At 42.1% G+C, this 470,458-nt stretch overlaps 1 protein-coding gene across 2 annotated transcripts; it reads left to right on the forward strand.

Moving 5' to 3' along the window:
• Positions 1–32,753: 32,753 nt before the first annotated feature.
• On the forward strand, positions 32,754–420,754 carry SLC35F1 (solute carrier family 35 member F1). Of its 2 annotated transcripts, XM_048844699.2 has the most exons (9): positions 33,049–33,167; positions 244,060–244,281; positions 265,629–265,804; positions 358,443–358,570; positions 369,766–369,925; positions 373,636–373,792; positions 382,105–382,157; positions 386,631–386,785; positions 416,432–420,754. In XM_048844699.2, the coding sequence occupies exons 2-9, from the start codon at positions 244,235–244,237 to the stop codon at positions 416,654–416,656; spliced, it is 1,101 nt and encodes a 366-aa protein (XP_048700656.1). In that variant the 5' UTR covers positions 33,049–33,167; positions 244,060–244,234; the 3' UTR covers positions 416,657–420,754. The 2 variants fall into 2 exon arrangements, with proteins under 2 accessions (XP_048700655.1, XP_048700656.1); XM_048844698.2 differs by lacking the exon at positions 244,060–244,281 and having other exon boundaries at positions 32,754–33,167.
• The last annotated feature ends 49,704 nt before the right edge of the window (positions 420,755–470,458 follow it).

Below are 470,458 nucleotides of genomic sequence, written 5' to 3' on the forward strand. Positions count from 1 at the left end.
TCAATAGAGATGTGACCTGTGGTGACTGCAGGTCCCAGCATGCAATGATTCATCTGATCTGCAATAACTCATTAAACTGATGAAGTGTGTTTTAGCCCACGAAAGCTTATGCCCAAATAAATTTGTTAGTCTCTAAGGTGCCACAAGGACTCCTCGTTGTTTTTGCTGATACAGATTAACATGGCTATTCCTCTGAAACCTGTTATTAAATTCAGTTACTGTACAGTAGGACTGGAGGGTAGTAAATGTCCCAATCTTGGAGGAGGGAGAGGGAAAATAACCCAAAGCCTCACTGGGGCTGATCCTTAGAATGGTGGATAGTGAGCCTCACTTCAGTCCAGGTCAATTGGTTGAAACAATCATTTTAAAATAGTATTATAAAAAACTCTTCAGTGAACATATTCTGATAAGGCTAAATCAGCACAGCTTCTGTAACAAAAAATCATGTTTCTCTAGTCCACTACAGTTCTTCAAGCATGTCCACAAAAGGAGTGGATAAACGGGGCTGGGGGTGACACTATCTACTGGGATTTCCAAAAATCCTAGGATAAAGTCCTCCCTAAGCGGTTATTAGGAATACTTCTCACCTGCAACACTTCAGTGAAATACTGCCACAAATCAGAAACTGTCTGAAAGTCAGAAAACAGACTAGGAATATGGTCAACTTTCAATATAGCAAATATTCAAAGATGTGTTCCCTCTGCTTCTGTACTAGAACGGGTGATATTTTCTGTCTTTATTAACAGAGGTAGGGAAGTGGATGAACAATTCTTTTTTTTTTTTTTTTTTGAGTACTTATGTCTGGTCACATTTAGAGGTACTGTTAACTATATTTTTAAATTGGGGGCCCAACCTGACTGGGGCCTATTGGTGCTACTATAATAGAAATGCTCAATATTAAGCTAAGGCTGCAAAAATTACACATGGCTCACTGATGGTAGTCAAAGCTAAAGAAGACGGTGAGGAATTCAAGGGGGACCTAACCAAGTTACGCAACTGAGTATCATGATGGTAGAAGATGAAACTTATTGTTGACCAAAGCTAGGTTGTGCCTGTCAGAAGGAATCATCTGAGTTACTTGTGTATGTTTGGTTCTAAGGGAACTAGAAGCACTCAAGAAAGGGGAATTGTACATCATTGTGGATAGCTAAGTGGAAGCATCTGCCCATTGTGCAGCAATCAAAACAAAATGTTAGGCTATATAAAGAACAGGCTAGAAAACACTGAATGCTCTCATATCAATTCCAGTATTCTGGAATATTGGGTTCAGTTCTGGACACCAATTCAAAAAATATAATGGACATAGAAAGGGTTCAGAGATGGTCAGCAGTGTGGAGAGACTTCTATGCTGGGAACGATGGAAAAATAATAGGATTGTTTAGTTTATAGAAGGAGTTGAATAAGAGGGCGCATTAGCGGTGTATGAAATAACAAATGGTATACGGAAGGTAAATCAGAGCACTGTTGTACCATACAAGAAGATAGTGACATCAGTGAAAGTGTAAGGGAACAATTTAAAATGATACTAGGAATAGATTGAGTTTTAAGGGCAGAAGTTACCACCAGATCATCTAGTTTGACCTCCTGTAAAGCACTGGACACCAACATCATTCTTTTTATAATGTAATTTTACCCTGTGGAACTTACCGTCCCAAGAAAACACTGATTCCAAAAGCATAGCAAATTTTTTAAAAGGCCTTTTCTATGGATAAGGAGAATGTTAGATAGGATAAATAAGAGAAATGCTTTCAGACTTCAGGGCATAAACCAGCCATTGAATGCCCGGGGCAAGGAAGAAACTTCCCCTTCAGCACAGGTGATTCTGTAATGGTTCATTACTTTACTTTCTTCTGAAACTAGCCTCTGACAATAGAGACCAGACTACATGGGCCACTGGCATTCAGTATGGCAATTAATTCCTATTCTCCTAATGGTGCCAATCCTGCTGCCTAAATCCGATATCTTTGTTCAGAGAATTTACATAATAAAAAGATTGTCTCTCTTTTAAGTGAAGTGAAAGATCTAAAATCTGCTAATGAGTAGTGATCTTCTAGAGTTTGCATTTAAATGGGAAAACTGAAGGCATTATGCTGTTTCCCAATGCTAGCCATGACATTGATACTGGTACCGCCAGAGGATTAATTCAACTCCAGTAAAGGCAGAAAAACTCGCTTAGAAGTGATGAGGTGAAGAAGAAGTTAATGAATTTGATTTATGCAAAGCAAATCCTGAAAGTATTGTGGATTATGCAAATAAGTACAAAAACATCAATTAGTCATTTGAAAATCTTATTTAAACTTCTTATATTTTTGAGGGGGAAAAAAGTGACAATGAAATCATATTATGCAAAAAATAGCTACCCTGGAGATGGAAGAATTTTAATGTCGAGCTCTATTAACCGAGCAACTTAGAAAAATGCTGGGGGGTAGGGGGAATACTGCATAGAACAATGGGGCCTGAAAGTGCTTTTGTAACAGAAATAATAAGCACACACTTGTAGGGCTATTTTTAAATACATTTTATGACTGACAGTTATGCTATGTTGATTAACAAGTTATGGTAGGAGGAATCTCATTAGTATCTGATATAAGCAGGGTTCATTAGCCAATTGTAATCAAAGCATTACCACACTGTAAGTGCAGTTATTTTGGATGTGCTCACCTCTCATGAGGTTGAAGGCTTTAGAGTCACGGTTTCATATTTCTCACAAGATATCCAAGCTACAAGACTAGATTGTGAAATCTGTCTCCTTATCCTAGGCTTCATTCTCAACAGGCTGAAGCAAGAAGGTGGGTCAAAGGGCATTATCACCTTGTGTCCCGAACAGCCATGATGCTTTGGGCAAAGCCACTATTTTAATGGGAAAAGGTTTTTTAATCCATTGAACCATATGTACATTAAAGCAATATTCATACACTTTTTTTAAATAAATGTCAGCCAAAAGTCTCCTGTCCCAGGATAAAATGTGCTCCATTCCCTGCTGTTGCCTCCCTCAGCGAAAAGCTTGAGTAGACAAACTACTCTTTCACTAAGCTGGATGTCAACAAATGGGAGCTCTGAACCAGCAGAGGGAAGTCAACTCCTGTGAGTCTTTCACTGTGAATGCACTGCCTCTAATCTCCAGTAATTCATATTTAGGGGTTTTTGGGAAATAGAACCCCAGGTAATCTTGACTGTCTTGACGAGAGAGGAGATCTCTTCTGTAGCTAAAACATAAACCATACAGAGTAGGGCCAAGATTTTCAGAAGTAACTAATGACTTTGGATGCCCAACCTGAGACATCTTTAAAAGGGTCAGATTTTTCCAAGAGTGGCAGCTCTACACTTTCTGAAAATTGTCCCCTTTATGGTTTGTTAAGTTGGGCACCTAAAATCACTAGTCACTTCTGCAAAATCTTGCCTGAGGGATCGATAGATGAATATCAACCTTGAATTCAACCCAGAAATGAATAAAAAGTAGTGGAGCCTTTTGAGGATAGCTCCACACAGCAGGCCCCATGCTTCAGTATTGTAGTTTCTGGGTACTGCTCAAGGGTAGCATAGCACAATACATTTGAAAGCAATTTAAGTCAGGATCTGTCACTTGCTATTTGTTTGTACAGGGCCTACTGCAATGGGACCCTACCTTTGTTTCAAGCTTCTTGTTGGTACCACAATATAAATGTTTGATTGTACTGTGTAATTTAACTCTGATTCTGGATAGGTACGAGATACTGCAAGTGAACCTTAACACCACATAACGATGTTTTTGGACTGTGACTCATACAAGCTTTTCCCCTCAATGACAGGTTCAAGTTGATTCAATTTCTTTGCCACGCCAACCCCACTAATGTAAAGTGTAACCTCAGCTGTACACAGATGTATGTTTGCAATGGAGCTACTTGAATCCTGGGTAAAATTATTCATTTAATATTTTAAATGATACATTATTGTCATTCTACAAATAGCGTTTGACTAAAAATAGAAGTACTTAAACTGGAACATATGACTAGAAGGGAGTACCTGTGTCACTGAGTCCAGTCCTCTGCTATCACAAGCAATCCTGTCATATAATCCCTGTTCATAAATTTATCAAGCTGCATCTTAACACTAGTTAAGTGTTTGCCCTCACTACTCTTGTTGAAGGCTATTCCAGAACCTGACTTCTCTGGTGGTTAGAAACCTTCTAATATTCAGCCCAAACTTCCTCATGGCCAGTTTATTCTTTTTAAACAATGTCAAATTTATTTGAACACTGGTTTCATTATTTGAATGTAGTATTTGCCCAGTATCAAAGAAAGATCTCTCTCTCTCTCTCTCTCTCTCTCTCTCTCTCAGCTGTACTGTAACATTCAGTACAGCACGCATTGGAGCTGAATTGAGTCTGAGATTCAGATTCAGCAGGACATTTGCTTTAAAGGCTACTTTTTCTCATTAATTTTTGGATGAAATCCTCACTTTTTTTTCCTTCAGCATTCTCTGTGGAAAATTTTAGGTTTTTCATAATTGTTCAGGTTTTAGGAACTGAAACTTGTGTGACAGTGTTCAAGCTTCTTAGCAAAACCTGAACATTCAAGTTAAATTTTTTTTATATCCTTTTTTTTCAATAAGATTTTAGCCAGCTATACTCAGCAGCCATGTTTTTCTATGACCCAGTTGGTCTGTACTCGAAACTTGTTGTTTAGAGCAGGGGTTCTCAAACTTCATTGCACCACGACCCCCTTCTGACAACAAAAATTACTTCATGACCCCAGAATGGGGGACTGAAACCTGAGCCCTGCTGCCCCCCGGGGTGGGGGGGAGGGATGCAAAGCTAAAGCCTAAGGACTTCAGCCCCAGGTCGGGGGCCCTGTAGCCTGAGCCCCAACACCTAGGGCTGAAGCCTGAGCCCAGCCCACCCAGGGCTGAAGCCCTTGGGCTTCGGCCGCAGGTGATGGGGCTCAGTCTTTAGCTTCGGCCGTGGGCCCGAGCAAGTCTAAAGCCAGCCCTGGCGACCCTGTTTTGGGGTCCCAAATCAGTTTGAGAACCCTAGGTTAGAGGCTCTAGTATGGGGAATAACATCACAAATGACCTTCTGTCAGCAATCACTGTCTGTGCACTTATCAGCTTTTCCATCATGCTGTCAATCCTGTCCTTTAAATGTTCTTACCTTTCAACTATCTCAACTCATTTTCAAATTGCTAGTTGTTTCTCTCTGTATATTTCTACTCCTGTAGAGTTTCCTTTAAATTGTTGTTGGAATTTCCCCCTACCCTCCAGAAGGTCCCTCACCAAAGGCTCTCAAGTAAACTGTCATGAGATAAGAGGGAGGGTCCTCTTATGGATCAGTAACTGGTTAAAAGATAGGAAACAAAGGGTAGGAATAAATGGTCACTTTTCAGAATGGAGAGAGGTAAATAGTGGTGTCCCCCAGGGCGCTGTACTGGGACCAGTCCTATTCACTGTTTTCCACTTTTTCCAGATCATTTATGAATATGTTGAAGTGGCAAAATTTGCAGATGATACAAAACTACTCAAGATAGTTAAGTTCAAAGCAGACTGTGCAGAGATACAAAGCGATCTCACAAAACAGGGTAACAGCTAATAGAATGTTGGGAATCATTAAGAAAGGGATCGATAATAAGGCAGAAAATATCATACTGCCTCTATATAAATCCATGCTACACCTACATCTTGAATACTGCATGCAGATGTGGTGTGTGTCATCGTCCCCATCTCAAAAAAGATATATTGGAATAGGGAGAGGTACAGAAAAGGGCAACAAAAATGATTAGGGGTATGGAACAGCTTCCATATGAGGAGAGATTAATAAGACTGGGACTTTTCAGCTTGGAAGAGAGATGATTAAGGGGAGATATGATAGAAGTCTATAAAATCATGACTGGTTTGGAGAAAGTAAATAAGAAAGTGTTATTTACTCCTTCTCATAACACAAGAACTAGGGGTCACCAAAAGAAATTAATAGGCAGCAGGTTTAAAACAAATGAAGGAAGTATTTTTTCACACAACGCACAGTCAACCTGTGGAACTCTTTGCCAGAGGATGTTGTGAAGGCCAAGACTATGACAGGGTTAAAAAAAGAACTAGATAAGTTAATGGAGGATAGGTCCATCAATGACTATTAGCCAGGATGGGCAGGGATGGTGTTCCTAGCCTCTATTGGCCAGAAGCTGGGAATGGGCAACAGGTGATGATCACTTGATGATTACCTGTTCTGTTCATTCCCTCTGAAGCACTTCGTGTTGGCCACTGTTGGAAGACAAGATACTGGGCTAGATGTACCATTGGTCTGACCCAGTATGCCTGTTCTTATGTATTGGTGGTTTTTGTAAGTGAAACCAGTGATTTTGGGGGAGAGAGGTAGGTGTGTGTGTGTGTAAACTTGAAAGGCCAGCTGTCAAGAGGCTTATGTCTCAACACTCTATACTGAGGCCCGCCCCCCACCCACACAGTCAATTTCTTGGCCTTAATCAACTTCAAGGAGGGACTGAGGGTTACACATCATGGCAGGGGTGCCTCCCAAAGTTAACCCTGGATGGAGTTAAATTGGGAAGGGTAACTGGATGGACAAGATCATTTCCACACCCCCAAGCATATCCTTTCTCAGTGTGCAGATTCCCAGCCCAAGAGAAGACATGCACAGGATCAGGAGAAGGAAAGAGCAATACAGTAGGGGCAGTACTTCCCATTCTAGCCCCACTGATGATGATCTATGGGGTTTGGTTCCTGGGTGGTTGTTCTGCTCTCTCTACCCATTGAGGGAGAAGGGATAATCTGAGTCCAAATAATTTAGGTACAGAATCATGTAACAAAAGGCTGTAACTCCAAAAAGATACTATTTGTTTCCATTCATGTTGTGGATTTGGTTACAAACATGGCAGAGATATTAAATTAGGAAATTGTCCACTATTCTTTCACAGCTACCTGATCAACTCTTTGACCTCAAATCCATGTCACTGTTAATGGAAACCTTTGGCTCTTTGTTGGGATAAACAAGAATAGCTTTTGTTTACCGATTTATTAGCTTGTGGGTGAGTCTTCCTACAAATAATCAATATTCTGAAGAGGGACATGATCTAGATCTGTTTGCTCCATGAAGGTTTATATAAAACACAGAAATGTAGGTGTCACTCCATGCTTCAACTAAGAAGTGTTTTTATCGAAGCCTTGGCATCATTGGACTTCAAATATATTTGATTGCCTAGAAAATGTGGTTTTCAAAATGTGAATTGCCTTGTACAACGTTAGTGTTGCTGAAAACTCTAGTTTTATTTTGCATGTGAAATTTACTTTTACTGTTAGATTACACCACACACACACACACATACACCCCCTCATATGTAGCCTAGACAGCAAAAGTAGTTATGGCTTTATATGGTTCCACACCACAATATTATGTATAATATGTGGGGGTACGACTAGGAAGCTTGTCTCAAAAGAAATAATTGTAATATATTCTAATTATGGGAACATGGAATCTTCCCCCTTGAGATACAACTTTGCCATGGATGTTCAAGCTCCTTCCACTTCTTGTCTCAAGAATTTTTTTAAAATATGAGATTTAATTTTTTTTAAAGTAATAAGTATGAATAAAGAAGGGAAAGGACCTTGCCAAGAATGAACAGGGCAAAAGAGGTCTGTACTTTTTATTTGCATCTTGTCTAGTGTTAAAAAGCTCCAACATATCTTCCTGAGATGGAGCATAGTTCTAATTCCATTGTTTTAGTCTTTGACAATTCTACTTAACTTGTCCTAATATTCTTCCCCTCTCCTGAATGAATATGATATACCTCCTCAGAGGTAAGCCTTGATGTCTCTTCATAAATATAGCTGTGAATGAAGTTGTGTGGGCATGTTTCTAAATAAGTAGGCTTGGCAGAATTTTTGATTGATAATATTATGTTAACACTTTTCTCTATTTTTATCAACTTAATGTCCTGCAACTGTGAACAATTTATGTGGGGGTTTTGACAATTATTTAATGACTGACATTGCAATTCAAAAAATTAAAGCTTTATAACTGTAAAAAAACAAACTGTCTATCATATGTTAAAATATGCTAAGTAAATATGCTTAAATCAAACCATAGTTCTCTAAGCAGCATTTTTCTTTCTTGGCATAGCTGTACATTTCTATTATTGATGGAAATATATTTTCATTGGTTTGTGTGTGTGTGTACAGTGAAACTGATGTTTACTGACACTTACCAATAAAAATCTAATCCTTCCAAGCCTATAAAGTTTTTTGACTTCTTGTAATAATAAGAGAGGTTGAAAATATGGGTTCTGATTTGGGAGATTCAATTTGTCCTTAAATTGTATAGCTGGTCACCATTTCTTTATTTAATATATGGAGGGTGGCTGGTTCCTGGTCAGATTTCTATTGTTCCAGTATTGGATGCTGTTGTCCTCTCTATACAAATAGGTGAGATTGGGGAAGCAAGAAGGGGTGGGGTTGGAGGGAAAGAGGGAGAACATATGACACTAGAATACTCCTCCTCTACAGTTCACTAATTCTCTAGTTGCCAGCTTCATGATTTATGTGTGGGCATAAACTAGATAAAAGTTCTTTCAGGGCAGGACTATCTAGGAAGTATGCAGAATGGGTTTTGCTAGTATCTATCAGTTAGAAGATTTATTAACAAGGTTAAAGATTGTTCTAAGGACAACAGGGGTTATACCAAAAGCTAACACCCAGACAGCTGGTTTGTTAAAGAAATCTGGGTCATCCCTACATGTGACAAAAATATTTACTTGTGGGACTTCAGTGTCATTAAGCTTAATTTTAAGAGAGTTGAGTGCTACTAATTAATTTTTGAAGGCATCCACAATTTGATATTAATTTTGTATGAAATATTAGAGCTAGGTCCCTTCCTTTTGTAAGAAAGGACAGTTGTAATTTGTCATTCATAGCATTCCTCTTTGAAGTCCTGGATTCTCAAAGTCAGACAGGTGAGTTTCCTGGTTCTTTTTATTTTTGTTTAACAAAAACAAACCAAAAAACCCCCTCTCTACATCTTCTCTAGGTTTCTTGAGACGTGCCAATATTTTCTTTCATGTAATAAGATCGATCATCCCCTTAATATTCCATGAAATGATGTTTAAGGAGATACCTGTGATTGCTGAATAGCATTATGATTCCATTTGTTCCAGGTGGGATCAGATTGTGATAACTATTATAAATGAGTGAACTGTCAAATCCTGAGCCTTCTGAAGCACACACAATATACACCAGGGCATGTGGCTAACTGATAAAGATGTGGTAGTACAATAAACTCTTCGCAGAAAAACAAGTGTTTGGTTATAACTGACAACAGCATCCTTGCTCATCCCCATTACAGATAACTAAGAGGGCAACTCACTGTTCTGTGCCTCTGCCTTTCTAGGATTTGGGGATTTTCTGGAAACCAAGCATATAGACTCTGTTCGTGCTACTGCATGGAAAAATGTGCAACTCATCTTTTTTAAGTAGGGATAGTGGATAAGGCACTTACCCTGGGACTCAGTAGATGTGGGTTTTATTTTTGGATCTGCCACTGACCTGTTTTGAAACCTTGGGCAAGTCACTTCATCTCTCTTTTTTGGACCTCCTAGCCTCTTGTCTATTTGCATTGTAAGCTCTTCAGGACAAGGGCTGTTTTCTTACAATGTGTGTGTTTGGTGCCTAGCACGATAGGGTCCTGATCTCCATTTGGGTCTCTCAGTGCTACTGTAATATTATTAATTTTCCCAAAAAGAAGGCAGGCCAAGATGTAAAATTGCAAACCTGTTGGCACTCATGTCCTTTGCCATTTGGAGTTTTGCACTGAAGTGTTATGGAAATTTATACAACATCAGAACAGACACTGGAATTCTTCCCTGCAAAAGCTCTTTTTGATATGAGACAAGTTGTAAGGTTGATTCAGCGCTGGATTCCATCGGCTCTTGTGGGAGTGATCTATGGCTACACCCACACTAGTGAATTTACACACATCCATGCATGTCTGTACCACACTCCCCTGTTCACTACTAAACCCCAGAAACACCTGTCTGAAGGTGAGTAGAGGGTGAATAAACTAGCATGCCTGAGGGTTAAGGATAAGTACACACCTTAGGCTGTGGCATGGCCCCATACCTGTGCGAGTCTGCAGGGTGAATGGGGGTAAGGGGCATGTACCAGTCTTGAGTTTCAGTAGTCCTCCACCCTCATTCCCACAATTCAATGAACCCTTTTCTACCTGATCCTCACTCTATAAAGGTCCTCTGTTCCCCCATTTTTACCAGCATTAGCAAGCTGCACTGACCACATCAGCATAGCTTTCCGCTGCACTCTTCACAGATCAGTACAGGTGAGAATGGATTCAGCTCTGAGAACAGCTGCTTTGCCCCCCTACCACACCCAGGTGCTGATCAATGTGAGGTCAGAATGCACCATTCTCCATGACTTCTCCTGGAGCAGCAGGAACATACATCTGTATTGGGAAATTTCATGGAGGCCGGAGCAAGCGGGTGTTGAGTGGACTCCAACCCAGCTCCACAAATGCATAAAGCACTAGAGACTCCTGTATAGAAAGGCCAAGAACTCAAACAGTCACTCCAGGATACCTTGTGGTTCATGCCCCTTCTACAATGAGCTGGACCAGATGTTTCAAGGCCTCTCAGTACAGAGCTTTGGAGTGACCTGCAACCCCCTCCTCAATCCTGCTGGTATCACTGTCCTTTGGGATGTTGATGATGAGGGCCAGTGTGAGGAGGCAACAGGCACCATGAAGGATGCCCCGGAAGACCTAGAGGACAAGGAACATGTGAATTTTGGATCTGTATGTGGAGGAGCCGGTTGAAGAAGCGCCCCCATGACAAACCTGAGGAGAACCCTTCAGGAGAGCAGGAGCAGCATCCCACAGGCAGCAGAGGCAGATGGAGGAGGACCCTGGAACACTTGTTCATTGGCATGGACAAGAGGAACCAAGAGCAGTTTGAGTTTTTTGCAGGGCACGGGAGGATCAGGTGCCTCAGCAGGAAGAGAGACTGATGAACCGGGTCATGGAGCAGGAGGTACACATTAGGGAACAGAAGCATTCCCTAATAGAGAGGGTGATAGAACTGGGGGTTGAATGAGTTTGAGGTCTGCCTGCTGCCATAGCTACTGCACCTTTCTGTGAATGACCACCTCCTCCTCTGGGTGCTGCAGAGGACCCAACCACCCCTGACTCCATGACATAGGGGAGCCTGCAGACTCCCAGGACCACACCCACCACTGTCATTGAAACCCCTCACAGGAGGTCCCCCCCCACCCCCCCGCAACGGAGCATGCAGGAGGGGAATGATGAGCCTGCAGGAATCCCTGAAGCCCACCAAATGTCTACCCATAAGCTCTGTGCAAGACAGGTTCCTGGTTGTCCCCAGGAATTTTTTTTCAGTTTCTTCCCTCCTCCCCCTTGTCCGAGGGAATGGCACAGCAAGGAGACTGGCCAAATGTTAGTGTCTCTGAACCTTTGTTTTTGGATTCAGTTCCATTTTGTTTTGTTGGTTTACATTTCTTTTTAAAAATATTTCAAGTATGCATTCCATATTCTCCTTTAATAATGTTACAGTTTCCTTGACTTGTATGTGGCCCCTCCTTCCTAAGTATGATAAATATAAGATGTTTTCAGGTTCAGGATTGGGCCCCATGATTCATAGCTCATGAATTGGGAGAATGTAACTGTCTGGTGCCATCATGCATTTTCTTCCACCCTCCCCCAGCTAAGAGAGAACCAAAATCCCAAGGACACACCAGAAGGATGGGAAACATGTATCTCAGGTTTTGTGCTTACAGAAAGCACTGCTCGTTCTAAAAGCAGCAGAATTCTCAACAGATAAAATGGGTAGATAAGCCTCTTTAGGGCTTGGTTTGTATGCAGAAAAACAAAACACACTTCAAGTAACAATAAGGCATCTGCTGCTACCCAGAGATTAAACAGCCCCTCTGTCCCCCCCGTTTCCCCTCCCCCCCGCAAAAATAAATGGACCAGTTTCAACGCTGTGGCTAGTGCTCCATAACAACCATTTATGGGCATTTAACAATGCAGACACAGAACAGTTGGGGCACCTGCACCTGCCAAACCAAATGTTGAAAGGGTAGTGAGAAATTCAGCACTCCCAGGAAGAGGAGGAAGAGGTTTGTAAGTAAGTCTGAACAGTTATGCCAAAAATATTGCACAATGACCACGCTACAACTTTGTCAGCACCGTTCATATCGCTAACCCAACCTGAAGGGCTAAACCCAGTGGAGCTGCCCTGTTAGAACTGTATAAGGGGTGAATTGTCATAGGAACAAACAGCAAATGACCATCGACAACCAGAGAACAAAACCCTCACAAGTCTATGTAGCCCAATTGTTATGTGCCAATGTTCTGTCACGGGCTTTTCTAGCAGCTGTACAGGATATGAAGGTGACTCATGGCACAGGAATTGTCATCCTTTGTCTCCTTGCTGTTCCAAGATATGTAAACATATGGAGTCCCTGATTGCTCTTGCCTGCTGGGAACCAGAACAAGTGTGTATTTGGGTGGGATCCAACTGCATGTAGCGTTTGTAAATCAGACTTGGCCTGTGCCCACTTGGCATGGAAGCTTTCCCCTCTAGCCTCATAAATGTTTTGCAGTGCACAGCAGGTGGTGATTATGTGAACAGCGTTGACCACATTGGCATCCAGATGGGTGCGTAGGCAATGCCAACAAGATTTCAGCCTATCAAACATGTACTCCATGACCATTCTGCAGCCACTGAGTTTGTAATTTAATTTCCTTTTCCCCCCACTGATGTTGGGGTCTGGTTTCATGAGCCAACTTAGGAGCAGGTATGCAAAGTCTCCCCAAAATAACATTAGTCACAGACACATTGTACAGAACCATGTTGTTTCTGGGGAATAAAGTTCATTCTCCCCCTTCCCCTTCAAGTACAATCCCGATCTCCTCATCACCCTGATGTCATGCATCGTTCCAGTGTTTCTTATGTTTGTATTCATGAATCTGCCTCTGTCGTCCACTGAGCCTTGCAGAACAAGTGAATAGTAACCCCTTTTGGTTCACATATTCATTTCTTTTGGTGGAAAAAGTATTTGGATGTGGGTGCCATCAATGTCCCTTGGACAGTTTGGAAACCTCATCCCTGAAATCCAACTGTTATTTCTGGAACTTTGCTTCTGACACTCACCCGTGGGTAGATCAGTGTTAATTGCCTCACAAATATGCACAGTCTTGACCCCAACAGTGGACTTACCAAACCCAAGGTGGTTTGCAGCTCACAGATAGCTATCTGGTGTTGCCAACCCTTACAGGGCAATATCCACCTTCTTCTGTACTGGTATGGCTTCCCTGAATCCAGTGTTCTGGTGCTAGAGGTTTGGTGCAAGTGTAACTCGTGCTTGTTTGGTGTGGCACTCTATCCCCCTCTAGTGGCGGCTAGATCAGCTAGAAATTGATGAGTCTGCTGCAGCCTTGGCTAATAGACATGTCTTTTAGCTCATGTAGTAGCAGCTTGTGCATTAAGCTCCAGGGGTCCTAGGTTTGATTCTGGCCGACAATGACCAGGATCTGTCAGCATTACGCAAGCTCCTTGCACAACTCCCATGAAGGTCTCTTTCCTCATTCCGATGTTCTAAAGCCACTGCTGGTCATCCCAGGTTTCCAAAACGATGTGATCCTGCCATCCCATGCTGGTTGTCCTGAATCAGAAGCAATAGTCCACCCGGGAAGCATACCATGGCAACACTGGTATTCACCATAGTTATTCCACGGGAGTTGGCTTACCATACATCCAGGTTTTTTGAGGTTCCATCCTTTGTCCGGGAGGATTTTTCAAATAACAGGAAATGTCCAGGATTTTTGAAGAACAGACATTGCAACTCAGAAAGAGCCCCAGTTGGTCCACTTCCCAGTTGGTCCCTCCCCTGCATCCACAGCTGACTGTTCTATTCCCCTGCAGACATAGCTGCTGGATCCTGCCCACCCAGGCGCCAGCTTTCAGCCCTGGGGAGGGAGTCCCGCAGGGAGGTGCTGACTGATGGCTATTGCTGCATCCTGGGCTTGCACCAGCCACCCTGACACTGTGACAGGGTGCAACACAGCTACTGACCTCCAGTGAGCACTCCTGCCACAGATATCCCCTGCCCAGCTCCCTCTCCCACTCTTCCTGCTCTGCCCTCCCTCTGGCAGTGTCCTCTTTTTGGGATCCTGAAATATAGTAACCCTACCTGGGAACAGACTGGATTGTCATTCCCCCTCAAGTGCAGTCCTCTTTGGCGTGTCGGAAAGTTCTGCCCAAACTCCATCCAACATCTCACTGGTCTCACTATTTATGTGATGGAGTAGAAGCAGAACCAGATCATCCTTCAGTTGCTCCCTGTCTTCTACCCAGTTTAGCAGGAGGGAGAGGTGAGCAGGAACTGCTAACTGCTATTGGCAGATGTGTGAAGGCATGGGACAGTACCAACAACACACAGCAAAGTGGTTTGAAGTGTCTCTCTCTGTGGTGCATAGAACCCTGGGATACCGCCCTGGAAATGGTAGTGCTAATGTCACGTAACAGCGGCAGTGTGGATGCAGATATATGCATGTACATCAAGTTATACCTGTGTCCAGCACAGCATATGTGGACACTCAGTGTGGATCTACGGAACATGCGAGCAGGTACACAGTCTAGTAACTGAATATGCACACCAGTGTAGACACAGTCTGTGGTGGCAGAATGTCTGTCTGGAGCAGGGTTGTTGCGGTGCCAGGTGCTTGCACACCTTCTCTTGCACGGAGGTCAGTGCAACCCCAAACATTTGCAGTGTTGGCTGAGGAGAGCACAAAGGTAGAGTAGCCAGTAGTCGCTGATTCAGCACATTCCCGCTTAGTCTCTGCTATCAGGCCACCTATGAAGCCATAGCTGAAGTATAAAGCAGTCCTTTCTAGGCAGCATCTCCAGGGAGGGCAGTGATGCAAATACCAGCCATCTTTCCATTGGAGTATGTCAATCTATTCCTGGGTGCAGTGGCCCCTTCTGGCACAAGAGATGCAGTATATATGAGCATGAACACTCTGGTGTGAGCAGTAATGAATCCAGGCTTTTTGTTTCATCAATACTATTTGTTCATTTTATTAAGTGTCTTTATTTGGTAAGAAGTAAAAACTGAACATTATCATATGAAATGTAACCAGTAAGTGGCAAACTAGAATTACTTCTGGTATAATTGGCCTTTTAAAGGACTCTCTTAAATGACCTTGTAGGAAGATGAAACTTAGCTTCATTCATCTTATTTTCCCCCCACCAGATGTAGTCACGTAAAAGCCACAGAATAGAGATTGTAAGAAATATTCTCAAATCATTCAAAATAACGACCATGCATGCAGACTCGCTGCTTGCACCGATAAAAACAATGAGTTGGTTTGTTACCATAAATCTTTTCAACTCCATGTAGTTGCTGTTGTTTTGAAATGCTGAAGTAAGTATGAAAGCTGTTTAGTAATTGTTCAGAGTGGCCACATGGCTTCAGGCGCAATTGGCAAAAAAACCCCCCCAAAAAACAAAAAAAAACCCCAAAAACTAGTTCTTCCCTGGAAAATAGCTGCTGATCTCAGCAAGTCATTTCTGAGGAGATTGTTCCATAGAGTTCTCTGTCAAAGTTTGTTGGTGGATGAAATACGTAAGAATCTACTGTCAGAGTGAGCCTTAGAATGAAAGTGGAGGATTTGTATATTCTGTTTTGTTCATTGCAGGAATTATGTCAAGATTTAGTTTTCTTTAGCCTTCATCCCAATGAGTAAATTTTCCACTTGCTAATCATTAATAATTTAAATGTTAAAAAACACCAGACAAACCCAAAACTAAAAGCTTCCAGTATTTTTTCACAATTTTACCTTATGAATGGGAACATTAAATGGATTCCTTGGGCCATTCCTAACAGCTGGAATTTATTTTTGTAGGGGTAGAATGATAAAGTGTTTCCAAAAGTCCAAGACACAGATCTTTAACTGGACCAGAACTTAGCTTGGTGCAGCTGAGGGGGACAAAGGTGACTGCCAGAGGCTAGACTGACATAACAAAGAACAGGTTCACTGCTCCAAATTATGCCTCTCTGCAGAAGATTACAAGGGGCCATTCTGCCGCTGGGGATCTACACTATGTAGGTATAGCCCCATAATGGGGGAATCCCCAGCTGTCAACTTAAGGTAGCTTTATTGCAAAGGAGACAGATCTAGCCCTAAAAGAGGAAAATAATGTTTCCTTTTATTATACCATTCCCATGTACCTTGAGGAAGGTCTGTTGGTTCTGACTCTACAGTTTGCTAGTCTGTGAGGGTGATAATAGAAGGCTTCAGCAGGCATTTGTTGATAGTTAGCAATGATTCTATATGAGGCTGTAGTGCCAGTTAGACCCAGTCCTACACAGGGCATGGCGGTCTCAGCATGTGCAGAGAAGCTGCGGGAGGCATTCTCCCTTATAAAATGTCTTCTGGAAGTCTTTGCTGAGTAGGGGAGCACACAAACAGCTACCCTCCTTTACTCCTATAAGGAGTTCAGCATCTTCCCCCACCCTCCTCCTGCATGACGAACTAATGGAGCAGGATTGGGGATAAACAGGACCATGGCTCCACCTGCTCACCATCCCCTTTTGTGTGTTCTCTGCCCCTGAGGGAATAATTTGGGGGGCAATCCCAGAGTTGTCCTGAACACTGGGACTGTAACTCTCCCTGATCCTAACACTGGACTCCTATAGGTGGTAGGGCATGAACATCTTCCCCTCCATCCCTCAGCTCTACAGCACACCCAATTAAGGGCTAAGTAAAATCTAGCCCACAGTGATTGATTGAATAATAAAAATGAACAGTGACAGTTTGTTATAGGTTTCAGAGGAACAGCCGTGTTAGTCTGTATTCACAAAAAGAAAAGGAGGACTTGTGGCACCTTAGAGACTAACCAATTTATTTGAGCATGAGCTTTCGTGAGCTACAGCTCACGAAAGCTCATGCTCAAATAAATTGGTTAGTCTCTAAGGTGCCACAAGTCCTCCTTTTCAGTTTGTTATAGTGAATTCTCTCAATAAGAATCCATGCCTTAAATACCACATAAGAAAATTCATGTTAAGGCTTTTGTATTTAGGCTTAACTAAGTGATGTATTTGTGTGTGTCTTGTCTAGCTTTTTGCTAGACTGTACAGCCCCTCTTTTATAATCCTAGTTTGTTGACCCAGTGGTCATTCTAAAAAAAATAAATAAATCTGTAATTCTCAGTAAACCTGTATCACTGAGTCATGGAAATCACTTTTTTTAAAAATTCAATTCTTAGCATCTCGAGGGCAGCTTCTGGTTAGACAAAGTTCTGTGGTAAGCTAGCTATGCTTCAATAGCTGTTTCACATACTGGTTAGTCAATAATTAAATTAATATATTTTAAGACACTGGGGAAAAGATCAGCTAGAGCTGTGAATTTATAGCATGCTATCAGTGCTGTGGTTTTAGCAGATATTTTGAGAACACAAAGGCCTTTATGGAATCTGTATTTGGTGCAGCGGGAAAAAAGCAGCCAAAGTCTCCTAGTCAGTGCTAGTTTAATAAAATAATATTAATTCATTACTTACTGTATGTAGTAGCTTTCATCTGAAGATTTAAAGTCACTTTTGAAAGGTGGATAAGTGTGACTGTCATCTTATACGTGGGGAAGCTGAGACAGTTTAAATGTCACATCATCACAAAGTAGCTTGCTGGCACAGTCGGCTAGAACCCCTGCGCCAACTGAAGCAGTCACTGAAATCTCAGCATGTTGCTAGCCTTCCTTCTTACTAGGGAAGGATAAAATACAATGAATTAATATTAGATTCTAAGCGACAGAAGTACATATTAATTCATTGTTGCCTCCACCTGTGAGCTTAACAAAAGAGAAGAAAATTAGAGTAGGAATGCTATAGGCAGGGAGCACCCTGGCCTCCTGAATTCTCCTCACTTAGATATTTTTATACAGATCCCGCTTCAGCTGCTCTAAGCTCCATAAGCCTAAGGCCAAGACTTTCAGAAATGGATGCCAAAAATTAGGTTCCTAGTTCCGGGAGTGAAGCCAGGCGGAGCTGTACTTTTGAGTGTCAGGTCACTTATTTAGGAGCCTATGTATTATCTTAAGGGGGAGACTTTCAAAGGCACAAGTAGCATAGTGGCGCTTAACTCTGACTGACTTTCAAAGTGAGCCAGCTGCCTCAGTGACATTTAAAAATCTCCCTAGGACCCTAGCTTGAGGGACTCCCCTTTGAAAATCTTGGCGCAAGCATGAAATTCAGCCCAGTGCAGGCAGCCCACACCATTTAAACCCTGTGAAGATCTTCTGCACTGGGCTAAATTTCACCCCCAATCTTAACTATTGTCAATAGGCCCTCCTATTTGGACCTATTTCTCACATAGTGAAATCGATGCATGATATTTTGTTCTCCTATATGTAAACTCTTCTGAACATTTATTACTTTCTACGCCTGTGCTTAGTGTGAAGGAATGGATTCAAAACTCAAGAATTGCATTGCTGCATGAGCTACCAAAAGTCATGCTCGTATCTGCACGGTGTAGCTAGATTTCTGTCAGCCCTAAACCACCTAACATTTTTGATAGAATACATGCAAATGGGAAGCAAATTTTATAAGAGAGCCTTGCACAAGTTCAAAGATTATTTCTCAATAACAGAAAACACTCAGTATGAGACCTCTGTGTTCTATCATTCCAGACTAAAGCTTGGCAACAACTTTAAATGCATCTCACATACGAGTCAGGCAGCCAGCAATTACATGTGACTTTGCCAGTGATAGACAAAGTCAGATTATCCTAAACTGTACATCACTATGAACAGTGAGGGAATTAACAGGACACACCAAAAATGTTGGCTATAAAATAATCCAGAGAAGTATCTCAGCTGTAAGACATAGGAATACAGTGGTCTCAACACCCTTATGCAGTTTACACATTCATGTAGTGCAAACTAAGAGAGTAGATACTGAGGGAAAAGCATATACTGTAGTAGGAAGAGAGGCAGTAGATACAATCCCCAATGGGACAATTACCCACATCAGGATGCATGAGCTCTTTCTCCAGTCAATGGCAAAATGTGCGGTGTATGGGGAAAAATAAACCCAGGGCATACAATAGCTCTTAGTAGCAGGGCTCACTAACAGGAGTACTTGTGGCACCTTAAAGACTAACCAATTTATTTGAGCATAAGCTTTCGTGAGCTACAGTTCACTTCATCGGATGCATCGAAAGCTTATGCTCAAATAAATTGGTTAGTCTCTAAGGTGCCACAAGTACTCCTTTTCTTTTTGCAAATACAGACTAACACGGCTGCTACTCTGAAACCTAACACTTTAAAGATGTTAACTAAGGTGCAAATGTATGATGATGCACAGACTTCAAAATTATTTTGCACTGGTGAATTTCCCTACACTTTCTGGATTCTAGTGAATTAAACATGGTAATCAATTACCATTATATACATTTAGTGTAGCTTCCCTGAACTCTGAAGCTACTACTACCAATAATGAAACCTCTACTTACAGATCAAATGCTTCCCTGCTACTTCTAGTGAAAGTTTATTATTAGTCACTTCCAGAACAAGAAACAACATGTCTGCAATCCATGGGAATGCCAATGATTAATGCTCCTATGCTCCTAGTCCCATTGTGTGGTGCAGAGGAAGAAAAACAGCAGAAATAGTCCCATGTGCATAATCTACTCCATCTTCTCCATATCAGTTACATGCGGCCAATGGATTGTGTAGTGAGGGAAAATGGGAAGTTGCCAAGGAGGTTGGGGAGAATCTGGAAAATATATTCCCCTTCTTATATGGCCTACACATAAAAACCAGGGTTATCCCATCCTTCCTACATGTAAAAATCAGGGATTTGCTCTGCTGCTCAGGGTAATATTAACTGTCTTAATTACTATGTGTTACACAGGAGTGAACACAGAGCACAGGTACCAGCCAGCCAATGTCATTGTGACAACTGCATTTTGTTGGTGGTGTAGAGGAGCTTGGAAGGTACATTTCCACCGGATTCTGCAGGAAACACTGGCATTAATTTTGTGGATTCCCTAGTCTTGTATTAATTTTTATGGTGCTGCACCTCAACCCTGCCCAGTACCATTGGGAAGGTGGGAGAACATGATCTGACAATTACATCTCAAAAAGAGTTTAGAAAAAAACTAAGTCTTAGCAGACAGCACAGTACATGAATTTGTAATGTAACAGAAAAGTTAAAATGACCAGTGTAACTCTGGGCACGCAGTTTGGAACTTCATTCTCTCCCACATGCAAGGGTCTTGAAGGCTTTGGTAATATACAGAGTTCAGCGATTTAGATTAATAACACCAGTTACTCTTACCACTAGAGAACAAAATCTTTTCACCACAGTTAATTTTCCTTCTTTACAGACAAACTTCACTCTCTTCCTGGGGTTCTTTCCCGAGTGTTAGTGGTGAATCATCTTGAACATACACTCTCAACTAAATAAAAGAAAATACCAGCTGAAAGTCAGCAACAAATCTTTTCTTTATTATTTTTCTTCTGTCAATGGAGTTACTCCAGGGATAAATTTGGCACAATATATAAGACCTTTTCTACACTAGAAAAGTGAACTGGTTTAATTAAATTGACTCGAAACCATGTAAATCATTATTGTAGACACATTGAAGCTAGTTTAACCCTTGCTTATATAAATTTCGTAGAATCACAAAAATACAGAGCTGAAAGGGACTGCAAGAGGTCATCAAGTCCAGCCCCCTGCACTCTTTGAAATGGGCCACCCTCATTACCACTACAAAAATGATTTTCCCTCCTTTGATATTCTACAGTTAACTGAATTGTCTCGTTAGCACTGACCCCCCCCCCATATATATCTGCTACTGTATTTTTCACTCCATGCATCTGATGAAGTGGGTTTTAGCCCACGAAAGCTTATGCCCAAATAAATTTGTTAGTCTCTAAGATGCCACAAGGACTCCTCATTGGTTTTTGTAATGTATTTATAGAACCTCTTCTTCAGTGCCTTGCTAGGTGTAACTCCTTTTGTGCCTTAGCCTTTCTGATTTTGTCCCTATGTGCTTCTGCTAGTCTTCTGTACACCTCCTTAGCAATTTGTCCATGTTTCTACTTCTTGTAGGATTCCTTTTTTATTTTCAGGTCATTAAAGAGCTCCTGATGGGCTCCTTACTATTCTTGCTCTATTTCCTTCTTGTTGGGATAGTTTGCTGTTGTATCTTAATATTTTACCTTTCAGAAACTGCCAGCTCTTGTGAATTCCCTTTTCCCCACAGATTTTCATCCCATGGAACTTAACCTGCCAGTTCTCTGAGTCTGTTAAAATCTGATTTTTTGAAGTCAATTGTCCTTATTCCGCTGCTCTCACTCCTTCCTTTCCTTAGAATCATGAAATCTGTCATTTCATGATCACTCTCACCCAAATTGCCTTTTACCTTCAGATTCACAACCAATTCCTCCCTGCCAGTCATAATCAAGTCTAAAATGGCTGCCCCCCAGTTTATTCCTCCAGATTCTGAAACAAGCTGTCCTCAACACCAACACATTCCAATAACTTATTGGAAATTTTGTGTTTTTCTGTATTACTTTTCCAATAGATGTCAGAGTAATTAAAGTCCCCCACTACTACCAGGTCTTGTGTTTTGAATATTTCTGTTATTTGTTCTAAACATGCCTCCTGCACTTCCTCCCTCTGATTTGGTGGTCTTTAGTAGCCCCCTAACATGACATCACCACTGTTCTTCCCCTTTTATTCTCACCCAGAGGCTTTCAACTAGCCTGCCTCTCACCTCCTTCTGGAGCTCAGAGCAAGTGTATATATTCTTGATGTAATACCTTCTCCTTTTGAATTTGCCAGAATTCCTGAACAAACTAAACTCCTCTGTACCAGTATTCCAACCATGAGATTTATCCCACTGTGATGCCAATTAAGTCATAATTGTGCTTATGTTTTAAGACTTTCAGTTCTTTCTGTTTTATTCCCCATATTCTTTGCTCAATACTCCTCTCAGTTAAGCTTGCATCAGGTTAGCTTCTGTCATTAAAATTGATTTATTTTTTTAAACCAGTTCATTTTTCTAATTTAGTCAAAGCCACATTGTTAGTAAGTTTCACTTTGCCTTGGAGCTGGCTAAGCTCTCAGCACAGGGGAAGAAAACTGAGCCTAGCTTTTTCCCTGTGCTGTGGCAAAATGAAGTTTGCTAAGATTAAGTTTCATTTTGAAATTCCACTGTGAAAAGAGCACAGTAGACTGTGGAACAAAGGACAGAACCAGCCAAAAAGGCAACAGCAGCTAACAAACCAGTACAGGCATATAATGAGGAGGGAGAAAAGTTTATAACAAGGTGTTTCTACTTGAAGCAGGAAGCTTGCCATCTATGATACAAGGTATAGGACTATTTTGTCCCATTTCATCAGCTCTGTCCATTTAACTGCCATATCTCATCATTAGTTCCACCACACACAATTCCAGCGCTAGGGGAGACTGAACTTTTTGTTTCAAAACACCATATAAGTGCTTCAAGGAGTCCTCAGCGTCAAAAATATCAGCAATGATGATACTCTTGTGCATGGTAAAAATTGTAACGAATACAACTGGGCTTCCAGACTGCATTTTCTGTCTCCAAACTTCATCCTGAAAACAGCAAAATGGGCACAGAATGGTCACACTTGCAATTTTCTGGGTATGCTTTGTCACAATAAGGTGTCTCTTGATGGTTTAAGACCTTTAAAAGAGTTGCAGCAGCTGCTTACATTGGAGTGTCAGATAACCTTACATCTGTGAAGAGTCAGCTAATAATGGGCCTCTAAACATTTCTTCCTTGTTCTGTCTGTGCACAGCTGACTTTTGTATTACCAGCTCCTTAGGGCTCATTTCCAACAACTCAGAGTTAACACCTTCTGTAAGTGCTGAACATTAGCATGTAGGAGAGAAGGCCTAGAGCAGAGGTAGTCAATTATTTTTTGTCAGGGTCCAAATTTCTTGGTCCAGGGGTAGTCAAAGTCCAGACTCCAGAGAAACATTTTTCATACCGCAATAACAATAATGATGATAATAATAAGTAAATCAAAAGATTTCGCAGTTAGTTCAAAAGCATCTGGTCATCTGGATTTGGTCCATGGTCCGCCTATTGACTACCTCGTCCTCGGAGTTTTAAAGAGGCCTACAAAGCAGGTAAGTGATATCTTACTAACTGTGAGTGAAATCTAACCCGATAAAGACAGCTAGCACAAAGCCTATGTGATGTTTACATTCCGCTTAAGCAATATTTTGAAGGCTTATGTAGAACTTTGGTACAGAGCCCTTTTGCTAGTTCTCTGTAGGGTAGTGTATTTCACCCAAAGATTAATGTGAGTAGAGATGTAGGCCACGGCATCCCAATAGCTACACTGGCAGATTGTAACAATTCAAGACTCTATTATGCTACAAAGATTGGTCCATATTATCAACATGTGGAGGTGGCATAACTGTTGTGATATTATTTCATGTACCTGCAATTATATTAAATCATTCAAAGCTTTGCACACGATTTGCCATGAGTACCCCTGCTGATGGCTGGCTATGAGGCACAAATCTTATAATTCCAGGGTTTTTTGTAAACCAGGAGATATGGCCAAATCCTCAGCTGGTATAAATCAACATAACTTCATTGAAGTAAATGCTGATTTACACCAGCTGAGGACTGAGCCCAATATTTTTGGAAGGAAGATTGTCTTTGGAAATAGAAAAATCAAAGTAATTCTTGTGAGTAACCTAATTTGCTGATATTAGCAGAATGGCAGAAGACCTTTTAGCCTACTGCAGTCTTTGTGCAGCTTCCCTGATATGAAAATCAGCATACGTCTTCGTAAACTTCAGAAAGGACTCTCATTGGACTGTAGGTGCACAAATACCTTTGAGGATCTGGGTGTAAAGCCATATGATAGCACTGATTTTACAGGCACCTTCTGCTCAAAGTACTTCAGCCTTATGGGTAGCCAATGAAGGAAATTACTGAATCTGAATCTGCAAATGTGGCCTGTGTTTGGTGAGCCAAAGGAAAGGATTGACTAGCTCAGGAGGTAGAAAGCACTGTAATATCTGAGCAGGTTTATCATTTGCCTGTAGTTGGCAGTAGTATACATAATGAATCATGAGTCAATACCTCACAGCTGGCAAGAATAAGTCCTAGAGTCTGTGAATACTCTGTACTGTGAAATGTGTAGCATGTCCAGCCTGCTTTTGTTATTCTGCCTCCAGCATTTTTGAGCTAAGCTACTGAGACGGTGTCTGCACACTAAAGTATTCACAGCACATGTAACATGTTATCCATTTGGGGATGTGATACGTTGGTATGCTCACCAACTCTCGTGTGTTAAGGAGGCATCTTGCACTGCTGTTTACGCATGGGAAAAAGGTTCCTATCTTCATCCCTCCGCCAATCCTTGCTCAGGGCAGTATTGAGCTCAGACTATGCAGTAAGGTGCAATTGGGCATGCAAAGAGTAGGAAATTCATTTTTAAAAGAGCAAGTTAAGGCGCTAGGTTCAAATTCACCCCTGATGTAAAAGCCAATGCAACATCCATATAAATCTCTGGGATACTTCCATCAATTACTTAAAAGGGGAAGTAGTTTAACTTGTACTGATTAGGGTGTACGATGAAGCAGCACTCCACCCTCCTCTGTTTCCACTGAAATCTATGGAGTTTACACTAGAAGTCAATTTGGTGCATTGAATAAATTGAAGAACCCTGTTTAGCACAGCTCATTTCCTATATATGTGTTCGTTCAGTGAACCCTTTACCATTAGAATATTCTTAGAGTGTAAAATGTAATGTAGAGGATATGCTGGGAAATAACTTCTCAGATCATCAAGTGTAACCCCTGGCATCAAGCAGGATAAAATATTAAACTAATTACGCTCTATTTATCTAGCATTTTCTTGAAGGCCACTAATGATGGTGACATAATGACTTAGCTAGATGATCTCTTCCAAAACCTGATTGTCCTTATTAATCTTGTCTGATGCTAATATTTTACTAATTAAGAACGATTAAGAAATAAAAGCCTTGAACCTGAACCTGACTTTTTCCTCCCCCCAAAAATGTCAAATTATTTCCAGAGCGGATGCCTAGAATCCCCAGATGTGTTTTCATTACCACACAAATTTAGTTCATCTTGTTTTCTTTGGAAACGTCAATCTTCCAGCATGACTCTGCCTGAATCAGGCATTCCTCCCTGTCGTCACTCAGGTATACCATTATATTGCTTTCCCTGCCTATGGTGTCTGCGGAACAGCATGACGATTAAAAATGACATGAAAAAGGTTTTCTCGCTCTGACAAAGAGAGCTTGCTAATTTTTGGTGACCAATCCTCATTGAAAAAATATGAAAACATTTCAAGTGTATTGAATGTGAAGAGATTGGCTGGACATTTACTTAAGGATCTCAATAATAAAGCTGGTGTACTGCAGCCAAGTTAAGCATCCTGAGTTTTTTGCCTTTTTTTTTTACTGTTACATATATTCGATTTGAACTGATCGTTTGTCTGATGGCAAAGAAGTCTGATGTACTTGAGTCTTGATTGAGCAAATGAGCCTAGCAGCTACTGAACATGCAGTTAGCAAGATTCTAAAAAGGGCAATATCTCTGCCATTTTCAGGAATAGAGTAATTCAGAATGTATCTTGGACAAGTATTTTGTTACTTTCTTTGCTTCTATTTTATTGGGCACTTCAATATAATGGTGTTTGTGTGCAGGTCACTACAGACTCTCCGCCTGGATACAGCCCCTTCGTGTTGCTCTGTAAAGCCATTTTACACAGCCTCCTGAGGATTTCCCTGGGTGGTAGAGCTGGCATATGAGCTCTATGCCACATTCTCTCCTAGCCTTCTAGCAGATGGGCTCTAGTTGGGGAAAAGGGGGTGTGGCTAGAGCCTGTATCCCAACTGTCAGAATAATTGTAAACTTGATCAGAACAGAGGGGCTCCCAGTTGACCCCAGGATTAGGGAGTCATAAAGGCAGTATAAAGCCACCTTTGCTGTCCTTCCCTCTGGTCTTACACAGAGTGCAGCTCAGCCAGAGCAGATTCCTGACCCAACAGTTTACAATCTAGGTCAGACATGACATAAAAAGATGAAGTGAAAGATTCCATCAAGCACGAAGGAGGGAGACTTACATAAAATAAGTTTAGGAGGGTTTTTGTTTCAGTGGGTACAAATCATATTAGTTTCCCCTCCCCCACTTTTAAAACTACTTTAAAGTTCCTACATTTTCATGGAAGTGTGGATCTGGACTGGAGAGACAGGCCAAAGCAATGTGTCCGAAGGAGGGAGGCTGTGGGATGTACAGGATGAGGGGCGATATTTCAGACATGGAAGGAATGTGCAGCAGGACTTCTGGAAGAAGGATGCAAAGGTGCTGGGAGTAGTATGAGAGGAAACAAGATGCAGGCAAGGGAAGGGGTGTGTAAAACCTGGAAAGCGAGGACATGAGGAGTTTGAATTCAATGTGGAATGATAGACAAAGCTAGTGAGGGGTTGATGTGGTCACAGTGGCAGGAGAGAAAGATGAGTTTGGTAGCAGGATTTTAGGTAGCTGGAGATGTGAAGGTAAGCCAAAGAGGAGGCAACTGATAGTCTAGTCAGGAGGTCACTGCCATAGTGACTCTGACCCCTCTTGGTCTCCCTGTGTGCACCCTGCTCTCAGGCCTCAAGCCTTCACCATGATTATCTCAGCAGGTCTGATTTAGGCTCAGACCCTGCAGTTCTGTTCCCTGTGAGAGAAATGACAATGGTAATCAGAGACAATACAGCCTTCTTCAAGCAAACTATTATTTATTGGAACAAAAGCATTTAAGAGGATACATCTTAAAAACAATAAACCAGCCTATACACCCCTTCATACAAGAAAGTCTTATAGTCTTATGTATAATAACTGCCCCTCACTTACCAGATCAGAGTGTTCATAACATTGTTACAACTCTTCCTTAGATTATTTAGCAGCTCCAACAGGATTCATAATATTATTACCTCTCTCCTCCACTTCCATCACACTCACCAAAGCATCGGAAAAAGGTTTTGGCAGTTGGGATGGGTTCTGAAGATGGTAACAAGTTGCTGTTTTTTCGTGCTATTTGTTACCCACCCACGTTCCAGTATTTAAAAGTATTTTACAGATAGGTATTTAAACTAAACTTTAAGCTCTATTCTTCACTTCCTCCCTAGCTTTGTACACGCTCCAGTGTTTGATTTATATACTTTGTTATCTAGAGAGGCTCTGGACAATAAGCGAAGAAATAGGCCTTTTAAAGGGCAAAATTGTGTGATGCAATTGGAATGGTAGAAAAAACTTCTCGTTAAAAGGCTGCTCCTCTTCATCCTGCTCTTCTAAGCTCATACCGCACACTGAACAGTGGCTTATACAAGTAGTTCTACTAATGTCAGTGAGACTAATTGTATAAATAAGGACAATGTGAATGAAAATGGTTTGCAAGACTGTGTACAGTACAGGTAAATTCTGAACAATATTAAAATGACTGAAATTAAAATTCTTCCTGAAAAATTTACAGGACTTCTCAATCCTTGTTCCTTAATTCCAAGATGACTGTATTTTATTTGTTATCTGTATACACACTGATTATTGAACAGTAGCAGGTTGGCAAGGGTTATAATTGCTCCATGGAAAACATTTTTTTTAAACTTATTAATTCTGGACAAGTAGAGACACCTTTAAATTAAGAAGTACTTCAGGCTGACATTTAATTGTGTAATGAAGAAGGAGAGGACATGTGCAATAAAACAAAGTAAGAGTAATTGTAATGTGGATTATTGAAAAGAGCATGAAGATTGAAATTGTTACTGGGCTGAGCAAAAACACTACCATACAACTATTCAGGGTTCAGTATTTTCTATTTCAGCAGGTTAGAGTAGTCCTTTCCGTTGGCCTTTTTGCACTGAATTCAATGTGTGAGACTATGTCTCCCTCTGCAACTGACCGCAAGCTTTCTTGTCTCTCACCCCGCCTTTTGAGATTCAGTTCTCTTTCCTGTCCCAGGTTTTTGTGTTTTGAGTGGGATGAGTGTGTGAGCAACTGTACTATGAAGTGTGGAAGGTAGCACATTCTTGTGGTGGCTTTTTTCTTGTTTTATTAATCTCTGCATCATTCTTTCATTTATTCTTCTCAGATCTAGGAAGAGGACAAATAGGTAAATGTATACAACCATGGAAAAGCTAATGGCAGTTGCAGAGCTACGAATGACTGTGATAGACAGATTAGTCAAACCCAGCAGAAGACAAAAGAGAGAAGCACAGGACATGAGATTTTAAAACAAGAGAGGGAGACTCTTCAGGAAACATTGAGCTAGGCTAGGAAGTTCAGATTCTGAGCTGGCTAATAAGCATCATATTATTGTGAGCTAAATTCCTTATGCTGTTATGTATAGTAATCTTTATTATGTGTTTGTTTTTCCCTAAGGTGAGAAAGAATCTAATCAATTATATTTTCTTTTACCCTGTCTAGACTGGATAACCCATTTCTTCATAAGATGACTCAGCCACTCGGTCTCTGTGACACAATGGTATGTGATTGTTGTATAAATATTTCCCTCATAGGGAAGAATGAGAAACTTGTTATAATTAGTTTAGTGTATTCCCCACATTTAAAGCAACAGCTAACAAACACAATTGTAAAATATTGCTATGGCACATGTCACCGGGTGGCACTGTTACACAGAGCTTTCCGTGTTCTTTCTCTTACTCTGCAAGCAAATGTTCAGTCTTGGGAAGACATGCTGTAGTGGTGGTACTGTTAGTAGTACTTAGAGGGAGCTATGTGAGAGCTGGAGGAGAGTTTGCTCTCTGCATTCGTCTCTGATTACAGTTAATTCTTGAGGCAGAGTTGCTATCTGGGATTTGAACATTGGTGTTGGGATGAGATTCCTGATAGAAGGGATTGGCCTGCATGCTTTTTGCCCCCCTCTATTCTAGGACTTGTGTATATTATGTAAAAAAATCAATTTACACTTAGAATATTGTCAGCCTCGGCATCACTGATTTCTCCTCCACTGGAAAAATCTATCTCTAAGGCCCCAGACATCAGTAACTGCTTGGCAGAAGGGCAGTGCTAATGTCAGAATGGGATACTGATATTGGAAGAAGGGGCAATAATATCAAGGATGTTTCATTCTGCTGAATATCTCCGTTCTCCTTTATGGGGACCATTTCCATATAGGGGAATGGAGTTTTTTGGCCTCAGTGTGCAGTTTCCTTTGAATTCTTCCATGGGGTTAGGAGATTCACTTCTTAAAGGTGCAGCTGTTAGAAAATGTCAAGAGGCAAATAGCTTTTGTGCAAACTGCCCCCTGGACTCTGTGCTATTGCCCATTTCTCTGGCTTCCTGCAAGCCCTTGACAGCTCCTCTTTGTTGCCAGGGCTCCAGCCTCCTGACAGTGACTGCCTCTGAACTACTTGGGAGAGTTCCACAGCTTGGTGCAGGAAGAATCGTACATAAGGTAACGTTTTGTGGCTAATGTCTGTTTCTTTTGACAGTTTTCTTGTATGTTTTTCTTCCTTTGTTATGTACATTCTTCTATTTATACAACTATATGGAACTTCTTATGTACACTACCCAATGAGTGTTTTACTTAATGTGTATCTTGAAATGTTCACAGCTTATTTTGGCCCACATCCACTACATGTCAAATTATAAGAAAGAGATACAGGGGAGCGTAAATGAAATGAGTTAACATAGATTAAATCCCCAGGTGTTAACATAATGTCATCTAGGGTAAAATCCTGGCCCCACTGCAATGACAAAGTTCCTATTAACTTCAGTGGGGCCAAGATTTTACCCCTCAAATTTAGGGAAGGGGTCTGGTAGTCAGGACTCCTGTATGCTGTTCCTGACTGTCACACTCTCTCTTTGGGAAAGCTATTTAGTGACACATTTTTAAAAGTTCTCTTTAGTTCTGAGTTTCTCAAACTTTGCTCAGCACCTTGGAAAATCAGGGTGTCTAATTGTGGGCACCTAAAATGAGACAGCCCTTTTGAAAATGAGGGTCTTGCCCTCTTTATGACTCAATCTGCCTACCCATAAAATAGGGATGACACTCTCTGGGATATTGTGCATATTAGTGTAGTGCTCTTTCTAAAGCACATTGAGCTCTTCCTCTGAAAAAGTTCTCTATTGAGGTAAAGTATCATTGTTATTAGCATTTATTATGCAGATGCAGATGGCAAGCAAAATTACCAAAAATTAATTATTTTGTGGGTGAAGCCTTTTTTTTGTTCACTCCATCTCACATTTGATCCAGTGTCTGAAATTTCCTACCCTTCCCAAGAGCCCCCTTTCATCAGTCCTTGTCTAGAGTTGCCCTTTGTGTCAGGTCTGGTGTTGGTATTTTTTGTTAGAGCGACTGGGAAATTTTTGACAAAACTGATTGGCGTTACTATCAGAACATTCTGATTTATTTTTTTAAACCAAAACTTTTAGCAGAAACATATCTGTTCTGACAAAATTTCCATCTGGAAGGTTTCTCAGGTCAAGGGTGGAATGAAGAGAGAGACCAACGCACTCTCCCATATCCCAAATGAATGCCCTAGTAATCGGGCATTTGGCTGTTTTGGGGGATGTGCTCTAGCCACCAGTGGTTGGCTGTTTTTCTGGTGGGTATCATGGACACTGGGCAATTGCCTGTTTTGGGGAGCATCCTGGCCACCAGGCAGTTGGCTGTTTTGGAGGGGGTGCCCTGGCCACCAGTAGTGCACGGTTTTTTGGGGCGGGCACCTTTGCCACGGGGCAGTGGGCAGATTTGGGGCCTGTATTCACACATTGCACACTATTGTAATAATTTTTGTACAGGGCATGCCTTGTGAGGCATCATTTGAAAACACATAACTTGCTGATCAGTAATATCTTGGTAAAAGGCATGTAGCAAAATTATATGTAAAGTTATGAACATAAGATGAAATCATGACTATAGTGTGTTTCCCAGATAAGTCTGGGGAGTGGCTAAACCAGTTCCTCAAAAGGCAAGCTGACACCCCAACCAGGTGTCAACAAAGCTGATGGGCCATCACCTATCTAGTGGCCATTCTTTGGCAAGAATCGGGGACGGGACATAGATAGATCTGCATCTTAGCAAAGAAATAGCATAAGGAGTCCTTCCTCCACTGTCTCTTGGCTCTCAGTTGGAAATGCTTTTCAAAGAGGGACTGAAATTATAAAAAGGGAGGCAAACACCACAAGACCTCCCCTCTCTTTCCCTACCCATCTCATTCTCTGCAGCTGGAGAAAACAACGAAAAAGAGTCATTGGACTCTGGGAGCGAGGGGGTGGGTCCTGACCTGAAGAGTTTGATTATAAGAATTATAAGAAAGAGATACAGGGGAGCCTAAGTGAAATGAAAGCATTGGTCAGAAACTTTATTTGAATCTAATATAATTTGTTAAGCTAGGCACTAGAAAGCATTTTTATCTTTATTTTCTTGTAACCATTTCTTACTTTTATGCCTCATTACCTATACTCACTTAAAACCTATCTCTTTGTAGTTAATCGGCTTGCTTTGTTTTTTCATCTAATCCAGTGTGTTCAATTTGAAGTCTCTGGGTAACTCCATTTAGGGTGGCAATTGTGTGTATATTATTCCCTTAAAAGCACACCGACTTAATATATTTGGACTGTCCAGCAATGGGCTGGGCAGTACAAGACATACATTTATGGGGGGAAATCTGGGACTGGGAGTGTGTTACCAGCACCCTACAATATAACAAGGCTGGTGAGAGCCAGGGTGTGATTCATGGGCTGCAGTTACACAAACGTATCTGGGAGTGACCTGCATGGGCTGTATGTGAGAGGTCCAGGTTGGGAGCTACAACAGTAAGACAATGCAAGGCACCCTGGGGTTGCAAGGCAAGGGTGACACAGACCCCCACTGGTCTGGATTGTATCCCAGTATGTCACAGGGTGCCCTGGTTACTGAGTGGTTGGCTGCTTTTTGGGGGGTGCCCTGTCCATCAGGCAGTTGGTTGTTTTGGGGGGCGCCCTGGCCTTTGGGTGCTTGGCTGCTTTGGGGGTGGCTGCTTTTTTGGTAAAAAAACTGTTCGTCTTGTTTTTGTTCTGAGGCGGAAGGACACCCTAACGTTTGTTGACAGCTGGGATTGCGGGTCTCCGGCCTGCCTTAGTTGTGCTGACTCCCCGCGTCCCACCTCAGCGGCTTTAAACTTCCTAGGACTTTTGGCAGCCGCCTGCCGCTGTCCGCGGGTGGCTGGTACTGAAGGCGGCGTGGGGGTGGGGGAGACCCCTGAGGGTGGAAACTACAACTCCCGGCAGGCAGACCCACTCCGGGAAGGGGGCAGGCGGCTGGGGGGCTCTCCGTGCTGCATGTGCTCCCCCTGGTGGGTGTGAATAGCTGGGGCGGGGAGGGGAGGGCTGTTGCCCACTGGCTCCGTCTCGGCTCCCACTGCTGCACTCTTGTGTTCATTCCCTGCCTCTGACTCGCTTCCAGCCAGCCCCCCGCGCGCAGGGAGGCAGACAGCGCACACACGGCCGAGGGACTGAGCCCGGCGCGGAGCCGCGCGCTGCACCTGGGCGCCGCACGCTGTCTGCGGGTCTGTGTGTGGGTGTGAGGGAGCCAGAGGAGCAGCGCGAGGGGGACACAAAGCGGCTCAGTCCAGCTCAGCAGCGGCTTCCTCTGATCCAGAGAGAACCAGACACTCACTGGGAAGGGAAAGGGCGGCGGGGGGGGGGGGGGGGCGCGGGGAGCGGGAGGCGGCTCCAAACTGCGGCCACTTCGGGGGCTGTGACCAGCCCTTGCTGCCGGGAAGGAGGCGAGGCGCGGTGGGGGCGGCAGCAGCAGCCCGCCCCCTCGCTCCATGGCCGCGCAGTGAGCAGGAGCGGGGCACAGTGGCCGCGGCTCTGGAGCTGGCGCTGCGCGGGGAAGAAGCGAGCGAGCCGCCGCCCGCGCGCAAGGGTCGCCCGGCCGGCCGCGCGGCGCAGCATGCGCCCGGCTGCTGCCTTCTGATGCCCAGCCCCGCCGCGATGATCTCCCCCGAGCAGCCGCCGCAGCCCAACCATGTTGTCGCGACCATCGAGAACCTGCCGGCGGAGGGCGGCGCCGGCGGCAGCGGCAGGAGCAGCATCTCCGCCTCCTCCTCCCCGGGCGTGCGCCAGCGGCTCCGCAAAGTGCTGAACAGGTGAGGAGAGGGGCCGGCCCCGGGCGGCGCGCAGGGAGCTCCCCGCTGCAGGCAGCGCCGCACGGGGCCGGGCAGCGGCGGGCTGGGATCCCCGGCGAGGAGGATAGCTTGTGGGGACGAGGAGAGGGGCAGGGGTGCCCAGCTCACTGGCCCCCACCAGCCCTCAGAGCAGCGGGTACCATTTGCTCCCCAGCAAGCTTTGCCCCTTGCAGAGGGAGGAAGCCGGGTGTGCGTGCGCCCTAGGGCTTTTTAAACAGCAGGACGGCCCGTCCTGTCCTGGAAGCCCCCTCCTGGTGCGGGCGGGGGATGGTGCCGCTGCTGCTGACCCGGGCTTAGGAGGGCAGATGCTACGTCTGGGGCTCACCGCCAGCCGAAGCCGCCCTGCAGCAACCCCAGGGAGGGAGGGATCGAGGCAAAGGGTGCCCCAAAGAGGCACGAAAGTGTTAAGAAGAGAGAGGAGCTGGTGGAAGTGACCTTATCTGCCAGGGCTTAGGGCTGAAAGGACAGGGTTCAGAACCCCACTGCTCCTCCCTGTTCGCTCTCAACACAGGACCCCTCTGCTGACTGGTGGCAGGGGACTTTGCACCGTGTACTGTCTAACTGTGGACTCCCTTTTTCCACCCCCTCCCTCTTTTCGGAGCTAGAAGAAGCTAATTTTTACATACCTACTGACTCCATCAGGGGGAGAACTCCATAGAATAAGCCTCCAAATCCTTACATTTTGCTAGTTAATCTTATATTCACAGTGTGCAATCAACAAGAAATAACAGTAGACTCCATGTTATACGGTCTGCAGTTTTGATTTTTAATGGAGAAATCCCTAAGGAGTTACGGCAGTTTAGCTGAGTGGAGCTATGAGCTTGAAGTGGGAGGATATAGAAACAGAGCTGTAAAATTGTCATAGCTGAGGTGATCTGGCTAGTCATTATTTGTGTGTGGGTTTACTGTGTGTGCATGTGTACATATAATATCCCAAACAAACAAAGTCTAATGCCTCAGGTGATTTTAAATGAGTCTGGTTCCAGTGTTGCCTGATTTCTGGTTACTTAAGCCAGTTTGCATTGTCAAGAATTGTGCCCTGGCATCAGAAGTGAACTGTTGGTGAGATTCTAATGGGCAGATCTGCCTATGCATGTGGTTCAGAATTGTGCATGCTAAGATATTATGACCATAAGAAGAATGCGTTAGATGATGCACCAAAAGAAGAATGAATCCAATGAAACATTAAATCAATTTGTTTAATTTTTTGTGTTCTTTCTTTGCAAATTATTTGTTTCTTCCACTTTGGATACTAACATATGTGATATTTAATTAATCAAAAACAATGGCTGTGGTTAAATTTCCCCATAAGAATGGGAGATAAATAATTCCGTAGCATGCCATCTCCTTTCTAGCAGGCCATGTGAAGCTATCACTTTTGCATATGCACAGTTTTACTTGCCCTACTGGGCAACTGCAGCACTGCTGACACCCGAGGGAAGGTGTGTATGGATGTTCACATCTCACATTACACCCACATTAGTTTCACACAAATGCAGCATGGGTAAACAGCTAAGAAAAAGCCCAGTCCCCACTTCTGAATATACCGCTTTTGGAGACAGAATGCCTTTACTCTTCCAAAGCTTTTAAAAATTTGGAAGCAATGATTGTTATCATCAATTCTGAAGGTATTTGTCTGATTCCTCAGGGAACCCTGCCGTTACTTTTCATTAATGAACTCTGATAATTCTAGGAGGATCTTAAAAGTATTTCTTAAGGAGAAAATAGTTGTACTTAGTTATTCAAGCATGTAGAAGATTGAAGAATAGTTGAAACAAATAGAATCGTATCTGCACAGACTGGGAGACTCAATGCAACATTCTCCAGATGCTTCAATCCAGCTCAATCATGATGATTCTGCTGTATGGGCAGTGGGCACACAGAACTCTGCACCCCTTCTTGATAGAGATGGGCTCTTTGGTAACTCTGCATAAGCCACTGCAGATGGGAATTTGTGAGGGGAGGAAACCAGTGGAGGGGTGTGTGTGAGACCAGGGGAAAACTTTTTTCGCCCCCCCCAAAAATAAAAAAGTTTCTCCAGGCTAGCATATGTGTGAAGGAGAGAGAAACACACCCACCCCAGAATAGCCAATAATCTAATAGCTAGGGTACTCACCTAATTTGGAACAGGGATTTGAACCTGGGTCTTCCATATTCCAGGCTAGGTGCTGTACCACCACGATATAGATTCAGTCTCTCTTTCTAACCCAATGAATATTTAATTATTTATATAAAATGGGGCAGCTCCAGCAGGAGAGATTGAGGGCAAGCCTTCAGGCCAGCCAATAGCTTGGTGGTCAGGGCACTCACCTGGAAGGTGGGGTTTACTGGAATTACTTTGAACATAAACTCTGAGCAAGTTTTGAACCTAAGTTTCCCACATCCCTGCTGAGTGACGTAACCACTATGCTATTTGCTATTTTGGCGTGAGGGGCATCTCTTTTTTTTTTTTCATGGAAAATTTCAGAAGGTCTCTTTTTCATTGTAATCTGTAACGTGAACAGATTTTGAAATCTTGATGTTTTTCAAAAAGTTGTATTGTTGTCTTCTGACCAGCCCAAGTGACCAGTGGGTCAGATACATAAGCCACATGCGCCCCTATTCCAGCCTAGGGACAGGAATAGTGACCACAAAAGGATCTTCCAAGTGGACTCTGCCCTGCCCATGACCATGAGGTACTAGATTGGTTCTTCCAGCCCATGTAGTTCTTCTGCTCACATGTGGGTTTTGTATGTGAATCTTGCCCATTAGTGCATTTATCGAGGACCAAATTGATATTTTATTTATTTTAATTTATACCTAAATAAAATGATAATATCCCAAGCTCTAGCACTTCTGAGAGATTATTTTAAAACACAGTCCATAAAAAAAAAAATTAAGGGTTGTTATCTCTGTGGAGGTCAAAAATAGCCTTTTCTTAGGTTAGAACAGCAGTTCTCAAACTTTTGTACTGGTGACCCCTTTCACATAGCAAGCCTCTGAGTGCAACCCCCCTTATTAATTAAAAACACTTTTTATATATTTAACCCCATTATAAATGCTGGATGCAAAGCGGGGTTTGGTGTGGAGGCTGACAGCTTGCGACCCCCATGTAATAACCTTGTGACCCCCAAGGGATCCCGACCCCCAGTTTGAGAACCCCTGGGTTAGAATAACTTGGAGCTCCTTCCTGCAGTAAGTATCAATGGAAATTTTACCTGAGTTTTAGTCACTGTTGAAACAGGAAAAATCTAAGGGCTCAGGCCTGTATAATGTCGTGGCACTCATGCAAATATCTCTGCATGAAACCTAACAAAGCATTTGTGCTTTCATGTGCTTTGAAAGGTTAAATGCAAATATAGAAGGGAAAACAAATATCAAAACCAGAAGCCAGTACTAATTGCTCTGCATCAATAAATTTTCCTTTGTTGGAAAAGTGATGCCCATTGTATTTTATCTGTGACTTTTATCTACCATTTGTTTGGGACATTTGTGAAATGTTATTTATTTGAACTTACTTGGGCTGGACTTCTCTTTCCTGCTTAGAGATGTCTCCTAAAACAAATGAAATAACAGGCTGGCACCAGCTGAGTTTGCCAAAAACTTATTTTCAGTCTGGAATTGGCCTGGTTGGGGAGGAAACTGCCAGCAGGGGAAGGGCACCCTTAGCAGCTGTGAAGTCTCTCTCTCCCAGAGAGAAAGAGAGAGAGAGAGAGAGTAATTCAGACCCCTGCTGAATCTGGAATTGTCTTCCCAGGTTTCTCTTAAAATTGCTTTACAAGTTGTGAAAGCATATGGAGGAAAGGTTGAAAGGCGAAGTTGAAACATTCCCCCAGTAAATTCCCAGATTAGAAGGCAATGTGGACACCGTGGAAGAAAATCTCCAAATGGTTATAGAGGAAAGAGATGTATTGAAAACAGGAGTGGATGGCTTTAAAAATCTATTTCAGTGATCACTAAGAATGCCTTTCTTAGTGTAAGGTGGGCAATAACAGAAAACCAAAGTATACAATTAAAAATTGGAGGATGCTCGCCATTAAAGAGGTTGACTGGAATTATTTTGAACATAAATTCTGAGCTGCCATTAATGGTGAAAATGATCTACCATATTTTGAACAAGCTCCCTGTTATGGTTAAAGCAGTGGCATCAGAGAGAGTGGCTCTTAAGACAATAGTGTTAAGGGTGAAAATTGTGTTTGATCCTGAACTGAAAATGTGTTCCTGACTCATGTCCTGCAAATTTTAAACTGAAGTGTTTGAACTGGGCCCATTGTTATGAGGAGGTTGTAAGGGGGGTATTCCATCCTCCACTATCTTCCATGCTTGCCCTGCAGCCTGAAGAGTGGTTTTCATGTGAGCTGAGAGAGCTCTGAGCAGCTGCTGTTCCTTTCCTGCTACAACTGCTTAGCAGCTCCCCTGCTGACCATGTGGTGCATTGCAGTGGAGGGAGGAGAGTAGCTCTAGCTGTTCCAGTGCTTCCTTTTCTCCTGGGCTGTGGGATCCAGGATTGGAACTCAGCTGGCTCTGCCTGATCCTAGAGGACCACCTAGTAAACAATGGCTCCCCTCTCCTACAGCCATCCAGGGAAGCACAGGAGAGGAGGAGGAACTTTCTGATGCCCACCATTCAAGAAGGATGTTGAAAAATAGGAGAGGGTTCGTAGGAGAGCCACGGGAATGATTAAAAGATTGGAAAACATGGCTTATAGCGACAGACTCAAGGAGCTTAATCTATTTAAGGTTAAGAGAAGGAAAAGAGACGGTTAAGAGGTGACTTTATTACAGTCTATAAATACCAGTGTAACCCTTCTGCCTATCAGAGTTGGCAGCAACAAGGGCCGGGTTCAGTATCTAGGGGTTCCGGTCCAATAACACAATGCAAAACTGGCTCGAGCCCTCACCTAGTTACCTGGGACAAGTATATACCAGCCTCCCCCCCGGGCCCCTCTAAGAGGCGATACTTCCCCTCTCACAAACACAGAGTCTGAGTGTAGCAAATGCCTTTTAATAACAGAGAGAAACAATGTGGCATTATGTTGGGGAAACACCACCAACAGGATTCATAACACAAACCATGAGCAAAAACCCACCCCAAGCAAATTGGGCCATGTCCTTTCCCTTTGGTTCTTGAGTCCAGCAACCCAAAAGTCCCCCAAAGTCCCAAAAGTCCAACAACCGCAAAGTCCAGCAACCCAAAAGTCTTGTCTCTGTCCTTGGTGAGTCCAGAGTTCAAAAGTTCATCTGCAGAGTTTTAACACCCCCCGTGGAAATGGGGTGGAGAATAAAGGGGCACCTTACATGTTCCAATGGCCGACTGCCCCGCCTCTCCGTGGGCTTCTGCTGCAGCCTTCACTGCCAGCCACTCCTCTCCACCAGATGCTCCTCTCCAGTAGCCATCCTAGGAGCTACTCCTCCCTGGTAGCCATCCTGTGAGCCGCTCATCAATATATCTTCAGGCTCCCTACTACTTAACACAGTACTCAGTGATTTCAGCTCATAGTAGGGGAGCTCCAGTGCTGGTGCACCATTGGCCCAAAGTAAAGTCAGCTCTGCAATCTGTAACCAGGCTCCTAATGGAATCAAAATTAGCTCTATTATTATACAGTGGAGAGAGAAAAAGGTGCAGTTGGTATTTAGGGCCCTCAGAAGGGACCCATACCACAAGCTACAAATGCCTATCCCCAGTGATGTTCACTGAGTTTTGGAACCCATGTCCCTTGCCTAGCAAGTGCTACTTAGTTGATGGTGAGTCCCTCCATCATAACAAAAAACCAAGTACAGTTCCACCGTCCTTCATTCACATAATCAGGATAATGACACTTTATTCTTCCTGCTCCAATAACAGAGAAACTGGGGATCCCACAGCAGCCAAAGTGACCATCTAGGTGGGATGGGTGTGCCTATGCAAATGAGATCAGCCCCTGAAGTTCTTTTCCACAACCCTCCACAACACACCACCAGATGTCAGGGTAGAGCTCATCCTGACTCTGCTTACACCTGCATGGGGAACAAATGTTTGATAATGGGCTCTACAATCTAGCAGAGAAAGGTATAACATGATTGAATGTCTGGAAGTTGAAGCTAGACAAATTCAGGCTAGAAATAAGACACACATTTTTTACAGTGTGGGTAATTAAACATGGGAACAATTTACCAAGGGTGGTGGTGGCTTCTCCATCACTGACAATTTTAAATGAAGATTGGATGTTTTTCTGATAGAAACACTCTAGGAATTATTTTGGGGAAATTCTATTGCCTATGTAGTACAGGAGGACACACTAGATGATCACAATGATACTTTCTGGCCTTGGAATCTATGTATCTACTATGAGAATCAACAACCAGTAGTGATGTCCTGATCCTCTGCCTGGCCCTGGTGCAGTTTAGAGCTGTCTGGGGTAGGGTTGCCAGTTCTGAGGATCCTGAGACCATAGAACTAAACAGCTGGGCAGTGTGTACTGACACCTGTATAGATTTCCCAGCACAGCTACCTCAACAAATGGATGCTCCTGGAAAAACCTGGACATGTGGTAATCCTAGCCTTGGGTGCTGTAACTTTCACCAGGTATATATAGTCCTCCAGCATGGGACCAGTGGTGAGCTGGAGCTGGTTTGCACTGGTTCGTGCAAACCAGTTGTTACATTTTGAAGCCGGTTTAGAACCGGTTGTTAAAGGGGTGGGCAAACTCCGGCCCGCAGGCCACATTCGGCCCATGGCACCATCCTGTCCTGCCCGCCTGAGCTCTCGGCTGGGGAGGCTCCCCTGAGAATTCCTTTTTAATTTTTACTCACCCGGCGGCGCTCCGGGTCTTCGGTGGCACTTCGGTGGCAGGTCCTTTGGTGCCGCCGAAGACCCGGAGCGACTGAAGAACCTGCTGCCGAAGTGCCGCTGAAGACCCAGAGCGACTGAAGGAACCGGTTCTTCAGCTTTTGGCAGCTCATCGCTGCATAGGACTTGTGGGTCACCACTCCCTTTGTACCATCTGAGTGGTGTAAAGGGAGCCTAGCAGGGCAAAGAATCACCTTGAAAGTATTGATTGGAAATCTTTGATCTTTTTCAAACATGTTTCAGCCTCAGGCTGAAAAGGGGGAACACCACAGCCTTAAAGGAGCTGAAAAAAAGATAAATGTTGCTGAAAGATGGAGGGCAATTATTGGGAGCAAGATGAACCGTGGCCTGACCCAGTATAGCAGCTCTTATGTTCTTACATTATGTTCTTATGTTTAACCAATGGTATTTTATTCAAGTAAACAAAGTCATTCAGGGCAACATAAAGTACAATAGTAAGACCAAAACACTCTGCACTCCAGATTGACACCCAAGAACCACTCTGATAGGTATTGGACGATGATGTTACAGTTTCATCTGAGAAGGAAATTACTAAAAACGTATTTACTTTTAAGGCTTAATATATTTCCTCCTCTTGCTTCTGGGTCTGTTCTGACCTGTGAAGCTTATTATTATTTATCTCCATTTTTAATTGAGGCATATAGTAATGTTTTTATAGAGCTTAACCAGGAGATAGTAAAAATAATAAATAACAAAATACTCCAGAGTGAGACAAGATGGGTGAGTTAATATCTTTTATTGGACTGACTTCTAGTCGTGGAAGGGATATGCTTTCAAGCTTCACAGAGCTCTGAGGTCCCTGAGGAAGAACTGTGTGAACTTCAAAAGCTTGTCCCTTCCACCAACAGACTTTGATCCAGTAAAAGATATTACCTCACCCACCTTGCTCTCTCTAGAGTATCTTGTTATTTATTATTTTTACAATCTCCTGGTTAAGTTCTGTAAACAAAAAAGTTGTCCTGAGATATAACAACATTGCAAGATACTCCAAGTAAATTTTCAATGTTATATAAAACTTTCTCATCAAACTAGATCAATATGGTACATAATGTTTCTTGTTTTACTCTCCTCCATCTCCTGGTACTTTCACAAATGAATACTTGTTGCAGAATCTAGCAATGGTTTATATTTCTGTTTCAAGGCTCTCTCTTTCTTTGTGAATGGTACTTCTGTGGTTTTGAAAGTTCCTAAAAATCATTTTTTAAGGTTAAAGAGAAACTATCAAATTGAAATAAAAAATTGGGTTGAGAGTAGTTTAGGCCTTCCACCAGCCCCTGAATCCTATGTCATTTGGTGTATCTTTACAGTGGTGTGGTAGGACTTGTGCTGTCTGTCTGCACATGGGTGCATTTCATGCTTACGGAAGAAACCATGATCTTTATTACAAAAAGAGAAAATGAAATTGTATTAAAAAGGATAATTCTGATAGGCTAGAAAAGAACTAATTTTATTGCCAAAATAAATACATAAGTCTGTACATAAGGTCTGTTTTGATACTTCTTGTTAAGGAATACAGCTGTCTGGGTACAGTCTGAGAAAAACCCTGCTTCCTTCAATATATAATGGACTGAATTCATTCCTAGTTTTAGAGTTGAGGAAGAATTTGGCTCAATACTGCTCAATAACTTTGAACCTGGACTGTATGCCAAGGCTATGGGCTCTCGAGATAAGAGCATGAAAATGTTATGTGCCCCTACAACTACATTGCAACCCACAAAAACTATAATCCCAGAAAAATAATCTTCTAAAATGCATACTCTTATGATAAATTAGATATGTATGTATATATTTATGTATTTAGAAATAATAAAACCAAGGCAATTTCACTGCCACAAAGCAATAACATCATTCAGTTGACTGATTAGAGACACAAACAACAATCCAAATAATTTATGGCATTTCTACTTTAATGAAAGCAACTTGGAGATCAAATATAATCCCCTTTGGAGTCCCCTAAAGAACTAAGCTTCTTTGTTCAAAACAATAGAATGAGCTTTCTTTGGCATTTTTATTTTTAAAACATTCAAACAGCTATTAAAGATCCCCTAGAATAAGGGCAGGTGAAAAAGAATGGATCTGGGGCCTTTTCACATAGCTTTTGCTTCACCTTTAGAAAAAATATTCAAAATTTCCATGCAGTCAAAGAAAATGCACATTTTGGATCATAGATAAAGCAAACACTTGCTCTTTCGCAGCCTTTTAAAAATTATTTTGTTCTTCAGGGAAGAAACTTGCATCTGACCATAACAGAGTGTATGTTGTATATCTGCGTGGGTGTGTTGTTTGGGGAATGCTTGCTATTGAAACTGCAGTTCCTGATTTAGTGTTTGAGACTGACCGTTTTTAAAAACAGTCTTTGGCTATGTTAGTTTTATATCTTGGGCTTGTGCTACTGTCTTCCACTACCCAGATGTTATGACTGAAAAAAAATAGTTAGATCTGGAAAAATGGACCAATGCAAAACATATCTGATCAGAAATTCTCTACTGTTCCCTATTCCCATTATTTCACATGTAGCCATCATTCTGAAAGCAAATCACACCCTTGGGTAAGATATAGTTCCCAGTGATTTGTGTTGCAATAAGAGAAATATGTGGCTGTTAGTATTATAATATTAGTATCTTTCCCCCCTCAAAAGGGTACTTCAGTATGTTTGTTTATTGGAATGCAGCCTGATATCTCTAAATATGCAGAACTAACTCTGTGTGTGTGTGTGTGTGTGTGTGTGTGTGAGAGAGAGAGAGAGAGAGATCACATTAGGAGGGACTCTGGGTTCCTCCACTCACCCACTAGTATCCCTCCCCCTTTTGGAGGTTCAAGTGGGAGGGGATCTCGACCTCCAGCCAGTACCGCCAGTAAGCACGTTGGCAGGGCGGTCCCACCGAATAGCATCCCAGCTCCTGGTTAGAACTTGCCCCCTGGGGGCTAGTCATGATGCCCCATCTCATAAGATGATGCACTAGGGATGCCCACTATGTTACCTTTTGGGATCTGGAGCCTAAATCAGGGAGTTCCTGCACTGGGTGCCTGACAAAAGTTGCAGCAACTAAGTGACTGTCAAGTAGATCCAAACTGTGCCCTCTGGGAGGGGGAGAATTTCCAGCCCTCTGATTGCCCCAAACCCAACCCCTAGGTTTCACTGAAGGAAGGTGAAAAAACCCAACCAGCCTCGACCAATCCGGTGGTATGGGGAAAAATTCTTTCCCAGCCTCAAAATGGCAACTAGCACAGCCTGCAGCAGCCTACATAAGGGACTGAGGGTGGGCCGACTGCTGGAAACCAGCAAACAGGAAGTGGCTCTAAGCACATATCTTATCATGGCTCCAAATCTCATGTCAAATCCTGCAAGACCTGATGGCTCCAAGTCATCAGTCAAATCCTGCAAGACCTCAAGCCTATTCCGGAAGTCCTGTGTGAGCTGGAAATCTCATGGGATGCAGTCCGTCCTGTCCTTTTTCCCTCTCCCCATCATGGGAGCCAACAAAACACATCCCTCACTAGGTTCTTGGCCCTTTTAGATTTAATGTCCTAGTGCTCTGTTGATCTCTTTTCCTGAGAATTTGCACCATACATTGAGTATGCCTTGAGAGTCATATTCTGAAATAGGAATTGTTCAAAGGGTGGTGATGTACTGGGGCAGAAGCCTGCCTAGTGCCCTGCATTCTAACATACAAAAAATCTCACATACTTGATTGGAAAAAGGCTATTCTTAGATGGAGTAATTTGAAAGACAACTTATGTGTGTTTCTGCAGTTGAACTGTGACATTCAGAAAGTCTGTGCTTACTGGGTACCTGTTGTAAGAAAGAAATTTTGACACGGGTTGTAACTTAGGCTTTGGGAAGAGGTTAGTGCCTCTTGAACTGGGGGAGGAGAGGCACGGTTTCAAAAGAGTAGCAGTGTAAATGGCTCCATAGAGAACTCCGGTGGATTGCACAGAGTGGCTCTGATCAAATGGACAGAGCCGCTTTAATGTGCTAATGAGGGGAAGACCAGATGCCAGCCGTAATGAGAGGAGTTCTTTGTGATGCTGTGTCTTCTGAGATGGCTGGAGTCTCTGTCCTTCTCATTGCTGCTGCTGCAGGCAGGGATAAACACTGGGGCTATTAGTGAGGTGTTCCCTTCCTTTAAATCTAGCCTTACAAATCAACACCTGAATGCTGATTAGGGCCAATCACCAAGAGAGTTTGGGGAAAAGTGCCTGGTGAAGAAGCTTAAAACTATTCTTCAGGTTTCTCAGGCTTGTGAGTTGAGTTCATGCTCAGCTAAAATCATTGTAGGCAAATAAATAAATAAAAAAAGATAAAGTTAGCTGTATGGGGGCTCATAAAACGTGACGACTAAAATATGAAAGATACAAGTATTTGTGACTGTAGAATTAGTTATGTGAACAATTTAATTTCGATGTACTCTAGGGTGACCAGATGTCCCAATTTTATAGGGACAGTCCCGCTATTCGGGGCTTTTTCATATATAGGTACCTATTACCCCCCACACCCTGTCCCGATTTTTCACACTTGCTATCTAGTCACCCTAATGTGCTCAGTTCTGTCACGCTGTTTCCTTTTTCTTAGAAAAAAGTGCTACTTTTGAGGCTCAGGCTTTCTGCTTTTCCTCTTGTTATCTCTCATGACTGAAGAAAGTACATGCAGCATTTTGAAGCTTGGGGAAGAGAACAACCACTCCTAGGGAGCCCCCTTCTAGCTAGGTATGGCAGCTCTTCTGTTATCTAGCCCTGTCTCTGCTGATAGCAGCTCTGGCCTCCAGTTGTCCTTCCTGGGATTTGGCCATCCTTTTATTGAAACCACCCAGATTCTCCCCAGCTAGGATTCATCTTTAATTGGGCCTGGCCCATCCTCCAGGTTCAACCAGGTTAATTAGCTTCTCCTGTCCACATTAACCCTTTCATCACCTTCACAATGCTCAATATATGTTTCCCCCTTATCATCATAGTCATCTTCCTCTATCTTGGATGCCAGCCAATTCTGCCATGAGTTTGACATGCATACATCAAATCCTCCAACTGTTTGAACGTGAGCGATGGGTAGTGAGGATTAGGGGTGTTCCCCACCTGGGGAGTTTATTTCCCACACTCAGTCTGGATGCTGCTGAACCATCCCTGCTGCAACGACTTGTATTATTGCTTCCCAGTTCTACTTCTAAAGAAAGTTTTTGACTTTTGGGACATACCACATTGCACCCTACGGTAAGTATTATCCAAATCATTTCCTGGGAAAGGATATTCCTGCATCCAAACACAAGGGTGTATCCACTCCTTTCAAAATGACATTGTAATGACATTACATGCAGTAATTACTTCTTAACTCAGCTTCTTGTTGTAGCAGATCCATTCACTCCTATGCTTGATAGTCCGTTGTTTTCTTAGGCTCCCTCTTCCATCAGCAGCCTTTAGTGGCCACATTCAGCCCCAAAATAAAATGTTGAGCTGATGAGTAAATGGCATTATGCTCACAAGATAATAAGCATTGCAGGCTTTATGGAGCTTATTTGCCAGAGCATACTATTCTGAGGCAAATAGATCGCTGCAGCTCTAATGCTGATAAATGTGCTAATTTGTGTCCAGTAACAAGACCATAATTATTGCCTCCCCAGCTCCAAAGTTAATTGTGACCTGTAAGCCAATATTAGCTGGTGATGGAAAAAAGCATCATTTAAAACATTTATAGCTATGGCCATTTGATTGCTGAGCTCTGGTGTTCATTTGTCAAAGAAAATGGCATGTGTATGTCCAGAAGCCTGCTTGACCATATATTATTAAGCTACATTGATTTTAAAAATGATGCTGCTTTATGAGTTGGATTCTTTTTCATTACTTTGTCCTAGCTGGAAAATATTTCACTGTGACTTGACATTTTTCTTCATTTACTGGAAAATAGATTAAGGAGCTATTTGATGGCAGCTCTTTTCCACCTTGCTTTTTGGAAAGAAAGTTATCAGAATCTCACACCCTCCCTTGGTAGCTTTTATGAAAGACAGATAAAGAATTTGGAAATGATAGAGGAATTTTATAGGGGATCTGAAAATTATTGTTTTGTTCACATTTTATAATGGCTTTTATGTAACAATGAGCCATGCAGAGAAAAGGCACACTGCATTTTAAAATTATATTGTTAGCTTTAATTGCAGATCAGTAGTTCAGCTTGGACTAGAATCCAGTATCCTCCTGGTCTCCAGTTCTTTGCTCTAACCACTAGATTGTAGAACCACTAGAGTTAGTGATTAGTTTATATAAAGGCAAAAGGGGAGACATACACAAAGTTTCCTCACAGGGTTTTATTAAAGGGTTAAGGAGGAAGAAGTTGCTAGATGCTCTGAGTGGAGACTGCAGAGTAAGAAAAGTATGGACATTTTAATAAAATATGATGGGAGATAGTCCTCTCCCCTCACCTGGCCCATATACACCATTCTGACAACATATAGGGACCATAGAGGTGCCACAACACCTCGGGGGGAAATTGCCCTCTTGCCAGCACACTACACTGCTCCTCTCATGAGCTTCAGAAGAGGAGACATGCTGTGGATGGGAGGGGGTATCTCCATAGCACATAGCAGAATCTAGATTTTGGGCTGCCATTCAGCACATAGGCAGCCTTCTGGAGGCTGTTAGCTGCTAAAGCAACACCCTAATATGCTGCTCTAATTGATGCCAGGGCCTGCACTGACTGCCTTAAGCCACCTTTGCCCTCCTCTTGCTGGGCACCACAGGCGCCAACTTTCCTTGGCACAGGTGGGTGCTTGCCCCCCCCCCCCGGCCCTGCCCTGACTCCGCCCTTCCCTGCCCCTATTGAACCCTTCCCCAAATCCCTGCCCCGGCCCTGCCTCTTCCCTGAGTGTGCCGTGTTCCTCCTCCTCCCCCCTCCCTTCCAGCGCTTATGCCGCGAAACAGCTGTTTCGTGCGGCAAGCGCTGGGAGGGAGGGAGGAGAAGCAGGATGTGGCGGCGCGCTCAGGGCAGAAGGCGGAGGCAAACTGGGGAGTTGACGCCTATGCTGGGCACTATCATAGCAGTTGGACCTGATGGGTATTACAGTATTCCTTTTGATTGAGTTAAAGGTGTAATGAAGGTTGCAGGGAAAGTGTAGAGTAGAAAATGAAACCACAGTGGTATCACCACCTTTTAGGGTCTTGAGGGGAAAGCCAGGCACAGACTTGTGTGGTGAGATGCAACAGAGAAACAGAACAGGTGAGATTAAGAGTAGTTTTAAAATATTGGGCCAGATTGTTGTCTGGTGTAAACTGGTATAGCTCAGAGTCAATGGAACTATGCTGATTATATCAACTGAGGATCTTCCTCATTGCATTAAAAGCTAGTGAGGTTACTGAATCCTCTCAACAGAAATCCAGATTCTGATTGGTCCTTATGTAACTGTCTAAGTTGTAGGGAGGTTGCAGAGAACTTCTATAACGCTGACAGGCCCTGTTTGTTGGGGACGGGATTGAACTGGAGACCTCTGGAGCTAAGTGTATGAGCCGCTACTGCATGAGCTAAAAGTCAGCTGGCTGTTAGCTAAGGCTGTAGAGCAGACTCATTTAACTCTCTCTCTAAGTGGTCTCAGTGCCAGCTTGATGGGACAGAACACCACACCCAGAAGGTGTGTGGGTTAAACTTCCCCACCTCTTTGTGTTCTGTACAAGGAGAGACCAGTGTTCTTAGGGTGTGCAGTCCATACTCCTTGGTATAACCCATGCAGATGAGGGAGCATACTGCACCTTCTCTGAGAGTGGTAGAGCTACTGCTCCAGTGTGGTTTCAGAGTCGCAGCCGTGTTAGTCTGTATCCGCAAAAAGAACAGGAGGACTTGTGGCACCTTAGAGACTAACCAATTTACTTGAGCATAAGCTTTTGTGAGCTACATCTCACTTCCTCTAGTGTGGACATCCCAGGAATCTCTAGCAGGAATTCTGACTGACTGTGAGTAATGTGCCTTCCCTTCCCCTCCCTCACTCCCTAACATGCAGGGAAGAATCTCTCCCAGGATAATTATTACTCTGACTCCATCACTGATTGAGCCTTGGCAAAACCAGCTGGCAGTGCACCACTTTCGTATGGTTCTGCATAATCTTGATAAGCCAGTCATCAACAGTTCATTAACAAAACTTCTGGATGGATTCTAGGACATAGATGCTAGAGTATCAGGCAATTCTGCCTTTTCTTTTTTTAAGGTTCCCTGTGGTGTTTCCTATACTTCTTCCTGGATCTTTTTAACTGGAAATGTAGCAAGGAGCCCATCACAACACACTCTCTGCTGCACAGATGCAGAGCTGGCAGACTAGTTCTCTGAAAAGGCTTGGATTTTCAAAGTTTAGTGTGTGCCATTGTGTATGTGTTTGTGTATAGCTTTGCTACAATACCTAGTTCAAATCAGGTATTAGGCACCTGGCTAGCTGACTACATGAACATGTAACTGATATTATCACCCACCTTGAGTATTTGAATTTAAAATTACGCATGTGTAAATGTCCATGCATCTCTAACTTATAAAATTTTGGTTGCTTTGGTCAGTCTCATCATGAGAATGGAAGCTGTCATTTAGTTATAAATAGTTAATGTTAGACTTGTTCTTACTTTGTAGCGCCTGGAAAAAAATAAAGAAATTTTAAAAGGGGAGCCCTAAAGGTCAATCCAATTAAAGAATAAAAGTTGGTGGAAGATTATCTTTATGAATGGTCTTAATGTATCCAACAAAGCATACTTATGTTTGATATTATTCCACAGTGATTTATTTTAGAGTATATAAACTGTCTAGTTCTTCTTACATTGTCTTTCTTTGGCATTAGATTATTCTTTTCAGACATGTGGATGTCAATCTAGTAAAACACTTAGGCATATTCTTAACTTCAGGCAGGTCAGTATCATTCCACTGATCACACTGGGATTACCAGTCTGCTAAGCGTTTTGCAGGGTCGGAGCTATGGAATCATATCTAGTCAGAGCTACATTCTAGCTGGCTTTGTGTGGCAGGGTCCAAGGGCAAGAGGGGGAACAAAGATACAGATTTAACTTAGAACTACGTTACTTGCCAAATGTCCTAAGTACGTGTGTGAAGAGAATATTTGAGAAGCAGGTATGTATGTGGAAAAAAAACTTGCCAAAATGGATAACTGCAAGATATGGGTAGGATTGCTTTTTCTACTTACAACCCTCAGATGTTGTGCATTGGGATCTAGTGAGGTGACAGGCAGAGACACATAACAGTTAGAGGTGAAAAAGACTTAGGTCATCTAGTCCATCCATTGCCAGTTCATCAAAATATCTGGTGCATAGGTCAGGTTGTAATTACAAGTTAATCCTTATACTGTTCTGACCTTATTTGTATAATCGCAATAACAGTGCAGTTAGATACATTATCCCCCCTTCATTTGGATGCACTAGAAATGTTCTGTAACCTCAGGGAAGGGAATTATGGAAACAAACTGACCTCTGCCTAGCTTTTAAATCCAATCCAAGGAAAGAGCACAATAAAGTTTTCTGAAGTGAGATCTCAAGGGGAAAAAAGTACTAGGAGATACTATTTCAACCTGTGGGTTTTAAGGGAAGATGAGGCTGCTTTGAACCTTTCCCATCCCCACGGGCTTCTTTGTTCTTTCATAGTGAAAGTTGTCATATCCATCCAGCACACTGTACTGTACTGCTAAGCTAATCAGGGTACTTTGTGCTTATTGTATATATTACTGCATACAGTTACTGTACCTGCTGCAAAGGCTACAAGTGCCAGAATACTAATGACTCTATTGGAATAAACGTCTGCAAGCTAGAAAAAACAACCAGATGACAAGCGAATTTAAGGGAAAAGAAATCCAACTGCATAGACATGTTTTAGAAACAAGCATCAAAGGGGACCGGGGAAAGTGGGGAGTACCTTAATGGTGAAGTTTTGGGGTTCTAGACTAGTATGAAAAATATAGTATGTGTGTCATTTTGATTGTGCTTGGCTAAAAGAGTTTATGGGGGGTGTTTTTATAAGTTTTTGGGATCACCCCTTTTATGGACAAATCACAGCTCAGCAAATGATTACAGCATGGTTGTTTCTGGGAAGGAGGTCTTATAGCTAAGGGGTTTGTGGTCTAGTGGACATAACAAGGGATTATAGCTCTATATTTAGAATCCTGGATCAGCCACGGTCATGCTTTGTGGCTTTAGGCCAGTCCTTTAACTTCTTTGGGTATATCTACACCTCCCAGCCTGGGGAGACAGATGCATGCTAGCTCTGCTCCAGCTAGCATGATAGAAATAGCAGTGTGGACACTGCAGCATGGTTTAGCCACTCAAGTATGGCCCCAGTGGGTCAGGCAGGCTTGTACTTGGGTGGCTAGTCTGTGCTGCCATACACATCTCAGTATTGGTCTAGCATTAAAATCAGTGGAAGCTGAGCTAGGCCAGTGTTGGGCACTTTTGAAAATCCCCACTTTTGGGGGTGAGAGCATGACAGGAGTTAGTGCACTAACTTTCTTACAAACAAATTATGCTTTTCTTACTAACAAATTATGCTTAGCTTACCAGGGAAGTGTGGTAGATTAAAACCACAACTTTGCAGACAGCCATTCCCATCAAAAAACTACAACACGCTTTGTGGTTGTATGCCAGTGTCCATTCATAAAGGGAATTATGGGGACCACTCACTACTAGGTGCACCTCCTCTTGGCTGCTCTGGGGATTAGCTCCCTCCAGGTGTTGTGCCCTCCTCTAGCAGTCTTTCCACCCACCTCTGCAATTCCAGGTGCTCTTTTTTCACAACTTGACCAGCCAGGTCACTATGCATACTTCCCAACTTCTAGGGTATCCAATTCTCTTTTTACCAACAGTCTTTGTCAGTCTTCCCATTCATTGCCTCTATGGTGACACTTCCCCAGAGTCTGGTAGGGGAACTTGCGCCAGCCCTCTACCCCCAGTTCATCTTAGGGACCCTCTATTCAGTAGCCAACATCTGTTCCCTCCCAGAGCTTACTGCCTTTCCCTGAGCCCTTTCCCTACCTTCTGGCTCTCCCCATCTCTCTAGGTTTGCAGGCCTCACAACTCCATCCTCCTAGGGAGTAACTATAAGTCACTTGTCTCTGTAACTCCAAACACATCTTCCCAGGGAGTGACTGTAGACTACTACCTGAAGCCCCTAGCTGCTCTCAGCTTCTGGGCTTTATAGAAGCCCTGCCTGTTCCTGCACAGGTGAGCTTCCCCTAATTTAGGGCTTTCCTCTTAACCTTAGTTCTCCCAGCTGAGCCTAACAGGTTAATTGGTCCATCTGGCCTCTATTAATCCCTCTGGGGTGAGTGTGGGGTGAACACCATGTCACAGGGGTAAAGGAACAACACAGTATGATAGATTTGGAGTTCCTCTGTAATTTATGAATACTGTATGGTGACCTGGTTATTGGGATGTTTCCTGTATGAATATATTGGTTTAGTTTAATAGGAGGTAGAAAGAAAAAGCAGGTAGGAAGGAAACAATGACTCAAGATAAGCCAATCCTGGGTAAATACCTACGGGTTTTTAAAAGACAATATCTGAACTATTAACTGTGAAGATTCTCCTTCCTGACCCTCGAAAGCTTATCTCTCTCACCAGCAGAAGTTGGTCCAATAAAACAGTGGTTCTCAACGAAGGGTACTGTTCTCCTGGGGGTACGCAAAGGTCTTCCAGGGGGTACATCAACTCATCTAGATATTTACCTATTTTTACAATAGGCTACATAAAAATCACTAGCAAAGTCAGTACAAACTAAAATTTCATACAGAGAATGACTTGTTTATACTGCTCTGTATACTATATACTGAAATGTAAGTGCAATATTTATATTCCAATTGACTTATTTTATAATTTATATGGTAAAATGAGATAGTAAGCAATTTTTCAGCAAAAGTGTGCTGTGACACTTTTATATTTTTGTGTCTGATTTTGTAAGCAAGTAATTTTTAAGTGAAGTAAAACTTGGGGTACACAAGACAAATCAGACTCCTGAAAGGGGTACAGTAGTGTGGAAATGTTGAGAACCACTGCAATAAAAGATATTGCCTCCCCCACCTTGTCTCGCTAATATCCTGGGACCAACACGGCTACAACTACGCTGCATACAAGAATTGGTTCATACATAGGGTGACCAGATGTCCCGATTTTATAAGGACAGTCCCGATTTTTGGGTCTTTTTCTTATATAGGCTTCTATTACCCCCCACCCTCTGTCCTGATTTTTCACATTTGCTGGCTGATCACCCTATTCATACAAGCCAGGATAAATCTTCAGAGCTGACAAAAACAAAGGAACTCTGACTGCATTCTCTCTCTCAAAGACTCTCAAAAGGGCAGGTAATTGAGGAGCTGGTGTAGGAAACCAAACCAAACTGAGCCTGAACCCAGTGGGGTGTCTGAAGATGTTTGGCCTGCCTAGTTTACCGTCAGGGGATGGTAACCCCATAAGACAGACATGCAGAGGCTCTGTTATTTTAAAATCTTTTTTCTCTTAATGCTTTGTTCCTACTGTTAAAATTAATCAGTACTTTGGTTTTAAGAAGGCTGTGTGATTACAGTATGACACTGCTCACAGACTCCCAAAGGAAAGAATGGCAGGTGTCAGACCTGCTGGGAAGGCCTGGTTGAAACACACAATACTGTAGTCCAGGGTCTGGTCTAAAGAGGAAAAATCATGTGATTATACTGCAGGAGAGAGAAAGGTATGAGGCCTGACATCTGAGGGGGTACATTCAGAGAGGGGACGGGTACAGCTAGCCCTGTAACCCTGACACGTAGCAAGGATGTTGTAGATGTTATCTAAAGTGCATTACTGAGCTACTTGGGGAAGCCCGGACAGAACTTCTCCCTATTATACCTATTTTTAGCTAGTACTATTTAATTCCCTCATTTCAGTAGGCACTGACATTATGCAAAACCTTGTATAAACAATCTGTGTATCTGGTCTTTGCTCAGAAACAGAGCAGGGGCCTTATCCTATACAGATTTTATTTTTACCATGACAGATATATGAGAGTTCTTTCAGGATGTCTGAATTATTGTATGTAGTTCGTGCAAGTGGCACTCTGTGCATTATGAATCATTCCTGTGTCTCTAAAAGGTTGTGTAGTAATTTCTGTGATACTGATTAGGAAATAAATTGATCAATGGCTGCTGAATTGATTCATCAAGTTATTTATGATGTCAGACACTATTTTCAGACTGTTCCTTTCCTGTGTGAATAGTTATTTTTAGTGGGCAGATGGTTTAGCTTTTTTTGAGTCCCATGGTCATTTCTTGGCCTTTTTTCCCCTTTTCCATTTTTTCCAAGAGCAAATGTCCATGTACTTTCATTCTGCAAAGCCAGCACTTTGAAGGAGTGCTCTGATCAGCAGGGCCATAACTTGAATTGCGGAAAGAGTATTGATCATCCGTTGAATTGGTCACATAGGAGCTCCTTCTAGGTGCCTAGATTCATAGATTGCATTCATATATATATATTATTATACAGAGTTTGTAAAAGTTTTACTTCTGGCTTTCTGAATCAATCCTATGTGCCCAAAGCATTCTGTTTTAATCTCGGTTGCCAATACTTGTTAGCAAGGGCTGCTCACTCGGTGCTATATATCTATTCACAAAACCACTCTTCACAAACCCAACAGTAAGTAAAATCAGTGGTGTTTCTGATGAAAGCATAGGCAGGTTGAATAGGGAGGCAAGTGGAGGTTATTGCACACAACAAACATATTGAACTGAAGATACATGCCACTTACAGCATGAAGTGCCGAAAGTGTGACCTACTGAGTCTGTCAAGGTGGCCTACAGCTACCTTGATCAGAAATATGGACTCTGAATATGGACTAACTGTGCATCAAGACTACTGGCCTCAATATGTAGTGCTTTATTTGTATCCATATTATTCCAAGTGGAACATTACATAATGGGACTTATACAGGGCCAGCTCAAGCTTTTTTGCCGCCCCAAGTGGTGAAGGAAAAAAAAACAAAACCAAGCCTGGTTGAGCTGCCGCCGAAGTGCTGCGAAGAGGAAGAGAGGGACTGTAGGGCTCGCTGCCGAATTGCCGCCAAAGACCCTGACGTGCTGCCCCGATGATGGATGGAATGCCTCCCCTTTCTATTGGCCGTCCCAGGCACCTGCTTCCTTCACTGGTGCTTGGAGCCGGCCCTGGACTTATAGATCCTTCGGGTTGTATCTTTGTATTAAATATTAGGCAGTTGCAGTTTGCTCCATTTGGTTCATTTTCCTTCCAAACACAGGATTATTGTATGGCACAAACTCAGTCTTCCCTCTTGGCTTGTATATGGAACATAGCCACCATAAATTGTATCATCCTGGATATTATCAATGAGATCTATGACAATCACATACTGTACAGAGTAGGGAGAAGTTCTGACAACATCCCTGCAGTACCTAAAAAATGAAACACAGTTGTTGCCAGACTCCAGCTCAATATGGCTGGAATTTTTGTGCTGATCTACTACTAATCATGTGTGACTGCTGTGTCTGGGAGATGAATAACTGGTTATCTCTGATTTTACCATCAGATATGCTTTCCACATACAGTCAGAAGGAACACGGACAAATTTCCTTTTTCCTTTGTCTTCACCCCGGTGAAATTATACATGTGTTGAAACTGACTGGTCAGGTTATTCCTGAGCCTGGTGCCTAGTTACTTCCTGCAAAACAGATGGTCATCTAATGTTCTGAGTACTGTCAGATACAGTGCTGTGCACCCAGCATCCCCCACTGACTTCAACTGGAGCTGTTGGATACTCCAGCACTTTTCAAAATTATGCCACTAAGTTAGGAACCTAAATAATGACAAAGTTTGGGCTCCTTTTTTCAAAAAAGGTTTGGCCTGTAGCCTCTGGGTGTGATGATACATGATCTTGATGTAATCTACACACTTCGGTCAGGAGGAAGCATTGCACATTAGCACTTGTCGATTTCATGGGCTCCTAGCAGTTCGATAATGTTGACGTGGTTGGGAAAAGTTTGGGCTCTCCTGATGTAGAACCAATGATTCCTGGGCACATCTGCCCCAGGCTAAAGCTTTAACAGTTTGTGAATGGGTACCACGCAGACTGGAATATGGTTGGCAAGAAGATTTTCTGTGTATCACATCACACAGGCATGTAGAGGTATCATTTTCAAACTGGGAAGGTCGAAGCAACTGTCTCTTCTAAGTGCAGATTCTATACAAAAGTGTACAGTTGCTGCTGTATCTATCCTGGATTAACTGTCAAAAGCAGGGAAGGGAAGAAGCTTCCACAGCAGATCTTTCTTACATGTTTGAATTACAAATATTGGGAACGGAGAGGTGCGATACAATGAAGTCTTCATCTATTTTTGTCTCTGTGTCCAAATATGCGCTCATAGGTGGAATGAAACCAAAATAAGCTTCTGTGGCATGTGAATAGATTGTCAGGAAGGGAAAACCTGTTCTCATGCCTTTTGTGTAATGTGTGTGTAATTATTATGGTTCAGTTCTGATTTGTAATAGGTTGGCAGCCATTTCTGTGTATCTTGTTAAATTAGCCACTGTGCATGTGTGGTTACATGGCAAGCATTTTAGCTGATTTTGTAATCAAAATGATGGTGATGCACACCTGCCTATTGTGTAGAGCACGACAGACCCATTAGTATGAAAGAGCCATAAAATGCCAGTAAAACTAAATACAGTCATTGCATAGACTAGGACCGAACCATACAATGCCTTTCAACCAGCAATCATCTGATCCCCAAGTATTTACACCCTGTTTTCTTTCCTGAATATCCAACATCTCTTTCCTTCCTCTGCACCCCCAAAATATAGAGGAAATTTAGTGGCAAGAATTTTTTTTAGGAAGTGGGCTATGGAATGAATCCCCTACCCCAATTGAAGAGGGTCTATTATAAAGGATTAATCTCTCCCCACTCTCCCCTCCTCCCCCCCGCAACCAGCAATGTGAACCCTTGAGGAGTTTGTGTTACCCTTTTGACATGCGTGTTTCGGTAAGAGGGTATACTATATTCACTGTATTTCAGAGCAAGTGTGTTTCCGTGTGATACAGTGGTTACCATAGTGATTAATCATCCCCTTTAAGGAATAGTATAGAATACAAATCCATGTAAATTACTCAGAACACTAGTTAGAACTGCCCTCTAGGCACCTTTGTTTTTGATTTTATCCAAAAAGATAGGAGGATCGATGCTTTTTTTCTTCTTATGGAAAGGGATGAAATATATTTGGTTTGTACTGTGTTTGACTAGCTTTATCCCCTTTTTGTCCTTTCTCCTGTTGTGGGTGTGGCAGAGACTAGCTAGGCATTGTATACAGACAAAGGGGACTTTTGTGAGTTACAAATTGCAAAATATACTGGGACTTGGTGGGTTCCATACATGTGTTTATTCTCCAGTTCTTGCAAATATGAAACGGTGCATACCTTAGAAATGAAACAAGCTTGGTTCACAAAATGATTTGCTGAAATTTTTTTTCTAGGTTTTACAACAGAATGGAAACTAATTACAACAATTACAGCAAAATTGCATTCAGTGTTTGTATGGTTACATGCAGATAGGGGCAATGGGAGAGAAATAGAGAGAAATGGGAGACTGACTCTGCAGTTGTGAACTCGTGAATTGAAAGAGTGAGGACCAATAGTCATTCTGTGATAAGAATAGAAGTCATCTTAACACATTCACTCGAGGTTAAGGCCTATTGTTATGTATCCATTTTAAAGGCAGTTCTGTTTTCATCTGTGCCTTGTTAAAATTGATTGCAAATCTAACCATAAGTTTGACAGCTTCTTTAGGGCATTAAGGTCCACTCTGCATTTCTTGGAGCATTCAGAAGTGTAAAACATACTGTCTTTTTAGTTTTAATAATAGTCTTTGGAAAAAGAAAAAATAAACCCTACATGTTAGACTTTGAGGGTCAAATTATCAGAGACCTCAGTCTGACTCTTTAAATGAGTAGGCACAATTCTACATGCCCACAGGGCATAGATTTATACCCAAGTATTTGTATAAGGAAAAACTTGTGCATACAAAACTGTGCTCATTATATTTAGAAGCTGCTTTTGAAAATTAGAACTCAAAATTGGTGGTACAGTTGTAGTTTTGTTATATCACTAGTTTCTTCCAAATCTCTCTCCAAATTATTATAGACATTAGATGAGATGTATCATAAAGTGGAATTCATTGACATGGTACGTCACTGAGTCAAATACATGACTGGATTTTAATAAAGGACTGGGTAACTCCATGACTACCAATAACATTGATATGGTAGCTATGCACATTAAGAATGTATGCTAAATGTCATATTTCACATCATAAGCTGATCACTAGTAGTGCCAATATTTTCTCCAGCCTATATATAATACTGCACAATTGGCTAGCTATATTACTAAGTTGGTTTTTACTTTCCTCAGAAATGTCAGGTATTATTTCTTACTGCAAAAGTTTGATAACCAAAGAAGATGAACCTAGAGTCCTTATTCCAACCTGTGTATTGCAAATTCTTCCTAGATGGAAGGTGGACCCAAGCCACTGTGATTGGACCTGAAGCCATGTGATTTTTGTTTTGTTTTGTTTTTTTGTTTTTACAAAGCTCAGCATTTTTCAGATCAGAGGTTCTGTTGTAAGAAGGTAATAAGATGACATTCTGCCACTATTCCTACAAGTGAGCGCTAATTTCAAAATCACTGCAGAGGAATAGAGCCTCAAACTGAATATGTGTCTAAGACATCTGTTTTAGAACAAGATGGACAGATCTTGTTCAGTTAGAATGTGCCTCCACGATCAAGTGCAGGAGGGAACCTTGCAGGAGTAGATTTCCTGTGCAGAAGGAGGGACAGTCAACTCTGGGAATCATCATTTCTACTTTCCCTACCCCTTTCACTTCTCTGTCTGCCAGACCCTGCAGCAAGCTCTCTACAAGATTAGGATCAGTCAGGTGGAGGTGAGGGCAAGTGGGTGGCCCCACGTTAGGTGGAGAAGGGTGTTGGGGAGCACACCTCTTCCTCCCAACTGCCCCATGGCTATTATCTGGGAAAGTCTGTAGCTGTACTACCTTTCTCAGGATGTCCCCTCCACAGTGGGGATCCCCCTTAGAGGACATTGGAGAGGGATCCAAGGTCAGGGAGTGTTCCTGTGGGGGGTAGAAGGGAAGTACATTCAAGGCCCTGCTTGATTCAGAGCAGAGTTTTTTATCCCAGATCACTCTGAATTAGGCAGAGCAGAGATTTGAATCTGGCTCTCCCACATCTCAGGTCAGTGTCCTAATCACTAGGCTATAGACTATGGAGAGAAATTCTCTCTCAAAGCCACTCCCCACCAAAACCCCGACCCACATTCCCAGTGAAAACATCACTAAAATGGATACATCTTTGCAAAAAGTTTTTGGCTTTGATGATGAAACAGCAGATTTCACCAAAATTTCATTTTATCAAAGATGATGTGACCACTCTAGGTACAATAGTTTTGCTTGTCTTGAGCTTGCCAGTAAGACTGTATGTGTTCTGTATTGTTTGGCATATCTTAGTCATCAGTCATCACGTATTCCTGCAGAAGTCCTGAGAATTTTTTGTTCTCCTCGTAGCCGTACATCTGTTGCAACGGCAGAACGTAGGTAAGGCTTGTTGTATTGCCAGCGGAGGCAAAAAGAAACTTGCTCTTGCAAAACCGTTTGAGAGCTACAGATAACAATACTTCCATTCCTGTCAATTGGCCTGGTAATTCCCAGCTGCTTTCCTTGTGCAACTACCAGAAATGTCAATGTCATCTCACAATGATGGGAAGTTCCAGGAGACAGTAGGTGGAATGGAAGAAAAGCAAAAACAACAAAACCTAAATGAGCAGTCCTAGCCTGTCCTGGAGGTCTTGGGCCTGAAGAGAGATGTGCTAGTTTTAAATGCATTGGTTACTTGAAATCATGGTTGAGATGGAGACATAATTTCTTTAAACCAGTCTGCTCTGCAAGGGGGTTATTGTATAATTTGGGAATAAAAATGCCACACCCCTTCCAACTTTTAGAGAAGATGTGGGGGAGAGGGTAAATCCATTGGGATTTTGTGTTAATGAACTGGGAACCCCACACTAATGTCTCCTTGCTGAACTGCGTTGATGGGGGTGATGATAGCGGGAGTGGGAGGAACTCAGTCTCACTTGCCGACTGGACCGTCCCTAAATGTGCCTATTAAAAGCAAGGGATCCCCCGCTAAGTATCTCTCTCAGGAATGCGGAACGATTGAAAGGAATAGTAAAAGTGCAGCTGCGACTGAATGTTGCCCATGTGGTTGCTGCCAGCTGGTGGCCCTACTTCATGCTGCTCCCTGTCTGCCGCACAGCCATCTGCTGCAGCTTTAATGAATGAATCTCTCGCTCTCTTTTTTGGACAGAACAATAGCTTGTGAGATGTGATCTGCATTCCAATGGACACACACTCCCTCTGTTGCTTGTGTAGGGTGGGGGTTGGGCCAGTGTTTGTGAACAACTTTTTGTGTGTGTGTGTTCCATTTTGTTAAGTAATGGTCAGTTATCCTTGTTCCTCTGTTCCCCATGAATGCAAGTAGTGCCATTCCTTTTGCTTTCTCTACCCTATGACTTTCTTTTCTCTCTTCCCAGACAGACTGCAGTCTCTCTCTCTCAAGAGGAAGGTATACTTAGGTCGGGGCAGAAAAGGCAAACCTGTTGGGCAGAGTAGTTCAGTTCTTTGCGTCTGAAACAACCCAACTGCTTCTTGGTGTCTGCTCTGAGGAATCACTGGCCCCTACCCTTTCCACAGACTTTGCGCTTTAGAAGACATTTGGCTGTATATAAAGTTGCACACTTGAGTTGGTGAAACTTTGAGAAACAGCCACAAGCTAGTTCTCTTTCCCTGTGGTGGTGATCCAATTTGTTAGCACCTCTCTCTTCAGGAAAGTGTCTAATTAAAAATATAAATAACTAGAACAGGCTTGGTTTTGTGATTAGGATAATGCTGTTTGAAACTAGGCCTTGTTCAGAAATGTTGCCTTTCTGACAGTAGTCTCTGCTGCCATGCAGGGAGGTTTGATGTGAGGTTCCATCTCGTGCTCGTGGGGCTGTGGAGGTGGATCTCTCAGCACTCATGAAGAAGGAGGTTCTCCTGTGTCCCAACAGTTATTAAGGAATAATTTTGATAGGGTATAAATATATTTCTGTTCTGTCATCTTTAGCTGTCAGGACTGTTGCAGCAGAGAGAGAGAAAGGCGCAGTAGGTGTTCCAGGCACACCTGGGATTAAATGTGTTGCTTGCATTAACCAACTACACACTTACTAACAAAAAACTGGGAAAAACAATCCTATTAATTACACCATTTTCTGTTCCTCTTCAATTTTCCTACAGTAAATCAATTGTAGCCTGTTATGACAGGAATGGCCTCCTACATAGATTTTCTGTCTATACTGAAAGGCAGAGTTTAGCGGCAGCAGAGTATATTATTAGTCTGATATTTCTTTGGATCTCTTTATTTTTTAAAGAACTTGGTCTGCATCCAATACCCATGATGTCTGGGGGAAGCTTGGTTCTAAATCTGGATGCAATCTTCATAGCTAGTATGTATCTCTGCCATGCTGAACCAGAACTCCAGATCCAAGTATATCTATGCAGGAAATGCTAAGGATATATTACGCATGCCTCTAACACTCTCCTTATTCCTGCACCTCAACATAACTTTTTGCAGAAGCCAGTGTTCTGTCTTTTCAGGACTTTTCAGAAAGCATTACAGAGTTAAACTTCAGAGCTATTGTATGTAAAATCCTGATAAGAATGTGTTAATAGTCAACTACAAAGAGAGATTACTAGACAGTTTCTTACTAAATAAACATTTAATGCACACATATGACATTGTAACGCAACATCCGGAATACTATGAATAACTTTTACACAAAAGCTATTAGACAGTAAATATACTGGTGTTCCTTGTATAGACTCTCCCCCATCAGCCTCCCTTGTTGTTGTTACATGTATTCCCATATAACATTTCAACATATTGTCTCTGCCAGTTTCACCTCTCTTGGGTGTAGACCCTTGTCTCTCTCCCTCCTGACCAGAGTTTTAAGGCTGCACAGCTCCCTGAATTACATTGTGATATCCCCAGTAAGCCAGACTGCCTCAACAGGCCAGTACCTGCACTTTGCTGTCTTTCTCAAGGCTATGAGCAGTGTACTGCCCACAGTTAAAAGTGACCACACATCTCTTTCTGAGCAAGCACATTTATCTTCCAGGTAAAAGCATTACAGAAAAAAAAGTATTAAAAACAATAAATGAACCTACACACATGCTAAAGAGCTCATCAGAGGTTTCCCCCCCTGCACCTTCAACCTTGGGCTCGGGTAGGTGTCAGTCATGCAAAACCCACAACTGTGTTTTCCTCATGGTTACAAGTTCATTACTGTCTCAGATTCAGAACCAGAACCCAGGCTGGGCAGTTCAGCTGTTTCTTTGTACCAATTAGGCCATTGATCTCCAGCCTCCTGGAACAGGAAACCAGCAGACAATGACTCTCACCTCAGAGCATAGCTTCAAAAGGAGGTGTTTTGCATAAATGGAGTTGGGGCATTTGCATTAACCTCTCCCTAGAGATTCCCCAGGAAATCCACTTCATGCTTATTGTCCTCCATTCTTGTCTGGCACATTTTCAGTATAGTCCTTTGAACTCTCAGGCTTCACATCATATCTCCCCCCATTCTCTTAGAGAGAGACAGAGACATTACATACACTCCCAGCTCACAGTAATACATAATACATATCATTTAATACAATGGACCCCCAAAGATATTTAAGCTTAATTCAATAAGGGATATGGCAGGATGCTGCCATGTCTGTCACAGTTTATACCTCTATACTTTAGCACACACATAAACACACTCCCCTCTAACCTTCTCTCAGAGCTGATTCTCAGTCTTTATAGTGTGACTATGGTATGTAGTGTGTATGTGTAACCTGGACTCCTCAGAGCTTGAGGAGAATGGCAGCATTTCAGTCCTTTCATACACTTCAGAACCCTGTCATCAATCAAAGAGTCTGGGGATCTCCACAGCTTCCAATCTTTGGGTTAATAGCTGATTTGTTCTCTGTGTTCCTGGTTAAACTGAAATCTGGAGCCTGTATCCAAAGTGGTACGGGGATTGGGACCCAGCTCTCACAGCAGACACATCTCTTGGTCCTGCATGGATCAGCCACTGAGCCCACAGGGCTTTTAATTCCTACTTATGGATTTCCTACCATGAAAACTTCCTATATAGCTTCAGAAACAACTACTGAGCATGTCCACTAACTGCCACTAGTGCACTGCCACTAACTGCCATGTCCACTAACTGCCATAGTGCACTAACTGCCACCCTATTTCCAGATGTTTCTGGACCCTTCTAGCTGAGTCACCCTGCCCTGCATTCTGCAGAGGCACAGCATACTAAACTAAAACCCAGGTCTCCTCCCCACTGCTTCTCTCACATTCTTTGAGCCAAACAAAATCAAATACTGCAGTGTAAACTATAGTGCATATGGGTTATACAATTATCTGCAAACTTTGGGAAAGTTCTGATCCATATCTGAGGATTGTGGCTTGGGGTCATCAATAATTTTTAAAGTTTGTTTAAAAGCAGAGCACAAGTTCCCCTAATTTCACTGGTATGTTAATGTTCTATAAATGCAATAGCATGGGTATGTCTTGATATATTTGTATATGATTCATGCATAATAAATCAGACAAATAGTAATGACCAAGGGACATGACCCTAAGTAATTCAGAATAGCAGACAATTCAGATATAGATGTACGGAATTCTGGGGGCTAACACTTGCTTCTAGGAAATGTAAACTGTTGACAGCCTATCATTAATTAAAGCATATTAATTTACCAATTTGGGACTAATTATTTGAAACAGATTATCTTCAGTAAAAAGAAAATAAGTCAATGCAGTGTGTATCATAAAAGGAAATTTGACCAAGTAAGGACTAGAGTTTGGACCTACAGAAATAGGAGAGATCAAAGGCCCATCCTATGAAATTGCTAAGGGGCGTGACAAAATCAAGTGAGAATTTTATCTTTAAATGCTTTAATATCCATGTCGGGAAACCTCGCTTAATTTTGCCTGAACTGGTAAACGGTTCAGTGAATAGAATTTTGCAAAGGTGATATAGGGTCGGATTCAGCACTACTGTGCTTTCAGTGGGAATTGCATCTGTTTACGGTACATCAAAGATTAATTTATTCCATAGTAACTCACTAAATTTGCACTAAGTTGTCTTCTAGCTACCCTGCCTGGGAGTTTCTGCAATATCATTCTTAAAATCCTTCTCTCTTAACTCCTAGCACCATCTTCTTTTCTTAAAAGAGGGATTATTTTCATTTAGGGTAGATTGTCCTTAAAGGGTTGTAATAAGACTGAATAACTGAAACAGCATGGCCTATGAAATCTGATACTCTAGAAGCCTACCTTTCTAAATATTTGAGAAAGAATCTATCTACTGTTAATTTTTAATCTAAAAGTATTGGCTTAGTTCCTGCACATATTGGCCTCCCTACTTATTTCCGGAAATGTTTGGGGTAGTTCAAAAGGATATAATTAGGAACAATGGGATAAATAAACAAAATGAAAGCTGGATATAGGAAAAGAGCCTGATGGTGAGATTTGATAGTTTGGACTAGTCTCCTTTAGAAAGAAGTGGAATCATCTAAAACTAGACTGCAAAAAGAACCTTCAGAACATATATGGAGGGAGCAACTCTGCAGTGGCAGTGGGAGAGAAAAGATGCTCGAAAAAGTTTTTACCATCTCTAATTTCTAAGGTTCTGAGCTCTTCACCAAAGCTATAATTTCAGGGTTATTAAAGATAGGGATGAAGGATTTAAAATCAGATTCCTGGCTTGTTACATCATTATGACATGCCACTTTCTAATTGTTTTATTCAAGATAGGGGTATAATTTATAATACACTTCATCCCTGTTCACAAGCAGGTATTAGATTCTGAACAGCAGGGTTCCAGTTTTAACAGTGTAGAGCACCCCAAGCCCTTCCTTTCGAACTAGTGACTGGAATGAGTGCTGCATCTTTCCAGAATGGCTGCTCGCGGTGGCGATGTGTGCCCATGTATTTCCCATGAGAAGAGCAGCACTGTTCTTTTTTCCTGCTTTAGACAGAAAAGAGGACATATATGAGTTCGGGCAGAACTATGGCTCTATTTTCTTTGATGTGCTGTTCAGCTGCATTGTGTGGTGAAGTATTCCGGTTTCTTCCTTTGTGGCACGTAAACTGTGATTAAATCCTCAATGAGTGCCCCTTTACTAGGCAACGGGGGAACAGTGCCTGGAATCTGGTCAGTTCATTGATAAAACTCGAGCCTGAAAGCATGATTATTCCTTTGTGTAAGTGCATCCAGGCCTTTTTAATGGGCTACTGCCAAACTCTGCCATCTGATTCAGCCATTGCCTAATCTGAGCCATTGGAAAGTCAGTTTTTAGAGCCTACACTGAGGTTTCTAAGGTTTTATTTAACATTTTCATGATCACAAAATATTATTTAAGCCACATGAGCTTGGCTCATGTTGTGTTACTAATACAGAGTGTGTGTACATTTTTTCATAGAACTTTACCATTTGAAACCATTGCTGAGATCAGTGCCATTGGAGGGTGCTACTTAGAGGAGGGGGAAGCAGTATTATATATGCTATTCTTAAAGCATAAATAACTTAAATTTCCATAGGACTCTGATCCAACAGCTCCCTACTCTTAGCAAAACAAAAAACTGAGTATAAAGTATATACCTCTGTTCTCTGTCTGCTAATTTAGGTCCAAATTCAGACCTAGAGTAAATGAGTGAACCTCCATAGATTTAGTGTAGTTGCACTGGCTTCCACCAGCTCTGTGTTTGCTCCATATTTATTATTTATAATAGAAGAGCCAGTCAAAGTTTTTTTCATTAAGGCTGAGTGGAGTATTTTTCTTAAGGCAGGGATTTAACCACTTTGTTATGTATGGAGAGTTACATCATATCTTCCCAAAATTTACAGCACTTTCAGTACAGACTGCATTATTTGAGAATTTACAAGTAAATCTGTTTATTTACAAGTAAATAAAAGTAAAATAGTTTATTATTTAAAATTAATTTAAAAATGAGTCATTTAGGAAATTTAAGTGTCTGACCCCCTTTTTTCTCATGAAAGATCTTAGTAGCAGAATAATGTAGACTCTTAAAACTTTCCTTATATATAAAACTCACTGAAATCTTGTGCATTGGCTACATCTGAAGAAATTTTGAAGACATGATAATATTTTGCTGTTATTATTTATAAATGAAAGTTTCTACTTCAGCAGGTGCTGATTGATAATTTGTCCTGGGAATTCCACAAAGAACTACCCTCTTTCAAAATGGCTGCCTGTGACGGAGTGTCTGCCCCACACTGGCTCTGATAGGGTAAAAACCACACCTGGAGGGCTACAAGGAAACAGTCAGTTAGGGCAGTGGCTGCAGCCAATTAGGGCAGTGGCTGGACAAGCCAGTCAGGGCCCAGCCGGCCCCTATAAAAGGTAGCTGCAGGCCAGCGCAAGGGAGCATGCTTCAGGAAGCCCAAGGAAGTAAATTAGCTTCCTAGGGGGCTACAGAGACTAACACCATGAACAGGGCTGCTAGTACTTGCAGGTTTGAGGCCCTGGGAAGAGAAGAAGGAGTCAGAGGCAGGAGCTGAAGGGACTGGGGCTTTGGGGAAGTAGCCCAGGGAACTCAGACAGACTGGTGGAAAAAGAAAGGAGGGGCAGTGGGAAGCTGTTGTTTGCAGGGTCCTTGGGCTGGGACCCAGAGCAGTGGGCGGGCCTGGGTTGTCTCCCCTGCACCCACGTTAGCTGCTGAAGAAGTGGCCAGGCTATGGACTGCCAAGCTGCTGCGAGGAGTAGCTAGACTGTTGCGGAAGGAGTCCCACAGAAGGGGGGAACCCAGATTGTGACATGGCCGGAGGGCTGTGGCACAAAACAGAGGGTGAGACTGAAACTGCGGTGGGTCTGCAGTTGGAGATGAGGATGGGAGAGCCACCACCGGAGGGCACACCTGCTGACCAGAGCTAATTCCTGAAATGGCCATCAGGAGGTGCCAGTGTGGTGAGTGACCCCATGACACTGCCATATATTGTTCTCAGTGGGAATGAGGCTATAGTACAGCCCTTTGCAAAGATGGCCTCTTTCTAAACTGCCATTGCATCCTGTTGTATTCAATTGGGATGAAACTAAGCTGATCTCCAGGAGCTTGGTGGCCTCTGTTAATGAAGGGGACCACTGTCTTTCCTAATGTAAATATTTGTTTTGGGGATAATTACAACATAATCTTTTTATCTTTAATTTATTGATAGGCAGTTTACTGTAATTTTACTCTGGGGATTTAATTTTTATGTTGTGGTAACGCTCAAAGGCCCCAGTCAGAATCAGGGCACTCTTAAGCTAGGTGCTGAACAAATAGATAAGAAGACATGGTCCGTGCCCTGGAGAGCTTACAGTCTAAATTGAAAAGAGATGAACCGTAATTAACAGATAACATGTAAACAAAATACTTTTCTTCTTCTTTCATATAGGTTAAAAATAGCAATGTTAGATATCCAAGTCTAGGTTGGCAGCCTAATTGGTTGTTTCAGGTGACGTGGAGTGGATGGCAGAGTTACCACCAGGATATGATTGTTTGGGACATTTGTTAATGAGGTGATCCATAGTCTGAAGTCTGTTTCTGTAGTCATAGATTGGATTGTGTCTCAGTTATGAAGGAGGTAGGCGCATATGCCATGTGATGTGCCGATGTGGTTCAAAGCAGACTGTATTTTCTGAGTGAAAAGCTATTGGGTTGTTTGTCTTGGATCCTCAATGAGGTGTTTGTACAGGGCGTTAGCGTCCTTCCACCTTGCTCGCCATTAATCTTCGGGGGAGAGCTCCAAGTCTCTGAGCTTTTGCATTGCAAGCCAAAAAGGCATGAGTCAACAAATCTTGTTTTTTACCCTAAAAAATAATAATCACAACCATTTCTGTCCCCGTCCAATGGTCTGTCCAGGTGTCTCAGCCACTGTACTGCATGATTGCTAACTCAGTATGCTCTTCTTCCACCCTGCCTACTCCTCAGAAATAGATTCAAGCTTGGGGCTGAGAGTGAGGGGCAAAGGGAAGGAGCAGCCATTAGATGGTTCATACATTACAGAGTTATTGAAAAAGTCTATATGCCTCCCTGCTTCTCTGATGCTTTGTTTTCAGTTCAGCTGCCCTCTTCCCTACAACCCCCTCCTTGGAAGGTCATAGGGAGTCTTCTACTTCCATTCTGGGGGATCTGTGGGTTGGGCCCAGGGACCAACAGGGACAGCAGTTATTCCTCATCTTGAGTTGTCTTAAAGTGTTGCCTGCATATGTCAGGCCTAATGGACATTTATTTGATTAAATTTGATAACAAAATGTATTTTTTATTAAAATGGTTAATTAAAATGCATCGCAGTTTTTTTCTGAGGATCTAAAAACGCTTTTCAAACTTTAATTGAACAATACTCAGAACCCCCCCTGTAAGATAGGTAAACATACCCATTTTACACCTGGGTTCAGTGAGATAAAAAGAAGGCACACAACACCTCTGTTACAGTGCCAAAAATAGAACCCAGGAGAGGAGTCCTGGAATTATGCTCTAAGAATGAGAATGTAGTCCCTTGCCTTTGTCCCACTGAAGTCAATGGCAAAATTCCCATTTTCTTCTGTGGTAGCATAAGTTGGTCCTAAATGTATTACCTTTTCGGTGGATGGTGTGTGGCTGGCAGAGGCAGAAGAAGGGAGAGAAGATTGGTGCTTTTATAAAAGACTTTTAATTGATTTTATTAATATGTTGCTTTTCTTAACAGCAGCATTTAAAAGCCTTTTAATAAATCTGCTCAACACTGACAATTTATAAGGAAAGGAGAACAGCTCTTTGAAAGGTTTTTAAATGACAATGCTGCTTATTATAGCTATATCAATTAAGCTGTTTTAAATAGCCATCAACTTCCCCTCCACTCTAATTTAGTTATACTTCATATCTCGACCCTGTATGCTAATGTGGTGTTATCGGACTGGTAGATTGTGGTGCAGCTGATATAAACTTGCTGAGAGTTGCAAAAAGAATCCAGTGGTTGGCTCTTATTTGGGGTCAGCACAAGAAAGTTCCACATTTGGGGCAAGTAGGGTTAGGGGTAATTCTGTAGCAAAATCAGTGAGTGAAGAATTATGGAAAATATGGGAATCTGATCATCATTGGTAATATCTCCACCATACAGTAGCTATAATTTTTCATTGTGTGTGTGTATTAAAGGTCGTTAGCTAACACTTTCCATTCTAAAAATATTTGCAACTTTTTTTTAGCACTTTACAGCTTTGTGGTTTGCAGTAGGACTTTGAAATTTGGCAGGAGTATAGTTTTGGGGTCAGGGAGGTGTTTTTTGTTTCCTTCATAAAAACCTGTTTGTATTTGGCTGCATTATAAGCTGTTGAAAATCACTCCTGCCTGTGGGTTTCATACAACACAGCTTGTGTTTGGCACCCACACCAAAATCCATCATCATTGCACATGCTCCACCCCATCCTCTTACTTCAGTACTTTATATACAACATAGAACGTCTAGTCAGAGCACAGACAGAATTGGTCTTCCTCTCCTGCTTCTGCATTTCCCCCATCAAATAATCTTTGGCCCAGGGGATGCACTGTGATGGGGCCTGGGAGATCATGAGTCCTAGACTCACTTTCTAACTGTGGTGGCTAATTCTGTGCCCTTCACAACCCACAAATCTCATATTTGTAATCCACCTTGTTGTCATTGATATTTAACAGACACTTAGCATCTAATCAAGTGAGACTCTGAGTGCTTCCTGAGAAGTGTTGTGCACATTCAGCTCCCACTGAAGTCACTGGGAGCTAAGGGGCATTCAACATTTTCCAGGATTGGGCCCTTATTTGTGTGTTAAAGTTAATTTTAAGAAAATATTTTCTGATTAAGATTAAAAAAAATCTGTTTGACCTCAACCGGAACTTTGGTTTGCCATTTGAAAGATCTTGGACTGGTGCAGCACTAAAAGTGCGAATGAAACCAGTTGGGCCATATTGTCTATTCCTTTGCCATAATTTGTGACATTTTAAAACTAGATGGGCCAAGGTACTGGATAAACATGCTATAGGAACAATCCCTGTAAAACTCAGAAGTTTATATTCTACCAAGAACTTCAGAAACTGCCTTAAATTTTAGTTAAATTGCAGGCTGGGCATTATATTATGTGGAAGTGAATTTCCAGGGAGTTGTACAGAATTGCCATCAATGTCCTCATCCATGTGCATCGTCAAGACCAAACAAGGAAACTGCATATCAGTACAATGGCTTTTATCAGGAAGGAAATTCAGATTTCCCAGAACATGATGCAGCTGTGAGAGCACTGCCATAGTTCCAGCTGATTTAAAGTACGTTCCCTTGCAACTAAACAACAAAGTCCTACAAAGAAGACAGATAGCTGATGTACAAAATGACCATTTAGAAAGGTTAAAATGAATAACCGCTTCTGGAGAAACCAGGGCACATATATTTACCTCAGTGACGTTGAAATAATTACCCTGGCATACTGCCTGCCAAATCTTGGCTAAATCTTAATTGACATACCCAATTATCAAACTATAAATTTTGGGAAAAGAACATCTGCCTTGTCTTTTGTCAGCTATAATTTAGCTAATTTTAATCGGGTTTTATGATCTCATCAAATAAATTCAGCAAAAGATTTTTCTAATAGTTTAATGTTCTTACAAGAAATAAAATGAAGTGCTTGTGATACTTTTGGGTGCCCAGAGGGCTGTGAGCCACCTTGTTGCCACCTGACTCCAGCATGAGGGAGCCTTGCCTGAGCCAGCTGGTTGTCAGCTCCCTGACACAGCCAGCCTGTCAGCCACTCAAGCACTCCCCTCTGGGCTATGCCAGGTTGATAGATACACCCCCAAGTCTCTTCCAAGTGTCCTCCTGTGGTTTCCAGACCCTGATCACTAGATACCCACAGAAATCACAGAAGAACAGGGTACCCCAGTTTTACCTGAGCCCACTGCTCTTGTGTCACGTGCAGCACTTGAGTTCAATTATAGTAAAGCAAAAGGAAACTCTTTTGAGAGAGAATAGAGATTCAAATACTCACAAGTGTGAGTGATGGAATCAAATGTAACATATAAAACTAGAGCCTACACATAACAAAGTAGATTCTCACCCCACAGTTCAGTCTTTTGCAATGCTTGCTAGCTCCAAGGAGCCAAGACCCAGTCTTTTATGAAGCACCCATGCTCATCAAGGTACCTCCTCAGTGAATGCATCCAGAGTGTCTTTCTTCACTGTGTGAAATACTGAATCCCCTTGCTGTCCTATTGTTCCTGTTAATTGCCAAATGATTTTGATTATCATTTCTCTGATGGTTTTCCATTGACTTTTCTGGGTTGTTGCAATGGTGGACAATTGATCAATATCCTCTTCTTTGCCTATCAGAAAGATAGTTTTCGAGGTGTTTCTCGACTTGGCTGTCTTAACATAAGGGACATGTGGGCATGTTCAGAGAGAAGAGTATTCCACTCTAGAAATAATCCATTCAGATATTTGATCGGCAGGGCTGATCAGAGGTAAGCATCAAAAATGGCATCTCAGTTGCTGTACAGAAACTCTCCATATGCTTTCATAAATCCTAACCGGAATTTTCACAGCCTGCATGCCACATTTGCATTGATTGGGCTCAATGGATTTCCAGATGAAGAGCTGTGATATGGGGGGAAAAAAGTGAGGTTTTTTTAGCTCAGTCTCCTCGGCCCCTCACCCACAAAATATGGATTATGCTGCCTCATAGTTTATTGAAATGAAAAGATACTCCCTCTGCATGAAATACTGATGCGTTGCAGTTGCCTGGCATGTAGAGACCCTAGGGAAATGTGTGGACACATCTCTATACACATAAACACATGTTGTTGTATTCTAAATGTCACAAGCAAACCTAAGTAATCCAGAATATCACTTCGGAGGTAGACATCCCCTAGAGGGTTTATTCTCTAAAACAACATGAAATCACATTGGCAATTTCTGAAAGTTATAAATCTATTTCCATGTTCCAGGACACCTTCTGTACTATAGACCAGACAAGCGGCAAGTAGATGTGCCTTTGAACTCTGATTTTTTTCTCTCTGTTGATGTATTCTTTTTTTGGCATTTGTGAAACAGGTGGGCCATGCATAAAGAGGCATGTGTTACCAGGCTTTAGTGCTGGCATATGGGATTGAATTCCTGCAAATTAAATGGTATCCACAGGGCTGTTCAGGATGCCTCACTGCCTGGCACCTATGGTGGAGGGCAGGAGTTTGGCCAACTTGTATGAGTTGGAATCATGCCATCCAGATAAATTGGCATGAGTGGTGGCATCAAAGAGACAATGTGTGAGTATCATGTAAAGATGTTAAGAGCAGCATACCCAGCTGAGCGCATACAAAGAACTGTCCATCCCGATCCTCTGCATTTAGTAAAAGAGAGCTGTGACATTGTTGTTCAAGCTCTGAAATGGATATAGTCTTAGAAATAAAAATAATGTTTCAGCTGTTTTGCCTCAAAGTGCTGGGCAGGAATGGAGAGAATCCTTCCATTGAAGCTTTCACCCCTTTTTATCACTTTCCAAGTGGTTACCCACAAGTAGCAGAGAAGTAGTTTCCAGCTGAATTTTATGTGAATTGGACAGAAAGAGCAAGTAATTCTGTCCCCTGGCATTGTAGCAGGTTTCTTGGCACGGAAGAGGGAGACAGCATACAGAGCTCAAAGACAGGAAGTGCTCCTCAAGAAGAGCTTGAACAGCAGTAGTATCAGATGAAGTGGGAAAATGAGCTTTTCTGTTGTAAAGAATTAATATTTTCCAGTGGGAGACAGGAAATACTGTTCTCTTCCCATGTGAGGGGGAGGAAAACAGAATGAAATATATGCATTGATGTTAGAGGTAAATACAGTACTTCCAAAAGAACTACTGTAGATATAATTGTATGTGCATATAGTATGTAGAGTGAGTATATATGTACTGTAAATTCTGTATTGTATATACAGTCTATGTACAGTACCTCTATATATATAGGTACTGTACATTCTGTATTTGTGGAGTCTTTGACATCAGCGAGTCACCATGTCTCTGGCTCTGTTAATACTTGCGTAGTACATAAGACACCCCCCCCCCCAGCACTGCCAGTGGAATGTAGTAATTTGCAATGCATTACTCATTTTTCTCCCCCAGCATAGTTCACATGTGCATTTTTGGACTTTTTATATACTTATTAGGAGAAGACATTTGAGCTTCTCAGTGGAGGGGACCATGGCTTCTGTCTTTAGAAAGAGCTTAGCACATTTTAGGTACTACTAGAAATAATAATAGTTCAGAAGAAAGCATTATGAATCAGGAGCCCCCAGCATAGGTGCTGACTTTTTTTAAAAAATTTTTTCCGCAGGGGTGTTCCACGCTGAGGACCTTCCCCTGCTCCTCCCCTTCCCCAAGGCCCTGCCCTCACTCTGCTTCTTCCTGCCCCTGCTCTGCCCCCTCCCTGAGGCCTCCGCCCACCTGCCACTCGCTGCTCTCCACCCTCCCTCAAGTCCCTCCCCAAGCCACCAAACAGCTGATCGGTGGCACTGTGAACAGCTGTGGTTGTCAACCATTTTTTTTCCTGTGGGTGCTTGAGCCCCGGAGCACCCAGAGTCAGTGCCTGTGACCCCCAGAATACTGAATGCTCCCTGAAACGACACTGTACCAAACTATATGCCTTATCTAGTTTTAATGTAGCCCTGAGGTGTGACTGGAGCAGGGGTGGGCAAACTTTTTGGCCCGAGGGCCACGTCGGGGTTGCAGAACTATATGGAGGGCTGGGTCGGGAAGGCTGTGCCTCCCCAAACAGCCTGGCCTCCACCCCCATCTGCCCTCCTCAGGATCCCTGACCCATCCAACCCCTCCCTCCCCCCTGCTCCTTGTCCCCTGACTGCCCCCTCCTGGGACTCCCTCCCCTAACTGCCCCCCCTGGACCCCACCCCCTATCCAAACCCTCCTCCCTGTCCCCTGACCCATCCAACCGCCCCATACTCCCTGTCCTCTGACTGCCCCCCGGGACTGCCCACTCCCCGCCCCCTTACCATGCTGGAGCCAGCCACGCCACTGCACTGCCTGGCAAGAGCGGTGGGCCAGAGCTCTGGCGGTGTGGCACGCTGAGGCTGCAGGGGAGAGGGACAGTCTTGCCGGCCGAGAGCTCAGGGGCCAGGCAGGATGGTCCCACGGGCCGGATGTGGCCTGCAGGCTGTAGTTTGTCCCTCAAAAAAATACTTAATGCACAATCTGTTACAGAGGATTGTCAACCAGAACACACACAATAAAATAGCTATCACAACTCCTAGAGTAATAAAGCCCCAGTTACAGTTTTATTAATGTATGGGGAGCTCAGGATAAGGGACAATGGAAAAGGAGATTAGGATAATAAAAGACAAAAACATGACACACTCTTCTCCTCTGAACATTTACTGCTGCACCACTACCAACCCCCACTGTGCTCCCTCCCAGAACCTTCCTAGGCAAATAGTGAGTTTAGCCTCACTCTTGGATGAGTGGTGCAGCAGTGAAGTTGGTGTCTGGCTTAAAACAAAATAGCAAAATAAATAGACACGGCTGTTCTGACAAAGTATCCATGTCAAGGATGGACAGATTGTCCTTGTGCTCTCTGGTCTGGATTCCAGTGTGCAGTTAGGCTGGCTCTGGGTAGCCTAACCATGGATCTCCTTAGCCTCCTGGGTTTCTGGTATCTGCTGAGATGATACTGTTTAATGTCCCAGAAATCCCCAAAGGACTCTTCCCTTGGCTAGGAATGTGGAGGGCAGAAGGGGCCGTTGTGGCTGTGATGCTTTTTTTTTTCCTGCCACACACATTCCAAAACAGAGTCCAAAGTGAAAGTAAAACCAACCCCTTTGTCTCTGTTTTGGTTTATGATTGATTCTGGTAGTGCTGCTAACCAGTTCTGTCTTCCCTGGACCAGATGCAATCTGGGAAACAGATTCCTGAGCCTCTGAGCCATTGCTGCTGTAGTCTAGGGGTGAATCCCTTGGCGGCTCAGTGTAGTATTTCAGGAACACTCTTTTTAAAGGGGTTACACACACCGTGCAGAGCTGAGTGCCCTCATCAACTGTCATTAGAGACACTGAGAATTGAGGTTGCTCAGCTCCTTGCTGGATCAGGCCCTAGCATTACTTCAGAACTTTGAGGCATCCTGAATACTGGCCTGAGCAAAGAGGAAGTGGTGGTTTATTATAGTTAATATCTTCCCGGAATTGTTGCCCTTTTCATAAAAATCTGTTTGCCTAGGTATACAGCAGCATTTGCTCCCTGGGTGAGCAGCTAATTATACAATGCCCTGTGGTTCTGTTTCAAAGCAGAGTGAATTTAAAAGGGATCTTGTATCTCCTTTTTGTTCGAGGTAAAAATACCTAAACATCTTTCAACTTAAACACCCAAAGAAATTTAAAAAAAGCAGTATGACTAGTTTCCATGCATGAAGTAACCAAAAAAAGGAACACAGTTCTCATTAACCAACTATGTATTCTGTGAGAAGCAGGATTTGTTTGGTTTTTTAAAGAGTAGCTGGAGAGTACATACTGTGGACCTGAGCCACAGCCCACTGAAGTCAGTGGTAGTTTTTCCATTAACTTCATTGGGCTTTGGGTCAAATGCTGGATGAATTAATACTCAAGTATTCTATACTCTAGAATAGGAAGAGTAGACTCCTAGGTATTAGAGATGGAAAAGACTAGCTTTTCTATCCCTCTGGCAGTGCAGGATTTAAGCTTTATGAAAAACAGAATTTTAGAAACCCCAGAATCAATATCACAATTCTGTTTATTATTTGTAATGGAAAAACTGGCAAATGTTTTGCTGCTGAGCTCTGAAAGAGCTTCTCCATGGAGTCTTGACATTGCTGGGGAGTCCATTTAGAGGAAACTTGGGAGGGGAGGGGTTACCCTGGCAGTGCAGCTCCTGTAAAGCTATAGTGAGAATAGCTTAGAGGGATTCTGAGGCACATAGAAGCCAGTACAGAGGCACAGCGTCTCTGTACTGATGGTTTTGTGCCTCTGGCAAATCTCTCAAAAGATTCTCACCGTTTGAGAAAAGAACTTCCTATGACTGATGTTTTAGCTCAACCAGTAGTTATGAGTTTGATGTAGCAATCACTTTGTGGATTTCTCTGGCCTATGTTATGCAGGAGGTAAGACTAGATAATCATGATGATCCCTTTTGGTCTTAAAATCTGCATACTGCAGAGTGAGGGGAACCCAACCTTCTGATGGGGCAATTTGTGGAAAATGCAGTGCGTGAGGTAGGTTCCCCTCTCTTCCCCTACCTCAATATGGACCATCATGTTCAGCCTGTGTTTTATTTTCAAGTCACAGTAGCCTTGTGTCCCTCACTTTGTGAAGTCCTGGACTTGATTGTTAGCCATCTTCATCCTGTTCTTCTACCAGTGTAACTTGATTTCCTACTGCTGCCCATTCTCTCTCCCTGCACACTATGCTTCTTGCCCTCTTCCCTTCCTCCCCTTCTGTTTCCCTCTCCCTTTAACTCAATTCTCCCTCATACTCTTACACGCCACTGTACTTTCCATCATCCCTTAGCCCCACTTGACCTCACTGAGTATGACCATCAACAAAGAAAATCTAAGTAATTCAATAGATATAAAAAATAGCCTGTCAATGCAGAGCCCTAACTAGGCATTTTAGTGCTTGGGGCAAGCAAGTATATATGCACACACTAGAAACAGGGTGTGTGTGGGGGGAACACACGTTCATGGGTCCCCCCCAGATTTCTGCCTTCCATTTAGCACAGTTGTTTGGGGGCACATCCCATAGTTTGAAAACCATCACCTCCTGCCAGGAACTGGTGTTTTGGAAGCTGGTGGGAGCCAGCCCACCTGCTCAGGCTCCTGGCTCTTCATGCTGTGGGAGTCAGGGCGCTGGCTGGCTGTCCAGCAGCCCTCCCTTCCCTGCTCACCAAGTCGAGCCGCCTCTGCACAGCCAGGTGCTCTCTAGGTAGGGCGGGCATCACAGCTCCATGCTGTGCCACTGATGCACTCTTGCCTCTCCCCTGAAGGAGCACAGCACCTGCCAGCAACACCCTCTGGAGCCGGACCCTTCCTGCAGGTGCCATGAGATGCTCCCCAAGGCACTCACTTGCAACTGCAGGGCAGCAACAGAGCTACATGGGGTGGGGATGCTCCCCACAGATTGAAAACCTCTGTGATAAATGGAAGGCAGAAATCTGGGGGGGGGCACTTGACCCTGCATGCCCCCCATGGTGCCCCATTTTCTGCCCCAGGGCTTCGCACCCTGGGTGGCTGCCTCCATCACCCAGCCTTGTTTACATCCCTGTGTCAATGTGTAACCATTGGCTTTCATCCCCCTCACTCACTGATATCTTTGTTCATCCTGCATCCATTTGTTATGTCATGTCTTTGTCTAGCTTGTTAACCTCTTTTGGAAAGGGACTGTGTCTTCTGTATGCTCTGTAAAGTGTCTATCTCATTTTGGGGATCTGTAAAACAAATAATAGACAATAGATGTAAAGTATCCTGGCTAATTGTGAATCCAGACATGCAATGCATTTCAGATATCACCAATATGTGTTTGTTCTGATGGAGCTTCTGTTGTTGCATGTGAGAGAACTACTTATTTTTCATTTGAGATTATTCCAGGGCTATCAAATGGATTTGGCTCCACCTCCATAGTCTATGGAGAGATTGGTCACGCCTACATGATTGTCTGTCATATTAAGAAAGACTGATTATCTTTTTAAAATGTAGTTATTTGGTGGGATTACTCCAGATGTTATTGTTTTATAGATTAGATTGTACACTTTATGCAGCAGGGACTGTCTTTCCATGTGATCATTCTAAGAGGATGGGCTTCAATTCTGATTTGGAGCCTTTGAGAGCTCTACCACAATAAAACAATTACACCACAGTATCTGAGATCGCAGGGAGCAAAGAGGAAGCAAGTTAGAATTGCCCAAAGCCACTTAAGGGCAACAGGATGTGCCTGAAAGTAATTACTGAAGTTGGAATTTGGCCAGAAGACCAGGCCATCCCCCTGTTCAAACAAAAAATTACATGGTGTCTTTAACAATCATAAGTAGGGTTGCCAATTTTTTTAACCGCAGAAAACCGAACACCCTTGCCCCCTGCCATACCCCTTCCCTAGGCCCCGCCCTGGCTCTGAGGCCCTGCTCCCAGAGGTGAAAGTAAGCTGGTACACCCTGGTATGGCGTACCGGTAAGAGCCGGTGCGCCTTACCAGGACCAGCTTTCCGAGAGGGCAATTTAAAGCCCTGGGGGGGCTGCAGCAGGGATTTAAAGGGCCCTGGAGCTTCAGCCACTGCTAAGGTCAGCTCCCAGACTGCTGCGCTGGGCATCACAAAATGGGGAAGAGATGGCCAGCCCTCTGTGGAGATAGAGGTGGTTAGGGACTATTTAGAAAAGCTGGACGTGCACAAGTCCATGGGGCCGGATGAGTTGTATGCGAGAGTGCTGAAGGAATTGGCGGCTGTGATTGCAGAGCCATTGGCCATTATCTTTGAAAACTTGTGGCGAACCGGAAGTCCCGGATGACTGGAAAAAGGCTAATGTAGTGCCAATTTTTAAAAAAGGGAAGAAGGAGGATCCTGGGAACTACAGGCCAGTCAGCCTCACCTCAGTCCCTGGAAAAATCATGGAGCAGGTCCTCAAAGAATCAATCCTGATGCACTTGCATGAGAGGAAAGTGATCAGGAACAGCCAGCATGGATTCACCAAGGGAAGGTCATGCCTGACTAATCTAATTGCCTTTTTTGATGAGATTACTGGTTCTGTGGATGAAGGGAAAGCAGTGGATGTATTGTTTCTTGACTTTAGCAAAGCTTTTGACACGGTCTCCCACAGTATTCTTGTCAGCAAGTTAAGGAAGTATGGGCTGGAAGAATGCACTATAAGGTGGGTAGAAAGCTGGCTAGATTGTCGGGCTCAATGGGTAGTGATCAATGGCTCCATGTCTAGTTGGCAGCCGGTATCAAGTGGAGTGCCCCAAGGGTCGGTCCTGGGGCCGGTTTTGTTCAATATCTTCATAAATGATCTGGAGGATGGTGTGGATTGCACTCTCAGCAAATTTGCGGATGATACTAAACTGGGAGGAGTGGTAGATACGCTGGAGGGGAGGGATAGGATACAGAAGGACCTAGACAAATTGGAGGATTGGGCCAAAAGAAATCTGATGAGGTTCAATAAGGATAAGTGCAGGGTCCTGCACTTAGGATGGAAGAATCCAATGCACAGCTACAGACTAGGGACCGAATGGCTAGGCAGCAGTTCTGCGGAAAAGGACCTAGGGTGACAGTGGACGAGAAGCTGGATATGAGTCAGCAGTGTGCCCTTGTTGCCAAGAAGGCCAATGGCATTTTGGGATGTATAAGTAGGGGCATAGCGAGCAGATCGAGGGACGTGATCGTTCCCCTCTATTCGACATTGGTGAGGTCTCATCTGGAGTACTGTGTCCAGTTTTGGGCCCCACACTACAAGAAGGATGTGGATAAATTGGAGAGTCCAGCGAAGGGCAACAAAAATGATTAGGGGTCTAGAACACATGAGTTATGAGGAGAGGCTGAGGGAGCTGGGATTGTTTAGCCTGCAGAAGAGAAGAATGAGGGGGGATTTGATAGCTGCTTTCAACTACCTGAAAAGGGGTTCCAAAGAGGATGGCTCTAGACTGTTCTCAGTGGTAGAAGAGGACAGGACAAGGAGTAATGGTCTTAAGTTGCAGTGGGGGAGGTTTAGATTGGATATTAGGAAAAACTTTTTCACTAAGAGGGTGGTGAAACACTGGAATGCGTTACCTAGGGAGGTGGTAGAATCTCCTTCCTTAGAGGTTTTTAAGGTCAGGCTTGACAAAGCCCTGGCTGGGATGACTTAACTGGGAATTGGTCCTGCTTCGAGCAGGGGGTTGGACTAGATGACCTTCTGGGGTCCCTTCCAACCCTGAGATTCTATGATTCTATGATACCCTCCCCCCCCCCCCGCCCCCGGGGCCCTTTAAATCCCAGCCTGAGCCCTGCTGCCTGAGCCCTGGGGTAGCGGCAGCGGGGATCTGGCAGGGATTTAAAGGGTCCCAGAGCTCCAGCTGCTGCTACTGCCCCGGGGCCCTTTAAATCCCCGCCAGAGCCCTGGCGCTGCTACCCCAGGGCTTGGGCAGCAGGGCTCAGGTGGGGATTTAAAGGCTCGGGGCTCCAGTAGCTGCTACCACAGAGGAGCCCCAGGCCCTTTAAAGCTCTGCCAGAGCCCCGGGGTAGCAGTGGCAGGCAGGAGCCCCCTGGGCTCCTCAGTGATTTAAAGGGCCCAGGGCTCCGCTGCAGTAGCGGCAGCTGGAGCCCTGGGCCCTTTAAATCGCCCCCGAGCCCTGGGGCTCCCCGCTACCTCTGCAGCTGGTAGCTTGGGTGTGATTTAAAGGGCCCTGGGCTCCCAGCTGCCACTATCGCAGCTGGAGCCCTGGCCCTTTAAATCAAGATTTAAAGGGCCCCGGGGATTTGAGGCCACGCCTCTTCCGGTTGAGGCCACGCCCCCTGCTCAGGACTCCAGCGTACTGGTAAATCCTCTTTCACCCCTACCTGCCCCCCACTTGTTCCATCCCCTCTCCCTCCATCACTCTCTCCCCCCACCCTCACTCATTTTCATCAGGCTGGGGCAGGGGGCTAGAGGGTATGTGGGGGGAGGTGAGGGCTGTGGGTGCTGGCTTTGGGGTGGTGCTGGGGATGAGGGGTTCAGGTTGCAGGAGGGTGTTGGGGGTTAGGGTGTGGGTGGCGGTGCAGAGTGCAGGAGGGGGCTCAGAGCTGGGGCAGGAGATTGGGATGCAGAGTCCAGGAGAGATTTTGGGTGCAGGATGGGGTTCTGAGCTGGGGTGGGGGGGGTGCAGGAGGGGGTGAGGGGTGCAGGCTCCATGTGGCGCTGACCTCAGTCAGCTCCAGGGAAACAGCAACATCTCCCTCTGGTGCCTAGGCATAGGAGCAGCCACAGGGGCTCTGCATGCTGCTTCCACTGTCAGGTGCTGGTCCCTCAGCTCCAATTGGTCACGGTTCCTGGCCAATAGGAGCTGAAGAGGCAGCACTTGGGATGGTGCAGTTTGCGGAGCCCCTGTGGCCACCCTAGGAGCCAGAGGGTCATGTGGCTGCTTCCTGGGAGCCATGCAGAGCCAGGTAGGGAGCCTGCCAGCCCCATGTCAACCAGATTTTTAACATCCTAGTCAGCCGTGCTGACCGGAGCAGCCAAGGTCCCTTTTCGACAGGATTTTCGGGTTTAAAAAAAACCCAAACACCTGGCAACCCTAATTGTAAGTAATCAGGATTTTGGTTTTTCATTTTATCTGCAACACAGATAATGGAAATTGGTGTAGCCAGCTGTCTCTCAATCCTGCCTAGAACAATGCTTGTACTTTTAGCCATTAAGACACCCATGCAGGCTGAAATTTTCTTTGTACTCAGTATGTTCTGTGCTGCTATTTCCCCCCATTTTATGATTATTTTTTTTAAAATAACAGAACATCAAAAAGATCCAACTTCTTTAATCTGAGAACTCTTCTAAGTTGTGCTATAGGGGTTTCCCAGTAAACATAATTACTGACCAGAGCTTTCTTTATTCATTTAAGTAATGGACTAAGGCATACACAGATCCATCAAGAGGAGCCGATTTGCATTGTTACAGTTAGTTCTGGACACACACACACCCCTTTTAGGTTAAAATAAAAAATATTAGATAAATGTTCTCAGTGCTTTTCCATTTAGTGTGCAATTTTTCAAACTGAGCAAGTTACTTATAAAATTCTTCAAAAAGGCACCAGAAGCATTTCAAACTTTCTGACAACAGCTGTTGTAGAAGAGAAGCAATACATTTTGCAAGAATATATTTCTATATTTTATGATTTATTGCATGCCTTGTATTTTATTTTTCTTCATGTATTTTATAGCCTTGTGTGGAAGAAAAAGGCTTGAAGTGTAGTGTATATATGGGAAAAGATATAAAAATCAATATTCAGTGAAGATCCGATTTGTGCAGATTTTGTCTCTTCCCTCTCTTTACATTACAGTGCCTTTATTTTTACTTTTTTAAAAAGTCCTAGATTAGATCAAGCCCAAAAATGTGCTGATCTATTTTTAATTTAAGTTTCATTTGGAATGCAAAATCCTTTCAAAATATGTATCTCCAAGTCAACCCCTCTAAAAGTAAATGTAGTTTGTCATGGTCCATTTCCTACAGATCCAGATCCTGACCATAACTTTGTGGCAAGCTGGACCTAAATGCTGAGGCAAGGTCCCTGAATTGTGTGGCAGAAAGGAAAATCTGCAGAACTTTAATTTAAACTGAAAAATGAAAGGATTTTAGTTGAACATGAAAATGAATAATACAATTAGTACAATGTTTGTTTTGAATTTTATCAATACATTTTTATTTTGTCCCCTCATTTTCAGTAGGTCATAGTTTTAATGCATAACTGTGCCATTTATTAATTCTTGAGCACAATTCTGTGGCAAGGCAAATACTACAGCCCAGGAATTGTGGAATTCATGGAGCCCTGACCATAATAAGGAAATAGGTAGAGGAGAGAGACAGATCAGAAGGGGGGAAACTAGGACTAGCTGGCAAGGAGACTGAGAGTGGGATGAGAAGCCTTGAGGGTTCTCATAGAGCCTGGGAGTAGCTATGTGAAGGGACTGGGACTGGAATGAGCAGCCAGGAAGAGACAAGACAGACTGGGACAGACAGGATGGAGGAATGGGGCAGAAGGGGTCCCACAGAGGGAATGGGCACAAGTGTCTCTGCCCATTACAGCATACTCCTCTCCAGAATTTGGAATGGAACCCAAGATTCCTGAGTCTCACCATTCTTCTGCTGTCAGCCAATATCTCTGGCAAAGTGTCCTGTCCTCCTCAAGTGCTGGTCCATAGGGTGGCAACTTAACTGCTGTTATCAGTATTCTATTAGCTCAAATGGCAGAGGTCTGTGCAGTGGATCTAAAGGTTCCAACTCTGCTGATCATGCATGTGGTGTCAATATGACACCATGTACTGAATTTTTCAGTTTGCTTTTTTAAAAACTTAGGAAATGATACACAAAAAAATCTCAATATTAGAGGTTGTACAGTGAAGCATCAAAAGTTAGGAAATACCAGAATTAAGTTTGTCTCTATGATAGTATGTTATCATGTAATTAAAGACTAGTTTTTCTACATGACCCTTACCTCATCCAGCACTCAGAATGCAACATTAATTCTGGCATTTCATAACAATTGAGGGGTTGACATTGCACCCTTAACAATGTTGTTCTAATGTAGTTTTTGTGCATGTAATATACAGTAGTACAGAAGCATAGCCTTTTAGTAGTACATATATAGGAAAAAACATTCCAAGTAGCTCTTCTTAAATTAAACATGCTAATTACTACTCAATTAACCCTAATATAAATGAAAAAAAAATTACCAAGGGGACTTCTTAAATAGTAAGGTGCTACTCAAGTCATTGAGAAGGAAGGGTGAGAGAACTGGGCCCAGAGTCACATCTTATCTAATAAAAAAAAAAGAAAAGGAGTACTTGTGGCACCTTAGAGACTAACCAATTTATTTGAGCATAAGCTTTCGTGAGCTACAGCTCACTTCATCAGATGCATGAGTGCCTATCGAACAATTTTAACCTTTCCTTACAGCTGATCTTTCCAGTCCTGTCACATTCCAGGGTGCAATGCAAACCAGTGAGAGATTGTTACACCTTCCCCCTAACCCTGGGTGCCTCACAGTGCTTTACTGTTGTAACTCTCAACATGGGCCTCTCATAAACAACCTAGTTTATGTTTATGACCCAGTATGCAGGTCACACTCAGAGTGTCTGTGTATAGCTACAGCCCTGGTCCAGCAGCTTTGAACCTGGCACTCTGTCAGCAACACTCCAACCCATGCTAGCTTCTACCAGCTTTGGTTATTACTCGCAGGATGACCCCAACACACTCCCAGTGCCGAATTTTCCCCAGAACATGTGTTCTGCACTGTCCAGCTCTCTCCTGGGCAGTTCAGATATTAAAGGTCTGTTGCCACTGTAAGGGTCAACAGTTTGCTACCTCCACTGGAGTTACACAAACGATTCCATTTAAACATAACACTGGATTAGTTTTGATTTAAAAATAAAACAAGTTTAACTACAAAGAGATTTAAAGTGAGTACCAGTATAATATATAAAAGTCAGAAATGGTTATAAGAGAAATAAAGATAACAAGCTAGTCTTGATTCTTACAACAGGTTCCCAGCAACATTGCTGACCACATTCTCAGGTCAGGATCCCTCCCAAAGTCAAAAGGTTGGTTCCTTTGTTTACTCTTGAGGGAATTCTGTGCCTAAAAATTCAACACATGATATTTTAAAATTCTGCAATATTCTGTTTGTCAAAATAACACAATATAATCAGTTTCAATTATTTTGGTAATTTATTTCAAAATACTTGTGAACAAGTATGTCCACAATACCCACAACAAAAAAGATTCCCCCAGGAGTAGAGTTAAAGAAACCCCTATAACAACCCAGTTCCAGTTGGGGGGCACTAGAGGGGGCTGAGTGGGGGCCCCAGAGCCCAGATACCCATACTCCCCTCCCATCAGAGCCCAGCTGTGGGGCACCCTCAGAGCCCAGACACCCATATCCTCTCCTCCCAGAGCCCAGCCACAGGGCACCCACTGGCCTATACACCAGCACCCCGCTTCTCTCAGAGGCCAGCCATGGGGCACCCTCTGCCAAGACACCTGCATACCCACAGCTCTTTTTACTGACCTGCTAGGGAATGCAGTGTGGTGCAGCCCTGCCCTTCCTCACCCTTTGCCAGAGCTGGGTCTCCTGGGTCCTCTCTGATCCCTGGGAGAATGAGGGTCAAGCCAATAGCATGCAGCCTCTATCCTCGCTGGAATGGCTACTCCACTCACTGTGAGCTGGCCTCTGCAGAGTCCAGCAGCCTCTAGTGGAGGCCAGCAACTCTGCAGCCCTAATTCTGTAGGGGAAACACAGAATTCTGCACATTCTGCTTTGAGCAGTGCTGCAGAATTCCCCCAGGAGTAAAACTTTGGGGTTTTTAGGTGAAAGAGACAGAAATAGGGAGAGATCCATTGTGGTGTTTTTGCCCCTCACTTTTATAGTCCGGTCTCCCTTTGAAGTGTATTCTTCCAAGGATTACCCCTTAAATCAAAGTTTATTCAAACACTAAAAGTGACATGGAGTCTAATGGTGAAGGTGGCTCCTTGCTCTTTCTTCTCCCCTGTGTATGCTGAAATGTCCATTTGCCTTATCTCCTGCAATTTCCCCCTCCTGTTGTCTCAAGGACCCTCTTTCCTACTTGCATCTAAATTGAGGTAAACATACATTCCTTTGTTTAAATTCAATCTGTTTAACAACTTTTGCCTAGTCAATGCTGAGTGGGGTGTGATCATGTGCTAACATCATATGGGGGAATTCATAACTTCACATATAATGTTGCTACATACATTTCACTATGATATTGACCAGCAAATTATTAGTTTTCAAATGATACCACTCAAGGCATATTTTGTACAAAGATTATTATAATAGTGTGTAGGGTATGAATACGGGGTGCTTTGGGTCACAAGCCCCTGATTCTTCCATACTCTGTTCTCTGAACACCCACCATTATCTACATCTTTCTTGTACATGGGTGTTCAAAACTGAATCTGTTTTGGCAGCAGTTCTGCAGAAAAGGACCTAGGGGTTACAGTGGACGAGAAGCTGGATATGAGTCAACAGTGTGCCCTTGTTGCCAAGAAGGCCAATGGCATTTTGGGATGTATATGTAGGGCCATTGCCAGCAGATCGAGGGACGTGATCGTTCCCCTCTATTCAACATTGGTGAGGCCTCATCTGGAGTACTGTGTCCAGTTTTGGTCTCCACACTACAAGAAGGATGTGGAAAAATTGGAGAGAGTCCAGCGGAGGGCAACAAAAATGATTAGGGGACTGGAACACACGACTTATGAGGAGAGGCTGAGGGAACTGGGATTGTTTAGTCTGTGGAAGAGAAGAATGAGGGGGGATTTGATAGCTGCTTTAGACTACCTGAAAGGGGGTTCCAAAGAGGATGGATCTAGACTGTTCTCAGTGGTAGCAGATGACAGAACATTGAGTAACGGTCTCTCAAGTTGCAGTGGGGGAGGTTTAGGTTGGATATTAGGAAAAACTTCTTCACTAGGAGGGTGGTGAAACACTGGAATGCATTACCTAGGGAGGTGGTGGAATCTCCTTCCTTAGATATTTTTAAGGTCAGGCTTGACAAAGCCCTGGCTGGGATGATTTAGTTGGGGATAGGTCCTGCTTTGAGCAGGGGGTTGGACTAGATGACCTCCTGAGGTCCCTTCCAACCCTGATAATCTATGATTCTTCATGTGGTCTCTCCAGACTACCTGGACAAATAGCACCAGAGTATATAGCCACTTTCTTCCCTTAAAAGATGTCTGCTCCCTCAGCCTGATTCATTCCCTGGTGATCATCATTCCAGTGTCCAGTCATCTCAGTGAATGAGACTGTGATATCACAAACATATAATCATTATTACTGAAAGTATCTGATAAGAGTCACAAAATGAAAAGGAGGTGTTTTTGTTAACAGAAACCATGAGGCAGCTGTGAACCATGCTAAGGAAGAAAATAATAAAAATGGGGATTTCATGATTAAAAACAAGATTCAAGTTTGCCACAGTGTAGCAGTATTAATTTTTTAAAATGTTTTTTATCTATACTTTTCATATTGTTACAAACACACCCGCCACCCTGTATTTAAAATAAGTTAATCACAGGCTTCAACCTCAGACAAAGGGGTATGTGAGCCTGCCTAGAAATTTGCACCATGTGTGTGGAGGGTTCTAATTGGTATTATTTGCTTCACCTTGTCTCTCTTATATACACACACCTTTAGTCAAAGACAAGAAAGACACTGAACAAGTAGCTGGGAACTACCCTGGAAAAAGTCAAGAGAGCTTTTGGGGGGGGTTGGCTGAAAAGTGTGTTTTGGGTACTGTGAGCAAAGGACACAGTCCCGTTTGGTTCCTTGCATGTTCAGAGAAACTGGATTTTTACATTCTTTGTAAATAAGACTGCATCAACAAAAATACCTGACTCCGTTGTCCATTTCTACTCCAAACTGGAACATCCCCAAAGCCCTGAACGTTGACTAGCCGCTCAGATCAAAAACTGCTCAGATATACTTCTTTGGTATGGTCACTCTATTATGACATCCTTTGGGGCAGAGGTTCACACACTTTTTTTGCCTACATGACCTCTTTTTGAGACTTATTGATTCCCATGACTCCAGGCAGCAATGAATTCAAGGAATTGTGCATTAAGTACATTGTTTAGTGAGCTCACCATCTCTAATGTGACACATGGGCTTGCATGTTGCAACACAGCTTCTTGAAGTCCAGCTTTGTGATAGAAATTGGACATCTAATCTCTGTGACATCAATGTTAGATCAATACTGAGACTTGATGGACATGCTCATGAATGGCACCGTCAGTTCAAGATTGGTGTTGAGAGGGCAGGAAATTTGTTCTTGACATTGAACCAGAATTCCAGGAAATTTCAATAAACTGTTCGATTTCAGCTGCTGGCAAATCCATGGCATCAGGCTTGCACTGCAAGGAGTATTGCACCCAATCTTACATTATCACATCCAAGTCAGGGGAAAAGGATGCTAAGTGTTCCTCCAGCCAACTGAGATGCTCAGCCCTCATCTGTGTGGAAGGCTGAATAATTTCATTGTCAACCATGAACCTGAAAAGCTGCAGGAAGGATTCATAGTTTGTCTGGAACAGATTATTCTGCCAGAAAACAATTTTCTTCATGAATCCTGTGATTCAGTCACTTAGCTGAAGAATGTGGGTGTTCTTTCCTGGCAGACTTGCATTCAATTTATTCAGTTTCCCAAAGATGTCTGTGACAAAGACAAGAAGGCACAGCTTCTTTTGGTCACATTGAAAATCAACGAATTCACTGTTTTTACTGTCCATTGCTAGGCACACAGCTTGTCTCTCAATTCAAAGAATCATCCCAGTACTTTTCCTCTTGAGAGGCAAAAAGCTTCAATGTAGAACAACATGTCATGAGCAGACCCCGTTTCTTCACACAGTTTTGCAAACAGTTGTGTGAACAGACTGAGGCTTAATGTAGTTTGCAGTAGATGATACCTGCTGCAAGACTTCATGTAGCTCTGGACTCAGATCTTTAGGTGCCAGTTGGTCTCTATGAATCATGCAGTGATTCTACACAGTAGACAGAGCACCTTTCTTGACAAAGAGTCATGCAGACCTGCTTTGTGGCCCGCCACAGACTGAGTTCCATCTGGAATCCCACAGGATACTTTTGTCATGCATGGAGCCATGTAGCAAGTCAAATATTCTTTGGGCTGTCTTCTGTCTGGGAAGAGAGACAGAACAGAATGTCTTTGGGAATTGCACCATCCCATATGTGTTGTGCAAAAGGGGAGAAATGTGCTCATGTCAACTTAAAAAGCAAAATCATCCACGTTTTTCAGACACTCCAGCAGCATGTTTTCCTGATATGCTGCTATTGCCTCAACCCATTTGCTTCACTGTATTGTTGAAGATTGGTATGGCTTTTAATTTGTTTGCATCAGTTTCCCCACACATTATCTTCACCATATTGATTGCAGTGGGCATAATCAAGGTCTTTTCAATTGTGTGAGGCTTCTTGGCCTGTGCAATGTAATAACTCACATCAAATGATGCCTTCTGAGCTTGGTCAGAGATGGATATGGCACTCTTGCATTGCACCTATTGACATGAAAGTTCTTCTTTCCAGAACTGGAAAAATGATCTTGGTTTCCCTCTGTGTTCCTTGTGAAGGGTTTTCAAATATTGATTGTTAGGCTTCATGCTTTTACTAGATATTTCTGTATGATACAGAAGGCATTTTGACCTTTTTGTCAGTAATGAAAAACACTGACCATGGCTTCACCAAGGAAAACCTCATTATATTTGCAAGCATGTTTCTTGCACTCTTTTTTTCATTTATACTATATCACTAGATTCAGTACTGGCAGTTGTACCAGATGCTCTGTGTAAAAATAAGTCAACTGTGCCTCTTATATTACAAATCAGAATGAGGAATTTATGATAACTCAGTAAAAATTAGCACACTCGCTCTTAAGCAAATGAGGCCAGAACTTAGGAAGGCCCTGTGTGGTGACACTAGGCTACACAGGATATGTTAATCAGTCTGGGAGCCAGAGAGAACAGGGTCTGTCTCTGTCTATCCTGCAGCCTCAGTAAAGAATCCCATTCATATTCACTGCATCCCAGTCTCAATCATGAGACACATGACATGAGGGCTTTTATTCTTTCCATATAGGTTCTTGCCCATTGCTAACTGGATACCAAGAAAATCACTCTTGGTCACTTGAGGACCAGAGGCCAGAAGAAAACTCACCATCAAATTATGCAGTCTAAAGACTGAGTTCATCAAAACCTTTCTGAACAGCCATATGCTTCCCAATGCAGAGTCAGTGACTTGCAATAATTCTTTTAGTGTCAGCCCAACAAGGTGCTCATGGTGCTATACACATGAAGCACAAAAACCTAGACCCTGACTTAAGGAGCTTACAAGCCTTTGCAGATTTCCATCTCAGAAAAGCCTAGCCCAGGCTTCTACCATCTCTAGCAGAGAGGATGTTCTCTTGATAAGATTGCTGCACACAGATGATAAGGATGTGGGTTCAGGTCTCAACTGGATGCTTGCACAGCCATTGGATGGTGCTCATAGTGCATGCAAGGTCCCACAGTTTGTAGGACACCATTTTGTAGAGAAGGTCTGGATGAGGTTGGGGACCAGATGGAATCATCTCATAGGCTGGATTAGACTGAAGGCCATGAGTTGGACCTTTCAGTTGGGATCACAACCCAACCTTCTGAAGTTAGGACCTGACCCCTAGTTTAGGAATCACTGCTTTATGACAAAGTGCTAGCCAAATGTTAAGAGGTTTGAAATCATTAGCACTCTATAGAAACTAAGTTTCTATAGCAATTGCTTTCTAAATATATAGACTTTAACAGACTTAAACAAAGTTTTATATCAACCAATATAATAGTGAATTACATCTCTGCGACAGAATTCTATAGGTTGGTTTAACACCACTGACAGAGGTTGTTAGTCCCTCTTAAAAAAAAAAAAAGATACAAATATAATCAGTAAAACTGATTTGCACTAATGTACCCCTTGGAAGCCTTCAGCCAGGATTGAGGCCCTGTTGCATTGGGCACTGTACTTTCCTATAAGGATTTGGGCTAGGGCATGTATAAGTTATATTGGCAGACGGTGGGAGTCAATGCAAATGGTAATTTAAGTTCAGTGATTGTTTTTAGTCCCCTTACCATAGGGGGTTGAAAAAATTCTGATGAAATATTTTTAGAGTAGGTGAAATATTAACATTTCACTGAAGTTCTGACAGAACCCAGGTTTCCTGACACCTCACCCACCTGGCTCCTCATCTGTCCAGGTTTCCAGCATCTGCAGCTCTGGGACAACCCACCAGGTAGACTGCCTAGGAGCAGGGGTCCCCAGGTCTTCCAGGATCTGTGGCTCTTGGGCAGCCCCACCAAGCAGACTGCCCTGGATCCTGCAATCTATTTCCTTTCATGGAGAATTTTTTGGTTTTTGTTCCTAAATCAGAACAAACCCAAATTTAGAAATCTTTGCGAAATGGAATTGCCTTTCTCTGCACAGCTCTACTCTTGATTTAATCCCTTCGTTGCTGTGAGAATGTGCTTGTGTCCTAGCACCAGTTTCAATAGATTTCCACTCACTGAATTGGATTGCAAGATTTTCAGCACCAGGTGCAGAACTTTTGGATTCTCTAGAAAAGCACATTTTGCTTGAAGGTCCTTACTTATGTCTTTTAATTGCTGGAAAATTTTTTTGTTTAGTTGAATTTTTAACAATTCTAACCTTTTTAAAATGAGGGACAGTTTATACAGTATGTTCCCTAGTGTCACTACAGCTTATTTCAATATCTTTCATGACCACATCTGTAACTTTTTGAGATAAAAATTTAAACAGATGTGGTCGTGAAAGATATTGAAATAAGCTGTAGTGACACTAGGGAACATTCTGTATAAACTGTCCCTTATTTGGAGGAAAGTCTCTTAGGCCCAAAGTTGCATCCACTATTGAAAATTATGTACATCAGAAATAAAAAAAGAATCATGAAACTGAGATTAGTGGGCTCAGTCTTGCCAGATGCTGAGAACTCTGGTCCTTATCCAGCAAAACACTTAAGTATGTGTTTAACTTTAAACACGTGATATCCTGTTGTGTTTTGCAGGATCATGACTAGAAAGCTCAGCACTTTGCAGGATTGAGCCCTCAGTTTTTTACCATAAAGGAGTGAATTGAACAGTATTTTAAGTCTACTAAATTTCCTTCATTTTTCTGTGTCCTTCATTTTGCGTCTTTGCCCTACATCATGGCCGTGACAAGTTGAGAGGTTTATTGAAGAGGCGAGGCATATCACTTTTTTTACCCAAGATGCTCTTTGTGATTTCAGAAAGTTCGAAGCTCTCTCCCACCTCTCCTCCACTATTCTTATTTAGGAAGAAAAAAATCTGAAAGTACAAGGGCAGAAATTTACATCATATTTAACAATTGCACCTAGGCTGTCAGCTGCTGCAAGTACTGGAGAACGCTAAATTGACATTTAACTTGAACAGAATTCATGGCATGGTGAAGACCACAACCTCTGAGGAAATAATTATTTTACTGCCAGGAGTTCATGCATCCCAAATTGATTGGTGCATGGACTTTAGAGTTGCCTGCCTGCCTATTGAATGTGGTTCAGAGCTGGCACTGTTGGCTGCATGTTAGTGCAAGAGCATAATCACTGAGATTGTCTCATAGGATGTCAAAAAAAGAAAGTGACAAAGGTCTAATGCTGGCTATTTTTGTTTGCATGCAATGAGAGAGAGTGGGTTGAAAACAGAGTTCAGTAATACATTCCTTTTTTCCTTTTAATATAGTTTTGGAACAATCACAGGATGAATCACTATAAGCCTCATTGTTAACTGCTAGGAACACCCATGTATAATACAATTTCTATAGAGTGGCAGGTGACTTATACTTTACAGTCAGTAAATAGTATCTTGCAGTTAGTGAGCTTGATTCTGGGAGAGCAGGAGAATTCTTCTGACCAGAGCAGGAGTGTTACTACTTTGAGTCACAATAACTAAATTTCCATGCAAGGAATTGACTATTATATGACAGAATGTTTTCCTTTTCATGGTATGACAATTTCTTGGTTTTGTTCTTTTTGCACTGATAGTTTAAAGGTCTGATCCTGCAAGGTGCTGCAGTCGCTAGCTCCCACTGAAGTCAGTTAGGAATATGAGGATGCTCCAGCATGACATGATCAGGCCCTCCGTTCTCATTAGAATTTAGCATAATAACAATTTAGATACTTTCACTGGGAGTGAGGCATCATGCCTTTGAAAATCGTTCATGTATCTAAAGAACAGATACTAGTAAAGAAACCATTCTTTTGAATTCTTTCTTCAATTTTTCAGAAAAGAGAATAATAAAAGATCAGTATCTATTAGTTATTAGTAAAACCAAAATTGGTGATTGCTTATATTTGGAAAAACTTTCACAGCTGAGTTTTACTTTGCAAGTCCAAAACCAGGGCTGTTCATATCCCAGGTCCATTTGATCTGAACCACCAAAGTTTTGGGCCCTGTCTAGATGGGCAAAAGTGGAGGCAGGTTTGATTTTTGTAAATCCTTCTGGGCTGCTTTTTCACTTTGCAGCAGGAGTGGTTTTGGATCCAGCTTGTATTTTATCTGAAGCTATTCCACTGCATCTTACATTTGCACTTTGCTATTGGACATCCGTAACAAAATTAGTAAAGCCAGGAACACCTTCAGGAGCTTAAATACAGTCTGGAAATCATCAAAATACAACACCAAAAACACTCAAGATTTATCAGAGCTGTGTACTTTCAACACTACTTTATAGTGCAGAATACTGGGGAATGAAAAAGTATGACATGTCCAAACTGTCTTCATTCCATACAACCTGCCTCAGAAAAATCCTCTATCTTTTGGCCCAGAACAATCTAACCAAAATCTATTGACACAGTACAGCCAAGAGGATCTGAGCACCATCATTGCCAGGATGCATTGGAGATGGATTGGCCATGTGCTTCAGATGGAAACTGATTCCATCACCAGAGTAGCAATAAGATGGACACCTGAAGGCAAGCGAAAACGAGGCCACCCAAAAACATGGCAAAGAGCTGTGAAAGCTGACCTGAAAAACCTGGGGCACAGCTGGGGAACCATTGAAAGACTTGCAAGAAACAGACAGGAGTGGAGGAGCTTCATCAGTGCCCTAAACACCAGAGGAGTAACAGGAACATGTCTTGTGACAAAGACCCAAAATGTAGGGCACACAAAATAATTCATGCAGAAAACTTAATGCTGTGGGGTTTGTTTCTCTGTGGGGTTTGTTTCTCTCAGTTCTCTTCCACAGGGCTGACTGTGGGGGGGTGGGGTGCAGGCCCAGGACAAATCAGCCTGTATGGGTCCCCCTGGGGGCACTGGTGGGGGGATGGGGCAGGGGGCACGCTGGTGGGGGCAATGGGGCTCCAGCTGCTCCATGGGGTGTGGCCGAGGCAACTTAATTGGAGCAAGGCGCACCCACTGGTGGTCAGGGGTGCCCGTCCACTGGGTTCTGGTGCTGCCTCCTGCTCAGCATGGAGCTGAGCCTCCATTTGAATAATGGTAGGGCCGGGGTGGGTGCACAGGGCCAGGGAGCTGCATGCACAGCACCCTCCTGCCAGCGCTGCCCTGGAGGAGGTAGGGGCTGCGTGATCTGGGCACAGGTGCCAAGGGGCAGCCCAGCTGTCTGCACAGCAGCCAGAAACCCCTGACCTGGGCCTGTCAAGTCGTCTGCCCCCCCCCCCAAACCATGCCAAATGGTATGAGCCACTGGAGGCAGGCAGGGCCAGACATACCACCCTGCCTTCTGCAAGCTGGCTGCCTCTGCCTGCTCTGCTCACTGCTCAAGGCAGACAGCTGCTGTCCTCACCCCATCTGACACTGATGTTGAAGCATGGAGCACCCCAAAGCGCAGGGCCTGGAGTGGTCGCCCTGATTCGCCCTACCCAAGGGACGGCTCTGCTTGTGTAAAGAGCACTATAACCTCAGTTTCATGATTCTTTATTTCTCATGTGTATATAACTTTCTGCAATAAAAGTGAGGGACACCAAATTTGTGTTGAACTTCAGAATAAAAGGAATGTCATGCTTGCAAGAAGGTTGAAAATTGTGTGACCCACCAAATTTCAAGGAACTTTTTGTCTCCTCTATAATAGCTATTGCCTCTCTGTGGCTATCTGCAAAGGATGGTAAGCCAAAGACATTGGAAGAGGTCATACCCAACATGTTTTTTTGTTTTGATAGTTGATCTTCAGCTACCTCAATCTGCTTTTTGGCCTAATCAGTCACAGCACAGTGAGGAAAGTTTTATATAAACAGTGTGTTCACACAATTTCTTGTAACTTGCTTAGGCATTTAAATGATATAAAATGACATGAAATAAATCCTTTATTTTAATGCTCTTTGGTTTCATGTGGCTTCATGCTGATTGTTCATACACTATAATCCATGACAGACTATCTTGTTGCAACATTACTGCATGCTTTCCCATAATACACCAATAGAAGAGCACTTAGGACAGAAGAATCCCATGCACCAATACAGACTAGGGACCGAATGGCTCGGCAGCAGTTCTGCAGAAAAGGACCTAGAGCTTACAGTGGGTGAGAAGCTGGATATGAGTCAACAGTGTGCCCTTGTTGCCAAGAAAGCCAATGGCATTTTGGGATGTATATGTAGGGGCATTGCCAGCAGATCGAGGGATGTGATCGTTCCCCTCTATTCGACATTGGTGAGGTCTCATCTGGAGTACTGTGTCCAGTTTTGGGCCCCACACTACAAGAAGGATGTGGAAAAATTGGAGAGTCCAGTGGAGGGCAACAAAAATGACTAGGGGACTGGAACACGTGACTTATGAGGAGAGGCTGAGGGAACTGGGATTGTTTAGTCTGCGGAAGAGAAGAATGAGGGAGGATTTGATAGCTGCTTTAGACTACCTGAAAGGGGGTTCCAAAGAGGATGGATCTAGACTGTTCTCAGTGGTAGCAGATGACAGAACAAGGAGTAATGGTCTCAAGTTGCAGTGGGGGAGGTTTAGGTTGGATATTAGGAAAAACTTTTTCACTAGGAGGGTGGTGAAACACTGGAATGCGTTACCTAGGGAATATCTTCCTTAGATATTTTTAAGGTCAAGCTTGACAAAGCCCTGGCTGGGATGATTTAGTTGGGGATTGGTCCTGCTTTTGAGCAGGGGGTTGGACTAGATGACCTCCTGAGGTCCCTTCCAACCCTGATATTCTATGATTCTAAGAGGCTTTTATTTACACTATACAAAGAACATGAATATCCCCCTACACCTTTCTGGAGCAAGGAGTGGCCTGTATTAAAGGTCATATGATATAGTCTTTTCCAATTACGGTATCTTTCATACTTTGCTGCATTGCATGTCTGCCTTTGAGTGCAGAAGAAGAGCTACAAGTGCAGAGTAGCAGCCATGTTAGTCTGTATCTGCGAAAAGAAAAGGAGGACTTGTGGCACTTTAGATAAATTTGTTAGTCTCTAAGGTGTCACAATTCCAGAGTAGCCACTTAATAGAACTGAAGCCAACACTTGGATTTATTTTTTCCCCCTTTGTCTTTGCCTCTATGCCCTTCTAAGCAAAATATCTATATGTAGGCTGCTTTTTCACTTGAAATGAAAGTCACTTTTCTGCCTGAGTAAACATCTAAACTATTATTGTATGGTTTAGGAAAATGCAGCTTTGAACAAGTAATGGAACACAAAATTTCACATCATGTGCCTCTGCATCTTGTGTAGATTTCTCCATGGGTTTCTCATTATTTTAATGTTTTATTTGAGCTAATTTCAGTAATATCCACACCATGTTTAAGAACATATTTCAAGGAAACCAATCTCATCCTAAAGTTTTCAGTGGTATTTTGCCATCTAGAAAAACTTCTCTTTTTTTTTTTTTTTTTGGGTTTGAGATACCTTCTCTAAGCAGCCTCCAATTTCCTCTGAGCCAAATACTTTTTTTTCCTCTTCATTCAAATCTCTTCAAAACTAATTTATTTCACAAAGCCACTTTATGCTGATTTCCTCACCAGTGATGACTGTATGGGTACATCTACACCCCAATAAACACATGGGGTTAAGGGGCTCAGGCTGCAGGGCTATAAAATAGCAGTGTGGGTTTTTGACCTTGGGCTGGAAGCTAGGCTCAAGCCTGAGCCCAAATGTCTACATTGCTATTTTATAGTCCTGCAGCCCAAACCCTATGAGCGCGAGCCAGCTGATCTTGGCCAACCATGGCTCTGCTGCTGGTCTTTTATTGCCATGTAGATATACCCTGTCTGTATATAGTAGGGCTTTTGTTAACGCCCATTTATCTATGGCCGGATTTCAAGCGCTTAGCATCCATGGTTGGGGCCAGATTTTCAAAAGAGCTCAGCTTTTATTTAGGCGTCAAAATAAGCAGCATTTCAAGAAGAAAAGGAGTACTTGTGGCACCTTAGAGACTAACCAATTTATTTGAGCATGAGCTTTCGTGAGCTACAGCTCACTTCATCAGATGCATCTGATGAAGTGAGCTGTAGCTCACGAAAGCTCATGCTCAAATAAATTGGTTAGTCTCTAAGGTGCCACAAGTACTCCTTTTCTTTTTACGAATACAGACTAACACGGCTGTTACTCTGAAACGCAGCATTTCAAGTTCTCAAATCCCACCCTTCCCACTGTGACCTTTACAGACAGATTTGCAAAACTGTTCAATACATTATAGACTGAGTTCTTTTGAATATTTAGCCACTTATTTTGGGGCCTAAATGCAATTGTCTACACATGGAAATTTACCTACATAGTTATTCCAGATAATTCTGGAATAATTTCCCATGTTAGTAATTAAGTTAAATTAGAATAAGGCACTTTTATTCCAGAATAAGCATGACCTCATGGGGAGGTAGTCCAGAAAAATATTCTAGTATAGCTGTTTTGGTACTTTTTCACGTGTAGATGAACCCTACGCCATCTACCACTGTGACAAATAAAGTGATCTCTAAATATCACTTAAAATGCAGTGCAGTATGTACTGAGTTGATCTTTCTATATTAAGCACTGTGCAAACATCCTGGTGTTAATTCAGACTAAGAGTTTTAGTCACAGCAGGATAATAAGCAGAGTGAAAATAAGTGCTTTGAATGTTATGTGTATGACTTGGGCCTTTTAAATAAGCAATAATTAAAACCATTTAACTTCCTCTTTCCTTTTAGCGGTAACCAATACACTGCCACAAACAAACATTAGAAAATTTGCATATGATGTGCACAGAGAAAGGTAAAATTATTCCTTATCCTTTCTAATTATTAGCCTCTATCTCCTATTTATCTCCATTGTATGAGTGCCTAGTCTCCAGTCCCCTGGATGTTTTTCCTTAATGAACTGCTGGCCTTCTTGATACTGAATATAAAGGGAGAGTGTTGCTGGGTTTTGCTCATGGTCCCTTTTTTGTTTAAATTGGGGGGACATTTTAAAAACCATCTCTTGTTAGTTCTCTGCCTTTTTTAATGTAATATCTTTATAGGTAAGGAAACTCTATGCATTGACCGTGATAAGAGACTGTTTGTTACCTTTTCTTTGCTGACTGTCTTTATCTTTCTATTCTCTAAACTGCCGGAGATAAAAATTTTCTGAGTCTCACTGCTGACAGCAATATTCAGAGTCATACAAACTTCCATTGTTGTGACCTAGAATTGCATGCAGTAACTATTGGGTGGTTCAGAGAATGACAGATGGTTGATAAAAGCAGAGTGCAGAATTTTCCACATCTTTGTTAGTGGCTGAGAGGGTATTTGCAAATACACAGTTCTTTTTCATCTTCTCTATTTGTATGCTGTTGGTAAAGAAAACATTGGTGACACAAATAGGCAAAAGCTAGATACCTGCCTGCCAGGGATATGTGGTTGACAGCAACCTGGTGATTAGTGTTATACTATTGCAGAACTTCAGTTGGTTAGAAACAGATTTTTTAAAAAAAGAATTAAAGTACTAATTTCATAACACTGAGTGGACTCTTACCTGCCAACCACCATCTCTCTCTTTCAAATGCCTCCTCTTCAAACAATCCCTCCTCATCAGTGATCCTCCCACTGTCTCTTTCCTGAACACAGTAGTCTTTGCGCTTTCTTTTGTGTTTATTTTTCTGGTCCTTTTATTGCCATCTTTTGAACCCATTTCTCACACCAGTGAGCAGTTACTCTCATGAGTAGTTCCACTGATGTCAGTAGGACTATCCTGTGAGTAGCTGTCCACCAATCTGAATAAGGGGTTCACAAACTGGCCTTTGAATTTTAACCTCTGCAGTCCAAGGAGCATACTTTACTATATTTGGTAAGACACAAAGCACATTTACAGTGCTACTGTAAAAGGGGGCCCAATTCAGGTACCCTTATTCATATTGCAAAATACCTGGCGTGACTATAACGTCTTCACAAAGTCAGGTACCACTCAATGTAAGGAGGTTAGAATTAGGTCCTCAATATTTATTAATAACAATCTTTTTGAAAAGTTCAGATTTTAACAATTGTAAGTTTCTAGTTTTCACTTGCTTTATAAGGGTTTGTTTCTTTGTGACACAGAGAAACACACCTTCGCTGGTCCTATGCGTGATTCTGTTGTGTGCTTTCCTTAACAGAGTGATAGCGTACTTGTTATAAGATGCCCTCTTATATTATCTATCTTTCAGATGAGACGTAAAACTGAGGTTAGGCCTGCTTGTGATTGTTAAGATTCTTTTGCACTGCTTATGAAAACCCCAAGGGTTCTGTGCTAGATCCCAATCTGACTTAGCAGTAATGATCATTAATAATTTATACTTTTAACACAGAGGTGGACTGACAGAGGAGGTGGCTCTTAACAGCTTTATTGCTACAACCAGACCAAACCCAGATTGAAATCAGTCCAGGATGTTGAATTGATGAATAATTGGTGGTAATAATAAAATTTAATGCATTATTTTATTTTGCTTTGTTATGAAATAATTCACCTGGCCAGCCGTGCAGAATGAACACATTATATCCTTTTAACTCATGGAGCCTTGGGTTTCTAAGCGATATTGTGACTGAAAAGGAACAATCATCCCATTTTGTATAGGCCCTGCTGTCCTAAGCTGATTCTTCCCTTCAGAATTCAGCTCTGATTCGTATTTCAAGGTGTGACAGTGGAAGCACTTAAATTTAGGCACAAAGAATGTCCTAACCTAAGTCAAAACGGCCGCTGACATTTTTAGTGTCCATGGGCTAGTTGCAGTGAGCTGGAAGCTTCTTGGGTGGTTGACTGTGGTATACAACATTGTTTGAAAAAACACAGTGGAGTCGACCACCCACTTTATGCCAAAACTGAATTTGGCCCCCCTTATTGGCTTACAAGGGAGAAGAGTTCAATGAGATCCCTACCTGACTAGCCTCTTCTAATTCTCTGTGCTGCATTGATATTTTGCTCTTATGACTGATGTTTTGGGGTTTAACCCAGACCAGTAAGGGGTTTTTCACTGGCTGCCCCACAACTCTGGGTGCTTTCAATGCTATGCTGCTGGAGCTCAACAGCCAGCAGATCACACCCTGACTTTCACCACGCACTTTCGTTTTTGCAAAGTGACCTTGCCAGTGTCCTTGCAGCACCAAATTTCCCCAGAATCTTCTCCCAATGTGACAGTCTGCTGGGGTTCCCAGGATTGTGAGTTATCCTCTCATCCTTCCCAAGTGAGTTTTGCTACTACTAAGCTGTGTGACAACACCCTAACACATTAGTTTATCTGCCTTGCCAGCAAACTCTTCAGGATTCTGCCAGACCAAACCTTGCCTTGTAGGTAACAAACAATAAACCTCAACTCCCCCATTCTCCTGAGACTTCTCCATGTGGTATCCCTCTCTCCTGGAACACTCATAGATGTTAATAAGTTTGCTGCTCCTTTAAAGAGACAGAGCTGCTCATTAATTTAACTGGGGTTTGACAATCTTATTTCAATCACAGCACTGAATTGGTTTTTTATAAAAGTAAAACAAATTTAACAAAAAGGACATAGGATTAAGTGATACCAGGTATAAGGAATGAAGATAAGACGGCATTACAAGCCAACAAAAGTAAAAACACAATTCCAAGACTAAAATTTAATTTCAGCAAGTTACAGTCTTTGCCTAAGCAGTTTTCTCACCTATACTCAGTTTCCAGAGACTTCAATATCCTATGGTCAAAGCGGATCCAGTGCTCTGTGATTTTTCAAGAGCTCGAGCCCCTTGAATCCCTCAAGTGATGGACAACTGTGGTTCTCTCTCCTTTCTTTTTACAGCCTAGTGAACCTTTGAAATGTATTCTTTGAAAAGTAAGCCCAGACCAAGTTTCTCTCTCCTGCCAGGATGTAAATGCCATGCTGTCTTCCCAAAGTTCACTAACTGTGCTTCAAAAGGCCAGAAAGCTTTCTGAGGTGCAGTCTCCATTCCCCTCCTGATTCATATGTAAATAGGGCTTCCAAGGTTTTGGTTCCACACTGTTTAATTTACACTGGAGGCAAGTAGATAGCTTTTTTTACTATAAAGACCAGAGGTCTGAACCTCAAATGATAAGCAATTGAATTGACTGATTAATACTGTAATATTGTATACAAAGTAATATATTGAGTAAGCTCTTTAATGAAAGCCTGTCACACTGGTGAGTAATATCATTGTGAGAACATGTGCATTAAACACTGATGAGGAATTATGGATACTCATGGATATTATCCTTTATGGTCTTTGATCAAACACAGGGAGAAACGGGTTCTCTCCCAGACAGGTGGGAAGGAAGCTATCTCCCCCACTCACTAGTTTGATGGCTTTGTTTATCCTTTATGTAGATATACCCTCATTGTCTCTACTGGACAGCCAGGCTTGTCAAGATAGCAAATACACTTTCCTTTGTCTAAGGCAGACTGTGCTTTTGCATTGCTTACCAAACACATATTAAGAACGTAATTCTAGCACACAGTCACAACTCTTTGTACTCAACACATACATACATCACACAAGAATATTAATGACCAGTGAATTATTAGTTTTCCAACAATATATTATATGCTACTTTATGGGTACATATAATGGCAACAGTGTTAGGTGTAATAAGTATGTCAGGTCTGACAAAAATTGCTGACTGAGTAGTAAACCATCAGTGGCCCTGTGTCACAATGACCCCATCTCCCGCTCCTATATCACTAACTGTTACAGGTGTGACGCTCTAACATATATTATTGTTACATACAACTAACTCATTTGCTTTTTTATATGTCAGGAAGTTTGTATTGTTTTCCTCCTCAGAGGGTCGATGATTTTGAGATCACCAAGTGTTAAACAGACAGCATACATAAATGTTACATCCTGAAGACTATTCAGTAGATAATGATAGTTTATCCTAAACTCATGTGATAGCCAGTGAGATTACGCACATCAACTTCTTCGTTGTCTTGAGTGCAGTCAACAGCAGGTATCCAGCCCTCACATATCATACAATCTCTAGGATGTGAGGGCTGGATACCTGCTGTTGACTGCACTCAAGACAACGAAGAAGTTGATGTGTATAATCTCACTGGCTATCACATGAGTTTATCCTAAACTCATCATTATCTACTGAACGAGAGCACTTTGCTGACCAGAAGTCAGGTCAGAAACCCTGGAGACATAAGAGCTCTCCTGTTTAGTTTGTTTGATATTTATATTAGGGTTTTTTTGTTTTCTTTTTTTAAAGAGGTTACAGACTTAAATGCTTTCAGTATTTGAACATTTAAGACATTCATACCCATGCTGGTCAGATGTCCACATATTTCCAATGAAGACATTCAGAATGTGTGTGTAACTATATATATAAAAACTTTGGCTGGGATTTGCAAAAGCACATAAGGGAGTTAGGTGCCCAACTCCCTTTTAAATTCAGTGGGCTCCTAACTTCCTTATGCTCCTTTGAAAATGTTTTGGTGAACAGCAAGGGTCTGATCTTTTAAGCTCTCTATGTCTGGAACTCCCACAGGGTGTTTCTATGCATGTGGGGCTTGGAGGAACAGGCCAAAGGTAGCTTAGTGTGTCTCAAGGTTAATATTGACCTCTACTTCACCTCAGTCAATGTTTCCTCTCAGGTCAATATGTGTGCCTCATTAGAAGTTAATCATCCAGCTTCATAGGATACTATTGTTAAACACAGTTTATCTGCAGTTACATCAGTAACTATCTATTAGTGAGTCTTTCTGTCCTGCAGAACTCATTTATCTAAAGAGATTAAATCATTTTCCTGTAAATCAGTCCATTCCTCCCCAGCTTCAGCCCCTTCCACCACCACATTCCTAACAAGACTTGGAACTGTATTTTTACAGAGCTTGCAGCACGGGGTAAACATGTTTAATTGAGGCCTGTTAATTGAGTTTGTGTCTCTCTCACACACACACACACACACACACTCTCTCTCTCTCTCTCTCTGTCTGCCATAAATATAAAGGGAAGGGTAAACACCTTTAAATCCCTCCTGGCCAGAGGGAAAAACCGTTTCACCTGTAAAGGGTTAAGAAGCTAAGATAACCTCGCTGGCACCTGACCAAAATGACCAATGAGGAGACAAGTTACTTTCAAACCGGGGGGGCGGGAGGGAACAAAGGGTTCTCTTTGTCTGTGTGATGCTTTTGCCAGGATCTGAGAAGGAATGCAGGTCAGAACTCCTGTAAAGGGTTAATAAGCAATCTAGTTAGATATGCGTTAGATTCTGTTTTGTTTAAATGGCTGATAAAATAAGTTGTGCTGAATGGAATGTATATTCCCGTTTTTGTGTCTTTTTGTAACTTAAGGTTTTGCCTAGGGGGATTCTGTTTTGAATCTGATTATCCTGTAAGATATTAGCCATCCTGATTTTACAGAGGTGATTCTTTTACCTTTCCTTTTACCTTTCCTTTAATTAAAATTCGTCTTTTAAGAACCTGATTGCTTTTTCATTGTTCTTAAGATCCAAGGGTTTGGGTCTGTGTTCACCAATGCAAATTGGTGAGGATTTTTATCAAGCCTTCCCCAGGAAAGGGGGTTTAGGGCCTGGGGGGATTTTGGGGGAAAAGACGTTTCCTAGTGTGCTCTTTCCCTGTTGTTTTTGTTAGACGCTTGGTGGTGGCAGCAATAAGGTCCAGGGACAAAAGGTAAAATAGTTTGTACCTTGGGGAAGTTTTAACCTAAGCTGGTAAAAATAAGCTTAGGGGATTTTTCATGCAGGTCCCCACATCCATACCCTAGAGTTCAGAGTGGGGAAGGAACCTACACACACAGTTTTCTGTTAACAAAATGTTCTTGTAGACAGTGACATTTATTTAATTAGTCATCGCTACCTGTAAAAATCTGGTTAGATTGTGTTATGCCTACACACTATTAAAATTAATTTCTCATATTTCCATCTTGCTGCTTCAGTGGCCATCGTATTCTAGTTAATTATACATGTAAGAATATGCACCTACATGCAACACCAGTTATAAAGGAAAAGACTGTCAGTATATTATAGCATTATTGATTTTATAGAAGTTCATGGACATTAAAGGTCAGAAGAGACCATTATAATCATCTAGTCTGAGCTACATAACACAGACCATTGAATTTCATGAGGTGGTTCCTACATCAAGTCCATAATGAAGACTGTAAGTTGCAATAGGAAAGTCCTAGCTTCTTAGTAACTTGGGGTTAGAGTCCTGGGGAAAACACACCATACTAGCAGCCCAACTCAAGATAAGCATGATCAGTACTTCTCTGCTGCTTTGCTACATATTCTTCCATCTTCTCTTCTCTCATCTTTTTTTTTTCCCATTTCCATCCCTTCTCCTTAATAAATAATTCAGTGTTGGATGATGGGATTTGGTATTCTTCCTGATCGGATTGTGATGTCATAAGAAGCTCAGCCTATTATCATCTCTCCTTTCTTCCTCATCATTCAACCCTCTTTTCGCTCCTCAGTGGGATGATGATACTGGAGGTAAATAAGCCATGTTCATCCTGCCCCTGTTCCTCCATTTTTTTCTCCCTCCCCTTTTCCTCCTTAGTACATTTCTCCTGTTACTCGCCTGCCCCCACCCATATAATTCATGTGCAGGTTGGTAAGCCTTTAATTCCCCAAAAATTATTGACCAAAAAAACCCAGATGGATCCTTGAGCCAAATGGCTTTGATGGCAGTAACATAAACTGAGAAATGAGTCTCCGATAACCCCCTATTTACCTGTATTGGATCACAGCTGATCATAGCTCACTGCACAGAAAACTAAATCCTGAGGTTCTGATTTTTGGAGGTTTTTTACTCAGTCCTTATTTCAGACAAACTCTTTGATTTCAGTGGAAATTTTTTGCATGAATGAGGACTGAATAAAAACTGAGTAATGAGTTTAAACCTGCTCTCAACGTCCTCACATCCAGATAGGATATAAACACAAAAATTTTCTAACATATCATCAACAGGAGCTTAATGTAATTTTTTCATCAACAGGAGCTTAATGTAATTTTTTCAGCAACTGTAGAATAATGTATTTAATAGCTGGTATTAGACTAACACAATCTTAAAAGTTCACGGAGTAGTAATACATGAAATATAAATAAAACATCTCCACTTGTGGAAGAGATGTGTGTCAAGTACTGAAATGTTGGTGTTTGAATAAACACTTTAGTTTCATTACGTGATGGAAATATTGCTTCATAGAGATGGTGTCATTGCTATTACTGTTGCCTTGTTTAGAGAGCACTGATGTGTTAGAAAAATATTCTGTGCTGGAATATAGGGGGTTTCTATTACGCATGCGTGCGCGTGCTCTCTCTCTCTTCTTTCTTATCACTTTAATATCTAAGATCCCAGTTCAGGAAAGCATTAAAACATGTTCTTAACTTTAAGCAAAAAAGTGGTCTGATCAGATCAGTTGCCTTCAATGGAGTCACTCAAGTGCATAAAATTATGTACATGCTTAAGCACTTTCCCAGATTGGGGCATAAGTGAATTATTCAGCTTAAACAAAGAGACCCTGTAACTTGTTATCACATAACTTGCAGTTGCCTTGTGCAAAACTTTCCCTTTGCAAAATCGGGTTGGCCAGTTGGCCAGTTTACAGAAGAAAAATTGACTCACAAATGTAAGTGAAAGGAATTTAATATTATGAAGGATGGAAATGACCTTGAGAATAATATCCATGGATTCTTTATCCAGAACATGGTTCAACAAAGTGTTCAAGGTTGGCTGTCTCATTAACAGTAAAATCTTAGCTGTCCTCCGGTAAGCAGTCCATCTTTGCTGAACAAAGTGTGTATTCAGAATAAAGGCAGAGACCTCAAAACTGGGAAGGTATAGGTCTGAGATTTTTGAAGCATGATATGGTTTATTATAGAGATTCTTTGTTAGAAGCCAATGCTGCTAGAGCATAAATAGTGTTAAAATATTCCACTGGCTCTAGCAAATATTTTGATTAATACCCATATATTATAGAAGATACTGGGAACAAAATTTGTCTCTGTTTTAACTCTAGATGAAGTCAGCTGAGTTACACCAAGGATGCATTTGGCCCAATCCATCTTACATGTATGTGAAATTTTCTGTTTTGGTGAACCATGATATTTGGGTCTATCAGTCAGTCTCAGTAAGGGCAAGGGAAGGAGGAAGTGCTGCTTTCTTTTCCTGATGATGATGTATCTCTTTGCTAACAAAAATATATTGACTAACCAGCTATTCAGGCCTGACTGTGTTTCCTCAACTACTTCACTCTAGAATTGCTTCTTCCGCACTGGAGATTTCTCTGGGCTTGGATAAGATTTTTTCAGTTGAGACTGTATCTTGTTGAAATTAGCCAGCCTGGGGCTTGTTCCCCAGTGTTGGTTTGCACTCCCTATAGTGCATGGGGATAATTCAGAGTCAATATTTTGTCTAACTTATCCAGGTTCTAGTAGCATTGAAAGAGGATTTTGTATTCCAACTACATAAGGTTTGAAAATTAAGGAACTTTGTCACATAATTGGGAAAAAATGGGTGTCAGTTAATTGCACTGTAGCCCTTTTATCTAGTTTCCCATGTAAGTATGTGTTGTGTCATTTTTGAATCCGAGGCATAAATAGAATTCACAAGATACCATGGTGGTTGTACTTGTTTTCATGGTACAGTGAAATATTTTGTGCTTGTCTTATTTTTGTTGTTCTTTGAAAGCATCCATTGGGGTACAGTTCAAGGGAAGCTGTTGATGAAAAACTGCCAAAACAGATTAAAGGATTCAAAAGATTCAATGTAATGAAGAATTCAGTTTATTTTCAGATTGTTACTCATCGCAGGAGTCATCTGGCATCTCCAGGTATATTCCAGTTCATTTTGTCTCTATGCTTTGCCTGAGGTTCTAAATCAAAAAGACATGAATTTTTGCAGATGGCATTAGGCCATGCTTCATTTCTGGTCAAATAACACAATGATGTGACTTGTTCATCTGTAAAAATTTGCAGAAGTGCACCAAACATCTGCACATAATGAATCCACTCATGCAAAGAAAGCTAAGTGCCCTGTTTGTCACACTGGATCTGCAAGAATTAGTCTTTCCCCAGACATCTTCAGAAGTTGTGCTGCTACAGGAGGCAACAGTCCACACCATTAATGCAGGGGTGCCAAGAGCCTTTGAACCAAACTGTAAACCCCGTATGTGATGGAAACCACTTCAAGCCAGAAGTGCTACCACACTCCCATCACTCCTACTTCAGCACCAATGCATTAATCTGATGAGCCAAAGTCAAAAAGTTCACCCTCACTGCCCTTGTGAATGCCTAGCCCAATTTGGGGGTAAGAAAAAGTGAGCCACAGTACCCTGAAAAAACAGTAAATTCTACACGACAACTATTATTAATTGTGGTTATTCTTTTCTATTTCAGTAGTGCCTACAATGTGCTAGATACTCTTTGGGGCAGAAGTTGTGTCTTTCTGTATGTATGGATAGTAATATACAAAGTGTGGTGGGAGATGGATAAACCATATTATATCTGTAATATTATATATAATCAGCCATCCCTATCTACTCTTCTACCTAGCCATTATTAGTCAGCTAGATTATTTGAAGCATAATGGAAGAAGTGGGTCTTGTGGAGGGATTTTAAAGTGGAGGTCAGCAGTGCCAGAGAATGGTGGGCTTGGTGGGAAAGAGAAGAGAATTTAAGTTTTGGCCATGCAAAAGATAAATTAATGAGACATCCAGGAAATACTGGCAGAGACAGGCTCCGACATGGGATTGGATCAAGGGCGGAATATCGGGTGCAGAAAGGCAGACTTGTGATTCGCAGGAGTAAAGATGATAGGTGAAGCTATGTGAGCCGATGAGATCACTCAGAGATTGGGTGTAAAGGAAGAAATGGAGTGGAGGGGACCACAGGGACTCTGAACCTCTCTATAGAGAGGGGAAGAGATGCTGAAAGTGAGGTAGGAGAAAAAGCAGAGGACAGAGTTTTGTAAGTCCATATAGTACAATATTTTGAAAATGAGGATATGATCAACTGTCAATAGCAATAGAGGTCCAAGGAGGGTGTATATTGAGTAGAGATCTGAGATTTGGCTATGAAGAAATTGTTAGAGCTTGGTGAGAGTGGTGCCAGATTGCAGGGAATAGCGGATGAAATTGGCAACTCAGGGCAATATTGGCTAATTGCAAATTCAGTTAAGAGGTGAACAGAAGAAGGAAGTTGGAGAGACAGGTGGGATCAAAGGTGGGTTTTATGAGGGTGAGGGAGACCACAACATGCTTATATTTTGAGTACAACTTCCCTGGTTGTACTGAATCAACATGATTCTTTCATTATGTTGGCAGCAAAATTAATAGACTTAAAATTGTGTTTCTACATTTCTTAACAAATGGGCAATGACATCCTGTTCCTGTGAGGTGCTGAGCATCCTTACGTCTCACCAATGTCAGCACCTGCTGGGATTGGGCCTGAAAAGAACAAGGAACAGATTTCTTTGTCATATGCCAGCTTTCAGAGGCTAAGGTAATTAATGGTCTCAGTTTTCAAAAGTGACTAATGATTTTGTGCATCTCAGTTTTAAGACACCTTTAAATGGATTTTCAGAGGTCAGGTCCTCACTCCTCTAAAAATCAGGCCCTTTTACAGTGTCTCAAGTTGGGCTCCCAAAATCACTAGTCATTCTTGAAAACTGAGGCCATTGTCTCCATTAGCTCTGAGCCCAAATGTCCCTTCCAGCATGGTAATTCACAGCAAACAGGAAAATGGGGTCAGATACAGATTAAAGAGATTACAGTTACATGAGATTATGATCCATTGTGAGGCATCACTATTGTCCAGCAATTTTATTATGTCAAAAGAGTGTGTGTGTTGCAAATCCAGGCTGCATTGGTAAGCCTCAGTAACAATGGGAAGCATTGTTTTAAACAAGGTTAGATGTGAAAACAACATAAACCCCTCTGCATTTCTTCTGGCTTTAAGAGCTTTTTGATCAGTCACCCTTTTGAATTGAAAAATACTATTCACGAGGTCAGAAAATTGTCATGAGGAGGTAGGGTACATGGCAAATTGTTTAATTATCAGACAAGATGGCCAATAACTAAGGCTATGTTTTAGTCACGGGTATTTTTAGTAAGTCATGGACAGGTCACAGGCAGTAAACAAATTTCATGGCCTGTGAGCTGTCCATGACTTTCACTATATGCCCCTAAGTAAAACTTGGGCTGGGGGACCATGGGTGCTGGGCAGCGGGAGTGGGCAGCAGTGTGCGGCCCTGGACCCCTGCTGTTGCTGGGAGGTGTGGGGGGCCAGGCGGCAGCACGCAGCCCCGGTCCCTGCTGGTCCTGGGCAGGGGCCAAGGGTTGGCAGGGCAGGCAGGCTTCCTACCCAGCTCCGACCAGCATGTCCCTAGAGCTCCTAGGGGGAGGGGCAGCCAGGGGGGCTCTGTGCGCTACTCCCATCACAAGCGTCAGCTCCGCAGCTCCCATTAGCTGGGAACCCCAGCCAATGGGAGCTGCAGGGGTGGCACCTGTGGGCACAGGCAGCACGCAGAGCCCCCCAGCTGCTCTGCCTAGGAGCTACAGGGATATGCCAATGGGAGCCAGGGAGCCCCCCCACAGGTAAGCACCAGGGAGCCCCCCCCACAGGTAAGCATCACCATGCACCCCAGCCCTGAGCCCCCTCCCACACACCCAAACTGCTGCTGCTGGCGAAGGGGCTGCCCAAGAACCGGCTGCTGCAGAAGTCATGGGAAGTCACGGAATCTGTGACTTCTGTGACAGACACACAGCCTTACCAATAGCCTATAGTAAAGCATTATAAAATGTGTGGGCTTGAGGAAACAATCAAGTGACTATGGATGGATCCAGCCTCTCCAAACAAGGGACTTCTTAGCCATATATACTGGCTTTCTCTACACACAGAGCCCCCCAAGGAAAAGGAATCAAATAGTAAGAAACTGATTTATTATTAATAAAAAGAATATTGAAATATCGAGCATTTTGTGGCCTTCAGGAGCCTTTACTGAAAGCCATGAGCTTCAGCATGACCAGTTTAGCATCTGCAGTTTGTAAAGCAATTATTATTTTGTATTGGATGACTGTGATGAGCTCCCCAGGGTGCAGCCTGGGACTGTGGGACCACTGTGCCCACTTAAACTCTCAAGCCTGGGCTGTATCTCACAATGCCTTGCTAGTGGCAAACAGCAACCCCTCCAGGCACTGTCATCACTCAGCACAATCACATGTGGAGGCCTCCACCCAGCTAGATTGCATGAATGCTCCCAGAGCCACCCATGAATCACCCAGAGAAAGGCACCAGCCAAATCCCCCCCAGCTCCCCGCACTACCTCAGGAATATACCACCTTGCACTGCTCAAGACAAGCAGTGCAAATTTATTAATTGGTTCATCACTTCATCAAGGGAAAGTGGATATACACCTGCCTTTGCAAACCTGAGTAGATTTACCACACATTTCAGGCAAACTCACTGATATACAGTTAAACAAATTTATTGACTAAAAGATATATTTTAAGTGATTATAAGTAATAGGCAAAAAGTCAGTAGTTATCAAAATAAAATATAAGTACGCAGTCTAAACTCTCAACCCTATTAGACTGGGCAACATCTTGATTAAGCAATTTTTCTCATCCCACTCTATACTGCAGTCCTAATGTACAGGTTTATCCCTTAAACCTGGGCCAGTCCGCTGTCGGAGTCTTCGGTCTTTGTTGCTTGCAGCATAGTTGTGGGCAGGAGAAAGGCCCAGCATGTGGCCACTGTGTTCTGTTTTATACCCTTAGTCCATGTGCTTGGAGAACACAAGTCCAGGTGAGTCATTGATTTGTAACTCCCTTGCTAGACAGTGGCTGTTGATGGGTTGTTTGGCACCCGCCCGGGCGTTGGTTACTATCTCTCCAGAGACAATGCTAAGGAAAGTATCTGGGCGCTCCTACAGCATATTTTATTGATAACCATGCAGCACATTCCCATAACTTCATATGCATTATGATGTACATATTTAGATGAAACAATGGGTTTCAGCAGATCATAACCTTTCCAATGATACCTCACATGGCATGCTTTATATACAAGATCACAATTTATATAAATGAGGAATATGGGGGTTACAGGGTGCTCCCCATAGTATAGAATGTTACAATGACATTAGCATCTACAGCCCGCACCAAAATCGGGGACCCATTGTGCTAGATGCTGTACAAGCACATAGAGAAAGACACTCCCTGCCATGAAGAACTTACAGTCTGAATGGCCAAGATAGGGTAGGCAGGGAAACCAGAGTACAGAGAAGTGAAGTGATTTGCCCAAGGTCTCACAGCCAGTCAGTGGTGGAACCAGGAACACCACAGTCCTGATTCTCAGTCCAGTGTCTTATTAAACCATGCTGCCTCTGATACAGATTTATGCAAAGAGTAAAAGAAATATAGATATATATTCTGTTCACAGCCAACATTCTAAAAATAAAAGCCTGCTAGCAAATACCACCAGCTTATTTTTAAAGCACTTGTTTCTTTTAACTAAGCAACATAAGTCTGAGGAGTCCTTAAGCTGCAGTTGGGGACAGATACTGCTTTCACATCAGTGTTGGCCTTCTCAATGGTTTTCTGTTTGAATATTTAGGAATTTATCTGTGTTTTTCTGATAAAATAGTGAATCTGGGAATTTTTAAAGACATGCTTTTTTTCAACCCAGAGGTCTACTATTATATAGTTTTATGCCAGACTAAGAAGACAATATATTTTTCCCCAGCAGTAACAGCAAATAATGTATGCAGATATACCACATGCTCATCTATTACATATAGAATGATTATGTGCACTTAGGATCCATTAGAGGGAATTTCCTCCTATATTGTGCATTTGGGGTACTTGGTGCCACTCTCCTTATTTGCAATTTCCTGACATTGATGTATCATTGAGATTATAACCAGCTTCAGATATAAAACCCTATTTTTAAATTATTTTTGAGTTACAAGTCATTAAAAAAATATTGATTTGAAATTTTTGACCAGTTTCTTCTGTGTATACTGTTTGTTTAGAGAGTAATTCTGAAATACTCCTCAGATGGCCATAACGTATGGTCCCCTAATTAATCAGTCATGTGTAATGAATACAAGGGCACTTATAATGCTTGCCCATATCTTCCACTTTTAGGAGTCAAATACAGGGAAGAGCAGGGCATGGCTAGGCCAAACAGAACTTGGAGTTATTCTCTAGTGCCCAGAGAGTGTAAAATGAGAACAGTATAGAACTATAGCTAGTATAACTCTGCCTGTGGCATTCCCAGTAAATCCACACCCTGGCTGAATTTCCTTTTGTAGAAAGTGATGTAAAGTCTCTAACAGGTTTGCCCCTTAAGGGCTCAAGGCCTGGGGGCCAGCCAACCCTGATTACTGAAGGAACTGCTCCAGCCCACCTGTGCCATGTTAACAGCCGTATGGGGACTGATGGAGGGCACCTGTTTCCCCTGGAAGATTCAGAAAGGTGGGAAGTTCAGAAAATGTCAGGGAGTGAGAAGCCCCTGCAGGGAAGACCTTGATTACGAGGGGAGTTGAGTAGTCAGAGCCAGGAGGCTGAACTCCAGCCAGGAGCATCTCTGAATTAGGACTCCATTGTGAGAACCCCCGTCTAAGGAGGAAGATACAGTGGGGTGGGGCCTGGAGAGCCAGTGCATACCCGAGTACTAAATAAATTGGACCCGCAGAAGGGGAGTGATTTTTGGACTGTGCGAGTTTTAACGGGTTCTGAAGAGGGGGGGAAAACAGGCAGCTTGCTGTAAAGTGACCTGTGGCGATGAGTAGGTGCTGAGAAGGCTGCCGGCCTTATTACAAGGCCATTATTGACATAGGTGTGTGTTAGCTCACTGTCCTTGTGTACAGGATGTTACACTCTGAAAACAATTAAGCTCAAGGTTAGCAATTTTATTGTGTATTCACTAAGAAGTTCTACAGGTGAAAAAGGAAAAATTAATGGGCACCCCTCCGCCAGTATAAAGGGATCTTAGTGTAAATTAGCATTAGGCCCAACAAGTAACTGCTTTGTTTAGGCTATGGCTACACTACAGCTTAAGTTGACATAAGTTATGTCATGCGGAGGTGTGAATTAGACACCCCCCGCCCCACCGTAGCAATATAACTTATATTGACTTAAGCACCAATGTGGTTAGGACTGTGTTGGTGGGAGAGCATCACGCAAACTGGAAGTATCTAAGTGGCTATTGAGCTGGAATTGTTCCTGTACTATCTTGGTGTCTCAGCCAAACTTGTTGCCAAATAACAGGTGAAAAATGGAGAACCGTAATGACAACCACATATTGTTTTGATATGTGCTTGCCTAGGAAATCAAACACAAACTCATGAAAATGAAATGTGTATTTTAGTGCTGCTGACTTGTTATATCATTCTCTGCTGCCACAGTACAGTTGGGCATGAGGACAGGATGTATTTTTAAATACCCCCCCCCAAATCTAAGAGTCTTTGAAACAGCTTCAAAGATAAATTCAGAATTAGAATACAGAAACAGTGTGTAAACCTGTATATGCTTGCAGATTTGTACACGTCTACTTTGTTGCTCAGCCCATGATTGCAACAGCTAGCTGTATATGAGCTAGATATTTTATCTATTCCAGCCTGCTCTTGCAGTAGCCTCATCTTTCTTGAAACTTTGGTAGCATGCCTTTTTCTGAAACAATTTGTTCATTAATGCAGCAGTAATCATGAAAATAGGTCACAGCCCTTTTGGAGTTAAGCTGTTATGTCCCCACAGAGAACAGCACTTAAATATCAATAGCGTAACTGGGAAAACTCGGCAGTTATTTCCCTGTTTTCTGCAGCTCAATGAGGAGTTGTTCGATGCAGACCCCATTGCACTCAGGATGAATGGTGGTGATTGTGAGAAAATGATCTCCTATTAATGCAAGATGTCACAGTGAGAACAAAGACTAGTTTTTACCATGATGTGATGAGCTCACCCAAGCCCCAATTTGGGAGAATTTGATGCTGGTCCAGGTGCCAGCTTTTGCATGCGTGACATACCAGGGAAAACTTTATAAAACGTTAAACAGGGCATTAAATATTGATTCATGGCATTTTAATCACAAGGTCATATGGGGTGAGATGGTAATTATGACATTTTGCATACTATTTCCTTCTACAATCCCCACCCCCTCCCAATAATGTAATCTTTAACAGAGCTAAGACAATCACATTCTAATTTAGAAAAAAGAAGCCTATCACAATATAGTAAAAACAAAAAAAGTTCAGTTTTTACTGGCATAAACATCTATCAAGAGTCAGTGTATTTCAGATTAAAGGTTGCTGCCAACTTTTCCACACCACACATCCTCCTTGTTCCTACTCCGGGATTTTGTTGTTTTCTCAGGAAGGTCCTGGCATGAAATGCTGTGAAGATGTGTCATTCCACTACACATATGACCATTCATGTAACAGAGCAGCAGTGTGAAGGAGCGGCACTCACTGGCTGTCCTGGGCTGCTTGTTGCTGTGGACTCAGCAATATTTTAAATAAATATATAATTTATCAAAAACAGGACAATGAATGCCTTTAACACAGCTACAAATTAAAAGATTAGATACAACACACTTCACTAGTGTCCTGCAAACAAAAGCGTGAGATATAGCTGTTGTGTTAAAAGAACATAACAAAAAAACAGCCATACTGGGTCAGACAAAGGTCCATCTAGCCCAGTATCCTGTCCTCTGATAGTGGCCACTGCCAGGTGCCCCAGAGGGAATGAACAGAACAGGTAATCATCAAGTCATCCATCCCCTGTTGTCCATTTCCAGCTTCTGGCTGGCAGAGGTGGGCAAACTACGGCCTGCGGGCCACATCTGGCCTGCGGGACCATCCTGCCTGGCCCTTGAGCTCCCAGCCAGGGAGGCTAGCCCCCGGCCCCTCCCCTGCTGTCCCCCCTTGCCCCACAGCCTCAGCTCGCTGTGCCGTTAGCGCTCTGGCCCTCCGCTCCTGCCAAGCGGTGGGGTGGCGTGGCTGGCTCTGGCCAGGCGGCAGGGCTGTGAGCTCCTGCTGCTCTGAGCAGCCTGGTAAGGGGGCAGGGAGCAGGGGTTGGATAAAGGGCAGGGGGTCCCAGGGGGCAGTCAGGGAGCGGTTGGATGGGGCCGTGGTTCTGGGGATGGTGGTCAGGAGACAGGGAACAGGGGGGGTTGGATAGATGTGGGAGTCCCAGGGGACCTGTCAGGGGGCAAGGGTGTGGATAGGGGTCTGGGTAGTCAGGGGACAGGGAGCAGTGGAGGTTGGATAGGGGGTGGGGTCCCAGGAGGGTGCAGTCAGGGGCCAAGGAACAGGGGGCATGGATGGGTTCGGGGTTCTTAGGGGAGCAGTCGGGGGCAGAGGCCAGGCTGTTTGGGGAGGCACAGACTTCCCTACCTGGCCCTCCATACAGTTATCACAACCCCAATGTTGCCCATGGGCCAAATGTTTGCCCACCCCTGGATTAGGGGCACCATCCCTGTCCATCCTGGCTAATAGCCATTGATGAACCTATCCTCCATGAACTTATCTAGACCTGTTATAGTCTTGGCCTTCACAACATCCTCTGGCAAGGAGTTCCACAGGTTGACTGTGCATTGTGTGAAAAAATACTTTGTTTTAAACCTGCTGCCTATTAATTTCGTTTGGTGGCCCCTAGTTCTTGTGTTTTGAGGAGGAATAAATAACACTTCCTTATTTACTTTCTCCACACCAGTGATGATTTTATAGACCTCTATGATATCCGCCCTTCGTCTGTTTTCCAAGCTGAAAAGGCCCAGTCTTATTAATCTCTCCTCATATGGCAGCCTGTGGAAAAAGTTAAGATATTACTAGTTCTTGCAATATCAACCATTATAAGTACAGGTAAAGCACTGGCTACAGCAGGTTAGCTTACCTAGTGGTTCATAGGTAAGAACACTTTCTACATACACCTTTTGAACTATAGTTGAGCCCTGCAATATTCCCCAAAAGTCAGTGGGTTTGCTCTCTACCAGCCAGTAGGGGGAGCAAATTCCAGTATTGAGGGCTCCGTAATGCTCAAATCTGGAAGCGGTTAGTTCATGCCTCCAGGTTATTTCACTGTCAGAGAAAAGCACTGAGAGGCAAGGTCTCACAGACACCCATAACCCAAACCACAAAATTTAACCAGAGAACCAAAATATCTTGAATTGCACCCAGTTAGAAATTGGAACCTAATACCATCTTTGAAGAGCTGGGATAATGCATTCTCTTTGCAAAACAACATAAGTAGGTAAATTCTGCAGTAGTTTAGCTGTGAGTGGTCTTCAGGTATCAAGTAAAATGTGCTGCAGCAATCTATTTGAAGACAAAAGTCCTAGCCAAATGAAGATGGAAAAAAGTAATTAATGGCTACCTCCGTCGTGAAGAGATCTAGAAGTATCCTGGGATTCAACAGGACTCCTAGGGTTCAAAACTTGATAATGCAAGACAGGCATGCCTGTTCAATTGTGCAGTTTGACATTACTGCAACTACTTCAAGTTGCTTTTTCCAGTCCACCAGCATTATCTGTCTTATCCGGAATGAACTTCAGACAGCTACTTTTACCTGAGTCTGTTCCTTAACCAGATACTAGGAAAGTCAGTCAGCAAGGTCTGATGAAATAAACATAATGCTAATGAGTGTTATCCTGAGAGCTGGTTGGAAATTTTTTGAAACTATTTTTTGTTAGAAGACATGGATTTGTCAAAATGGAAACTTTTCATGGGATTGTACCAATTTCGACTAAACTTTCTCAGGTCCAGGACAGTTGAGAGAGAGCTCTGAGAATAGCCAATAGGAAGGTAGTTAGGGCACCTACATGCAAGGTGGGAGACCCAACTCCTCGCTCTGCCGGATTCAGAGCAGGGACTTGGGTCTTCCACCTTCCATGTGAGTGCCCAGACCCCTGAGGTATTGGTTACTCTGCTTTTTTGTCAAAAATGTGGAAAGGGCTCTGTTCCCTCCCAGTTTTCATTATCGCCGGTGTACTAATCATACTTCACGCAAACCATCTCTCTAGGGGCCTTGTGTACACATCAAATAGAAGGGTTGACAAGATAGATCCTTCTTATATCCTTCATAAGAGAGTCGTCTCAGTTGAGCAATTGCCCGATATTCAGGGTCCCTGTGGAGAGAAAAATAACAGAATCACTCCTGTGCAGGCCTGTCTATCCCTACCAGCGTCCACACGCATGTGGAAATTTCATAGGCAACAGTATCAAAGGCTGCTGACAGATCTAAAAGAAACAGTATGGGACACCTGGTTTTTGTTTATCCCCTCAGGAGGTCATTCATAAGATCTTTTATGTTATGAAATAAAAGACATTGCAGAGAATAGAAAATGAACTCCTGAAGAACACAGAAAATGTTCAGAATACTTTCTGAGCCTTAGGAAAGGGAGAAAAACACAACAGAGCAGGAGTTGCTAGGGACAGGCTTTTAAAGCATTCGAACTTTTTTATTCTGTATAATGCTTGTTAAACAAATTAAAACATATTGGGCTTGATTCTGATCTCACTTGCAGGGGTTAACCTCAGTATAAATACATTTACTGTAATAACACTACTTCTGATTTCCCTAAGTGTAAGTGAAAGAATTAGCCTTTATTCAGATATGACAAATAAAATATGTTACCTTAACTTTATTCATAGTGCAAAACACTGTAAAATTCCAGCCTACATGGAGCAGCTTCAGATTTAAAATACAACTCTTTTTTTTAGGAGAAAGGATGCAGGCCCAATGCATGAGACAGTGACCCAGTACCCTAGAGCAATTTTTCAGAGAAGGTGAGCAGGAGGGAAACCATCAAAGAAAACTTCTGATAACAATGTAATTGATAAGGCATTCATACCTGAAGACCCCTGGACATTTTAACAAAAGTGTAGATAAAACCCAGAATTTCAAAATTGCAACATGTTCCAAGAATCAGACAGATCGTAGAACTGCCATAAGAACAAATTCCCAACCCAGTCCCTGCCATCACCCCAGGTAAACCAACCAGGACATAAAGATGTCTTTGTTCGCACCTGGAACGATGCCACAGATGTCATCTGGCGTACCATGGGATAGGAAGAAAATCATTCTCAAGATAGGGCTAATTTTCTAACCCAGTGGAAGAATGAGTGTTTTCTCATAGTACCTAGTCTCTTTTTCTAATTCCTAAGCTTATTGGCAACACTTTCTACAGTCAGACACAAAACATGGGACACCTAACTTGGGAATCACATATTTTGGTGCTCATATTGGCATATACGTTCCTAAAAGTATTAGGTATTTAAGCACCTAAATGTTTCTCTGTGAGGTTAAATGCATGATTTAGGCATCCAGCTTACCATACCAGTTTGAAAATGAAGGCCCTGGTCTGAAAAACAAATGTGTGGGTGTGTGGATGTCTCCCCAAGCTGGTGGAAACGAAATTTATTGTGGAAGAGATTTATAGAGTCTCCTGGGAATGCATGCGTTACAATATATCCTTAGGTTTGGATTAGATTTTTATTGGTAAATGTCAGTAAACATCAATTTCACTGTCCACACAAACTGACAAAAATATTTCCATTTATTAATAACTGAAATTTGCAGATAGGCAAAGAAAAAATGCTGCTTGGGAACTTAGTTTCATTTAAGGATGATGTTGACAATTTGTGTTAATGATTATAAAGCTTTAACTTTTTGAACCACACTATCTACTGTCATTAAATAATGTACGACACCCCCCTATAATGTCCCACAATGGTGAACATTTAAAGAGAAAAAAATGCTTCAAATAAACTGACATTATCCATCAAAATTATAAAAAAAAAATAAAAATTGAATTGTGCTAAACCAAAATATACTTCAGCTTGGGTCTGATCCAAAACCCACTGAAGTCAACTTGGAGTTTTTTGCATTGATTTCAATTGACTCTGGGTCCAGTCCCATTTGAAGAGGTCTCTGACTCCATCCCCCAGATTGTAAAGAAGTTCCTTGGTAAACTTGTTGAGTGGTGAGAAGTGATATTAGGTCTGGATCCTGCACTGATATACGTATCGATGAAGCCCAGAGCTCACATGGCACTCACTGCAGGATTTGGGCCGGAGTGCTGATATTGGAAAGGTCGGGAACATTCAGTATGGGCATGTAGGCTACTGAAGCAGAGAAATCATGACTAAGGAATGAAAGAAATGTATTGTTTGTTTCCCTTCATTTTTAAGTGGGGGAGCTAATCATTAGTAATGCTGTGTTTGAGTTATGATTTGTGTTTAATTAGCAAAGATATGTGGTTAGTGAAACAGCATCATGAGCTGCTTGCAATATTTGTAATGAACTTTTTTGCCAGTGTTGGAAATCAATTGGAGTAAACCTGCAAGCCAGTGTTTTCCAAGGTCCCATGCTATCGCAACCCATATGAAAAGTATCTCTGAAGTTCTAGTCTAACCCTGCTTCTGAACCCCACTACTTCTTGGGAAGATTTTCATCATTGTCACCCTCAGTGTACATTATTGAAGGGGTTATTTGCCACGGTGACCAGTAAACCATGAAATTGTGTAGTATTGGTAATCTCAATACTGATTCTGGAGATGTGCTCCTATGCTTATTCTCAGTTGGTGATGGTGGACATTTGATACGGAATCCCCTGGAGTAGTAATAGCCTGTGTTTACCAGGTACAGAACCATCTCTTTAGCGACATTGTTAAACGTGAGCAAAAATTAGAGTGCTCTTTCTGTGAGAATCTCTCTCCTTCATTACAGTGCTTCAGGTCATAAACATAGCTTGCTGGCTGCCAAATCTCTTAGCAGCAGTAGGGCCTTGCTGTGTTATCAACTAATGAAATCGTTATGATTTCATCCTATGCCTGTTTGCTTTTCTAATACACTCATTCCTCAGTTACTACTGATTCTGAAATTCAGAGTAGGTCAAAAGCCTAACTCCAGGTAGAGGGGGCTCTTCTAAATAATAGCAACTTGGGAACAATGGGAACTCTTGCTAATTATGTTTCTATCATTCAGCCACAATAAGCTTTTGTATTACTCTTAATGTGAAATAGCCTAGGGGTATTATTTCAGTGCACTTCTGTAAATGTACTCATTGACTAAAGTGCTTGAAATCAAGCTCTTTTTATGTTGTTTTGCTAAAGCCATTGTAGTCTGGGAAGAAATGAAAGGGATACGAACCATGGCAAGAAACAAGTGGCTAGTTGCACTGTGAGATTCAAGGCCAAGCTCAGTTAAATACAGAAATAGATAGGGCAGTGGGACAGATTCAGAGGTTTATAGTTAAAGTGATGTAAATTACAGGTCAATAAGTGAGTACAGTGGAGTCGCATCTTACATGGGAGTTAGGTTCTAAAGTCAGCGCATAAGGCGAAAATCACCTATAGTCAAAAAGAGAGAAGACGGAAGCTTGAAAGAATAAAAAGGGAGAAAGACTACTTCAACGTCGTTATGTGCAAACCGGAGTGCCTCAGGATGGCCAGGAGCTTTGTCTATGATCAGCAACGCTTTAAAGTCACGTCCTTTCTCTTCGAGGTACCGCTTGACCTCCGGAATGAAAGACTTGTGGAACCAATCCAGAAATAATGCTGCCATCACCTAAGCCTTTTTATTTGATTGCCAGAACACAGGCAGGAGATTTTTGTTCTTGCCTTTTAGGGCACGGGGATTTGCAGCCCGGCTTTATTAAATGCCCAGCCGCATTGCCACAAAACAACACAGTCACACGGTCTTTAGCTGCTTTGAAGCCAGGGGCTTGTCTTTCTGATTTCGAAGTGTAAGTGCGGTTGGGCATTTTTTTCCAAAAGAGCCCAGTCTCGTCAGCATTAAAAACTTGTTCCGGAAGATAGCCCTTTTCTTCTGTGATTTTCTTTAATTGTTTGGGGTAGGATTTTGCTGCCTCTTCATTGGCAGATGCAGCTTCACCAGGAGTCTGCACGTTTTTGAGGTTGAAGCGGTTCCTAAAACTGTTAAGCCAACCTAGGCTGGCTTTGAATTCCTTCTCATCAGAAGGCTGTCCCTCTTCGGCGGGAGGTTGGAACAGCACGTAGAGGCTAAGAGCCTTTTCTTGCAACATGTTGCCATCGATAGGCACACGTTTATGGTTTATGTCTTCCAGCCATAAGTTTAATGCCTTTTCAGTCTTCACTAAAGTCTTATCAGGCACCTGGCTCATCACCTTAGCAGTTATTGGAGCACTTGATGCCACGGCTTGACGAATTTCTCTCTCTTGAATCTTGATGGCACAGATGCTAGATTCATTGCGGCCATATTTACGCTACACGTTGGAGACTGACATACCATCTCTCAGTAAGTCCAACACAGCCAGTTTTTCCTCCAGCGTTGGAATAGATCGCAGTTTCTTCAGTTGAGCACCAGATGAAGTAGTTGGCTTGCGTTTAGGGGCCATGTTGTATGAAGATAACACTAGAATCACAGTCAGCGCGGCGAGATGGTCGCTGGATCGGCGGGAAGCAATCGATCCAGCGGGGGTCAATTTATTGCATCTAGAAGCAATAAATTGACCCCCAAGCGCTCTCCTGTCGACTCCTGAACAGTACACCACCACCGCGAGTTATTGTTATTTTTCTTTTTTTTTTACCGAGCGCGTATAGTTGAATTCGCGTAAATTAAATGTGCGTATGATGCGACTCCACTGTATAAGTAGTCTAACTGAGGCTGAGAGGCTACAGGGCCAAACCTGAGTGGGCACACCAGGCACTGGACTGGCCAGTACTGCTCCTCCTTGCCACAGCCATGGGGCAGGTTCCTGCACCACGGCTGCCCACCTCCCCCACCTTGCTCGGCTTTCAGCAGCCTGTGTTCCCTCTCAGGGCAGGTCTACACTTAAAATGCTGCATTGGTGCAGCTGCGCTGCTGTAGCACTTCAATGAAGATGCTGTAAGCTGGATAGGAGAGAGCTCTCCCATTAGCTAAATTAATCTACCTTCATGAGAGGCACTAGCTATGTCGGCGAAAGAAACGGTCCCACTGATATAGCGCTGTCTACAGCAGTGCTTAGGTCAGTATAACTACCTCACCTAGGGGTGTGGGTTATTCACACCTGAGTGACATAGTTATACTGAAGTAATTCTGTAGTGTAGACCAGGGCTCAGGGATGGGGAGTGACACTACACTGGGGCAGGTCTGAGCTGGAACACGGGCTGAGCATGATGCAGATTCAGCTGGCACCAGCAGCTGCAGAGGGGATAGCTCCGCAGGGAATGACAGTGTGCACCATGGAAAAAATTTCTGGGAGCATACCTATCTGAGGGAGGATGAAAGTTATGCTATAAAGGGTTTAGGGCTGCCCCTAAGTACACAACTGTAATTGATGCCAGAATTGAACCCTACACATCTGACCTGGTGCGATATACACACCACGAGGCTGCAAGAGTATGTAGAGGTGTCATTTAAAATTGCAGGGAGAGAGCTACTTTAACTTATACATTTGTGTTAGTTATTTCAGTTGCTGCAGCCCTCTCTCCCAGTGCCTCCACATTTATATTGTGCCAGTTTAGACTTCCTTAAAGTTGAAGAGTCATGTCCTGGTGCGCTTCAGGCCCTGGATTGCCTTAACCTAGCCCTACACACATTGCATCCCAGGAGGCATAAGGGCTGTCTATAAATTACATAACATTTGGGTAGGGGTGGGGGGATGTTCCTTAATTGTCAGTTAGTTTCAGTGTTATAAGAGGGTGGGAGGGCCTTGAACCCCCCCCCCGACAAAAAATGTGTTATGTAATTTAAGAGCAGCCCCACAGAGCTCTGTCTCTTGTCCATGGCGCCTCAGTTCAGCCCCTCTGATGAGCCAGAACAGTTGTCCTGTTTTCTAGCTCCTTTTATGGGCAGGGGAAAAGTGGTGCTTCTGTCCTGCATTCCTCCTTGTGGTGAAGGCAGCAAAGAGTGGAAGCTGCAGCCAGGTCCTGGCAGGGCAGAGGGAAATAAATGTTGGGCCCCTGGCTGCGGCAAAATGGTAGATTCTGGAACCCCCAAAATGGAATTCCCTGGCAGTGTGGCAGAATGCCAGATTCCTTGGACAATTCCATGAATTCACAATAGCATAGTACATGGGGCCCTAAACCATTAGAAACTTTAACAGCCACTGAACAACATGTGAGTTACATCATCTCTGAACTTGATCCATTCTACCTGCTATTACTCTATGTGGCCCCTTTTAGCAAAATTATAGTATCCCACAGTAATGATGGAGAATGCTACAGTAGCATTCTTCTGTACATTTTTGTAATTTGGGCCAGTACTATAGAATATGGTAGGTTTTTTTTAACATTATTTCCCACCAGCAGTAGTGAATTGCCAAGATTGAAAAGTTAAGTTAGATGGTTGTGTGTCACTGTTTTACTGTTTGTATGGTGCTATCATTGCATTTACAAGACAGTGCAGTCAATACTCATATTGATTTTTTGACCTTAATAGAAGTTTTCCAGGTCTTGCACAAATTGAGGGCATATGAAAATATCTTTTGTTCTTACCTCACAGCAAACTCATGCTATTTGCATCACTCCCTTTTGCTGTTTTAGTGCAATACTCAGCTATGGAATATTTTAATAGTTAAAACTGCTTCTAATTTTTTAATTGAATGTGTCAGGTTACACCACGCCATTACAGTTCGAGTGCCCTTTTATTCTTAGATGGTAAAGGATCACTTTAAACTTTTGGATACAGTACATGTTAACACAGCTAATTTTCTACACTTCGTTGCTTGACTAAGTTCTGGTGCCCCCTAGCACCAGTACTTAAGTAAAATTAGACTTGTTTGAATTGGAGCAAGTAGCACTGAAGAGGTAATTCCATCCAGCAGAAATATTCATACTTGGATCATTGATCCGCTCGCTCAGTTTGGTTGACAAGATTTGTTTGGTTGATTTTTCAGAGTGGAGGGGTTGTTTATAATGAACTTCATTTCTGACTGCAAAGTCAGCAATAACCATGGCAAATCAAAATGCTGACACAGGGCCAAACTATTTAGTCTTAAGTCAATGGGAAGTTTGCCTAAATTCAGAATGAGGCAGTGTAGCAATGCGAGACTCACCACCATGGTGCATCCTGCTGGCCATTCTGGAATTATCTCAATTCTTTTCACAGGGTGCTCTACTCCAGTGGTGTCTCACTCACCCTTACTCCTGCTTTGCTATCTCCACCACTCTGGGACCCGCGTCGCTCCCCAGACCTCTGGCTGTGCCCCGCTCTACTGTCTCCCCCTCTTTTGGGGGAACCGGCAGTCTATAGTCCAGCCACTCACCTCAATAACCAGCTGCAGTCACCAGTCTAGTCCCTTGCTCTGGGGGGGGCAAACTGCAGTCTTTGCTAGCTACTTCTCTCAGGGCAAGTGTGTGCGGGGGGGGGCGGCAGGTAGCGGAGAAAACACAACACAGAGCCCTAGCACCTTATCTGTCCTTCCTCCAGGATCTCAGTCTGGCAACAGCCAGCCAGAAGCTCTTTCTACTATGCCCAGCACTGCTCTAGCCATGATGCTCCTAAGTAGCTAGTCCTTTCTAGCAAGCCAGGGAAAGACTCCTTCTGCTCACTTGAGCAGCCCTTTATATATGGCCCCTGCTGGCCCTGATTGGCCACTGCAACAAGCCACCACCCAATTGACTCACCTAGTGAGTCCTCCTCTAATTGGAGGGTTCTGTGCAGGCTCCCTCTGGCCTGCTTTAACCCTTCTTTCCTGCGTGGGGCAGCTACCCCACCACAGTAAGGACCTCAATATTTGGCCCATGAGTAGTGAAAATAGAAACAAAATGGTGCGGCTGCTCAGATAAAGTACCTTCACAGTAGTAGGCTACATGGGCATGTATACAAGGTGTGGTATTTTATGACTCACAGAAAATACTTTGTAAATGCCTTTGGCATTTCTGATCTGCTTTTTTGTGTATAATCCTGAGAGGATTCAACATGATCCGAAAGATATAAATGTTTCTTTAACAGTCTGAGCAATTTCAGAGTACAGAATATAACAGTGTTTGGTATGACCATTTACTTCCACAGTATTGCATATATTTCATGGTATTTTATGACTCACAGAAAATACTTTGTAAATGCCTTTGGCATTTCTGATCTGCTTTTTTCTGTATAATTCTGAGAGGATTCAACATGATCCGAAAGATATAAATGTTTCTTTAACAGTCTGAGCGATTTCAGAGTGCAGAATATAACAGTGTTTGGTATGACCATTTACTTCCACAGTATTGCATATATTTCATGGTATTTTATGACTCACAGAAAATACTTTGTAAATGCCTTTGGCATTTCTGATCTGCTTTTTTCTGTATAATCCTGAGAGGATTCAACATGATCCGAAAGATATAAATGTTTCTTTAACAGTCTGAGCGATTTCAGAGTGCAGAATATAACAGTGTTTGGTATGACCATTTACTTCCACAGTATTGCATATATTTCATGGTTACTGAGGTAGAGAAGTAGATGATTTAATTGGGGATTGGTGCTGCTTTGAGCAGGGGGTTGGACTAGATGACCTCCTGCGGTCCCTTCCAACCCTGATATTCTATGATTCTATTCTATGCTGAGGTTTGGGATAGGCGGGGGCAGAGATTATTTTTATTGGAGGGTGGAGAGAATATTTTTTTAAAAGAGGGTTCCTGCCATATCTGCTGGAGTTAGTGATGCACTTGTATGGTTATTCAGAAATATAGATTTTGATGAGATGTGTACAATTCTGAAGTAATTGCCCAGCTGCCAGAAGAAAAGGGAAATTTATGCAGTGCTAGCCAGTGCTTCTTCAAGAATAGGGGAAACCTGAACTTTGTTTCTCCTGCTGTACTTTCTCCCTGCCCCACCACCCTTTTTTTTCTTTGTTATCTCTCCCTAGCTCCCTTACTCTTCACTTCCCTACATGTTGCCTGGCAGCATGGGAATGCTGCATACCTCCAAGCTGCTGATCTGCTCTTCTCCTGCACTTAGTCTGTTCATTTGCACCACACACACACACACACACACACACACACACACACACACACACACACACACACACGTCTGACATGTGAAACATGGTCAGAGCAGGGATCTGAACACTGCTCTAGAAAACATTGCTGTGTGATGGAAAGCAAGGATGCATGCTTGGCTCCCTTCTCTGATCATGTGTTTCAGAAGGGAGGGAGGGAAAGGAATCAAATTGCAGAGGAGCAGAGAAAGACCTGAGTGTGTAGAAGATCATGGTTGTTAACAGTTTAATATTTTTTCCAGGGACAGTTCTCAAGATAATCTGGGACCCAAGAGTCCCCTGCCACAGAAGGGCAAGGTGAGGCGAATTCTAGGTTGTTTTAATATCCATATCCCGGGATGCAGAAGCTTTGGGGTTTGGATAAACATCAGGAGTTTGTACACTCCTCTGAATCTATGGAGCTTCATGTGTCCCAAGATGCTCTATGATCTTCTGTTTCTAAAAAAGGGGTGGGTAAACTTTTTGGCCCAAGGGCCACACCTGCATGGGAAAACTGTCTGCAGGGCTATGAATGTAGGGCTGGGGTGGGGGGTTGGGGTGCGGGAGGGAGTGCGGAGTCTGGGAGGGGATGCAGTGTGCAGGAAGGGGCTCAGGGCAAAGGGTTGGGGTGCAGGAGGGGGCTCAGGGCAGGGGGTTGAGATGCAGGAGGGGTGCAGCAGGGGGCGCAGGGCAGGGAGTTAGGAGACTCGGTGCAGGAGGGGTTCGGGATGCAGGCTGCCTGCCTGCCCTGGCCCCGCACCTCTCCCGGAAGTGGCCAGCATGTCCAGCAATGGTTCCTGGGGGTGGGGCAGGGCAGGCGGCTCTGCAGCGCCCTGCCCTCGCCTACAGGTACCACCCCCAAAGCTCCCGTTGGCCACGGTTCCCTGTTCCCAGCCAATAGGGGCTGCGGGGGATGGTGCCTGCAAGCGAGGGCAGTGCATGAAGCCCTCTGACCCCATCCCCCAGGGGTCGCAGGGACATGGTGCCAGCCGCTTTCGGGAGCAGCGCAGGGCCAGGGCAGGCAGGGAGCCTACCTTAGCCCTGCCGCGCCATGGGGCTGGCAATCCTGCAGGCCAGATTGAAAGCCCTGATGGGCCAGATCCAGCCTGCAGGCCATAGTTTGCCCTCCCCTGTTCTAAAATGTCCTTCTCCGCAGCAGGCTGATCGTTAGCTGTGATTGTCCTCCCTGGGGCATTCAGGGAAGGACTCCTCAGGTGTGTTCAGGGGGAGATGGCAGGTTTATCCCCAAGCAGATATCTACAGGTGGCAGCTCTGCTTTTCCTTTCCCAGGCATCAGTGATGGTGTAGAGAAGTGGTTCTCAACCTTTTGTGGCTCAGCACCCATTTGTAAACATTTATGGTCTGTCTCGATCCTGTAAATAGTCTGGGGGTAGAGGCCCTGGGGCATTTTTGGTTGGATCATGTCCCACAGGGGGTTGGGTCTTGCCTGGCACTCAGTCCACAGTGGTGGGGCTCCTGCAGCTCCTGTGCTATGAGACTGGTTGGGCTTGGCTCTCTGCTCCAGGCATTGCAACCTCTGGGGTTGCAGCACCACTCAGTTTGGCCCCGCCCCCACGACTGGAACGAATTTGTTTGTGTGGAGTTGTGACCTGGCTCATGGGGTTGTAGTGCCACTCACTTAAATTTGGCTTACCCAGACTCCCATCATCATGACAGCTGGGCTAAACCTGAGTGGTGCTGGGACCCCAGAGGTGGCAGCGCCTGGAGCAGGGAGGCGAGCCCAGCCAGCCCTGGGGGGCAGAAGCCACAGGAACTGCCAAACAACCCTTTGAAACATTCTGGCGACGCAATTTTGGGTCCCGAACCACAGGTTGAGAAACCCTGGTGTAGGGTTTCTCCCTTGGGAGCCTGTTTGCATAAAGGTAGGGGCACCTTCAGACTTCTACCGTATGTGTGTGTCTTCATTGTCTCCCTCCTGCCTATCCATATCACTCCTAATTAATTGCCTCTTCTACCTAGTCAGTCTACAGTGCCCTTCTTCCCCTTCCCCCCAATATGTTTCCAATCTACCGTAGTCTCCCCATTGCCTTTAAGTGTGTGTTCATCATGCTGAACAATACTCTGGTATAAATTGCCCAAAGTGTGTGAAAAGTAGCAGGAAAATGATTTTAACCTGCAATCCTGGTTTGTACCATTGCTGAAAGGAACCACTGAGCTGTCAAAAAAATGGTGTAAACTGGGTTTGTTTGAACTAAAAGATCTGTTGGTTAGAAGTTTTTCATGCTTCTGGTGAGATTACAACGTTGTTTTTTTGTATGACAGGCCAAAATATCCTTAAAATCAGAGGCCCATTGGAAATTTGTCTTTTTGGTCACATTTGATGAGGCAAATTTGCCACTTTTCTTCGACATTTCTTTTCTGGGGAACACTTAGAAAATGACACCGCTCAGGGTAGAAAGGAGATTGGAGCACCATCACTTGCACAATTGCCTGTAGAAGTGTCAACAGTCCTTGGCCCTTCTTTCTCATCTTAAAAGATGTTCTGAATAGATCAGACGAGAGGCAACTGGATAAATTTCTATCTCTGTGGCTCTGTTCTGAGCTAATCCTGCCATGTGAACCTAATATCCCTGCTAATGACTCTGTGTGACAATTTACACTCTCACCTTATTCCTCCTACCTTTCTCATTTTGCCTTCTGTCTTAGAAGAGTGCAACTCGGCCAAGCAGGGCAAATTTAACCTTGCGATGAATGCTTTGCAGTACCAGTCTGGCAAGCTAAAATTGGATATGAACAGTCCAATCTTTGTTTATTTAAAAAAAATGGCCAAAGGAAAATAAGAACAATCTAGCCAAATGTTTTCCCAAGCTAGGGAAGCAAAGCTGGCATCCTAGACTGGGAACTTGGATCTTGTGCAGTGGCTGTGATTTTCTAGCAGCTGAACAGCAAGCATTAGAAGCAGAAACTGCATTTTCATGTTTTGCTCTTTTTTCCCCTTTACTCCCTCCTTTGCTGAGTTTGTCTTAACAGGATCAGACTTTAACAAAGCTTAAGAACTACCTACTAAATCTGACACTCTTTTCCCCCCATTTAATACCATCTGAGGGACTGTCAAGCAAAGTTTTACCACATACCGCAGATCTAGAAGCACGTTTCTCAAATGCTGCTTTTCTTATATAGAGAGGCTGTTTTTGTGGTTTTGCCTTTGCAAATTCTTCTCTCTTTAAAATCAGTTTATTCTTTTTGCAATAACAAAACTCCAGGTTTTTTTACAGCAAGAAACCTTTATGAAGGAACATGTCTATTCTGCTGCTGGAACCATTGTTGGAATTAAATTTGGTGACTTCCCACAACACATAAATCAAAATTACAGTTTCCTTAATGAATACTTAGACATTCAATTAATAGAACATTTAAAGTGAACGTAGATGCCCATGAATAATGGAGTAATACACACTAGAGTTAGGCAAAAGGAGCACTTGTAGAATTTTAATTAACTCTGAAGTAGCTTGAGCATGTATGATTTTTGTAGGATAATTTTCCTTAAATTAAATGTGACAGTGTCTCCAAATAGGTGCTGCATGACATAATAATCCAGTTCAACTTCTAATTGTCCTTCAGTAGCTAAAAATTGTATTATACCATCTGGAGAAGAATAACTTTGGCAAACCCAGACAGTCATGGTAATAAGGCTTATTTCATTGCAGCCATTATAAAGGCATGTGCGTCCTGAATACACAGCTGTTACCAAGGCCTAAGCTTATCCATGTGTTGAACAGCTGATATCTTCCTTTATTCCGTCCCACTACTGAACGAATAGTGTATCTGGTGGCACTTGTGGTACCTGACTTCTTTTCACCGTTGTCCCCCTAAGGTAACACTAAAGCTTCCTGAATTTCCCTATTAAATAGCTGTTAGTGATAATGTTTAATAAAAAAAAATCTCTTTGTTAACAAAGTTTATATCTACATATAGCATACATCCCAGCATCCATTTCTCAGAGCTGCTTTGTATATTAGGCCAGGCAACTACTATAATCTCAGCAGTAGCATAAACTAAGGAGCTCATTACAATATCAGCAAACCTAGGTGTAGGAAGCATACTATGTAGTGCATTGTGGGACGGAAGATGGGCTTAGGAGAGGATACAAAAAAGAGGCCTTTATTTTTTATGAATCCCTCCATATTACTTTTTTAGGGGGTCCTTAATTTTTTTGGTGTACGTTTTCCTTGTATGTCCCAATTGGAGCCATTTGAAATGTTCATGACGGTGAATGCGGATGAAATTGCAGTTGGGACTGTTGTTTTTTAGATATACAGTTCTAAGCACAATTAGCCTGACCTCATTGTGTTCTATAAGCACTATGGCAATATAAATGTTTATAATAATAATTACAGTATTTCTTTCATATGTTTAACAAAAACTGGAATTAAACGTAGACAGATAATGACTAATTCAAGGCCTAAAGTGAGGTATCTTGCTGTTCTTTGATGTGGACAGATTTCTGTTTCTTCTAGTTAATTCACGCAGGCAAAGTCAGTTTTTCTATTAGTTGTGTATTGGCCAGCTTGCTTAACCAATCAGAATAAGTGGGCAGGGTTCTGGATTTCCATTTTCTACAGGCAACCCAGTTTCCCCTCAATGTGTCTATTAAGGACCATTTCATTTTATTAGTTGCAAGATTCAGATTGTCCCATTGGCCAGGACAGAAGGACTTGGTAGAGTGGGAGGGAAGGGTGGGAATGGAAAGCTGGTTCTTTGTAAATGTCTTTTTTTTCCCTTCAAATACCAAATAAAGACAAAGGTGGAAAAGAAACATGTTAATATAGACAATTTTTTACTGCTTTGAGGCACATAGGTTTTTTTTATATATGCCCTTATAAATGTTTGTGAGGTCACACTAAAAGAAGGGGGGGGCGCTGATCTGTGAGGTAGTGAGTGTCTTCCATGCTCATTGGCTTCAACAAGAAGTGAGAGTTCTTCTGGGTGTTTCGGTCACCCAGCATCTCACAGGATCAGGCTATTGTAGTCTAAAACCTAGTAGAATGTAGATTCTTATACTAAATTCATTTGGTTCATGATGCTGCTGAATCAGAGGAGATAGAATGAAACATTCTTTCCCTTTTGTTATTTTTTCTGGGGGTTTTCTGTGTGTGTATGTGGTGTAGGGTTGCGAACTTTGGTTGGACAAATTCCTGGAGATTTCATCATATGACATAGTCTTTAATTAAAGATTAATCTTTAATTCCTGGAGACTCAAGGACAATCCTGGAGGATCACAGTTCAAAATGCCGGTGTGATCCTCTGAATGCTGCTCACTTGGGAACTCTGGTTCCCCCTGGCTGCTGTATTTCTTGCTCTGAATGAAGTACAACTATAGCAGTCAGCACAAATACTCTGACACATGTCGGGGCAGAGGGACAGTCTCACAGGTGCATGGAAATACTTGAACCTGCTGCCCAGCATCAGATTCTTTGAACATTTACTGTACCAAGAAATGTGAGAGTTCAGCAGATTTGCTTTTCTGCACATTGGTCCATTATATAAATATTAGAGCTGGTCATAAATTTTCCAACAAAAGAGTTAGGTTGGAAAATGCTGATTCGGTGAACCCAAAATGTCGTGTGAAATTGAGTTGGGTTCGAACGTGCATCGGATCAAAGGCAGGGGTTTGATGGAACCCTGGAAACTTGCCTAGTTCCCTGCCAGATCGCTTGGTGGGCCACTGCGGAGCCTGGGCTTCCAGGTTCCGTGACTCCAGGCCAGCCTCACCATGCAGACTGCCCTGGGGCCAGGAACTACAGGGATTTCAAGGTCCATGGCCCCAGAGCAGCTTGCCATGCAGTACAGTGGTGACACTGAGAAGAATGTCAATTTTAGTCAGTCACTGCCGGTCCTGGGGAGCGTATTTCATTTTGGAAATGTGATGTGTCTGGTTCCGAATCAAATGTTTTTGAGGGGATTTCTGGCTCAAGAGAAATTTTTTCAAAATTTGGCTTTGGTCCAATTCATAATGAAACAAAATTCTTGAGATCTTATCATTTTCTCAGAAAGGAAAAATCCTGACTTGTGGCCAACTCTAATAAACATATTTTAATTCAGATTGTGATCAGCCCTACACAGGTGCACAAACGGACAAACACACACTCATCACACAGACACTGTTCCCAGTTTCTTCCCCCCAGTGGGGGTCAACCACAATCGTGGTGATGAGGGAGAAAGAGACAGGGAGGGTTAGAGAAGAGCTTTTGTTCCATCTCCCACAACAGCTGGTGTTTAGGGCCATGTAAGTGACCCTGCACTGTGTACAAGGTCATAGAGCTCCCATTCTGTGTACTGCCCCAGAGAAACTCTGGCTAAATCAGCCAGAATGCCTTTGAAGACTCTAGCTGCTGTGCAGCCCTTTCTCAATCCTCTTCCCACTCCCATGGCCAGTGGCTTAAAGCCATAATTTGGCCCAGTATTTCTGCTGATGTGGTTGTTATCTGATGAGTTTAGTAACTATAGCCATTAAAACTTTTTGTTTTGTTACATATTTATACAGGGCACTTGTAAAGCAGTGGTAATGGAAAATTTGAAGACTGAGAGACTTTTAAAACAGGCACGGAGCAAGTAAATTAAGATGATGTCATGAGCTGAATATTGCTTTTAGGAGGCACGATGTTAAGGATCCAGCTTTTTAATTTTACTGCTTTAAAGATAGTTTATGCTCTTTTTCAAACCATTAAGGTTTCCCCCACCTATTCATTAGAAAGATGTGCACATTGAAAGATGTTTATTTAGATTCCCACATGCAGTATAATTTGTGTTGGCTAAAAGGGAAGAGCATACTTCTGCCAAGTAAAACATTTGGCTCCAGGATTCACTAAACTTCTTTTCCTCAGCTTACATTGAGAAACTGCTTTAATTTTCCAACTATATCGGAGAACTTCACTAATGTCCAAATGCTGATGTCTTTGAAGTCCATGGTAATGCTCCCATTGTCTCTAATGGTATGAGGAATTGGCCTTAAAGATGACTTGCAAGGGGAAAAGAATAGGATTGTATCTTTTTTATATTGTTTTATAGTGTATAAAGAAGTTGTGAACATTTCCCAAACCCTTCTCCCATTTTTTTTAAAATCTAAGGAATGTCAACTCTATTCTTCCATAGGTTTTCTAGAGAGCTCATTGAGCTCTCACATCTAAGTGTGAGGGAGTGGGGAGAAGAGGGCTTTTCAATTTTTTTTTAAAAATGTTTTTTCTCCAAATTGTAAAAGATGAGCAACTAACCCCTCTCGTGAAAATAGTGGGTGAGTGTAAACAATATACATTCTCCTAACATGTCTACCATGTAAAATCAGAGACGACCAGAGTGAATGATCCTAAGGAGAAATAAAAAACAAGAATAAATAAACCCCTTTAAAGCAAAAGTTTCTTTTCGGATAGTCTGTATATATGAAAGTTGCGATATTACAACAAAAAAACTTCAAATCCAGACTCCAGCGAGAGACTGTTGAATTGGAATTCATTTGCAAATTGGATACAATTAACTTAGGCTTGAACAGAGACTGGGAGTGGCTAAGTCATTATGCAAGGTAACCTATTTCCCCTTGTTTTTTCCTCCTCCTCCCTCCCCCCAACGTTCTTGTTAAACCCTGGATTTGTGCTGGAAATGGCCCACCTTGATTATCATACACATTGTAAGGAGAGTGATCACTTTAGATAAGCTATTACCAACAGGAGAGTGGGGTGGGGGGAGGTATTTTTTCATGCTTTGTGTGTATAAAAAGATCTTCTACACTTTCCATAGTATGCATCCGATGAAGTGAGCTGTAGCTCACGAAAGCTTATGCTCAAATAAATTGGTTAGTCTCTAAGGTGCCACAAGTACTCCTTTTCTTTTTGCGAATACAGACTAACATGGCTGTTACTCTGAAACATATCATAGCTTCTTTTCTTTTTTTTTTTTTCTTTTCTTTTTTTTCTTCTCTTCTCTAACAGGACTGTTTTTAAAAGATCTTTTCCAGGTGATCTTTAAGGACTCTACTGTACCACCTATTGGTCAAACTGTTCAAATTAGTGTCACTTATGTATAAACTATACTCAACAATATGCATTTCTATTGATGTGACCATGTACTCTCTGATACACTTGGATCTTACCATGACAGGCACCTCAGAAAAACCAGATAGAGGTCAGAGAGAGCAAGCTGTTACTCCTCAGTTACAGTGCAGATGTAACGCCAACAGATCCCAGTCGTTGGCAGGCAGGATCGAACCAGGGACCTCGGGAGCTTAGTGCATGAGCTTCTACCGCATGAGCTAAAAGCCAACTGGCTATTAGCTAAGGCTGTAGTGCAGGCTAATTTATCTCTTTCTCCAAGTGTTCTTGGTGCCACTAGATGGGACAGAACACCACACCCCCACAGGTGTGTGGGTTACGCAGACACTGCAAATTTAGCTATTCTTTCAAATAAGGTTGATACCAGTGACGAGACTTCCAATAAGCTATAGAGGCTTTATTAAAAGTTGTTTTTATTGGCTTTCCATTTTTAGACAAGTGTTCATCTGCCCTAATGTTGAGAGGATAATTAGGTCTCAAATGTAACATTTATAATTATTACTGTGCAGCTTTTCTAGTTTCATTAACATCAATAATATCTTAACATTTTCAATGGGTCCCAGTATATGGATCTGCAAATTGTAATTTTAAAAAGAGGCAGTGACTCTAATCACGAGAGTTCCATTACATGCCCCTTGCAGCTAGCACAGAATGCCCATGAAAGCAGTTCTACTATAGGACGAGTGGCAAGGTGGTGGATTAGCAAGAAGCCCTGTAGTGCTGCTGGTTGGAGCACTGGGGGACTGGCGTGCTTTTAATAAAATGGAAGGCAAGAGTTCTTTTTACAGTGTAACTTTAGTCCATCCTCAGTTCCTCGGGATGAGTTTGTTGGTCTGAGGCCAATGGGAATACGGGTGGACAAAAGGGATTTACAAATCCAGCCATCGATGATAGCTCTTTTGTATTTCTCAGCAGTCAACAAGTTAAATAGCTGTATTTCGATCAAAAAATTACAGTCTTCCTGTTCATCAAAGTCCTCGTGGTACTGGGCAGCTCTGTTGGCTTCTAATAACTGACCGTCTTAAGTGTAGTCTTAGAAAACATAGATTTTCCCCTGGCAAGTTGCCTGAAGCATGAGTGGGGATAAGAGTGATTAATTAAGTACATTCACCTAGGAAGATTTGTGTCTGAGCCCATTTCCAAAGTTTCCCCCAAAGGAAGCCCTTCTTGTAACAGAAATAATGTGCTATATATTTTAGCACAAACGCAAAGTGAAGTCCCTTCATAAAGTTGCTTAGTTCCTCCAAATGCATATTCAAACAGGATTCACAAAGCAAAATGGGCAAATAGAAGTCCATGTGTTTGTAGCAACCCCTAACAGAACGGAGAGTAACTTATTTTCTTAGCGGCAGCAGCAGCACCCTTTTCAGGAGCTTTTCCAACTGTGCTTTTTGAAAATAAGGTACAGCTGTCCTGCCTCCTGTCCTTGATCTATTGAGGGAATTGCTCTGGGTCCTAGCCTCTCACCTTCCAGGCAGATGTTGCCTGCCTTCAAAAGGAAAGCTGGAATGTGGAGATAACCGGATCGGGAGGGCCCCCTTTTCCCAAACAGACTCTGCCACCTGTCTTGGGTACAAACCAGCCAGAGTAATCCGAGTACTCGTGGGGAAAACAAGGTTATTTTTGCTTCCATTCGCACTTGATTTTTTTATTTAGCTCATGCTGCCTACAGGATTTAATCCATGCCCCTCAGATTTGAAACATTAACCACCACAGTTGCTTTCTTGCCTGTAGAGTTCTTATCTGTATTTCACACTGAAAACCTGTAGATTTAAAAAGTTTTCTTTAAAATTAATTTTCAGGGCTGGTGATATAAAGTTTTTAATGTAAGAAATCAATCAGTGATTTTAGGAATGCCGAGGACTCTAATATTTGTATAGCTATAAATGTGTTTCTTGCTTTTGCAATCCCTTTTCCCTGTTAGCCATTTTCAGTACAATGCTGTTTGGGCCACCGTTTGGGACTACAGAGGGTTTAGTTTCACAGTTAATTAGTGGACACCATTATTTGTTTTAAGTTTTTCTCCAAAGTTGTTGACTTTTTTGATGTCTTTTCCTTTTATTAGTTTTTTTTAAAATAAAGATAACGTAGTACTCTCAAGATGATCACTCTCTGTCAGGACCTGTGTAAGCAGTGTCAGGATGAGCTCCACTCTGACATCTGGTGGTGAGGTGTGGCAAGTTGTGGAAAAAAACTTCAGGGGCCGATCTCATTTGCATAGGCACACCCACCCCGCCTAGAATGAGGCCATAGCTGCCCAAATGGTCACTTTGGCTGCTGTGGGATCCCCAGTGTCTCTGTTATTGGGGCAGGAAGAATAAATTGTTATTACCCTGATTATGGGAACTGTGCTTGGAACTGTACTTGGCCTTTTGTTATGATGGAGGGACTCACCATCAACTAAGTAGCACTCGCTAGGCAAGGGTCATGGGTTCCAAAACTCTGTGAATTGAGAGAGGCTGAGGACAAGTATTAATACTTGGTGGCCTGGGCCCCTTGGTGAGGGCCTTACATGCTAATTGCACTTCCTCCTCTCTCCACTGTGGAATATCAGAGCTAATTTTGATTTCATTAGAAGTCTAGTTACAGGCTGCTGAGCTCACTTTGGGCTAATAGTGCACCAGCACTGAGGCTCCCCTACTACAAGCTGAATTCACCAAAGAGCTGAACTGACTAAGAGCTGAAATCACTGAGCGTTGTGTTAAGTAGTGCGGGAGCCTGAAGATATATTGTGGAGCAGTTTGCGGGACGGCTGGAGTGCCTTGTGGACAGGCTGGTGGAGCAGTTTGTAGGACGGCGGGAGCGGCTGGTGGGATGCGGAGCAGTTTGTGGACCAGCTGGTGGAGCAGTTTGTGGGACAGTGGGAGCTGCTTGTGGGCCGCGGAGCGGAGCTGAGCGAAGGCCTATGGAGCTGTGGAGCGGTCAGCTTCAGATCATGTAAGGTGCCTCTTACCTCCGCCCCATCTCCACCCAGGTTGGGAGGTAAAGCTCTGCAGATAAACTTTCGAACTCTGGAGCTGCCCTGATCAGGGACAGAGACTTTTGGGTCATTGGACTTTTGGGACTTTGGGTGATTTGGGGTTGCTAGACTCAAGAACCAAAGGGAAAGAGGCATGCCCCAATTTGCTTGGGGTGGGTTTTTTTGCTCATGGGTTGTGTTATGAATCCTGTTGGTGGTGTTTCCCCAACATAATGCCATATTGTTTCTCTCTGTTATTAAAAGGCTTTTTGCTACACTCAGACTATGTGCTTACGAGAGGGGAAGTATTGCCTCTTGGAGGCGCCCAGCGGGGGTGGTATATATTTGTCCCAGGTCACTGGGTAGGGGCTGGAGCCGGTTTGCATTGTGTTATTGGAATGGATCCCCTAGATATTGAACCCGGCCCTTGTTGCTGCCAACTCTGACGGGCAGAAGGGTTACACCTGAAATATCTTGTGCTCCCTTTATTGCTCAGAGAACTGCACTCCTGTACTGAGAGACTGCATATCTACCTGGCTGTAGAAAGGTTTTTTTGTTGTTCTATCTTTACTTTTTGACACTGCCACAATATCAACAACAGGCCTGAATCAAAGCCCATTGAAGTCAACAGTAAGACTCCCATTGACTTCAGTGGACTTTGGATCAGATCCAGGATCAGCCATCTTGCTGCTGCTAGTGGATTAAATATTGGAGAAGAGTTTAAGCTTCTAAAACTTTAAGAAGTGACTTTGCAGCACAGCCACGATAAAGTTTAGTGGGTTACGAATAGACTGTGTAGGTTTCCTCTTCCATGTCTTAGCAGAGGCTTTTAAAATAAAAGGCAGATATGTGTTTATCAGACTGGATAACACTATAGGAGAGTTAGAATTGAACCCAATCTCTGAAATACACTGTTAAGCAAAAAGAAAAGGAGTACCTGTGGCACCTTAGAGACTAACAACTTTATTTGAGCATAAGCTTTCATGAGCTACAGCTCACTTCATCGGATGCATGCAGCAGAAAATACAGGGGGGAGATTTTATACACACAGAGAACATGAAACAATGGGTGTTACCATACACATTGTAATGAGAGTGATCAGGTAAGGTGAGCTATTAGCAGCAGGAGAAAAAAAAAAACCTTTTGTAGTAATAATCAGGGTGGGCCATTTCCAGCAGTTGACAAGAATGTGTGAGAAACAGTAGGGAGAAAAAATAAACATGTGGAAATAGTTTTACTTTGTGTAATGACACATCCACTCCCAGTCTTTATTCAAGCCTAATTTAATGGTGTCCAGTTTGCAAATTAACTCCAATTCAGCAGTCTCTTGTTAGAGTCTGTTTTTGAAGTTTTTTTGTTGTAATAATGTGACTTTTAGGTCTGTAATCGAGTGACCAGAGAGACTGAAGTGTTCTCCAACTGGTTTTTGAATGTTATAATTCTTGACGTCTGATTTGTATCCATTTATTCTTTTACGTAGAGACTGTCCGGTTTGGCCAATGTACATGGCAGAGGGCCATTGCTGGCACATGATGGCATATATCACATTGGTAGATGTGGAGGTGAATGAGCTTCTGATAGTGTGACTGATGTGATTAGGCCCTATGATGTCCCCTGAATAGATATGTGGACAGAGTTGGCAATGGGCTTTGTTGCAAGGATAGGTTCCTGGGTTAGTGTTTTTGTTGTGTGGTGTGTGGTTGCCAACACTAACCCAGGAACCAGTCGGAGAACACTTCAATCTCTCTGGTCATTCGATTACAGACCTAAAAGTCGTAATATTACAACAAAAAAGCTTCAAAAACAGACTCCAATGAGAGACTGCTGAGTTGGAATTAATTTGCAAACTGGACACCATTAAATTAGGCTTGAATAAAGACTGGGAGTGGATGTGTCATTACACAAAGTAAAACTATTTCCACATGTTTATTTTTTCTCCCTACTGTTTCTCACACATTCTTGTCAACTGCTGGAAATGGCCCACCCTGATTATTACTACAAAAGGTTTTTTTTTTTCTCCTGCTGCTAATAGCTCACCTTACCTGATCACTCTCATTACAGTGTGTATGGTAACACCCATTGTTTCATGTTCTCTGTGTGTATAAAATCTCCCCCCTGTATTTTCTGCTGCATGCATCCGATGAAGTGAGCTGTAGCTCATGAAAGCTTATGCTCAAATAAAGTTGTTAGTCTCTAAGGTGCCACAGGTACTCCTTTTCATTTTGTGGATACAGACTAACACCGCTGCTACTCTGAAAACTGTTAAGCAAATTTGTTATAATAATTTTAATTAATCCAGAAGGCTGGATACACACATTGAATGATAAACTGGAATGTTTATTAATAGACTGTAATGTTTCATTTTCGTTTTTGAAGATGACAGATACAGGAAATACTACTTTTTACAGGCCATTTTTTCTTAATGGATTGTTTTTTTCCATTTTCCCCATATGATTATGTATCAGCAACCTATGCATTTGATTTATGTCTATGTTTCTTTTGTTTTCCTTGGAAAATAGTCTAGTACTCCATATTTCAGATATGTGGACATTTTACATTTCATGCTATTCCAATAATACCACGTTCACATTTACTTTGTCTATGCTAATGATCTTTTTAAATTTAACCCCGTCTCCAATGTTCAGATAGCCCTGATTTTATTTTTGTTGCTTTATTAGACTTCCAAAATCATCCCTGGTGTTGTTTTATAGTGGTTACTTTTGAACTTAAACACTTTTTAAAAAAACCTCACTTTTATGGGCACATTGGAAACAAAAAAATCTTTGAAGAATCTCTTGGAATTTCTTGAATGATGGTTTGATTTTGGTCAACATTTACTGGTTTTTTTGTTCAATGAAAACACAAACTGCACTTAAAAATTCACATGAAAAAGAATGGACACTTTTGACTATCTTTGACAATTCTCATATTTTTAAAAGTTGAGACTACCTTTTGGGTTTGGTCTTGCAAATATGTGCTTAACTTTTTGAGTAATCCCATTGTAGGCAGGGCTAAAAGTTAAATTTGCAGCATCAAAGTCTGACTTTTGAAAGGCTTTATCATACTAGATGCCAAGCACTCTTAACTCCTATGGAGGTCATCTCTTATGAAGCACTCAGCACTTCATGAGATTGGCTCCTAATGGTCAAAACGGGAGCTGTGCATGTGCATCTGAAGAAAGAACTTGTAATTTTGCAGCTGACAATGGGGGTTCTTTCTTGAATGTTCATTTTCCACTTTTTTTCAAGCTGCTAAATTTAACACAGATTTTTGCTTCTCTGAACCAGCAAAAACAGGGTTCTTTCTTAAGCCTACCAAAGACAGCTGGAGTGGAGAAGTCCCAAAACAGCAACAATATAAAAAACAGTGTTAATGCAACAAAGAAGCTGTATAGGCAAAGTCATCAAAACATAAAGTTTCCAGCAAGAATCTTAATGCACATCATGCATATTTTACAGTATATGTTTGATGACATAAAATATTAACACATTAAGCTACATAATCAACCAGAAAACCAGGATTAGAAAATATTAAATATATGTGTAATGAGGCTGAGTTAACAGTGCTTGTGGAAAATTAACTTGAATTCACTGACATTTGCTGACTTTAATTTTGCAAACTTGATGTTGCATTAATGTAACTTTTTCTATTTAATTTCCAAATTTTAAAAAGTCTTTGTTAATATAAACACTTAAAATGACTAAAATATTAAGTGTGTGTGGGGGGGGAGGGGGAATCTTTTTACCAATCTGAATATTTTGACCTGGAATAAGTGCTCAAACTATCATATGGAGGCACAAGAGCTAAAATTTCCTGAAATCCTTACTGTGACGTTGCATATAGAGGCACAGTAAATCCTTAAAATGCAAATCACCTTGTGGTCTTCAGATGATGTAGTCTTAAAATAATTTTAAAAATATAGGGTGGCATAAGCCAAGTGGCATAAACACTTGAACTGTTGTGTGAATTTAGAATTGAGGCACTTTATTCTGTTTGTGTAACCTTAGACTTGAAACCAGTTCCTGTTCCACATGCTTTGCACTTCCTCATCAGTGTTAAGTATGCATAAAGCCATCTTAACCAGGAGGTTGAGATTCCTTTGTCATAGAGAAATCACCAGGTGGTGTAGAGGCAGCATAATCCTGGTATAGGGAGTGTTAGTGTGGTTAGGAAGAAGGGGCTGCCAAAAGACACTTGAAGGATGTTGCAGCCACTCTGAATTCAGACTAGCACTAAGTGTGAGCTTTGCAGCTCTAAGTACAAGTACCCTGACTTAAAATTTTCCATGATACATGAATGTTAACCTTTTCCATGATGTGGCTTACCTCTCCCTCCATGATGGCTCAGCTGTAAGCATGCCACAAGGATCCTGATTTGGCCCTCAATGAGTAAGTTTCAAATGCCAAGTTTCAAAATTCAGACCATTTTGAGTTGCTTGTGAAAATGTGGCAATTTTTTAAAAATAAGTGAAACGTGGAGGTGGTGGCGATGGGGGCCTTATGTTTGTTTTTTCCTCATCCTCAGAACTCAAAAGTGATTGAAGAGATTTTGCCCAAAATAGATTTTTGAAAGTTTGGACAAAACCTTTTCAGAGAACAAGCACAGGAAATTTCAACCTGAAACTTGATTATTTTTTTAAAGTTAATATATGAAAACGGGGGGTTATAATGGTAATTATTTTGTAAACTTCATGCCTCATAAAATAATAACATTCACTATTGTGGTGATCTGGCCTGAAATTCAATAAGTCAAAGAATAAAAATAAAGCATAGCATGTTTAATGGAAGACTGTTCCACTCAGATGGCACCATACATGAAATAACAATTTTAAACTCACAAGGTTTTTCAGTGTTGGCAGAGATTGTTTCTCAGGTTTCCCTTCTTTCCCTTCTTTAAAAGAAATCAACAAATATTCAGGAAACTTGCCAGTCATTCCTTTATATAAAAAGGAATATAAATGCAATTTCCTCTGATCTATCAGATAAAACAATCCTAGCTACTGGAACACAGGATAGAGTAATGATGGAAATAGAACTTATCTGTCCAAACTGTTGGATCTTAATTCAAGAAGGGTCCATATATAGCTAGAAGAAGTGACAGTGTGCCTGACCACTTCCATATTTATTTTTTCAGCTAAGGAGAGTCAATAGAACAAGGATTTCAGAGTTGAGTAGAAATTAAGGACCTGATCCTGAAAAGACTTTATACACTCTGAATATTCATGGCCATCTTTAAAGAAAGAAAAGCCCTAAGAAATTCCAATAAAAAAAACCTACATTAAGAGAACGCTATGCTTCTCCAGTGAAGCAATCAAAAGCCAGGAAATGCCAAATGTTAAAATTGCACATATATAGAGGTTCTAAATTTGAAACAAACTTTTGACATTTTCTGATTTTTGATTGCTTCTCTTTGGAACCTTAATACTCTTTTAATATTGCTTTCTTTGTAGAATCAGATAAAAAGTGATCAGATACAGTGGCAGATTAGCCATTGGGCCAACAGGGCCTGTGCCCGGGATCCCGGCCAACTGCACGGCCCTCATGTTCCAACCCCGTTTCCCCGGCAGGAGTGCCAGGGGGGACTGCAGTGTAGGGGGTGGGGAGGGGCCCGCACTTGTTCTGGCCCAGAGCCCAACAAACCCCTAATCCCCCTCTGATAATATATAAGTGTTAGGTTACAAGCTTTACAGTGTTCTCTGTTTGTAATTGTAACCAGTGCAGTTATTTTACTGAATAATAAAGGTACAATGATATATGTGAATGTGTTGCTACTTATCTTGAACTGTCAGATTTTCACCCTTCTTTAGTTAAACAGGAAAACTGCAATTAATTCCAGTTCGTGGTATACTCCATGTGGTATATTCTACTGCAACACTCATGCTAGCTCTCTGTCTCCATCCTTTTCTCTTTCTGTCTCCTAGGGCCTACCCGTATGTTACTTATCTCTTCATATGTTGTATTTTAAAGAAATTTACCTTCTTCTTGGAGTAAAAGTGTGTACTTTGCTGATCACAGTTACTATATGCCCTTATTAACTCCTAACATATTATAAATCCACTGCCCATCTTACAGATATTTAAAAATATTTTTTCAAAATCAGCATCTTCCTGAAGGCCCTGAGTAAAACTTACCTGAAATTATTTTATCCTCCCTACTGTGTTGGGACTACCTCTCGATTTATCATTTTCTGACTGGTACATTTCAGGGAGGCATCTTTAAAATGCTATGTTTGATAGAATTCAGCAAAGAGAAGTGGGAGCTGTCTCGGGGCCCACACTGAGCTGTTCAGCATGAGAAGCCACAAAAATGGATTAATGCAGCTGGTTTGTTAGGGGTTTTTGCAAAACAGGTAGTTGATTGATGACTATGCAGAAATTAAATTATAGATACATTAAGAGCCTTTTTGCAGTTCTTGTCACCCATGTTGCTAACTAGAAGGGAAAAAAATCAAAGAGAAATGCTCAGAAACCTGGTGGAAAACCTGCACAGGGAGTTTGGTCTGAGTTGTTACCCAGGAGGTAGTTAAAAGCATGAACAAATTTTCTCATGAATAATGCATGACTATAAAACAAGAATTTTGATTTGATCTGAGAAAACTCAAAGAGACATCCTTTGAAAGGTCTCAGGTTCTTTGTTCCCCTCTCTCCCTTCCCTCCCCACCTTGCAATCCTTCTTGCATTTAAAATTGTGGATGGAAAAGTTCCTGAAACTATAAGTTCTCACTTCCGTGGAATTCTGAATGACACATTCACATCTTTATTTCTGCATGCAATCAGAATCTAAAATTGTTTGAAGACTCAAGAGGCTAATTTGGCCCCCAAAAATCACAATAGATGGAGCCCCTTCACTTGTAAGAGAAGATTCAGGCGACTTTTAGGTTAGTTTTTCATAACCTTAAGAGCCATTGATGGGTTGTATTATGTATATTAAAACAAAGAGTAAAAAGCAGGCATTTAACATCCAGATTCCTTGACATCTTCAGGAGTCCTAAGTTCCTGCTGTCAGCCCCAAGTGCTTACTGTGCTCCTGCAGGAAGACAGTCATGATATAAATGCTCCTGCTCTGAATTTCAGTGTATGTTGTTGTCTAATCCATTACTGATGAAAAGACCAAAGAGGAGAAAGACAAGCAGTACCTCAAGTGAAAATCCTTGCTGCTCATAGCCTTCGGAAGGCTTGTCTGCCAGCAGACCTTGAGTCACATGGCTCTGGCGCCAGGACTTATTGTTTAACCTTAAAATATTTCCTAAAATGGAATGCTTGTTTTCTGGCCAGCCCTACTAACAACATCATACATCTTTCCTAGAGTCAAAACTTGCTTTAACACTAAGAAAAAAAACTTGGAAGATTATGTGTAATGGCGCCACCTGATGACTCCTGCCATAGCAATATGGACTGGTCTTTTGTTACATTGCTAGCGATATGATGGTCATTGAAGGACTGTCAGCTGGTATTTGAATATTTGCTGATTCCGCCTGTGTAGATTTTTTACTGAAATTTTGGCTACAAGTAACTTGGGGCTTATTCAAACACTTACTTATGTGGTGTCTTTTCCTGGCACCTACGTACTGTACATTTATTTTTATTTAATGGGAGTTTTTCAGAAAGATTGTTTAGTTTCAAGTAGCTTTCACATTAAAATCTCAACCTGAGTTATTAGCAAATGACCAGGTGGCTCGTCTAACTGCAAAGCCTATCACTGGCTTCTAACTTCTTAGAATCAGGGAGTAAAGGTTTAAAATACTTTCAGATAATGAAAACAGTTGTAAACATTGTTGTAACAATTTGTATCTGAGTCAATATGCTGCCTGTTAATGAATCCACTTCAGAATACCTTGTGATTGGTCTAGACCTTGAGTGCCTTTGAGTTGCAAGGGTGAATCATAGACCTGTATATGTCAAATTCAGATTTCTGGATACCTGTTGTGTCTATGTGAGCAAAGTACAATGATACTAAACAGGATGAGTGTTTGTTATTCCCTCATTAGGACCTTGAAAGCCCTTGTACACACTGTTACAAATTTAATTTCTATTAATCACTGGGATTTACAAAGAGATGACACTAACCCACTTTCTTTCTCTAGGTTGAAATAGATTGTGTTAGCATTTTTGTGTTGAGGCACAAATAGAATAAGCTGCACTTTAACAAAACTGATGACAGTGTCAGAAGTTGACACCATCTTTTAAATGTGTGTTCTCAAAACACGTAATAGCCCTTGCCTATATTTAAAGGTGACATCCCCCCAGTTTGTGGTATTGCACATTTTGTTTCCCTGTACAGTAGGGGATTGAGGATATTGCTAGGGTTTTTAAATGATGCCACTCAGTGTTTTTAGTTTAGTTTCTGTCCTCAGTCACTGTCAGCATTCTTATTTTAAATCCTGCCAGTGTACAGTGAAAAATTCTGAAGAAAGTGTACTGTACCTCTCTAAAAAGTTCTGTGCTTAAAAAAGCAGCACTGGCAACCATTTAGTACATGAGGTATCACACCTGTAAAAATATAATAATGTGCTACTGCAGGGTCTCTCTCTCTCTCGTAGAAGGTGCTACGAAGCAACTACTTTTAGTAAAGCTTTGAATCACCAGACATGAAGATCTGCACCCAATTAGTTCAGTGTAATAACAAATGCAGCACTCTTTTGCTGATCTCCTACAATAAATTGTTTTCCCTTCAGCCACCATCTCGATGATTGCTTTTAAACCAGGTCTTCTTTACTGAGTCCTTCTCCATTTGCTCCATTGTGTGTGCAGAGCGAGATTTGTGCTTCTTGGTCTTGACAAGTATGCAGTAATTACAGACAGTGAAGGACAAAAAAAGGACTCTTTATTGGTTCACGTAAACGCTGCGAACTAGCAGGATTTTATTGGACGGATTAAATGTCAGGTTCTCTTCTCTAGAACTGATGCTTATTGTGTTTTTAATGAGCACTAATACTTCCTAGCATGCAAAAGGGAGAGCATGGAGCACACCCGTGCTTTAAAACAAAATACTTAAACACAGTCTGGTGTTTTAAGACTTTGATAATTTGTCCGATACGGTCCATGTCACCTGAAAATGTTACTGCCCTGCAGAGGATTCCTAGCATACAGAAAAAATTACCTTCAGCTCCAGAAAAAATCTAACAAAACAAAACAAAATAAAACAAAAAAAAAACCCTTCACCCACTCCTCGTGTTAGTGTTAAGCAGAAAACACTGATAAAACCCCCAAATTATGGAAATAAACAATTCCCATCTGCCTCTTGAATTTGCTGCACAGATAGTAATCTGGAGGATAAACAGGAACATGAAGAAACAGTGACTAAAATACTGCCAACAAAATGGCAAATGAAATTTAATGTGGATAAATGTAAAGTAATGCACATTGGAAAAAATAACCCCAACTTTACATACAATATAATGGGGGCTAATTTAGCTACAACTAATCAGGAGAAAGATCTTGCAGTCATCGTGGATAGTTCTCTGAAGACATCCACGCAGTGTGCAGCGGTAGTCAAAGAAGCAAACAGGATGTTAGGAATCATTAAAAAGAGGATAGAGAATAAGATGGAGAATATCTTATTGCCCTTATATAAATCCATGGTACGCCCACATCTTGAATACTGCATACAGATGTGATCCCCTCATCTCAAAAAAGATATACTGGCATTAGAAAAGGTTCAGAAAAGGGCAACTAAAATGATTAGGGGTTTGGAATGGGTCCCATATGAGGAGAGATTAAAGAGGCTAGGACCTTTTAGCTTGGAAAAGAGGAGACTAAGGGGGGATATGATAGAGATATATAAAATCATGAGTGGTGTGGAGAAAGTGAACAAGGAAAAGTTATTTACTTGTTCCCATAATATAAGAACTAGGGGCCACCAAATGAAATTAGTGGGCAGCAGATTTAAAACAAATAAAAGGAAGTTTTTCTTCACTAAGCACACAGTCAACCTGTGGAACTCCTTGCCTAAGGAGGTTGTGAAGGCTAGGACTATAACAGGGTTTAAAAGAGAACTGGATAAATTCATGGAGGTTAAGTCCTTAATGACTATTAGTCAGGATGGGTAAGGAATGGTTTCCCTAGCCTCTGTTTGTTAGAGGGTGGAGATGGATGGCAGGAGAGAGATCACTCAATCATTGCCTGTTAGGTTCACGCCCTCTGGGGCACCTGATATTGGTCACTGTCAGTAGACAGGATACTGGGCTCGATGGACCTTTGGTGTAACCCAGTATGGCCACTCTTATGTTCTTATGTTTTTATCCCTTTTTGAGGTGTGGGTAAGAGTCGTGGACAAAATCCAAGTAATTTGAGGCCTCAGACTTTGGGTTTTTTTACCTAATTTCTTGTTGTCTTAGATGTTGACTCTTTGAATTAAGTGAGTCCAATGGGAAAGTTGATTTCTGTCCTTCCAATACGTTTGTCCATTTTTAAATGCTATAAATATAAAATGAATTAGAAATTCAACACATTAATTGATTTAGTCTCTCTTTGACACTCGTGTGTAACTTCTGTTTATGTGCTTGCACTGAGGGAAGAATAACCTATAATAATTTAGACATTTTGTTATTATGGGGGAATGAGGGAAATGCAAATGGACAAGTTGCTTAACTTTGCAAAGTGGGAGCTCATGTGCAAGTATTGCTTTTTCATAGGGATTTTTATTATGCACTCCAATACACCTTGTGATAATTGCCTAATATGACAGTCTATAATGGCTACAAAAATGTGTGGAATATTGGATAAATAATACTTTACATTTTTGCTAAGTACAGTCAGATCATCGGCTTATGTAAATCAAAGTAACTCCATTGAAGTTACTGGCATTTATGCTAACTTACCCCAGCTGACAATCTGATGTCCTATGTATTATAGGCAGCACAGGTAGCAATACCTACAGTTAAGGTTGCTCAACACTTTTCATTATGAGACCCTGTTTTCAGTTGCTTATAACTTTCTCAACTGTTACCATTTGGGCTGAAATTTCCCATACTGGGTATCTGACTCAGACTGAGATTTTTGCCACATTTCAACAAAAACAGGGCAGCCGTTTGAGGTTAGGGGAAAATAAATTGTTTTGCCTTGTTTTGTTAAAAAAAATTCTTACAACTTTTTTGTTGAGAAACTCTAATGCCTGCATGCTTTGCACTAGAACCTTGAAATTTGGTAGGGGTTTACCTTTAGCCATCACTGGGAAAATCTGCAAAAAATCAGACAAGTTATGAACCTCTGAAAATCTTAGTTTGCTTGTTCTCTGTAGAGTGTGACAGCTAAATTCTCCAAAGGTTCTGTCTGCACTGAGCATGCTTGAGCCTGGGGCTGCAGGGGGTGAGCAAGGTTTTCTCTACAATTACTTCCCCTGGCTACCGGAGGCGTCTGTGGTGCTGGACACAGGAATTGAGAGCAGAGACTGCCTTTCCAGTACTGTTAGTGTTCCCCCTCCTTATGCCCAGCCAGTAAGCAAGGATGCGCTTGAGTTGAATGCAGAGAAGAGCTGGGCCTCCAGAAGTGGGGTGTGTGTGGGGAGGCTGGGATTGGATTCAGGAGCCCAGGGGGACAGGTGGGACTGGGAGATGTTCCCAAGAGAGCACAGGGGGAACACTGGGACTGGAACAAGGAGATGAGGGAGTATGGGTGTTGGGGTACCAGGACTAAGACAAGGACAGGCTATAGGGGCCAGGGCAAAAGGGTTCAGACATGTGGGGAAAGGGGCAGAAGAGTCTGTGCTCACTAGCCCAGTGGTTCTCAACCGGGGGTACACGTACCCCTCACACAGAGGTCTTCCAGGGGGTACATCAACTCATCTAGATATTTGTCTAGTTTTACAACAGGCTACGTAAAAAGCACTAGCGAAGTCAGTAAAAACTAAAATTTCATACAGACAATGATTTGTTTATACTTCTCTATATACAATACACTGAAATGTAAGTACGATATTTATATTCCAATTGATTTATTTTATAACTATATGGTAAAAATGAGAAATGAAGCAATTTTTCAGTAATAGTGTGCTGTGACACTTGTATTTTTGTGTCTGATTTTGTAAGTTTTTAAGTGAGGTGAAATTGGGGGTACACAAGACAAATCAGACTCTTGAAAGGGGTACAGTAGTCTGGAAATGTTGAGAACCACTGCATTAGAGCACACTCCACTCCATTTGTTGCAGAAGTTGGAAGGTGCGTAGTGAATGAGGCAGGAGATTGTAGGAAGAGAAAGGAGGATCTCATGTTTAAAGTAGTAGAATACGAATCTGAAGAACTGCATTTTATTCCTGCCTTTGCCACAGAGTTCCTGTGTGATGCTGGGCAAGTTATTTAAACTAAACTTTTGACAAATGGTCACTAATTGTGTGTTCCTCATTCTCAAGAGGCCCAACTTGGGACATCTGTGGTTAGATTTGCAGAAGAGTTGAGCACTCACAATGGCAGCTGAAGTCAGTGGGAGCTGTTCTCTGAACAAATAAAATGTTCTTTGAAAAATAAGGCCATAGGCATCACAGATTGGACACTCAAAATTAGCGGACACTTTTGACATTGTCTCTGTGCAGTTTTCCATCTGTAAAATGGCGATAATACCATCCCATCACCTCCCTCATGGGTGCTTTGAAAATAAATTTGTTAACTTTTGTGAAGCACTCAAATGCTGCAATGATGAGCCCCGTAGGAAAACTCATGAAGGAATTAATAATTCTGTCTTCAGAGCAGGGTCTGAATAGTGTGAAGTAAACATGGCCTAAGGCCAAACACTGAACAATGAGAAGAAAACAAAACATGGAATAACTGCTCATTATTGGAGTGCTTCCATCTATGCACTGAATGAGATATGGTTCCCATGGAAAAAAGTGTGCACTCATGGAATTAAAGACCCTATCATAGTGCATACACACAAGGGGGACAAATTAAGGTTTAATGGGCAACATTGAATTCTGGTATTTCCTGATGTTTGAGTACTTGAATTTGCCATCCTAACGTTCTTTTAATATAGTTTTTCAGATGTAGTTTACCTAATAAACTAAAGAACTTTCTGCAGAGGCTCTTTGTTCTCACAGATCAATAACATATATCTTAAATCTGATCTAAGTAGTACTCACACTATAGAACAAAGCTGTTAAGGGTAAAAATCTATATATTCTTAACATCCATTAATTAATAGGTTCATAGGACACAGTTTAAAAATATGTGTTTTTCATATTGAACAGCATTGGATATAAATGAACCATTAAAATAATCTCTTATATTAAGGGACTTTTTTCCATGGCCACCATGGAATAATATTCCCGAAATAGTGGATCAAGTTAATAAGGCAGACTGTCCACCAAAATACAAGATGTGTTAAGACAAAGAAGGAGAAGGGACAGCCATTGTTTCTCCTTTGGATACATGCACTAGGCTCACTTTATAGTAAAGGATGGCTGAACATATGTATCTTGGTGGAGAATTTGGTCTGTGAATAAGAAACTCCTACATGGTGGAGTACATGCTTTACTCTCCTGTTGGAATGTCTTGGGAATATTTTACCAGGAAACATAAACAGGTTTCAGTAAATGTTCCAGATAGAAAGTTAAATTTAAGATCTAGGATCTAGATACAAACCGTCTAAAATGAAGAGTAATGTAAATGCAGGAAAATCAATATTGAGACTTTACTGAGAGAAAGGAAACCCAAAGGAAAACTTGGATGGCAACTGTAATGAGTACTTGTTTAGGTCGGTAGTCCCACTGATGCCAGTGGAACTACCCCTGTAAATGTACACCAGTATGAGTTGCACAATATAGCACACCGTTTACAAGCAAGTTTTCCCTTTGGTTTCCTCTCACAATCTTACAGGACTTCAGTGTAAGGAGGGTTTACAGGACTGGGACCTTAGGGCCAAATTCTGATCCCTCATTCACACTGAATAGTACCTTACTCCACAAATGGTCCTTTTGAAATCTGTAGGACCACTTGTGGACAATGTTCCCTCTAATTTTTGACAGGCCGTGTGTGCAAAAAATTTTTCTTCTGTGCAAATTGTGCTTCTGTGCAAATTTTTGTGCGCGCAGTGTTTCGCCGTGTGCGCGGGGTTTAGGATCTGTGCGCGCGCGCACACGTGCCCAGCTTAGAGGGAACAGTGCTTGTGGAATATAGTACTACTTAGTGTGAGGGGATCAGAATCTGGAGTTTCTCTCATGAGCATGGTTGAATGTGGTTTCTTTGCCTGTAGGTTTAAAGTCTCCCATTTCTTCCTCATACTAATAAAGCACACAAGCAAAATTAGAATTAAAAAAAAATTCTTATTTATGAAACAAAAGCAGTAGGGTGACTTCAGGATTTAAAATGAAATATATAGTTACAGTGAAAGGAAAATAATAATATAAAGTATTTACAAGCTCCTAGGTACTTTAAAAATATAAAATCTTCCATTGTCTGACTAGAGGAACAGGAACATGACTAGGAACTTATCTGGCCCCTATTGCCATATATCTGAGCACCTCAGAGTCCTAATGCATTTATCCTAATACCCCTGGGAGGTAAGGAAGTACTGTCATCCCCATTTTATTGATGGTGCAAAGGTCACTCAGGAAGTTGGGGAAAAACAACTAGGAGTCGGTGGCACCTTAAAGACTAACAGATTTATTTGGGCATAAGCTTTCATGGGTAAAAAACCCACTTCTTCACGAAGCTGGCAGGGAAGTGAACATGGGTCTCCTAAGTCCCAGGCCAGCCCTCTAAGAGATGGAGCATTCTTCCTCCCCTTCCAGGTATTCTCATTTATTTATCGGCATTCTGGAGACTTAGGTAATAGTCTAGATAAAATCTACTGTAATTCTGAATGTTTGCCAGGAAAAAAAAAAGCCTCATCATATGACTTGGAGATGACTGTTATATTTTGAGTTTTACATGCAGCTTTACAGATTTCTTATGCCTTGTTTTTCTTGTTCATTGAGACATTTCACTGCATTTCCCTTTGCATCTAATATCGAACAGCTTTTCAGATGTGATGTCTTGCAGATTTACTTTGTATGAATGATAGCAAGCAGGCAGGCAGGCTGTTTTTTCCATAGGTCCTCAACTCACCAAAACGTTTGGCACATAGGAATTTGGGCTGTATCACAGGGGCAAGTGCTAAAAGGACAAAGTATGAAGGAATCTTGGAAGGTGGTTGGTAACAATTCTTGATCATATTACCCTTTAAGAGGCTTTCTCTTTTTTAAGCCTTATTGTTTGATTAATATTCCAGTATTGTATAGTCTTTATTCTTTCAGCCTAACAATCTTTCAAAATTGCTTAATTTTGGATGAAACGTTTTAGAATAAATTCCCTATGTTGATTGTTCAGTTATTAACTAACATTGATTGCAGTGCTTATTTCCCCAAAATAATCAGTGGAGAACAACCAGTCAAAATTACATGTCTTTGCTATTACTACGGTGGTCAGGCGGCTTTAATGGTGATCCCTGAAAGGCAGTAGAAATGCTATTATTTTGTGTGATTATTCAGGTCACCTAAAGTTCTTGAAACTACACTTGATAGAAAAGTATCAGGGGGTAGCCGTATTAGTCTGTATCCACAAAAACAACAAGGAGTCCGGTGGCACCTTAAAGACTAACAGATTCATTTGGGCATAAGCTTTTGTGGGCTAGAACCCACTTCATCGGATGCATGGAGTGAAAATTACAGATGCAGGCATTATTATACTGAAACACGAAGAGAAGGGAGTTACGCTTGCCCCATAACCTCAGCCGTACAGAACACAATGTCATCCACAATCTCAGAAACAACTCTGACATTATAATCAAAGGGGTTGACAAAGGAGGTGCTGTAGTCATAATGAACAGGTCAGATTATGAGCAGGAGGCTGCCAGGCAACTCTCCAACACCACATTCTACAAGCCACTATCCTCTGATCCCACTGAGGAGTACCAAAAGAAACTACACCAGATGCTCAAGAAACTCCCTGCTACAGCACGGGAACAAATCGACGCGGACACACCCCTAGAGCCCCGACCAGGGGTATTCTATCTGCTACCCAAGATCCATAAACCTGGAAACCCTGGATGCACCATCATCTCAGGAATTGGCACTCATACAGCAGGATTATCTGGCTACTTGGACTCTCTCCTCAGACCCTACGCTACCAGCACTCCTAGCTATCTTCGAGACACCACCGACTTCCTGAGGAAACTACAATGCATTGGTGATCTTCCTGAAAACACCATCCTGGCCACCATGGATGTAGATGCTCTTTACACCAATATTCCACACGAGGGTGGACTACAAGCTGTCAAGAACAGTATCCCTGATGAGGCCACGGCACACCTGGTGGCTGAGCTTTGTGACTTTGTCCTCACCCACAACCATTCAGATTTGGGGGCAACTTATACCTTCAAGTCAGTGGCACTGCTATGGGTACCCGCATGGCCCCACAGTATGCCAACATTTTTATGGCTAACTTAGAAGAATGCTTTCTCAGCTCTTGTCCCCTAGCGCCCCTCCTCTACTTGTGCTACATTGATGACATCTTCATCATATGGACCCACAGGAAGGAGGCCCTTGAAAAATTCCACCTGGATTTCAACAACTTCCACCCCACCATCAACCTCAGCCTGGACCAGTCCACACAAGAGCTCCAATTCCTGGAAACTACAGTGCAAATAAGTGATGGTCAGATAAACACCACCCTATACCAGAAACCTACTGACCGCTATACTTGCCTACATGCCTCCAGCTTCCATCCAGGACACATCACTCGATCCATTGTCTGCAGCCAAGCCCTAAGATACAACCGAATTTGCTCCAATCCCTCGGACAGAGACAAACACCTACAAAATCTTTATCAAGCATTCTTAAAACTACAATACCCACCTGGGGAAGTGAGGAAACAGATTGACAGAGCAAGACAGGTTCCCAGAAGTCGCCTACTACAGGACAGGCCCAACAAGGAAAATAACAGAACACCACTGGCCATCACTTACAGCCCCCAGCTAAAACCTCTCCAGCACATTATCAGTGATCTACAACCTATCCTGGAAAATGATCCTTCACTCTCACAGACCTTGGAAGTCAGGCCAGTCCTCGCTTACAGACAGCCCCCCAGTCTGAAGCAAATACTCACCAGCAACTACACACCACACCACAGAAACTCTAACCCAGGAACCAACCCCTGTAGCAAACCTCATTGCCTACTCTGTCCCTATATCTACTCTAGCGACACCATCAGAGGACCCAATCACATCAGCCACACCATCAGAGGCTCATTCACCTGCTCATCTACTAATGTTATATATGCCAGCAATGCCCCTCTGCCATGTACATTGGCCAAACTGGACAGTCCCTACGTAAAAGAATAAATGGACACAGATTGGACATCAGGAAAGGTAACACACAAAAGCCAGTAAGAGAACACTTTAATCTTCCTGGACATACTATAACAGATTTAAAAGTAGCTATACTTGGACAAAAAACTTCAGAAACAGACTTCAAAGAGAAACAGCAGAACTAAAATTCATTTGCAAATTTAACACCATTAATTTGGGCCTGAATAGGGACTGGGAGTGGCTGGCTCATTACAAAAGCAGCTTTGCCTCTCCTGGAATTGACACCTCCTCATCTATTATTGGGAGTGGACTACATCCACCCTGATTGAATTGGCCCTGTCAACACTGGTTCTCCACTTGTGAGGTAACTCCCTTCTCTTCATATGTCAGTATAATAATGCCTGCATCTGTCATTTTCACTCCATGCATCCGATGAAGTGGGTTCTAGCCCACGAAAGCTTATGCCCAAATAAACCTGTTAGTCTTTAAGGTGCCACCGGACTCCTTGTGGTTTTTACTTGATAGAAAAGACACTTAATAGCGAGAAGAGAGCAATTAGGTATTTTAACTATCACTCATCAGGAGGAAAGGTCAGAGGAGACTATCCTACAGAGTAAAGAACATGGCTTAGTCTGGACTAAACAAATTGTTACGTTGAAGGAAGACTGTGTGAAAGGATGGAAAATCAATTTTTTTTCTATTGTTTCCTTCTCCCTTTCTCTTCATTCTTTCTAACTGATGATCATTAAGTCTGAGAGACATAAACTCTGATAAACATCTCAGAAGTTATGCAATAAAGACTTTTTGGTTTATAGTCAAAGCATAGCTGATCAATATAAATCCTCACCATAGCAGGAGACAACATCTTTCCTGCTCTGGTTCCACCACTACCGAGAGCCACACAGAGGAGCATCAGGACCGTAGAACGAGGTGCAGAGAGTGTGAGAGCATTCATATCTTTTTGTCTTGGGTTCTGTTTTATGTTTGGGTTTTGTCCCATTCCCTCTGATGTAATCTTGTGTCTAACAGGAAGAAAAATGTTTCATAGCCCAAATCCCAACAAACATTTGGGAGACTCATATATAAAATAGCTCATAGGGTATATATCACTCCAGGTCTCTGTAGTAGGTTGCTTGCTGGATCTAGCCCACTAAATTGAAAATACAAAGAGGGGGATTGCTCACGGATTGTACTGCTGGTGGAGCTGTCAACAGGTTTTGGGCCTAAGTTATTTTAGAATGTGACTAAAGCAATTAAACAACTCTAAAATAACTGTGCAATAATTTCCCATTCTTAGTGTTGTTGAGTGATTCAGTTAATGGAATTGTTCACCTGCAATAAGACAGGGCATGAATTTGGGTCTTTCTGTGGACAGAAATTTTATTTATTATGTGTCAATTACAGCTGGTTGAAATTTTCTAAAATTCCATTTACTGTCAAGCTTTTCATGAACACTTTGAATCTCAATAAAAAATGAGGCAAATGTTTTAAGAAAAACATCCATGAAAATTCCATCCTGTTTTTCAACCAGCTATAGAGCTAGCTGAAAAAATTTTGAATTAGAAATTTTTACTAAAATTCCACACTGAAATTTCAAATTTGATAATAAAAGGATGACATTTTCATAAAAATGACTTCCCAGTTTTGACCAGCTCCAGTATCTATTTTAGGTGTTTGTACTGGCACCCATCATTGTAGTATCTGAGTGCCCTGTCAAACTATTTATTCTAAGAAGGAAGAAGAGCAGGACAGCAATGAATGGCCAGCTTTGTGGGGGGGCTGCTGGACACAGGAAAATCTCTCTTTCATCTTCTCACTGGAAATCTAGGTTGCTAAATCTCTTGTATCTGGCTAACACTCTCATAATGATACTGTAACCTCTGCTCATTGGATGCTTTATAATTTGGGGGGTATACTCTTACTGTCTCTATCTTTGTTAACCAAAAAAGTATATCTCAAACCATTAATTAAAATGTTGCAATTAAATGGTTACAGCCTTTGATGAGATTGGGAAAGGATAGGATTATTGTGGTTTATAGTATGTGTGTGGTTGGAACAGCGGGTATAAAGTAATCTTGATATAGAGTGTGTCTATGTAAGGGCTTAGTAGATAACTAATCCTTTTTGTTGGATGAGCCTGTCTTTTCATATAGAAAAATATATACGCCGAAAACCTGTATACCCCCTCTGCGGCCACTTAGGCGCCACAAGATTTAAGTAGTGCATGGTGTTTTATACAGTCTCTCTGCACAAGTTGAATTTAATTAATACTGGATATGTTGTATCTTCTGTATAATTTAAGTGGCTTCACTTTCATTATTATCTATTTGTATTACAGTTGTGGCTAGAAGCCCCAACATGCTTGACATTGTGCAAATGCATAGTGAGACATAGTCCCCACTCTAGGGAGTTTACAATTTAAATAGTCAAAACAAAAGGTGGAAGAGAAAACAGAGGCATAGAGAAGTGACTTGCGTAACGTCCACAGCATGTCCATGGCAGAAGCTGGACTAGAACCCAAAACTCCTGACTCCCTGGGTAGTGCCCTCGTTGCAAGACCACACAGCCACCTGTTTGGCTTTAAATGAGAGTGGAGGACTACCATAAAGGGGACAGAAAGATGACTTATGTCCCTATTTCTTTTTTCACATCAGCCAGCAGAGCTACCGTTGAGACAGTTCCATGTTTTAGAGGTACAATCAAACCGAAAGTTTTGTTTTTAGGCAATTTCTTCTGTTTTCCTTTCCTAATTAAAGTTATTTCCAGTGCTTTTATGAATATATGAAAGCTTGTATTGTTTGCTGCCTTGCATTAAATTCAGTATGAAGTAGTTCAACATGTTGTTCGATACAATAAATGTTATTCAATAAAATAAAAAATATGTTTTAGAATGAAAGTTTAGAAGGATGCTCATAAAGGAGGGGGGAAGTAATAAACTATGGCTTTGACAGTGCAACCTACTGGATTTACTTTTCATGTAAAAAGATGAAACTCCCCTTGTTAATGAAAATTAACGAATGTGCACACAGAGAAGAGAATAGATAAATAGACCCCTGAGTGTTTTAGATTCCACCCCCACCCCCCCATTCAGACATTTGGTGATGTTTTGTGTTTGATAAATCACCTCATAATTTGTTGGTTTAATCTACATCCCAACACTGAGCCTTTCTCATCCTACTGCTTCAGCTGTAGCACCATGATGGAAGCAGTGTCACAGCATTGCTGCTGTGTACAAGCAGCCTAGTGACTAAGTGGAACCTTTTGAGGTAAAACAGATATCATCGTAGCTCAGCAGGATGGCAGGATATAATTGATTCACTTTCATCTACAGCCAAGATTCCCTTCCTCCTTTCACACCTGCTAAAGCTGGCACCAGCTGAAGATGAATTCTGTATTATTATTAGTTTTGTATTTTTTACTAAAGAATTGTGCAGTGCAGATAACCAAAACACCCATGTATTTCACCCGTCTTCCTGTTGAGTTGATTGGTATTGCTTGCAGACCGGGTGCTTACCCTGACATCTGGCACTTTAAAGATAACATTATAATGAAGGGAGACTTCATAATGGACGAAATTATCAATAGTCTCTCCTCCAGGTAAGAATGTACTGTAAACTGTGTCCTCAGGAAATGCCACTGACACTCTGTGATACCTCATCCACTAGGACTGTTGTTACTGTAGAAACACAGTCATCCATTACAGACACAGACATATATTCAGCTCATCCTAACTTTTCTATTACTTTGTTTCAGTAAAGTGGACATTTCTACAAAATTGAAAATGTGTTTTATCAAAAGGCTGTCAGTTAAAACCTTCTGATGTAGGACCTCTATTTCCCAGCTGTGATCCATATCAGATACTAATAACTTTTGCTTCATTATTCTCTACACTGCAGCTTGTAAACTGGTTGTCTTTCTGTGACAGTGATATATGGTTTGTGAAGCTAAAATGAAGTTACCATTTATATTGTGTTTAGTGATCTCACTACAGTTGGATCTCACTACAGTTGGGCAACTGGGCAAAGTTGGGCAACTTTCAGGGCAACTGTACCTGTAGTCCCCCTTTGTGGTCCACCAAATTCACCCATTTTTGGCTTCCAGCTCCCAGACATCACCTTTCTTGGGCAGAGGCCTGTGTATCACTCCCTTCTGACCATGGATTTTAAGGCTGCACAGCTTCCTGCTTGCATTCTGATGTCCCCAGCAAGCCAGACTGCCTAAACAGGCCAGCACCTGCAGTTTGCTTTCTCTCCAGGGGCTATGACCAGCATATTGCATATAGATAAGTTACAATGCAGCTCCTTCTAAGCAAGCCCATTTATTCTTAAGGGAAAAGCACTACAGAGATGTACCCAGGTCGGCACCCACCTCTCACGAGCGCCCCCTCTGGGTTGGGTGTGTCTGTGTTATTTCAGATCTCGTGACCCCTCTCAGTAGTTCTCAGGCAGTTTTTTCAGTGACTCAGCCCTCTGGCCAAGTCTCACACACTGTCTGCCTGTGAACCAGAGCCGACTGAGGGGCTATCTCAGTACCCCTCTGGTGGTGTCTCTCTAGCCTTGCCTGGGCTCAGTTTTCAAGTAATTTTGGTCCTGGTATGGGGACATATCCCGAGGACTTCCTTCCTGGAGACGCTATCTTCCTGCGGCTCTCCCTGGGCTTAGTCCTTACTCAGTCCCAGCAGCCAGCCAGGAGCTCTCTTGCTCCCCCGGTGCCTGCCGACACTGAGCTGTCGTGGTCCTGCTGCTCTTCCAGCCAGGCACACAGTCCTTTCCTCTGCAGCTCCAAGCAGCAACTAACTACTGCTCTATTCTGAAGTTCCTTTTATATTTGCTGTTCCTGCAGCCCCTCTGATTGGTTCCTTCCTCACAACCACTCTAGGCCGCTTGGAGGACCTCTCCACTGTTCCTTTCCTGGGATAGGTATGGCAGAATCCTGAGGCCTCCAGGAGGGGGCCTTTGGGCCTAGTCCACCCCATCACAAGAGAAAACATTAAAACAATATAAGAAATAACACACTTATTAAGAAGCTTACTAGAGATCACCCCCAACTCCAACTTAGAACTGTGATAGGTTTTAGCCCTTCAAAACACACAACAGGGTTTTTCCTGTGGTGACAAGTTCATCCATCTTAGATCCAGAACCCAGACTGGGTAGCTCAGCCATTTCTTTTTATAGCTCAGGCATTTGATCTTGGCCTTCTTTGTAACAGGTTATCAGCAGACAATGACCTTCCTTTCAGGGCATAGCCTCAAAAGTCTGGTGTTTTGCATAGCTGGAGTTGAGGAATATGCATTAACCTCTCCACAGAGATTCCCCAGGAAATTCACTTAACATTTATTGTCCCAAAAGTCCATACTTGTCTGGTGCAATTTCAGGTTTTTGGACTCCCAGGTCTCACGTGTGTCATATCTTCCTCCTCCAGAGGTTACATACAATCCCAGCCTAAAATAATATAGAAAATAATACAATAAGGTCTCTTAAGGATATTGCAGAAAATTGCCATATCTGTCACACTCATCAATGGTGCTTATTAGAAGTCTGCATGATTGTGTTTTCAGTTCTGGTTGATAGAGAACAGTTTATTAATTACTGTGAAAAGGAGGAGCAGATACCACTTTTCCCCCACTCACAGCTATTTACAATTATGACCAATGTTGAGAATTTCAGAATGTCTATGTTGGAGTTTTTGTTTGCTCTTGATTTCAGTTCATAAAATATTTGTGGGTAGAAGTGATCAGTATAAATGTATAGTGCATTTTGAACAATCAGATAATGTAGCAAACTTAGGGCATGGCTACACTTGCAGATGTAGAGCGCTTTGAATTAAACCCGCCTTCAGAGAGCGCAGTAGGGAAAGCGCTGCAGTCTGTCCACACTGACAGGAACAAGCCCACTGGCGTGGCCACATTTGCGGCACTTGCAGTAGCATTGGGATTGGTGCATTATGGGCAGCTATCCCACAGAGCACCTCTTCCCATTCTGGCACTGTGGCTTGTGGGAAGGGGGCAGAGGGCATGGGGCATTCTGGGTCCTGTCCCAATGCCCTGTGATGCATCGGTTCGCATCCCAGCAATCCCTGTGCTTCCGTCCACATTTGGCGCCATCTTTCAACATTTTTTGTACTGTGCGCTCTGTCTTCCCTTTCGGTCTGCGGGAATGGAGCCCGAACTGTTGAGGAGTCTGCTGACAAGTCTCGCCAGCATGTCACATTTGGCAGTCGAGTTATTCCTTATGATCCAAAGTGACAATGAGGGCTCTGACAATGATATCGACTCGAGTAACCCATATGACACGAGTTTGCTTGTGACATTCACGGACATGCTCGCCACCGTGGAACGCAGCTTTTGGGCTTGGGAAACAAGCACTGAGTGGTGGGATCACATCGTCATGTAAGTCTGGGATGACGAGCAGTGGCTGCAGAACTTTCAGATGAGAAAAGCCACTTTCATGGGACTGTGTGAGGAGCTCGCCCCCACCTTGCGGCACAAAGACACAAGATTGAGAGCTTCCCTGATGGTGGAGAATCGGGTAGCTATTGCAATCTGAAAGCTGACAACTCGGTCGCTAACCAGTTTGGAGTGGGGAAGTTGACCGTTGGACTCGTGTTGATGCAATTTTGCAGGGCCATTAATTGCATCCTTCTCAGAAGAACCGGGACTCCGGGTAATGTGCATGACATTGTGGCTGGCTTTGCACAAATGGGTTTCCCTAACTGCGGAGGGGCGATAGATGGCACACATATTCCAATTCTGGCACCAGCCCCTCCAGCCTCCGAGTACGTTAATTGGAAGGGGTATTTCTCTATGGTTCTCAAGGTGCTTGGTGATCACCATGGGCGTTTCATTGACATTAACGCAGGCTGGCCCGGAAAGGTGCATGACGCACGCATCTTTCGGAACACTGCCCTGTTCAGGAAGCTGCAATCCGGGACTTTTTTCCCAGACCAGAAGATCCTCGTAGGGGAAGTCGAAATGCCCATTGTGATCCTTGGAGACCTCTCTTACCCTTTAATGCCATGGCTCATGAAACTCTACACAGGGAGCCTTGACAGCAGCAAGGAGCAGTTCAACAAGAGGCTGAGCCGGTGCAGAATGACTGTGGAGTGTGCTTTTGGCCATTTAAAGGGCCGCTGGCGCTCTCTGTATGGGAAGCTGGACCTGGCCAATGACAGCATCCCAGCGGTTATATCTGTGTGCTGTACCCTCCATAATATTTGTGAAGGGAAACATGAATGATTCACTCAGGCATGGAACTCGGAGGCTCAACACCTGGAGGCTGACTTTGAACAGCCAGAGAGCAAGGCTATTAGAGGGGCCCAGTGTGGGGCTGCAAGGATTAGGGATGCCTTGAGGGAGCAATTTGAGGCTGAAAGCCACCAGTAATGTCTGGTGCCCTGCATGGGAGTGAAGTGCAGTGGTTCTAATGTTAGTAGGAATCTGTGTTGCTACTCTGACTTGCCGTGCCTGTTTCTTTCTGGGCTAAGGTATCTTTTACTTTACGCAATAATAAAGAATGTTTTCAAAGTCAAGAAATCCATTTATTGAAAAGAAACACAACTGCTTGGGAAACAGAAAGGGCCAGGGGATGGGGTGGGGAATGGTACAATCACAGATTTACATATGTCCTGTTATCATACTCAGCCTTCCTGTCTGGAGTGCTGTGCAATGAGTGCTGCACTTCAGGATGGCTATACTGCATAGTGGTGGGGGTTGAGTGCAGTGAGTAAGAGTCGTAGTTTTAGGGCTGGATGGCGAAGCTGCAGGTGTTGGAGGCAGCTGGTGGTGGTAAGAACCTGGATGTTGGGGAAAGTGGGTTGGAGGTGATATGGGGGCACAAGGGAAAGAGTTTTGGGACAATGGCTGCAAGGGGGGGTCGGGCATGGTAGTGCTCCACCTGCATGGCTACAAGCACCTGGATCGAGTCCGCTTGGGGCTCCATTATGCTTATCAGCCGATCCGTGCTTTGCTGCCAGAGCACCTCATTCTGCTAGCGGATCCTCCTTTCACTGTCCTGCCACTCCTGTACTTTTTGATTTTCATGACTTGAATGCTGCATTACTTTATGCAACATGTCTTCCTTGCTTCTACGTGGCCTCTTTCTGATTCTTTGGAGTCTTTTGGCTGGTGATAACACGGATGGCTGAGATCTCAAGATTGCATCTGTAAAGGCAAAATGCAACACTTAACAGAGGCAGCATTGTTCACACCTGGCAGAGCAATGATTCCCCCATACTTAAGGGCAAGCACAGTCTACACAATAGCATAATTTGCCCGTCCCAAAGGGTGCGCACATAACCCACGGGAGCCCCAAAATGATGAGTAAGCACAGAGTCAAGCATGACTGACTGTTTCACGGCTGTACTGTCCTCTGGGTTTCTGTGCCTTGGGGAGAGCCAACAGCGGCAGGGGGCCCCTATACTGAACACTGTCCACTCATTTTCCACAGGAGTTCGTCCTGGAAGATATCTTGCTGCTGAGGATGACCTGGGAAGCAAGGGAGGGTCTTCTACTGCAATGGAAATTCCGCCCTGGTCCATATGCAGCTTGCCTGTGTGCAGCAGTGGTCCCCCCACTTCTCATGGCACAGTGGCATGGACAAGTTAGCCTTACTGGGACAAGGGACACAGTGGCTCTTCCTAGAAACCTGCGCAAGCGCATTGCCCAAGTTCTGGATGAGACCTTTGAAGAGATCACTGAGGCCAATTACCACAATGTGAGAGAGCACATCAACGCCCTATTCCACATCTAGGCATGCATGCAGCCCTACCCCTTCTCACCCCAAGAGCTTGCACCGAATAACTTCCTCCCCAAAATAAAAGCTGCTTACTGGGAACCGCCTCTGGTGTTTGTCCTTCCCCAAGCACTGGCCGCCGCAACTGGCTACCTTCCTTCTGGTTTGAGAACAGCTCCTGGCTGCATGCGTGTAGGGATGCCAGGGTGTCTTCCTCCTCCTCAGCACCCTCACTCCCGCTTTGCTGCTCCTCCTCCTCCCGCCTTGTTGAGCTGGGCTCTGAAGTGTCCATGGGTGGTACTCGGAGTGGAGGTGGGGTCATCCCCAAGTATCGTGTCCAGCTCTTTGTAATAACGGCAGGTTGCAGGGGCAGCACCGGAATGGCAGTTTGCCATGTGGGCTTTGTAGTAGGCATTCCGCAGCTCCTTCACTTTAACCCTGCACTGCAGTGCGTCCCGGTCATAGCCCCTTTCTAGCATGTCCCTTGATATCTGCCTGAAGGTACTGTAATTCCTATCGCTGGAGCGCAGCTGGGACTGGACAGCTTCCTCCCCCCAAACACTGAAGAGGTCCAGCACCTCACCATTGCTCCATACTGGGGATTGCCTGGTGCGTGGAGGCATGGTCACCTGGAAAGATTTGCTGAGAGCACTCCACGCCTGGCTGAGCAAAGCGGATTTTCAAAATTCCCACAGAATTTAAAGGGTGGGTCTGATGGTTGGTCACCTGAGGGCAGGGCAGTAGAGTTCAAAGTGATGACCAGAGTGGCTAGAACAGGCATTGTGGGACACTTCTGGAGGCCAATCAGAGCGCACTAACAGACCAGGGCGTCCACACTGGCGCCACGGCACTCCAGCGGGGGCGCATAAAATGTTCCACTCGCCGAGGTGGAGTACCAGGAGCGGACCAGCCATGGAGTCAGAGCGCTCTGTGTGCCTTGCCAGTGTGGACGGTTAGTGAGCTTGTGCGCCTGGGGCTCCTTTAATGCGCTGTAACTCGCAAGTGTAGCCAAGCCCTTAATGACTGTCTTTTCTGTTTCCTTATTCTCCTGAACCCTCAGGTGCATAAGGCCAGGCACCAGTTTCTGCCATTTGTTTTGGTCTTTTGCTGGTCAATTTAGGCTTCTGAGTGTCATGTTGAAGGTTTTGGCTTTTCCCTACTCTGCATAATGTTTCTTTAGGTTGCCTTCTTTTTCTCTTTCCAGGTGATATTCATATTATCACTTGACATGGAAGTTGTGTTGGTGGCATTCTTAAAGTATATTCTGAATATGTCCATCATGTCTTCTAACCATATTTGATGCTTTAGGTTGGTGTACTCTATTTAGAATTTCTAACGTTGCAAGAAACTCATTCAAATGGACTGTGAAGATCTTCTGCAGGTATTTGCTTGGAATGAGTTGATCTTACCAAGTTCTGTTGTAGATTTCCGTGACTCTGCTCCATTAAGGAGAACTGTCTTTTAAGAATCGTATATTTCAATAATATAACTACTGAATAATCTTCCAAGTGTATGAGACACATTTGTGATGACTGTTGTTTCATCTTAATATTTTGACTCATAAAGTTTATCTCTTTTCTGACACCACACGACAATATCCCTGGAAAATAAGCCAGTTAATATGCCATATTGCTGGGTGTGAATTGAGCAGGGACAAATCCTGAAGTCTTTGCCCAGTCCTTACCTGAGCAAAGCCTACACCGAAGTCATATGGGAGTTTTGCCCATGTAAGATAAAAGTAGGGCTTTAGGATTTATCCTGTAGTTTGTACAGTAAGCTCTGCACATTATGACACTATTTGACCCAAGTATTTCCTCCCAAACCAATTGCAGCATCCACTATATGCAGTAATAAGTGCTATGGAGTTTTGGCAAAGCAGCCTACTCCGTTGGATTCTGTCAGTTTTTTCTCTTTGAAGAGACAAATTGGTACATCTGAAAACTGGAAGCAAAACCAGGAAGACAGTGGTTGTTAATTGATGTTAACTTTTCAGGGCCTGAAGATTTATTAAGCACGCAGAAGCATTTTGTTTTGTTTCTGAATATTAAAAAGATAATTGTGTTTCCTGAATTGTCTATGTTTGAACTGCAAATCACTGAGTGTTTTTATACGGCCAGGTTAACGTGTCATCTTGATTGATTGCATATTTAAGGAAGACGAGCTGTTTTTAATCCAGGCCAAATGTTGCAGTTGGTCTGCTCTTGATTAAAGTGGTTGGTGGTGACATATTGGCAGAAAACTTTTTCCCAGAATCTTCTTAGCTAGCCAGATATCACAAAGTAACATTCTTGCAGTATTTTATCTGCTTGTCTCTTTGCGCAGTGGATGTGTTCTCCAGACTATGTGCCCTTATGAAACTTATAAAAGAGAAAGCTATAGATTTATTTACGTCACATTTATGAGCACTAAATTTGAATATTGTCCTACATCTCCAGCAGTCTATTATGTTTAGATTACCTCTGACTCCCACTGAGCCTCTGAAGCAATACCACTGTTAGTAAAAGATGAAGACTGCTCGAGTTCCTGATACCTGCTAAGTTAGCCTTTTGGGTGCTAGACTTATGGTAATTGGCTGCATGATGGAGAACAGTAAATTTTGTTTTGAGCCACAATCTTTATTTAATGAAGCGGCTAGGTTGCTTCTCTTTTTGTCTCATGGACTAGTCTGAATGCATGTCCTGTTTTTTGGCTCTTGAAAAATAAGTGATTCCAACTAAGGACTGATATGAACTGGAAAAGTTATCAGTATAACAATGTCGGTGTAAGATATATATATTTAACAATATAGCTAGAGCAATGTAAGCCCTGCTGTGGATGCAGTGGATTCCACTTCCTGAATTAGAATTTACCAATATAGTCACTTTTGTATAGATATAACTGTCTACAGTAGGAGAAATTTGCCACTGTAGCTATCCTGGTATAATTAAAGCAGCACGCCCAGTGTAGATGAGCCCTAAGCAACAGAAGCATGCAATTAGCCATGGATTTAGGGCTTAGACCCTGGGGAGATTGATACTTTGAATGTGATGCTTTGACAAGTAAAAAGAGGGCAGCATCATGCAGAAGAATAAGTGCAGGGCTGGGGCTCAAGACTTGCTGAGCTATAATCCTGGTTCTGATATCAGTTCCCTCTATGGTATTGGGTAAGTCACTTCACTTCTCTGGCTCAATTTCTCCATCTGAAAAATGAAGGTATGAAGATTTACTTCACTTCCTCACAGGGTTGTTTTGGTAATTAGTTAATGTTTGTAGAGCATGGTGGACAAATATTGCACTATGGGGGTGAAATGTTATTGTTAACATCTCTTACATGAAAATGAATATGAAGATGAGTTCCAAAGAGTGCAGACATAGGAAGTTAGGCATGCTAGGAAGTTATGTTTTCCATACACATGAGAATAAATCATATACTTTCATTCTGAATTAACATAATCTTAGATTGAGGAACATAATAAAACAAGCAAGAATAAATGTTAAGCTTCCATGAGAGAGGACACTGTTCATGATGATCTCTATAACAGCAGACTTCATTAATTGAAACTGACAGCAAAATGGAGGAACTCAGAACTGAGAGGCAAGGAGGTTCCTTGGAACAGTAAAGTTTCAGTACAATGAAATCAGAATTGTAATAATAACATACACCTTTACATACCAAAACATGCAAAAACTTCTTTATTTTCAGAAGTAAATGAAGAGCCACATGCAACCAGTAGTACTTTTCAAGTCTGTATGGGCTTGATTTTCAAAGGTGCTGAGCACCTGCAGCTAAGATTCATTTTATTTGAATTTTTGAATGCTTCGCACCTCTACAAATCCAATCCAATGGGCCTGAACCACAGCCCATTGGGGTGAATGAGAAGAATCTCATGGAATTCAAAGGGATTTGGATCAGGGTCTGTGTTCTAACTCCTTAATTATGTGCATTAGCCTTGGAATCATGTTTCCACTCAAACTAAATATATTATTGTGACAGAGTGTGCCCCTGTATTGAACCCTTGCACACCATTGTAGTAATCGTTGTACAAAGTATGCCTTGTGAGGTATCATTTCAAATCTCATAATTTGCTGGTCATTATTGTCCTGGTAAAATGTGTGTGGCAACAATGTATGTAAAGTTATAATATTCCACTGTATGGTGTTTCTAAATTCTGTTCCAAGTCTAGGGAGTGGCCAAACCAGTTCCTCAAAGACAATGGGAAAGCTGATGCCTCAGTCAGGTGTTATAAACAAGGTCAGTAGGCCATTACCTGCTAAGTGGCTATTCATTGGCAGGGAAAAGGGGCATGGGCAATAAATGTACATCTGAGCAAAGAAACAGCATGGAATTCCCCTCCACACAATTTGCCTGTCCATGCTCCCAGCTGGAGATGCTTGTCAAAGGAGGGAGAGGACTATAAAAAGAAAGGGGAAATCTCCAAGGGCACCACCTCCTCCTTCCTCTCTCTCTGGCCTTCAATTCACTGCACCAGAAAGAACAAAGGGAGCAGCCATTAAACAGAAGAATGTATCCTGGCCTAAGAAGTCTGGCCAGTAAGATTGTTGAGAGCATGAGGTGAGAAAAACTTTATTTTGAATTTAACGTAGTTTGTTAAGTTAGGCATTAGTTGCATTTTATCTTTTATTTTCTTGTAACCATTTCTGACTTTTATGCCTCATTACTTGTACTCACTTAAAATCTATCTTTGTAGTTAATAAACTTGTTGCATTATTTTATCTAATCCAGTGTATTTGAAAAAGTGTCCAGGAAACTCCATTTGGGGTAACAGGATGTGTGCATATCATTTCTGTTAAATAAATGACAGACTTTATATAAGCTTGTATTGTCCAAGAGAGGGCTGGGCAGTAAAAGATGCACATTTCTGGGGGGAAATCTGGGATTGGGGGTGTGTTGGGGTCACATTCAGTCCTTATAGCACACTCTGTTGACCAGTCACAGGAAGAGTTTTCACATATAGCAGATTTACACATTCCTTTAAAAACCAAGGAGGGAAGTATTGACTTAATTGACATTAATGACAGAACTGTCATTGACCTCAGTAGAGGCAGGGTGTCAGAAGCAAAATTAATGGTAAATGATTTTCAGCACAACATTAAAAATTGTTGTGCACCAGAAAAATAATCCTCTTGTAAAGCTCACAGGACATACTTAAAAAAAAAAAAAGAATTAGGAATGATTTTGAGGATATTAAATATAAGTTCCTAACATTATTCAGGGAGTCAAATATTTCATATCTTTCCAGTGCTGGAGTTCAATTCCTTTCATATGTGTGGATTTAGCAAAGTGTTGTAATTGCATTTTCTAGTGATTAACATTGCCCTCTTGTAATGTATAAGATCCACAATATACAACAGCACTGTCTTCCAAAGTGATCCTATCACATGGCCCATTGGCAGAGACAAATGAAGTGAAGTAATTAAATTAGTTAAGCATTCAAAGCTACCTAAACAGAAACCTATAGAGAGGTTCACAATTCTGCTCTCTATTATTCCTCATAAGTTTTTAACAATATTACCTGGAAGCAGTCTGTCTCAGCGGACTAGTAATTTAATATGGATCTTTTAATCTTTAGATTACTAGTTCAAATCCAGCCTACTCTAGTACTAAGCACAAGTTGTTATTATTGGGCTGCTGTTTGGTGGTCTGTGTTAAGTGAGTGGGTTTCAGTCCAATTCCCGGTGAACAGTTGTCCAAATGACAAAATCCACCATCACAATTGGTACTCATTAGCACTCTTGTTGGGGGATTGTTTAGAGAGGTCAAGAGCTTCCTGGCCTTCTTTCATTCCTCCTTGAGTCCCTTCAGGACAAGGGTGAGGGACACTGGTGATGTGATGTGGGAAAGCTTGCATTGCTGCTGGTCTTGGTGCCTGTTTTCTGGATAAACAGACGACTTTGTTTTCCAGGACTGTAAATCTGGCATCTTTCAAAAGCACTTAATTCACTTAAGAAAACAAACAAACAAGCAAGCAAACAGCCCCAGTGACATTAGGTGAAGAGTGCCAGTTGGGCATGCAATAGAGGAAATTTACAATTGGGATAAATAAGCAGTTGATTTAAACATTTTCCTACACCTGGGCCTGATCTTGTAAAAAACCACTGGGGAGGTTGCATGGCATAGAGTGTATGTGGGTGGTTTTTCATATATACATAGACATGAGTTGTGTGAGTGTAGGCAAAGGCAGAGTATGGCGTAATACATAAAAATATATATACACTTGTTCTGAGGTCCAGAAAGGAGGTGGCAGGCAAACCAGCTGAGAGTCTCTGGGTAAAGAAAAAAGGGGTACAAAATAGAGATGATGTCATGGTAGGGGATCTACTATAGGCCACCAAATCAGGATGAGGTGGTGGATGAGGCATTTCTAGAACGAATAACAAAAATATCTAATGAGGAGTCCTTGTGGCACCTTAGAGACTATCACATTTATTTGGGCATAAGCTTTCGTGGGCTATAACCCACTTCATCAGATGCATGGAGTGAAAAATACAGTAAGCAGGAATAAATATACAGCACATGAAAAGATGGGAGTTGCCTTACCAAGTTGGGGGTCAGTGCTACTGAGGCCAGTTCAATTAGGGTGGATGTGACCCATTCCCAACCGTTGACAAAAAGGGGTGAATATCAACAGAGGGAAAATTACTTTTTGTAGTGCTAACAAAGCCAATTCAATGATGGTGGATGTGACCCATTCCCAACAGTTGGCAAGAAGGTGTGAGTATCAACAGAGGGAAAATGATTTTTTGGAGTGATCCAGCCACTCCAAGTCTTTATTCAGGCCTAATTTGATGGTGTCAAGTTTGCAAATTAATTCCAGTTCTGCAGTTTCTCATTGAAGTCTGGTTTTGAAGTTTTTTTGATTAAGAATGACCACTTTTAAGTCTGTTACTGAGTGTCCAGGGAGATTGAAGTACTCTCCTACTGGTTTTTGAAAGTTACAATTCTTGACGTCTGATTTGTGTCAGTTTATTCTTTTGCATAGAGACTGTCTGGTTTGGCCAATGTACATGGCAGAGGGGCATTGCTGGTACATGATGGCATATATCACATTGGTAGATGTGCAGGTGAATGAGCCCCTGATGGTGTGGCTGATGTGGTTAGGTCCTATGATGGTGTCCCTTGAATAGATATGCGGAGAGAGTTGGCAATGGGGTTTGTTGCAGGGATTGGTTCCTGGGTTAGTGTTTCTGTTGTGTGGTGTGTAGTTGCTGGTGAGTATTTGCTTCAGGTTGGGGGGAGGGGGGCTGTCTATAAGCGAGGACTGGCCTGTCTCCCAAAGTCTGTGAGAGAGAGGGATCGTTTTCCAGGATAGGTTGTAGATCCTTGATGATGCACAGGAGAAGTCTTATTTGGGGGCTGTAGGAGATGGCTAGTGGCATTCTGTTACTTTCTTTGTTGGGCCTGTCCACGAACATGATACAGTTCTGCGATGACCTGGAATCCTACTTTTGCCATCTCTGACTCAAGGAATATTTCCACCACACCACTGAACAGCACACTGACCCAGAAACCTTCCTACCAATGCTACAAGAAGAAGGATTCTGCATGGACTCCTCCTGCTGGTCGAAACCACAGACTGGACTTCTACATACAGTGCTTCTGCCGATGTGCACAAGCTGAAATTGTGGAAAAGCAGCATCACTTGCCCCTTAACCTCAGCCATGCAGAGTACAATGCCATCCACAGCCTCAGAAACAACTCTAACATTATAATCAAAAAGGCTGAGAAAGGATGTGGGAATACAAGGCCTACAATCTTAGCCCTGTAAGATGAGCTTAGTTATATTAGGACCTAGGTTTAAGAATGCTTGACATGAGTGCGTGACCTAGGAATAACCCTATGCCAGTAAGTTTATATGATTACTGTAAAAGAAGTGCCAATAGGTGATATTATGGAAGAATTGACTGCAGTAGACTGCAATGTATTGTCCAAGACCATGAGATACCTGATTGTAACATCATGGAATGTTCTGATTTAACTGCAGGTTAGCATGGACACATGTGCATATATGTTAATGAGAATAAGGAGAACTAAGAAACAACCTATAAAAAACTGGACACCCCAAAATTCCTGGGGTATGGAAGTACAGATAAAGAAAAGAGGGTTGAAACCCTCATGCATATGTTAGGCATGGTCAGAACAACAATATGAAAGCAGTTCCCTGTTTGGGTAAAAGTGGGAAAACCCCATGAGAAATCCCAGCAGGAAGCATCTCTCTATCAATTATCATCTGCTGAGAGATCCATCAAACCCTAGAAAATCATTGAGGATGTGAATATGACTACAGTCTTAGTCACTGCATGGGTTGTTGTAGGATTTATATACGCATGGATAATTGTAATTTCACTTATTGCTTTACTAAAACTACAGATAAGACTTTGTACTCGTGATTGTGTCTGTGGTCATTATCTTTGGTCTTCATGTGTTCCTAGAGTCTCTAATTTTGGAAAAAGCACCAGAGGTGATTTTCACTCTGTTGAGCTTGAAACTGTAGCAACAGGAGCTGAACCCTTAGTAAGCTGATACAAAATAACTAAATTCAATTTAAATTATAAAAAAGTCCACATTAGATATTAGGAAAACTTTCTAACTATAAGAAGGGCAGTTAAGCTCTGAAATAGGCTTCCAAGGGAGGTTGTGCAATCCCCATCATTGGAGGTTTTTAGAAACAGGTTGGAGAAACACCTGTCAGGGATGGTCTAGGTTTACTTGGTCCTGCCATAGCTCAGGAGGCTGGACTTGATGACTTCTCAAAGTTTCTTTCAGCCCTACATTTCTATGATTCTATGTAATGGCACACAAAGCTAAAGTCAGATAAATAGCTTTTCTTTATTGTAATAACTGATATAATTGTGGCTAAATTGCAGCAGTGAGGGCCAGATGAACTGGGTTCTATTCCTGGTTCTGCGCCTGACTCTCAGTGTGAACTTGGCAATACTGTGTGCCTCAGTTTCCTCATTTTTTGAAAGAGGAGATAAAAATATTTACGGTGCCACCTCTAAGTGTTGTTTTGAGGTTTGTCTTATTACTGTATGTAAAACCTATTAAGATCATCCAGGGAAGGCACTGTAAAATTATCTCTTATTATTTTATTGTATGAAATACATTCCTGTTGGTCAAACAGCCCTTGAGCAAACAAATAATAGAACTGTATCTATATTTTGATTATTTTAAAAAATGGAAAGGAAGTTTAAGAAACAGATGCCAGGAGGGCATGGAAGAAGGACTATATGCTTTATCATCAAAGATATGTTCATAGGATTTAGGAAAGATACTAGGAAGTAAAGTCCACTGAACTAAAAAATAAATGTGATGCGTGGGGTTGTGTGAAAATCTATTTTCATGGTGGTTTCAGCAAATATAGGTTCACACCTTCACAGAAGTGGTAGTATTATAGTAATACCTACAAGCTCCAAATGTGATCAGGCCCTGTTTAGGTATGTATTGCCCCTAGCACATAGTAAGAGACAATCCCTACCGGGAAGAACTTACTAGCTGAGGCTCCGGTTCAGCTAGGTACTTAAGCATGTCCCTAATGGTGAGCATGTGTGTAGTTCCATTGTAGTGGTCTCACTTGGAGAAATCCTAGCCTCATTGAAGTCAATGGCAAAATTCCTACTGCCTTCACTAGGGCCAGGATTTCACCCATTCATTTCAAATGGATTACTCATGCTTAAGTTTAAGGATATGTTCAAGTATCTTTGGAATTGGGGCCCACACAGACAAAGAAAAGGGTGCGAGAAAGGAACTTGACAGCCATTTTGAGCTTCAGGTTTAAATGGAACCATAGTTCAAAGTAAAACTGAGTCAAAACCACAATTTTGACTGGACTTTGCTTTCTAGCGACATAAATTGCTGAGTTCTTATGTTTTGCCACAAAACTATAAATCAGCCCAGGTTTGTTCAAAAAGTCAATGAGCCTTAGCTAATCTTCTGATGAACCTGGGCTGAGTTTTGCATTGGACATGAAATCTAGAACTAGCTGAGCTTCCAAGGGTTTTGTGTGTTACAAAAAATGTTTTGCACAGTGTGACGGGGCAAGGCCGGATGGCTATAGAAAAGTAGTGGGAGATAGATATATTAGCTCCAGGCTAAACAAATCCCTGGTACCAGGTTAAGTGAAATGGAAGCTGCTCCAGGTCAATTAAGACACCTGGGGCCAATTAAGAACTTTCCAGAAGGCAGGGAGAAGGCTAGGTTGATTGGGACACCTGAAGCCAATCAGGGGCTGGCTGAAACTAGTTAAAAGCCTCCCAGCCAGTCAGGTGGGTGTGTATGTCAGGAGGTGTGGGAGGAAGTTGCGCTGTTGGAGAGACTGAGTAGTACACACCATATCAGGCACAAGAAAGGAGGCCCTGAGGTAAGGGTGAAGTGGAGCTTGAGGAAGTGAGGGCTGCTGTCGGGGAAATAGCCCAGGGAATTGTACATGTCATGTTTCTAAAAGGTCAGCTACCATAGCTGATACTATAGGGGTCCCTGGGCTGGAGCCCAGAGTAGAGGGTGGGCCCGGGCTCCCCCCCCCTTTGCCCCCTGGTTAATCACTGAGACTGGGAGACAACAGAGACTGTGCAAGGAAGGATAACTTCTCCTCACCTCCCTTGCTGGCTTATGATGAAAATGGCTCAGTAGACTGTGACCCTTGTCTCTAGAAAAAGAAGGCTTACGTGGAGGGTCACAGTGAACCTCTGAGGCTAACGAAATCCGCCAGGAAACGCGGGACCCATGGAGGCAAGGACAGAGCTTTGTCACAACAGTTATAGAAATAAAACAAATTTGGTGGGGACCTTAAAAACTTGCCAGTTCTACTTAAAATACTGAGATAAAATCACCTAATTATCTGCAATATTCTTTTGTATTTCCCTGTATTTACTATAAGAAATATTGATACAGAAATCATTTACAAAAAGAAAAGGAGTACTTGTGGCACCTTAGAGACTAACCAATTTATTTGAGCATAAGCTTTCGTGAGCTACAGCTCACTTCATCGGATGAAGTACTCCTTTTCTTTTTGCGAATACAGACTAACACGGCTGTTACTCTGAAACCAGAAATCATTTAGTTACCTAAAACGTTTATGGCCCTTAAAATATGGAAATACTTATCAGAGTGGTGACAGTACATGCACAGTAGATCACATCACAGAAGTGCAGACTCAAGATTTAGGCCAATCCAAGTGGAATTAAGATGAGGAGTTAAGTGGGAAGATAAGTGGCATCTGACATCTCAACTAGGGCTACCATTTTATGATTGTATATCTGTCTTGATTGATTGACAGCCATGTACAGTACAAAGCCCCTCTATAACATTCCATACCTACAGAAGAGACGTTCTGCCACTTTAACAAGATTAGTATATTTTGTCAACCCACCAGGCTGGCTGGAAAACATATTTTCAATACATCAGTGTTTTACTTTGTAAAGACTATACGTACCTTTAATGACCGACTTACAAAATGTGCCATTTGTCTTTGTAATCATGCTTTCCTTTTAATCGTGTTCTTGCTTAGCTATTTTTCTGCCAGCCTCTGGCAATGTGTCATTGTAGCTCTAAGTGAAAGAGGAGCCTCTTAAAATAGAATGTAATCCTTAGCTATCATTTGATCAGTTTTAATATAATTTCAGTGCAATGAAAAGGTAATGAAAGTCTGAACTGCAGACTGTGCAATTCATGGAAAGTCACTGCCAACATATAGAAGTCATATTCAGCCTTTTGAAATAACAGTATAGACCAAACGGCTTTTACTGAGTGGTCTGCAAGTGTAAAAGTTAAGTGATGTATTTATTTATGCCAGATAACATAGTACAGTTCTTGGGAATGATATGTAGTGGCCCAATTTTTTAAATGTGACCACTCTGATTTTTGAGTGCTTCCATTTTTGCATGTCCAACTTTAGACATAATATCTGATTTTCAGATGTACCATGCACTTACAGCTCCCATTGACTTCAAGTGATATCAATACCCTTCATTTCTTATAACCAGTCTACCAGTGTGCTTTGAGATCTTAATTAAAATCTCTTAAAGACTCCCATTGATTTCAGAGGGCTTTGCAACAGACCGTAAGTGCTGCTTAGAGATATCTAATCATCAAGTCCAGTTCCCTTTTTCTGAGCTCAGTTCAGGAGACAAAAATCCACTTTCCTATTTCAGGGTATTTGCCAAAAACTGGAATCTTACCTAGAGCCTCTGTTGATTTCCATTGCCATGATATTGCGGTTTTGGGGGTTGTCATTATTAGTGTCACTGATTGATTTATTTTGTTCTCTATACAGTTTTAGCTTGTCTATTATTGAGCTTTGGACTCAAACAGACCGTTTTAGTTCCCACAGAATTTATTTTTTGAGCTTTTTAAATATTCATTTTGTAATATGTTGCATTACTGTGTTAACTGCAGTGAGGTGGTTGTTTGGGGAGAATAATTTAGAAGGGGGCAAAAGAGAGACTACAGTATCCTGAAAAAAACCCAATAAAAGCATTCTTTATGTTCAGTTCTCATTCACACATGACTGCAGAATAAGAAAGAACAGCCCCAGATTAGAACTGTTCTTGGCACAGTTCCATAGTCTGATTGGGAGGGAGGAGCGAAGCTGTCCACACAGAATTCCAAGCTCTTCCCACACTCTAAGACTAGCTCATAGACTTTATGGTCCGAAGGGACCATCATGATCATCTAGTCTGACCTCCTGCACATTGCAGGCCACAGAACCTCACCCACCCACTCCTGTAATAAATCCCCTAACCTCTGGCTGAGTTACTGAAGTCCTCAAATCATGATTTAAAGATTTCAAATTACAGAGAATCCAGCATTAATCAATGCTTAAGTCTTCTAAAAGGTTCAGTAGTGTAGTTAATTTTGACATTTACATTACCATCATTAGGCTTAATAGTTAACACTTGACTGAGATGAATGGAGTGTAGCTGTAGCCACCCTCTGTTCCAGGATATTAGAGAGGTAAAGTGGGTGAGGTAATGTCTTTTATTGGCCCAACTTCTGTTGGTGAGAGAGACAAGCTTTAGAGCTACACAGAGCTCTTCTTAAGATCTGGGAAAGGAATTGTGAGCAACATTGCTAAATGCAAAGTGGAACAGATTGTTAAGCATAAGTAGTTAGCACATGTTCTAAGGGATAATTAACAGGCCACTCTACCTTGAATAGTCTCTTACAATATGTGAAAAGAAAAGGAGTACTTGTGGCACCTTAAAGATGAAGTGAGCTGTAGCTCACCAAAGCTTATGCTCAAATAAACTGGTTAGTCTCTAAGGAGCCACAAGTACTCCTTTTCTTTTTGCGAATACAGACTAACACAGCTGCTACTTTGAAACCTTACAATATGTGCTAACTACTGATGCTAAACAATCTGTTCCACCTTGCATTTAGCTATGATGCTTGGAGTATCTTTTCCAGTCCTGAAGAAGAGCTCTATGTGGCTCCAAAGCTTGTCTCTCTCACCAACAGAAGTTGGTCCAATAAAAGATGTTAAGTTGCCCACCTTGTCTCTTTGATGAATGGAGGCAGTTCACACCTCTCAAAGCTACTGTTCACTTTGCAGAGACAGTCAGATAACATTTTGGTTTCACATTTGGAGAATCATCTTCACAACCATAAAAGAGGGGCTACAAATTTAGCATTATTTAACATTACTTAAAACAAAAGCTTACATTGTGCGGAAACTGCTGGGGACCTAGAAAAAGTCTGTCACATACCAGCTCAGTCCTACTCCTGCCATTTGTATTGGTATAAGCAAATGCTTGGTAAGATTTGTTTATGGCACGATTCTCCTTTGCAGTAAACGGTCACATACTAACAAACAGAAGTGGAATGTCACTGGACAGTTTTCACAGTGCTATGGTATCCTGGCATTTTTGGTGGCATATGGTCTTTCATTTGATTTATTTTTTTAAACAATAAAAGCTTCTGTCCCTCATGTTCTTACCCCTACTTTGGAGGGACTAATTTGGTTTGTGTGCTAACACCATTCTAGGATTTTCCAAAAGGGCAGCCATGCCCCTAAAATGAGACAGACTAGTGGAAGCTACAGTTCATAATGCAGAAGACAGACAATACAAAACTAAAACTGGGAATGATAGCCTGGGTACAGCTGACTGAAAATACTCATGTGGCTTTTAATTTAGTTTAAAGGCACATCAGTAAAGGAAAACCCAAAACATTACTTGACCGAAACATGATCCTGCTGTCCTACCACATTAAACTGTGACTCTAACATTCTAAGCAAGGTCACGCTAAGTACCTAGATGGAGATCTCCATGGAATGGCTAGGTTGCTGCAGGAAGTAGGGATGATGATTAAGTAGCACTCTTCCCATCAGTGTCAAACCGCCTCTCCAACATGAAGTTTTGATACATTGTGCTGCCGGAGGTGCTGTCCTTCAGAAGAGATGTACAGCTGAGTTACTGGCTTCCTGTGGTAGGAATAAAAGAAAGAAAACAATTGATGATCACCTGTTTATAGCATGTGTCCTGGAGGCACTGTGTTCACCAAGACAAAGGGGGCACGAGGGAGATGTGCATTCTCCCTCCACAAGAGGATGGGAAAGTACCTCCCCTCACCTCCAAGCCCCTGGGTGTGAGAAATCCAATCTCCATAGAATCATAGAATATTAGGGTTGGAAGAGACCTCAGGAGGTCATCTAGTCCAATCCCCTGCTCAAAGCAGGACCAACACCAACTAAATCATCCCTGCCAGGGCTTTGTCAAGCAAGGCCTTAAAAACCTCTAGGGATGGAGATTCCACCACTTCCCTATGTAATCCATTCCAGTGCTTCACCACCCTCCTAGTGAAATAACATCTTTCCATTCTGCTCAGAAGCAGCCTTGTATTGACATTTCCCCAGGAAAAACAGCAAAGAGTGAATGCAACTATGTTTCTCCTCATGGAATCAATGCACATATACATAGGAGGGCATGAGATGGGTAGAATCTTTAGCCCCCCCCATGGAAAATGCAGTTGGAATCTTCACCATTCTTCTGTGCACAGAGCAGCCAATGACAAATTATCCATATGCTGCTCTACTCCTTCTGATGAGGAACAGGTGGTGACATCTCTTCCCAAGTCAGTGGCACTTTGATACACGATAAAATTTTAGGTGGGTCCTCTGCCCACTCTGTCTGCAGGGTTGTCTACACTGTCCCCCAGCTCAGACTACAGGAGTGTGACTACCAGTGTGCACTAAAGTGCTGCACTGTACCTCACCTATGTGGACACTGCAGGCATGAACTAAAAAGTTCCTAGTTTGCGTTAACTTAGTTCTCTTCAAACAGAGCTGCATTAATGTGAGCTAGGAACCTTTTAGTTCATGCCCACAGCATCCACGTGGGGGAGTTACAGCGCAGCACTTTGGCGTGCACTGCTATTCGCACTCCTGTAGTCTGAGCTGAGAGGCAGTGTAGATATAGCCTGAGTCCGATTTGTTGTAATGACAGTAACAGTGGTCCAGCACTAATCAGTTGTGCATTAACCTGCAGACAAATTTGAGGACTCTTTCCAGCGTGGAACCAGTTCACAACAATGAAAGATTTGCCAGGCACCTGCTCATACATGATAGAAACCCACCTGTTAGTAGGATAAGTGTAGGTCATCTCATTATACTATGAAAAACTATATTACTGTCATTTATATAATTGGGAACCAAAACTTAAGGGTCTCCATTTCAAAGATAAAGATCAGTAGAGCTAGTCCAATTTTTTATTATTTGAAAAGAGAATTTTTCACAGTTTTTTTAATTTTCAAAATGTTCCCCTTTTTTTCCAAAATTTTCATGAAATTTTAAATAAGTTTAAGCGAAATCTATATTTGCTTTTGTTTTATTATTTCATAGGTTTGTACTGCTAATTTTGATCGTTCAACTTAGTCACATGGACAATTGTTTCGGAAAATATATAATTTAAAACAAACATTTCCACAGAAAATTCCTTTGGAACCACTATGGAAGAATGATTGAACTAAAAATGCTTTCAAAGTTTTCCAAAATTTTGCAATCCCCCTCTCCCATCTCACCTTCAATATTTCTGTCAGTCTTACCTATAAAATGCATGTGATGTGGGGGAAGGTGGGGGTGTTCTCTTTTCTTAACCACCCTATCACTCAATCCTCACACCAAATAACCCCACAGGAAATTACATTGTAAAAACAACCGGCAGAGAACATTAAGGCTCTGATATTGCAGCTGATTCCAGGCTCATGCAAGGTTCTTTCCACCTGTAACAAATTGCTGGGTCAGGGCTTAAGGTTGCACAGTTAAGCACTCAGAAGTCAAGAAATATACAAAAAATGTGAACTCCCCCCTTTGTGCATAACGATACATTCTTTAGTGGTGTGACAAGATATTATTTCTCAGACAATCTAACAATATTTTTTACAACCTTATGGAAATGCTAATGCATACTGCCCTAATATTTATCTTTTATCCTTGCATGAATTGTCCTCATCATCTTGAATATTTAGACTTCTAGGGTGATAACTTCTTTTTTCCTTTTGCAAAAAGAAAAGGAGTACTTGTGGCACCTTAGAGACTAACCAATTTATTTGAGCATGAGCTTTCGTGAGCTACAGCTCACTTCATCGGATGCATCGGATGCATCCGATGAAGTGAGCTGTAGCTCACGAAAGCTCATGCTCAAATAAATTGGTTAGTCTCTAAGGTGCCACAAGTACTCCTTTTCTTTTTGCAAATACAGACTAACACGGCTGTTACTCTGAAACCTTTTTTCCTTTTATAACTTTAACAATAATTATTATGTAATCTATGTGCTGTCTAGTTTCTTTTCATCAAGGGTAGGAAGGATGACACTGCCCTTCCCTCCCCGGACCGAGACTCGAGAGCTAGGTTCAATTCTTGGCTAATACAGCATCTGTCTTTGTGCTTTTGTGCAAGGCATTTAAGCCTGATCTACAATGCAAAGTTTTACCAGCAAAACTTGCTTGCTGTTGGCCAATCTTCCATGTATCAACTCTTAATTTTGAGGCTTGCCGAGAAAACGTTGAACTTTTGCCAGTGAAGTTAAATCAGTTCCCCAAGCAACATAAGCCCTTAACTGGGGCTGTTCTACTGGCAGAAGACCTGTGTGGATGCTGAAGTACCCATACTGACATAAGCGGTCCTCCAACACCAAGCCCATAATGCCTGTCCCCGTGGCAGCAACCGCTCTGGTCAAATTTTTGAACTCTGCTGCCCAGGTCTCACAGTGGATGCTGGCAGATTGGGTGGTAAAACTTTCTAGTGTTGACAAACTCTTAATCTACCAGCACTCCTGATCCCCATCTGTAAAATTGGTATAATTCTCAACCTCACGGGGGTGTTCTTAGGATAGAATTCATTAAAGATTCTGAGTCGCTCAAATACAACAGTGATGGCCGTGTATAGATTTAGATAGAATCACCACAGCCTCCTTAAGTGAAATTCACGAGATGAAATTAACTTTAGCAGGCTGTATATAGCAGCCAAATTTCAATAATACTTTTTGTTTTCATTCATCTGCAGTATGTTGTGGAAGTTCAATTTACTGTGTACTTTTCATAGAGGTTCCTTTTGTGAAATATGTTTATCTTGCTTACACAGAACAATGCACACTACTAAAAGATGTGTATCAGCCTGTAATAACCATTTATGATGATAACTGAGGCGTAATATATAATCATACAGTTAAGATTATTCCCCCAATTCAGCATCTCTATGTAGGAAGGGGGCTTAGGCACGTGCTTAACCTTAAGCATGTGCTTACTTCCCATTATCTTCAATGGGATGTAAGCACATGCTGAGGTACTTTCCTGAAATGGGGGCTATGTCATAATTTTTATGCTCAAGTATGCTGAATTAAAATTACAACTTCATTATTTCCTGACTTTTTAGTGCTCACTTGTGCAACTTTAAGTCTCCCTTATATATGTGTAATATATAATATGTATATGTAATTATATTAGCATTGTTTTAAAGAACAGCATATTTCTATGCTAACAGTTAAGTTTTCTCTGGGAATATGCAGTACGTGTATTCTGTAAAGCACCCTGATGCTTGCAAAGATCTCTATTCAAATAAAAAATTTCTGTCTAATCTACCTGATCAGCGCGTGAACCGTCAACCAGCAGCTGGTAGATGATCTCAAAGTGCTGGACTTGGCCAAGTGCCATCAAAGAATGCTTACCTTTTATAATGCAAAGCACATAGGGAAGTTATATTCATTTGCCACTGATATGGAATTCAGTCTAAGTTGAACTAGGAAGCTGATGTTATCGACTAACAGTTTTTACATTCCAAAGCAGAGTGTAAATAGATGAAGGGGAATCGGCCTTCTACTCTAGACTGGCTGGAGGCTCACATCATCAACATAAAATTACTTTTCTTTGCATGCATCAATTGAAAGTGCCATTGCATAGCAATTAGATCTAATGAAGGGACGCTGCTAGCTCAGACATTTTGACAGACCTTCTGTTTATTATTTTTAAGGGAATAGATTTCACAACCTGGTTTTTTGTTTTTTTTTAATAAACTGCTTTTTCTTATTGGTTTTAGCTTTTCGGAAGAAAATGCTTGCTTGTTGGCTCAGTAAATGGAGACAAGCAGAGCAAACTGGAGTCAATAGCTTTTCCCTTGAGTATGGGCTTATTTCATTCCTGATTATTGTAGTTGGGAAGCTAAAATCATAATAAATCTAAAATTTTGCTGAAAGCTGGAATTTAAGGTAACGTACCAATTTTAGAAGTTTCCTGTCTTGACTGAGTTATTTTTCTTTTTTTCTTTTTTTTTAAAAATAACTATTTATTTAGGAAGTTTTAGTGGGTTTACAAAGCACTGCCATGTAAATATCAGAAATAAAATGATAATCGTTAGAGCAGTGAGCTTATATATTTTTTTGTTTAGAGAAACATTGTACATAATAAAACCATCAGATCTCTCTAACAGGCGTTACCATATTACAGAGTGTGTTCATAGTTCCAGGTATTTTGTTATCACAGAAAACTTTTGAGAGAAAAGAGTAGGACTTTCTGTTTAAAGTCCTGTCCCATATGGACATTGAATCCAGTTCCTTATATGGATATCTACTCTTTTTACCATCCCAAAACAGCTGTGTGGGTCAATGGGGTTAAATCTCCTCTGAATTACACAGGGAAATAAGCAGGGATGTCTGTTGTTTCATTTACTTTGGAATTGTTCTGTCCAGCTAATTGGTTTTCACTTGGCTCTGAAATATATAAGGTTAACCAATTTTGGAAGCCATGTTAGTACATCTCCTCCCACTCCCATCCTTCTAAAAACATGTACATAGGGAGACAAGTTATTACAGATAATACTTTTGTCGGAAAGTGGCTCCTTCAGGATAGTGCTCTGATTGTATTTGTCAGATCTTCTCTGCAGACACCCAGGTCTTGTCTACGCACTGAGTTGTTACTCCTGGGGAATTCTGTCCCACTGTGCATGCACGAAAATCATGTCCCCTGAAGATTTTTTTGCTAGAGAGATGCTGCAATTCCATCTTTTGCCCACCTGAGGCTGCTGTGGTGTCAGAAGAGAGGGCAGTGGCTCACAGGCTGGAGCAGCCATCCGTGGAGAGCGAGGGGGCAGAGGCCAGGAGAAGAAACAAAGGATACGGGAGGGGACAGACAGAGAGGGGCACATGGGGCTGCTGGGGGGGGGGGTCACATAGACTGGGATTCAAAAGCACTAGTGGGGGGACAGGCTGGGGAGGGGCACAGGAGCTAGTGGGGTGACAGCATTAAGTCAGGGGCTGAATTGGAGGACATGCAGGGCCACTTCAGGACAGGAGGGAGGGGGGTGCAGGGACACATGGGGATGGGGGAGGAGGAGTGGCTGAGTGGGGGTACTGGGGCACCTAGGGAGAGGGGTAGATGTGCCTGACTGAGAGAGGCTGGGGTCAGCCAGGGTTTCCAAATCCCTAAAAATCCTTCCCTCCCCACCCCCCACAATCTGTTCCATACATCTTCCACCTACACCCAACAACCCTCCAGGCTCCTTTCCAACAATTACTTCCCTGTCCCTCAGCTCCTCTCTTACTCCTGACTCCCCCAAGGCTTGCCCCTTTGCTCCTCCATTACCCCTGGCTCCACCAAGCCTTTGACTGCTTCAGAGGGGTGCGGGAAATATGTTTCTGTACTGTTATTTAAATGAATTATTACTCAACATTCTCTATTAATATGCCTAGTAAAGAAACTATTTGTCAAAAAACATTTTCCAAATCTTTTTTTTTTTTTTGGGTCTGTATTGTTACAGACATACTTGCTGACAGGTATTTTGAAATAAATTACCAGAATAATTGAAACTGGCATGATTATATATTGTTATTTTGACAAATAAAATATGCAGAATTTTAAAATATTGTGAGTAGAATTTTTAATTTTTTGGCACAGAATTCCCACAGGAGTAAACAGTTGTATTGCTTTAGCTGTACTGATATAGTTTCGTTCCTGATTATTGCAGCTATGACCCTAAAATCATAACAGTAAATCTATACTCTATTGGTACAGCTAAAATAGTACAATCCTCCTTGTATCCTTATTGATATAAAGCAGTGGTTCTCAAACTAGGGCCGCCGCTTGTTCAGGGAAAGCCCCTGGTGGGCCGGCCTGTTTGTTTACCTGCCGCATCCACAGGTTCAGCTGATCGCAGCTCCTACTGGCTGCTCCCGGCCAGTGGGGGCTGCAGAAAGGGTGGCCAGCACATCCCTTGGCCCGCACTGATTCCCGCAGCTCCCTTTGGGCTGGAGCAGCAAACCGCGGCCAGTGGGAGCCGCAATCGGCTGAACCTGCGGACGCGGCAAGTAAACAAATTGGCCCAGCCCACCAGGGGCTTTCCCTGAACAAGCGGCGGTCCCAGTTTGAGAACCACTGGTATAAAGACAGGTTTCAGAGTAGCAGCCATGTTAGTCTGTATCCGCAAAAAGAAAAGGAGTACTTGTGGCACCTTAGAGACTAACAAATTTATTTGAGCATAAACTTTTGTGAGCTACAGCTCACTTCATCACATGCATTCAGTGGAAAATACAGTGGGGAGATTTATATACACAGAGAACTTGAAACAATGGGGTTACCATAGACACTGTAATGAGAGTCTTGTCAACTATCTAAATGGGCCATCTTGATTATCACTACAAAAGTTTTTTTCTCCTGCTGCTAATAGCTCTTCTTAACTAATTAGCCTCTCACAGTTTGTATGGTAACTTCCAACTTATCTGTTTGTATATATATATATATCTTACTATATGTTCCATTCTATGCATCTGATGAAGCAGGCTGTAGCCCACGAAAGCTTATGCTCTAACAAATTTGTTAGTCTCTAAGGTGCCACTGGTATAAAGGTATTTTATACTGGTATAGCTATTACCAGATGAATGGGAATAAGCTACACTTGTGTAAGGCACCTTTATACCAATATACCTGTGTGTATACAAGCAGTTGTATCATTTGGGGGTAGAAAAGAAAAATCACCCCCCAACTGAAATAGTTATACCAGTTAAAAAACTATATGTAGACCAGTCCCTAGTTGCTCCCAAAACTGAGAAGTATATTGCCCTCCACTAGAAATGACATTAGTTACAAAGGCTTTGCTTTTTAAGCTTGAATGTCTGGTGACAAAAGACATCTTTGTTTCACAAATGAAGTCTTGTGTAAAAGTTGGCGCAGTGTTTCACAGTTAGGACATTATTTTCTCCTCATCCTCCTCTCCCACCCCAGCTACCCAGATCTATTTTTATTTTGACTAATAAATGAACCCTTTTTGATCAGATAATCATTGTAGACCTAGACAGGGTAAGATGTGTGGTAAGTAATGTTTGCTGCTGCCGCCTGTATTATTATTCTCAAATATTGGATCATGTAACACGGGCAAAAAACAGTCTTATGAGGTTGTTGATGGCTGATTTGGTATAATGTATTTCATGATTGTCGCCTGTTATGTTATGTAGGTATGATAGTGGTTTTTTGCACAATTGTCAAGGTGAATGAGAAATGTCTACCGTGGTAAAAGAAAACCTTTTGGATAGTCTCCAGTCTATCACACACTCATGAGAACTCTCAACAGGTTTGTCTGAATTCATTTTTTAGTTCAAAGCTGGTAAAGGGACTTCTGTTCAAGCCTTTAGTTTTTAAGTACAATTACTAGATTATAAAACCGAGAATCGTGTAGGGAATTTGCACATGCATGAACATTTACAACAGCACAAATAGCAGAAATAAAACATTTTAGCCAGTAGCCAGTTTTTCTTTTAGCTACAAGTGCCATCTTCCTTTGGAATTTCAAATAAGATAAAATTATACTGATAAAAGCTGTACTGAAGCGACATCCACTCCACTGTGTGCTGAGACAGACGTAATCTAGTGGGTTGAGCAGGGAATGGGACTTCATGAGGCCAGGGTTGCATTCTTAACTGTCAGTGACTCACTCTACCACTGTGGTCAAGTCTCATAAGACAAATTTTCAAAAGTGGTCACTGATACAGGGTGTCCAACTTGAAACACCTTAGGGCTTGTCCACATGGAGGCTTAGTGCACTAGCCTGCCACACATTAACTCGCTGTGTGGATCCTGCTATCGGACGCAAAGAGTTCTGTAGTGTGCTTCGACCTACTGCTGAAAGAGTAGTTTTAGAGTGTGGTACCACACCACCAGTTAGTGTACAGCAGGCTAGTGCACTGTAGATTTACACTCCCACTTGCTGCATTCCATGTGGACAAGCCCATCAGCTTAATTTTCAGAACTGCTGATGTCCACACAACTCTTATACTGCTGTGATCATCATAGTATCTGAGCACATTCCAGTTGTGCACTAAACAACATGACAATCATCTGTCATACATGGCTTGTTCATTTTCTCATCCTCTTCCCAGAGGGAGAATCACGTGTTCTGTGTTGTGTGTGTGTGTGTATATATTTATATATATATATATATATATAAAAAATTCTGAGTTTAAGCATACTTATACTTACATATATATACATATATATGGGGGGGTTTATACTGGAAATTCTCATTCTTATCTCTTGGGTGGGTATATGTATGCTAACAATGAATGACATCAAGAAGGCTGAGGTGTTTAATGCCCTTTACTTCTGTCTTCACCGTAAAAGTTAATTGTGCCCAGATACTTAACACAATATTAACAACGAGGGAAAAGGAACACAAGCCAGAATAGGGAAGGACCAGATTAAAGAACATTTAAATGTTAGATGTATTTAGATCTGCAAGGCCTGATGAAATTCACCAAAGATGCTTAAGAACTAGCAATCTTGGAATCATTCACGATTATCTTTGTGAACTCATGGAAGAGGGATGTGGTTCACTGATGAGCTGCCAAAATCTTAGCAACGGGTTCCTTGCCCACCCCCGCCCCCTGGGACTCCTGCCCCATCCAACTCCCCCCACGTTCCTTGACGCCCCACCCCCCCAGGACCCCTGCCCCATCCACCCTCCTCCCCTGTCCTCTGACTGCCCCCAGAACCGGGCAGGACGGTCTCGTGGGCCACCGTAGTGGGTGCCCACCCCACCCCTAAGAGCCAGAGGCACCTGTCAGGGGGTGAGGTGGGGAGTCCCAGAGGTGCTTACCTGGGGCAGCTCCCAGGAAGCATCCAGCAGGTCCCTCTGGCTCCTAGGGGCAGGGGAGCAGGGGGAATGGTCACTCCCCCCACTGATCACATCCGGGGCTGGAGCACCCCTGGGGAAAATTTGGTGGGTGCAGAGCACCCACCGGCAGCTCCCTGCCCCACGCCCGGCCCCAGCTCACCTCCACTCCACCTCTGCCTCCTCCCCTGAACAAACTGCTCCACTCTGCTTCTCCGCCCCCTCCCCCAGCTTCCCGCGAATCAGCTTTCAGCGGGAAGCCAGGGAGGGCTGAGAAGCAGGTGGCGGCTTCACATTCAGGCCGAGGGTGGCGGAGGTGAGCTGGGGCGGGAAGCGGTTCCCCTGCTTGCCTCCCCACCCCCGGGTTACCTGCTGTGGCACGGGTGGCCCTCCTCGTGCCCCCCTGCCCCAGCTCACCTCCGCCTCTCTGGGCCTGAGCGGGAAGCCACAGCCTGCTTCTCAGCTTGCCCCCACTTCCCACCCAAACAGCTGATTCGCGGGAAGCTGGGGGAGGGGCGTTCAGGGGAGGAGGCGGAGGCAGAGCAGAGGTGAGCTGGGGCGGGGAGCTGCTAGTGGGTGCTCTGCAACCACCAAATTTTCCCCTTGGGTGCTCCAGCCCTGGACCACCCGTGGAGTCGGCGCCTATGGTGCCACTTTTGGCCGGTTAAATTTAGAAGCCCTTTTAGAACCGGTTGTCAGTCGCGGAACAACCGGCTCTAAAAGGGCTTCTAAATTTAACAACCGGTTCTAGCGAACTGGTGCGAACTGGCTCCAGCTCACCACTGGTGTGGTTCCAGAGGACTGGAGTGTTTATATTTAACAAGAGGCACAAGAAGACCTGAGGGATTATAAACCACTCAGCCTAACATCAATACTTGGAAAGATACTGGAACAAATTATTAAACAATACATTTGTAAGAACCTAAAGGATAATATGGTAACAAGTAATACCCAACATGGATTTGTCAAGAACAAATAATGCCAAATCAATGTCATTTCCTTCACTGACTAGATTACCACTTAGTGGATAGGGATCTTGATTTTTAGTAAAGCTTTTGACACAGTCCCTGCGACATTCTCATTTGCAAACTAGGAAATTGTGGTCTAGATTAAATTACTGTAAAATGGGTGTACAACTGGTCAAAAGACCATACTCAAAGAGCAGTTATCAATGGTTCACTCTTAAACTGGGAGGAAGTATCTAGTGGGATCCTGTAGGGCTCAGTCCTTGGATTGGTGATATTTTATATTTTCATTAATTACTTGGATAATGGAGTAGGGAATTTGCTTATAAAATTTGCAGATGACACCAAATAGGAGGAGTTGCAAGTATGTTGGAGGACAGGATTCAAATTCAAAATGACCGTGACAAATTGGAGAAGTGGGCTGAAATCAGCATAATGAAATTCAATAAAGACAAGTACAAAGTACTATGCTTAGGAAGAAATAATCAAATGCACTACAAAATGGGGAATAACTGGCTAATCCGCCATACTGCTGAAAAGGATCTGGGGGTTATAGTGGGTCACAAATTGAATATGAATCAACAATGTGATGTAGTGTAAAGGAGGATAATATAATTCTGGAGTGTATTAATAGGAGTGTTAATTGTAAGACATGAGGTAATTGTCCTGCTCTGCTTGGCACAAGTGAGGTGTCAGCTGGAGTACTGGGCACCACACTTCAAGAAAGATGTGGACAAATTAGAGAGAGTCCAGAGGAGATCAATGAAAATGTAAAAAGGTTTAGAAAATCTGATCTATGAGGAAAGCTTAAAAAACTGGATATGTTTAGTCCTGAAAAAAGAAGACTGAGGAAAGATCTGAGAACAGTCTTCAAATAGGTTAAAGAAGATGGTGATGAATTATTCCTCATATACAGTGAAGGTGGGATAAGAAGTAATGGGCTTAATCTGCAGCAAGGGAGATTTAGGTTAGATAGCAGGAAACAGTTTCCAACTATAAGGATAGTAAAGCACTGGAATAAGCTTCCAAAAGAGGTTGTGGAATCTGTCACTGGGGGTTTTAAGAACAGGTTAGACAAACACCTGTAGGGTTTAGATTTACTTTTTCTGGCCTCAGCACAGGGGGGCTGGACTAGATGACATCTAAAGGTCCCTTCCAGTCCTAGATTTCTATGTTGCTATATTCTTACTCTCATTTTATACTGCCTTTTAGTCTCATTGTACCTATAAAGTTTGAAAACACTCTCCCATTGCTTGCAATTTTTACAGGATCTCTAAGGGACATTACAACTGTCTGATGTTATAGCAGAAACGTGTTTGTGGCAGGTGGGAGAGGGGTGTTTGGGGAGTAGATTTTGAGTCATCATAAAAAATATAACAGAACTGCTAGATAATTATCACTTTCTGCAGTGATTTTATACTTCCAATGGCTCTGTTGTGAGGGAGAGACAGCTTTATTGTTTAGACAAGAAGTATTAATAGGGATCTGAGGTCTATGTTGTCATGGATCACAGGGTCTGGTCTATGCCCCAGCCTGTAACCAGTCCCTTGGGAGGAACACTTTAGTGTGCCAGACTCTAAGGATCCACACAGTTCCACAGGGGCAGGCCCGTGGTCTTCATGACTCCAAAACTGGGTTTTCGAGTGCCAGCAGAATCTTAGGTTTCAGAGTAACAGCCGTGTTAGTCTGTCTTCACAAAAAGAAAAGGAGTACTTGTGGCACCTTAGAGACTAACCAATTTATTTGAGCATGAGCTTTCGTGAGCTACAGCTCACTTCATCGGATGCATACCGTGGAAACTGCAGAAGACATTATATACACACAGAGACCATGAAACAATACCTCCTCCCACGCCTCTGTAGGACAGCAGGACAGTGGGGTGGGAGGAGGTATTGTTTCATGGTCTCTGTGTGTATATAATGTCTTCTGCAGTTTCCATGGTATGCATCCGATGAAGTGAGCTGTAGCTCACGAAAGCTCATGCTCAAATAAATTGGTTAGTCTCTAAGGTGCCACAAGTACTCCTTTTCTTTTAGCAGAATCTTAGTCTCTCTGTGGCTACTAGGGTTTCCACCTCTTAGGTACAAAAAACAGGACATCTGGGATGATCCTGAGTCCACAAAACTGGATGACTGGCAGTGTGTACTGAGCACTCCTATAGATTTCCCAGGACAGCTACCTCAAAAAAGGGACAATTCTGGGAAAACCTGGACTGGTGACAACTATGCTGGCTCCTTGCACCAAGTCCATCCAAGCCAGACTTCCATGGGAGGCTTCAGGGCACAATGTTCTGAGTAAATATCTGCAGTAACAGGAGGCAGCCTTTTAAAAAAGGTGACAGTTTATTAGTCGCCAGGCATACAGCACCGGAAAGCTGTTAGGTTATCATAGAGAAGCAATGACTAAGAGGTAGTCTATTCTGGCTAAAGCCAGGGCTCCCTTGAGTCATGCTGCTGTAGGAACCATCTCTGCTTCTTTCCACTGGCTCTAGTCCTTTGTCTTAAGCTTGGTCTACACTACCGATATATTACAGTATAACTACATCACTCAGGATTTTCCACATCCTTGAGCAGTGTCGTTATACAGACCTAACTCCCCGTGTAGACAGTGTTATGTCGATAGGAGGGCTTCTCCCACTGACATAGCTACCATTTCTTGGGGAGGTGAAGTACCTATGCTGATGGGAGAAAATCGCCTGTCGGCCTAGGTAGTATCTTCAATAAATGCTACGGTGCAACTGCTCCACAGCAGCACTGTAAGTGTAGACAAACCCTTACACCTAGTTGAGAGCCCTGTGTCTCTGTGAGCTTGGCTCTTACCAGAGCCACCTGACATCTTTCCCTTTATTTCCCTGGCTCGGGGCCTGTACTCTGCTTCCCTACAGATGGGTTGGGGGGGGCGGGGGGGAATCTCCTCTTGGCTGTTGGTCAGTAGGTGTGAATGTGCTGGCCATTGGGAATTCCATTTTCTCTTCCAAACTCTCCAGTCACATGTATATGCTCTATTCAGTTTGTTAATGACTTTGGTTTCCAATCGAGCTGCTTTGTGCATCAAACACTTTTCCCTTCCCTTCATGCTCAGTGTATAGCAATACAAATCACAGAAGGAAACTAAAGTGAGCATAGGAATCATAACCAACATTTCCACATTTGTCACACATGTGCCACGCTGTGAAGAAAAATAGTACACCGAGCCAATGATCTCTTGCACAAAGAAATAGCTCAAGGGACCTTCTGCTTTACAGCATGTCTGTAGTATCTTGAATTAGCTGCAAAGAACCTTTAATTTTCTTTTTATAACTTAATAAAAATGAACAATAGTTAATTTTTCTAGTGCCTGAGGGATTCTCTTCCATTCAGATATAAAAACGTTAATTTCTCAAAGAAGAAAATCTGAAGCAAGACAACATATCTGTTGAATCGGGTTGGCTACACATTTAGTTTAACCTCACTGTCTCTTTTCTTGTGCAGATATTTGATTGTACTTGTCAGCCATGATAAAGGACTTCCCCCTCTCCCCACCCCCAATGATCTTGCGCACTGGTGAATTAAGGGAGTAATCCAAAACCCACTGGATAAAAATCAGAGGAAAAATTCCAATTAGAATTTGACAGTAACTTGGTCTCTTGTTTCTTAGGTTAGCTTTAAGGAAATATGTTAAATCAAGAAAAATACCCACAATGTCAAGGCGGAGAGTGGGGAGGGGGAGGGTGTGTAGAAATTATTCTTATCAATCTTTATTTTCAGGTTCTTTTCTTTTTTTTTTTTCTGTAAATTTCAGATCCTTCTTTTGTTCAGAGAAATCTTTATATTTTATCATAAATTACAGAGTATTAGTGTTGTTGTATTGTGACATCTCCTAAGGGCCCTATCATGTAAACACTCATATGAGTGGGTAATTTTATTTTATTTTATTTATAATTTAATTGCATTAATCATTTCAGTAAAGTCATTTTTATATTTTTACGCGATTGGGCCCCAATACGTGTTGGATTGGGCCATAACATTGTAATAAATTGATGTGATTAGTAACTCAAAGGTGCACAGATTGTAAATACAGTACCAACGAGAATTATATGTATAAAAGCAAAGTTTAAAAAATCACTCTAATCCATCAATACACCTGCAAGTCATCAAATACAGTGTGCAAGGTTGGAAGAAATCACATAATAACTGTATGAAAAGCTATTAGGTCAATATAAGTATGGAATGGGTGAGAAATCATGTGCTATTGCTTGGATGGATCCTTAGAAATGGTGCTGAAATAAGTAAAACCTCTGCAAAGTTGCTTGTAGGAATATTTTTTTCTATAGTCGTTTAAATCTTCTAACATCTCTTTGGAATTCTTCTCCAGCCGCATCAACTGACCTTAACACAGTAAATAAAATAAGAAAGTCAGATATACACCTGAGAGAGGGTGATACCAACATAAATGTTACTCATCCTAATAGCTGGAACAAGAGAAAGAACTGAATTTAGTGATGGGTGAACTTCAAAGGTACATAGTTTTGGTTCAGTTGCAAAGGTGCTTAGAGGAATTATTCTAGTTTCTGCAGTTTGTGGTGGAAGTAGGGAACAGAGCTGGAAACAACTTGAGAATAGACTTCCCTGTGAGGTTTCTTGTATTTCCTGCTTCCAGTAATGGCAGAGGAGTCTAAAAATGAAAAAAAAATTGTGCTTAGTGTGGAGAGAGAGGTTAACTAAACTTTTTTAATCCCTAAAACTGGTTCAATTTGAATTTGTGGTGAATGCTTGGTTCTACAATTATCTGAATCAAATGCTGCACAATAGCAGTTGTAGTTACAAAGCAATATTACCTGGCCATGAAGTGGGGCTTTTAGGCACAATATTTAGTGTCTGAGGATATCTTAATGAGCTAAACCCTGGAGTGGGGGGTGAGGGAATGGAGACAGAAGCACAGATAGCAGTGTCTGTGACAAAGCCAATTATTGTACTTAATGAAAGGAAACTTTTTATTTTTGGAGGGTGTGTGTGAGAGAAGCTAAAGCAGTATGATTGATTTGCCTATCTTGTAGATTTTGCAGTCATTGGAGGAGATGGAGGTTGTGCATTCCTAAGAGAAAACAGATATTGTCTTAAAGCTACTTGTGCAGAACACAAAAATTGGCTGAAGTGCAGGATGAGGAGAGAACAAAGACTGCTAAAGCAGTCATTGCTCTCTAACAGAAAGCTAAAGGATCTAGCAAAAAAGGACATTTAAAGTGGTATATTCTATTTATGTATTGCAAGGCCTTTTAAGTAGGCTTGGAAGGGTTAGATTTTTATCAGTACATGTCGGTAAACATCAATTTCACCAAACACATACACAACTAAAAATATTTCCGTCAATAATAATTGCAGTTTACAGATAGGCAAAGTTAGAAAAACATGCTGCTTGAGAACCTATTAGAGTTTGTGTTAAGGCTCTTTACTTTGTATATTTTGACATGTGATGTTGACAAATTATGTTTTAATGGTTATAAAGCTTTTAACTTTTTGAATTTCAACATCTGCTGCCATTAAGTAATTGTCTGACCTCACCCCATAATTTCCCTCAAATTGTGAATGTTTTAAATCTAAAATATTGAAAGAATGCTTAAAAATAAACATGAACATCATATGTTGAAATTATTTTAAAAAATTGAATTCTGCCAAGCCTACTTTTAACACAAGGACAGAAAGGTTGAGCGTGATGTGGTGGAGAAGGGAACTAGTGGAAGAATTCAAAGTGTGATCAGAGCAATGGGCAAGGAAGATGATCAGAGTAAATACATTTTTATGAATGTAAAGTGGTAGGTGTGGGTATTGAGGTGGCCAGGGAGGTGGCGGTTACAGTAATCAAGGTGGGAGAAGAAGGCAGCCGGGATGGGAGCTGTAGCTGTATGGACAGAGAGAAAAGGACAGATTTTAGAAAGAAGAAAGAAATGGCACAAATTGGGCACAGGCTGGAATGCGTAGAGTGATTGAGATGGAAGAGTCAGGGGTTGTAGAGGCCAAGCAGAATGGAGACTGAATTACATTTTCATGCCAAGGGGGAGGAGAGGAATTCCTCCAAGATAGGTCTGCTTCCCAGCATGGGAAGACAGACGTGCATTACCTCTTCTGGAGCAAAAATAGCAGTGTCGTTGGGGGTAGCATGGGTAGTATCTTGGGCTGGCCAGCTAGTATGTACCCAGGGGCTTTGAGTGGCTAGCCCCAGCTGCAGACCATGCTGCACCTAGCTGCACTGCTATGTTTAGCATGCTAGGTTGAGCAGAGCTAGTACATGTCAGTCTACTCACACTGAGAAACATGCTCCCAGCTGCACTCTGTAGACATCTCCTAAGGGAAAAAACAATAAAAAGGATCCTCAGTTTACAAAACTGTCATGGCCTTTCCTGGATTATGCAAGAAATGAAATTTTGGATAGCAGAGACAATGTTGCACGGTCATAAAATGTTTCTTAGATCCAGCAGATCATAATAGGAACTATGGAAGAAATGCAGAACATGTTTGCCTGATGTATTTCTGAAGAATTGAAAGTATTATTTTCCTACTAAGATTCTTCTGGCTTTTTTGTTATTGCTGTGAGAATAGATTACCGTGCCCTTTAGAAGGAACAATCACCATAGCAAAGCCAGCCTTGGAATTCACTGCAGCACTCTGTAGTTTTGACTTTTTGCGTGATTGAAAGCACCAGGGTAGATATGTATTACTCTTATGATGCTGGCAGAGGCAGATTAAGGTTTCCTAGGGCCCTGGGCCAGAGTAAATGGGGGGCCCCTCCCAACCCCTTCCACCTGAGGTCCTGCCCCGTTCTGCCTGTTCTGCCTATGGCCCCACCTCTTTCTTCCCCTTCCCCGGGGCTTGCCCCATTCTGCCCAGATTTCCCCACCCATTCCACTCCCCACTGCAGCCCCACAACCCATTTGCTCCTTTCTGTCTCGTCCCCACACTGCGGTCCCGAGACCAGAGAAGCGCTGTCCTCCTGCCATGGTCCCAGGCCACAGTGGGGAGTGAGAGCTCCCCCAGCACTTAGGCCGCAGCAGGTAGTAAGGGCTCCTCCAGTCTTAGGGCCACAGCAGGTGTCCGGGTGCTGGGGCTTCCCCCGCCACCCGCACACTTCTGTAGGGGACCAAGGTCAGGGTGCTGGGACGTCTCCTGCCCTGCCCAGCCGGCACTTCTGCCGGAGTGCAGGGTCAGATGCGGGGACTTCCCATGCGCCTCGTGGCTTCTGCCAGGGATGCGGTCGGGATGCTGGGGCTTCCCCTGCCCGACCTGCCTGGCGCTTCTTCTGGGGAGCGGGGTCAGGGCGTGGGGGCTTCCCCACCCAGTGCTGCTACTGGGGTCAGGGCTCCTGGCTTCCACTGCCCAGCAGCAGATTTCTTCTGGGGCCCCCCAGTTGGCCAGGGCCAATGGGCACAGGCCCTGTCAGCCCAGTGGATAATCCGCCACTGGATGCCAGGTATGTAGATGATGCAGCCTGGCTCTGTTTAAAAAGTTGATGGTTTGCAGTTAGTTGGAATCATAGAGTTCAGAAGGATTCTCTTTGAACAGAAATTATCTAAAGTCTTCCTGAATCCTTTCCTTTCAGAATGTGAGGAGAGGTTTCATTGCACTGACTGAAACACGAACTGTCAGGAAATAGAACTGGCACATTATCAAATAGATATTTACTTTCTACATATAACTATCTTTAGTAAGGGTAGTAATCTGGAGTCTCCTGCAAATCTGAGAAAGAGCAGCTGCATATTAGTTTTTACAATACTGTAATAATGGTGAAATAAGTGCTAAATCCCCACTACAAGTGAAAATATAATGTTCCCGGCACGAAAAATTCTTTCATTAATTTTATATTGGTATCTTTTCAACTTTATTAAACAGTTACACTGAGATTGTAGTCACATAAACCGCATTTGTCCTGCAGGAGCTATGCAAGTTACATGATTGCAATCCAATGTGCATTAGGAAGAGTAATGAAGATATTAAGATGACTAATACCATAATTAGGGTTGCAAACAAGACGAACCACAAAACACAAAATAATATAGTGTTCATATGTATGTATAAAGCATTTGTATGTTTGTTTATGGTTTGGCTGTAAGAAGAAGGTTTTTAAGGCCTGGCTTGATAAAGCCCTGGCTGGGATGATTTAGTGGGTGTTGGTCCTGCTTTGAGCAGGGGATTGGACTAGATGACCTTCTGAAGTCTCTTCCAACCCTAATATTCTATGATTCTAAGAAGCTCCCAACATCTTATTCAGGTTTTAATTTTTTAACCTAATGGTGTGATGCTGTTTCCCCAGGATATTGCTGAATATAACATTATTTTGCACCCAGGAACCTGTGTGAATACTCCTACATTACAGATGTGATCAGTAAAAACCCATTGGTTATGTACCTCACTATTAAGTCATAACAGTTTGATTTAAATTGCTACACAGTTACCTTGAACACCACAGAGCACTCTGGGTATTTAATATGCAATTGACCACACAAAGAATCCCACCTTGCTTTAAAATTCCTTTACCTCGTATGGTCATAAGTCATGTTTTGTTCTGGAATAGGCCCAGTCAAGTGATTCAGCAATGGAGAGTGTAATAGTCACTTATAAAATTATAGAGTTTTATTGTAATACCACAAATACTAACTCCAGCACACACAAGGAAGACCTAACTTTCTGCTAAACCCTCCAGATCAGACACAACAACATCATAACATACAAGACCCAAATTAACACTAACATAAAGATACAGCACCATCTATTGGTGGAGGTGTTGTCTGCACTGATCATTACAGCTTCTCCCTCTGATTGAATAAGAGCTTATAACAATAACTCCTAGGGATCCAGATAGTGTTTCATGCATGCTGGTTTCTCTGTGGTTCTGCCTGCCTGAGTCATAAGACATCACTTGTCGTTGAATCTAGATCATCATTGAGTGCAGGATTCATGTCCTCTAGGTTAGACATGTTCATTATGGACAGACTATCTCCTGAAGACTGAAGTGTGTTGAGGTCCCGAGGACAGACTGGTGATTCCTCCTCCACAGTCAGTCTCCCATTACAAGTCACCTGCCAGGGTACCTCTAAATCCTCCTCTGCATTTCTCTGGGATGGTTGTTGAGCATCCTCAGTGTTTGCCATCCGCTTTCTTTCAGTGAATCCATGCAGTTCTCAGTGCACTACAAAAAATCAAGCACTTGCTTTGTGTATCAGCAAGGATAAGTTGTTAATTATTTTTTTAATTACAGTGTAAGGTCCCATCAAAAAATGAGTAAGTTCGGGATTTTTTCTAGGCTGAATTTTCCAGTTGTATACCAAGCCTTCTCTCCTTTCTGTATGGGCCATCATTTTTCATTTTCCTGGTATCTTGTACTTAGCATGCTCATTTCCAGCTCATCTGTTCCTCCACCTTCTGGAATGCAGTTCTTAAGTCCTGTGGTTGCTCAAGGACGTCCAGTGATCACCAGTCAAAGCAACAGCTAGTGCATTTTTGAGAAGCTCCACTTTGTAGTCTTGTCGTTGTGATATAGGTCATGTATTTGTGATGCAATTGTTCCCCAGGAGAGGAAGGTGTATAACTGATTGGAAGATGAAATTTGAATAGCATCTCTTAGCCCTCTGTCATTTATAATGTTGAGTGGTCTGCAGTCCATAGCTATCCACTATGCAATAGCATTAGTTAAGCTGGTGTACTTTGATCCATGGACTTATAGTGATCCTGAAACTCTGTAATTGTACTATGTCAGGACTTGTGGGATTCATTTGCTGTTGGTGGGTTATCTGTAGCTCAAGAACTGGAGGCAAAAGCATGTTTAGTGTGTAGTTGTACTGCAGACTTGAAGTACTTTGATGGTATTGGAACTTAGCCTTGCAATAGATACATATAGCTGTCTTTTTATCCAGTGCAATCACTGATTAATCGCGACTAATGTTTTTTAATCACTTGACAGCCCTAGTTATCAAGCTCAGTCTTGAAATAAGTTAGTTTTTCTTTGCTCCCAACACTCCCCGTGGAAGGCTGTTCCAGAACTTCACTTCTCTGATGGTTAGAAACTGTCATTTAACTTTAAGACTCATAGCTTACCACTGGGCAAAGGCCCCCTCTCTATTATCAGTAGGGCCCTACCAAATTCATGGCCATTAAAATTGTGTCATGGACCATGAAATCTAGTCTCCCCCTGTGAAATATGGTCTTCTGTGTGCTTTTATTCTATACTATACAGATTTCATGGGGGAGACCAGTGTTTCTCAAATTGGGGGTCCTGACCCAAAAGGGAGTTGCAGGGGGTGTCGCAAGGTTATTGTGAGGGGGGGGGTCATGGTATTGCTACCCTTACTTCTGCACTGCCTTCAGAGCTGGGTGGCTGGAGGGCAGCAGTTGTTGGCCAGGCGCCCAACTCTGAAGGTAGCGCCCTGACAGCAGCCGTGCAGAAGTTAGAGTGGCAATACAATACCATACCACCCTTACTTCTGCGCTGCTGCTGGCGGAGGCTCTGCCTGAGGAGTTGGGCTCCTGGCCAGCAGCTGCCACTCTCTGGCCGCCCAGCTCTGAGGGCAGGGCCACTGCCAGCAGCAGCGCAGAAGTAAGGGTAGCAGCACGCAACCCCCCCCTACAATAACCTTGAGATCTCATCCCACAACTCCTTTTTGGATCAGGACCCCTACAATTACAACATAGTGAAATTTGAGATTTAAATATCTGAAATCATGAAATTTACAATTTTTAAAATCTTATGACCTGAAATTGACCAAAATGGACCATGAATATGGTAGCACCTAATTATCAGTTCCAGATTCAGCAGAGTAGGTTCTGCTTCATAAAGACATCTCCCAGCCAGGGTGGTGCAGGGAAATCCCCATCAGTCAGTCACTGTAATGCACACAAATAACTAAGGTCCCTTCTGCCTCATGGCTTCCATTTCTTTTGGTGTTACAAAAAGAGCAGCCCCCACCTCATAGCAGTTGTATAAGTGTTTATGTAACAGTCTGTAGGAACCATGATCTGCACTGGGATGTTACTGGTAAAATGCTTTGTCATCCAAGAACACTGCTAAGAACTGTGCTGCTTTCTCATCAGTCCACTCCTCACAGAGAGCAACAGCTTGAAGTCTGGCAAGTACTCACAGATTCTAGTGTCATCTACATAACCAGTAAATTTTGTCTCAGGCAAAAGTGCTTTTACCATCTGGCAGCCACTGCCACCAGTTGTAATATTTGCTGATAGAATCACAAGGATTTATTGGAACACTTCAAGTACCAATTCTAGCACACACAGGCGAACTGAACTTCCCGCTGACCCTCCAGGTCAACTCAGAAATATCATAACATACAAGATCGCAACTTCACACTAAGATAAAGATACAGCACCATCTGTTGGTGGAGGTGTTGTCTGCACTGATTGTTATAATAGCTCAGAAAAAAACTGAAAGGCCTCATGCATACATTGAAGCCCCAGTTAAGTATGGTGTGATACCTTTCATTTCAATGGGGCTACTCACATATTTTAAGGTAGGCACATGTTTAACTACTTTGCTGAATTGGGGCCTGAATACTTATATGCAAATCTTTGCAAGAGTTACTTATGGAAAACACATATTCACATTACAGTTGACAGAAGTGAAACTCATAATAACTTTGTTCTCAGTCAATAAATTTATTACTTCAAACCATTTATCATGAAGTTTGACTACATTTTAATTTTCTAGCTTATTAATTTCTCTTGGCAGCATACTTAAAGTTATGGTTGGTAGTCAGTTTCAACTCGGCCAATGCAAAGTGGTGGGCAGTGAAAAACAGGTTTCCTTGTTTAAATGAAGCTCTGCAGAAGACTAAGGCAAAAACAAATATTCAAAAATGCTTAGTTAGGTTTCACTGATATCTTAAAAGTTAAGTCTGTCTTTGTATAAATAAAATGGTTATGTATCAAAACCCCTCTAAGGCCAGCAACCGAACGTCTTATTCTTTAGGTATGTTCATTTAAACAACCACAAAAAGAGAGAACTACATTATATTCAATAGGAGAAGATCAGAAATCATGCTACAGTCTGCCCTCAGAAACCATGCTACAATCAGCCTTCAGAAAGATAAGGCAAGACTATGTAAATGGATTGATCAATGAATGAAATTACAACAAAGAGCAAGGAATTATCAGAGTTGTTGGTTGCATTTTGAAAACCATATTTGAACCTTTGTTATTGACTGCAAATTTGAAAATGAGCATCTATATAGAAGCAACAACAAAGTAGCTCAAAAGAAAGAAAGAAAGAATTGTACACTGATGGCTGCAGTGAATTATGGTAGTCCTGTCACATGGTCAGCACAGATGTGTCACGTAAGAGAACCACACTTACTTTTTTTGCATTTCTGTCACAGCCATTCTGGTGCTTATGCTCTGTAAGCAAATGCAGAGATGTGGACATGATTCTGAAGGCAATATGATTTTTCTATTTGCATTGCAAGCTTGTATTATGTATGTCTTTCTCCCTCTAGCCTCCATGCTCTCACTGTGTTACAAACTGTGAGCAATCCAAAGTATAGTAAATTGGCTGCCTGCTGGAGGGTGCTGTTGAGGTCCATGCTGGTATTTTATGTGATTATTGACTTTTAATGGCTTTTCTGGTCCTTAATTGAGCTATTAGAGGGTGAGCCAGGTTTGAAATGGGATGAAAATGCTTGCAACATACGCTGGTGCTTGCCAGAGTTGATTGAAATGGTGATTGAGAAGATGGTAGGAGTCCGCTCTGATTTGCTTGGACTCCTGGTGGCTGCATGTCTGAAATGCACTTTAGCCTGGAATAAATGAAAGACTTATATGCAGCAGCTGAGCCACTCCACCCTTGCATACCAAGGGCACTTAGGGGGAAGATACGTTGACAGAAAATGGCACAATGCAGGAAAACATGACGGTAGCCTAATGTAAAAGTTAGTCACTTTAAGAGGGCATATGGTATGATTCCTATCCATATGCTGCCACCACAAACTCTGAGCTCTTTTAATCCTTGCACATAGGAAGCATGAGGGCTGAGATTGTTCTCTGAAATGGGGTGCTACAAAATAGGACTTCTCATACCTTCTTCTCCTTTGTTCATCTGTCCAGATACAGCCATAGGTTGGCCCTAAAATGTTAGATTTGCATATACTGGCACTGTGCTACCCCTACGCTGTAAACCACGTAGCTCTGTCCTTTAGCCCCACAGAGGATGGTACTAGTTTGCTGTTGAAATGGGAATGATGCTTGGATGTCCAAAAGACTGGGCAGTGTGGCCAATAAGGAGTTCTTTTTTACACACACACACACACACACACACACACACAGAGTCTGTTAGGTCTGTAAGTGATGAGATGTCAGTAGAGTTCACCACTCTGCAGGAGCAGCTCAGGATCCACTCACCATTTGTTTATCGTATTGCTCAGCAGTAACTGTACAAATCATTTTTATGTGCAACTTTTGGGTTGTGATTTGCGAATATTAAAAGGCACTCATTCAGCAGAGCACTTAAGCATGTGCTTAACTTTAGGCATGTTCTTAAATTGAGTGGGACTTGAGTATATGCTTAAAGTTAAACATGCGGTAAAGTGCGTTCCTGAAAAAAGATTAATTCAGCGAGTGCTTAAATGCTTTGAATTGGTGCCTACAGCAGTTATAAATTCAAGAATTCTGTGTTGGTATTGCTATTTCTTGGTAGCACTCTGTCATTTTTTTTTTAATCAAAACCAATGTGCATGGAAGGGGCAAAGGGACACTTCTGACAGGAGCTAGCTGGATATCATCTGGAACAGATTGTACAGCAAATGTGGGGTTAGCCCTGATTCTATAAAGAAGGCATTTTATGAAAAAGTTATGTCTACTGAAAATAGACTGTCATGTTTTAGTGATAGATCTGCCAGAGACAAACAGCACCGTGTCTTTTACATTTCTCGCCAAAGTCTACCAGGATTTTTTGGAATCAACAACAGCTTTGTTAGTTACACATTTTTGGAGCCTCCTAAAGCACACTACTGCTTTCCTCCTCTGCTCTGTTCATGTCAGTTTAGTTCCTTATTTTAGCAGAATTATTCTAGCAGACAGCTTTTCAATTTGACTAGAAATATAAAAATAAACATTCAGAAACTACAAATGGAAAAGCCATCACTCAGCACCTGTGTATATAAGTGGGACATGTTGGGCAATATGCAGTTCTGCATGGTCTGGTAGGAGTACTTATTGTAGCCTCTTGTTTTGACTGGAGTATGATGGATTGAACCCCCTGTCTGGGATTCCACCTGTTGTGCTTGGGTCATACTGGTTCTGCCCTGGGTTTTCTCACGATGTCCTAGCTGTGCCAGGCCCTCAAGCCTTCTCCAGCACACACACAGGGACACACTCAGCTGCAAATGGGCACAGAGACACTGAGATCATCTCTGTCTGGGAGGAATCAGCTCAGGGATTCACACAGTACTCCCTTTGGGAAGTAAACGCAAAATAATAATGTCTTGCGCTGTATAGAAAGATCTGCACAATGCAAGCTCATAAAAATTTGCCCTCTCCCTCAATGTGGAGAGAGATACGCACAGCTTCTTGCCCTCCACCCCTCTCGATATGAATTGCACAAAGTGGGTTACGTTATAAACAAGAAATAAGTTTATTAACTACAAAAGGTAAATATTAAATGATTATAAGGGATAGCAAACAGAACAAAGCGGATTACTGAGCTAATAAAACAAAACACGCAAACTAAGCTTAATACACTAAAAAAAAGATTACACATAGTAATTTCTCACCCTAAATGTTGTTTAGGCAGGTCGTAGAGTTTCTGCAGCTCAGAGTTCCAGTTATGTCTCTTTATAGGTTAGATCCCTGTTCTCAGCCCGGACTCATCCCTTGCCTTCCCCTAGCTTAGTTCCTTGGTTTCTTCAGGAGCTTTCAGCAGTCTTCCTTCTCGGGTGGGGAAGCAAATGGAGACCCCTGAATACCTTCCTTCCCAGCCTTAAATAGAATTTACATAAGGTGGGAAGCCTTTGTTTCCAGTAGAAAAGTACCAGCAGTGTCCAAGGTGGTATTTTGTACCAGGTGACTTTATCACCTGACTTTGCAGTGTCAAAGCAACCATGAAACAAGGTTTATTTGCAATATCCACAGGAAGGTACTCCAGGGAAGAAGGGAGATCCACATCTTTGAAGATTCATTGTCTTTTCCTAATGGCCCATTAAGGCTGATTGCTTACTGTCTGGTGGGCATTTCCCAAGTACACGCAAGCACAGTTGTAATTGTTACATAGACAATATTCCTATCCTCAGATACAGAAATGATACATGTATACAAATTGGATAATCACATTCAGCAAATTATAACCTTTCCAGTGATATCTCACATGACCCATCTTGCATGAAACATATCTTCGTTTTGCCATATTCATATCACAACAATATTTCTATGAAAAACATGGGGTTAACATCACAGAGTGAATTTCACTCAGTTGCGTTGTAGTTGCTTTCACTATACTGTATAGTCAGTAACCCATTTTGTTTGTGTTGGTATTTCACACATCAGCAGGGAAGAGGTTTTTATTTTTTAAATGGAAATGTGATTGTAACCAAACATTAGCAGGTGGCAGAGGGGCCTGAAATCACATTGAACTCATTGTTTGTACTTGATTAGATTTCTAATTGATCATGTCCCTTTAAGTGAGGGTATCAAGGTAGCAAAACTTACTTTCAAAATATTTTGTTTCACTCCCTTCCACCCTTTTAGAAGGTAACTGGTGCATGACAGCTTTCTCATGTGATAATGGGAAAGAACTCAGAAAAGGTCACAATAAGGAAAACAGTATAGTTCCTAAAGTTTCTGGTTCTCTCCTTCTGCTTTACAGTAGAGTGTCTGCCTCGAAACTTCCCTAGCCCTCCTTTTACCCAGTGTTCTACTATTGATTTAAAGAAACGGCACACACACATTCTCCACTGCAAGTTCTCTTGCAAAGTTGTGTTTGGAGGCAAGAGCCACTGATGGCCTGAATATCAAACATAACATGCATGTGTAGACTATCTTGGGCTGGCTTTAATAGTGACATTTTTGTATGTAGATTTACTTGTATGGGAGACTTTGTTCAAATCACAAATATCGTTTAGAGAATTTTTCAGCAAGCAGCAGCAGTAGCTGATAACACCACAACAGTAATTCTTTACACCAATTAAACAAAACACACTAATCCATGAAACAAACAAGTAACATTCAGCTGAAAGCTTTAATAACAATCCAAAACAATTACCAATTATACAGTAATTATTCCAGAGTGCATATTGAAACCCAGCTAATCCAAGCTGGTTCCTGATGTCTAGGTATTCCTAATTCTTATCTCAGGCCAGACCCAAGTCAGCCAAAATTAAACTTCTCCTTTTCCGGTTGCAGTAACTTCTTCAAAATTAGTTCTAAAAACTTTGCTGTCATATAAAACCTCATTCTCTATGTCACATTCTACCTTTGTTCCATGCATGGAAACTCTCATTACAATTAATGGAAACTGTGTACAAGCTTCTAGGGGAAAAATCTGACACCAAGAAAAGTGCACTAGGGAAGGAGATCAGTGTTATCCAATGGCAGAGGAGGCATTTTGCTAGGTGTACAGCAATGACAGGCCAAAAATAAATAGAGACTCCCAGTAGCCAGGGTAAACTTCGTTTTAAAATTTGCTCAAGAAACATCTAGGCTTTTAAATTGTCAAGTGGCAATGAAAAAGAGGACTTGAAATTACCAATTTGTTAGAATTCTCTTGAACTCCGATCTCACCGTGTGAGAAGGAGCTCAGATGCAGACATCTATCACTGCTGAAGCCTTCATAACTGAGGCCATGTCTACACTAGGAGTACTTTACCAGTTTAGGAACTAGTACTCTGTACTGGCAAAGTACTCCCAGTGTGGACTCAGCTTACACTAACAAAACTGTGCTTTTACTGGCATAGCTTATTCCTCCTCCTCCTCCTCCTCCTCCTCTTCCTCCTTCTTCCCCATCCCTTGGAGGGAAACAAGCTATACTGGTAAAGTGCAGTTTTGCAGGTATATGTGTATCCACATGAGTGGCTTCTGCCAGCACAGAAATCACACTTCTGACTGACATTGGTATGCTGGCAGAAATCTATAGTGTAGGTATGGCCTTAGGTGCAGTTCTGGTAGACTTTCTGATTAATTGATTTAGACCTCAAAGACGACCTGACTCTGCAGTTGTTTTCCCTTCAGAAGAGGCATATGCTTCGACTCCATGGGTGCTCCAGGGCTGCACCCACAGAAAAAAATTAGTGGGTGCTTAGCACCCCCCAGCCCTCCTGCCCACTGGCAGCCCTGCTGATCAACTCCTCTCACTCCCTCCCAGTGCCTCCTGCCCTCCACGATCAGCTGTTCCATGGCATGCAGGAGGTGCTAAGGGGAGGAGCAGGGACAGAGCACTCTCGGGGGAGGGGGTGGAACTGGGTGGAAAGAGGTGGGGCAGGGGTAGGGCGGGAAGAGGTGGGGTTGGTATGGTAGTGTGGGGGAAGAGGTGGAGTGGGGGTGGAGCTTGGGGTTGAGCGGGGTTGAGCACCCCTGAGGAAAATTGGAAGCTGGTGCCTGTGAGAAGAGGTCTAGCTAGGGATAAAATCTGTTGCTGTTTAAGTATTTTATTTTATTTGTTCAACTGCTGGGAGTAAGTAAAATCTGCTGCAGTGACAGAATGTGGAAATGAGTTCACACAGTGGAGTGAATACAAAACCGTGCAAGTTTGAAATGGTCAAGTTCACAGTGGGTACAGGGAAGACGTTTTTCACTGGTTATGGCCATAGTCCCTGGTTCTGAGGCACATTCATCGCTGTTGGCAGAGAGGACATTTGGGAGAGGCATGAATTCTATTGGAAGAGCAGAAAAATTATGTTTCTGGGCAATGTTGTTGCATTGGGTTAAAACTGCAAGTCATACCTCAAACATTTGGTGTAACTCAACCATTTTGAACAATGTGTAGCTTGCAGCTCCATTTCAGATGGACAAAGAGTTTCAGCCTTGCTGACAGTCAGGATAAGAAGTCATATGGACTACTGTGTGACCCACTGTCTCCAACTGTGCACAGAACTGCCACCTGGGAATTCCCCTTGAGTAATGGGAATCCCCGTGTGGCACAGAGCCAGCACAGGAGCTCTCAGTCACCCCCTTCCTATCGTCTAGCACAGCTGGGGAAGAAGAAGGGTAGCTTGAGTGACTCTGTATTCTAAGTATTCCTGCCTGCCAGAACAGCCCCTTGGCATGTGAGTAGCAAAGTGTAAGACAGGACTGCTTTAATTTATGGTGGGCCAGTCCATGCTACCCCCAGAATCCTAAGGCCTCTGAGGTGTGAAAGAGCTTGCCCTTCCTCATGCTGAACTGCACTGAGTACTACTCTGATGCAGCTCAGAATCTGACCCCCACTTCCTGACTCCAATCCTCTGCATTGCTATTCTCCATCCTTCTTTCCTACATGTAAGCAGTGCAAATAGTATTTGAAGTGGTGAAGGAGAGAGAGCTGCCTAACTACAGGGCCTTAGATTGGCATTCTCAGACATGGGGTCAGCTAAAAATGGTGGGAATGATAACAGGAAATTTGAGGAATCCACCTAAGGTGCAAATGAAAGTCTCTTGCTCCATTTGTTATTTCAGTGCTTAGTCAAATTCAAATACATTGTGAATTGCCATGCATTGAAAGAGGTAAGGCTCACATGATGAAATAATCCTGATGGGTATCATGGTGTGCTTACCCATGTATGGAGTTCACATAATCATTTTTAATAGGGAAGCTGCTGAGCAAATAGGAATGCTATGAACCGATATTTGCATATTACACTAAGAGCATGTTGCATCATATTATTATCAAATTCTGATTGTTTCTGTTGTTTGAAGGTTTGCTCAAATATTAAAATATTTACTCAGCATGTCCAAGATGAGCACAGAAATTGTAGGGAAACAACTTACCTTGGCAACATGTGTTTAAATTCACAGAGGACCTGACATTGCTCTTACTGAAGTCAGTGGCAGTTCTGCCATTAACTTCAGTCTGAGCAGGATTTGACCCAGAATGTTTCAGTCTGAATGATTTCTCTTCATTATCTATGGGCCAAACCTGTCCTCTGGAAATACTGACAGAAAAGGCATAAATGGGCAAGTAAATTCCAGGCAGTTGACCCTGTGGAGTTGTTTTACAGATCTTGTTCTTAAGCTAAAGGAAGCAGAGCCGGCTCTAAGCACCAGCAAAACGAGCAGGTGCTTGGGGCGGCATTCTGGCGCCGGCCATGCCACCCCTAGAAATATGCCCCTGCCACCCCAGCTCGCCTCCGCTCCGCTTCCGCCTGCTCCCCTGAGCGCGCCGCCGCCGCTCGGCTTCTCCCCCCTCACTGCAGCAAGCCTGGGAGGGAGGGAGGGAGAAGCCGAGCAGCAGTGCGCTCGGAGAAGGCGGTAGTGGTGAAGCAGAGGCGAGCTGGGGTGGGGAGCGGTTCCTCTACCCCCCTCCTGTTACTTCCTGTGCTCCCACCCCCGCTCACCTCCACTCCACCTACTCCCCTGAACGCGCTGCCTCTCCCTCGCCTGAGAGGGAGGCGGGAGAAGTGGAATGTCGGCATGTTCAGGGGAGCAGGCGGAGTGAAGGTGAGCTAGGGCGGAGGGTTGCAGGGGGGGGGCAGCTGCAGGAAGGAACGTGGGGGGGGGAAATGCGGCATGCCCGGGGGAGGAGGCGGGGCCGGGGATTTGGGGAACGGGTTGGGAAGGGGTGGAGTTGGGGCAGAGCCGGGGGCGGAGGGGCATGAAAAAAAGTGGGGGCGGCCAAACATTTTTTTGCTTGGGGCGTCAAAAATCCTAGAGCTGGCCCTGAAAGGAAGCAATGTTCCTCCTAGATAGACAGTATACCTGATACTCTCATCCATGCTCCTCTCCATTTCCTCCTGGCTAGCAGACATATACACAGTGGGGAGGAAACACAGTTAGCTTCAAACGAAGTAGCGGGTGAAGCTCCAAATCCTGTGGATTTTGGCATTGGAGGTCTGCGAGCCCTAGTCTGCAAAAGGCTGGCTTCTGCGCACTCTTCCTCCAGCCTCTCTTCCCTCAGTCAGTGACCTCAAGCCTGCAGAAACCCTCTTCCTCTGAAATGAGTCCAGGAGAGGACCCTAGGTTGAATGTTCCTTCAAATAAATATTAGCTTAGGCACAGATACCGGAGTAGGTATCTGCCATCTCTGGGTGCAAGACGACCATGTCCCCTCTCTACAAATCAGATCCCTCTGGAGCCCTCATAGCGGGGCATCTGCTGCGTTGTAAAAGAGGACACAATGCTGTGCAGGAAGTATGGTACTTCCCCCTTCCACACAGCCTGTGTGAGATCTACTTGAATAGCATCTCTTGCTGCTGAAGCAAAAGGGATGGTTGACACTGGTATGTTGTTTCTTTTGTTTTTATATGGAATATGGTTGATGGGATTTTTATGGTAACTGATTGATCCCTTTGAGGTCTTTACAAGCCCTTCAGCTATTATCAGATTGCTGCTTACAGTAACAGCTCCTAAAAGTCTTTACATGTGAAACATAGGAAAATATTTTTGATGATATTTGATGCACAAATGAAGAAGCATCTGGATGCCAGTGTCCCTTTAAGGGCTGAAAATCTACAGAAGAGGTCAAAGAGGACAGCTCTGGCAGCAGCAGAATTGTATGTGTGATTTGAAAGGACTGAATAGCAATGAGGGTTTATGCAAGCTGTGTTTGTTTGTTTAATACTAGTCTTTATAAAACTCCAGTTTTAAAACTCTCTCTGGTCTGGGAGTGTAATGCCTGGCAAGCTGGGGCAGGAGAGACTGAATTGTCATGATCTTACCTCTCTGAGAGATGAACCTACCTGGAAGCTGCTGTAGATTGTTCCAGAAAAAGCTGCCTGGGAAGATGTAATTGTTTGCAAGCACTATGGCTGGGAGAGAATTAGAGGGACCTTCACAAGGAGATCTATAAAAATTCTTCTCAGCTAAAGGATGAGCATTTAAGAGCAGTTTGTGTCTCTCTGAGAATTTCTGGGACAAGTTGCAGTGAAAGAGCAACAAAAATCTGTTTTGTTTTATTCCAATAAATAGGAAGCCACCCACATAAATGAGAAGGAAGATTTGGAAGATCAGGGACTGTCTACATTGCTGGCATTAAAAGATAAGATTTTACACCTCACTGCTACATCAGAGAGGAGCAAACTGAAACAACTGAAGTAGAGCCCATTCAGAAACAGTATGCTGAAAAATTAAAATGACTTGGAATACAATTTCAGAAAAGCATGAAAGAAATTAAAAGCTAACCCACGGTAGAAAATCTGTCACCCCTGCCCCAGAAAGCAGAACCAAATTTAAAGAAAGGCTTTAAAATAACAGAACAAATTGGGAGTCCCACCAAAAGGACAAGTTAAGCCTCATCCTCCAAAGGAAACCTGTGCAACACCTTCAAAAGATGAACCCATGATCTTAATTCATAAATTTGCTATACACTAAAAATCATGGTCTTAATAAAGACGGCATTTATGGCATATTACAATAATTTGTAACCCAGTCACCCCACCTTCTTTTGTCCTATGACTGCAGGAGCGTTAATGGGCCGCTTCACCTTCAATGGCCCCTTAAAATATGTAACAAATTATGCTAAACAATTTGTTCCACCTTGTATTTAGTTGTGACATTGCTGAGTATCTTTCCTCAACCGGAAGAATAGTTTTGTGTAGCTCAAAAGCTTGTCTCTTTCACCCACAAAAGTTGGTCCAATAAAAAATATTACCTAACCCACCTAGTCTCTTTAAATTAAGCCTGAACAGTTTGGATTATCACATTGAAAGTGGGATTTGAAAGAGGTATATTGAGGAAGAGATAATGGAAGTTTTGATTAGGGAATTTTGCCTCAGGAGCTTCTTGGGGGGTGGTGGTACTAATCTCAGCCTGCTAAAACTGAGGTCATCTTAAGGAAAAAGTTGCAACTGAACTTTACCTGCAGCTCTCAAGAGCAGCACAAGAGCCAGAAGAGACATCTGAGGATTTTCTAGTCTAAGCACTTGATTTGACACAAAAGTATTATTTGCCTCACAAGAAGTTGATTCTGACCTGAGATGTGACCTTGTCCTTGTACAAAACACATTCTTCCATTCAGTCCTGACAGGATTGCAGAGTGAAAATATTCGGTCTGTGATACGACCTTATGAAAAAGATAACCGGGGTTGCAGATGAGACCTTGTTTGAGAAGCTGCACGCTGCTGTAAGCGATGAGGTAGTGACACATCAGAAGCTGGGGAGGAAGTACATGCTAAGGCAGTAGCATGTAATTCTGTGCAGTCACCTTACAAAGAGCACAGGTCAAAAGAGTAAAGCAGGACCTCCGCCGGAGGGAAAAGAAGTCTCCAAAGGTGACTCATTGATGAATGAGACAAGGGAACTACTGGGCACTACTGATGAATTCAAAGATGTGAATGCTGAAATTAACATATTAAAGAAGCTGTCTAGGAGTGTGTCAAAAGTGCCTATAATGGTAGGAGCAGACATGCAGACAGGCAACCCGAGGGAAGAGGACATGGTAGCTGCAAGCAATCTAGGAGAGCCAGTAAAGAACACTACCAGTCAGGATCCTGTGCCAGCAAATCACAAGAGAGCTGGGACAAAGCTTACACTGCATCTGGTTCACCAGGAGCAGTCTACTTTCGCCATCTAACATCCAAGCAGCAAACCAGAGTAGCTAACTGAGTTGGAAAGAGACGTGTGGTGTGGTGTTTTCTCAATAAAGTACAAACTCAAATGGTATGGGACACTGGGGCACAAATGTGCATGGTCTCAATTCAGTGGGTGCAAGATAATCTCTCAGGGACACACCATAGGGATCTTGAAGAATTACTGGAGCTAGAGGATAGGCTTGATTTTAAAGCTTCCAATGGAACAGACATCCCTTATAAAGGATAGATTGCAATCCAGTTCTAATTAAGCAAAGATAATGACAACTTGACTGTTGCTGTGCTGGTGAGTCCACATAAATTAGAGGCTTTGATAATTGCCTACAATATTATTGAGGAGATAGTCAAACACCACTGCTACAATACACCTGATGAGGCACCAGTATTTCCTCATGATGGCCTGGAAAAAGTGGAAGCTCTTGAGAACCCCATCAGAAGCAAAATTCAGAAAATCTGTGCATGCTTAAAAGTGGGGAGGAGGGATATAATTATCCCCAAAGGATAAACCTCTACTGTAATATGCTGGGCTCACACAGGCCTGGATATTGAAAATTTAACAGCAATGTTTGAGCCAGATCTTGCTGCTCAGTGGACTGAGGATTTGGACAGAAAAGAAACACTAGTCAAAACACCTAAAAGGATTATTTTGCCAGATAAATATCTCTGTGAGTAACTCATCAAAATGTGACATCATTGTGAAAGGATGAATTTTGCTTGGAAATTTACAGCAGATTAAATCTGAAATTCCAATCGATGCTCAAAAAATAAAAACTTTACAGGTGGCAAGTGTATCAAAAGAGAGAAGTGGTAATACCAAGGGTCAAGGACTAACCAGCAAAATGAGAACTGCCTCTAGGTAGAGGGGATGATTGAGATCTGTTTGAAGTGGCAGTGAACCTGAGCCATAAAGAGATGCAAAGGAAAATGGTCCAGCAAATACTGAAGGAGGATTTTAAAGCTTTCTCTTGATATGATGGTGATATGGGACAGATCCCTAGTCTGCAGATGCATATCAACAACCAGCAACATGTACAGAAGACTTGCATCTAAGTACTTTATCCACTGTATAAAAAAGTAAATGAATATCTGCAAGATTTTCTAATCAGGGTATGGATCACAAAATCAAAGTCATCCTATTCCTCACCTGTGTTACATGTTCAGAAAAGGCATTGTAGTGTAAGATTATCTGTGTAGATTATCAGGAATTGAATAGTAAAACAATACGAGAGAGACAGTCCATCCCTGGACTCGAAGATGTTCTGAATGAATTCAATGTTGGTTTTCTATCTTAGACCAAGGGAGGCCTATCCTCAGGGTTCCATGGCTAGACAAAGCTGTCACCTCACATTACTCCTTGAGCCTGTATAAAATGATTTACAATTCCATTTGGTTTAACAAATGCACCTGCTGCCTTCCAGCAGGGTTTGGAAGATTGCTTTGCGGAACTTAGGGATGAGGAGTATACTCCAATCCTGGATGATGTCCTTGTTTACAGTGGCATTTATGAAGAACTCATGGAGAATGTAAGGAGACTAATGAAACAGTTACAGAAGCATGGAATGAAGCTGAACGCTTTTAAACATGACCTCGTTAAGAGGTACATTACCTTGCCGAAGGTTACAAGGTGGATCCTGATGTCATCTTGGCAGTTTGTGCTTTTGCAGAGAAACCAGTAAGCACTCACAACCTGCTGGGTTCCTCACCTACTATCAAAGGTACATTCAAAACATTTTGCAGATAGCAAAGCTCTTCTATGATTTGTTGACAATAGAATCTGACCCACAACACCATCAAAAGTGGACTTGGAAAAAGAAGATGCCAAAGGGCAAGAAAAGGGATCTGGACAGATACTTTCCAAATGGCCTGTTACCTGGCTTGAGCAACATCAAAGTTTTAAACCAGCTGATTGATTGACTGCCTGGTACAGTCACCAATAATAGTCTATTCTGATTTTGCCTTACCCTTTATCCTTCAAGTAAATGCTTCCAATAAGGGGCTGGGTCTTGTAGCAATGTTAGGAAGGTAAACAAAGAGTCATTGCTTATGGGTCAAGGACACTAACTAGATCTCAGAAGAATTATCTTAACTTAAGAAAGCTGAAGTTTCTAGCTGTGATATGGGCTGTAATTGACAAAATTTGTGACTCCCTCTGCTATGCACAATCCTTTATGGTTTACAGTGATAACCCGCTGACCTGTATTCACCCCTGCCAGGTTGAACAGCATTGCCCACTGGTTTACATCAGAATTAGCTGTGTCTCTTACTGCAAAGTTAGAGATCATCCAGGGAAATATAATATGGAGGTAGATGTTCTATCTGGAATGCCCTTTCATATTAAAAAATATATGACAGAGTGCACAGAAGAGACCACCAAAACTGTTGTTAATGTTGTCTTACAGTCACTGGGTGTATGAAGAAATGTCAAGGTATCTTGGTTAGCAACTATAAATGCAAATTATTTGGCTATAGAAGACTTCTCTGTGGGCATTAAATACACCATAAAGCCTATTACATGGTGTTAAGGAAAAGTTAGCACATGTGACTCCATTTTGGTTTGGGGCCCACCTTTGTTTAAATGCCAGCACATCATACACCAGGAGGAGTGATCCTTAGATACTGAATCCCTGTGAAAATCCTCCTCCTTGTCTCCAGCCTGCCTTGACTCCCAGTATCTGGTTTTTGTTAGTCTCTAACTCCCTGTCTCTTGGCCTTGATGTGAGGCCTCCCATTCTGATAATAAAAGTTACTGATGCATGGCTTTAGGACCATGCTGTGTAATTAACATACTGGTATAGCATGAGGAATGCACCACACAGGGATAGGTGGTAGATAAGACAAGGGTTTGTTTATTGGCTAAGGTTTCCGATGCACGAGGGCAACATGCTTTGCTAAAAAGTATATAACCTTTGTATAATCTGTATTCAGGGTCCCCTCCTGGCTAGCAGGGGGGCACCACGCTCAAGCATAATAAACTTAGTGTCTTTTGGGAACTCTGCAGTTGTGGACTTTGTTTCTGTGCCTCAGCCTAGATTCGAACTGTGCGTGACCTATCAGGTATAATTCGCAGCATTGGTGTGCGTGTCCTATCAGGTGTAATTTGCAGCGTTGGTGTGCGTGTCCTATCAGGTGTAATTCATAGCATTGGTGTGCGTGTCCTATCAGGTGTAATTCGCAGCGTTGGTGTGCGTGTCCTATCAGGTATAATTCGCAGCATTGGTGTGCGTGTCCTATCAGGTGTAATTCGCAGCGTTGGTGTGCGTGTCCTATCAGGTATAATTCGCAGCGTTGGTGTGCGTGTCCTATCAGGTATAATTCGCAGCGTTTGTGTGCGTGTCCTACCAGGTATAATTCGCAGCATTTGTGTGCGTGTCCTACCAGGTATAATTCGTAGCATTTGTGTGCGTGTCCTACAAGGTATAATTCGCGGCAGTTGTATGCGTGTCCTACCAGGTGTAATTCGTAACACATGGGGAGACATTTTGGCAGCTAAGAAGGAAGATCCAGCGATTTTATATAATTTTTTGTTATAAGTTCTTGGGGCACAAACCAAATAACCAAGAGAACATAGAAGGATGTGTAAGATCACCACTCTTATGTATGAATGGTATCAGTTGCATTTGGGTACAGATGGAATACTTATTGAAAACCAACTTACGAAATTAACTGTTATTACCTGAAAATTACAAAAGGCAGGCATATCAAGAACTACATGAAGAGATGGGATATTTAGGAGCAGAGTGAACAGCTAACAGATAGCTGTAGAGTTTCTATGGGATTTTGGCCTGATAGGAGAGAAATTGTGGGGCAAACAACTTAATTAGTTTGACGAGAGCTGGACAAATTTATGAGTGTGCTTGTATGATGGGATTACTTGTGATGGTAGGGGGCAGGGCTCTACAGCCCTGGGACTCACTTCCAGTTTGTTCTTACATTCCTAAATGCTCATGCTTCAGCATTTCAGCCACCCACATCCAGAAGTCAGGAAGATATTCTCCCCAATGTATTCTGGGAGGGTTGTTTTTAATCTCCTTTCTCTGAAGCACCAGGAATGGCCATGGCTGGAGATGGGACATTGGGTAGGGTGGGCAAGGGCTGTGAGATGGTACCAATAATTCTATCTCAGGTACTTGTCTGGCTGCTTAGATCAGCATCTAACTGATCACTCTATGTGAGGTGGGAAGGAATTTTCCCTCAGGTCAGATTGGCAGTGACCTTGGGGTTTTTCACCATCCTCTGCGGTGTGTGGATGTGGACCACTAGCCAGGATTATCTAGCTATATCTTACTTAATCATTTGGCAGACAATCTTTTACTTCACTGTGACTTGTTACCATTAGATATAAAACCACCCTCTAAACCGACACAGCGGAAGACATAGAAAACAAGGCTAACTAGCACAATAAGAAATCAGAACGAAAACAAGAATTTGAACCCCAATGATCTGATGGTGAGAGTAAAGATGAATTACATGATCGGATGTTACTGTATGCTGTCTATGGCACAAGGACTCTGAATCCAAAGGCAGAAACATTCTATCAGTATCTGGGAAATGAGCATGATCCTGTAAAACTTGGAAACTGCTGATGAGATTGATGTGACATTCACACCAGCTGTTGAAAGACATGAAAGCCAAATGTGACAATGGAATTTGAAATCAGTAGCGTGCAAGAGGACAGATCACCAGAACAGTCCACTGACACACGAGGTTGCCCAACTAGAGAGAAAAGAGCCCCACAGATAGTGATCTGTGAATAGTTAGGCATGCTTATCCATGTCTAAATCCAACTGTTGGACAGGTGAATGAAACATGGGGTTGCCCCCATGTTTGTAATATGCAATACCAAGTACCTATTCCTATACTTTATCCTGCATTCTATCCAAGCTGAAGTAATATTTGTAAATGATGTGATATTGACTTATGATATGGATATTGTTCTGAACAAAGTGTTTTATAGTTCAGAATAGTTTATTATTATGTTAATTTAATAGATGCTTTCCTAAATAGCTTGCCATATGCTCAGTGATTTGGAGTTACAATGGTTATACCATTGATCATATAGGAATTGTTATTTCACAAGAAAGGAATATCTTTGGAAATTTAAGCTGCTCAGAAATGGCTATTCTGTTGGATAGGAGAACTAAAATTGCCACAGAAACTTCCTGCTTAATGTGAAATAAACTGAAGAGAGACACAGAATTTTCCACCACCAGTACCAGAACTTGAGAAACAAGAGAGACCTAAAGACTCAGTTGAGAATGATAGTTATGAGTTTGTGAAACTCATGGGTAATTGCTAATAAGTCAAATGAATGGACTGTATGTTATAATTTGTTCTTAGAAATGTCAGGATGACGTTACATTTACGAGGAGGGAGTGTTTTACTCATAAGGGGATGTCAGGGTTGCATTTACCTGTGCCCTGTCCCTTTAAGGATTGTAGGTCTTCTAAGGGAGTTAAAGGGGATGTTCTAGATGCAGCTGCAGAGTTCTGTGTGCTCTGATTGGACTGAGCAGCGAGGAGGCTTCTTGTGCAAGCTCTGTTTGTTTGATTTTTTGCTAAGTTTAATTCAACTCCAGTTATAAACTTGTTCCTGGTTGGGAGTGTAACACGCTCTGGTAGAAATACACAGATTTCAAAAGATATATATTTGTGCACTGAACCATGATTTTTTTTAAAGTCCTGAATCAAATCCAGCCTCACATATAGAATAATGGCCACAGCTGTACTGCAAGATCTCATCATCGTCACTTTCTTGCTGAATTCTTTTCACTCTCTGCACAACTTCACCTCATGGTTATCTCTCTTACCATTGCACCTACAAATTCCTGCACCTGAAATGCTAACACAGAGGCAGAGAGAAGTAGGCGGAAGGGTGATTCTACCTGGTTTGCTCGGTATTGTTGACTGCAGTTAATTAGGATGAGAAAAAAACCCGCTTAAGTTCTGAGTCCCTTTCTCAATATGTGCAAGCAGGTTTTTCTTCCTGTTTTTGCAAGCAACTGCACACACTACATATGCTGCACCATTCAAGCATTCTGCCACTTTTCTGGTTCTTGTGACTAATGTAGAAATATTTATTTCTTGCAAAGTGAGGTTTAGCCCTGTTTTCTTCATTAAAGATGGAATCTGTTACTTGCTAAAAACACACACAATCACGCATGAGGGAGCTGCTATCTTCTCATCATTTCAATAAGTCAGAGGTACAGCACTGGGTCTGATTGTGGTCATTCTGATTCCATCCATCTTAAGCCACAAGAGAATCCAAGAATGGCAGATGTTAGATTTCCTTGTAGTACAAGCATCATGAGAAGAAAAAAATGCCAGGCAGAACTAAACTCTAGAATGTGTCCACTGATCTGTGAAAATACCAACCACTCCTAACAAGTAAGGCAAGTTGTCAGCCATTATTGACAGGGAATTCTGAGGGGGAAGGCAGGGTATTGTTTTTATTTATGATTTTTGGTTTTCTTTCTCAGTAAGACTGCAGGAATTTTATCATGCTGTTGAATGTACACTGCTCAATGACTTCCACATTTGTTTTATAATACAAGTGTTTTATAACACTTACTCTGCTATTTTAACCACCTTCTTTGCCCCACACCCCAAATTTTTAAAGCACAAAAGCAAGGGGGATATTAAGGCAAATGAAGTGGCTGTCTGAATATAAGAAACAGTGTGAGACAGGATCATTCAGGAGGAACATTTCTCTGATTCCTGAGAAATTAATCTCCAGTGTCTGCTGGCTTTTCTGGCAGCTAGAAAATTAGAAGTTCACTGTATTTGAAGTGGTAAGAAGATTGCAGACTGGATCAGTGTTGTTCAGTGCTGAAAGAACCTGATCCAAAGCCTATTAAAGTCAGACTAAATGTTTGACTAAAATCTTACAGATATATAGGGCCAGATTCACTGCTAGTGTAATTGGATGTAGCTCCGTTAACATTGGTGGAGTTTACATCAGCAGATAATTTGGTCAGTAATTACTCCTGGGGGAATTCTGCACCACTGTGCGATGCAGAATTTGCACAGAATTAATGTTCTGTGCAGAATTTCCTTTTAACTCTGCAGAAATGGACTGGAGAGCTGCTGGCTGCCATTAGGGGCTGCTGGACCCAGCAGACCCCAGCTCATAAATAGAAAACACTGCTGGGGGGGAGGGGGGGGGGAAGGGGGATGGAGCTGGAGGGTTCCCAGCAGCTGCAGTTCCTGGTACACCCTGAAGGAAGAAGGCAGCATGCAGGAAACTCCATACCAGCCCTGGACCCAGCATCAGGCTGTTTCTCTCTCTGGACTCTGGGGGTAGGGGGTATGGGTTTCTGGGCTGGGGGGGGTGCCCCGCAGCTGGGCTCTGGGGGGATGGGGTGCAGGTGTCTGGGCTGTGAGGGTGCCCTGCGGCTGGGTTCTGCTGGGTAGTGAGTGCAAGTGTCTGGGATGGGGAGGCCCTGCAGCTGGTCTCGGGGGGGCTGAGGGGAGGAGGTGCACGTGTCTGGACCAGGGTGGGGGCCCGCAGCTGGCCTCTGGGGGGGAAGGGGCAGAGAAACAGGAACTGGGTTGTCGTAGGTGTTTCTTTAACTCTCTACTCCTGGGGAAATTTCTGTGTGTGTCTGTATTCTTACAGACATAGTTGCTGACATGTATTTTGAAATAAATTACCAAAATAAGTGAAATTTACATGATTATATTGTATTATTTTGACAAATAAAATATTCAGAATTTTGCTGAATTTTAAAATATTGTGTGCAGAATTTTTAATTTTTTGGTGCAGAATTCCCCCAGGAATAAGTAATGGGTTTTTATTAAAAGTGGGGAACTGATTCGCCTCTGACTTACCTTTTTGCAGATCTGAAGTAATTCTATTGAAGTCAATAGAATTATATCAGTGTGAAACAATGTAAGGAAGTGGAGAATCGGGACAAATGGCTCTTAAAGGGCTGTGTTTACAGTGAAGGGAAATAGAGGCAAAGGCACAGACCCAGAACTGGCACACACATACTGAATAGAGAGTTCCCTTATGCCGAGGGAATTTGTGAGGGGAATTTACAGCCAGATTAGATCCTTTACACCACCTGAGCAATGTAAAATTGCCGTAAAGTGAGTAGAGAATCTTGTAATACGTGTGGAACAGGCTTTATATGAACATGATTTAATTAAGCAGGAAGTATGGCCAGAAGAAATTCAGATGCCCCACAGGCTCCTCCAGGAAAAGAAAATTGTGAAAAGGTGCTAGGAGAGCAAAGAGTGCAGAAGCCCAGGGCAGCTTTACTTTATGCAGTTTTGATAGTATAGTAGGACAGAGCAAAGACACGGCTGTTGGAGTACCTCTCATATTTGTTATGTCAGCAGTACTATGTCATAAGTCCAACACTCCTGAAGGCTAGGTTCAGTAGAGAGATCATTGCTAAACTACAGTGTTCTCCTTCGTGATGACACAAACTGTTAATATTCAGTGTAAATTACTGTCATGACTACCCTGGAGCTGAATGGTTTTTATGGTTCCTTTGTTTCTGTTGCTCTTTACTGAATGGATACCACTGTCTGAGACAACACACCTACTGACCTCATGGCTTTTAGTTTGTCCACTGACACCCTGCTGTGATCCTACCCAAATGGCTTCCACTATGCAAGTGGCCCTCTGTCACATGTATTAATGCTGATAAAGGCTAGTATATATTGTGTGAAAAGCTTGGGGTGTTTACATTGTAGCTCATATCTAGTTGCCTATCATCTATCTGAACATCATTTTTTCTTTTCCTCTTATCCCTGCTGTTTCTGGTTAGTCACCTGCTGTTGGGCTTAATAATTTGAATAGAATTTTTTTCATTTTCACTATCCTCTGTCACGGTGGGTGTTGTGCAGTATTTGATTCACTGGAATGGTAACTCGGTTGCTTACTGGTACCAAGGCTGGTTGTTGGACTGTCAACATCTATATTCCCACACATAGGGATGCTGTACACTGAGGGCCTTTCCCAACCCTTGCCACATACATATCTCTTCGGATACCTATCAGGATGATGGCTGGAGGTAGGTAGTGCACCTTCTTTGCAGGGCTTTTTCTGTATCTAACATTTCCCCTGCATGCCTTTTTTTTAACCTCAGAGGAATGATGGGACCTTGCAACTAGTTAGGGCTGCCCTGATACTATTATAAAGTACACTTATAAAGTTTGCGGATGATACCAAGCTGGAGGGGGTTGCAAGTGCTTTGGAGGCTAGGATTATAATTCAAAATGATCTGGACAAACTGATGAAATGGTCTTAAGTAAATAGCATGAAATTCAATAAGGACATATGCAAAGTATTCCAGTTAGAAAGGAGCAATCAGTTGTACACATACAAAATGGGAAATGACTGCTTAGGAAGGAATACTGCAGAAAGGGATCTCGGGTCATAGTGAACCGTAAGCTAAATATGAGTCAAAAAAAGCTAACATTATTCTGGGATGTATTAGCAGGAGTATTGTAAGCAAGACACGAGAAGTAATTCTTCCACTCTACTCCGCACTGATTAGGCCTCAACTGGAGTGTTGTGTCCAGTTCTGGGTGCCACATTTCAGGAAAGGTGTGGACAAATTAGAGAAAGTCCAGAGAAGAGCAACAAAAATGATTAAAGGTCTAGAAAACATGACATATAAGGGAAGATTGAAGAAATTGGGTTTATTTAGTCTGGAAAAGAGAAGACTGAGGGGGGACATGATAATAGTTTTCAAGTACATAAAAGGTTATTACAAGGAGGAGGGAGAAAAATTGTTCTTAGTCTCTGAGGCTAGGACAAGAAGCAATGGGTTTAAATTGCAGCAAGGGCGGTTTAGGTTGAACATGAGGAAAAACTTCCTAACTGTCATGATGGTTAAGCACTGGAATAAATTGTCTAGGGAGGTTGTGGAATCTCCACCACTGGAGATTTTTAAGAGCAGGTTAGACAAATACCTGTCAGCAGTGGTGAGCTGGAGCCGGTAAGCACGAACCGGTTGTTAAATTTTAAAGCAGTTTTAGAACCGGTTGTTAACCCACTTCCCTGCTGAGGCTTTGATGGGCTCCAGCCGAGAAGTGATGTAATTCTTCCTCCCGCCACCGGGGGCGCTGGGCTGCGGGAGCCATGCGGGCTGCCGCCTGGCCCTGGACACAAGCCCTGTTGCTGCTGCTGCTCCCACGATCCTGGGGCTCCCGCTGCTGCCTGGTGGGTCCCCGGCTGCTCTGCTGGGCCTGGGCTGCATCCTGTTGCTCAGGCTGCTCCGAGCCACTCTCCCCGTGAGCACCCACCACCCTGCCTGCAGCCAGCCCCTGTCTCTAGCCACCCCCACACCCCCTGCCCACAGCCAACCCCTGCCGCCCCCCTGCCCACAGCCAACCCCTGCCGCCCCCCTGCCCACAGCCAACCCCTGCCGCCCCCCTGCCCACAGCCAACCCCTGCCGCACGCACCCCCTGCCCTGTCTCCAGCCAGCCCCTGTCGCACCCCCTGCCCTGCCCGCAGCCAGCCCCTGCCGCACCCTCCTGTCTCCAGCCAGCCCCCCATCCCCCTGCCCGAAGCTAGTCAGCCCCACACCCCCCATCTCCAGCCAACCCGTGCCGCACCCCCCTGCAGCCCTGCCCGAAGCCAGCCAACCCTGCACCCTCCTGTCTCCAGCCAGCCCCGCACCCCCCGCCCTGCCTCCAGCCAGCCCCTACCTCCAGCCAGCCCCTGCCCTGTCTCCAGCCAACCCCGCACCCTCCTGTCTCCAGCCAGCTCCGCACCCCCTGCCTTACCCGCAGTCAGCCCCGCACCCCTGCCTCCAGCTAGCCCTGCCCCATGCCCCTGTCTGCAACTGGCTCCACGTCCACTGGTGCGCTGCAGTTCCCAGGGCAGTAACCCTGCACACCTGCTTCAATGAGGGGGGCAGGGAGCAGCTGGGACCCACACGTGCACACTCTAGGGTGACCAGACAGCAGGTGTGAAAAATCAGGATGGGGGTGGGGGGTAATAGGAGCCTATATAAGAAAAAGACCCCAAAATCGGGACTGTCCCTATAAAATTGGGACATCTGGTCACTCTAGCATACCCCCAGGGAGTGGCAGGGACCCACACATGTGAAACAGAGCTCATTTCTAGTTCAGGCCCATCTTTTTAAAAAAGAACTTTAGGTAGGATTAACATACATCCGTATTTTCCCGCACATGTCATACTTTCTGGTCTTAAATCACCGTCCGGGAGGAATTTTTAAATTTTAAATTTAAATTTTAAAAATTCCTCCCCGGAAAATACGGACATATGGTAACCCTACTGGTACAAAAAATACATACTGTGGCACATCCCTTAAACCAGAACTTTTTATAGGGAACCAGTTGTTAAGATTTTGGCAGCTCATCACTGCCTGTCGGGGATGGTCTCGATCAGGGATTGGCAACCTTTGGCACGTGGCCCGTCAGGGAAAGCTGCTGGCAGACCAGGATGGTTTGTTTACCTGTAGCATCCACAGGTTCGGCCGATCGCAGCTCCCATTGGCTACAGTTCGCAACTCCGGGCCAATGGGGGCGCGTGAAGCGGCGCGGGCCGAGGGATGTGCTGGCCACCGCTTCTCGCAGCTCCCATTGGCCTGGCGAACTGCGGCCAGTGGGAGCTGCAATCAGCCGAATCTGCGGACGTTGCAGGTAAACAAACCAGCCCGCCCTGCCAGCAGCTTTCCCTGACTGGCCGCATGCCAAAGGTTGTCGATCCCTGGTCTAGATAATATTTAGCCCTGCCATGAGTGCAGGGGACTGGACTAGATGACCTCTTGAGGTCCCTTCCAGTCCTATGATTCTATGATTATATTTCCTGCTTTGCCTATCAGGGAGATCTGAGCTTTATCACCTTCACACTTGGCTCAGAGAAGAACCATGAGAATGATTAAAGGGTTTGAAAACCTGCTTTATAGTGATAGACACAAGGAGCTCAGTCTATTTAGCTTAACAACGAGACAGTTAAAGGGTGATTTGATTACAATCTATAAGTATCTTCATGGGGAACAAATATTTAATAATGGGCTCTACAATCTAGCAGAGAAAGGTATAACACGATCCAATGGCTAGAAGTTGAATCTAGACAAACTCAGACTGGAAATAGGTGTAAAATTTTAACAGTAAGAGTAACTAACCATTGGAACAAGGTACCAAGGATAGTGGTGGATTCTCCATCACTGACAATTTTTAAATTACGATTGGATAGTTTTTCTAAAAGATACAGTGTAGGAATTATTTTGGGGGATTTCTGTGACCTATGCTATGCTCTACAGGGGTCAGAGTAGATGATCACAAGCATCTGGCCTTGGAATCTATGAATCTTGCTGGATTTAAGACTCCATAAAGGAAAACTTTATTGGGACTGAGGAAAACTATCAAAGTTCCTTCCATCACAGCCATCTCTGTCCTTTGTGATGAGCCAGGGCAGGTGGGAGGCTACTGTTTAAGGCAGCAACCTTGGCATCTTTTCATACCTTACTTGTCACAGCATTACAAACGTGTCATGACAAAATATATGTAGGTGCTACCATTGGTAGGAGGGGTCCTGCCTGCTTTTAACCATTGAACTCTCAGATATTTTCTAACTCATATACTCTGTCCTGCTCTCAAGGTGGGTACTGCTGTTAAAGTTTCCACTTCCTAGGCTGGTGCCCAGAGACAGTGGAGAATGGTAATCTCATACCTGTCCATCTCTTGTCTCATACCTGTCCATCTCAGATTGGTTGTCTGAGTTCCTCTATACAAGCCTAGTCCTTCTACCTTGTTTTTCGTGGTAGTAATGGATTTGCAGCTATTTTCTCTGAAAATTGTTCTTTATATATAATTTAGAAATAATGAAAAGTTGTTGCTTTGTAAATCTGACCAAGCTAGCCATCCCTTTTATTAGGGCAGGGGTATCACAACTTTGCTTTTTTACCCGTATCCATTTGCTGGTGGGAGCACTTATACCCATTATGTATGCTGGCATAGAGCAACTAGGAGAAGGCAAAATTACAGGTGAGAAATTATTCATTCATTCCACATGTTTTGGCTTATGTGTTATGACACCTCAGGTATATTATGGAAGGCCAGAAAGTGGCTTTTGATATTTTGATAATTGACTGCAATTATCAGTGTTGCTTTTTATCTTTAGCTGCTTGCTTACACTATGCTTTTTTAATCCACAGGCTGAAAGTTGTCAGTTTAGTTTTATGTTCTAGTATTATTCTGTGTATTCTTAGCAAACCCCTACTGTAGTTGGAAGAAGGATTTTTGTGTTTTACGTTATAACAGAATCTTGTTATTGTCTCACACTGTGAAAATTAAGTTTCTGATAGCGTTAAATTGTATTCATTGTTTATTTACTTCATTTTGTTTAGAATCAGGGTTTCCATATGTCCCAGCTCTCCTAAGTAGGCATTTCTGCAATGTTGACTGCTGCAGCTCCTGCTGGGAGAAGCTGGAAAGGAATAGCTCTTGGTTTCTCTACAGCAAATTTCTAAATGCCCGAGCTCCATACCGGCTGATCATCAGGATACTTTATCTTAGTTTATTTATATTTAATAATGGGCTCTACAATCTAGCAGAGAAAGGTATAACACGATCCAATGGCTAGAAGTTGAATCTAGACAAACTCAGACTGGAAATAGGTGTAAAATTTTAACAGTATATAAATAAATAAGTAAATAAGTCTACTGTATAGAAGTGTCAAAGTGCTGGACTAATTAAATGAAATCCTCTTCTCCTATATTTATATTCCAGACTGGCTGTACATGTCATTCACAGAGCTAATTATTTTACCCTGGGTCTCCAAATCTGATTAACTCCTTCAGTGCTGCATAATGTACCAGCTATGCTGGCCAAAATTCAAGTTCCCCTGCTGCTCAGGGTATTTAAGCAAGTTCTTCCAAAATATCAGCACTTTGTCTCTGAGCTTCATTGGAGTGGGATGGAAAGCTGAGACGTGAAAAGGAGACACAGTTGTTGCCATTGGGAGGGGGAGGCAAACTGGAGAGTTAGAGGACAGAGTGTGCTCCAGTTGCTTGAAGGTGGGCCAGATTGAGACATATATTCAGGAAGAGGGAGGGAAAACAGAGTCTTATTGTAGTCCCAGAAGCAGAGTGAGCTGACGGGCTGCTACATATGTCTTGAGGTTGTGCTGCACATCTGTGGAGAGACAAGCCAGAAGAGTTCCCAGAAGTCACCTACTACAGGACAGGCCTAACAAAGAAAATAACAGAACGCCACTAGCCGTCACTTTCAGCCCCCAACTAAAACCCCTCCAACGCATTACTAAGGATCTACAACCTATCCTAAAGGATGACCCAACACTCTCACAAATCTTGGGAGACAGGCCAGTCCTTGCCTACAGACAGTCCCGCAACCTGAAGCAAATACTCACCAACAACCACATACCACACAACAGAACCACTAACGCAGGAACTTATCCTTGCAACAAAGCCTGTTGCCAACTGTGTCCACATATCTATTCAGGGGACACCATCACAGGGCCTAATAACATCAGACACACTATCAGAGGCTCGTTCACCTGCACATCCACCAATGTGATATGTGCCAGCAATGCCCCTCTGCCATTTACATTGGTCAAACTGGACAGTCTCTACGTAAAAGAATAAATGGACACAAATAGGATGTCAAGAATTATAACATTCATAAACCAGTCGGAGAACACTTCAATCTCTCTGGTCACGCAATCACAGACATGAAGGTCGCTATCTTAAAACAAAAAAAACTTCAAATCCAGACTCCAGCGAGAAACTGCTGAATTGGAATTCATTTGCAAATTGGATACTATTAATTTAGGCTTAAATAGAGACTGGGAGTGGCTAAGTCATTATGCAAGGTAGCCTATTTCCCCTTGTTTTTTCCTACCCCCCCCCCCCAGACGTTCTGGTTAAACTTGGATTTAAACTTGGAGAGTGGTCAGTTTGGATGAGCTATTGCCAGCAGGAGAGTGAGTTTGTGTGTGTGTGTGTGTCCCTGGGAAAAAAAAAGGGGGGGGGGTGAGAAAGCCTGGATTTGTGCTGGACATGGCCCACCTTGATTACCATGCACATTGTAGGGAGAGTGGTCACTTTGGATGGGCTATTACCAGCAGGAGAGTGAGTTTGTGTGTGTGTGTGGGGGGGTGGAGGGTGAGAAAACCTGGATTTGTGCTGGAAATGGCCCAACTTGATGATCACTTTAGATAAGCTATTACCAGCAGGACAGTGGGGTGGGAGGAGGTATTGTTTCATGATCTCTGTGTGTATATAATGTCTGCTGCAGTTTCCACGGTATGCATCCGATGAAGTGAGCTGTAGCTCACGAAAGCTTATGCTCAAATAAATTGGTTAGTCTCTAAGGTGCCACAAGTACTCCTTTTCTTTTATCAACAGAGTGATTAACAGGTGATTAAGATGAGAAAGGGCTGTTAGAATATTTCCTAAAGTTAAATGATCTGTTCCAAGCTTGGTGAACTGCAAAAAGTAAGTAGCCTAAATAATAGAAAGTTAGTGTAGATTTTTCTACAGTTCTTTCAGTTGTTGTATTCAAGAGGTGGTAACAAAGTTACTAATATGTTTCTTTGAGAAGATAACTGATTTTTTAGACAAAGGAAATGCAGTAGCTCTCATCTAACAGGATGGCATTTGACACAGTTCCGCATGAGAAATTATTAGTTAGGCTATGTCTACACTACACAGCTTTTAGCGACGTGGCTTTGTCACCACAGCCCTGCTGCTAAAAGTTTCGCAGTGTAGCCACTGTTTGTCGGCTCCCCTGCCAACAAAAACTTCTACCCCCAACAAGCGGCATTTGCATTGTCAGCAGGAGAGTACTTCTGCCGACAACGCGCAGTTCACACTGGTACTTGTCGTGGCAAAACTTTTGTCTTTTGGGGGGAGTGTGCTAATAAAATTTGCGGATGACACAAAGTTAGGAGACATTGCCAGTACAGAGGAGGACCGGAATACCATACAAGAAGATCTGCATGACCTTGTAAAATAGAGTAATAGAAATGGGATGATATTTAATAGTGCAAAGTGCAAGATCATGCATTTAGGAACTAAGAAGAATTTTTGCTATAAGCCTGGGATTTATCAGTTGGAAGTAACAGTGGAGCAGAAAGAGCTGGGGGTATTGGTTAATCACAGGATGACTATAAGCCATCAATGTGATGCAGCCGTGAAAAGGCTAATGCAGTCCTGGGGTGCATCAGGAAAGGTATTTCCAGTAGAGACAGGGAAGTGTTAGTAAAATTATAGAAGGCACTGGTGAGACTTCATCTGGAATGCTATGTGCAATTCTAGTCTCCCATGTTTAAGAAAGACGAATTCAAACTGGAACAGGTGCAGAGAAGGGCTACTAGGATGATCTGAGGAATGGAAAACCTATCTCATGAAAAGAGACTCAAAGAGCTTGGCTTGTTTAGTCTAACCAATAGAAGAATGAGAGGAGATATGATTACTCTGTATAAATACATCAGAGGGATAAATACCAGGGAGGGAGAACAGTTATTTAAGTTAAGCATCAATGTGGACCCCAGAACAAATGCATATAAATTGGCCATCAATAAGTTTAGGCTTGAAATTAAGTAAAGGTTTCTATCCATCAGAGGAGTGAAGTTCTGAGTAGCCTTCCTAGGGGAGCAGTGGGTGCAAAAAACCTAACTGGCTTCAAGACTGAGCTTGATAAGTTTATGGAGGACATGGTATGACAGGACTGCCTAAATGGTGTGTGGCCTATTGGCGACTGCCTGTAACAAAAATCCCCAAAGACTGGAGATGGGACACTAAATGGGGAGGGCTTTAAGTTACTACAGAGAATTCTTTCCCAGGTGTCCATCTGGTGGGTCTTGCCCACATGCTCAGGGTCTAACTGATCATCATATTTGGGGTCAGGAAGGAATTTTCCCACAGGTCAGATTGGCAGAGGCTGTGGGAATTTTTCACCTTCTTCTGAAGCATGTGGCATAGGGTCACTTGTAGGTTTAAACTAGAGAAAATGGTGAATTCTCTGTGACTTGAAGTCTTTAAACCTTGAATTGAGGACTTCAGTAACTCAGCCAGGGGTTAGCAGTCTATTACAGGAGTGGATAGGTGTGGTTCTGTGTCCTGCAATGTGCAGGAGGTCAGACTCGATGAACACGATGGTCCCTTCTGACTTCAGTAAGAGTATCTGAGTAAGAATATACATTACAATTTTAAACCTAACCAGTGTCCCATAAGTGACTTGCCACAGACGGTGACCAGATGTCCCGATTTTCTAGGGCCAGTCCCGATATTTGGGGCTTTTTCTTATATAGGTGCCTATTATCCCTCACCCCTTGTCCTGATTTTTCACACTTTCTGTCTGGTTACCCTATTGCCACTAGATGTCAGAAAATGTTAGTATTAGAGCTGAGTGGGTCTAATATTTATTTAGTTTTCTTTCTTGATATAGGAATTAGACACAATGCTCCTGTCAGATATTTCTAAGTTATTATCTACAAAAACACTAGAGTTTTCAGTTGCCTAAGTAGCCCCTGGAATCATGGTAAAATTGTGGGCCCCCCCCCATCTGAAATGGTGCCCCTGTAGGAGGGAGGCATGTTCCCCCCATACACACACACGTGGCCCCTTTGGCCTGACTGGAGCTGCCCCCGAATATAGAAGTCAAAGTATGCCTATGTTTCCATAGTAAGAAACCAAAGACAGGCCATTTAAAATCATCAGTAAAGATCCTGGCAGAAGACATATACTTAGTCCATAGACTAATGGTACTTAGCAAATTACCTTATTTATTAATAATTTTCCATAGTTGTGATGAAAATATGTTTAGGAAAACCCGCCTATCAAATAAAACCCACAAACCACTGAGAAGAAACCTTATTCCTTCAAATTAATTGATGGTCATATTTGGATAGCGTTATTCAAGTCAAGTAGTATCCTACTCCAAAAATAGTCAAGAAAGAATAAAGGTATCAAAACTGACATCAGTGGGACTAATGGTGCCATCACAATAAGTAAGCGATCAGAATCTGGCCCTGACTGATTTAAGCGTACATATTTTGAAATAATAGTTCCACAAATATGTGAAATATAAAAAGTCTCCATTCAGTATGGACATTGGGTCTAAATCTTTGCTCTGTTGTCAATGCTCATTCCACCTTTGCATTTTGTTATTTTCCATCCTGTTATTTAATGGGCTCATATTGTGATGGCATTTTTGGAGAGAGAGTGTGTGGTATTTACTGTTGGATGCCTGCCAGAATCAGTATTTTAAGAACTTTTTAAAAATATGCTATTGTACCCTGTAGCAGATCCTGAGCTGACTCCAAGGCCTTTGGGAATTCAACTTACACGTCTGTAAAACTGATTTACTGTTTCCATCAGAACTTGTGAGGAAGAGAAAGATCTCATTTCAAAGTAGGCTTTTCACAGTGGAAATACCCTAAGGAAATATGAAGCCAATAAAATGAATTCCTACTTTTCCTTATAGAATGCCACACAGTGATATTTTATTTGGTGTCACATTTGAGAAGAAATTATTCTGTAACTGTGTATTATAAAAATAATGTAGTATGTTAAATTTATTTGGTAAGTGCAATTTTCCACCAGTTTCTTCATTTATTTTTTCTTTCATGCACAGAAAATTGAAGTATGACACTATTAGAATGTAAACTGCTATTGTTAGCTGGTACTGGTATAACTCAGCTGTGGTGACTATTAAAACAACATGACAGCTTCATTCCCAGTAGCTGATTGTGCTATGCATAGTGCTATAAAAAGATTCAGTATAAGGTAAAGATGGTCATTAAAGAACATCTGCAACATATAGGCAGACATTTTATGTGTCCCAGTTTGAAGCATTGCACAAGCTCCACTATCCCTAAATAATGCACAGAGATTAAACTAAAAAAATAGAGTTATTAACTTCATTCTACCTTGCTAAAATCTCAAGTAGTTTTAGTGGACTGTGGTTTTATCATTTCCAGTCCTAAATTGTTTTGTAGTGCTCCTATGTTCTGTTAAATAGCTGCCATAGTTCGCCCTAGAGGGGGGCTGCATTTTAATTGATGAAGTGATCAATATCTATTTATTTGTCCATCAAATATTGTTTGTAAAGCATTTTGTGATCCTGTGGGATAAAAGTGCTATTCTTGGAAGCCAAAAATGCAGAGTTTTAAAGTTGCAGTGACATTACTATAAAAATTATAGGACTATGACAGTTTAGAAAGGAAATGGATAAGACTGGGCATGATAATATATAAAATAATGAATGCAATTGAGAAGGAAGATCAGGAGCTTCTGTTCTCCATTTCACAACATAACAAGAAATTGAAAAGTAGCAAATTCAAAACTGATAAAAGGAATATTTTTCAACTCAGTGCATAATTAGACTGGGGTACTCTTTGCCACATTTCCACAGATTGCTGCTGGAATAGTTTGTCTGATTCTAGTTCCAGAATTCAAGAAGGATGCTGATTAATTGCAGAGGGTTCAGAGAAGAGCCACAAGAACAATCAAAGAATTAGAAAACATGCCTTATAATGATGAACTCAAGGAGCTCAATCTGTTTTGAATTGACACAGTCTGTAAGTATTTACATAGGGATGGTAAACAGAAGTTTGACAATAGAGGGCTCTTCAAGCTAGCAGACAAAGTATAATAAGGTCCAATTGTTGGAAGTTGAAGTTAACGAATTCAGATTAGAAAAAAAGACACAAATTGTTAACAGTGAGGGTAATTAACCATTGGCACAATTTATCATGGGCTGTGGTGGATTTACCATCACTGGCAATTTTAAAGTTAAGATTCAATGTTTTTCTAACATACGTTTTAGTTCAAATAGTAATTAATTCAGGAAATCCTATGGCCTGTGTTAGAGGAGGTCAGACTAGATGACCGTAATAGTCCCTTCTGGTTTTATAACCTATATGATGTCACCAAGGCCAAGAATTTAGTGAAATTCACAAAAGGATTGGACATTTATGTAAATAATAAGAATATCCAGAGTTGTAACTGTTAAGGCATACAAAGAATTTGGAAGGGATATGATACTTATACTTCAGGATTTAAACCAGTCTATTTAAACTCAGTATCTGCTTTTACAGATATGTATAATCTCAGGATAGTAAGAGAAAACAGGGAGCAGTTTGGATGATTGTTTAGAAAAAGGGACTATGTTCACTTTCATAGTTGGATGGGTTAAGTGAAAGGGATGTATCCAAATGAAAAATGTTTTGGAACAGTTCAAGGGATAGGAGAAAACTGGAATTAGAGTTTATTGTATTCCTCCAACCCAGTTCAACCTAGTTATATAGCTCTAGTGAGTTATGTAGTAGAGGTTATATAATCTAACCCTCTTTTCACATTCTTTTTTGTGTTCTTTTATAACACTTGTTACATTGCCTTTCAACACCCATTTGTAAAGTATATTAAGATTTTCACACTTCATTTGGTTGCTTTGCTATCTCTGGCTTTGGTGCTAGATTTTGTGGAGTATCAGAAGAAACATGTTTATTTGAAAATGTAGCAGCAGGTGGTTAGTCTTGGCAACAAGATAGACATGACACAGACCTGGACTGAGAAGACTGGATTTGCTGTATACATGTCTGTCCTCTCAAAGTGCTGATAGCGTCAAGAAGGGAAATGCTTCTCCTGGGGCTGTGAAATCAGGAATTGAAAGAATTCTAATTACATCTTAAAGTATAACACAACAAGATGTGCACAGGGGCCCTCTGGGTCAATAACTAGATTGTTATTCTCCCTCCTGACTGCTGGTCTGTTACAGCCTTGCAGCAAATTTAGTTCATAAAGGAAGCAGAAGTGGGATTTGAGAAGACTTGTTCTCCTTCTTTTCATTGGGATAGTCAGATAGGCTTCCACAGAATTCTAGTGATGTCTTCTTTTTTTAGACTGTGCATTTTCTTTAGACTGTGCATACCATTTTGCTTAGCACTGGGCACCAAGTTAACCTTAAACAAAAAGGTCTAAATACTCCTCATTTTACTCACCTAAATCAAGAAGATTACTTGCATGAGTAAAGCAAGTAAGATGTGACTGACCCACATGCTTACACACTCTGAACTATTCATACCTACATTGCAAAAGGTGAAATAGCTATAACCTTCCACCCTGGTGTCTTATGAAATAGTATAATATACTGGTGCTTCAACAACTCTTTGAGACCATTTGAAACAAAGATTTGGATCCCAGTTTTGCATCTTATCCTCAAAATAATCTTGACTTGGGCCAAACTCTGACAGATCATCCTGGGGCAATGGGGCTAGTCGATATATTCTGTAGTAAGAGAGAAACATGGATTCTTCTTCAAGTGGTGTCCCTGTGGGTGCTCCACTCTGGGTGTTGGTGCATCCCTGTGCCAGAGATTTTTTGCAGCAGTACTCGGTCGGGGGAAGGGCGCACACAGGAGCTGTCTCGTGCAAACGTTGGCGTCTCCTGTAGCGTGTGCAGCCCTGACCGTCCCCTCAGTTCCTTCTCAACCATCCTCGTCTGCAGATGGAGCTCTCCTTGATACTTTCTGAAGAAAAAAAAGAGTTACATAGTACTTTAACATTAGTCTATACATAGTTGCATAGTTCAGTTAGTTCCTCTTAAAGGTTTTTTTCTTTTTCCAAATAAGAATAATAATAATTCTTACCTTAGTTTTCCATTTAAGGAATAGCTTTATGGTTTACCAGTTCAATTAACTCCCAGCCTCATCTATCAAGTGCAGGGAGAGACTTAACCTAAGTCATGCCAGGCTCAAAAGGGTTTAAAAAGTGTGAATCATGCCGTGATCCAGTGCTGGTCTCTGACGGCCATGCATCATGCATTTGCTGTCTGGGAGAAACTCATGTCTCCCAGAAATGTATACACTGCAGCAACTCAAAGTCGAGAGCACGACGTGATAGGGATCTCCATTTAAAAATGTTTCTGATGGAGAAATCCCTCCAACCTCCGCAAGAGCCATCCTCCATGGAGTCTCATAAAACAAGACCCTTAAGCTGCGATAAGGCTTTGACTTCCAAAACTGTCATGAAGCGAGCCTCAACCTCTCCAACAAGGGACTCTCACAAAAAGAGAGCTTCCCCAGTGGGGTCTCTACCCTCAGTGCTCCATTCATCCAGAGAGAGCACTTATGAGGCTCCTCCAGCACTGTCACTCTGCGGACCTCTGCCAAGCCCCAACGTGTGGCACCAGAGTCCCAGCCTCCTCCACGGCACCGACAACCCCAGTGCGGAGTGTGGCACAGGCATTGGCAACGTAATCAATGCTGCCGCCACCGGCACCAACTCAAGACTCGATGCCGGCTAACAAGCCGAACTCGGCACCAGTCAGCACTCCAAGGGTCGACCGCATCGCCAAGGCAGGACCAGCGCAACTCCTAGTTCATAGTGACATAGCGGTTTCTTCCACACTGCAGTCACCACTGCTCAGCACCCAACACTCCCTGAGCTACATAACATGGTCCTGTCCTTCATCTCCTGCACTGATCTCCGTGCACAGTGGCGAGGAAGGAGACATGCAGGACAACAGCTTCTCCTCCCAACATTCATCGCCATCACAGATGAGACCTACATGGAAGGCTACAAAGCCTAAGCCTCATCCCTCCAAGCACTCACAGCCCTGGTATGCACAACACTGGCCTTACCCATTACCACCTTACCCCATGCAATGGCCATAATGGGGTCCTTGGGCCACATACCAGAACCCATATTCTGAGCTCCCTTCCCCAGCCAGAATGGGATTTAGAGTACCTCCACCTTTACCACACAGAGAACCCTCTGACCTCCCTGAGGCAGAGATAGAAGAGGAAGAGATACTATCACAGGCAGACTTGAATGATGTACCACCTGCCCCACACTCATCTTCCGCACCAGAGGAAGTGGTGACACCATCTACCCTGACGGCACCAGATGACCTGAAACAGTTCCAAGAACTCTTCAAAAGAGTAGCAAACAACCAAGAGATTGCCTTACATGAGGTGCAGGAGAAACAACATAAGTTGTTACAAATCTTACAGCCTTCATCATCGGTCAAGATCGCCCTCCCCATAGATGAGGCTATAATGGAGCCCGCAGAGGCCATATGGCAAACACCAGCATCAGCACCACCCACCAACAAAAGAGCTGACAAGAAATCTTTGTTCCAGCCAAAGGCATGGACTTTTTGTTCTCACACCCTCAAGCCAGCTCTCTGGTAGTAGAAGCTGCCAATCAGCGCAGCAAGCAACCCCATTTCCGCTCCACACCATAAGATAAAGACCACAAGAGACTGGACCTCTTTGGGCATAAAGTTTATTCATCAGCCACCCTTCTGTTCAGAGTTGCTTACTATTCCACTCTACTTGCAAATTATGACTACTCTAATTATAGTAAAATACAAGAGCATGTGGAGGACCTACCCAAGCACAAACATCCTCAACTCAACACCCTTATTAATGAGGCTCAGATAATAGCCTGCACAGCACTGCAAGCCTCAATGGATGTAGTGGACACAACTTCCTGAACAACCGCCACAGCTGTGGTTATGAGAAGAGCATCACGGCTGCAAGCTTCAGGGATTCTGAAAGAACTGCAGCTAAAAGTAAAGGACCTTCTCTTCGATAGGGATAAACAATTTTCATCTCAAACAGATGATGTGCTCCATACCATGAAGGACTCCCGAGTAACGCTGTGTGTGCTAGGAATACACCCACCCCCTAATAAACGTCTACGGTTTACACCATACCAGAGGTCATGAGACACCTCATTTAACTGTCAACAACCATGGTACTTCATTCAGAACAGAACCAAACAATGGCCTCAGAGATGACGTGCTCCACAGAACCAGGCTTCTTCCAACCACCCATCTACATCTAAGCCACAATTTTGAAGTATTGGTATGCACGACCTTCCTACACCTCTAGTGCCAACGGATACCCCATCCCATACTTTTGGTCACTGCCTACGCCCATTTGACCATGCCTGGGATGCGATAACAACAGACCAATGGGTATTGGAGATCATACAATCTGGCTACACCATCCCTCTTCACAACCACCTCCCCAAGCTCCCCCATTTCCCGGACCTCCTCAGGGACCCCTCTCATGAGCACCTTCTACAACAGAAAGTAGAACACCTCCTACTGCTGGGTTCTGTAGAACCAGTACCACACCAATACCGAGGGAAGGGTTTTTACTCCAAATATTTCCTGATAGGGAAGAAAGGAGGGGGATGGAGACCAATCTTAGATCTCTGAAAACTCAACAGGGTCATACTCAACCACAGGTTCAAAATAGTCACTCTGGCCATAATAATCCCAGCGCTAGACAGGGGGGACTGGTTTGCAGCCCTTGACCTTCAAGATGCATACTTTTACAATACGTCCTCCCCACAGAAGGTTCCTGTGGTTCACAGTAGGACCCAACCATTACCAATACCAAGTTCTTCCTTTCGGCCTATCCACTGCTCCCTGAATATTCTCAAAACACTCGTGGTCGTACCAGCAGATTTACGATGCAAAGGAGTCATAATCTTCCCTTATTTAGACGACTGCCTACTCAAGGGTGCCACTCAACAAGAAACAGCATACATGCTGAAGACCACAATAGACGTGTTTCACCAACTAGGTCTACAGATAAACAGAAAGAAATCTACCCTAGAACCAACTCAGTGCTTGGAGTTTATTGGAGCTGACCTAGACTCCATACAAGCCAAGGCAATATCACCAAACCACAGATTCACTACATTGACCAATCTTATTTCCACAGTGACCGTGAGCCCACAAACTTCAGTGAGGACATGCCTTCAGATTCTGGGACTATGGCAGCTATGACTTTCATAGTAAAGTATGTCAGACTCCATATGCACTGTCTGCAGTACTGGTTGAGCACGGTCTATGCACCCAGCAAACATTCTCTCAACAGAAGAGTGACACTACCACCCCAAGGGTCATCCTCTCCCTACAGTGGTGGCACAATCAGAGAATGTATGCTCAGGGATTCCCTTTCAACAAGACCCCCCTGTCAGTGACTATCACAACAGACACATCACTGATAGGCTGGGGCGCTCATTTGGGTCAGCACAATGTACAAGGCAAGTGGTCGGCGACAGAAACCCAACTACATATCAACCTCCTGGAACTCCCCGCGGTATACAATGCATGCTGCCACTTCCTGGCTCTCATACGGAAGACCTCAATCTCTATTCTCACCGACAACGTGGCATGCATGTTTTACATCAATCTCCAAGGGGGACCCAGGTCTCACTCGCTATGTGTAGAAGCCATGAATTTATGGAACTTCTGCATCCACAACAATATAAACATCACAGTGTCATACCTACAAAGATGCCAAAACACTACAGCCAACAAACTCAGTGGGCACTTCTCAGAGGAACATGAGTGGGAAATCCACAACAGTGTTCTCAGCACAATATTTCGAAAATGGGGTCACCCAGTAATTGACCCGATTGCCTCAGAGACAAATCACAAATGTCCGCTCTTTTGCTCCAGGGCAGGCCTGGCACCGGGATCATTAGGGAATGCCCTCTTCATCCTGTGGAATGCGTTGCTCATGTACTCCTTCCCACTGATCCCACTGATCCCACAGGTTATCCGCAAGATACGACTTAACAGAGCATACATTATTCTCATTGTCCCCACATGGCCCAGACAGACTTGGTTCCCATTCCTGTCACACCTAGCAGTCTGTGCCCCACAACTGCTGCCCTTACAGATGGACCTCCTGTCCCAGAGCAAGGGCCTGACACTCCATCCAAACCCAGCGAAGCTCCATCTCCAAGCATGGCTCCTGTGTGGTTCCAACATGGAGAACTGAACTGTTTGGAGAAAGTAAAACAGGTACTGCCATATAGCCATCGCCTCACCACTAGGAATACTTATCGCCACAAGTGGAGAAGATTCTCCCTTTGGTGCCAGCAAAAACATCTGGATGCGACCAAGGCACCTCTACCTATGATCCTAGACTACCTACTAGAACTGAAAGAAACAGGGTTAGCCATAAGTTCTATAAAAGTACATCTGGCCCTCCACGAGCAAATAGAAGGGGCTTCAATATTCGCTCATCCGATTACACGGCGCTTTCTCACAGGTATACAGATCATGTACCCAGAAGTACGTCAACCTACGTCACCATGGGATCTCAATCATGTGCTCCAATGTCTCACAAGACCACCCTTTGAACTTCTAGCAACCTGCTTTCTCTAACATATGTCAAAGAAGGTCGCATTCCTGGTGGCAATCATGTCTGCACGACGTGTCAGCGAAATAGGGGCATTAATGGCTGAACCACTGTACACGGTATTTACCAAAGACGAAAATCATGTTACATCCTCACCCAAAATTCTTGCCCAAAGTGGCTACGCATTTTCATATTAACCAAACCATACACTTACCTGCCTTCTATCCCAATCCACATAAGGATTCTCAAGAAGCAATGTTACAAATGCTAGATATCAGACAGGCTGTAGCCTTCTACTTGGACAGAACTAAGCCATTTCGCAAGTCACCAAGACTATTTGTCTCTAGAACAGAGCACTTCAAAGGTTCTACAATATCGACCTAGAAACTCTCCAAATGGGTGTCTTCCTGTATTCAAATTTGCTACCACCTACATAACAAAGAACCCCTTGCGGGCATCAGATCCCACTCAACATGAGCCACGGCGACATCGATCGCATTCTTGAACAATGTCCCCTTAATAGACATTTGTACAGCTGCAGCCTGGACATCAAAGCACACTTTCGTGAAGCATTAAGCTATCACCCAAGGCTTTGTCTCAGATTCTATCATTGGCCTAACAGTGCTCTCATCAAACGCTTATACATATTCCAAACCCTGGCCATCCCTGGTGGGGCACTGCACTACAAGCACCTAGAGTGGAGCACGCACAGGGACACCACTCGAAGAAGAAGAAGTTACTCATCTTGTGCAGTAACGATGTTTCTTCGAGATGTGTGTCCCTGTGGGTGCTCCACTACCCACCTTTCTCCCCTCTACTTCGGCGTTCACACAGCCAAGCTCTGCAGTACAGAAGGAACAGAGGGGACGGTTGGGGGTGTGCGCGCTACAAGAGTCACCAACACCTGCACGAGACAGCTCCTGCATGCACCCTTCCCCTGACCGAGTACTGCTGCAAAAAATCTCCGGCACAGGGACGCACCAACACCTAGAGTGGAGCACCCACAGGGACACCACTCGAAGAAACATTGTTACTGCACAAGGTGAGTAACTTCTTCTTCAGTGACATTATTCATGCTTTACACATACTGCTGATTCAGGAGAAGGCATGTAGGAACCAATCCTGAAAGGTGCTGAGCATCTCCTGTCAGTTGTTGAGTCCTTTTAACTCCCATTGACTTCAATGGAAGTTGAGGGAACTTAGTGTATTAGAGGAGATGCCAAGCAGTGCCTCATGGGATCATTTTGTTAGCATACAAGTGAGAGTACTGCTATAGTTCTCTTTACATCTCTAGGTCTAACCGTGGGCTGAGCTGAAATGAGAGGCAGTCAGCATGAAAGGTCGTGGTAGGACTTTCCCTGTAAGGATGTATAATGGATGCTTTTCTTTGGCGTTTTCTTTCTCAAGGACCAAGGCTAATAGCCATGATATGTGAAAAAAACAAACATGTTTTGATTCTAATTGATTAATGATGTCCTTTTAAGTAATGGGGAAGGGGTTTATTCCATAAAGTCACTAAAGAACAATTTAATTGTAACTTCAGCTCAGTTCTTATAACAAGAAATAAAGGCTGAAGATTCTATGGTTGCCACAAGGGAACTTCGAATTGGTATGAGGGCCATAGTAAAGAGATGGAATGTTGTAGTCAAAGAATCATAGTAATGAGTGTAATCCTGGCCCCATTGAAGTTAGTGACAAAACTCCAGGTCATTTCAGTGGAGCCAGCCTTTATTTAACCTGTGATGCGAAGGGCCTGCACAAGGCCTATGCAGTAATTAATTTCCACTTAAAACCCTATTCTGGTGTCTTAAACAGGATTTTAAATGGTGTATTATGCTGGCCCTAGTGGCCTCTAGTGGTGAATTTCATCATATGTAACAGATTAATAAGAGAATGAGCATCTTGAGCATTCAGGTGTTTAATTTCCAAGGCAGGACTATCAGATTATCTGTATCTCTAATAAACTTTCACACACTGGTAACATTCTTAACCCGCAAACAAGAAGCATTAAAAAATGTGATGTGATATTCTTTCCTATCTTGGAAAACAATGAAAATATAAATTTCCAATCTCCGAAGCAAAATCCCTACCGATCAATATAAGCAAAGCATCACCACACATGAGAATTGGCTTTTGGAAAGCAATATTTGTTCCACAAGCTGAAAGATCACTACAGGTAGATAACAGTAAAACCAAAGGTCCATTAAATTATCATAAAGCCATATCTCCTTAGGAAAGGAAGTTTATTGACATTTGAAGAAATAAAGTAGGTCCCAACGTTTTTTCATCTTCAGTGGAGTTCACTGCATTAAGTTTAAATTTTATTTGGACATTTCTCCGGCACTCTGGTGAGTTTCTCTTTTTGGTGTTTAACAATATGGTTTCTTAAAAAGAGGTTTCTTAACATTTCCAAAAGAACACCTAAAATCTTCTACCTTCCAGTCAGCCATGTTTTCAAGACTTGTGTATTTGAATAGAGCCTCAAAGTTTGACCATATGCAACAAATGGAAAAAAAAGAGAAAGTTGATAGAGCTGAATATAAAGCAGAGACTAAGAATTGTAGAAAATTGATAAGGGAAACAAAAGGACACAAGAAGAAATCCATGACCAGCAGAGTTATGGGCAATAAGAAGGATTTTTTTCAAGTATATTAGGAACAAAAGTAACACTAACAATGGTATTGGCATATTACTAGATGGATATGGTAAAACTGTCAATAATAATGCAGAAAAGGCAGAAGAGTTCAGTATAAATTTCTGTTTTGTTGGAAAAAAGCCAGATATAGTTATATTATGATGATGGAATACTTTCCATGCTAATGGTAACTAAGGATGATGATAAATAGCAACTACTGTAGATAAACATTTTAAAATCTGCTGGTCCAGATAACTTGCATCCAAGAGTTTTAAAAGAGCTGGTTGAGGAGCTCTTTCAACCATTAATGATGATTTTCTATAAATCGTGGAACACTTTGGAAATTCCAGATGACTGGAAGAAAGCTAATGTTTCAATATTATAAAAAAGTGTAATATAGAAGTGTAAACCTGGATAATTATAGGCCTGTCAGCTTGACATCGATCCCAGCCAAAATAATGGAACCAACTGATTAGAGACTTAATTAATAAAGAATTAAAGAAGAAGAATATAAATGACGCCATTCAAAATGTGTGTTTTTTTTTAAATAGATCCTGTCAAATTAATTTGATATCTTTTTTTAATGAAATTGCAAGTTTGGTTGACAAAGTTTATAGAGTTGATGGAATATACTTAGATTTTTGTAAGACATTTTACTTGGTGCCACATGATATTTTGTATCATCCTAGTTTTTTAATCAAAATCGACATGGTTCACATTTAATGGATTAAAAACTGGCTAACTCTGATAGGTCTCAAAATGTAAATGTAAACGACATCATCACTGAGCTAGTGGGTTTCTAGTGTGGTCCCACAGGGATTAGTCCTGGGCCCTATACTATTTAACATTTTTATCAATGGCCTGGTAGAAAACATTACTGATAGAGGACACAAAGATTGGGGGAGTGGTTAATAATGAAGAGGACAGGTCACTGATACTGAGCAACCTCAATCATTTGGTGAGCTGGGTGCAAACAAATAATATGCCTTTTAATATGGCCAAATGTTAAGTTATACATCTAGGAACAAAGAATGCAGGCCTCTAAAAAGAACCTGGGGATCGTGGTGAACAATCAGCTGAACATGAGCTCCCAGTGCAACATTGTGGCCAGAAGGGCTGATGCAATCCTTGGATGTATAAACAGGGGACTATTGAGTCCGAGTAGAAAGGTTATGATAGACATTGTTTCTGGCCACTGGAATACTGTGTCCAGTTCTGGTGTCCACAATTGAATAAGGATGTTGATAAATTGGAGAGGGCACAGAGAAGAGCCACAAGAATGATTAAGGATTGGAAAATATGCCTTACAGTGAAACACTGAAGGAGCTTATATCTGTTTAGTTTAGCAAAGAAAGCGTTAAGTGCTGACTTGATCACAATCTATAAGTACCTACATGGGGAATAGAAATCTGATAATGGAGGGCTCTTCAATGAGCAGACAAAGGTATAACAAGATCCAATGACTTGAGGTTGAAGCTAAACAAATTCAAAATAGAAATAAGGTAAAAATGTATAATGAGGGTAATTAACCATTGCAACAATTTACCAAGGGTTGTGGTAAATTCTCCATACCTGGAAATTTGTAAAGCGAGATTAGATGCTTTCCTAAAAGATATGCTCTATTTCAAAGAGGAATTAATTCAGGAACATTCTATGATGTGTTGTACAGGACATCAGACAAAATGATTACAGTGGTCCGTTCTGGTTTTATATAATTTATGGATCTGTGTTTTTTAATGGAAATGCCAAGGAGCACAAACTAGTTAAAAGAAAAAAAAAGTTAGAATAAGTCCTTAGAGTGATTCTTTTCACTTCCATTTTCTTTTAATACATTTTAGCTATAGTGTTAACATACAGCTTCACAGGAAAAACCTCTTTGAGCAAAGAGCTTTTCTGAGTGCTTTCCTGATTGGCATTCTTGTTAAGCTGTCTCCAGATATCACTGAGCACAATTGGCTATGGTGTCATCAGGCTACATATCCTCCGTGAATTATGAGTTTTAGTGAAAAGCCGATTTTCTTGCATGGTAACTGAACTTCTTTTTTTTTTTTTTCATTTTTCCAGTTATTCTGCAAGTTAATAGAGGGATTTTTCTTTCTTTCTTCTGCATAATAGGGCTTTTTAATCTAGTTGACAAAGGAATAAAAAGGTCCAATGACTAGAAGCTGACATTACACACGTTCAGACTAGAAATAAGGTGCAAATTTTTTACAACAAAATTAATTAACCATTGGAATAATTTACCTAGGAATGTGTGGATTCTCCATCACATGAAGACCTTATAATAGAATTCATTTTTTAAAAATCCTGGTTCCTTTTTGTCCTGTTTTATTATTCAGTCAGAGCCCTGTCAGTTGGCTGGTGAGTGTTTGGAAATGGAGAGATAGAGTCAGTTTCACTGGTGCCATAATTAGCCACAACTCCATTGATTTCTTATCATGTAAATTTGTCCTGTGTGGTATATTTTGATCTCAGGACCTGGGGATTCATGTGTTTATTAATAATAACGGGAAAGCCCCATGCAGATAGATCACAAATATAGCCACATAGTTGTATCTGCAGGACAAATTCACTAAAGTGAGTGGTTTCAGAGTAACAGCCGTGTTAGTCTGTCTTCGCAAAAAGAACAGGAGGACTTGTGGCACCTTAGAGACTAACCAATTTATTTGAGCATAAGCTTTCGTGCATCCGATGAAGTGAGCTGTAGCTCATGAAAGCTTATGCTCAAAAATAAATTGGTTAGTCTCTAAGGTGCCACAGGTCCTCCTTTTCTTTGTACTAAAGTGAATGTTTTCTTTTAACACACATTTTCTGAAGTATATTCAGGAATTTGCCTGAAAGGCCAGAAGGAGGGTTGGACAGCTGAAAAGAATGGACAAAAAGGAAGAGATCTGTGATAAATGGACATCATTTTCAAATGCCTGATGAGGTTATATCCCATTACCGTTGTTTTCTCAGTCAGCAGCAGAGAGAATGGAGTGTGAGGCATAAGCTGTGCCAGTGAAGCCTTAAAAGAGAGAAAGCACAAAGATGCATAAAACAGAAAATCAGGGCAATGGAAGTGCTCCTTTCCCTGCCTTGGCAGAAACCTCCAGGGGGCTCGGACTTCGGGGGGAGAGAGAGGGTCGGGCTGGAGGCACAGCAGTGGGACATAGGGTTGCCAACCCTCTAGGATTGGCCTGGAGTCTCCCAGAATCAGTATCAATCTCCTGGTTACTGTTGAAAACTATCCAGGAGATTTTAATAGGATATTTTAAGAAAATGACACGATGTCATTTTGGGGGAAAAAAAATCTCCCGGAATAGCTTCAGTCAGAATTGGCAACCCTAGTGGGATATGAGGCGTCTCATTGGACTTGGCTACCCAGCAATTACTGTGAAATGCCTCCTGAGAGAGAATTCCATGGGCACTGACGGCAACCGTGAACCCCAGACTACACAGCTCCGGAGGCAGTCATACTGCCATAGGGAGCAGTCAGTAACTAGGAGGCATTGTGGAGGTAGAAGGCCTCTGCATGAATAGCTCTGGCATTCACTGCTTTTGGTGCCTGAGTCCCCGCTACCACTATGGGTGAAAGGGGAAAACCCCTCTTACCCTTAAGAAAGAATGGTTATAGTTTCTCTCCCTCTCCTCTCCGCCTCCTTCGGTATAAGGACATATAGTTTATTTTGTGATGATTTTCCTTAATTTGTTAAAGCCTTTTCTTTTAACTTTCCCTTCTACTCCTTCCACTTTCAATTAACCCTTTGGTTGTTTTGAGATTTTTGTCTTTTTGTAATAAAAGTGCTTTCCCTGTCTGTGCCCCCAGGCCCTGGATCAAATTGCTTTTCTTCTCACTACATCTGCAGAGGTAGAGGGAACAAGATGATCATTTATTAGGAACATAGGAGGGTTAAAATAGAGTATAGCCTGTATGTCCTTTTAGCATGAGAATCCCAAATCACATGCCTTAAGTAAGGGCTTTACCTACCTCTAGTTGTGTAATTTACATATAAATTAATGATATTTGTGGTGGCAGGACACCGAAATATTGCAAAACAACCATGAAAGATTAGGAATACAGGCAGGAAATAAGAAAGTTAGAATTCTCTTGGCGAAAACATCAGTAATTATATGTTGAGAAAAATATCCTAAACACAAAACAAAGCTAAGTGATAACTGAGAGGGTACATAAAGTTAAATTACAAAAAGAAAATGTAGACTAAATATCAGGAGAGGTTTCTGGACAGTGAGTTTTAGTATTATATGTATCAGATTCATCCTAGAAGCCCAAACATACAAAGTACTACACAGACACATAATAAGATGGTCCCTGCCTCAAGTAGTTTACAGCCTAAATAGACAAACAGCCAGAGACTGGAGAATAAACAGGGGCACAGAGAGCTTAGGTCACACAGTAGGTTAGTGGCAGAGGTGGAAACAGAATGCAGGGGCAGATCCTTGGTTATGACAATGTACACCAGCTGAGGATCTGTCCATAGATTTCCTGCTTCACAGTGTAGTGCCCTATTCTCTCTAGACGAGCATGCTACCTCTCAGGCTGGATCAGTCTCTTTAGGGAAATGGTGGAAGCTCCATCTCTTGATCTATTTTAAACTACTAGAGGATGGAATAGATGATAAAATGGGCCTTTCCCAGCTCTAATTTCAATAATTTGATGGATTTCTGCATAGCATCTTTCATTAAAATTGTATGAGAAAATGATTTGCAGGCAAATTAAGTGATTGACATAGGTACTAAATAATAAAACCATATAAATTAAATACAAGCACACAGTTAGTTATAAGATTAATGTCTCTCATCTCCTCTGTTGATAGCTCTCAAACATCCTTGAATGTACATAACAAGTATTAGCAAAAGAAGTAAACATTTTTAAGTACCATAACACAGCACTGAACATATTCTGCACATCAGATGATTCTATTGCACACTTGATGAAGTCTGATATTTCCCTTTAATATGTACTAGAAATCAACAAACCTGTGTTATAATATTTAGGGCCCAATTTTTATCCAGGCTTCAACCTGACTTCTGTTTTTGCATGCTCAGTTCTGTGCATGGTATGTATATATAGAAATATATACACACTTTATAAATAATCTTTTGTGTTCCAAAAAGTAGACACAGTGAAAATTCACTTCTCAGTTAGGGTCTGATCTGATGTTCAAAGATAGTAAAAGATGCCCACTGACTTCAGTCAGCTTTGGATCAGATCCTTACCCCTGTGCAATCCTACTGGCATTAAGGTGGTTGCACAGGTGAAAAGGAGAACAGAATTTGACCCAAAGGAGAGAGGTGTATAGGGGAAAACCCTGTCACTACTGACAAAACTGGAAAAAGACTATGTTGCATACTGTGTTTTGAAAAAACTAAATATTTGATTTATTTGTATCTAACTTTAGCCGTGTCAAATGGTTTTCATATCTGAATTGCATCTGCAAAACCTTTTGCTTAACCCTCCTTCACCCTCTGCTTTCCCCCTCCACCCAAAAAAATCTGCTGTACAAGAAGACTGAGCCAAACAAAACTGATTGAACAAAAGTTTGTCTCAAACTTCAACAAAACTATTTGTGGTAGAGTAATTTAATTACAGTTCAATTAAATATCAGCATAATTGACAAGTAAACCATGGCACAATATGCAAAGCTAATGTGCTTCACCGATTTTAAAAAAAAGCAATTAAGTTGTTCTACAGTCCTATATGCTCATTCCAAGATAATCTATTTCATGCATTAACTAACCAATCTTCTGGAATAAAGAACAAAATAGGTTGCATACCAACACATAGCAAATATAACCTATTGAACATAATCTCTTAAGTAATGTGTGTGCTGCACGTGATAAGTGGTATCATTTAATTCTCTCACCTCTCAGAGGAGTGTTTCTTCCCTTCTTTATTTTCTTGTCTCTCTTAAACTATGAAAGACTAAATCAATAGGAAACTAAACGTATAATATTATATTCAAATCACATTTAATGGTCTGACAAGCTCAGAAAGGCAAGGAACTTCAGAGTTGAGGCTGATGTTCCATCCTTTGGTTATAAGTAGAGCCTTTAAATTCCTCCTTTCCCAAAGGGGATCTCCTGTCCTGCAAGATAATAATGGCAGACTTTTGTCTTGAAAGATGACAGTGTAAGTGCCAAAGAAGTTCAGTTACTGTGTGTCATTCATGAGTGGCTAAAAAGCCCAGTTCATCTTGCAGACCTGAAGAAGAACTCTGTGTGGCTCGAAAGCTTGTCTCTTTCAGCAACAGAGGTTGGTTCAATAAAAGATATTACCTCACCCGTGTTCTCTCTCGAATTCCTGTGTCTTTGCCACAGATAATGCAGGCGTAAGGTGAAGGGGCAGAGGATGAAGCCAGCACACTACTAGCACTTGAGGCCTGCTCTTTCCTCTTCGCTCTCATCATTTCCTCTCTCTGAACCACCTCCCTTCAGCCTCTTTGACTCATGCAAAGCAGCCCTCCAGTGTATCCTTTTGCTTGCTACAGTCTCAATGTTAAAAGTTTTCAAGTCCCTCTTGCCAACATCCTTGAATGCAGGGTAAACTCTATTGAATAATATTGTGTTCCTGTTTCTTTTTAAAAAGATACTACCCATAGGTGTTACTGAGCATTGATGCTATAATAATAATAATAATAATTATTATTATTTTTATTATTAATTTGTTACGCTGGTGACTAAAGTGTGCTAGGCACTGTACAAACACAATTGATGACACAGTCCCTACCCGGAAGAGCTTACAGTCTAAATAGGCAAGGCATACAACCACTTTTCCCCTTGCTTGCACTCCCCAATTTCACCTCCGTTTCTTTCCTCCCATTTTCTCCTCTGTCCAGCTGACAACCTACTCTGCTGTTGCTGGACTAACATGCCTTCCTTCTGCTCTCTCTACCACAGAAAATAGATTCGGGCTCAGTATGAGAAGCTAGGAGGAAAAAAGCAAACTAGTCAGATGATGCCGATGCTAGTGAAAGCATTTGTATGTGTCTGTGTGTGTGACTAAAAGGCAAAAGAAGCTTTGGTTGAGAGAAATGTGTTTAGTGATCAGGATGCATCTCTGTTTTTCAGTGAGCTTTTATTAGGTTTTGGAGATGTACGACAAAAAATTTTGAGCAATTTAAAGCAGGTGTCTTGTAGTGGAATTTAAGATAATTCGTCATATTCTGATTTATACCACTGGCCCATGCTCAGACACCATAGAGGAAGGCTTTGTAAACTCTTTGGGCAGGACCATGTCTATTTCTGTGTTTCTGAAGTGCCTATATACTGCTGCAGTGGGGCCCAGACAATATATATACTAAATCATCAGGTGTTCTGGAGTGGAGGTTGGCATACCTGAAGTGTAAGGAAGCAAAGGTGGTATAATGACACCTCTCTGTCCACCATAATCCCAGGATCACCATGAGCCTGATTCAGCTCCCATGATAAATTAGTGCAGCCTAAGGGCTGTTCTAATTTACAGCAATAGAAACATCTTCTTTATGATCCATTCTACTGTTCCAGGATCCTAAAAGGACATTGGCCTCTGGCCCACCACCCATCCACATCATGCCATCTACACCGCAGAGGGAGTGAGAAATGTAAAGCATTTTTACACCACTCAAAGATTCATCCATCTGGGGGAATCCTCGGCTGCCACTTTAAAGCACATTTTTTGTCACTCCTATGTCCCAAGTGGGAGGACTTGTGGAGGAATTGCAGTAAAACCAGCTGGAAAGTAGTGAATGTAGATAAATAAATACTCTATCAAAAGCACAGACTTGGTTTATCTCCTACATGAAGACCGTATACATCTTATTTCTTCAGAGATTTCATTTTATTTTAAGTGAGTCATCATGATCATCTCTTGGGTCATCTGAGGCTTTGGTGTGTTTATCACCACAGCACTGTCCCACAGGCCAGGAGTTACTCTGAGTTACCCTCCAGAAATCTGCAGCTGACACCTTCCTCTGTCACCTTCGAACTTTATATGTATACTAAGAATAAACCCTTTAAGACACATTGCAATTTTAAACTCTATTAAAAGCAGCAAAATGAGATCAGTGCCCTATTTTTTTTAATGTGTGTTCCATCAACGTGTGTCAAGTCTGTAATACATTTTCAAAGCTGTCAGAAAGAGTCATGCTGTCTCACTTTATTGAAAGGCAGGGAGAAAGGGAGAGATTTATCTTGGAGCTGAAGGGGAAAGCAATAAACTAGACCTGTTTCATTCTTAACTTGTACCTAAAATTGAAGGGCTCTCCTTATTAAGAGAGCAGGACTTATTTTTAGTAATAGACAAATTATCTACAATTCTGGTTCCTGCTCACAATACTTTTTTCAATTTTTCCATAAAATAGGAATTTAAACACAAAATCCTGACTGTGGACTTCCTGTTACTATACTCTCGTTAATGGTTTCTGCAATATAATGACTGTCTTTAGTATATGTTGTGAGGAAAGGACATGCCGATCTTGTGGTGCAAACAGCAAAAACATGTAGTCTACCATCATCCACACTTCATTTTTATTTGGGAAGCAATATTTTGCATTAGTCCCTTTCTTTAGAAACGTAGGATCAGTTTATATGCTGCACTTCTGGAAGGCTCACTACACACAGTGTCACAGAAGCAGAAAGGAGGGCCATAATTTTCCACAGCAGCTTGTGATTTTGGGTGCCCATCTTGAGACCACTTTGAAGGGGCTGAGCACCCACTCTGTGAAAATAAGGCTCCTTTAAGGTGCCTCAAGTTGGACACCCAAAATCACTAGTCATTATTTTTAAATGTTGGCTGAGGTCTCTAACGTAACAGAAACCTGAACCATTTAGGGATTCCATGATCAAAATCATGAAAATCATTGAATTGCACATGAAAACAAACTCAAAGCCAGTACAGTACAAAAAGCCTAAGCGTAATGTGCTCCCTGAGAGCAACACCACTAGGCAAAGCAAGAAGCCATGTTCCGCACTAGCTGAGGTTTTTAGAATCATAGAATCATAGAATATCAGGGTTGGAAGGGACCTTAGGAGGTCATCTAGTCCAACCCCCTGCTCAAAAGCAGGACCAAACACCAATTAAATCATTTTAATTTGTCTTCAGGTGTTGCATTGTAGTAATCCAGCCTTGATGTGAAAAAGGTAGGAATAACTGGTGAGGTTCCCATCTGAAAAGGAAAGATATGACCTTTTTGCTCAGTGCAGATAGACTCTTGGCCACTTCTGTCATCTGAGTGTTCAGAACAGCAGGTGATCCAAGAAGACCCTGAGAATCAAAATTTTGCCCCAGAAAACAAACCTGAGCAGTGACAGGCCTTAAAGATTCAGATCATTTGGATACACTTTAGGCATCCAAACGTCTGAAAGTTGTAACCAATCTACACTTGATATCTTGTGTTCCCCACAAGCTTCATGAGGCAACAACTTTGAGCATTATTCCCTTCTGAGAGGCTGCAGAGAAATGAACCTTCTGAAATAGCAGCCAAAAGTAGGAAATAGTGAAGGGAGACATGGAAGCAGGGCCCTGAAGAGGCTAGGTCAGAATTAGCCACAGGTGTACAAATATCTCCTTTGAAGTGGTTAGTGACTGGGGAAAGATGTAGCAGCAAATGCTGCTTATTACCAAACTGGGACCCTTTGTAGACCAGACTTCAGTGAAATTGTAATGTGACTATCTCTTAGTTCTTTCAGTGTGCAGTGGTACAGTTAAGGGACAAACTTTCAGGGTGTAATTTAAGGATTCCCCCTCCCTCCTCCCACAACTTTTTACCTATTTTTAGCATATGTCTGGTGGCAGAAATTTGCTGGAAAGAAGTTTGAAGCCAGTGTAAGTTGCATATGCCTATCTTGGAGCAGATTTTGACTCCATTGGGTATAGACTTGAAATAAATATAAATAAAAACACTATCAGTAGCTTCCCAAAAGAGTGTAATAATTATCATAAACATTAAAAATACTTTCCACTAGTCAGGCAAAAGACTTAGATGTAACAACAATCAGATCATTACATTAGATGGATATTTGCAAGCGATCATACTGTTTGCTCCACTTACACATTATATCCTTCCCCCTATTCCTTATGTTTTTTTGTCTATTTAGATTGTGAACTCTTTGAGGCAAGAATAATCTCTTAGGGTATGTCTGTACTGGAGCTGGAAGGTATAAATTCCAGCTTGAATAGGCATCCTCATGCTAGCTCTGATTTAGCTACCGTGCTAAAAATAGTGTCGCTGCAGGGTGGAAGGATGAGCAGGAGAGGCTAGCCACCCCAAGTACATACCTATTGTCTTGGATGACAGCTCCTCCAAGTGCATACCTATTGTCTTGGATGGCAGCTGGCCCCTCTAAGTACATATCTTTTCGAGGCAGCTGGTCCCTCCCCTACAGCTATACTTCTATTTTTTGGTGCTACAGCTCATCAGAGCTACCACAGGCATGTTTCCTTGAGCTGGAAATTATACCTTCCAGATCAGTAGTCCTTTGGTGCTATTTTACTGCAAACTAATAATAATAATAATAATAATTAATAATTAATAACAAAAACACCAAACACAGTGTATTTGTTAATATAAAAATTCCTCTTTGTTAATTTACTTATTAGCTCTAATTTTCTAAAAGTCAGCCACTTCTTTATTAAGTGAAAACTTGCACCTATGCAATTTGTACCTGGGGAAAAGATCCGCAACTTAATTGGCTGATCCTCATAAAAGAAGGCAGCAGGAAACGGAGGGGGGAGTTGGAATACCTGATAGAAAGCTGAGGGATCAGGGGCTGTGGCTAGAGCAATCACAGTGAGGAAATGCTCCAAGAAACAAATGGGCAGAAGGGAGACTGTGGGAAGTCCTGTAATTACTAAGGCTCTGAGGCAAGAGCCAGGAAATTTTGGGTTGATGCACTTAGGGGGTGAAAGACAGATTTGGGGAAGGGATTACTTACTCTGTACAGACTCTGAGGGAAGAGTCTGTGAAGCTTTGATCTTGTTTTCTTAAGAAGACTTGAAATAAAAGGGGGGAGGAATTAATGGATCCCTGGATTCTGTGAGAGGGCTCCAGACAGAATTTCCCCAGTGAGGGAGCTGGCTTAGCAAGAGTAAACCTGGGTCCAGCAGGAAGAGGGTGTTATAAGATAGACCCCAGTCCTTTACATACCCCTTCAACTACTTGGTTGTGGGTAGGTATCAGGTCATTAGAAGTGCTTGTGCTTAGACTTCATTTTACATTTTAAGAAAATTCAGGCACAACATTTGCAACTGCAAGTTGCACCAGCAAAGATTGTGACCAGGACTCAGCACATCTGAAAATTTCCTTCACTATGTTGCTATGCAGCTTATGTAATAAAGTGAAATTTTCTCTCGGTTCTATGACTAACTACTTCATGTAATTTTTTTCTCCTTGGCATATACACACACCTCCTTGCAGTGCTTTTGATCTTTTCCCTTTCTGAAAGGGTGACATCTCCTGTTCTTTTTAATTTATGAGAGAATGGTAAGTGTAAGGTCAAAATATTCTGACTCACTCATATTTGGGGAAGTATAGGAGATGTGTGAGACAGTTCTTAGAGCTGGGAAGAGTCACTACAAAACTTTTTTATTGAGATCTGAAATTACACATAATCACTGTGATGTTTCTTTTACTCCTGGGGGGAATTCTGTGCCAAAATAATTAAAATGTTGTGCACAATATTTTAAAATTCTGTATATTTTATTTGTCAAAATAACACAATATAATCATACCAGTTTCAATTATTTTGGTAATCTATTTCAAAATACCTGTCAGCAAATATGTCTGTAACAATACAGACAATAAAGAAGATTCAGGAAATGTTTTTTGACACTAGATTCCTTTCTAGGCATATTAATACAGAATTTGATGTATCTCTGTTGACACTTATCTTCTGTTTCAGTGAAATTCAATATTTCATTTAAGCAAAGTCGTTATACAAAAGTATTGTAACAACCTAGCCTAAAAGGGTGGTAGCGTCCTTAAGGACACTTTTCTGTCTATCTGTCATGTCTTGTTCAAGCTTTTATGTGTATTGTAAGACTTTTAGGTCATACCACTGTAGTGGGAGGAGGGTTGGTGAAGGTTAGTGGTAGTTTAGTTGTAGGATAGAGGGTGGTTAGCATGAGGAAGAGAGACCCAGCGTAGTGTGGGTGTGTGGTTGGGTTGTGTACATGGTTCGCAAGTCAACGCCCCTCCATCTCCAGAGGTGGTAGGCATGCCCCTTGCCAGGTGCAGGTAGGTGTGCTCGGGGCGTGGGGGGGTGCAGTGTTAGGTGGAAGTGAAGGGAAGGGGGTGCGTTCAAGCTCATGTGTGGTCAAAGACATTGCGTGTATACATAACTAATACATTTGAAACACGCAAAACTGGAAAAGGGAGCATTTTGGTGGAAATCACAAATTCTGTGTGAAAAAATAAAATTTTGCGGGATACATTAATTCTGCACAAATTCTGCATTGCACAGTGTCACAGAATTCCAGCAGGAGTATTCTTTTTCTAGGGTTACTGTGTAATTTTCCAGGACCACAGCTGGTAGTTAGGACCACAATAAATTAGGTCATACGTACCTTCTCTGCCTGATGAATCAGTCATACTCCAGCTTTCTTCCCATCTGAGACCTAAATTGGAATTGTTTTTATAAGTGATGAGTGTCTCTCTGTGATGCTGCTTGCCTCCTTCACTACCTGCTGTTCCTTAATATTTGTAGGAATAAGTCTGTGGACCTGCTCCTCCACAATTTTAAACTGCACTAGCCCATTATGCAGTTGTGGCAAAGGGGAAATAGTAAGAGATATGCTTGTAAGAGCACTGGTGAGCTTTCCCCCCTCTCCTCCCCCTCACTTCTGGGAATTACCCACACCTGTTACTGATGCTGTGTACCTCCTAGAAAAATGGCAGCTGTCGATCTTAGCTGATTGGAAACTTTTAAAACTATTTCTCATTTTATCCAAAGACATTCATCACTTGGTGGAATCCAGTTTTACCACTTTGCTGTATTTATAATGTCCTGAGCTTCAGGCATAAAAGTTGCTGGTAGTGAGATGAACCAATGGAAAGTGACAGAGCTTTATTTCCTCCAAGAGGCAGATAGCCATCAGTCACTTTACATGCTATTTTCCTTTAAGAGCTAACAGCTCAAACTAGTTTAATTACAAAAGAGTAAAAGCTAATGTTAACAACCCAACATAAGTATGTGTGCTGTTTTCTTTTTTAGTTGTAATACAGGGGTGCTCAAACTCTGCCCATCTAAGGGGGCTGGTAGTATATTGTCTGAAGCCCAAGGGTGTACCTATTTTCGATAAAATTTCAGCCACTCTTATCTTTGGTATGGAGAAACTACAAATTAGGGAAGTCATGTAACCTTTCCATCCCTCTGCTGACCCATCTGTAAAATGAATGTTACCTATTTAAAAGAAGTATTCTTTACTGATTATAAAGCATTTCAAGATCCATGACTGGAAAAGCAAATGATAATGTTAGTTATTCCCATTAAGATGGAGATTTTGATGTGGAATCTGTGGTTGCAGTGGGCAGACTTCTACGTCAATACTAGGAGGACAATTGAAGGCTGCACCATAGATCTTTGAGTTACATTTAGATCTAGGAGACTAACTGACCTCCAGAAAAGAAAAACATCATTGTGCTGGACAAAAGGTCTACAACTTTGCATCATTCACCACCAGATAAACTACCAAGAACCATATGTAAATACACCTCCATTAAATTGGTTCTCACATGCTTTGGAAGTAGTCCTGCTCTGGTCTCTAGATAGCCTAATCTACAGTACGTCTCTAGTTGACAGACAACCGTCAGTTTTAAAACTGAAAGTATTATGGATTTTAGGAATAACCTACCTTTTTCCCGTGAAGAGCTCATTGGTAGGATGTCTGTTGACAAGTTACTTTAAAAAATGTCTGATTCTGCCTAGAATAAACTGAATTCAGGGGCAGTCTAAATAAGAGCCCTGAGGGCTTCTCCTTGTGTTTTCTTTTACTGTTTTTCAACATGCTTCTTGTTTAAAAAACATAATGATGAAAAGTGCTGTTTGTGTTTGCAATCACAGCAGCAGATTCCCCCAGTGCCATGGGAATGCACTGCAACTGTATGTAAGGGGAGGAGCAAAATCTATGTTTTCAGTGAACAGCCTTACACCATTTACTTGTGTGTGTGAAAGAGAGAAAAAACACAAACTTATTTAGATACAAGCTCACTAGTGGAAGTCCATTTATAAGAATTACAGCATAGTGAAACATACAAGAGAAAGGAAACATTTAGGAAATCTCCGGTCTTAAGAGATTGTCCTAAAGATTCCCCAAGCATATTGAAGTACACATTTCTGTTCCATCTCTATAACAAGGTCACCTCTGTTAAGCAGTTAATTTTTTTTTGTCAGTGGGTGGTCATGTAAGATAGGTTTCAATGCACTGATGAAGGAATGAAGTGTTTCTAAGATTCAGTTCTCCTTGTCCAAAGCTAAGGTGACAGGAAGAAGAAGAGGATGACCTGGAGAAAGTGGTGGCAGGAGGGGACAGAACAACCAGTGCTGTGAAAAGGAAATTGTTGACCCACCTCTGACCTTCACAGAAGAGCTCAAACCATTTGGAAAATCCTTCCTCATTTAGATAATATATAGTAGAAAACAGAAGACTAAAACCTCGTGGCCAACGCTTTATTCTAATAGCAATTTCCCACTGTAACTTTGTTGCTTTTCCTTAAACTTTAGTCTGTGATTCGAGGCCTAAAGTTTTTCAGGTCATCTTGTTGATCAAAGTGCCAGAAGTTCATTATGTTGCCCAGTTATGAGTATTAATAAGTTGATGTTTAATTTTTCAAAACCCTAAAGAATGCTGCTGACCACTTGCATCACTGAAGTCAGAGGGAGTTACAAGTGGTCAGTAATACTTAGTGAGTGAATTTCACCCCTGTGCAGGGGACCGGCATAAAGCCTAGGTACCACTTAAATTCCACTTAAGACCTCAAAATAAGGATTCAGTAAGATTTAAGTGATGGAGAGGCCTTGTATTGACCTTCTCCACAGGGGTGAACTTTACTCATTGAGTTTTATGTAAATATTTGAGTAAAATTCTTATGGTATTAGGTGGGATCCAAGCTTTGCTATTTCACTGTCCAGTGATGGCTATTACCTATGATTCTGCAGCTCTGAAAGGTTTATTTGTGCCACTGTCAAAAGTAAAAGAGGCCTTTAAATGTTAATCTTATAACAGTTACAATTACACAGGGCATTGCCTAATGTAATAATTGAGAATTAACATGATGAGAATAGTTGATTAATATCATACATGTAGTATAGGTGCCAACTCCATTAACTGTTAACAGCACTTGTGCACAGAAATCTGCTTGCTCTTCATTGCTTTCAACGTTTTATTTTTGGAAGTCATGATCACTTATGTAAACTATCATAAGCTGATACAAATGCTTTAATGTATTAACTGAAGATTTCTGCTATTAAAACTTGTCTTGCTGGGAGAGGTGTGCCGGCTGAGAGGCTTGTATGTGCCATCTTGCAGGATTTCTTCCCTGTGTAGTGCACACATAAGAATGGAGTAAAAGTGAGAATGCACAGGAAAAAGCACTTACTAAATACATACAAAATCTCTGTCTCTCTCCCTCTAGGTATAGCCAGTATCAAATCAAACAGAACAGCTGAGAGGCTTTCCTGTGTGCCAGACTGAAAATTATTAGAAATCTGTAGCCCCAGCTTTCAAAGATAACCGGCCAGATGCTTTAGTTGGCATGAAGAAGGTTTTAGAAGCAGCCTATCAATTAAACTTCTCAGTGCCGCGTATATACGTGTAAGGTGAATGTGGCAACATACTGTAGTGATGTCCATTTTCCTGGTGTGTCCCTAAGAGCTTTTCCATACTGCAGCAGCAGCGTCCTATTTTTGTGTTGACATTTGGGTTCAAACCATACTTGGAATTGGAAAAGGTACAGAAAAGGGCAACAAAAATGGTTAGGGGTATGGAACGGCTTCCATATGAGGAGAGATTAATAAGACTGGGACTTTTCAGCTGGGAAAAGAGACGGCTAAGGGGAGATATGATTGAGGTCTATAAAATTGTGACTGATGTAGAGAAAGTAGATAAGGAAGTGTTGTTTACTACTTCTCATAACACAAGAACTAGGGGTCAGCAAATGAAATTAATAGGCAGCAGGTTTAAAACAAATAAAAGGAAGTATTTCTTCACACAACACACAGTCAACCCGTGGAGCTCCTTGCCAGAGGATGTTGTGAAGGCCATAACAGGGTTCAAAAAAGAACTAGATAAAATCATGGAGGATAGTTCCATCAATGGCTATTAGCCAGGATGGGCAGGAATAGTATCCCTAGCCTCTGTTTGCCAGAATCTGGGAATGAGCAACAGGGGATGGATCACTTGATGATTACCTGTTCTGTTCATTCCCTCTGGGGCACCTGGCACTGGCCACTGTTGGAAGACCGCATACTGGGCTAGATGGACCTTTAGTCTGATCCAGTAGGGCCATTCTTATGTTCATACTTCTTTCCCTTTCTTCCTGAGATAGAAAGTGACAGAAAAGTCAAAATTAACGATGGGTACCTAAAGTTAGGGTGCCACATCCATATTCAAAAATTTCAAATAGAGCTGGTCTGATAGTCACAGAGGAACATGAAATTCCTAATGAACTCAGACTAAAATTTTTGAGATAGTGATCTCTTTTCTTTTGCTGTTTATATTAATACATTAAAATGCCCTCAAAGGTAGTTTGATAAAACCATGCACTCAAATGAAATACAAGCCCTCATCAATTTTAATCTGGGTTAACGGTAACCAGTCTCCAAATGAGATCCTTCTTTCCTTTCAAAATACATCCGTATAATATTTTGATAAATAACTCAGTCTCTGAAGTATATTTCTACCTCCATGCCTGTTCTTACACCATACTATGAAACTATTATATAGACTGCTGCTCACCTGGTAAAGACTCAGGTCAGGAGACAATCTGCCAGGCTCAGACCCTGTCTGACAGAGATTGAGTTACGTTGAGGGACTGGTACTTTTCCAATCTCTGGAGATTAAAAGTACCAGGAGATTTCACCCTTTAAGGTATGTTGTAAGTGATGCAATGAGGACCTAGCAATGAAATGGGGCCAAGTAAAAACGAGAAGAGGGGAATCTGTTAACAAGGAAATTGACCTGGATGGTGCTCAAAATAGAATTGTCAATAACCCAATGGAAGTAAGCATTTCCCAAACCAAATAATCAGGGTTGAGTATTCAAACCCTTCACACTGTTCGCTCTAAGCTGTGCGCATGTGCGCGAGCACACAGATCCCCAACCCCGCACACACAGCGAAACACCGCGCACACAAAATTTTGCACCGAAGCACAACAAATTGCACAGAAGAAATTTTTTGCGCACACGGCCTGTCAAAAATTAGAGAGAACATTGCCCTTCAGCCACCTTTGTAGGTCATTGGTTCAGCAAAAAAAGGTCTGATATCACTAGCATTGTATGCTGCCCCTATAAGCAGTTCAGAATGTAATCCCACTTTGATGTTGGGTCAGAAAAGGCATTTTACTATTATGGAGAAGAGTTGGTGTTCAAACTGAATGCTGTAACGGTATCACCTTTGTCTGGCTTGTCCTTGTCCGTCCCTTCACCAATGCAAGCCAACGCCATACCATTCTGTTTTGTTTGTTTTGAAAGCACGTTCTTTCCATTTCTGGCCAAAGTTTTGTCATGAGATCAGTCCAGCGCATTTTCGTTCTGCCCAGCAGTCGCTTGTGGTCTCTGGGGATCCAGTTACTGATGTGGGTTGTCCATCTATTGTCTTGCCTGCGGAGTACCGCAGCTACAGGACACAATGGCTGGCACCCTGAATGTACTGCTGCAAAATTCTTCTGCCAAACAAGCCACACAAAGCAGAATAAACTGGGAAACTGTAACGATATGAAACTTTGAATTGCATAAGAACCTGAGGAAATCTAACAGCTATATGTCATGTAGGGGTGTACGTGCCAGGTGCTGAGAAGCTAACCTTAGAGTGGTTTGTTATTGGAATTTCTGCCTTTAGGGTTTCCAGTGTCCACATGACTGATAACTGGGGGGAGAGGGGGAAACAATTATAGAAACACCAGTATGTCAAAGTAGCAAAGAAAAAAACCAGCACATATCAACTGCAATCACAGAAGTTTTAAGCAGAATAAAATGGCTTCCTGTTCCAGGCTTGGACTGCCTTCTCCTCTCACACTGGTTTTACACTGCCGTAACTCCATGGACTTTAGTAGCATTAACTCCTTTACACTGGTGTAAGAGAGATCAGAATCAGGCCCCTTGTGAATTATTCTACTTTATAAGCCATTCTGATATTATCTCACAGCTTTCATCTTCTTCTGGGAGTTCTAACACAATGTGTGGCTTTTTTAGCTTTCCAAACGGTAGTGCAGTGCTTAGAGTTTAGAGGATGAGATGATGCTGAGCTGCAATTGTACTAAAATTTCAGAATGGCATGATATTGAGATTATCCTGGGATGAGGATAGAGTTTATAAAGAATTATTTGCTTGTATCTCTTTCAAAACACCATAAATCAGACTCAATGTATTTATGGCTAGCTGCCTCCACTAAATGGCTTGGGTGTGATTCTGGCTTTCTGTCACACTACTCAAGCTACTGCTGACACACCTTGAGTAAAACTGGTACCAATAAATTGCCAGTGTTGGTTAGATTGAAATGGATTTATGCTGCATCTAGAGGGAGTTATGATTATAATACAGCACTGAATTCAACTGGCAACAAGATATCAAAGAAGTAGGTCCTAACTTTCCTCTTCCAAGCATCATTGGAGGAGAATCATCAGTGTGAGCTATTCAACAGGAGAGTAGAAAATGTTCAAATTGTTTTGAATTCTAAAGTCTTAATGTGGACCAGTGGAGAATGAGGTGCCCTCCTTTGCCTGAGTGGGAAAAGGGAAAGAGCTTATGGTGGCTTGCTCTATTATGACTTGTAAATGGGATAAGGGGTAGAGAAACAAAACACAAATAGTAAGAGTAGGCTCCGAAACTGGGGAAACACACCGAAAGCCCCTTTTCCATCTTTAACATTTTTGTAGTGAGTCTCTCTTTGACGCTGTATACTGAGGCCCCCCAATCAAAACTGACTACTTTTCTTCATCTTATGAATGAGTCGCACTTGCTTAATGGACGTGTACTACTGATGGCTAACAGAAGAAGTCATTCTCTTTGTGACATACTCTGTACGTATGGCTGGAAGCATCAAAAGGACTTAGAAAAATATTGCAGTTAAAACACAGGGTTTCTGAAATATTGCATGTTTCAGCCACACTGTGAGACTTTAAAAAAGGACTCACAGTACTCAGAGAATGGATTTAAGTAATCCTTGGATTTGTTTGGTGGTGCTTTTTCTGAAGAAAGCGATAGGTTTTCCACAGCCAAAGAACTAATTTCTTTTCAATGGTTGTGCCACAGTCTCTGGGTAGGCTGCCCCTTCAGAGACACTTTTCAGTCCTCTTTCAAGTGGCAGGCCCATGCCTCTACTTCTCTTTGGGGTGGGACCCTGTGATCCAACTGGACATTTGGTCACACCACCCTAGTTGCCAACCATGTTTCACAGCAGGTCCAATGGACTTGGCACATGCATGCGTTCCCTTCAGGACAGTAACAGTATGAAGGAGAACAGCTTCTTCAAAACAAAGTATGATTTATATGCGAAAAAGTACACAGCCCTCAAGAAATGGATTTAAAATAAATAAATAAAGCTTTCTTACACTTGGTGATTCCTTCAGGCCCCTGGGTAGAGATGACTTAGCCTTTGTATACTCCTTTCTCTTGGTGACCAAGTTACAGCTTCCCCACTGCAAACCTCTAATTCACAGTCAGTGTTTCTGTGTCACTCTGTAGCCAAAGACAACTTCGTCCTTTTCTGTAGGGTAGGTCTTTTCAGTGACCAGTGTCTTTTGATCTCTTCAGATTCTCAGCCTTGGCAAACAGCCCTGTTGCCAGGACTCCTCATGGCTGTAAAGCTGGCTATTGTGTTTGAGGGGACACTCCTTATCTAGGTCACTGTGCTTTTACCTTTTCTGCCTGGTTTCTTTAACCTTTTTAGAACATAAAAATGGCCATATTGGGTCCATCTAGCTCAGTATCCTGTCTTCCGACTGTGGCCAATGCCAGGTCCTTCAGAGCGAGTGAACAGAACAGGTAATCATCAAGTGATCCATCTCCTGTCACCCATTCCCAGCTTCTGACAAATCTAATTATTGATCTAATTATGCTTTAAGGCAGGGTAATATCACACACACACTGAGGGGCATATGATATTTATAAAAATATTTCCCAGTTTTCCACAGTTTAAGTATTACCCTAAAACTGAAAGAGATGTTACTGAGTCTGTCCAAAGCTGTTTGGCGCGCTGCAAGCCTGGGAGGGAGGGGGGAGAAGCCGAGCGGTAGTGGTGTGCTCAGGGGAGCAGGCGGAGGCGAGCTGGGGCGGCAGGGGCACATTTCAAGGGGTGGCATGGCCGGTGCTGGAATGCCGCCCCTAGAAATGTGCCGCCCCAAGCACCTGCTTGTTTTGTTGGTGCCTAGAGCCGGCCCTGTATAGAATGGCCCTCCCTACTCAGGAGATCTGCATTCCGTGTTCGTTTGAGCCGTTTCTGCATATTATTGAATATAAGTATTGATTAATGTTTATGCTGCAGAGACAGAGCAGCTATCAAAGAGCAGGCTGAGTTCTGTTCTGCCTCACATGCCATCCACAAAATCATAAACCAAGTTCTGAATGGAGGAAGCACACAATATAATTTTCTAATCCCATCTTGAGTTTGCAGCACTATCAATTAAGAAGACAAAGTGGATATAGAAGTCATGGACAGATTAGCTATCCATAACCCTTCAGTCGTGTTTGTACAGTCAAGTATTTTGAGTGCTGATGCAATTTAAGGACTACATGAATTTTTTCTATTTCCAATAAATGCATGACCATTTAATCATTCATAATCCTTTGTTAAATGTTAACACTGTGTTCATTGCTGTAGAAGAGAGTCCCTGAACAGAAAAGCTGACGCTCTAAATAGAAAATAATAGAAATGAAAGATGGAAAAGACCTTATAGGACACCTTCCCACACCTTCCCCTACCTTCCAACCCGTGCAGTACTGTATAGTCAGAAAGCTGTGTGATCAAGCTCAGAAGCAAGACTCAAACACAAGAAAGGTGGGAAGTAAAAAAGGAAGCTGGAGGATAAAGAGGGTCAATGGCAATTAGGAGGCTAAGAGACTTCAGCCTTTCTCCCTTGAGCCACCCTACTCAGTAGAACTCTTACTTTGGAGATGGAATATGCCAGGGGGAGGGAAGCAAAAACAGTAGAGCTTGACCATGTTGTTTCTGAGTGCATGATATATTGCAACAGGGTGTGGCTATATGCTTTTAGTCTTCACTTCCTAGGTTAGAGAAGAACTTTCTGTTGTTCTGTAGCACTAATTATAAGATACTTTTTTGTTAAAGTGCTTTAAGGGATTCAGTGACTAGGGACATGGGTTTTGTTTACATTGGTTATATTCAAAAGGTGAATTCTGTTTAGAGATAATATTCTGATCCACATCCAAACTATTCTGAAAGTTTGTGTACTTTCAGAGGAGGAGTCTTGATTCTTGCCCCTCTCTAATTCTATTGCACTTTTAACTGCTTTTCTGTCTCCATTGGGAATTCCAGCTATACTGTGGAGGCAATAGTAAGAGTTGATTTAAGGATGTTTAATAGCTAGAGTTGCCAATTTTGGCTGGATGTATTCCTGGAGATTTCATCACATGACAATCTTTAATTAAAAATTAATCTGTAATTCCTGAAGACTCCAGGAATCCTGTAGGGTTGGCAACCCCATTAATAGCAAATGCAAGAGTTGAATACTTAGAGATGAAAAGCTATTCTACTGCATCACCGAAGGGCTGAGGACAAAGAATTAACTGAAAACTGACCCATCTGTAGCTACAAAGACCAACACAGAATATGCAATTGCACTGAAAAAATCAGCAGAACTACTAAGTAGCCATTAATATTGTTACCAAATGTTACATTTAGAAGTAGAGGACATCCTATAAATAGGACTGTAGGCAGTTGTATAGGTGTCTTAAGAGAAGAATTCTCACTTGTGAATTTGGTATCATGCAGGATGAAATGTTAATGAACCAGTTGTTGGAAAATATTTCACTTCTACTTAGACAGAAATGACTGTTGGCAGACCTGAAGCTTATCCTGTGGATAGCAATGATTCTGACATAAAGCCCTGCCAAATTAACTAGTTACTTTCTATGTGAGATTTGGGATAGCCTATCAATCCAAGGTGACATATATTGGAGGGGAAGAGAACCAAGGTCTGACTTTATGCACACACTGCTCATGAGGGCCACATCATCATGCCTCTCAATAAAAGAAGGATCTGCCAAGATTAGTGGTGTCCAGCAATGGACCACCATGTGGAGCAAAAAACACTATTGCTAACCTCCTTCCATGAGTGATAAAATGAGTGTGTCCACTTTTCTGAGTAAGAGAATAAAAACTGAGGCACTTGCCTCCACAGTAGTTCTATTGTAGATGTGTTATGTATCTATGTAATGCTTGCCGATGGCCATATATGAAATATGTCATGCATTTAACTCCGCAATTCAAGCACCACCTATAAAGGTCCCTAGCATAGAGTAACAAGAGGATGCTGCTGCATGAACCTCCATTTTAGAGAAAAGACAGTAATTGAAGCAGCATCTAAATGGATAAAAAAGGACTACAAGTGTCTAGGAGATGGATCTGCCTAAATTTCAGTGAATCTTCACATTTACAGTATCTCATCAATGGGCAGCAGTGGCAAGGATTATGGATATGTGGTTTCTTTAGCACTAATACTAGTCTCTTCTGTTGGCATCTTTAACATGGTGGCCACTGCCCAAGCACCCTCTCGTGGCCAGGAGTGCTGCTACAGTGTCTGCCTTAGTTTTCCCTTCTTCAGGGCTCCTTAAATAGAACTGCCTGCAGTTTTGCTCATCCACTCACAGCCCTTCTTGGGTGTGGAGTTTTGTATTAATAATAATTAAAAAAAAATCTTCAACCCAGTCTTAAACTGGGCAAAGCCCCCAAAGCACTGTCTCTTTCTGTTGTCTAAGCAGCTGGAGAATGTCCAAAGCCCGGCCTGCCTTCTCCAAAGGATAAACATACCTTCCATCTGGGTCTTCTTAACCAGCCCCAGTCCCTTATTCAGAGACCCTCTCTTCCTGCATCTTTACTGCACAGTTCCTTGTAGATCTGTGTTCAGTGTGCTCCCTCTGACTGCTATAGCCCAGGTGCAGCCCTGTCCCCTTAACTGGCTCGACTGTGAGCACCTGCTCTATAACAGGGGAGCTGGATCTGTTTTTAATTACAAGGCCCAGCCATCCTGTGACACCATCCCAGTTGATGTCTTTATTTCACAGAGGCGTGTTTTGTATCTGAGTGAAAGGTGTAAGGGTGGAAGGAGTGGTTATATGTGTGATGGGTCCAGTCACAGAGACCCCCTTGGGACTGCCACCTGATGTGCTGAAATTACCTCTGAGCCCGTTTTCCCTGCCAGCTTGGGACTCCAGAACCCTGCCTTGTTGAGCGAGACATGTTAGCCTGCTGCAACACAGACTCAGGGTCTGGGCCACGCCCCCAAAGCTACAGACTTTAACCAAAAACAGCTCAGCAGGTTACCTCTCCAGCATCCAGACACCCAGTTCCCAATGGGATCCAAACCCCAAATACATCCGTTTTACTATGTATAAGGCTTATACAGGGTAAACTCATAAATTGCCCACCCTCTATAACAGTGATAGAGAGGTATGCACAGCTGTTTGCTCTCCCCAGGCATTAATCACTTATTCTGGGTTTATTAATAAACAGAAGTAATTTTATTAAGTATAAAAGTAGGATTTAAATGGTTTCAAATAATAACAGAACAAAGTAAGTCACAAAGCAAAATAAAACAAAACATGCAAGTCTAAGCCTAGAATCATAGAATTTTAAGGTTGGAAGAGATCTCAGGAGGTCATCTAGACCAATCCCCTGACCAACATCAGCTAAATTAGGGGTGGCCAACCTGTGGCTCTGGAGCCATATGCGGCTCTTCAGAAGTTAATATGCGGCTCCTTGTATAGGCACCAACTCCGGGGCTGGAGCTACAGGTGCCAACTTTCCAATGTGCCAGGGGCTGCTCACTGCTCAACCTCTGGCTCTACCACAAGCCCTGCTGCCCCCCTCCATTCCACCGCTCTCTGCCCCGTCCCCTCAGCCTGCCATGCCCTCATTCCTCTCCCCTTCCCCCCCAGAGCCTCCTGCACGCCACAAAACAGCTGATCAGGAGGTGCGGGGAAGGAGGCGGAGTCACAGATCGGTGGCTGCCGGTGGGCGGGAGGTGCTGGGAGTGGGGGGGCAGAGCAGATGGGGGGCTGCTGACGTATTACTGTGGCTCTTTGGCAATGTACATTGGTAAATTCTGGCTCCTTCTCAGGCTCAGGTTGGCCACCCCTAAACTAAATCATCCCAACCAGGGCTTTGTCAAGCCAGGCCTTAAAAACCTGTAAGGATGGAGATTCTACCACCTCTCTAGGTAAATCATTCCACTGCTTCACCACCCTCCTAGTGAAATAGTGTTTCCTAATATCCAACCTAGACCTCCCTCACTGCAGCTTGAGACCATTGCTTCTTGTTCTGTCAGCTGCCACCACTGAGAACAGCTTAGCCCCATCCTTTTTGGAACCCCCCTTCAGGTAGTTGAAGGCTGCTATCAAATCCCCCCTCACTCTTCTCTTCTGCAGACTAAATAACCACAGTTCCCTCCGCCTCTCCTTGTAAGTCTTGTGCCCCAGCCCCCTAATAATTTTCATTGCCCTCTGCTGGACTTTCTCCAATTTGTCCACATCCCTTCTGTAGTGGTGGGACCAAAACTGGACACAATACTCCAGGTGTGGCCTTACCAGTACCAAATAGAAGGGAATAATCACTTCTCTCGATCTGCTGGCATGCTCCTATTAATATAGCCCAATATGCTGGTGGCCTTCTTGGCAATGAGGGCACACGCTAGCTGACTCATATCCAGCTTCTCGTTCACTGTAATCCCCACATCCTTTTCTGCAGAACTGCTGCTTAGCCAGTCAGTCCCCAATCTGTAGCGGTGCATGGGATTCTTCCTTCCTAAGTGCAGGACTCTGCACTTGTCCTTGTTGAACCTCATCAGATTTCTTTTGGCCCAATCCTCCAATTTGTCTTGGTCACTCTGGACCCTATCCCTACCCTCCCGTTTATCTACCTCTCCCCCCATCTTAGTGTCATCTGCGAACTTGCTGAGAGTGCAATTCATCCCATCATCCAGATCATTGATAATGATGTTGAACAAAACCAGCCCCAGGACCGACCCCTGGGGTACTCCGCTTGATACCGTCTGCCAACTAGACATCGAGCCGTTGATCACTACCCGTTAGCCCAACAATCTAGCCAACTTTCTGTGCACCTTATAGTCCATTCATCCAGTTCATGCTTCTTTAACTTGCTGGCAAGAATACAGTGGGAGACCATATCAAAAGCTTTGCTAAAGTCATGATAGATCACATCCACTGCTTTCCCCATATACATTAAGAAACTGATTACAGGTAATAGCTCACTCTCAGAGATGTTCCAATAAGCTTCTTTTACAGACTAGACTTCTTCCTAATCTGGGTCCTATTCTTTCCCCTGGTATAGTCCTTGTTAGTTCCAGCATCATACTCACATCTTAGGTGGAAAAAAGGGGTTTTCTCATGACTGACAGCCTCCTTTGTCCTGCTCCACCCCCTTTTATAGCTTTGGCACAAGGTGGGAATCCTTTGTCTCTTTGGGTCCCCATCCCTCCTTCTAAATGGAAAAGTACCAGATTTAAGATGGATTTCATTATCAGGTGACATGGTCACATATCACTGTAAGACCCAAGTCTCTATTCCCGATGGGCTGGCCCACACATACACAGGAAGGCTTTCAAGTAACTAAGGCCATTTATAACTGATTGTTTCTGAAGCACCCTTCATGGCCTCCACTTAATATGTTTACATCAGTGATACAAATTTATATCTTATTTTCCTAACTCCAGACATAGAAATAATAAATGCAAACAAATAAGATGAACACACTCAGTAGATTATAAGCTTTGTAATGATACCTTACAAGACACCTTTTGCATAAAGCATATTCCAGTTACATCATACTCACATTCATAAGCATATTTTCATAAAGCATATGGAGTGCAATGTCACATGATCTTAGATTCCACCAATCCAAAAACTTCCTGAAGAGTGCAGGATCTAGCACAGTGAAGGTTGTTCTCTCTCTGTCAGATTGCTTGGTTTTTTTTGGTGTGGGAGAGGGAGATGGGCAGGGGAAAGGGGGAGAAGGTTCTACACAACAGCTTGTGCTTCCCTGGGCCTGTCTGGTTGTTTCATACCATGACTGGCACCAAGACACAGTAGAAGGAGGATTGCTTGAGAAAGGGGGAAACAAATCTGACACCTGAGGTTACTAAGAAAGGGGTCTTTGTAGCCTACCTCTTCACAGCTGCCAAATATTCAGTCACTCTGAGGGAGATATGGCAGGGACAGGGAAACAACATTGAAAGATTTTAAATATTTGGAAATGGTGGTGTACCAAAAAGATTTTCATCACAGATGAACAGTGTTCCACACTGACGTGCTGCCTTGCCTGTCCCCCCTGCTTCTACCCCACCCCCACCCCTAGCAGGACACAGACATGGAATAGACTTGGCATCAGCACAACTGTAGGGACAAAATAGTGTCTGGGTATGGTCTCAGTAAACTCGTCTCACGGGTACATTTTTCAAAAAATGATGCCCATGTTGCATGTGTAGAATATCCTGTAACAAAGCTGGAAGCACAAGCAAGTAACACTTGAATGTTCTTTATCTGGGTTGAAGTGAACTGTGGTGCAAAGAGATAACAAAGAAACGGGACTTGACGGGCAGGAAGGAGAAATTGATGAGGATGCTGAGGGAGAACATGGCGGGGCAGGGGGGAGGGAAGAGGGTGGAGTATAGGACAGGAGCGGGGGAGGCAGAAGAAAGAAGGAATATGGAGGAAGAAAAAGTCAAATGGTGGGGATGAGGAATGGAAGGATAAACTGAAACAAGAGGCCAGTTCAGATAAGGAAGTTTTTTGGAGAAAAAGAAGTGATGAAAAGAATTTTTTCAAAGAGGAAAAATCCACAGGAAAGTAAAGAGTGGAGGAGAGAAACAAGAAGGTGAAAAAGATTGAAGAAAAGATACACAGTAGAAGGAAAGAAATGAAAGCAAAATGGAAATGAGATGAAAGAACAAACGAAGGAAGCCAGTACATTCATACATTTTATTTTATAAAAATGTAGATCTAGAAACATGATAAAATGGGTTTTTTTCTCTATTTGGTTGTGTATACAGAGAGACACATACTAAATACTGGGACAGCTATACACTTCCATTGTATTGCAAATGTGAAATTATACTCCTGGGCCTTTCCTTTGAGACACACACAAGCAAACCTGGGGAAAGGGGCGAGGAAGTTTTAAGACTATATGGGCCCATATCCACCAAATCTTTCCCTTGTGTTGTGTGCATGAAATTTCACAGTTATTCTTCCATAATCAAGAGGTTTTTATAATACATGAACAAAAGCCAGTGTGTTTGGTAAGTATTTCAGTAAATGCTGAGGAAAGAGATGGTAATATTTATTAGACAACTCCTCCAGGTACATTACAGATCAAGGCCATCATGTTTCTTCCCATGTTTTAACACTTTCATTTGGATTTACGCTCCTCGGAGGAGGATAAGAATTTCTTGGATGGCTGAGAGGCTGAGTGTTTTATGTCTGTGTTTTTTCTTGTTTCTTTTAGGGAGCTCTTGCTGTCTGTGGCTCTTGGCCAGGTTTTGTCCCTTCTTATCTGTGGCATTGGCCTGACCAGCAAGTATTTGTCAGAGGATTTCCATGCCAACACTCCTGTTTTTCAGAGCTTCCTCAATTACATCCTCCTGTTTTTGGTCTACACCACTACACTAGCTGTCAGACAAGGTAAGTACCATTCTTTGGAAGGGAGGTAGCTTCTGTAAGCGATTTTGTAGAATCTAGTCCAGGGATCCCCAAACTTTTTACTTATCCCACCCCCCCGTCCCGCTCCCTGGAGCCGGGCCCAGGAGCAGGGCCACAGCTCTGGGAGGGAGGGACACAGACAGGGGTAAGGGGGCCAAGGCTAGGGCCAGAGGTGGGGGTGGGAGCGGAGCCTCCCCCCGGGGGGTTGGTGCCAGCCTCTGGTGCCCCGGCGGCCAGGGCCAGGAGCGGAGCTGCGTGGTGCTCCCACCCTGCCCCCCCATGGGGGCTGGCCCAGGCCCCAGCCATGCCCCACTGAACATTCCTTCACACACTTCTAGGGGGGCGCACCCCACAGGTTGGGGACCTCTGATCTAGTCACTGTGGACAACATTTTCCAAAGTACTCAAATCCTGTTTTTTAAAAGCATCTAACTCACTCAGGAGCCTAAGTTCCATTGCCTTTCATTCAATTCGACTAAGGCCTAGATCTTTTAAAAGGTATTTAGGCACTGCCGTGCTTAGTGTTGCAACACCTAAATGATTTAGGAGCCCAAAGCTATTTTCATAAATCCTTTTTTAAAATGAGCTTTGGGCTCCTAAAAATGGAACATAGGCTCTTGAATGGCTAAAGTGTAAAATTTCCAAAAGCATCTAATGACATTCTTATTCTATGTATATCAACTAATCCTTTTTTCCACAACACATTAAAAATTATATACTTTCTGGATGAAAGGGAAAAAAACTTTCATTAGAAAGGACTATTTTAATAAATAACAAATACAGTAGTGTTGTGTGAAAGAAAAATCTGTATCCTTTCTGCCTGATTATTTCCATGTGAACATTCTTCCTGCTCCTTTCTTCCTGTTTCCTACACTTCATTTAGGTCTAGATTGCAAGTTGGAAAGTTTTGGAGTGTTCTAAAACTTGGTATCTATTAAAAATGTTCAGAACGGGTGAATGCTCATCTCTGAGAATGTCAATCCTTAGGAATTCTCTCCAGGAAGTTGCTGCTCAGCCTTTCTTTGCCTTCCCAGTTCAGTTTGGTTTGGGGAAACATTGTCAAAGGCTCTCTGGAAAACCGTGGTTAAACTGTTGTTCTGGAAAGTGCAAGTGTAGATCTTGCACAACTGTTACCAAACAGTTTACAGAATTGTTATAGCCTAAAAGTCTCATTTTCAAAAGTAACTCGGGATTTAAGCTCCTAAGTGAGTAAGGACTTTCAATGAGATTTGGTCTCTCAAGGCACTTAAGTGTTTTTGAAAATGTTACCAAATACTGCAGAGACAAGGTGGGCGAGGTAATATCTTTTTTATTTTAAATGTTGCCCTATGTTGGGACATATCCTGTGATGCCATTCCACATTTAGATTTAGAACACTATTATCGTGTCTATCACACACTGAGTTTTGAAACTGTTTAAAACTTTCTATGAAGAGCAATACGTAAAACATAATTCCCCAGAAGATCCTAACACAATTTGAAAATAATGTGCCAAAAATGTATGATTTTGCCTGAGGTATGAAAGTTTGGTAACTGGCCCATCCACAGATGGACAGTTATCTAGTACAAAATGAAAGAAAGAAGGATTAACTTTGTGGATTAGACTGTTGGTACACAAACCAACACTTAATGCACCATGACCGGAACGATCATCCAGTAGGAGACTGTCCCTGCCCTGCAGGGCTAACAGGCTGAGTAAACAAGATAGACAAAGGCTGGGAGAATGTAAAATGGGGATGCTAATATTGCCTGATGAGCAACTGAGGCACAGAAAGATTAAGTTACTTGCCCAAGGTAATACTGGAAATCTGTAGCAGAGCTGGGGAGTTAAGCCAAACCTTGCAAGTCCTGATGTAGTGGGATTTGAATGCATCCTCATTTCCTTCACTTAGCAGTGTTTGGTGGCAGTGGGAAGAGCCTTCATGAAGTAAGTTGGGAGTGGGTAGGACTTGGTGCCATATGAACAATTATTCTAGACGAGAGGGCATAGGTGTTGAGGTAGCATGACCCAGAGGGACAGTGGTCATGGAAGGTGTTTAAATTAGGCTGCTATTTAAAGTTGGTCCAGAGAAGAATGACGGCAAGAGTTGGAGGGCACCCACTGAATAGCCTGGAGCAGAGGCTACCAGGAAGGAATGTCTGGAATTGGCAGGATGCCCAGAAAAATCCTGGACAAGGAATGGACAGAGAAGAAGGGAGAGCAGTAATCCAAGCACATTCCATAAAATTCCTACAGAGCACTACAGCAGCACATGGCCATTTCATTTATTGCCCATTTAATACTGCCATGTGACAAAACCCTGTTGGATTGGGATTCACTTACTCAGCAGAGGGGTCTAATAAATATCTATTAAGGCAAAACACTCAGCAAGTAGTGATCAATTACTTACAAGTGGGAAGCTCATTAGGACAAACTCATCACAGTCACCTTCCGCACTGGACAGTACAGCTTCAACCTCCCTTTGTTACACAAGCTGAAATAAGTTTTTGTTATCTTTTTTTAGACATATGAATTAGTTTCTCATTCCCATGTTAATTCTCCTTCCTGACCAGTATAGATATAGTGTTAGTTCAATCCAGTCTTTTCTAGCTTTTTTTCAGTTAGTTTCTTTTCTTCTCACATACTCTGGAATTTCTTACACATACATAGTTCTACTTATACTTATGCTGTTAAACATTATCAGAACAGACTCTTAAAATCCACAGCAGGCTTCTGTCAGGCCTAAATATGGCTTTGCTCCTAACAATCCCCACATTGGGTTTTTTGCTTGTGTATTTATTTCAATTCTTTATTTGTGTGTTAGACTAGAACAGTTTTTCTAGCAGCTCTAATTGTTTGGCATCATTAACAGATGAAAACCACATAGTAATTGTATTAATTTTGTAAAGACTGATTCAACTCCAAGTGCCGGGCACATCAGAAAACTTCTTTCTAGCTTAGCTTCTTCTATTTCATATGCAAAATTTAAGATTTCTTAAATGACCCCATCTTTCTCTTTTAGAAAACAAACCATGAAAACATTTGTAAAAGTCAAAAATAACGTCATCCCTATTTTTTTTTTTTTTTGCTTTCTGAATGGATTGGGAGGAATATATAGGCATATATAGAGGCATTCACTTGAGAAACTAAACAGAATTTCACTGAGGAACTGCAACACTTGCTTCCAGTAACTTCTTTGGGGGCATCCTTAACTTCCCTGCGTGGGACTCCCCTTTCTTTACTGAACTCTTCCAAATCTAGATTTGTCCTGAATCCCCTGTGGACTGGCCTTCTCTGACTGTCCACCATCTTTCCAGTAAAGGGGAAAATTCCCCCCTGCCATATTGAATAGCCCACTTCTATCTCCAGTCTTGCTAGCACCTGTGTTCACTTCCTTCCCTCCACCCACCCCCATCTTTCCAGATCAGCCTTCCTGTTCCCTCTTACCTCTTAGAGTGGCACGGCTATTTTAGCCACAATAAATAGCTCCACTGTATTGCTTATTTTAACTTTGTGTAAAATACTCAGGGCTAGATCCTCACCTTGTGTAAATCAGCATAGCTATATTGAAGACAATGGAGCTACACCAACTTATTCCAGCTGAAAATCTGTCCCTGCTACTACATAGTAAAACAACACCATAAATGTGGCCTCATGCTCCATGGCCCTACATTTTCACAACAGCAGTTAGCATGAACAGTTAGAATTGTGCTTTCTAGCATGCTAGATATCTGCATCGATCTAGAAAGAGGAAAAATACTGATTTCCTGTAGAAGGAAAAGGCATGAGCTCCTCCGCTCTCCTTCTGGACATGTTTAAGGATCTAGCTGTCTGTCAGTCTTAGGTTTTTATAGGATGTCCAACACCTTCATATCTGGGTACCAAATGCAGTATTTCAAATTTGCTTAAAGTATAATCTGTCTGAGACTGTTCTTTCCACAACTGGGTATGGCTGCTGAGGCTTGGAGATCCTCCCAACCAAGGAATTCCCTATCTATTCTTAAAACTTCTTATGGGCCTGTCATAAATATAAAGGAAAGGGTAACCGCCTTTCTGTATACAGTGCTATAAAATCCATCCTGGCCAGAGGCAAAATCCTTTCACCTGTAAAAGGTTAAGAAGCTAAGGTAACCCCGCTGGCACCTGACCCAAAATGGCCAATGAGGCGACAAGATTCTTTCAAATCTGGAGCGGGGGACAACAAAGGGTTTGGGCTGTCTGTGCAATGCTTTTGCTGGGAACAGATCAGGAATGCAAGCCTTCCAACTCCTGTAAAGTTAGTAAGTAATCTAGCTAAAAAATGCATTAGATTTTCTTTTGTTTAAAGGCTTGTAAAATAAGCTGTGCTGGAGGGAATGTGTATTCCTGTTTTTGTGTCTTTTTATAACTTAAGGTTTTGCCTAGAGGGATTCTCTATGTTTTGAGTCATAGAATATCAGGGTTGGAAGGGACCTCAGGAGGTCATCTAGTCCAACCCTCTGCTCAAAGCAGGACCAATCCCCAGCTAAATCATCCCAGCCAGGGCTTTGTCAAGCCTGACCTTAAAAATATCTAAGGAAGGAGATTCCACCACCTCCCTAAGTAACGCATTCCAGTGTTTCACCACCCTCCTAGTGAAAAAGATTTTCCTAATATCCAACCTAAACCTCCCCCACTGCAACTTGAGACCATTACTCCTTGTTCTGTCATCAGCTATCACTGAGAACAGTCTAGAGCCATCCTCTTTGGAACCCCCTTTCAGGAAGTTGAAAGCAGCTATCAAATCCTCCCTCATTCTTTTCTTCCGCAGACTAAACAATCCCAGTTCCCTCAGCCTCTCCTCATAAATCATGTGTTCCAGTCCCCTAATCATTTTTGTTGCCCTCCGCTGGACTCTTTCCAATTTTTCCACATCCTTCTTGTAGTGTGGGGCCCAAAACTGGACACAGTACTCCAGATTACCTGTAAGGTATTTACAGGGAATCTGATTACCCTGTAAGGTATTTACCATCCTGATTTTACAGTCTTTTACCTTTTCTTTAATTAAAATTCTTCTTTTAAGAACCTGATTGATTTTTCATTGTTCTTAAGATCCAAGGGTTTGGGTCTGTGTTCACCTGTACAAATTGGTGAGGATTCTTATCAAGCCTTCCCCAGGAAAGGGGGTGTAGGGCTTGGGGAGATATTTTGGGGGAAGACATCTCCAAGTGGGCTCTTTCCCTGTTCTTTGTTTAAAATGCTTGGTGGTGGCAGCATAGGGTTCAAGGACAGGGCAAAATTTGTACCTTGGGGAAGTTTTTAACCTAAACTGGTAGAAATAAGCTTAGGGGGTCTTTCATGCAGGTCCCCACATCTGTACCCTAGAGTTCAGATTGGGGAAGGAACCTTGATAGGGCCTAATCCTACAAAATGCTGAATACTCAGGCCCCAGTCCAGCAAAGCACTTTAAGCATCTGTTTAATTTTGACTATGTGAATAGACACGTGGCTACAACTCCTATAAGGCAACACCGTGATATGGAAAGGCAGTTTATTTTTTTGTTGCAATGCTTTGAAACAAAATAATTTGGATCAGTTTCACAAAATGAAATATTCTGATTTGGATCAGTGTCCCAAAATGAAATATTTCATTTTGATTTTTCTATCAGGAAAATCAAATATTTTCAGTAAAATCAAGAGTTTCCTATGCAAAATTTCAATTCTGAAGAGGCTGTATTTTCCATCAGAATGACATTCTGATGGGAAAATTCTTGACTATCTCAATTATTTTGTTTGGGGGATTTTTTGTTAGCTTAGGAATCTTTTTTTCACAAAATCATACAAGTCAGCCTTCCATTTTCCACAAGAGACCAACTTGAAGCTTATTAGTTATTTAGAATGCACAAACACTACAGCTAACATTAGCATACCCTTACTGAAGTACCAGTATTGAAGTATTAAGTTCTAAATTTTTCCTTTCAATTTCTTTGTGTGCATGTAGCTAAATCAATGTAATAACAATAAATGTTGTTAATGCAATATCATAAAATGACTGAATATCATTATGTATAATCTAACTGATTTTTCCAAAACTGTGATAAATATTAATGAAATCTACAGCATGTAGCACTTCCTTCCTGGATAACTTGCTGTCATGTCCATTTTTATTTTGTTCACTGTTGTGCCAAAACCTATTTTTTGTCCTCTGTGTCGAGGAAAAGGATTGTACCTCATCTTATCACAGCTCTGCCCCGTAATCTGCAAAGGAATCTGCTTAGAGGGATCCTGTCATGACACTTGTGGATACTCATTTGTGTTCGAGGTGACTACACAATGAGGACAAGAGAGAGACGTAATCATCCTTCTGTTAGTGAAGTGGAGCGATGAAAAAGAAACCTGGGGAGATCAGCTTTAGCACCTGAAAAAGCAATAAATGGGAAACTGTGCATAGTGGCCCAAGAGGTGTTAATTGTCAGCAGTCAACATTGTGGTGGAGGCATCAGCAGCTTGTAGGCAAAAATGAATCCTTTCTAAAAGCCACCAAGTATGTTAAAAGTGAATATAACACGTATACTAACACTGTAAAATAATTAAAGGATGAGAGAATAGTAGGTATCTATTTTGAACAGAAGGGAAAAAAATCAATCTCAGGGGCCCAGATTCTGCCTTTACTCATACTGAGTAGCCCCTTACTCTGTGATGATTTAAATAAGACAACTTGCTCAGTATGTCCTGCCTAGCATGCATAGGAGTGGAAAAATCAGGGCAATAACTTGCTGATTCAGAGGGGTTGTCTGAATGTATATAAAGCTGGATGAATCCTCCTTCTTAACAGCACTAAGTGATGAGGTCATGCCAAACATCAATGGAAATATAATTCTTCCTAGAGGCACTGTAATGTCTTAGCTTTGGCATATAACCAGATTTGACCTGTGCCATGGAAGATGAGTTTTAGCCTCCTGTGAGACTGTTAGCAGCTGAAGTCATGCCACATGTTATTGGAAGGTTTATTTTATATTGATTTCCTTCTTGGATTTGACCTATAACCTCAGTGTCTTAATATGTGTATTCCTAATTTACCTGCTACTCATATGGGTTCTTCTACAGTGTGTTTGAATGAAAAGACAACCTTTACAGGAGTTGCTCTATTTCACTGTACTGTACATCTGCCCTTTGGTGAGCAGTCAAAACAACTATGTCTTCTATTGGTCAATTTTATTCTAGTAGTAAAACTGCATTTATCTTTTAATTTCTTAAGGGCCAGATCCTATAGCTTGGATTGCATAGGCTACCCTACTAGACATCCAAGGAGCTTTCCCCACAGTTGGCACCTCTGTGTTTGGGTCACACATAATAATGTGGCTGGGACATGCAGGAACATTATCAATAAAATGTGGTTTTGCCTAAATAGGCTGTTTTTGTCAAAGCCAAAACATTTTGTGGAGGCATATCCAGGACTTTCTAGTCACTTCTGACGGGAAAGAGTGAGAGATCCAAGTTGAAGAAGTCTGGTTTTCAGTTTGGAAACAAATGTTTCAATGCACGTTGGTTTTGCACAAAATATTCAAAAGGTTTTGATTTGATTCCAGTGCAGAATGCAAACAAATTACAAAATAGGAGAGTGGGTTTGTTGGGGGGCGGAGGGAACCTGGATTTGTGCTGGAAATGGCCCACCTTGATTATCATACACATTGTAAGGAGAGTGATCACTTTAGATAAGCTGTTACCAGCAGGAGAGTAGGGTGGGGGGAGAGAAAACCTTTTGTAGTGATAAACACCCATTTTTTCATGGTTTGTGTGTATAAAAACATCTTCTGTATTTTCCACATCCGATGAAGTGAGCTATAGCTCATGAAAGCTTATGCTCAAATAAATTGGTTAGTCTCTACGGTGCCACAAGTACTCCTTTTCTTTTTGCAAAAACCTCAACAGTTATTACAAAATGGAGTTTTGGTCCTCCAAACAACTCTACTTGTGAGAGCAGCAGTATTGACCTCCCTGTGGGGGCAGGGTGAGCTTGGGGCCATGACCCAGACCTCACACAGGCCAACAGATGTCCTAAAGGTTAGCAGAGCTCCCACAGAAGCAAGCACTGCCCTCGAGGCCCGGGATTCTTTCTGGAGCTCCCACTGCAGAGAGTCCCTTCCACCTACCCCAACGCAAGACTAGGTGCTTAAAATCACAGCCTAACCCTGTATTTTGAAAAATAAACAGCCAATGCATGCATTACCACTTGGGATCAGCACCAAAATGGCATTTTAGCATTTGGAATTCTCATAACAATATTTCATGTTGCCCCTACTGTGTGTTACTTTGTAGCTATCAGTGGATAGTGCACTTCCTGTAACTTCACTAGTCTTTCAACCATGAATGCCAAATTGTATGGGATACATTTATTCAGTATGCCAGTTGGCAGTCTGCGGCCGGTTTTGTTCAACACCTTTATCAATGATGTGGATGATGGGATGAATTGCACCCTCAGCAAGTTCACAGATGACACTAAGATGGGGGGAGAGATAGATATGCTGGAGGGTAGGGATAGAGTCCAGAGTGACCCAGACAAATGGGAGGATTGGGCCAAAAGAAATCTGATGAGGTTCAACAAGGACAAGTGCAGAGTCCTGCACTTAGGAAGGAAGAATCCCATGCACCGCTACAGGTTGGGGACTGACTGGCTAAGCAGCAGTTCTGTGGAAAAGGACCTGGGGATTATAGTGGAGGAAAAGCTGGATATGAGTCAGCAGTGTGCTCTCGTTGCCAAGAAGGCCTCTGGCATATTGAGCTGTATTAGCAGGCGCATTGCCAGCAGATCGAGGGAAGTGATTATTCCCCTCTGTTAGGCACTGGTGAGGCCACACCTGGAGTATTGCGTCCAGTTTTAATCCCCCCACTAGAGAAAGGATGTGGACAAATTGGAGAGAGTCCAGTGGAAGGCAACGAAAATTATTAGGGGGCTGGGGCACATGACTTACAAGGAGAGGCGGAGGGAACTGGGGTTATTTAGTCTGCAGAAGAAAAGAGTGAGGAGATTTGATAGCAGCCTTCAACTACCTGAAGGGAGGTTCCAAAGAGGATGGAGCTAAGCTGTTCTCAATGGTGGCAGATGACAGAACAAGAAGCAATGGTCTCAAGTTGCAGTGGGGGAGGTCTAGGTTGGATATTAGGAAACACGATTTCACTAGGAGGGTGGTGAAGCACTGGAATGGTTTACCTCGGGATGTGGTGGAATCTCTGCCCTTAGAGGTATTTAAGGCCCGGCTTGACAAAGCCTTGGCTGGGATGATTTAGTTGGTGTTGGTCCTGCTTTGAGCAGGGGATTGGACTAGATGACCTCCTGAGGTCTCTTCCAACTCTAATATTCTGTGATTCTATGAGTCTCTTTGGCTATAAGTTGAAGATCCCTGATCTTATTCAGATAAAATTCAGTTAGTGGATGAGAAATAAAACTGCAATTCTGATTCCTGACAATTTATAGTTTAAAGTTCCATGGATCTTTTTGCCAGGAGTAAGAGTTGTCATTTAGTTTATACTCTTTTGGGGACAAGAACTGTCTTTGTCTGTTTGGAATGCTGTAAGCACTTTTGCAATCTAAACAAAAGTAATAATAGATCCAGTTTCCTATCCAATCCAATTTGGATAATTACATTGTGGCTGCTTAAATTTTCCCTGTATTTTCAATTGAATAAGGTACCTTTTTTTCATTTCCCGCCTTAAGTTGTTGAATAATGTTGCTGTGTGTTGTATAAAAAAATTTCTGTTCCACTCAAGCAGTGGCTGCAGTTCAGTGGTGGATGAAATGATTCCTGTATGTATAATTTGTAAAGGACTTGCAGATTCTATTCCTTTGAGATACTTTTCTAATTACCGTAGAAAATTTCCCTTCCCATAAATGGAAAGATATCTTTTATTAATTTTCTTCGCCCACAGAACAGAAAATGATGTGATTTCAATGGAACAAGATTTATTCCACACCATATGTGAGAGGAGCGGGTAAACACATTAACCCTGACCTTTCTCCTGTTTTATTTTGACTGATTGGTTTTTTGAGTGTCTTTTATTTTTGCCTCCTCTCATTTGGGAGTTTTCTTTTACCCTGAGGGCTTGTCATTTGTCGACTGCCTTTATTCCACCAAGATACACAAACTAGGACTACATAGGCCTCTGCATCCTTTTCATCCACATGAGGGACCAAACATCTCAGGGCTCTAGTCAGTTTTCATCAGGTGCCTTTTGCTCTGCTAGCAGATTTAGTAGATTATAAATATGCACTTACAGAGAGGAATACTGGCCCTAGACATTAGGCATAGGTGTTGATGATTTTGAGCTGCTTTACCTACCTTCTTTTTATCACTTTGATTTGAAGATGGTGTCCCCCTGAGTCTTAGCTTACACACACTTGCTGTCTAAATCCATGTCCTGCATCCCATCTTTAAAAAAAAAAGTGGTTTTTTCCCTTTGATCCTAGAGATGGTGGCACACCATAGCATTTCCATCCTGTTGCATCATATTATTTGACAGGTTTCAGAGTAACAGCCGTGTTAGTCTGTATTTGCAAAAAGAAAAGGAGTACTTGTGGCACCTTAGAGACTAACCAATTTATTTGAGCATAAGCTTTCGTGAAGCTTATGCTCAAATAAATTGGTTAGTCTCTAAGGTGCCACAAGTACTCCTTTTCTTTTTGCATATTATTTGAGTAAATCATGGGTGTAACAAACATCATGTGATACAGATAGTAGTAAATATTGAAAGGACTCCTCTTTGATTCTGGTTGTAGCAGTTATGTATGAACAGTAATGGTGTGTCTGAATGCTGTGTGCCATGCAATAATGGTACAAATGCTCAAATAGCCATGATGATCCCCAAGGAATAGAGCCAAGATCTGACCATGGTGGTGTTTTCCCAGTACCAGTTACGCTTCTTCTGTGGGGTCCTGCATATAGATCACATGGAGACCAGTGCTCTTGTTTCACTTGATCTCTGTCAGGGTGAGTGGAATGCTGCTGAAAGGAGCACAGTCTGATGCAAGGGAGGCTGCAAGGAAGAGTTGAACAAGTGGAGAAGCACTACCAAGGTCCCTCCTTCCATCTCAGCTGTCAGGAAAAGAAGAGGAGTGGGGGGAAAGGACTAACACACCCTCCCACTTGCCTCTGCCATCCAGAGATGTAAGTTAGGAGGAAGAGGGAGATTCTAATGTGTCTGATGGAGTTGCGGAGAACCAAAACATAATCCTGGCATAACACTGTCATGTTTTTGTCCTGATGCTAGTTCAACTTGTGATGACAGTGCTACATCATGGTGCAAACATGATCAGATAGGCCCAGTGTTAGGATATAGATATTCAGGCCTGTCTGTAAAGGCCTGTACTTTAAGAATTTAGGTGTATTCTTATCACTTGGCTAGTTAGAGGTATAAAAGAAAGAATCAAAATCACTGTCTGCCAGTGTAAGTTCCTTCTCTTACTGTGACAGTCTGAGGCCCTGTTCTTAGGCTAAGGCCTTTGGCTAAGCAACAGAGGCAGCCATAAGCTGGGAAGCAACCGGTCACATCCTCACATTCCAAACTAGTCACATTGAAAGAAGGTGCTATTGGGCTGTTAGGAATACAATCCTGTCCTGATCGTGCCTATCACCTCCAGAGAAAGGGAAGTGCCTAGAAGATGTAAAAGGAAATTGAGGTTGATAGTTTTCTGTCTGGTAAGAACTCACTTATCAATAGACACAGCTGGGAAACTCTTATGTCTTTATAGATGTAGTTGTGAAATCCTCACTTCTGTATTGTTTTGTCATTATAGTTCCCACTTTGCTATTGTTTATTGCATGGTCTCTGTCTGGCTGTATAATTAATTTTGCTGGGTGTAATCTAATTATTGTGGTGGGATATAATTTGTTAGCTAATCATGTTACAGTATGTTAGGATTGGTTAGTTAAATTTCAGTAGAATGATTGGTTAAGGTATAGCTAAGAATATTACTATATAAATTGGGGCAAACAGGAAGTAAGTTGGGATTCGAAAATAAGGAAAAAGGAAACTGGAATCATGCTTGCTGGAAGTTCACCCCAATAAACATTGAATTGTTTGCACCTTTGGACTTCGGGTATTGTTGCTCTCTGTTCATGCTAGAAGGACCAGGGAAGTAAGTGGGTGAAGGAATAAGCCCCCTAACATCTTGGTGCCGGGACTTGGATACATCGCATTGGATAGGTGAGTGGCAGCCTGTAAGTCCCCCTTCCCAACAGTCCGCGCAGCTGCTTGGAGGGGGTATGGCGAACTCTCGTGATGGTAGTTGCGGGTTCTGGCAAGCTGGGGTAACGGATTTTTTGAACAAATGGATAAGGAAGAATCAGGGCCCATACCAGGTGCAGGGGTTCACCTGGGATGAGATTGAGAAGGAGATGGGAGAGGTTTTGGGAGACCCCAAGGGATTCAAAAATAAGGAAAAAGGAAACTGGAATCATGCTTGCTGGAAGTTCACCCCAATAAACATCGAATTGTTTGCACCTTTGGACTTCGGGTATTGTTGCTCTCTGTTCATGCGAGAAGGACCAGGGAAGTAAGTGGGTGAAGGAATAAGCCAACCTGTAAAATGTGCCAGCCTTTGAACTGTGGGGCAAATCTCAATATTTGCACCTGTGACTGCCTGATCGAGGTCACAAATCCTCAGTGACAACCTGGTTGAGGACACACATCCTCAGTGGTTAGTCTGAGCCTGCACTTCACAATGTGGGTGCAGTCCGAATGCTTGTGCCACTAACTACAGGATTTGTGGTCTGTCAAGGTTCCTTCCCCACTCTAAACTCTAGGGTACAGATGTGGGGACCTGCATGAAAACCCTCCTAAGCTTATTTTTACCAGCTTAGGTTAAAACTTCCCCAAGGTACAAACTATTTTACCTTTTGCCCTTGGACTTTATTGCTGCCACCACCAAGCGTCTAACAAATATATAACAGGGAAAGAGCCCTCTTGGAAACGTCTTCCCCCCTAAAATCCTCCCAAACCCTACACCCCCTTTCCTGGGGAAGGCTTGATAAAAATCCTCACCAATTTGCATAGGTGAACACAGACCCAAACCCTTGGATCTTAAGAACAATGAAAAATCAATCAGGTTCTTAAAAGAAGAATTTTAATAGAAGAAAAAGTAAAAGAATCACCTCTGTAAAATCAGGATGGTAAATACCTTACAGGGTAATCAGATTCAAAACACAGAGAATCCCTCTAGGCAAAACCTGAAGTTACAAAAAGACACAAAAACAGGAATATACATTCCATTCAGCACAGCTTATTTTATCAGCCATTTAAACAAAACAGAATCTAACGCATATCTAGCTAGATTGCTTACTAAGTTCTAAGACTCCATTCCTTTCTGTTCCCGGCAAAAGCATCACACAGACAGAGAGAACCTTTGTTTCTCCCCCCCCTCCAGCTTTGAAAGTATCTGGTCTCTTCATTGGTCATTTTGGTCAGGTGCCAGCGAGGTTATCCTAGCTTCTTAACCCTTTACAGGTGAAAGGATTTTTCCTCTGGCCAGGAGGGGTTTTAAAGGTGTTTACCCTTCCCTTTATATTTATGACATGGTCTCAGGCAGGTAGTCACAGATTTTGCAGGTCAAAGAGGCTACACTTTTGAAAATGCTACAAGCCAGATGCTACTCGTGTTTCTTAAGGCATGTGTGGAAAACACTTGGGTACCCCACTGACAGGTATAGTATAAGGACATGAACAGAATAGAAAATTGTGCTGAGATGATTTTGTGACTCTCTGAGATTTCATTTGAGGATAAAGTGGTTCACTAGCTTTGCAAGACTGCCCTACTCTATCCTACAATAAACTGTTCGTTTTTTAGAGGTGGAGGCTCAATCACAAATATAGTACAACTCCAAACAGTATGTCTCCTTTGCAATTAAGGGATAACTGTCCTTTATAGCATTAGTGCATGGCTCCATCTCTTTTTCTTCGGCTACATAAACATTTCAAGTGCTGTTGTTTTTACAGCAAGGACCATCTTTTCCCACCCTATTGAGAATAGTTAATGGTTTTGCTAAAATAATGCACCTCTGATTCTATTGCTGTAATCTAAATGCCAGGCCACTGTTGCCTCCCATTTTATCCAGCATCAGTCTTTGCCTGCAATTTATGGAAATCTTTAAATATTCATCAATTCAAGCTGCTAGCAAGCATAGGGCAATGCACATTCCCTGCACGTAGCTTTAGTGTTCATACAGGAGATTTGAAGTGTGGTTACAAGATGATAACTATATTGCCTGAAGGAGATAAGTCCCGCTCTGCCAGAATGGTGCTTTGTATATAATTAGTGTAAAAATTCAGAGGAATAGAGTTTATCTTTGCAATCGTCTTTCTCATTAAAAAAGAATCATAATGAAAGAACAAAGTGGTCCCTGCAGTGAATTGAATTGCCTCCCTATGTTTTCATTAAATCAAAGACTCAGCAGCATCCAGTTTTGTAGAACCCAATTGCAGGCAGTACACAAGACCCGCAGTAGAGCCCCTATGCAGATCATATTTTTTTGTGCAGGCTTGGAAGTGAAATGTGTTTATCTTACATGGGAAACAGCCTCCTTGCCTCTTTTCTTCTTCTAATTTCATTGTCTTCTGCTGACAAGATGCTAGTGATATAAAGAGTACTTGTGATGCTACTGGTAGTAACTTTGCTTGACGCAAACCAAAGTACTTTACCCTCTTTCACCTAGAAAAAGCATCATAAAAGATCGTATGAACCAATGGAAGAGAAAGCTCTGGCAGCTGATAAGGGCTTAGGTTTATTTCACAATTTCCCATTCATTGTAATGACACATTTTCTGCCAAGCAATGACACAAATGGCAATTTCCTCCTCCTTTAACTGCATTATTATCAACGTAATCTTGTGACAACAGTTGTACAATAAATGCATCTTCAGGACAGAAACTTACCAATATTCTGTAAATCAGTGTGTTAAGAGTTTTTCAGTCTTTTTATAGAGACATTCATTTTTCTTCTGTTCTATTTTGGCTCTTCTGTGAGCCATTAAAGCGTGATCCCTTTATGGTCCTGTCACATTTCTGGGTGCCAGTGCTATGACAATAATTAAGCTTTTCATCTTTAAAATGTTTATAAACATTTAAGTGCTCATACTTACAAAATACCTGTGAGTGAAATACAATAACTATTATCCCAATTTTGCCAATTAGACGACTGAAACGGAGAAGCTGAGGCTTCCCCAAAAGCGCAGAGGGAGTCAATGTCTGAGCCACAATTAGAACTAGGGAATTCCTTGGGCCTAGTTCTTTGCTCACATCTAGCCTTTCTTGTAGGGCCTGATCGCTGCTGTCAAGTGGAGTCCTTCCATTGACTTCAATGGGAGTTGGATCAGACTCATAAACAAAAAGGCACTGTGGTTTTATCCAATAGGGTCATTCAAGACAACTGATTTTACCTCATAATTCTGAAGTGATAGTCTGTAGGAAGACCTGTGGTAGGGAGCTGAGGAGGAAAAAGGGTTTTCTCTCGGAGATTTCTCCCAAATTGTTCTGTTGGGTGCATGGCATTGCCCTGTCAAACAGCACATGGGCTGTTTTCACAAACTTCACAGATCCCTTGGGATCCATGCAGATCCTAGTATATATTGATGGGGGGAATGGGTGAGAAGGGGAGGCTAGGACCTTCAGTGTGGATGCTCTGTGCCAGCCCTGGGTCTCTGGTAGTTGTGGCTCCATAATTTTCAAGGCTTCTGCTTCTAGCAACTACCCCCAAGATCTCTACTGTGGGAGAGGTAGGTTCCCAGCAGCAGAGAAGAGACCAAAGAAAAGTAATCAACCTCTAGCTGTGTATTATCTTTCCAGCCTTAGCATGACAGGGCCAGCAGAAGTACAATGCAAATCCACCTCTCTCCCCAGCCTATCTCTCCCACTGCAGAGATCCACAGACCAGTGGAGAGTCCTCCCTGGGGAAGGGAAGAACCCAGGTGGGGGCCTCAGCACCCAATGGCAATTCAGGAGAGGGAGAATGTGTGGAAATCTAGGGGAAACAACTGGGTCCTTAGCTTTTCCACACCTAATGCAGGTGACTGTCACTTGTCAGAGATGCATTTTTGGCACTATTCCAGAAATACAGCAAATAGAGGTTGAAATCAAGCTACAGCAGTACCATTTTAAAGTTAAATAGGAAATATTATTCAACCTAATGATCTTGGTGAGGTAATAGAATTTTTACAAAATAAAACTGGTGCATGTGTTGGTGATTCTTCATCTGATTATCTGTTTTTAAAGAAGATTTTAAAATCAGAGCCAGACCCTCTTTAGATGTAAATTGGCATAGCTCTACTGACTTACTTAGCCTCTGCTGGTGTCTATTTAGTGTGTGTAGGATAATGTTGTAACGTGTGTGTTTCTTTTCTTTATTTGTTTTTCATTGGTGTTTGGTTCTTTTTTGCTTGAGTGTCACAGTATGGGTTAGACTGCTCATTCTCCATGGTTTGAGATGACAGAATGTGCGGTGCTGTCATTCTTTAAGGCTAGCTAGAGAGAAAATCTGAGCAAATATAATGAATGGGATGTTCTAAATATTTCCTCCTTTAATATAGAGGCCAGACCCTTAGCTGGTGTAAATTTGTGTAACTCTGTTTATTTCAATGGATCTACAGTGGTTTACCACAGCTGAGGATCTGGCTCTAGGATGCCTTCCCTTGATGCATAGGTAACTTCAGTAAATAAGTGTTGGTAGTATTTATTATTAATTTCTGTTACTGTAGCACCTAGAAACCCATTAAACATAATAGTCTATTGTGCTAAGCACTGTGTAAGCACATACTACGAAACAGGTTCTTGCACCAAAGACCTTTTGGGTGAGATCCTCCCCACCCCTTTACACCAGGTAAAAAGACAGGAGTGACATAAAGGGCCCACAGTTTTGGCTAGGGGAGGATTCACCAAGCAAGGAGGCTCAGTAGGAGACAGCCATAAAGCTGTACTCTGAGGAGCCCTTCACAAGTCCTGGTAAAGGGTATGTTGGGGGTGGAGTGCGGGGTGGGAGGAGCACATCAAGGATGGCTGTAGCATGCAGCCCTACTGAGATTCCAGACAGTGCTGCAGCTTTAAGTTAGAGCTGCCTCCCCAGGCTGCCCTAAGAGTCCTGGGAGCCAGTTTAAGTTATGCCAAGGGCCTCTCCGATCCCTGGAGCAGTCGGTGAGCTGAAGGGCACAAAGGTGGCTTGCAATCACAATAGCCTCCCTTTCCTACTGGGATGTGAGTTACACCTTTTCTCCTTGCATCAATTTGTTGTATTTTAATAAATATTTAGTGGGAAGGGGAAAAAAACTATACTATGAGGAGTAATGGTTTTTACCATTACTAATGTAACTACATTGCTTTTGACAGTTATAGAATACCAAGGACTTACTCGCAGTTTTTGAGAGTGGTACACTTTACCTATCCTAAAGTGATAATTGTTCAGTCTGGGTGAAATCCTCACCTCACTGAAACCTATGGGAGTTTTGCCATTATCTTCAGTGGGGCCAGCTATGTGTCTGACTGAAAGTAACGAAACAAAAGTGGCATTAGAAAACTTCCTGCCCTACATTACAGCTGCAGCATCAGACTTGCTAAAATGTCAGTGGTTACTGTGTGCTTCCTTTATGTGACTGGCAATACTTGTGCATGGATATTAACAGATAGCATGTGATGGGCTGAGATCATCAGCACTCTGAGAAATGCCTACTTTTTTCCCCTTGTATTTGAAATTTTTGAATACAAATAAAAAAAAATGGAATCTAGTCATGGTTGATTTAGTGTGGATTTTGTATAGCTATGGGTTTGGGTTTTTATTTTTATTTCTAGAAAACAGTGATCTGTACTTATCAGGAGGAGATTTCTCTACAATATGACAGTGAAGTAAGACAAAACTGACACAGAAAAAGAAAATAGCACATACATGATTCTTTAAAGGAAAATGACACACCAAAGAAAAATAATGTATGATTGTTTCAAGATAAGAATTCAAGTCAGGCTCTCAGAACAATATTGCCTTCAGCATTCTCAAAGATACGCAGATAACCATGAAATGTACTATAGTGTTTTTGCCAATGAAAGATTCTTTTTCTTTCAAAATAGGGATCTCACTTATGAAGTGCTTTCCATATTACAGCATCATGATGCTAACAGTTAGGCATAGTTGAACCTCCAAAAGTTAGAGTGCTTATCCATAACTTTTCCATTGGGTACACCACTGTTACCATTAACATCAATAGAAATAGTGCATAATTGTAGAGGAGAAAATGGCTCCTGTAGACCCTACAGAAGAATCATTTTGTTTTGACCACAGAAATACATGCCAGGTAGACTGACTTAGATAACATATGTTGTATTTTTAATATCTATGTATCTTTCAGTTCTTGTTTTATGGGGATTGTGTCTGTGTGCAAGTCTATAGAGAGAGGTGTTGTCTTTTTGGGTGATGGAATTATTTGAGAGTCAATATTCTCTAGATTAAAAAACAATGGATCACCACCAATTTATCAGGATAACTGTGTCATATTCTGCAAGGGAAGTCAGGGGTAATCCTCAAGGTGGAAATAGGCATAGAACTCTAAGAAGTAAACGGTGCTGTTTTTAAAATTATAGCGAACACAGAAAGGCTTACATTAATGCTCTGGCTCAGTAAGACTCTATCTGCTGTCTCTCACTTCTCTCAAAATGCTCAGTTTTTCTTCCATACTTTTTAATAGATTTCATTTTGTCAGGAGTCTGAGAAAGTGTCTTTTCCATATTTCTTAATATTTTGAACAGTGAAATAGAAATAATTATTCATTTTCAGTCTCTTCTGTCACATTCATTAGAGTCATTTCTCTCTGGATTTTCAATGTGCCTTGTGTTTCCCTGTGTCTCTCTGTTTCTGTTTCCACTTTGTGATCACAAGTTGTGTGTTCGAGGGACTGCTTGTGTCCTGTGAATTTCACCATTGAAAGGTAGTCAGTGAAGCTTCTCTGACAGGCTCTGCAGGATATATTACTGTTGGTTTTGTTCTGAGCATCTCTGAATGGTGCACACTAGTTTTTCAGGGATTAGCCTGTGGTGGACTGAGCATTGTTTAGTGGGATTGTTAGAATCATGGATACACAAGAAAACAGCAGTTTGAGAAGCCCCAAAACAGTTGTTTTCAATCAAAAATTGGGAACAAGGAGAGGAATGACTGGTACCACTAGAAAGGTGTGGAATTGCAAAACAACAGAAATAATTACCTGCATGTTGTCTCTTCCAGATCAATAAGATGAAAAATCAATGTTGTTATGTAGTGCACTAAGTTACAATACTACTTCTCTGCAGTCATCACTCCATAGGAAGAACAAACCAGCGTCAAACTGTATTGACTACTTGTGAAGAAAACATATCTAAATTAGCAGGTTCTAGATATCTGCACTGCTTTTTGCAATTTTGCTTAGTGGCCTTCACATTTGTTAGGGTAGAATTGTCTAGCTGTGGAAACTAAACTGAGCGTCTTTATTGCAGACTTTTAAGCTAGATATTGATGGTAAATTTTGAATTGAAAATTCATTCAGTATGAGAAGGAAAACAGAAAATTTGTATTTTTGAATACACTATTTCCATGTAAGGAACATGCTAAATTAATACCTTAAGTAAGAATTATTTCTATTATGTATTAATATTGTCCTTTTAAAAGTAGAGATTATACATTTCTTAATAGTGTACACTTCAGAGCCTCAAATGATTGAGAACTGAGAGGTTTTTTTTTCTCTTCCTGAATTGCTTATGATTGGGACAATTATACTATCATAGAAATTAAGAAGACCTCTTGAGCTCAACTTTCAAACATTGTGCCACCAAATTGAACCATTACAATAGCAGTAACCAGGAACAAGTGGTATTTGTGCCCATACCACTTTTTCAAAGAAAGGTGCCAGTTGGGTATATTTAGGGCTACCATATTTCAAGTTCCCAAATAGAGGACACTGCCAGAGGGAGGGGGAGGGGATTACAGTTTCCATGGCAATACCATGCCATTCCACCCTTACTTCTGTGCTGCTGCTGGCAGCGGTGGTGCTGCCTTCAGAGCTGGGCACCCAGCCAGCAGCTGCCTCTCTCCAGCCACCCAGCTCTGAAGGCAGCGCCACCAGCACCAGCAGCTCAGAAGTAAGGTGGCAAATCCAATAAACACGCACGCTGCTATTAGGGAACACTGGGAATTGAAGTTCTACAAGAATCAATGTTGGAGTCGGGGGGAAAGGATGAGTGAGGAAAATTAATGGACATTTGTTCATATTTTAAAAATCCACCCAGACAGAGATCAGAGGACCAAAAAGAGGTCATGTCCAAGAAAGCCCTAAGTATAATTAGAATGTGGGCCCAAAAAGTTAAGCCTGGGAAGGGAAGCTTCTGGGGGGCCTGGCCAGAAAATGCTCCTGCAAATAAATTTTCAAAGTAGCTCACATAAGTGGAAGGGCCCATGAAGTTCACATATTTTGCACCAGAAAATGCATCTGCACCAGGGGAGCAGACTATACCAGCTCCCCCATGTTGCCTTATTAGGCGCTCAATTTATCCAGAGTCCCAAAAGACTGACAGATATTCACTTGACAGTATTCTCTGGCACTCCTTTGCCCACATTGTTACCAACATGTGGCTCAGTGAGGAGAAAAAAAGAAGGCCTGTGTGCACTAGGGACCTCACAGAGCCCCACATTATCCCCACTATAGGCAATATAGGCCAGGAGTTAGCTCTCTCCTATTTGCCAGTAGAACAAGTGTTCCCAGGTACAGATGTAATATACAATCTGTCGTGAATCTCTGGGAAGAGGATCTGGAGAATGAGTCACTCCTGGTAACCATGTTCTCTAAACCTTGGGTGGTTGGTGACAAAAGTTCAACAGCATAAGCGCCAACCCCGTGGGTGCTTTGGGACTGGAGCACCCAGGGGAAAAAAGTATGGGGTGCTCAGCCCCACAGATCAGCTCCCCCTCCTCCCCCCACAACCCTCCCACCAGCGGGCCCCGCGGATCAGCTCCTCCCACTCCCTCCCTGTGCCTCCTGCCCGCCACAATCAGCTGTTCAGGAGGCGGAGGAGCAGGGGCAGGAAGAGGTGCAGAGGGGGTGGAACAGGGCAGGGGTGGGGTGGGAAGAGGTGGGGTGAGGCAGAGTGGGGGTGGGAAGAGGTGGGGCAGGGAGGACTGGAGGAAGGAGTGGAGTGGGGGCAGGGTCTGGGATGGAACGGGGGACGAGAACCCCCTGGCAGCTCGGGAAGTCGGCGCCTCTGTTCAACAGTCCATAGAAACAGGTTCCTTTTAGGGAATCGTTGTGGAAAATTCAAAAAGCCAGTCGGCTACTTCTGTCTGCCCGGAGTACTTCCTGAGTGCCATTCTCAGGAGGGTTTATTTTAATAAATTCCTCTGAGTCTGGACAGCATCAAGGTCATGAGAGAGTTTCATGACTCCAAATAGTTCTCATGTCCGGTCCTGAGTGCTAAGAAGTGCACTTGTTCCCTTCAGTCCAGGCTTCCCAGGCAATGAGGTGGCTGTGACATACTGGGGCACAGTCCAGACTAGTGGGGGGGCTGTTACCCAAGCCCTGCAACATTGGGTGCTTTACAATGCCTTGCTGTAGTAGCTCCTGGGCTACTTATAAACAGTCTTCCATCATGCAAATCACACCCTGAGTGTCTGTGTGTAACTGTAGCCTGCCAGCAACACCGTGGCTCTTGTCAGCTTTGGTTATGCTTCAGGGTGACCCCAACACACCCGCAGTCCCAGATCTTCCCCCCAAAAATGTATGTCCTGTACTACGCAGCTTATTCCTGGACAGTACAAATAAATGAAGTCTGCTATTCCTTTAAGGGAATAATATGCCAGTTTATATTAAATAGAGTACTCCAATTTAAACAAGCTGAATTAGATAAAACAGTAAAACAAGTTTATTAACTACAAAGAGAGGTTTTAAATGAGTACAACTAATGAGGCATAAAAGTCAGAAGTGGTTACAAAAAAAATAAAGATAAAATGCTTACCAATGCCTAATTTTAACAAACTATATAAGAATTGAGCCAAGTTTTTCTTACCACAAGTTTTTCTTTCAGCAGATTACTGACCAAACTCTCAGGTAAGGAAACTCCCCACCCCAAGAGTGAAACAGCAGTTTTCCTTGTCTTTTTAGGTGTCAGAGACAGACAGGAAGAGAGAGGAGGGTGTCTTGGGGTGTTTGTCCCTTCTTTTTGTAGTTTTAGCCCCCCTCTTGAAAAACATTTGCACCTGAGACCCAGGAGACAGTCTATGTGGAAGGATATTCCCTGCTGTTTTTTCCCTCACCTGTTTGACCTTCCTTTTTTTATCTTCCTGCTTGATGACGCTGCTTACTGCTTAAATACAAATTAAGGCAAGCACACATTCCTACCTTTGTTTAGGACAGACCTGACTTCTGCCTGGGCAGGGCTGTGGGGTTTGAAACATGTGTTAATAACCTCACACAGGGGAATCTTACAACTTCACATACAGTGTAACCACACGTATTTTATCAGGACAATACTGACCAGCAAATTATGAGTTTTCAAATGATACCTTACAAGTTTTCAAATGATACCTTACCTTACTTTGTACAAAAATTATTACAGTAGTGTACAGGGTGTGAATACAGGGATGTATACCATCACCGTGGCCTACAGGAACAAGAAGGGGTTCCATTCCATCAGTCTGCAGGTTGTCCATGATGCAAAATCACCTAATCACAGACACATTGGCAAACCAGCTAGGGAGATCCCTCGTTCTCAAGAGATCTGAGCTTGTGGAAGACATAGACTCTAGATACTTACATGGTTTCTGGGTATGTAGTGTGGTTTCACCATTATTATAAAGGCAGACTCTCCCAAGCAAAATCACAGATATGTGATGTACTACCTCTGTAACACATCTTAAAGACAAGGCTCATGACTCCTCCCTCATGACTTCTCCTTCAGAGAACTGCTGTAGTATTACCTCCCTCACCATTAGGACATCCTTCTACTCAGCAGAGAAACTGGGCTTCCTCCTGCACTGGCAGTATCTACTCTTATCATGGTGGAAATGTAGGCACAAGTGTCTTTCCATTCTAATTAAGGGGCACACAGAAGTGGCCTGGTATGTTGAAGTAATTTAGAATTGTGCTTTAATTTGAATATACCTTCCAAAAAGTGAAGTGGAGCAGAAAATGATTTAATTTTTTGTACCCGTGTCAAGCAGTGGTACATATTAGAATGATTTGCACTGTCCCCTCTGCATAACTTTGCAGGCACACTAATTAAGGTTTTTCCTCCATAAACCCATTGAGTTGATTTGCATGGACACACAGACAAACAGAACAAATAAAGTAAACAATAACAAATTGAGACTAGGAGCAATAGCAAGTGAGACTAAGACCTCAACGTCAGCTGGAGCAAAGCTAGGGTTCTCAGCATGATGTGGAAACTGGACCATAAAATAGGTAAAGTACTGAACAGGCTAGCAGCATGATCATATGCACAGCTCTCCTTTTCCTGCCTGCTTAATTTGAAGGTGTTAATTTAAATCGAGGATCAATGGCTTCCTCCACTGACTCCACTCGTTCCATCACATCAAGTTTATGCTTCTTGTCCTCACTGCCAAGACCTTTCATAACTCTGCCCCTTCCTACTTCTCTAGTTTTGTTTCTTACTCAGACCCCTTTCCCTCCAGTAATGTCAGCCTCAACCTCCTGTTTGCCTGCTTTATCCATAGCTATCTTTATGCTTTCTTCCATGCAGTCCCCTATGGAAGCCCTCCCTAACTGACCTGAGGGATGCTCCTTTTGAATCCTTCCTCAAGCACTGCTTCTGCTTTTGAGTTAGACCATAGCTCCTTCCCTACTCATTCCGCCTCTGCCATATCAGTAAAAATGTGCATTGTAATCTCTCCCCCCCGCCCCCCCCGCACACACACACACACAGTTTGCTTATTATTTCTAGGGGGAACAGTTGAAATCCTCTGGAAGGAATGACCTGGTGAAGGATGGCACCACACTAGAGCACTTTTGTAAACTAACAGCCATAGTACCATAGTGCCCAATCCTGATGGTGTCCCTTTGACTGAATGAATCAGTGGGAGTTTTGCCTGACTAAGAACATCAGGACTGGGTCAAATATTTGTCTTGGGCAGGAGGGTGTGTGGGGAGTGAGAGAGAGAAAGAAAGCTGTGCTTTATTTTAGACGAGTGCATTATTTCTGTTCTGAAATTGCCTTCTCACTACATCAGCAAGAGGTGATCTCTGTATCACAAATGAAATTACCCCAGCAGCACGAGCTTTGATTTATGCATAAGCTGTGAAAAGAATTTCATATAGGTAAAGTTGGAGGGGAAAAATACCCTTTTTCAGTCAGGAAATTCATTAATGTGGAATATTATGATTAGCTTTAGAGTCCTTGTGCTCTACCAAAGCAAATGGAAGTTATAGCTCAACCTTTGGAATGAAAATATAAGTAAGGAAATAATAATGTATATAGCTTTGATGTATTAAGTATTTCACCTTGAACACTGGTATAATTTCTCCAGGTGGGATAACATTTTCCTGACTGCTGCCATGGAAACAAAGCCAATACATTTTTCTTTGAAAGAATAATCCCTTGTGGATAGGAAGTTCTGGTAAAGAGTTTCGCACAGTTTTTGGTTTCAGTGTTGTAGAATGAGAGTTCCATACTGACAACAAGTCACATCAGAAGTATGCATCCCTCTCATGGTAGTTTCCAGGCCTTTTAATCTGAAGGCAAGGGAATCCTTAGGATCCTGTTTATTAGACTCTGTATGTTCTAATTTATAAAGTAGCACATTTCAGGTCCCAAGGCTACTGTTCTCAGTTGCCAACTCACTTGTAACATTGGTCAAGTCATGTAGCGCAAATTTTTCATCTTTGTCTTCTATCATGGGCAGCTGGGGAAACAGAGCATGTTGAAGACAAGGGCCAAGGAATTATCTACTGGTGTAGAGCACAGCATTGCCACCTCTACAGTTTTATCATTCATCTTATTAGATTTGGTGTTTTTCTTAAAGCCCCAGATCTTGAAGTCATGTGAAGATCTCAGCTTTCATTTATTTTAAAAAGAAGTATATTTCTAGCATGATTGTAGAGAAAAGCTTGTAAACATGAAACCTAAAGGCTCAAATACCAAAAGCAAATAGAAAGAATCTGAAATGTTAGTATTTTCAGCTCTCATGATTTTTAAATTAATCTCGTTAATTTTGAGGTCTGAGTCCTGATTTTTTAATTTTTATAAAAAGAAAAGGAGTACTTGTGGCACCTTAGAGACTAACCAATTTATTTGAGCATGAGCTTTCGTGAGCTACAGCTATAAAAAGAAAAGGAGTACTTGTGGCACCTTAGAGACTAACCAATTTATTTGAGCATGAGCTTTCGTGAGCTACAGCTCACTTGTGAGCTGTAGCTCACGAAAGCTCATGCTCAAATAAATTGGTTAGTCTCTAAGGTGCCACAAGTACTCCTTTTCTTTTTGCAAATACAGACTAACACGGCTGTTCCTCTGAAACCTTTAATTTTTATGGCTGGCAATACTGACGAGGAGGACATAGACGATCAGTCTGCTCAGCAGCTATACTGAGAATAGGATGGCATAGGGGATCAGTGTGCCCAGCAGTTTGCCTTGTTGCTGTTCCAAAGAAGGAGAAATGTGCTTTACCTGGCCATAATGGGACAGGAGAGAGAGGTGGCAGACCCGGGGAAATAGCAGGTTGACTAATGCTGCTGACTAAGCCCATCTCAGAGGTGACTAACACAGTCACCATAGTTTGCCTACTGGTGCACTGAGAAGTGAGATGGGCTGTCTTGCCCGCCCCGCTAGCCAAGATTATGCCATACTATTGAGACATCACTTTGGTACATGATCTACTGCTGCAGAGTTACAACTGCCAGCCACTCCATCCACTTAGTCTTCATCCAGTCTTGTGGATTAGTGCAAATGGAGATCAGCTTTGAAGCAGGTTTCCTATAGTTAAAGCCAGTACCATAGCATGATAGTAATAATATTGAAATTTATATCACCCATAAACTTTCTATAGCAGTGTAATTAGTAGGGCCATTAATACTACCCAAGCTTAGTTTTATTTTATTGCTGTGAACACAGCTTGTAATCATACAAATGACATCAGCAATAATGCTTAAGGGCACCTGTAAGCCAAGGTATTTCAGTCAGTTGAGCTAGAACTTAAGCAGCATCTCTGTGGAGAAAAGCAGGGGTACCTGGAGTCCCCCCACCCACCACCACACACGCACGCAGTCCGGTGGGTGACACTTACTTAGTTGTTTTCCTTACTGATTTTTTCCTAACAGAAAAAAAGATCAGGTCTGATCTTCTTTTGCTTACATCAGTCTTAAATCTGTGTAAATCCATCTATTCCAGTGCTGTTATTTCTGGTTTATACCAGAATTTGCAAGAGGAGAACTGAGCCCAGTGTTTTTTAGAAATGTTATTCTGTCATCCGTTTCTGAAATTCAAAGGTGTGTATGTGTGTCCCTACACGTTTTATGGTATTCTATATGGGAGACTATTCAGATTATAATCTTGCCTTGTATTTTCATGCTGTTGATGGAATTATTATTAGTTTCTAGGTACTGAGGGAGAGAAGTTGCAATTCAGTTGCGTTTTTTGTTTTGTTTTTCTTATGGGGCTCGGGGTGATTCTTTGTGTTTTGGGGTATGCCTTGTTTTGTTTTTCATTTATAGTATCATGTGACTGTAGAGAAGTGCCATGCCCTTGGGTTTGAGAAAGTACAGTCCAATTAACCTTGGAACACAGGTTTACCAATTGGTGGCTTGGGTTTGTTTTTAAAATATATGTTCTTGGAGTAACCCAAAGCTGCAGCATTGTACTAGTGCATGAAAACTTGAGAGCAGTGTAATAGACTAGAAGCTAACTATAAATGGTGATACTGACTAATCTATTTTCATTGACCAACCAGAATGTAAAATGTGATAATTAAACAAATAGCACAGAGTGGAACTGTAAATCAATTTTAAACATTCTTTCTGTGTTAATAATTTAAAGTACTACTTGTAGAACAAAGGAAATTTGTAAGGAAATTTTTTTAAATGTGTTTTTTAAGCTGACAGTTTCCATTTAAGAGGAAAATTAAAAGGCCCGTTTTATATAAAGGTCTACATTTGCTATATGGAGGCTGGATTCTGCCATGCCGTTCTGCCGATACACACTGATGGGGAGCAGTGAGGGTCAGGAAGTAAGGAGCTTTCCCTTGCATAGTCTAGTTAAGGACTGGGCAGAATAGCAGTCCCTGTGCTCAAGGGAGCTTAGAAGCTGCTCTCATTAATTCTCCAAGGAAACCAAGCACCCTAAAGGGGACATGAAAGGGCAAAGAGTAGGTGGAATGAAAGCGCCACTGCCAGCCTATGCACTGAACAGTGCAGCTTGTGGCCATCGTGGTATATGATGCATGCTTTAAAAGGTGGTATCAGTTTGCATTCTTCACTGTGCATAAGGAAGCTCACTGCCTTTGCATTGCCCGCAACTCAGAGCTATGTTTACAAAGCATAGTGTAGTCCATTCTGAGCTTTCCTCTGGCTGAAAATGTAAAAAATACCCCAGAGAGAGATCAGAACCAGGACCGGCTCTAGGCACCAGCAAAGCAAGGATGTGCTTGGGGCGGCACAATTCCAGGGGCGGTATTCTGGCCCCCCCCCCTTTTTTTTTTGCTTGGGCAGTTGCACTCTCGGAGCTTGGGGCAGCACATTTTTTGCTTTGGGTGGTAAAAAACCTAGAGCCGGCCCTGATAAAAACCTCACTCAGAACTCTCTAAACAACCAGGTTATTTTACTGTGTTTAACTTAAAACTTGGGGTAAGACAATATTTCATACAGAACTCAAATTTATTCAACAAATGAGGTTACCTTGAAGACCTAATTTTATCTCTGTTTGAGGATACTATGTCTTGAAAATATGAATGGTCTCTAATGATTTTCTCTATTTAATCTATTTAAAGCTAAAAGTGCATTTGAATATTGTCACTGAACTTCTCAGCTTTTCCTATTAGCTCTACTGGAAACTGAAAAGGCAAAAACTATTAAGAAAGTCTTATTTAAAGAAAGTTTAGACAAATGTAGATCTGTGAACAAACAAGCAAGCAGTCTTTTATATAGAGCCACTCATTTAACAGTCTCTGCCATAGGCCCTTTGGGTTACTTTTAAATCTCCTATAAGAATATTAGATCTAGTGCATAGATAGATCTAGCCTATGCTGAAGCTCAACTTCTATTACATTTTAACCACCATTTGTTATAGTGCTTTGCATATGATGGTGATAAATTTTAAGATCAGGGAACTCAATAGGTGTTCCTCTTTCTGTTAGATTCATGATTCACTGGGTAACAGTTACTATTTTAATTCTACTAATGCTTTTTACAAACAGATTCCAACTACTAATATTTGATTCTTGAAAAGGTTCCAGGACTCCCTGATTCTCCTGTAATGTAGTTTGTGTAACAAACTCTATTGGTAGTATTGCCTCTCTTTTTGACTCCAATAGATGTGGAGAACAGCCAACAACCATCCATCGCTTGGATATGCAGAACTAATACTAGTATTTGTTGGAAGTACATCTCTTCACATCATGAGTTGCTATTTGCATCACACAAGTAGAAAATAAAATTCCAAAATACATTGATCCATATGATATTGGCCACCCAAACATCACAATCAATTTCAATTATAGCAGTAGAGTAGTTTCTTCAGTATTTAATATTTTTAATAGATTGTATGAGTGAAACAGAAATCTTTTGGTTTAAACATATTTGTTTGATGTTTGTTCCTGTCTCCACTGTAGAAGTGCATTGTATAGCTTCTGTTTTACAATCTCTGGTTGAGCTTCCTTCAATGTTGTAGATTTTACAAGTTTTTGTTATGCAGTTAGGAACACTGTATGCTTTAGAGTACCAAACTATGCTCCTCAAACATAGTTAATTAGAGTCTTCTGCCTTAGTGAAATGCTGGTTGTTCTTGAATGGAGATGCAGTGCTTTGTTCTCTTCCTGATTTTTGGCTTTCTTGTTCACAATGGCAACATTTAATTCTATAACAATTTATAGAATTCTTGGTGAAACAAGTTTTTTTAATCATAGACTACTTTGTTCTTTAGGAAATATAGTAGATTTGTTTTGTCTTCAATTTATGGTTCATTACAAAGTTAAGAATTTATAAATTGGTCTTACACTAAGCTATCTTGTAGTTCCTCAGGGACCTCTTCATTTAGCTGACATCCTAATTGTTCAGGGTTTTCAGCCAGTTCTGGCAGAGACTCTTCATGTCCTCTAGTACAGAGGTCAACAAACTGCAGTCTGTGGAGAGTTGGCTGGTCGCCTGGTATAAGCACTCCTCTGTGCTGCTGAGAGGAATTGAGCAGATTAAGCAGAGGAGGTGAAATGAAGAGCAAAACTGGATAATATGATTAACTTTTTTTTGTCAAAAATTACAAAATGCCCATCTCATTCCAGGCAACTAACAATACACAATTACTTTCCTGTGGAACCAATTGCTGTAGTTGACACAGGGATGTGATGCAATCATGACTGGGAATGGAGGTGCTCCCAATTGCAAATTTGAAGGGCAGTGTTCCATAAGACAATGTCTATAAAGATGTGGCCCATGCCGTGGAAAAAATCTGAGAACCTCTGCTGTCAAACTCTTGAGTTTACACTCTGCCCATTCTTTTTGGAGTCCAACTCCAAAATAACTAGTTAATGCAACTACTCATGCTTGGTAGGTCTAGATAGGGGCAGGTCCTATTAGACTGGCACCATGAAACAGTGTTTTCTGTTCCTCAGTCCAGTGGCTCATTTGGCTTCTTTATCCCAGCTAGGTATAATAAGCTTCCTAGGATGAGTTGTTTTTTTTCTTCGAAGCTAACCAGTCTTTGGCCATGTCTACACTACGAAAGTACTTCAGTTTTACAGAAGTCGATTTTTGGGAACAGATTGTATAAAGTTGAGTGCATGCATCCACACTAAGCACATTAATTCGGCTGTGTGTGTCCACGTTATCGTGGCAAGCGACGACATTCCGAGCGGTGCACTGTGGGTAGCTATCCCACCGTTCCTGCAGTCCCCACTGCCCATTGGAATTCTGGGCTGAGCTCCCAATGCCTGATGGGGCCAAAAATTCGTTGCGGGTGGTTATGGGTAAACGTTGTCAGTCAACCCTCCCTCCGTGAAAGCAACAGCAGACAATCATTTCATGCCCTGTTCCCTGGATTGCCTGAGCAGATGCCATAGCACAGCAAGCATGGAGACTGTTCAGCTCACCGCAGCAGTTATGACCATTGTAAACACCTCGCGCATTATCGTGCAGTTTATGCAGAACCAGCACCTGAAAAACCAGGCGAGGAGGCGACGGCAGCGTGGTGATGAGGACATGAACACAGATTTCTCTAAAATTGCAGTCCCCAGCAATTTGGAGATCATGGTGTTACTGGGGCAGGCTCATGCCGTGGAACGCTGATTCTGGGCATGGGAAACAAGCACAGAGTGGTGGGACCGCATAGTGTTGCAGGTTTGGGATGATTCCCAGTGGCTCCAAAACTTTCGCATGCGTAAAGGCACTTTCATGGAACTTTGTGACTTGCTTTTCCCTGCCCTGAAGTGCAAGAATACCAAGATGAGAGCAGCCCTCACAGTTCACAAGTGAGTGGCAATAGCCCTCTGGAAGCTTGCAACTCCAGACAGCTACTGGTCTGTCGATAATCAATTTGGAGTGGGCAAATCTACTGTGGGGGTTGCTGTGATACAAGTAGCCAATGCAATCATTGAGCTGCTGCTATCAAAAGTAGTGACTCTGAGAAATGGCCAGGTCATACTAGATGGCTTTGCTGCAATGGGATTCCCTAACTGTGGTGGGGCTATAGATGGAACGCATATCCCTATCTTGGGACTGGACTACCCGGGCAGCCAGTACATAAACCACAAGGGGTACTTTTCAATGGTGCTGCAAGCACTGGTGGATCACAAGAAACGTTTCACCAACATCAACGTGGGATGGCCGGGAAAGGTTCATGACACTCATGTCTTCAGGAACTCTGGTCTGTTTAAATGGCTGCAGGAAGGGAATTACTTCCCAGACCAGAAAATAACTGTTGGGGATGTTGAAATGCCAATAGTTATCCTTGGGGACCCAGCCTACCCCTTGATGCCCTGGCTCATGAAGCCATACGCAGGCACCTGGACAGTAGTAAGGAGCTGTTCAACTATAGGCTGAGCAAGTGCAGAATGGTGGTAGAGTGTGCATTTGGACGTTTAAAGGGTCGCTGGTGCAGTTTACTGGCTCGCTCAGACCTTAGCGAAACCAATATTCCCATTGTTATTGCTTCTTGCTGTGTGCTCCACAATCTCTGTGAGAGTAAGGGGGAGATATTTATGGCGAGGTGGGAGGTTGAGGCAAATCGCCTGGCCACTGAATATGCGCAGCCAGACACCAGGGCAGTTAGAAGAGCACAGCAGGAAGTGCTGCGCATCAGAGAAGCTTTGAAAACCAGTTTCATGACTGGCCAGGGTACTGTGTGACAGTTCTGTTTGTTTCTCCTTGATGAAAACCTGCCCCCTTGGTTGCCTCTAAATTCCCTGTAAGCCACCTGCCCTCCCCCCTTCGATCACAGCTTGCTTGCAAAGGAAATAAAGTCACTATTGTTTAAAAAACATGTATTCTTTATTAATTGATTATAAAAAAGGGCAGATAACTCACAAGGTAGCCCGGGTGGGATGTGGGAGGAGGGTAGGAGGGAAGGAAAAGGCCACTTTAAAACTTCTTGAATGACAGCCTTCTGTTGCTTGGGCTGTCCACTGGGGTGGAGTGGTTGGGTGCCCGGAGCCTACCCCCCCCTCCCCCGCATTCTTGGGCATCTGGGTGAGGAGGCTATGGAATTTGGGGAAGAGGGAGGGCGGTTAAACAGGGGCTGCAGTGGCAGTCTGTGATCCTGCTGCCATTCATGAACCTCCACCAGACGCCAGAGCTTGTCCGTTTGATCCTGCAGTAGCCCCAGCGTGCCTCATGCCTCCTCTGATCTTCCTGCCGCCATCTCTCCTCACCTTCATCGGCCACTTTCCGGTACTCTGCTATTGTGTCCCTCCTCACATTCTGCTGAGCTCTGTCAGTGCCGGACGACTGCATGATCTCAGAGAACATTTCATCGCATGCTTTTTTTTCGCCTCCTTATCTGAGATAGCCTTTGGGACGGAGGAGGGAGGCTTGCAACATTTGCAGCTGCTGGAGGGGGAGTGACATATTTAAAAAGATACATTTTACAGAACAATGGCTATACTCTTTCACGGTGAACAACACTATTCACATTACATAGCACATGTGATTTTGGTACAAGGTTGCATTTTGCATCTTATATTGAGTGCCTGCAGCTTTGGTGTTAGAGGTCACACACACTGTTCTGGGCAACAGAATTCAACTTGCAGGCAGCCATGATAAGCCATAGTCTTTTGGCTTCTGCAATCTTCATAACGGCAGCACCCTCCTCTCCCATACCAAGCAAAGCACGTTGAGTTGGCCAGTTAGTGCTGTGGTTTTCCTGTTAACGTGCAGCAGCAGAAACCAAACTAACTCTCTCCCCCCATCCAGTTCTCTGGGATGATCACTTTACCCCTCCCCCCGACCACGTGGCTAACTGCAGGGAGGATTTCTTTTCAGCCACAGGTAAACGGCCCATTAGGAACGGCCACCTCTGAATGTTCCCTTAATTAAACTCCCCTTTTCAACCAGGTTACCATGAACGATATCACTCTTCTGAGGATAACACAGAGAGATAAAGAACGGATGTTGCTTGAATGCCAGCAAACACCGGGACCATACGCTGCCAGGCTTTGTCATGCAATGATACCAGATTACTTGCTACTAGCATGGCGTGGTAAAGTGTCCTACCATGGAGGATGGAATAAGGCTGCTCTCCCCAGAAACCTTCTGCAAAGGCTTTTAGAGTACCTCCAGGAGAGCTTCATGGAGATGTCCCTGGAGGATTTCCATTCCATCCCCAGACACGTTAACAGACTTTTCCAGTAGCTGTACTGGCCATGAATGCATCCCAAGTCCTTAGGGCTACTTAATCATTAAAAAAATGCTTGTTTTTATAACATGTATTATATTCAAAAAGGTGTACTCACCAGAGGTCCCTTCTCCGGCTTCGTTGGGTTGGGAGGGTATTTCAGTCAGGGTGATAAAAAGATCCTGGCTGTCGGGGAGAACGGTGTGCTGTGTGCTCTCCTCAAGCTCGTCCTCCTCCTCCTCATCTTCCCCATCCGCAAAATCCTCAGGCATGGCGGACAGTACCCCATCATCGGAGTTCACGGACAGGGGTGGGGTAGTCGTGGCGGCCCCCCCTAGAATTGCATGTAGTTCAGCGTATAAGCGGCATGTCTGGGGTTCTGTCCTGGAGCGTCCGTTTGATTCTTTGGTTTTCTGGTACGCTTGTCTGAGCTCCTTAAGTTTCACGCGGCACTGTGTTGCGTCCCTGCTGTAGCCTTTGTCCCTCATGGCTTCGGAGATTCTTTGAAATGTTTTGGCATTTCGTCTTTTGGAACGTAGTTCTGAAAGCACAGATTCCTCTCCCTATACAGCGATCAGATCCAGTACCTCCTCTTTGGTCCATGCTGGAGCTCTTTTTTGATTCTGGGACTGCATGGTGACCTGTGCTGATGAGCTCCGCATCGTCACCTGTGCTGATGAGCATGCCTGGCCAAACAGGAAATGAGATTCAAAAGTTCCCAGGGCTTTTCCTGTACACCTGGCCAGTGCATCCGAGTTCAGAGTGCTGTCCAGAGCAGTCACAATGGTACACTGTGGGATAGCTCCCGGAGGCCAATACCTTCAAATTGCATCCACACTAACCCTAATTTGAAATGGCAATGTCGATTTCAGCGCTAATCCCCTTGTTGGGGAGAAGTACAGAAATCGATTTTAAGAGCCCTTTATGTAAAAAAAAAATGGCTTCGTTGTGTGGACGGGTGCAGCATTTAACGCTGCTAAATCTGACATAAACTTGTAGTGTAGACCAGGCCTTTGAATTGGTCAGTTAATTAGATAGACTGCATTCTTGACTGCCTTAGATTCTTGAGACTGGAAGCTTTGTGATGAATTACAGAAATGTAAAGAAATACTGCTATTGTCCAGTATTGACAGGACTTTTCTTTGCTGATGAAGAAGGGACTGTAGATTGTGATTCTGGCCTAAAGCACTTCATCTTTTCTAGTTCTGTCTCAAATTTGTGATGATCACCACAAATACTTCTTTGAAAAGAAGGAATTTATGGAGGAGGCATCCGAAAAGGCGGTTGCTATGAAACATGCTCTCATAAAACGTATGCTAAGAGAGCAATGTATGTGAACTACCAATGGCAAGGAACACACCAGATGAAAGAAAGTGATGGTCTTAACTAAACAATAAACACTGGCAAATACATCAATATTGTTGGATGTTTAAAACTAAAGAGAGCCAACGATGACAACACAAACACCAATTGGGAATGAAATACAGATTATTTCAAACCTCCCACTCCTACGCCTAACCTTGAGGAAGAATTTTCTCCACTTGCTTGTTACCAAAAAACAGGGCTATTAGCGCCATGAATAAAAGAGACTGTGTGTCTTTCCTCGTGGAAGCCAGCACAGTTCAGTGGACAGTGCACTGACTGAGAATCAGATCTAGGTTCTATCCCCAGGTCTGCCATTAGGCTGCTGTTTGACCTTAGACAATTCACATACCTTCCTTTTGGTTCCATTTCTGCAACAGTAAAATAGGGTTAATAATATTTATAATATTTATCTAGCTGTGTAAAGTGCTCTGAGGCTTACAGGTGGAAAAATATCATTTAAGGGGTTATTATGAGTATTTTACTTATCTCCTAGATGACACAATAGAAAGTGGCAAACTGAGGCCTTGTTAATTTCATCAATTGGAGCAAACAGATCATACACAAGAGTCTTCCCCTCTGCCCCCAAAGCAGCAATTTATCCATTTCCAGATCAGTCAACCAGCACCTTTTATTTAAAATAATCCAGATGGAATTAGGATTGATCTGGCCCCAAATAATATATTGGAGCTATAAACTGAGGAAGGGAACCACATTAGCTTTAACAATGCCTGTGTAAACTGATTATTTAAATGACTGTCCTTTTGTGTTAGCCAGCTGCTTCAGTAGCTATCAAGTTTTATATGGTCAAGTGGTTCCTTTGCTAGCCTGTTTTTGGTTATTTACTATTTTCAGCAGTCCTTCTTGAAGTGTACAAGAACAACAAGGAGGTCAGAACTGCCATACCATACCCAGCTATAGATAATATTTATGAGATATAAAAAGTGAACTTACTTAAGCTGAGTTTTGGCCATGTTGTTCATAGACCAACAAGCCTAATTTAGCATCTGTTCCAAACCTCTGTCAGTAGTTTAGAAACAACAGGCCTCCATTTTCCAAAGTAACTAGTTATTTTGGTTGCCTCTGTTTTTGTGTACCCAGTTTGACATCGCTCTAGAAGGCCTGATAGTCAGGAAGTGTTGAGCACCCACCCTCTGAAAATCAGACCTCTGTGTCTCAAGTTGGGCCTCCAAAAGCAGAGGCAACCAAAACTACTAGTGACATCTTAAAATTTAGACCCTTAGTGTCTAAAAAATGTTGTCAATTTAACATAGTAAGACAAGGGAGAATGAAGAGTTAAATTTTCAATACAAGTATCCAAAGTGCTTATTTGACCAAGTGAATTGGAATGATGTTATTAAAAAACAAATCATTAATATGAGGCAGTCTAATTGATCAGAGTGCAAATATAACTGAAAAAATTACTAGAAAAAAACTGCAACAATGCACCAAAATACTTTGAACTTTGTCCGTGAAGTGCAGATTTATGCAGTGTAAGTAAATAATGATCAAAGGTTGCACTTCATCGCCTCTCTAATACTGATTCAGAAAGCACTTCCATATTGTGCAGCTAAAACTGTGACCAGTGGAGAGCAGCTGAGGACAGTAGAGATTTGAGTCCAAAAATGTCACATTAAAAAAAAAAAGTTACCTGGCATTTTGCCATGAAGAGTACGCTCTCCATCTGCTCATTGTCTCTAATGTTTGTCAATAAAATATGCATTTGCCTACAGAACCAACTTTTTATATGGTTTGTTCCATCAGTTAACCTGTACAGAAACTTGGCTTGGGAACATGGCTATTCCAGGGGGGAGGGAGAGCTCAGTGGTTTGAGCATTGGCCTGCTAAACCCAGGGTTGTGAATTCAATCCTTGAGGGGGCCATTTAGGGATCTGGGGCAAAAATTGGGGATTGGTCCTGCTTTGAGCAGGGGGTTGGACTAGATGATCTCCTGAGGTCCCTTCCAACCCCGATATTCTATGATTCTATTGCCTGCCCTAAATTGTCATGACCACTCATGTTCACCTCAAGTTGTGCTAATTGTATTTAAATTATCCTAGTGTTCATTTACTCTTGGGTAATCCTAACAACAGCCAGGCTAGTGTTGATAATACTCCTGAAATTACAGATATCTGCTTCAGGCTCTCTGTCTGGGGCTGATGATCTGCACTTCACTTGATGCGCATAGGTGGACTGATTTGTCAGCTGGAATTTTGGTGCCAAGACTGCTAGCTCTCAGGATGAACCCACCTCAAACTTCCTAGTTTTCTTAATAGTGTTCATAAATTAGGATATGCAGGTGTATCAGCCACTGCCCCAAGATAGGAAGGCAGGATGAATCATAGAATCATAGAATATCAGGGTTGGAAGGGACCCCAGAAGGTCATCTAGTCCAACCCCCAAAGTGCCTGGATTGTGGCATAGACCTTCCCTCATCAGAGTAATCATTTTTCTACCTCTCCTGTTGCCAACCTGTTTCTTCATGCACTGGGACTGGGGTGAACTGAGATTTCCCTTCCTATGGAAGGCTCCTCAGCTTTTGCTGGATCTGTGTGTGTGAGGGTCCTACATCTGACTCCCCATTTCCACAGTACCAGGGCTAATATCTAGCCTGGTTTGACATGTTCCGAACCCCTCAATCACGTATAAATGGTGGCTAGATAGCTTTTGCAAAGTATATTTTGGGTTCCAATATTCGTTTGTTCATGGAAGGTGTCTCTCATGGCAGAGAAGAGACCGGGATTTAATAAAGAATCCCATTATATTCGATGAAATTGAGCTTACTGATCACAGATGTACTCAGTAGTTTTCTCTGGCTCAGTACACACAGTCCACCTAACTTCTGACCTGAACAAAAGTAATCATGTAAGGGACTACTGACTGCACAACAGAAACAAAGGGCTAAACTGTATCATAGAAAGTATTTTGTAGATCTGTTTGGGTTTTTTTCGTTTGGTTTTTAGATTGGGTTTTAGGTTTTTGTGTATATTTGGTATTTACTTAACTAAGTTCTAATATTTAAATATAGATGCAGAACAAAACTGTGAACTTCTTCAAAGTCCAAGGATGTTTGGATATCGGGTTTTTGTTTAGCTAACTACAGAGATGCTGACTAGCACAAAGGTTGGAGCTAGGCTCAAGCATTCGCAGAGTTTCCAAATTCTAGGAAATACGGTTTTGGTTCAGGCCTCCTTCTAATACAAACCTTATAGTATATTGTATAAACCTAATACAAGCTAATACAAACCTTTGTGTATATTGTAGCACTTACTGTATATTGTGGCTATGCAGGGAATTTATTTTCCTTTTGTGTTCCCAGTAACCATACTGCCAACAGCAAGCATTCAGAAATCGTGAGTCAGGTCCTGTGAAATTGGCTTAAAACCTAGATTTTTAGAGATTATACATTTTTTGTTCTTTTTTTTTTTTTTGACACCCTGTTTTTGAACCTTTAGGATATATTTGGGTCACATGTTCAAGCTTTTCTCTGAAAACTTGAGGACTTGTTTTTTAAATGAAAGCTGAGATTTTCATGTAATCACTTGACTCCAGGAACTGGGGCCTTAAGAGGAATATTTGTATCACAAAATTTATGACAAAATTGCAGGAGTTGGCAGCACTGCAATTAGGTTTCCACCTGGCAAGGTTTTCCCAGGATCCTTTTTTTTTTTTTTTTTTACATAGCTATCCTGGAAAGTCAGTGAGGATGCTCAGTACAAATTTATAGGCTCAGGATCATTCTGGATAGCCTGCTTTTTTTATACTTCCAGAGGTGGCAACCCTAAGTGCAGTAAAGTGTGTCAGAAGGAAATAATTGTTTTAAAAGCTGTTATTTCATTGTAATAAGTTTATTTTAACCAATCATAAATTGCAAGCCTACACCATCATACTGTGAGCTCTGTAATCATGCATATTGTGACATCATTTACTTTTCAATCTCATACCTAATAATATGTTATTCATTCCTGAGGCATGCATTATTTCATTCCTTCTCATGTCTCAGTGATTGCTTACAGAACTCAGAACTAACAAACGAGTGCCAGTACAAAGCAAAATAAAAATGGTACATGATTATAATGTCACAACAGTTTTTAAGCCAGTATAATTTGTAATGCTTAAAATGTACTCAGAACTCTGTTCAAAGTTAAAGATTTTTCTCAATATTCATATTTGGATAAATTTATAGGAGTTCTATGAACAGTCTACAAAGTCTGTAGTTTTTATTTGTTTTGGTTCCCACCCCCAAACTCCAGTGTCTTTCAACAATAGCGTCTAATACTGAACTTATCTGCATCTGCTATGCCAGACAAATACAGCTTTATGCATGCAAACAAGTAGCCATTCCATTTTCTGGGGGAGTATTAGAGGCCATGTTTCAAAATTTGACCTATAGATTTGTTGGTGATTGACTGTATTAGTAGGCTGTCGCTGACCTGACATTTTGCGATGGAGGGACTTGCACTTCAAAACACTGTCCTACTCAGCAGCTCCCAATTTCTCCCTTGCACGCTTCTCTATGGCCCCACCTCCTAAACCTTGTCCTCTCACAAACTAGACTGTCCCAAGTATTCTAAACAATAATTCTCTCTCCTTCATGCAGCAATGTGAGGAAGGAAGGGTTTGCAGCAGGGAATTTTTCTTCTCCCGAGGACCAAAGCAGGGGGTGGTACAGAAGCAAATCACTTTCTGCTCTCTCCCAAGGCCTGGATCAGAGGTCATCAGAAGTAAAACACTTTCTCTTATCTAGGTGTGGAGGTACAGGATTAGAGGGGCAAGTCCTTTTTTCTTCCAAGGGTGCCAACAGCATGGGATCTGTGGCTGAGCATCCTTCCTCTTCACCCCCTACTGCCCTCTTCATAGGGTTGGGTACAAATAATCAGGATGAGCAGGAAGAAACTGAACATAAGAATGGCCATACTGGGTCAGACCAAAGATCCATCGAGCCCAATATCCTGACTACCAACAGTGGCCAATGCCACGTGCCCCAGAGTGAGTGAACCTAACAGGTAATGATCAAGTTATCTCTCTCCTGCCATCTATCTCCACCCTCTGACAAACAGAGGCTAGGGACACCATTCCTTACCCATCCTGGCTAATAACCATTAATGGACTTAGCCTCCATGAATTTATCCAGTTCTCTTTTAAACCCTGTTATAGTCCTAGCCTTCACAACCTCCACAGGCAAGGAGTTCCACAGGTTGACTGTGCGCTGAGTGAAGAAGAACTTCCTTTTATTTGTTTTAAACCTGCTGCCCACTAATTTCATTTGGTGGCCCCTAGTTCTTATATTATGGGAACAAGTAAATAACTTTTCCTTATTCACTTTCTCTGCACCACTCAGGATTTTATATACCTCTATCATATCCCCCCTTAGTCTCCTCTTTTCCAAGATGAAAAGGTCCTAGCCTCTTTAATCTCTCCTCATATGGGACCCGTTCCAAACCCCTAATCATTTTAGTTGCCCTTTTCTAATGCCAGTATATCTTTTTTGAGATGATGGGTTGACGGCCAGATGGCTGATAGCTGTCTGACCATCTAAATCTCACTGCTTCTCACTACCTCTGCTCTCATTCCCTGACACACTCAGATGTCACTGCCCAGGTGGCCTTGCAACGGGAGACTTGCACAAAAGCAAGGGAGAGAGAATGTGGGCACTGTCAGGGTAACTGTATCTGTATTACCTCTAAGTGCCCCCAAGGGACCACACACTTAAAGTTTCTGGCTCCTAGCCAACATCACCTCTCTTGAGCACAGGGCCATCCTTAGGCATACGCAGCATATGCAGCTGCGTAGGACACCTGAAAATTTGGGGCACCCGTGGGTCTTAGTGTCCACCCTCCCACCTCTTCCTATCCCTGTTCTGACCCTTCCTACAGGCTCCCACCACAGCTGACTGCTGCAGCCTGGTGAGTCTTCCCCAGAGCCGATCTAGTACTTAAAACTTGAAAAAGCCTTCCAGCCTGCCAGATCTATTAGCACAACATTGAAACTGTTAAAGAGCCATTCAAGTGATAAGAAAAAGAGTACTTGTGGCACCTTAGAGACTAACCAATTTATTTGAGCATAAGCTTTCGTGAGCTACAGCATCCGATGAAGTGAGCTGTAGCTCACGAAAGCTTATGCTCAAATAAATTGGTTAGTCTCTAAGGTGCCACAAGTACTCCTTTTCTTTTTGCAAATACAGACTAACACGACTGCTACTCTGAAACCTGTCATTATTCAAGTGATAATGAAGCCATTTAACAGGCATTTGCCACCCCCTCCCCCCCAGGTATATACTGTCAGTTTCTGAATTTACTGAAAAAACAGTTTCCACTGAATGCATCCGATGAAGTGAGCTGTAGCTTATGCTCAAATAAATTGGTTAGTCTCTAAGGTGCCATAAGTACTCCTTTTCTTTTTGCGGCTACAGACTAACACGGCTGCTACTCTGAAACCTGTCATTTTGCATTACTGTAATATTTACTCAGAACATGTTAGTCTACAGGACTTTAGTTTAAAATTTGCTTTAAAATATTTCATTAGTATGTTGCAGAAGAGTATAAAGTCACATCTCTAAAAAATCCTTGCATAAATATTTAGATGTGCAATCTGAGTATTCATCTTTAGCCTTAAATGCTTGGATCTTCAGACATACAGTTTTTTAAATAAATCCTTCAAAAGACTACCCTTATCTAAAATACACACATGAGCCTGGGTGCCATCTGGCATAGGGGCACCAGTTTAATAATACTGCATAAGGCCCCATAAATCCTAAGGACGGCCCTGCTTGGGCTGAGACTCACATCTCTCTCCTGACTATATTAAGACTGTACTGCACTCTGTCTTATGCTGTGATATCATAGAAAGCCAGTTTGCTTAACAACCAGCACCAGTATTTTGCTTTCTCTCAGAAGGTTACGACCAGTGTCTGGCCAGAAGTTACAAGTCATCACACAGCTTTCTAAGCAAGCACCTTTATTCTTAAAGATAACACATTATAGAGAAAACATGTAAAAAAACCAATAAAAGTTCCTATATACATGTTGAAAGCTTATCAGATGTCATCCACCAATCTTATGGGGCCCTAGAAGGCCAAAGATTTTCCAACCTTTCTGCAAGGGTTGGGGCGCCTTGGACAGAGGTCATAGATTTATAGACCTTAAGATCAGATGGGAACATCATGATAATCTAGTCTGACCTCCTGCACATTGCAGGCCACAGAACCTCACCACTGATGCCTGTAGTAGACCCCTAACCTCTGGATGAGTTATGGAGTCCTCAAATCCTGATTTAAATACTTCAAGTTACAGAGAATCCACCATTTACACTAGTTTAAACCTGAAAGTGACCCATGCCCCATGCTCCAGAGTTCCTGTCCATTTGCTGAATCGAAAGGGTGACCTTGAGTCAGTTTAAACACAGCCTTATTATGCTAAATATCCTCTTTGTCTGTTGGTCTCTGCAAAAATCCAGTTTGAACCTCTGTGTACAAGCCTCCCCCGGAGAGGTAGCTGTTGGAAGTATTTACAACCTGACAGGTTTCAGAGTAACAGCTGTGTTAGTCTGTATTCACAAAAAGAAAAGGAGTACTTGTGGCACCTTAACCAATTAGTCTCTAAGGTGCCACAAGTACTCCTTTTCTTTTACAACCTGAGTGATTCACCTGTATCACCTCCCACTGTTCTTAGACCCTGCCAGAGGTATGGCACCCCTCCCTGCCCTCTGAAGTTACATACAATCCCTGGCCTGCAGTGATACATAAACCATTCATACACTTAATAGAGTAAGGTCCCCAAAAATATTGTGTGCAGTTGCTATATCTGTCCCAGGCACCACTATCCTTTCCTTTTTCTCTTTCCTTTCCTCAACAGAGCCTCTCCCACTGAGCCCCCGCAAGCCTCTGCTAAGTGCTGCCCCAGCATCATAGTCTCCAGTGATGGTCTCTGATGCTTTACCCCTCTGTGCTATGATTTGCTTTGCCAATCTTATTCATTTTTAATGCATGGTCTTTACAAAAGCTCCAAGGTCCTGATTCAACAGTAACTACCTGCAAGATGCAATGGAAACATGGATAATTTTTCAAGGCTTCTGAAGGCTTGCACAATGTGGCAGTTTTATGTTATTCTGGAAGATTATAAAATAATTCATATTTAGGAGACCAGATATTCAGGTAGCATAAATCAGCATAGCCCTGGGGACTTCATTAGAGCTGCATTGATTGATTTACACCAATTGAGAACCTGAACCTTAGTGTTTAAACTTCATGTTTCATGTAATCAGTAGCACAATTCCAAAAGGTGGAGTGAAGTCTTCATAGCTCTGCTTATCCGAGGCACATGATGATGATGATGATGACTGTAGTGTTCTGAAAATATTCCTGCAGACAGAACAGCTAAAAGACTGGTGGTCAACAAAGAATATGAATTTGTTAAGCAAAATGTGTATATAAATGAGATCTACCTAATAAAACATGTGAATGCCCCTAAAAATATGTAGGGATAAATGAAAGTATAAAGATGAGGTCAGAAGACACAAGAACCCCACAAGAAGGAAGACAGAGCATGATTCTTGAATATGAAAATATCATCTTCTCAAATATTTAACTGGCGTGTTGGCTTCCTTATAAAATATGGTTTGTTACTCATTGAGTTCTTATCTGTGATCTTACGCCCTACAAGCAAATCCTTCCCCAAACACATAGCCCAGGTTATTGCATTGTTTATTCAGGACTTTGTAGGGCTAGTGGAGAAAAGAATCCTCCCTACAGTAGCTCCAGTGGCACCTATGCAGAGGATAATGGTTGGGAGATGCACGTAAAAGCAGATCCATTGGCATCACCCCATTCTTCATTCCATGCACCACCATGCACAAGAGCACACAAGGGGCCATAACCAATCTGTGCTCTTCATCAGATCCACATATCCTGCAGTGTTGCCAACTCTCAGAATGTTATGACGAGTCTTGTGATATTTGGTATTGTCTAGAGCTGTCAATGAATTGCAGTTAATGCATGCGATTAATGAAAAATAAATTAACTAGATTTTTAAAAAGTCATGATTAACCACAGTTTTAATTGCACTGTTAAACAATAATAGAATACCAATTTACATTTATTATAAATTTTGGATATTTTCTACAGTTTCAAATAGATTTCAATTACAGCACAGAATATAAAGTGTACAGTGCTCACTTTAAATTATTTTTTATTACAAATATTTGCACTGTAAAAAAGAAACAAAAGAAATAGTATTTTTAAATTCCCCTCATACAAGTACTGCAATCTCTTTATCATGGAAGTGCAACTTACAAATGTAGAATTATTATTTTCTTACATAACTGTACTCAAAAACAAAACATCCAAAATATTTACCTCCTAATGCTGGAAATCTGGATCTCCAGGATGCCCTCAGCTGATGTTTGGGGCACCTCAGGCATGAGAAATCACAACTGCCATACCTGAAAGGGTTAAACTCTAAACATGTTGTGGGTAACATTAAGCTCCCTTACACATGAGCTAAATACTGTAGTGCACATTGGATTGGAAGATACTCAGTCATTTCTCAAGCTAAGTGCAGGTGCACATTATTTGAGAAGCAGTGTCTCATTAGTTTTAACTCTCCGCTATCAAAATCATTCATGTGACTAAATACCAGTTCTATATGCCAGTCAGAAGTTGACCATCTGTGGGCTAACAGATCACAAGCCTTTCATGAGCAAAATGCTGATCAAGCCAGTGTTTCACTGAGCCACTTCCCTCCCCTATTCCACAGCAACAAAGCAAAACCAACACTCTGAATATCTATTGCATATTCAGAAGAGGCCACTAACTCTTAGCAATCCTCTGCGTGATTGCTTTGTGTTGGCTGCACATGTGGATTGGATGAAGAACAGAAACCATAAGCAACAAAGGGGGAAGTGAATGATGCTACAGGGAGAGATATTTTGATTCTCCATCAGAGCCAGTAGAAAGTGATGTCAGTAACAGACACCATAGCAGAGTAATGACTGCAGAAGACGTCTTTCCCACCGTGAAGTGCTGCAAAGTCTGAATGCCAATAAGATCCGCACCTGGCTGTGCAAGAAAAATATCCCTTTAAATAGCATGCATCTGGCTGTTATACGTGGCCTGGCTAAACTAACTTTCTGGTTCACTCAGAGGAGGCATGTGTTCAACTGGGACTTTGTACCCTTACGAAACAAAGAAATCAAAGACATCAGCAGCATTCCAAATTAAATTTTGATGGCCACACACGAGACTTCAACACTATTATTGCCATTCATAGTGTTCCAGTTTGCATTTTGTCCAGAAACAGAAGGTGATTGGGATGGTAAGGATATTATGAAGAAGATGAAGGAGAAATGGTCTCAAGTTGCAGTGGGGGAGGTTTAGGTTGGATATTAGGAAAAACTTCTTCACTAGGAGGGTGGTGAAACACTGGAATGCATTACCTAGGGAGGTGGTAGAATCTCCTTCCTTAGAAGTTTTTAAGGTCAGGCTTGACAAAGCCCTGGCTGGGATGATTTAATTGGGGATTGGTCCTGCTTTGAGCAGGGGGTTGGACTAGATGACCTCCTGAGGTCCCTTCCAACCCTGATATTCTATGATTCTATGAAAATACTGAAACAGAAACTTCTCATGCTTGTTTTTTTAATGCACTATGTTTCTAATGTGGTCTCTAATTCCAAACAGTTTTGTTTCATTGCATGATAAGAGAATTGATGATATGTTGTCATTATTGACTTGGCAGAATGCGGACCTAGAGTAATTTATTTTTAATACAGGTGAAAGAACCATTACACTACACAAACAACAGATCCTACAGAGCAATTACATTAGTCATGAAAACAGTCTCTGGGTCTGTTTGTCTGTCTGGAATGACAGATTGGGTAGATCAGGTCACTTTGTGTGGAGAAATCCTCCTGAGTTTGATTATATTGCCTGATGTTTTCATTATCATCATGTGAGCAGAGAGAAGCCTGTCATTTACCATAAAGGGAATTTTATTTAATTGGCGTAACCTTGTAGGACCTACACTAGTAGCTGAAAGACTAGATCAGTATGTGTAAATGCATCTAATAAGCAACCTGAGCTGAGGGTAGGAGCATTGTCAGTTGTAGAAATATTGGACCAATTCTGATCTCACTGATCTAACTCCATTAACTTTAGAGGAGTTGCTCCCTGTTTACTCTTCCCCAGCACTATCTTCCAGGACCTCACAAATAGTAAGTGAACCTGAAGAGCCACATAGATGTAGTAGAATCAGCATGGATGCTTATTGGAGCTCTGAAACAGGGCTATTTGTACAAATGACAGAACATACTGGTGATGGAATGTACCCCTGTGTCCACAGCCTAAAAACTGTTATAATAATCTTTGTACAAAGTATGCTTTGTAAGATATCATTTGAAAACTCATAATTTGCTGGTCAATATTGTCCTGATAAAATATGTGTGGCAATGTTATATGTAAAGTTCTATGACTCCACTGTATGGTTATATTAATAGGTCTGTCTTAAACAAAGGAATGTGTGCTCTGCTTTATTTGCATTTAAGCAGTAAACAGATTCATCAAGCAGGAAGGGTAGACAAAGAAACATCAAACAGGTGATGAAAAGCAGAAAGGAACATCCTTCTCCATAGACTTTTTGTCTCCAGAATCTCAGCTGGAAATGTTTTCCAAGAAGGGGACTGACAGTATAAAAAAGAGGGACAAACACTCCAAGGCACCCCTCCTCCCTCTCTCTCTGTCCATCGATTCAGTGCACTAAAAGAGACAAAGGAAACAGCCATTGAACTGGAGAAGGGATCCTGGCCTAAGAAATTTGGTCAGTATCACTTCTGAGAGCATGTGATGAGAAAAACTTTGCTTTGAATTTAACGTAGCTTGTTAAAGTAGGCACCAGTTGCATGTAATCTTTATTTGTCTTGTAACCATTTCTGATTTCGATACCTTATTACTTGTACTCACTTAGAATCTATCCCTTTTGTAGTTGTTACTTGTTTTATCTAATCCAGTCTGTAAATTGAAAAGTCTGTGAAACTCCACTTGGGGTAACAAGATGTGTTCATATTATTTTTATTACATAAGAACAGCCATATTGGGTCAGACCAATGGTCCATCTGCCTAGTATCCTGTCTTCCAACAGTGGCCAATGCCAGGTGCTTGAGAGGGAATGAAAAGAACATCATCAAGTGATCCATCCCTTGTCACCTATTCCCAGCTTAAAGAAATACAGGCTTTATATGAACTGCTCTTGACCAAGAGAGAGCTGGGCAGGACAGGATATACATTTCTGGAGTAAAATCTAAGACTGGGAGTGTTTTGAGGGTCACAGTGCAGTATAAGCAAGGCTGGGAAGAACCAAGGTGTGGCTGGCTGGCTTTAGAGCACGTGCACACACACAAACACACACAGAGCTGGGAGTGACTTGCATACTGGAGGCTGTTTGTGAGCAGTCCAGGCTGGAGGTTACAGCAACAAAGCACTGTAAAGGAAACCCCAGGTAAGAGGGCAGGGGTGACACAGCTACCTGTTAGTCTGGTTCGTACCCTGGGTATGTCACAGCTAGCTCCTCTTCCTAGTTGCTCTCCAAAGAGCTGCAGCTGAGGAGAAGGGTGTCCTTCCTACATACCATCCAGTACTGCTCCAGAGAAAACAGGTTCCTCCTCATGCATGAGGCACTTGCAGTATCATGAGAGTTGTGACTGCCTGGCCTAGCGCCCTGAGCAGCAGCAGGAGTTGGCACCAATGTATGTAGTTCTGTTTGAGACCTTACGTGAGTGCTGGGGCAAAAGGAGGGTAAAGTGCTGCTGTTCCCTCACTGGCTGTTGGGAAGTGGGACATTCACTAGCCTTACAGCCGGCCAGCACTGGAACCTCGTCTCTGTGCTTCACTCGTCTGCAAACCTGGAAAAACATTTTGCCATTTGTGGTTCTGTGATGTGGCCCGGCACAACTGTGGCATCTTGCATGATCTCGAAGCATTTTGTCAGCTGATAAACGATGGGCTCAATTGCATCTTTAAGGCACAGCCTCACATTGGGAAGCCACCTCACCTAGGGACAGCACTGAGAGATTTTTTGCCTCCCAATGTCTTCCCTGTGCATAGGAGGGTCATTCCCATTGCTACACCATTTTATTGGGTGTATATTCTCCCAGGCACATTGGCCCCACTCTGAGCAATGTGTAGTCCCAAGGAGAGTACAGAGAGAGCAGTCCAAGAGCACCCCTGGGTGAAAGGACTGCAAGTATACCTGGCCCTTATGCAGACCACCAAAGGAAAGCCCTAGCATTTTCTCCATCAACCTGGAAAAGAATGAGGCACAATCTGACCCTGTATCTTATTGAGTTACTTAGTAGTGGTTCCATAGTTAATGTTAAAGTCAAGGTCCCATTCTAAGCCTCAGTTTCAACCCCTCATAGTTATGTCCAAAATTTCCTCCTGTTGACCTAAACATATTCATGCTTATTCCCAGGCACTGAAAAATAGAGACACCTGAAATGTGTCGCCACTTCTGAGAATTTTGCCTTTAATCTCTCTGTTCCTCAGAGGAGAAAATTGAATTCATAATTGTTGTGAGGCTTAAATCGTGTGTTAAGTTCTTTGAGATCCTTTGAGATAAATGCAGAGTGTTGTAATTATTGTGGAATGTGATGGCTATGATAACAGACATTAGAAAATAATTAGCCATTGAACTGCTCCTGTTAAAGAAGATGTAATTCTTCATTAATTTAGACTCTTATGTGTGGATTTATGAAGTCCAGAAGGGATGCCAAGTTGGTCCTTATCATATCTGCAGAGGGCAGATATGCCTATTCAGTACCAAGACTCCATTTGAGGGGTCTACTGGGCTGCCTAGGCCAAAGAAAGACTTGCCATCCTATCAGCAGAGCCCACTGTTCCCATTTCTTCCTAGTGCAGGGCTTCCCCATATAATTTATGCCTTAGAATGCATCATGAACTCTCAAAATCTTAGAAAGCACAAGATCCCTCTTTCTCCCAGAAAACTATAAATATCTCCTGAACAGGCATTGTTGATGTGCAACAGGAAGTCCATTTGTGTGAGTTCTCCTCCTCCTGGGCAGCTCTCTCACTTCCCACCATGGAGGTTTTTTGTGTCTATGATTTCTGCTGCAGGCTAACCTTCCCTTCTGCCTCTTGATTTGTGTCTATCACCATCCCTGGGAGGGAGTTATTCAGCTATCAGCCCAATAGCATACAGTGTAACAAATACACATAAACCTGCCAGCAGTACTAAAGCAATCTTAAAAAGGGAGTAAATATTACATAGAAAACTGCAAATAAACTCAGAAGCAACACCGATTAGATGGTTTATCTGTTGGCAAATGTAAAGAAAAGCTTATTTTTCATCTAATAATAGAATAAGATCATTTAGAGCTGGAAAAGATGTACTATTAGAGCATATCTGCTCAATGCTTTTTCCTTAGAGTATCATCTGTTTTTGTTTGTTTTGAAGTATTTAAAACAGAGACAAAATCTGGATTATAATAATAAATTCTTGCTGAATGCTTCACTTTGCTGTTTGAAAATGCATAGGAGACCTTCCATCAATTGTAAAAAGCAACTGTTCCATCTTTGGTATTTTGCAGATTCTTATTATATCTTAGATTTAATAGGCTATGTACACACAAGAAAACAAAGTCTGTGCCCCAAACAAACTACAACCAAGGTCTCCGATCCTATGTTGTGTGGCATGTGAAGCAGTCTACCTACACACTACACAATATAAGTTTGAAGCCTAAGATACTGATCCTGAATTTGACCATATAGCCTTTTTTATTAAGCATTTTCTGGTTTTCCTTTGTTTACTTCTTTTCTATTGTCATCAGTTTGTGTAACCCTTTCCTGTTGTCCTTATTAACTTTTACCCAATAGCCCACTTTCCTCTTCTTCACTATTTTGACCCCCTCTTCTTTCTGTTCATGTGCAGATGACTATATACTTACATTATCTATTGTCTTGAAGTCAGTCCAGAATTAATTATTTCAAATTGGCTCCTCTGACAAGGATCTTAAAAAAGAGAGACAAACAATTTGATTAAGTTAAACAGAGTGAAGAATTCTTTTTGTTCAGATATTCATACGGGGTGCACCAGTCCTTTTCCAGGAATTGCATTACTTATCAGTTCTGAGCCATTTTGTTCACTTAACTCTTAATTAGAATCCCTGTCTTAATGTTCAGGGCCTAGAACAGACAAGGCCAGGTAATGCAGTCATAATTATAATTATAGGGATTGTACAGGGATTCATTTAATAACTGTTCAGTTTCATTAGCTAATGGGCCAGTCTTGGTGAGAGTTACTCTGATGCACACACCTAATACTGGGTGTATTTCCATTGAATAATAGGCTTGGAGGAACTATTTGAAGGACAAGACCCTTACTCAGCAAATTTTATATGATCTGAGATCATTCTTCCTGAGATTTCTGTAAGATAAACAATTGTAGAGTTTTATCATTTTTCAGTTCTGAATTATTTGTTTCTTCTCTAACTTAATACTTCAACACCAGTGCAAGAAAGGACAGACTTATGGTTAAAGCCCAGGACCCAAAAAAAGGGAGACACAAACTTTCTGGGTGAAATCTTGGAGATTTGCCATTTTCTGTATCGAGGTGTTTACATGGCCCCCTCCATCACTAACACAATATCTAAATGCCTGTTTTGTTTGACCTTGTGCAAGTTGTGTAACCTCTCTGTGCCTGTGTCCACTCATTTGCAAAATGGGGGCACAACATAAAACTACTACAGGACCAAATTCTACACTGCCGGTTTCATTGGGAGCTTTACCTGAGTAAGAACTACAGGACTTGGTCCAGAAACAGGCTCAGAGTTGAGTAGTTGGGGTATACAAAACAGGCTTGAGAGTCATTGGCTTAGCTGTTCAGCAAGTTCAAATTCTAAGGCACTTCTTTCATCATAAGTCTATCCAAGGTTTTTATGTTTCCCATTACCATAGTATCTGAGCATCTCACAATGTTTAAGCTGTTCTTCCTATGCATAATTTGCATGTATTACCTTATCTCAGTGGTGAGCTGGAGCCGGTTCACACTGGTTCGCTAGAATCGGTTGTTAAATTTAGAAGCCCTTTTAGAACCGGTTGTTCCATGAGGGACAACCGGTTCTAAAAGGGCTTCTAAATTTAACCGTCCAAAAGTGGTGCTTTAGGCGCCAACTCCATGGGTGCTGGAGCACCCAAGGGGAAAATTTGGTGGGTGCAGAGCACCCACCGGCAGCTCCCCGCCCCACTCCCAGCCCCAGCTCACCTCCGCTCCGCCTCTGCCTCCTCCCCTGAATGTGCCACCCCGCTCTGCTTCTCCGCCCCCGCAGGTTTCCCACGAATCAGCTGTTTGCGCAGGAAGCTGGGGCAGGCTGAGAAGCAGGCCACAGCTTGCTGCTCAGGCCCAGGGAGGCAGAGGTGAGCTGGGGCAGGGGGGTGCGAGGAGGGCTGCCCGCACTGCAGCAGGTAACCTGGGGGCGGGGGGGCGCAGGGGAACCACTCCCCTCCGCAGCTCACCTCCGCCTCCCTCGGCCTGAGTGTGACGCCGCGGCCTGCTTCTCTGCCCTCCCCTGCTTCCCGCCGAACAGCTGATTCGCAGGAAGGGGGGGAGCAGAGAAGCAGAGCGGGGCAGCGCGTTCAGCGGAGGAGGCGGAGCGGAGGTGAGGTGATCTGGGTCCGTGCGTGGGGTGGGGAGCTGCCGGTGGGGGCTCTGCACCCACCGAATTTTCCCCATGGGTGCTTCAGCCCTGGAGCACCCAGGGAGTCGGCGCCTAAGGTGCTACTTTTGATGTGAGCAGTGGGGGAGCGGTTGTTCCCCCCCCAGCTACGCTCCCCGACCCCTAGGAGCCAGAAGGACCTCCCAGATGCTTCCTAGAAGATGCCCCAGGTAAGCACCTCCGGGACTCCCCACCTCGCCCCCGGCAGGTCCCTCTGGCTCTTGGGGGTGGGGTGGGCACCCACAACAGTGGCCCACGAGACCCTCCTGCCCGGTTCTGGGGGCAGTCAAGGGACAGGGGAGGGGGGTGGATGGGGCAGGGGTCCTAGGGGGGCATCAAGAAACATGGGGGGGTTGGATGGGGCAGAAGTCCTGGGGGGCGGGGGTGGGCAATGACCCCCTCGTGGGGTGAGGAGGGAACCCGTTGTTAAGATTTTGGCAGCTCATCACTGCCTTATCTGCAAGAAGTAACATGTTGTAGCTGCCAACACTTTGTTCAACACCCAAAATGCGCACCGAACCAATGCACAAAGATATGGGACGGTAAGACTGCGTGAGAATAAATAGCTATAGGGCTTTATAGCAACACACAACTGGCTTTTTTCTGATGAGCGATCTGCCTTTCCCAGATGAATTCACTCACAAAAGATGATACATCTTTTCATACTGATCACCAACAAGACCGCTCCTGAAGCAATTTGAATCATTATACCAATAACACTGTTGGCATAAATCTTGGATTGTAAGGCCTTCCAGCACTTATATTGACAGGCTGCAGTATGTGGTAATGACAAGACAACTAGACTGGAAAGTAAGTTAAACCAAGATGCGTGAAACATTGTGGAAAGGGGTCGCTCTCAGCACTGCCTGGTGTTACAGAATCCAGGCTTGTAGTTGATACAAGATCACAGTAACAGGGATACAGCAAGAATCCATTGTCAATTTACAGTGAGATCTGGTTCAGGTTTTCCTCCTTTTTATTTGCAGATAATTAGACTGAAAAGACCGTCTCCCTGACCAAGCAAACTTTATCATTTGAAAATGTTACGATCAGCTCACTCATGCCTACTTGAAATGGATTTTGTGTATGATACTCTATGAAAGAAAGAGAGAGACCTCACCAGCTCTGAGGAGCCAATCCTTAAGTCCCTAGTCAATATCAGAATATTTCTGATAAGTACTGGAATGTCCAGCTATAAGCCTGACAAATGCAGTAGTATAAAAAGCAGTATGACCAAGAGTTGCACATCTATGGTGGTGGAGTTCAGATCTGAAATAACTCTCTTGGGGATGGCAGTTGCTCTCTGAGATCACAGATTTTCTTTCAAGACTTCTAGGATTGTCTGTATTCAATCAGGTCCCCACCAAAATCACTAAAGCACTCTGCTTCATGAGATGTCTACCCCAGTCTAAGCCAGGACTTGCACAAGCATACGATTATTTTATTTTTAGTTTATTTAGAACATATCTCATAAGGGTCCTCATCCTGCACTATTAGAGTCAATGAGATGCAGTGATTTGGATGGGACCAGGACTGGATCCAGAAGCTCATATGCACTAGGTGTTTGAGTGCACACTATGTAAAACATTGCATTACACTCCAGTAACCACTGCTTAGCTCGTAATCATTGAGGAAGGATGATTCAATGGTTAGGACTTGGGAGACCCGGGTTTAAGTCCCTGATCCACCACCTATTTTCTGTGTGACTTTGGGAAAGTCTTTTAGTCTCTTTGTGACACAGTTCCCTATCTGAAAATCAGGTATAACATTTCCCTACCTCTCAGAAGTGCTGTGAGGATAACTACAGTTTCTTTCTTAAGTGACTTCAGTGCAAGCGAAAGGTGCCAGGTTGACAGTACTGGAGACTGCAATTCTTTATACATGGAAGTCCTTTATTTCTTTTGAACTTTGTCATTGGCAGCAGCAGTGTAAGATTCTTTACGTTGACATCTCCTCATCTAGGCGTGGCCAGCCTGCGACTCCGGAGCCGCATCCAGCTCTTCATAGGTTAATATGTGGCTCCTTGCTCAGGTGCTGACTCTGGGGCTGGAGCTACAGATGCTAACTTTCCAGTGTCCCAGGGGCTGCTCAGTGCTCAACCCCCTGCGCTGCCCCAGGCCCTCCCCCCACTCCACCCTTTCCCCCGAGCCTGCCATGCCCTCGCTCTTCCCCCCTCCCCATCAGAGCTTCCTGTGCACTGTGAAACAGCTGATCACAGCAGGCGGAAAGTGTGAGGAGGGTGGGGGAGGCGCTGATTGCCGGGGCTGCTGGCAGGCAAGAGGACCTATGGGTTGGAGTGGAGGGAGCTGATTGGGTCTGCTGACATAGTACTGTGGCTCTTTGGCAATGTACACTGGTAAATTTTGGTTCCTTCTCAGGCTCAGGTTGGCCGCTCCTGTGACCTCACCTAGCAAATATGCTTCAATTTTGATTTGGAGAGACCATATGGAGGGGTTGGTGGATGGTTTAATTCCCATTCCATTCATTCTTTGGCATTCTGAAACTATTTATTATTAATAACTATTTGTATTATAGTGGCATTTAGAGACCCCAACCACCTAGAGGCTATACATACGCAGATTAAGGGACAGTCTCTGTCTCAGTCTGAAGAGACAAGACATGCAAAGGATGAAAGCAAGGAAGAATTTTTCCTGTTTTTATAGATGGGGAACTGAGGTATGGAGAGATTAAGACCTGTCCAAAGTCCCACATGGAGTTTGTGGTAGAGCCAGGAAATGAACTCTCATTTCTTGGGTCCCTCCTCAGTGTCTAAAATATGAGACCAGCTTTACTCGCTGCCTGTGGTGGTGGTGATGTTTTTTTCTGAGGTGGACACCAGTCCTGCTAAGAACTGGACTGAAACTCATTCCATACAGGCTACAAAAAGCCAGCCAGATGGTAATTATTTTTTATCACTACTTACCTGGGCTAGCGATGAACTTATGGCATAGATGAAAAACACTGTATCCATTACCAATCTGTTGGGCGTTCCTCAGAACTTCGGCTTTTATTAGCAGGAGTCATTAATTATACATGGAAGAAGTTCATGATGCTTAAGCGCTGTGCAGTTTGCTGAGCAGCCTGAAGACCTGGAAGTGCGAACTGTGAAGAAGCAAATCAAAAATAAAGAAGGAGCCAGTTGGGTTTTTGTTTCCTTGAAATAACCCAAATTCTTTACCTCTGTCTTTTTGTTTGTTTGTTTGTTTGCTCTTTTTCTTACTTGTCCTGAATGGGGTTACACATTCCTTTGGAAATAACTCAGCTGTAAAAGTTTTCACGTTAAGATTCTGCCAGATAAGGTCTAAAGAGGGCCCTTAGTTGTGCTGTCAGCTAGACAACCTCTGTATTTTCCTAAAGGAGAGCAGCAGCAGGACAGTACCGAAATCTGGCAAAAAAGCAGTTCTGAGGATTTAGCCATTCAGATGCTGCAGAACTGAGTGGCTGGTGGGTGGGAGTTTAACATAAATTTTGCCTTCTGTGAGAACCAGCACAATACCTGGCACCCAGGTGGTTGGTTTTGTGGAAGGGAGAGTTTGGCCTCATAGATGTAAATATGTTGACACATTTGCCTCCCTTTTTAAATTTGAAAAAATAGAAAGATTTAAAAACTCCTGACAGTAGAAATGAAATTCACATACAAATCATCAGAAAATTTTTCATGTTTCAGTTTACTTAATTCCTAGTATGGGTCCAGCATAGGGACAGTTCCTTATTCGTGCATGTGAGTGCTCGGAAGGGGTGGATGAAGGGCGTGCATGGAGTGTCTATGCAGCACAAGGCAGGATTTTAATCTAGCAGTTGAACATACTAAGGGGTGGGGGCTTCCTTAGTACCACACAACATCCATAAAGTGACGTTCATTGGTCAGGGGATATGATCAGACCCCCGAAATGTACGTTGCTGTGTATTAGTCCAAGGTACTTGATTATCCTTACCAGAGCAGTGGTAAAGTGCATCCTACTGCATGTTCCACCTTTGTTCCCCAGGAAGCCCTGAGTTATCTTGTGATACACTAGCAGATTGTTCTGGGGCACACCTTCCAACGGCACCACTCCCAGCCCCAAAGCACTACAGTCAAATAAAGGCAGGATTTTTACAAATGCTACAATAAATTCATGGTAGTAATTAGAAGTTAATCCAAGGTTATCACACACTGTTGTGTAATATACATTGCCACAGTTCTGCACATTCAAGCACCCTACCATGCTTTAAAGGGTTCATGCCTACTTTGTCATGGGCCAGATTCTCTCGTATGACATCAGTGTAAATAGCTCTTTGAGAAAGGGACCATTTCTGCCTAAATCCTTTTTTATAATGGCATAAGTACCACTAATTCTATGCTTTGTGCTGATTGCTAAGAGTATTAGGAAAGCTAGTCTGTAAAAGGTGCTGTAATGTGGAAGACAGGCACCACGCTTCAGCTTGTATGGTACTAAGATGACACTATTATAGTTGGTTTAGTATATTCTCTATTTCGTGGCTTCCAGCCATTTGTATGTGTAGCTAGACTGATATTTGAGACTATGTGACTGGTTGTCTCAGCTGTACACTTGATTGCCCCCACATTTTTCTTCATGATAAGCCTCTGTTGAATCATATTGCACTTCACACTACTGAAAGAAATGTGGGTGGGCACTAGCTGCCATTGCCAAGCTCGTCAGATAAACTAGAACAGTGGCCCAAAAAGGCTGGAAATCCTTGCCAATCAGACGCATGCCATTGTAGAATAGTAGTAGTAATAATAAATTCACTCTGCCCAGGGAAACTTGAGCTCAGTGTTTGTGTACATATTTATTCATTACAATCTGGCAGTTAATTCTATCGAATTAACTAGATAAATGTCCTATGTTCTTCACTCAATCTTCATTACAAATATTACAGTGTGTGCTTTTGTAATAATTTTGCAAGATTAAGTTGTTTTCCATAAAACTCAAAGTGAGGCTGTTAATTGTCTTCAGTGTAGTAATCGATTATTTCTCTTGGGCGGGGAGGCAAATATCAAGCATCTGTCTACAATGTGGTCCTCTCCTACACATTTAACTTGCACTGCTTAAACAACCGTCCACAGTACCAATGAACACTACTGCGGGCAGCTCGAGCCCCCTGCATTGTCCTGGCTGCTGGTAGGCAGCAAGCAGATCATGAATGTTTCCAAGATTTCAGCTGAGCATTCTTCAGAAGAGACACATGTATCACTCTGAGGTCTGTGCTAATAAACCTAACATGGGTGTGAATCCCAGTGGGAAAACATCACCAAGAATTGTATTTCAGCCCAGCTGCCAGATGTGTGCAGAAGCACATGCTTTCACATTAGGATATAATGGACCAAATATTAAAATGCTGTTGATGACTGATCCAGTATGTTATATATGTTATGCACATTTGCAGCAGCTTTCACGCTGTCTGTGGATGGGTGGATGATTGGTCAAGACAGCTGGAGCAAACAGTCTAATATCTTAAAGAAAATCAATGTTTCTACAGCTACAATACTTGCACATATCATTGTTGCTGTGCACTGAAGGAAAAAAGGCAATTGAGAAAAAAATTCTACACTGTTATGAAGATGTAGGCCCCTCAGAAAAGTACTGGGTCAAAAGCAAAGTAGTAGTGGATGATCCCTCATTAAATACTTTTTTCCTTACACCTTGAAAGATAATTAGACATACTATGAACTACTCAAACTTTGCAAACACTGTTCAGTAATATCCTTGGTGAGAATTTAAAAGTTCAAAACACTGTTTCTGTAAGATCAATATTTACAATGTTTACAGTTATTTAGGAAAGACGCCTTTGCCAGCTAACATTCATCATAATCTTTCCCCTCTTCCTCTTGTAAGTATGACTTTGATCCTATGGTTACAGCTGGCTGTTTCGTTTGATCTTTCTTTCTTTCACAAGTAGCTAAGTGATACTGGGAAGTAGTATGTAAGTGCCAGCAGTGTATCAAAATTGTGCTTTGCGGCACAGGTTGATGGTCAGAAGTGGTCAATTAAAGTTAAAATAAAATTAAAGGAGGCAATGCATTATTTGGCAAAGCACTTGTTCCCTTTCTAGGTTCTCTATATTTTGCTAGAGTGCCAGACATTGAGGTAGATGAGGTATGAAAACTCAGAATACAGCAGTCTAAATTTTGCTGGGCTGCCTGGAATCTCAAAGAGGGAGAAATTAAATGTGCATATGAGAAAAGGGCATTTTTTGAGTTTGTAATAATAAAAACACCAGAGAGAATACACATGAAAGGTTATTTGCTTGCACAGCAAAGATGAGGCATGTTGCTCGGCATCAAAGACATACAGGCAGTAGTGGGCCATGAAAGAGGAATAGTAGAGACTTTCTGAATAAATTCTTCTCATGATAAGAACCTGGTTGGCAATCTTGTGTCAGAGTTCTGCCTATCGCATTAACTAGCAAACCTTACATGACCGAGACTCTAGGTTGATGTTTTTGCACCAACCACTTTTCTTCTATGCGTGGTAGGGATAGATTTCCACAAGGGCAGCTGTTGTGTCAGAATGGAAATGAACACACAGCCAATCCAGGACTCGGAAACAACTAGAATGAGTTTATTCAGAAATAACACTCTCAGGTGACCACAGTGGAACTCGCTGTTAAGGGAGATTTGACAGTGTGCATTTCCTCTTATTGGGGACTGGCCAGTCACATGTTGATATCCATACGTTTACCAAAAGAGAAGGGTCTTATGGGTTAGGACACAAACCTGGAAGTCAGGACTTCTGGCTTTCCAGGTGTCTGATGGGGGACCTTGGGCAAGATCCTGTTGCCTTAGTTTCCGCATTTCTGAAATGGGGATAATTAATGAATTCGTCCTTTCACAGATAAAGTTTGTCACGTGCATAGGGCCTTTCAACTGAGGCTCTCAAAGCAAAGTGTTGTTAATATGCAATGCAATTAATATGCAAATATAGTCTCTCTGTGTAGTGGGAGATACCTGTCTCTACTGTCAGCATACTGAGTAGGCCTCACTCCAAGCACCTTTCAGATCTCTGGTGTTATCCTTCACACCCAAATCACTGCCATCTCAATAAAATTCAGACCAGAAACCAAACTATTTTCAGTCTTTGAAACAAAGCAGTCAAGTGAAAAAGAAAGATCCTTTTCTTTCCCTAAAGTAAAAATGTACAGAAGAAAAATGTTAACGGCAGCTCAGTGGATTAGAGTTTGAATTCTCTTTTGGTTTAGTGCAGGAATCCTTTACTCTCTTGACTGTTGGACACACCAGTCCCAGCTGTGAACTGAAAATCCTATGATTTTTTTGTCTTTTTAGATTTTCTTCCTGAAGGGAAAGGGAAACACACACTCAGTGGGGAAAGAATAATGGCCCAGTCCTGTTTTGAGTTACAAAGGTATACATCCAGAGTAAATCTGTTGGAAGCTTGTGCCTTTTAATCCACTCCCATTTCAAAGCAGGGTAGTTCAAAAGCTCTGTGTAGCAAATTGGGCTGACTCACTGGCATAGCGCCTCCTGCTGGTTGCCTGGGAATTAGCTCTCTCAGCCCTGGAGCGCCCTCTATGGGCCGATGTCCCCCCACCCCCCCCGTTACCTATCCCTCTGCAGTCCCTTTATTTCCACCACATATAGGTCCCATGTCCCTCCCGGACCACGGTGCCCCTTACCTTGGGGTACGGCTCCTCACGCAGGGAACCCCACTCCCCTGAGCCCACCTTGCCTCAGTGACCCACTGCCAGTCCTCATCTAGCCTCTTTACTCAGGGGCAAACTGTAGTCTGCAGTGGCCACTCATCATTGGCTAGGGGGTTGGACTCGCTGCCTTTCCCTGCAGCCCCAGTACCTCCTGAGGCCTTCCTGTGAGGCTTCAACCTGGGAGGTCGCCAGGCCTGAGCTCCCCAGCTCAGCCTGCCCCTTCCCCAGCACTGCTCTGTTGAAGGTATCCTGTACTCCCAGGCAGCTTGGTCCTTCCCACCCCAAGGCTGGAGTGAGACTGCCTGCCTCCTAACTCGCAGCCCTTTTTATACTAGCCCTCGCAGGCCTGGACTAGCTGCTACCTGCCTTTGCCTGATTGGCTCCTTGGGGCAGCCCTTTCCCAGAGCTGGTATAACCCCTTTCTCTCCGGAGCTGGTCCCGCTACATGCACTGTGCAGCAGGGTCCACATGCACACTTAGCTAGTGTGCGGCAAGCTAGTGCAGATTCATACTCCAGCTTGCCACAAAGTGTTCATTTAGACAAGCCCTAAGAGGAGGAATACCAGCCATGGGAGGAGACTGCTGTATTATATATACCTTGATAGAGTACATGGAGTAAGAGAAGGCATGGATTGTACCACCTTAAATATCCAACTAGGATCACAGCATCATGGTGAAAAGTAGCAGGATATGATTATTTTGTTTGTATGTATGTGTGGGTGGATTACTTTGAATGTGTCTGTGTAGGATGTAATGGACAAAATAACGAATCAAATTTTGTGATATCATTAATATCAATCTATTTACAGCATAATTGCTATTGTGTGCTAAGATAAGGGCAAAGTAATCTGATTCAATATGGTTTAAAGGGGAGTAGAAAGAAAAATATATTGGTATTAAACTTTCTCTCTGTAAAGGGTAAAGTAGCCTGGAGAAAATGGTTTTTGTTCTTTTTAATGACACAGAGCAGTTGCCTCTTTTCCCTTCCATATAAGTGAGGAGTGACTGTGCTTGTTGCTTGGAAGTTCCCAGTAATTGGTCCCGATGTTTCCTGATTGCTGCAAATGAATCTGTCAATTTTGTGAGCTTCAGCACAGAGCTGGGTGATAACTAATGACACAGAATGTAAGGGCTGCCTAAGAACTCTTGCCACTTGGTGAGCACAGGCGAAAGTATGACAAAAGGTCCTATCCTGAATTGCTGCAGGCTGACCCGAAGGCATGACACAGGGACATCCATCTTAGTACCTACACATATGTCATACCCAGCACAACAGGTTAGTCAGACAAGGTTGAGCTACACTGTATCATAGAAAGGAAATGCAAATAGAACAGAATGTGGTGTTGATAGCTGTTGATTCCCCCCCCCACCCCTTCTGTGTACTACAGCATCTGTGTTTAACCATTTAAATACTGGCATTTTCCAGATTGCCAGCCAAATTGACACTTGGGAAGATGTGCATGTATATTTTCAAGTTCCAAGGGGCTAATCTATCCATGTCCTAATCCAAAGAGTGGTTAAGCATCTATTGGAATCAGTCCCTTGTCTGTACCAAATCTGGGATGAAGGACAACAGAATCTTTTCTGATATCTTGACTCAAATTTTACCTATCACTACAGCTTGTGCAACAGCACAAAATAAGTATCAGAAAATAACACTGTAAAAAAAAACTGTCGCACATAATAAGGAACACTATGGTGGTGTAGGCATCAGGTTTCATTTAATCCCCCTACTAAAGACTCCCTATAACCAGAGGCTTGAGTTCTACTAGGATTGTCTCAATCCTTCATATTTTCAAGGTAGATAAACTGGTTCCATGCAGTTTACTGTGTGTACATATCTTTCAGAGAAGACTTTAAAATCTCACATTATGCCTAGCCTGCATGGGCATTAAGGATCTCATGCATTTTAAAACCCAGTGCCATGAGAATTGCCACCAGATCAGTCTGTCACTCATAGACTGTATGGCCAGAAGGGACCATCATGGTCATCTAGTCCAGGGGTTCCCAAACTTGGTTCACGGGTTGTTAAGCCCCTGGTGGGCCACGAGACACTTTGTTTACCTGAGCATCTGCAGGTACAGCCACTCGCAGCTCCCAGTGGCCACGATTCTCTGTTCCCGGCCAATGGGAGCTGCAAGTGGCCGTACCTGTGGATGCTCAGGTAAACAAAGTGTCTCGCGGCCCACCAGGGGCTTACCCTGAACAAGCCATGAACCAAGTTTGGGAACCCCTGATTTAGTCTGACCTCCTGCACATTGCAGGCCACAGAACCTCACCCTTCCACTCCTGTAGTAGACCTTTAACCTCTGGCTGAGTTACTGAAGTCCTCAAATCATGATTTAAAGACTTAAAGTTACAGAGAATCCACCATTTACACTAGTTTAAACTTGCAAGTGACCCGAGCTCCAGGCTGCCAATCTGACCTAGGGAGAAATTCTTTCCTGACCCCAAATATGGCGATCAGTTAGACCCTGAGCATGTGGGCAAGACACACCAGTGAGACACCTGGGAAAGAATTCTCAGTAGTAACTCAGAGCCCCCACCATCTAGTGTCCCATCACCAGCCTTTGGAGTTATTTGCTGCTAGCACTCACTAATCAGAGACATGCCATTGTAGGCAGTCTCATCATACCATCCCCTCCATAAACTTATCAGAATCAGTCTTGAAGCCAGTTAGATTTTTTGCCCCCACTGCTCCCCTTGGAAGTCTGTTCCAGAACTTCACTCCTCTGATGGTTAGAAACCTTCGTCTAATTTCAAGCCTAAACTTGTTGATGGCCAGTTTATATCCATTTGTTCTTGTGTCCACATTGGTACTTAGCTTAAATAACTCCTCTCCCTCCCTGATATTTACCCTCAGATGTATTTATAGAGAGCAATCCTATCTCCCCTCAGCCTTCTTTTGGTTAGGCTAAACAAGCCAAGCTCTTGGAGCTTTCTCTCATAAGGTATGTTTTCCATTCCTCTGATTACCCTAGCAGCCCTTCGCTGCACCTCTTTCAGTTTGAATTCATTTTTCTTAAACATGGGAGACCAGAATTGCACAGAGTATTCCAGATGAGGTTTCACCCGTTCCTTGTATAATAGTACTAACACTTCCCTATCTCCACTGGAAACACCTTGCCTGATGCATCCTAGGATTGTGTTAGCCTTTTTTACAGCCACATCACATTGGCAGCTCATAGTCATCCTGTGATCAGCCAATACATCCAGGTCTTTCTCCTCCTCTGTCACCTCCAACTGATACATCCCCAACTTATAGCAAACATTTTTGTTGTTAGTCTTTAAGTGCATGATCTTGCACTTTGCACTATTAAATTTCATCCCATTTCTATTACTCCAGTTTACAAGGTCATCCAGATCATCTTGTATGATTTCTAGTCCTCCTCCATATTGATATACCTCCCAACTTCATGTCATCCACAAATTTTATTAGCACACTTCCACTTTTTATGCCAAGGTGTTTAATAAAAATGTTAAATAAGATTGGTCCCAAGACCAATCCCTGAGGAACTTCATCAGTAACCTCCCTCCAGCCTGACAGTTCACCTTTCATTATGATCTGTTGTAGTCTCCCCTTTAGCCAGTTCCTTATCTATTTTTCAATTCTCATATTAAGCCCCATCTTCTTCAATATAACTAATAATTTCCCATGTGGAACTGTATCAAATGCCTTACTGAAATCCAGATAGATTAGATCTATGCATTTCCTTTCTACAAAATCAGTTATCTTGATAGGATGAAATTTAATAGTGAAAAGTACAAGGTCATGCATTTAGGGATTAATAACAAGAATTTTTGTTATAAGATGGGGACGCATCACTTGGAAGTAACAGAGGAGGAGAAGGACCTCAGAGTATTGGTTGATCACAGGATGACTATGAGCCACCAATGTGATATGGCTGTGAAAAAAAGCTAGTGCGGTCTTGGGATGCATCAGGCGAGATATTTCCAGTAGAGATAAGGAGGTGTTAGTACTGTTATACAGGGCACTGGTGAGACCTCACCTGGAATACTGTGTGCAGTTCTGGTCTCCCATGTTTAAGAAGGATGAATTCAAACTGGAACAGGTACAGAGAAGGGCTACTAGGATGATCCGAGGAATGGAAAACCTGTCTTATGAAAGGAGACTCAAAGAGCTTGGCTTGTTTAGCCTAACCAAAGGAAGGCTGAGGGGAGATATGATTGCTCTCTATAAATATATCAGAGGGATAAATACCAGGGAGGGAGAGGAATTATTTAAGCTCAGTACCAATGTGGACACAAGAACAAATGGATATAAACTGGCCATCAGGAAGTTTAGACTTGAAATTAGATGAAGGTTTGTAACCATCAGAGAAGTGAAGTTCTGGAACAGCCGTCCAAGGGGACCAGTGGGGGCAAAAAACATATCTGGCTTCAAGACTAAGCTTAATACGTTTATAGAGGGGATGGTATGATGGGAAAGCCCAATTTTGGCAATTAATTGATCTTTGACTATTAATGGTAAATATGCCCAATGGCTTGTGGTGGGATGTTAGATGGGGTGCGATCTGAGTTACTACAGAGAATTCTTTCCTGGGTGTCTGGCTGGTGAGTCTTGCCCACATGCTCAGGGTTTAGCTGATCACCATATTTGGGGTCAGGAAGGAATTTTCCTCCAGGGCAGATTGGCAGAGGCCCTGGGGGTTTTTCGCCTTCCTCTGCAGTGTGGGGCACGGATCACTTGCTGAAGGAATCTCTGCACCTTGAAGTCGTTAAACCACGATTTGAGGACTTGAATAGCTCAGACATAGGTTAGGGGTTTGTTACAGGAGTGGATGGGTGAGATTCTGTGGCCTGCAGTGTGCAGGAGGTCATTCTAGACAATCATAATGGTCCCTTCTGACCTTAAAGTCTATGATTCTATGATCTTCTCGAAGAAGGAGATCAAGTTAGTCTGGCACAATCTACCTTTTGTAAAACCATGTTGTATTTTATCCCAACTACCATTTACCTTTAAGCCTTTAACTTTCTCTTTCAAAATTTGTTCCAAGACCTTGCATACAATTGAGGTCAAACTAACAGGCCTGTAGTTTCCCGGGTCACTTTTCCCCCCTTTCTTTAAAATGGGAGCTATTTTAGCAATTCTCCAGTTACATGGTATGATCCCTGAGTTTACAGATTCATTAAAAATCCTTGCTGTGCTGGGTTTGCAATTTCATGTGTTAGTTCCTTTAATATTCTTGGATGGAGATTATCCAGGCCCCCTGTTTTAGTCCCATTAAACTGTTTGTGTTTGATTTCCTCTGATGTGGTCATTTCTATTTCTATATCCTCATTTCCATTACCCACCCTGCCACTACCCCTACGATCCTCATTATCCCCATTAAAAACTGAGGCAAATTATTTCTTTAGGTGTTGGGCCATGTCTAGATTATCGTTAATCTCCATCCCATCCTCAGTATTTAGCAGTCCCGCTACTTCTTTCTTTGTGCGATCATATTTTGGATACTTGCATAATCTACTGTGAGCAGCGTTGATGATTTACATGAAGGTTAGGGTTTGTCTACACATGAAAATTTAATCTGAAATAAGGTAGGGTGTGAATTTTAAAGCAGATTAACTATTCCCGATTCAGTCTCTGCTCTTATTCCATACATTTGTATGTATGTAAGAGTGTCTTATTCTGAATTATTGTAGTCCATTTTGGAAGTGGATTAAACAAATACAGAAAAGTGTCTACACGTAGAATTAAGAATATTTAATCTGCTTAAAATGCATCCCCTACCTTAGTCCAGATTAATTTTCATGTGTAGATTATCAGGAACAGCTATTCCAGAATAACTCCCCATGCAGACAAGCTCATATTTGTGGGTGGAGCTTGAAATAGTGCCACCACATTTTTCCTCAATCTGAACCTTACCTGAGTTTCTTATTTTATGTCAGTTCAGCATCCTTGTGGATGATATTTCTCAGTGTTTTCCGAAGATCTTATGGCCACAATGGCAACCATGGACCTACCCAGTTGTTTTCTGACTCAGTACTTGTTTGCATCTTGTATTGCACTGGGGTTGGCAACTGAGGTAGTGAAGTTTATAGCTAATGGTCTGACTTTTATCTCCTTCAGTTTGAAGTCAGGAATGTTACATGCCCTGAGTTTGTAACTGCATAAGGAGAATGACTGGTCACCTCATGGGTGAAGTAAACTGTCTGACTATGCTGGACTTTACCTACTGGTGTTCTGAAGTCCCTCCATGCAAGTTACCTCCACTTGGAATACGTGTATCACCATGCATATAAACTGAAACTGTACTAGTAATAATAAATAAAATAACATGTTAGCAGGCCATTTGTATATCACTTCCAGTGCATAAGTGGGCTGCTCAGGGTGGCAGGGACTACTCCATTTCTAACATTGATTTGTTGACAGCTTACTTATTCATCATGGACTCCCTCTCTAGTCCAATACAGTTTTTTTCTCTGTTTCACTGGCATAGACTCCATGAGGGAGGATGGGAGCAAGGTAAATATCAGACATGTATCTTTGTTTGAGATCAAGGCCTTTGAGGTAATTAACCACACTAAGACATTCCATCTGAGGTAATATTTCATATCCTGTGGGAGGTTTTGTATTACAAATTCCACATCAGTTACATAAAACAGACCAAGGTGTAACAAGGGACAGAAAAATAGAAGAGGAGGTTATGATAGCACTGCAATCATGTGCTGTCACAACATGAGGTTCAGAACTGGTGGGTCCCTTTTCTTGAACCAAGAACAATTTGTTACTTATTCCTGCCTTCAAAGAAACCCTTATGTACCTCAAAATGGAATAAAGTAATTATTAAACTCATAACTAAGGACCAGATCATTCCAAGTAAAATGTAGTGTAGAAAGTGAGGGGACTCAGAATTTACTCAGAAGCAAAGTATCAGGAAGTGCTAATGCTGCATATTCCCAAGGTAAAGTTGCCGAAGAAGTGTATGTGGAACAGGACAGCTTCTGCTTCATGTAGAAAGGGGGCTGTGGTTATGCAGTTTTTTTTTGGCGGGGGGGGGATGTGTCAAAGCCATGGAAGGACCACTAGGGCATTCCACAAAAAGGCTGTGGGACAGAGAAAGAAAAAAAAAAACCAGAATAATGTAATTGCATGCAGGGAAAGAATGTATTGACTCTCCCATAAGTCTGTCTGTGGCTGTAATTGGTTTACAATCACCTCCCCTGTTGCTCTCTAGGTAGTTTATATCATGTTGGGAGTTCTGTTAATCTCATTAGTTCACAGAAGAACATACTCTGGCTTTTAGCTTTTGCCTAAACTAAGTACCACACTTAACAGGTGGAGAGAAACACAGTCCCATCATTGAGATAATATACATGTCATTGCATTGGGGCTTAAACTGGTGAATGTATGGTGTTCCTAGATTCCAGGGAGATGAGAAGGCGTGAGCAGAATAGTGATGGTGTGGATGGAGTATGACTCCAGTAATATTTACTTATCCAGATGGCTTCTGACCACAGCACAGATGAGCAGTGCAATGATCAGATTCCATTTTAGCACAGTGACTTTCACACTGAATCCAAGTTGAGAGACACAAAAGCCTAAGCAGATGCTTAGAATTGAAAACCCACCCACTACTCATACTGCTACTGAGATAAATACCCAGGTACTTTAAGTAGTTTGAGGGGTGAGAGTGAAAATTATAAAAGTGCTAACCACAATCATTTATTCAGCCACTGATACAGGTCAGGATTGTGCTGCTGGTATTGTTTGAATGGACTTCCAAGCAGACATTGATCCAACTGAGCTTCCCTCCATAAATGTGGTTTGTATGCACATTGAAGTACTTGTCAGTGGTAATAAAAGTTGGTTGAAGGTGCTGAGCCTTTACAGTAAGTGGACATTTCACGTTAAAAATCTACTCTTAAGGATGCAAAGTGACGTGGGGTAGCCTGGTCTAGTATAGGCCATGTCACTAAATGACCACAGAAGGCTTGAGTCTCCTCTGACTTGCACCTTGTGTAATTGTTCACACATGTGCAAAGCAGGTGTCAATCTCTGCCATTCAGACCCAATAGTTTTACACCCAGTTTGCATTCACAGGGTGCAAGGCAACAGAGAAACACAATAAGTTGTTTTAAAAGTATTGGTGAGGTTTTCTATAGCAGATACAAGGACATGAACACACACTGAACATACAACTGTACCTTAATACTTCTTAGATGGGATTTCAGTTCCTTGGGCTTTCCCCTGGATAGTACTGTGATCAACATCTGTTGCCATCTCCTTCCATCAAGGGAGCATCAATTCACATGGAGGTTCATCATCTGGGCTTTTGCAGCCATATAATTGCCACCTAGTTTTTCTTCATATCAGGAAGCTTTTTTTCCTGCAGTGATGTTGAATGTCACACAGTGATCTATGGGAATGGTCTCTACTGCATTACTAATAGTTCACTTTTCAGCTCATCTCACAGCCTGTGGGGCTGCTTTATTGTCCTTGGCAAACAGGATTTCAGAATTCTCCAGCACTGTGTCTACCATGATGTTTGATTCCTCAGCACTGAAATTGAGATTATGCCTCCTCTGTGAGAGGTCAACAGCATCCTTAGTTTTTGACTGCCTGATCCTGCATTATGTAGCTTCACTCTGCCTGAAAATCTGCTCTGTTGATGAGTTGGCTTGTGTAAACACAGTGCACCCTGCTTTACTGGAATGGGTAGGGTGGAATCTATTGGATCATCTAGATTGGCTTTCAGTTGCCTTAGGCATTGTATTGAAGTGGTGCTCAGAGCTAGACATACCAACATAACTATCTGCCTTATAAAATAATGAAAATGCTCTGTCCCTTTTGTTTAGTCTACTTAATATCAGCCACTTTTAGCAGCTGCATGTTGAGGGAAGGTGCACTGACTCTGTTTTTCATGTGCTGAGTAATTGGTGCATGACTGGTCTAATTCCAGGCTTTGACCATGATATAGATGGGTAAGCAGATGAGGATAAATTCACAGGTGTGACTATTGAGTGAAATAATGAAAGAATTATGAAATCTCTGCAGTGACTGAATTGGACACATTAGTGACCATAAGAAAATGTTCTACTGAGCAAACTGATGGATGGTTAAACAGTAAAATCTATTTCCTTAAGTTAAGTATCCTCACACCCTCTTGTCAACTGTCTAAATGGGCCATCTTGATTATCACTACAAAAGTTTTTTTCTCCTGCTGATAATAGCGCATCTTAACTAATTAGCCTCTCACAGTTTGTATGGTAACTTCCAACTTATCTGTATGTGTGTGTGTGTATATATATATATATATATAAACTATACGTTCCATTCTATGCATCCGATGAAGTGGGCTATAGCCCACAAAAGCTTATGCTCTAGTAAATTTGTTAGTCTCTAAGGTGCCACAAGTACTCCTGTTTTTTTGCGGTTACAGACTAACACGGCTGCTACTCTGAAACCTGATGGATAGTTAAACAGTAAAGTCTTTGTTGGTGATGCTAAATGCTTAAAAGGGGAGCCTGTAATGGTTTTCTATGCTTATAATTCACTAAATAATGCCTGACTACCTCATCAGATGTTTGATCTCTACTCTTTTAATATTAAAGTGCACACAGAATGATAGAAAAGTAGGACTGAAAGGGATGTCGACATATCTAGTTCATCCCCCTTGCTTCGGCAGGACCAAATAAACCTAGACCATCCCTGATGACAGGCTTTCGTCTAAACTGTTCTTAAAAATCTCCATTATTGGGGATTCCACAACCTCCCTTGGAAGCCTATTCCAGAGCTTAACCATCCTTAGATGTTAGAAAAAACTTTCTAACTATAACCCAAACCTCCCTTGCTGCAGATTAGGCTAATTACTTCTTGTCCTAATATAAACCCACATGCTTTATACTGCAGCATTTGATTTTATTTCTTCAAGGGAGGAGACGTAGATCTTGGCTGGATACTGTCTTCACACATGTGCAAAGAGCAGAACAGGGCAACTCAAAAAGACACAGAAACTTACAGAACAGAGTGTGGTAGTTACTAGATATTTTAAGTAGCTGTTCTAAAACTATATAGGAAGTTTCCATTCTGGGCAACCCACCTGGTAGATCATATGCTCGTCACCCTTTGAGCACTGAGCAAATCAGAGAGCAAGGGGTAGCGAAGGTTATAAGTAGAGTTCAGAAGAGCCTTGTGGACCCAGTCAGCAACTGATTGATTCAGAACCAAGATTAGTTTCTGCTGGGTCCCATTCCCTGTACCACTCTGGATACAGGCTACAGGTTTCTATTTCACCAGCTACAGAGAGGACCAGTCAACTATTAACCCAGGGACTGGAAAGCTGCTAGTTGTGGAGGGTCCCAGACTGTTTGTTTGCTGACAGGGTTCTGAAGGGTCTATCTATACTGCAGCTGGGAGTGAGCCTCCCAGCCCAGGTAGACAGACTCCTGCTAGTTTGGCTTGAGCTAATACACTAAAAAAAGGAGTATAGATGTTGCTGCAGCTTGGGCACCCAACCCCTAGGTCTGAGCTTAGGTGGATAGCCCAAGTCTCCACCAAAGCCATAATATCCACAGTGCTATTTTTAGTACTAGCTTGAGCCAAGCTGGCAGGAGTCTGTCTACCTAGCTGTGAGGCTCACTCCCAGCTACAGTGTAGACATAACTTGAGATGCTGCCATTCTACAAGCTCTGAAGAGTCCAGGTGACACCCACTGCCTTCTATGGTCAGACTGTAAAGACAAAGTCATCTCAGAGAGGATGAGGCGGGAATGTGTTTTGATGCATGTGCTAAAGTACAGAAAATGTTATATTGAAACCTCATATTTGAATACTTATAACAGAAACAAAAGGAGGGAAAGTCTGTATAAGGAACACCAGAAGATTTACTGTGTTTATTCATAGTATTCCCAGTACTAATTACAATGTTTTATACTTTTTACAATGTGTTCTGTGTGCATTAATTGTTTGTTTTTACTCAGAAAGTGTATGGTTTTCTGTCTCTGAAATTGACTGGGAACTATTAACATCTGTTTATCAGGTATTTACATACAATAGCCAAGATTTAACTTTGCGTATTGTTTTCTGAAAGGACAGAATTCTGACCTGTGCTTTAGCAAAGAGTTAAGCTGATGTGCAGGAAGCAGAGGAGTGTAATAGTTATACAGACTATGCCTGAGCGACCCTCTGTCCTAGCTATGCTACCTTCAGTGGACATAGAGAACAATTGATCACTCACTGTACTCTTTATAACAACCGTTAACATATTTGAAGACTGTTTACAGGTCATCTTTTCTCAAGACTAAATGTGCCCAGTTTTTTTAACCTTTCCTCATAGGTCAGGTTTTCTAAACCTTTGATAATTAATGTTCTCTTCTGGACTCTCTCCAATTTGTCCACATCATTCCTGAAGTGTGATGTCCAGATCTGGACACAGTATTCCAGGTGATGTCTCACCAGGGTCAAGTAGAGCAGGACAATTACCTCCCATGTCTTACATATGACACTCTTGTTAATACACCCCAGAATATTAGCCTTTTTTAGCAACTGCATCACATTGTTGACTCATATTCAATTTATGATCCACTAAGATCCCCAGATCCTTTTCAGCAGTATTACCATGTAGCCAATTAGTCCCTATTTTGTAGCTGTGCGTTTAATTTTTTTCGTTTTAAAGTGTAATACTTTGCACTTGTCTTTATTGAATTCTACCTTGTTCATCCAATTTGTCAAGGTCATTTTGAATTTTAATTCTGGCCTTCAAAATACTTTCATCCCCTCCCAACTTGGTGTCATCTGCAAATTTTATAAGCACACTCTCCATTATCCAAGTCATTAATGAAAATATTGAATAGTACCTGATGCAGGACAGACTCCTGCAGAACTACACAAGTTACCTCCTCCTAATTTGACAGTGAAACATTGATAACTATTATCCATGAGGCAAAGAAGGAAATTAGGTTGGTTTGACATGATTTATTCTTGAGAAATCCATGTTGGTTATTGCTTATCACTGCTATCCTCTACATGTTTACAAAGCTAGTTCCTTAAGTAGCCTATGGTGAATTTAATCAGGTCCTGACAACTTGAATACATCTAACATATTTAAATATTCGTTAACATTATTTCTCCCTTGTTAATATTGTGTTAAGCATGTGGTCACAATTAACCTTTTTAGTGAAGACTGAAGCAAAATATACATTAAACTCCTCAGCCTTCTTGGTGTCATCTGTTATTAGCTCTTCTTCCCTGCTAAGTAGTGGACCTGTGCTTTCCTTCATCTTCGTTGCATGATGTGTTGCTCCCTACTACTCTAACTCTATGTGAGGGGACTGTTTCCCCCTTATTAACATTCCATGGGGGTGTTTTGGTTGGCTAGCTCCCAGTACTAAAAGGGGAAGGGTCTATGGGAAATCAGGATCCTGAGACTGACAGTCCCCAGGAACAATGGGGAGAGGCCAATGCTCCAGGTCAGCCTGATTGACAGGGTGGGCAGGCTAATCAGGGAGTCAGGAGGCCAGGGGGTCCCCTCCTCCGTGTGAGCTGGAATTGCCCGAGTCAGACAGAGCAGGGCGGAGCTAAGGAGAAAGCAGGGGCCCAAGCTGAGCTGGGGAGCGGAGCTGTGCTGGATACAGAAAGGCAGCCCAGGAAGCAGGTCAGAGTTGGGAGCAGAGTCACAGAAGCAGCCCAGGGTGAGCAGATCCTGTGCTAGGAGCAGAGCGGCAGCCACAGAGCCAGGTGTGGTGAGCAACTGGGGCCAGCCAAGGAGGGACCCTGGGCAAAGGGCCCAGGGCAGAAAGACACCCCCAGCCAAAGGTCCTTGCAGGCCAGACTGGGAGGGGGATCTTAACCCGATGGGGGGCTGATGCTGGGAAGAAGGGTCTCACCACCCAAATCCTGGAGGTGTGTGGCCACCACCCGAGCAAGTGTCCAACCCGCAGCATCCCTGCAGCACAGCCAGGGCCTGAGAAGGAGGCCTGGGACCTGCAAGGAACAGACTGTGAACTGCCCTGATGTTCCAGAAACATTGTTTGCGATGTTTCCTGCCACAAAGCAGGGTGATGTGTTTTCCTTTCACTTTTCCCATTTTTCCTTATTTTTTTAAAATTAATTGTTGATTAAATAACTTGTATTTGCTTTAAATGGTATGTAATAATCACAGGGTCAGAGAAGTGCCCAGTGCAGAGAGAGTACCCTGGAGTGGGGACACCCTAGCCCCTGACCTAGGTGACCGCAGCAGGGTTGGGGTCGAGCCCCCCAGGAATCCTGGGCCCAGCCTTGTTGGGGTTACGAGGACTCTGCCAGACATGGAAGGGGAGGCCTCACAGGCAGGGAGGCCTCTGGGTAAAGGAAGTGGGAGCGAGGATTCAGATCCTTTCGCTATCCCACCTCACGGGGGTAGTGCAGAAGCCAGGAAAGTTCCCAACAATAGAGGGACCATTCCCCCTATTACATCTACAGTACCATATCATAGGGCTTTCTCCTGCAGTTGTCAGTCAAATAGATTTTGTAATGGTGCTGTATTTTCTGTTGATACAAGAGTGTGTATTTCTAAGTAAGTGAGAAATAATCAGTATTATGGAAAGGATACTGTGGTTAATTCCTGTTGAGAAAGAGAAAGCATGATATGATAAACAACAAGGAGGCATTCTGCAAATTTCTTTTAACTAAACATTTTTTTTTTTGGTAATAAGGTTGCTCACTGCTAGTATCACTACTTATTTGTGGCCCCCTATTTTTAGGTCTCACGAAGACGAGGTGGAAAAAGGAAGGTATAAATGTGCTTTACCATTGTAAGGATTCTACTTCTAAGACTCATGCTTTCTTGATTCTTGTAGTGGGTATGGGAAATATTTTATATCCTTGTGCCCCCTGTGCAAGGTGACATGGTACAGCTGCAGTATCACGTTAATTGTGAGAATTTACAGAACACATTGTAGGTTTTTGGAGATGACAGATACTTAGTGTATTGACTACTTCGGGATTGGAAGATGAATCTGAATAGCTCTTTGTTATCTGCTTGCACCCATCCTGCAGACAAGATCTAGGCAGATAGCAAGACCTTCTACAGGCAAAGGAAGCCATGTATCACTGTACCAGTTACAGGAATTCTTGCTGTAGGTGGGTAGAGGTAGGCTAGGTGTACACCAGTCCCTAGTACCAAGCTGTCTTTACCACTGTAATAAAATTAAGATAATCCACACTGAGCATTTAATTAGATTTCCCATGTTGTAAAAGGAGCATAACTTTGTCAAAGCTAGACTGTATCAGTATGCATAATTCCCCAACCTTCTTGGCGTGATGGACGGCACCCATGTGCTAGTTCAACCAGCAGGGCTACCGAAAGCTGGCTGTGGGAGGAAGAGAAAGTGTACCATTGTATGAATGTACAAGTACTATGCCAGTCGAGATGTGTCCTAACTTATGAGTTGGCTTGTTATGAGGTTCAAATAATGAACTATTTATATTCCACTCAACAAAATTGTTACAAACCAGTGTGACTAGTGTGTGTATATACACACACTCATCTGAAGTTACTGTCAAATGGGCTAGTTGCTGAGTAAAGCCACGCTATCGTTGATTGACTGGAAATATGTCTGGCACTTCATACATACAGTTAGTCCATTGTTGCACATCCACATCTGAGTGGTGTTTGTGCGACTGCACTTGGAGGTCTCCAGGGGGTGGTGTGAATTACAATATGTTGCACTCTAGCATATGTTTATGCCATTGCTTGTTGCCATGTCCATCCACACGTGCCTTCATCTCTCAGGCCACGATTATCCATTTCCTTGCTCCTTTCATAGTCATACCTGGGCAAAGTGGATACACATACCAGTCAGAAAGGGAGCATTTTACAATCATGCTACACAGGTATACATGACTACCTAGGATAGAAGGTAGTGGAAGGCCAGCCCTTGTTTCCTGAGCTGTGCTTCCTCATGATGAACATATGCAGGGGGGAGGCTGCTGCTATCTGGTTATTTAATACCAATATATTACTGTAACTGCCAGAAGTCCCAATCAAGATATGGGTTCTGTTTTTTTAAGTGCACTACAAGCACTTTTCTGTCCTTACAGTCTAAAAAGGATTTGGCCTACAACCTTTCTTATAGTCCATTTTGGATAATTCATTTCTTCAATACCTTCTCGTGCCACATAGGTGGCCAGATTCTTCCACAGAAGTGGCATACAGTAATGATTGCAGGAATACATAACAAGTGTGTGTTCAGAGAGGTGTCTCCCTGTAACTGAGAAAGGCCACATACAAAAGTTCAACCTTAGTCTACCTTGGTTCTTTAGTGGAGGCAGCAAGCAAGTGAAATGTGAGAGAGTTGAATAAGTACTGGTGTTGGAGAAAACAAGTTGAGAAGTTCTGTGCTCTCCTAAAAGGCTTAAAGAAAGTGTGGTACATAATGAAAGCAGAATAGAATAAAATAGTCATGAATACATTAAACAGAATACACTTGAGTGTTTTGAAAAGCAAGAACAGAACAGCCCTGTAAGGAGATGACTTTTTCCTCTATGACCATGAATAATTTGGTGACAGTGTTATCTTTAGTCCAATAAAACAAAGAGCAGTTGTTGTTGACCCATCAATAATACAAATAACTATGAAGGAGTAAACAAGCATCATGGGGCCATATATATAAAAAAACCCTCTCAGAATAAGACCACAGACCTCCATAGCTGTGCAGTTTTTGAAGAGCCACAAGCCTGCTGCATCATCCCATTGGATTCAATGGGCTGGCAGGAACCAGGCCAGAATTTTTTTCCATGTATGTTAGCCAGAGGAATGACTCAGATCTTTTAGAGTTCAGGTTATAATATGGAGGTGAAATTCCACATAGCTGCTACACAGTCCCTCCCTCATCTCCCCACCAGCTGGAATGGCAGCTTAGCTAACACAGATGTTATTCTATTATTGGCTAAATCCCCAGACAGGTATGTGTCCAAACCCTCTGAAATACGTGAAAACCATTGAGAGAAAGGGTACTATCGCTCAGGGTAGTGACTATGACTGAGATTGCCATCTAAAGAAACCTGTCATTTTGACTGGATGATCCTGGTTCCAACCCCCATCTCCTGTGGCCACTCTCTCATCTACATGATGCTCCGCTCCCACGCAGCAGGTGGGGCAGGGGAGAAACATCATTATGTAGCTGTACTCCTCCAAGCAATACTATTCTGTGCATTGAGGTCCCTTCTGCTGTATTCCATGATGTATAGCGGAAGGGGAGCATAGGGCTTCTGGTGACGTTCACTTAAATAGCAAGCTGTTATCCAGATTGCAGTGAAATAAATTGGATGGGTATGGCAGATGAGAAGAGGAGGGGCAATATGTTTAAACTCTGAAGCCTATCAGATCCATTATTCTACCCAGATATCAAATCCATGCACAAAGAATTAAATCTGTTTTTTGTCAAAGGCTCCTCTGCAGCTGTGGAAATGAATGTGAGAAGGATTCTACATGTGCATGTGTGGTTTTGATAGGCATTGCACAGATAAGGCCTCTTAATTTTGTAACCTCCTGGGGGTAAATCCTTCTTTGTGATGTAAAAATCATTTCTCTTACAAAGCAGCCTACTTGTTGAATTGGAGACAACAGTGGCAAGAGTGCAGCTTTCATACACTAGGAGATCTTCTGCATATAGGCTTCAGAGTATGTGTAAGGGAAACACTGCAAAACTGTAGGTAAATCACTTATGAAAATGTGTGGGGGGAATATAGGCCCTAAACTCATCCTTCTTAAAGGGACTCAGTTCTGTAGTAATAGTACTCTAGACTAACACAGAACAAAAATAGATGGTCCCACACCTCCACCCAAGAGCGTGCAAAAGTAGGCATTATTCTGTGCTCTCACACAAGTACATCCCCACAAGCACCACTGCATGTCCTATGGATTCTTTGAAAATGTTGCTCTTATTAAACTAGACTTTGCATCTTCTGGTTTTCAAATTATTATTATTTGTGCCTAGGACCCCCAGGGGTCAATAGTGGTAGGTGCTGTACAAACAGACCAAAAACAGATGGGCCCCCATCCAAGATCATACAATCTAAATATATTTGTACAATGAAATTCTAGATTTTCATTCTAAAGGCAACATGCATAGGAACAAAGTAGATTTGTGCCTCTTTTTGTTTGTTTATAGTGAACAGAGAGCATGAAACATCCCCCCTGCAAACAAGCAACCAATTTTTTTCTGCTTTGTCTTATCTGGAAATGTCACAATGTCTTACCTTCCCTGTTTCTGTTGTAGGTCCAGAAAGGTGGATTGGGAGCTGACTGCATCCTTAGAAGTGGAGTTGAGTCATTAATAAGAATACATTTTCTTACACCTGCTTACAGAATGTTTGAATTAAATAGCTGCTAACAAAACCCAACACAACATTTTAAGCACACTTTGTCAAAAATCACTTCATTTCTTAATTAGGACTTAGTGGTGCCTGTCAAAGAGCACCTCGGTTGCTATCCAGCGTTCTTCACTGTCTGGCCAGTTCACGTGGTCTCTCAGTCACAAACACATATGTGGTTAAAAGAACGAGGAGTACTTGTGGCACCTTAGAGACTAAAATTTATTTGAGCATAAGCTTTTGTGGGCTAAAACCCACTTCATCAGATGCATGCAGTGGAAAATACAGTAGGTACTTACATATGTAGGTGTTTCCCCCATTGTCTACCCTTTTTACATAAAGGGAATGAGGGCCGGTCTGTTCCTAACATTACCAAGTCAGGCAATGACTTTACTATGCCTACGCACGGCCATCTAAACTTTCCTTCTACTGCGAAGGGGATAGCCACCACTGGATAAGTGCTCTTTTCCCCCATGTGTGCATAGTTTTTTTTGCCCCCTCTTGTCACCTCTGCAGCCTAACCAGGTTGCTCTGTATGAGGGAACATGCTGCTGCTGGATCTACAATGCCATTGTCATTTTTTGGTCATCTTTGACGGGGATTGTCCTTATCCCAGCCCCTCTCATCCCCCTTTTACACCTGTCCACCCACAGAACTTTGAAAACCTGCAGTCCATGAAGGGGCAGTCTCTCTCTTCACATGCCCTTTGCCCCTGCACTGATGGCAAGCTGGTGTGTGGGCAGCTGGGGCACCCTTGTTTGGGTATACGCTTCCTGAGCTTCACTGCATGAGGTTCTTCAACTTTCTTTCCCCTGTCCTTGGTCATAGGGGTATGGAGCTCTTGCCATGGAAAGTCTGCCTCTGCATACTCCTGTTAATGTTACCTCTGCCTCTAATGATTCTGGCTGATGCCTCCGAACCTAGATTAAACTCGATAAGTTTATGGAGGAGATGGTACGATGGGATAACATGATTTTGGTAATTAATTGATCTTTAAATATTCATGGTAAATAGGCCCAGTGGCCTGTGATGAGATGTTAGATGGGGTGGAATCTGAATTACTACAGAGAATTCTTTCCTGGGTATCTGGCTGGTGAATCTTGCCCATATGCTCAGGGTTCAGCTGATCTCCTTATTTGGGGTCGGGAAGGAATTTTCCCCCAGGGCAGATTGGAAGAGGTCCTGGCGGTTTTTCTCCTTCCTCTGTAGCATGGGGCACGGTTCACTTGCTGGAGGATTCTCTGCTCCTTGAAGTCTTTAAACTAGGATTTGAGGACTTCAATAAGCTCAGACATAGGTGAGAGGTTTATTGCAGGAGTGGCTGGGTGAGATTCTGTGGCCTGCATTGTGCAGGAGGTCAGACTAGATGATCATAATGGTCCCTTCTGACCTTAATATCTATGTAGACCCTTGTAATCTCAGGGAGACTCTGTGTAAAAAGTTACAGAATAACAGAGTCCATTAGGGACTCAGTGTCCTATCTATCTGGCTGTAACCATCACGTGGCCCAGTCTGACAGCTTCTGTGTAAAGGCTCTGTGATGTATCCCGCTGTTCCATCTGGCTGCTCTGAATTTTTGGTGGTATTTCTCTGTGGACAGGTCCACCCTGTGTAAAATAGTGGCCCTCAGTGTATCATAATCCTTGGCCTGGTGGTCACTCAGGGCATATAGACCACCTGAGCCTCACCGGCCAGATAGGAGGCTAGTCGAAGTGCCCATGCACCCTTGTCCCATCCAGTGCTAGTGACCACCCACTCAAAGGTTAGTAAAAAGGCAATGGGGCCGTCCCCTGAAACCATCTTACATAGCCTCAGGCTCACTGTTAGATTTCCAGTCCCCTGAATGGAACTCACCAGCCTCTGCAGGAGCTGTTGGTGTACCTGGGTCTGCTCCTTGTAACGTTTGTTGCTGCTTTGCCTGCCAGTCTAGAAGTATTTGCCTCTCCGCCAGCTGTGTCTTCTGCATCTCCTTTTGTTGTTCTAGTAGCCAGTGCAGCATCTCATCCATTGTGTCCGGATCTCCTGCCTTCGCACAGGTCACCCCTCAAGTCTCCTTCTCTCAGCTGAGAGGGTTAATGATCCCAGAGGAGCCCCCATGTGTCACAGGGCCCCTTGGTTGCTACTTCACTGTCTGGCCAGTTCACGTGGTCTCATTGTCACAAACACACACCCAGTTGTTACCCTGCTCATCGTGTGTGTATTTATTTCTTCCTTACAAAGTATAATAATGTGCTGCCAGATTACAGCAAGAGGTGCTTTCCCCACAGCCTTCACTCCTCAACCCAGTTTCACCTTCTAAGCTCCCCCTTGCTTCCAGTTCTTTCCACTTATATCCTCCCAATTACATCATTAGCCCAGTGATTACCACCCAGGTTCTCATAATCCCCCAACAGAAAGTGTTCAATTGGTCATAGCTGAGCCTGCAGCCTTCCTCAGGCTGCAGCCACATCAGAGACCAGGGTACTACTATTAGTGCTTGTCACAGTACCATGATACACAGGCCCTCACGAGGGTGCATGTAGAATCAAATTCACCCCGCATTCCTCCTAGCACTCCTTGGCATGCCTGGAAAGGACAGCAGAGAGGGAAGCAGGGGAAGTAGCTCACTGCCCCAAGTGCTTGGCCAGCTCAGGTGCTATCTCATGAAAATACTTGTAGAAAATAGCTATCTCACCTATACTTAGAGAAGATTTCTTTCTTGGTGATCAATTTAGTCAGGATTAATAAACAACATGTGTAAAGAACTAGCGCATCAAGGAAATGTTAGTAAAATAGATGATCATACTGGGGGGAAAAATCAAACAAAAATCATGAAATTAAGACAAGTGCTAAATGTGACTGCCTTGGTGTGTATATTATATATAGTAAATAATTATTGAATGCCAAGTGGTTTCCATGATCTGAAGGCAGTCCAGTCTGGCAAACCAAATAGCAGGAAATACAGCATGTGAATGAAAGCAAAAAAGTGTTGCATGAAGGAAAATGCGGTTTAATCAGGAGATTTTTGTCAGGAATAAATTCAGTATTTCAGTCCTGCTGAATCTCTATACACTGCCCAAGTTGCCAGGGGTGAGACTGACACCGACAGTGAATCCAAACCAAGCTCCAGCCCTGCTGTACAATTGCTTCATAAATTCCTTTCATCACTGCTATTCACTGCGCAGAGCTTTCCCACTTGAACCTGGTGTTTTGCAGTTTGGAATATCTCCGGAAAAGATAGAGCTTGTATCTGAGGTTAAACACCACTCTCAAAATAAGCATTTTTGTTTTGTTTTCTTTTGTGTTAAGTTCTGTCATTAGTCCAGAAAGGATGGTGAAAGCAAAAGAAACAGAGAAAGCATAACAACAACTGAGAATATCAGCTAAAAGTGTAGCTGGGTTTATTTCCATCCAAACATCGCTTTGTCTATATGCTATTCAGTCAGATGTCATGTCCGTAGATTTGTTTTTAAAGGGAATGTACTCTGGCTAGGTTTGATTGAGCACCACAGAAAGAGTAATTTATGATTGGAAGCTGAAGCTAGTAACAAACACATCGCCAAAGCCTCGCTGGCAAGGGCATTCCTTTAGTGATGTCTCTAGTCCATTTATAAAGTCTTTACACATGATGAAAGGATTCTGTGCTGCTGATTCTCAATGAATGATCGATATTCCATGAAGAAAACCTACAGTAATTGGTCTTGGACATTCTTATAATTGTAAACACATGTCTTTAGCAATTGATGCAGCTGATTCTGGGCATGACAGGCATTTCTTCAGTCAATGCCAACTTGATAAAAAATCTATGTGTTTGGTTACAGAGGATAGATATATCTATTCATATTGGGATATGGATCTACCACTCCATTATTTAGTCAATCTGCCCATCTCATCATTGGTTATGCAGTCTATCTGTGTTACTGAAGTCCTTTGCAAAGTGTTTCAGTCTTCTGGATTTTAAACTGCTTAAAGTTTTTTAAAGAAAAAATGAGAAAGAGAAAATATAGATGTCTCCAATAACTTTTGAACCTCTTCCACCCCAAAAGGTAAACAAGTTGCATATTGTTATAGCGTATCCTATTGTTAGGGACCTGCGAGTTCTCATGCTCACTAACATATTCAGAAACCTTGGAGTACAGAGCTAATTAAAACAGATCAACCCTCCAATGAAGTCTGTACTCCACATGCTGAAACACAAGCTGTATTCCCATTTTTCTGCTCTGGACATGTCTGCTTGTAATGCACTGACTGGAGAAGGAAGATGTTTTCAGTTTCAGGCCTAATTGGAACACCAGAGAGATCAAGACTTAGCCCACTGAGCATTGACTGAGATCAGTCTCCAAAATTCTGGAATTCCCAGACTAACTAAAACAACCTGATGTACGGCCTATCACCAACTGGGGTATCCACAATTTCTGTCTGAGAATACCCAGTCAAGGAATGGACTCTGCTTCTCTGAACACAGAGAAGAATATAGTCTTAGGAAGTCTCAAAGTAAGGCAATTATTTTTCCCAGGTTAGGGTGAATACAATGAGGAGGAAAATACAGACTTCCAGGGGAGGCAATGAAGAACAATGGTGCTCTAAGAGGAGGTCCTGCTATGGATTGCTATTCTTGTGGATTACAGAATGGTTCTTTTGGGAGATCTTAGTCAACTTCCTCTCTTCCACTTCAGAGAGGTGTCAGAAGGGTAGGTAAATTTCTTCCCCAAAAGATTGACCAAAAACCGAAAACTCTTAGATAACCCTCAGCAAGTGTAGAATATGAATGACAAGCAGATGTCCATGAGTCCTGGCCTTGAAGAAATGCATGTCAGAGGATGTTACTGAGATTAAGCCCTGGTCTACACTACGGGGTTAGGTTGAATTTAGCTGCATTAAGTCGATTTAAAAATGAATGCATCTACACAACCAACCCCATTCCTAAAGGGGTCTTGAAATCGAATTCTGTACTCCCCGGTGAGGGGAGTAGTGCTAAAATCGACCTTGCTGGGTCAAATTTGGGATAGTGCAGACACAATTTGACGGTATTGGCCTCCGGAGCTATCCCAGAGTGCTCCAATGTGACTGGTCAGGACAGCACTTTGAACTCCGATGCACTAGCCAGGTACATAGGAAAAGCCCCGGGAAATTTTGAATTTCATGTCCTGTTTGGTCAGCGTGGCGAGCTCAGCAGCACAGGTGACCCTGCAGTTCCCCCCAGAATCACAAATGAGCTCCAGCATGGACCAAAAGGGAGACGCTGGATCTGATTGCTGTATGGGGAGAAGAATCTGTGCAGACTGAACTCCGATCAAAAAGAAGAAATGCTAATATATATGCCATTATCGCAAAGGGCTTGGTGGAGAGAGGCTACAACAGGGACACACAGCAGTGTTGCGTGAAAGTTAAGGAGCTCAGGCAAGCCTACCAAAAGACAAAGGAGGCAAACAGTCGCTCTGGGTCAGAGCTCCATACATGCCGCTTCTGTGATCAGCTGCACGGCATTCTGGGGGTGGACCCTACCACTACCCCACCACTGACCGTGGACACCTGCAAGGGGGGAGTCTCACACAACAGAGAGGAGGATTTTGTGGATGAGGAGGAGGTGGAGGAGAATGTGCAGTAGGCAAGTGGTGAATCCGTTCTCCCCAGCAGCCAGGACCTTTTCATCACCCTGGAGCCAATACCCGCCCAAGGCGGGATCCCCAACCCTGAAGCCGGAGAAGGCAGCTCTGGTGAGTGTACATTTGTAACTACAGAACAGGGTTTAAAAGCAATAGTGTTTAATGTTTGATTTTCCCTGAAGAATTGGGATGCATTCGCGACCAGTACAGCTACTGGAAAAGTCTGTTAACATGTCTGGGGATGGAGTGGGAATCCTCCAGGGACATCTCCATGAAGCTCTCCTGGAGGTACTCTAAAAGCCTTTGTAGAAGGTTTCTGGGGAGAGCTGCCTTATTTTGTTCTCCACAGTAGGACACTTTACCACGCCAAGCCAGTAGCAAGTAGTCTGGAATCATTGCAGCACAAAGAATGGCAGCGAATTGTCATTCATGGTCACCTGGTTGAAATAGAGGAATTTTTGTCAGAGAACAGTAAAAAGGACCCCGTTCATGCTGGGTTGTTTGCGCTTGGCTAAAAGGGATCATCCTGGAGAATAGCCACGCAGCGCGGGGAGGGGTGAAGGGATCATCCCAGAGAATAGCCACGTGGTGGGGTGGGGGGAGGCGTGTGCTGCACATCCACCCGAAAACCGCAGCCCCTCCATTTAAATGTGAAACCCAACCGGCATTGCTTGCTATGGGAAAGGATGGCGCTGCAGTTTGAAACCATTCCCACATGTTATGAAAGCGTAAGAAGCCAACCCCGCATACCATAGGCTTACCATGGCTGCCTGGAAATCGAATTCTGTTGCTCAGCTGTTTGTGATGTGTCACCATACTGGCAGGCGCTCAAATATAAAAGGCAAAATGCGACCTTGTACCTAAAGCACATGTGCTGTCTGCTGTGAATTGCTTGATTCACTGTGAAAGAGTCTCCCTTTTGTTCTCAGAAATGTATCATCTTAAATTTTGCTCTCCCTTTTTATCTCCACCCAAATGCAAATGTTTCTATGCTCCCCCTATCATCTCCATCCCTGAGGTTATCGCAGATTAGACGGCGAAAAAAAAGCACTCATGATGACATGTTTTCCGAGCTCATGCAGTCCTCCCACATTGATAGGGCACAGCTTAATGCATGGAGGCATTCAGTGGCAGAGGCCAGGAAAGCATTAAGTGAGCACAAAGAGCAGAGGCAGGAGGCGGTGCTGAAGCTAATGGGGGAGCAAACGGACATGATGAAGCGTCTCTTGGAGCTGAAGGAAAGCCAACAAGAGCACAGACCCCACTGCATACACTATATAACTCCTGCCCTCCTCCCCAAGTTCCATATCCTCCTCACCCAGACGCCCAAGAACGCAGTGGGGGAGGCTCCGGGGAGGCTCCAGAGGATGGCCCAAGCAACAGAAGGCTGTCATTCAAGCAGTTCTGATTTGTAATGTGGCTGCAATAAGCAATGTGGCCTTGTCCTTCCCTCCTCCCACATCCCACTCCACCCGAGCTACCTTGTCAGTTATCTCACTCTTTTTTTAATTAAGAAAGAAAGAATGCATGGTTTCAAAACAATAGTTACTTTATTTCCTTTGCCAGCTGTGATTGAAGGGGGAGGGTTGTTGGCTTACAGGGAATTAAAATCAACGAAGGGGGAGGGTTTGTAGCAAGGAGAAATACACACAACTGTCACACCGTAGCCTGGGCAGTCATGAAACTGGTTTTCAAAGCCTCTCTGATGCACAGCGTGTCTAGCTGTGCTCTTCTAATCGCCCTGGTGTCTGGCTGCTCAAAATTGGCCTCCAGGCAATTTGCCTCAACCTCCCGCCCCACCATAAACGTCTCCCCTTTACTCTCACAGATATTATGGAGCACACAGCAAGCAGCAATAACAATGCAAATGTTGGTTGCACTGAGTTATAACCTAGTCAGCAAACAGCACCAGCCAGCTTTTAAATGTCCAAAGGCACATTCTACCACCATTTTGCACTTGCTCAGCCTATAGTTGAACTGCTCCTTACTACTGTCCAGGCTGCCTGTGTACGGCTCCATGAGCCATGGGAACAAGGGGTAGGCTGGGTCCCCAAGGATAACTATAGGCATTTCAACATCCCCAACAGTTATTTTCTGGTCTGGGAAGTAAGTCCCTTCTTGCAGTTTTTGAAACAGACCAGAGTTCCTGAAGATGCAAGCATCATGTACCTTTCCCAGCCATCCCATGTTGATGTCGGTGAAACGTCCCTCGTGATCCACCAGTGCTTGCAGCACCATTGAGAACCCCCTTGTGGTTTATGTACTGGTTGGCAAGGTGGTCCGGTGCCAAGATAGAGATATGCGTTCCGTCTATCGCCCCACCACGGTTAGAGAACCCCATTGCAGCAAAGCCATCCAGTGTGGTCTGCACATTTACCAGAGTCACTACCCTTGGTAACAGAACGTCAGTGATTGCATTAGCTACTTGGATCACCGCAGTCCCCACAGTAGACATGCCCACTCCAAATTGATTCCCGACTGACTGGTAGCAGTCAGGCATTGCAAGCTTCCACAGGGCTATTGTCACTTGCTTCTCAACTGTCAGGGCAGCTGTCCCCTTGGTATTCCTGCGCTTTCAGGGGAAAGCAACTCACAAAGTTCAAGGAAAGTGGCCTTACGCATGCTAAAGTTTCGGAGCCACTGTGAATCATCCCATACCTGCAACAGTATGCTGTCCCACCAGTCTGTGCTTGTTTGCCAGAACCGGCGTTCCACTGTATCAACCAGCCCCACTGCCACCATGATGTCTCAATTGCCACAGCCCATGCTTTCAGGAACGTCTGTGTCCATGTCCTCATCACAATCGTCCTCATGCTGGCATCTCTTAGCCCGGTTCTGCACATACTCCAGGATAATGTGCGAGGTGTTTACAATGCTCACAACAGCAGCGGTGAGTTGAGCAGGCTCCATGCTTGCCGTGGTATGGTGTCTGCACGGGTAACCCAGGAAAAAAGGCGCGAAACGATTGTCCACCGATGCTTTCATGGAGAGAGGGAGGGACGGGTGACTGACGACATGTACCTAAAACCACCTGCGACAATGTTTTTGCCCCATCAGTCATTGGGAGCTTAACCCAGAATTCCAGTGGGCAGCGGAGACTGCGGGAACTGTGGGATAGCTACCCACAGTGCACTGCTCCGTAAGTCAATGCTAGCCACGGTATTGAGGACGCACTCCGCTGACTTAATGTGCTTAGTGGGGACATACACAATCGACTGTATACAATCGATTTCTAAAACTCAACTTCTATAAAATTGACCGAATTTCGTAGTGTAGACATACCCTTAGATTACAACCAGTCCGTCTCATGTAGGGAACACTTTGCAGAGGTTAACATCCAGGCTTGGAGCTGCCAGAGGTTTTATTTCTACATGGGGGGTTCACATATGGACTCACAATGTTTGAGACAAGGGCAAGCTAAAGTAATAATAAAAGCCCTACAGTTTCAGAAGTGAGTTTGGACAGTCTGGGGGCTGACTGGGATGTAGAGTTGGAAATTTCTGTTGGTGTGCTTAAGTGCAGAGTAGAAGGCACAATATGGGGAAAAAAATCACCTTTTCAATTTACATTTATTGACTATGTAGCACAACTTAGCCTTTACATGCATTGGGGCCCTCTTAGCTTTTTTTTAAAGTAATAATGAGAACTGTTGGCAATGGGGAGGCACCCCAACATCTCTATTACCTTCGTGTAGAATTCCCTAAAAAGAGAGTCTTTTGGAATAATGTGTGCACAAGGAGCTTTATTTTAGATATAAGACTTGGTGTGAAAACCAGAAAATTCTTCCCGGCTCGTCTTAGTTTTAACAAATAGCTGTGTAAACACCAGAACCTGTTTCTGTGGACTCATCTCATGCCCAGATGATTGTCTCTCCAAAGGTGAAGGTCTAGCCAGGAGCAAAGTGAGAACTGGTAATATAGTCTGTCAGAACTGGCACCTCGTGAACCTCTGGCATTTGAAAGAGAAGTGAACCTTGGGACTCTTGTGGTCACTGTTTATTATGTTAGCGATTGATAGTAGAGTTGCAAGTAATATGAAATATAGTGTACAGTATTGTTGATCTACACTTTTTGTTACCCAGCAATGGTGTAGATATTTCTAGTCTATTTACTCATTTAATCTTCTCTGTCTTATTTCTGCTTTTCCTGAACTTGGGTTCTGTGGTGACCTTTGCTGTTCTTTCAATGTTTTCTTAATGTGTTTCCTTTTTTTCAAATGATTGTATATGTTACATGCAGGATTATAAACACAAAGTCTTGTATTATAGATTATCCTCTGTTTAACTTCCTCTTCTCAGTTTGTGATACTAAATCAAGACAGGTTTCAGAGTAGCAGCCGTGTTAGTCTGTATTCGCAAAAAGAAAAGGAGGACTTGTGGCACCTTAGAGACTAACAAATTTATTTGAGCATAAGCTTTCGTGAGCTGTTAGTATCTAAGGTGCCACAAGTACTCTTTAAATCAAGACAATACACATTAAATCACAAAAAAAAAGGGGAAGAAAGGAGAAAACATGTTCCCATTGGTTCATTGGGGGTCAGTTTGGTAAAGGTAGGCTATATTGTGTTGTACTGTAATTTAAGCCATCCTGGTCAGATTATGCGTATCTGTCTTATCTGATATGTAAATGTAATTATTTAAAGCCATGGTAATCTATTTCACGATACCTGCCTCACTTTGGCTTGCTTCAGAGCAAATGATTTGCTGTTCATGACTTACCAGTGCAAGCTAATACTTTTTTTACTTCTTAAGATTCTTTATTTCAGTGTTTAGTGTAATTTTCCATTAATTTCACAAGTTCTCCAGTTGGTGCTGGGCGATCTATGACTGAACTCCCAGTAGCATTGATAGTAGTCAGCTGTGTAAACTTTCCTCCCCACTGCATGTATCAGACAATAGACCCTTCACGTTTAAATGAGTTCAGTGTGGTGTCAACTCCCCTGATGCGCAACTCGCTTCCCAATAGTACTATTTATAAAACAGAAAGAGGGCCCTAATGTAATTGTAAATAACTTTGCCCTGAATTTAGCAATCTAAAGTTACTGAAGCACTTCATATTTTAAGAGAGTCTTGATCTTTCAATCTAAACCACTTTTTTCTGCGTTGGTCTTTTCTTTTGTTCTATTTCGAGCACCCCATATCTATTTGGAGCACAGGAATTAAGCCCCAATTCAGAAAACAGTTGAAGCACGTGCAATGAGATTTCGACACCTTCTCAAAGTTAACTTCATGCTTATGTGCTCCCCTGGATAGGCATGGGTTTAAGCAGGTCTTCAGGGCCACCCTTAAGAGCAGGCACAGGAGTATGGTTGTCCTGAGAGCCAACTTCTGGGGGTACCACATCTAGGGCTGGCCTTGCAGGTGCTTAAGTGCTTTGCTGAAACAGAACTTTAATATTGACAAGGATCAGCATTAATTCCCCCACTAATACTGCAGCACACTACATGACTCAGTGAACCCGACAACATTCCAGAACTTGATTTCTTTATTTTTAAACTCTCTTTAAAAGTAAGGAAAAATATCACTTCAAAGCTTTAATATGCTTTTTCGTTACACTGGCACTTTTCAATGCGGTGTTTTAAGGGTATGTCAAATAATTTTGGCACTGTAACTTTTGGGGATATATTTTCAAAATCCTGGGAAACGATTTACCTGTGTGACTTGCACTGATGTTAATCACGTGGCTAAATCCCCAAGTGCTGCTTTGAAAATTCATCACTTTCATGTTCAAAAAATAAGCAGACTCAAAGGAAAAAGTTACTTTTTTGCATCCTCAAATCAACACAGAGGCCTAAAGTTATAGCATGTTTCAAATATATTGTGCTATGCAAAACCAGAATTTTTTTGCGGCCCAAATCACTTAAAGCATAAAGGTTAATGGAAATGTCTGATGTAGTAGAAAGGACCAACTCATTTGAATCCAGATTCTTAAATTACTTATTGGATGTCATCTGGCGAAAGTAATCACATTCCTGACTCCTGCTGTTTCTGTGTTTCTTTCTGCAAGTAAACAAAGTCTGGTCTTAACCTACCAAAAGTTATATTCTCAATGTCACTGCCAGTACAGCAAATAATTAGGATGCTGCCTCATGATACCCCCATTGCAAAGAGTACGTGTGAGTGTATTTCTTAATGAGCAAAAGTCCTATGAATCACAGGTTTGATTGGGGAAAATGCTCAGGATGAAATCCTGGCCCCATTGAAGTCAATAGCACCACTCCTATAGATTCCAATTAAGCCAGGATTTCACGTCCAAGCTTTCGGATGAGTATCTGAAGTATTTGCCTCTTTCATCCGCAACGATAGGTTAGAATTCTCATGAGATTTCAGAGAGTCCTCCTCCAGGTTGTTCCAGAAATGCCAAAAGGCCAGCTTTTCCTAGGAGATGGTAGCACATCTGTTACCAGTTTCAGCTGGACCCTAGAAATGCATGGGCACGCATGACGATGAAGAATAATGGGGGTGCAGTTGGGAAAGCCGATGAAGCTTTTTCAAACCTTTTAAAAGTTTTGGTGTCCATTTGGAATAATGTTCAGTTTATCTTTTATCCTATTTTGCCCATTGGTAACTGTGGTTACAGCTGACACTAAAAGGATATGTGGAGACACACAAAAATATTTTAAATTGATGGAACTTTTTCTAACTTCCCAAATGGTTCCTGTTCAGGTCAAGCTTTTTGACAGCGGTTCAGGTCAGTTCTAATATCCATATTTAGACTGTAAGCTCTTTAGGGCAGTGGCTGTCACTTATGATGGGTTTGTACAACTCCTCACACAAGGGGGTCCCCAGTCATGATTGAGGCCCTGCAGGTGCTTCCACATTGCACATAAATAAGAGGGTTAACTGTCCCCAGTGAATGTGTGTTTGGTTTCTTTTGAACTGAGAACAGTAATAATCCTTGGCCCAGCATTAGAACTGTCTGACCTTTCTGAAGTCATGGATTTGATCTGCAAGCCATGTTGTGCTGACAGTCTTCACAGAGTCGAAATTAAGTATTGTGTGACTGACAGGATTCCATTGCCAGGGCATTGCAGAACAAATCTGCTGCACAAAAATTGATTCTGGAAGCAGAGCTACCAGTCATGCAAACTCTGTTTTTGTCTCAGTGCAACCTTTCTCTAAACTAGTCCAAAGTTTTTGAATCTGCACCTAAGATCACAATAACTTTCTTTTAAATTTATAATAAGTCTGATTATTCTGTTACTGTTCTGCTTGGTTACTCTGATACCCTTAAATGCTGTTGCTCTCCTATTTTAAGTGAGACCCTCTTGCATCAAGTTTTACATCATATTTATTATTCTGTAGTCAGGATTTGCATACAGGTCTGGCCTTATAATGAGGCGAACTGAGGCGCCACTAGGACCCAGAGTGTACAAAATTGTGTCTGCTGCTGGTGCATATGTATTCTCTCTGCTCTAGATGCACAGAGATGGTGGAGTGCTGTGCTGGAGGAAGGAGGGCACAAGAGACATAACAGGCAGGCAGGAGAAAAGGTGAGAGGGAATAACAGAAAGCAGCAGGAGCTGCAGGGAGAGAGAGAGGAGGAGGAGCCTCTTATGTACCTCTCTAGCACCCGAGGAGCCTAGACTGATTAACACCAGCTTCTCAGGGAGCTTTCTGTTTCCTGCTGCTTCCCTGAACCCACTTGAGGAGAACAAGCAGTCAGCTGAAGTGGTAGGAGCCAGTTAGGCCCTTAAGACGCTGATATCTTCCCTCACTCAGGCTCTGCTACCAGCCTGCTTATTTGTCCCCTTCAATTGAGTCTTGAGAGCCACTATAGCTGGCACAGAACAGCAATCATGAGTGAAAGAAAAAAACGCCCCTCAGGGGCAGCATTCAGAAAAAAATAGAAAACAAAAGAAGCTTTTCTATCTAAGCAGGAAGGAGCTCTCCTGAGATACATAGACACAAATGTTCACGGTGAGCCTTCCGGACCCAGTGAGGATGTGAGTGGTGAGGAGATGCCTGATCTTCCAGTCAGTCAGAGTGCAGGTGACCTGGCAGCTACTGCAGCATCCATATCTCCATCTCAAATGGATGTAACCATGCACATTCCTGAAGAAAAGTGTGGATAAGAGAAGAGTGTGATGGAGGCGCAAGAAACAGCTGCTGCTGAGTTTAGTTCCTTAAGTCTAGATGATCCAGGACTGTGGACCCACTTGAGCAGTAGCCTGAGGGACTTCCTTGTACTGCAAGGAAGTTCCCCAAAGACAATGAAAATAGAAGTTTCCACCCAACACATTACTGGTGTGAAATCGCCAATGGTGGCAAAGTGGAGAGGCCATGTCTTATGTACTCAAAAACCCAGAATTCTGCGTACTGTTTTTGTTGCAAACTCTTCCAGTCTAATGTTCCAGCCACATTGGGTTCTACAGGAACAAAGGGCTGGAAAAATCTGGCTAGAAATCTGGCATTCCATGAGAAAGCAGCAAATCACCAGAGAGCATTCCATAAGTGGAAAGAGCTTGAGATGAAACTAAGGTTAAAGGCCACCATAGATGATCAGCATCAAGAGAAGAGTGCATCAGACTCTCTTTACTGGGAAAATGTTCTGAAAAGGCTCATTGCCATTGTGAGAATGCTTGCTACCCAAAACCTAGCACTGTGTGGCACTTCAGATCAGCTGTATGTGCCAAACAATGGAAACTTCCTTAAAATTGTGGAGCTGATGGCTGAGTTTGATGCTGTACTCCAGAAGCATCTAAGAAGAGTCACCATCCAAGAAATGTACACACACCACTACCTTGGAAAAACAATTCAAAATGAGATCATACAGGTACTGGCAACAAAAGTCAAACAGAGGATTGTGGCAGATCTGAAGTCAGCAAGATATTACTCTGTTATTCTGGACTGCACAGCTGACATCAGCCATATGGAACAAATGACTTTAATGGTGTGTTTTATAACCACAACAGAACCTAGTGAAAATGTGCCTGCAATGGTGACTGTCAGGGCATTTTCTAGAATTTATTGACATTGATGATACTACAGGAGCTGGTATGACAAATGTGCTTCTTAAAAAGCTGGAAGACACGGGAATTGCGATAGCTGACATGAGAGGTCAGGGCTATGATAATGGTGCCAACATGAGAGGAAAGATCAGAGGAATGCAGGCTCGGATCCGAGAGTTAAACCCCTGAGCTTTTTTTGTCGCATGCAGTTCTCATTCATTGAACTTGGTGGTCAGTGATGCAACATAAGCTTCTAGTGAGGTTGCTGAATTTTTTAATGTAATTCAAAGCATCTATGTATTTTTATCTGCATCAACTCATCAATGGCAAATTTTGAAGCAATATCTGGGAACATCCTCTCTGACACTAAAACCACTGAGTGCCACATGATGGGAAAGTCAAGTGGAGGCGATTAAAGCCTATCAAACACAAAATTGGGAAGATAGATAATGCCATAGTTGCCATTATGGAGGATAATGCTATGACGGGACCTGTTCGTGGGAGAATAGTGGCAGAAGGAAATGGAATCACCAGAAACATAACTTCAAATTTCTGTGTGGCTTAGTGTTGTGCCATGACATACTATTTGAAATAAATGTTGTAAGCAAGAGACTTCAAGGTGTTGACTTTGCTATATCTGGAGCAATGGAACAACTAGACAAATCAAAGTCATACCTACAGTCTTACCGGTGAGATGAGGGATTTCAAAACGTTCTGAAGAGTGCACAGAAGTTGGCAGAGGAATTTCACACTGAAGCTATTTCCCACCCATTCAAGAATACAAGAGTCACCGAAGAAGAAGACATTTTTGATTACGAGGCATGGGGTAATCCCGTAAGAGACCCCAAACAACAATTCAAAGTTGAATGCTTTAACCAGGTGCTAGATTGTGCAATAGAGTCAGTTGAAGAACGTTTCATGCAACTCAAGGAACACAGCAGTATATCTGGGATGTTGTATGATATTCCAAAACTCCTCACTATACCTGAAGAAGACCTACATCAGCAATGCAGGGCACTTGAGACAATGTTGACACATGATGACATGCACGATATTGATGCGAGTGATTTAGGTGATGAACTAAAAGCCCTTTCAAGATACGTTTCAGCAGGATCAACTCCAAAGGCTGTTCTAGAATATATGTGCACAAATAAGATGACCACCCTCTTTCCAAATGCTTTTGTTGCTCTGCGCATACTTCTAACACTTCCTGTAACATTTGCCAGTGGAGAACGCAGCTTCTCCAAGCTGAAGTTAATAAAAACACATCTACGCTCCACAATAACACAGGAGAGGCTGGTCGGCCTTGCAACATCTCAACAGATCATGAGCTGGCCCAGACTGTGGACCTTCAGCAGGAAGCAGTTCAAATCTTTTCAAAAAAGAAGGCACGGAAAGCACCACTTTGATTATTCGAACAGATAAAAATGCCAGTGTTTACTAAGCAGACAAGAAAAGTTACGTTTACTGTTCAGGCGTTTGAAAGTTAAGTGTTACTTAAAATTTTTGAACAAGGCATTTTAAGTTGTTAGTTCTCCTTTATTGGGGTAGGTAGCAAAGCAGTACCATGAGAGGAGTAGAACAGGAAGAAGGCAGAACTGAGACCTTTCAAAGTTTTGGCCCAAGCAAGGAGACACGGGGGCATCATTTGAGCTCACCACCTCAGGTGCCAAAATGTTGTGGGCTGGCCCTGCTTGCATACATGCACTGAACAACAAAATATTCTTAGGAAATATTACCAAAAATTGTTGAAGCTCAAATAATTTTTCTTGGCAAGTTTTTAAAACCCAAGTGAACTGAAAACCCAGACAACCACCTTGCTTTGTGGTGTTGACTGATTTGAATTGCAAGACAAATAATTTGTTAGGTTTTACCTACCTAAAATACCTTGTAAATATTTCAGTTTTAACTATATTTAAGTCACAATCTGGATTTATGTTCTATTGAATCTATCCACTAATTTGATTGCATAAGATATAATCTCTCATGAGATATAGCTTGTTGTGCGTGTGTTTCTAACTCTTTATATGTAATTGTTTCTTTGTTTTTATCTACCGACACAGGAGAAGAAAACTTGCTGGCAATTTTGAAACGGAGATGGTGGAAGTACATGATCCTGGGGATAATAGATATAGAAGCCAATTACCTAGTAGTCAAAGCTTACCAATACACCACTCTTACTAGTGTACAGGTAAGTACTCAAATTATTTCCTCTCTCAGGGTTTGATTCTGCACCAAGTCAATGGTAAAGTCCCCATTCACTTTAACAGGGCAGGATCAGGAACCCAATTACTTCTTTGTCCTCCTCTTTATGATGTCTCACACTCATAAAATGATGTCTTTTTTGTTTTAATCTTTTGCTAATTTTAATGCTGACCATTCTGCAAGCTGTAGAAAAATAAAATGTTGTGTAACTTACTCATTCTCACATTTTGGGGCTAAGCTGCTTGGCTTGGTCCTTTAATAATATATTTTAAAGAGTAAATACCCATTTGTGTAGACTCAGTTTGCAATTGGAAAATTACAACCCCATTTTTGTCAATGCCCTCAATCAAGCAATCAAATGCATTTCTTTCAGGCACAGTTTGCCCTGTCCAAATATCACCAAAAATCCCAAGACAAAACCCCATAATTCTCCCCCCAACACACACACACAATAGGAACAGTCTTCTTTAAAGGTACAGCCTGTAAATTTTAAAGATTTAGGTTTTTTCCATTGTAGTAGAGAAAAAGTAATAGAAATTCATAATGGAAAATGTATATCTCTGGACATGGCTACACAAATTGATGTTGATCATTCAGAAATAAAACACATTTGCACTCTATATAATGTCTAAATAGCATGGCACCCTTAGATATTCTGATCGTATTTATACCTTACTTGCCTGAAACTTGCTATAAAGCCAGTAAAATAAATAAGCAGCAGTTAGTGTCCTGAAAAAGCAGAGATAATTAAGAACATATGTCTTTCTTGGTTGAGTGAGCAGTGTTGGGGGAAAAAACTGAATTTTGCCTGAATAAGAAGCAAGAATGGGGGAAAACTGCAGTTTTAAGGATTATATGAAACACTTGAAATCAATGTGAGTAACTATAAGTGCTCCTGTTGCCAGAATTTGGCTTTCAGACTTCTTTGAAACACAAATACATATTTAAAATTACCTGTAGCACCTTTTCAAAGGAGAACCTAATGAAGTGAGCTGTAGCTCACGAAAGCTCATGCTCAAATAAATTGGTTAGTCTCTAAGGTGCCACAAGTACTCCTTTTCTTTTTGCGAATACAGACTAACACGGCTGATCCTCTGAAACAAATAACTCTGTTATTTTATACCTAGTGGAATGGAAAAATCTATCATAATAAAACCAAAATCAGTATTACTATTTTTGTATAGATCTCCCTGAGCCAACTTCTACACTACTTATAAAGGCACACAGCCCCCTGTACTTGGTCTTTATAGGTCTTTGTATCTGTCTATGTTTCTGCCTTTCTCATCCACCCACATAAATGTGCTTCAGCAGCCTGGTTTGTGAATTATTTGTCCAGTTCTAAAAACTGGGTAAGTAACTAAAATAATTAATTCAAATATCATGACTGTTGTCAAATTAATTACTTTGTTGTTTAGGTCTAGACTCAATATTCACATAAAGTATATTTTTTTGAACTTCAGTTTCCTGGTACTGCATTTACAAGATATTACATCATGCTCATCTTACCAGTGTTATAAAGTTTCCTATTAAACGTATTGTGTGTGATACAAACATACATACAAACATACATAACTTTGCCTTCCAGCTCAGTTCTTCCCCGTTTTATCAAACAGCATTATGAGACAGATTCTGTTCCCTCTCTCCATTTACTCATACTCAATAGTGCTTTTTTTCCCAGCAAGCGGCCCCATTCATTTCAATGAGATTGCTTGCAGAGTTTGGTGTAGTTCACCATGAGTAAGGGATCTGGCTCTGTTTCATTAGATGAATAACCCTTTCCAATCTGGTTGGCCTCAGAATAACACTCTTACCTTTCTCCGAGATGGTAGAGCATCGGTCTCTGTAAATGTTTATGTGCTTCATGATGCTGGCAGGAAACAAACTTTGAATACATGGGTGCTGAACATTTGAAAGTCTGGCTTTGAGCTCTTTTGAAAATCTGGACCCAAATGTCTAAAGACTGAGAAACTCACATTCATTTCCAAAATCCAGGTCTTCAGCACAGCAGCCAAACATCATCTCACCACTTAGGCTAGCCCTGATTAGTCTCTGAGTCTTATCTACATGCAGTGCAGTACATGCTGTTCTGTTGTAGTATTTGGTATTAATTGTTTTCCTTATTTCACATCAAACAACTCTTTAGGCTGCTTCTTCAAAGCTCTGTGCCACAGTACTATAGTGTATGCATACGGAGCCATCAAAAAAAGACCATTGCAGAAGGGAGAGCCATTTTTCTAAATGGTGATTTATATGGTAATTTATTCTTTGGGCACTCAAGCCTTTGACTGGCATGATAAAAACGAAGATAGTAAAACCTCAGATTTATAGACATCTGGAGACCAACAATAAAAGTATGTTCTTTGAGTTATTTTCCCTGTGGGTGCTTCCACTTCAGGATGTGCGTGCCTCCGTGCACTGTTGGTCATAGATTTTGTCAGCAGTGTCCATTAGTTTGCCATTGTGCCCTGCACATTCTTGTGCTCCAGAGCGAGGATAAATATATATGAAGGGCAGGCCCACTGTGGCTCCCATTCCTTCTCAGTTGCCTGTGGCTTGATGTGGAATGTCACAATGTCCATTTTAGCTGTCCATGCAGCTTGCTGTTTTCTTCTCTTAATTGTTCTCTTTTTTCCTTAGCTTTTCTTTATTTTTGGTTATTTAGCAAAAATGTGTGCTTGGGCGGAGGGGTTCCCCCTTTCCTCCTTTTTTTGCCTGGTTGGGACAGCATTCTGACTCATCCTCCTCTAGCTTTCCTAAACTGTTATGCCCAAAAGTCTGGACTTCAAACCCTGACCAGGTCTTTGCCCTGCAGCAACGGGCATTCTATCTGCCTCCACTGCCTTGGAGAGACTCACATCCCTTCCAAATGTAAGGTCCGCTCTGGATTCAAAAGCAGATGCAGAAAATGGAGGAAGGACCAACTATAACTCCATCTTATAGAGCATTTTCTGAGACCCACAGGGTCCAGATCTCTCCACCCCCATATTTTGGCTTTACTGCCCAGTGCACCTCTGTGAATATTTTTGCTTTGGTAAGCAAAGACCCTGGGGATCCTTCAGAGTTGTCTGGACATTTAAAAAAAGAGACCCCATTCTCCAGAGGAAGAAACCAAGAGAAGGGCTAAGTCACCTCTCAAACTGGAACCAAGGAGACTAAATGACCTGGCATGTGTGCCACTGATGCTTCTATCTCCTCTAGTACTGAGATCTGGCACTGACTAAAAAGACCACACCGAATACTGAGAAGCCTTCTAGTAAGCAACCTCAAGTAGTTTTACTGTCAGTACCAGACCCAGTGCTTCTGGAGTGTTACCTGCACAAAATTCTCTATTACACACACTGTAAGGCACCCAATTTTAACCTAAAGTTGTTGCCCGCACACTCTAGGACATCCCACCTCTACCTAGTTCCTAGGGCTCAAGGCGTAACCCGGTCAACTTAGGCACCCCCACCCTTTCCCAGTTTCTAAGGTTCCAGGCAAAAGGCACCTAACTTTACTCCTCTCTGGGCTCTGCTCTTCCACGGGCTCAGAGCAAGCACCCATTCCTTGTGGGCTGAAGGCTTAATCTTTTACAGGTTTACGGGTTTTTTACCAGTGAAAGAGCCTTACACAGTAATATCCTACTTAACCTCTATTTATTAACAATTATCAAAAAGGAATGTACCTGCTAAGCATACAATGCTCACCACTCCCAATAAGGCAGATGAACATTTCTTGATGGATAGTCAGGATCAGGTCATCTGGGGAACTCCAGCTTCTGCATAGTGTGATTGGCAGGGTGTGGAGGTCTGGCAGCTCTGATCTTGGGGCTGTGTCCTGGAGTTGGAGGCTAGTTCTGGACCACAGGAGTTTGAACACCTTCATCCTCTCTCAACAGTTCAGAATGGTAACCCTGCCAGATATAATTTCCTCTTTGGAAATCGGAGATTGGTTTGTCTCCCTTGATCTTCAGGCTGCCTGGTTTGTTTTTTATAGCCATACACCTGTCCCACAGACATTTTCTATGCTTTGTCATTGGCAGAGACCACTACCAATACGGTGTCCTACTTTTAGGCCTCTCCACTACCCCAGGGTCTTTACCAAGATCCTTTCAGCCACAGCAACCCATCTCTGCCAGATGGAAATAATTATCTTTCCCTGCCTGGATGACTGGCTTGTAAAGGGTCACTCATTTCTCAGCAAGCAACAAGATCCTACCCCTATTCTTCTACTTGGGCCTCAGCTTCAGCTTGGAAATGTCAGCTCTCACACTTACACAATGAATTGCCTTAATTGGGCCCATTGTGGCCTTCACTACCACCAGAGCATACTTACCCACACTTACATACACAGGTTTGCTACAATTCCCAGCTTTATTTCCACAATACAGTAGAGCCCACAAGCCACAGTGAGGGCTTGCCTTCAACTCCTGGGCCACATGGCAGCCTGTACATTTGTAATATCTTTTTGGCAAGACTACACTCCTGCTATCTTCAAACTTGGCTGAGAACAGTCTAGACATCCAACAAACAAAGTCTATCCAAGCAGGTGTCAATACCTCAAAGGGTCCTCAACTGTTTCAATTGGTAGAAGAATCCCCAAAAGATCTATGTGGGACTTCCATTCCTGCATCCCCACCCTCCTGCAAAAATCATCACAACAGATGACTTCCTGCTGGGCTGGGGTGCACATTTTCAGGACTTCACAGCTCAAGGCAAATGGATCCACCAGAAGACCACCCTCCATATCAGGGCAGTCCATTATGCCTACCATCATTTCTTACCCCACGTCGGGGCCACTTGATCAGAGTAATGCTGGACAACAGAGCAGCAATGTATTATATATAAATCATCAAGGAGGAACAAGATGGAGAAAAGTTGTTCTCTCTTGCCACAGAGGCAGGACAACAAGCAATAGGTTCAAACTACATCACAGCAGATTTAGATTAAATCTCAGAAAAAATGTCTTAACTGTAAGAACAGTAGGACAATACAACGGACTGCCTCGGGAGGTGGTGGAAGCTCCTTCACTGGAGGTTTTCAAAAGGAGGCTGGATAGCCATCTGTCTTGGATGGTTTAGACACAACAAATCCTGCATCTTGGTAGGGGGTTACACTAGATGACCCTTGCTGTCCCTTCTAACCCTATGATTCTATGACCTTATGTGCAGAATCCATAAAACTATGGAATTGGTGCATATCTCACACATAGAGATCTCAGTGGATTACCTGCCAGAACTGCAGAACATAGTAGCAGATTCTCTGAGAAGACACTTCCACCAGGACCACAAGTAGGAGCTGAACAATGAGGTACTTTGAAAGATTTGTCTTACCTTGGACCACATGGATGCAGATCTCTTCCCAATTCCATCCAATGTGAAGTGCTGATGGTTCTGCTCAAGGCGGGGGGAGAGGGGGAGAGGAGGATGGGACACAGTCATAACTCATTAAGAGATGCTTTCATTATCCATTTGTGTGTGTGATATATAGTTGAAATTGCATATATGTGCTTTTATGAGGAGAAATGTGCAAACTGAATGGAGATGGTAATGAAAAGCATAACAAGCCACTTTTTAGGCTGAAATTCTGTATATATTTAAACATGTCTATGCTATTGTGTACAAACATATGCCTCCTTTCAGCATTAAAACAGTAGAAACAGGTTAGACCCTTGTTACATTACAATAGGCACATAGGGTAGGATCCACAAAGGTATTTAGATGCCTCAACCTTAGGGGTCTATGTCTTGGGTATACACACCTCTGTCCCTGTTTTGGCTCCTCTGTAACCCACAAAATTGCTGCCTCACCCTGTAGGGGCCTAAACTTACTTGGTACCTAAGTCCCCTCTGTGTCTATGTTTCTGCCCCTGATCATGCTTGTGGATGCCTAACTGCTGCCCAAGCCCCAGAATGAATCATGAACCAGGAGATGATGGGCATTTGTCCTCTTATCTCGTGTGCAGAGTCCAATCCCGGAGCCTCTGAGCACACCTACTAGATTGGTTCCCATTCAAAATGTGGCTAGAGGAACAGGTGGTGCGCACCTTGTAACTTTTAGCCCTGTGGTGAGAGCACTCACCAGGGATGTGGGTTACCCAGATTCAATCCCCCTATCTCTAGCAGAGGGGGAGAAAGGACTTGAATAGGGGGTCTCATGAGAGTGCTCCAACTACTGAGCTTTGAGATATTCTTTTGTGGGCTCCCTCAGTCTCTCCTGGTGAAGCTGTTCCACTGTGTATAAATAATGAGTCATTGGAGCAGGGGGACGATACCTGGGGTCTCCCACCTCCCATGTGGGTGTCCTAACCGCTGGACTACAGAATCATTCTTCTTCTCTTTCTCTGGCCCAATGACTATGTAAGTATTTATCCACAATGGAACAGTCATAGGGCGAGAGAGAGAGAGAGAAGGAATTACTCTGTAGTTCCCATTTCTGACTCGCTAAGCAAAGATAGGTGCCTCCTGGCAGCCCTGACTTAGGCACCCATCTCCAAAAGAGGGGCAGGGTTTAGGACACTCCTCTCCTCAGCATCTCCCATAGGCTAGGTTAGGTGGCTCCCTGCCTAGCATGCTGGCTTTTGTAGATCGCATTCTTAGGCACCTCTCTCTCCCCATTCATTGTATAAGGAATCTAAATGCCTAACTTGGCTTTGTGGATCGCAGTCTTGTTCCTGCAATTCTTCCAGGCACCAGAAAGTTAGGCTCTGTGACACTCCGTGTCGCAGTGCCTAAATCTGTTGATGGATCTCACCCATAAAGTCTGATACTGATGCCACTGAAGTCAATAGCAAAACTCTTACATCAGTAGTTCAGGATCTGACCCATAAATTATTAACTAGAACAGTGCAAATCCAGCAGTCTTAATTACACTAGAGCAGCAACAGTCAGCACATAGTCAATGCATGTAATATTCCTTACATTGCATATTTTCCCCAGGAATTATGCTGATTTTACATCTGTAATTAGAGGACAGAACAGATTACGATTAATTAATTTAGCATGCGATTAGTGCATGTCGCCAAGCAGTTGTTCAAGTTTATTTTTGCATGGGGAAAAGGATGTCCTTTTTTTTAAACATAAACCTATTTGGTAAAAGAGAAAAATGAACATAATTCCTGATTCCTGCAGATAAAATACACTGTGAAGCTGTGTATTGCTTGCTGCCTGGCTCTTTTTGTTGGTCAGTTAACTGTCATGCAAAAGAGAACGAGCAAATTATGTTGAGTATAATGAGCAGTTTTCACCCAGTCATCATACCTCCCTAAAATCTCCCTGTCTTTCAATATCAAGATTTGTCACTGTAAAATAAATCATTATGATTGATTTACAGACCAGAATAGTTGTTTACTCCAATCATTAAGAAAATCGGGTACCTCTAAAAGCACAATTGTTGTTTTCCTGAATATGAAGTACTTATTGTGACAAGATGACTTATGCTTCACTCATATTTCAGTTATGGTATTTAACTTATTATTAGTAAATAAGGGTCAGTCATCAGACAGCAGTTTGACTGACTACAGTATAGCCCATTTGGTATAATTTTCTACATTTTGTCTCTTTGTTGCCAGTGAAATGTCTCTACATTATCAAACTTAATCCAAAGGGACACATTATTGTCATTATCTTCAGGAAGTTCTAATCATTGTATGCTTTTTTTAAAACAAATGATTATCATGAAATGTGTGAAGTTGGTCCTGGGTTGATATTTGACAAGCACGTACCTTGTCATCCTAATTTTTCCATTTCCAGGATGCAATTGATTTTTTGTTTAATTTTTAAATGTGCATACAATGGGAAAATTAATTTAAAATGTTATAAAGTAGCCCAAACCCAGGGTACAATCAGGTCAGACATCATCAAATAAAATTTCTCCTTTTGTCATGGGAAGATGGTAAACTTGTCATCAAATATGGTGCACACAATTTAAACATTCCTTGCACATGATACTGAGATAGAGGATGGGTTGAATTTACCTAGACCCTGCTATCCCCTTCTGCGGGTTCCTCTAGTGACAATTCTGATTTAAACCATTTTGAGAGACAGGTTACCAGACTAACGAATCAGTTAGTTCTGGTGTGGTAATGGTAAATCTTATATTCTTATGTTAATATTATGTCAATATGTTAATATTCTTATGTTAATAAAATTTCCTAGGTGGTTGATGATTGAAAGACATTGCACTGCCTCTGAGCCAGGGTTGATAACAGACATTTGAGAGAATTTTTTTCCCCCACTGATGATAATATTTTTAACAATTACTGTATGTTATCAGATTTGTGAATTTCAAACATATACCTTCTTGCTGACAGTGACATCTGTTCTCCTATGTGTGCAAACCCAATGTGCGTGCATGGATGTAGCTGGAATGTATTGTAAGTCTCTGGAAAAGGGGAGAGAGAAAGCCTTAGAAATAAGGTCACTAATGTGCAGGAGTAATTGCTGATCTGTATCAATATCAAAAGGAAAAAGCGCTGGTCAGCAAACTCCCAGTGGAGAACAGCAAGAAACAGCTGAGCTGATTCTTCCTTTCCAAACATTCATTGAATTTTCTGCCAATTACACACTCCCTTCCTTGTGTTAGGGCTCCTCATTAGCAATGCCCTCAAGCAAATCATGTGGTGAGAGCTTCCCCTCACAGCTGCCACCTGTCAGTGACTGGCCCTGAGGTACTGTAGAATGTGGAGAGGGATTTCTCTGCCCCCACCTCCACTCTTCTAATTGGCAGTTCCCCTTTGGTCATTTCTAATGTGACAGATCAGGAAATGCCTGTTCTCTTGTGTAAATCTGAATCCTCATGGCACATGGTACTTAGAGAAACAGCCTCACCTTCTTTTAAGCTTACTTTCCACTTTGAAACCATAAGTAAGGAGATCAATAAAATCCTCCAGTGTCATATTCACATACCATTTTGAATTGTTAAGCTCATGCTTGTGCTATTGTTCATCCTAGTACATGAATTCAGAAGCATAATAAAAATTGCAAGTGCAGCCGAGCAATGGAAACACATCTTGGCATTTTATTTTGCTTTTTAGTCAACGTTTTTAGGCTGAAATTCTGTCCTTAATTGGTCCAGTTGTAGCTGTGTATTACACCTAATATATGTTCGTAATAGAATTTCTAATTCTGCTCCCCAGTATTTTGGGGAGCAGTTTGAGCCACATATCCTTGTCGCTGTATGTACCACTTCTGATGTTTTTCTCTTTCAAATGGTGCTGGTACTCCTGAATAGGAAGCCTTTGAAATTAATGTTATTGTATTGCATGCTCTTGTTTCTTTGACTAGGCTAGAGAGAATATTTTTTGATCTAAATTAAAAAATTGACTCTTTTATTCCTTCATCCCAAAGTGAAGCACCAATGGATGTGCTGAATGCATAGGTACCTATATTATAAGGAAACATTTTTAGCCACTGAAATTCTTTGAAAACTATCCAGGATTCCATTCCCAGTCAGAAATTATATTTTGCTAATTCCATGACATGGCAGCAAAAGTTTAATGGGATATAGTAATTATTCAGTAATATTTTCTAAGTTTAATGTTCACCGACACTGAGCGAATAGAATGCAGACACATACAGATGCTAGGCCCATTACTCCAATGGAAAAAAGCCACCCTGCATCCCCCCAAATTTAAAAAATTAAGGGAATAACGTCTAGAGAAATACATAGAATAAAACTTCCCAGTGTTTCACAGACAATCTACATATACTGGAGCCCTAAGTAATAAATTTCTTTAAGGATAAGCGAGATAGTGAAATACCTTGCCTTACAACCATATAACTTGCAATTAAACACTCAGGAAGAGATTCTGAAAGTCACAAAGTGGGATTCAGCACCAGCTCTCACTGAAATTTAATGGCACTGGGTACCAAACTCCACTTCATGTCTTTCAAAATCAGCATTGCTATATGGTGAGGGGTGGGTTAAAACCATACCCCTCATCAACATTGCAATGCCAACAGATCCCACCCCGACCCCCAGTGTAGACACAGCCAGGTCACTGAAAGAATGCTTCCATCAACATAGCTAACATTGTTCAGGGATGGTGTTCCTCTGATGGGGGGCAGGGTACGTCTATTAGTGTAGACTAAGTCTGTACTATGGAACTGTGTTGGCATAGCTATTCCAGTATGGTCTCCATAGTGTAGACATACCTTTTACCTTTTCATTTTACTGATTAACTGTACTGTGAACCACTGTTTTTATGAAAAAAGGAAAGGAGTACTTGTGGGACCTTAGAGACTAACAAATTTATTAGAGCATAAGCTTTCGTGAGCTACAGCTCACTTCATTGGATACATACCTTTTTATGGAAGCAGAAAACCCATCACTTAAGTTGGACAACCAGTTTCATGTAAAGTCCATTATACTTTCTCCTAAAGTATTTTCAAAAGCAGCTAAATGATTTAGGAGCTTAAGTCCCATTTTCAAAAGTTACTTGAGTATTAAGGAGTAAATTAATGGGATTTAAGCTTCTATATGACTAAGGCCCAGATTCTCAAAGCGATTTGGATACATAACTCTCATTGTTTTCAATGGGAGTTAAACACCTGAGTTCCTTTGAGGATCTGGGCCTAAATCACTCTTGAAAATGGGACTTAGGCTTCTAAGTTACAAATATTTTGTTCAAAGTCTTTGGCTCTCAATGACATGCTGGTAGCTCTTTTACAAACATTTGATCTGATTTTCTTAGCTGGTAGATCTCTCTGGAAATCAGGCCAATTAATGATTAATTCTTACAAGACTCCTTTGAAAGAGGTACTATCCAGATTTTATGGATGAGAAAACTGAAATGCATTAATGGTCTGATCTTTTTTCTTTAGAAGAGCTCAGGGCTTGATTTTTTGAGTGCTCATCATCCATAATAAGGGCCAGATTTTGAAAAGTGCTCAGCTCTCACTGTGACACTTGTGCCCAGATTTTCAAAATGTGGCCCAAATCGTGGATGATGAACACTACCGACAATCTGGCCTTGGATGAGCTAACCAAGGTCACATGGTGAGTCAGTGGCACAGCCAGGAATCAAATGCAGTATTCCTTGCTCCCTGTCTTGTGTTTTAACCACTAGATCACACTGTTTCTGGAAAGCAAAACTATCAGTAAATAGTCCTCTGTTCTGCTCCTTTAATCGTTAATAGGTTAGTGATTTTAGAGTAACTTGTGCAGCAATGCTCTTTTGTTGTTGTTCTCCTCCTCCTTGACAGCTCCTAGATTGTTTTGTTATCCCAGTGGTGATATTACTGTCCTGGTTCTTCCTGCTGGTCCGATACAAGGCAGTTCATTTCATTGGAATTGTGGTCTGCATTCTGGGCATGGGCTGTATGGCAGGAGCAGACGTCCTTGTCGGGAGACAACAAGGAGCAGGTGAGTCTTTGGATACATTTATGTGATTGGCTTTTCATTCAAGGAAAGCTACATAACACTGAGGTGATCCGAGAGGGTAGGAAGGGGGCAAAGAGGGGAAAAGCCCCAAGAGATCATGTGTGGGTTTAAATGTGTTTCTGAGTTTTCAACCATCTCCATGGCTCAACATCCATTCATTGAGGGCAGGAACAATAGAATAAAATAACCCCAACTAATGAGGGTCAGTGCCACTTAGGGAGATGACTTGAAACACTTTTACTTCAAGCCTCAGCAGCAGTCTTGCTCAGCTCTTTGGCTGCATCTTTGAGCTACAGCCCCCTATTCTCTCTCAGCCCCTCCAGTTTGTTTTCTCACTTCTGTTCCCTTTTGCTCACTTTCTGCACACAGCCTACTTCACTGGTCACATACTCAGACACATCCAACCCACAAATTAACAATCTCCATCGTGTGCTGCACCAAACCTGAAATAATGGTTAATTGTGGAGATGCCTGCATCATACCTGAAATGACTTGTTTATATGTAAAACATGCTTTTTTGTGGATTATATGAATAATGTGTGTTTAGCCACAATAATAGCACACTGATGGGCAGTATGGAAGGGACTACATTTCATCAATCAATATCTTCTGTCACATTGATTTTTCTAGTGCCAGCCCAACTGATGTGGGAAGAGAACAAGTTCTTTTCAAAAATTGTCAGTTGGATGCCGTTTTCATTCTAAATTATAAGTACTGAATTTTGAGCTGAGCATAATGCACTGGGATTTTAAAGTCAGTGTTCTGAATACAAATGTAAGTGCAGGGAAAACTGCACTTGCCAAGATGCTACTGAACAAAAACTGAGCAGGTTTATAGAGAGCAGACCAGCCTGTGTTGTCCCATCACTTTCTCTTTTCCTGTCCTGAAGACTTTCACTTCATCTCCCTACCCAAGAAGCAACTCTGTCCCAGTTACAAAGAAGAAGATCTGTTCTGTCTCATGAATCAGCAAATCAGAGCTGCATTAAGAAAAACTCTACACAAAATATAAAGTTACATTCAGAAAACAGCAGTATTGCCTACACTCAAAAGTCAGGAAAGGCCAAAATTAAGGTTGCATGGGCATGTGTGTAATGGATTGTAATCTTGGTTACAAGATTATAGTCTGTTTCTTAGTTAATACAATACAATATTATACAATGCTTCTACATTCTTACAGAAACACCTATAGTGTCTTGCAATTTTTTTCATTCCTTTTACTTAAGCAGTTTTCATTGTCATAATGGTCCAGTATATCTTTAATGACTTAAATATTTGAGCTCAGGTGCACCAGAGCAGGGCTCCCCTCTATGATCCTTAAACATTTCTCAAGAGATATTCCTCAACTGCTGTACACAATGCCCCATTGAAGTCTAGGGCAAAACACCTGTTGACATCAGCAAGGTCAGGATTTCACCCTCAGGCACCAAAGGAAACATGCTGGCTACCAATTTACCTGCTCCTCACTGGGTGGATGGGCTGTGGCTCACTGGGAACTTGCAGGGCTGTGGACCAGGGTAGAGAGGGCATGCAGAGATTCAGGGACCAGTGAAGCAGCTGTGAGAAATGGCGGGGAGGAGGGAGAACCGTACACAAAAGGAGTCTGTCCAGTGGGGTTCCAAGCTCCTTAGGAAGGTACTGAAAGATCTGCCTTTGAGGTAAAGGAGCCAGGGAACAGGGGTTCTATCCTTTGCTCCTTAGCAGGTGTGCAGCTATAGAGATTGCTGTTCAGGAAACTTGGAAACAGGAGCCTGGAGGAATGTGAGGAAACTTTGAAATTGAAACTGAATTTTTGTGGAATCCATTATGTGCCCTTCCTCCCTAGCAACTTTAATTAGTTCATTTGATTTCACTTGTTCTATTTAGGGAAAGAAAAAGTTAGAGATAATCCCATACTAACTAGAGTAAGCCATTAGATTGAAGTAGTCACTTGGCAGGTTACTGGCAAGAAGCAGGTATTATTTGTCATATTCATTGGTACTGTACAGATAAGGCTTCTAGGTATTTTGATCCCAGAACATTCTGTACTCATGCATTATTGCCTGCTTCTAATGCAGACCTGGACCTGAAGGACTGTCAGTATCTGTGTTTATTGGTATGCAAGGAGAAGAAATTCAACCACAAGCATCTGCCTTTCATGTCAAGTATCACAGCCCTTTTAAAATTGTAAAATGACTTTATTAAAATTCAGGGAATGACTTCTATGTTACGTGTCCCCTTTAATGAAGTAAAATGAATGAGCTGGTTCTATTTATGTAAAGCGGTCAAGACAGACTCTAAATAAATAAATAAATGCTGGCGGTGAAATAAAAGGCTTCAGGAGGCTCTTCAGTAAAGAGTGCTGCATTGTTTATAGGATATTTTTCATGGCTAGGCAAACAAAAGAAGGGGATGAACCAGAAACAAGTACACTTCTATTGTTTATCAATAAATCCCTGCTCCTCCTGTGCACAAACTGTTTAGGTTCAAGGGCAGTGAACTTATACACTTACAGGACATACCTGATATCACTGTAGCATAGTCTCTCATAAAGATATTATTTACTATGTTAACAGTCTCCCAAAATGTGCCAGGCATCTGCTGAATGAGAAATGGTGGTTTATAACAACATAGGGCTTGATCCTACAAAGACTTAGGACTTCTGGGTCATTGAACTCACGTGAGTAAAGTTACCTAGGTGCCTAAGGGCTTATCTACATGGCGGGGTAATGCACGCTACAGATGTGTGATTTCTAAAGGGTTCTAAAGTGTTGCATGTCAGTTGGTCTGTATAGACTCTGCTGGCATGAACTAGCAGTTCTTTAGTGCACTTTAACATAGTGCTGTTTCACACTATAATGCAAATAAAAAATATTTCAAAATGAAAAGTCATTTCAAAATGAAAAATCAAAATGTGGTGTTGCAAAAGTGTTAAAATGGGATGTTTTGACATTGTTGGAACTGTTTTCCTCTCCATTTTCTTCCAAAATGAAATTCTGACAAAATCTACTCTATTTTGCAAAGCATTTCATTGTTGACAGAACTGCATATTTTGATGGAACACGGTTCTTTTGAAATCTCTTCAACATGGTCCAGCCAATAGTCCTAATGAAATAATCTGGATTAGTCACATGGTTTAAGTTAATCACACTCATAAGTCTTTGCAGGATCAGTGCCTAAGTTTTCTGGAATAGCTGGAACTTGAATAAACCTACCTGAAAGCTCTCTGCTAAAATAACAATAAAAGCCTCCAAGAGTTAAGGAGGTTTCAAATGCTCTTTGAGAACGCCAGTACTTCGGTGGCAATACACATCAGGCAGGTGTGTTTTTCCCTGTGTCCGGTACATTAGACAGCACTACAGTTGTTAAATACAGTGTAAAAATCTGCATTATCACTGCTCTATACTCCACAACAAAAAACAAAAAAAGGTTAGTCTCTGAAATGTGCTATTTTGTTTCTGGGCTTTACAAATTCATCTTCTCCTCCAGTTTTTCTCCTTCACAAAACAATTAAATCTCTCCCTCTGTCTCTGCTAGGTTTCCTTTACATTTTGAATGCAAATGGGTAAACAACAGTATATTTGCATGCAGGTTGTTTACAAAGATGTGGGCTATTTTGCTAGGTCTCAAGTCTGCGGGGAAGAGCTTGCAATAGTTCTAGGCAAATGATCATTATTTTGAAGCCTCCTGTGTTTTTTCTCCATTTATTCCTAGGTGAAAATAAGCTGATAGGGGATCTCTTAGTACTAGGTGGAGCAACACTCTACGGCATCTCCAATGTTTGTGAGGAGTACATTGTCCGAAACATGAGTCGGGTGGAGTTCTTGGGCATGATTGGGCTGTTTGGCTCCTTCTTCAGTGGAATTCAGCTGTAAGTGAGAGAGTTTGCAATTTGAGCCTATTGAACTTAATTAATCAGTTAGCTTTTTCTTCGTTTCATTCCCCTTTGTTCTTAGCCAGACATTTACTGTGGAGAGTAGACTGTTTAAACTCTTGTGTTTTAAGTCTTTACTTGGTCAGTTTTAATATTTCCTGTCAGGTCAGTAAATTTCAGCAATGATCTAAATATTTATCTAAATTTGCACTGAGGCACTACAGTGAATTGTGTTCTAGAAGAACCACATGTAAACAGGTGGATACTATTTTACATCTATCAATTTGCTATTTCAAGACAAATGGCAGTTTAGCATCTTGAGCTATATTAGGAATGATGCAGGCTACACCTATCTGTAATTGTGATTCATGTTTATAAAAAGTCACCTAGAATTATAAGCAGATGGAAACACTGGCTCTTCCAGAAGGTATTTCATTAATAATTTTACTCCATGTAAATTATTTATGATATTTAGAAAACTATGAAAGAAAACACAGAAACAGTTCCTTTGCAGTGATAACACAGAAAGGGCCAAATGTTCAAAAGATTGTCTCATGAATTGCAGGCATACCCACTGCCCCCATAAAGCCACATATATTCACACAAATGGGTAGTGATGTGCACAAGTGTCCATTTTGCACTCCAGATGCAGGCTTTGTAGCGGGAGAGTAGGTTCCAGCCTTTGAAAATGTGTCTGGTAAAGGAAAATACCACCCCAAACCATTACTAAGTAATATTGCTAAATTTTATGCAGATCTGATTATTGTTGTGCCCAAAATAACTTGTAATTATTAATCAAAACTGGTGGTTTATCTGCACAGCTGATCTGCCCAGACTCCAAGTATAGAGAATGATCAGCAATAAATCCCTATTGAGTCCCACTGAACCAACTACATTTGTTTAGTAGGCTCATTTATTATTTTTGTATACCCATTGTTGTGGCATCTGGGCACGACTTAAGTGTTTGAAATCAACTGCTCGCTGCACAAGTAAAGTTCATTAAGGAAATAAGAACTGGTAAAAATGTCTGATTTGCTTGGGGAAAATCATTTTTATTGCCTAGCTATACATGGTCAGCAATAGGTAATGATACTGAAGACAGTCAGTGTGGAGTCTTACTAAGTGTATGTCAACTTAGACACATCTAGGAGGCAGTGTTGCCTGATGGAGACTGCACTGGGCTGTGACTCAGGAGAGTGGGGTTCTGGTCCCAGCTCTGCTGCTTGCCTTTGGGAGCTCACTTTACACCTGTACCATTTGTAAAATGGGGGTACTGATACTGTGACCTCCTTTATAAATTGCTTTAAAACCTATGGATGAAAAGCACGATATATTATATTAAAATAATAATACAATACACCATTAGAGTTTTCTGCATTACATTTATATAAGCATAGCTTGAAAAGCTGTGGGTGATTATTAGCTACTTCAGTGCAATGAGGATCTAAAATAGCTGGGAACAGTCTGGAGAAGGAATCTGACTTGGAAATTAGACAGTTGCCCAGCACGTCAGCAACAGCACCTATTTTGGTGGCATCCGTGGGTGCTGGGATAGAAATTAATGGATGCTAATCTGGGCACTGTAGTGAGGAAACATAAAACAGTCTGAAAAATGAAGCATCTACTACAAAATCTAGTGTGAGGAAGAGTGAGTTTGATAGTAAAGCTGCAATATTTCATTCTAGCTTACTCTTGTCTGGAGAGTTGCATCCTGAGGATAGGGGGGAGGGGGCAGGGAAAGGAGGAAGAAATTGTATTTGTTTGCTATTGATATATTTGTAAATCTAATGCTGAGCATAAAATAATGAGATCAGTTTGTCTGTAAAAGAATGGAATTATACGTGCCTTTGTATGCATGAGACGTATGTCTCTGTTTACGGGCTGTCCCCCAGGATTGTCTTGAAAACAAAATGCTGCGACTCATGAGGTTATCCTGCTGAGCAACAATTTAAATGAAGTTAAATCTAAGAACTTTGCTGCAAGGTTCCAGGTCAGGAAACGGCAATACAGAAGAAGTATATGGCAGTAAATTATGTTCTGTGGAACAACACTCCATTAGGTTGTATGTCCCCCTCATTTACCATGTAGTTGTTATAGATCATGAACAGTCCTCTTCTCACCAACTAACTTCCCCTTCTGATTTTGACACCTAGCTCTCTGTCTTCCTCTCATCATTGTCTCCCACCCTCATCCTCTACACTTGAACTTCCAGAGTACTGGGCCACTTAGCCTCTTGTCTCCCTACCCTCATCTCCTTGTTTGCTCTGCAGCTTTGAGGCACCATTTGCTTCTTCAACAATCATTGCCTTGCCTTATTCTATGTATGCTGCCCTCTATACATGGGATGCCCTTCCTGAGATAGTCCACAAAATCACAGCCTTCTCCTTGTTGAAACCCCTCCTGGAGACACACCTCTACTGCAATGACTAAACGTAGAGTAATTTGTCTCTCTTCCTTTAAATATTGCTTGCTTGCTTGCTTGCTTGAAGATTATAATATGGTCTGTTTTGAGGGGCTCTGTGCTGAGCCAAGTGGCCTGCTAGGCTAGGCTGAGAGCTTACTAATGAGCTTACTAATTGCGATCTCTTGATTCCTAACCTCCTTAGGATGCTTTGACAAGGGGGCGGGGCTAACTCAGGTAGAACAAGGGTTTAAAGAGCCAGCTCCACAGCAACCAGAGAAGCTAGTGAACAGGGAAGTTTTGTGAGGGAGTTTGAAAGACATTCCTTTCAGGTCCAGCTCTCAAGCAGAGAGAGTTCCATGACAGAATGTGAGAGCATAAAACAGAGTGAGATACCAAGATTAGGTAGGGAGAGTTCAGTAGGAGGGAGAGGTGGCTGAGGGACTATAACATAACTACTAGAAGAGGGTCAGAAAGACCTCTTGAAAAAAAAAGACACAGGAGGTAAGGGAAAAAGGGACATGAGTATGAGAGAAAGGGGGAGAGGAGGAAGACACCTAGCAAACATACTCTAAACTTAGGCCAATAACGCCACCCCCCCAAAAAATAAATAAATAAAACCCCAAAACCACTCCTGCAAAAGTAAAAAGAATGCAGGCAGAAGTCCATCACAGAGTGGATGCTCTCCAGTTTATTGCAGTGAATGCAGCATGGGCACATGGTATATATGTGCATTTGATGCAAGAAACTCATGGCCAAAGAGACACAATATGAGCTCTTGAGGCTAGAGTGGCGGAACTGAAGGAGCTAAGGGAGACAGAGAGGTACATAGAAGGGACTTTCAGGAAACACAATAGAGTGGTCCCACCGCCAGTTTGACAGCGTCTGTGCTGTTGAAAAGGATAAAAATCTCAGGGAAGGGAGAACATCAAGCCGGAGCATAGGGAAATGATTCTATATTTGGAACTTCCTTCTAGATGACATCATGGTTTCCTTCTGGGGAGGAAACCCCCATTATTAGGAAGAGCCAGGTAATAGTGATGGGAGATTTGCTTATTAGAAATATAAATAGTTGGGTTTATGATGACAGGAGAACCGCATGGTGAATTGCCCTCTAGATGCAAAGTTTGCAGATCTCATGAGACATCTAGGCAGACTTATGTGCAGTCCTGGGGAGGAGCTGATGGTCATGGTACATGTAAATGGTACATGGTACATGATGGTCATGGTACATGTAAATACCAGTGACATACAGAAAAGTAAAAGAGAGCTCCTGGAGGCCAAATTTAGGCTGCTAGGTTAGAGATTAAAGTCTAGGACCTCCATGGTAGTGTTCTCTAAAATACTCCAGTTCCATGCACAGGGCCAGAAAGACAGGTGGAACTGTGGGGTCTCAAAGTGTGGATGAGATAATTGTGTTGAGAGGAGGGTTTTAGGTTTATTAGGAACTGGAGAACCTTTTGGGAAAGTGGGAGCCTATACAGGAAAGATGGGCTCCACCTAAACCAAAACAGAATTAGCCTGCTGGCATGTAAAATGAAAAGGTTATAGAAGATTTTTTAAAATTAAGGGCTGGAGTAAAGTTCACAGGTGTGATGGAGCACACAATTCGGGTGGAGACATCCCTTAGGGAAGAGTTTATTAAAGGGGAAACTCTATATCTTAGTAAAGAGGATAGGAAAGAAGTTGATAAAATACAGGTATGAACTAGTGAGGAACAGTCAAACATAAGAGTCCCATTTAAATATAACACACAAAGGCAAGCAACTGATTACTGGCAAAATGTACAAGTGTTTATATACAGATGCTAGAAGTCTAAATACGAAGACGGATGAACAGTAGTGCCTGACATTAAATGAGGATAGTGATATAATAAGGCACAGCAGAAACTTATTAGAATGATGATAATCAACAGGACTTGGTAATATCAGGGTTTAAAATATATAGGAATGATAGAGTAGATTGCAGTGGTGGGGGAGTGGCACTATATGTGAAAGAAAGCATAGAGTCAAATAAAGTAAAAATCTTAAATGAATAAAACTGTACTATAGAATCACTATGGATAGAAATTCCATACTTCAACAATAAGAGTATTGCAGTAGGAATATACTACTGACCCCCTGACCAGGATGGTGACAGTAATTGTGAAATGCTCAAGGAGATTACAGACAGAAAACACAATAATAATGACGGATTTCAACTATCCTCATATTGGCTGGGTATATGTCACCTCAGGAAGGGATGTAGAGATAAAACTTCTGGACAACATTAGTGACTGCTTCTTGGAGCAACTTGTCCTGGAACCCACAAGGGGAGAGGCCATTTTTGATTTAGTCCTGAGCGGAGCACACGATTTGGTCCAAGAGGTGAATATAACTGAATGGTTCAATAATAGCGACCATGGTGTAATTAAATTTAATATCCTTGTGGGTGGGGGGGAAGTGCCAAAGACACCTACCACTGCAGCATTTAACATCAAAAAGGAAAGTTGTGCAAAAATGAGGAAGCTAGCTAAACAGAAAGTAAAAGCAACAGTCACAAAATGCCTGCAAACGGCATGGAAACTCTGTAAAAACACCATAATAGAGGCTTACAGTAAATGTATACCCCAAATAAAAAAAATGGAGGACCAAAAATGCCACCATGGCTAAACAGCAGAATAAAACAGGTGGTTAGAGGCGAAAAGACTTTCATTAAAAATCGGAAGTAAAATCCTAGTGAGGAAAACAGAAAGGAGCATAAACTCTGGCATGTCAGGTGTAAAAGTGTAATAAACCAGGCCAAGAAAGAATTTGAAAGAGCAAACACCAAAAGACACAAAAACTAACAGAATTTTTTTTTAAGTACATAAGAAGCAGGAAGCTGCTATAACAGTCTGTGGGGCCATTGGACAATCGGGGTGCTGCTAAAGGAGCACTCAAGGAAGACAAGGCCGTTGAGGAGAAACTAAGTGAATTCTTTGCATCAGTCTTCACTGCAGAGGATGAGAGAAATTCCTGCACTTGAGCTGGGTTTTTTTGTTTTTTTGGGTTTTTTTGGTGACAAATCTGAGGGACTGTCCCACATTGAGGTGTCAGTAGAGGAGGCTTTGGCACAAACTGATACATTAAACAGTAGTGAGTCACCAGGACCTGATGGTATTCACCCAAGAGTTCTGAAGAAACTCAAATATGAAATTGCAGAACTACTAACTTAAATCAGCCTCTGTAGATGATTGGAGGGTAGCTAATGTAACACCCATTTTTTAAAAAGCCTCCAGAAGTGATTCTGGCAATTACAGGTGAGTAAGCCTAACTTCAGTACTAGGGCAAGTGGCTGATATTATAGTAAAGAACAAAATTATCAAACACATAGATAAACATGGTATGTTGGGGTGGAGCCAACATGGCTTTTATAAAGGGAAATCATGCTTCACCAATCTATTAGAATTCTTTGTGGGTGTCAACAAATATGTGGACCAGGGTGATCCAGTAGATATAATGGACTTGGACTTTCAGAAAGCCTTTGACTAGGTACCTCACCAAAGGCTCTTAAGAAAACTATGTAGTCATGGAATAAGAGGTAAGGTCCTCTCATGGATTAGTAACTGGTTAAAAGATAGGAAACAAAGGATAGAAATAAATGCTTAGTTTTCAGATGGAGGTAAATAAATAGGTCCCAAAGATCTGAACTGTTCACCATATTCATAAGTAATCTGGGAAAGGGGGTTAACACTGAGGTGGTAAAATTTGAAGGCAATACAAAATTACTCAAGATAGTTAAGTTCAAAAGTGACTGTGAAGAGTTTCAAAGGCATCTCACTAAACTTGGCAACAAAGTGGCAGCTGAAATTCACTGTTGATAAGTGTAAAGTTATGCACATTGGAAAACATAATCCCAACTATACCTACAAAATGGTGGAGTCTAAATTAGCTGTTACCATTCAAGAAAGATTTTGGAGTCAATGTGGATAGTTCTCTGAAAACATCTGTTCAGTATGCAGCAGGAGTAAAAAAAACAAAAAAACAGAATGTTAGAAACCATTAGGAAAGGGCTAGATAATAAGCCAGAAAATAACATAATGTCACTATATAAATCCATGGTACCCCCGCACCTTCCATACAAGGCGAAGTTTAAAAGCGTGGAACTGTTCAGCTTAAGAAAGAGACAACTAAGATAGGTATGATAGAGGTGTATAAAATCATGAATAGTATAGAAAGAATGTTATTTACCCGTTCATGTAACACAAGAAGTAGGGAAAATTAAATTTCCAATGAAATTAATAGGCAGCAGGTTTAAAACAAACAAAAGGAAATACTTCTTCACAAACACACAGTCATCCTGTAGAACTTGTTGCCAGGGGATGTTGTGAAGGCCAAAAGTATAATTGGGTTAACAAAATAATTAAATAAGTTCATGGAAGATAAGTCCAACAATGCCAATTAGCCAAGATGGTCAGAAACACAAACCCATGCTGCGGTTCTCCCTAAACCTCCAACTTCCAGAAACTGCGACTGGATGACAGGGAATGGATCACTCGATATTGCCCTATTCTGTTCATTCCCTCTTGAAGAATCTGGCATTGGCCACAGTCAGAAGATAGGACACTGGGCTAGATGCACAATTGGTCTGACCCAGTATGGACATTCTTATATTTTTAAATATTTATATATTAGAAAGCTAAGCAAAAGTATTGTCATGAAAACTCTGAAGCATACATAGTGTATTCTATCACTTGTTTGTGGGTCCCCTTTCCTTTCCCATGCATCTCTCTCTTTGTTTTGTATTTTTTGGAGTGCAAGCTCTTTGGGACAGGAACCGTGCCTCCTTTTGTCTTGTGCCTGGTGGGTGCAGCTGGAAACTCATAATAATAATAAAGAAAAGTGGTAGCTGCATATTATGCTTTTTGAAAATTGTTTCAGAATTATTTTAAGCCTCTCTGTACATGAGAGGAAAGGGGGATCTTCACTTTAAGAATCAAAAACTCATAAGAGCCCTGCACAGCAGGGTTTCATCCCCAAATCACAGGCCAGAGAAGGCTGGTTGAGTGGTGAACTAGCTAGGAGGAGTCCTGACCTGTAGGATCCCATCATTAGAGCACGGGGGGCCTTATTGGCACCTCACTATTTCCTTATACTCCCCCATCTATTCGTATCCATCTCTTGTCTTTTGTCTTTATAAATTCTTTGGGGCAGGGACCGCTTTTTTGTTCTGTGTCTGTGCCTAGCACAAGGGGGTCTTGGTCCAAAGCAGGGACTCTTATGCACTACAATAACACAAATAATAAGGGTCTTCGTGTTAATGGGCTTTTAAAATTCAGTTAACCTTGAAACTAAATCCTGACTGGACTCCTTCAGTTTGGCCCACCCTTAGTTTTGTTTCTTGAGTTTTATTGCTATGATTACGTGGTTTCTCTCTTAATGTTTGACAAATTGTAGCACTGGATGTTTTCCCCAAGACCATTCTGTGAAATCTGCCACCTCAAGTCTGTGATTTACTCATCATTGTATTTATTCTACACTGCAGAGGAGCTTTGAAGAGTGTATAACTCATGCAGATACATTATCAATCCTTAAAGTTCAAGAGCTTTAAGAATATTAAGTCCCAAAGGTCAGGCTGGTATGAAAGTGTGGTGGGGGGGCGGAGGGGGGCAGCTCTGGATTAACAGCCAGAGATTTGGAGATAAACCAGGGCAAATCACATGCTATAAAATCTGATTACTGCACCAAAGATCTTTCCAACACACAGATATAGGGATAAAACCAAAGTGGGTTATCTAGGTCCGACTGCATTTGGTCTGTATAGCTGTTTTCAGAGTCTGTTGTTATAAGGCTATTCATTTTGTGTTGTCCACCATATGAATTGCATGAGTGGAAGTAATTTAAGTTCTGTTCCTCCCCATCAAACTTTGCCTTCTTTTCTTTTCCAGTGCAATAATGGAACACAAGGAGTTGTTAAAAGTTCCCTGGGATTGGCAAATAGGTAAGAAGATAATTCACTTCATTGAAGACTGTTGCTGAAGAAAGCAACAGGAGGAATAATTCTTAGGGAGGAGTGTGGGAGGGCTAAAGGAGGCAAGGTTTGCTATATTCAAGCAAGCTACCGTCAAAGGTTGGAACTCCATACCTCATAACCTTTTAAACTGATCTATGCCCCCACTTCTCCCACTGCCATATTATATATTCCCTGCACCATTAGGCTTTAGGCAGAGAAGAAGCATGTGAATGTCATAAGTAAATCACTCTGGTAGCAGGGTGACCTCACCAATAACAGGCTTCTCATTCCAAAATTCAGTGCAGCACTGAGACAAATAACCATAGTGGTTGTTAAAAGCCAACATTTTACACTCAGTGCAAAGGAAAGAAAACAGAACTTAACAAAAAACTGTAAAAGAAAATTGCCTGCACTGGATTTCTCAGGTCCATAAAACCTTTTCTGAGAGGAGCATTTCTGCATGCAGATAGTTAATTGCTCTCCAAGTGAACTTGGTGAGTTGTAACAGACATGTATTTCAAGTAAGTTTTTGGTAGCATCATGCACAATGACCATACTGCATATTAAGAGGGGGGTGGGGGCACCATTGTTTGGCTTGTTGGAGGAAGGTGTGTACCTCATTAAGGGGCTAGAGAGGAATGGAGCAACTTTTACAGATGCTGCAGAGCATGTCCGTGTGGGAACATTGACCCATCCCTCCTCCCAGGTGACTAGAAGAGAAGGGGTACTATAGAGGTCCATGCCAGTCAGGAAAAGCCCTCTTTTATTTGGACCAGATAAAATGGATTGGTAAAGGATTTAAAGGAGGTATTTGTTAAAGAAGCAGAAACATGGGGGATTCGGGGCTCTTATTACTGCACAGCAGGGAGCCAACTCCCCCTCCTTCGAGGAGTGGAGATGGCGAGGTTCCAACAGCAGGTCTGCTGGGGTCCAGGATGGGTAAGGGGGAGGGCTGTTGGAAACCCCCCCAAGTATATATGACAACCTGCACTTTATATATTTATCTGCCAACTACTCCCAGACAGTTAAGAATAAAGTTGTGGCCTAATTAAACCACATCCAGTGCCACCTGTCCTTCCAGCATAGCTGGACTATGAAACTTGTAGTGATTCACTTTGCACACTGGCTGGCTTATTCCTTTTTCAAGTTGGAAAATGAGTTTGAGTCTAAGATTCTGTTCTGATAACTCAAGCAAATTATTTCCCCTTTTTGAAAAATCAACATTTAGGGACAGTTAGTTCCTAAAACATCATGGTTGGCATCTGTGACAATAGAAGCATTTAGTTGAATGCTGATAACACACAATACCACATTCTGTGCAAGAGGTTGAAATACTGAGCAGGAGATCAGGCTTTGATTATACAGCAACAGCATCTTGTTAACCTAGTTTCAAAATGAGCATCAAGGTATCACCTCAGAAATATGGAAATCAGCTGGTTATATAGGGAATCTCCGAGAAGTGGAGTGATAAGTAACATGGTAGTGTGTTCTTTCTTTACTGCTTTAGTCACTATTTCCTCTAATTATCCTAAACCTTAACAGAGCAATGCATCTGTCATGAAGCATTGTCACTACAAGTCTTGGAAATTTTACACAAGATTGAAAACTAAATGACAAATCAGTTAAAGTATCAGCTGAGGAACAAACCATGCTGCAGATTGTAGATTCATTTGCTTTCATTCGTCTGAGATCCTTAACAAAACTCTAGCAGAGATTGGTAACTTTTCATGTTAAGAAGCCTATGATCATGAATTAATTTGTTACTGATGGTACTAGCAATCATCACAGTGAATTCATCTCCGAGTTATGTGGATGTCATATGTAGCTACACAAGAGTTCTGTTGTAATTCAGGATTAGTTAAGTGTGCCCTTAAAATAAAGTCACACTCGGTGGTCTCCACTGCCATTAAAATGTCTTCCCAAGTTAGTCACAATTTGTAAGAGTAGAAGGAGGAAAACAACCTGCCAAGAATGGTGTACAGGTGTACTTGTTTTGTGAGTGCAATAATTCGAAATGTGGTTGAGTTGCCAAAGAACATGGATAAAATGATGATAACTTTGTATAGTTTTGAATTCTTCCCTGGCTTCTACTGTACTTGGTGAATTTTCCAGTGCGTTGGCAGCATTGTAAGTTTGTCAAGAAGTGATTGACAAGACAACATCAAGGAGGACACAACCTTGCTTGTCCTAAATAGTTATCCTGTGCAGCAGATTTAAACCTGTGGCCTAGCACAGTTAAATCTTCAGCCCTTTGAATGGTAGTGATAAAGTCATAGCAGGCAACCTAATAAATAATGAAAGATGGCCTCTTGCCACCTACCATACAACATTCACAACAGTGATTTCATATTATAAGTATAGATTGAAACTGTGATATCTCAGATACCAATGTGTGGTAACTATGGGCATTTGCTGATATTTTAGGATGACCACTATATATGTTTTATACAAAGGTATACTTCTGTTGAACTGCTTCTATGAGATCCAAACCATGAGTATTATGGTAGCATTTGTTTGCTGGGTAGCTTTTTTAAAAAAAAGGTACAAAATCAGCAGGACTTTATCCATTGTTATTATCAGTCAATTCCTTATTTTGTACTTTCAAGGCTCTGGGTATCAGATTCTCTGCAGTTATAAGTCAGTGCCTCTGAAGGGCTAGCATGAGGCTAAATTTAGTTCATGCACACATTGCAACATCCAGTAGCAGTGGAATTATCATTTGCTTGAGTGCAGATGAGTGGAGAAGTTGAGTTTTTAAAAAAAAAACCTTGCTTTGGGATTTACCACCAAATAATTGCTGTTGTGAATTCTTCCCTGGTAGGGCTTCAGATGTTTTTTTTAAGTGAAATTACTTTTTTAATAGAATGTATTATTTATATTACATCAGTGCCTAGATGTCCCACTGTGTTACAAACTGTACAGACACATAGTAGGAGACAGTCCTTGTCCTGAAAAGCATGCAATTTAAAAAGACAGATGAAGGATGGGAGAGTAAATAGAGGCACAGAGTTGTACAGGGATTTGCCCAAGGTCACATGAAAGATCAGTGGCAGAGCCAGGAGCAGACTGCAGGTCTCTTTATTCGCAGCCCAGTGCCCTGTCCATTGGACAGTTCTTTATCTGCAAGTGCAGTATAATCCATTTTATGGGTCTAATCCTGAATGCTCTCAACTCCTGTTGAATTCAGTGGGAACTGAGCATGTTCAGCACCTTAGAGGATTAGGTCCAGTTTGGGGGATGCCCCAAAACACAGTTTCATTTCCCATTAAGAAGATAGATAGAAGATACTATTTTAATAGTAAAGCTATTCTCATGGGAACTACAAAACACTTTGTGTTATTGGACTGGTCCAAAATGTTGAAAAGGCAATATCTGCACTGGGATGGGTAGTTAGCTTGCTTCTTGCTCAATGGCAGTGGCATCTGCAAGACACACAGCATAGCTGCTTAACATGTCTAAGAGGGGATGGAAATATTCTCTTATGTAAAAATGAAGCCAGCCACACACAGTCACCTGGTGATCTTCTGAATGAGTGAAGAGAGTTTTGATGAAAACCTGCTTGAGTGACTGGTGCTCTAAATGTCATGGAGAAACTTCAGTGTCTCAATGCAGACTGCCTGACAACAACCCAGATGGGCTATCCAACCATAGCATCTGATGTCAAGGTGTAGCAGCACTGAAGAATTGCATTCATCCAGTCAGGGCACAAAAACATGGGCATCCAGCGGGCAACATACGAACTATGTGCCCAATCAAAACAGCATGAATTTCTAATTTAGAATATTCACAGCAAACCCCTGTCAAACAAGCTATAGGCCAAAAATTATTCACAGAATGTATTATTTGAATAATTTTGAATATCCAGCACATTTGAATAAATTGTGATGAGCTCACAGACAATTCAAAAACAGAAGAACAGGTGTAATTTGTTCAATAAATAATTCATTATGAATTAGACACCAAGTTCTATTGATTGTGTGATTGTCCTAATGAATGAAAAACCTGTAGTCTGCCATGATGACTTACGCTATTTATACCACACCAGGCAAGATATCTGCAAAACAGTTGTAAGTACACAGGTTTTGGTACACATTTCTCATATTTAATCAGTCATATTCTCAGTTGATTTAAATTGATGTAGCTCACTGACTTCAATGGAGCTGTAACAGCTTACATCAGCTGGGGATCTGGTCCTGTGTGATTTAGACATTCGTAGCGATTGCATGATTTATTAGAGGATTTTACATTTCCACTGGTATAGTACGTATTTATATTAATGCTCCAAGTATGTCTATAAATATATACACAGGTTAATAATTTAAATAAATGTTCTTTGAAAAAATATTCTTAATTCTTTTTTAAACAGTGTGGCTTTCTTCTTTCTCACCACACAAATTTAGGCAATATTGAACCTTTGGATAGACTGTGGTAGATCATTTTTTCTTGTTCCTCTTCCCCCAGGGTTGCTGTATGTCGGCTTTAGTGCCTGTATGTTTGGCCTCTACAGCTTCATGCCAGTGGTCATTAAGAAAACCAGTGCTACTGCAGTCAACCTCTCCCTGCTCACAGCCGACCTGTACAGCCTATTCTGTGGATTATTCCTCTTTAACTACAAGGTAAATTGAATAGATTATGTATTTGAATGATGACTCTCTCTGAAGTAGTGTCGGTGCAGAGAAATGAATCAGTCTAAGGACCACAGCGAGAACTGCTGTTTTTTTGATGGGTCTATGCAGTGAAGTGGAGAACGTTTGATGTATCTGTTATTACTTACTAAAAGTGCAGTCTTCCCAGTACTCTCCTTTCCCCCAATGTAAACCACTTTTTGTGTGCTTCTCCTTTGTTCTGAAATTACCTCTCTGAGGGAGAAGCTAATTCAGTCTCCATGCCTACTTAATCCCTCACCCCCATCCTTGACCAGAGCCAAACTGGTGTGTGAGGGGAAAGTCACTTTATAAACCATTAACAGATCCCTTAACATATTTTTGCAAGGTGATGATCTTGTTTTGTGTTTCATACTGTATCTGAAATAGTTTTAACTGGTGAATTATTTTTGCATGATGTCTCTTAGCTGTCCAAAACATAGCTGCAAAAATGTCCTTTTTGTCAGCTGTTCCAATGGCTTGGCTGTTAGTGTATCAGAATGTGAAGGAGACTTATGATAAAGTCAAACCTCTAGCTCTCAAGCCATCTGATATTTAGAACATGGCAAAGGCCACACTCTAGGCCTCCAGTTGCAAGGGATTATGTCACACTATTCACAAGCCTCCCTGGGTGGCCATCTTAAAAATGGCATTATGCTCTTGGAGGCGATTGCTATGTAGCCATGATTTATTCCGAAAAGGGAGGTGACTTAATGGGGAAAATGGTGACCTGGAAACTAGTGGAGGAAAATGAAAGCCTGATGATGCTGGCCTGGCAAACAATCCAGAGTAAGGGTTTAATGTATATGAATGGTGAGGAAATGTCCACATGCAAAACTTCAGGGCCCAACCCAAGAACAAAATTTCTTATTTGCCTATTATGTCATGCTAATGACTCTTCAAGGGCATTGCAGATACCAAATAAAGATGCATATGGAATCCAAAACTAAATTAAAAACACACTGTAGAGGGCGCTTGCTGGACTACAGGACTGATAAGGGATATGGAGTCCCTTACTTCTAGATCACCAGTTCAAATCACTAGTGACTGAAAAGTGCTCCTATCTGATGGCTGCTTGGAGTCGTATAGTGAAATGTGCTTAGTTGTGTCAGTCCAGTTTCTTAAGGACAAGTAGCCACATCACAAAAAACAGAGATGGACAAACCCAGGTTGGATTTGCTTTCACAATGTCATTGGTCATTTTGCTTTAGCAAAGCCATCCATATTCCACAACAGGAGAATCAGATCCAGGTCCCATTTTGTCCAAATGCTTATAATTCCGCAGGGTAGCAAGAATTGGATATGTGATTTTAGTTTCGGCCCATGTTTGTTCCAGATAGAGATGGACAAAAAGATGTGTGATTTTGGTTTTGCAAAACAAACCCTGGTGCTGGATCTTGATCCAGTTTTACCTGAACCCTAAAGTGCAGGGGATGGATAAATGGTTCCATTTTTGTTTCATTTCTATAAAATAAAGTTTAAAAAAATAATCAATTGATATCGTTGCCAGCAGTCCCAGCCCAGATTTTGAGGACTGAATTATCATGAAGAATGACCCACATTCATAAGCTCTTGGGGGCATGCATTTTCTGTTATATGCATGTGTGCAGTGCCTAGCACAATGGGGCCTTGGTCTCCACTCAGAGATGGTGATTGCTACCAGGAGAGATATAATTAATAACAATAGTAAAATAATCCCTCCAGTTGGAAGCCCTGTTGGGAAGTGTGGAGAAGTTTGCCCTGCCTCTACACCAATGCAGTACCAATCTCAGTGCTGCCAGTCTGTCTCCTTTCACAATCTTCATGATCACTGGGGAGGAAAATTTAAAAAGAGGAAAAGGGACTGGTAAAAGAGCTGAATTAAAATTCCAGCTCTAGCTGTCTGAACATTTTTTACATGTCAAATTAATTTCTCTTGTTCTGATCCTTATTCTGGTCTTTTTCTCTGGTTTACTATCAGGTATGATTTTTATATGAAGGAGAGCTGTAAAGCGGGCTCCCTGCATGAAATAATGAAGTCTAATACATATGCATTAAATGACCTAAATTAATTCCCCTTCTAGGAGTGCATGTTTTCTAGTTTCGGAAAAGCTGTTCTGTTCCCAGCCCATCTGTACCTCTTCTTCTGATGCACGGTACTTTCTTTTTATTGCTGTGCTGACCAATGGGTGAAGCCCCACTTCACAGCAAATGGCTTTATGCTAAATTAGAATCATCTGAGTGGTTTAGTGTCCCTTACAGAATATAATTTTATGAGGCTTTCAAGAAACAGTTATGATTTTTCCCTGTGCCACTACTTTTATCACCTGACAGCTTTATTGCACCTACAGCAGTAAATCTATGAAAATCCATGGAAAATACAAGAAATGAGTTTTACTGGGCTTACAGCCTCAGAAACCAAAGTGAAGAAGAGATTATATTTGAAGTGTTTTGATTTGTTAATATTTTATCTTCTTACAACAAGGACTCATGCTATCTTGATATACAGGACAGTATGCTTATAAATAAACCAACATCTATAGGTATTATATGCACTCCATATGCTAGTGTCTCTGTATTATATTGGCCAGTCCCCAAATGTTAGTCTGTAGTAAACAAAAAATATAGCATGTATCTCAAACTCAACTCTAATGGAGGATTAATGATGTAAGAAGTGACTTTTATATAAAAATAAAATATAATTATTTGTGGCTTGCAACTTGAGATAGATTTCTGAGTATGCAAATTGCAGTTCTTTTTTAAAAAACAAATCAAACTATTCGAATTCTGCCAACTAAATGTTCTGGAAGTCTTTTTTTTTTTAAATCAGTAACTGAGTCCAAATGTGCTGCTTGTGAGAGAAAGATGTTTATCAATGCCCTGTCAAGTAGCTGCATAATTCTCCTTACTGAATTAACATCTTAAGCACAGCATAAATTTTCATTGCATTTATCCCCCTGTCTTCTGACTCTTCTGGCCCAGGTGCAACCCTTTGACCTGTCTGTCAAGAGTGATCTAGCCATCTCCCTGCTTGAAAAATAAGGTCCATCAGGATCTTAAAACAGAATTAAGACAAGGAATTAAAAGAGTTGTTTGGTTTTCCTATTTCTATCATATTGAATCAGGCCATACATTCTCCCAATATCTCTCTAGGTCTCTCTCTCTTGTTTTTTAGCTTCTGTGAAATACATTGGTGGTGGCAGGGAAAATGAGTGCTATATGGGCTGTGATGTGGTGGGTAAATTCCACGCTAACACAGCCAGGGAAAGGCTTAATTCCCACCAAACAGAGCCAGGCAGAGGTCCTATTATAACCTGTGGATTTTACTCAGCCTGCACATCAGAGTACATACTTAAGCAGGAAGAGGTAGCAACTTGGGGGTGCGCAGGGAAACAGCCTGCCTCTCTCCTTCCAGTCTGAGGAGTCCCCATGGTGGGAGACTGAGGAGGCAGTTTGTTTGGACTTCATTTCTTTTGATTTTTTTGTTACATGATCCTGGCTTACTTTACCTCTTGCAGTGAGTGAACAGATCAGTCTGGCCTAAGTGGACAGTTGTATTGTGGGATGGTACCCCAAGTATGGGTGGCTTCATTTGACTGGAGGACCAGATATAAAGAGCCACAAAGACTGGGTAACATACATACACCCCAAGGAAGAGAGGGAAGCAGTGGAACTAAGTGGCCTGAGTCAGGAAGCAGAGAAGGCTTGATGCTTGGAGTGGGTGCCTGCTTCCTTTTCAGGTCCCAAGCTGAAACTTCCAGTAGAGGGCAGGCTAGGCTGCACCTCCCCTTCAACCACACCATATCAAAACAGGACCTTGTCACCTTGTCCCATTCCCACTGGATATGAGCAAGGCTGCAAGTTTGTCACGGAGGTCATGGAAGTTATGGATTCCGTGACTTTCAGTGACCTCCATGACTTCTTCAGTGGCCAGCTGCACCAGCTGCTGCTGGGCAGTCTCGGGCCACTGCTCCCCCTCCCCAGCAGCAACAGGAGTTTGGATGGGGGGATGGGGGTTGGGGCATGGGAGGGGATGAGGGCTCTGGGTGGCTCTTACCTTGTGGGTAGGGCTCCCCAGAAGCAGAGGTATCCCTCAGCTCCTAGGGGGAGGTGCGGCCACGGGGTTCTGTGCACTGCCTCTGCCTGCAAGCACTGCCCCCACAGCTCCCATTGACCGTGGTTCCCCTGAGGGATGTCGCTGCTTCTGGGGAGGCGTGGAGCCTGGTAGGGAGCCTGCCAGCCCTGCCAAACCCCGCCCCCCGCCCCACTCCAGCACCAGCATGGGTCCCAGGCCGTGCACCACCACCCACTCCCCACAGCACCAGCAGGGGTCCGAGGCCCCCCTGAGCATCCACAGTGCCCCCCCAGGCTGCCCTTTGAGTACCTACAACACCCCCCTGGGTCTCCCTCCCAGCATCCATGGCACCTCCAGGCTGCCCCACTCCCCAAGATTTAGTCAGGAGTATATAGTACAAGTCATGAACAGGTCATGGGCCATGAGTTTTTGTTTATTGCCTGTGACCTGTCCATGACTTTTACTAAAAATACCCATGACTAAAACATGGCCTTAGATATGAGTAATTCCCATATACAGTACTTTAATGGAAGTTACTTGGATCAAAGATGGGAACAGAGAAGAGAGAGAATCAGGTCTCTGGTCTTATAGTAGAGCCTTCATTTTCATTCCAAGTTACTTGTCTCTTCCTGTGTGGAAATGTCTGGGAAGCTAATACTTCCCCTGTTCTTGCAATTCACACTGGGATTATGTCTGTCCCCTATGCAAGTGTGTAACGGGAGAGTAAGTTCTTGCCCTCTCTCCTGCCATTCACACTTGTGCAGGGCCAGCCACATTCTGTCCCTTAGTTTCATTATAGTGTCAAGGTTGCTGCTATATTTCAGACTAACTACAATTTATATATAAGGAATTTTAATTTTTTTTAAACTATATAAAAGAAAATGTACGGACATCAAACAGTGAAGGCAACAATAGAGTGAGCTATGCCCCTCAGAGTCACATGCATTTTATCAAAGTCCTGCAGCACAGGTAGCCCGTTAGTGTGAAGCACCAGTAGAGGGGATGTTATTTACTTTGCATTACATTTTGCCTTCATCTTGCAGTTTCAGTTCTTCATCTCCTGCCCTAAGCTGTTGTGTCATATTGCTGTAGTCTCTTAAAAAGCTTTCACCTTCCACACTAAGCTAGCTCTGTTTTGGAGATGTTTCCCATATCCAAGATTTGGAAAGTGCTTTGAGATCAGCCAGAATGGAAGATGCTAAATAAATGCAAGATATTTTTATACCATATCGGTATTGCAATGCCTAGGCATACTATGGACTGAAATAAGGACATCAAGGTAGCCTTAGTCACATGACCCTGGAAAGTATAATTTAAGAGATTCAAAGAGTTAAAGGCTATAATGGACCTCCTATATATATAGAAAGGCATCCAGTCTTGATTTAAGAAGATCAAGAGATGGCGATTATATAACTTCCCACAGTAGTTTGTTCCTGTGGTTTATCAACCTCACTGTTAAAAAAATTGTGCCTTTCTTCCAATTTGAATTTGTCTGGCTTCAGCTTCCAGCAATTGGGTCTCATTATGCCTTTCTCTGCTAGATTAAAGAACCCTATAGCACCCAGTATTTCCTCCCCATGACAGTACTTACTTACATGCTGTAATCAAGTTACCTCTCAATCTTCTTTTTGATAAAATAAACGGATTGAGCTCTTTGAGTCACTCACTGTAAGGCATTTTCTTTAGCCCTTGAATCATTTTTGTGACTCTTTTCTGTGCTTTGTCCAATGTTTCAACATCCTTTCTAAAAGGTGGACACCAGAACTGTACAGAGTAATCCAGTATCCATCCCACCAGTGCCACATAGAGGTAAAAGCACCTCCATACTCCTCCTCACCGTTCCTTTGTATATACATCCAAGAATCGCATTAGCCCTTTTTCTACAGCATCACGTTGGGAGCTCAAGTTGAGAGTTGTTTGTACACTATAACCCCTAAATCCTTTTCAGAATCATTGCTTTCCAGGATACAGTCCCCAATTTGGTAGGTATGGCCTGCATTTCATGTTCATAGATGTATGACTGCGTTTGGCTGTATTAAAATGTGTTTTGTTTGAATAGGCTTAGATTACCAAGCAATCTGGATCGCTCTATGTGACTGCCCTGTTCTTATAATTATTTACCACACCACTAGTCTTTGCATCATCTGCAAATTTTATCATCAGTGATTTTATATTTACTTCCAGATCACTGAAGAAAATGTTGAACAGTGGCATGTCCCTTCTCTGGCTCCTACATGGCGGCGTGGCCAGCTGGCTTTGCACATTGCCCCGTCCACAGGCACCACCCCTGCAGCTCCCATTGGAGCGCTGCAGGGGGCATTGGAGTGAGTATGAGCCAGAGGGGGGTCATGCCGCAGCTTCTGGGAGCCGCATGGTGCACCCCCCGGCCCTGCGCCCCAGCTGGAGCGCCAGAGCGGGGACATCCAACTGCTTCCGGGAGCCATGTGATGCAGCCCCCGACCCTGCGCACAGGCTGGAGTGCCAGAGTGGGGCCATGCGGCAGCTTCCAGGAGCCGCTTGGTGTGGCTCCCCGACCCTGAGCCCCAGCTGAAGTTCCCGGAGCAGGGCAAGCCCCAGATTCCACTCCCCAGCGGGAGCTCACAGGCGGCTTAAAACCTCTTCAAAGCTTGCAGGCTGGATGCAGCCTGCGGGCCATTGTTTGCTTACCCTTGATCAACAGTTACCTTTATCAACAAAATTAGTAATCTCCTCAAAGGATTAAATCAGTTTTATTAGACAAAGGCTATTTCCATCAAACCATTAATTTCCCAACTGTAGAATACAGTATTCTCTAGCTGTCACTGATGCACCAATACCATCAATGCCAGGAAATTAATACATGATATCCCTGGGTTTATTATTTCTCCTGGTTTTTTGTTTGGCTTTTTTATAGTTCGGTAATTTTTTTTGTCTCAGCCTTAATTTAATGTTAATGTCAGCTTTTAAAATTTCATGCTCTTCATTTTCAAGCCATATGTTGTACTTTAGTTATTTTAAGTAAATTGTATTCTCACTAAATAATCTAAGCAGTTTATTTTACATTTTCCACTAGCTAGACCATGCATGCTGATTATGTTCTGCATCAGCAGGCCCAGTCACACTATATTATATCTTTACCTAGCAAGCCAACCACAATAAATTATATTCTGAATTGGCAAATTCTGTTTTATCCAAGATTTAGCCTTGAAAATTCAGATATTCTGGACATAGCAACAATTTATGAATCGGGACAATTTGGCTATTACATGGATAACCAAAAAAGTCACAAATCCTGCTGTAAAAGCTAATCAAATAGGGATTACAAAGGAATCAAGAATGCACAAATAAACATTTGACATTCAAAACCCTTTTAGTACTAGAGCGTTGTAAGTGTTATAGGTTCAAAAGAGGACATAATTTATATTAGCTCTAATATCAGAGTTTCTCTGTTGAACACTGTGGACGGGTATTTCATAGAGAGTTCAAGGAACCTAACACAATAAAAAGCTATTTTTCTAACATGATAAAAAGTACAAACAGAGTGCTAGATTCTGATCTCATTTATGCCAGTGTCAATCCAAAGTAACCCCAATGAGCTCTGGATATACATTGGCTTAACTGAGCAATCTGGCCCCGAGTAAGAAGCTATTAAAAAAAAAAAACCCCAAACCCTCTAGAATTGCAGCAAAAGAATTAGGCGCTTCAGTTAAAAAAAAAAGTCTCTAAATGTCTGAGCCAAGGCCCATGAAGTCAATAAGAGTCTTTCAGTCAACTTCAATGGACTTTGGGGTCACATACTAAATTGGTAAAATCTGATACTTGAGAAGGAAATCTAAAAGTACTTGATAACTTAAGGACTATAGAGAAGGCTGCCTTATGACCCCCCCACATATGCTCCATTTTTACATATGAAGAATATAAATGAAGCAGTTAGGCGCTAGCATGGTTAAAAACACTGAAATTCTTCAGCCTTCACTTTTTCAATAAGAAACCTCGAAGTACTTTACAACAAAGAGTTCAAACAGCCCTTTTTCTTCTGTTCACAAAAGATGGTTATATTGTCTATTTTTCCCCTAGCAATAGTCAGTCAAATTGATCATTTGAAAGAATGTCCTAAACATCGGAGAGTGACCAAACAGCTTCAGAAAAAGGTGTTGCTTTTTGGGGTGGGTTTTTTTGTTTTTTTTTTTTGTAAACCAGAGTAGGAGAAAAGGTTTGAACCAATCGACAAGTTGCTTTCTCCTCTGCCGCACTAAGGGCCTGGACCAAGGCTGATTTAAGTCAATGGGAGACTTTCCTTTCCCTTCAATTGCCAATGGATTGAGCACTAAATTTCAAGATCTGACAGGTGCTCTGCCTCTGGTCCATTATTCTAGGCTGAGTGGGAGTCAGGGAAGGCTAAGCAGATAGTGCAAGGGATAAGGGGCAGCAGTGACAAGAAATGGGATTATAAATGAATACAGGTGTGTGGGTCAGATGTTACTACTGAGAACAGGCAAGCTTTCACAATTCCTTTTCTATCGCAGCCAAATTATTATAACTCCAAACATTTGTTTACAGTTATCCACCAATTTTTCAAATGTCAAGAACCTGTATTTCAGGATATTTTCTCTATGGATAAGTTTATACTACAAGCTCTTTGAGCTAGGGACTATGTCTATCTATGAGCTTGAACAGAATCTAAAACAATGGGGCCCCTATCCTGATAAGGGCCTCTGGGCACTACCACTACAAATATTTCATAATAATTATGCTAATGACAAATATCATTATTAGTGATTCAAGCTATTGACGATATATAGCAACCTGATAGTTTATATTACTTTTCTCTTCCAAACTATGAAATCCCACTTACTGTAACTCACCCTCAATAATGCAGTTACTATTAAGCAACACGGTGAAATTGTGCTGTTTATGTGCCTTCCATCTGACCAGACAGAGTTCCAAATCAATGCCTGAAAATTTTTTTAATCAATTAGAGACCAATTCTAGAGAAAAATCAGACTTCCAAGCTTGAAAAACTGGGCTGCAATTCAAAAGAGTTAGAGGTGTTTTTAGTTGAATGAGAGCCCCTGGTCATTCTTTGGTCTCTCTTCATTGGAAGGACACAGGAGCTAGTTTTGGTAGTACCATACCAGATTATCCTCTAGTATGACTCTATAGAGCACTAACTCATAGTATAAAATTCTAAAGTGAACTTCAGGGGAGGGCGCAAAATGGAAAATAACATGCTCCCTAACAAGACGTTTCATAGTCTGACCGTAGATTGTTCACAACTTTGCACTGAGATGCTAGTTCTCTGAGAAACTTGTATTATCAAGGGACTGCTCCTTCTTTTGCATGCTATCGTGTATTTAAATGTATTATTCATAAATCATAAACCAATGAATTGTGAAATAATTTATAACTGCCATATTCTGGCCATCAAAATGTACTGCATAATAGGCTGCAACTGTTAACGCAGAAGGTAATATGGAGGTTTCAGTTCCAATAAATCACTTTTTCAGATGCTGTTACTTCATAAACATCAATTGCCATAGGCTAAAATAATGTTTTAATGAATTGTTTCAATTTGGATTTTTGGATTTTAGTTTTAAAAAGAGTGTTCACAATTAGTGTAACTCAGCACCAAGCCTTTGATTGCATCTACTTCCTGGTCAGGGTGCTACATCTGCCTTTTTTCTGTTACAAGATTAATGGTATATTGACTCCATGATTTAGACCTCTTATTATTCTAGGTTGAGTATATGATTAATAAAGACTAAGGATGACAGCAGTGTTCTGTACTTTAATACTCCAAAGTTGTATATCAAATTGTAGTGATGTCTCTACTATGGGCCTTACTTTTGAGCATCAGTAGATCATTGGCCAGAGTAGCTTTTTTTAACCTGCTGTCCTCTGAAAGAGAGAAAGATGCTGCTTCTCCGGTATGTTAAAAATGGACACAAAACCTTATTATATCCTGGTCCTACACCCTGCAGAGGTATTACTGCCTTGTTGAAGTAGTGTGTGTGTGTGTGTGTGTGTGCGTGTTGAACTGCATATCCCTATCACTAGAAGGAATGCTTTAACTATGTTTATCCCAAAAGGGTACTGTAGAGAATATAATAGCATCAGAGATGCTGAAGTGCTATTTGGTGAGTCCAACTTGTGTAATTTAGTCATCTTAATTTTTAAGCAAGACTGTGGATGATCTGAAAGATGGGAGAATAGTAAATAGTTCAACTTAAATACATTTGCACTCCTTTTAAAATAAACACTTTTCATGATCATTTGTTCAAGTGCAGTTTTGTTCATATAGATATTCACAGCAATTTTGAATTAACTGAAATTCATTTAATCAAAAATGAAATTTGTGGTGAAACAACATTAATTTTAGGTTGAAGCAGAAATAGTTTGAAGGTGAATCTATCCAGTCAGGGTAAAGAAGCAATAGCATGTGACTTATCTGACCAGTCAGACATCTCAAATATCACATTGCAGATACTGACTACTTCAAAAGAATATTTGCAATGAAAATGAATTGAAGAGGTACAAGTAGCAAACAAATGTAAAAAATCAGTCTGTTCATGGACAATTTGGGAAGAGGAAAAAAATCTAAATTAGCTGTGTTGTCCATTGTCCAATTGCTTGCTCAGATTTACTTGAGCTGAAAGATTTACATTCTCAAAACAATTATCTTCTGGGAAGGAAGGTACATTGCCAAAATCGTGTCCTTTTAGTCCAAGAGGTACTGATTTCCAGATGAAATTTTGAACCAAGGTTGCAAGTGTCCTAATAGAACCTATTGTCTTATGGAATTTATTTAAAAGATACAAAGATGAACCCCAGGATCTTAGCCAATATTTTTTCTCTACATAAAACAGGTTCTCACAGTTAGGTTACCTTACTTCTTACCTTGCTTACTTACCTTACTTCTATTTGACTGTGCATTTGATTACCTAATCCTAGAAAGAAGCCTGGAGAAATGGGACAGAACTGAAGCAAAACTCCAAGATCTTACAGATTTAGCTGTAAACTATCACCTAAAGCAGAAGGGATTTGGTGAGGTGTGGAGGTGGGAAAGTGTAAAGCCCCTCACCCTGTAGACCTTAAGATCCGCCAAGAAAGGACTCCTCAACTCCACTGAAATAGAAGCTATCAGCAAAGCTGACTGAACCTTCACACAGATCCACTGCCCATTTCTCCCCTAGCACCATGTGGCTATGTCCCTTTCAGCTTCACAGAAGACTCAGAAACCCAAGAATCCAAGCTGTATTAACACCCAGACAGATTTCCATGGGGAAATCCAGACGTTCTTCAGGGATAACCAATCCCTGCAGCAAATCCTCCTTTTTAAGAGCAGGTTCGACAAACACCTGTCAGGCATGGTCTAGATAATACTTAGTCCTGCCACGAGACTGGAGTAGATGACCTCTCGAGGTCTCTTCCAGTCCTGTGATTCTATGATGCCAGCTAATAGCTGCACTTTCACATTCAGTAGAAACTATGAGCTGCTCTCCTCCACTTTCTACTTGACCCGTCACTTCAGTTTTCAAAATGCAGCTCATCTGTTGCAGTATTTCCTGGAAAATGGAAAAAGGACTGACATTGCCTACTTCATAGTTTGTCCTTGTAATGGGGTCGGCACTCACCTCTCATGGACACCCCCTTTCTCTGACTGATATGCCTGCAATCACAGTCTTTTTTCAGGGTGGCACCCACCTTTCCTGGACAGCCCCCTTTTGATTGGTTGGGTGTGAGCCTGTTTTTTATTTTAGTTCTTTCAGTGGGGTGGCACCTGTCTCTTGTGGGCACCCACCAGTTGATGGTTCTCTTGGTGGGTCTTCAGTGACTCAGCCCTCCAGCCAAGCCACATATGCTGTTCCCCCGCCTTCTGGGGTATACAATCTTTTCCTGGCCTTGGTATGGGGCCGTAGCCCTAAGGCCTCTTCCCGGAAGCAATACCTTCTTCAACACCCCAACTGGGGCCCACCTTGGTACCCTCGGCTGGTCTCCTTTCAACAGTTCTCCCTACATTCAATCTTTAACCAGACCAGCAGGGCCCATCTCGGTACCCTCGCCTGGTCTGGCCAGGTCCTGGTCTCAGTCCCCTGGGCTCAGCCTGCCCATACTGACCTTTTCATGGTCATGCTGCTCTTCTATCCATCTGCATTTTCTTGATCCATCCCACTTCTATGGATCTTGACCTATTCAGAGTAATTAATTCTTCCAGATGGAATTGGCTGGGGTGTGTAAAAGTGTCAGTGAACATGAGCTGAATTTCCAGTATACATGGGCCAGTTTTTGGATGGAAGCCATTTGAAATTCAGCAGTTTCCACCCAAAACCAGGCAAAGCTTAGTAGACTTTTTTGCTCAATTTCAGTTTGTTTTCAGATTTATTTGTGAAATTTTAGGGGTTGGGCTAATGCAAATACATGCAAATAGAAACAAAGAAAAAGATTTGCATGAATTTCTGGAAAGCAGGTCAACTAAATTTCACACAGCAATTCATGAGAATGGTTTTACATAGACACTGGTGACAAACAAAGATGACGTCTCTCACTTCTTCTGTTTGGCATTGCCATTGACTTCATGAGAAAAAGTGTAGACAGATACAGCAAAAACATTGCATGATTTAACAGTACATTAGAAGGCAAAGGGATAGAAAGGTAGGTCAATTCTCACCCCTTGGTATTCACATGCAAGCCAGTGGGACTATCCAGAAGGAAATAATGTCACAAATTGGCCAAGAGGCAGCTGACCAACAAGATTTGGTCATCAAAAAATCTGTCACTTAAAGACCAAACTATGAATCTTCAACTCAAATGTTTTTTCAGCCTTATTATATGGACATGAAAGTTGGAAATCCACAAAGGGTATAGACGGATGTCTAAATGCCTTTGAAAGCAAATGCCTTAGGAAAATATTCAGTATTTTATGGAATTTGTCAAAAATGCTGAGATTCATCAGAGAATTCAACACCCTGGATCACTAAAGTTATCCAGAATAGAAGATGGAACTATCTGGGACGTGCATTAAGAATGAAGCCAGAGCATTTGCCCCGGCAGGCATTTCATCGGGCAGCTTGAGGAACACACAAACAGGGCTAACTGAAAGAATTCCTCTGTCAAACAGTATTCAGAGAGGGGGAATTTATGGGACTCAACAACATAATGACATGCAAAGAGTCGCCTATGATAGGGGTGGCAGAACCTCATTTGTGCCCTAAGAGAGATTTGATGGTGCGGAAAGGATTCAGATGCAGGGCAAGAAAAGAAGAGGGAACAAGCAAGAGTGGCAGAATATGTTTGAGTTGACTCAGTTCAAGGCTTTGGGAGGGTCTGACATTTTCAGTCATGTCCTCAGGAGCAAACACATCAAACTCTTAGAATCCTAATGAGAAAACATGGCATCGTATTCCCTCCCTCCCCCCATCTCCCTACCCCAGGTGATTTACAGTAACTTACATTGAAGGTAATGAATTGCAGCTGCAGGTTCTTTGTGTCAGTGTGGGAATATTCTCCAGTTGTACAACTGAGATAAAGAATGCCATTCTAATGAAGCCATGCTGGATGCACGTATTGTAACACTCAGCAGAAAACGTATAAACAAAGGCCCCAAGAAGAATCAATTGTAGTAACCTTGCTTTTGAACACCATTAGCCTCAAATACAGCAATATAGAATTGATTACTGCAGGCAGCTGGTGCATTATTAAATTCTTAGGCACACAAACAAAAAGCACTCATGATAACTGACAGCTGATAAAATGAATCACTAGAAAATATTAAAAAATTAATTGGTAGGGGATGGGAGTATATGTTATTCAGAAGCATTTCTATGGTGCTTATTCCCATAGTATTATGAGCATTTAAATATCTGTTTTGTTTGATTTTCTTTGTGTGCTAATTTGATTTAGTGGGCTTTGTCTCAGAAGGTCAGTACTATAGGTACCTGGAGCTTATGTGTAACCAACTAACCTTTGAATAAACACGTGGTTACTATAATTCCATTTTACTGTAGGAATAATGAGCCGGCTCAGTCTGTTCTGACAGCAGAACTTCTACCTGTGGATAATAACACATAAGAAAAAACTGCAAATTTGAACAGTCATGGATGCCCATACCCTGAGTTGCTCCGGTTTGGAACAAAAACACCACAATGCATGTAGTAGCGTTACTCAAACTTAAAAAAAACCTTCAAATTTATAAGAGGTTAGTTTTGAGGGTTAACTAGGACTCCTCATGAATTTAAATGCAATCTTATTATTACATTAATACAGCAAATACTATGGAAATAAAAAAAAGTATCAAACATATAGATTTCTTCAGTACCAAAATGTACACCGGCCACAAATCCTACGCATTTAAAACATGCACCCCTGATTTGGAATTACTGTCCCTGCACCATCCTGAGCTGAACAGGCAGCAAGCATCCATTTCTTTGACTTGGCTGGTATCCTTCTCCTTATGGTTATCTTCTTGCTGCAGTTAGTGAAACAGCCCTGTAAGCATCAGCCCTCAGGACAGAGATCTTCACCTCCCCTCTGATATGGCTATCTCGCTCTGGGTCTGGTTGAAACAACTGAATAGTTGGGTGCCTTTTTTACTTTACACTTGGGAGTGGAAATGGCCTCCACCCTTCGAGATACCCTACTGAGCATGCTGCAAGGGCTCCTGAACATTTTCCTTTGATTACCTGCTAGTCCCAGATTAGCTGGAGTCCATGGACAGTTGCTCCACTCTTCTGGCAAAAATAAATATCATCTGACTACTACTGTTTAAAAGGGATAGTGACAGAAGCATGGGTTACATATGCAAGTTTCTTTCCCATTCTTATCAATGTAAAAGGGTTTGCACACCTATAGGTATCTTGATGTATTACAGTAAAATCATCTTCTAGCTACACAGTAAGTTGTTTTCAAACTAAGATCTTTGGAGTTCATTCGGGTGATCCTCTTGCTTTTATTCTGATTCTGAGAGTTCTGCTTCCTCACCATATAGTCCCATGGATCAGCACTCCACTTGCTCTGCCTCTAAGAAATGAAGAAAACTTTACAAGAGCTTTCCCTGTTGTATCTAATGGTTGTGAACCATTCAGAGCACTCTGCCTGGTCTTAGGCCTTGTCTACATGGGAAAAGTTTTACCAATTCTTGTTATACAGATGTGTGTATATATACACATCTTCCCTCTGTGACTTTTTCCAGTTAATCTTAAAACCCTTCCCAAGCAACACAAGCTATATCAGAAAGGGGCCCTCATATACTGAAGTAAGAGTGTCCTCTCACGGAATCATACTGGCTTAGCTATTCCAGTTTAAAATCATATCTTAGGTTTTACAGAAAAAAACCCTCTCCTGTGCAAACAACCCTATAGAGAGTGTGAGTAAATACATTGTTTTCAGGCGCCTTCTGCCTGATGTATTTGAATTAGACAGTGTGGTGGCCACCTCAGATGTACTAAACACAGACTCATTTCTCACAATTCCTGTGATGTGCTGGAAGAAGGGGGCAGAGGAGAGAAAGTTGTCTTCTTAACCTTATCGCCTACTCAACTCCCAGGAAAGGAAGAAGGAAAGAAAAGAAGATAGGATGAGAGTGGAGCTCTCTCACATAAACACACAGTCCTAGGAGGTAAGTATTTGGGAAGGAACCTGCACAGTAGGATCTTTGTAATGACATCGTCTGTGAAATCTGAAATCTGACTTGCAGAGTTGAGGGCACGATCCCAGCTGCATCTCTATGGTTTGGGCAGGATATCAATGATTAAAGTCACAGAGGACATAGGAAGACCTATAAAGCCTCAACTGGGATGATTCTTTATCGTGACACAGCCTAGAACTTAGTTCATTTTAAATACATATAAAATGGTGGGGTCTAAATTAGCTGTTACCACTCAAGGAAAAGATCTTGGAGTCATTGTGGATAGTTCTCTGAAAACATCCACTCAATGTGCAGTGGCAGTCAAAAAGGTGAACAGAATGCTGGGAATCATTAAGAAAGGGATAGATAAGACAGAAAATATCATACTGCCTTTATATAAGTCCATGGTATGCCCACATATTGCCTTATTAAATTCATGGGATGCCCACAGCTTGAATACTGCGTGCAGATGTGGTCGCCCCATCTCAAAAAAGATATATTGTAAAAGCTTCAGAAAAGGGCAACACTAATGATTAGGGGTATGGAACAGCTGTCATACGAGGAGAGATTAATAAGACTGGGACTTTTCAGCTTGGAAAAGAGACGACTAAGTGGGGATATGATAGAGGTCTATAAAATCACGACTGGTGTGGAGAAAGTAAATAAGGAAGTGTTATTTGCTCCTTCTCATAATATAAGAACTAGAGGTCATGAAATGAAATTAATAGGCAGCAGATTTAAAACAAACAAAGTATTTCTTCACACAGTGCACAGTCAACCTGTGGAACTCCTTGCCAGAGACTATAACAGCGTTAAAAAAAAACTAGATAAGTTCGTGGAGGATAGGTCCATCAATAGCTATTAGCCGGGATGGACAGAGATGGTGTTCCTAGCCTGTGTTTGCCAGAAGCTGGGAATGGGCAACAGGGGATGGATCACTTGATGATTACCTGTTTTGTTCATTCCCTCTGGGGCACCTGGCATTGGCCACTGTCGGAAGACCTTTGGTCTGACCCAGTATGGCCGTTCTTATGTTCCCCACCCAACCCAGAGTCATAGACTTGGAGATATGGCTAGAGTGGCACTGAGGAATGCTCTGGTTATAAAAACTCTCTGGTCTGTGACCAGTTACCAGAAATTAGGAGCCAGAGCCCACCACAGCTCAGGGCCATGGCCATAGCTTCCCACCTCCCAAATCAGGGAAGAGCAGGCAGGGACAGAAAAAATTTTCCCCTGCCAAGGGGCAGCTAGGGACCAGAAGCCCAGCCAGAGCAACCTTAGCCAATGACAGGAAGCAGCCAGATCCTCCTCCAAGGCCAGGACGGCAGCAGCCAGCACTGGGGGATAGCCACACAACCACAGCCCTCCATCCAGTCCAGGGCAAGGGACAGCCAGGGGCAGAGTCTCAAGGAGCTGAACACGAACCCAGGGAGATGCTAGAGAAAGACAGGAACTGCTATGTTCCTAGAGCTCATTCCAAGCTGCAGCCTTGTCAGGCTTAAATGCTGTTAATTAGGACATTTGCTGTCATTCATGTAAATAAGATAATGCATAATTCTCAGATATGCAAATTAGGTCATTAGGCCATTTATGTAAAACCTCCAGGTATCTGAACCTTCAGCTGTAACAGGTATTCTTACTGACTAGACTTGCATCCCACAGAGAAAACTCATTCCATGCAACTTCTGGATTTTGTCATAGTGCAGTTCATTTGCTGTATTTGAGATGAAAATAGAAAGCAACGCACAAACAAGCTCAGACTCTCGATCATTTCATCAACCCAAGTGGAAATGTCTGTCTGCCATATAAAGATAATGAGAGAAATTTGTTTTTAGTTCTGTTAGCTCAGTCAGTTAATGTACTCATGTGTGAAATTACCCAAGGGGGAACTCATTGGCCTCTGATTTGATCGGCTGTGCAGATTATGCTGCAAAATGAGTTAGTTTTGAAAACAGAGGGCCTCACCAAACTACACAGGATTGCTGATTAGAATAAAGCACCGCTGGGGACTGACTGTCCTGACAGCATCAAGCATGTAAAGAGGAATATGGAATGACATGAACTGTGCTCCAGTGAAAGGCTTTGTGTAGATTTTGTTGCTCTTCATCAGCATGTTCTCAGGAGGTTACTCCTTTAAAAGGGTTAACATTTCATGGATTAATTGGCCTGGTTTGATTGTTAATTCTTGTTGAAATGATTTGCTTCTCCATCGTTTCCCAACTGGAGAGGAAAAAAGGTAGCAGTTCTTACATTTCAGATGCTTATCATTTAATATGAGGCAGATAATATCTCCAAGTTTTCTGACTTCAGCTCGTCATCTAATAGACATTTCCTCATCTCAAGACTTAAGAAACACAGTTAGGTTGCCATCAGCTGGTAGTCTGATGTTTCATATCAGCCCCTAAGAGGCTTAGACTGCCGCTATTCTTATGAAATGAAATTGTAATTGGAGAACCCCATCGGAAAAATCTGCACTGCTCTTACAGGTTGTTTCCAGTTCAATGGGCTGGATAAAAGAGAATTTGCATTTTCATAACCATAAAAAATAATGGTGATGATCATTATCATGATGGTTTAGTGCAAAACCAAAATTAGCAAATCACTGAGTTTCTTTGTTTGTATGGGCTTTTCTGCAGAAGCACATCTGTCTGTCTTTGTCATTTACGCTATTGTTTTGCCCCAGTGCCAGCAACAATGTGGCTCTGTTCAGCAGTAACAGGCAGAAGCACTTGTCTGCAAATTCCCATATGACCAGGGAAGAGTATAAAAATATTGCTCGGGCATGTAGGAATGAAATCAGGAGGGCCAAATCGCACCTGGAGCTGCAGCTAGCAAGAGATGTCAAGAGTAACAAGAAGGGTTTCTTCAGGTATGTTGGCAACAAGAAGAAAGCCAAGGAAAGTGTGGGCCCCTTACTGAATGAGGGAGGCAACCTAGTGACAGAGGATGTGGAAAAAGCTAATGTACTCAATGCTTTTTTTGCCTCTGTCTTCACTAACAAGGTCAGCTCCCAGACTGCTGCACTGGGCATCACAATATGGGGAATAGATGGCCAGCCCTCTGTGGAGAAAGAGGTGGTTAGGGACTATTTAGAAAAGCTGGACGTGCACAAGTCCATGGGACCGGACGAGTTGCATCCGAGAGTGCTAAAGAAATTGGCAGCTGTGATTGCAGAGCCATTGGCCATTATCTTTGAAAACTCGTGGCGAACGGGGGAAGTCCTGGATGACTGGAAAAAGGCTAATGTAGTGCCAATCTTTAAAAAAGGTAAGAAGGAGGATCCTGGGAACTACAGGCCAGTCAGCCTCACCTCAGTCCCCGGAAAAATCATGGAGCAGGTCCTCAAAGAATCAATCCTGAAGCACTTACATGAGAGGAAAGTGATCAGGAACAGTCAGCATGGATTCACCAAGGGAAGGTCATCCCTGACTAATCTAATCGCCTTCTATGATGAGATTACTGGTTCTGTGGATGAAGGGAAAGCAGTGGATGTATTGTTTCTTGACTTTAGCAAAGCTTTTGACACGGTCTCCCACAGTATTCTTGTCAGCAAGTTAAAGTAGTATGGGCTGGATGAATGCACTATAAGGTGAGTAGAAAGTTGGCTAGATTGTCAGGCTCAACGGTAGTGATCAATGGCTCCATGTCTAGTTGGCAGCCGGTGTCAAGTGGAGTGCCCCAGGGGTCGGTCCTGGGGCCGGTTTTGTTCAATATCTTCATAAATGATCTGGAGGATGGTGTGGATTGCACTCTCAGCAAATTTGCGAATGATACTAAACTGGGAGGAGTGGTAGATACGCTGGAGGGCAGGGATAGGATACAGAGGGACCTAGACAAATTGGAGGATTGGCCAAAAGAAATCTGATGAGGTTCAATAAGGATAAGTGCAGGGTCCTGCACTTAGGACGGAAGAACCCAATGCACAGCTACAGACTAGGGACCGAATGGCTAGGCAGCAGTTCTGCGGAAAAGGACCTAGGGGTGACAGTGGACGAGAAGCTGGATATGAGTCAGCAGTGTGCCCTTGTTGCCAAGAAGGCCAATGGCATTTTGGGAGGTATAAGTAGAGGCATAGTGAGCAGATCGAGGGACGTGATCGTCCCCCTCTATTCGACATTGGTGAGGCCTCATCTGGAGTACTGTGTCCAGTTTTGGGCCCCACACTACAAGAAGGATGTGGATAAATTGGAGAGAGTCCAGCGAAGGGCAACAAAAATGATTAGGGGTCTGGAACACATGACTTATGAGGAGAGGCTGAGGGAACTGGGATTGTTTAGTCTGCAGAAGAGAAGAATGAGGGGGGATTTGATAGCTGCTTTCAACTACCTGAGAGGTGGTTCCAGAGAGGATGGTTCTAGACTATTCTCAGTGGTAGAAGAGGACAGGACAAGGAGTAATGGTCTCAAGTTGCAGTGGGGGAGGTTTAGGTTGGATATTAGGAAAAACTTTTTCACTAGGAGGGTGGTGAAACACTGGAATGTGTTACCTAGGGAGGTGGTAGAATCTCCTTCCTTAGAAGTTTTTAAGGTCAGGCTTGACAAAGCCCTGGCTGGGATGATTTAATTGGGGATTGGTCCTGCTTTGAGCAGGGGGTTGGACTAGATGACCTCCTGAGGTCCCTTCCAACCCTGATATTCTATGATTCTATGATTCTAATTCCCTCTTGGAGCAGAAATTCCCCTTAGCTGCACTGCAAACACATTTTTATTTCCTTTTGTTCTGATTTCCCTTCTAACTTCATGATATATGCAGAATGACTTGTTCTCGTCAGACCCAGAAATTGTATTTTCCTCCTTTTAATAGTTTTTCCTTTTATTTTCATCTACTTTCTTTGTAGTTATTCAGGAAAGATGAAATCCAAAGCACTATTTGCTCCTTGGGAAGAACCTGCCTTTGCACCCAGTTTCTCAACTGGATTATTTTGAGGCAGTGTTCCTCAGTGACTGATCTGTATGGACCAGCACCAGTCCCTGAGATCTCCCTGACACAGTTTAGGAAGTTTGCAAGCTGACCCCTGGTATCAAAAGGGTTGAGAAACACTGTTTTGAGGCACAAGGATATCAAGTGGGGATAAGAACAAACTTTGAAAGGTTTAGAGGTTCATTCTGGATAAGCACCCAGAACTTCAGATGCTTTTCTCCAAACCCCAGTTAATTTGGAAAACTTGCACTATCAGGCTTTTCCACAAAATGTCTAGTTTCATGGATCCAGATGGGAAAGATATATTGCAAGAACAGACTTTCACAGAGTTTTTAGGAACTTTCATTTCCACCCATAACTAGAGATCATAGTGCTTCACCAGTGTCCTGGCAGGAGCCTATAGTAACCACACATCAGAACTATTGCCTAGAACCCCTAGTCATGCAGCTAAATCATATGATGTTATCTTTTCCACTAACCCTGACTGGGTGAATGTATTCTGGCATCAATTCCCTATGGAACATCCCTAGGATATATAGCAGAAACATCCAGCCACTCAAAATCAGTAGGTTTGCTGCATATTCGGAGCATGTCATGTCATACATGTTATCTAAGCCTTGTTTTGTATGATTATCTTCAGTGTGACAAGCACATAAAATACACTTTTTATAAATCAAAAATTTAAAAGTGTTACTTGTATAGTTTTTATTTTCACTGTAGGTACTGAATAAGGTGAGGAGAAGTAATCTTTATGGCTTTCTAATATTTTGCAAATTTCAGTAACATCAAGTAATCTACACTGAGGGCTTGGATTAGGCTGAGATTTAGATAAATCCTCTAGTAACTGCTGTCAAGCGCAGCTGTCAAGCTGTGATATATAGACTGATTTAGTGCTGACTAGTTCACATGTTTTGGGGAATGTCATAAATGTTCATTATGATGATGAGAGTAGGAAGGTAACTATAACAGTGGTATTTAGTTTCTTTCTCTATAGAAGAGATCTCTGCATCCTTATCAGATCCAGCAGGATATCTCTATGTTTCCATGTCTTTATGTCATCAAGGCCCATGCTGTGCCTGTCATCCTTTTTCAGATTAAAGAAGTCTGGATGAGAGTCCTTAGAAACCCACCAGCACTGCTCATTAATTGGTAGAAGTAGTCAATACTGAGCAACATGAAGCATTCAGTCATCCTGACTATATTACGACATTTACAGCTCCAATTCAGGCTGGAAATCAATTGTTCAGGACAGGAACTGTCTCTTTTTCGTGTGTGTATATGTAGCTCCCAGCATAATGGATGGAGCCTGGCTTGGTTGAGATCTCTAGGTGCTACCCTCATCCATGTAATTACCATTAACCCCACGGAGGGTTCTGACCTATCTATGAGAATACACAGAGAAGTTCATTTTAATCCTCCATCATTTATCTGCCATAGTATCAGCAAAGGTCCCCCTAGAAAAAATAGGCAGCGTGGTAATTCTAGCTGGCTTTAGCTCTGTTTCAGAATTCCTTTTCTGACTGTAAGGAAATTTCCATCTACTGCACTGAAAAACAGCTAGCTTCTCCTGACTGATTTGGCCAGTGCTGTGGATTCAGTATCAGGGCTGGAGATTATAAATATACAACCTTCTCTTGCTGAGTTTCATTCTGTTTTTAGTTAAGTGTGGTCTTAGGTCAACGAAGGCAGTGTTCTCAGCCTAGGGGTCCTGCCCCCCCGGTTCTTCTCACATTTGGAGGGGGGGCAGTATGAAAAAGGCTGAGAACCACTGTTGAAGGGAAGTTGTGGTCCACCACCACTGAGATAGATCTTTGCACTGGTCAAGGACAGCAGAGAAGTTTTGAGCTCATTATAGACAGAGATTGCTAATGCTTCCCTGTGGAAGGGCAGAATGCCAATTGTGAGGCACCTGCTTAAAACAAATAATTTGATTAAAGAGCTAACTATCTGGGGGATTGTCTCTCTCTTGCTGGCCCATCACTGCAGTTACAAATGACTGGATCACTTGCTGTTCTTCTGCTTGAACATTGCAGGATCAGTGGCAGGGTGTTCTCAGTAGAGAGATTCCTCCTTTCTAACTCGCTCCCTCTTGCCCATTAAAACCCAGATTTAGGAAGTTCCAGAAGGCAGGGCAAGGCTTAGTTGCTTCCCTGACTTAATTGTTGTTCATGTTTATTTACCTCCTAAATAAACAATAGCTCCTAAAAGGGCCCAACTTAGAACAGGGCCACACTGTGCTAGATCCTATACAAACACACATTAAGAGGCAGTCTCTGCTCCATAGACCTTGCAATCCAAACAGAGAAGGCAGACAGATGGTGGGAGAAGGTAAGTATTATTGTTCCTGTTTTACTAATGAGGAACTGAGGCACAGAGAGATTAAGTGACTTAGATCATCCAAGAACTATGGGAGATCATCCTTCCTCTCCATGAGATGATGTTAACACTGGTTATATTAATTTGGGTGAATTATGTGTTCATTGCTGTCAGGTGTCCTGTTGCCAAGGTTCTGGAGGGGTTTCACGTATAAATATTTAACTAACTAGAACTACAGAATTTTTTGCCATATTCCATTTTTAATGTTCCATTTTTATCCTGTTTAGTATGGATGGAAATGGGTCTCAGTGAGATCTACAAGTCTAGAGTATTTTTATTAGGTCTGTCAAGCAATTACAAAAATTAATCGTGATTAATCACATCATTTAAAAAACTAATTGTGATTAATCACACGATTAAAAATAATTGTGATTAATCGCACAATTAATCATGCTGTTAAACAATAATAGAATACCATGTATTTAAATATTTTTGGATCTATTCTACATTTTCAAATAAATTGATTTCAATTACAACACAGAATACAAAGTATAAAGTGCTCACTTTATATTTATTTTTATTACAAATATTTGCACTGTAAAAAACAAAAGAAATAGTATTTTTCAATTCACCTAATACAAGTACTGTAGTGCAATCTCTTTATCATAAAAGTTGAACTTACAAATGTAGAATTATGTACAAAAAAATAACTGCATTCAAAAATAAAACAACATAAAACTTTAGAGCCTACAAGTCCACTCAGTCCTACTTCTTGTTCAGCCAATGACCCAGAGAAACAAGTTTGGTTACAATTTGCAGGAGATAATGCTGCCCGCTTCTGGATTGCAATGTCACCTGAAAGTGAGAACAGGCATTCACATGGCACTGTTGTAGCTGGCGTTGCAAGATATTTACGTGCCAGATACGCTAAAGATTCATATGGACATTCTTCAGCCACCATTCCAGAGAACATGCGTCCATGCTGATGACAGGTTCTGCTTGATAATGATCCAAAGCAGAGTGGACTGACGCATGTTCATTTTCATCATCCTAGTTAGATGCCACCAGCAGAAGGTTGATTTTTTTTTTGGTGGTTCATGTTCTGTAGTTTCTGCATGGGAGTGTTGCTCTTTTAAGATTTCTGAAAGCATGCTCCATACCTCATCCCTCTCAAATTTTGGATGGCACTTCAGATTCTTAAACCTTGTGTCAAGTGCTGTACCTATTTTTAGAAATCTCACATTGGTACCTTCTTTGTGTTTTGTCAAATCTGCTGTGAAAGTGTTCTTAAAACGAACATGTGCTGGGTCATCATCCAAGACTGCTATAACATGAAATGCGGGTAAAACAGAACAGGAGACATACAGTTCTCCCCCCAAGGAGTTCAGTCACAAATGTAATTAACACATTATTTTTTTGAATGAGGATCATCAGCATGGAAGCATGTCATCTGGAATGGTGGCCAAAGCATGAAGGGGCATAAGAATGTTTAGCATATCTGGCGCATAAATACCTTGCAACAGCGGCTACAAAAGTGTCATCCAAACGCCTGTTCTCACTTTCACATGACATTGTAAATAAGAAACAGTATGTCCTGTAAATTTAAACAAACTTGTTTGTCTTAGCGATTGGTTGAACAAGAAGTAAGACTGCGTGGACTTGTAGGCTTTAAAGTTTTACGTTGTTTTTGAGTGCAGTTAATGTAACAAAAAAAATCTACATGTGTAAGTTACACTTTCACGATAAAAAAGATTGCACTACAGTACTTGTTGGAGGTGACTTGAAAAATACTATTTCTTTTGTTTATCATTTTTACCGTGCAAATATTTGTAATCAAAAATAATAATCTAAAGTGAGCACTGTACAGTTTGTATTCTGTGTTGTAATAGAAATCAGTATATTTGAAAATGCAGCAAACATCCACAAATATTTAATAAATTTCAATGGGTATTCTGTTGTTTAACTGTGTGATTAATTTTTTTTGAGTTAATTGTGCGAGTTAACTGTGATTAATCAACAGTCCTAATTTTTATATTTTTTGCTGGGCTTCTGAGTCATATCTGACTGTAGAAAAAGAGCGATAAGTTAGAAAAATGAAGAGCGATATCTTTTTCAAGCAATGGTTCACCCAAAAAGAGGAATTACATAACCTATGGGAACTTAAAACCTATGGTTTTTAGTGGGACATAGAATCATAGAAAAAAAACTTTTTCACTAAGAGGGTGGTGAAACACTGGAATGTGTTACCTAGGGAGGTGGTAGAATCTCCTTCCTTAGAGGTTTTTAAGGTCAGGCTTGACAAAGCCCTGGCTGGGATGATTTAACTGGGAATTGGTCCTGCTTCGAGCAGGGGGTTGGACTAGATGACCTTCTGGGGTCCCTTCCAACCCTTATATTCTATGATTCTATGATTCTATGAACTTACAGTCCAGTAGTTCAGTTATATGCAGGGTAGCAGTACAAAGTGATGTACTCAAACTCCATTTCTTAGAGTAGTTTATGGAACAGCTATTTTTGAAGTTGTTTCTTTTACTGTCTGTTAATACTGAATCTAAAGGGAATGAGGTTTTGTGGGTCAAGATAAAAAAATCCTTACACAGATACAGCAGTAGAGCACTTCAATGAATACAAGTTTCAGTAAAACAAAAAAATTTCATTTGGGGAATCTAACAAACTCTGTACAGTGAATAGCATTTGTAGTCAATTTTCATTTGGTTAACATAGTCTGTCTTAATCTCTTCAGAAGTGCTGCTTTCAAAGCCCATGAAATCAATGGAAAGATTCCCATTGATTTCAATGGGCTTTGGATGAGACCCAAAAGCTGCTGGAAAAACTATCTGATAATCAATGACTGCTCTCCCTCACTGGTCTGCGATATATATATGCTTTATCTCCATTGAATGAAATAGGCTGAAACTCCAGCAATGCTATTAACAACTTTTACCACCTTAGCACGGCAGAGAGCCAGAGACTTAACTTCTAAGAAAGTGATTATGATAGAAAAGAGAGAAAATAAACAAATGCAGCTCCAGCCTGTAACTTCTTGTTTCCAACTAGGAATGTGTTAAAGATTATCATTATATTTTGTTGTTGTTAACTCCTAATTGCACTAAGTAATCTAGACATTCAGAGCTTTGTACGCTCTGCCAGTGTGGGCTACAGGGCTCTGAATTGTAGCGCACACCAAAGTGTTGAGGGCTAACTGTCCCGTGTCGGCACTGCTGGTGTGACCTAAAAGGTACCTAGTTCATGTTAACATAGTCCTCTTTCAACAAGACTGTGTTAACCTCAACGAGGTACCTTTTAGTTTGCACCAGCAGTCTCCTCATGAGGAAGTTATGCGCAACACTTGGTATGCTCTGCAATTCATACCCCTGTAGTCTGTGCTGTGGTGCAGTGTAAACATAGCCTCAGAGATAACCCTGGCCCCAAAGAGCTTACCATTTTCAAATGACAAAAGCAGACAAAGGGCAGGGGGAGAGGATAACCGCATATAAGCAAAGTATCCAGAGAAGGAGAGGCACATCTTGTTAGTTTTTTCCCCTCATCCTGTCCCCAGACAACAATGTGAAAGTGGGGAGAGCGATGCAGTCAAAATAGGCTTTATTTTTGTAAATATTATGTAATTTTCAAAATTCCCTGTTCTCTCCCCTTTCCCTTGTTACCTTTCCTGCCTCCACCCCTGCCTGTCTTCTCTCTCTCTCTGTCACCTCTCCCCTTGTCCTCTTTGTCTCTCCCTGCTTACTCCTGGATATCTGTACCCCACAGCTTCCATAGTGTAGGGATGAGTTCTCGGTGTGGGTTCTCACCCCAAAACAGTTTTGTGCTCAGCTCCATTTTTTTAAGGCTGCTGCAAGCTGTATGATGCTGTTGCTCCCTGAGCTGCTTTTCCCCACTATCCCTGTGACTGGCAATTGTCCTGGCAACTTAGTGAAGGAGCCAGGCATTTGGCAGTGGGTAGGGGACTTACAGGCCCTTGCAGAATATGGGGTTCGGGGTATGCAGGTCTGCCTCCCCACTGCTTCCCTTGTTCAGTTTCTGGTGCTCAGGGATGTCTTGACTTAGCTTGCAGCAACAGAAATGAAATTCAACTGCCAACCCAAAGTAAAACTCCTGAAATCTGGATGGTTATTGGAAAGTTTGTGCCTGGGGTTTTAGTTTGGGCTTATTTGTAGACAGAAGGGTCCACTGAAAAGCAGACCCTCTACTACAGCCAAGAGGTGCCAGAATTCATGTATGAGGAGAAAAGGAGAGAATTGAGGTGTCCACAGGGAGTGAAAATTAAAATGAAACAGAGAGGAAAAAGACATTGGATCGATTGACTTGGGGTTTAATTACCGCAGGGGGGAGATCTCTGCCCAACCACTCCTTGCAGGCTTGTGACTCATGGAAGGAATCTTTCAGCAGATTTGCTCTCGCATTCTGCATTGTGTTTTTGGCTGGGTGATTACATCAGATCACACTGCCAGATGACACGTGAAGACCTGGTGACATGCTTGGAAAAAAGCAATTAATGACTGACGAAAAGCAGAGCCCTGCCTTCTTTCCATCTACAGTCCTTCTGACATGCTTTAAACTTTCCCCATTATGGTGCATTCCCTTCTGAAGTGTATTTGTTACACTCTCACTGTGGAAAATGAAAGCAGATACAGACTTATCATTGGGGTTATGCTTCTAGCATTTTCAAAAGCCCTCAAAGGGGCTATTTCTGAAAAATGCCAAATGCAGTAGGATTAACCACAAGCAGAAATGTTGGACACAAGCTGTGTAGCTCAGTGCTGTGATAGCAAATTAATAACAGGAAAAAGTTAGCACCTTTAAAGAAAACTTGTATTTGACAAAATTATTTCCTTACAAGCATAAAGAAGTGGGGCAGAACTGCTGAAGCTCTTGCGTGAATAATTTAACTCAGTCTGGCCTTCTAGCACTGCATCTAAATGAACCAAGAGAAACACATTTGGCACCTGTCAAAGTTCCATAATCAGCTAGGATTAGAGAACAGATTTGTGTCTCCCTTGTGTTCAGAAGGTAGCCCATAATTGGTTACACGATTGTAGTTAGCTGTTGGCATTTTCATTCATTCTTGTATTCCTGACCACAGCTGAACACTTGCACTTTTAGAACTCTTGCTAAATACAAAATCAGTTCTATGCCCTTTGACCTACCAAGTTGCGCCATGCGGTTTGTCCTCTGGTGAGTCTTGAATTCAGATCACTTTTGATTTCTTTGTGAGAGGGGGCTTCGCAGTAGGGAAGTTGATTAGGGGTGTGCATGTACCCTCACATCACATCTTTGCCCATTTCTACAAGTGTACTGTTTAAAGATTCTGAAAGTTAATTTTTCTTCCTTTATTGGGTTCATGGTTGGTACAGCTTAGGATGAGTGTAAAGGTGACTTTAAGCCTCATTTACTTCTCTTTTGATCCTAGATAAGCTGGAGTGGCCACATGGTTGCTCTGACTTATGCCAATTAGAATGGCCCACTAGGGACCATTCCACTGGCTGGAAATTAGCGGAGTACATTGTGCTCTGGTATAATTCACACTCCTTCTGCTGATGTGGGAGAAGCAAACAACATAAAGCTGTTTATGCCACCTTTCCACCATCAAAACATTCTTCCGTTGCTAAGGAAATTCTCAGCTGCCCCTTTAGGGCCGCTTTAAGGTCACTTTGTGCTGTTCCAGCAGCATACGGTGACCTTACAGGGGACTAAGGATCAAATACTTTATTTCTGATTCCTATGGACTTCTGGGTTCCTGCCTCTACCTCACTTACAAGTGCTGAAATATTGCCAGAAAGTCTATTTGTGTGATATTTCCAGCCCAACCTGAAGCAGGATATATCAGAAAACTCAAAAGAATGTCTGGTCTTGTGAAATTGCCTATCAGATTATGCAGACTCAAGCTTTGGATAAACATCTGATCTTCTGTGTGTACATTCCAACCTTTTGAAGCCAGCCCAGGGCTTCTTAAAGCTATAATCCCTGACTTTTCTGAAATCACATTAAAGCATGTGCAGCCCTATTATCTGCTTTCTGAATTCAGCTTACACACAAAATATTTATTGCTGCAAGTGAACTACCTTGGGCTTTCATCCAGGTGAATAAAAACTGATGTACCACCAGGCACCAATATATGGTTAAGTAAATATCAAAAGAAACTAAAAATATATTTTCTAAGGGTACTTTTTAAATGCTTTTTAAAATTTATGATATCATTGCTATTTATATAGCACCGACTGTGTGTGTTATACTTTAAAGACACATGGTTTGAAAACAATAAAACCTCAGACTTGAACTGCACCTTTCATCCATAGATCTCAAAACATTTTACAAATATTGGTAAATAGCATTATCCCTATTTTGTGGAGGGAGAAACTGAACTCCAGAGAGGGGAAGTGACTTGGGCAAAGCATTAAGGCGATAAGTGTCAGAGCTGAGAACAAAACCCAGATCTTCTGAGTCCCAGTTAACAGTCTCATATTTACCTATTGCTAGGGCCATAGGAGAATTGCACTCATATTTTTGATAAAATAGGAGGCACGAGTAATGGAAACAAACTTCCAGCAAGAGTATCTCCTCAAAATCTACAGTAAAACAAGGAATGACTAACAGTGCTCTATGCTGTGCATATAAAAAAAAGGATCTGTGCCTGCAATTTTCCACTAGCCCTCATGAGCACAAATAATCAGTGCAACTTTCTAATGACTTAACCCTTATTTATGTTTAGTTTTCAGGACTTTATCTGCTGTCATTCTTTACTATCCTTGTTGGGCTGGTGCTGTACTCCTCCACCTCCACGTACGTAGCCCAGGATCCACGGGTGTACAAGCAGTTTCGAAACCCTTCAGGACCTGTTGTAGACTTGCCAGCAACCGGACAGCTGGAACCTTCAGTAACGTATACCAGTCTAAGCCAGGAGACAGAAGAGGAGCCTCATGTCAGAGTTGCCTAATCCCAGGCACTTGTCTCCCACTGATGATTTCAGTAGAGTTTGTATATCCATGATCCCTGTATTGTACATAGAGAAAGGTATTTACTGGGTACGGTTACACAGGTGAGCTTCAAGGTAGCAAATAGGAAAAGCCTGTAAAAGTTAGAAACTAATTGTCACTAGGTGTACATTGCGAAGAGATGCCAGTCCCTTATTTAGTAGTATGCTGGCCTCAACAGAATGTTCTATGTGAATCGCTCACTATCAAACTACCTGTGAAGATATTCAAAATGCAAGCTGAAATTACACAGAAATCAAAAGGGTATTTTTGCACCTATTGTGTGATACTTTGCCAAGGCCACACAGAGTTGTGGAAAAGCCACATTTTTACAGCAAGTCCACTTGTACAGTCACTGTTATTTTCTCTCTTTTTAAAATGTATTTGTTTTGCACAAATAAGTGGGATACTTCTGGTAGCTACACCCTGATGCATTTTTGGTAGCACCTGGATCTTTTGGGAGAAAGGATTAATGAGTTCAGCTGTACTATCTATCTGGTAGCCCACCTTATATGTAATCTCTGCTCTGAGTGCAGGGGAGGGACAATTTACAATATCAGTCTCTATTCTAGGAATAGGTGTAAAATGAGCATTTTAGCCTTTCTATATTTACAGAAGTGAATTACTGAAGCATTGACCTTTTTATGTTTCATGGAGGATTTCCTGGTGGCTGAGGTTCTGTACCAGGTGACACGGGAATTACATTTCTGTAGCTCTGTCTAACCTGCAGAAACAAAACAGAACACATTTCTTACTTTTAAAATTAAATCTGTAACAAATTTTCATTTTCTATTTTCCTAGATATTGTAGCTCTCATTGGTGATGATATATCAGTCAGACCAGGGCATTTATTTTCAATGCTCAGTGCATATTCAGGAGCCTTCTACTATTCCAGTTCTCTCAGTCCTGTGGTACAGGAGGCTTTGACTTCCTTTTCCTAACCATGCTAATCTGGAAATATGTAAATTTTTCATCAGAACCTTCTTGTGCCACAATCATAAATATTAGTATGATAATGTAGTGAACTCATGAATATTAAGAATAAGACCGACCCATCTGCTGGTGGTACTGCAGCAGCATGATGGTATTCATGCCAGAGAGGTGTAGCCAATTATTTTTCATTTATCTACAAAAGTAGAAGAATTTAGCAGTGTTCTGATATTCATCAGGGAATGTGACAGTCCCTCTAAAATAAGGGTGTGCTCTACCACTGTACTTCTGCTGCAGGAAACTCATCAGAAATGTGGAGCATTTAAAACACTTCTATGGAATCTGAAGCAGAACACTGCAAATCTGTAACCTGTCTTGATTTTTTTTTTCCCTTTTAAGAGCACAGTGAAAGACAAAAGTCATTGCTTCATACATCGTCAGTCCATTTTCCTCTTAAAATTAAGGAAAGGAAGGATAGTCTTGTATTTAAAGGACAGGATAGAGATTCAAGAGAGCTCAGTTTTATTCACAGATCTGCCACAGACCTCTTGTGTGATCTTAGACATGTCATTTAACCTCTGTGTGGCTTAGTTTCCTAATCTGTGTATACAGGGATAGTAATTCTTTACCTCCCTCACAGGAGTATTTTTACCTCTCTCACAGGACTAAATTTTTTTAAAAGTGCTTTAAGATCTTCAGAAAGAAGGAGCCAAGGAAGTAGGACATATTATTATAATAGCTTTTATATATTCATTGTATTGGAAAACAGGGTTTGCAGCAAGGTTGTGGTAAATTGCTGCATTTTCTGCTGGTGGGCATATGAAATGTATTTTAGTTGAATGACATTACTCTGAAGAAGTCAGTTTTAAATGAAAATGTAGGGCTTTCTGTAAAAAAAAATACAACTCACCTATTTCTATGAGAAAAAGAAACTGTACACTCTTGAGATTGGAAAAGGCCAGGCAAATCAACCAAGCAGGATGGATTTCTGCTGAAATAATAATTGTCTTATAGTCTTGTTCTGCAAAGCTATAAAAAGGACTTCTCTGAAGCAGCCTGAGGGAACTTTGCATACAAGTATAAAAATGGCGACGTGCCAATATGCTAATAAATTACTGACTATCTGTTTAATCTCATTCTTCCTGTTGATGAGGAAGAGAGACACAGTCTGTCTCATCATGATTATGCTGCCTTCTATGATCCCACTGCAGTTGAAAAAGAGGGGATTGTAATATTGTCAAACCCCCCCCCCACACACACACATGTTCAGAAATCATGAGATTTAAAAAAAAAAAAGTTGGGTTCTTTTTATTTTGCTTCTGGTTGGGAGCTTTTAGTGGTCATGTTTTCAGGCTTTTCCCTGCAACCATAAGGGCTGGAAACCTTAAAAAGAAGAAGAAGAAAAAAAAGCTGAGATTTCCATATAATATGACTCCAGGATCTGGGGCTTTAAGAGAAACTGCAAATATAGTGAGATTCACACTCTAAAATTACAAGAGTTGGTGACACTGAGATTTTTCACATTCATCTCTGTTTGTTTGACCTCTCCATTCCCAGTTAAGACCTCAAAATAGGTTTTAAGTGGGACATAGGTGACCCGTCAATTCATCCTTGTGCAGAGGGCCAGCACAAGACCAAGGAACCACTGAAGTCCTCAAATCAGGGCTTAACTGGTGCATGGGCTTTGTGTAGTCACTGTACAGTTCAAGCCCCTGCAATATGTTCTCGTTACAACTGTCATTGTTCTCTCAGGTACCCTAAAAAGCATTGGTGGGCACCTGTCATCTCCCAGTCTTTTTGCTACCTTTTATACCAATTAAATACCTTTCTCTGCGCATTATTCCCAAGTTAGTCTTGAGACCTCTGAAGACTGGGAGTGTATGTGTGCATGTTTGTTTCATGTTTACATTCCTTCATTTTACATAATTATTTTGGTTTACTTCATTCTTAGTATTTATTTTCTAAGCCAAATGTTTTTAGTCTTTTTCTCTCTCTTCTCTCATTTTTATTACAATAATTTGTAGATGTTTATTAAAGTCTTACTAGGAACAACTGGATCGAAGGCATATCCAGGTCAGCTCACTGACCCAGGAGTTTATGCATATAAGGGTTTGAAATCAACTGATGGCTAAGAGGTGCCATCTGAAACAATTGTTATGGGATAACTTAAATGACTTAATTGTATGGAAATAAATTGCAACTGTTCACATATGCACTGTGCACTCAACAACCATCCTGTGTGTTCTTGCACATGAAGAGATTCATGGTATTGGGATAATTTAGTATGGGGTTGATTTTTTTTATTTTTATTTTTATTTTGTTTTTTTGTCTCCAGCTAAAGAGGATGTGTTGAATTGTTCCAATTTGCCAATAATGGATGGACCTCAAAGGAAAACAGTAGTATAGCTTTACAAATACGCTGTTGAATGAAAGCTGAGGTCCAGCAGGGAAAACTATTATTTCTAGATGTTTAATTTCCTGCAATTCCAGACCTCAGTGGACACCAGCAAGGTTCAGCTATCCGACTGGCAGCAACTCTACTGGTTGAATTAGGACTTCACCAGCTCTGTGTATATCTTTTTCTTGAACAAACTGAAGCTCTGCTACCCATTGGCGGTGAGGAGTCCTTAGCAAGGCTGATGTAATTTTCTGCTACTGGATGGAGACCTGCACTGGGAGTCAGAACTTGTCCTTTTTTCCAGCTATAAACTTTTAAAATACACAACAATAGACAAAGCAATTGAAAATTTTGCACCACTGTGTCATATGGAAAAGTTTCAATGTATAGTTTAGATATTGCTAACTTGTGCTATTAACATTTTGACAAGCGTGTAGTATTGTTTTCTTTCCCTTTTAAAAAAATTAGTATTCCCAAGCTAGCTACAAATATAAATTTTACCCCATGGGTAGAATTTTATTGTTAAATGTCATAATTAAGCACACTAATTTTGGCACTGCAAATGGAAATGTGAACCAAAACCAATCAAACAAAAACACTCCGACCCCAAACTCCTGCACTAAGCTGAACAAACCTTTCTCTGTTTTGATATTTGCATGCTCCTATATGGACTGGCTGTGGCAATGTAATGCCTGTATAATGTTTTCAAATAAAAAATAAATGCTTTATGAAACAGGGTTATTAGTTTCTTTGCCTGGTTCCTTGCCTGTGAAATAACCTGACATGACTTTCTTGAAATATGAATATTTAGCAGGAGGCACTCTAAAATTAAAATCCCTGGATGATTTTCAAGTGTAGGCGGCATATCTTTGCTACACAGCCATGTCTACACAAGCCTGACTTTAGCCATCTTCATGAAATCACTTATAACTATCCGGAATTCATTAGGAGCAGTATTATTCCTGTGTCAGGGGCCCCTGGTGCTTCTGTTGCTAGGCAGCTGCAGCTATCTCTCCTGGCTTCCTTCTTTGGTGCTCTGCTTCCAGTTTCTATACTGCAGCCATGTTCCAGGAAGGCTCCTGAGATGGGGGGAGGAAAAAAGGTGAAGGAAATTAGACATCAGAGGGGAAAAGAGACTGGGCTGGGGGAGGGAGCCTCAGGCAGAGGGGGGAAGATAAGACTGGAGATTCTTCAGATTCTTCTTCGGAAGAAGGAAGAGAAGAAACCCTAGAGTGTGCACTCAAAGCATTCAAGGATACTTGTCAGGATGTGTGTCTGCCCAGTTTTCTTTGCATGGCATTCCTGTAAGAAAATCCACCACCAGATTCCCGCCATCTCCTGCCGCTGTGCTGGGAATGCAAATGGCTAGAAACTGGTGACCTGATGCCATTTCAGACCCTCTTCTCACATCAGCCCAACTGCAGATGGATGGAGTTCCACAGATCATAAAGACAGAGATTCTGGGCTAATGCATGCTTTTATTCAGTGCCAGATTAGCAAGTGTAATTTTGTGCATTTTATCGTGTCTTTAAGTAATGGGTAAGTGTGTGTGGTTTGATTGTGCTAATAATTGCTGTATATTTTCCTCCACTCCTGCATATCCCTGTATCCACCGCATTAAAAATCTCTCTTCTCCTTCTGGCTGGAACTTGACCGCTGCCTGTATGAATCCTAATAATAGCGATTGCTTGGAATTACTCTATAAATAATTGTTTACTTGGAAGTATTTTCACATGAATGATATCACACATGCTTCAGTATGAAAGGAACACTATTAAGTAACATATCTAATGTTTTATTTAAAAATTTAGTCAAAACCTAATGACAGGAAACATTTTCATTAGTATCACTTTTCTCAGGGAAAACAGGTAATTATTGTTTGTTTGTTTTGTTTTTATTTCAACAGTACCCTACAATGGCAGAAATCCAAAGCCAACTGCTTAATAGAAAGGTGCCAATGCATGAGAATCAGGAAGTGATATTATCTGCAAATAGAAAGGGCAACTAAGTAGACCACCCTAGTTTCACTGATTAAGCTTAAAGACATGCAAAAAAGTAACTAAGAGGGTTGATTCTCCTCTGCATCGCGTAGCTATTTATAACTGTGGATAGTGAGTGCAAAATGGGTATAAAATGCTAACAAAGCCGAATGGTCATGTTTTACACCCACTTTCAATGCAGTTTATACAATTATAAAGTGACCGTGCAAGGTCCAAATTCTTTGGTCCAGCCAACCTGTGCTTGAGCTGAGGGCAGGTAGAGAAAACTTTATGATGCCTTTGTGGCTCCTGGAGCTTTTTGGGGATGAGTACAGTCTCTGCATAAGATAAAACAGCCCATAGCCCCAAGAGGTTCATTCCAGCAGTGTGGGATAACTAGCGTATAGAGGCATTCTAGCCATGCCCTCCTGCCCTGGAACCATCCCGTAGGCCAGAGGCTAGGAAAGGAGAAGCATAGATGCTATGGCTGCTCTATGCCCCCTGGAGATTCTCCTCACATAATTGGGAATCCCCAGTGGTGTCAAGTAGTCAGAACAGGAGCCAAAATCTGGGCGAAATTGAAAGAAGTAAAGAATCAGGTCCATTTTTGAAATGCATTCTCATTTTTAATCGCATTTTTAAAATGCATCCCGTTTTAATAGGCTAAGGTAGTGCTATCATTTTCTTTTAAATACTTTATTTACTTTTTTTTTCATCTTAACAGTATTCCCTTAAAGTTAGTTTCTAAATGAAAAAAAAATAGTATGGCATTACTCTGGAGTTCCCCTAGCATAAATGAGCTCAGAATCTGGCCCTCTGTGTATAGGCTAACATTTTTTAGATTCAAAAAATGTTCATGTCATTTTCTCAGAATAGTGTATTTTATGATTTCACTTCACAACCTTGAGTTACAGTCAACATTTTAGTGGCTACTGATTATGTGCAGTGTCCCACAGGCAATTGTCTATTGCTACCAACATCAATTAATACTTTACTGTCAAATATATTTATTAAAAATATTGCTTTTTATTCCCCACATTCTTAGTCAGAGAAGGCTCATGCAATTTTAATATAAATGTCATGCTGCTGTCAATGTCAATACAAGGCCGTTTTCTATCCTTCATTTGAAGGATGTATACACCTGTCAGGGACAAAGTACTGGATTTTCCATGGATAACACATTGACTTCTACTCAAGCCCTTGCCAAAATAGAGGGGGTGGGGGGTAATGGACATCTACTTGAGTCTACAAGATCACTGAGCACTAAAGTCGTAAGTAATTTAATTACAGTGTGTCAGGGTCAGGACATAGGTGAACAGGTCTAGTGGTTGAAGCCAGAATCATAGGATTCAGGGCAAGGGTCAGAGCCAGATTCAGAGACCAGGGGCAAGGATGAGTAGCATGGCAGGGTTCAGGCATCAGAGAGGAAAGCAGGATCCAATGTAGCAACCCAGTAGGGCAGAGTCTCATGGGGTTTAAATAGGAAGTCCTGACCAATCAGACTTCATGGTGTTCCTCCAATCAGGCCCAGGGAAGCCCTTCCTGATCTTTCTTCAGATTACATGGTCTCTCCTGCTTGGTTGATTAGTAGCAAGCTGCTGGGTGTGAACATGGAAGCTAACAGCTGAGTGGGAACCCTGTGTATTCAGCTTCAAGATCTATGGCAGGGGTTCTCAAACTTCATTGCACAGTGACCCCCTTCTGACAACAAAAATTACTACATGACCCCAAGAGGGGGACCAAAGCTTAAGCTCTCCTGAGCCCTGATGCCCCAGGTAAGGGGGGGGGGGCAAAGCCCGAGCCCCACTGCCCAGAACAGGGGGGCCCAAAGCCAAAGCCTGATCTCAGTTGCCCAGCACGGGGGGTGACAAAGCTGAAGTCCTCGGGCTTCAGCTTCAGCCCTGGGTGGTGGGGCTCTGGCTTCACTTCGGCCCCAGGAAGTCTAACACCAGCTCTAGTGTCCCAGTTAAAATGGGGTCGCTACCCACTTTGGGTTCCCAACCCACAGTTTGAGAACCACCGATCTGTGGGATCATGACATTATATTAGAGACATATCACATCCAGAATAATTAACCTGATAGTAGATGGGATTGGATATTATACATGTAGAATTTCTGGAAATCTATGGCACTGGATCAAAATCATGCTGGACTGCACATATTTAACTCAGCTAGTTGTTTCCTCGGATACCATCAAGTTTCGCAGAAGGCTGGCCTCTTGCCAGTTGCACAGCAAACTAGCAATCCAAATGTGCATACTCTTAAAATGACTACTTTTCTAAATGAAAGTCCTGAGGGGGAAGGGGGAATGGACTAATCACAAGAATAATCAAAGTAGTCTCATTACATGGCTCCCCATGAGCTTTTGTTTGAATTCTCTAATGTAGTTTTTGGCATTAAATAGATTTTTAGAAGCTAAATAGATCTGTCACACATACATGTAACTGGTTGGATGGATTTCATCACTCTTGCATGTCCCCAAGACTACTTCTCTTTTCTTTTTCATTAAAATTAACAGAAGCCTCACAAAACAGGATGACAACTTTAGTCAGTTAAGTCTATGTTAAAATTCAGATTTACCACACTTTACTCTGCATTTAGGATTCAATTACTGGTCAAGCTGATGAGGTGCCTTGAAAGAGCAAAGTTACTTGCTTTCACATAGTGACCTAGACACGTTGGCAGACATATGTTCCAATTGGGGGCTCACACTGGTGATGGGACAACAGGTATGCAAGTGGCCCGGGCACCCCAGCCAACAAAGGCACACACAAAAAATCTTTCAATGAACAACTTTTCTCTCTCTAGTTTTATTCCTGAGGTTTATGTTGCATACAGCATGTAACAAAAGGAAATATGGATTTATATAAACCAGAAGGCTGTGATCCAGCCCTCTAACAATTAGGTTTCTGGCACCTCACTTCTTTGACTATCAGGTAGCTGCTTTTTTAGAGTTGCCTGGTTTTCTTTCCTAACACCCACATTACCTTCCTCTACTCAGCCAATGACACTGGCTAAGACCGTCTTCTTTGTCTGTGTCACTGACCACATCACACCACTCACAGCCTCTTTTGAATCGCTAAACTGGCTCCCTTTGCTTGACTTCCTCAAGTTCAAACTACTTGCTTTCACTTCAAGGCCCTTGACAATGCTGCCTTTCCTTACTTTTCCACTGATAGCACTTTATTCTCTGCTGCCTCCATTTTACTAATATGGCCCGCCTGATTCACTTACTTGAAACTTCTCATGCAAATGGTTTTTAGTCTTGTGTATGTTTGTACAGCACCCAGAAAAATGGGCCCCCAGTCCTGACATGGCAGTATCAGTAATCACAGTACTGTGCTTATGTACCAGGGACAGGCCAGTATATAGGCTGCAAATGAGGGGATTTGCAACTGATTCCAGCTTCAGAAGTGGGGCAATCAGAAGCTATGCGGAGCACTGTGGGCTGCTGCAGGCCAGGATGTAAAAGGGAGTTTGAGACACTAATACAGGTGTCTAGCCCAAGGTCCAGTGTGCTTCTACAGCTGCCAGGGGAACTACAAGTTGTGGACTACAAATGGCGGCATGCTGGGAGAACTCCCTGGTTCCTGCCAGAAAGGAAGTCCCCTCTGCCCCTCCCAGCAGGAAGTTTCAGCACTGGCTGAAGCTGGGAGCAGGAGGCAGGCAAGCAGAGTGGAGGCTGCTGGACTGTAATCCTGTTCTGTGTTTCTTTACAGGTAGGACAAAAAGGGTTTCAAGAGCACCCTGAGGGGGGTTTAAATGACACCACAGGAGAACACTGGCTTCTTTGTTTGGGGGTTAGTTATTGTGGGAGTTAGGACGTGGTTGTAAGGGGGTTGTTTGATACAAAGTCCTCTCTGCCCACAAGGCAGCCTTACCGTAGCTTGAACAACCTCATACTGGGCCAGTAGATGGGGGTTGGGGGGAGCTTCATAGGCCCAATTATAAGGGAGATAGAAAGAGGGCATTTCTCCCTCCCCCACCCCCAGCTTTCAGCTTCAGGGGGACAACAATGCCTTTCCCTCTTCCCACTGGTTTTGGTCAAATTAGGAGGGTAGGGATGGACCAGAAAGAACAGATATTAAGCTGGGGCTGTTGCTTTGGGAAGTGGGTGCTCAGGAAGCAATGCCCCAGTCCCAGGTCAGCTGAGTAGGAGCCTCCCTGGGCCTGCAGGAACCTGCAGAGAGATTCTCTCCACAGCTGGCCTGTGCCTCTCTCTGTCTTGCCAGGGCCTCTCCCCTCCTGGCTCACAGGGCTTGAGAGCAGGGGAGGCAGAAGTTAAAGCCACTGGCAGCCCGCCCAGCAGCAGCTTCTCCTCCCTTTTAGCAGACAGCGTAGGGTGCCTTGGGTATTTGCTCCTTGGGAGGGCACGCCTGAAGGAGGTGCTTGGGCTGGGGATAGGAACCCTGTGGGTGGAGGAGCAGGCATGGGGGCAAGGGGAGAAGGGGAACCTGAGGTGGGGGAAGGAGAGATCTGCATGGCCTCTTGGAAACTGGGGCCATTCTAGGGGAATTCTTGGGGAGGGGGAGCCTGTGAGAGGATAAGGGGAACCTTGTGGATATGTGCAAAGGAGAGCTGGGGGCATGCAGCTACCTTGCGAAGGGAGCAACAAGAGTGGGACCTTGGGGACAGAAGAGGGGAGAGCTGGGGGGTAGGGAGAGGGAGCCAGAGACTTGACTAGGAGAGCTGGGAAATCAGGGAGAGGGATAATTGGGGACCTTGGGAAGAAGAGAGCAGCAATTGGAGTGATAAGTGGTATCTTGGGGACAGAGTGGGTCTAGGTTTCTGTGACATCTTGCTGGTAGAGGGATATTGGAAGAAACAGGGCACTGGGGGAGAAATGGGTGAGGTGGGCTCTTTCAGGGAATGAAGGAGAAGAGTATGGGCTTGGGAGAAGAAGATGAGAGAATTAGGGGATTCTGGGAGGAAAAAGGGGAAATGGCAGAAGGGTGTCAGGGAGGAGAGGAAGAGAAGTTATGAGGGGAGTTCATGGTGTAGGGAAGAGAGGATGTGGGTTGTTTAAGAGATAGGAGAGAGAGAGGCTAGTGGGAACCTAGCAGCCCCATAGAATTGGGACCTTATAATATGTGGGGAAGGGAGTTGTCCCCAGCACCCGTCCCCAAACTTTTCAGGCAAAGTTACAGCCTGCAAGGTGCTGAGGTTCATGGACATGAGGTGCTGATTGCCCTCAACAGGATTAAGCTTGAATGAAAGAAAACACATTTTGCCTTAACTTCTGCAGATGTAGTAAGGGGCATGTTCTTCTTCGTTGCAATTTTCTTTGATTCTGCTTCTGACATTGTAAGGTAACAGGTCTCCTTCACGTCATAATGTAATTTCCATTTACTTCTATTAACCTCATAAAGTGGAGACTTTTATTCATATTGTAACATAATTCCCATCAGCTTCTAATGACATTGTAACGTTACCTGCCCTTTCACATCATAATGTTATTCCCTCTAGCTCTTACTGAGCTAATGTACCTAGTCTTTGACACATTGTCCTATAATTGCTTCAGACTTCTCCTGAACTGGACCTCTCTCACTGTAATTCCAGTCCTTCACACAGTACTCTTTGACTGTATATAATGCTTGTCTCTTTGGGTGCTTACATAAATATATATTAAAAGCAAGAGTTTTCAGCCCAAAAAATGGATTAATAAATAAATAAATATTTTTAAAAAATGAATCCCCCCAAACTGACTCCAGTGCTGAATTCCTTGCCCACTAAATATAAACCTTTGATTTTTAGATAGGAGACGCAGGGAATATATTCTGTAGGGCAGCCTTGAAGAGATGATGTTGACTGTGAATGAGAGAGGTGTTCCTGCTTACAGGGGAAGGGATAATCTGTTTGGGTTAGTGTTTGTTTTATGATATTGATGTTGGCTTATTGACTTCTCTTTTTAAAATAATTTGATGGGAAATTAGTGAGAGTGTTTGGGATCCTATGGTTGGGTTGTGTGGGGATTTGAAAGTGGCATTTTATTCTAGTTTAGAGTTCCAGATAGTATAGGCAGGCTTACTTTTGTTACCTACATTTTTTTTGTTTGAAAATGTTTTAAAATCTTCAAAAATGTATGAAACTGCACCTGGTCATGTTAACATTTTGCGGAATAGGTAATTCCCAGTCTCCATGTTTAATGTTCTCTTTCTGACCTGAGTTTTATTTGGCTGGCAATAGGCCAAGGGAAAAAGGGACAGAAGGTAAAGTCTCAAAGTAGCAGGTGTTTTGTGGGTTTTGTTTTTGTTTTTGAAGGGATGGCGGAGTTGTGGGGCTTTTCAACCCTGCGCTAGGAAAGCTCCATCTCTGTATCCATATTCACAGTACATTGATTCAGTTGTTTCCCCTTTCCATCTTTGCTTCTGATGGCTCTACATATGGGATATACTTTGCTATATCGGGTTAAGTGGAAGTAAAGCACATGTTGCAATTGGGGCTTTGGAGCTGTGCTCCGGCTCTGCTTCAGCTCCAGGCAAAAACCTGCAGCTTCACTGCTCTGGAGCTGCTCCGCACTCCAGTTCCGGACTCTACTCCAAAAGCCCTGGTTGCGATATATATGAATGTACACTAAAGGAAGGATTGTGACTACTGATGTTGAAAGTTTCTATTCACTGTCCATACTCTGCACAGTATTTATCTGTGAACAACAGAAATAAAAGCTTGAGTATTCTGATTTTTATAAATGTAAAGGTGCAGTGCACAGGAAAAAGACCCAGACACTTACATAACCGCATACACCACATAAAAAGTATAATAGTATAATGGAGAATGATTTCTATGCTGAAGTATCACCATTCACCATTTCCATCCATTGTGAGCACTAAGGCTGTCTTCCTTGGCAGTTTCTACTTTTAAGACCATAGTATCCACCTCACAAAATGCACATTTTTGTAGTTCCTCTTGCTTGAAAGGAAGCAATAGTAATACTTTCACTTCTTAGCATCATCTGTTCAAAGTTCACAATGAAATTACAGTCACATGCAACTTTTGGCCTGTTCAGGGGTTGTGGTAGAGAGTTTAATTCCTAGCCCTTCTCCCTCCCCCCAGCTTAGTTCCCTGCTCAAAGATAGCTATTTGGGCTTTGTGTGTGTAAAGTTGATTTTCAAGATACTTACAAATAATAGTATATTAAATATGGACAGAAAGGAGTTTCAATCTGCCAAAACATATAGTTGATGGTCTAACTAAAACTCAATAGGATTTAGGATACAAAATGCCTAAGTCAGCTTTGAAAAATTGACTTGATATCACAAACATTTAAACAGAGAAGGGCTCCACACCAAATAATTTGGTTTCTATACAGCGCCTTTAAACTTATAGGCTTAGTCCCCATGATATTAAAAACATATATTTCTTATAATTACACCAGGCCTGCTGTTAGCTCACTTCATTTTGTGGATGACACCTACACCAGATCAACTCAGTCTTTGCTCTGTCTTCTGAGACAGCTAATTAGTGTCAACAGTGCTACTTCTGGGGAAAGAGGGGCGATTGTGGGATAGCCATCCCACTGTGGTAACAGTCTTCAGTTGCTATCAACCTGAGTTTATATAAAAATCTTCCAAATTATTTGTTTGGTTTTTTTTTAGTTGGATATATTTGATACTACTCAACATCTAAAAGCCATTAAATAAATGCAATTTAAAATAATGGTGAGAAAGTATTTGAGATACGTGGTTCCTTTGCCACATTTTGTATAGTCTAGCTATTAATATTTAAACACACTGCATAATACTGTGTGCAGTTCTGGTCACCCCATCTCAAAAAAGATGTATGGGAATCAGAGAAGGTACAACAAAAATGATAAGCATGGACCAGCTTCTGTATGAGGAGAGATTAAAAAGACTAGGAATGCTAAGTTTAGAAAAGAGATGACTGGGGATAGGGATATGACAGAGGTCTATAAAATCATGGCTGGTGTGGAGAAAGTGAATAAGGAAGTCTTATTTACCCCTTCACATAATACAAGAACCGGGGGTGGTTGTGGTGGTGGTCACCCAATGAAATTAAAAAGCAGCAGGTTTAAAACAACTTAAGGAATTACTTCTTCACATAACGCACAATCAAACTATGGAGCTCAGTGCTGGGGAATGTTGTGAATGCCAAAAGTATAATTGGGTTCAAAAAGGAGTTAGATAAGTTCATAGAGGATAGGGCTATCTATTGCTATTAGCCAAGGTGGTCAGGGATGCAGCCCCATGGTCTGAGTGTCCCTAAACCTCGAACTGCCAGAATCTGGGACTGGATGACGGGATGGATCACTTGATAATTGCCCTGTTCCGTTCATTCCTTTTGAAGCATCTGGTGCTGGCCACTGTCAGAAAAAAGGACATTGGGCTATATGGACCACTGGTTTGATCCACTATGGGCATTCTTATATTCTTTTACATAAAACAAATGCAAGCATTGAATTGCTTTTGCCAGGGATACTTGAATCTTTTGCACATTTATATCTGTTGCTTCTATTTTTAAAAATAGGAGCAGCCTAATGGATTTTGCATTTAGAGAGAAAGGGTAACCACTGAGAATACATAAACAAAGAGGATTCTTGAAATGATGCATTGCACTTTTCAGCGTCAACTAGATGTTTCCCTTTAACTGCTCTGTCTCAGTTTGGATTTTAATAATTCCTGTGCTGCCCTCACCCTTAAGGATGCCTTTGGGCACCTGTACATATGGAGCAATCTGTATAAAATGTTATCTTACAGTAGACAGCTGCAGTTTTTGTCCTTTTCTGGAACTCTAATATGCAAACACTGATTTGGTTGATGATCCCTTTTTCCTCTTATCCAGTTTCAAGATGATAAATAAGATTTAAGGAATGAATAAAGAATATGTTGATGAAACACATCAAGGTTGGTAACTACTATCTGTTCTTTATAAGGTGTATAAAATACATGAATCAGAAAGTATCTAATCAATCATTTTGGGTATTTCTATAGCTCCTCTCTCTATAGTGTTTAAGAGAAGACCGAGGTAAATTAGACCTGCTTGGCAATTGTCTATAGAAGATGTCACAGTGGGATTCTGCTGTTTTCTCCCCAGTTTCTAGGAAGTTCTCCTTGGTGGCCTTTGTTTGTGTTCTTTTTGTTTCTCCAATATGTTCAAAATGAGCTACTTGCTCAAATAACTCATTTTCTTGACAAAAGACTATTTCACTTCAGAAACAAAGAGAATATGTTAGGAAAACCAGTGTCTGAAAACTGTGTAACTTGCTTCCTAAAGTTTTGAATCCAAAACTTTGCAGCTGTAGAATTTTGTAATTTCACTGTGGACATTATACTCAAATGCCCTCTGACATGGAGCGTATTCTGCACGTGCACTGAAGAGTTCCTGGCCTGAACAAATGCTGCTGCTCATCCTAGTCCATAATAGTTCCTCCTTAAAAGGCTTGTTCTTGGACATGATGGTATATAGCACTTCAGAGACCAATTCCAGTCTTGTCTCTCATAGCTGGTTGGAAAAAGATGTAATTAGCCCACCTGACCCCAACAGCTAAAATTTCCTGCTGCTAGCCACTAAAGTGTTCTGTATTTGAGTGGTATTAAAGTAGTCCTGGGAGGATGTTTTTAAGGCTTTCCTTAGTACTGGCCAGGCCGCTTTGCCTTCCATTGCAAATGGAATATTCATCTGTACCTCAGTTATAAAATTATATCAAATTTCTTAATTTTGATTGATTAATTTTGTCATCTTGCTTTTTTTAGGCAGCAAGTTACTTGACTAAACCTTAAATCAAGGCACTCAGACTTGATATTGAGGTACATAAAATACCTGTGTAGACTTTAACTGATTTTTTTTTTTTTTTGGTCTGCCCTCTCTGAGCATGCTTCCTAATTTGCTACAGCCTGAACGAGGGATGCAATGTGTGACAAAGACCCAAAATGAAGAACACCAAAAAAACTATTCATACAGGAAAATTAAAATGCTGTGAGAGTAATTTCTTTTAGTGTAAATAATTTTTTCTGTAACCTCAGTTTCATGATTCTTTTCAAACATAAAAGTGAAGGGACGCTTATATTGTATAGCACGTAGTTACCTTTGGGAATAAAATGTGGGATGCCCCTTGACATGAGGGATAGCTTAGATGTACATGAATTAAGTATTCACACAACACTGACTAAACTTCCTAAATTCTGCCCCAGCATGCAGTGAACTTGGGTGGTAAACCTAGGAAATATGCCGTTCCCACGTTCTCTGGCTATCCCACAGTTCTCATCTAAAATCAGAAAGGGGGATCTCCAGAGGATCACGGCTTTGTGGTCAGAGCTGACATATGAAACTCATTCTTTCCTTCATCCCATCTCTGGCTTCTCATTTGAGGAACACTAATTATCATGGCTAATCTCAGAATATATTTTTCTAATTTCCAGCCATTTTTTGTAGAGAGAGCCTTGAAAATTAATGTATACCGAGTTAGGGCTCAAAGGTGGGTTTTTTTTGTTTTGTTTTTTTTGAGATAATGCATTATTTTGCTCTCTTTACAATCACAATGGGCTGTGCTTTGGGCTCTGTTGACACTAAGACCATAGATTCCTTTTTTTGCGGGTATAGGTGTTAGAAGGAGAGAGAGGACCCCATCTCAAGTTTGCAGCTATTGAGGACAGGGCTACTCAAACTACCACTGATGGCATGACGGCTGCCATTTTCCCACCAGTGATAGCCATTTTGAACTCTGGCAGGAAGGAAGACAGCTGAATAGGGTGTGACGCAGCATAATAAGCACAAGGTGCTCCTGCATATGAAGGCACTTAATCTCTCTGCCTTTATATCTGTAAGAAAGGGGAAATAATACAAGGCATCTCAAACAAGTGTAGTGACAATTAATGTCTGTAGAGTACTATGTAAGTGCTAACATTCACTACAGTGCACACTTGGCTCCCCATTAATGATGGGGCCTACTGGCCCTCATCCCTCGCAAAACATTTTGAAAGGTGGGAACGCAATACATGGACCCCAGCACAAGCAGCTGAACTCCATTCCTACCCCAACCCTCCATGCTACAGTAGAAATGAAGTCCTCACTACACACAGTTTGTATTAGATGAGTCATTTGTCTTGTTTACCTCCTTTCATGTCCCTCCCCCCAAAATTTGCTCACCTTACAGAATTCTCCGGCCATCCCACTACATAGTTACATGCTCACGGTGGAATGGAGCTGATTCCATGTGCTAGGTGAATATAAAAAGTGCTTTTGTAAACTAAATTACTATGGCTGATTTTTTTTTCCTGTGGCAAGCTATGAGGTATACCCAGTTTGGCATGTTATTTCAAGGAGGTGAACTGTTCAGTATCAGAAACAAAAACACAGATCACAGATGTATTTTGAGAACCTCTTTTGTTCTCATAATGTCATCTAATACACCTTTGTGTATAGTATTAATAATTGGTGGAGAAACACTACCTGGGTTCTGAACTTATCCTTCCCATTAATAACCAAACAATAGAAGCCACTCTCCTGATATAAAACACACATTCTAGACCTCTTCTTTCTCTGTGACAGTCCTGCTTTGCACTTTTGCTAATTCACAGAACTCGGTCTTCTCCTTTACCAGATACTTGGTTTTTATTTTATTTTAAAAACAAGCACTGTGGCTTTGCAGCTTTTAAAGGGCTAGATTGAGAGGCTGTTTTAAGGCCCCCTTTGTTGTGTTAGCAAGCTTTAGATGTGCCGTTTCCTGCTCTTATCTCAAATAGGGCTCTGGGAAGTCAGGTTTGGTTTGATGACCCAAATTTTTATCTAGAGCTTGTCTCACACTGAAACCCCAGCTGAAATTCAAGTTAAAAACACAAACCAAAATCCAATGAAGTAGTAAAACCTGGGGGATTTTGTCCCTTTTATCACAAGTCTGATTAAACTTGCCCTTTTTCACCTTTCTCACATCGCATCAGCCTCCCGAGCCCTCTCCCCTCAACTTACTTTTTCTTATTGGTTTGTAAGAACTTACCATAGCTCTGTGCTGCTCATGCAGCTCTCGCTGGTATCCCAGTCAGACTGAACTATTAATCCCCCAGCAGCCATAAAACCCCGAGATTTCAAACATCCCACACTTCAAGAGGGGGTTTAGTGAGGTATACACAAGGTCTTGCCTCTCTGCACATTTTTTCTGCCTGGCAAGTCCACACTAATCCTTCATTGGACATAACTCGTTCCCTTGTACATTTTATTTTAAAAAACACACTAAGGGCAGGTCTTCACTACCCGCTGGATTGGTGGGTAGTGATCGATCTATCAGGGATTGATTTATCTAGACGCGATAAATCGATCCCTGAACGCGCTCCCCATCGACTCCAGCTTGTGAGAGGCAGAAGCGGAGTTGACGAGGGAATGGCAGGGGTAAACTCGCCGCCGTCCTCATGGCCAGGTAAGTTGACCTAAGATACGCCAACTTCAGCTACGCTATTTGCGTGTAGACCAGTGCTTAGACAAGATCTGTCGGTACTGTTCCTTAAATGGTGTTTGTATATTATATTCATAGAATCCTACAAATGTAGGACAGAACTATCCCATTCCTGACAGGTGTTCATCTAATCCAGTGGTTCCCAAAGTGGGGTTCATGAACCGTTGGTGGGCCGGCCCATCACATTTTGGCACTTGAGGCGGTGAGCTCAAATGACGCCCCCATACCCCCATTCTGCCTTCTTCCTGTTCTACTGCTCTGCTACCTACCCCAATAAAGGAGAACTAACAACTTAAAATGCCTTGTTCAAAACTTTAAGTAACACTTAACTATCCTTTACCAGATATTTGTTTTTTATTTTAAAAACAAGCCTGTTATGTCTCTTGTGCCCTTTTTCCTCCAGCACAGCACTCCACCATCTCTGTGCATCTAGAGCAGAGAGAATACATATGCACCAGCAGCAGACACAATTTTCTACACTCTGGGTCCTAGTGGCACCCCCCCCCAGTCTGGCACCTGAGGCGGCCGCCTCAGTTTACCTCATGGTAAGGCCAGCCCTGGGTTCATGAAATGTTACAGGGGGTCCTTGGGGGAAAATTCCCTAATGGCGGACAGAGCTGTCCATAGGGACCTTGGGCAGTATGGGGCCTGCAGCCCGGATCCTTGGGGACTTCCAAGAGCTAAGCAGATCAAAGCAAGCAATATCTATCACACTGAGGAGATTTAAACTTCAAGACGCCCTAAACGAAATAGGAAGGGAGGTGGATATTTTTTGCTGTTTTTAAAATTAAATAGGCTGCTACTGTTTTTAAATTATTATGAAGAACAAGTTTAAGCTTTGTTGTAACGTGCATTGTTTGCCTGGACTGCTGAAGACCTGAATGCTTGTGTAGGAGGAACTCTTTGAGTTGGCTTCTTAAATACCTTCCTGCTGTTTCACATCTGATACTCCCTGATGAAACATAGGAGCCAGAGGCACCAGGATGGGGGAGCAACGAGGGTCACGTGCTGCCCCTGCGTCAGTGCCCCCCCCGTGGGTCCCTCCCCTTTTTTTCTGGCGGCCCCTGTGGCGCCCCCCCTTTTTTGGTGGTGCCCCCCAGGCCTCGGGGTGCCCGCGGGCTTTGCCCCTCCACCTCTTTTTTTTTTTTTTTTTTTTCTCCTGGCACCTCTGATAGGAGCCTTGTCTTATAACAGGCTTAATCAAAAGTGATACAAGCTATAAAAGTTAGATTGTGGAAGAGTGTTGCTGTTTTCATAATGTAATAAAAATATTGTAATGATTAATAATTAAATAGTGTGTAATAAGCATGTCATAAAAACAAATTTTATATTTCCAAGATCACTGCTTTTATAACTTATGCTGAGGTAAGGGAGAAAATCCCTGGAAATATTTGTTTTTAGGAGGGGATTCATGAGACTTGACATTTTAGTGAAAGGGGCTCACGGGTTGTTAAAGTTTGGGAATCACTGGTCTAATCTGTTCTTAAGAACTTCCAGTGATGGAGATTCCACATCTATCCGTAGTTGGATTTTGAGAATTTCTTCTCATACAATTACTTGGTCCAAAATACACTTACCCTTTTTTCCTCCCATTCCCCCACATAAAGAGATGGAATATGGAATTATGTGAGCTAGAATCTAGTGGCAGTTATCCTCCCCTATCTCCTCCTTCCCATTTGAAAGTACCATATTTCTATGTTGAAGATATGCTTGAAGATTAACAGGCGCTCTGTGTAAACTACTAGATATAAACAATTCAAAATCTGCAAAGATCCAAGGTTGGAAATGGATTAAGAGATCATAACAAAGAATAAAATATGATACATACTGTAAGCTTACTTCTTATTAATGGCCACACATTAGTTACAATGAGGCTTTTCTTATGATGGGATCAAAAAATAGTTTTACATTATTATTATTTATTATTTTTGTAATTTGAGTTTTCACAGGGTGATTCTTTGTCTGGGGATTAATACACTTTGAAAATACAGTTCATTTTGCCAAAGTATCTAACATCTGTGCAGGATTATAATTTAAGATTAAAGGACTCCTACAAAAATATATTTAATTGTTTGAGAGAAACTGTTTGCTGTATCTGAATTTCTCTCTTTCCCTGGGGATTTTATTGCTGGGTAGGGTTCCCCTCTCCCCCATGTTCAGTCCATTAAACCAAAGTGACAGTAGTGAAAATTTAGAATGCGATTAAATTTCAGGATTTAACTTTTCATTTGTGATTATTCAAACACAGGATTTGTTTCAAAAGTAGCTTATGAATAGAATGCCTGGGTGTCCAGTAGATACAACTGCTTTTAATGCAAATATACTGGAAGGCTTAAATATGTAAGTGTCAAATCTTTTCTTAATGGAGTGAATGGCTAGAGCTACTCTGACAAATCACTGTGCAGATATTATGGAGGGTCAACAGAAATGATTAAACACAAATCTTCCCTTTTAATTTTCCTGGCTGAGTTCAAATGTGTAAGAACACTTCAGACTATTAAAACAGTTCTTGAAAACGTGGTTAAATGTTTCTTATTATAGAGTTAGAAACACAGGGTTTCTAGTGTTTATGCCGCAGATGTAAATAAATCTACTAGTTAAATAAGAACCTGCACTGGATTTACTCTCTCTCTCTTTTCAGGCATCTGTTAAAAGGTTAACAAAATCCTTTCAATTTTATTTTAGTAACACAACCCAAATATTGAGTCTATTTTATTACTCTTTTACAGTTAAATGGAAAAGTTCATACCAAAGAAAAATGTGAGTTATACCACAGATGCCCATTTTGTATACTTTACACATCTATGATAAAATTTAAAAACAAAACAAAACTCAGCAATTCATCAAACTAAAATTAGTAGTGGAAGTTGCATTCTCTTCAGGCTGGCTACTAGAGGCAAAATGATAACCCTCTGGCAGACTTAGAATCCCTTCCAGTAGGGGGTGGGTGGTACATGGTCACAGCCTAACATTTCCCAGTCTGACGGGGCACATGATTGGACTAATCCAGAGGTGATGTGGACTAGAAGTGAAATGCAAAACAAGGAAGAAGAGCACTGAGGTTGGGGAAAGTTGCACAGCCCTATATTCAGCCCAATTCTTCACAGAGAGCATCGTTCCTCTCCTCCCCGCCTCCCCGCACCTCTGCCCCTGTAGCAGTTCTTTATACAGCTGACAACAGGAACAGCTCATGTGAACATGGCTACATACCTCAAACAGCATGTAGCCTGCTGAGTGAGGGAATGGAGTTGGGGAGCAGTGGCAGATTAGCCACTGGGCCAACGGGGCCCATGCCAACTGGGGGGTCCAGGAAAAAATCCACCATCAGCGGAAGCCCAGAGCCCTGGCTGCTGGGGGCGGGGCAGGGCGGGGAAGACACCGCTCCATGGCAGCAGTGCTGGGCTGGGGAAGCCTCTCTCCAGTGGCCCCCTGACCCGGCTCTGAGGCGGCAGCAGCCAGCAGGTGGGGGAAGCCCCCCCCCCCAGCAGTCCCCAACCATGTCCCCGGAACAAGCACAGAGGGTAGCAGGGGAAGGCCCCACTGTAGCCCTTGGACTGGAGGAGCTCTCATTCCGCACTGTGCCTGTGGCTGGACAAAGCTTCTCCGGTCTTGGGGCTGCAGTGCGGGGGGAAGGGGAAGGCAGAAAGGAGCAAAAGGGGTTGTGGGGCTGCAGTGGGGGGGAGGAATTGGGGGGGACCCAGGAAGGGGCAGAAAGGGGTGGGTCTGTGGGCAGATCACAGGCGAAGGGGGCGAAATGGGAGTGGGGCTGCAGGCAGAAGGAGTGGGGAGGGGCGCCTGACTTGCTCTGGCCCAGGGCCCCAGGAAACCTAATCTGCCTCTGTCGGGGAGTACTTAGGGATGAGGATAAAAATGAATGCAAATACAAAGAAAGAAAGAAAAAAGATGGAGGTAGAAATGGAGAAGAGGAAGACTGGACAGAAAAAAAGCAGAACTGTGGTGTAATGGGATGATAGAAGGCAAGCAGTAGGGGCCTGCTTATCCGCCACTTTGTCACACAGAGGACTCCATCACTAAGTTTGGGAACCGCTGCAGAAGCCAGTACGCTGTGCTTGATACTGTGAATTGTGCAAACTTTTTGCTGCACAGACCATTCTGAGTTCTTTGCTTTCTGAATTATTTTGCAAAATGCTAGTGGCTTGCCCAATACCTCAATAGTTGCCCCATACTAGTCAAATAAACGTTATTTAATATATCCCTATGCCCATAATACAGGTTTATTAAATAAAGCTTAATTTATCCCATATGCATAGATTACATTGTCTCTTAAAGGCTACCAAAGGTTTTGATTTTGATTTAGAGTGTCTACAATATATTATCATTTTCTATCAATCCCCTAAGCCAAAAATTTATCAGTAGCTATTAGTATTACTGTTGTGGTTTCTTTCTTCTCATTTGAAACACTTGACAAATCATTCTTTACCGCTACCCTTACAGACTGTTCTAACCCAAGGCCTGTGCTGCTATCTAGGATATCTGATTATGTATGTAACCAGGTATATTGGTCATGGTGTTTGAAAACTCACTGTACGCTGCTGATAGTTGGCTGTTCTACACACATGCACACAGTCTTCAGACTCAACTTCTATTACAGACAACTTCACACATGGTTGTGGAGTGTATATGTTTGGAGTTCAATTTCATTATGTTAGAAATAATGAAAATCCCTTTTCTCTGTGGGAGGCATTACTCTGACAAAGTGGGTTGGTTCAGCTACAAGCCTTAAGTCTTTCAATCATCTGAGCCTGAATTTAATGCTTTATAAAGTTAAACCATATGGGCCAAATTCTGCTTTTGTGCAACTGCATGAAGAGTAGATTCCAACCGTAACTACCAGAAAGATGTTGACAAATTTGAGGAAATGCAGAGAGGAAGGGGAAACGTTAGTAAGGGACTGGAAAGAATGATTTGTGATGAGAGAGGATTTTAAAATTATAGATAGGCTAAATTACAACTATGGAGGGATGTTATAACGCTCCCTGAGAATCTGAAAGTTTTAAGTTCCAAGGAGTGGTTGGGGATATAGTTAGAAGTAGTGGGATGAAATTGAGCAAAAGAAACGTTAGATTACATATAAAGTTGCTCAGAGTGAGATCTATCAAACTGTAAAATAGTTTTCCAAGGCAGTGTGAGAAAACATGTTGCTTGAGATGTTTAAACCTACACTAGGAAAAGTACTTAAGAATATACATAAAGAACAGTATGTATGAGTTCTTTGATTAGATGGATGGTTTTGATGATCTATCAGTTATTTATGATCTCTAATTTCTTTAATTTCTGTTTAGCAGTATTCATGTAATAAAAATAGCTATATTAATATATCTTTCATAGGTCCCAATCCTTCTCCCATTGATGTTAATGGGAGTAGATTGGGCCTACAGCATACATACTGATGATCTTGCTTAAAATGTGAAAGGATTAGACGACTTTTTTTTCTCCACCAATAATGATGGCCCAATCCTATTTACAATGAAATTGATGAGTCTCTCCATGGACTTCACTAGGAGTTGGATCAGGTCACAAGACAGAATATATCCAAAAATGGTGAGGTAGTTACTACTAAGTCCTACTTCAGGATTGTCTTGCAAAAAGGTTCATAGATGTTTGTTTGCAGTTTTAGGTTTGGAATAGTTTTGTATTAATACAAAATGGAAATTATAGCTGTTAATTAAACTGAGTTATGTTAATATTCACTTTTTATTCTTCATCTCAAGACTGCATCTGTAAAAACATATTACAAAATTAGAGCTTTAAGAAGCTCTCTCCTATAGTCATTTTATATATTAGTGAATGATTAACAGATCTGATTAGAACCCCCTTGTTTGTGAAACCTCGCCTGGCATATGTGCAAAAACTCATTAGGAGTCAGCAGTGAGCTGTAAGTCTTAGCTTGTGTGCATGATGTACAACATATTTCATGTGTTAATAAAATATTTATGCTTCCATGTCAGCAGTCCCACATTACTTTGCCAATAACGAACTATAACAAAAAGTGCAGGAAGAGTCCAAGTCCATGTCTAGCAAATGACATTTTAATATATACAGCCACTCCTGGAGGATAAAATTATTACTAGGGCCCAGTTTTGCTCCTGTTACAGTTAATGGCATAATCCCTAACTACCTGATTGGTATATAACCTACATCTAGTACAGCACAAAAGGGAAAATTTGTCTCCAACCATGAATTCAACTAATGTGAGTATGCTCTAGGACCTTAAAATGTAGAAACTTCTTTAGAAAAGCTGCCTTCAGTGCGCCCACTGACTGGTTCAACATATTCTGTGCACTGAGACTAGAAATCTAAATATTTTAGGGCTAGATTGATGCAACTACTTGTGGAGTAAGGCCTTCCTCATGTGAGTAAGGGGAGGGGGGGCAGAATCTGACCCTGTATAATAGTTTATTTTGTTAGTTTTCTCATTAGTATCTCATTGGAGTACAGCCTTTGTGCTCATATCGCAGCATATAATGTATTGTCTTCAGAAATTCAATTTTGAATGTATTTGTTAAACAGGGCTGTAATTTGGGGGCGAGTTTTATGACCCTCCTCAATAAGCAGCACATTGTGGAGCACCATGTGGTAAAATTTAACCCTGGCTATTGTTAACAGATTTTTCAAGGTTTGTGTGAGGAGTGGGATATTTCTAAAAAGACTATAACATAAAAAAATCTCCAGTCCCCAGTTAGGCAGATAGTACCCACAGAGGGGTAAACTATAGTGGTGATGATTGCTATCATTATGATTGAAATACAGCTCCCATCATCCCCCTTTTTCAGTCACATGCTTAGTCCCCTGTCTGAGGCAGATAGTTTTGGAAGGTTTCAGCAAAATCAGTTAAGCCAGGTTGTAAAAACAAAGGCAAAACCAAACATCTGGTCGATGTGTTCAAAAGAGAGAATTTGTTCCTGTATAACTCAACAATGGCTTGAATGGAATTTGTTCAAGCCTGTGTTGTATAGACATCACAGAGATGTAAAGAACAGCCGAAGTTTCAAGGAAATTAGCTTAGTAGTTTTACAGTTTCTAAGTGTTAAATACCTAGTAGGATTTTCTGTGAAATGTTTTTTTCTGCTCTTTTTAAAGTGGCTTAGCATATTGAGAGTGCTGAGAAGGGCTATGACTTTATTTAAACTTGCAAAGAATTTGAAAATTAAACAAACCTTAAAAATGCTGTTGGAAATCTGGAACAAACATTTTCATCATAGTGTTGGTGCTCCCAAGAGGCCACAGGTACAGCACAGATACAGCACAATACAAGATTTCCTCACACTCTCTCATCTTTTTTTTTTTTTTTAAATAAAGTAGATGATCCTTAATTCCCTTAGTTGTGGTAGTTTCTTGTAGTCAGTGGATCTTGAAGAGACTAGGGGCTTTGTGGACTAGCTCAGGGAACACACTCCATTTGGGAGATGCATAACGATGAAAAAAATGCTGTTGTGGGAGAAGCGAAGAAAGAGTTGTTTCCAAGCGACAGCCATCATTAACAAAGGGGTTGATAGGAGAGTTATGTGATAAGAGACAAGGCTGGATAAGTGTCAGCCTGGACTCATACCTTAGCCCACCTCTAGGGATAAGAAAGCCAACAGGTAAAGACTTCCTGCCATTACCAGTCTGGGCAGGAATGTAGAGGTGATAGGCTTTGTATCCTGTTGTTAGCAACAGGTAGTACAAATAAATCCTGATCATTATTTTGTTCTGTCTCATGAACATCTACATTGCTGCATGTGAAATGCATACCTGACTCTATATCAAAAATCCCTTTTTAGGAAGCCTTGATGTTATGAATAGTCAGGCCAAGGGCATGGGTATGCTTGTCCATCTCCAGAAATTCACTTGTCCCAGCTTTGTATCTACAGAACATTTGTAGTATATACCTTGATAGCATTCATCACCATGTATTTTTGACAGGTTTCCACGCCCCAATTTAGGTTTATATCCCGCCCTTCATTTCCGTTTCCGGTGGTGTCAAGGTTTGGCGCTGTCAGCCATTTTGAAATTAAAAAAAAATTTGTTTGGTCAGGGGAATGTTGCGTGATTGTGTTTGATATGTTTGGTTGGTTGATCAGGGAGAAAAGTTGAAAGAATAAGTGAGAGAGCTCAAAGGAAAGGAATTTTAAAAAAAAGATTTGGTTAGGTTTAGAGGAAAAAAGGAAAAAAAGGTTTAGTAAGGAGAGATGATTTTAAAGGACTAGTTTGGAATGTTATTAAAGAATAGAAGGAGAGAACGTAAAGAAAAATATGGATTTTTGTTTTTAAAGGGTTAGTTTGAAAGAATAGAGGTAAGTTATTAAAGAAAAGAGATTTTTGGTTAGGTTTAGAAAGGAGAGATGATTTTAAAGACCTAGTTTGGCATGTTATTAAAGAGTAAAAGAAAAGAGCATTTAAAAAAAAGTTAAATAAAAGAGAAAGCAGCGAGTCCTGTGTGTTAACGTCAGCCAGTTCTACGGGATGTGGGGGGTGTGTGTGTTTCTGGTCCAGTCCTGGGGCAAAGACCTGTGTGAGCTGTGCACAGCCCAGACAACAGTGGCCTCCACCTCGCAGCAGTCAAGGGAGTTGGGGGCTCAGAAGAGGATTTTTTTTCTTTTAATCATTTTCAGTCAACCTTTGACTACAGGGAATGGGGTGGGATGGTGCAGTGTACTCAGTCATAGCATTCACCTGCTTGAGAGTTGGGTCGTCTTCATTCATAAAACCTGGGGAACAGCATCTGGAGACCTTTCAAACCAGTTGTTTCTGTTGTAGGGGAGCATTTGGGGCTTGCACAAAAAGAGGAAAAAGGTGAGGTCTGGACACTGCTGGGGTAATTTGTGTGGAACTCTGAGTGACCACCATAACTCGGTGAGTGGGGAATTGTCCTCATCACACACCTCTTCTGGGGCTATCAAACTGAGGAGCCAAGTGTCCCCACCCCACAAAAGAGACTGTTACTGTTTAAAGTGGGGGTTTTTGTATGTATACATCTAGAGTACATAATCTGGTGTGTCTTTTCATCTGGGTATAGGAAGTAGTGTAAAGATTGCTTGAGTATATTTTAAAACCTTTGAACGGCTTAGTATATTTTGAAAACTGCTAACAATTTTTCTCCCATTTTCAGGCTCTTCCTGATAAAGATACATGTCTGATTTGATCTGGTGTTTTGTGTGCATGTCCATTTTAACAGTTTTCTTTTAGATAAAGTTACTACCCCAGTTAGATTTTCAATAAATAACATAACCCTATCTCAGGGGTGGGCAAACTATGGCCCATGGGCCAGATCCGGCCCATCAGGGCTTTGGATCCAGCCTGCGGGATTGCCACCCCTGTGTAGCTGCAGGGCTAAGGCAGGCTCCCTGCCTGCCCTGGACCCCTGCTGCTTCTGGAAGCGGCCGCAGGAACCAGTGCCGGACCCTGGGAGAGGAAGGAGGAGTAGAGGGGGAGCAGAAGGCTCTGCGTGCTGCCCTCGCCTGAAAGCACTGCCCCCCACAGCTCCCACTGGCCAGGAATGGGGCACTGCTGCCAGTGGGCGCTTCGGGGGAGGTACCTGTAGGTGAAGGCAGCACACGGAGCCCTTGGCCTCCCACCCAGGGGCCGCAGGGGCGTGATGCTGGGCACTTCTGGGAGTGGCGCCGGACCAGGGCAGCCAAGGAGAATGCCTTAGCCTCGTTGCACGCCGCTGCCACCCTGGAGCCGCGGAAGGTAAGTGGTGCCAGGCTGCAGCCTGCACCCCGAATCTATTCTGCACCCCAACCCCCTGCCCTGAGCCCCCTGCCGCACCTCTCCTGCACTCCAACCCCCTACCCTGAGCCACCTGCCGCACCCTAGCCCCCTGCCCTGAGCCTCCTCCTGTACCTGAACCCCGTCGCATCCCTCCTGCACCTCAGCTCCCTGTCCTGAGCTCCCAACACCCTGCCCTGCACCCCTCCTGCACCGCAACCCCCTGCCCTGAGTCCCCTCGTACACCCTGCGCCCCAACCCCTTGCCCTGAGCCCCTTCCTGCACACCAGACCCCCTCCCACTCCCCGCACTCCCTTCTGCACCCCAACCCCCTGCCCCAGCCCTACATTCATGGTCCTGCATGCAATTTCCCCACCCAGATGTGGCCCTCAGGCCAAAAAGTTTGCCCACCCCTTCCCTATCTAGTAACAGAGTGGGAACACTCCACCTCACAGATGGATCTGATGCGAATAAGAGGAGCAACTGTAGAGGAGCGTGAGGTGATTTGGAAGCTCCTTCGCCATTGTTTCCAGTGTTCAGGCTCAGTCCCGGGGTCTCATGAGCATCTGTGAGGTCCCTCAAGAGGAAGAGTAATTGAGTTGTAGCCTTACACTAAATCCCAGTGTGTTTTGGGTACCCAGTAGGCAAGCCCTGCTGGTGTAGCCTCCCTAGGGAGATTGGGGTAGGGAAATTCTCTGGAGTTACTAGTGTACCACCCCTTCCCACAGGCAGAGAACTATACCCAGTCCTTTCCTCTGGATAAAACCAGGGGCAGTGAGAGATGGGTTGCTTCTTGTCCCATTGAGATAACAGGGTGGGATAGTGTCCCGTTTTATGATGCCCCTAGCCCCATTACACCAACATGGGGCAATCTTGACCTGAAAGTACCATTGCTAGGGGTGAGATGGTAGTTTAACTTCTGTAACCATTCAGCCTTTGACCTTTCTGCTGACACTGCCAACAAATCTGCCATTTGTAGTACGGAAGTGGTTTGGTGATGTTGACGCCTACCCATTGTGAAATGGACAAAGACTAGGATTTTTCCAGACCCAAAGAAGAGCTCTGTGTAGTTTGGAAACATGCCTCATTCACCACCAGAAATTGGTCCAATAAAAGATATTACCTCACCCACCTAGTCTCTCTAAAGTCTAGGATAGTCTCTTTTAAAAGTAGTGCTTCTGAATAGATATCTGGAAAACTGATAACCATTTTCTCCATGTTTAGCAATTTACTTAAATTTAACTCTATTGGTATAAATAAGCCATAACAATTATGGCACCCAGTAATATGAGTGTTCTCATAGTCTGTTGCTTATTATTTTGTTTATTAATATGCCCCAAGGAATTTACAGACTAAATTAGACTGATAACTTTGTCCATTTTGTTTGTAGAGTATTATCATAGAACACAGATAAGATGGAACAACTTTCATTTTAATATTATGATCTATCATAAGCCTTGAAAGGGTGCTCTCCAAGGAGTTCATGGAAGAAACGTTGTAAATAGGGGCTGGATTGAAGAGAAAGTGGATGGTGTGGAAGGATGATTACAGTGGGAGAACAATACACAGGGAATGGTTAGACAGCGGTCTTGGGGAAAGCAAAGGGAGCAAGAAAGACAAGAAAAAAGCAGAGCTGTAAGCAGGAGCAGAAATATGCAAAGTTTTTCAAGAGTCGTAGTTTCCAAGTCCAGTAAAGACCATTGAGATAATCTAGTCTGACCTCCTGCATAACACTGGCCATCGAACTTCCCCAAAATAATTCCTTTTGTATTATAGTATATCTTTCAGAACAACATCCAATCCTGATTAAATGGACTAAAAGCTTGCTAACTGACAGCTCTCAATGTAATTGTAAAACGGGAAACCATTATCGAACAGGTGTGTATCTAATGGGTCTTGCAGTGATCTGCTCTTGGTCTTATGCTATTTAACATTTTATCAATGACCTGGAAGAAGACATAACATCATCACTCATAAAGTTTGCAGATGATTCAAAAATTTGGGGAGTGGTAAATAATGACAAAGACAGGTCATTGATGCAGAGCAATCTGGATCACATTGCTTGTATCCAGCTTACCAACATGCATTTTAATATGGCTAAATGTAAGCATATACATCTAGAAACAAAGAATGTAGGCCATACTTACATGGGGGACACTATCCTGGGAAGCAGTGATTCCAAAAAAGATTTGGAATCATGGTAGATAATCATCTGAATATGAGCTCCCAGTGTGGTGCTCAAAAGGGCTAATGAAATCCTTCGCTGCATAAACTGGAATCTGGAGTAGAAGCAGAGAAGTTATTTTACCTCTGTATCTGGCAGTGGTGTAACTGCATCTGGAAAATTGTGCCTAGTTCTAGTGTCCACAAAAATTCAAGAAGGCTGTTGATAAATTGGAGAGGTTTCTGAGAAAAGCTATGAGATTGATTAAAGATTAGAAAACATTCCTTATAGTAATAGACTCAAGGAGCTCTATCTGTTTAGCTTAACAAAGAGAAGGTTAAAGGATAACTTGATTAGAGTCTATAAGTATTAAATATAAGTAAATATTTAATAATGGGCTCTTCAATCTAGCAGAGAAAGGTATAACATGATCCAATAGCTGGAAGTTGAAGCTAGACAAATTCAGACTGGAAATAATGTGTAAATTTTTAACAGTGAGAGTAATTAACCTTTGGAACAATTTACCAAGGGTGGTAGTGGCTTCTCCAACAGTGGCAATTTTTAAATCAAGATTATCTAAAAGATATGGTCTAGTTCAAAAGGAATTATTTTGGAGAAGTTCTATGGCCTGTATTATACAAGATACATTAGATGATCACAGTGGTCCCTTCTGGTTTTGGAATCTATGGGGGTGAAAAGATATCAAGTTAGTATGATATGATCTATTTTCCATAAACCCATGTTTATTAGCATTAATTATATTACTTTCCTTTAATTCTTTATTGAGTCCTGTATCAGCCGCTTCATTATCTTGCTCAGGCTCAATGTCAGACAGTTGAGCCTGTAATTAGCTGCATCATCCCATTTACCCTTTTAAAATATTGGCATACCGTTAACTTTCTTCCAGTATTCTGGGACTTCTCCAGTGTTCCAAGACTTACTGAAAATCAACACTAACAGTCCAGCGATATCAGACAGCTCTTTTAAAACTCTTGGATGCAAGGCATCTGCACTTGCTGATTTAAAAATGTCTAACTTCAGTAGCTGTTGTTTATCATCTTCCTGAGATACAAGTGGAATGGAAAGATTGTAATCATCATATGATATGACTACATCATCTGGCTGTTCTCCCAAATACAGAACTGAAATATTTATTGAACACTTCTACCTTTTCCGCATCATTTTTGATAATTCTATTATTCTATATTTATTGATATTTCTACTATTTCTATGTAGTAACCGGCCAATACCAATTACTTTTCCCTCTAAGCAGGTCAGTTTTTGTAAATAGTATGGTCTTCTTCCTCAGGTTGTGGCTTTTTGGGCAACAAAAGTGTTCTTAAACAATTTTCAATTATAATACACACTTTTCTGATCAAAGAAAAGGAGTACTTGTGGCACCTTAGAGACTAACCAATTTATTTGAGCATGAGCTTTCGTGAGCTACAGCTCACTTCATCAGATGTATCACATCACATCTGATGAAGTGAGCTGTAGCTCACGAAAGCTCATGCTCAAATAAATTGGTTAGTCTCTAAGGTGCCACAAGTACTCCTTTTCTTTTTGCGAATACAGACTAACACGGCTGTTCCTCTGAAACTTTTCTGATCTAAATTCTTCCTCCCAATTGATTTAGCTTATAATTGTTTTCAGCTTTGTGAAATTGGCCTTTTTAAAGTCCCAAGTATGTGTGTGGGGGTGTGTGTGTGTATATATAACAGATGTGATCAAGTCATGATCACTTGCACCTAAGTTAGCACTAATTTTTAGTTCTGTGATCACCTCCTCTTTATCTGTCAAGACAAGTCAGATATAGAATTCCTCCATGTTAGATGCAATGCTTTTTGAGACTATATTATCTGTAATATTTAGAAAATCCAAGGTTGTTTTAGTGCTGTCAGCATGAGACCTGTTCCTTTGTGTGCTTTGGTGGCCTGTAGCAGACACCAGCTAATGCTTGGTACTTTATCAGTTAGGACAACGATCCATAAAGCTTTCAAGATAATTTTTTTCAAAGTTAGTAGTGTCTTGGGAACAGGCCATTTTTTACATAAAGTGCCCCCCTTTCCCCTTTGCCCACTTGATCCTTGCTAAATAAGTTGTAACCATTCATTTTAAACATTCCAGTCATATGAATCATCCCTCCAGGTTTCAGTAATATCAAGTAGATTGAATTTATGCTCATAAGTGAGTAAATCCAATTCCACTTGTTTGTTACCCAGGCTTCTACCAATAGTGTATAGGCACCTAAAGAATTTATTCTCTGCATGTCATTTGGTTCCTTGATTAATTTTATTCTCAACATCTAGATTTTTGTGCTGAGTACTCATTTCTTCCCTCTTTTTACCCTCTCCTTTTATTAGTTTAACACCCTTCTCACTACACTAGTTGGTCTGTCGCCTAGAAGTTTTGTTCCCCTTCTACTGAGATGGAGGCCATCCAAACTATACTGCCTCTCTCCCCATAGCTGGTGGACCGACATTCCACAAAACCCAAATCCTCCAACCTGTACCACTTACCTAGCCAGTGGTTCACTTCCAGAATCTTCTGCCTTCTGTCTTCCTTTGCTTGTGGGACATGAAGGATCTCCAAGAAGCTCCCTTGGATGTTCTTTTTCAGCACCCTTCTGAGTACCCAGAAGTTGTCTATTATCCGTGAGAGATCCCATGACACAGTGTCATTATTACCTATATGAATAATCCCCAGTACATACTGGCCTGTCAACTTCAAAAGCCTATCCAATCTTAGAGTGATGTCATGTCTCAGCTCCAGGAACACAGAACACCATCATGTTGTCTTTCTGTCTCTTGCAAAATGTTTGTTTCATTCTGCTTAGTGTAGAATCCCCAGCAAGGATCATCTGTCATCCATGGCTCGTTGGAGGTCTCTTTGTGGGTAAGCTTGATTTTCTTACAGGTTAGGCTGAGGAGCCATCCACAGATGTGCCTTGTACATCTCTCTGGGCCCTTGGATCAGCTGGATCTTCAGAGACACCTTCCATAGTTTCTATGTTGAGGACTTGGTATTGATTGGAAACTTCTAGCAGTTTGGAATTCCTCCTGATCCTCTTCTCTCTGGTGGCCCCAGCCTGCCTATTTTCATCTGTCTCCAGACACGTAGAATTCTTCCTTGACCCCTTGGCTCTGGTGGTTACAAACTGCCCAGCCTCCTCTCTGAGTTCCTCTCTCTCCTACTTCTTGGTGGCCAGTTTTATTCTTCCTTGAACCTGGGGTATTGATGTTTCTCAAACCCTGATTGTCTAGGAACTGCTCAGCTTCTCTACAGCATCTCTGCCTGCCTTTCCAATCCACAAATCTTTTCTTGCAGTGCTCCTGCTAACTTGCATTTCATATACAGGAAAGTCCCTTCTGCCCTCAAGCACAAAAGAAAACATGGCCCGTGCATTGCAGGTCTCAACCACTGTTTCATTGCTGGTCATTATGGAGTTGAATATAGAGCTGGACCTGGAAGGAAAGCCTCTCGTGCTCCCTTTCAAATCTCCATTTAAAACTCTCCTGTTAGCTGCCTTTGTTTGCTGCTCTCAAGTTCTTCTAGCAAGTAACTTTTTATACCAAGTCTCCCTGCTTAGCTCAGCTCTGCCCCTCATGATGAGGGAGCAATTGACCACTCAGATTTTAAACAGCAGGGTTAATTAAAAGTCCAAAGATCAGAGTCAAGTGGCCCTTACCAAGACACCAACAAACAAACCTGTCTCAGCTGCTTACTTAGGGGCCCATGGCGCAGCTACATGGTCCAGATACACAGAGAACGATTGAACTACCCAAAAGAGCAACTCTGTTTTAACCTGATACAGAAGATTATGGAAAGGGGTGAAGGGATTTGATGAGGAGAGCTGCATGGTCAGAGTGGTGGTGAAGATTGCTTTGCCAGCAGGATTTTGGATGGGCTGGCATGGAATGAATTAAGAAGTTACAGGCAAGAGGGAGGCAGATTTCAGGAGCTGAGGTGGAAAATGACCAAGACATGGGCAAGTTTTTTGGATGTAGACAAGGAAAGGCAGATTTTCGCAATGTTGAGGAAGATCAATGAACAAGATTTGGCAATTGCTAGAATTTTGGGGAGGGAATGGAAAGAAGAGCAAAGTATGATGCCTTGGTGGTATGCCTTGGTAAGAGGAATAATGATGGAGTAACTGACAGATGTGGAGGGGGGTATCCCTCCCCTCACTTACTGAATGCATTGTAAGGTACTAGCAGAAAATTACTTTCTGCTGTGAAATGAAAAAAATATTGAAGCGGCTCAGTGTATCAGTTTGATTTCTGCATATAATAAGAAAGCAAAGACTTTTGTTTTTATGCACACCGTTTAAGGTTGTTTAAACCCAGAACCTAAATTCTTAACCAAACTCTGGGCGATACATATACATTAGCCATCTCCTTCCAACTCCAGGGTTATTGATCTTGAAATAATTCATGTTCCTGCTTTCTGCACAGGTAACCCACACAGTAGCTGTATATGCCCACTACTTTAGCTATTTGTTGTTGTTTTTGGAATAAGCAGAATCATTTAGGTAAAAGTTCCATCATTTTCTTTTTCAAATGGCTTAGTTATCTGGCATAACTCTTTAATAATAAGGCCATGAAGGGATGGCCTGGCTGCATTGTCAGCACTGCAAATTCAGACTCCTGTAGCTATTTCCCTACCTCTTGGTGAATCTTTCATACGTGTACCAGACATCTGTAGATAATCTGTCTTTAGTGGCTAACATGCACCAAATGTAAAGTTTCCTGCTAGGGAAGTACAGGCTGTGATGTTCAGTATCTCTCTCTATTTTTTTTTTCTTCATGTTACAGACCGTTTCTCGAATGGAAGATTGGCCAAAGGGGTCGAGAACCTGGGTAAAACAAAATCCAATATATTGCAGGCAGAAAGAAGCATCTAGGCCGTAAATAAGCAGAATGCTTCATTTGTTTTTAGGACTGTTGTGGCAGAGTGTTCAGCCCTAAGCAAAGCTGATCTCTTCTCCCATGCCGTCTGGAGCTGGTGTAAATTTTTCCACAGGAAGATAAGGCACCTCATGTTCTAAAGATGACAAATAGATATGTAGGGCTCCAGAGATGGTTGCTGATCAGTCCTGTGAGTAGTTGAGCTCTCCCAACTCTCAGTGAAGTTATTGAAAATTGAGGGTGCTCAGCATTTGCAGAATTGATCCTAGAGCCCTGCGCGGAGACAAAAATGTGTATCCGCATCCAATCCGTAAAAGTTGTCCGTGGATATCCACCTCCGCGGCTGCAGATATCCGTGGATTTTCAGGGCTCTAAACAGCTCCACAGGTCACTGCGCAGCCGTGATGCAGGGCTGTACTAAGCTCTCAATCCCCAACCCCCCCACACCTCTCCCCAGAGACCTCCTGCCCCGCCGCCTGCTCTGCCCCCACAGTACCTCCGTTCCCATTCTGGATAGGAAGGCTACAATCCTGAGCCCTCGTGTTGAGCTGTGCCCTCCCAGTGGCAGTGGTGGGGGTGGACTCAGACTCCCCTATGCAGCTGTGGGGGCTGTAATGCATGCAGCCCCAGCTTGGGCCAAGAGTGGTGGTAACTACTCTCTTCAAAGCACATGTCCTTGCCGCCCGCTAGTTTAAATGGCAACCACACCTCTTTCAAAATGGCGCTTGGCTCACTCCCTTCTGGGAGTTGTAGTTTACCTGTTCCATCCAAGCAAGCTGGGGACTACAACTCCCAGAATGCCCAGCAGGCTATCCCCGTTGCTGCATGATTCAGAGAGCCAAGCTGGAGCCTGCAGGGTGGGTGACACCTACTCCTTTCTGGTCAGTGTGTGCTGCATAGCCCTGTGCAGATACAAAATTTGTGTCCGCATCCAAGCTGCCATCCGCAAAAATGGTCCATGGTTATAAGGCAGATACCTGTGCATTTGAAGGGCTCTACCCATAGTGTGGTTGGACTAGAAAGGAAAAAAAAGCACTTCTTAAAATGACAAATTTGGGTAGCTAGCCTGATGGTAAGTGGCATATATTGTCACACAAGTCAGTGAGCTCCCCAGACTGGCAAGGAGTAGGAATGCTGTAGAGAGAGCTTCTACATTTTTCTCTAACATGGTTTCTCCACTGGGTAAGGCTAACGTTGCCATGATTTGTGGCCACTGCACTGCAACAAAAATTAAATCTGTGCGAACTTTTGCTTTTCTCACTGATGTTTTGTTTCAAGGTGATTGTAATTTTTTTTAGAATGAAGGTGTGCAGAAGTTTTGGAAATGAACTGTTACAACAAGTACCTGTCCAGCAAAGAAAAGCTTAACTAAGTCCAGTTTTCAGAACAAGTGCTCTCTTGTGGTGGTGTGATTGTATAGGATGGTGACTTAAGGCTCTAAATTGGCTTTGGCTACTGTAGTGCTCAGACTTTGGAAGTGGATAATCAAGTTTCTTATGTGGAAACCTGGTGATCATTTCAGTGCATTATTAATTGATTTATTCAAGCACATGTAGATTGCATTCACCCTCTAGGACTTTAAATTGTTTGTATTCTGACATGGCAATTATAGTGACAATCTGTGAAATTGCCACTTATTTTGCAGAATCTCTATGGTGTCGTATAGTATGGAGACCTAACTGTATGTAACCCAGGAGGGAATGATTCAGGCCTGTCAGACGGAAAAGTTTGATATCTGCTATTTGTGTATTTAGAGATACAGACAATACAACAGAGCTTCTTCATGTGTGAATCTTCTCTTGCATTGATTCTGGAGCATAACTAGAGAAGATTAAAAAGACAAAGGGTAATGCTCTGTGGGACAGATCTTGATCCTACTCTTATTTTAAAATTTTGGTTGGGGGCGAAAAAGGAGTCTTAAACTGTTGACCACACCCAACAGCAAAGGCTTTTTGGCATATCACCCCACTTGTTGGAAAAGATGCAGCTTCCTCTGGAGTTTTTCACTGCTACTCCACAAATCCATGAAAGGGAATTGCTAAAGTGACATAGTGACATCAAGCTCTCCCTTTCCCGGGAGCTGAGCAAGATGGCTCTGCAATCTTCTTCAGCCCCTGCTATCTAGGTGGTGAGGGATCAAATCCTGCTCCCTAGCATAACAGCTATTGGATCAGTGAGCTGGTGCCCATACTAAAACTTTCATTAAAATAGGATATACTAGGCAATGGGTTACTGGAGAACTATAGTTTACAGATGTTCAGACACAAAAGGGGACACTGTCAAGTAACTTCTCTCTCACACTCTGTATATTTCAAAACAGTTGTGCATTGGTGGCAAATATCTGGTCTTATTTTGTGTTTAATTCACTACACTCCCAAAAATCAATTTTTTTAGAAGGCTAAAGTCAGGAGGGTTGATGGCTGTTCTGTTCTCCGCTTCCCCTTTTTAGAGGTCACATCAAAAATAGCATGTTCTGCAGAAAGTAGTTAACTAACAAACACTATTCCCAGAGCCTGTGAATTAGTAAGTAAAAGGACCTTTTTATTGTAAGCATTGATAAATTTCATTATAATTTAAAAAAGGATTTCAACAGTCTTTTGCCATTTATAACTCTGAGTTGTGAATCTTGTGACTTGCGTGCTGGGAAATTGTACCATGCGTGTTGCTGTTCTGGTTTTACAAGATAACAAGGCTTCAAAAGATGTCAGGCTTAATGCCAGATAACTAAGCCATTTGAAAAAGAAAATGATGGAACTTTTACCTAAATGATTCTGCTTATTCCAAAAACAACAACAAATAGCTAAAGTAGTGGGCATATACAGCTACTGTGTGGGTTACCTGTGCAGAAAGCAGGAATATGAATTATTTCAAGATCAATAACCCTGGAGTTGGAAGGAGATGGCTAATGTATATGTATTGCCCAGAGTTTGGTTAAGAATTTAGGTTCTGGGTTTAAACAACCTTAAACGGTGTGCATAAAAAAAAAAAAAGTCTTTGCTTTCTTATTCAGTAGCACCTTAGAACTCACTAATTCCAGGTCAGTAATCCTCAACCTACTAATTCTAACTGAAAACCCAGATGTCTCAGCCTACTTCTACTTTTCAGCAAATATTTAAGAGCAGACTGTCTTACCCCTAATCTATACTACAAACTGTGTTGCTCAGGGGTGTGGAAAATCCACACCTCTGCGTGACGCAGTTACACCAGCCGACCGCCTGGTGTAAACAGCGCTATATCAATGGGAGGGCTTCTCTCGTAGACATAACTACCACCTCCCAGGAAGGTGGAGCACTGACAGTAGAGCTTCTCCCTTCGGCATAGGTAGAGCCTTCACTACGTGCTACAGCGGTGCAGCTACAGCAGTGCACCTGCGTGCTGTAAGGATAGACAAGCCCTAAATCAATTCTCAGATTACTCTTCCAATAACTGTTCCAAGATTGCTTCAGAGAGTTCCTTAAGTGCTTGAAGGCCATGCAGATTTGAATATATCTAACTTATCTAAATATTCTTTAACCTGTTGTTTCCTTGTTTTGGCTTGTGTTCTTTCCCTCTTGTTGTTAATATTAATTGTGTTAAGTAACTGGTCACCATTAACTTTTTTAATGAAGACTGAAGCAATATAAGCATTAAACATCTCGGCCTTCTTGACATCAGTCATTATTAGCACTCCGGCCTCATTAAATAGAGGACGTACATTTTTCTTTGTTTCTCTTGTTCCTAATGTATTTATAGAAACTCTTATTGCCTTCTATGTCCTTTGCTAGGTGTAACTCATTTTGTGCCTTAAACTTTCTGATATTTCTGTATGCTTGTGCTATTCTTTTATTCTCACCCTTAGCAATCTGTCCATGTTTTTCACTTTTTGTAGGATTCCTTTTTGACTTCCAGGTCACTAAAGGCCTCCTAATGGAGCCAGATTGGCTTCTCACTATTCTTCCTATCTTTCTTTCATATCAGCATGGCTTGCTGTTGCACCTTTACTGTTGTCTTTTTGAGAAACTGCCAGCTCTCCTGAACTTTTTTCCCTTAGATTTTCATCCCGTGGGACCTTACCTACCAGTTCTCTGAGGTGATGTTATAACACCCGAGGTTATGTCGGCATAACTTATGTCACTCAGGGGTGTGACTAATCCACCCCCGTGAGTGACATAAGCTACACCAGCACTTATGTTGGTGTATGGACAGCGCTATGTTGGTGGGAGAGGTTCTCTCACTGACCTAGCTACTGCCGCTCGTGGAGGTGGTTTTATTACGCCGATGGGAGAGCTCTGTCCTGTCGGCATAAAACATCTTCATCAGACACGCTGTAACGGTACAGCTGCAGTTCTTCATGTGTAGATACGCCCTGAGTTTGTTAATGTCCTCTTTTTTGAAGTCCATTGTCCTTATCCTGCTGCTCTCACTGCTTCCTTTCCTTAGAATCATGAAATCATTATTTCATGATCACTTGCACCCGAATTGCCTTCAACCATCGATTCACAACTAATTCCTCTGTTAGAATCAAGTTCAAAATGGTTGTCCCCCAGGTACTTCCTCCACTTACTTCCCCCTGTACATAGTTGTATATTAATGAAGAGCAAGTATAGGTTATATTTTTGAGGTAGGGTGAGCTAAAATGCTAAACTGGATTGACACTAGTAATTATTACAAATTAGTAAGATTCTATTGTAGTAGTTTCTTGGGAGGAAATATTGATTCCCAACTCAGTATTAGATGCTGGTATCTGGTTTTCCATTCTAGAGGTTTTTTTTTTTAATTACTTGCTGAGCTTCAGCATAGGTTAGTGTATCAACATGCAGACATGGCCTGTTCTGTTGTTGTTTTGTGAGAATTTAAAATGGCATAACTGAGAAATACCTAATGCAGGAGATGGCTTTTGCATTTATTTTAAAGCTTTAATCTTGCGTTTATGATCTCTTCACAGAGTTGAGTAGTTTTTAAGTCCAATTTTCTGCATCTGCAGTTTTACACTCTGCTTCTGAGTCAAATAAGTTTGATGGTCTTGGCTTAGTCCAAGTGGACCAAATCTGTCAAGCACTGGGTGGTATCAATCACTGGGTGGTACAATGAATGGTATGGCTGTTGACTGAAGCATGGATGATGAGAAGCAATACTACACTGTTAACATCAGAACCTCTCTTTCAATAGAGAGCTCTGCACTTCTGTCAATCAGTTCATTAACTCTAACAAGCCAAACAGTTGTGTAGTTTTTTTTTTTTTTAAATCTTTGGGTATGAAAATAATATCTAGTGGTTTTTATTTTCCAAGCTCATGAAAAAACAGCAAAAGCCAGATTGCGCATGGCCTCTATGCAGATGTGCCAAGGCATGGAAAAAGCCAGTCCAATTCAGCTGCCAGGCATGTTTATACCCCTGATGCTTACCCTAGCCCCCCACACCCACAGCACAGGAATGGCTCCCTGCTATTGCCCTTCTTTGGCGCAAGCCACACCAATGGAGGCGGGAAGTATGACAACTGCTCTTATTAATGGAAGAGAACAGCCATCAACTCCTACATACCCAGTTTATCCCAGAGCTCTCCCATTCCTCCTTCTAAATGGAATTAGCGTTTGACATGCCTCCTGAACAGCACAGTTACTTCTGTGCCATACTCTCCCCTCATCCAAAATGACTGGGGAGTTCACTGCTTTATCGGCAGGCATGATTCCCCCAAATCCATCTGGAAAGAGTTTACCAGCTTCCTCTCTCTCTGTCATACTGGGGCACTGCTCTTACCTACCCACACTGGCCACCTTTAAGAGTGTCCCACACTGGCACACCTCTACTATGCACCAAGAAGCTGTAGGAGGCATTTTGTCTCTCAGTGAGGAGGTGTAACACAGGGTGCTATTTGTCACTTACAGCTGAGATCAAACTTATTAATTCTCAAATACCCTTTGAAATACATAATTACCTTATTTGCTTTCCTAAAGTCACAGAGGGGGCTATGTCAGAGGCAAGATTTAGAACTGAGGAATTCCAGAGGCCCATTTTTGTGGTCAAACCTCCCCTCCCTCTGGAATAGAAAATAAAGTAAGAATTCCTTGTAGTGCAAATTTTGCCAAGAGACTGTGCATTATGCAAGATCAAGCTATCTGAACATCTAGTGAGATTAGGTGAACAGACTGCAAGCTTAATACAAAAGACTCTTCTAGACTCCTCATACTGCAAGGTTAAACGTACATAGTGAAAAATAGAAATGTTAGAGATTTCATGCATAGTATGCCTTGTCTGTCCCTGAGCTGGGCACTCACAAGATCTGACTCCCAAGTCTATGAAGACTTAATTGGCATGCTATACAGATTGCTGAAATCAGAAATGTGGGTTTTGATAATCACTGAAACAGTTCTGGCAGGCAGCCAAAGCCCCAATAGCAAGACTACTATAAATGATGTCAGCTGTGGGTTTATTCTGACTCTTTCTTTATTGAAGGTAGTTTTTCTGAATGTTCAAAACATCACTGACTGCCCTCACCTGCTATCTGATATATTTTAAATGGGATTGCATGGATTCTAATGGAAAACAGATAACTTGAACAGCTGCAGTATGTACCTAGTTACTTATCCCATTTTAAAAATGTACTGTAGTTCAGGACTCAGTTTGGGCTGACATACAGAGTTCTGTGGATTCAAACAGTTCTTGTTTTAAATTTTCTACTCAGTCATCAGAAAATGTGGCCCATAGGAGCATTTTTTTTTGTGATCTCTGTTCTGTCATTTGAGAAGTAAGTAAGTAACTAACAAACCCAGTTCCCAGAACTATGCTTCATTTTTAAAAGATCCTGGTACAATAAGGTATATTTCTGTTTAAAAACTGCCATGTTAATTTTCGTTCTGGTCAAAATGCAAGGGAAAAATAGTTTTTTGCTAAATTGAAAAGGGCTATCAGTGCAGATGAGTAACTTTATGTTCGCTCTCACAATGAAAATGAAGAGCAAAACCCAAACCTTAAACTCCTCAATAAAAAGTCAGTGTTTTTTCTTTTCTTTTTTTTTTTTTTAAAAAAAGAAGTTATTTGATTTAGGCTGTTGACAAAGGAGACTTGTAACAAGCCCTTAAGAGTTTTTTAATACTGGTATTTAATCATTTATGTAAGAAAATGTAGAAATTACCCAGCTCTGATATAGTAGTCAGAACTAGAGCAATATAATGAGTATAACCTCCAGTGTCTGCTTTCCATAATCATAATTCAGTGATTTTCAAACACTTGGTCTGGTTTTTCACATAACTTCATTGCATAGGGGGAAGGATGAAACTGAAATGGGGTGCTTCAGAGTTAGATGTGTTTTTAGTACAGTTAATATTTAATTCATCTTCCCCCAATAAGAGAAAGAGAGGAAGCTGGTGAAATCTTTCCAGATGGACTTGGGGGAATCATGTCTGCCAATAAAGCAGTGAACTCTCCAATCATCTTGGATGAGGGGAGAGTATAGCACAGGAGTAATTGTAGCCGTTCAGGAGGCATGTCAAACACTAATTCCATTTAGATTGAGGCATGGGAGGGCTCTGGAATAAACTGGCTATATAGGAGTTGATGGATGTTCTCTTCCATTAATAAGAGCCGTTGTCATAATCAAAATAGAGGTAAATAATAAAAGCAGAGAGAGGAAAGATGAGAGAATGCACACTGTTCTATGACTATTCTACATTCTTCTTTACATCAACCCTAAATGAAGAATTCCTGAAAAAACTGTTTTCAGATACCACTGAGCAATGTCCCATGATGTTTTGTAGGTGTATTTATAGTGAGGATAATGCTAACATGGAAGAATATAAATTTGCCATCACAGCTTGAATGTTTTTATAGTATTGTGTAAATGTCAATGCAGTTGTGCTTTTTAAAACTTTTCCCAAATTAAACAAACATTCAGAAAGGCATTGTGTGTGTGTGTGTGTGTGTGTGTGTGAGTGTGAGTTGATCAATGAAGTGAATTATTGGGAGAGGGGAGGTAGCAAATGCTAACAGTATTATATATGCTTCTTTTCTTCCATAATATCTGCATGATAGCTGGAAATCCAGTTTATCTGGAGAAAATTAAGATGCCTCACCTGAGGTTACTCAGGAAATAAGTTCTATAATGCACTACTATTCGTCTGTCACCCATTCAAATCCAGACAAGATTTATGTAACAGCACATTAACAACATCTCAAGACACTCCATTACTATGTATGTGAGATGATGAATTGGTGCTGGTTCAGTCTATTTCTTAGTGGAGAAGATTCCACATCACAAAACTCTCCACCTGCGACAAACTGGGAAGTAGCTGTATTATTTTGTATGAATATGGTGTACTCCTCTGTGTCAGTTTATGATGGGTTACGTACGTGTCATGCAGTTAAATCAAAAGGGGTTGTTAGAAGAACCAAGCAGGAAAGGTAAAGCAATGGCTCAGATAAGGAGCATCCCAGCAATCCTTCAAATGCAATAGTCAGGTTTATAGCAATGAAGGGCTGCCCAATCCCAGAGACATAGCTATTTTGCCAGAGCTGAGAAACCCCAGGGTTTAGAAAAGGGTAGAGTTGATCAAGTGGCTGGAGGCTTCCTAGAGAATATCAGAGAGAGCTGACAGGCTAGCCAGGGATTGGACAGGGACAGAGTGTGCTGTTAGCAGGACCGTGTTTCGCCCACCCAGGGATGGGAGCTAGTGGGTCAAAAATACTGAAGAAACATTCTCTGTGCGAAGCAAAAGGTAACCGGTAGAACACCTTGCTCACAAATGCATCATTCAAGAGTTCTATGCTTATCTGCAAATCGTGGAACAGGATGGTATATTCACTGTCCAAAATCCATCAGCAAACGGAGCAGTAACACCTACTGAGAATGGGATTGGAAATCTAATGAAAGATAAGAGCAGAGGTTGAGCCTTACTACAGAACATTGATATCAGTGTATTCTCATCTCTGTGCAACAGTAGCTCTGCTTGTAGAGGTCCATGTGTACCAACAATAATAGAGATGGGAAAATGGAAAAGATCTTGTTGATCACCCTGCTGGTTTGTCCTCTATCTCTAGTTTATTCTCTAGTGTCTTGTCTTGTTTGCTGTTACCTGATACTGCTGATGAAGAAGAGAGAGAATGTTGCCCAAACTGCAGTGTATTTTTTAAAAGTAATAAATAGTAATAGTAATTAAAAGTAAATAGAAATGTGTTTAGTGCTGTCTCCTAGCCTGTGAAAAGGGGAAAGAGAAATGATTTTGTGAGTAAAGCAGGATAGCTTCTCTGGCATATAAATACGTGTATGTTCTCTGTGCTTCATTGACTAGTGGATTTGCAAGACAAGAGCTTGTGTATGGCTGAAATCCTGGATGTGCACCTCTTGGCAAGGCAAGTGACCTTTCATTCAATCTGACCTCCCGACATGAAATGTAGAAAGGTACTTAGAGCCAACTTGTGCCTCCATTTACATGTATGTGTAACCACAGGCAGAATTTTTTCCTCAGTTACCAGGGACAGCCTTCCTATAACTTCATCCCTCACCTGCTCTCCGGTGCTTGTTTCAGTTTAAAACATTCTGTGTGTTTCTTTTTCCATTCAAAAATTATTGTCATTTGGGGTATAGACAGAATAGCAGAAATGACTGAAACAGACTTTGTATGCAGTATTGTTGTAGCCATGTTGGTCTCAGAATATTATAGTTTCCATTTCAGATGGCAAAATTTGATATTCCTCAGCCATCTTGTCCTGGACTTTCTAAACCAGTCCGATACTTGAATAGTTGCAGGAAATAAGCAGCCCATTGTAAATACTGGGGCAACTTATGCCCTGGTGTTATCAAGTATACCACCATTGACTTCTTGAGCGGGGGGCAAGGGATAGCTCACTGGTTTGAGCTTTGGCCTGCTAAACCCAGGGTTGTGATTTCAATCCTTGAGGGGGCCATTTAGGGATATGGGGCAAAAACTGGGGATTGGTCCTGCTTTGAGCAGGGAGTTGGACTAGATGGCTTCCTGAGATCCCTTCCAACCCTGATATTCTATGATTCTTGAATGATTGCATGTAACTTCCTGACTCATTCTGCCAGCGGTACCATTTGTATAGGGAAAGCTTGAGACTATATAGTATCTAAGATGCTGACTTTTACCTGTTAGTCCTAGTCTGGAATTTAAAATATACAATTAAACAGATTCTTGAAGACCAATATATGATGGAAACCCTTTCTTTTAAACTTTTTTTCATTTTAATTATTTCACAGTAATTGTTGGAGAAACTGCTCCTCTTCTTTTGAATCCAAACTAGGCTCTTTTAGTCAGTGAGCCTTGCTTTCTTTCATGTCTTGACTGAATGTATTAATTCAAAATTAATTAATTACAATCCTTTGCCTACTTTTTAAAGTTACCTGGCCAAGATCTGTAGTATGCACTTCTTGAAACCAAAGTAAATACATTCTTCTCAAGAGCTCTGGTTCCAAGTCATTCCTGATGGATCGATTGGTATTTATGACATTACATATTAAAGCCTTGTAAGAGCAAATGGTTTCAAACACATGATTTTTCTTGTGCAACAATGCACTAGAAGGTGTTCAGGTATCTTGAAATTTGTACATATAAACATATTTTGTATATAGTGGAGGAGTATTTCAATATGGCTCTGGAGACTGACTGTGCGGCAGAAAGATAAAAAGCAATTTTAGAAAATGGACCGTTTTCTGATAGAGTAATAGATTCTGTATTATTTTTGCTGAGATTTTGACAAAAAATGTGCCAAATCTGGAACCTTGTATCCCAACATCTTTGAATTTCAGGGTAGTTCACGTACAAATCCATGAATCTAGACCCGTTCCTATGGTTTTGATTCTGTCTCTGTGCAAAATCAGAAGGGACACCTTTTCCATTTCCGGTTGAGAATAAGCTAAAGCTCTTTGGCTCCATGTGAGGAGTGCATTTTGCATGTATTGATAGATACTTATATTAAACAAAATTGAACAGGAACAACTGTTAGGAAATTTCATCGTACAAAGGTAGAAATTTCATAGGAACAGATGTTCTTTTGTTCATCATTCAGGATGGTGGAAATAGTATGATATTAGTTCATGTGGCAAAATTGTTGCCATCATTGGGCAAAATCTTGAAAGCACAGATTGAGAAATTTTGGTACCATCAAATGCAAACACACCCTAGATCTGAGTTGGCCTCAAACAAATAAAACCTCATCTTCTGTTGTTGTCTTGATTCCTATACAAGGATGAAGGCATTATCCAGGGTACGTCTCCTTCAGATGGAAACTAACATTTTGTTGTCTTAGTTTCCTTTTGAATTATGGACATCCCTGATCACCCTTGTGTTTCCATTGCAGATTTTCCCAGTTAGTCCTTAGGAACTGTGTAATCACAGGGTCATTTTTATCTTCTAAGGCTACTATACAACTGTAACTCGAGTCTACTGCTCGAGTCAGTGAACACGAGCTGTTAAGACCGTGAAGCAGATTGCTGGAACATTGCTAATAAGTGTTGGAACTATACCTCTGTTTGTGAATCTAGATATATTGCTCATAAGATACTGTAGATACAAAAGCTACATTTGTAGCAGATTGTTAATATACCTTTTAAATATCTGCGTACTCTGATTTGAAGTGATTTATCAGTAAGAAGGAAACAGAGAAGCCTAAAGTAGTGAGAGAAGTTAACGATGGTGAAAAAATAAAGAATCCAGTTCTTTGGTTACTGTACCTGTGTTTTATTACTTACTGAAAGACAGTGAACCTGTAAAAATAGTCTGTTCCCAACTTTTTGAAACAATATTCTTCTAACCATTTTATCAGCATGAGCTTTTTAGGCAACTTCCTGTCAGTTGACAGTTTTAATGGTTTAATAGTATACCAAAATTCTTGTTGTCGTAAGAGCTTATCTGTTCTCAAGAATAGTGGCTTTTATTTAACAGTTTCTCAGACCTACTTTATGATCTGTTTGCAGTTTTTATCTAATTATAAATCCTTTCATTAATGTTCCTTATTCTTTGAGTACTAAGCACTCTTTTTGTTCTGGTGACCTCTTCTGGATTAGGTTGCCTGTAGAAGGAATAATCAGAATGGCTCTTCTTCTAACCTTCTCCCTTCTTCTTTTCTGCCTTCTCTATGCTTGCTTCTTACACAATATGGAGAGAGGGCTGGAATGAAATGTCTCTGCCCAAGTCCGTTTGTTAATATTTGATTCATGATTGATTAACTGACTTCACTCTTAGTAGTCTGGATTTATTTATTTTTTTAAATTTTTTAAACGCCTAACAAAAGGTACCTGCATACACTCCAGCTCCTAAATGCCTCAAGACCACTGTAGCATCTAACTGCAATCCAGATTTAAAAAAAGATACATAAAACATCACATCTACAAATTGTTATTTTACAGTAGGAAGCAGTGTAGTTCAGAGGATAGAGCAGACTTAGGAGTCTTGGGCTCTGTTCCCTGTTCTTCCCTTGACCTACTGTCTGACTTTGGTCAAATCACTTAATCTTTCTTTGCCTTCATTTCTCCAACTGTAAAATGGAGAAAATCATATGTACTCCCCTTTTGCACAGAATGCTTTTTTACCTGCATATTTCAATAAGTGCTGAGCACTATTCTTTGTATCTGGCAGAAATAAAGGATTTTCAAAAGCACTCAGCATTGGCCTAAATGTTCTTGTGAAGTTAGTGGTAAAACACCCATTGATTTCTTTGGGAGCAGCGTTAAGCCATGACTTACTGGTTTTAAAAACCCCACTGCAAATGTGCAACCAATACACACATTAAAAATCTGTCAAAATCTATAAATCTATTAAAATCTGTAAATGTGTGTGAATAAACATTGGTTCCTAGAATGCTGGTTCTCAACCTTTTCATACTGGGAATGTCCCAGAACCCACCTCCATTTCTTTTCCCATGGGAAAGGCAGGGTGGTTGCAATTCCCACACATCAGATTGCAACCTCCAGGTTGAGAACCCATGTTTTATTCTGCCCTATATGTAAGCATTCTGAGCAAGCCAATGCTGGTTAGTATTCTGCATGGGCAGTCACATTTCAATAAGGAAAATCCTTCACTTTCTTCTCTGAGCTCAAATACATGATTCAAAACTTTGCCATGTGAAAACCAATTTATTTCATTCTGTTCGTAAGAGGAGCTACTGGTATTGAGAGCTCATTTCTTCACATAAAATAGGAGAGAGGCATGCATTGGGTTTACCTTTAATAAATGTCACAATTTATTTAATCAAATTCACCATTTTTACAACCTCATCAAATAAATATCTTTTTCAATTCATAGATTCATAGATTCATAGATATTTAGGCCAGAAGGGACCATTATGATCATCTAGTCTGACCTCCTGCACAATGCAGGCCACAGAATTTCACCCACCACTCCTAAAAAAGACCTCACACCTATATCTGTGCTATTGAAGTCCTCAAATTGTAGTTTGAAGACCTCAAGGAGCAGAGAATCCTCCAGCAAGTGACCCGTGCCCCATGCTACAGAGGAAGGCGAAAAACCTCCAGGGCCTTCCAATCTGCCCTGGAGGAAAATTCCTTCCCGACCCCAAATATGGCGATCAGCTAAACCCTGAGCATATGGGCAAGATTCATCAGCCAGATACTACAGAAAATTCTTTCCCGGGTAACTTGGATCTTACCCCATCTAAAAACCCATCACAGGCCATTGGGCCTATTTACCATGAATATTTAATTACCAAAACCATGTTATCCCATCATACCATCTCCTCCATAAACTTATCGAGTTTAATCTTAAAGCAAGATAGATCTTTTGCCCCCACTACTTCCCTCGGAAGGCTATTCCAAAACTTTACTCCTCTGATGGTTAGAAACCTTCGTCTAATTTCTAATCTAAATTTCCTAGTGGCCAGTTTATATCCATTTGTTCTTGTGTCCACATTGGTACTGAGTTTAAATAATTCCTCTCCCTCTCTGGTATTTATCCCTCTGATATATTTATAGAGAGCAATCATATCTCCCCTCAACCTTCTTTTAGTTAGGCTAAACAAGCCAAGCTCCCTGAGTCTCCTTTCATAAGACAAGTTTTCCATTCCTCGGATCATCCCAGTAGCCCTTCTCTGTACCTGTTCCAGTTTGAATTCATCCTTCTTAAACATGGGAGACCAGAACTGCACACAGTATTCCAGGTGAGGTCTCACCAGTGCCTTATATAACGGTACTAAAACCTCCTTATCCCTACTGGAAATACCTCTCCTGATGCATCCCAAGATGACATTAGCTTTTTTCACAGCCATATCACATTGGCAGCTCATAGTCATCCTATGATCAACCAATACTCCAAGGTCCTTTTCCTCCTCCGTTACTTCTAGTTGATGCGTCCCTAGCTTATAACTAAAATTCTTGTTATTAATCCCTAAATGCATGACCTTACACTTCTCACTATTAAATTTCATCCTATTCCTATTACTCCAGTTTACAAGGTCATCCAGATCCTCCTGTAGGGTATCCCTGTCCTTCTCTAAATTAGCAATACCTCCCAGCTTTGTATCATCTGCAAACTTTATTAGCACACTCCCACTTTTTGTGCCCAGGTCAGTAATAAAAAGATTAAATAAGATTGGTCCCAAAACTGATCCTTGAGGAACTCCACTGGTAACCTCCCTCCAACTTGACAGTTCACCTTTCAGTAGGACCCGTTGTAGTCTCCCCTTTAACCAATTCCCTATCCACCTTTCAATTTTCCTATTGATGCCCATCTTATCCAATTTAACTAATAATTCCCCATGTGGCACAGTATCAAACGCCTTACTAAAATCTAAGTAAATTAGATCCACTGCGTTTCCTTTATCTAAAAAATCTGTTACTCTCTCAAAGAAGGAGATCAGGTTGGTTTGGCACGATCTACCTTTTGTAAAACCATGTTGTATTTTGTCCCATTTACCATTGACTTCAATGTCCTTAACTACCTTCTCCTTCAAAATTTTTTCCAAGACCTTGCATACTACAGATGTCAAACTAACAGGCCTATAATTACTTGGATCACTTTTTTTCCCTTTCTTAAAAATCGGAACTATGTTAGCAATTCTCCAATCATACGGTACAACCCCTGAGTTTACAGATTCATTAAAAATTCTTGCTAATGGGCTTGCAATTTCTTGTGCCAATTCTTTTAATTCCACTGTCCTCTTCTCTGCCACCAAATTCTCCTGGTGAGTTGACCAGAATGCTGTAGCTAAATGGCATAGAGTGAAATAGACCGTATTCTAGTCATAAAGCCACAGTGTTTTCCTGTCACGGTTTGGTCACCGCCAGTGGGGCAATACAGTGACACCAATCCAACTTGTCTGAAAGAATTGAATGTTCAAAGTTCCAAAGCACATTTGGTCTCCCAATGTCTCTGAGCTCCCTCCCTCTAATGGTCATATACATGCCACAGAATCCTTTGCCAGCTGCTGCAACAACTTCTTTTAAGTACTGTGGTGCATGTGTGGGTCTGAGTCCACAAGACAGGAAAGTCAGGCTGCAAGGGGCAGAGCCACAGAAGACTGCAGAAAGGGGAGGTTGTTTGGACTGCCCTGCTACCTAGCTTCATGGAACAGTGTAGTGAGCATGTACTGTAATCCAGTTAAATGCCCACTGAGGGGAAAGTTGCAGGGCAGGAAGACAGAAAAAAGAACATGGGGACAGACTACAGAAAAATGACACATTCCATGGCAAATATGCTCCATTTTGTGGTATGAAAAAAATGCAGGATCCCATGGCCACAGATTCATAGCCTCCTTTTGGTTGCGATTAATAGGACACTTTATACATTTTAGAGCTGCTGTTTCAGGTTGTCTGCAGATACAGACGGGAGTCACTGCATCAGTTTACATTCCGCTCCTATTTTTGAAGTATCTCCACAGCCATAAGGGCTAGAAATTTGATAGCCAAAAAGGCTAAATTTTGTTAGCATTAACTATTAGAATATCCACCATTATAATAGTTAATTTTGGAAGGGCTGTTAATCCTCCTGCTTCAGTCAGTCTCTTAACTGTCGGAGTTTGAGATGAGGCCTAATTGTGAGAAGGGGAGGTTATCCTACATCTGCGTATTGCAAGGTCCCTACACCTTTCTCTGATGCACCTGATTCTGGCCACTCTCCTATCCTGGAGTTGAGGGCCCTCGGGTCTGACCCAGTGTGGCAATTCCTGTGTTCTTGTGTCACTAGAAACGCACTTCTCTTTTTCAAAACAAAAGGGTAGGAAAGGGAGCAAAATGGGGAGAGGGGGTTAAATCTCCCTGAAACTTTTTCATAATTTGACAATATTTGAAAATAGTTTAAAAACTCATCAACAAGCCAATTCTTCTCCTAATGTAAGCCCTCTAAAATCAATGGAATTACACCATGGATAAATTAGGCCCAGTCTATTTCACATAGTTCATGTCAAATAATTCTGGGAAAGAATCAGTGAAAGTGTCTTGAGGCAGAACTTTCACTCAGGCTTGAAAATATCCATATGAACCAGCCCTAAGGAATGTAATGGAGAATGACTATCTAACATGTACATTTCATGAGATGGGAAAGATAGACTCCTATTGACTTCAATAGTCTTTCTGTTGGTTTCAATGAGCTTTGATTAGGCTCATAATTCTCTTTAATTCTACAGCTTTAACAAATCTAATGAAAGGATAGTCTCTTTTTTAAATTAGAAAAAATTCTGTAGAACCCTATTGGTTTAATCTCTCTTCAGTTCTACAGGACTCCTCTTCCATAAAGTAAGATTGCTGCATCTTGGTCTTCAGGGATTGAGATTGCTTTTTCACATTTGCTGTCTCTCTTTTTTTAATCTAGAACTCTTTCACAGAAATTAGAGATAGGAAAGACATTTTATGGGATGATCTAGTTCAACAGTTCTCAAACTGTAGCACCCTCAGGACCCCATTTTGATTTTAAATTTTTCGTGGACCCCCAAGCTGGCTTCTAATTTTCCTCAGGGGTGCTCAGCCCCTGGCCCTGCCCCCACTCCACCTCTGCCTCTTTCCACCCCTTGTCCCAAGCGTGCCCATCTCCGCTCCTCCCCCACACCTCTTCTATGCTGCTGAACAGCTGTTCCACAGCCTGCAGGAGGCACTGGGAGGGAGGGGGAGGAGTTGATCAATGAGGCCAGCAGCCCTGGACATGACTCTCAGACCCCAGTTTGAGAACTGCTGATCTAGTCCATTCACTTGTTAGTGCGAATTTGCTTACTATCCTACATTTTCTTGTGCTTAGTTCAGCCTACTTTAAAAGTCCTAAATAACAGGTTTCCACCACTTTCTGTGGGAGATTATTTCCTAATCTAATAAATCTCAGTCAGAATTTTTCCTTTTCTTCATTCTTCAACACGTTATCCCCTTTCCTGGACACTGACGAGTTCAGGGCTGCCCAAAGGAGGGGGGGGGAATTTGCCCCAGGCTCTGGGCCCTACAGGGGCCCCCACGAGAGTTTTCGGCGGCACTTCGGCAGCAGATCCTTCAGTGCCGCTGAACACACCCAGAGTGAAGGACCCACCGCCACTTCTTCCACTCCGGAAATTCAGCGGCGGGGATCCTTCCGTTCCATGTCTTCGGTGAGGTGCCCCGAAGACCTGGAGCGGAAGGACCCCCACTGCCAAATCCTGAATCCTCTGGGCAGCCCTGGACTAGTTTGCTCTTTAAATTTCATTTTAAAGCTTGCCTTTTCTCTTTGGCTCACAATTTTACTATCTGCAAAGTGTTGAGAGATTCTGTATGAAGGACACAATTAAAATAAATGATCTTGACTGGCAAAGGAAGGATGGTGTTGTGGTTAATGCATTAGCTTGGGCATCAAGCTCCGGGTTCAACTCCCAGGTCTGTGTAGACTTCCTGTATGATCTTGGGCAAGGAATTTAATCTTTTGTGCTTCAGTTCCATATTTAAAATTTAGGATTGTAATACTCCCCTTCTCCCCGTTCAGTCTATCTTATCTATTTAGATGGGAAGCTGTTCTGGGCAGGGGCTGTCGCTTACGTGTTTGTAGAGCAACTAGCACAATGGGACCCCAACCTTGGCGGGCACTACTAGGTGCTACCAAAATATAAATAACATGACAGTGGGCTCTCTGGCTAGCAGCTTTTCTGAGCTGGCTTCTGTAATGGTGCTGCTGTCCTTTCAGGGATATGCATGTAGAGTTAGCATGTGAGAATTTCCATAACAGTTTTTTAGGAGCAGATCTTGAAACAAAAGAAAAAAAATTGACATGAAACTGCATAAATAATACAGAACACTCCAATATCCAAATGGGGAATGTCTTTCATGTAGAAACCAAAGCATCTTTTTATATGTTGCCAGGAATCTTTGGATTCTGTCATAAGCTGATATTTTACTGTTTTAAATGAGAAATTATTTCAGGTTATCCTTGCCATTATACCGTGTGTATATTGCATAAAATATCTGTCAGGGCTTTGCAGTATCTTTTTTTTTTTCATTGTGATCTTTGAAGTGCTGGTCTGAGCTTTACTAACTAACCTGCTGCTGATTTCTGTTGCATTATGGGGTGCGGGGAAGAATCAGGACCTTATTTGCTGTTGCTGGCTATATTTATATGTGAGGGTTCGCTCTGATGACTTTTTTTAAAATGTATTTAATACTCCAATGTCTAGAAAATGTGTAGCAAAAGATACTAGTTACAATTCCTTTTCCTAAGGTTCTTGCAAACATGAAAGGTCTTAGAAAGGTTATTCTACAATTGTGTTCCATGTAAAAGTCCATTAGATGAATAATACATGTTGCTCTAAAAGATGTGTAATTCAAATAGAATACGTTGAACAAGAAAGTCTCTAAGTGGCAATTAACTTCTTATATTTGAGGTACCAGTTTTATCATCCAGAAGCTAAAGTGTTCGAAGATTTTGATGCTCTCCAGAGGTTGTGTGCTTTGCCTGGAACAAGTTACTTTATAAAATATGGCACTACTCTGAGTTTAAAAATTGCCTTATTAATTTAGCAAGATACATGGGGCCAGAATCTGACTCCATTACGCAGATGTAAATGTGGAGTAACTCCATTGTTGAGAAATCTGAAATTCCTGTCTTGCTGAACTGTGAGAACAATGGAGTTTGGAGATTGCCAGTAACATCCATGATGAAGAGTTTATTTACTTATTGTGGAGTAATTTATACTTGCTTTTAAGTAAACTTCTGAAATGTATTCCTGTTTTTAACATCTTTTTGAACATAGGAAGATTGTGAAATATTGTATGAACTTGATTAGCTATCAAAGTACCTAATCTTTTTGTTTTGATTGTGCTTTTCAATGACTACTTTGTTTAGTGTATAGATTACTTTATAAATATCTTCACATGGGACATGTC

This window comes from Caretta caretta, chromosome 3, assembly GCF_965140235.1.
Source record: "Caretta caretta isolate rCarCar2 chromosome 3, rCarCar1.hap1, whole genome shotgun sequence".
Classification (NCBI taxonomy): Eukaryota; Metazoa; Chordata; order Testudines; family Cheloniidae; genus Caretta; species Caretta caretta.

Excerpts from the sequence above, each read along its gene's own strand:
- SLC35F1 (XM_048844698.2), top strand. The coding sequence starts at position 32,995 with ATGCCCAGCCCCGCCGCGATGATCTCCCCCGAGCAGCCGCCGCAGCCC. Across the intron at positions 33,168-265,628 it reads CTCCGCAAAGTGCTGAACAG|GGAGCTCTTGCTGTCTGTGG; the intron begins GTGAGGAGAGGG and ends TGTTTCTTTTAG. Across the intron at positions 358,571-369,765 it reads CCACTCTTACTAGTGTACAG|CTCCTAGATTGTTTTGTTAT; the intron begins GTAAGTACTCAA and ends CCTCCTTGACAG.